Raw genomic sequence first — 576716 nt, 5'->3', positions numbered from 1 at the left:
ACTGTGGCCTGATTGGGGCATGGCCCCAGCTGTGGCTGCCTTCCCCATCAGCCTAGCCTTTGGCTTGCAGCCCCAGCCCTCTTCCAGGAGCGGGTGACCACCCCACTACAAGGGAGATCCTCCCATCTCCTGCTTCTTGCAAAAATGGCATAGGAGCCTAATGCCAAGAGAGGATTTGCAGCTAAGAATCCCAAGCAGAGAAAGGTGCTTCCCTTCTGCATGGATTTAAGCACCAAACTCCCTGAGAGTTTAGGACAGTCACTCACCTTTCCACTTCCCAGTTGCTAGATTGGGTAAGGAGCTGCTTATCCTGCTGACTATTGTGAATCATAGTCTAAGGCAGCTATATTCCTCCATTCATTGTATCGGAAGCCTATGCTTCCAGCTCAGGTGCTGTGAATCATAATGATTTTCTAGGCTCCTAAGAGGTAGGTGGGGTGATGCTAAGCATCAATGTACAGATGCTCCCCAGGTTACGGAAGACCCGACTTACACAAATCCGCATTTACGGAAAAAGTTCTGTAAGCTAGAAATAGGAGTTGGGTTTTGGGGTTTTTGTTTGTTTGTTTGTTTTTTGCGTAATGGTCGGGTATACGTTTCCGACTTATGCAAAATTTGAGTTACGCAAGGCGTTCTGGAATGGAACAATTGTGTAAGACGGGGACCATCTGTACCTAAATTCCTTTGGGAATCTAGCCCTTGGAGCACAACCATTGCTAGTTAGTCTATTATTAAATGATGCCATTTGACGTGTAAATGTGAAACTTGTGTTCCATACAAAATACACAGGCTGTAGTACTATGAAATACTATTTATTCATTCAGAATAAATGTGAAGTTGATGATTTTTTAAGGGCTAATCCAGCTCTCATTGAACTCAGTGGAATGGATCCCATTAACTTCAGTGAAAGTGAAATCTGGCCCTCAGATTCCTTGCAGAAACCACATAGCTCAAGCAGTTTTCTCAACCCAATCACTTTGGTACCACGTCCTGTTGGGATAATTGCCTCATCTTCAAGATGAATGTCCTGTCTGTCCCTTTTATAAAGAGAAAACCATGTGTTTGGCTACTACAGTGCTGATCATGATCTGAAAACCGGGGTAGATGGAGAGAAAGCCATACAGTTTATAATATGTTTTGCTTACATTTATTAGTGTTGCACAAGGGGGGGAAAGATGCAATGTGAAAGTTTTCATCATTTAATTCTGGCTCCATTTCACTTGACTTTAATGCAACGACACCCACTTACTCCATAACTGAATTTGTCCCCCAAACCTGTTCAAAATATTGTGTTAAATATATGCAAGATTATAGTTTAATGGGTTTATTAATCTAAAGGAGAAAGATAAAGCAAGTGTTTTGTAGAGGGTAAGTCTATTTTTTGTATTTACAACACAGAGCAAGAGAACAGATATTTTCCCCCCTATTACAATAAGCATTCCAAGCAATCATGACCATCTTGACATTTTTGGTGCATTAGTTGTTGTGTTTTTGTAGGACTTCTTGGAAAGTCTAAAATGTGCCTGTACAATTTTGCAATGCTATGTAACAGGAAAGAAATACTTACAAATCCCCATAAGCAATCAACCCATGTCTTGAATTGATAAGGATTGATATTCCGTGTAATCTCTTGACTTGGTTTCTGATCCAAAGCTCACTGATGAAGTGAGCTGTAGCTCACGAAAGCTTACACTCAGATAAATGTGTTAGTCTCTAAGGTGCCACAAGTCCTCCTTTTCTTTTTCCGGATACAGACTAACACGTCTGCTACTCTGAAACCTGAAGTGAGTTGGCATCTTCCCATTTACTTTAATCAGCTCTGCATCAGACTCTTAGCCAGTATAGCTAATGCCATTCTTCCCTTTCTTGCCTAAGGCTCTGATCCTGCACCCAGAGATATGAGCGGATTCTTGCAGCTCTGCAGAACTCCGCTGAAGCCAATACAGCTCTGCAAAGATGGTTGGGTGTGTCTCTGAAGAGTATCTTGCAGGATCAGGGCCTAAATTTCCAGAAAGTAGCTCTTCCTTGTCTTCCCTGTCATAAATTAGTACTGCAAAGTTTTTTATACATTTTCATGTATGACTTTAATCAATGCTATGATTTGTTTAAAGAAAAAGGTTTTTCGGTGATCAGATCTGTCCTTAAACTGTTTGCCTCTTCAAAATTAACATTCGGGGAGTAAGAGGTTTTGATAACATGTCTGTCATCCAACATAAAGGTGGGTGGTACTTGACTAGTAGGAAGATAATTTCATGTGTTCATTAAGTTTTACCAAAGTAAATGCTAAAGTCACCTTTTTTTCATTCAAGCAACCTATGTTCAGTTAGGGTTAACTGGTAGTATTCTGCAATTTCAACTCCTGCTGGAATTATTTGTTGTTTTGTTCTGTTTCAGGTGAGAGAACATGATGTCTAGTTGTATTTTAAAATTAATCATTTGTGCCAATTTTATTTTTTCTGCTTCATGGTTTCCTAATGAATGGTTGTATTGGAAAGCGTATGCTGTATTCGGAATATAACTGTTTTCAGACTGTAAGATTCAATATTCAAAAGCTGAATTATGAATCGCCAGCAGTTATTTAGTCTCTCCAAAGAAGCTGAATCTCTGTTTTATTTATAAAATGTTGATTAAGCTAAACATCTTTTTAAGATGAGTCCCTCTGTCCTCTGCTATGTCATTGCTTCTAAAAAACAGAAAAGCAAACCCTATAGCCCATGCATTAAAACACAGGAAACAAAAAAAAAACAAGGTATGTGATGTAATTTACCCAGCATATTTATGTTTATATATATATATATATATATATATATATATATATATTCATATATTTAAACCTGAGAGCTTGGAAACTATGTAAGTTGAGAGGACTTAACATCTTGTCACTTAAAACAATGATAAACTAATAAAACATCAAATCTCTTTTACTAAATGGATTTTTTTTTCCAACATGGGACTAGACTGAGCATTGACCAGTTAATAAGCTGTACCTACATTACCAGTGGATCTGCGGGTTTTGTAACCAGTCAGTGGCACGCTCATCCAATCTCCTTATCATAAACAGTTGTGTCCACACGGCACATTTTTTCCCACCATGTGTCAACCATCATTGTGCATCTACAACTGTCCAGCTATGCATCCGTGAATTCTGGGAAATCCGTGTCATTAACTGGCTACAAACATGATTACAGGTTGTAGTAGACATAAAGATTTAGGCTAGGAGAAAAACAGCTTGGTTTGTGCCTATCAGATTATAGTGTCTTTTGGCTTTCCTCCCTTTTATATATTCTATGACCTCTTGACCTGCACCTCTTCTTAATTGCCTATCCCACTATTTTTGAAGTACTTACATTAGTAAAAACACTTTGTTGCAGGGCCATTTTAAATTATGACTGCAGCTTCTTTTTAAAGAAACTAGTGGCCTTATTTTAACTCTTTAAAGGAGGGTACTAGCTCTCTTTCTCTCAATCTCTCATTTCACTGCTGGTAACATAACAAAATCAAATCTTAATTGTAAGTACTTCCCTTGCACAAAACAGATCAATCTGTTCCATTAAATGTGTCACATGAGACAAGCCATCAAGTCTAATTGATTTCAAAGCCATGTAGCACAACTGCCATTATAGTATTTTCCCTCAGATGGCCTCAATCAATATGCCTAATGCTTAAAAAAAATGACACCAATCTAGCTGCATTTCTTGACACCATTTTGTTCATACGTATTAGAAACAAGCTGACAGTAGAAAAGTCTTGTCTGTAAGAACTGGAATAGCAAAGACTATGAGTCACTAAGTGCTAGCTCTTGCTGGACTCAAGTGGTATTGCGGCTGCTTATTTCTTGAATTTTCTTACCCTGGGCTCAGCCGCTCAGTCAATCAGTCTCACAAGCAGTTCTAATGCTTCTTGGATTGGAGTTTGATGCAGACTTTGTATGAGCAAATGCTTATATAAAAGCTAAAATAGGACAGTATTATAAGGATTAAGGGATTCAGTCAAGTATCTCAGCAAGCTGTAATTCAAGAAACAACAGTTCAAATCTTTCTTTACTGTTTTCTTTGATAAAATGTAGGTTCTAACCTTTGGGGAAGTATTTTTCTACAGTGGCAGCAACCCCAAGCCTGTCCATTCAACAATCCTTTACAACTAATGCAGTTTATATTGTCTGTAATGGGGAAGGGAGCTGTGATAATGATACCTAGGCTCCTCCAGGAGTGTGAAGGAGGCAAAATATATGTGACCAGTTATATGTGGACCTCTGGAGGAGGGGAAGTGTGTGCTTGTATAAGTCATAGTAAAGAGTTGAAAAAGAGCATTTCCAATAGCAGGGTAGAAAATAAAGAAATGCTAATAGTCTATGGTACTGGACTGGGGAGTAAATTGAGTTCAATTTCTTGCTTAGTCACATCCTAGCTGAGAGACCTTAGAAGTCACTTAATCTCTGTTCCTTGGGTCCCATCTGTGAAATGGGAATAATAATGCTTCCTCTCTCTCACCCACTGTTTGTGTTGGCTGTTTAGATTTTAAGTGCTTTGGGGTAGGGGCTGTCTTTAATTAAGTGCATTCTTAGCATTATGGAGTCCTGATCTTGGTTGGGAACCCAAGGTGCTAATGTAATACAAAATAATAAATAATGGGCTAGATACTCTTTGTCTAATGGGCTAGATACTCTTTGTCTTGAAGTTAGGCACCTCTGCTATTTTTGGGAGGAGGAGGCCCTAGCCCTCCCTTATAACTTTTCATGCTGTGGTCAGGGTAGTCCACTGGGATGTACCTAGAAGCTGAACTGCCAGAAGCTGGGACTGGATGACAGGGGATGGATTTCTCGATAAATTGCCCTGTTCTGTTCATTCCCTCAGAAGCTTCTGGCATTGGCCACTGTCGGAAGACAGGATACCGGGCTAGATGGACCATTGGTCTGACCCAGTGTGGCCATTCTTACATTCTTATCATGTGAGAGACACCTACCTAGTTCAAGGCTCCCTCTACACCTGAGGGGGAGAAAGGATTTACACAGGGATTTGCCACCTCTCATGTAAACAGACTACCTGCCGGGCTATGTGATTTTCTGACACAGGGCTTACTCCAGCTCTCCTGTTGAAGCTGTTCTACTGTGAATAAACAATTTAAAAAGTCATTGGAACAGGCCGACTGGGTCCTGGGTCCTCTACTTCCCACATGCACGATCTCACTGCCTGGACGTAGTCATTCTCATGCTTGTGCTTGCTGTATCTGGCCCAATGACCCTTTCATTATTTAGCCACCATGCAACAGCTTCAACAGAAGAGAGGGAGAGAGCCCCACATCAGGATATCCCATAGCTCTCTGGTTAGGGCACTTTCCTAGGAGGTGGCAGATCCCTGTTCAAGTCCATCCTCCCTCTCGGCGAAGGACGCTTGAACTGGGGGTCTCTAACATCCCAGATGAATACCCTGACCCCCAGGCTAAAAGTTGGGAAGGAGGTTGTGCTCCCACTCCTCAGCAGTTTTGTGTGAGTTCACATACAGGTCCCACTTACCAGATCGGGCCCCACAGGTGAGTTAGGTGGAGGAACATCTATCTTTTCCCAGTTTGTGCCTCACACTGGGGTTGACTCATTCAGGAGGCTTGCATGGGACTGCAGTTGCACAAGTGCACAAGAAGAAACACAGGTGCTGAGTGAACTTTTACTGCAAAAATGTAAGCAGTGAGAAAATGGCGGCACTTACAGGGATCAGCAGCAGATGAGGGGTGGTTTTGTGAATCCCAGTGTTGTTAGGCACCTAAGTTCTTTTGTGAATCTAGCCCTGTGTGACTTAGTTTTCCCATTTGTGAAAAATGATTTTGATCCTTGGTAAAGCACTTTAAGATCTTCTGCTGAAAAGCATTATTATATAAGTGCTTAGCAATAATGTTGTTATATTTGGACAATATATGCAGGTTCAGCTTTTTTAACGCAAATGGAGTTGTAACAAATTATACTAGTCCATCTGTAGCCCAGCAAATTATAGTTTGGATTAAAAGCACTTTCTTCAGTTCATTAGTTTTCATACTGAAACCATAGGTTCAAATCTTGCTACATTTACATCTGTGTAATTACAGACCTCATTGGAGTTGCACAGATGTAGATGAGGACAAATTCAGCCCAGAGTATGCATAATAGAGCCAGGGTACCAGCTGAGATAATAGTCTGCAGTCTGACATATCGTTACATATTGTATTACTTTGTGCACTTACTGAATACTGTAACTGCAGTTTTTGATGGCAACTCTGCTCCATGGGTCAAACCTACCCCATAAACCCTGCTTATTTTTTCCCTACCCTTTCGCACCTTCCGTAAATGGCTGTTCTGTGTAAAATCAGATGCTTTAATAGCCTAAGACTGCAGACAGTATACTGTTGTCTGTTCAAAATCCTGGAAGACATATCATTTAATGACATGCTTCCATATTTCAGGATTTAAGTTTTTGATAACGATAACAATGTGTTTAAGGCCTTTATTCATACACAGCAGCCTTCATTCTGTGAACATGCAAAGATTTCAGCGAAGACCTGAAATCTGGCTTCCTAGCTGGTTACTAAAACTCAATAATCTGTCACTATTCTAGCAGAAGAAGATGCAGTTCTCTAGATTAAATAATATGTGGAGGAAAGCCATTGTAACCATGCAAAAGATTATAATTAAATACGTCAGCCAACGATGATAAACGGATCAATCCTGCATTATTTGTTACAGCCTAATAGAATATGTTCACAAGCTGTTTGAGAAAATCACTGGAATTTATTTTAGGGTTGTCTCTCTGCAGTGTTTGTGATACTGTATTATTAACTAAAACATATTATATATAAACAACATATTGCACCAAGTTCTGTTCTCATTTACACCATGGTAAATGCAGAGTAACCCAAATACAATGGGGTCACTTCTGCCATTAGTTATACCAATGTAAATCTAAATTAATTCCATTAATTTAAACAATATTACTCTGGATTTACACCAGTGTAAATAAGAGCAAGTTATTTTATTTTGTTGTATGTCCAGTGTAGAAAGTGTGGGAGAACTGCAAGACACTCGGAATCTTTATTACTATGTAATAGAGTGGCATGTTCTAGGACTCTACATAGGAATGCAGGCCTCTTCCCCTGAGTTATTCTAACAGTACATGCCTGAAGACGCATGAAGATCCAACTACTTGGCCACAAGAGATAGAGTCTTTTATCTGTTTGTTTGGAGGTTTTTTGTTTTGGTTTGGTTTTTTTGGTAGAAAACAGACCTTTTGTTAATTTAGAACAAGACTTCCTCCCTAGCAAATGCAAAGGAAAGATAGCATTAAAATAAGGTGGGTTTTGTTTTGTCAAAACTGCAATGTCAGGTTACACCAACAATCTTGATTGATGTACTGCTCAATTCTTGCCTCCTTGTTCTGTTTTGCTTACTTGCTTGCTTTTCCAACCAAATTCCTCATCTTCATCTGTGAACTGTGAAACTGGGTTCACAAACTTTTTCCATTTTATCAAGAGAGTATGCCAGCATGAACAATCAAAGGAACATGCAGAGGCAATTGCTCCCTGAGTGGAACTTGCAGAATGGTTGGAAAAGGGTCACACATTTGGCAAAGATATGCAAACCTGCTGTCAGATGCAGAAGGACATGTGACACAATACTTTGTATCATTTCTTGAATATTTTACTTAGGTGAGAAGTGTTTAGCTTTGTGAGGTTTGAAATTAATGCACATTGGAAAACATAATCCCAGCTACACATATAAAATTATGGAATCTAAATTAGCTGTTACCACTCAAGAAAAAATCCTGGAGTCATAGTGGATAGTTTTCTGAGAACATCCACTCAATGTACAGTGGCAGTCAAAAAAGCAAACAGAATGTTGGGAATCATTAAGAAAGGGATAGAAAATAAGACATAAAATACCATATTGCCTCTATATAAAGCCATGGTACGCCCACATCTTGAATACTGTGTGCAGATGTGGTTGCCCCATCTCAAATATATATATATATATATATATATATATATATATATATATATATTAGAATTGAAAAAGGTTCAGAAAAGGGCAAAAAAAATTATTAGGGATATGGAACAGCTTTCATATGAGGAGAGATTAATAAGACTGGGATTTTTCAGCTTGATATGCATGAGGGGAGATATGATTGAGGTAGATAAAATAATGACTGGTGTGGAGAAAGTTAGTAAGGTAGTGTTATTTACTTCTTCTCATAAGACAAGAATGAGGGGTCACCAAATGAAATTAATAGGCAGCAGGTTTAAAACAAACAAAAGGAAGTATTTTTTCACACAAAACACATAGTCAACCTATGGAACTCCTTGCCAGAGGATGTTTTGAAGGCCAAGACTATACAAGGGTTAAAAAAAGAACTAGATAAATTCATGGAGGATAAGTCCATCAATAGCTATTAGCCAGTATGGCCAGGGATGGTGTCCCTAGCCTCTGTTTGCCAGAAACTGGGAATGGGTGACGGGATGGATCACTTGATGATTACCTTCTTCTGTTCATTCCCTCTGGGGCAACTGGCATTGGCCACTGTTGGAAGACAGGATACTGGGCTAGATAGACCTTTGGTCTGACCCAGTATAACTGTATTTAAGTTCTTAAGAAATTAGACAGTCCTTGCAATGGTAATTTCTTGTGTTTACTGTAACTGTTTGCAAGGTCTGATAGCATATTGAAAGATCACATGGAAACTATTAAAGCCTATACTGCAAAGATGACTTACTTATGTAACCAAATTCAAAATGAATGTATTGATAGAATCACACAAAAACTATAGCAGACTATTCTCAACAAGGTTAGGAAAACTAAAGACTTTTATATTGCGTTTGATTCCACTCCAGACCTCTCCGAAATGGAACAAATGTCTTGGACATTACGGTAGGTTTCAAAAGATGGCCTGAAGACTTTTGAGAGGTTTGTAGATGTAATGGATATCCACACCATCACAGGTGGGTTATTCTACAGAAGCTGAATTTTTTTTTAGATATGTCTGATTGCAGGGACAGAGCTATGATAGCAGAGCTAACATGGCTGCAGCATACGAAGTGTAGGAGCCCACATAGCTGGAACCTGTGATTGTGGGCGTTCTGGGCTGCTGACACCTCCATATTGCCATGGAAGGCTTAGGCTGAGCTCTCATGGGAGGACCCTGGGAAGCTGGGCTAGCCAGGACATATCACCCAACAGGACCTAAGTGGCTGCCCCTGTTGGCTGATACCAGTACTTAAACCAGGAAGCCAAAAAGGGGAGCTCTCTGAGCAACAATACAGACTGCCTCCCTATTTCTGCTCCAGACCCTGCTTGCGATAGAGACTAGATTCTAGCTTCTGACCCTGGTTTGTGCTCTACTTCGCTATAACCTGATCTCCTGCTAACCTGACCCTGCATGGCTCCTGACACCTGGCTCTTGGTTCACCCCTCTGGCCTGTCTCAGAATCTGACCTATCAGTAATCACTGTTAGGGGGCTTATTCCTTCACCCACTTACTTCCTTGGTCCTTCTCGCATGAACAGAGAGCAACAATACCCAAAGTCCAAAGGTGCAAACAATTCGATGTTCATTGGGGTGAACTTCCAGCAAGCATGATTCCAGTTTCCTTCCTTAGTGTCCCCCTTCCCAGCTCTGACAGCACAGAGGCTTACCTGTGTCCCTGTTCCCATTTCCCCCTTTAGCTAAACATGATTCCAATTTCCCCACCCCCATTCCCTGTTCCCATTTCCCCCACACACACCCACCCCCTCACTTCCTGATTGACTGCAGACTATATAGTAAAACTTGAGTTCAGCTTAGCTATACCTTAACCAATCATTTTCCTGAAATTTAACTAACCAATTCTAACATATTGTAACATGATTATGTAACCAATTATATCCCACCACCTTAATTAGTTTACACCCAGCAAAATGAATTATACAGCAGACAGGAACAATCACAAAACCGGACAGAGATTATACAGACAAACAATAGCAAAGTGGGAACTATAATGACAAAACAATACAGAAGTGAGGATTTCACATCTCAGCTATAGATAAGTGAGTTCTTGCCAGACAGGATGCTATCAAACTAAGTTTCCTTTTACATCTTCTAGGCACTTCCCTTTCTCTGGAGGCAATAGGCACTATCAGGACAGGACTGTATTCCTAACAGTCCAATAGCACCTTATTTCAATGTGACTAGTTTGGAATGTGAGGAGGTGACTGGTCGCTTCCCAGCTTATGGCTGCCTCTGTTGCTTAGCCAAAGACCTTAGCCTAAGAACAGGGCCCCAGACTGTGACAGTAAGAGAAGGCCCTTACACTGGCAGACAGTGATTTTGATTCTTTCTTTTATACCTCTAACTAGCCAAGTGATAAGAATACACTTAAATTCTTAGAGTATAGGCCTTTACAGACAGGCCTGAATATCTATATCCTAACAATCACACCCGTCTGCCACCTGGTTCCTGACTCTTGGTTTGCCCTTTGGCCCTTCTTGAACCCTGACCTCCTGGTACCTGACTTGGCCTGACTCCCAACTCCTGCTCCAACTTGGTCTCACTGTCCTCATTTCAGTCATGACACAAAGGTATTCAAAATCCAATTCAGTAGGTAAATCTGTTTGTATCTTCACGCCATGTGCTGACCACTTGCGCCATGTGCTGACCACTCACTTCATTTTGTTGAAGAAGCTGCTGCAATAGTTGTTCCCCAAATTGTTCTAGTTTTTAATTGCTCAAAAATTGCATACTCTGTCTTCTACTAGTCTGTGGGATGTGTTGAAAAAGCATCCTACCTTTACATTAAAATGCAACAACAAGATAGTCAGCATGGGCAGAGGTGATCCGTCAACTATTAAATCAGGTTAAGCATCTTTGTAACACATGAGATGAGATCAAAGTCTTCACATAGTCTTAAACCACAGCATAAGTTACAAGCTGATAGCTTGCAAACAAACATTTCTGAGCTTTTGGTGTTTTGGTTTGGCCGAGATGTGGTATAGTATCAAAAATTAACATTGTGAGCAAAAAACTGTGGAGTATAGATCTCGGCATTCAAACGGCTTGTGGTTTACTTGGTAGCCTTTGAGACCCTTTATCAGAATTACAGTCTTCTGGGGTCATTACATGTAAGGAAGCTGCTGCTCACATGCTGAACCATTAGGTATATCCATGCACTTTAAAAAGAAATGACATGAGGGAGAAAAGTAATGTCAAGCAAACTTCCAAAGATGGAAGGTCATCAAATCCTGGAAATTTTTGAATGCAAGGTTTTCAAACCTGCCTTAGACAAAATATTAACACAGTTGGATGACAGGATGCATAAATATGATGGCGTCGGATAAATGTTCACTCTTTTGACAGTGAAAAGTCTCAGCAGGCCTAAAGAGACATGCTCAAAACTTAGCAAGCAGCTACCCTGATAATTTAAACTCAGTGTTTTGAGAATGAGACTGAATTCTTTGCCAGTTTTTGCAAGCAAAATATTATTGATTACTTGGAAATGAAGGTGCCCATTGATCTCCTTATATACACTCACAAAAAGTCTTTAAATGCAAGTTCCTCCAACAGCACTGCATATTTTTGCTGTCTTCCTGAACCGGGGCTGCTAATGAAAGGAGTTTCAGCAACCTAAAAGTAATCAAGAGCTATCTAAGAACATCCATAGGTCAGGAAAGGGTAAGAGAACTGGCAGTTATTTCTGTAGAGAACTTGGAAGCAAGATGGATAGACTTTGATGAGGTAATTAATGAGATTCAGAGAAGACTAGGAAGGTCTCTTTGTAAAAGTACTTAGTGGAGATTATATCATTTGTTGGTTTTGTAGTGGAGGGATGGTGGGAGATTTCAGTTTTCAAACTGGGCCAGAACATCCTTGGTAAGATACTGAGGGGAACTCCATCTGTTTACAAACTGACAGCCTATAGATTAAAATACAGTGTAATCGTATTTGTAGTGTAGTAACGATTTGTCTATGGACAAGGTGCAGCACAAGCTTCCCCAACTACCTCATCAATGTGTATAAATCTTAGACCTGCAAGGACCTGCTCTAGGGGAAAGAGCTTAATTCATTCCTGGGTCCCTATGCTGAGGCAATTTTAAAGGTCAACTGTGGAGGTGTTTTTGAGCTGTAGATACCTGTCTGCTAGGAACTCAGAAAGCACTTTTCACCTAGGGCATTGAACAGTCATCAAATAGCATCAACTTTGTCACTTCTTTTGTTGTTCTATTTCCTGTCCCTCAACTATCTCCTTTATGATATTTTGAATATTTCCTGCTGCTAGCTGAGCTTGAAATACCATGAGAAGAACTCTTCTTGAAGTATTTTGATTCCTTTGATTCCTGTTGTGACTTCAAACAGGAAATGCATAGCGCTGAACGGTGCTTTCTTATCAAAACTAGCCAAATATGTCCTACTTTCCTCCAACCTGTGGTACAAATTTGGAGTGAAAGATTTGGGTACTCTCACTTCAGTCAAATCAACTCACTCATGTCTCCTCTTCTGTTGAGGATGAGGGTTCTATATTTCAACAGTTTCTCTCTCTTCTATAGCAATTATTCTCCAGTCTTTTCCCATTCCCAACCCCCCTCATTTCTCACAAGCAACTCTTTTCTGCAAGATCCCTTCTAATCTACTTTCCTCTGCCCATGTCTCCGCCAGCCCACCCTGTCCCTCTGTGTTTCTGCCCAACTCACTGTTGTAACATTGTGCCTTGTTCCTTTTCCCATCTTCGTAGATGTATTTCCCTTCTTCACATTCCTGTTTCAGTGCTTTCCACCAGTCAGTCATCCTTTGACATATTCCCACATGTTTACTTAAATCTAAGGATAAATATTTTGTAAGTATAAATCCCACAGCCCCTGAGTTACACTGTCGTTCATGTTGTGGTGCTTTAGATATATATTTTTTCATCTGGGAGTGATTTGGTTTCGAGTCTCTTTTACTTAGAAATAGTCAAGATTGCTGTAGGCTTTTGGAAGAAAATAAATATGAAGTTCCTTTCAGAGAGGATAAAATAGAGGGGCTCAGTTTTCTGGTTTCAGAGTAGCAGCCATGTTAGTCTGTATTCACAAAAAGAAAAGGAGGACTTGTGGCACCTTAGAGACTAACAAATGTATTTGAGCATAAGCTTTCGTGAGCTACAGCTCACTTCATCGGATGCATTCAGTGTAAAATACAGTGGGGAGATTTATATACACAGAGAACATGAAACAATGGGTGTTACCATACACACTGTAAGGAGAGTGATCACTTAAGGAGAGCTATTACCAACAAGATAGCTGTGGGTGAGGGACTTTTGTAGTGATAATCAAGGTTGGCCATTTCCAGCAGTTGACAAGAACGTCTGAGGAACAGTGGGGGGTGGAGGGGAATAAACCTGGAGAAATAGTTTTACTTTGTGTAATGACCCATCCACTCCCAGTCTCTATTCAAGCCTAAGTTAATTGTATCCAGTTTGCAAATTAATTCCAATTCAGCAGTCTCTCCTTGGAGTCTGTTTTTGAAGTTTTTTTTGTTGAAGAATTGCAACTTTTAAGTCTGTAATCGAGTGACCAAAGAGATTGAAGTGTTCTCCAACTGGTTTTTGAATGTTATAATTCTTGACGTCTGATTTGTGTCCATTTATTCTTTTATGTAGAGACTGTCCAGTTTGACCAATGTACATGGCAGAGGGGCATTGCTGTCACATGATGGCATATATCACATTGCTAGATGTGCAGGTGAACGAGCCTCTGATAGTGTGGCTGATGTGATTAGGTCCTATGATGGCGTCCCCTGAATAGATATGTGGACACAGTTGGCAATGGGCTTTGTTGCAAGGGTAGTCTCTAAGGTGCCACAAGTACTCCTTTTCTTTTTTCAGTTTTCTGGGTTATTCAGATGATTAAAAGAAAACAGTTATTGGATAAAATTCATAACCTTATCTCTTGAATTTCCAAATGATTGTGTGTGTTTTTTAGATATGCAACTCCCATTTCCTGTAATGGTATGTGTAAGGATGGTGATAACTTGGGAAAAGGAATGGGTTACAAGTAATGTAATGGCTTGGAATCTTTTAAGAACATAATATAAGAATATAAAAATGGCCATACTGGGTCAGACCAAAGGTCCATCCAGCCCAGGATCCTGTCTACCGACAGTGGCCAATGCCAGGTGCCCCAGAGGGAGTGAAATTAACAGGCAATCATCTAGTGATCTCTCTTCTGCCATCCATCTCCACCCTCTGACAAACAGAGGTTAGGGACACCATTACTTACCCATCCTGGCTAATAGCCATTAATGGACTTAACCTCCATGAATGTATCCAGTTCTCTTTTAAACCTTGTTATAGTCCTAGGCTTCACAACCACCTCAGGCAAGGAGTTCCACAGGTTGACTGTGTGCTGAGTGAAGAAGAACTTCTTTTATTTGTTTGAAACCTGCTACCCATTAATTTCATTTGGTAGCCTCTAGTTCTTATATTATGGGAACAAGTAAATAACTTTTCCTTATTCACTTTTTCCACACCACTCATGATTTTATATACCTCTATCATATCCCCGCTTAGTCTCCTCTTTTCCAAGCTGAAAAGACCTCGCCTCTTTAATCTCTCCTCATATGGGACCCATTCCAAACCCCTAATCATTTTAGTTGCCCTTTTCTGAACCTTTTCTAGTGCCAGTATATCTTTTTTGAGATGAGGGTACCACATCTGTATGCAGTATTCAAGATGTGGGCACACCATGGATTTATATAAGGGCAATGAGATATTCTCCATCTTATTCTCTATCCCTTTTTAAATGATTCCTAACATCCTGTTTGCTTTTTTGACTGCCGCTGCACGCTGAATGCATGTCTTCAGAGAACTATCCATGATGACTCCAAGATCTTTCTCCTGATTGGTTGTAGCTAAATTAGCCCCCATCATATTATATGTATAGCTGGGGTTATTTTTTCCAATGTGCATTACTTTACATTTATCCACATGAAATTTAATTTGCCATTTTGTTGCCCACTTAGTTTTGTGAGATCTTTTTGAAGTTCTTCACTGACTGCTTTGATCTTAACTATCTTGAGCAGTTTAGTATCATCTTCAAACTTTGCCACCTCACTGTTTACCCCTTTCTCCAGATCATTTATGAATAAATTGAATAGGATTGGTCCTAGGACTGACCCTTGGGGAACACCACGAGTTACCCCTGAACATTTACCATTTATTCCTACCCTTTGTTCCCTGTCCTTTAACCAGTTCTCAATCCATGAAAGGATCTTCCCTCTTATCCCATGACAACTTAATTTACGTAAGAGCCTTTGGTGAGGGACCTTGTCAAAGGCTTTCTGGAAATCTAAGTACACTATGTCCACTGGATCCTCCTTGTCCACATGTTTGTTGACCCCCTCAAAGAACTCTAATAGATTAGGAAGACATGATCTCCCTTTACAGGTTACAAACCATAGTTAATAGTTCCACAATTTCACATTTGAGTTCTTTCAGAACTCTTGGGTGAATGCCATCTGGTCTCCGTGACTTGTTACTGTTAAGTTTCTCAATTAATTCCAAAACCTCCTCTAGTGACACTTCAGTCTGTGACAATTTCTCAGATTTGTCACCTACAAAAGACGGCTCAGGTTTGGGAATCTCCCTAACATCCTCAGCCGTGAAGACTGAAGCAAAGAATTCATTTAGTTTCTCTGTGATGACTTTATCATCTTTAAGTGCTCCTTTTGTACCTTGATCAGAGGCCCCACTGGTTGTTTAGCAGGATTCCTGCTTCTGATGTATTTAAAAAAACATTTTGTTATTACCTTTTGAGTTATGGGCTAGCTGTTCTTCAAACTCCTTTTTGGCTTTTCTTATTACATTTTTACATTTAATTTGGCAGCGTTTATGCTCCTTTCTATTTACCTCACAAAGATTTGACTTCCACTTTTTAAAAAAATGCCCTTTTATCTCTCACTGCTTCTTTTACATGGTTGTTAGGCCATAGTGGCTCTTTTTAAGTTCTTCTACTTTGTTTTTTAATTTGGGGTATACATTAAGTTAAGCCTCTATTATGGTGTCTTTGAAAAGTGTCCATGCAGCTTGCAGGATTTCACTCTAGTCACTATACCTTTTAATTTCTGTTTAACTAACCTCCTCATTTTTGCATAGTTCCCCTTTCTGAAATTAAATGCCACAGTGTTGGGCTGTTGAGGTATTCTTCCCACCACAGGAATGTTAAATGTTATTATATTATGGTCACTATTTCCAAGCGGTCCTGTTACAGTTACCTCTTGGACCAGATCCTGCGCTCCACTCAGGACTAGATCAAGAATTGTCTCTCCCTTGTGGGTTCCTGTACCAGCTGCTCCAAGAAGCCGTCATTTAAAGTATTGAGAAATTTTGTCTCTGCATTTCATCCTGAGGTACCCAGTCAATATGGGGATAATTGAAATACCCTACTATTATTGAGTTTTTATTTTGATAGCCTCTCTAATCTACCTTAGCATTTCATCATCACTATCACTGTCCTGGTCACGTGGTCAGTAATAGATCTCTACTGTTATATTCTTATTAGAGCATGGAAATACTATCCATAGAGATTCTATGGAACATGTGGATTCATTTACGATTTTTATTTCATTTGATTCTACATTTTCTTTCACATATAGTGCCACTTCCCTCCCCCCCCCCACGACCTGTTCTGTCCTTCCGATATATTTTGTACCCCAGAATCATTGTGTCCCATTGATTATCCTCACTCCACCAGGTTTCTGTGATGCCTATTACATCAATATCCTCCTTTAACACAAGGCACTCCAGTTCACCCATCTTATTATTTGGACTTCTAGCATTTGTGTCCCAGCACTTTAAAAACTTGTCATTGTTTATTTGTCTGCCCTTTTCTGATGTGTCAGATTCTTTATGTGAATGATTTTCATCTGATCTGGCCCATACTTTATCCTCTTCCATCCCCTCCTCCTGACTAAAACCTAGAGAATCTCTATCAATAGACTCTCCTCGAAGAGAAGTCTCTGTCCGATCCACATGCGCCTCTGCAGCAATCGGCTTTCCCCCATCTATTTGTTTAAAAACTGCTCTGCAACCTTTTTAATGTTAAGTGCCAGCAGTCTGGATCCACTTTGGTTTAGGTGGAGCCCATCCTTCCTGTGTAGACTCCCCCCATCCCAAAAGTTTCCCAAGTTCCTAATAAATCTAAACCCCTCCTCTCTACACCATCGTCTCATCCATGCATTGAGACTCTGAAGCTCTGCCTGCTTACCTGGCCCTGCGTATGGAACTGGAAGCATTTCAGAGAATGCCACCATAGAGGTCCTGGATTTCAATCTCTTTCCTAGCAGCCTAAAATTGGCCTCCAGGACGTCTCTCCTACCCTTCCCTACGTCATTGGTACCTACTTGTACCACGACCACCAGCTTCTCCCCAGCACTACACATAGGTCTATCTAGATGCCTTGAGACATCCGCAACCTTCGCACAAGGCAGGCAAGTCACCATACGGTTTTCCCGGTCAGCACAAACCCAGCTATCTATGTTTCTAATGATCAAATCTTCCATTACTAACACCTGCCTTTTCCTAATGACTGGAGTTCCCTCCCCTAACCTCAGTGCAAGAAGATACCTCAACATCATCTGGAAGGAGCGTCCCAACTCTGGGAAGGTTTCCCTCTGTTCCCGTTGACTGCTCTCCTTCTCTGGGCCTTTCATCCTCCTTAACAGTGCAGGGGCTGTCTGACCGGAGGTGGGACAAATCTACAGTGTCCTGGAAAGCCTCATCAGCATACCTCTCTGCCTCCCTTAGCTCCTCCAGTTCTGCCACCCTGGCCTCCAAAGCCCGTACACGGTCTCTGAAGGCCAGGAGCTTCTTGCACTGAATGCACACATATGCCACCCGCCCACAGGGCAGGTAATCATACATGCTACACTGAGTGCAATAAACAGAATAGGCCCCACTCTGCTGCTGGGCTTCTGCCTGCATTTTCTCCTACAGCTACCTCGGTTAATGATAGGGGTTTTGATTAAATCAAGAAGTTTTGATTATAGTTTAGTTTAAAGTTTTTAAAGAATGGCAAGTGTACCTCGCCCCCTTTCCACTGCCCTTCCAAACTCCCTCTCGAAACTCCCTGTTAGCGGTCCTTGGTCACTTGCTCACTGCTTTGTAAAGCCCTGGCCCTCTTGATAGCCCCATCCCCTGACTAAGGCTCAGCCAATGAACAGAGGCTTCTAGATTTCAAACCTTGCTTAGAAGCTCACAGCTTCCAATTGCAGGCCACAGCACACGGTCCTTCAAACAAACAAACAAACAAACAAACAAACTCAAGCTCAGCACACAGCAAGTAACCACCAAACACAAACACACACTACAGACAGCCACTTACCCCAAGGGTCCTGTATTTGCTCCTCTTTCACCTGGAGAACTCCCTCTCGAAACTCCCTGTTAGTGGTCCTGGTTTGCAAAGCTGTTCCTCCATGGTCATGCCTTTGATAATATGAGAAGCAACTGGGGAACTGATCATTTATTTGTTCAAGGAATGTCAAGCCAGTCATAGATTCATGCTGTGGGTATGGGTTTTGTGCTGAAGTATTACAGCAGGGTACAATAGGTAATGTAATAATAACCAAACTGCTGATTTGCATTCTCACACCCAGTTTCTTGCTGGGTCCAGAAAGAAACTGCCCACTGCAGTTTATTTGGACCCTAGCATGTTTTCAGACATGTATTAGTGTGTGGTACAACTGGTAGACCATTATAAATAGCCTGGCAAGAGACTGGTATAATTATTTTCCTCAGACATCACTTCAGTAGTTATCTAACATACTCCCTTCATGTTTCTTCTTCACTGATTGCCTTGATATAGGGAAGATCGTCTTTGGTGTTAATGCAGGGGTGTAGGGAGTGGATGTTATGTTCTGAATCTGACTGTGTCACAGAGTTCTTTTAAATCTGTCATGGAAGCTTCATCACACTGAAAATGAATAAAAGATTTCTCATTCTGAGGACACTTTTTTTATCTTATAGAAGACTTTTTGCATCCAGGCTGGTTTAATAGTGTGTCCTGTGTCTGGGTCACCTATACCATGGAAACTTTGCCATTAACTTCAGTGGAACTAGGACCTCGACCATGTTTTCTCTGCTTGAGAGGGATTACATGTTTACTTTTCCCATATTTCTCAGGTGGGCACGTTGGACAATTGCTCATTTTCTGAAGCCTTTCTTTTTGTGTGTTCCATAGCAATATTGTCTTTCATTCCTCTCTCAGGTGTGTATTTTGGGGAAGATAACGAAGAGGTAGGAGCTACAGTGGATGTTTGGATGGACAGGAGCCCAGCAACAGGACACAAAGAGACCCTCCCTTATACCTCTTCACAATGGTTAGGAACTACTGTAGTCATTGATTTCCCCTGAATGGAAGAACTACTCTAGAATAGTGTTGCAACGGACAAAAAAGAAAGAGGAATGGATGAGACATATTTAATTTGTTTTATGTTAATATCTTATATCTAGGTTAAGCCTACTTTTAATAAGTTGCCTCCTGAAATTTTTGTATTTAAGTTTTTAAGAGTTGGATAAATAAGTGAGACAGGTAAGAAAAGTGAAGGACAGGCATGGAAAATGTTCATCTTGTAGAACAGGCATACCATTGTGTGTTTTATCAAGGTTTCTTCCAGAGGCTTCGACAATGATCTAAACCTTAAAATGTTGTAAGTGTTGCATAGGGATTTAGCCATGCAATACTCATTAAAGTCATCTATATTATTTGTACATCTTTGTTTTGCTTGCAGTGCTGAAGACTAATGCTAACATCAGTAAATTTGTATATTGTATCACAAAAATATGCTGTAGATTTTTTTATAATAAATCTCCTTACCTCCCAAAATTGGTGTTGCAAGGAGTTGACATAATATACAAAATATATGGGGAATGAAGATGTGATCATTCTTCTGTTAGCAAACAAAGGGCCTAATTCTTCACTGCCTTGTACCTTAGGTAAGCATTTATATCAGGGCAGAGTAATTCTTCAGTCAAATCTGGTACCATTTCACATCTACTTTCCACAGTATAAATAACTACATAAAATGTAGACAGTGGAGAAACAGAACCAAATATGTCAATTTCAAATGTGGATTGAGCTAGTGGTCATAAAGTGAATCTAAAACAATTCTGAATTGATTATTAAAATGAAGTGTCATAAAATAATTTAAGGGGGTGATTGGACCCTTTCCATACATTACAAAAACAAAGTTAAGCTGCTCACAGAAACACACAACTAACTTCCCTCCAGCATCAATCTGGTTCTTCTTAAAAGTCCACTAGAGCAGCCCATGCAAATAGATGCACCTTGCAGTGTGGCCTGAAGGGAAATAAGTCTAGGCTATTTCAGACTGAGGGAAAATACTCTCTTGCCAGACCCTTCTTTTTTTAATCAAAGGAATTTCTGCTTGAGTGCTTCTGCCAATCACAGCAGTGTCTGTATGGCACCAGGAGAGAGGTAGGCTGTCATATAGGAAGCTCCTAGCCCACGTAGGGCTTTACAGATCAAAACCAACACCTTAAATTAAATCCAGAAACCAACAGGTAGCCAGTGCAGATCATGGAGAACCAATGACCTGTGTTGCCACTGAAAGGCACTATTTAATATGCAGATAGCTGCATTGTGTACCAGTTTACATTCCAGGACTAGTTTAAAGCATAGCCCCCTGTTGACCATGTTGCAATAGTGCTGTGATTTTAGGCAGATGCCTGCTCAGCAGTTCTCCTCTTTAGCACCATTGTGAAAGTTAGGTCTGTCACACTGTCAGGAGTGGCTCATGACTGTGAGTGCCAACCACAGCGCAGACTATCAAACAGAAGGGCAGACACCCCAAACTGGTTGTATGTTCTATTATTAGATTTCACCAACCCTGTAACAAATATGAACTCCTGAATCACTGTAACAGGCTTACTGTGGAGTCAGATGGCCCCTTGGGCACAACAGTGTATCTTGCCACCCAGGCAAACTGGAATATGTGATAAATGGACACTTACACCAAAGATCACAAAATATTCAGGTTGCTCCCTGTCCCAAGAGACCACTTACCCCAGATGAATTTGTACCTTAGATCTCACACCAAAGACAACACTGGTAGCCAATCCTATAATAAACTAACAAAAGGTTTATTAACTAGGAAAAATAAATGAGAATCATTTATAGGTTAAAGCAAAGAAGCATATACATACACAAATGAATTTCAATCTGTGACTCAAAAGGTGACAGAGTTGTAGTAGTCTGTCAATTAAAAAATTTATTTCAGGGCTAACCCAGGACAAGAAGCATGGGGATCTCTTTGATTATATTTAGAAATCTTTGCCCCTCGTAATTCAGACAGCATGAAAGTGATTCAGTTTCTCCTTGTGAGGAATTTTTATCCCCTCTACTCCAGAGTGCAAAACTGATGGGATGAGTTCTTGTGTAGGTATCTCCCTCCTGGTTAAGAATGCAGTCAACATGGCCTCTGTCCTTTGATGCTACACAATGCCTCATTTGTCTTTAGTAGGCCATCGTGTATATGGGATGAGCACATTTCATTAACTAATGCTTCTTTTCCTGTTTGGTGAGTTACACAATTACAGAGGTTTACAATGCAAACACTCAATATAACTTTATACCATGGGCTATTATAAGTGAGATCAATATATACAACAGTCTACAAGCATTTTCTAAAGACTAAACACTCAGCATATTCTCATCAATTTAACGTGTAATATCTATTTTGATAATTCTAACACACAGGTAATAAGATTGGTTTCCACCTATGCATTTGTAAGTGTTCAGTTAAGTGTGGGGCCTCAACATGAGCTGGCACTTGGTCTACCAGGATCACAATGTCTTTTATTGAAACACCTAGCCTGGATTAGGTGTTTAATTTCAGGCATCCTGTGATTTGTTAAGCAACCCACACTCCTATGAAGCTATTGAAAAATAACTCTAAAGCAAACAACATTAATCAAAGTTTATCTCCAAACTGTGTGGTGCCTGCTAAAATCAAGGATGTCTCGATCTGGCAGTTGAGCCATCATCGGTTTCAGTCTCCAAGTTGAGACATATCTTAGGTTTTAGTGAGCTGCAGTCAATTTGCAAGATAAGATTTGTTTGATGATATTTGCGTAGCGCTGCTGGGCATAATTCTCTCTCCCAAAGGAGAATCAGGCATATTTATTGCTTTATTATCTTACGTAGGGACCATAGTGCTTTACAGAATATTTGGCCAAATTTTTCAAATGTGGATGCCTGAAGTTAGGTACCTTAAATCCATCTTTCTTTTTTGCTTAATCTGAAATATCAGACATTCTTAAAATTCTTCCTTGCTCAATTCCCCTTTTCCTTCTGTGGTAGCAGCTTCAATACTAGTCTAAAAAGTTCTATGCACAGTATGTCATAAATCGTTCGATCATATCAGTTCTGTGTGTAAATCAGAAATGTATGTACAGGAAGCCTTCCCTAGGGAATGCAGACATTTATTTGAGTGTCTTATAGCTGCACTCTGTTCTTGAGGTAGGGGTTAAAGGCAGTCTTTTTTTACAGATCTATTCCTAAATAAGTCAGACAAACAACTTACCTTACCAAGAACCATGGGGAACTGAACGTAAGGAATCAGAAGTACTCTACTACTTTGTATGCATGACTCTGGCTGGTGGCAAAAATCAATTTGCCTATTTAAAAAGGCCCTCTTGGAAATAGAATAATGCAGACCTCTAATGGCTTTGTGTCTTTGTCTGATGACAAACAGAACTACAATTGACAACAGAAAATTGTGCTCATCTGCTAAAATGATTAATATGTTCTGACTTTTTCCCCACCTTGCTTGAAACACTGTGGGCCTGTTTTTCTAAACTACACATGTACAATGGTGCATCTAATTTACTAGAATTGCATGCACATCTGGTATTTATATGCCCAAATGGCCACTGGTGTCTAACTGGCCATTTTATGTCTGAATATCCTACTGAAAATTAGGCACCCAAATGTATGCTGTGAATACACACACATTTCTGAAAACTGAGCCATACATACTCTGATGAGAATGTTCCGCTAGAGGTGCCAGTCTGTGATGAAGCAAGCTATTACATAGAAGTCCTGGCATGGAGGCTAGCATACGTTTTATGATTGGAGGGACGGCATTTTCCAGTGGATAGAGCTCTGCGGTGAGACCCAAGAAACCAAGGGTTTTATTCCCAACTCAGACGCTGACCTTATGTGTAACTTTGGGGAAAGTTCCTTCACCTTTGTCCCTGTTTCTCCTCCAGTCTTGCTTGCTCAGATACCAATAGCAGTGAAGCCATGGCAGCATGGTCAGCAGCATGGACTGACAGCCGGAGGAAGCACCCACGGTGCCAGGTGGGATTGTACAGCCTGCACTCCTGCAGCTTCACTGATATTGGTACCAGAGCTAGCTAGATCAAAGCTAGCATGGGTATGTCTGGATGTGGTGCAATCACACCTATGATTGCAGTGCAGACATATCCTTACTATGCATTTGCCAAATGGGGCTTTGATCTCAGCTGGGGCCTCCAGACACCACTGTGAAAGAAATAATAAAATAGAATAATATCATCTCTCTGATAATTTGCTTTTTCCAAAATTCAGTGAAACTACGCCAATGTATACAGGTTTAGCATCTGGCACAGTTTTAAAACATTTACTATTTTAAACAGATAAATAATACTGTGAATGATTAGTCAAATGGTATTTCCCTGAAATTAACTAGACTGAAGTTTCTGACATACTAAATGACTTAGGGGATCAAATGCTCTAGGGGATGAAAAATGTTTTATAGTTGAACTTATTATTATTTTATTATTTAATGTGTAAGTTTTTATAGAATTTTTTAGGTACTTTGACTAAGTGAAAACCAAACTATATTTTATCACTGCAAAGGAGGAGGAGGGAAGAAAGGAAAGTAAAGAGAAAAAGCCAAAGCAGTTTTTGAAAACTAAATACTTCAATTAAAAAAAAATCACCCAAAATGAAAACTTTCATCAAAATTTTTGTTTTAGTTTAAAAGTCATTTTTATGTTAAAAAAAGTGTTGATAAAAAAATCAACTACTTCTTTTTAATCCCAAAGTGCATCATGAATAAATTTAACAAGAGAAAAAAATATATCATGAGTTCACAGGCTATTTCATATCAGGAATAAGACAGCCCCTGTGGTTAATTTATTTTTTGTTGGCATGGGAGGAAAAAGGAGGCCTCAGTCCAGACCAAGCTATTATTGTGTACAATTGCACTCTGGGTTGTTTGTACAAGTAGATAAGTGATGCATTCAATTAGAAAAATAGGTTTGTCCCCCTCCTCTGGCAAAGAATCCAGGGATCCACTGCTGACTCCTTTCACAGCACTAGGAAGTATTCCTAATGTGAAAAGACTTATTTTAAAGCTGTGTGAGGAAGAGACTGCTGAATTCTAAATGTTGCCATGTGAATGTTACATTTTCCATATACGATGTCTAATAGTTTATTACTAGTCTGAAGAGGTTATTTTAAAATAAGCTAAAACAAGAAAGAACAGAAGTTAAAGTCTCCATCACACAGTACAGTACGCATTGCTTCTGTCTAGCTGGAATGAATCTGAAAGGAACACAAAGTAGCAGCTACTATCAGCAGACATGTACACAGGTAAAGATGCAGTCCAGACCCCATAGTGCTATAAAAGGATTGGGATTAGACGTGAGGTTTAGCAGTAGCCTAGGTTGTTATAGTTCATGTATTAAGTTAATGCACGCACCTTCAACACATAATCGTATTTTACCATTATATCCAAAATTATTCTGTTTGTAACTTCCTGAAAAAACTGTCCCAGTGTAAGGGTGAGTGGTCATCCCTCCCTGTCAGTCTCTGAGAGAAGCCATGCCTCCTTGTTGTCACACACCTGTAAAGGTGATCTCCGCAGGGGGAATTAGCTGTTCCTAGTGTTCAGACCCTCAGGCCAGGTAGAGCTGTAAAGCAGTCCATGAGCCCCAGGCCCTCAGTAAGGGCTGGGAAGCAAATAGTTAGAAGGCTCTGGTCTGCAGTCAGGTCAGACAACAAAGTCCATGAGCCCCAGGCCCTTAGTGAGGGTGGGGCAGCAAGCTGTTCAGGGGCTCTGACAGAGATGAGCACCAACACAGTCTAGCGTCCTAGCTAGGCGGATGGTAGAGTAACACAGGCCTCTTGAGGGGAGGCTTCCACCCCAAGGGTGGGATGATATGGGGTAGGGGGACATGGGCCCACCTGACTCCACTGCATCACAGCCCAGGGCCCAAATAGTGGTGGAGTGGTCCGCCACTGGGTCAGCCACTGCCCACAACACACTGACCTAGTATCAGGCCAACACTCAACCAAACTGTTTAGAATCTCTGAAATTCAGCAAGCTTTTTGGCCACAATTCAGAAAAGCCACTCTGTTCAGGAAAGCAGTTAAGCACATGTTTCGCTTTCTGCATGTGCTTAAGCCCCATTGCAGCAGTTAAGAACAAATTTATCAACAAATTATCAAACACATAGATAAACGTGCTATGTTGGGAGAGAGTCAACATGGCTTTTGTAAGGGAAATCATGTCTCAGCTATCTATTAGAATTATTTAGGGGGTAAACAAGCGTGTAGACATGGGTGATCTGGTCGATATGGTATACTTGGACTTTTAGAAAGCCTTTGGCAAGGTTCCTCACAAAAGCTTTTAAGCAAAGTAAACTCTCATGGGATAAGAGGGAAGATCCTCTCATGGATCAGTAACTAATTAAAAGATAGGAAACAAAGGGTAGGAATAAATGGTCATATTTCACAACAGAGATAGGTACATAGCAGGGTCCCCCAAGGATCTGTACTGGGGGCAGTGCTGTTCAACATATTCATAAATTATCTGGGAAAAGGGGTAAAGAGTGAGACGGCAAAATTTGCAGACGATACAAATTATTCAAGATAGTTAAGTTCAAAGAGGACTGTGAAGAGTTACAAAGGAATCACACCAGATGGGTGTGGCAAACAAAACGGCAGGTGAAATTTAATGTTGATTAATGCAAAGTAATGAACATTGGAAAAAATAACCTAACTATACATGCAAAACGATGGGGTCTAAATTAGCTGTAACCACTCAAGAAAGATCTTGGAGTCATCATGGATAATTCTCTGAAAACATCTGCTCAATGTGCAGCAGCAGTCAGAAAAGCTAACAGAATGTTAAGAACCATTAAGAAAAGGATAGAATATAAGACAGAAAATATAATAATGCGACTATATAAATCCACAGCACTCCCACACCTTGAACACGGTGTACAGTTCTAGACCCCCATCTCAAAAAAAAAAAATTAGAACTTGAAAAGGTGCAGAGAAGGACAACAAAAATGATTAGGGGATGAAACATCCTCCATATGAGAAGAGATTAAAAGACAGGGAGTGTTCAGTTTTTAGAATAGAGATGACTAAGGGAGATATGATATAGATCTATAAAACCATGAATGGTATGGAGAAAAAAAGTGTTATTTACCTCCTCACATAACACAAGAATTAGGGGTCACTTGATGAAATTAACAGGCAGCAGGTTTAAAACAAACAAAAGGAATGCACAGTCAACCTGTAGAACTGATTGCCAGGGGATGTTGTGAAGGCCAAAAATATAACTGGGTTAAAAAAATATTTAGATAAGTTCATGGAGGATAGATCCATCAATGGCTATTAGCCAAGATGGTCAGGGACACAATCCTATGGTCTAGGTGTTCCATAACCACCGATTGCCAGAAGCATTTGGCATTGACCATTGTCACAGACAGGATACTGGGCTACATGGACCACTGGTCTGACCCAGTGTGGCTGTTCTTATGTGTTTAAATGCTTTCCTAAATAAGGATGGACTTTAACACCTGCTTACGTGCTTTCCCACATCAGAGTCTGTTTTAGCTACCTAAATTTGAATTTAGGACTACAATCTGGCTCATCTAATTTAACTGTGATGTAAGGATAATCCCATTTTGAGGAAGCTTTGGCTAAAAACAGACAAAAACTTCATATGCATTTGGTAACTGTAGTTTTCAGTAAAGTTATCCACAGTTGTAAGAACTGGTTTACTCTTCTGAGTTACAATGATCTTATTTGAGACAAGTTCTTTGGCACGGCACACTTTATCCCTTATTTGTGAACAGTATTCCACTGAGGAGCTGATGCTGAGCCTTTGCCAAACTTTTAATCCAAATTTAAAACATTGTTTTTTGAACTGGCTTTTTATTGATTTCTTCCAATTGCTATGTTCACATGCAGAGTGTTATAAGGCTGACTGACATCATTAATGTTCTATGTACAGTGTCCATTCCAGGCAAAATCGGTTTGATGTCTTTTGTCCTAAAGGTATCTCAAGTTTTACTTCAAAATGTTAGTTAAACTAAAGAAACTCTCAGTTCCTTCTAAGCACAGTAAAATTTTAAGTTACTAATAGATTTTATTCTACTTCTCACTGATTTTAAATTTTGATAGATATCAGATCTTTAATATTTCTTAAACTTAATATAAAATAAGCTTGCATAAGTATTTCCATTTATTCTTTGATGCTGGACATCTCAATATTTAAATACTGTTGATGAAGAGAAAGTTAATTAACACTAAGAATTTCTAGAAACCTCCTCTCGGGGTGAAATTTTGAGCCCCCATTCAAATCAATGGCACAGTTCACATTGATTTGAGTGAGGGCAGGATCTCACAGAAGGAGTTAAAAGTGGGATGTATACATTTTCTGCTCAGTTTTATAACAATGTATTCCATACATTGTCCTAGAAAGAACATAAGAACAGCCATACTGGGTCAGACCAATGGTCCATATAGCCCAGTATCCTGTCTTCTGAAAGTGGCGAATGCCAGGTGCTTCAGAGGGAATGAACAGAACAGGTAATCCTCAAGTGATCCATTCCCTGTCGCCCATTCCCAGCTTTTGGCAAACAAATTAGGGACACTTCAGAGAATGGTTTTGCATCCATGCCCATCCTGGCCAATAGCCATTGATGGATCCATCCTCCATAAACTTTAGTTCTTTTTTGAACCTTGTTTTAGTTTTGGCCTTCACAATATCCTTTGACAAAGAGTTCCACAGGTTGACTGGGCATTGTGTGAAGAAACCTTCTACCTATTAATTTCATTTGATGACCCCTAGTTCTTGTGTAATGAGAAGGAATAAATAACACTTCCTTATTTACTTTCTCCATACCCATTATGATTTTTAGACCTCTATCATATCCCCACTTAGTTGTCTCTTTTCCAAGCTGAAAAGTCCCAATCTTATTAATCTCTCCTCATATGGAAACTGTTCCATACCCCTAATAATTTTTGTTGCCTTTTTCTGTACCTTTTCCAATTTCAGTATATCTTTTTTGAGAGGGAGTGACCAGATCTGACAGGTTGGAAGTATGAGTGAAACACTGTTCACTGCTAACGATTCTGAAAAGAGTTAAGAATGTTCTGTTAACTCAGTGAGACAGAATATTACCTCTAAATGAGACTTTAAGTATGGAGTTATGTTAGCTATATCCGATATGATAGCTATGTTAGCTAGCTTGATCTAACAAACACCATATTTACCTGCTTGACAAGGATTTTAGAAGACCTGTAAGATTGAGCTGGATCAAGCTAACTAATGTGATCCAACAATACACCTTTACATCTTAGTTTTGGTAAAGCCTGAGGGGGAAAGGCTGAGCTGAACTTTATCTTATTGTTAATTCCTTTCTTAACTTAGAAAGGTGGTGACTTCTGATTCTACCCAACTCTGGCCTTTGTATTAGATCAGGTTGGGTAAGATACCTGCTCACAACCTAGTACTACATCCCAGAGTTTTACTATTCCCCAGACTCTTTGGGAACTGTGACAGAATCAAGTATTACCTTAGAAGCACAGTGGAGAGTCTTCTATTGAATTCTGCCCTTAAAAGCCATAAGTACTTCTAAGGGCAGAATTTGGCCCACAGTGTTTCTTGTTACCTTCTGAATTTCCAGTGAACCAGTATCATTTCACTTGAAATAAACTGAACAAGTTTTGATTAAAAAAATGCTGTTTGAAAAAAATATGTATTATGCCCAAGTCACACTGTCACTTTATATTAACTTGCTTATCCATTTCACCTATATACTGTCCACTGTATTCATTCATTTTTAACCAACTTATCTTTTTTTCACCCTGGAAATGGATTTTAAAGAGGCAGGAGTGTCCATAGGAATCAAATAGAGAGTTATTACATTGGTAATTAAAGACAGCTTGAACTCTTAGTAACTTGATGAAAGGCTATTTCTACATTCCTGTTCTTACTGTAAATAATGATGATGAGGCAGTGAACTTTTATACAGCTTTTCAGTCTTGGATCGCAGTGTTTTAGAAAGGTAAGTAAGCAATTCACTATCATCAAGTATAATGGGGTCCTGGTCCACAACTAGGGCTTCTGTGGTTCTACAATAATACAAATAATAAATTTGTATTATTATTGACTTTTTTTTCTGATGCTGTGACTGTGCATTAAGAATTACACCTAAGGCTTCTGCAGTTCTGGGCATTAAGAATTACACCTAAGGCTTCTGCAGTTCTGGGCATAGCAAAGAAACTTGGCCATTAAGAATTACAATGTACATAAAATGGAGATACATTTAAATTGTTCCACTGAAATAATAGTAAGTCTGAAATAATATTTAAGTGGCTAATATGTTAATAACCAGTTATGAAAGAGTTATGCAATATGTATCCTCCCTCCCATTAGGATAGAGAAAAATGGATTAACTAGGAAGCTTTGATAATAATTGCCAAGTTTCTTTGCTATGTCCAGTTTCCACTGGGCACAACAGGTGATTGGGATGAAGATGGACTGGAGCCTGTTACAGTACCTGATCCTCTGGCCAGTCCTGCACTGGCCCCAGTCCTTGTTAGGGCAAGCTACAAGTTGCTTTAAACTTTGACAGATGGTATCAGTCCCCAAAGAACCTTCACCAGCTGGACATCGCCAGAGCACAGAACACTCTAACCACACCCCTCCTCATCTCCCAAAGCCTTCTACAATCGGGCTGCAGGGGGTGGCATCAGAACCTCTGCTAGATCCACAGTTATGCCCCTGGGAAGTTACAGCCAGTTTCTGATCCCTTGACACCATTTGAGTGATACGAAGGGGGTGGAGTAGGAGAGACTTTGGTCTATGGGGTGCAGAAAGGAGTCCAATTGTTGGAGCAAAATTCCAGTCCTCTGAGACCTACAGACATAAGAGAGATGCAAAGTTCACTATGTGAATTTAGCATTTGGGTGGGGCTATAAAGCCAGAATCACTTGTAGTTTTGAGCCACACAAAGCCCAGAAGATTACTGATTTCCACTGTGTAGCAGGGTAATTTATTCAGGTTAGCCTTCTTTCTGGGTTGGACTCCCTACAAAAATTACCCCTCTGCAGTGTCATTTGTACATCTGCTGTGAAAGTCTGGGAGCACTCTGTTCAGAGCCATTGCTGTATCTGGTAGGCCAGGGAAGATATTATAATCTGCATGGGTTCAAGAAAACCAGTCCCATATTTTTTTGTAAATAAAGCAAGATACTAACTTACAAAAGTAGTTTGCTTTGTGTACTACCAAATCAGACTTACAGTTTTTCTAACAAATTCTAGATTATGCCAATGATTACTTGTGAATATTTATCAAAATTAGATGATCTTATCAGTGACATTTCTGGCTTTTTTCTTAGCTCTAACACAATTCTATAATTAGCAATAATTATATAGCCTACTCTTGTGAGAAATTATTTTAAATCTAGTTTATTTTAAAGGGAAAATAAGGAAAAAAATAATGTATCATATTTGTGTCTTGTTCTCACTGGTCACAGAAATAGGATTTTTTCCCTTCTCTCTACATACTTCTGTGACCTTCATCATCACAGTGTCTGAAAATCTCACAGTTTCTAATTAATATAAATAGAGAAAGCAACACCCTTCTGAGATAGGGCACTACTATTATCCTCATTCTAAAGATGGGGATCTGAAGCATAAAGGGACTAGATAACTTGTCTAAAGTCATCCAGGCAGTACATGGTAAAGCAGGGACAGGAACTCAGCTCTCATGTCCTAGAACAACACCCTGTCCACTGGACCACCTTTCTTTTCCAGAGTAGGCTTCGTCTAAGACCATCCTTCCTTTTCAAGGCATTCCTAGCATGTTAGTAGTGTGAAAGAGATGATCCTTTTATTTAGTGGTGACAAACCACATTACCATGTGACTTCTTTCACCCTCAATAAGGTGGTTTTCAATAAAGGATTACTCTACAGAACTCATTAAAGTCCCTCTTGAGAAAATCCATCATGACATCAAGCATATTCAAAACTGTATTCCATGATTTCCTGTCTTTTTTTAAAGATGCTCCACTTTCTCCTTATTCCTAGTTAGATTGCTAGTTATTTGTAATTATTTTGTTTTCATTCAGTTGAGGGCTTTGGACATGTAGACAATTTTTTTTCATTGCTCCTGTTCCTTGGTGACCTTCATTATCACAGAGTGCACAAGAGACACTGAATTTCTAAGTAAACCAAATACACGAGTTGGACAAATCATGTTTCTCCACCTGTCTTATTCCATAATTTGGTTTTTCAGAGCATAAGTGCTAACTGGCTCAACCCTTTCCTGTGGGAGAGCAGAGAGTGTCCAGCACATCTGTTGTAATGGCAGATTCCAACAGGAGCTCATGATGGAATAGGTCTGTCATAAAAATTAGATTTTATTCTGTATCTGGTTTTGAAAATAATCTGAGTGAAAGAGACAAAATACCAGTGATTACAAAATTCCCAGTCCTCCATTAGGGTGGTGCATAGAGGGAAGGGTCTATCTGCACAGAGCAGCTTGCAGGATCAGGGCCTTACAAAATCAAATAAATAAATTCTAAGATTTAGTGGGAGGGAAATCACAAGTGTTAACTATCAGTATCTGAAAGGGATGGAAGTGATTAGTTGGTAATTATTCACACAGGGTGAAATTCAGAGTGAAAATTCACCTAGTGCATAAAGCTCATCACCCTCAACTGCGTGAGCTGAATGAAGGTGCCCTGGATCTGTGTTTATGTTGATCCAGTGGCATGGAACTCTAAGAAAAAGGCTGTGGAGGATGTAGGTCTATTATATTCCAGGTCAGAGCTGCCATCTACCTTGCCTTGGCTCCACTTATCCCCACCCCCACCCCAATCTAGTTACTTAGGCCATGTCTACCTTACAGAGGTACAGTGCTAAAGCTGTTCCACCACATTGTAGATGCTTCCTACAACCATAAAACCCTTTGTTCTTGGTGTCCTTAGCTTCTGATTGCCAGAGCTGGGAATGGGTGACAGAGGATAGATCACTTGATTATTACCTGTTGTGTTCATTCCCTCTGAAGCACCTGGCATTGCCCACTGTTGGAAGACAGGACACTGAGCTAGATGGACCTTTGTTCTGACCCAGTATGGCCGTCCTTATGTTCTACATTGACAAAAAGGACTTTTCCTTCTGAGAGGGAGTAACTAGGTCGACAGAAGAATTCTTCCATCAACCTACTTATATCTACAGCGGGGGTCAGGTCGACTGAACTATGTTGCACAGGGCATGACATTTTTCACAGACCTGAGTAAAGTATCTAGATCGATCTAATGTTCAGGTGTAGACCTTTGTCTCTGTTAAGGAAAGAGTGAATTTCAGCCACCATGAATGTGCTGATTATTGTTTCGCCACATTCAGTGTTGTTGCTATAATATATAAATAACATGTACACAAAGAGATAAGATAAAATAAGAATAACAATGAGAACGAGAGAGAGAGAATCAATAAGACAGCAGTCTTCCCCATTATGCTATGAGCTCTCTCTCTCTCATAGGTCTCCTGACTGCCCCATCCAAAGTCAAACAACTTGCAGGTAGCTTGCCTGGCAGATGGCTGAGCTGCAGCGCACATAATGCTATTACTCATACACAGATGTCTGAGCTTGTGTTCCCAGCAGCAGCCAGGCTTTCAAGAGGATCACTCACAATTTTAGCAGAGGAAGAGAGTACTGTACTGCAACTCACTCTTCCACCATAGACTCAGTGTTTAATTCAGCATCTTCTTACCGGTTGTAAGCTTCTCAGCACAGGAAGTGTCTTACTGTATGTTAGTAGAGCACCCAGAACAATGGGGCCCCTAGATGCTACTGCAACATAAACATATAATAAAAATAAATAATAAATAATAATAATAGCAATAATGATAAATTACATTGGCAAATCTTGACTCTTATTCAACCTTAGCTGTCTACTTAGGGAATACAGAGCTCACAGACTCAGGAGAGCTGGTCTAAATGAATCCCTATTAAACTGATTGAGTCATTATTTAGTCTTCCATGTACCTGGGAGGACATAGCTTGAATTAGAACAGCACAGGTTATACCTAAAAGGCAATGCCTAAACTTAGAAAATTCATATTTTCCTTTGCAATTAGTAGAATCTACTGTACAAATATTTCAGCTCATGGCTTGCCTATGGTGCAGACCTTCCTGTGAGCATTCAATAGTCACAAATCAATATTGGTACTGTATAATTCCTTCATTCAGTCACACTGTGTTGTTTCTGCTTCCTGATTGGGTGAGTGAAGCTTTTACCAACAGGAGAAGGAAAATCAAAGTGATTTCAAGATAAACACACAAACATTTCTGGCACTAACGTATCCCTAAAAACAGATACCCCTGAGTTTCTGTGAGACCATCATTTTCCACGAACACAAATACTTGTGGAAAGTGAATAAAAAATGGTGTTACAAACATTGTGAAAGCAAATTCACTGGTTTTATTCAAATAAATATTTGCGGTTGGTTTGTTGGCTGTATTTGCCCTGTTCTGTTACCCAGCGTGGACTGGATTGGTACCTTGCCATCCACCTTTTGTGAGGGACAAAATGTAGCTATGCTGCTCATGGCCTGGCATGCACTGGGGAAAGGTAAGTGTGGCAGCCTGTTTCCTGGTGTAGCTTATTTCCCTCAGTGGCTGGAGGAAGAGGGAGAGGGGAGGGGGGCATGGAGTGAAAAACACAGGACCGGAAAAAGGAGAAGCAGCACTCTGGAAGCTGTTCTGCCCCCATATTGGTACCCATACTGCAGGCAGTCCTGATAGGAGAGTGCAGTGGCTTAAGAAGTAGAGATGAAAAATTACAATTGTTTTCTGTGAAAATGTTCAAAGGAAACACCGTTTTCACTTGAATATAAACAAAATCATTGACATGTTTGATTTTTCATCCAAAGATTTCTCACTTTCATTCTATACAAAAAGTAATTTGGTTCTGGTTTATGTTTTGGGTTGGAAAGGGGGTGTGGGAGGGGAAAGGAAGAGAAAGGGGGGAAAGAAAGGAAAAAAAAACCCATAAAGCCACCACATTTTTTCTTCTCAATTCAAAATTTGCCAATTAGATTAAACATGTCAGAAATTATTGAATGATGTCTACATTTAATGAAAATTGCTTTATGTTGTTCATAAAGCTGTTGTTCCATCATATATTTAGATGAAAAAATTTCAGCGAGCTTTTATAAGGAGCAGGCATATAGCCATTGTCACCGTTGGGCCCTGTGAATATCGGTGTTGTACATAAAAAACTCATTAGTGTGTTTTCCTTCAACATTTTGTTGAAAGAACATTTCATTATGATGCAAATGGAGCTAGCTCACAAGGCAGGCTAATTGAATTCTTAGAAAACATTCCTTACGAACCTTATCTTAACTTACTGAACAATAAATATTACACTCACTTTAGAAGATATAATTCATATTGGGCAGCAAGACATTGACTGCCTCACTATTTATGGTATTTTAAATATATTTTATGAGTCCAGAAGTAATTAATCTTGTTACCTCTGTGAAAACTGGATTAGCATTTGCCACTGTAACCACCTGTGGTGTCAGTAAGGGAATGAACCATTCTAGCATTGTGAATGAAAACAGTTTCATCCCATCAATGGGGTCATAAACACATATTACCTGTGAATCCATTATGCTGTCTGATAACTTTGCTAGATTGTTTCCTCCCATGCAATAATCTCAACTGCACCGTACCTTCCCCAGATGACTGAACAGCTTCATAACCTCAGCGGCCACATGCCTGTTACTCTGGAACCTCTGAATCCTGACAGCTTTCCCAGTGGAACTATAATAGCCACTTTTCACCCTCTTTACTAGATCTTCCCATCCAATAACCTTCTCCAGCTGAGCAGTGACAAGTCTCTGCTCTTATCATTGACAACTTTCCCAAACTGGACTCCAGCTGCTATGTGCCCTACCTGCTGGAATCCTTTTCTCTTTATGTCTCCTCTAGTACACATCCCTCAGATCATCTCACTTCAGAAATCAGCCTTCAATTTGTGCTAGGACACCCTCTGAACCCCATCCCTGAAGGTTGTAAGGATACCTAGAGAGCTCTGCTACACTGAATCATGAGGACTGAAATCTTGTACCACTTTAAACTCTATCAAACAGTAGCAGTATTTGCAAACTCCTCTCTTCCACAACAGGGCTGAAAACTATACTTCAGAAGGCAACTATTGCTCAGTATAACATGGCTTCCAAAGCAGCTGGCACAGAACAAAATATACTGCTATACATCTAGCATCAACAGGGCTTTCCATTTAGGCAATCGGACTATGATTAAAGCAGCAGTACTGTTGTGGTAATTGGGCCTACAAATTTACTCTAGTGAGATCCACTGTAAAAACGAAGTGAAAGCTCACAAGATATCACAATAACCTGTAATAACAAGTGTTGATGGGAAAGGGTATGACTAGGAGACAGAAAGACTGAATTGACCCAAGCTAAGATGCTTAAAGATATAACTCAAGGATTATACCTGGTAAACAAGAGGAGTTGAGGGCTGAAAATGCATAAATACAAATTAATATATCAGCTATTAGGCCTAACTGCTGGACAAAATAATGAGGGGGATGAGCTATTCCACCAATCACTCCCTTTTTGGGTCCTTACAGAAAGAGACTTTGGGGAGAAAAAAATGGCTATTGGAGCAATTTTCACCATAATACCTGCCACCCCCACAAGCTCATGGTACTCCGGACCTTCTTTGTTCTAATCCTGAAAGATGTCCTGACCAGACTAGGACAGAGGGCGGGACCCAGACATGGGTGGCACCTGAAACCCCCCCCAGGGAAGCCCACCAGCCCCACCCCTTCCACCCAAGGCCCCGCCACCCCTCCAGGGCCCCGGCCAGCTCAAGCACCAGGCCAACCCCCGGCCTACCAGAGTCCCACTCCGATCCCTGGAGTCCTGCCCCGACCCCCAAGTTCTGCCCCAATCCCCCAGCCTGACCCCTGGGCATGCTGGAGTCCCACTCTGACCCTGGGTCCTGCCCCGTGCCCATCTCAACCCCCAGCCCACCCCCTGAATTCCACCCTGTCCCCTGAGCCCGCCAGCCACCCTGAGCCCCCCAGCCACTGTCCCAAGCCCCTGGATGGTCATCTCAGCTCAGGTCAGCAGCCTGGAGGTCGGGGTTCAAACTACTCACCCAAGCTGAGCTCCTGCCGGCTTCAGGGTGGTGCCATGGCCTGGGTTTTGGGAGGCTTAGCTTTCCCTGACCTATTATACCTACCACCCATGGACATCACCACCTCCACCAGCTCCCCCTGAATCCTGAACACCATCTCTTGCATCTCTTCCCCTCGTCCCTGCCCACATATGTTCTTTTGATTTCCCATCTATTTCTTCTCTTTCCTATCCTGCTCCTTTTTCCTTCAGTCTAATAAATTTGGGTTTAGCTGGCCAAGACTATATTTTGCAACACTGCTGTAACACTGTGAGCAGAAAGAGGAAACTAAATTCAATGCTCTAAAGAGCCTGAAGCTTGTACAAGTTTGCCAGGTCTCAGAGGGGCTGATAAGATTGTGTGTTGTGCCTTGGCTTTTCCAGCAGTGCAGTGGCAAGTGAAAGTGAATGCCAGAGTCAAAAACTGCATTTTCTATCTTTCCTGCTCTTTTCTCTCCACTTTTCTGTGTGTTTTGTCTGGTTTTGTCTTCTAGGAAATGGGATCAGATTTTAATAGCATCATCAACAAAGACAGCTCCAGCTCATCTCAAGTAACTCTTTCCCTCAAAAGGAACAATTATTACCATCCTTAATACCATCTAAAAGACTATCAAATGTGTAGGTTTTTTCCTTCTAAAAAGCCTCCCCAGCTAAAGGCAAAGGGATGTTGTTAAATTAAAACTCTTACTTAAGAATTTACATTTCAAATGCTTTAGTTCTTTTTCCTTCTTTTTATATCTTTAATAAAAGGTTAAAGTGATGATTAAGGGTGATTTGCCATGATACTAAGGCCTGATCTATACTGGGGGGGGGGGGGAAGGGAGACATGGGCGAGCTAAGTCAGTCTAAATTATGCAACTTGAGCTATGAAAATAGCGTAGCTGAAGTTGACGTACTTAGAGCTACTTACCGGGGTGTCTTCACTGCAATAGATCAACTGCTGACACTCCCCCATCAACTCCACCTATGCTTCTCGCTCCGGTGGAGTACCGGAGTCAATGGGAGAGTGTTCGGCAGTCGATTTATCATGTCTTCACTAGACTCGATAAATCGACCCCCGCTGGATCGATCGCTCCGGAGGTAAGTGTAGACATGCCCTAAATAGGCTGAGGCCTCTGTACACCAAACCCCAAACTTTGTTTAAAACTGCTTAAAGTTGGACAGTGACTAGGTTATGTTTACACCTTTGCCCCAAATATTACATCTAAAGTAATAAAACCACACCCAGGGAATTTGGGGCAGTGGTGACGGCAATATTAACAATGTAATCTTGTCATTCTGGAAGCATCACTCACAGTTCCATAGGTAATGCTGAGTTGAGCTTTACATTTAACGCAGGGATTCAACCACTTTGCTGTGTATGAAGAATACATATTATTCCCAAATTTACTACACTTTGACTAAGGTGATTCTGTTGTTGAGAATTTACAAAAAAACTCATTAATTAGTTGGAGGTGAAATTAATTTTAAAACAGTTCATCTAAGAAATTTAGCATCCACTGTCAGACTTTTGGTTTTAATTTCAAATGATTTTAATAACAGATTCAAACATTCCCCTATAGAACTCACTGAAATATCACAGAATTGTGACGTTTGAAGAATTGTTTTACGATTCATAGTCAGCTTTTGCTATTACTCTTCATATCTAAAAGTTTCTTCTTCAGTAGAGCCCGATGAACAATATTCTACTATTGAGTATTCCATGAAGAACTGTTCTCTTTCAAAATGATGTCCATCTTGCAGAGTTCTCATTGTGACTGAAGCCACAAGTACGCTCAGTTGGCCATTTTGACAAAGGTAGACTTCCATTGTTCTCAACGAGATTGGAAAGTCTTTGCCTCCTATCCTGACACCACAGCGATGACCATGTTATCTAAGGGGAGTCTGGCTGCATGCTCATTGAGATTGCAATTCCTCATATTCACAGGTTTCAGAGTAGCAGCTGTGTTAGTCTGTATTCGCAAAAAGAAAAGGAGTACTTGTGGCACCTTAGAGACTAACCAATTTATTTGAGCATAAGCTTTCGTGAGCTACAGCTCACTTCATCGGTCACATCATCGGATGCATTCAGTCCACTGAATGCATCCGATGAAGTAAGCTGTAGCTCATGAAAACTTATGCTCAAATAAATTTGTTAGTCTCTAAGGTGCCACAAGTACTCCTTTTCTTTTTGAAAATTCCTCATATGTTTCTCTGAAGAAAAGTATTTTATTCAGCATCCTCTGACAGAAGCTTTTCTTTCTGAAAATGAACATCAGAAAAAGATCATTAATCTTAAATATCGTTTTTGCAAAACTACTGTCTTCACTAGATCTACTCAGAGAAGGAAATAGGGAGGAGAAAATGGGGATGGAGTTGCATTTGGATGATAGGAGAAAGGGGGACATTGGGATGTGTACAAAGAGGAATGTGTACAAAGAGGAAGGTGCAAGAGGAAGGAGGAATTTGGAGGAGCTGTAGAGGGAGAAACTGGGGGGCATGCTGCAACTGCTTAACCCTGCTCTGGCTAAACAAAACAACTGTAAACCCAGCTTAATTGGTCAGTACCCTCAGACTCTTTTGTGCTGTTCCAGAGTGGAATAAAGCAACCAGCATGAAAGTGAGTTTGTATGTAAGAGGTAAAAGGGAAAAAAAAGATTTAGGCTAACATTTTGTATCTAAGATTATTAGAAATAGTATATGAAGTTTGTTATTTTCGTCTCCATTCCCCAATTTCATGTCTGGTAACAAAATAAAATAAATAAATAAACACATAATAGAACTTAATTTGGTTCTCAAATAGGAGCAGATTTTGCTTTGAGAAGGAATTGAAATAAGGACAAAGTAAACTATCAGCACAGCAAGGCAAGCACCCGCTACATTTTTTCCTGTCTGAAAGTGTTCCAAAAACTCAGTGGTGCAAGATGCACATACTGAGACACTCACTAAATTATTCATTCTATCTGTATGAAAAGGTTCCAAAGCCCAACGCTGATAAAATGCACACAACACTTAGCACACCCTTAAATTGTTTTGTACTTTGGATGATGCTTTTTCCAAAACCTTAGAGGCTCAGAATGCACCTACCAAGCACAGGCTAAATTATTTTCTTTCTCCAACCAGGATTAGTGGAAACGTGTTTGGTCTGCTGTTCCCTCAAGATATGCACATGCACAGGGAAACACACACACAGAGCCTTCAATTGCTTAAAGAGACACTGTGGCACTGGGGAAAACTCTCGAACAAAACACTTTAATATCTCTCTTGGCTTTTTTTTTAGGTTTTCATTACCACATTTACTAATTAGTGCCTAATTGTGCTCCTGCTGAGGTGAATGGCAAAACTCCTACTGATTTCAGCTTGAAAGCCTCTCTATAGCATTAATTGGTATCTAAGTGGTGAACAAAGTAAATTACATCTACATGGTGACTGTCAATGGAAATTTCCTGGTGGATTCTGCCCTGCACTTTTTCCAGATTCTAGGGGTATGCATACGCTAAAGCTGAAGTGAGCCTTGCTAGACAGAATCATGCTAGCTTGAATTTAGCTAGCACACTAAAACAAGAGCAGCCTAGGCATTGTGGCCCTGGCAGAGATTTAGATTAGCCACCCACGCTCAGACGCAGGGGGTCCGGTGGGAGCCTTCGTCACCACCTGAACACACAATGCACAGACTGCTATTATTAGTGCACTAGCTGGAGCCAACCTAGTGCAAGTCTGTCTACCTGGGCCAGGAGGCTTGCTCCCAGCTGCAGTGTAGACAAGCCTGTTTGTGTTTGGCTTTTCCCCTGACTTTGGTTGTGGTGATAAGCTTTAGCAAACAGGTAGCTGTTGCAGGATGCATCAGACAGGTCTGATCTGCACTACAAAGCTTTTCTGGCATACCTATGTTGGCTAGGATGGGTGGTGGGGGAATCAAACGCCCTAGACAACATAGCTATGCTGGCAAAATCTCAAGTGTAGATACAGCTACAGGGAAGTGGTATAACTCTGCCAGCAATGAGACCTCCTTCTTCCTTTCCCTTTTATACTGTATCTATACTAGAGGGCTCTAGTGCCATGGCTATGCCAACATAGTTATATCACCTAGGCTATGTAATGTGGGAAATTCCTTACATTGAGCCACAATAAAGATGGGGCTCATCTGCAAAATGTGGACTTGTAGCCTGTCTGAAAGGTACAACATGAGCTCTTACAGTCACTATTCAAATATTGAGGTGAAAGCAGGGGTGAAAGTAACTTAAAGGACTTACCGGTACACCAGAGTCCTGAGTGGGGGCATGGCCTCAACTGGAAGAGGCGATTTAAAGGCCCCAAGGCTCTGGCTGGGAGCTCTGGGGGCTTTAAATCACCCCGGAACTACCAGCTGCAGAGGCGGCTGGGAGCCCCGGGGCTCAGGGGTGAATTAAAGGGCCCGGGGCTCCAGCCACCACAGAGCTCTGGGCATTTTAAATCCCTGCTGGAGCCTGAATGCCAGAGCCCTGGGGCTCTGGCAGCCAGGCTCAGGCAGGGATTTAAAGGGCCCGGTGCTCCAGCCACTGCGGGGAGCCCTAGAGCCCTTTAAAGCACTGCCCAAGCCCCACTGCCGGAGCTCCAGAGGTGATTTAAAGGGCTCGGGGCTCCCCGCAGTGGCAGGAGCACCAGGGCCTTTAAATCACCGCTGGGGAAGCCGGTCCGGTCCAGCACAGCCTACTTGCTCTTGCCGGTATGCCGGACCGGACCGGACCGTCTTACTCTCACCTCTGGGTTAAAGATGAATACAGGTTCCAATCTCGTCCATGCTGTCTGGCCACAGGCCTCTCTGAGGGTACTTCTCCACCTCTGTTATCCAGTGGCAGGGTAATTTTGTTGGCTCTGCTCACATTCAACAGTTTGTGTTTAGAAGATGAATCAAACTTGGCTAGAAATGCTAACAGTACCTGATCCAATGCCTTTTGCTTGATCTTCCCATCAGGTTACAGGGGTTAATCACCTAGAAAATCACACGGACAACACTGCAATCCACAAAGCCTGAGCTGGAAGCCTAAGTTCCCTAAACAATGCACTAAACTCACATGCCAGGCCAGTTCCAGTAGGCATGTTCAGAGGCCTCCTACTTCCTCATGAAACAACTGTGGGGAAAATCTCCCTTATAATCTTTATCCCAGTCCTGCCTAGTTTACTGAGGAGAAGGAATTTGAACAGGGATCTGCCACCTCACAGGTGAGTGCTTTATGAGATATTCTGATGTGCAGCTCCCGCAACCTGTTTTACTGAAGCTGTTCCACTGGAATTAAGTATTAATTGAACCACAAAATGAGTGAGAATCATTCTATAGTCCAGTGGTTAAGGAACTCACCTGAAAGTTAGCAGATCCCTGTTCAAGTCCCTTCTCCACAGACAGGAGACTTGATCTAGTCGTCTCTCACATCCTAGTTGAGTACCTTAACCACTCCGCTAAAAGTTATAGGAAAGAGCCTCCTCCTTCCCCACTCCCCTGGCTGTTTTGTGGGGAGTTAGGTAGTCTTTGAGCATGCTTACTGAACTGGGCCCCCCACGCAAATTAGGTGGACAAATCTTCCCCCAGTTCATGGATTACCATGGGGCTTAGGCAGGACATAGGCATTCAGATGCCGAGAGTGAGGCAGAAGTGTGCTTGCCCAGAAGCAGAAAACAGACACCTAGGGAACTTTAATGCAACCACCTTATGTGCCAAATGAGTTTAGGATTAAGCAGCAGCCAAGTGGGGTTTTTGCTGATTACAGTGTACCTAAAAACAGGGATTAGATGCGTAAGTCTGGGGGCTAGGCACTAAAGTACCCTCCTCTCTGAAAGATCAGCATCTCCACTGGTGCCCTCGATTAGTGCAGCAGCCATCAGCTTGTGGTTATAACCAGGAATGGTTGGGGGAAAAAAGCTAAAAGTGTTTTTGCAATAAATAAATGAATTAATTAAAACAAAATTTCAAAAACATTTTAGCAAGTTCTACGTTTTAAACTTTCTGGAAGGCTCCTTTGGGGCTAGAAATGCCTATGCACAACCACAGCCGAGGAATGAAATTGAGTAAAATTCCATCAGCTACGTTTTGAACTAAATAAGGCTGAAAAAAAATTACCCAGGGGAAGAACATTTTAATATGTATGCTTTGGTGATGCATAATTCAGACATGACTGAAATTTGTCTTGTTATTTTTTTTTTAATAACACTTTGCGTACAGGGGCTTTTAATACTGGAAATGTTGGGCCCATTTCTAGCTGGTTTAAATAGTGTAGCTCAACTGAAGCCAATGGAACTGTGCTGATTTATATCAGCTGAAGTTCTGGTGTATTATATTCATGTTTTAGAAGAATAAAGTTGGCCAGAGGTCACTGGTCGGCGATAAAATAATAAAGCTTCCATATGCTGGCTGAAAGTAGCAAGTCTGGTCATTTCATATATATGCAGAAAGTTGTCATTGTAGAAACCTTCCTCTACATAGTTTTCAATCTAAAAACATATACTCTGCTAAAGTCTTTGTACTCTTCTGGAGCTCAGAACTTCCATAGGAGGCTTTTTTTTTCCCTTCAGAATTTATAAACTCTTGTTGTGGTGTTTGTAATCATTTCAGATCTGAGTCTTCTGCTCTTATTCATATTGACTAGTGCCAGCAATAGAAACACTTGCAGATCAAGACACCACTCAGTGTGAATGAATATTTGGAGAACAGTAGAATATTACCAAACATTCCAAAACCTTTCAGTCAAATATTTTGTGAATACAGATAGCTGATACTTTTGCATGTCTCAATTATCTTTTTCCGTCTCCTCTAACAGTAAGCCTCTGCCTTAGCTCAAGCAAGTTACTGGTTTTTGAAGCCTCAGAGAGAGTCAGATAGACCTATTTTCTACCCATAAAATACTCTGTCTACCACATAGCTCTTCACTGTATATTAGAATAGTGGGCACTTTCAAAAGACATTCTCCAAATGACAAAAAAACAACAACATATTTTTAGCCATGTGGTCCCAGAATATCAGAGAGACAAGATGGGTAAGTCTTTTCTTTCTTCAGTTGGTGACAGAGACAAGCTTTCAAAGGTACACTGAGCTATTCCTCAGGAGTCTTTATTGGAATTTTTAACAAGATTTTAAAAATATTTGTATAGTTTTCCTTGTTGCTTTCCAAATGGAAACTTCTACCTTGATGGCACCTGACTGCTTCTTAGTCAAAGAGAAGCTTCAATGGCTGCCAGTGTTGCCAAAGGGTCAATGAAAACAAAACAAAAAAAAAATGACACAAAGTGACTGTGGTGTGTGGCTACACATTTACAATGTCTATTCCTTCTATAATTGTCAAAGCCTCCTTTGGAAAGGTTGTCCAATTACTTGCAACTAATGCAGTTACAGGTTTATTTTTTTTCAAAAGTAGTTAGCCTAATTTTTCTTCTTCTGGTCTTATTCCACTCCTCTAAATCCTTTTTCCTGGCATCCAGCTCAACTAGCTAATTTCAGCACTAGAAAACTCTATAGTAGAAAGTAGAGGGAAAGGGTGTGTGTGGGGGGGGGGAAATCTTCCTTCTCATTACAGCTGGTTGAAATATTTTGTTCAAAGATACTTTTTTCAGACAAAAAAAAAGGTTCCCCCCCCATCCAAACAGAAAATCTGCTCATAAAATGTGTGGCTTGGGCCAAACCCCCTGCACCCCGGGTTTTCCATTTCAGAAAACTGGAGAGGGAGTGGGAGTTTTTGTGATGACAATCCAAATACTCTGGAAGAAAAGTTTCAGCAAAAAAAACAAAAATTTTGTTTTTTGTTGAAATTTTTCACAGTAACTAAAAATGTTCCCTGATTGTCTCTGCCTCCTAGACCATGAGCCATTGCACAAGCACTAGTATGACCTAAGCTAGGGATCGGAAACCTCTGGCATGCGGCCTGTCAGAGAAATCCGCTGGCGGCCCAGCACAGTTTGTTTACCTGCCGTGTCCACAGGTTCAGTTGATCGCAGCTCCCACTGGCTGCAGTTCACCGTTCCAGGCCAATGGTGGCTGCGGGAAGTGGCGGCCAGCACATCCCTTGGCCGGCGCTGCTTCCCACAGCCCCCATTGGCCTGGAGCGGCGAACTGTGGCCAGTGGGAGCTGTTATCAGCCAAACCTGCGGACGCGGCAGGTAAACAAACCAGCCCGGCATGCCAGGGGGCTTACCCTTGCAGGCCGCGTGCCAAAGGTTCCCGATCCCTGACCTAAGCACTCCATCATCATTTGCAAGGAAGAAGAACTCCTAAAGATCCTCAGTTCTGCTCCTACACTGCTCTCATATAACCTATATATGATAGCACAAAGTGAGTGCCGAAGGATGTGAGCTCCGTATTACATGGACCATGTGCACCCAGATGCACTCTCCGGGTATCTTCCCACCACAACAGAATTGTCTGAGTTCCATTTTAAAGGGACCCTCCAAACCTCGAGATGGAGGGAACAGGAATTGCCCCTTTAAGCATCAACTAGAAGAACAATTAACATATGTTTTCTCCATCCAGACTGCTTGGCTAGCCTACAATCAATTGCTTAGTGCTCAATCAGTGTTCTAATTGATTGGCCAGGAAACAGCTTGTTGATAATAACATATTCTAGCCATCTGATGTTTTGAACGATCCAGTAGCTGTCTTTAGCAAAGCTATTTACACTATGTTCCCTGCTTTGGGCATGTATCCAGTTTTCACCATCACCAAGAAGAACAAAGAAGGAGGAGGTCTGTCATAACCTTCAGAATGTTGTGAATATAAGAGCTAAGGATTTCAGAGACAGATGAATTTCTAGCAGGGATCTAACCATGGGAAACTTTTTAATGTTTTTGCTTTATGGTCATCATTAAAATAGTATCTGGAAATCAAGATATTTAAATGTATTTTCCAGTAAAAATAATTGTGTATATATTTACAGAACATTTGATACACACAGCAGTAGAAATGGGCCAAGCCAGTTTAGTTAGGGGATGCTAATCTGGAGAGTAACTTTGGTCACATTGACACTAAGATCCTAGAAATGTTAATATTTCCACTTGAAACTGATTTCTATAAGATCAATATTATGCTAGAGTCACATCTGTTGCATTTAATACAGCGGCATCTTTTCTTTTCAGGTACCTAGGACTTTGAAGTGAAGAAAAAAGCAATACTTAGTCAATACTTACAAAGAAAAAGGGGAACAAACACATTGCAGTGGAGCCATTCATGTTACTACGGTTAAGGATCTGTCGACCTTTTCAATACAAATCCCATTTTGAAAAATTGTTGATTTGCTGTAAATAAATGTGCTTCTTTCCAAAACCTGACATATCTCTTATACTCTCTGCTCTTGGGTTAAGACTTATTTGACCCTTCCCTCAGGCCTCCTACATGTATTCCCACAATATTAAAATGCCATTTTCTGTGACACCACTCCCAGAAATTGAGAGTTCTAAGAATAGCATTCACAGTTTTAGACATTGAAGGTACCAGTTAGCAACCTCACCTCCCAAGAGGGTACTGCTCCAAGAAAGGGCATGCAAAAGTGGAAGCATGCAGCTGTTCTGACAAGAGTGCGGGTTTTGAAAATACATGCGGTCTTAGGATTTTGGAAACCCTCCTGTTGAAAATGATTTGGAAACCCACAACAAAAAATGTGTCCATCATGTTATTACATGGAGATAGTTGCATTGTGTTTTCCGGCTAGCGTAACATCTGAAGGACAGTCTTGGGCTTAATGTATTGGACTGGGACACAGGAATTGTGGGTTCAGATCTTGACTCGGTCATACACTTCTTGTTCAGCTTTGGGTACATCACTTCGGGTCAGATTCTGTCACACTTACGTAGTACTTAGCTCTACAGAGGGTCCCAACATGAGGAAGAATGGCAGAATCTAGCCATTACTTTTTGGGTGCCTGAATTTTCCATCTGTGAACTGCTATGGTACCTTATGGGTGTTCAGATACTACCGTGATGGGGACAATATAGTACCTATATAGATATTGCAGACCTAATAACAGTAGATTAGGGGGATTGGTCCTTCTTTGAGCAGGGGGTTGGACTAGATGACCTCCTAAGGTCCCTTCCAACCCTGATATTCTATGATCCTAGGTTCAGTTACAGTTTTAACTGCATCAGTGGCATTTGCAGTGCATCCTCATTGTCAGCTGTGGATCGTGTTCCTTGTAACTGCAGATTTGATGGCACTGGAAGGCTACCCATGGAGTAAATCAGGATTTCACTGTGAGTAAGTGACTTCCATATATGTTAACGAATAATAGTTACCTGAACCATGTGAGCCCATCATCTACTCTTAATAGCTTTTTCATTTTTAATCTGAGTTTAGATAAAACTGATACGGGATGTTTAAATTATACAAGTATAAAAATACCCTCATGTGCTGGTTAATTTTAAGTTGAACAAAATATTTTTAAAAATACCCAAAATTTACTGGTGTAAAAGGCCTTTTGCACTTGTTACATGAAAATAGCTCAAGTTTTTTTAAAGTAAGAATGTATATTATTTATTAGAAATGTATGTTGTGTAAAAACTAGTTCCACTGTTGAAAATCCAGAGTAACTCCATTGACTTTAATACTTTTATTTTGGGTTTACATTGCCGTAAATGAGAACAGAACTTATCCCAGTGCCTAAAGTAGAGAGTCTAATACATTACTAGAACACATGTAAGACAAAAACAAACAAAAGAACAAATTCAGCTGTTCAGAAGTTCCTTTGCTAGAGCTCATGTGGAAACTTTTCAACCACTAATACTTTTTAATGAATTTCCTTTTTAATTCTTCCAGTAAGCACAAGATCCCAATAAGTTTTGTCATCAGGTTGATGTTCTTTAGTATAAAGGATAATAAGGTTCATTTGGCTTAAACAGAGACTCTAAAGTCTGCCATAAATTTTTAGAATAAATTAATGTAAGCTTCTTGTAGGACATCTTCAATCACACTGCATTGTAGTACTTTGAGTAATCTGACAGTGCCCACATCTTTTCCTCTCTTGCTTTTGTTTCATAAATTTCTGCCTGGAGCTGATCTCACCATTTAGTTTCCAATGGAGCTTTTTATTCTTAGCCAACATGTTGGCTAAGGTCCCTTTTTACAGATTCTTCAGCTCAGCTGTTCTCCGTTCTCTGCCAGCATTTTGAGATGGCTGCTTTCATTTTATTTAATGTGTGTTGGTTTCAGCAAATATTGTAACTACAACTGTTTCTTATTATGGGTCCCCTTTTTTCCCCATAGTCACTCAACTGGCAGTATTCCAACCCCTTTTTAATTTGCTACAATTAGAATACTATGCATGCAAGGTCTGTTCACTCTTTCAGAACTTTGACATTATTATTTAATATTTAATACTTCAAGAAGCGTTGTCTCCGCAGCATTTCCTGACAGATCTTACCTTCCTGCTACTTCATTAAATACAAACATAATTTCATTGTTAAAAGTAAATACTTTGTATTGATGCCCTAAGAATACACTGAATTTTACCTGTCATACAAGTGCTTATCACCACACAGCAATGTGACAAAAAAGGAATGAAACAGAGAAGGGTGGACCTTTCTTTTAGCATTCCTTCTCTCTCATACAGAGATGGGGTCTCTACAAGTTAGTTTATTTACTCCGAGCATCCTGAAAATATTGAAATAAAAACCTAATGTAGTATTTGGGATCTCTTAAAAATATCACTCACTACAAGCCCAGGCACGAGTTATAGATAATGATGTTTAACTTGAATAGAGATTACCATTTTATAGTTGGTTTTATTTCACTGATTCTGGTTCAGCTTTACTACTTCAGTTTCCAATATAACTAGTGATGAGTGAGTCTCCAAAAGATTCTGAATCTGTGCTTATACAAGCGTCCAAAATTTGGATGCTGATTCAAAGCTTATCCAAAGCTCTTGGACCTGCAAAGCGATGCTGGAAATTTCACATGAGCGGGATCCCAGTAGGAGATTTGTTGGGTCTGGTTTCCATTCAGGTTGGCAATATTAGTGATAGCCTTTCTTATAGTATTTCAACACTTTGCACCCAGCTGAGTGAGAAAATACTGAGGTGCAAGGCCTCCAGACCCTTCTGTGGAGGCTTTTAGCCTCCTTCCCACCCCACTTTGGGTGCTAATGGTGCTTCCTTTTCTGGGCTTTTTGGAGCTGCCCCATATTTTACTGGGTCTTTCAGCTCCCCACCCCCTTCCTCAGGGCTGCATGCACCCCAGTTCACCTTCTTGCTAGGGCTCTCTCTTCTCCCCATTAGTTGCTCCAGAGTGCATCTCTCACTGGCTTCACCTACCGTGCTGCTGCAGGTTGGGAGAAAGAAAGGCAATGGTATCGTTTGTTCCACCAGTGGGCTCTGGCAGCCTGGGGGAGTAAGTAGCTGACCTTGGGGGAGAGGAAGGGGTTTTGAAGGCACTCAGTGAAAAAAGAGGGAGTTGGAGAGTGAGGAGGTTGGGAAGGAAGTGCTCAGCTAGGGTGGATGAACAGCAGAGCCAGGTGGAGACGCCTCTGATTTTTCTTTCTTTCTCTCCTCCCCCTACCTCCCACCCCCGCCCCGGGCGCACTTTATTTTTAAGCTGGCTGTCAAAGATTGAAAAGCTCCAGTCTCTTTGAGTGATAAAGTGTGTTTAGGTAGTAGTTGGGGAGGAGGTGTAACCAGGTTGACAAATTAGGCCCTCGTTATTTTTTATCAAAATTGAAAAGAAACAAACAGTGACAAGAATAAACTAATCAAAACACACAATTTACCCCTACCTATGGGAGGAGGCAAAGCAAGGGATTGTTGGTTTGATTTTTAAAAGCTCACAATGAGCTTGGATGCTAAGGTATCTGCCACAAGGTGAAGTGGTAAGACAACATGGACTCAGGTGTCAGTAATAGGTATTCCTAGATGCCCTTCCTGGTGCTAATTGTCCCCAAACCAGCATCTGTAAGTAAAACCTTTTACCATCTCCTGTTGGCTTACCACCATCTCCTCTGTTCTATTCTGGTGAGCGATGACCTGTCCTCATTCATACACGCCTTGGTCACACCCCATCTGGGCTACAACAATGGAATATGCCTGGGCATGAAGACATTAGCCCTTAGGTAACTTCAAATAATACAGCACATCTCTTCAGCAACACAGGTTACCAAGAACACATCAGTTGTGTCCTCCACTCTCTACATTGGCTTCCTATAAAAAAAATCAAGTCAAATTAAAGATCTTGGTCATTTTCAAGGTGCTTAGCAGCTTGGGCCCAGCATACCTAAGGATGTGCCTGCACTGCAATTAAACACTTGTGTCCGCTGATTCAGGATTGAGGGGCTGGGGCTATGAAGCTGTTTAACTGCAGTGTAGATGTTCAAGCTCAGGCTGGAGCCTGGGATCTGGGATCAGCCTGAGCCCTGCAATCTTGAGTCAGCTGATGTAGGCCATCTGCGAATGTTTAATTGCAGTGTAGACATACCCTAAAAGATCACCTTAAGCTCTGGGGTGAAAACTGCGGTTGGCAACTGTGCTCCTCAGCCATAGTAGAACTTTTTACCATAAGTGTATAATTCATTTCTGCAGGAAACAGAGATGTCTTAGGGATTGGTCCAAGATTGTTGAACAACCTACTTCAAGAACTAAGGACCATCACAAAGCTCACCATTCTCTACTACAAGTTCACAGTGCACTTATTTGACCTCACCTTCTCTAACATAAACACACAACAGTATGTATGTTTAAAACAAAACCCTACCAAAACTTTAACACTATCCCACCCACACAATTCTCCCCCAGGCGAGAGTGACCCACGTATGACAGATGTTAGTCATCTCACTTAATGAGCTCAGGTAATATGATAATGATGGCAGTCTCTATAGAATAGAATGGTAACTCATGGTAGACTTTCCTGAGTTGGGGATCTTGAGTAAAATGAACCATGGCATTTACCTCTCTACAATGAAAAATGAATATTAAGTGGTGACTGCAACATATTTCAAATAGTTTCTTTATATCTTTATAATTGCATGATGTTTCTAGGCTTAAATTCCATTAGCTGCAGACTGCAAGCTGAAGGAAGCAATGGGTCATTTTGTATTAGGTAGCACGAAGTTCTAAGTAGTCACCTGTAACCTGCTGTGACAGTTATACCATTATGCAAATCAACATAACATTTCATGAATTTAAAAAGGAAAAATCCCTCATAAGAAAAAAAAATTAGTCAATCTGCATTTCTGTCAGACATTTATCAGACTGGATATCTACTAAAAGCAATTATCTGAATTATGCATGGACATGTCAATAATTTCGTACCCACACATCTCCAATAAAACAATTAACTTTTACCTGTCTAAAAGAAGCCTTTCCAAATTTAACATAAAGATATAGTCTAAGTATTAATGTGCATGGTACAAATATGCCATTGTATATTTATATTTTTCACATCCAGACCCCTTAGGGCTACTACCATTTTGCATTTCAGATTTCAAAAAGCAGAATTTATTACAAATGTCCCCTTCATTGTTTAATATTTTTAATTTTCATCATAAAAATTACTATCAGATATATTTGCATCTAAAGAAGACACACATATTAAATTAATTAATATATTACATCGCCAAAACATCCTATCTTAAAAAAGCATTAAAGTTGCCCAGTCAAGCACTCCCAAGTTAGGAAATATTAGAATGAAGGTTGCCTGTGCAGTAAGCAACTCAGGATGAGGCATATAACAGTAAAACTGGTTACTAATTGAAATTTGGAAATAAATGGAATGTTTCACAGACATGTGTATGCCATGGTCTGAATGAGCTCTCTCCTGCTGTCTATTGATGAACTCCGGGAAAAGACCTCAGGAGCAGCCTGTATTTGCAAAGACACAGCTACTTTGCCTAGTGATCAGCAGACAGACCTGTTTTCCCAAGTTGGCTGTTTTGGGTTAAAATTCACTTTAGCCTTGTACACAGGAGTAATTGAATGTTTTATCCTTGTTGTATGACTAAAGGGCAACAGAACTGTACTTAATATGCCCTAATAGAGGGGGTTACTCTACTCGCTTACTGTCAAGGTTCCTTCCCCACTCTGAACTCTAGGGTACAGATGTGGGGACCTGCATGAAAGACCCCCTAAGCTTATTCTTACCAGCTTAGGTTAAAAACTTCCCCAAGGTACAAACTTTGCCTCATCCTTGAACAGTATGCTGCCACCACCAAGCGTTTTAAACAAAGAACAGGAAAAGATACCACTTAGAGTTGTCGTCCCCAAAAATATCCCCCCAAGCCCTACACCCCCTTTCCTGGGGAAGGCTTGATAAGAATCCTACCAATTGGTACAGGTGAACACAGACCCAAACCCGTGGATCTTAAGAACAATGAAAAATCAATCAGGTTCTTAAAAGAAGAATTTTAATTAATGAAAAAGTAAAAGAATCACCTCCGTAAAATGAGGAAGGTAAATACCTTACAGGGTAATCAGATTCAAAACATAAAGAATCCCTCTAGGCAAAACCTTAAGTTACAAAAAGACACAAAAACAGGAATATACATTCCCTCCAGCACAGTTTATTTTACCAGCCATTAAACAAAAGAAAATCTAACACATTTTCTAGCTAGATTATTTACTAACTTAACAGGAGTTGGAAGGCTTGCATTTCTGATCTGTTCCCAGCAAAAGCATCACACAGACAGCCAGAACCCTTTGTCCCACCCCCCTCCAGATTTGAAAGTATCTTGTCCCCTCATTGGTCATTTTGGGTCAGGTGCCAGTGAGGTTACCTTAGCTTCTTAACCCTTTACAGGTGAAAGGGTTTTGCCTCTGGCCAGGAGGGATTTTATAGCACTGTATACAGAAAGGTGGTTACCCTTCCCTGTATATTTATGACACTTACTAAGCAGGGAGTATTGATGCCAACTCCAAGTGAAAAGCAGAAGGGGTAGGGACAAGTGTTCTCACATGCTGGTGTGGCCTCTGCTTAAAGAGTCCTAGATACCATTAACCTGCCTCCTCCTGTGTTTAAAGACCAGCTGATCAGATTCCATTTAGAGTTCTTGTTTTTGCTCAGTAATCACTAGATTAGCAGGTCTGTGACCTTAGATGTGGTGTGGGGACAGCGTTGCACTGAAAGGCAACACAGAGGATACAGTGTCAGTGAGGTTCCCATCTATCCAGTAAAATAACTAAGGGCTGAAATCACTCGGACTTGGCTAAGTAGTGGAACCTCAGAACAGGCATCATAGTGGAGGCAAAAGCAGCAGCGAGTGGCAAGTGATGAGCAACAGCAAAGGCAGAGGAGGCAGAGGCTTTCCTCAACTCCACCATTCAGCGGTGGGAGGTTAACCCACCCCTGAATTCTGGGACTTCACTGACCTCAGACAATGAACTGGAGGGAAAGGGGAGTGGTGTGTTGAAGGGACATTTGTCCATCAAACTTTCACACCACAAAGTAAGAAATTGAGGCAACGACCTACAGCCCAAGATTCTGTGGGGAGGGTGTTTATTTATTGCTTGCATACATTTGAATCATTGTTGTGGTGCTTTCCTCAATTAATACTGAGTTCCATCTTCTTTTTAATAAAAGTTTTGTTTTGTTATACACAGACTGAGTGCTTGAGGATAGGGAAGTATTGTCCCTTAAAGGTACACAGGGGTGGCATTTAGTTTTCCCAGATTTCTGGGTGGGGGCTTGAACTGATTCAAACAGAACCCCTAGATACTGAACCCAGCTCTTGTTGCTGCTAACACCACTTGGCAGAAGGATTACAGATGTTTCAATTAAGTTTTCATTGGGAAGGTCAGAGAGTGAGCAAGACTCTCAGAGCAGTTTTGCATCCAAGATCAGGGATGAATCAGAAGAACCTAGGGTCTCCCACAGCCCAGGTCAATGCCCTAACCACAAGTTTCCACACCCATCTTCCCAAATCAAAAAAGCTCAGATTTTGAACTGAAATTTCCATTTTTGCAAAAAATGTTCAAAGTTTTGTTTTTGATCCAATACAGAATGCAAGCAAATTTCAAAACCACAAAAGTTACTGTATAGAGAAGAGTGAGGGAGGATTTGATAGCAGCCTTCAACTGCTTGAAGGAGGGATTCCAAAGAGGATGGAGCTAGGTTGTTCTCCGTGGTGGCAGATGACAGAACAAGGAACAGTGGTCTAGGTTGGACAGTGGGGGAGGTCTAGGTTGGATATTAGGAAAAGCTATTTCACTAGAAGGGTGGGGAAGCACTGGAATGGGTTACCTAGGGACGTGGTTGAATCTCCATCCTTAGAGCTTTTTAAGGCCCAGATTGACAAAGCCCTGGCTGGGACGATTTAGTTAGTGTTGGTCCTACTTTGAGCAGGGGGTTTGACTAGATGACCTCCTGAGGTCTCTTCCAACCTGAATCTTCTATGATTCTATAACAAAATTGTCATCCTGCAATCAGCTCTACTTAATAGGGCTTACATCCCTTCCACTGGTGCAAAGTTCACTGGCACACGTGCTCATTACATTAAGCAACTGTTTCAACCATCCTACAGTCTCAACACCAACATTCAACTGCCTTCTCTTTTTTTGTAAATAAAGATGGCCACAAGTCACAAAGTTTGCCTTTTGATTTAAATTCAAACTACTTGAAAGTCTGGGAGTTTCTGGATTTGGTCCAGTTTATTGTGGAGAGAGTGACTAATCCACATTTGGATCTGGATCCAGCTCCAAACTTCCTCAAAGATTATGGCATATGTTCAGATCCATGGTTTGTTATCTGGACCATCTAAAATGTTGAAACTTTTAATGGTGAAGGATCTAACAGTGTTTGATTTCTTATGGGCTAGACTGATTCCTCCACTTGATGGATAGCTGGGCTCTAACACCACACCTCTGCCTACCAATATTGTTACCTTCAGGCCCTAAGCCTGAATTTGGATCTGCATAATACCCTGCACCTTTTGCAGTCCCACTGACTTCAACGGGACTCTGCACAGGCACAAGGGTCTGCATGCAGAACCGGAGCTTAACTTGGTATTTGGCATCTATGATGCTGGAGCTCATTTTCCTTGGACAACTACCTCATCCTCTCTCTCCCCACTTTAAGAGTGTTTTTTATACTCTAACAAAGTTTGTTTTGATTTTTAAAATGCTTATCTGCTTTGTCTATTTTCCTACTGTGACTTTTTTAATTGCTTGTGTACAGGCATGAGGGAGAAGCCGTGAGGGAGGAAGAAGAAGATTATTGTTTACTGGTATTAATATACATATATATCACATGATATGACACACACACGGCATATTTTAAATATTATACTTGATAATTACTTGGAGTTGTAGCCCTAACTCTTGTATAGGAGTTACAGTTTGCATCAATTCCATTGCTGGAACACTTGATCTGAATTGATTCAATTCCCTAGTACTCCGTGGAAGTTTGAATTTAGGCCACATTCCAGCAAGGGGATTGTTTATGTGATTAAAGGCCACCACGTGCTTAAGTGTTTTGCTGAATTGGTGAATTAAAGCTAAATTTCTGTAAAGAAACAAACTGGAACTACTACATCCGAACATCCCCAGTCCCTCAATTTTGAATAACCTCAGAGTGAATCCAGACACAAACTCTGCATCTCTAGTTTTTCCATTGCTCTAGAACCAGGAGAATTGATGCATTTCTTTTGCATTTTGCTTCATGTTCTTCCTGATTCATTTATTGCTGCATTTCCTCGTGTGTTTACCTTCTCATTGTTTTCATTTTCATTCAGATTTACACCAAATATGGAAATGCAATCCCAATGCATTAAAAAGCACATATATTCAGAATGTTAAACATTCACTATACATACAAAAAATGCTCTAGAGTTGCTCCCAGCAGAGTTTTCCTATCTAAAGATAATGAGTTTTAACGTACGGTTTCCTTGTACCTTGCCTTTCTTTATACATCAATTTGTTCCTAGCATCTGTCAAGCAAGCAGTAACAGGGACATACTCTCTGGGGCTGTGAATGAAATGACACCTTTCTCCTTTACCAGAGTTTGAAAATAATACCCATATTTCTCTGAAATTTTCCGGGCAAAGTATGCCTGTCTTGTAAAACCAACACCATCTGGCCAGGCAGACGTTTGTGAGCCAATTGACACATAAAAGATTTTTTCTGATCTCTAATGTCAAAGATTATTACACTAGGTTATCAAGTTTCCACTTAGCTAGATGACTTACCTTTGTGCATTTGATATTAAAACAAGCTAGGAACACAGAGTGGTGACAAGGGTTAATTCACTCAAGACCCATATTATCACACACCATTATTTCAGTCAAGGGCTCTGATTTATGACGAACAAGGTAATCACATTTTGCTTCAAAGAAAATCTTGGAAAGGCTGGAGTTGACTCATGGGATTTCTGGATCTCACTGAGCCTCGATTCTGCTCTCTAGATCTCACTGAGCTTGTGTGGATTTTCAGCAATTTTTAAAGATATGGTATATGTGTATAAATATTTATAAGCGAGGCAGCATATATCTACGATGGGAGCTGGGAGTGTGCCTCGCAGTCTGGATAGACATACGTGTGCTATGTTTGTTTGAGTTAGGTGTGCTAAAAACAGCAATGGAGATGTTGTGGACAGGTGGCAGTACAGGTTAGCCCTTTGAGTACAAGGCTGGGTCTGAGCTCTGGTGGCTAGCCAATGCAGCGCTGATGCTGCAACATCCACACTTCTATTTGTAGCAGACTAGGTCAAACAAATCTACCTTGTGTCTGTCTACCTGGGCTGGGAGGCATGTTTCCAGCTGCAGTTAAGACATATCCATATAGACTAAAACTCTGACCTTTTAGTCATTGCACAAGCAAATCTCCCAGGAAAGGTGGTATTTTGGGTATAGCACTGAACTGGAACTCAGGAAGCCATTGACTAACTCACCTTGAGCAAGTGAATTAGCTTCTCTGTACTTCTGCATCTGTAAAACTGGAATAATAATGCTTCCCTATATCACCCAGGTGTTGTAAGGAAACTAATTCATGTCAATGAGGTGTTCAGATAGTATGCTAATAAGTTAACCTATTTAGGATGTTATATGGCCTATGTGAGAAATTTGTGTGTACAGATACTACAGAATAAGATCCTTATTAAATAAAGCAAATTGCAAGAATCTGAAATAATCCACAGCAAAATATTCATTATGTCAAAACAAATGTTATGGTGCATAAAATGTAGAATTTCATCTTTTTCTCTGATTCATCTACATTCAAGATGTCAAAAACATAATAATGTTACTAAAGTTTCAATAAATGTTGCAATACAGCCAACATATTGCAGTTATACTGGAGGTTGGGTTTCACCTTGATAAATCTGATGGTTGTTCTATTCAGTCAAAATGAGGGAACAATTAAATGCCCCTTCCCAGAGACTAGACTTAATGCAAACACAGCAGTTGAGGATCGATTTGGTTGCAGCTCCGTGAGGATGGGTGGGTCAAACAAAAAGCCAACAAGAAAGCCAGTAGAAAAGCAAACAAAGTCAGGAGAAAGAAGGTGAAGCCTTGTGTAGTGTGGCTTTGAGAGAAAGCCAAGAGATCTTTTTGGACATAGGACTGGATGAAAAAGACTTGGAATTATGAGCAAGGAAACTGCCTCTTGTTGTTCGATTCCTACTATGTTCAGGGAAACAAGACTTTGTAAATAAACTGGATTACATTAAAAAACCCTGACTTTATAATCAACTTCTCCTCCAAACAGAAACAACCTGCCATACCCCGATTATCAGCTAACTGCCCTAGCCAAAAAGTGGTAACATTTTCTTTTTCATCAGTATTGATTACTACAAATAATTGGGAATTTTTGATGATTTTTTCTTCTTGGAAAATGCTGATTCATTGAAACCAAACCCTTTACTTGGAAAGGGTTGGTTTCAACAATTTTTTCAACTCAAAACAATTTTGAAGAGTTTCAAAATTGTCAAAATGAAATGTTTCAATATGTTAAATGAAAAATGCTGGTTTTCTAGCTCAAAATATTTTTTTAAAAAAAAATTAGGCTAATTTTAGTAATTTAGAAAAACAGTAAAAGTAAAAAATGGCCAAAATTGAAATGAAACATTTTGATTCATCCTAATCTTTGTTTGTTTGCTTGTGAAAAAAAATCTGAGAATGAGATTTTTCATTCTAATTTGGGGTGGGAATATATTTTGAAATCTCAGAAAAATGTTTGCAGGACAGGAAAACCATTTCTCACACTGCTCCATTGAATATAAAGTCATTTAGTTAAAGAAAGGTTCTTCATTCTAAGAAGAGAATTAATAGAAATTAGAGGTGAAAGACATATTGGATCACCTAGTTCATACCAGTGGCACTGCAGGAGTTTTCCCTATAGCATATCTGCAAATGCTCTCTTCAATCTAGTAGTAAATGTCCAAAATGATAGGATTTCATTTCACGACTTTGTAACATTATCAGGATGTTCTTGGTTTTTTTAATGTTTAACCAAAATCTTCCATTTCATCCCATTACCACTAGATATACCACTTTGTTCCACCCTGACTAGTTTTTCTCATTTCTTGGGATTTACACCCTTCATCCTCCTACTTCTCCAGTCTGAGTCATTCATATATTTAGGAATTATTGATAAAGGAATAGCTTTTATTTGCGGTGAAAGTTAAGATGGTTATGCAACTAGGAAATATGCAGTTCTTTGTAGCTGATAACAATAATGTGCTTACATTTATTATTCCTGAGCAGGCTAAGATTTAAAGCCAGGAATAGTTAAAGAAATCATAAAGACCCTGATTCAGCAAGGATCTTAAGCAAGTGCTTGAACTCTATTGATTTCAATGTGGCTTTAACATGTGCGTAAGTGCTTTCCTGAATAGAGATGATTTCCCAAATCAGGGCCAAAGTCGTGACTTTTATACAAGACATGATACACTGTTTTCATGTATGCCCTGATCCAGGAAGCTGCTTTTCCTGGGTCCCCCTGCATGCTAATTTCAATGGGATTCTGTATGGGTGCAGAGGTGTCCCCCAATGGAGCAGATTACCTGATTAGGGCCTTAGAAACAGGTCCTCAAAGGCACTTAGGTGCCTAACTCCTTTTGAAATCGGGGCCTTTGCAACCTTAGCTATCTTCTCACCTAAAGCTTCTGTGTTGGAAATTTCCCAGAAAGCTGAATAGGTTACAGAAATGAGGCGTCTGGAGTTTGGAAAGATTTAACACTGGCATTGTATCATACATCTCTGCAAATTTTGAGGGAGGGGGGTACATTTTGTAGAAATGATGCTCTGCAAAATAAAATTAAATATTGTTACACTTAATTCTAGAGAAGTATCCTTTAAAAACAAACAAACAAACAAAAAAACAGAACTTCATGAGCTTAGGAGAAGGTTTTTGTCTCCTCCCTGGGGATTGTTTGCAGTACAGCTTGTGCTGTTCCATGCAATAGTAGCTGGTGTGGTTGCTTCTATATTTGGTTTGCAAATGTAACAAAGAAATCATGTTTTGTATTCAATGTAGCCGCCAACACTGGATTGAAGGCTTTTCAATTTGAAGCCATCATAATTGTTTTGATTTTTCCCATACCTCAGGAAGTCTCCAGTCCTGCAAATGGCCCTGCCCAAGCAGAACCTTGCACCAAAGAAGTTAGCATCTCTGAAGTCAATGGGGCTCCAAGCAGGGTCCAGCCACAGGGAATAGTTTGCTGTAATGGGACCTAAATGGCCTCTTGATAGTGTAACACGGGACACAGGAAAGCAAATCTTGTCAGCATAAGTTACTTAAATACCAACATCTGTGCTTGTCTTGCTTGTAATTCTCTCAGACATTCTGAATAACTGAGCTTCCAGGACTTGTACCAAGTTATCTATCTCTGTCGGCTGGCATTCTGTAAATTCATATAGAAAACTATTATGTTCTACTGAACTGTTGCAGCTCCCTAGATAAAATGTTAAATTTTCCACAGATCTTCCTGTCAACTTCTACCTGGAGGTAGGATTTAGGAAGGTTACATTTCTTTGCAGATAGACAGTTTGAGGAGATTTCTTCAGCATACTCTTCTAGTAAACCAAGCTTTTTTTTTTCTTTCACTTGCTAAAGAAAAATTTGAACACTATTAATTTTGATTACAAGACTGACCTGTAACAGTTCTGGAAATGTTTCTGCAGGCCTCTGCACTTTATGAAGACCTGATAAGTTGCTTTGCTGTATGGAGTTGTCATAAATATAAAGGGAAGGGTAAACCCCTTTGAAATCCCTCCTGGCCAGGGGAAAGCTCCTCTCACCTGTAAAGGGTTAAGAAGCTAAAGGTAACCTCGCTGGCACCTGACCAAAATGACCAATGAGGAGACAAGATACTTTCAAAAGCTGGGAGGAGGGAGAGAAACAAAGGGTCTGTGTCTGTCTGTATGCTGCGCTTGCCAGGGACAGAACAGGAATGGAGTCTTAGAACTTTTAGTAAGTAATCTAGCTAGGTATGTGTTAGATTATGATTTCTTTAAATGGCTGAGAAAAGAATTGTGCTGAATAGAATAACTATTTCTGTCTGTGTATCTTTTTTGTAACTTAAGGTTTTGCCTAGAGGGGTTCTCTATGTTTTTGAATCTAATTACCCTGTAAGATATCTACCATCCTGATTTTACAGGGGGGATTTCTTTATTTCTATTTACTTCTATTTTTTATTAAAAGTCTTCTTGTAAAACACTGAATGCTTTTTCATTGTTCTCAGATCCAAGGGTTTGGGTTTGTGGTCACCTATGCAAATTGGTGAGGCTTTTTATCCAACATTTCCCAGGAAAGGGGGGGTGCAAGTGTTGGGAGGATTGTTCATTGTTCTTAAGATCCAAGGGTCTGGGTCTGTAGTCACCTAGACAAATTGGTGAGGCTTTTTACCAAACCTTGTCCAGGAAGTGGGGTGCAAGGTTTTGGGAAGTATTTTGGGGGGAAGGACGCGTCCAAACAGCTCTTCCCCAGTAACCAGTATTAGTTTGGTGGTGGTAGCGGCCATTCCAAGGATAACGGGGGTAATATTTTGTACCTTGGGGAAGTTTTGACCTAAGCTGGTAAAGATAAGCTTAGGAGGTTTTTCATGCAGGTCCCCACATCTGTACCCTAGAGTTCAGAGTGGGGGAGGAACCTTGACAGGAGTAGTCACAGAACAATTTGGCAGTTATCCCCTCACATGCTTATTATCTAATGTTTGCTCTTTCACTTCCACATGTTTGCAGGTTTGAGCTGAATTCCTTAGAAAAAAATTGACAAAGACAAACATCATCCTAAAATGATAGCTCTGAAGGTTTTGAGAAATGATCTACTTTTACTGGGGAAAGAGGGAAAAAGGCCTAACATCTTTCTAACAGCCTGATGGCTTACTTATCTTCTGGACAAGTTTAAGTATTCTTTTGGGAATCAAATTTAAAAATCCGGGGAATTGATTTATAGTCTTTCACTTTATTTTTTTTCTGAGAACTGCAGTAGATGAGAAATAGTACAAAAGGTCCTCACCATATTCTTAGTAAGCTTTTGTTGCCGGCACCCAGTGCCGAGAGGCTGAACAACAGCTTGAGTGGTTCGTTACCCGGTGTGCTACACCCAATAATCACAACGGGGTGGAGAAACAGAAAAGTTTATTTGCAGCTGCAAAAAGGTACAGGGAGAATAAAATCTCAAATCCTGCACAACAGAGCAGGAAGTTACACAGGCTTTTATACATCCTTTTTTCCAGCATACTTGTCCAATAGCAAGCTGCCCCAAGTATCCATATAGCCAGCCAATCCAGTTCCCAGCTAGTTCCCTGATTCTCTGTATCATTTGTTAAACTATACATAAAGCTGCTTTATTCAGCATTGTTCTTTCATATCTCCCCTGTTTGGCCTTGCTTAGTTTCAGGCAGTCTGACTCTGCAACATACTGTTGCAGATTCTCAGCATAACTGCTGTGTGTGCCTCCAGGCAGGGGGGCCAAGGACACTTGGGCCTAGTGCGAGGGGGCTTCATCGACACTCGTGGTCTTCCATCCCCTCGAGTTACCTAGTGGCCATGCCCCAGTGTCCCCAACACTTTCATTCCAAATCTGCCGCTATGGCTAAGTGGCCAAGCACATGTTATTACACAGTTCTTGGTTCATCCACTTTCATTAGGAAACTATCAACAACAAAAAGGTCCTTTTCCCCCGCCCTTGCTAACTCCCACTCTGATGTTATCAGTCAACAAGCTGCTTTTTATGGATCTGTGTTAGCTCCTCACACTGTCACAAACATGGAACCGTTGACTGGCACATCAGAAAGCAATGTGAATAACTCATAGTGGATCAGTTTCGACAGCATAAAATAAAGGATTTGCCCCCCCCACCCCCGTTGCTATTGCCTGAAGGTGTACTTGTAGAAAATAAATAAAAATAGCTTCCAGAGGTAAGGCTTTGAAGGGGAAAAATAAAGCACCATCTGTGCCAAAGAAAAAATCTGAAAAAAATGTGAAGTCTAATGTCATGCCTCAAAACTACCCCTGCTTTTTTTGAATTACATGGCCACCTGTCACAGTTGTATTTGAGCTGCACTGAAACACTAGGATGCTGTCCTGCAAATGGGATGTGTACCATTTAAATTATTTGAACGTGACAGTGGGGGTGTGGGGGGGGCTCTATATGAGAACGTGACTTTTTTTGACAGAAACATTGTTAAAAATCTTCAATCTTCCCTCTCCCACCTCATCGAGCAATTGGAGGAATATTCCCTTTTCAGTAAGGCAAGCAATGGATACCTTATTACTGAACTAGAAAATGACATGAGTCCCATTGAAACAGCAGAGTGAATTTAGGTAGGAACGCTATGACAGTGGGAGGACCTTGGTTTTATATCTCACCACAGCAACTCAGTGTGACATTATTCAGCACTGACTCAGAGGAAAGATTGCCTACAGAAACCACTAGCCCTCAGGGTATGTCTCTGCTTTAACAACACTACAGCTGCAGCGCTGCAACTGCTCTACTGTAACGCTTTAGTGTAGACATTACCTACGCCGATGGGAGGGTAATCCACCTCCCCAAGAGGTGGTAGCTAGGTCAATGGAAGAATTCTCTTTCATTGACCTAGCACTGCCTACGCTGGGGGTTAGGTTGGCATAGCTGTAGTTCTTAGGAGTGTGAAACATCCAAACCCCTGAGAGACATAGCTAGGCCAGTGGTTCTCAAACTAGGGGTGCCGCTTGTTCAGGGAAAGCCCCTGGCGGGCTGGGCCAGTTTGTGTACCTGCCACGTCCGCAGGTTCAGCCGATCGCGGATCCCACTGGCTGCAGTTTGCCTCTCCAGGCCAATGGGGGGCTGTAGGAAGGGCGGCCAGTACATCCCTAGGCCTGCAGACCCCATTGGCCTGGAACGGTGAACCGCTGCTAGTGGGAGCTGCGATTGGCTGAACCTGCGGACGCGGCAGGTAAACAAACCAGCCCGGCCCACCAGGGGCTTTCCCTGAACAAGCCGCGGTCCGAGTTTGAGAACCATTGAGCAAGGCCATTTTAAGCTCCCAGTATAGACCAGCCCTCATGAATCAGCAAGAATATTCTGGAGAATACCTTGGAGGCCTGATTTTCCACGGGCTACTGTAGTGCTCCTCACACTGCCACAAACATGGAACTGTTGACTGGCACAGGAGTGTAGTACAGGAGTGCTACTGTAAGTCCGCTGTTACACATGTGTGTTATATGTCCCTGTCTGGATAAGAGTTTGTTAAAGCCTGGCTCTTCAGCTCAAGCTACTCATTCTTTTAGCTCAAGGTAGCTGGGTCAATCCTCTGTGTGTCAGCCAAGGTGGTGGTGATCATACTATCATTCTGATTTGGTAAGAGTTTATGTACACTTGTCGCAAGTGTACATGGCTATGCAAGGAAGTAGAGCCATTGGGTTTTACTTTCGGTTGTCCAATGCAAATACAAGCCAGATCCAACTCTCTTTCACGTGCAAGAGCACAGACTGAAGGGTGTATGACTGCAGCCCATAAAAAAAAGTCGGAATCAAAGGACAGAGCTGCCTGTACATATTTGTTTGCTTGATTATTTTGATTAAAGTGAGCATAAAAAGGGCCAACATGGAAGCCAATATTCTTTATCAGCTTTAATAAGCTTCTCTGATTTCAGTGGTTTTCAGCATCTCAGAATGCCTTCATCATGTATTTGTTTATCACCAGCATTGTATTTGTTCCTGTATAAACCCCCCAAAATGATCCCTTCTCTAAAGAGCTTTCAAGCCAGAAGCTAGATAACTTTGGAGCTTGTCTTCCCTAAGCACAAAAGGAATAATTACTTAGAGGGTGATGCTGCATATAGGCTTCTTGTAAAGATCTGAATGAGAGAGGAGTGGATGATTAACAAATCTATCTTTCTATGCCTGCGCTGTCTCCTTCCATTTGAATCTGCATTTAAGCCTAGCTGCCTAACACCTCCTAAAGGATGTCTCACATGAACCACTGGGATCTTCCCTCCCAAATCCTGTGAAATTCCCTCATTCTTTATTATACCTCTGCCCATCCCTGTCACTGAGACCCTTAACCTGTATGTCATCTTCAACACCTCTCTTGCCCTACACATCCAGGTTTTTCCCAAATACTGCTATCCCTTTCTACAAAACATTTTGAAGAGCTATGTTTTTCTTGGTCCATTCTGTTAAAATTTTCATCCAGGCCCTTACTTACTTGTCTTTGCCCTTTATGACATCTGTATTATGCCCTCCTCCTCACCCCCACCCCCATACACACACACACTTCAAGTCCATGGGAACTCAGATCATTTTCCTAACCCATTCATCTGGGCATGTAGCTCCCTCCTTGAATTCCTCCATGGACTTTCCCTCTACCAGTGCCTCAAGTTCAAGCTCTTTGTCCTTCCCTATATTGCCCTCTGCAATTCTTCTTCTACTTATCTGCCCATGTCTCTCATCACAGCAATCCTCACCCATGACCTCTCTGCTCCGCCAATCATATCAGATTCAACACATTATTTGTTGTTCTCTTCTCTAAAAAACATCTTCTCATTTTCTTTCACACAGCTTGCTATGCAGCCTATTCTCAGCTGGTAAGACCACTAGTATCTCCTCATTCACATCCTTCCTCAGGATCCATTTCTGCTGCAGTGTCTACAAAAAATTAACTTCCTAAAACATCTATGTTGTTTCAAAAGACTCCTTTGTTCTTCAAACTGGGCCTTAGCCTCATTATTGTTTCCCAAATATTTCCTCCTCTCTGATTCAGTTCCCCATTTATTGTGTTATGCGTCTAGTTAGTTTGATAGCTCTTCAGGGCCAAGACCCTGGGCCCCATCCTCAGATGGGGTTACACCACTTTACACCAACTGAGGATCTGGCCCAAAGTGTTATCTACGTCGTGAAGCACTTAGCACACTTGAGTGCTATAAAATAATATATCATTTTAAAACTGGGGGAGAGAGGTTTTCTGTTCCCTGAAGCTGCTTGTAATGCCTGGCTTAATGGAAGAGGAAACCTGGCCAGCCCTCTGTGGAGATAGAGGTGGTTAGGGACTATTTAGAAAAGCTGGACATGCACAAGTCCATGGGGCCGGACGAGTTGCATCCGAGAGTGCTGAAGGAATTGGCAGCTGTGATTGCAGAGCCATTGGCCATTATCTTTGAAAACTCGTGGCGAACCGGGGAAGTCCCGGATGACTGGAAAAAGGCTAATGTAGTGCCAATCTTTAAAAAAGGGAAGAAGGAGGATCCTGGGAACTACAGGCCAGTCAGCCTCACCTCAGTCCCTGGAAAAATCATGGAGCAGGTCCTCAAAGAATCAATCCTGATGCACTTGCATGAGAGGAAAGTGATCAGGAACAGTCAGCATGGATTCACCAAGGGAAGGTCATGCCTGACTAATCTAATCGCCTTTTATGATGGGATTACTGGTTCTGTGGATGAAGGGAAAGCAGTGGATGTATTGTTTCTTGACTTTAGCAAAGCTTTTGACACGGTCTCCCACAGTATTCTTGTCAGCAAGTTAAGGAAGTATGGGCTGGATGAATGCACTATAAGGTGGGTAGAAAACTGGCTAGATTGTCGGGCTCAATGGGTAGTGATCAATGGCTCCATGTCTAGTTGGCAGCCGGTATCAAGTGGAGTGCCCCAAGGGTCGGTCCTGGGGCCGGTTTTGTTCAATATCTTCATAAATGATCTGGAGGATGGTGTGGATTGCACTCTCAGCAAATTTGCGGATGATACTAAACTGGGAGGAGTGGTAGATATGCTGCAGGGGAGGGATAGGATACAGAAGGACCTAGACAAATTGGAGGATTGGGCCAAAAGAAATCTGATGAGGTTCAATAAGGATAAGTGCAGGGTCCTGCACTTAGGATGGAAGAATCCAATGCACCGCTACAGACTAGGGGCCGAATGGCTAGGCAGCAGTTCTGCGGAAAAGGGGGCCTAGGGGTGACAGTGGACGAGAAGCTGGATATGAATCAGCAGTGTGCCCTTGTTGCCAAGAAAGCCAATGGCATTTTGGGATGTATAAGTAGGGGCATAGCGAGCAGATCGAGGGACGTGATCGTTCCCCTCTATTCGACATTGGTGAGGCCTCATCTGGAGTACTGTGTCCAGTTTTGGGCCCCACACTACAAGAAGGATGTGGATAAATTGGAGAGAGTCCAGCGAAGGGCAACAAAAATGATTAGGGGTCTAGAACACATGACTTATGAGGAGAGGCTGAGGGAGCTGGGATTGTTTAGCCTGCAGAAGAGAAGAATGAGGGGGGATTTGATAGCTGCTTTCAACTACCTGAAAGGGGGTTCCAAAGAGGATGGCTCTAGACTGTTTCTCAATGGTAGCAGATGACAGAACGAGGAGTAATGGTCTCAAGTTGCAGTGGGGGAGATTTAGATTGGATATTAAGAAAAACTTTTTCACTAAGAGGGTGGTGAAACACTGGAATGCGTTACCTAGGGAGGTGGTAGAATCTCCTTCCTTAGAGGTTTTTAAGGTCAGGCTTGACAAAGCCCTGGCTGGGATGATTTAACTGGGAATTGGTCCTGCTTTGAGCAGGGGGTTGGACTAGATGACCTTCAGGGGTCCCTTCCAACCCTGATATTCTATGATTCTATGATTCTCCCCAACAATTTTTAGAAGGGTTTTTTTTATATTATTTATTTTACAGCACCCAAAGTCTTTAGCTGGTGTACAACTGTTAGCTTCTTGAAAAGCTGAAAGTGAAAAGGGATCCACAGCAAAAGGATAGCAAAGGATTTTTTCTGTACTACAGCACAATAAACTATGATATAGCTTAGCTTTTATCTCTGCTGTTTGTCTTATTTTTCTTTATGACTTTTGTTTGGTAACTTGCTAGAAGCCCCGGATGGATCTGTCCAGATGATTTTTAAATCACTTTTTTCATTATTCAGGATTTGTTCCCAAGTCATTTTGACATGGCCAGTTTGTGATGAAAATAATTTCTGCCTGGGACCAATTTCAGAATGCAGAGCTGGCCATTTGTTTGTACGCTGAATAGGTGAAGAAGGGGAAAGGTTTGTTAAGAAATTGTTTTAGTAGAAATACATCCACAAGTGAATTGTTCCCTCATTGAACTCCAAGTAGAAACAGATAATGATTTATCTTTGTCATAGTGTGTGGTGTCTTTATAACATGCTTTTTGTTGGGATCTTCCATCAACTGCTTATGGTTTGTGTGTGTGTGTATATGTAATTTTCTCTCCCTCCCTTTTTCTATGTATTCGGTTTTTGTCTAGCTGTTGTTTATACTCTGACACTGCCTGTGGTATATTTTGCATTTAATTACACACACACTATATAGTATGTATATATATATATATATATAGGGGCTGAGCGCAGCTCTAGAGGGCAGCGCGGGGGGTTTCACTCACTCATATATATATGCAAATTTGAAGTTTAACAATAGCGGGAAAAGTTAAGATTGTCTCTAGAGTTCTTGCAAATTCTTTCCACAATACAGTAGAATTTAGACAAAATTTCTAAGTACTTCTGCAGATTACTATCGATTTCGCCAAGGAGAATTCTGTCATCTTGGTTAAAAGAGGAGCTAAAGGCGCTGAGAAAAAAAAAGTCATAGATGATATTAAAAATGTAGGAACTAGGCATTTAGGAGGCTTTACAAAATATTAGATCCAAACTGTAAGTGCTTCTCAATGTGAGCAACAGTTCCACAATCTGGATCTTAATTCCTACTGTACAACTAGGGCAGTGGTTCTCAAACTAGAGGTGCTGCTTGTTCAGGGAAAGCCCCTGGCGGGCCGGGCTGGTTTGTTTACCTGCCGCATCCGCAGGTTCAGCCAATCGCGGCTCCCACTGGCAGCAGTTCACCGCTCCAGGCCAATGGGGGCTGCAGGAAGAGGCGCGGGCCAAGGGATGTGCTGGGCGCCCTTCCTACAGCCCCCCATTGGCCTGGAGTGGCAAACTGCGGCCAGTGGGAGCCGCGATCGGCTGAACCTGCGGACGTGGCAGGTAAACAAACTGACCCGGCCCCCCAAGGGCTTTTCCTGAACAAGCGGCGCCCCTAGTTTGAGAACCACTGGTCTAAAGGGATTATGTATTCACTGTGCCACATAAACTATTAAAATATATTATCATACATGATATTACGAAACACAAAAATTACCAACAAAGTGGCAAACATATTTATGGTGTATACATTTTATTTAATTATTTAGAAAGCATGTGTTAATTGGCCAAGCACCTAGGCGCACTTAGATCTTTAAAAATGTAATTAGCATGAAATAATTAACAACAGAATGCTATCAGCTGGCAGCAAAACACACAATACCCAAATCAATTAACACCACACCACAAAAAATACCTCTTAAGAACACCAACCACAGCTATTTAGATACAGGGAGCTGATTTTCTTTACACTGTTACACTGGTGTAATTCCACTGCCTTCAGTGGAGTCACTCCTGATTTACACTGATATACATGAGAGGAAGGTTGAGCTCCAGGTATCTTCAATCCAAACAGGGGCTGTGGAGCAGCATTTAAAGTGAGTTGGGGGTTGGTTCCTGCCCCTGAGGAGTGGGAGACCCTGGAGGAGGGGGGTTGGAGAGTGAGCCCACACCACATTCACCCTGCAGTGGCTCCTGGCTTGGCTCCCTGCTCTAGTGCATTGGTTCTCGCCACAGTGTGCAGACAAGGCCATTCCCCTGCAATGCCCTCCCCAATTTCTGGCTCTGGTGCTGCCAGTTTTCCTTCCTTGAGCTGGGCTGTAGTGGGCCAAAAGTGGTCAGGCTTTGGCCAGGTTTCCCTCTGCTCCAGCTCCATGGTCTATGACTCCAAATCCCTAATAAAGGAAAACCCTAGTTATACAGATGCACCTTGTATCTTACATGGAAATTCAGGATTGAAATAACTTGGTGGATCTCAGTTGTTGGGAGGATATGTACCAGAAGGGGACAGGAAGTCTTTAAGGAAGCCGAAATCAAGAGCACAAAGGAATTTGTAAATGAACATTCTGAAAGCAAATAAGACATGCAGCACATGGCTCACAGGTGTAATAAGCTGAATTCAGCAACCAATTCTAAGCAAGCAGTCTGCCATATTTTGTTCTAGCTGCCATTTCTGGATGCAATCCAGCGGCAGAAAAAAAGTCATATTTTCCTAGTTAATTGCAAATGAAAAACACGACCAGTTGGCATAGCTGCTATTTCAGATTCCAGGGACATAGAAGAGTCCAAGGGAGCCAAATGTCTGAGAGAGGGAGAGGTTGCATAAGAGACAGTCTGCAGTTGGAGACGCAATGTGAGAGGGATTCCACCAAGTGCTGGGAGATGAAGGGAGCAGGAGATGAAAAGGTTGGTGTGGTGGCACATTCCGGGGGAGCAGGTGAATGGGAAGAGAAGACAGTGGTGATGATGAGCTCTGAAAGGAAGTGAGGCCTTGTCTACAGTACCAAGTTTTGTCCATGAAAACTCCCTTTTGTCAACCAAACAGTGAATGTGTACACACTGCGATGCAATTATTATTGGGGAAAATGCCCAGTTTTGGCAACAAAATGCAGCCACCCCGATGAGAGACATACGTCTTTTTCCTCTACATTTTTATCGACAAAGTGCCAGTATAGACATCACGTTTGATTTCATCACTTTACTTGGCCTCCAGGAAGTGTCCCACAATGTCCATCATGACTGCTCTAGTCAGCAGTTTGAATGCTACTACCCTGCAACCAGATAAACAACTATCCACCCCCTCCCTTAGAAGTCCCAGGAATTTTTGAAATTCCATTTCCTGATGGCTCGGCATGAAGAGGTCTCATCGCATCTTCCCAGGTGACCATGGTGGGTTATCGCACCAAATGCTCTCCTGCTTGGACCACTGTGGAGCTGTTGGATCTGATCAGTATATGGGGAGAGGAGGCTGTGCAGTCCCAGCTGCACTTGAGCTGTAGGACTTGTTATTCCTAAGGGCACATTTCTCGAGGCTTGTGTGAAAAGGGCTATGATTGGGACACATTATAGTGCAGAGCGAAGATAAAGGAGCTGAGGCAGGCATACCATAAGACGAGGGAGGAAAACCATCGCTTCAGTGCTTTTTCACCTAAGACCTGCTGGTTTTATAAGGAGCTGGACACTATCCTCGATGGCGACCCCATCTCCACCACCAAGAGCCCCATGGATACTTCAGCAGAAAGAGGATGAAGTTATTGATGAAGAGGTGGAGTTAGACAACGACATGCAGCTCTGGGGCAGCCAGCCAGGAACTGTTCTCCACTCCAGTGGTGTCTAGCCAGTCTCAGCAGTTGCTCTCCATTGAGCAAGAACCAGGAGAGGAAATGCCCGGTAAGTGGCTGTGGTTTGTGTAGTGTGGAGGTGGGTTCAGGGTATAGAAATGTGGGATGCTGGCTGTGTTTCCGTGAGCTGCACGTTTCCCTGTGTAGCTAACTGGTATGGCAGAACAGGGTGTTGATGCATGCTAAGATCTCAAAGGAATCTTCCAGAGAGAACTCCAAGAAAGTTTCCTGGAGGTACTCGGCAATCTTCTGCTGAAGATTCCATGGCAGACCAGCTTTGTTTCTTCCCCCACTGTAGGAAACTTTCCCACACCATTCAGCAATCACTGCTGCAGGGAGCAAAGCGGCACAAAGGCGAGCAGCATAGGGAGCAGGGTGGAAGCCACAAGCATGGAGTAGATGTACTCTCAATTCCCTGCTTACCCCTAGCAGTGAGATATCTGCTTGAATGACCCCTGTCTGTGGAAAAGTGTGGGAGAAAGTTATAATTTTTCCCCTAGTATGTTGCAGCATGACCCTTACAAAGAGTGTGTGCTCTTTTCCCCATGTTGAGTGCCTGCTTCCTGTACCCCCCAACCCCCGCCAACACTCACCATGCTTTGGGTGTTTGCAGAGATGTGTGCCTGGCAAAGAAGTCAGTAAGAAGTGATGGCAATGTTGAAAAAGCTGTATTTAACCAAAATGTTTCAGTGCTGTATGTGAATTTAACAATCCCGCTTCTGTGCGTTGTCCCTTGTGCTTCAGCAGATATGCCCTTCAGGAACACCCCACGCACTCTGGCCAAGCGTCTCTGCCAGATAAGAAAACATCCAAGGTACAGCAAATAAGACATGCTCCAGTGCAGAAAAAAGGGAATGCAAGGAGTGTTGGAAAGCTGAACATTAGGACAGAAAAGCGAATCAGGAGTTTGTTAAGGATGCAACTGAGTGGATGATTAAAGTAATGGAGGACCAAAAGCAGATGCTGAAGTCCTTAATAATGCTGCAGACTGAGCAGATCCATGCCTGCCTTCCCCTGCAGCACATTCAGAACTCTTTTCCAAGCCCCCCAAACCCCGCATGCACATGCCTTTCCACCATCCAGGACTTCTCGGTCTCCCCTTCACTCCACCCCCTCATACATCTTTCACAATGATAGCTGCCCCTACACACAGTTGTGAAAGTTTGCCCTTCCCTGGTTCCTCCTTTCCCACTGAGCATCTGTGTGTTTGTGAGTGCTGTTTCTTGTAAAATAAAAGCAAAGTTTTTGAATGGTAACTCATCTTTATTGGTTTTCTACAAATTGAGATAGGAGACACTACCAATACATGTGGAGGCATTTTAATCATTTGCTTACTGAAATGTAAGCCCCAAAATGTCACCATTGCTTCCTTGGAAAACTACACGTAATGTGACATTGAAGCACCAATCACAGAGATATACTTTAGTGGCTCTCATTTTCAAAGTGTTGCCTCAAAGCCTTCCTGATTCAGATTGGCCCCCTCTGGACTCTTTTGATAGCTCTGGTATCTGTATGCTCAAAATCAGCAGCCTAGTGGTCTGCCTCAGCACTCGACCCCTGAGCAAACTTTCACCCTTGACTTCACAGAGATTATGCAACGTACAGCATGCGGCTATGACCATGCAAATATTATCCTCATTAAGGTCTAACCTGCCATAAGGGCATCGTCAGAGAGCCTTTAATCTGCCAAAAGCACATTCAGCTGTCATCCGGCACCTATTCAACCTGTTGTTGAATTGCTCCTTACTGCTGTCCAGGTGTACCCTAAGTGTTCTCCATTATGAGGTCTAGGAGACAAACAAAATGTCAGCCGGTCAGAGATCAGTTTACCTCATGGTACTTATGCATAACTTTCAGTAGGATCAATGGAAATTACATTGGTTTAACACCATTAAAAAAATCAATAGTTGTTACACTTGTATATGAGCTAGTGCAGTTATTTCCCATTCAGAATATACAGAAATACTGATATGTCACATAACACTAACTGCTATTAAATCATTGCTCTTTTAAATGGTGAACACTCTGTACCCACTCTGATTTAAGAAATAAAAGGCCAGATGCTCCCCTCAGTTACACCTAGTTACAGCCCTGAAAACTAAGGGCAGAATTTGGTATGAATATTTTCATAACTGAAAAATCTAATTCACACTCCTTACAAAGGCTGTTAGCAAAGTGATTTGTGTTAGTTTTTGGATCAAATTCTAGTTTATTAGGGTTGATAATGCTGCAGACTGAGCGGATCCATGCCTGCCTTCCCCTGCAGCACAATCAGAACTCTTTTCCATGCCCCCCCCTCAAACTCCATACGCACATGCCTTTCCACCATCCAGGACTTCTCGGTTTCCCCTTTATTCCAACCCCTCATACAACTTTCACAACGATAGCTGGACCTACACACAGTTGTGAAAGTCTGCCCTTCCCTGGTTCCTCCTTTCCCACTGAGATAAGTCTGTAGGAAGTATTTTACCTCTGTCAAACATTTTTCCATGCCACAACATTTAGAAATCTACAAGAAACATCAATTTTCCAGAATGTATTACTGCTGGAAGACAAAACACATCACTGAATCAATTTGCTCCAAACTGTTACTGTGACCCCATATTATAGCTTCAAACATTAGACTCCAGATAGACACAAGCAGTATTTCCAATGATAGGAAATCATCCTTGCCTTCCTCACCAAGAATGTTCTCAAGGAGACAGATAATAGGGCTCCTTGGCATGATAGTATAAGATCTTCTTAGAGTCAAAAATATTATTTTTGTCATCAGTGAGGACATAAGTGGGAGAATATGGCTGTGGCTTGCAATGACAATAGCCATAGGAAGTTAGGGGGGAAAAACAAGGTCTTTTACAAAGCAAGAAAAGGGTAGACTTGCCTCTCTTGTCACATTACACAACTGGCATCAGATCTAACAACTTGGGCTTAAGCATCAGGCATTGGTAATACAGGTTTGCTACTATTTTGACAAAGGGTCCTGCTCGAAGAACTTAAGAACAAAACTAAATAACTATGCAGTATTCTCCTGTACTTTCTAAAAAAAGATAAAAATCATGACTAAAGTAAACCAAACACCACAACAAACTAACAGATGGCACTTTATGGTACATACAGTGAGATGGCCACTGAGGCAACTGCACAAGTAACAGATTTATTTTATGTCTTTGGTATAGTGACAACTAATTAAGTCAGAGAACCTGAGAGAGAGAGAGAAAGAGCTAGTTCATTGAACCAAGCACAACCAAACTGGAACTGGAATGACAACTTAAAATTAGTAGATATATGTTTAGGGCAATGTACAATATTTTTTTAAAAAAAAATCTGTTTCTGTGATAAATGATATGACAAAAATAAAGCTAATTTCTCTGTGGTTTATTGTGGGAATCGACTGAAAAAAAGTCAAGTTATGGACTGCCTTCCTCAAGAATGAGAGGATTACTGTATGGTTGCTATAGATTTTCTTCCTATGCCATTTTTCTTTTACAGAAGAAACTAGGAGGCCTTTGTTGACCGGAGAATTAAATATTTTTCCTCTTCTCTGAAGCTGATGCATTTATCTGCCTTTTCTTTTGTGCCTCTTTTCATTCCTTCCTGTATTCGTTTTTCTTTAAATCTTTATCATTCCCTTAAACTGCCTTCATAGGCATAATCATTTTAAAAATAAAAGTAATCCTCACTTAGAGGCTGATCCAAACCCCATTAATTTAATGTTTAATGTTTCCACTGACTTCCAGGTGCTTTGGATCAGACCCTTAGTGTTAGATGGTGCTTTCAAGCCCCACTTCAGCAAAGCACCAGAACACAGTGCAGCTCAGTCCAAGGGTTTAAACATGTGTCTAATTTAATTTGAGAACCAAAGCCATACAACAAATGAAGAGGAAGTGTGGAGCATGTCTGCAAGGTTTTCATATTGTCTACCACATGTACTTTTCATTGCATGTAGTGAATGTGACTGATCGTCCTTGAAGCCGTGCATGTTGAATGATATTTTTGGCACCTAAAACTGGTTGATCTGGATCCAGTCTACTGAGAATATTTCTGATCTCAGACAAACTAATTGGGATCATGTGGGCAGATAAAAAAACAAACTGAGGAAACATTTTGCACCAACAAAATGTCAATGCAGCCTCAGACTTACATAGTGCCTCTCTGTGCTGTAGAACCTTCCTTTAGGGACACTCCACCTGCAACCTGTCAGGGTAATCTGCTGGTAGGCCGCCAGTTTGTACGGCCGCCCGCAACTCCCAGTGATCGCGGTTCGCCATTCCCAGCCAATGAGAGCTACGGGAAGTGGTGTGGGCTTAAAGGATGTGCTGGCCGCCACTTCTCGCAGCTCCCTTTGGCTGAGAATGGCGAACCACGGCCACTGGGAGCTGCAGGTAGCCATGCAAATGTAAACAAACTGGCTGGTGGCCCAGCAGCAGATTACCCTGATGGGCTGCGTGCAACCCCCGGGTTGTAGGTTGCCCACCACTGCTCCAGTGTCATACTAACATGCAAAGCCTTGGCAATGCAAGTCTATTGGAGCCATACCCGCTAAGAACTGGATGGGATTTCCTGGGGACCCAAGAAACTGGAGGATCTGGGACCTGAATCCCTTTCTCCATCTGCAGAAATTCAATTTCTTCACTGCAAGGACCCCTACCATGGGAAAACCCACAGAAGGGAGAGATCTGGCAGAGATTAAGACAACAGAAAAAGATGCAGTTACAGTAGGAAACTGAATACATTCTTTGAGCTTCTTCTCTACTAGTTCCCAGTTGGTCTCTGCACAGTGAAACCATTTCAAAACTACATCCATTTGAAAAAAAAAAACCTCGGTTGATTCTATCACCCTTTCAACAAAAATCAAAGTAATCAATTAATTAAATAAATAAATAAATAAAAGCACATTTTTCCCACTCTATTTTATGCACAAACCTATTCATAGTTATAGTTACGGGATTTTTAAAAGTTTGCAAATCTCATTATAAGCAATGATTAAAAATGGATGGTTAACCCTGGAGATGAATTTGAAAAGAATGCTAAAGCAATGAACATTTGCCTCCAGATAATCAAGCCTAGAAAACAGAGTGTAAAGAATATCTGTATACATTCCAAGTAACTCCAAACTGTGCCATTTTTTCTGGGCATAGTTATCCACTTGTTCAATGCTTCACTAACAACTTATTTCCAATTTAGCAGTATTTCCAAATAGAAATTTTCTATATTTGGATGAATATTTTCAACGTTCAGAGGAAAATTGAAAACTTGGGGATGGGGGAGTATGAAGAGTTGAAGTTTTCTGCTTAAAAGAGATAGCTTGTGAAAAATTTCATTGACTCAAAAATCCCAATTACCATTAAAAAAATCATTTTGGTGAAAAAATGTTTTGACCAGCCCTACTTGTCACTGTTTCTCCCAACTTGGCTACAGTTGTACTATTCCCACACCTTTGTATTTGTCTTAAGAAGTACATGCGGTATTCAATGAATATCTCGGTTAATGAGGTTAGTGTCCACCGGTAAGGTGAATGAAAATAGTACAATTACATTTCTAGATTTTGTAGAAACCAGTCTTAACACTGTCAGTGTTATTGATTTTCAATCAGAACTGTATAGTGATTTTTTTTCCTTCTCCAGATAACAGGGTGTAAAAAGAAAAATCGTCTTGTGTAGGTGTGCGTCAGCACAGCTAGCAGGCAGTCAGACTCTGTCCCACAGAAATGCTCTGATATATCTGATATATGAATGACACTAAGTTGCAGTAGAGAATAAACAGAGTACTTCTTATGACCTGTGTCTATGTTTTGCTAAGAGAGAGAAAGACAAATGAAATAGTTTTGGCCCTGGAACATATTGTACTCAAGACAAGGTGCTGGTCATTTCATAGCTCCTATTAGCGATAACCTGTCCATATTGTCTTTGTAGGAAGAGGAAGAGTTATGCCAGTATTCTCACAAATGCTATTTCTGTCCCTGCAGAGCTCAACATTTTCTGGACAGCGACATATGAAGACTCAGAAGTATGCTTACTGTTCTGACATAAGTTGTCATGCAATGTCATATTGTTCACCTTGGCCAACTGTAAAGTCAAAGTCAAAAATTGCACAGGAAGCAAAACAAAAACAAAAAACTGCCGTACCATGAGTGGTCAAAAGAACATTTTTTAGGATATTCATAGACTCATAGACTTTAAGATCAGAAGGGACCATCATGATCATCTAGTCTGACCTCCTGCACATTGCAGGCCACAGAACCTCACCCACCCACTCCTGTAATAGGCCCATAACCTCTGAGTTACTGAAGTCTGCAAATCATGATTTAAAGACTTCACGTTACAGAGAATCCACCAATCTGTTTGCTTTCAGGAGCAACTGATTCCACATTTTGGTGTAATTGGTGAATGTCAATTTTTTCTTAGGACCCAGGTAAATCAACTTCTCCAAGATATCCATTTTTAGATCCATATATTGAAGAAAGAAAGAAAGAAAGAAAGAAAGAAAGAAAGAAAGAAAGAAAGAAAGAAAGAAAGAAAGAAAGAAAGAAAGAAAGAAAGAAAGAAAGAAAGAAAGAAAGAAAGAAAGAAAGAAAGAAAGAAAGAAGTTACTGCAGTAAGGATTGTTGAAATTGGTTGAACACAGCAAAACTAGCATTTGCAAACAAATATTTGCATTCTAAAAAGCAGATAATTTCAGCCATGTGCGTGGCACTTTATGTTCACTATTTCCTCACATATTCATATATGAGGTTGTTCACATTTCACTGTTAATCGTTAATTATCTTCCTGTTTAATAATTTCCAGTCTCCCAATCAAGGAACTGAGACAATACCTTGCAACTTAGTCACAGTCACACATCATGAATAATGAACAGTCAAAGTGAACAGTATCTTTGGGGTGAAAATTGTTCACCCAAAGTTTTTGGAGAATACACATGAAGAACAAAAAGCACAGGCAGAAGCCAGGATAAGTTCACAAATTATCTATGAGCAGGAAGAAATAGTGATTTTCATATTCACATATTCACAATAAATAATTTGACCAGTTCTTTTCATTGCTAGTAAAACAAATACTTCATTATATTAAACTGGGTCTGATCCTTCTGCTCTTACACACATGCAGATCATTACTCACACAAAAAGTATTATTGACTTCAGCCCACAGACTGGGGAGGAGCAGCATATGCTGCAGCCCATACAGTGGTTCCAGACTGAGGAGTGGATTTCACCTCCCAAAGCATGCACACACACTTCCACCACAAAGATGATTACTTCCACAGATTTGATTACTCAGGCTTTGGGCAGATGAAGTAAATTTCACAGAGTGAATGATACATTTTTTAATTCTGTAAGTGTCTGGTGACTTCAAAGATGTGTTAGATAAAAAGAATAATTAAATGATGATCTCTAAACATTAGAGAACATTTTCTCACGGGGGAGATGAAATAGCATCAGCTTTCTGTTTATCTTTTCATTTATATCTTATGATCATTCTTACATAAAATCTACGTCTCTTATAGATTTTTGATAGAAGTTGTTAATTTATTAGTATTTTCTGTCATATGTTTTGCACATCAGTACCAGGCACCTTTCCATGTCACTTTTATCATTGGATGTCATATTTACACACTCAATGTGTGATGAATATTTGTTGTTGTCTCTCTCACACACACACATCACCTACTGTTAATTGTTATTTTATTACATTAGATTTTTCTGGCTTTCTGAAAGGGAAACTGAAAAAATATATTTTTTAGTAATTTCTGTACAGTAATTGAGCACTGTTGTCCATGGTCTTAGTATTTATAAATATATACATAAAATACTCAAATACCCATCCTGAAGTTCCATGTTTATTGTTTTTCAGTGATTCAATATCAGACAATCTACAAATAAAGATGATATTAGATCTCTAACTGCCAGCCCTGTAACTCACCTTGAGGCCTGAAAGTTGGTCTGTGTTTTTTTTTTTCCAGAGTTGCACATCACCACCAGTAATATATATTCAACAAATGGAATTTAGTGAACAAGACTGCAGATGCACAAACGAGAATATAATCCAGCTCCATTTCTGCCAGCGGGGTTGGCTCCACGGTACTAATAATATTAATTAAAAACAGAAAAAAATATTTTATTCCACAAAGTAATGAGATAAGAAGAGGACACTGATAGAATAACCTAAATGTAGATTTACACAGACACCCAACTTACTAAGTTTTGGCCTAAGTGATTTACACAAGGCCACAGAGGAAATCAGAATCAGAACCAGCATTAAAATGCAAGAGTTTGTGAGTACTAGCCCTCGGCTCAAGCCATTAGATGACCTTTTTTTCAACACATTCTTTTCAGATGAGCTGAGTGAAGATTTTTCCAGATGGGATCAACCATTATTTGAAAGAAAGATGTTACAGTATTACAGTCCCAAATGCTCTGATGATAATAATATATAATGCAGTGTTTTGATTCTTTACTGTGGAATACTGCAGTATTGTCTTTGGAAGAGATTTGTCTATATGGAAATTCCTGAGTTTGAATTGCTTTAAGGATACAGTTAAACAGCATCATAACAGGGGGATGTGTGGGCAATGAATATTAATAATGAATACTTGTAACAGTTAAAGCTTTCTGCTGCATCAGAGTAGCTGGCTCAGAAAGCATTAAATTAATGACCTGCATCCAATGCACTGTGTCCCTCATGAGCTGGAGAAGTTTGTTCTCTGGCGTACCCTGGAGTATTTTCTAGTGGTGTGAAGAGAGGCATAAATTTTACAGGCATTATGTTCTTCTCATAAAATGCCTGAACTACTTCGTTTTTTGTCTGAGCAATGATGCAAGGCAGAGGAAGCTGGCCAGTTACAATGCATATGGAATCACTTTGGAAGAAATCACTATTTCACATACCTTCATTATGTCTGAGATTCTTCATTTAAGAGGCATCCAGCCATTCTGTGTAAATGTTGATGATAAGCTCAGCTCTGGCAGTTATTCTGAGGTGGGAATATGAAGATTTAGGATGGCCCAAATAAATTTCATGAATATTTTGAAGACTGCAGGAACTAGCAGTACCAATGTCAAAGGATTTCAGGGACCAGAAAAATATAAAGAAATATTAAGTTCTGCCTTAATGTCAGAAGTTGAAACTTTGTTAAGAAATGCAAAAGAGATGCTGTACTGGCATCACTATTATCATTATTATTAATTATGTAAACATCTGCTGGAACAAAGGGCTTCCTTTCTAATATCAGGCGGTTATTAACCATTTTAAAGCCCCTTTGGAGTATATCAATTACATTTTCCTACATTTATATTTTCTCAGTCTTTGACTCTGTTTCCTTTCCCAGACATCCTTTTAAAAGAACAGTGAGATTTAAACTATGAGTGATTTGTCGCATTGGTGCACGACAAATGCAGTTTTGCAATGAAATCCTAAACTCTTCTAGAGCAAGTGGAATTTAAGACAGAGTGCTGGTCATGTGTTTTTTTTCAACTAGGAACACAAAAATTGGCAAACCAGATTAGTCATTAGTTTTCATCTTTCCTCAGGAAAATAGCATCTGATACCCAATGCTTCAGAGGAGGGTAAATGCTTTAACCCGCCCCCAATATTTACCTAATACAGTGTGCAATACTATATACAAGGGTGGAGGAAAGCATCCTTAAACCTGGATATAACAGTTCTTGTTGAATAATGAAAAAAACAGACTACAGGCAAGATTCCAATGCACTTGATTACACCAAACAGAAACTTACTTGAAGAGTAATCCCATTGACTTCAGTGGAACGACTTTCAGAATAAAGTACTACTCAATATGATCAGGGGTATCTAATATATAAGTAAATAAACAGTTCAGATGGACTTAGTGCTATTCAGAGGGTTATAATATTTGTGAATAGCCAGAAAACAGCTAAGCATTCATGAAATCCCACATACTGTACCATTTTGTGGCAGATTTAGAATCATAGAATATCAGGGTTGAAAGGGACCTTAGGAGGTCATCTAGTCCAACCCCCTGCTCAAAGCAGGACCAATCCCCAATTTTTGCCCCAGATCCCTAAATGCCCCCCTCGAGGATTGAACTCACAACCCTGGGTTTAGCAGGCCAATGCTCAAACCACTGAGCTATCCCTCCCCCCAAATTTACATTATATATTTGTTCCTGAACATTCATCATTAACTATTCCTTCATTCAAAAACATCAAACATCCAATCAGGGAGCAGAATAATATTGTGTGTGTGACCAATGTGACAGGGCCATGCCGGATGGCTACAGGAGAGTAATAGAGGGCAGATATATTAGCCTCAGGCTAAGCAGGTTCCTTTTCCCTGGGTAAGGTAACAGGGAAGGTTCCAGAACAATCAGGAACCTTCTGGAGACAATTAAGGCAGGCAGGCTGATTAGAACACCTGCAGCCAATCAAGAATCAATTAAGGCAGGCTAATCAGGGCACCTGGGTTTCAAAAAGGAGCTCACTTCAGTTTGTGGTGTGCATGTGAGGAGCTGGGAGCAAGAGGCTGTAGGAGCTGAGAGTGAGAAAGCATACTGTTGGAGGACTGAGGAGTACAAGCATTATCAGACACGAGGAGGAAGGTCCTATGGTGATGATAAAGAAGGAAGGCCATGTTGGGAGGAAGCCATGGAGAAGTAGCCCAGGGAGTTGTAGCTGTCATACAGCTGTTCCAGGAGGCACTCTAGACAGCTGCATTCCACGGGTCCCTGGGCTGGAACCCGGAGTAGAGGGCAGGCCCGGGTTCCCCCCAAATCCTCCCAACTCCTGGTCAGACACAGGAGGAGTCGACCTGGACTGTGGGTTCATAAAAATGGCCAAGCTGCCTTGAAGCTCCAAGGTGAGCAAATCCACCAATAAGCACAAGACCCACCAAGGTAGAGGAGGAACTTTGTCACACCAATCACACAACATGGTTAAGAAATAGTAAATAACAGCTAGTTAAAAAAAACTGGAAGTACGTTTCATGAAAAGATAAAAAAAATCTAATTTTTAAAATAAAAAAAATCCTTTTTTGGTTTTCCTTCCTTTTTCCATTGGACTGCTGAAAATGGCTATGAGGGAGGAAAAGAAGGGAGAAGAGGGGAGAACACTCAAAAACTTAAAAGATTTTTCATTTTGTTTTAACAGAAAGTCAAAAAAGTCTAACCCCTGCCTTCCCCCGCCCCACCTCAAAAACATCCATTAAAATGTTAATTTTATAAAAAGGTCAGTTTTCATTTTTTAAAAAAGTTTGTAGCAATTCCTTTTTTTTGATGAGCTCTAATGAATAAGTTAAGTCTGTGCACAGTTAGCTAACAGCTGGTAGTTTGAAATTATTAGGTCAAACTCTCTGGTGAATACTTACAAATACTGAACATATTTACAGCTAACAAGACTGGTTTGTGAGCGATTTGCAAATGCAAAAAGCCAAGTCTTGTCATATTTTAGTTTGATGAATACTATTGGAGCAAGTCAGATAAACTTCAATACACTATTCTTAATTCAAACAGTTCTTTTCTTTTCTTTTTTCCCATTAATCAGGAGGCAATGGTTCTTTCCAGTATCTTATAAAGCATTCCCTTATGAAAAGGAAAATGCACACGTAAAAGCTAAGATCTTTTTCCTGGTTCTTTGCTCAGATAAACCTCCAGTTGAAGCTTATTATTATTTAAATAGCGGTGGCAGCTAGATGTCCCAGTCAAGATTGGGACCCTATTGTTCTATATACTGTACACATATATAGTAAGAGACAGTCCTTGCCCTAAAGAGCTTACAGTCGAAATAGGTAAGACAGCCAAAGGAAGCATTTTTAGCCTCATTTCAGATTGGTGATTGAGGCATAAAGGATTTACCCAAGATCACACAGGAAGTCAGTGGCGGGGCTGAGAATTGTATCCAAATGCTCTGAGTGCTAATCCAGTATTTTAACCACAAGTCCATCCTTCATCTCAATAGGACTTTTGTCGTTTAAGGAGCATAGTAGGATTTGGCCCCAAAGACTATAAAAGTGATTTCTCTTTCAAATTCACAATGGCTTGAACTCCATCTTCAGCTCCATTATTGATCTTTTGACATGAATCCTTACGGACTTCTTTGACATCTATTGTGAGAAGTGACATGATTGATCACAAAGTTTACTAGGGAGAGATATAAAGGGTATCCCTGAAAATTACTTCAAATATAGTGTGTGTTGAGAGTGCAATCCCTAATATACTTGTAATATAGCAGATACATGTGCCACAAGCTTCATCTGGCACAGATGTATTATTAAGACATTAGACCACAGTGTCATGATTGTGACTGAAATACTCAAAATGCATTTGGCACTGCATCTTCATGTAGTTGGCAGGGTAGTTCTGTACATAGACTCCTTGGTCTTCATTTTCCTTTGTTTCTGCAGATGAGTCAACCTTTAAGGCTATTCACAGAGTTAAGCTGGCAGCTGAAAGATCCAGATGCCAGGCTCAGGTTTCCAAGTCCAGAACAGCAGGATTTCTAGCTGGGCACTTCCACGGTCTGCTTTAGCTTCACTGTTCATCAGCTGGAGGTCAGGTACAAAGTTGGCCTGCTGCCCTCCTTTTCTGGTCATTCTTAACTGTGAGGCATTGCTCTGTGTTCTGTGAATAAGGGGTAGCCCACCTGTCACTAAGGGCACATGTATGGTCATGTGTTCTAAGTTATAAACTGTATATCTATCCCCCTATATTTCCTATGCAACAATGTGTTTGGGCCAGGGGATTAATTCAAATTCCACACAGGCATCCAAGCAGCGGACTGAAGTTTCTCTGTGAAACAAGCAGTATAAACTGCGAAGACTGACCATAATGTCACACTTTTAAAATGTGAACAAGCCATTGGACCAGGCTTTATGCCAGTACAGTAATTCAGTTTGAGTTTCTATACATGTCCTTGAGATAAAAAATATTAAGAAGAATGTTGTTCCAGTGTCTGAAGTTCTACAGGTTTTTTTTTTTAAAATAGTTCTCTTTATAACCAATGTCAATATTTATTTTGAAATAGGTCAACTAGTGGGGTAGGCAAATGTTTCCCTAATGCATTAAGGGCCCAGTCCTACAAGCATTCTACATACAGAACACCCTGCTGAAGTTACCTGGATTTCCTAGAGTGCTTCTACAAGTGGCTCAGGCCCCAGATGTCTACCGAGAGCTCACTGCTATCCTATTACATTACTGAGAAGTTACTAATAGTCCTGATCAGTACAAAATCACTGCAAAATTAATAATAATTATTATTTTTGTAGAAAAACTTCTACAATCTAATACTTGTTTTCCCATAGAACTATCTAATGTACAAACCATGGGTTATCAAGTCTGTTTTTGAAATTTACTAGGACGGTCATTTCAATATATATTTTTATTTTGTTTAAATGCCATTCCTCTACATAGCCTTGTGATGACTGCAGTGAGTAAGGACTAATCACCTCACTAACAACTGAAGGATCAGACCCTTTGTTTGTTTGTTTGGGGGAGGGATAGCTCAGTGGTTTGAGCATTGGCCTGCTAAATCCAGTGTTGTGAGTTCAATCCTTGAGGGGGCCATTTAGGGATCTGGGGCAAAAATTGGGGACTGGCCCTGCTTTGAGCAGGGGGTTGGACTAGATGACCTCCTGAGGTCCCTTCCAATCCTGATATTCTATGATTCTATGAATAGGTCTGTGCTGAGACAAAAATGGAAAAAAAGAAATGCATGTTTCACTGGATTAAAGTCTGGAATAAAGAGTTAAGGGCTGAGTGAAGGCTTGTGTTGAAAGAAAAATGTATAACCACAGATGTCATGATTAAAGAACTTGGTAAACAGACTTGAACAATATATGTATTCTAAAGAAGAAAAGCCAGGTGTTGACCTCATTAACTTATACAAAGTTCTGAAGAGGAGAAAAGAAGAGACACTCCAGGACTTTGAGCTTTTGTCAAATAAAAAGACTAAGGGGCATGAAACAATTGCAAAGGTAACACCTAACTATAAAGGTCTTTAAAAATAAATGAATAAAAACAGCTTAATTAGTGCTGCATATGTAATGCCAACTATTAAACCAGCCAAGCCTGCATACATAGCTGTAAAAAGGATTTTCAATGTATTTGAAAGATGTGATGACATGATAGAGTGGAAAGTAACTGGAGCTGATTTAATAACTGGTCTCTGTATCTAAGAATATTGTGTCAGCACCACTAACCCTACAAATGCTACTTAGCATTATCCTTATGCTCAGAAAGGTTCAGCTATCCAACCTGGAAATAGAAATGGTACAATGTGACGTAGGGCAAAATCCATTCCTACCCTAATTTGGGCAGGGGTGAAATCCACTCTTCAACCTATGGCCATGGCACAGGGCTCCCACACAGCCTGCTATTTCAGCTGATAAACTAGAACAGTAGAAACAACTTCTTCATACAAGTTATGTGAAATACTAAGGCCACTGGGTCCATGTAAAAAGAGATCAGAAGTCCCTGCCTTGGCTCACATTGTAGCATCCTGACCCTAGAAGGCATGGAGACTTTTTCCATAGCACAAAAGGGGCAACCACACACCTCTGAGCAGCCACTGAAGCAGCGGGGCCCTCTGTACAACATCTACACAAGAATTAAGTGGGACAGAAGGGCAGCACCTCCTCCACTGAGCTGAATGTCACCCACCATGACAAGAAAACTGCTCAGAGCACTCAGTTAATGGATCATCTGTAGCACTCTGAATAGCAAACACATTCAGGAAAATCCTCATTGGGTTTTTGATAGTTCACAAGCAACACAAATAGATTTTTCATTATGTATAGTTCACCCAGCTCATCACTTATTCAATATGTGCCCGATCAAAGCCCGTTGACCTCAATGGGCCTAGGGTCATACCTCATGACAAGACACACTTTGGTGGGCTGACCGTTGCAGCTCCATCTCAAAAAAAGTTTTCTTAATATGCAAACACCATAAAGGAGCCATCCACCTTGCAAAGCTCTCACTTCCATACTCCCTTTCTTACAGAATCAAAGTTTTCTTTTGAATTTGTTATTATAATAAGTTATGGCTGATGCATTCTGTCTTTTTACTTTTCCTCTTTGGCTTCATTCAGCATGAGCCACACAATATCTTTAAGATCTGCAAAGGGGAGTTTTCAGAGCCCTTGCACATAATTTATTCAGGTGGAAAATGAATAATGTTTGTGAACAAAAATAAGATACAGGGCACTACTGATCATCTTGCCCATGCACATTCAACATCTGTAGTTCAAATCACACCAGATTAATTCAGAAACACTCCATGTACCTTCCGTGGATATAAGTAACATGAATGCTCCTCATTCTCACCAGTAAAAGCAGTTGAAAATAATGATGGGGGTGTTTAATTATTGCTGTATGCAGTATATCTGGCCTGTAATATCTTGGTTGTATAATGGGTAGAATGTGAAATTAGTTTTATGTCAGATGAGTTAATTGTTTGGTGAGTCAGCACTCTCAAGGAAAAATGCAAATATTCTACCATAAACAAGTACAGCAGGGCTTAGAGATATTGCCTGTTTATTCTCATGAGCCAAGTATATTCTTAGTTGTCTTCATTTTGCAGCTTTGCAGCGGGTTTTTTGGAGGGGGAGGGATTGTTTTGTTTTTTTAGAATTGTAATTGGTTCGCAAGTTACATGGAACATTTTGAAGAAGTCCATTCTCCTCTGTTCCTTATAATTTTGGACATATAGTAAGAACATGCCATCTGAAACTAGTTTTTTATTTGTTAACTAATAGGACTGGTACACCTTTATAACATGAGCAACTGCATGAAAACCTGCCAAGATCAGACAAGCAAAAACAACAACATTTCATTCATTTAAGAAATTACTTTATAAATTTGCAGTTTTCTGCAATTTTTTTAGAATAGACTCAAATACATGGGGGGGGTAGGGTTGGGGGAAAATTTGTGATAACAATATATTTAGTTATTTTATTGATCAAAACACAAAGAGATGGTTATTTTGAGTTTTGGCCATCCTGGGATAATATACACAGTACACAGATAATATACACAGATACATCCCAAAATACTCTTGCCAGCAAGTTAAAGAAGTATGGGCTGGATGAATGGACTATAAGGTGGATAAAAAGATGGCTAGATTGTCGGGCTCAACAGGTAGTGACCAATGGCTCCATGTCTAGTTGGCAGCTGGTATCAAGCGGATTGCCCCAAGGGTCAGTCCTGGGGCCGGTTTTGTTCAACATCTTCATTAATGACCTGGAGGATGGTGTGGATTGCACCCTCAGCAAGTTTGCAGATGACACTAAACTGGGAGGAATGGTAGATACATTGGAGGGTAGGGATAGGATACAGAGGGACCTAGACAAATTAGAGGATTGGGCCAAAAGAAATCTGATGAGCTTCAACAAGGACAAGTGCTGAGTCCTGCACTTAGGATGGAAGAATCCCATGCACCGCTACAGACTAGGGACCGAATGGCTAGGCAGCTGTTTTGCGGAAAAGGACCTAGGGGTGACAGTGGACGAGAAGCTGGATATGAGTCAACAGTGTGCCCCTGTTGCCAAGAAGGCTAACGGCATTTTGGGCTATATAAGTAGGAGCATTGCCAGCAGATCAAGGGAGGTGATTGTTCCCCTCTATTCGACATTGGTGAGACCTTATCTGGAGTATTGTGTCCAGTTTTGGGCCCCACACTACAAGAAGGATGTGGAAAAATTGGAAAGAGTCCAGCGGAGGGCAACAAAAATGATTAGGGGACTGGAACACATGACTTATGAGGAGAGTCTGAGGGAACTGGGATTGTTTAGTCTTCAGAAGAGAAGAATGAGGGGGGATTTGATAGCTGCTTTCAACTACCTGAAAGGGGATTCCAAAGGGGATGGATCTAGACTGTTCTCAGTGGTAGCAGATGACAGAACAAGGAGTAATGGTCTCAAGTTGCAGTGGGGGAGGTTTAGATTGGATATTAGGAAAAAACTTTTTCACTAAGAGGGTGGTGAAGCACTGGAATGCGTTACCTAGGGAGGTGGTGGAATCTCTTTCCTTTGAGGTTTTTAAGGTAAGGCTTGACAAAGCCCTGGCTGGGGTGATTTAGTTGAGATTGGTCCTGCTTTGAGCAGTGGTTGAACTAGATGACCTCCTGAGGTCCCTTCCAACCCTGATATTCTATGATTCTATGATACACAATAGACAGCTTTTCTCACCAAAAGTGAACATACCAGAAAATATAACAACTGGCATTAACAACACAATCTCTCCAACTTTCCACCTAGGAAAATACGTGAGAGAGAAGAGGAATCCTGTAACATCCACTGCAAGTGAACAGATCCTGCTTTGCCAAGTCAAGGGAAGAAGAAGAGCCCAAAGCCAAATGCCCCTCCCAGGGAACAGCCTACCAAAAGCAACACCCACTGTAACACAGGAACTCCATCTCATACTTAATATGTGGCAGAAATATAAATATTGTTTGATTTTTTTTCTCAAAACACAAATGCAACATGCAGAGTGCAACAGATTTCTTACCTCATCCCCATTTGATGCTAGTTGTTTTGAAAATTCTGCTCCATTGCCCGAGCTCAATTCCTTCAAGCACCTTTGCGCCTTGTCTCTAGGCCTCCTCCACAGCCTGGTCTCAAGTGAATTCCCCCAGCTCCCCATGGCTATTCTCTGTAGTTAGTAAACATACCACATATATGTCTGGTAATTCTTACTTATGGTGATCTCCAAAGTCTCCTCCTTTCAGTAGACAGTTCATTACTTTCCCCAGGTTTAATTCTAGGCTTTCTTGTATAGGCTTGCTTTTTTTTAATCAAGTTCTCTCAGACCTTTCACTGCCTTCTTCCCCAGAATGCATTGCTGCCCAACCTGCCATTCACAGGGCTCTGCTAAGAAATTCACTTCCCAAGATTCCATTGTTCCATACTGAACCAGGACCAAAGCCCTGCTTGGCTGATAGCATCCCTTAAAGGATCAGTGCCCTATTAGAGAGAGGCATTAGAAATAATAGCTATCATCGTCACATGGCATGGCACACTGCATTTTAATACTTGAAGTCCCCTTGGTTTCTGATTGCTAAATTAGAAGGTTTTATGAGCAACTCTAGTTGCTTATGAAATAGAAGAACCTGCTCTATTAAGAAATGATGCCCTACACTGAGGAAAATGTCAAAATAATCCTAATCTCTTCTTGATTCTTCAGTTCTGAGTTGGCACTGTCAGTGCTGGGCATATCAGAGGACACCCACATGGACATGGAAAGCTCTTGGCTACTCAACTCAATGTTTCATGTTGAAATCAGCTTGAAGAAATTCAGAAAAAGCCAGAACAAGTGGTACTCATCTTTAATACATGCACTGAAATGAGTGAATATGGATGTGGGAGTAGTACAAAAAGAGAAATTAAGGCCATATTTCCCTTGGCTTCTCTACAGGTGCATGGAAGTGGAAGGAAGAAAGGAGTGTCCCCCTTGAAAGGGCCAGGCACAGTTACACTATCCGTGTGCCAGGGATCAGAGGGATGGTTCTTTCTACGGTCTCCAGAACTTCAAAACACCCTAAACGGGGAGGAGTAGAGAGGAGATGGACCTAGAGCACCTGGAGTCAGCAGCATACAAGTGAAATTGCCAAGAACTTTCCAGCCTAGTAAAGGAGAGTCAGATAGGGTAAGACACTTAAGGTATGTCTACACTGCAATTAAAAACCCATGGTTGGCCTGTGCCTGCTGACTTGCCCTCACAGGACTTGGGCTGCAGGGCTGTTTTATTACCATATAGACTTCCAGGCTCAGGCTGGAGCCCAGGCGCTAGGGCCATGTGAGGTGGGAGGGTCCCAGAGCGCAGGCTGAGCCCAGAAGTCTACACTGCAATGAAACAACCCCACAGCCTGAGCCCAAATCAGTTCTCATAGGTGATTTTTAATTGCAGTGTAAATGTATGCGTAGCCCACGGATTGGCAGCCTTTGGCACGCGGCCCATCAGGGAAATCTGCTGACGTGCCGGGACAGTTTGTTTACCTGCAACGTCCTCAGGTTCGGCCGATCGCAGCTCTGACTAGCCATGGTTTGCCGTTCCAGGTCAATGGAGGCTGCGGGAAGCGGCGGCCAGCACATCCCTCGGCCCGCCCCTCTTCCGACAGCCCCCATTGTCCTGATACAGTGAACCGTGGCCAATGGGAACTGCAATCAGCCGAACCTGTGGACGCTGCAGGTAAACAAAACATCTCGGCCCGCCAGAGGATTTCCCTGTCAGGCCGCGTGCCAAAGGTTGTCTATCCCTGGCGTAGCCTTTGCTCCAGCTCTTGACAAGAGCGGCAGAACCTTCAAGCTTTCTACCTCTCTGAATACCAGAGCTGTGGGGGAGATAGGGAGGCAGAGTAAAATGGCTCTATACCTCTCCAGCTCTGGAGCTAGTGTGAGGTTGGGAGGAAGATAATCCAAGTGCTCAGTCTCAGCAGCCATCCAGGAAAGCTTTTGCCAATTTCATTGGCAGAAAGTAAAATTGACAAGCACCTTTCAGGCAGGCAGCCAGGGAGCATAATCAATTTTCTTTTCAGCAAAACTGAAATTTTCCTACAGAAAACTTGGGTTTGGGAAAAGGGAATCGGCCTGCTCTGTTGCCAACTCTGATACTTTTATCACAAGTTTCATTATAGTGTTTTCTCATTAACGCTCCTGCCCCTGGAATCAACTGAAAAGATGAGAATCTCAACTTTCATTAAAAATAAAAGGAGGTTCTAGCCCTCTTGGTTGTGGAAAAAAACTTGAAAATTTGAAACAAATGTATCTGAAAAACTCAGATACCAGAAGCCAAATGAAAAGAATTCCCTCCACAATGATTACATTTTAAGACAATCCTTAATTTTTGAGGCATGACTCATAATATTTTTGAAATCTTAGAGTTGGTAATACTGTAATTAACATGATTAATTGTATTAATTAAAGTAAAAATAGTAAGACTTGTAAATTCCTGTTTTGGATTGTATATCCTACAATTTTTCATAGATAATTTCCTCTGAACCTTGAAATAACTCTCTATGAGCTGAGTAAAGCTGCTACATAAGCCTTGTTTGAAAAAAGTCATTCTTTTATGTTTTAAGAAAAATAGTCAACTATGTATCCTGGAGGGGGCGATGGGAAGGGTGAAAGGGTTCTGTTTATTCAATGGTTTTTTGTAACACTCATTATAAATAAATACGTTGGGCCTGTATTTAGAAATATCTTTCTCTCTCCCCAGCCACCTTTCTCCAAATGTGGGGACCAACTATATGAGGTAATGAGTATCTCCTGAGGAACGTTGAAATTATTCAACTCCAACTGGAGGTTCTGATCCTATGTGGTGCTAAGAACCCACAATTATCAACAGAACTAGGGAGTGCTCAGAGTCAGAACCTTTCAGAAATAGGCTCTTTGTAGGTATCAAAACACTCCACTGTTCCTCCAAGTTTTGAAATATTTTCATGATCTGTATGTTGAAGTCCTTTAAAAAAAGGAGAGTCAAAAGAAAAATAATCAGCATTGGCTCTTGATAAACATGGTATTGGATAAATTTCCTATTCATTCTAGTTAGATTCTAAACTGATTGTAATTTTTCAGATATTTGAGCTGTGAAGATCTGAATTGGATTTAAATAAATAAAGGGAGAATTGATATTGCCTGTTTGAGGAAATGAGAACAAACTACCATTGCCCCATAAAGAGTTGAGGCAAGGTTGAATGGAGTGAAGTTAAATACACTGATACAACTCTGCTGGATGTTCTAAACTAACAAACCAAGGAATGTGATTGGTTGAGAGAAAAAGATGCTGCACATGTAAACAACGCTAAGTTCCCATCTGAATATGGCTGAAGAGATAGAACAAAAAGAGCTACTGGGATCCTTGGATGCATAAACTGTGGAATCTCAAGTAGGTATAGAAAGGATACTTTACCTCTGTATTTGGCATGGGTCTGACCACTACTGAAATGCTGTGTCCAGTTTTGGTGTCCACAGTTCAAGAAGGATGTTGATAAATTGGAGAGGGTTCAGAGAAGAGCAATAACAATGATTAAAGGATTGGAAAACATGTCTTATTGTGATAGACTCAAGGAGATCAATCCATTTAACAAAGAGAAGGTTAAGGGGTGGCTTGATTACAGTCAGTTAGTATCCACATGGGGAACACATATTTAATAATGGGCTTTTCAATCTAGCAGAGAAAGATATAACACAATCCAATGGCGGTAAATTTTTAAATGTGAATGTAATTAACCATTGGAACAACTTACGAAGCATCATGGTGGATTGTCCATCATAGACAACTTTTAAAATCAAGATTGGTTGTTATTCTCAAAGTTATGCTCGAGGAATTATTTGGGGAAAGGTCTATGGCCTGTGTCATACAGGTCAATCTAGATGATCACAATGGTACTTTCTGGCCTTGGAATCTATGAATCTCTGAACACATTGTGTGCTGCAGTTTTTGTAGCAAAGTGAGGCTGGGATTTGGCATGTTAGGCAAATCACAGTATATTTGGGTTCCATAGCAAGAAAAGAAAGTTTGAAGAAATTCTGGGAGAAAGGCAGAGGGAAACTTTGAGCTCAAGCCTGCCAGTTTTTCAAGGAAATGTTCCAAATTATTCTGTGTAAGGCACGTTGGGAAGTTGAGATATTGGGACAAATATCACACAAGTCTGGAGTGATTGATTTGATGTGACTGAATGATGAAGAGGCTACATAAGTGAGAGACTGCCTTGGCAGCATAATTTAAGAATGACAAAGATCTAACTATTCTTAGAATGAGAGAAGACAACAGCATAAAGCAAGGAATACTGGACCCCATCCCAGAATTGCTTTGAGAAAGACTTTGAATAATACTGTCAGCAGCCACTCAGAGATAGAGGAGAGACAGATTTTTTTGGATTCTGAGGCTCAGGGAACCGCAGAGACAAGTATAGTTCTGATCTTTTAACTGGTGCACCTACAACACAAATTTCAGACTCCATGTGCCAACTGATCCATAATTGTCATCTGAAGAATCATCAGAGGACTTTGCAAGTCTAAATAATTGTTTAAGTGGTAAGTCACTGCTCCCACACTGCTTGAAATTGCCTTAAGCGCCATACCTTGCAACAGATTGCAGCAAAGAGAAGTGAAAGAACTAAAAGTCCTGATTGCTAATAATCCTAGAAAGAATCTTGCTTACATTAAGTTTTCAGGCTAGCAGAAACTAGTTAAAGTCAGTACTGATTATTTTGGATGGACACTGACTGACTGAGAATTTGATTGTTTGGCAAAAGCAAGGGAGTTATCAAGTGAAATTAATCAGGAAAAGAGATATTAATGTTTACAGTTAAGTATTGCGTTGACCATTTCTGACATAATCTGAGTTAGTTAAATAAAACCCAGCAAGAGGGAGACAATTAACTTTTTTTTTTTTTGAATTCTGGAATTAGATGAAGATAATACTTGTAAACAAAAAGAAAAGGAGTACTTGTGGCACCTTAAAGACTAACCAATTTATTTGAGCATAAGCTTTCGTGAGCTACAGCTCACTTCATCAGATGTTCTGATGAAGTGAGCTGTAGCTCACGAAAGCTTATGCTCAGATAAATTGGTTAGTCTCTAAGGTGCCACAAGTACTCCTTTTCTTTTTGCGAATACAGACTAACACGGCTGTTACTCTGAAACTTGTAAACAAAATGTACTAATCCTGTGAAAATCAAAAAACGGTATAATTTCAACTTCTTTTATTGAGAAAGAGCGCTTTTAAATGGTGTTTTTGTTATATAATAATTGCATGTTTTGTTTAAAGAATTGAATATACTGGTAAATTGAGTGATCATAGTAGAAAACAGTGTAAATTGCCACAGTTTTTGTTTTGGACAATAAAATATGATAAATCTTAACAATCATTGAAACGGTGTGTGAATTGATCCTTTCTGAAGACTAATTTTTAAAGTTCAAAAAGGGGATACCCTGAAGCTCTGAATCATTTGTTGTTGTTGTTCTTGGCTGGGGATTGTGGGGGAGGAGGAAGGGAAAGCAAAGGGACAGAGCTTCTATCCTGGTCCACAATTCAAGCTTAAGAAGTCTCTTTGGACTAGATAATGATATTTTCACTCACATTGAATATTACCTTATTTGGCAAGTAGTCTCATTGGACTCATTGGTAACACCAGGTAAGGTACTACTCAAATTGACCAAAGGTACCAGAATCTCACCCTTGATAACTGTAGCAACTTTGACGTATCAGTGTTGCCATTTTGGTGATTTTATCATAAGACTTGTACTATTTGTGGTATTTTTATTAAAGCCCCAGTTCCTGGAGTCATGTGATTATATGAGAAGCTCAGCTTCTTTTTTTTAAAGTAAGATTCTAGCCTTTACATTTGAGGTGAAGAGTTTGAAAACATGAACCCTAAAGACTAAAACACCAGAAGGCAAATAAAATAAATCCAAATATTATTTTAATACCTCATGATTTGTAAGCTTGTGAATAACAATATTATAAGGTTATATTATCAGGTTGGTAATAGTACTGTTGGCAATAGTACTGTTAAATTACCCAGTGCTGCTACTAGCAACCATTTTCCCAGCTGTCATAGAAGAATACATAAGAACAGCTGGGCTTCATTTTCTAGATCAATAGAAAAGAGCAGAGATAGATTTAGAGAAATAGAAGTCAACACTTCATGAAGGAAACACAAAGTAAAGTAAAAAAAATGAATTTTCATCATACCACCTGAGGAATTACATGCAATTTCTGTCACTGGTAACAAGGTTTGTGCATGTAACTCCCTGCATGCTGAGATGAAGATTTACAACTAATGTCTGATTTGATTTCCTTATCAGGCAGTTAGTGTATTATTCAAAAATTGACTGCAGGGTCAGTCTCTTATTGGTTTACATAATTAAGTTACCTACTTTCAGTACTAAGTTAACAGTGTTTTGTAATCATTAAAGTATATGGGCCCCATCCTACAAATGCCAGTTCATGTTACTTTACCCAAAAGAGTAGTCCCATAAACTTCAATTGGACTACTCTGCTGAATAACTTACTCACCTGCATCAGTGTTTGCAGTACGATTCCTACACGCTGTAATGACACCCTAACTGTCAGTCCTGACAGAACATAAGTTAATAATGTGACTGTAAGGGTGGAAGAGACTTCCTTTTTACCATGTAGATTTAGGTTATTTTATTTACAACTGGCTATTTTCACTTCCAATATTTTATGAGATACAATTTGATCTGAGATTATTGTAAGATTCTCATCCTGTTTCCCCTTACCCAATAAATAGTTAATTCTAAATTCTTGGCCAGAAATATGACTTTTTTGCAAGGGCAAATGAATAAATACATATGATTTATTACCAAGCTTCTTAATGTTTGGTTCTGATTCTCCACCAGACCTCGTGTTGCCTTTCTTGTGGCTCTTTCTTTCTGCTTCTTCTTCTAGTTAAGAAGGTTAGAGATATATTTTGAGCTCAATCCTATTGCAGTTGAAGCTAATGGAAACTTGCAATGCTTTCCATAAGGCATGATGAAACCGTTAGGCATTGTAACATATAGAAAGGGGATTTTTCAAAAGCACTCAGCACTAGTCTAGCTCTGTTCCTGCTAAACTAATTAGTAGAGTTCCCAATGACATCAATGGCATAAAGGTAGGATAATACCAAGTTCTGAAAAATATTATTATTTATTATTTGTACAGGAGTTCTAGTCATGGACCAGGACCCCATTGTGTTAGGCACTACACAAACAGAACAGAAAGATGGTCCTCAACCTGGTATGTCTATGTCCAAGTTTTTCTTATGGAGCTTCTCTCCTTATGATGCCAAAGAAATGTCAAAGCAAATAACTTGCTAGGATACTGGGGTTTCATAGAAAAGAAATGGATGTCCACATCATGTTACTCTTGCTTTCCTTGGAGCTTTCTCCCTTTTGAATAACACTTCTTTCATTATCTAGACTACAGACATTCTTTGGGGGCCCAAGAGTCTCTGACTCAGCCTTTAAAGGTTGACTCTGCCATAGCTATAAGAGTACTATAAAGGTGTAGTGAATAGAGCTAGATGAATAAAGTAAAATTGTTCTGCAAATATCCATATGAAAGTGCTAGTGAATTCAAAATAGCCACATTTATACCTCTTCTATGATACTTTCCAATGAAATATTCAAGGAAAAGAGTTGAACAGGCAAAACAGAATTTCAAAGATGAACAAGTATTTGAAGAAAACAAAATGTAAACATGCTCCATAAAACCAACATCACATGATTTATCTGATCAATCACAGTTCATCGGTATATCTCAAATTTCAAATACATATGGTGAGCCTATAGAGAAAATAATAGTTTAAAAGATATAACAACTATGTTAGAAGAAATTGTGATCTATTTATGGATATTTTGAAGAAAAGAGAATAGGAAACTAAAGTTACTAAATTAATTAAATTAATTGCAAATTATTTTCTCAAATGCAATGCTGAATACCGTGCTTGCAGTTAATTTCATCCTTCCTACAGATTACTTTTCTGTAGGTTGCTACTAAAACAAAGTTTAGCCATAACATTTCCTTAGATTGCAACTTTTGTTGGGTTCTTTAAAGACATGCTTTATTTTCATCTTAAAAAGCTAAGGCATGTACCACTGAAAAACTTCTTTGAGGCAACAGGCCTCAGAAAGAGAAGGACAAAGAACAGAATTCAGGGAAACTCTGTTTATTAAAAAAGTAGGGGCAAAGAGTCAAACTACAATGTACATTTAAGAAGTGCTGATTAAAAAAAAGTAAAAACTATTCAGGTTTTCCTTTCAAATCTGTCTTTTTTTTTTCTTTTCTTTTTTCCATTTCAAATTCCAATCTTTAGGGAGAAGCTCCACTAGATGAGACAAGGACAGAAGGAATTTTTGATGAGAAGTTAGGAGCATGCCTTAAAGGTATGCCTAGAAAACTGTGTATTTGAACTGGCAATGAGTAAATGATTGACAGTCTGCATAAGTACTTTGAAAGCCAAGGCTTTGACCGGTCATTCTTTAGAACCCCTATGAAGTGAGCTGTAGCTCACGAAAGCTTATGCTCAAATAAATGTGTTAGTCTCTAAGGTGCCACAAGTCCTCCTTTTCTTTTTGCGAATACAGACTAACACGGCTGCTACTCTGAAACCTGTCATAGTAAGTGACATCCATACCTAGCTCACGTACCACTGAGATGCCAATTTTTTTTCTCTAAAAGCCTTAGCTATGGTGATTTTTAATATGAAACATGCTGCAAAAGAAACTGATATTGGTGGTGGTGGTGGCAAGTGTGGGACAATGAACATTGTATGCAAAATTTTGAAGTAAAACAAAGTTATTAATACTGCAAAAATATATCAAATGTTACAGGTAACATAAGAAAGTATATGGGGGAAACTATAGACAAGATAACACAACAAAGAGAATGAATGTAAATATTCCATATATAATGAGAGAGACATACATGCATGGACATGGACATACATTGAATTTGAAATAAGCCATTGAAATTAATGCCTCATTATTATACCAATAATACTAATAATTATAATAGTTTGGAATGTTTAATGGACAGTGCACAAGACACATGCAAATAAAATGTAAGATATGTCCTTTTCCTTCCCCGTACAAAACAATATGCACTTCATAGATACCCATTTTTTTTTTATCTCCTTTACTTGGGTGTTCACCACCATAGAGAAATATATGGATGGGTGTTTTGTTTACAGTGGGACTGGACACCTTATTTTAAAACAAAAACCTCTTCAGACTAATAATGTGGCTTTGAGCCAATGCTTTAATGGAGCCAACACATTTAGAGGAAGAGGCCCACTGGTTTATAGAGACATTCTTGTTCTTTCTCTGTCCCAATTAATATTTAATTAAAGTGGAACAGCTTCAACAAGAGAGATGGAGAAAGACTCCCATCAGAACATCCTATTGCCCAGTGGTTAGGGAACTCACCTTCAAAGTGGGAAACCCTTATTCAGTTCTTTCTCCTCATATGGTAGAGGTGGGAATTGACATGGGGGTCGCCCACATTCTGGGGGAGTACCCTAACCACTGCGCTAGGTTAGGTCCTTCTCCTTCTTCTGTCACCCCGGCTATTTTGTGTGGAATTATGCAACTTCTGAGCACACCCACTAGAACAGGCCCCGGGGAAAAACAGGTGGAGACATCTATCGTCCCCTGCTTTGACGACAGACAGGGGATTAGGCATGAGATATGCATCCAGATGCCCAGAGTGAGGCAGCTGTGCACATACTCAGAGGCAGAAACTTAGGCACCGAGGAAACTCTTACAGCAAACACTTAGGCACCGAGTTAGCTTAGTCACCTACAGGTTGAGGCATCAGCCAAGCAAGGTTTTTGTGGATCAGAGTGGTGCCTAAAATTGGGGTTTAGGCAGTGATGAGCTGCCAAAATCTTAACAACCGGTTCCCTCCTCACCCCACGAGGGAGTTGTACCCCCCCCCCAGGACTCCTGCCCCATCCTCCCCCCTCCCCTGACTGCCCCCAGAACTGTGCAGGAGGGTCTCGTGGGACACCGTAGTGGGTGCCCACTCCGCCCCACCCCTAAGAGCCAGAGGGACCTGCCGGGGGACGAGGTGGGGAGTCCCGGCAGTGCTTACCTGGGGTGGCTCCCAGGAAGCAGCCGGCAGGTCCCTCTGGCTCCTAAGGGTGGGGTAGTGAAGCGAGGGGGGGAACAGCCACTCCCCCCACTGATCACATCAAAAGTGGCGCCTTAGGCCTGATGGCTGATGGAAATGTCTAGAAATGGATGGAAATTACCACATCTGAGGTGGAAGAAAGACTTAACAAGCTTAATGAGCTCAAATGGTGGAAAGGATATTTTCAGAATACTGAAATATCCAGAATACAAGATATTCTGAAAAATCCAGAATACTGAAATAACTGGTATATGAGATTGCTGGTGCGGTTGCAAGAATTTTGAATAAATCTGGGCTAGTACCATATGACTGGAAAATAGCTAACATTGTACTGCTATTTAAGAAAGGGGAAAAAAAATGACCCAGGCAATTACAGACCTTAAAGTTTGACCTCAGTAGTACACAAGGCTTTAGAACAAGTTTTGAAGGAAAGAATAATTAAATTCATGGAGGTAAATGGTAAAGGGGAGAGGGTAATGCAACATGGGTTTAACAAAGGTAAATTATGCCAGACTAAGATGATTTCCTTCTATTGGGAAATAATTGTGTTTTTTTTAGTTAAGGGGAGTGCAGTAGATTGAATACACTTAGACTTCAGCAAAGCATTTGATGTAGTATACCCTAGGAAATCATTAGTTAAATTAGGGAAGATGAGGATCAGTACAAGAACTATAAGGTGGATAAGGAACTGGCTAAAGACAAGAAGAAGGCAACAGGTTGTGCTGAAAAGTGTGAATTATCAGACTGGAGGGAGGATACTAGAGGAGTTCCCCAAGGATCAGCCTTAGGCCCACTCTTATCCAAGAGTTTAATTAATGGCGTTGGAGTGTGCTAGTGAAATTTGCTGATGATACAAAGTAGGGTGGCATTGTCAATACAGAGGAGGATCAGAATATTGTAAAGGAAGATCTGGGTGACCTTGAAGACTGGAGTGACAGAAATGGGATAAAGTTCAATAGCACAAAGAGCAAGATCATGCACTAGTGTCTGAAAATAAGAATTTCAGCTACAATCTAGCAGCTCTGCAGCTCAAAGCAACAGAGGAAGAGAGAGCCCTGGGTGTATGAGTCAATCACACGATGACTATGAGACACCAGTGCTGTAGCTGTGAAAAAGGCAAATGCAATCCTAGGATGTATCAAGCAAAGCATTTCCAGTAGAGAGAGAGAGAAAAGTATTAATGCCATTGTACAAGGCACTTGTAAAACTTCATTTGCAATACTGTGTACAATTCAGGTCACCCATGTTAAAGAAACAAGTTCAACATGAACTTAAACTGGAATAGGTGCAGATGAGAGCCACTAGGATGATCAGGAATATGGAGGACCAATCATAGGAGAGGTGACTGGAAGAGCTTGGCTTGTTTAGTTTAATAAAAAGAGGGCTGAGAGGGGTCATGATTAAATACCAGGATGGGTGGAGAGCTATTTAAGCTAAAGAACAATGTTGGCACAAGAAGAAATGGACATAAACTGGCCATGTGTACATTCAGGATGGAAATTTGAAGAGCCATCAGAGAGGTGAGGTTCTGGAACAGCCTCCCAACAAGAGATGTCGGGGCAAACAACTTTAAATAGTTTTAAGAGAGACCTGAACAAATTTATGAGCTCAGTTATATAATGGGGTTGTTTGTGATGGTAGATGACAGAACTCAGCAGCTCAGGCTCACTTTCAATGTATGTTTTATGCTTAAAAGCTTGTGCTTCAGGGTTTTAGCCAGCCATCTGCAGTTGTCAGGAAGTGATTTATTCTCTCCCACCAAGGTTTTACGGAGTTTGGGGGGGGGGGAGGGGTTATTGCCTCCAGGGGTGGTCACAGCTGGAGATGGAACATTAGATGGGGTGGGCCAGGGCTCTGAGGTAGCACCAATCATTTTCTGTCTCGGGGGTTGGCTGGGCAGTTCTTGCTCACATGCTAATTGATCACTTGTGAGGTTAGGAAGAAATTTTTCCCCAAGCATTATTGGCAGTAACCTTGCAGGGGTTTGTCTTCTTTTGCAGCATATGGGTGCGGGTCACTTGCCAGGATTATCTGGGTATATCTCACTTAATCATCACTCACCTCAGGCTCTGGAGCATCTTGGTCCCTCCTGTTCTCTGCCTGTGATACTTAATAATCTAGTCTCCCCTGGGCTGTACTACTTTGGTCTAGCATCAGTTGTTGGGTTTAGTGTGCTGGTGCTGGGTGGTGTTGGTGGCTTGTGATATACAGGAGGTAAGACTAAATAATTTGGTGGTCCCTTCTGGCTTTAAATGCTATGACTCTATGCATTCAGAAGACAGTTTTTGAAATGTGTCAAGTGAATTCTTTACTTTCTGTATGTATGCCCCACATTCACTATATCCATAGACTTAAAAACGAGAACTTCATGTCAGTAGGTTTCTGCAGACTGCAGCAATGCTATTTCTAGTCCTACATATTTATAGCTGAGGCTCTTTTTATATAGCAGCACCAATTCCTCACTCAGTGACTGCAAATAACTAACTAGACTTGAAAGCTAACCTGTGTATTTATATAAACTGAGAAAGCCAACTGCTTGCAGTCTGACAAATCATACGGGGAAGTGTGGCAATTTTCTTAAGATGTAATGCAAAGCTATCAGTCAAATTGGAAATTGCAATGGTTGCTGAAGTTCCATCGTATAAGAAAGAAAGAAATAGGACACATTCTTGGTCCATTCAAACAACTGTTCTCCATACCTTACAAGGAAACAGGTTTATTGGTCTGGGAGATTCAAAAGAGGTTTTGTATTAAATAATGTAATCAGGTTCTGTCTGTGTGTGTGTGTAGACAGACACACAGAAAGAGAAATAGACAGAACTCTAGAAAATGTCTCTCTACATATTGTTGTCTACATTTTTTAACCAGGTAGATTTATAATAAGAGAGACCAGGAATTGTTGCAATTGTGAGGGATATAAACAGTAAATACAACTGTTAAGAATGTAGTTCAAGGAAATCTATGTGCTCAGGCCAAATCTTGGTCCCAATAACAACCATGGTCTTCAGTGAGACAATTATTTGTTCCTTAACATGTACGTTCACGCAGATCAACACACAGGACATCCAGTTAACTGTTTTGAGAAGAAACTGTTCAGAAAGAAAATTGTGAACCAAAGTTCATAGGAATGGGAAGTATTAGTACCTCACCTTTACATTCAAAAAGATTTGGGGATTACAAATTTTGAATCCAGCAAAACGAAGAAAAGTTCTTTAGTACCAAAAGGAGATTGTTTCCAATTTCCACTTGACCTGAAGAATAAGTGTCATGACAATCTCTGTCCTGCAGGAAACACTATACATGGGAGACTGCTTGGATAAAATTGTGATTTCTCCCACTTCAATATTTGGAAGAATATTCTTTTATTAAATTAGACCTAAATTAAGATTAAATCTGTGCATATGCCTATATATGCTTTTGAATTTAAAGAGGAACTATCATCTTTTTATTAGATAGATAGATAGATAGATAGATAGATAGATAGATAGATAGATAGATAGATAGATAGATAGATAGATAGAGTCAGTGTGTGTGTATTAACCTGATAGATTCCCTTCAAATATAACTATATATCTACACAATTTCCTGCTCATATTATGAAAAACACCTTGATTCCTATCAAAGAATCATTGAAATGTAGAGTTGAAGGGACTTCAAGAGGTTATCCAGTCCTGCTCTCTGTGCTAAGGCAGGACCAAGCATAACCAGACAGGTATTTCTCTAACCTGTTCTTCAAAACCTCCAATAATTAGGATCCACAATCTCCATTGAAACCCTATTCCCGTGTTTAACTGTCCTTATAATTAGAAAGTTTTTTTTCCTAATATCCAACCTAAATCTCCCTTGCTGCAGATTAAACCCATTATTTCTTGTCCTACTTCCAATGGACATAGAAAACAACTGATCATCATCCTCAAAAGTATGCCTTTTAATACATCTAAATGTAAATATATACTAGGGCTGTCGATTACTCGCAGTTAACTCAGGTGATTAACTCAAAAAATTAATTGTGATTAAAAAAATTAAACATGATTCATCACAGTTTTAATAGCACTGTTAAACAATAGAATACCAACTGAAATGTATTAAATATTTTGAATGTTTTTCTACATTTTCAAATATATTGATTTCAATTACAACACAGAATACAAAGTGTACAGCGCTCATTTTATATTATTATTTTTATAACAAATATTTGCACTGTAAAAATGATAAACAAAAATAGTATTTTTCAATTCACCTCATACAAGTACTGCAGTCCAAACTCTTTATCATGAAAGTCCAACTTACAAATGTACATATTTTTGTTACATAACTGCACTCAAAAAACAAAACAATGTAAAACTTTAGAGCCTACAAGTCCACTCAGTCCTACTTCTTGTTCAGCCAATCACTAAGACAAATGAGTTTGTTTACATTTACAAGAGATCATGCTGCACGCTTCTTATTTACAATGTCACCTGAAAGTGAGAACAGGTGTTTGCATGGCACTGTTGTAGCTGGCATTGCAAAGTATTTATGTGCGAGGTATGCTAAACATTTGTATGCCCCTTCATGCTTCCAGAGGACATGCTTCCATGTTGTTGACACTTGTTAAAAAAATGATCCTTTAATTAAATTTGTGACACTAACTCATTGGGGGAGAATTATATGTCTCCTGCTATGTTTTACTTGCATTCTGCCATATATTTTGTGTTATGGTAGTCTTGGATGATGACCCAGCACATGTTGTTCAATTTAAGAACACTTTCACTGCAGTATTTGACAAAACACAAAGAAGATACCAATGTGAAATTTCAAAAGATAGATGCAGCGCCAAGATTTAAGAATCTGAAGTGAGCAGAAAACATCTGAATCTGAAGTGAAAACATCAAACATCAAGTGAGTAGAAAACATCTAAAAATATTTAAATTAATGGTATTTATTTATTTAAGTTAATAAATGGTATTTATTGTTAACAGTGCAATTAATTGCGTGATTAATGGCAATTAATTTTTTTAATCATTTGACAGCCTTAATATATATACACACACACACACACGTACAGGAACACATAACTTTGGTCATATTTACAAGATGGGACTCTATTCTGGGAAGCAGTGTCTCTGAAAAAGATTTAAGTGGAAGGTTTGTGGTGAATAAACAGATGAACATGAGCTCCCAAGTGCAACACTGTGGTCAAGAGACCTAATGTGATACTCAGATACACAAACTGGGGACTCTTGAGTTGGAGCAAGTAGGTTATTTTACCTCTGTATTTGGCATGGGTATGACCACTGCTGGAATGATGTGTCCAGTTCTGGCCATAATTCAAGAAGGATGTTGACAAATTGGAATGGGTTCAGAGAAGAGGATTGCCTTATAGTGGAGGTTCAAGGAACTCAATCTATTTAGCTTAACAAATACAAGACTGAGGGTGACCTGATTACATATACTTACATAGGAAAAGTATATTTGATAATGGGTTCTTCAGTCTAACACATAAAGGTATAACAAGATCCAATGGCTGGAAGTTGAAGATAGATAATTTAGACCTGGAAATAAGGTGTACATTTTTATCATTGAGAGTAATTAATCACTAGAACAACTTATCAAGGGTCATGATGGATTCTCCATCACTGGCAAATTTTAAAATCAAGACTGCATGTTTTTTCTAAAAGATCTGCTCCAAGAATTATTTTTGGGAAGTTCTATGCCCTGTGTAACACAGGAGGTCAGACTAGATGATCCTTCTGGCCTTGTAATCAATGAATCTACGAATAACAGCCCTTAATATATTTGAACACTGTCGTCAGATCCCCTCTTAGTCTTCTTTTCTCAAGACCAAACAAGCCCAGGTTTTTCTTAACCTTTCCGTCATTGGACAGACTTTCTAAACATTTTATAATTTTTGTTGCTATCCTCTAGACTCTCTCCAATTTGTCCATATCTTTCTTAAAGTGTGATACCCAGAATTGGAAATAGAACTCCAGCTGAAATCTCCACAGTGCCAAATAGAGCAGCACAATTATCTTCCATGTCATACATACAACAGTCCTGTTAATACACTGCAGAATTACATTAGCCATTTTCGCAACTGCATCACTCATATTCAATTTGTGATCACTATAACACCCACAAGATAGGTTACATCCAGTCTAGCCAGCACGTTGTAAATGGACTATTCAAGTTGTTGGCTCATCAGCTAACACAATGGGCCACAGAAGAAGCTTATCACCACCGGATGGACTTTCCTGTGGACATTTTAGCCAGAATATGGGTAATGGTCGCTGCTATGATTCATCAAAGTATGCAAAGTACTTCACTTAGGAAGGAACAGTCAGTTGCACACATGCAAAACGGGAAATGACTGCCTAGGAAGGAGTACTGCGGAAATTGATCTGGGGGTCATAGTGGACCATAAGCTTAATATGAGTCAACAGTGTAACACTGTTGCAAAAAAAAGCAAAACATCACTCTGGGATGTATTAGCAGTAGTGTTGCAAGCAACACATGCAAAGTAATTTTACCGCTTTATTTGGCGCTGATTAGGCCTCAACTGGAGTATTGTGTCCAGTTCTGGGCTCCACATTTCAGGAAAGTTGTGGACAAATTGGAGAAACACCAGAGAAGAGCAACAAAAATGATTAAAGGCCTAGAAAACATGACCTATGAGGGAAGATTGAAAAAATGGGTTTTGTTTAGTCTGGAAAAGAAAAGGACTGGGAGGGGATATGATAACAGTTTTCAAGTACGTAAAAGGTTGTTACAAGGAGGAGGGAGAAAAATTGTTCTTCTTAACCTCCCAGGATAGGACAAGAAGCAATGGGCTTAAATTGCAGCATAGGAGGTTTTAGGTTGGATATTAGGAAAAGCTTCCTAACTGTCAGAGTGGTTAAGCACTGGAATAAATTGCTTAGGGTGGTTGTGGAATCTCCATCACTAGAGATTTTTAAGAGCAGGTTAGACAAACACCTGTCAGGAATGGTCTAGATAATACTTAGTCCTGACATGAGTGTGGGCGACTGGACTAGATGATCCCTTGAGGTCCCTTCCAGTCCTGTGATTCTGTGATTGTATGAAAGTATGCACGGGCATGTGACCAGCTCATGGGACACTAAACTCCATCTTGTGCTTGCACTTTTCCGCTAACTGTGCTGGGGGCTTTGTTTAGGACAATGAACTTCCCTCCACATGGCAGAAGCTATTAAAGGCCCTGGAAATATTTACACTTTTCCCCTTTCTTGGTCTGATCTCTGGACTATGGACTTATATTAATGGGAGCATTCTAACCAAGGGGCTGAAGACTTTCAATCTTTTGGAAGCAACCATTGAATTAACAAGCTGGCAGTTTATTTCATCATTGCTTCAAGCCTGATACAAAAACTTTGCAATAAGTGTATGTATGTGATTCCTTTGACTATTTTAACTCTCTCCTCTTTCTTTTCTCTTACAAATAAACCTTTAGATATTAGATACTAAAGGATTGGCAACAGCATGATTATTGGGTAATATCTGAGTTATATATCGACCTGGCTATGTGGCTGGTCCTTTGGGATCAGAAGAACCCTTTGTTTAATTAATTTGTTTTTAAATAACCACTCATCTTTAAGTCTAGTGTCCAGGTGGTGAAACAAGGACTGGAATACCTAAGGAGACAGCATTTCTGACTTCCTGTCAGTGTGGTGAGACTTTATTCATAGTTTGCTATATCTTATGGAAGAATATAAATGTATAGCTAATTTAACCTGAAGGAGACAACTGGTTTATAAACAGTATGTAACTATCAAATTCTAACTGAATATTTTATCTATTGTTGCCTGATTAATCTGATTATCACTCAGTTTAACAATCACAAAAGTATTTATATATTTAATTGACAAACACAACCAACTCCAGTAAAGATGGTTGTATCTTTCATTGAGATAAAATAAATACTTTTCCTTGGGAACTGAAGTAATAAAAGTACAGCACATTTTCCAGTCAAATCATTTAAGGCTTTTCTTGGATCCCACAAGTCTCTGTAACTTTATCAAAGAGCAGAAGAGGAGGAAAAACTCACTGAGGAAAAGAAAAATTATTGCTCACCGGGTTAGTAATTATAAAAGAAAGAAAGAAAATGAGATTTGCTTAGATCTCTGGGGAAAGGATTTTAATGACATCCCCCCAAAATACCGTAACCAGAGGAATTTCATTACAATATATTTGAAGGTTTTTTTCTAGGGATGTTAGGGTCAGAAAAATGGGAGGTTTGGGACACTGTTCAGTGCTGGTGAAGAAACAGCCTGAACTCCGATAAGACCCAAACCCAGAGGTATCGCTAAATCTAATGAGCCAACGTACACCAGATTGGTCTAATCATTTGTAAGGAAGGAATATGATGGAGAGGGGAGTATCAGAACAGCTTCTGGCCCAGATTCGTTAAGGTCCTAAAGCATGTACTTACTTTTACTCACATGAATAGCCTCAGTGAAATCAATGGCACTGCTCACATGCTTCCAGCTAGGCACCTTGCTGAATCAGGACCTGTGTGATTAAAATTCTAGACCATATAAGAGGTGAAACAGCTCTTAGTAAATATAAAATCCCCTCCTATATATATGTAGGAGGGGATTTTATATATCATAGAGAGATTACGAGATATATATCATAGAGAGATTAATAAAATATTTTTGTGTATAAACCAAAGTGTTTTGTATCTACAAATCTAGTGCTCTGTACATATCAAACTGAAAAATTCTTTGGACTGAGGTTGGATCATAGTGGGTGACCAAATAATGGAATGTGTATAATCTTATATTCTAACCCTTGTAACCTGTGGAGAATTGTGTCCCCATGCTCCTGGTGACTAATAAAGGATGCCTGTTACCACAGATGTATGTTGTGATGAACAAGATGATGTGATACATTATGATCCAGAGATGTTCTGTAATTGGTAAGGGATATTTATTATTGCAGATGTTTTGTTTGATTTATGAAATAATGACACATTGAAAGATGTTTTTAACTCATTAGGAATTGTTTATCGCCACAAATGTTCTTAGTAATAAGGATTGGATTAGAAATTCCTTCAGTTTATCAACCATGTAAACCGAGATACCATAAAAGATGTTCCATTAGTATCAGGTAAATTGAGATACCAGAAAATATAGTGGGATAAATTGTGGGAAAGTAGTTTCTCTTCTACAAAAGAATTTCTTTTCCCTACACCCTATGAAAGGGAAGAGTTTTGGGGAGTTAACTTGGAAGTGCATAAGCTGCTATTGTTTCAAAGGGTTTGATAAAGTGTGCTTTACTTTCTGTATTGAACTGTATTCATCTTTGACTAATAGTCTCTGCTTTCATAATTCCAACAGAGCTGATTATCTGATATCTCATGTTATTAATATTACTGTTATTAAATTCACTGTGTGCAGTGTTGTTGTAGCCATGTCAGTCCCTGGATATTAGCGAGACAAGGTGGGTGAGGTAATATATTTGGTTGGATCAAGTCCTACTGGTGAGAGGGACAAGCTTTTGACATTATTTAGATGCTTGCTGCTTTATGATAACATTGGTTATGACACTGAATCATTATAGATATATTGATATAGTAATATCATGAGATGGCCTGATAAACACTACAGAACTACTATTAATACCTTTGGATTCTGTGCAAGGAGCATTTTGATTAGCTGGGAATTAAAGCAAACCCCACAGAGTACAGGATCTTGTAGAAATTCAGACTGACATAAGCAATCTTAAGATAAAGAAAATGAAAGAACCTGATTCAAGTTCAAAAAACAAACAAGCATATACATACATAAACACAAACATGCATGCAATCATGCACAACAGACTTTGTGGAAGGAAGATGGAGGAGGAAAAACAGGAGGCCACAGTTCAGTGAAGATTCTTAATTGATTAGAATGCCCACAGCAGTAAGAGACAACGGGAAGAATCAATTAAAGATTAGAGATGAGTTATGGCAAGCAGAAAACTCTTAAATAATCAAGCACAGAAGAAGAACAAAAATGAAATGATAAAAGAACCAAGGAACTGACATGTAGCAAAGTTTTCTGTGCCCTTCACATTAAATTGTTCTCTTTGTCACTTGATTCCATTTCTTGAGTTTACAACTTTTCTTCTCTGTGATAATTAAAAATATCCCATTAAAATCACTTCTGTGTTTATATCATTGTCACATTCAAAGATATTTAAGAAGGGGCATGTTGCTTTCCCTAGCTCAGTCCTCTGGTCATGAGAGTAGGAAAAACTTTCCTGTGAAATATAGTTTTAAAAAATTTACATAATAAGATTCTGTATCACCCTCTTACACAGAAGCCATAAATTGCTGCAAGCTTGCTATACGTTATCCTAATATAGTTATATACTAACCACTGACATTTTAACTAGAAGTAACTCATAGCAAGCTTAATAAACCCTTATGACTCTCACAAGGGATTGGCAGGTATTTTTAACTCAGGGAGGGACTCAGAGAAGATGGTAAGCAAGCTGTTTAGTGACACTATACACTCACTGTAATTTCATTATGTTGTAAAAGCCTTCTTATAACTTTTGAAATATTGTTTTATAGAAGATTGGCTGGCTACATAAATTGAGATAAGTGGGATTTCATTTCACTGGAAGTAAAATACAATATACACAAGAACATATATGTTTAGTATTTACATAGTCTGTGTTGCTATAGTAAGCAAAACACTTTAGCTTGAGATATTTAGAGATCTGCCCTACGTGCAGTGAGACTATCAGGTTAGTCTCACTGCATGTATGCCATAAAGCATTTAAAATGCCAGAGTGAAACTATAAGATGCTTCCACTCACTATCCTAATACCAGTAATTTACATTTAAATAAATGCTTTTTATCTAGAAGGATTGCAAAGCACTTTAGAAACTATATTCCACCTGCAAGAGATAATTACCTCTCTTAAAAGACCACTTTAATTGTTGTTTTCAGCACTGTAGACATATTGTTCACAGGATATTAGAGAAATATGGTGGGTGGGGTATTATCTTTTCTTAAACCAACTTCTGTGGGTGAAAGAAGCAAGCTTTGGAGCTTACACAGAGCTGAAGAACCTGAAGAAGAGCTCTGTATAAACACAAAAACTTGTCTCTCTCCCCAACAGAAGATATTACCTCATCCACCTTTTTCTCTCATTCAAATTTCATTATTTCTAAAGATACTCAGCTCAACAGCAAAATCCTTTCAACTTCAACAAATAACCAGCTACAAAGTTCACATCCAGTATCTCACAATCATACTCAAGTGCACCACCTGAACTCTGACCTCAAACTTTCATGTACAAATAGGACCTTATAGGGTTTGGTTCGCCATTAATATGCACTTTGTGAAAACAATTACCCTTGTGCAAGATGGATGTTAAACTTTATCATTCTGATTTGGTAGCATTTCACACCCACTCTGTATACACTTTTTAAAAAATGTGCAAGGAAATGGAGAATCCTTTGCTACAGACTATCCCACTATATGTATGTCTATAGGAACTATATTAGGGGAATTTGATGTTCCAATCCCCCCTTCCCCAATAAAATCTTACCCAAAGTGGACCTGATGGTCAGTATGGCCAAGATATAGTGCAGTGACACCTTTTTCTAGATATAAAATTGTCGCAGCTTTGAAATTTGGTATCTTGAAAAGGGGAGATTATCAACTTATCTTTCAAATTCATCCCAGCATCCACTCCTACTACTGAAAATGCATGTGATACTGCATTGAATAAATTGTGACTTTTTTATGAATGATAGTCATGGTGAGTTACGTAGACTGCCGCAGGTCAGTGTTGAAAGAATCTTTTCCCCACACCATCCCATATTCTGTATTGGTCATATATGTTACAACAAGAAAAAAATATTTTGGACATGCTTTAGAACATTTTTAGCATTTTATCTGTAAAGCCAGGTTACTATGATTTTCACTGTACAGGGCTCAGAGGGAGCCATAAATGACTAAAGAGTATTTTTCATATATCAAACCACAAATCACAACATTATTATATACAGAAAGTCCCTTGTAGATAAATGCAGAAACCTCAAATCATAGAACCATAGACATGCAGGGTTTGAAGGGGTCTTGAGAGGTCATCTACTCCAGCCCCCTCTGCTGAGGAAGGACCAGGTAAATCTAGACTCTCTCTGACAGTTGTTTGTCTAACCTGTTCTTAAAACATCCAGTGATAGGGATTCCAAAATCTCCCTTGGAAACCTATTCCATTATTAGACTATCCTGAGGGTTAGAAAGTTTTCCCTAATATCTAACCTAAATCTCCCTTGCTGCAGATTAAGCCCATTACTTCTTGTCCTACTTTCAGTGGACCTGGAAAACAACTGATCACCCTCCTCCTTACAACAGCCCTTAACAGACTGTTACAAGGTCCCCCACTCAGCCTTCTTATCTCAAGGCTAAACTTGCCCAGTGTTTTTAACCTTCCCTTATAGGTCAGGTTTTCCAAACCATTATTAATTTTTGTTGCTCTCCTCTAGACTCTCTCCAATTTTTCCGTATCTTTCTTAAAGCATGGCACCCAAAATTGGACACACAACTCACCAGTGCCAAGTGGAGCAGAACAATTACCTCCTGTGTCTTACATATTACACTTCTGTTAACAATGCTCAGAAAGATATTAGCCTTTGGCAAACTGAGTCACATCACTAGCTTATATTCAGTATTCAATCTGTGATACATGATAACTCCCAGATCCTTTTCACCAGTACTGTCACCTACTCAGTTATTCCCCTTTTTGTAGTTGTGCATTTGATTTATTCTTCCTAAGTGTAGTACTTTGAACTTGCCTTTATTCAATTTCATCTTGTTGATTTCAAAGCAATTCTCCAATTTCTCATGTCATTTTGAATTTTAATCATGTCCTCCAAAGTGGATGGAACCCTTCCCAGCATGGTGTCATCCACAAATTGTATAAATAATCTATCCGTTCCATTATCCAAGTCATTAATGAAAACATTGAATAGTACTGGAACAAGACAGACTCCTGCAGGATCCCACTAGATACATCGCCCCCAGTTTGACAATGAACCATTTAGAACTACTCTTTGACTATGGTCTTTCAACCACTTGTGTAACCAACTTATAGTAATTTCATCTAGAACACATATCCCTAGTTTGTTTATGAGAAAGTCATGTGGGACTGTGTCAAAGGCCTTATTAAAATAAAGATATATAACATCTACAGCTTTCCCCATATCTACAAGGCTAGTAACCCTGTCAAAGAAGAAAATTAGTTTGGTTTGGCATGATTTGTTCTTGACAAATTCATCTTATTTTCCAGGTGCTTACAAATTGATTGTCTAATAATTTGTTCCAGTCTCTTCCCAGATATCGAAGGTACACTGACTGGTCTATTTTTTGTCATTTTTCTCTCCCCAAGGCATGTATAGTTGGGGCATTTTACCAAGGCAGCTTGGCTTTGCAACAGAAATTATATAAAAAAGTGGTAAGAAGAATTTTGTAACTGTTGAAAAATACTGTAAAATAATTTTTCAGAAAAAAATTCATAACAAACAAGCATATGATGGTTTGGAGTTATACAGAGGCTTTGACATCCTAATTCAGCAAAATCCTTAAGCAAGGGCTTAAGTCCTATTGACAAGACTTAAAATGGGCTTACATATAAGAGCATGTTTAAATACTTATTCCAATAGTGATGGATTTAAGAACGCACTAAAGACCTTTGGTCAATTGGTGCCGAAAACTGTATTAGTATTTCTTAGGGATGACCTGCATAGGCTACTTACAGATTCACCACATGTGAATAATTCTCAAAATTGGATTGCACTACATTCCCACTCCCATGTTCCCCCAGGGTAGAAAATGCGAGAAAGAACAAACCACACATGACAGAGGTTAGTTACATCACTACATGAACTACTGGAAAGAATTTAGGGTCAGTTTTTTAAAGGTATTTAGTGGAGCTGGTCAGGAAATCAATAGGTAAACAGATTTTCATTAGAAAATGCCAATTAATCAAAACCTAAATTGTTTATGAGAAAGGGTTGGTTTCAATGAATCTCCCAAATCAAATTTTTTGGGGGGAAAAAAGTTTTAAAATTGTCAAAATCTTCCACTTCCACACTTCTGAAATGAAAATTTTTATTTTCCAATTTGAAACAACTTTTTGCTTTGAAATTTTAGTTTCCATATGCTCAAGAAAAAAGGCTAATTTTTTTAAAGTAAAAATTGAAATGTTTTGAAATTATCAACATGAAAAGCTTAGAAGAACTAATACAAACATTTTTTTTTAGGTTATCATTTTGAATTTTTTTTCAGTATTTTGACTTTTTGCCCCAATTTGTGATAGGAACAAATATCAAAATCTCAAAAATTCTCACTGGATAGGAAAACTGTTTACCGCACAGCTCTAATATTTAGAAGCCTAAAGAGGCAAATCGGCACAGTAGGTTTTTCAAAAGCACCCATCTCCTGTTGATTTTATCAGTCCCATTAGGTGCTTAGCTACGTTATTAGGCACCTAATTACCTCTGACAATCTGGCCCTTGGATTCTATAGTGATGAGCGCAGTATAAGCACCTAAGCAGAACAGAAAGCAACAGGACAGAACAGAACATGTTGTGTGGGCCTCACCACACATGTTGGAGGGGTAGGGGATTCTTCTTCCTTCCCAGGAGTTGAGGAGAGATCTCCCTCCCCTCAGAAGTAGCAGGGCAGCAACAAGTCATCTCTATTCACTTCAGAGAAGCAAGACTGCCAGCAGGTAACCCGCAGTATTTACCCCAGCAGCTATTGGTGTGTGGGTAGACCTGGCCTATTGCACTTTTCTCCTCCTTCAACACACAAAGTTGGCTGGAGAGGTGCTGGTGGAAACTCCAGAGCATTGAGTCTTGGAGGTACCAATTGAGACACATGATATAGTCCCCCAACTCAGTCCTATTGTCAGACTATCTGCAGACTAAGGTAGACATCTCTGCATTGGGTTACATTTTCAAGTTTTTCTTCACAACTGTTAGGGCTAGACACTTATCTTTTTTTTCTGAAATATAAGCTAAGATTCTGACGTAATCACACAGCTACAGAAGCTAGGGGCCTTAGGCCTGAGCTTATAGTACATCTCCCTTAGCCAGCCCTGCCTCCCCAAATTTATGCCAGTAAAACCTTTGCATCATTATACACTACCTTGTTCTTTTTTACTGTCTTTCTCTCTTTATCTGTACACCCAAAAAACATCAGTACGAGAGAGAGAGCGACATATATAGTTTCCATTTTCTTGTCTTCAATACTTTTCAAGGGAAAAAATCTGTATTACATTTCATTTTATTTTCAATCTTTTCCTCAGCTGGGTAGCTAGGATTTCTGCTTGTGAAATAAACTGCAATATAAATTCCACTTTGTAGTGATATTTTTTCTATGGTAAAACTTTCCTGTTTCTTGATTTACCATTGTGTTCAGATATCCTACTGTTCAACTCTTTCTTATTATCTATTAGAGGATATGGTTTTTCATTCACAAACACCTTATATCTACTTGTAGATATTTGGGTTATGTCCACTTATTGATTTATTGGGGCCATTGCTAAGTTTTATTCCTGAGTATGGGGTATACAAGAATTTACATTCCTAGATTGTGCTTCCTTATATTATAATTTTTTTCAATGTTATAATAGACAATTGTATTATAGCTACCTTCAGCTAGTGAAAACCAAAACAGACCTGTAATTCCCTCAGAAAACCCACCAAAAGTCACAGGAAATCCAAAATAAAGGTCTGTTCCAAAAGCCCTTTTGAAGTCAGAAGAAGTCTTTCCATTGACTTCAATGAGCTTTGGATAAGTCCCATAGTCAAAGGGCCAAACAGAGGACATAACGCTATGCAGATGTACAAATTGCTAATGTGAGGCCCTCAACTCAAGTATCATGCTCTCCTTCATACACCCAGTTTCTTTTGCCACTAAACAACATGCTCATCCTAATCCACAACACCCTTTTCTTACCACCATTACTTACCATCCCTGGTGGCCCTTGCCAATTCCACAACCTCTCATATTTCTGATGGACCTGTCCTATTCTCACTCCTCTAATTCCCTTCATTACCCTGGTGACTCTGCCTTCTTCTCATGCTAACATTCTATGTCCGTTCTGTTTCCTGTGGTCACAAATCTCCCCCTATTGATGAACAGTTTCATTGTTCCACTGGAGTAAGACTTAAGTGAGGCTATAGTTGTGGAGAGAAAACCAGACTTTCATGTAGTTAAGGCCAATCCCATGCAGCACTTTACAATTCAGAACAGAGACTGTGCACTGGATTCTGTGTTCCATAGGAAGCCAGTTCAGAAAGCAAAGCAGCAGGGAGGTATATTTCTGGCAATGTGTGTTACTGAGCAGGCAGACTGCTGTATTCTGTATCAGTTTGTGGCTTTCAAGGCATTGGGCTTCATCCCTAGACAAAGAAAAAATTCAGTAGTCAATCCTGGAGATTACAATACTCACAGTCTTTAGTTTAGTTCCATTCTTCAGCTGGAGTGCTATGAGTGAAACGTTAGCAGAATATGGTTCTAAGGATCTCATCCTATTGTGTGGAATCTGTAGTCCTTTGACACAGATAAAGAGGGAAAGTCCACTAACACAGGAGGAAGAAGGTAATGAAGTAGGCTCCAGGTTAGAGAAAATATATTTTAGATTAAAATGACACATCATATTATTACTCTCCCTTAACTACTCAAATCTGGAATTTCTCTCTTTTCTGTCCTATTGTATTTACACAGTAATCTACAAAACACATTTTAATTAAGAGGAAAAAAAAACAACAATCCCTAAATCGTTAAAGCTATTTCCAGAATGGCAACTTTTGTGAAGTTTCCTACTATCATTTTAGTTACTAGATTTCTTTTTTTGTTATGTGAAAAATGATATGCTCCATTATTATTCCTAGCACACAGTAGGTTTCTGCCTGTGAAGTTTTAGTGAACGGTGACTTCTTTTTCTCTTTTGAATTTACAAATGCAAATGAACGTACAAATCCTTTTCAGGTAAGGCTCAGAAGCACAATGTAAGGACTCAATCCTACTAACCTTTACTCATGTGAGCAGTCCTTACTCTTGATCTTTGCCCTATTGACTACACACACTTTGCAATACATTTCTTTTTTCCCCTCACATATTTTTTACTAGTCTGTAGTTTTATCCTTCATAATAAGTATAGTAACCTTTACAGTTGATAGAAAACAAGCAGTTATTCCTCCCAAAGAAAAGCAGGAACTCAATCAAGAGTAACCCCCAACTGGAGTTTGCCAGCTCCTGAAACTCTGGACTCAGTCTCTAAGGGGCCAACACTATGGAGTAAACAATAATGGCTACTAGAGTTCTCTGACACATTTCCCTCCGTGGAAGAGGACAGCCTGATAAAGAGACAAGGTTTAGTTAAAGTTTTGAGCTTTTTTGCTGGGAGCTGGAAGAGAAGCAAAACAGTTCAGGGAGTCTTGCACCCCCCTGCAAAGGAAGTCACTGACGTGCTGTGGGTTCTAGTGCATGGTAAGGCTGTTCAAGCTCTGTGAAGACCAACATCCAGAGTGGCAATGATCCAAGCCAGCACCAGCTACTGAGAACTAGATCCTCGGGGTTCCAGACCAGGAAGCCAGGAAAGGACCCTGCTCCACCCAGGGTCAAAGATATAGTAAGGGGACCGTTTTTGTTTAACATGGCCAATATTCAGTGTGCTGTAGCACTCAACTCAATAGGACTTATTCTCAGTGTACCATCTGTCTGAGAAAATGCCAGGGAGGGAGCTGGGGGTTGGGAAGACTTGTGAGTACTGGGAGGTCAGAAATTTGTGGATTTGTTGATGTTTCTTGTGCATTGGGTTTTATACTCTTTGCCAACAGTGGTAGCATTATTCCTTTTCCCACAGGATAGCACTTCTTTTATCTCAGGCACAGTGAGGAATTACCTTGGGTGGAGGCACCAGGTGTCACAAAAAGAACCCAGGACACAATGCATGCAAGGAGAGAGGAGAAGCCACTCTAAGCAGCAAGCCCTAAGGATGAGACCAGAGTCACGCTTTGGAGGAGGGGCTACACACATCATCAGCATTATTATTTCAATAGATTCCAATGGCCATAATTAAGTGCAGGGCCCCATTGATTTAGTCACTGTATTAACATTTAGTCAGACACAGCCCCTACACCAAAAAATTCACAATCCAAAGTCCCATGGAGTGGCTCTTGAAGACATCACATTCAGATTCCTGGAGGTTTCTTTTGAACAAAGATAACCCCTGCCCTCCCCTCATTTTATTCAGAGCCCAGTGAATTCTGGGATGGGATTTTAGGAATTTAAGCAATGCTGTGTGAGTACTCAAACACTGCAGCTATGCTGGGGCCAGATCCTCAGCTGGTGTAAACTTTTCTAGCTCTATTGACATCAGTGGAACTATGAAAATTTTTACCTGCTGTGGATCTGCCACATAATATATCTCATAGTTACATAGGTACTATTCAAACTCAGTGCCTTGATAGAACAGAGCAACAGGGGAAACTGATTTTTCCATCCTCTGAGAATTTTTGAGATTTCAGACATTTTTCGCCTAACTCAGAACAAACCATCAAAATCTCAGTTCATACCAAAAATAAAAAAAAAAAAACTAATTGTACTAAAAATGTCCAAAAAATTCCATCCAGTTTTAATAAGAACACACAGCAATCTAGGACATTATATCACCCCACCATAAACTTTAACCCATTCAGTTTCCATTTTTTTTTACCACCCCTCCTCAGATGATGTCATATCCTATGTAGACCCTCGGGTTTTCATCTTACTTGTGTGTCAAGTGTTGAGTACAAGTGCTGAGCTCTCCATGCCTCCATCTGTGCAATGAGGATAAGGATGCTTATCCATCTTTGTAAAGTGCTTAGAGATGTATAAAAGAAAAGTGCTTCATAGGAGCTAGGTATTCTTATTATTATTTAAAAATTCAGACAATTAAAGCAACTTCTGGGTTTTCAATTTCACTCTCTGAAATTCCCCCAGTTAGGTTTCAGAAGTCAAACCACATCGACATGAAATGTTGAAGTTCCATCAAACATTTATTTTTAATCTTAGCCTTGAATCCAGTATTCTGTGGAGTTTGTTTTGGTTCCATTCCAGACTATTTGAAAACCTCACTAGCTACAATGCTTATCTTGTGGGTTTTTTTTTTCCCTACTCACTCTACCCCTCTGGATAATATTGCAAAACATCTCCGTCTGCTCTAATTTCTGTAGAGCTGTGCCCAGCATCCATGTACAATTAAGTTGATAGGTCACACTTGAAATTAAGTTTGTCAAATAAGGGTATACAATTTAGATTCAGTAAAATAATTATTACCACTTTTAATTAGGAAAAAGTAGGACCAGGTCTGGGAGACGTTCCTAGACATGACCATGCAGAGAGCCGGTCTGCATGGTGTATCAGTTAGCTAGTCACTGATCATTGCAGTAGTTCTATTCACATTCAGCTCAGGGTGCATTCATCTGTCAGCAGAATAACCTCAATTCAAAAAAGAAAGATATTTGGAAAGTATAGTTTCAAAATCTCGGGTTTTTGTTGATTGTAATGGTTCTGTTTCAAATTTAATAAATGTGCAGTGTCCTTTTTGAAAGTGGTTACAGATACAGTTTCACATCAGGCAAGATCTAGCTTTTGGGATGAGCTGCCTTCTAATGAGTGCCAATACTGATCAGTGTAAAAGCTATGGATTTTTTTCCCCTTCAGTGGGTTAGTCACACCTGTCAGTCCTTGAACAGCAACATATTATCTGTCCATACCTGTCAGTTTAAAAGGTAAAGGTAAACACTGGCAAAATTTTCAATCACTGCTCAAAAACGAGATAGGACTGGAATAGCAAATTGAAATAGCAGGGGTGTTCCAGGGCCAGATTGAGATTTAATGACATAGCTGTGTGGGGAAGCTTGCAAAGCATCTGCATATTCCTTGTCTGTTTCAAGCCAGTGTTATTACTCCCCTCTCAGTTTTATGAGCATTAAATATAATTGAAAAATACTAAGAAAAGAATAAAAGTAAATTTCAAATGCACAGTAATTCATAAAGCAATGTATTGGTGTAGAAATTGATTGTGCTCTCACTTACATTGGGTTTAGACCAGTGCAGTTCTGCTGACTTCAGTGGAGTTACCCTGGATTCACAGCAATATCAGAAGATAAGGAGGGCTATTGTACATGAAGAACCACATTTTCAGTTGTTCATATAGCTGCCTATGCCAAATCCATGGTCTTTGCGACACACATTTGTGTGTGAAAAAAGGGCATTTGCACACAAGAAAGAGGTAAAATGCCTGTATAAAAATGGAGACTGGTGTGACTTTAACCATCTAAACATCTCTATGCACATGCAAATGCAGGTTTAACATGTGCAAATATGGTTCATAAAAAATTTGTCACCTATGTCTGAAAATTTAGCCAAAAGTTCTAAAGCTACGAGGACCATTTAATCTTAACGATGCTAACCAGATTTATTTTTATAATACCATAGAACACACAGAATTCCATTCTGACATCATACAGTTTTGGTTTGTTTTCATTGCTCTCCTTTCTAAACCTCCAACCGTAGAAATAATATTGAAGAGAGATGCCAAAAATGCCCCTATTTTCAAAGATTGTAGGTCAGGACAGTATTTTGAAAATCTGGAAATCCACTACCATATCTCGCATCATCAAGAGTTCTTCTCACCAGATGTTTATTTCCTGCACAACTAGCTCTTTAGAGTATTGCAGTGAACAGGTTTATTTACATATCTTAGCTGTGCTCCCCTAACACAGAAGTGATTAGCATACCACTACAATTCTTTTCCTACAGTGCTGTACATTGTGTATTCATTGTATTCCTGTGACTTCTAAGCTACATAACCATAAGTATAAAAAAACCCCAACACTGTGAAAACATAATCAAAGGACCAGAACACTCATTTGTGACAGCCTAGCTTGCATAGCTTTCCTTTATATTAGAACAATATGTTTGCTTTGTTTATCAGAAAAGCATGGATTTAAATGACAGGAAAAGTAAGTTTGCAAATTCAGACAGATTATATGAACCCAACAATCAGCTGGAAATTTTAACAAACCCTCAAATTCTGCAAAACTTTGCCCATCCTAGAATGTATGTCCTGACACTTTGTTCAGTTCTGAAATGATTTTTAAAGGGTTCCCCCTCTGCCCTCCGTCCAGCTTTTATTAAACATGAATCATGAAGTAAAATTATGCTGGTGAATTTGTCAAAGCACAATTATTAGCATCATGACAACAGATCATAGGGCAATTTTTCCTTTCAGTTATGCTAGTAAAGTTCAAAGTTCCAAAGATTCATGAAATTTAAGACTCCAAGGGACAATTAGATCATCTAGTCTGACCTCCTGTATATCACAGGCCATTGAATTTCACCCAGTTATCCCTGCATGAGCCCAATAACTTGTGCTTGGCTAAAATACATCTTCCAGAAAGGCATCCAGTATTGATTTGAAGACATCATGAGATGGAGAATCTACCACTTCTCTTGATAGTTAATCACCCTGCTGTTAGAAATGGGTTCCTTATTTCTAATTTGAATGTATCTGCCTTCAGCTTCCAGTCAGTGGTTGTTGCTATACCTTTCTCTGAGAGATTAAAGAGTACTTAAAGAGCCAGTGAGTCTGCTGACTTTGCTCCACTGATTTACCCCAGAGCAACCGAAAGAAGAGTCTAGCCCAGTGATTTCAATAGGACAAAAAGAAAAGGAGTACTAGTGACACCTTAGAGACTAAATAAATTGGTTAGTCTCTCAGGTGCCACAAGTCCTCCTTTTCTTTTTGCGATACAGACTAACACGGCTGCTACTCTGAAACCTTTCAGTAGGACAGTACACATAAGTAGGATCAGGCAGAAATAGAAAATGAGCTGTTAAAGTAAAAAAAAAAGTTCTATTCAAGCACAAATATCTTCAATAAGTAGCAATATCAGCAAGGGGAACAGCGAACTGCAGCCACTGGTAGCTGAGGGTGACCGTGCCTGCGGGCGGTCAATGTAAACAAACTGTCTCGCGGGATGCCAGCTGATTACCCTGACAGGCCACAGGTTGCCCATCACTACTATAGGGTCTGACACCTCACATTCTTTAAAGCTTTATCCTCACAACACCTCTGTGAGGTAGGGAAGTACTACCCCCATTTTATAGATAAGAAACTGAGGCAAAGAGGCTAAAAGACTTGTTCAAGGTCACGCATGAAGTCTATGGCAGAGCAGGGAACTGACTCCAGGTCTGTAGAGGCTCACTCTAGTTTGGTCCTTCACTCCTTTCAGCAGCTCTGCCATATATTACAAAACAGATCCAGTCTATTTTGGAACAGGAAAGTTTCTTCCTGTGCTGAGGGCACCTCATGGAGAATGCTCAACTAACGTCCCTCTGTTTTGTAAATGAAGAGGCATCCAGCTCAAAAGTTTCCACTGATTGCAGCTGCAGCAGTTTAGGCATATAATAGACATATCATTAGACATACAATACTCAGGGCTCTACAATATTTAACTAACTCATTTTTTCAGACTGAAGGATGTACATACCAGTATGATTAAACTGCCACCTCTTCTGAAAAGAAATCTAGAGCCAGATCCTCAGCTCCAATCTAGCTGTACTTCAAGATGCTTTTGTGTTTCCCTAATCCTTGGGGAGCAGTCTCTCTCACCCCCAACCCAGCATAAGCTAGAGCATCCTCAGGTGTACTCAAACTAGACCAATGTCAATGACCTCCTAGGTGTTCCTCCATTGGCCTTGGACTGCAAGACTCTGACCATACCCTGGAAAATGCTTCCCAGCAGCCATGTTCCTCTTTGCACAACAGGGCAGTGCAAAAAGAACATGCCAGAGGCCAAGGATCTGGACCCTGCTTTTAACATCCATCTGTCTGTTAGTCCTGTCCATACTGTGGACTGCAAAATCAAATCTGTTGAACTCTTAACTTCACTGCAAATTAATCTGAGATTGAGAATTAGCCAAGAGATTGTGTGTGCATGTTCTGGCCTAAAAAAAGCACATTATGGGTCAAAGACCTCATAGTTAATGGACTTAAAAGTTAAAGTAATCTATAGATATATAGCATCTTAATAATATATATTAGACTATGTTTTTAAACATTAACTCAGTGCCACTAATCAATGGATCATTATTAAAATAGCCTTCTCTGAAACTGAGGATTTCATAATGAATATATACCTGGCAATGGTAAATACAAGGCTAATTTGTCCCTGTGTTCTCGAAATAACAATGCAGAAAACTATGCTGCTAATAATGCTATTTGAATAAGTCTGAGACATGACTTGGGACAATATCAGAATTATTTCAAATTCTTTTGAAAACAATTTTTAATAGATTTTTATTAGACCCTAGATTATTAGATCAAAGCTGATTTAGGGCTGTTAACATGTGTTGGCAGTAGAAATAACAGCCTTCTCACCTTCTGCTTATATTGCACTAAATTTTGACCATTATCTAGCAATGCAGACTGTAAGAAGAGAAGCACATTGCTCCAGAAAGGGTAACATCTCCCCAAGCGCAGTCTGTTGGAGATGCACTGAGAGGGAAAGCAGCAGACAGGGGTGTGTTAAAGTGCAGGGAGAAGAGCTGGTAAGGTCTACTGGAATTTTGTCATGTTATACTGACACACTAGCTCCTCACAGCCTGACCCCCAAATTCAGTGGAAATTCTGCACACTGCAGGAATGTAACTTACCAGCTATAAACCGTAATAAGTCAGTGCAGGATTGTTCCCTACGGTATATTCTCAAATACTTTATCCAGTCTAGTATTAAATTATTCAAGTGATGGGCTTCCAATGCTTCCTTAGGGAGATTACAGCAGACTAATAGACCTCACAGGAAGGTTTTCTGATGTAAAGCCTACATTTTTCTTAGCTCATTTTCATTCCATTATTTCAAGTTATGCTCCCTTGGACCATTCTAAACAATTCCTATCCCTCCTAGTATTTACACAGTTCAAAACCTTGTATACAGATCTTCTATCGTCTGCTATGCATTGTCTAGTCATGCTGTACATACTCCATTTTTTCAGTATCTCCTCATAAATCAATCCCTCCAGCTTGTTAATGAGTCTGTTATTCTCTTAATTCCTTTGACTTTATTTATGCTTGCTGGAGTTAATGGGAGCCACTGAGCACTCAACACTTCTGAGAATTAGGTCACATATTTAGACACCTAAATATGGATTTAGGATCCTAATGTCAAGCATCCTTTAAAAAATTGGCCCAGTTTTCTTCTCTTCAAAGCCATTTTATCTTGCCCATAAGACTGAATTGGAAACAAGTCTTTAATGAAAACAAAATGGTTGAAGACAAAGGAAATCCCAGCTGGGAGAATGTGTTCTCTCATAACATTAATCTTCCTGCATTAATTTTCCATGAAAGACATTATTGGCAAGTCTGTCCATAAGAAATTCAGCCATGTGTTGCTAATGGTTCTGAGTCATTCATGTTGACTCCTCCACCTTCTACTATTTCATCTAAGACTTTTCTGAGGTTGCCTCAAAAGTATAAACCTAAATTCAAGATTATTTCCTGAGGTAAAACAGACCCTTCAGATCTAACAGATCCACTCTCTTTCAATGTAGGCTTTAAAAATCTAGTGAAATATTAAATCATAAAGGGCAACCTTCCATCTTAATTAATATTTTCCTCAGTATTGGATCTTATATATGTAAAAGAATGGAAGAGGTAAGATCATATTCCTCATTCTTTAGCAGATCAAAAGAGGAATGATTCCAGGACAGGCAGGGATGGTGTCCTTAGCCTCTGTTTGCCAGAAGCTGGGAATGGGTGACAGGGAATAGATCACTTGATGATTACCTGTTCTGTTGATTCCCCCTGGGGCACCTGGCATTGGCCACTGTTGGAAGACAGGATACTGGGCTAGATGGACCTTTGGTCCGACCCAGTATGGCCATTCTTATGTTCTAATGATTTGTTTTATTATCAACATATCTGCGTGGAGAGTATTTTTTAAACATCTCTAAGGACAACCAGGTACACAAATATATTCTACTATATCACTACAATTTGAGTGAGTTTCAAGTCTTTTAACACATTTAAGCTTGCACTAGGTCACCAGCTGGTTTGCACATAGAGATAGCACAGTATAGGAATCATATGGACATCCCACAGAAAGGGACAACAGAGTGGAGGAGAAGGAGCAACAAAAGAAAAGATAGTGCCAGTATCAATGACAGTAACAGTCAGATAGGTGATACCGGCAGTGAAATGACTGTACCAAATAGGGCCAGGAATCTGGGTGAAGCCAAGCAGAAACAACTAAGATGACTGTACGCCAGTGGAGGGCAAACTGCGGCCCACGAGCCGCATACGGCCTGTCAGGGCAATCTGATTGCGGGCTACGAGACATTTTGCTGACATTGACCATCCGCAGGCACGGCCTTCCACAGCTCCCAGTGGCTGCGGTTCACCGTTCCCAGCCAATGGGAGCTGTGGGAAGCAGCAGCCAGCACGTCCCTGCGGCCCACCGCTTCCCGCAGCTCCCATTGGCCGAGAACGGCAAACCGGGAGCTGCAGAGGGCCGTGCCTGCAGATGGTCAACGTCAGCAAAATGTCTTGCACCACACAATCAGATTGCCCTGATGGGCCGCATGCATCCCCTAGGTCGCAGGTTGCCCACCGCTGTTGTACACCAATGCAAGGAGCCTGGGTAACAAAATGGAGGAAACAAAACCAATATAGTGATAATGGAAACATGATCAAATACCTGTACTAAAGGGTATGTACTGTTCAGCAAAACCAGAAACAAAGGTAAAGGTAATAGATAGCATTATATATTAATGATGAGGTAGGCTATAAAGACATTAGAAGTGATGGAATAGATACAACATAATCTGTTTAGGTCAAAAACATTTTGGGGAAGAATGGTAACAGAGGATCCACTGGGATACTGTTTGGGGTCTGTACAGACCCCCAGGATCCAATCTGGATATGATAGAACCCTCTTTAATATTTTAATGAAATAAATACTACTGGAAATTTTGTGATTATGAGAGAGTTTAATTTCCCAGATATAGATTGATGGACAAGTGCTACTAATAATTGTTGGGCCCAGATATTCCTGAATGTGATAGCTGACAGATTTCTTCACCAAAAAGTTACTGAACCAAACCAGAGGTGATGCCATTTTAGATTTAGTATTTGTAAGTAGTGAGGATCTCACAGAAGAACTGGTTGTAGAGGACAAACTTGGTTCAAGTGATCAAAGAGTTAATTCAGTTTAAACTGAATAGAAGAATAAACAAAACCAGATCTGAAACTAGGGTCCTTTATTTCAAAAGGTCAAACTTTAAAAAAATAAGGAAGTTAGTTAATGAAGTGGACTGGACTGAAAAATTCAAGGATCTAAATATGGGGGAGGCCTGGAAATATTTTAAATCAACATTACAGAAATTACCTGAAGCCTGCATCCAAACAAAGGCAAATAATTCATAGGGAAGGGCTGCAGACCAGACTGGATGAACAAACAGGTTATTAAGAGAAAGCAGAAAGCCTACAAGGAATGGAAGAAGGAATGGATTCACAAGGAAAGCTACGTCTCAGAGATCAGAAAGCGTAGGGAAAAAGTGAGAACGTCCAAAAGCGAAACAGAGTTGGATCTTGCATAGGAAATTAAAACCAGTAGTGAAAGATTCTTTTAGCCACATAAATAAAAAGAAAACTGGAAAGAGGAAGTGGGATCACTAAGCATTGAGGATGGGGTGGAGAATAAATATAATCAAGGTATGGCTCTGCACCTAAACAAATACTTTTCCTCAGTTTTAATAAGAGTAATGAAGAATTTGGGTACAGTGGCAGTGTGGGTAATGAAAGAATAAATTACCACATCCGAGGCTTGAAACCAAACTAGAACAGCTTAATGGGAACAAACTGGGGGCACAGATAGTCTTTATCCAGGAATATTAAAGGAAATGGCACATGAAATTGTAAGCCCAGTGATAAGGATTTTTAATGAACCCATAACTTGGAAGTCATACCCTATGACTGGAGAATTGAAAATATAGTACCTATATTTAAGAAAGGAAAAATGATGTGGGAAACTACAGGTGTAATAGTTTGATCTTGTGTGCAAGGTATTAGAACAAATTTTGAAAAAAGGAGTAGTTACAAAAATAGAGATTAATAGTAACTGGGATAAAATACAACATGGCTTTACAAAAGGTAAATTATGCCAGACCAACCTGATCTCTTTCTTTGAGAAGATTTTCTAGACAATGGAAATCTAGTAGATCTAATTTATCTGGATTTCAACAAATCACCAAATACAGCTCCACATGGGAAATTATGAGTTAAATTGGAGAAGATAGGGATTAATATGAAACTCAAAGAGTGGGAAAGGAACTGGTTAAAGGGGAGACTACAAAGGGTCATGATGAAAAGTGAACTGTCAGACTGGAGGAAGGTTACTAGTAGAGTTCCTCAGGGATCAGTCTTGGGACCAATCTTATTTAACGTTTTTTATTACTGATCTTCACACAAAAAGTGGGAATGTTCTAGTAACATTTATGGATGACACAAAGTTAGCAGGTATTACCAATACAGAGGAGGATTGGAATGTCATACAAAAAGATTTGGACGACCTTGAAAATTAGAGTATTAGAAATGGGATGAAATTCAATAATGCAAAGTGAAAGCATATACATTTAGGAACTAACAACAAGTATTTTTGCTATAAATGTGTCAGGCGAAAGACATGGGTGTACTGGTCAATCCCAGGATGACTATGAGTCGCTGATGTGCTGTGGCTGTGAAAAATGCTAATGCAATTCTATGATGCATCAGTTGAGGTACTTCCAGCAGAGACAGGGAAGTGTTAGTACCATTATACAAGATACTAGTGAGACCACATCTGGAATACTGGGTCCAATTCTGTTTAAGAAAGATGAATTCAAACTGAAACTGGTGAAGAGAAGAGCTAGGAGGTTGATTAGAGGAATGGAGAACCTATTTTATGAGGGGAGACTTAAGGAGCTTGGACTTGTTTAGCCTAATCAAACCTAAACTGAGGCCTGGGCTACACTGCAGGGTGGGGGGGGAGGGAGTTTCGAACTAAGATACGCAACTTCAGCTACGCTTTTCGCATAGCTGAATTTGAAGTATCTTAGTTCGAATGATCTGGCCGTCCTCACGATGGCGGCTTCCCATCAACTCCGCTTACTCCTGCCAAGGTGGAGTACAGGTTTCGATTCGGGGATCGATCACTACCCGCCAATCTGGTGGGTAGTGAAGACGTACCTTGAGGGGAAATATGATTGCTCTCCCTAAATACGTCAGAGAGATAACTTAAATAACTCCTGGTCCCTCATGTTTAAGAGCCAATGCTGACACAAGAACAAATGGATATAAACTGGCCAACAACAAGTTTAGCCTTGAAATTAGATGCAGGTTTCTAACCATCAGAGGAATGAAGTTAACACCTCTCCAGTCTTGAATGAACTCACAAAAGAAAATGACAAAAGACAAAAACACCCAACCATCTGTGGGTGAACACCTTTCACACAGCAATCACTCTAGATCTGACCTACCAGTCTTCATCCACAAAGGAAACCTGCACTTTCAAAAGATGAGCATGGGAGCTTAAGTTCATAAGTCTGCTACACACTACAAATCATGGGCTGAACAGACACACTGGCTTTATGGCTTACTACAACTAGGGTGACCAGATGTCCTCATTTTATAAGGATAGTCCTGATATTTGGAGCTTTGTCTTATATAGGCACCTATTACCCCCCACCCCGTCCCAATTTTTCATACTTGCTACCTGGTCACCCTAACTACAACAATCTATAACCCCTTAACCCCCTCTTTTTGTCCTATGACAGGAGAGGTGTTAACAGGCAACTGTACCTTGAATGGTCCCTTAGAACAGCGTTTTTCAAAGTTCAGGTCATGACCGTACTGGGTCACGGCATGTAAGGCAATGAGTCACTCTGGTCAGCACCACCAACCGGGATGTTAAAAGTCCTGTCAGCAGTGCTGCCCAGCTAAGGCAGGCTAGTGCCTACCTCTTCCAACACCACGCTGTTCCTCGGAAGCGGTCAGCGGCAAGGGGGCCACAGGGCTCCGAACACTGGGCAAGGGGGCCACAGGGCTCCGAGTGCTGCCCCCGCCCCAAACTCTGGCTCCGCACTCCTGTTGGCCAGAAACCGGCCAATGGCAGCTGGGGGGGGGTGCCTGTGGGCGAGAGCTGTGCAGAGCCTCTGCCTAGGAGCCGGACCTGCTGCTGGCCGCTTCCGGGGGGCAGTGCAATCCAAGGTACCAGGACAGGCGGGAAGCCTGCCTTAGCACCCCCACTGTGCTGCTGACCAGGAACCACTGGAGGTAGGTCAGCACCCCAACTCCATGCCTAATCCCCTGCCCTGAAACCCCCCAACCCAGAACCCCTTCCTGCACCTCAAACCCCTCATCCCGAGCCCTACCCCAAAGCCTGCACCCCATTGCCCCATCCCTGAGACCCCCAAACCTGGAGTCCCTCCTGCATCCCAAACCCCCCATTCCTGGCCCCACCCCAGGGCCTGCACCCCCTGCCCAGAGCCCTGACCTCATCCTGCACCCCTGTCCCAGCCCTGCGCCCCTCCTACAGCCCAAAGCCCTCATACCCAGCTCCGTTGTATACTAACAGCTACAACCACACTGCATATCTCCACGATAGTCGCACCTTAATTTGCGGTGTAGATGTCCCCTTACATTGGGGATCTGCTCTTTTATACATTGTCCACAGTCTACACGGCAGGAGACGATGCCATGAACCTGATCCGAACCCGATTTGATCATGGAGTTTTCCCAGAGTTTCCATGAACCTTGGATTATGCGCCATGCTACTACAGCAGCATTTTAGCACTGGCCTCCACGGTGCTTGTGACGCTTGCAAGTGGGGCACCCGTGTCCCATCCCTACAGTCTGAGGACACTGCAAAGGCAAACCCATCTCTTATGAGGGTTGTGGGTTTTTTTGTAGCTCTAAAGAGTTATTCCCCTTCACTTTATTTTAAGATGATCCTTTTTTTATCTACCCAGAAACGTGGTCTCTTTCCTTTAGCAAAGAATCCCATGCTACTCCTCCAGACAAATGCTTCCCCTTGCTGTGATCAAGGAAAATGGTAAGATAAAAAATTGTTTTCCTGACAAATATGCTGGACATGCTACCAATGGCACAGGGCAGAAATTAAAACTCTAACTGCTACTAAGACACACACACACAATGGCTGATTTATGTCTGTCTCCAGTAAATAGTTTTATTTATGCTGTACTTTGTCTAGAAATTATGTGGCAGCTGCACAATAAACAGCTGTGAGCCTGTCTTACTAAAACTCATCCCTGAGCACGTTTTTCTTCCTCCAGTCCGACATGATTCAAGGATGGGTGGGGGAAGAATGCCAAGCCAATGTGACTTATTATGTAAGGTCAACAGTTATTGGTTCCTCAAATTAGTTGAAAAGTGCACAAGCACCATTTGCTGCTCTGTGCACCCACCCCCATCTGAGAGAGCCTGTTAGTTGGTGGTTTTTCAGTCAGGCTGGAGAGTAGGGAGGAAGAGCTGCCAAGTATAAGGCTTTTACAAAATGTAAAACTTAGTAGTAGATTGTCTCCCCTCGCCACCAAATAGCTGAAAACTAAATTAGTATAGTCTCTGTTATCAAAACAGGAATTTCCATACTAGATCAGAACCATGGTCCATCTCATCATGCCTCCATAGTCACCAGTGCAGTTAAGTGATGACTGGCCACAGGGAAAATTTATTTTCTAAATCCTGATATTTAAAGGTTGGCTTGTGCCCTGACATACAAGGATTTATATCCCCTCTTTTTAAAATAATCTGGCTATTGTGACTCTAGACATTCTCATTATCCATACAAATGTCCAATCCTTTATTCAGAGTAGCTGCCGTGTTAGTCTGTATCCACAAAAAGAAAAGGAGGACTTGTGGCACCTTAGAGACTAACACATTTATTTGAGCATAAGCTTTCGTGAGCTACGGATGCGCATCCAATGAAGTGAGCTGTAGCTCACGAAAGCTTATGCTCAAATAATGTGTTAGTCTCTAAGGTGCCACAAGTCCTCCTTTTCTTTTTGCCAATCCTTTTTTGAATCCCACTAAATTCTTGCCTTATTGATATCTTGTGGTGATGAGTTTGTCAGGCTAATCAGGCATGGTGTGTGTGGGAGGGAATCAGTATTTGCCAACAGTTACCATCTAAACTACCTTCATTCTTTTCTGATATGTGTGAGAAAAGTAGACTTCTAGTGGCTTCTATTGTAAGCGGCTGCAAACTGCATAGCTTTGGGTGCCTCTGCCCACCAACACACTCGTATTTTCTCCCCATCACCACAGTTTGTTTGACATTGTATAACTCAAACTCTGTGCTTAAAACAAAACAAAACCAACCAAAAAAAAAAAAAGGAATTGAAAAAAGAGAAGAAATGAAGGCAGCTCTGGCACTTGCTAAGGCCTCCTGCCTTTCTGAATATAGATGTTCTCAGAGATAAAAAAGTCTCTCTCAACCCCAATATAACTTATAATAATACATCAAACTCAGTGCTTTTCTAAGTCCTTCCTGAACAGAAAACAATTAATATAATTTGCCAATTGGAAAATCTTGTGCTTGTCAACGCTCTTTCAATAGATGATGCAGTCATGAGCTGGATGCTGGGAGAGGTACAGAAAATATTTGCAGAAAAGTGAATTCCCCAAAGGCAAAGGCCTGAGAATTAAAAAGGCCAGAGGGTGCCCAGATGGTGCTACTCATATAAACTGGTAGTGTATTGACTATTTTACTAATTATACAAGTATAGAGGGCCATATTGTTCCAGGCCTGCACTGGGAAATAGAAGATGTCACACCACAGCAGCAGAAGCACTGGAAGCCATTATTCTTCAGCTAGCTTCTGGAACTCCCTGCTGTGAAATGGGAAGAGCAGCTGCCACATCATCCTTTAGGATCATACAGCATGTTCTTCCTAGTATGTCTGGCAATTTTTTCTAGACAATGTAGAAGGGAAGGGAAATGACCATGGTGCCATCTCCTACCTTTCCCCTTTGGGGTGGCTAATGGCCTATGGATCATTAGCAGGAAGCAGTCACTGTGTTCAAGAGTGCAGGTACTGAAGATATGGTCCACTGTCCGCATTCCCTACACAGGGACACGATACAAGTGGAAGGCTCCTGGTACGCTCCCTATCCCAATCCACCTTGTGCAGCAATGCAAGGGTCTGCCTTAGTCTGGTCCCAAGCGCCCAAGATTTTTTAAATGCATTGAGACATAAGAGAATATGAGCTGCATGGAGTGGTGAAATGGGGATATGAGTTAACAGCACTTTTCTAGCCTATTTTCTTTTCAGGAATTTACTGCCAAACATTCACAGAGGGTCATTTAGAGTGATGCTTGAACACTATGCATTCCTTTACATACACCAATAAATGAAACATCCTCATTAGCCACAAGGCCTATAGCTTCTCACACTGGCCCCAGGTTCAGCCCCCTTGTCCACGTCTTCACCTCTCAGAGTCACAGCCCTGTTCCCGGCCCCAGCTCTTGTGGTGGGCAAAGACAGAGGTAAGAGGGGGCATGAGGTAAAAATGGGGATTTGCAGTTTCATTGGCTTTCATAACCCCCACTATAAAAAGTGTTCCAGCATCACTGTGCAACAAATAGACAGGGGAAGCAAAAGGAAACAGTGAGATAATACTAGCCCACACAATAAATAGCAGTTACAGCACATCAGCTACCTAACTGCTCATTAGGGTCTCTGCCAAAGTTTTAAGAGGGCAGACAGAGAAGAGGCTGCATCCTGGAAATGCTATGGAGGAAGACACTAAAAGATTTGGAAACAACTTGGGTGTGCCAATCCACAGAGAGGGCAGAGTTCAAGGTAATGGCCATGTTGTGGAGCTGGGAGAGTAGGATGGTGGTGGTGACAGAAAAGGACTAGGGGCGAGAAAAGGATTGTCAGGAAAGATCAGTAGATGAGTCTGGGGCATGTTAAGTTTAAATTGACAGAAACCTATCTGTCAGATACCTGAGATATAGAACAGAACAGAAGGAGATAGGTCAGGAGTAAGGAGGTTAGATTCAAGAGTCATAAGCTTTAAGCTGTGTGATCAGGTACAACCACCAAAAGGGAGACTTTAACAGGTACATATTAATTGCAACAATTAAATATGTATTAACTTAATCAGAAGCATCAGACAGACATTATTCTCCTTTCATCTGTTTAACTGATCTATGTGAATAAGAAATTATTGAAAAGAAGAATTAAAGAAGTAGACTAAGGGACAGCAAAAAGGCATTTGTGTTCTAGGTGGATTTCAAATTACCAAGTCAGCCTTTGACAACAGCATTTCAGAACTCTGCAAATGTAACACTAGGGGGGTTACTGGAGAGCAAAGGTAGAAGCAGCTACTGGTGTTAAAAAGTGAGAGACAACATTTTGATTGCATTTCTGAGATTTTATAGGTATGTGTGTTTAAATAGCATATCTGATTCTATAATAAATGGTTTGTGACATTTGTAATTGACTGTAGGTCAATTCGGTAGATTGTCCCCTCCTGAAGCACTCCAAAAGTCCAGTTATTTTTCCCTCTCAGTGGCTCTATGGTGTACCTTAAGACACATTGGGTCCTGAGTTTTTTGCTCTCCTTCCCTCAGAGAGTTACAGGGGATCTGCATATCTTCCTGCTCTGGAAGCTGACTCCCAGCACACATCTCCCTTCTCTTAAACACTATGCCTGACCAGGTTGAGTGCACAAGTCTGGACAGTCCCAATCACATGCAAGCTATCCTGAGTTTGCAATTGGCCTCAGTTACATACTAGAGCAACCCCTGGGTCAGGAATTCTTACCCTTCTTCTCTGGCCCAGCCCCAGTTGGATGTCGTGGACACTTAGGCTAGGTAGACCTTTGGAGGCCTGAGGGCCCTCCGCCTTTCTGGAGCCTCCTGAAAGGATCCCTGCTCAGGGTTGCTGGGCAAACACTTTATTTTGTAAATTGCAGGTTGGTACCCATAGGGATTGCTGCTTATAGGGTCCCAAAATAGAATGGAGGACTATACGTATTAAGCATTACATAAATTAGAGGGGCTGGGCATCATTTTGATCTACTCATCACCCCTGCACCAATATAAAAACATATTTGGCCAAATTTTGCTTTCCTCCCAAGAGTATTTCTAAGGAATTAAATAAATCTAGTCATAGGCAAGATAAGGAGAAGATGGCTTCTGTGAGAATTGCCCAATCAGAGTAGACCAAAAGTCCATCTAATCCAGTATCTGTTTCCTACAATAGGCAACGCCAGAGACTTTGGAGAAAGATGTCAACCCCACATAGCATACGTGTACCTTTTAGTGCCACACTGCACTTCAGGCAGAGATTTCCCTGAGACTAACTATGATTGCATTACAGCTGAAAATATGAAGTTCTCCATGCATAACCTATTTATGTGTTGAATTCACTATAAATTGTTTTTTGTTGTTTCTTTTCATCCTGGAAAGGCAGATGCCCCGAAGGGTTGACTAGACTGAGCATACATATGTAGAACTTAGAAACAGTCGATCTCATTAAGCAATGAAAATTGTCAGCATAGCACAGGAATGAAAGAATATGACATTGCTAGTCTTATTTACACAGATGATTAGAAAGATATAAAGTAGCTGACCTAGACAGCTAATAAATATAGCATAAAAACCACAATATTTTCTTTTCTTTTTTTTCCACTCTGACCCATTTTTGTTTCCCCTAATTGCCTTACAGTTGTATCCTGAGTTCATGTATTGGTTACATTTATTATTCCAACTTCAGTATCTTCTAGTTATTTGTTAAATTTAGTAAGCATTTTTTTCTATTAGATTTGATTTACTTCCTCTTGGGAAAGTGGATGCCCTGAAGAGTTAAGTAGGGTAAACAAAGCATGCATATGTACTACAGGAACCTACACACGTTCTGCATCTCGCTAACGAATGAAAATTTCCAGTGTAAAGGGGCAAAAGAAGTCAGTATTATTCTTATTTACACTGATCATTCAAAACCAGGACCTGATTCTTTGATTTGTTAAATTGGTTTTCTGCTGGTATAATTCCAGAAAATTCAGAGTTAAACTGGCTTAAAACTTGGGTAAGAGGAGTACATAAAGGTTGAAATAATCACAGTAGAGGGTTTTCCTTGTTTTGCTGTTTCATTCTTTGATAACTTTTTCCAGTGTATGGGCCATACATAGCTTGTCTTACTCACATAAGTCTGAGGTTTAGATGATCATCATGGTACCTTCAGGCCTTGAAAGCTAGGAAATAGGCCCATTAACTGCAGGTTGTAGGTAAGGAGAGCAGGACTGCCTTTTGTCAGGTTTTGCTTATTATGAAGGAACCAAAAAGAAAAACCTAAAATGTTAAATCTTTTTATTTCATTTTCAGATCAAAGCTGTTAAATTTTCCATGCGCTAGAAATTCTGTGTGGAAATTTTACCACTTCCACATTGTGCATCTTGTCACTCTTTCCAAAGCTATAAATTGTCAGCCTCTTAAAGTTTTTGCTACTTTTTTAAAAAGCAATTTAATTTAAAAGTAAATTCAGAGGCATTATTTTCACAATAAAAAGTATGACCTTTTTCTCCTACCAAGGGAGTAGCTAAATAAACAGAGAAATTTACAACATGTGTATCATGCTTAAGGTTGTATTTCCCTTTTAGGGGACAAATATTTTTCCTTCCCTAAAGGTAAAATATCATTCATAAAATGTACTATACACACACACAATTATATATATAAGTAAAACTATTAATGTAAATATACAGGGTTCATTCTGATAGACCTTTATGTGACTGCACAGAAGTGGGGAAGTATGCAAGGAGATTCCCTCCCTTGTATATCCCATGCAAGGACTTGACAGAAGTGGACTCCCAGACCTTCCTGTAGGCCAGTGGTTCCCAAACTTGTTCCGCCGCTTGTGCAGGGAAAGTCCCTGGCAGGCTGGGCCAGTTTGTTTACCTGCCGCGTCCGCAGGTTTGGCCAATCGCAGCTCCCAGTGGCTGCGGTTCGCTGCTCCAGGCCCATGGGAGCTGCTGGAAGCAGCGCGGGCCGAGGGATGTACTGGCCGCCACTTTCAGCAACTCCCATTGGCCTGGAGCAGCAAACCGCGGCCAGTGGGAGCTTCGATCGGCCGAATCTGTAGACATGGCAGGTAAACAAACTGGCCTGGCCCGGCAGGGGCTTTCCCTACACAAGCAGCGGAACGAATTTGGGAACCACTGCCATAGGCATATGTGTAGGGCCCAACCAAAATGGACTGTGAATTTGGTAAATTTCATGGTCATAGGATTTAAAAAATTACATTTCATGATTTCAGCTATTTAAATCTGAAATTTCACAGTGTTGTAATTGTAGGGGTCCTGATCCCAAAAGGAGTTGTGGGGACAGGGGTGCAAAGTTATTGGAGGGGGGTTGCAGTACTGCTACCTTCATTTTTGTACTGCTGCTGGAGGTGATGTGGCCTTCAGAGCTGGGCAGCTGGAGAGCGGTGGCTGCTGGCTGTGTAGAAGTATGGATGGCATCGTATGGTATTGCCACCCTGTGACATTCCCCTGTGGGGTTATCTGGACTGATGATCTGCTAGGTCACTCTAATCCTTGACTCTGGGAGCCAGCCTTACCCTACTCTGCTGTGAGAACCCCCACTCCTGGGCTGTTCACGCACAGCCTTTGGCATGTAAGCTGCTCCTTGGATTGTGCAATCAAATGACACTAGCCAATATCTCCAGTCCCAGACACAACCTTAGGAACCTCCATCTTGCAGTGTCCAGTTATGCCCACTGGACACTGCAAGCTTGTATGAGTTCATCAATTTAACAAAGAAATTGATATGTACCAGGTTTGTTATCCCAAGGGGAGTCCCTGACAAGCTTCAAACCAAATTCCCTGCTTCGGGTAGAATAAACAAATAAATTTATTAACTATAAAGATAGATTTCAAGTAATTATAAGTCAAAGCACAATGAGTCGGATTTGGTCAAATGAAATAAAAGCAAAACGCATTCTAAGATGATCTTAATGGTTCAGGACTATTTAGAAAAGCTGGACGAGCACAAGTCCATGGGGCCGGGTGTGCTGCATCCGAGAGTGCTAAAGGAGTTGGCGAATGTGACTGCAGAGCCATTGGCCATTATCTTTGAAAACTCATGACGATCGGGGGAGGTCCCGGGTGACTGGAAAAAGGCCAATGTAGTGCCCATCTTTAAAGAAGGGAAGGAGGAGGATCCGGGGAACTACAGGCCAGTCAGCCTCACCTCAATCCCTGGAAAAATCATGGAGCAGGTCCTCAAGGAATCAATTCTGAAGCACTTCTGAGGAGAGGAGAGGAAAGTGATCAGGAACAGTCAGCATGGATTCACCAAGGGCAAGTCATGCCTGACTAATCTAATTGCCTTCTATGACGAGATAACTGGGTCTGTGGATGAGGGGAAAGCAGTGGATGTATTTTAGCAAAACTTTTGACCCAGTCTCCCACAGAATTCTTGCCAGCAAGTTAAAGAAGTATGGGCTGGATGAATGGACTATAAGGTGGATAGAAAGCTGGCGAGATTGTCGGGCTCAACGGGTAGTGATCAATGGCTCCATGTCTAGTTGGCAGCCGATATCAAGTGGAGTGCCCCAAGGGTCGGTCCTGGGGCCAGTTTTGTTCAATATCTTCATAAATGATCTGGAGGATTGCGTGGATTGCACCCTCAGCAAGTTTGCAGATGACACTAAAGTGGGAGGAGAGGTAGATACGCTGGAGGGTAGGGATAGGATACAGAGGGACCTAGACAAATTGGAGGATTGGACCAAAAGAAATCTCATGAGGTTCAATAAGGACAAGTGCAGAGTCCTGCACTTAGGACAGAAGACTCCCATGCACTGCTACAGACTAGGGACCAAATGGCTAGGCAGCAGTTCTGCAGAAAAGGACCTAGGGGTTACAGTGGATGAGAAGCTGGATATGAGTCAACAGTGTGCCCTTGTTGCCAAGAAGGTCAATGGCATTTTGGGATGTATAAGTAGGGGCACTGCCAGCAGATTGAGGGACATGATCATTCCCCTCTATTTGACATTGGTGAGGCCTCATCTGAAGTACTGTGTCCAGTTTTGGGCCCCACACTACAAGAAGGATGTGAAAAAATTGGAAAATGTCCAGCAGAGGGCAACAAAAATGGTTAGGGGCTGGAACACATGACTTATGAGGAGAGGCTGAGGGAACTGGGATTGTTTAGTCTGCAGAAGAGAAGAATGAGGGGGGATTTGAGAGCTGCTTTCAACTACCTGAAAGGGGGTTCCAAAGAGGATGGATATAGACAGTTCTCAGTGGTAGCAGGTGACAGAATAAGGAGTAATGGTCTTAAGTTACAGTGGGGGAGGTTTAGGTTGGATATTAGGAAAATCTTCTTCACTAGGAGGGTGGTGAAGCACTGGAATGTGCTACCTAGGGAGGTGGTGGAATCTCTTTCCTTTGAAGTTTTTAAGGTCAGGTTTGACAAAGCCCTGCCTGGGATGATTTAGTTGGGAATTGGTCCTGCTTTGAGCAGGGGGTTGGACTAGATGACCTCCTGAGGTCCCTTCCAACCCTGATATTTGATGATTCTATGATTAACACTTTCAGTGCCCTTACAAACTTAGATGCTTCTCACCTCAGGCTGGCTGGTTTCCCTTCAGCCAGGCTCTCCCCTTTCATCAGCGCTTCAGTCGCTTTGTGGTGATGTCTGTAGATGGAAGTGGAAGAGATAGGAAGGGCCTGGCTAACGTCTCTCCCTTGTATCATGTTCTTTCTTCCCTCTTGGCTTTGCCCCCTCTCCCCTCCTTCAGAGTCAGGTGAGCATTACCTCATTGCAGTCCCAAACTGAACAAAGGAAGGGGGTGACTCGCTGGAGAGTCCAACAGATCCTTTGTTGCTGCCTAGGCCAGTGTCCTGTGAGGCTGGGCTGGGTTTGTCCCATACATGCCCTGATGAGGTGTGAACTGCACCTCTGCTCTTGGAGATTTTTTGTCTGGGCTTTTTTTAAGTCATGGGGACCCATTTTCAGCCTCATAACTATATACATGAAATTACAACCTATAATATTACTATAACAACAAGCTCAGTGCATCATGAGCCTTCCAAAGACATCTGACATGACAAACTTTGCACTGGATACCACACAATCATATTATAAGGATAATATGGGGGTGCAGGGTATTCCCTCAAGGTACAGAATGTCACACACCCTTACTTCTGCATTGCTGCCTGCATAGCTGGGCTCTCAGTCAGCAGCTGCCACTCTCCAGCTGCCCAGCTCTTCAGGCAGCAGTGCAGAAGTAAGGGTGGGTTGGCATAGTATGGCATTGCCACGCTTACTTCTGCGCTGCTGCTGCTGGGGGTCTGCCTTCAGAGCTGGGCACCTGGACAACAGCCACCACTCTCTGGCAGCCCAGCTGTGAGAGCAGCACAGAAGTAAGGGCAGCAATACCCTGATCCCCCTAAACTAACCTTGTGAATCACCTGCAACTTCCTTTTGGGTCAGGACCCCCAATTTGAGAAATGCTGGTCTCCCCTGTGAAATCTGTATAGTATAGGGGAAAAGCACACAAAAAAACAGATTTCACAGGGGAGAAAGCAGATATCATGGTCCGTGATGCATTTTTCATGGCTGTGAATTTAGTAGGGCCCTACCTATGTGGCTCTCAGTATTGTCAACCCAAGTATTCATAAACTAAACTCCCCTCTCCTCCCACCATAATTAAAGTGATTTACAAATCATGGGAGTTCTTTAAAATAATAGATATTGGGTTCTTTTTCGTTGCCTTTTGATGTTTGTGTCTTAAGCATTCATGTTTTCAAACTGCAGCCCTAAGAACAAATTGAGGACAAAACCAACTTTTTATTTAAATGATAGCTTTTTTTTTTTTTTTAATGACAGCTGAGTCTCTCTTGATTCCAGAAGCTTGGCCTTTAAAAAACAAACAACAACAAAAACACAAGGTTTGAAATGCTGGTCTCTGAACCACCCTATCAGCCTCAATGTACCAATGCCGGACAACTCTGCTTCATTCTGTCATGAATGGGATTTGTTTCAGAAGTCTGAGGTGAACTTCTCTTGGGTGGAAATCCAGCTGCTAGAGCCCAGTCCAGAGATCTCCATTGGGTGATGGGGATTTCTTCAAAGAAATAGGGAGGAATCATCCCTTCAAGTCTTTAGAGTGATAGGGCCTGATGCAGGAAAGTGCGTAAGCAAGTATATAACTTTGAATATGTGAAGAGTCCCATTAAAGGCAATGGAACAACACATGCACATAAAGTTAGCAGAATTGGGATATTACTGAGCCACTTCAATCTGAAAGCTAAATCAGTTTCCATAACCTTAGCATGCCCCTTCTGAGGTGTTGGGAAAATAAATGATCCTCAAAGAAGTCAATATTCTGAATCTTGGCCCTGCTTCCTCTCCCCTGGCCAGCTCCTGAACTCACTCAGAAGACCCTATCTGGGCTCTGTGCTGGTAGCCTACAAAGCTGGAATTATTACTAAGCGGTCCCTTGTTTGCTCCTTAGTTTCAGAATTACTATTGTCCAGGTGACATTGTCTGTCCCGGGGGCACATTGAGGCTGGATTCATAGATATTAAGGTCAGAAGGGACCATTATGATTATCTAGTCTGACCTCCTGCACAATGCAGGCCACAGAATCTCACCCACCCACTCATGCAATAAACCTCTCGCCTATGTCTGAGCTACTGAAGTCCTCAAATCATGGTTTAAGGACTTCAAGGTGCCGAGAATCCTCCAGCAAGTGACCCATGCCCCATGCTGCAGAGGAAGGCGAAAAACCCCCAGGGCCTCTTCCAATCTGCCCTGGAGGAGATTTCCTTCCCGACCCTAAATATGGCGATCAGCTGAACCCTGAGCATGTGGGCAAGATTCACCAGCCAGATACCCAGGAAAGAATTCTCTGTAGTAACTCAAATCCCACTCCATCTAACATTCCATCACAGGCCATTGGGCCTGTTTACCATGAATAGTTAAAGATCAATTAATGCCAGAATTAGGCTAGCCCATCATATCATCCCTTCCATAAACTTATCAAGCTTAGTCTTGAAGCCAGATAGGTCTTTTGCCCCCACTGCATCCCTTGGAAGGCTGTTCCAGAACTTCACTCCTCTGATGGTTAGAAACCTCTCTCTAATTTCAAGTCTAAACTTCCTGATGGTTAGTTTATATCAATTTGTTCTTGTGTCCACATTGGTACTAAGCTTAAATAATTCTTCTCCCTCCGTGGTATTTATCCCTCTGATATATTTAGAGAGCAAGCATATCTCCTCTCAGCCTTATTTTGGTTAGGCTAAACAAGCCAAGCTCTTTGAGTCTCCTTTCATACGACAGGTTTTCCATTCCTCAGATCATCCTAGTAGCCCTTCTCTGTACCTGTTCCAGTTTGAATTCATCCTTCTTAAACATGGGAGACCAGAACTGCACACAGTATTCAAGGTGAGGTCTCACCAGTGCCTTGTATAACGGTACTAACACCTCCTTATCTCTACTGGAAATACCTCGCCTGATGTATCCCAAGACCGCATTCGCTTTTTTCACAGCCATGTCATATTGGCGGTTCATAGTCATCCTGTGGTCAACCAATACTCCAAGGTCCTTCTCCTCCTCCATTACTTCTAATTGATGCGTCCCCAGCTTATAACTAAAATTCTTGTTATTAATCCCTAAATGCATGACCTTACACTTCTCACTATTAAATTTCATCCTATTACTATTACTCCAGTTTACAAGGTCATCCAGATCCTCCTGTATGATATCCCGGTCCTTCTCTAAATTGGCAATATCTCCCAGCTTTGTATCATCCACAAACTTTATTAGCACACTCCCACTTTTTCTGCCGAGGTCAGTAATAAAAAGATTAAATAAGATTGGTCCCAAAACTGATCTCTGAGGAACTCCATTGGTAACTTCCCTCCAGCCTGACAGTTCACCTTTCAGTATGACCCGCTGTAGTCTCCCCTCTAACAAATTCCTTATCCACCTTTCAATTTTCATATTGATCCCCATCTTTTCCAATTTAACTAATAATTCCCCATGTGGCATGGTATCAAACGCCTTACTGAAATCTCGGTAAATTAGATCCACTGCGTTTCTTTGTCTAAAATATCTGTTACTTTCTCAAAGAAGGAGATCAGGTTGGTTTGGCAGGATCTACCTTTTGTAAATCCATGTTGTATTTTGTCCCATTTACCATTGACCTCAATGTCCTTAACTACTTTCTCGTTCAAAATTTTTTCCAAGACCTTGCATATGACAGATGTCAAACTAACAGGATCACTTTTTTTTTCCTTTCTTACAAATAGGAACTATGTTAGCAATTCTCGAGTCATACGGTACAACCCCTGAGTTTACAGATTCATTAAACATTCTTGCTAATGGGCTTGCAATTTCATGTGCCAATTCCTTTAATATTCTTGGATGAATATTCTCCCCTGATTTCGTCCCATTAAGCTGTTCGAGTTTCGCTTCTACCTCAGATATGGTAATATCTACCTCCATATCCTCATTCCCATTTGTCATGCTACCATTATCCCTAAGATCCCCATTAGCCTCATTAAAGACTGAGGCAAAGTATTTGTTTAGATTTTGGACCATGCCTAGATGATCCTTAACCTCCACTCCATCCTCAGTGTTTAGTGGTCCCACTTCTTCTTTCTTTGTTTTCTTCTTATTTATATGGCTATAGAACCTTTTACTATTGATTTTAATTCCCTTTGCAAGGTCCAACTCTACTTGACTTTTAGCCTTTCTCACTTTGTCCCTACATGTTCTGACCTCAAAAAGGTATCTTTCCTTGCTGATCCCTCCCATCTTCCACTCCCTGTATGCTTTCTGCTTTTTCTTAATCACCTCTCTAAGATGCTTGCTCATCCTGTTTGGTCTACAACTCCTGCCTATGACTTTTTTCCCCTTTCTTGGGATGCAGGCTTCTGATAGCTTCTGCAGCTTTGACTTGAAGTAATCCCAGGCCTCCTCCACCTTTAGATCCATAAATTCTTCAATCCAATCCACTTTCAAAAATTAAGGAAATTATTTAGGGAAGTCAGCCTTTTTGAAATCAAAAACCCTAGTTGCAGATTTATTTTCGTTTATCCTTCCGTTCAGTTTGAACTGAATTAGCTCATGATGACTTGAACCAAGGTTGTCCCCTACAACCATTTCTTCTATGAGGTCCTCACTACTCACCAAAACCAAATCTAAAATGGTATCCCCGCTTGTCGGTTCAGCAACTATTTGATGAAGGAATCCATCAGCTATTGCATCTAGGAAAATCTGAGCCCTATTATTATTACTAGCACTTGTCCTCCAGTCTATATCTGGGAAGCTAAAGTCTCCCATGATCACACAATTTCCATTAGTATTTGCTTCATTAAAAACATTAAAGAGGGCTCTATCCATATCAAGATTGGATCCTGGCGGCCTATAGCACACCCCAAGCACAATCACAGGGGAAGCTCTAGTAGTTTTCTTCCCCAGTGTGATTTTTGCCCAGACGGACTTTGTCTTATCCATTCCATCGCTTCTTATTTCTTTACAGTCTACCTCATCATTGATATACAATGCTACTCCACCACCTTTGCCTTTATTTCTGTCTTTCCTAAACAGCACATACCCTTCAATACCTGTAGTCCAGTCATGACGACTATTCCGCCATGTTTCTGTTATCCCTATCATATCTGGTTTCACTTCCTGCACCAGTAGCTCTCGTTCCTCCGTTTTGTTACCTACGCTCCTCGCATTGGTGTACAAACATCTTAATTTTTGCTGTTTGGCCTCGCTCACATTCTGTACCCTATTAGGCACTGACATTCTAAAGCCAGTATGACCTATTAGGCTGGTATCCACACTGCCCTTCCTCCTTATGTCCATTTTCCTGCCCATGGCTGAATCCTTTATTACTTTGTTTTCTTCCCTCTCAATATTAAAATCCAATTACCTGGACCTCTCCCAACCATCTCCCCCAAATTCCTAGTTTAAAGCTCTCTTAATCAGTTGTGCAGGATTATTTGGTATCTTCACACAATTATTAAAACATGTCACTTTTAAAAAAAAAAACTCAATAGGGTCAATATATTTAAAACTGCCCATGTGACTGCACTATTAATATGACTGTATTTTAGATCTAATTTAGTGCACATTATTTTTGTTTGGGTAAAATAGGGTCTGATTAAATTAGTTTTGTTCTAAAAAATGTTATTTCCTGAACTCTGCCTATAATAATTTGCATTCCATTGTCCCTGCTGCTGTCTGACATCTACCATAATATAATCATATCCCTTTAGTTTTGTTCCATTTCCTTTCATACCTCCTCTTAATTACCCCTTTTGTACCTCTAGACTGTTGTCTCTGTGCTTCTAATACATGGCTTAGCCAATTCCACAACCCCCAAGGCTTGTCAGGTTAAAGATTAATGAGAAGACTATACCCAGAGGCTTTACAAAGGTTAAACATAATTATAAATGGGTATTTTATGCAATGTTGGAAATGTGAAAGCTGGTTAGAAAAAAAAGTAGTGGGAAAAAGTAATGAAACTTATGGGATTCAAGTCAACCACTTAAATCTTCTGAAAAAGCAGAAATTAGCATAAAAAAACAAGTTGGGAAGTTCTACCCTTTGTTTCAAGGATGATGATACAAACATAAACACCATATGGTAGAAATTAGACTGAATCTCAGGTTTGCAACATCATTGCCTCCTAAGTCTGCCTCATTTTGTGTTAACGAAAACATGTTCCATCGAGAATGGGAAAAGAAAAAGGTCTAAAAATGCCCCCAAACCTTGGGTTTCAAAGCTTTTCATATTTGTCCCTTGGTTTAGGAAAGATAAAACTTCCCCAGTGGCTGGAACATTTCCCATGAGTGCATTATTGACTTTATAGATTTTTTTAACCTAAATATCTGAAGAAATAGCCATGTTGGATAATTAACTTAATTTGAGCATTCCCAGACTTTTCAAAATATAAAAATACTGTAAAGTGTGTGTAACACGTGAGACAAGATTTTCAAAAATAGGAGTTTAAAGTCCAGGTATAGGTTCCTAAAGAAATGGTCTGAATTTCAAAGTGCTGAGCACCAAGCAAATCCCACTGAAGTTAATGGGAGCTGCTGAACACTCAGGACCTTTTGAAAATCAGGCCACGTAGCCTTGGCATGGACTTAGGAATCTAACTTTAAGCACTGTTCTCATTTTTAAATGTTGGAGGGTGTTGGTCTGTGGAAATTTCAAAACATTTAATTCAAACAGTGTTATCAGGGTTAAAATATTAGACCAAATTCTTCAGAAATGTCCAGTAAATTAGGATGCCTCGGCATTTGTGGGTTTGACCTGAAATACTAGCGCCTGATTTTCAGAGGTGCTGGGCACCTGTGGTTCACATTGATTTCAACAGCATTTGTAGTTGCTCTGAACTGCTGAAAATTATACTCTACACCAGTTTCAAAGCACTTTACAATATTAACTAGCTGATGACCAGATACTGGAACCCTTACACACTATGAGTAGCATCTGACTGCACAAGTGATTCTACTGAAGTTAATGGGACCATTTGCTGAGTAATGGCTCTATGCAACTGTTAGGGTACTAGAGTTTCTTTTAGAGAGTACTTGACTAGGCACAGATATTCAGTGCATTTTTCTTGTACTCTCAGTTCTCAGCTGTCCAGTTTTCTCCAGTTTTATTTCTTCATCTCCAGAGCTGAAGGCAAGACTTGTCTTATCTTATCTTTATTCTGATTGGGCACTAGTCCAACTCTGTTTCAACAAGAGATACATAACTAAGTTGTTTCAGCTTAGCAAAAACAGTTATTGTCTGTTATCACATCTATGCCCTCTTGTCAAATACAAGCATAGCCTCTCTGCTGATTGGTTTGAATCCTTGGATACTAAACTCAGTGCAGGCTCATGAGATCATAGATTTCAAGGCCTGAAGAGACCATTGTGATCATTTAGTCTAACCTCCTGAATAACACAGGCCATAGACCTTCCCCAAAATAATTCATAGAGCATATCTTTTAGAAAAACATGGTAAGCTGGGAGCAAGCAAACAATATGTGTTTTCATATGTCTAAATGTAAAAGTATACATCTAGGATCAAAGAATGTAGGTCATACTTACGTAATGGGAGATTCTATCTTGGGAAGCAGTGATTCTGAAAAAAAATTGGGAGTTGTGATGGATACTCAGTTGAGCATAAGCTCCTAATGTGACACTGTGACCAAAAGGGCTAATGCAATCCTTGGACGCATAAACAGAGAACTCTTGACTAGGAGTAAAGAAGTTATTCTACCTCTGTAGTAGGTACTAGTGTGACCACTGCTGGAATACTGTGCCCACAATACTGGTGTCCACAATTCAAGAAGGATGTTGATAAATTGAAGAGGGTTCAGAGAAGAGCCATGAGTTATATTGTCAACACACACACATAATTTTGTGCACCACTGCTCTGTAATGGAACACAGCCTAAAGATGCACTGCACTTCTGAATATGCACCAAAGAATCATGAACCCATGGATCAAATATAACTGTGCCTGAGACAGTTGTGATTTTCATGAGTTTTATTTGTTTCTCTGAATTATTTAATAAACACTTTATATGAATATCCTCTTGTGAATATTCAATGTGCCAAATTTGAGGGATTTAATTTGGCATATGGTCAGATGATAAGTTCCTCTACCCTCACTGAATGAATGGAAAACAGAGAAAAAAGATTTCTGAGCAACTATTCGTGTTTACATATTCATAATTCTTTTTATGGCATTTTCCAAAAGTTACCAAAAAGTTGCTGTTTCCATGAGTATTTAGTCCAGTGAATATATTATTATTGGTTTGAAACTTTGAATGCATATTTGCAGAAATATTTTTGCAATATTCACCAGCCTTATACATAAAGCACAAAAAAATACTAAATTTAGGTTCTAGATCTAAAACGTCTATTTCCTTTAACAAGAGACCCGACAGAGAAAGCCTTTTTAAAATTGCTAACAAAATGTAAACACAGTTGCATATTTTGCTGAGGGGACTAACACTTAATATTAAAAGAAAAACAAACAAATGAAAAAAATGCCTAGTAGTGCTTCCATGTCCAGGGAGCCTACCAAAAGCATTAGTTCCTCTGTTGTTTTTTATATCATCCACTATCATTTGCAGTTTGTTCATAAACAGAGCCCCTTTTTGGAAAAAGGAATAAAGTGTCTGTTCTATCGGAAACTTCTCCCTTATCTCTTGTTTTCTTATTTCAGCACCAACATTGATATCCGCAGTTCTCCAATTCAAAATGGCCTTTTAAGTCAACATCATGAAAAAAGCATCCTTTGCTAATCTGTGTTTTGGCCAATATTTTCAAAAATGGGTGCCTAAAAAGACCTTCTCATAGCTATACTTAGGCACATAAATAAGGGCCTGAAGGCAAAAACAGTGCCCGGATGCAAGTATCTTTAAAAAAGGGAAGAAGGAGAATCTGGGGAACTACAGACCAGTCAGTGTCACCTCAGTCCCCAGAAAAATCATGAAGCAGGTCCTCAAGGAATCCATTTTAAAGCACTTGGAGGAGACGACGGTGATCAGGAACTGTCAACATGGATTCACCAAGGGCAAGTCATGCCTGACCAACGTGCTTGCCTTCTATGATGAGATAACTGGCTCTGTGGATATGGGAAAAGCGATGGACTTTAGCAAATTGACTTTAGCAAAGCTTTTGATACGGTCTCCCACAGTATTCTTGCCAGCAAGTTAAAAAAAGTATAGATTGGGTGAATGGACTATAAGGTGGATAGAAAGCTGGCTAGATTGTTGGGCTCAATGGGTAGTGATCAATGGTTCGATGTCTAGTTGGCGATCAAGCGGAGTGCCCCAGAGGTCAGTCCTGGGGACAGTTTTGTTCAACATCTTCATTAATGATCTGGATGATAGGATGGATTGCACCCTCAGCAAGTTCACGGATGACACTAAGCTGGGAGGAGAGGTAGATACGCTGGAGGGTACGGATAGGGTCCAGAGTGACCTAGACAAACTGGATGATTGAGCTAAAAGAAATCTGATTAGGTTCAACAAGGACAAGTGAAGACTCCTGCACATAGGATGGAAGAATCCTATGCAATGCTACAGGGTGGGGACCGACTGGCTAAGCAGCAGTTCTGCAGAAAAGGACCTGGGGATTACAGTGAACAAGAAGCTGGATATGAGTCAATAGTGTGCCCTTGTTGCCAAGAAGGCTAACAGCATATTGGGCTTCATTAGTAGGAGCATTCAGATTCAGAGCATGCAGATCGAGGGAAGTGATTATTCCCTTCTATTCGGCACTGGTGAGGCGACATCTGGAGTATTGTGTCCAGTTTTGGACCCCCCACTACAGAAACGATGTGGACAATTTGGAGAGAGTTCAGCAGAGGGCAGAGAAAATGATTGGGGGCTAGGGCACATGACCTATGAGAAGAGGCTGAGAGAACTGGGCTTATTTAGTCTGCAGCAGAGAAGAGCGAGGGGGAATTTGATAGCAGCCTTCAACTACCTGAAAGGGGGTTCCCAGAGAAGATGGAGCTAGTCTGTTCTCAGTGGTGGCAGATGACAGAACAAGGAGCAATCGTCTCAAGTTGCAGTGGGAAGGTCTAGGTTGGATATTAGGAAAAACTATTTCATTAGGAGCGGGTGGTGAAGCACTGGAATGAGTTACCTAGGGAGATGGTGGAATCTCCATCCTTAGAGGTTTTCAAGGCCCAGCTTGACAAAGCCCTGGCTGGGATGATTTAGTTGGTGTTGATCTTGCTTTGAGTAGGGGGTTGGGCTAGATGACCTGCTGAGGTCTCTTCCAACCCTAATCTTCTATGATTCTATGTTCAAATTACTGCACCTCCTTCAATTCACTTTGAAATCTATGAGAACTGTTGAGGGTTCATCACCGTGGAAAATTGGGGAAGTACCTAAATATGGATTTAGGAGGTTAATTTGGGATCCTATTTCTGAAAATCTTGGCCAACATGACCATGTATTAATGCTAACTAATACTGAACTCTTTTGTATAGCAGTAAAATGATATGGGCAGTTTCAAAATATATATCTGGGCAATCATGATGAAAATCAATATATATACTTTTAGAATAGCACCTGAAGACAAAGCAGCAACTATCCAAATGGAATATCCATCCCGGAGCTGTATCCCCAGTTGTAAACCACTGTAATAAAATGCAATTTATCAAGCAAGTAGAATATGCAATCAGCTGGCTCCACTTACTGTAGCACATCAAAGATAACACAGGAATAGTTAATTTGACAGCTGCTTGGTTTAATACTTTTACCTGTACCTTATTATTAATACTGAGAAATAAACATCAATAAACAGCGGAAACTCTTATTTGCACAGCTGTTCATCAGATCTGACTTACTAAAGCCAGGTCTATACTTCAAAGTTTTGCCGGCATAGCTAAGTCAGTTAGGACTGTGGCGAAAAAAATCATCCCACTGATTGACACAGCTATACTGGTAAATGAAGCTTACGCCTGCAAAAGAGTCCATTTGCCAGTGTAGCTTACTATTTGGAAGGTGATTTAACTATACCAGCAAAAAAAAAAAAAAAAAAACCTCATATAGACAACAAACCGTGCCTCTACTAGGGCTAATCTACACCTCTGTAGCACAGACTAGCCCATAGTCACCAGACTGCAGGATAAAAATGGACAGGGTGTGTGCAGAGACAATGCATGTGCCTGATGAGACATGGACATAAATGCAATTCTCAATCACTTTTCTATGTGCTCCCCTATTTGACCTTGTTCCTTCTGCAAAAATGGGGTTAACTGGTGACAATTAAGCAGTGCTGTCATCATTACTTCCCCTGGTGCCAATGACCTCCCTCTCATGCTCATCACTTTATACCTTGTGCTTATGGACCTGTTTTTTCAGGTGTTGATAACCTACTGCTTTCACTGATGTTAACCAGAGTTGTGGGTGCTCAGAACTTCTGGAAATCAGAGCTAAGATGCGCAACATTTCCTTCCAGCACTGTGCTGGATCGAGCTGGATTATTTATTTAAAATAGTTTGCCAGGAAAAGATTCACTGAGATTATTACATTTTATTTCTCAGTGGACAGGAGGGGAGAGGGAAAGAGACACAGCTACAAATGAAGCAGTAGTGTACTAAAATGGTCCAGCCTCAGCCAATCAGGATACAAGAACACTATACAACTCCTGGTGCAAATCTGAACAGTTTTGCCTCACTATATGCATTTCCCTACACTTGGTCTCTGATTTGCACAGCAGTACACAGGGAGTACCCACAGAGCAGGGTGTCAATGCATGCAAGGGGCATGTTTCCTGTGTGGTTTCCCCAAATCCTAATCCTTTTACCCACATCCACTGGAATCAGCCTGGAGGAGGAAGAGGCAGAATTTCGTCCACAGTAATATATATATATATATATATATATATATATATATATATATTAAAGCTTACATTATTCATTGTTGGCTTGTTATTGGTTTACTAATTAATTGTGATTATTGTAATGAGGATTTTTTATTATTTTATTGTTTTACTGCTTCTGCTCATGAATGGTATGGACAAGTTTTCCCAGTTGTCATAAGTTACAGTTTTATTTGTATTGCGTCCCTCAGACAGGGTTTCCTTAACGTTAAAATGTATTAATTCTTCCATACTATCCTACAATTGCAAGAAAACAGCTCAATAGCTAAATGGCAAAGTACTAACTATTAGTTAACTAACTTACTCTTAATATTAGACAGTAAGACTACATTTATTTTGAGATCAACCACCGCCCACCCTACACTTGGAGCATCAGGTAGCCTGATCAATTATTACACTTATAAGATCATTTATTGGAATGCAACATGCACTTTTAACAAGCTTAATAACCTATTTACTAACGTTCACCTATTTGCCTTCTATGCATGTTCCAAGCCAATCAGCAATACATTCCTGTCAATCTTATACTCCTATAATGTCATGTTACCTCTAGCAAGCATAAAATCACCCTCAAGACATGAGACAGCGTCATAGATCACAAGATCAGGTCTGGGTCTGGGTCAACAATTCTTACAATATTGCAGATTCATCAACAATACTGTAATCAAGAACCTGTTCATCCTGCTATAAACTTTCAGGTGCTGCACCAAATATCAATTAAAAATTATACTGGAATACTTTCTCCATCTCTCAATTGTCTGTTTGTACAATTCATAGCACAGTGGGGTCCTGGTGCATGACTGAGATTCGTAGGTGCTACAAGAATATAAATAATAATAATTACAGTGTAACAAAGTTAAATCCAGGCTCCTGCAGACTGAGGGGGAGGAATGAAATTCCACAGCCAAGAAACCCTCACAGTGCATGCCCAACCACTAGCCTCTTCCCATTCACTCTGAGAGGGTACTCGCTTTGAGTGTCTTTGCTGATCTCAAGGATGGTAGTGTGACAGAAGGAGAGAAGCTGTCTGATTCTTGGCCTGAATCTGCTTTCTCTTATCACAGTTTCACATGATGAAATTCCATTAATTTAATTGAGGCTCATATAGATTTACAAGGCTCTAAGTGAGAAGAAAATAGGGCCTTACATGTTTTTCACTGGTTGTACAGGAGATGGTACATCTATTATTGGGTCATCAGTCAGAGGCAACTCAAGCAATTAGCAACATCCCATTGTTTAGAAGAGGGAGTGTTGGCAGGACCAGCCTTATGGGTTGGCACCATGGGCAACTGCCCAGGATGCTGTGGTCAGAAGTGTGCTGTTGTCAAGAGGCAAGGAGCAGGGCCGGATGGACCTGGGGTGTGAGGCCACAGAAGGAGGGAGGGGAGGCACTGGGGGGCGATGGATGGGGAGGCAGTGGACATTGTAATGCAGGAGGTTCTGGGGCTCAAGCTGGGCATCCAAAGAGTGGTGGCTGTTGGCTGGGCACCCAGCCCTGAGTCTTGGGGCCTAGCAATGATAATGCTGGCATTGGCTAGTGATTCATCTTGCTTTCTTCTCAGGGCTATTTAGGGATTAAGAAGAGGCGTCTTGGTTCCTGACAATAAAAGACAACAGAATTATTTGGTCCTTCACCTGCACATAAATAATTTCACTGACTTCAGCAGGACTACTCATATATGTAAAGTTATTCATAAGCACAAGTGTTTCCAGGACTGAAGTGTTTGTTTACATATGGTCTGTCTTATTTTACTAAGTAACACTTTTGCTTCCTCTCTTCCTATCATGTTTCCACACTTTAATGCTGTTCTGTGTTACAGTGCTTCCAGGAAGGAAAATAAACATATGGAATGAAGTAATTTTATTCCTGCTCATTCCATGTGTTCTATGTTGCTGAGTAAGGTATTCTGCACATTTTCATTCCAACCAGCAGTAAAAACACTTGAATATCAGCTCAAAAGAATCAGAATGGAGACTTTTACATAAATTATATATTATTAACAGTATAGGGTCAAATCATGGTCCATCCTGTGAGTTGGTAAAAAGGATCAGAAAGTGCCTCCTTACTTCCTTGCACTTGAATGCTGCCTCTTGCTTGCATGGAAAGCAGGCTCTGCAAAACTGCTACATTCTTCTTTTCATTCAGATCTCAGAGACTCAGACTTTCAGGTCAGAAGGGACTATTGTGATCATTTACTCCAGGGGTCGGCAACCTTTGGCACCTGGCTCATCAGGGTAAAGCTGCTGGTGGGCCAGGCTGGTTTGTTTATCTGGAGCGTCCACAGGCACGGAGCCCCGCAGCTCCTACTGGCCGCTGTTCCCGGCCAATGGGAGCTGCGGGAAGCAGTGCCTAGCACGTTGCTCGGCCCACGCTGCTTCCCACAGCTCCCATTGGCTGGGAACAGTGAACCACGGCCAGTGGGACCTGTGGGGCTCTGTGCCTGCAGACGCTTCAGATAAACAAACCAGCCCAGCCCGCTAGCAGCTTTACCCTAACAGCCAGGTGCCAAAGGTTGCCCGACCCCTAATTTAGTCTGACTTCCTGCACACTGGAGGCCACAGAACCTCACCCACCCACTCCTGTAGTAGGCCCATAACCTCTGGCTGAATAACTGAAGTTATCAAATCATGGTTTAGAGACTTCAAGTTACAGAGAATTCATCATTTACATTAGTTTAAACGTGCAAGTGACCCATGTTAGATATAGTGCATGCAGGCTGTATATATAGGTGGCTTCTGCTTTCATGAATAAAAAACATGCAAGTGTGGGTAAAATGTGCATGTGCAAAACAATGTACCTTAGTGATGTGTTTTGCATATGCAAATTTTCTATCACTGATGATCAACGAATAAATATCAAGTCATGTAGTCGCTCGCCACTGCATGCAGGTGTTGGTGCACAAAAAGTGTAAATGCAAGTGTGTGCATGTGCAAAGCAGCTTGTAGAGAAGCTGATTCTAAACTTAAGCCACACAGAAATCAGGCCTGTCTATTGAGAGAAGGAGCATAAAAGACACAGAATGCAGCTAGAGAATACGTTGCTGAATTATTTATTCCTAGAATGTACACTGATTTCCCATATTTTTCAACTGATGGTGCTACATAGAGATTTGTATCATTACCAAAAAATAGGGGTGTTTTAATCAGCACACTGGATACTACTGCCTTCCAGCTGTCACAAAAATGTTGTTAGTATTTTCCTGGACTTTGTCAAAGTCCATAATTTGATGGCTTGAATTTCATGTCAACTTGTCTAAATATTCAGAGTGTAGCCATGTCCTCCAGCCTTCGCTCTAGATGGGGCATTGAACCAGTGCATGCATCCATCAGCAAGTAATTTGGGCTGGATCACATCACAGCATTTAAAAGACAGAAAAAGCAATATATTAACTGATGTTCCTTTTTTATCTCCATATAATGTGATATACTCAGGTTGCACTATAATGAACTCAAGAGCTAATGGTACCTCTATTAATATAAATTAGTATCAGCCACCACTTCTTTCTTGCTTCTACGTGCACTGAAAAAATACAAGACAAATAAAAGCTATTGTCTGTGGGATAACTATTAAAAGTGTGTGTTGGTTACACAGGAATGCAAAATGTCAGTGCAATAGCCTTGTTTTTATATAGCACTTTGTCTTCAGTAAATTGAGAAAAATGCATCCTTCTATTGATTACTATGGTTACACATATTGTTTTTAGCTCAAATTAACAGGGTTTCAAGGAACCATGTAGCACACATGAAGAAAGCTGTACAGATGCCGATATCCCTACAGGAGGCAAAACATACGTAGGTGCCCCTGGAATGAAAATGAATAAATATTTTGGAACACAGTTGGTTGACAAAGTCATCACTCCTATAGTAATTCACAAAATGGAGCACAGAAAAGAAGGCATTTAATTCTCGGGCTCCGTTTAATCATATATATTAAATTTGCAGGTACTACTCTTAATTCACAGTTTTAATACACTTCTGTTAACTCAGAAAGAATTGTTGGATCCTGTAATTTCCTACTGCTCGTTTGTTGTTTATGAAAAAAAAAAAACCCTCGCCCTTTAGAAACATTGATTGTCCTCCTTACAGTCTGCACAACAGCTATAAAAGCAGCATGATATAGCTGACAATGGCTCAAGGAAAAAAACAGGAAAGCATGTGCCTGGCATAAATTAGTTACAGTGTATACATTTATAACCACACCTGTTCAAGTTCATTGTTGTGAGTTAAAGAACAATATAAAGGTGTCCTGCAAAGTCATTGACCTCCTAGTTCTAGAACATTTTGAGCCACAATATAAAATTCTGCTTTAAAGGTCTGACCCTCACAAACCATGAGTGGGTTCTAGAAAAATCTTCTTGGAATAGCAAGCAAATGGTACTAAAGAAAATTTAGTGAAGGCCAAAGACTAACTGAATGTAAAGAATTAAAAGATCATTGCAAAATTAATGCCTATCAACATTGTTTGACAAACAAACTGGATATCCTTTTTGATGTGATTATAAATAATTGGTTGAGAAAGTTATCTGTGCCAGCATAACATATTTTGACTTAGTAGTTCATGATATTATGCTTAAGAAATTAGCACAATAAAAAATCAAAATGTATTCAATGATTATAAACTGGCTAACTGATAGATGGAAAAAAGTAACTGTAAATGGGGAATCACCATCCAATAGGGGCATTTTTAGTAGAGTTCCTTAGCGATCCATTCATGGCTCAACACTATTCAATATCTTTATCAATGTTCAGAAAAAATATCAAATCATTGTTGTTCAAGCAAGGTCATAGACCTCAGGAAAAAAAACTAAGTTGGGTCACAATTATAGGATCAAGGTCTGTAATTTGGATCTCGGCGGCCATGGTCGATGCGCTGTTGAATATGAGCTCTCAGTGTGCTGCAAAGAGAGCAAAGCAATCCTTGGATGTATAAAGTCTGGGACTACTAAGTAGAAGTAGGGAATGTGTTATTTCCATGCTATAGGTTAGTGAGACCATTACTAGAATACTGCACCCAGTTCTGATGTATACAAATTGGAAATGTTCAGAAAAGACCTATAAGAATTATTCAAGGTTTAAAAATACTAAAGAAGCTCAATCTATTTAATTTATCCAAGAGGAGGTTAAGAGGTGACTTGATCACAGTCTCTAAGTATCTACATGGGAAGCTTTCTGATACTACAGAGCTATTTAATTTAGCAGACAATAGCTGGAAGCTGAAACTAGAAAAATTCAAACTAGGAATAAAAGAGCAAATTTTAACAGTAAACGTAATCAGTCATTGGAAGAACTTCCTGATGGACACAGTGGATGCTCTATCACTTGAAGTCTAATTTGTTTCTAAAAGATATCCTCTAGTTATTGGCTTGATGCAAGAATCATTTGGTGCAATTCTGTGTCATGTGTTATGAAGGAGGTCAGATTAGAGTATCATAATGTTCCCTTCTGACATTAAAAATCCATTACTCTAAAAAGCCTGGTATTATGAAAAAAATAAGGGAGGTAGGAAATGAACTGAGAGAAAAGAAAATGGGACCCCTGAAATGAGAAAAGGACAAAAGCCTTACTCATCCTGTTTAGAGCAAGGAAGAGCACAGAATATAGTTATTTATATTTTTCTAAACTGAGGAAGCACTATGTAAACTCTCATAGTCACCTCTTCAGTGCTAATCAGGCCAGGAGTGCAGCCCGCACAGAAGAAGTCTCTTGGTGCACATGGTGGCTACCTAAGGAAAGAGGAGGATGACAAATCCACTGAAAAAAGTGTTCGCTTCAAGCAGCAGCACTCTTCGCAGCCGCTATGGAAAGCAGTAGCGAAGGAGATGCCCAGGCATAACTGATGGTCAAACATTGCCAGTCCTAGCAAGTGACCCAGAGCCAGCAGTACAAGTCAAAAGCAACAAAGGCATGCATCATAGCAAAAAGAGACTATAGTGATGTGACAAGCAAACAATTCCACACAGCGTGATCATACTGATGGTGGGATAAATAGTTTGCACGGTAAGCAAAGCTCAGGAAAGTTTTCTCATTGTAGTCACTAGTCTAAGTCACAGGAGAGAAAACACCAGCCTCAGCCAAGGGAGATCTCATATGAACATAGGCACTAATGTTGATTTGCACATCAGCTGTGGATGCTATAGATGTAAATGACCAACTACTAGTGCCTGAAATCAGCAGGTTTCCCTAACTAATATTTAGTTATCAGATTAGCGTGCAATCCCTGATGGGATTCCAGTGTAGCTATGTAGATCTGATCCAGTCCACATCTTTTGTAGCCATGCTGTGCGCTCCCCCTCCATTTTATGGGTCACATGTATGGATGTTATAACTGGTCAACGTATCCTACAGCAAGTATATATAATTGTTTCTGTGAATCAAAAAATCATGCTTCAGCTATAGAAGACCCAATGAACTCTAGTAATTTTCCTACGTGATTGTCTACCAATTACCTTCCAAACTGAGAATACCATTTTCTGCAAGCATATTTGCCTCAACTGAAAATGTAGGATCCCACTTAATTGTCCAGAAAGATTATTCCACTATGGGTTATCTTGGAGACTATTTACCTAACGCACAGAATACAGGTCAAAAGTATATAATGAGATGGCTGCCTATTTCAGAATCATATTAGAAGCAGAATAATGTTGTACACATAGAGCTATATAATAGATTTGCATAGACCTTTCCCCCAAAGCAATCTATTGTTCAATATTTTCAACAGCAGATAATTAGGATGCTTTCAAAACTTAACTAAATAGCTATTATGTAGTGCAATATTGTACACTAGGGCTTGAAGCATTGTAACATGTGGCACGTGAAATAGAGTCATGTCATGCACTAAGGTATAGATCCTCAGCTGGTGTAAATTGTCAGAGTCCTTTTGACTAGAATAGGCCCATGACAATCTACACCAACTGAGGATCTGCCCCATCTTTAGCTTCAATACAGGAAATCATGAAGTCTGGACCATAATTCTGCTAGACCACTAAACCCTAATAACTAGACAGACGCTTTGCCCTGTATTTACAAAAAGAGTTAGGCCCCAAAGTCCCTGTTTTAGGCCCCTAGCTCCCAGTTTCAGGACCATTATGATTCATAAAATTCCCACTGAACTCTGTAGGCATTTACTCGGGGCCTAAGTTTTTGCACTTAAAGTCCCCTAGGTGCCTATGTTTCTGCCTCTGGACACACATACTGCTGCCTCCATCTTGGTATCTGAATGCCTATATCCCACCTAAGCCCCAGACCAATTCAGAAACCAGAGGATGACAGGAGTTCGGCCTCTAAGTTGTGTGTGGGGCCCAATCCAGTAGGCGCCTTCACACACAAAACAGCTGGGGGAATAACTTTCAGTCCAGTGGTGAAAGCACTCAGCTGGGATGTAGGAATCCCCTGGTTCAGCTCCCCACCCCCTTCCACCTGAAGGGGCGAAGGGATATAAAAAGAGTTCTGCCACCTCCCAGGTGAATGTGCGCAGCACTGGGCTAAGGGACATTCTGATATGGGGATCTCTCAGTCTCTACTGTTGAAGCTGTTCCATTGTGGATAAATACCTGGAGTCATTTGGGCTGGAGACAAGAAAGAGAGCGAGAGAAACTATTTTCCCTAACCCTAAGCATAAGCATTAGAATTAGTGTAAAATGGTGACTAGAGCACTCACCCAGGATTTGGAGATCCAGGGTGCAGTCCCTGTGATCCAATGAATCTTTCATTATTTATCCCCAGGGCAACACCTTCAACAGGAGAGACCAAGCCAGCCCCACATCAGAATGGCCCATACCCAATGGTTAGGGCATTCACCTTCTTCAAATCTCTTTGCCTTCTCAGGTAGAGTTGAAGCAGGGGTATCCCACATCCCAAGTGAGTATCTTAATCACTGGCCTAAAAGTTATGAGGGAGGTGGCTGTCCTCCTCCTCCCTTGGCTTCTTGCTAAAACAGCATAGATGTCTAATTCCAGGAGGGGGTTCACTATCAGAGACAGGCACCTCCCTGCAGCCTGACCTTAGGTGCCTATCTCTACGAGAGGGGTGGGTCTTAGCACACATGCTGCTCATTGGTATCTCCCATTCTCCAATTTAGGCTGCCTAGCAAGCTGGCTTTGGGGAATTGCACTTTGAGGTGCCTATGTCTCCACATTAATTGCATAAGGGCCTACACACCTAATTCAGGCTCTCTGCATCACAGTGATTTTTCTAGGCACCTAAAAGTTAGGTGCTGTGATACTCAGCATCATCATGCTTAACTCCTTTTGTGCATCCAGGCTTTTTATTCCTTGTTGTTGTTCCTGACTGTACTCCTCTCATAAACAGAATACATTTCCATTTCCCCAAGTTTCACCAATTATGCCTCAGTTTTTCCATCTGCACAATGGGAATAAAACTGTGTAGGTTCATTGTACAGCTTAACTCATTAGCCTTTGTAAATCATTTTGAGATCCTTAGATGAAAGGTGCTGCAGTAGTGATTGTAGATAATTCATAATAATGTGGAAGGCAAGAGCCTTCCAAGAGTTTCTCAGAGAGCAGAAGCTGTCAGAGCCTTTGTGCCCAGGAACACCTACCAACAAACTCATTACATCATCACAACCAAAAAACGTGTGTGTGGCATATATCCTACTACACTGACATACCTGACAATTCAGATTTGGTAAGCAATTTGTGTGTATCTGGGGGATGGACAAAGAAAGCAAAGCTCTAATCATCATCAGACACCTTGGGCTGCAATGTGCCTTGAAGGGTTTTCAATATATGCCTGTCATGGGGTCACTCACCACACTGGCGCCGCCTGCTGGGTGTTTTGGGAATTCGCTCAGTCCCAGCAGGTGCGCCCTCAGGTGGTGGTGGCTCTCCTGTCCTGTCCTCACCTCTGACTGCAAACCTGTTACGGCTCCTTCCTCTCAGCGTCTGCTTCGTGGCACAGCCCTCCGGCCATGTCACCATGTGGTTCCGCCCTTCCAGGGGCTCCTCCAACAAGAATCCAGCCACTCCTCTCAGCAGCTTGGCAGTCCACAGCTGGGCCGCTCCTTCAGTGGCTCATGGTGGAGGCCCAGGCCCACCCACTACTCCAGGCACCGGCCGAGGGACCTTGCAAACAGCAGCTTCCTGCTGCCTCTTCCTTCCAGTTTACTGTCTCTATTCCCTGGTCCCTTTCCCCACAGCCTCAGTTCCTTCTGCTCCTGCCTCCAGCTCCCTTTGTCCTCTTCCCAGGGCCTCAAGCCTATAAGTCCTGGCAGCCCATCAGGAGCCCTCCAGGAAGCCAGTCTTCTCCCTGTTAGGATATAGATATTCAAGCCTGTCTGTAAAGACCTATACTTTAAGAATTTATGTATATGTTCATCATTTAGCTAGTTATAGAGGTATAAAAGAAAGAAAGAATTTGTGTAAGGGCCTTCTCTCACTGTGACAGTCTGAGGCCCTGTTCTTAGGTTAGGGCCTTTGGCTAAGCAGCAGAGGCAGCCATAAGCTGGGAAGCATATGGTCACATCCTCACATTCCAAACTAGTCACATTGAAATAAGGCAATCTGGGGCTGTTGGAAAGGTGATCCAATCTATCACCTCCAGAGAAAGGGAAGAGCCTAGAAGATGTAAAAGGAAATTTAGTTTGATAGTTTTCTGTCTGGTAAGAACTCAACTTATCAATAGACACAGCTGGGAAACCCTTATGTCTTTATAGATGTAGTTGTGAAATCCTCACTTCTGTATTGTTTTGTCATTATAGTTCCCCCTTTACTATTGTTTATTTGTATGGTCTCTGTCTGGTTCTGTGATTGTTTCTGTCTGCTCTATAATTAATTTTGCTGGCTGTAAACTAATTAAGGTAATGGGATATAATTGGTTAGCTAATTATGTTACAATATGTTAGGATTGGTTAGGTAAATTTCAGTAGAATGATTGGTTAAGGTATAGCTAAGACTATTACTATATAAATTAGGGGAAAACAGGAAGTAAATTGGGATTCGAAAATAAGAAAAAAGGAACTTGGATTTAAGCCCGCTGGAAGTTCACCTCAATAAACATTGAATTGTTTGTACCTTCGGACTTCGGGGATTGTTGCTCTCTGTTCATGCGAGAGGGAAGTGGGAGAGTGAAGGAATAAGCTCTCTAACACTCCATAGGTCTCTCTGCAGCAGACTCCTTCATGCTGGTCTGCAGCTTCATTTTATATGGGCCAGCTGGGCCCTGATTGGCTGGTCCAGCTGCCACTCTAATTCTCTGCAGCCGCCGCCCTAATTGGCTGTTTCCCTTGCAGCCACTCCTTTGGCTGCCTTGCACTCAGCCTCCCTAAGATGGCTTTAACCCTCTCAGGGCCAGTCTGTTGGGATCCTGGAGATGGGCAGGTGCCCCGTCACAATGCTAATAAGACCACATATTTAGAACCCAGACTGGCACAACTTGGCATGAGTGAGAACCCACTATTTAAACAGTCACAGTGTTGGCAGACCTTCATTCCTGAACTGCCTAAAGTATGTGACCTGTGCCATATGAGTCCATATGTACAGGCCCATCCATTTCATCTGGGACAGGTTTCACATCAGAAAAACCCATCATTGCATGGCTCCTTCTTGCTGAGTGAGAAGACAAGATCCCTGCTCCGTGGCATGCTGGCCCCACACACCACTACTCAGGCAGTGTGTACTCCCTCCCTCCTAATCAGGATTCAGACTCCTAAGAAGCATAATTGAGCCCTTACTCAGCACCTTATTGATGCCTCTTGTCACAGAATGTGAGGAAACAGAATTACAGTCTGCCTCCATAGCAGTGTACAGTTGACCTATAATCCGGTATGCATGGGCTGGCTAAAGGCTATTTTGGTTCAACACACTAGTGCAGTCGCTTTTATTGATCAATGACCCTCATGTCATGCATTACAAAAACCACTCCTTTGCATTCACCGTTATCCTTCTAAATTAAGTATTTTATGGATAGGTCCTTAAAGTTTCAAAATAGTTTCATCCTTTGGAAGAATGTTCCATGTTGTCAATCAAAAGTCTAATCCATTTACATTCAAAAGAGCTGGAAGATTTTTCACACAAGTGGTCCTATGCTTCGGCATATATTATTTCTGCTTGTGAACACAATAAATACGCCTTGAAACAAGGCAGCAAGTTAATGAAGGACAGTCTTTTAGTTTCCACTCTAGGACCCTGTTTTAAAACCTCCTTGTTTGTCATGAACAAATTAATTGGATGATTCTCTGCTTCAGCCACAGAGGACAACCGTCCATGTCACAAATATATGTAATATAATTCATCTTTGTATAATGAGTAGTCACTGCACATGTATAACAGGGGACTGACCCTGTAATCTTTACTCAGGCTAACCTCATTAGTATTGTTACATGAATTCCAGTAATGCTGAGAGGCCCCAAACAAGTTTGAGTCCGTTGTGCTGGGAGGGATACATACAGAGACAGAGACAGTCCCTGCACCAAAGAACTGACAATCTAAACAGAGAAGGCAGATAAAAGGCAGATGGGGAAACAGAGGCCCAAAGAGTTGAAGACCCAGATCCTCAGAATCAATCCTTGAAATCACTGGGAGTTAGGCACCAAAATACCTTTGACAATCTGGGAGGAAGTTACTTGCTCATGGTCACACAGCTTTACATTCTTTTAATATTAGCAGTTTTTCTTGTTTCACTGCTGTAGTTTGTACCAAACCAAATACTGGTATTGAATGAATGATTATTCCCCACAATTTAATTTCTACACATCTGGTGTGGAGAGTCTGCAAATCAAGAAGAGATGATCAAGCTCTGGAATTAAAACCCTTGAAATCTTTATTCAGTATTTTTCTCACACCTTAGTCAAAAATCTCAATGGGAGACAATAGGACTTTTGCTTAATTAAGGTGTGAGAAAAAATAAGTAAGAAATGCAAGACTGGACCCTTACTAATGCAAAGGAAATAATTAATGCATTTGAAGGTACGTGATGAAATGTACACATAGGGTATGTCTATACTGGAGATGGCAGGGCGGGGAGTCCCAGAGTAGCAAGTCTCAGAACCCTGGTCTAAAGCGCCACCCCCCTCCCTGGGCTTCAGAGCCCATACTGTAGCCCAAAATGTAACATCTACATGTTCACACCTTAGCAAGAGCCCTGCAAGCCTGAATCTCTACATATGGGCTCTGAGACTCACTGCCATACAGGGGCAAACCCTGTCCTTTCCTCCATTACCACATAAGGCCCTACACACAGCAAAATTCATGCAGTTATATCAGAGGTGGCTGTTATTAATTATTAGTATTAATTATTATTATTTGTCCCATAACAATGCCTAGATTGGAGCCTCTTGTTTTAGGTATTGCACAGACACCCACTAAGAGGAATTCTCTGCCCTGAAACACTTACAGTCTACACCTACAGAATTTGAGGACACATGCCATTGCACTGCACAGCACCATAGGTACTTCCTGAATGCAGATGTAGATTTGGGGCTGGAGAGAAGTGGCAGTAGGGCCTTTGAATTTACAACTACATGGATTCACTAGCCATAGATTAGGTTGAGGCTGAAACCCATATTGGGGGCTGCTACTCAAGCGGCTTAGGATTCTTTTTTAACAACTTCTTTTGTAGAAAAATGTCAACTCTTCAAAATTAAAACTTTTTGCAATAAAGGGTTGGTTTGTACAAACTTCTCGATCGATCAGTGTGGAAAAAAAAGTTTTGAAATTGTCAGAATGTCCTGTTTTGACATATGCAAAACAAACCAATAATATTTTCCCGTTCAAAATAACTTTGTTTCAAAGTCCAAGCTCAGTCTAGTACAATTTTAAAAAATCAAAATAAAAAAATGGTCAAATGTAAATAAAATATGTTGACGTGAACTGATTTTTTGTCTTCATTTTTTTTTCTTGAAATGTCAGCATTTTGGCTTGATTTGGACAAAGAAAAGTGTCTGAAACCTTGAACATTTTCACAGACCAGGACAACTGTTTCCTGTCTAGCTGTAGCTATTACATTTGGAAGGCTGCAGCAATGCCATGAAGTAGCTTGGGGTGGAGAATTCCTCTCTCTAGCCCCTATCTGAACCCCCATGCCAAACCTGTCTATTTGGGCTTTGAACTAGGGGCAGTACTAATGGAGTCTTTTTGAATTATTAAAAAAATATATATCTTTTTTCCCCTATTTATTTATGAAGAGCGAATGTCTGTTACCATGGAGGTAAGTAACTACTAGCACTGGAAATATGAATCTTCCTACAACCCCTCTGTAAAGTAAGACACACCTGTCATTTGCAAGAGAAGCTAACTCTTATTAACTATGGTTATGGAGAGCATGCAATCTTGAACACTAAAAAAAAGGTATCTTTTTTTTTCCCATGGGGTCAGTTAGAGAGGTGGCCCGATATTAAGCCCCCTCTTCTAATTGATTCAAGAAAACTAAATGGGTCCAGAGGGAACTTAAGACTCCTCCAGCAGGTTTATTTTATTCAGCAATAGCTTTAAAGCCTAATCCAGTATAACTATGCATATATCTTTCTAACTGAACCCCAATTTTGCATACAGTATCCCTGAGTAGTTTTGCCTGCAACAGAAAAGACTCTTGAACAGTTTTTACATAATAGACTCAGCAGGTTCACTACTTGATTATCCCTCCCTTCAGCTCAGAATCTAGTCTTTTCCCTTAATTATACACTGACAAGAAGGCTGTACTCAGGTTCTACATGTGGGATGCCTTGTACTTGGAACGTGCAGGCAATACAGAATCAATGTTCTGGTTGAATCCAGTATTCAAAGAATTTAATTGAATTACTGAAATTCAGAGTTGAGCCCCTGAGACATTGATCCTGTATTGTCAGTTTCAAATCCTCGGTGCACTAGCCGCTTGATAATATGTGCATAGAATTCACACTAGAGATGATGGAGAATCAAAACCTGTGACAGTCTAGCTAACTGACAGTAAACAGAGGCAGCAATGCTGAATACGTTTAAAAATAAATCAGTGTAGACGGGCCTGACTGAGCAATTCTGGCAACGCGTTGAGCGGGCATGGCTGCTGAGTTTCCAATTTAAGCGCACGCTCAGAACTCTTGGTAACCGGAATGTTGGAAGGCATGTCATTGGAGTGATGCATTCAGCTCCCAAGACACAGAGAATAGTTGTTCACCTGCTTTCTTTGCCAGTGGCTGGAAACTATCGTTGCAGCAGCCAAATGACACAAAGGGGGATTAAAAGAGAAACAATAAAAATATTTTTTAAAAAAAATCAGAAGCAGCAGCTTTAATTTAGATGGACATGAGTATGCATCCAATGCTTATTTCATTATGTATTAAAAGGTTACTTACAAACTGAGGCTGTGAGGAGGGAAAGAAATAAAGACTTGTCTCCCTCTGACACACACTATATGAGTTTGGCAATCTGTTTGGGGTGGATAGCTGAGGGTTGTCCATTATCTTGTAAATATTGTCAGAAGCAACAATACCGTTATTGAGAGGGATGCTGGTGTATACTCTCTTTAATATATATAAAATACAAATGGGCTAACCAAATAAAACACAGAGCCCATTTGTATTTTACCTATATACCCACATGTTTTATTTGGTTAGCCCGTTTGTATTTTACCAAGATCTGTGCAAAGTGACAGAATGACTTCTTAGGGAAAAGACTATCTTGTGAATATCTAAAATGACAGAAGAACTAATGCAGAAAATGTTTCAAAATAAATCATCAGTGCTAGGTCAGTGGGGACTATCCTGACGGGCTGGTTCTGGCACTGCATCATTCTGGCATGACACTTGTGATGTCAATTTAAAAACAGGCTCAAGATTTTTGGTACCAGAAATTGTGGAAAGCACGTTAATGTGGTAAAGTATTTGGCTTTCAGGGAAAAGAATTGTTGCTCATCTATTCTCCTTGCCAGAGCTAGATGTTGTCTCCTTAGCTGCCAAATGTATCTAGAGAGGATTGGTGCAAATCAACCAAAGCTAACAGTCTAAACTGATGACTTTTCTACTTTCAGCATTGTTGTTTTCTCCTTAAAATTGTGACCATTGGACTTAGTACTATCAGTTTTTAACAACCCGAAGGTTGCAGCATAAGTTAATGGTATATGCTGTGGCAGTGCCCTACAGCAAATCCAATGTCTCAAAAGAGATCTTGTGGCTAATAAAGGCACAGAGCCAAAGCAGTAAGCTAATAATGGCAGAGATAATTGCAATTTAATGAAACCAAGATGAACATATCATTCTAGAACCTTGAAGTCTTCTGGGTCCTCATATCAAATTATGGGTTTCAGAGTAGCAGCCTTGTTAGTCTGTATCCGCAAAAAGAACAGGAGTGCTTGTGGCACCTTAGAGACTAACAAATTTATTAGAGCATAAGCTTTTGTGGGCTACAGCCCACTTCATCGGATGCATAGAATGGAATATATAGTAAGATATAGATATATACATACAGATAAGTTGGAAGTTACCATACAAACTGTGAGAGGCTAATTAGTTAAGATAAGCTATTATCAGCAGGAGAAAAAAACTTTTGTACTGATAATCAAGATGGCCCATTTAGACAGTTGACAAGAAGGTGTGAGGATACTTAACTTAAGGAAATAGATTCAAAATGTATAATTATGGTTGTCCGACGCTAACTTTCGAGAATTATATGGTTACCATTCTGTCAAAACAACTGTTGAGAGACAAGATGGTTGAGGTAATATACTTTATTGGACCAATTTGTGATGATGAAAGAGATAAGGGTTCGACCAACACAGAGCTTTTCTTCAGTTCTGGGAAAGGTAATCAAAGTGTCACAGCTAAAATACAAGATGGAACAAGGGTCGGTCCTGGGGCCGGTGAAAATAAATGATCTGGAGGATGGTGTGGATTGCACTCTCAGCAAATTTGCGGATGATACTAAACTGGGAGGAGTGGTAGATACGCTGGAGGGGAGGGATAGGATACAAAAGGACCTAGACAAATTGGAGGATTGGGCCAAAAGAAATCTGATGAGGTTCAATAAGGATAAGTGCAGGGTCCTGCACTTAGGACGGAAGAACCCAATGCACAGCTACAGACTAGGGACCGAATGGCTAGGCAGCAGTTCTGTGGAAAAGGACCTAGGGGTGACAGTGGACGAGAAGCTGGATATGAGTCAGCAATGTGCCCTTGTTGCCAAGAAGGCCAATGGCATTTTGGGATGTATAAGTAGGGGCATAGCGAGCAGATCGAGGGATGTGATCGTTCCCCTCTCTTCGACATTGGTGAGGCCTCATCTGGAGTACTGTGTCCAGTTTTGGGCCCCACACTACAAGAAGGATGTGGATAAATTGGAGAGAGTCCAGCAAAGGGCAACAAAAATGATTAGGGGTCTGGAACACATGACTTATGAGGAGAGGCTGAGGGAGCTGGGATTGTTTAGCCTGCAGAAGAGAAGAATGAGGGGGGATTTGATAGCTGCTTTCAACTACCTGAAAGGGGGTTCCAAAGAGGATGGCTCTAGACTGTTCTCAATGGTAGCAGATGACAGAACGAGGAGTAATGGTCTCAAGTTGCAGTGGGGGAGGTTTAGATTGGATATTAGGAAAAACTTTTTCACTAAGAGGGTGGTGAAACACTGGAATGCGTTACCTAGGGAGGTGGTAGAATCTCCTTCCTTAGAGGTTTTTAAGGTCAGGCTTGACAAAGCCCTGGCTGGGATGATTTAACTGGGAATTGGTCCTGCTTCGAGCAGGGGGTTGGACTAGATGACCTTCTGGGGTCCCTTCCAACCCTGATATTCTATGATTCTATGATTCTATGTTAAGCATAAGGAGTTAACACATGTTTCAAGAGACCACTCAATATGAAGTGGGCAATTAACACAGGATATGCTCCATGGAGAAAGTCTGAGATACATATCTGGTTATAGCAACACTGCAAAAAACAACTATTGCTGAGCATCATTCTCTCTTCATTTTATTTGGACCTGATCCAAAGCCCATTGAAGTCAGTGGAAAAACCTCCATTGCCTTTACTATGCTTTGGATCAGACACTTACCTCATGATCTCTTGCTCCCTCTTTCTCATCTCCTTCCTTCCCAGTTCCTCCCTCTCTCCCTCTTTCATTAGAATCCAATTATTGTCTTTGTTAACATAAATCAAAACACTAACATATGATCAATGCATTCAAGGGCATACAGCAAAATACATACAGATACTGACAGCTGTAAAACCTGAAAAACAGAAAAGGAGTACTTGTGGCACCTTAGAGACTAACCAATTTATTTGAGCATAAGCTTTCGTGAGCTACAGCTCACTTCATCGGATGCATACTGTGGAAAGTGTAGAAGATCTTTTTACACACACAAAGCATGAAAAAATACCTCCCCCCACCCAACTCTCCTGCTGGTAATAGCTTATCTAAAGTGATCACTCTCCTTACAATGTGTATGACAATCAAGTTGGACCATTTCCAGCACAAATCCAGGTTTTCTCTCTCCCCCCACCCCACAGAAACCCACTCTCCTGTTGGTAATAGCTTATCTAAAGTGATCACTCTCTTTACAATGTGTATGATAATCAAGGTGGGCCATTTCCAGTACAAATCCAGGGTTTAACAAGAACGTCTGAGGAGTGGGGGATAGGAAAAAACAAGGGGAAACAGGTTACCTTGCATAATGACTTAGCCACTCCCAGTCTCTATTCAAACCTAAGTTAATTGTATCCAATTTGCAAATGAATTCCAATTCAGCAGTCTCTCACTGGAGTCTGGGTTTGAAGTTTTTTTGTTGTAATATCGCAACTTTCATGTCTGTAATCGCGTGACCAGAGAGATTGAAGTGTTCTCCGACTGGTTTATGAATGGTATAATTCTTGATATCTGATTTGTGTCCATTTATTCTTTTATGTAGAGACTATCCAGTTTGACCAATGTACATGGCAGAGGGGCATTGCTGGCACATGACGGCATATATCACATTGGTGAATGTGCAGGTGAACGAGCCTCTGATAGTGTGGCTGATGTTATTAGTTACTCTGAAACCTGAAAAATAGAGTACACTGAACTGCAAAAGTTAACACTTTGGAATTGGAATTCACTCACTCTGTTTAAAGGAAACTTTTCTTTTGAAAAAAAACACATTAAAATGTTGTATGCATAGTTAGAATATTCTATGGTCTACATGGAACTCATTAAGTAGCCCAACAAGTTATCCTAGGGGGTCTCTAATATATCAGAAGAATGTTGTAGATCTTAGTGGGGAGGGATGTCAATCTGAGAAAATGCTTGGGACTGGGGAACTGTTATAACTGCATGCTGTTTGTTTTCACAAATACAATTTATTTTTACACCCCAGGAGGGCAAAGAGAGAAAGAGGAAAAAAAATCTTTGTTTTTAAGTTGGCTTTTTTTAAGTTTTAGCAACTGAAAAGAAAATGAGCTCCCTTTCCCTCTCTTGTGCACTAGCGCAGAGGGAAATTACCTAGGAATTCACCTCAGATAAGAACTCATCTCATGCTGGAAGAAAACAATCAGGAAAATTAACTGGAAGTCATCCAGGAAATCCAAAACAACTATCAAACTCCCTCCCCCACCCCGATGACAGCCATCCAACACAGAAAGAAAAAGTGGAACCAACAACTCCACAAGCAACAGAACACCACCTTTGGGAGAAACCATAGCACCAGAACCCATCACATGGACACCACACAACACCCCAACATCATCAATTTATCAAGACTACCCCTAACCAGAGCTGAATTATTTGTACTTTCCCACAGACTGAACTTCCGCTGCACCACAGAACCTGATACTATACTAACATGTGGATAACTAGAAGAATTTTTCCTTCAATTCTACTTCAAAGAATTATTTCACAATGATGATACCACCCACAATGACCATGTCCCCACCAACAGTCATAAGAAAAAAAATCCATTTGACTGGACACCCCACAGAAGACAAAACCACACTCTTAATTATTACATTGATTGCTTTAGGGGGGAAAAATTGACTGTGAAATCCTTAACAAACACCACATCCACCATAATCTCTCCACCATCCAGAGGACAGCTATACAGTCCATGAAATCTAACCACCAGTTAGTGATCAAACCAGCAGGCAGAGCGGGGCACCCTCACAATCCTCAACCGTGATGACTATTTTAATGAGGCCAACTAACAACTCCCTGACACCACCTACTACAAAGAACTTAAAGAAGACCCCACACCAGCCAGGAATGTAAGGATATCATCAAATCCATCCCCAAGCAACCCCAGGGACCTTCTACATACTTCTCAAGACACACAAACAAGGGAATCCAGGCAGATTCATCATATCTGCCCATGGCATTCATAAAAAAAAGTTCTTAAATCACTAACCACACAAAGGGCCAGCTTACTCCAGGACACAACTGCCTTCCTCCAGAAATTCCACAACATTAACAATGTACCTCAGAACACCTCATAACCTCCCTCCTTGCCACCATGGAAGTCACTGCCTTATACACCAACATCCCTCTCGATAATGACATCGTTGCCTCCAACAGTATTTATGAGATAAAAGACAACCTTCAGATATCCACCTCAAACAAATTGCCAAGCTCATCCATTTCATTTTAACCCATAACAATTTTACATTCAATAACAAACACTTTATAATAAACCTGCTTTAATACAGAAATAAAATCTCCTCTGACCGCACAACCCTAACTGTCACCTACCACCCCTCACTGGAACCCATATGGTGTATCAAACAGTTACAATCCATCCCAAAAGAAATCTTTCCTCTTCTAGCCTTCAGTCCCCTGCAAGCTCTCCAAGCTCATAATCAGAAGTAAGACCAGAACATACCAACTCAAAGCAGCACCAGACCCTGGCAGAACAACAAATGCAAAACCTGTAGACATATCTGCACTGCTACAATGATCAACACTGCCCCCTGCAACGTAACTTTCACAATCCATGGATCCGATGCATGCTTATCACAACACATGGTGTACCTCATCCAGTGTACTAAATGCCCAAATAACAATGATGTGGGTGAAACGAGACAATCACTACGCTCTTGAATGAACTTACACTGAAGAAGGTAAAAGATAAAAAACATCCTATCGCCTGTGGGTGAACACTTTTCACAAAGTGATCACTTAATATCTGACTCTCAGTCCTCATCCTCAAAGGAAACCTGCACAACACTTTCAAAAGACAAGCCATGGAACTTACATTCATAACTTTGCCAGATACTAAAAATCATGGACTGAGTAAAGACACTGGATTTCTGGCTTATTACAACAATGTATCTAACCCATTTAACACCCCCCACCCCATCAGCTTTTTTTCCTTTTATGACTGGAGAGGTGTAAGATATTATCTCACCTACCTAGTCTCTCTAGGAATTGGAGGCATTTCTGTACTCTTGCTGAAATGAGTGCCCTGCTGCAGTGGAGTCCATATCAAAAGACAACTGTGTGGAAACTTTACAGAGACAAGGTGGGTGAGGTAATATCTTTTATTGGACCAACTTCTGTTCATGAGAGAGACAAACTTTCAAGCTTTCAGAGGGGTCTTCTTCAGGTCTGGGAAATGTACTCAGAGCATCACAGCTAAATGCAAGGTGGAACAGATTAGCTCAAGTGGCTAGATAACTCCCCTCCTGTCAGAGGGGAGAAAGGAAAGTGAGGTGGGGAGAAAGGCAGTTGGTGGGGACTTGTTAATATTTAGTGCAGAATTAAATCACCAAGAATGTGCCTTTTACTAGCTCCTGAGGTTTCTTCAAAAATTGTAGTGTGTCCTGCTAACATAATTGCACCCACCAAAATTTACTCAAGTTTGGGTGCCTAGATTTCTGCACTTCCTAGGCAACAGCAAAAAACTTGAGTGCAACTTTTCCTAGTGCAGTTCTGAATTGTCTTACTAGGGTCACATCACATGGGTAGAGTCATATATTATTTCTTCAGAATTCCTGATGGGCTGAGCCAAGACCAGGAAAATCAGCAGAAGCTATTCGGACTTGTTTTCTCAGATAGGCATGGAAATGAGGGGCCGTAATCCCAAATATAGTGTAAGGGGGGGAGTGAATCTGCCATCATCTACCAAAGAAGTCAGAGAAAGGTATCAGACTACTGATACTCCTTCTCAAGGAGACAATGCTAGGCAGAGGGTGCAGTGGCTCAGGAACAGCAAACAGAGTTGTAAACAGGGGAGTTTGAGTGGGAGTTTGTAAGTGGAGTTTGAGGGTGGGGTGTTTGTGATGTCCTGGTTTTTGTTTTTGCGTTTGTTTGCATCTTTTTGTGTGTGTGGGTGTTTGTTTTTTTCCTTTAACAGGAATTCAGGCGAGAAGGCTATGACAGATACAGAGGCAGCAGTCGCAGTGACCCAAGCCATGGAAGAGACAATGAAGATGACCAGATGTGGAATCTGTGGGATGTACATGATACAAGAGTGGGTACCTGAAAAGAGATTTGTTTGTATGAAGTCCTGCTTGATAGAGCTAATGGAAGAGAAGATCCAAGGCTTGGAGATGGAGGTGGAAACTTGGTTGAATTTCGAAGGGGGTTCAAGCAGATGATTGAGCAAAGGCAAGAGGAGGCTGAAGGGAAAAGTCAAGACTTGCAGATGCAAGCTGGGCTGAAGAACTCAGAGTGGAGACTGCTGGGTGAGGAAAATGGTCAGTGGAAGCATGCGATTACAAGAACCAGCCAGAGAAAAAGACCAGCTAGTGAAGGAGAAACAGAGCTCAGGAACAGGTTTGCTGATTTGGAAAATAAAAAAGGGGCACAGCGGGCTGTAACTGAAGGAGGAAGGGCAAGTAAGAAGAGCAGAGCTGCTAGTCCTGTAAGAAGAGGGAAAGAGGCAGTGGAGATACACAGAGTCCAGAGTGCCAGGAGAATGCAGGATTTCTTGCAGAAGATTGCAAGGGAGAATAAAAGACAAGAGGACTTGAAGCCAGAAAGAACAGGAGAAAGGCTGTGAAAGAAAGAAGTCATGTCACGGTTCCTCCCCCACTCTGAACTCTAGGGTACAGATGTGGGGACCTGCATGAAAAACCTCCTAAGCTTATCTTTACCAGCTTAGGTCAAAACTTCCCCAAGGTACAAAATATTACCCCCGTTATCCTTGGACTGGCCGCTACCACCACCAAACTAATACTGGTTACTGGGGAAGAGCTGTTTGGACGCGTCCTTCCCCCAAAAATACTTCCCAAAACCTTGCACCCCACTTCCTGGACAAGGTTTGGTAAAAAGCCTCACCAATTTGCATAGGTGACCACAGACCCAAACCCTTGGATCTGAAAACAATGAAAAAGCATTCAGTGTTTTACAAGAAGACTTTTAATAAAAAATAGAAGTAAATAGAAATAAAGAAATCCCCCCTGTAAAATCAGGATGGTAGATATCTTACAGGGTAATTAGATTCAAAAACATAGAGAACCCCTCTAGGCAAAACCTTAAGTTACAAAAAAGATACACAGACAGAAATAGTTATTCTATTCAGCACAATTCTTTTCTCAGCCATTTAAAGAATTCATAATCTAACACATACCTAGCTAGATTACTTACTAAAAGTTCTAAGACTCCATTCCTGTTCTGTCCCCGGCCAAGACGACTACAGACAGACACAGACCCTTTGTTTCTCTCCCTCCTCCCAGCTTTTGAAAGTATCTTGTCTCCTCATTGGTCATTTTGGTCAGGTGCCAGCGAGGTTACCTTTAGCTTCTTAACCCTTTACAGGTGAGAGGAGCTTTCCCCTGGCCAGGAGGGATTTCAAAGGGGTTTACCCTTCCCTTTATATTTATGACAGACCACAGGGAGGCATTCATGGAAAAAGGACAGTTCTCACTGGATGGATTCCATGTGAGTAGGGAGGGAAATAGACTTCTGGGGTGGAAGTTGCTGCAACTTATTAAAAGAGCTTTAAACTAGGAACTCAGGAGAGACTGCTGGTAGATGCTCATATAATCTCCAGGCCTGATTTTAACATTAAGAGGGAGGAAAATCAAGTAAGAAAGGATATAGAAATGCACAAAGTACCAGCTCTTGGTAGGAGAATGGACATTAAAAGGAATGATAGTGCTGATACCAGTCAGTTAGGTGATACTGGCAATAGAATGACTGTACCTAATCGGGCAAGGAATGTGGGCGAAGCCAAGCAGCAGCAGTTAAGATGTTTGTACTCCAATGCAAGGATCCTGGGTAACAAAATGGAGGGATTAGAATTACTGATGCAGGACTGAAATCAGATATTATAGGGATAACAGAAATATGGTGGAATAGTAGTCATGACTGGAATACAGGTATTGAAGGGCATGTGCTGTTCAGAAAGACAGAAATAAAGACAAAGGTGGCAGAGTAGCATTATATATTAATGGTGAAGTAGATTGTAAAGAAATTAGAAGTGATGGAATGGATAAGACAGAGTCTGTTGGGCCAAAATTACTTTGGAAGAAAAGGTTCCCCTGATATTGTGGTGGGGTTGTGCTACAGACCACCAGGATATGATTTGGATATGGACAGAGATCTCTTCAGTGTTTTCAGTGAAATAAATACTACTGGGAATTGTGTGATTATAGGAGATTTAACTTCTCAGATATAGATTGGATTACAAGTGCTAGTAATAATAGTAGGGCCCATATTTTCATGGATGTGATAGCTGACAGATTTCTTCACCAAATAGTTCCTGACCCAACAAGAGGTGATGCCATTTTAGATTTGGTATTGATGAGTTGTGAGTACCACATAGAAGAACTGATTGTAGAGGACAGCCTTGGTTCGAGTGATCATGAGCTAATTTAGTTTAAACTAAATAGAAGGATCAACAAAAATAGATCTGCAACAAAGGTCCTTGATTTCAAAAAAGCTAACTTTAAAAAAAACAAGGGAATTAATTAGGGAAGTGGACTGGACTGAAGACCTCAAGGATCCGGATGTGGAGGAGGCTTGGAATTACTTTAAGTTCAAGTTGCAGAAGCTATCTCAAGCCTGCATCCCAAGGAAGGAGAAAAAATTCATAGGGGAGTGTTGCAGACCAAACATCTCATATCTGTGATTAAAAGGAAGCAGAAAACCTACTAGGAATGGAAGATCAGAGGGATCAGCAAGGAAAGCTACCTCTTGGAGCTCAGAAAATGTAGGGATAAAGTGAGAACTGCCTAAAGCCAAGCAGAGTTGGACCTTGCAAAGGGAATTAAAACCAATAGTAAAAGGTTCTATAGCCATATAAATAAGAAGAGAAAAAAGAAAGAAGACATGGGACTGCTGAGCATTGAAGAGGGGGTGGAAATTAAAGATTATCTAGACATAGTCCAATACATAAACAAATACTTTGCCTCAGTTTTTAATGAGGCTAATGGAGAGCTTAAGGGTAGTGGCAAGGTGGCTAATGGCAATGAGGATATGGAGGTAGAAATTACCACATCTGAGGTGGAAGTCAAACTCAAGCAGTTTAATGGAACTAAATCTGTGGGGGGGGATAATCTCCATCCAAGAACATTTAAGAAACTGGAACATAAAATTGCAAGCCCAATAGCAAGGTTTTTTAATTAATCTGAAAACTCCAGGGCTGTACCCTATAAGTGAAAAATTGCTAATATAGTTCCTATTTTTCAGAAAGTGGGAAAAAGTGATCCAGGAAATGATAGGCATTTAGTTTGTATGCAAGATCAAGGAACAAATTTTGAAAGAGAAAGTAGTTAAGGACATAGAGGTGAATGGTAATTGGGATAAAATACAACATGGTAGATTGTGCCAGACCAAGCTGATCTCTTTCTTTGAGAAGATAACTAACCTTTTAGACAAAGGAAATGCACTAGATCTAATTTACTTGGATTTCAATAAGGCATTTGATATAGTTCCACATGGGAAATTATTAGTTACATTGGAGAAGATGGGGATTAATATAAGAATTGAAAGGTGGATAAGGAACTAGTTAAAAGTTCATATCAAAACAGGTCATATCAAAAGGTGAACTGTCAAGGTGGATGGAGCTTACTAGTGGAGTTTCTCAGGGATTGGTCTTGGAACCAATCTTATTTAAGATTTTTATTATTGACCTTGGCACAAAAAGTGAGTTGCGCTAATAAAATTTGCAATGACAGAAAGTTGGGAGACATAGACAAGACAGAGGAGGACCAGAATATCATACAAGAAGATCTGCATGACCTTGTAAACCATAGTAATAGAAATGGGATGAAATTTAATAGTGCAAAGTTCAAGGTAATGAATTTAGGGACTAACAACAAGAATTTTTGCTATAAACTGGGAATTTATCAGTGGGAAGCAACAGAGGAGGAGAAAGACCTGGATGTATTGGTTGATCATAGGATGAGCCCTCAATGTGATGTGCCATGAAAAAGGCTAATGCTCTCCTAGGATGCATCAGGCAAGGTATTTCCAGTAGAGACAGGGAAGTGTTAGAACCATTAAACAAGAGACTGGTGAGACCTCATCTGGAATACTGTGTGCAATTCTGGTCTCCCATGTTTAAGAAAGATGAATTCAAATTGGAACAGGTGCAGAGAAGGGCTACTAAAATGATGCGAGGAATGGGAAACCTACTTTATGAAAGGAAAGTCAAAAACCTTGGCTTGTTTAGCCTAAGCAAAAGAAGGCTGAGGGAAGACATGATTGCACTGTATAAATACATCAGAGGGATAAATACCAGGGAGGGAGAGGAAGTTATTTAAGTTAAGCGACAATGTGGACACAAAATCAAATGAATATAAACTGGCCATCAACAAGTTTAGGCTTGAAATTAGGCGAAGGTTTCCAAGCCTCAGAGGAGTGAAGTTCTGGAACACTTTTTCAAGGAGAGTAGTGGGGGCAAAAAAACTAACTGGCTTCAAGACAGAGCTTGATAAGTCTATGGAGGGGATGCTATGATGATACTGCCTACAATGGCATGTAGTCCATTGGCAAGTACCAGTAGCAAAAATCCCCAAAGGCCAGAGATTGGACACTAGATGGGGAGGGCTCTGAATTACTACAAAGAATTCTTTCCTAGGTATCTGCCTGGTGAGTCTTATCCACATGCTCAGTGTCTAACTGATCACCATATTTGGGGGCGGGAAGGATTTTTCTCCCAGGTCAGAATGGCAGAGACCCTGGCGGTGGGGGTCTCCTTCCTTTGCAGCACGGGGCATGGGTCACTTGCAAGTTTAAACTACTGTAAATGGTGAAGTCTCTGTAACTTGAAGTCTTTAAACTATGATTTGAGGACTTCAGTAACTGAGCCAGAGGTTATGGGTCTATTTCAGGAGTAGGTGGGTGAGGTTCTGTGACCTGCAATGTGCAGGAGGTCAGACTAGATGATCACAATTGTCCCTTCTGACCTTAAAGTCTGTGAGGGAAAGGGCCAAGATGAATCTGTTGTAGTAGATATTTTCACTGCTGTCAACACTTACTAAAGAATGGTGGATAATTTGCATTGAATAATTTATTCTACAAATTTCACCTTTTGCATAGTAAACTATTTTCATGCACCTTACTACTATTTTCCAAGTTTTTATTTTGCTCTTTGAAATTATTTGCTGAATCATCTTAGTGAACCTCCTTCTGATTTTAGTGGGATTCACTCACTTGCATAAATAAGTGCATAAGTCTTTGCAGGATCAGGGCTTTAATCTTGCTGTGCCTCAGTTCCACATTTGTAAAATGAGGATAACAATATTTCCTTTCTACCACACTTTGTCATGTCTGCTTACACTGTAAGCTCTTTGAATCAGGGACTGTTACTTCTGCATCCACCACCTGCCACAGCGGGTCCAGATCTCTGCTGGGGTTTCTAGGAGCTCCTATATTAAATAGTAATTATTAATTACAGATACCATGGACCAGAATTTCCAGAAGGATAACCCTGATTATTTTCAGTCGGAATGCTTTACAGTCTATCCCAACAAAATACAGACTGCAACTGCATTATCTTTGCCATGGCGCCCATCCCTGCCAGTGTGTCCTGCTGGCAGCCATGGTCAGAGCTTTGGGGGACTGGACAGCTGCAGTGGCCTAGGGCTGCTGTGTGAATGACCCTCACTTCCCATGGATCCCCCCACAGCGGTTCTGGAAGGACTGGCGTGGGGGGCTCTGTGAAGGGAGCACCACTAAGATTTCATGCCCCAGAAGCTCCTCCTGGGAGTTTTACAGGAAGGTTTGCCTATCCTTATGTTATTGTTTGTTAAGACTGCTTGCTGTTGAGTCTGATACAAAACCAAGAATCACTACTTACAATCTAAAACACAGACAAAGAAGATAGGAAACACAGGGGAGAGAATAATTCATTGGAGGGCAAGTTCAAAAAGTGAATCAATATTAGAGGTAATAGCCTGTGGGGAAATAAGATGATGTGACTGGATAGTGCAGAATCCAAAAGTTTCAATGTCATCTGCGGTGGTAGGGGGTGTGAACTTGTGGTGTGTTTTTCTGCACTGTGATCTGGCTAAACCAGAGGTGGGCAAACTATGGCCTGCGAGTCACATCCGGCCCATGGGACCATCTTGCCCGGCCCCTGAGCTCCTGGCCAGGGAGGCTAGCCCCCAGCCCCTCCCCTGCTGCCCCACCCTCCCCCACAGCTTCAGCTTGCCGTGCCACCTGTGCTCTGGGAGGCAGGGCTGCCAGCTCCGGCCAGGTGGCACGGCCGCCATTCCTGGTGCTCTGAGCAGCATGGTAAGGGGTCGGGGAACGGGGAGGTTGGATAAGGGGCAGGGGGTCCCAGGGGGCAGTCAGGGGACAGAGAGCAGAGGGCAATTGGATAGGGTGGAGGTTCGGGGGGGTCAGGGGATGGGGAACAGGGACGGTTGAATAAGCATGGAAGTCCAGGGGTCCCTGTCGAGGGCGGGGGTGTGGATAGGGGTCAGGGCAATCAGGGGACAGGGATCGGCAGAGGGGGGTTGGATAGGGGGTGGGGTCCCGGGGGGGCAGTTAGGGTTGAAGGGTCCTGAGAGGTGGCGGTCAGGGGACAAGGAGCAGGGCAGGTTGGATGGGCTGCGAGTTCTGAGGGGGGCAGTCAGTGGGCGGGAAATGGGAGGGGGCGGAGGCCAGGCTATCTAGGGAGGCACGGCCTTCCCTACCCGGCCCACCATACAGTTTTGGAACCCCGATGTGGCCCTCGGGCCAAAAACTTTGCCCAGCCCAGGATAAATCCTATCTCCTATAAAGCAGTTATTCCAAATATGGGAATATTTATGAATGAACATGGCTTTTCTGTTCAGGGATGACATCTTATCATGGATGACCAAATGAAATAAGCAGAAAAGGCATTTTAATCATATTTTGGTAGATTACATCAAGTTCCAAGCATAATTTATATATGTGATAAAAAGCTTGATGGAAGTGATATAATAGCATGAGCGGGGTATTGGCTTTTGTTTATTTTTTTTTAATCATTTTAAAAATATTTGCTTTTCTGATAAGCAGAATAGAGACTGTCACAGCTGGCATATTTTAAGTACAGACCAGTGAAGATTATCATTTAATATTTACATTTCAGTAGCAATCAGGGATACAATCAGGATTGAGGTACCTTTGTGCTGGGGACTACACAAACCCATAGGCATATGCAGTTCATACCTCAAACAAGTTACCATCTAAAGCAGTGATACTCAAATTGAGGTTAGCAAGCCACAAGTGGCACTGTAATGTGTCTCTTGCGGCTCTTTGCAGCACATGATCTTAAACCACTGTGATTTAATTATTAACCAATCTAAGTTATTAACCAATTATAGTTGATAAAACAACAATACTCGGTCAGTCAATGAATAATGAACTCACACTACTGTGGCTCTTTTGGGTGATGTTGATCGCTAATTTGGCTCCTGAACCACTGAGGTCTGAGTATCACTGGTCTAAGGCATCGATCCTGCAAACTACTAAGCACATGGCTAATTTTATTCATATGTAGTCCTGTTGAAATCATTGGGACTACTCCAATTAATATAGATTTGCACATGTTCTTTTTTGCAGAAATGGGGACTTAGCAGGCAAATGATATACAAATGGTAAGCGGGACAGAGACAATCACATATTTTAAATACATAGATGAGTCATTTGTGGTATTTAAAATACTTAATGTAGAGGTCTGCTCACGTCTAATTTTAGGCCCAACCTAAACCCAAACCTGACTTAAGCCCATCTGACCTGAGTCCAAGCAGGTCAAATCGTTTTCCAACCCAACCATAAATCTGAAACCACACTGCAACTGCTGCCACCCCCTGCTCACGGGGTGGCTGTCCTCATCCTGCCCATGGGATCAGCACACCAATGGCTGCCTGCCCTGCTCCTGCCGTCCATCACCTCCTGCTGCACTGTGACTGATTGACACACTCATGCCACAGCACATACCACATAGCAAAGTGCTGGCAGCCATCAGGAGTGGGGCACAGAGTGACCATCTCGACTCCAAGGGCTGGAGGATGAGAGCTGATCCAGCCTGAGGCTTAGAGGGTCTGGTTATTTCCCCACGTGACCTGACCAAGACCCCATCAGGTTTGTGTCAGGTTGCAGGTCTCTAATTAAATGTTATCATTAAAGTGTCAAGTATCCCTGTCTGCCGCCCAACCCAGCCACCATAAATAATATATTTATTTATAGGCGTGATGACAGAGATGAATCACTAGGGGCTCAGATGGCATGATATTGGAAGGAATGTAAGAATAGAATGAGGGAGGATTTGAAGGAGGAGAGAGGGTACATGTCTTACAGGTCAGAACAGAGCAAGGCTATTGGAAACAAATGTCTTTCAGTCTCTGGGGTGAAATCAACTCCAAAGCCTGGGACTTCAGAAAAGGGTTGGATAGCTGTAGACTGTCACTGGATTACACATTTTCCAAAGCAAAACTAGAACAGACTTTGTGCAGAAGAAGAGGGTGGAGTTTTCACCCTCTGAATGTAATTACAAAAGAAAAATATGACCTTCAATGAATACTTTACTTAAGATATCCCTTTATATGCTCAATCCAAATTATATTACAGATGTTCTCCAGGAAGGAAGAGCAGCATATGTCAGACAATAAGTAATGAATTTTTTAAAATAGTTTTACAACATTGCATTACAACAATTTCCATGAAAATGCAAATACCACAATGGAAAACAACATGCAGATGCACAGAGATTTACAAACGCTTTTGAATTTGATTAAATTTACTGTGAATTCCTTTCACTTCCCTAAGGCTCCTTATTGCTTCCTGGTCTCTTCAGCTTCAAAGCTAAGCCAATTGAATTGATCATTTAACAATGGGAATGTTTTCCTTTTCAGAAGAACTAACATCGCAATTAGCAGAATGAGGCTGACCAACATTTTAAAAACCTTTTTTTAAAAATCAGGAAACAATGTTAGTGAAGCTTTCCACTTCTCTAACCCTTTTTTATTTAAAAAAAATACATTACAGTGTGCAATGCTGGAAACATTTCTGCAATTTAGGGTAGAGTCAGAAAATATACATTCCTTATTTAGCACCTCTATCAAGAGGAAGTACTTTTTCATACAACACACAATTGATTTTTGGAATTCATTGTTATGGGATGTTGTGAGAAGTAGAATTGGGTTCAAAAAAGAACTAGGTAAGTTCATGGAGGATAGACCCATCAACAGCTATTAGCCAAGATGGTCAGGGATGCAAACCGATTCTCAGGGCAACTTTAAACCTCTGCATGCCGAAAGCCAGGAGGGTAAGATGGGGTCGATCACTCAAACTGTTCTGTTGTGTACACTCACCCTTAATCTCTGGTACTGGCCACTGTTGGAAACAGGATACTGGGCTAAATGGACTATTGGTCTAATCCAGTATGTCCGTTCTTATGTTCTTATCCAGCTAGCTAGGAGATAGATATATCCGTTTATTTAGGTTCTTATATGCTCTTTCTTATATCTTGCAGGCCTTTAGATTATTCTAAGGTTAAGAGTAGAATTCATTATTATTATTGGTATTGTATAAAATATTAGCTATTAGCTATCAAATAGAGACTTTATCTTAAGACACAAGCACAAGGGGGAGGAGTTAAAGTTAAAATCTTGAATGTAAATTTTGGAATTTTCTCTTTTTTTCTGTGCCAGTCAGTTTCAACTTGGAAATCACATTTCCATCTGAAAACTTTGTACCTATTAATATTAGTAAAAGGCAAAGATCCACACTAGCATATTAGAGAAGATAGAGAAAACACAAAAGAAATCAAGAGGATTGTAAATCCATACATGTCTAAATGTGATTCTCTCTCCTTAGACTGACTCTAAGCCTGTCAGTACAAAATACTAAAAATAATCTGGCCTATAGCATTATGTACAAGTATGACAGTACTCTCACTGCCTCTGAGGGTACCTCAGCATAACCTGATATTAAGAGTAGAAGTCTGTATCCTTAGGTTATGTGTTTTTTAAAAAGTGGATTTTTTTACAGCAGGATAACTAACACACATTAACTATCTTGCTGTAAAATCCTCGTGGAGACAGGACACTAATTTTTACTGCAAAGGAGTGAAATGTGGTCAGCACCATACCTCCTGCCTGTGGTTGATCTTGTCCAGTTTACCTTATGTAAAAACTACAGTGCTTTGTCTCCATGAGGATTTTATAGCAGGATAGGTAACACATGTAAAAACACACCTTCTTCTGTCAGTGAAGACTGTCTTAGAGAGTCCTTCTAGTTCCAGACCCCTCCCATTCTCTTTGATGTATAAATGATCCTAGATGTTTTGCCCAGTTCAACATACATCTTTCTGTCAAAAGCTACACATACTTCTTGCTGTTAATGTATTCAAGGTGTGCTTGTATCTCCTCTGGAAATTATTTCAAGTACACACACCCCATAACATCCTTTTCCTTCTGATATCATCTCATGCTAAACAATACCTCTTTGCTTCCCAAAATTATGTTTGCCTGTATCCTCATGTATCCTTTTATCATATTCCAGGGGTGAATCCATGGTGCTTGTTTACTAGCCCTAACAATAGCTTTCAGCACCTGAATGGAACCAACCCCTTCAGCTTGTTCATAGGGGTTCCTTAGTGTTCTGAGAGAATACAGCTCTTTGATTACACAAGACTTAAGTGGCATTTTCAGAATATCAGCATTAATAACTCATTCTTAGATACATCAGGTAGAATTAAAATTAGATAGAAGGGTTATAACCTCTCAAACTATGTTTTTAATTAACAAAGCTATTTGTGTTTAAACAAGCACTTGCTACCTTGCAGTCTGCTCTATTTTTCCTTCCTGTGGTAGAATACTAATGCTATATTTGTGGTGTCATAATTATTTCCATGATAACAATCTATGATTTCATACATTTATATTTATGATTTTCCCTGTAGAACTCACGCTACCCTATTATCAGAGGCAGTAGCCTCACAGATAGAGCACAAGAATGCGACTCAGGAAACTGAGACTGGAATTCTATTTCCAGTTCTGCCACTGGTTTACTGGGAGACCTTGGGCAAATCACTTTCCCTTTCTGTGCCTCAGTTTCTCTATCTGTAAAATGGGAATGATTACAGTGACGTCTTGCATAAAGTATTTTGAGATCTACTGAAGAAAGGAAAGAGCTACATAAGGGATAGGTATTATTTGTAGTATAATTCAGTAAAAATGGAAAAGAAAGCCCTTATTAAAAAAAATTAAATACCAGAAGGAGCATAAAAATATTGGCTGAGAAAATTAATTCTGCCCCCTCCCCCCACAAAAAAAATTCTGTAATATTCATGCTCCTCCACAAAGTTCACACTCATGGATATCAGCAAGAATTTCCCATGCTTACATATAATTTAGCTGAAATACCACCCTTACTGTACAGGATGAACAACAACTTTTGTAAGAATACAAATCCTTATCTTTCTTTCTATCCCCTTTTAAGGGAACAGGTCAGTGAACCAAGAACTTTCAGCACTCCGGTGTTACCATTTCTCTTGCAGAAAGTGCTTGAATAGGGACACCTTCTTTCAACTCCCGCCCTTTCCCTCCCCCATATTTTTCAACCTGAAAGCAAGTAGTACTGTAATAAGAGTCTATCAAACCTCCACATACACCCTACAAAAAATAAAAACTGCATCTGTATGTGACGTAGGGACTTACTTTGTAAATATTCTGAGCCAAATTTGGAAGTGATTCATAAGATGATACAATGTAGACCACTTACTCTCATTTATGGTTTGTCTACACGTACAGTGCTGCAGCTGCGCTGCTGTAGAGCTGTAGTGAAGATGCTACTATGCCAAGAGAAGAGCTTCTCCCATCAGCGTAGTTAATCCACCTCTACAAGAGGAGGTAGCTACATTGCACTTCCCATGGGTGATTTGAGTGCAAGCAGGTGAAAGTTAGCATAAGGGAATCTAACTTATGCCATTTGACTTCTAATTTTGGCCTCTATAACTCTAACGCCACTCCTTCACCTCCAGAAAGCCGTAACATCTGCTGTAATGTTACTATCTCACTCATCCAAATGTGTTTTATGGAAATAAATAGGAGCCTACTTTGGCCTTATTTGTCAAAACTGTTAAGCTTGTTATCAAACCAAAGAGCTGCAGATTTAGCCATGTGATTACAGTTTGCCAGGACTGCAACTGTATTTTATAGTAGACTGACCTTGTTTAAAAAAATAATAATCCAGAAGTTACTTGTGGTCTTGATTCTCCAGTAGACCACAACTAGGAATAAATGTCTGTCTTGGAGCAAACATTTGTGGAAAGTCTATATTGGCAATTTCATTCACATTAACTAAAGTTATCAGGCAGCCAGTTAACTTGAGTTACAACAGGACCAAAACGTCTAGTCTAGATAAGGCTTTACTGAGCAATATACCTCCTTGTAAAAAAAAAAACCAGGAGAGCATGCTTCCGCTCTAGGCTAGTATTTCTCCTTCACTGCTACTTTGAAACACACACTAAGCCAGTTACATCATTTCAGCCATCTCCCCTCTGAAGGTGTGTGTGTCCAGATGTTCAATAGGTTGTATTGGCTGGCGTAAAATAGTTATTGATTAAGGACTGGATCAAATTCTAGTGCTCACCTATTCCCTCAATTGAATGAAGGTTTAAATCCATAAAGGTGGAATTTAGTATTTCTTCAGAGAGCAGACAGTAAGAAGTGAAAGCATCCAGCATGATCCATAGGTTAGTTGCAATTGACTATGTGCCAGATTGCTGATCCCATTCCAAAATGTACCTTTTAAAGAAAACATTCTATCTTGTGTTATAAAAAAAGAAAATGAAGTCTATATTAGAGCAATATCAGAACTAAAGCTGATGAAAATTTTTCACAGGAAGGTTTGTTTTTCATAAATAAAAGGTGCTTTTTTTCCCAAAAAAGTTAAACTTTTGTGACAAAATTGTCAAAGTTGACTACATTTTCCATGATGATTTTACCAAAGGTTTTATCAAAATGTTTTTGGTAAATGAAAAATTTCAAAACCCATTTCTATAAAAATTTCAAAGAAGACACTTACAGAAATGTTCAAAAAATCCAAATGAGTCCATTTTAAACTATGTAAAATGAAAAACAAGTTCAACATTTTGATTTTATTTCTTGCTTTTTTGTGAAATCATTTTTTCCATTTTTCTGCTGACTCTGATCAAGGCTTGAACAATGAGAATTTCTATACACGAATTGACTTGGGCATCCTATTCATTTGAATTAAGTATATATTTTTATTGTTCTTCCTATGTAATCACAAGTTTTGTGTCCCTTTATTGATTGGCTCTTCTTTCTCCTCTGCATCCAGCACAACTTCTTGTCTTTACATGTATGATCTTTCATGAATTAGCTTTGCCCTACCAGTCTGATATATTAGTTCACCATTACATCAACTTTTTCTTTGCTATTGTATTCAGCATTCACATCACTCAAGTAGGGTCACCATCAACCTCAGCCTGGTCCAGTCCACACAAGAGATCCACTTCCTGGACACTACAGTGCTAATAAACAATGGTCACATAAACACCACACTATACCGGAAACCTACTGACCGCTATTCCTACCTACATGCCTCCAGCTTTCACCCTGACCACACCACACGATCCATCGTCTACATCCAAGCTCTGCGATACAGCCGCATTTGCTCCAACCCCTCAGACAGAGACAAACACCTACAAGATCTCTGTCAAGCTTTCTTACAACTACAATACCCACCTGCGGAAGTGAAGAAACAGATTGATAGAGCCAGAAGAGTTCCCAGAAGTCACCTACTACAGGACAGGCCTAACAAAGAAAATAACAGAACGCCACTAGCCGTCACCTTCAGCCCCCAACTAAAACCCTTCCAATGCATTATTAAGGATCTACAACCTATCCTGAAGGATGACCCAACACTCTCACAAATCTTGGGAGACAGGCCAGTCCTTGCTTACAGACAGCCCCCCAACCTGAAGCAAATACTCACCAACAACCACATACCACACAACAGAACCACTAACCCAGGAACCTATCCTTGCAACAAAGCCCGTTGCCAACTGTGCCCACATATCTATTCAGGGGACACCATCACAGGGCCTAATAACATCAGCCACACTATCAGAGGCTCGTTCACCTGCACATCCACCAATGTGATATATGCCATCATGTGCCAGCAATGCCCCTCTGCCATGTACATTGGTCAAACTGGACAGTCTCTACGTAAAAGAATAAATGAATCAAATCAGATGTCAAGAATTATAGCATTCATAAACTAGTCGGAGAACACTTCAATCTCTCTGGTCACGCAATCACAGACATGAAGGTCGCTATCTTACAACAAAAAAACTTCAAATCCAGACTCCAGGGAGAAACTGCTGAATTGGAATTCATTTGCAAATTGGATACTATTAATTTAGGCTTAAATAGAGACTGGGAGTGGCTAAGTCATTATGCAAAGTAGCCTATTTCCTCTTGTTTTTTTCTACCCCCCCCCCCCCCCCGACGTTCTGGTTAAACTTGGATTTATGCTGGAAATGGCCCACCTTGATTATCATGCACATTGTAGGGAGAGTGGTCACTTTGGATAAGCTATTACCAGCAGGAGAGTGAGTTTTGGTGTGTGTGTTTTTTTGAAAAAAAAAAGGGGGTGGGGGGGTGAGAAAATCTGTATTTGTGCTGGAAATGGCCCACCTTGATTTACATACACATTGTGAGGAGAATGGTCACTTTGGATACGCTATTACCAGCAGGAGAGTGAGTTTGTGTGTGTGGTTTTTGGAGGGAGGTGGGGGGGAGGGGTGAGAAAACCTGGATTTGTGCTGGAAATGGCCCACCTTGATTATCATACACATTTTAAAGAGAGTGGTCACTTTGGATGGGCTATTACCAGCAGGAGAGTGAGTTTGTGTGGGGGGGGGGCGGAGGGTGAGAAAACCTGGATTTGTGCTGGAAATGGCCCAACTTGATGATCACTTTAGATAAGCTTTACCAGCAGGAGAGTGGGGTGGGAGGAGGTATTGTTTCATGGTCTCTGTGTATATAATGTCTTCTGCAGTTTCCACAGTATGCATCCAATGAAGGGAGCTGTAGCTCACAAAAGCTCATGCTCAAATAAATTGGTTAGGTTCTAAGGTGCCACAAGTACTCCTTTTCTTTTTGCGAATTCAGACTAACACGGCTGTTACTCTGAAAGTAGGAGACTGTTTCCCTTGCCATCCTGTCAGCAAATGGTGCAGTAGGACTGCTAACCATCGTCATACACCACTTCCGCTGCAACTCTGCTGTGCTGCTATTGTCTCAATAGCAAATTTCTCCATGTTGTCTTTCATGGGCTCCCAGGTATGTGTGTTCTTCCTTGGGAAATATGTGCGATGTTAACCGTTGTCCTCCACCGCTTCCGCTGCAACTCTGCTCTCCTGCTTTCATGAATCCACCTCACACATCCTCTCGTCATGGGGAGGACGTGTGAGGACGTGTCTCCAACACAATCCATCTAGTCACCACCATATCTGTCTCCAAATCCCTCTTACAATTCACCTGTGCCCTAAGGTCTACAACCCCAGCTGACAATGGCTGGTACTTCTGCTTTTTGTATATTTGCTTGCCTACACTTCTCCCGTTTGTGTGCTTTATCCGCTACCTCTTGTATGCCATGTCAGAACTTTCATTCTAGGGCAGAAATAGTGGCTCTGTTGAAGTCAATGGCAAAGTTCCCATTGACCTCAGTGGGTTCTACCCTAGCTCTCTAGGGTAAGAACTGTCTTCTTACTGCATGTCTGTACATACCTAGCACTTTGGAGGTGCTGATTCTTGATCAGTGCCTGAAGGCACTACTGCAATAAATCATTCATGCCACCTTCTTTTCATGTTATTGGATATGAAGGATACAAAATCTTAAGAAAAAGTAAATGGCTCTAAAGATCCCACAAACATTACAGTCATAAGAAGACCTATTGTCAGTAAGTTCCAGCTTTTGTCTATTTCTGGAGGGGGAGGGGGAATCATTTAATGTAACATGATCCTTTCAATGAAAATTGAGTTTATATGGTTCCTTATTAGAGACTTCCCTTACAACTAATTATATTAAACTTCCACATTTTCTCATCAGTAATCGCACAATCTCCAAATCTGTAAAAGTAAATGCTTAGTCAGTGTATAAATTGAGGACAATCATCATTATGACCACACAGTAATATGAAAATAATTAGACCACTGCTAGCAGCAAAAATATAAATCAAATCAGTTTGTAATAGGAACATTAATAATTTGTAAAAGATACAATCTATTGCACATGAGAACTGGAAAGCAGCTGAGCTGAGATTCTTTGCAGGAAACATTTTTTTGTTTTGAAAAAGAGAACAAAGTTCAGTGTATGTGCATCAGTGAAGCTCACGAAAGCTCATGCTCAAATAAATTGGTTAGTCTCTAACTGCTGCAGTTTCCACGGTAAACATCTGATGAAGTGAGCTGTAGCTCACGAAAGCTCATGCTCAAATAAATTGGTTAGTCTCTAACTGCTGCAGTTTCCACGGTAAACATCTGATGAAGTGAGCTGTAGCTCACGAAAGCTCATGCTCAAATAAATTGGTTAGTCTCTAAGGTGCCACAAGTACTCCTTTTCTTTCTATGGGTAACTGTGTTCAGGGGAATTTACAACCTATTCCAAAGTCATGGGCTAGATGTTCCAGATGGAATGGAAAAAATATAACACTTGAGTTCTATATATTATGCCATTGTTATCTTTGCCAGTTTATGGGAAGAGAGTGGAACACTTCACTTTGCCTCCAGGCATCCAGTAATGAGACCACTGGTGGTGCATTAGGAAGCAGTGGGCAAGTGGCAATATCATCAGGTGCCTTTTTAGTAGCAGAGTCAAGTAGCACTGGGAGCATTGTAAGTAGTGCAGTCATGTACTATGTCACTGGTATTAGCTGCAGTGTAAGAAGACTCAAGTACTATAGCATTGGTATTGGCTCGAAAGTCAAGTGGCACTGGAAATAGAAATGGTTCCAGATTTAAACTTTGCTGAACTTTGAGAAAGTGCAGATCTAGAGACTAACTTTCCTTCTGACACTTAGGTATCTGTCAGGAGTAAAACTGAATTCTCAGATCTGAACACACCCAAACTCTGGAAGATCAGGCTCATGTTCAATTCTGATTGTAAGTAGTACAATCAAGGGGTCTTTCAAAGTACAGTACTGCAGTTGATCAAGGTCCTCCTATTGGAAGTATCCAGTGGAGTACAGTCTAATTGCTTTGGAAGCACTATAAGCAGTGAAGTTAAGTTATAGGTATTGTGGGTTCTGATCTGGAATTTTAATCTGCTCCAAGCTCTGCCTGTAGAAGTTATTGTTGAGGCAAAAATTATGTATTTTTTTATTTTATGTTGTCATTACACTTGCCTGTGCCTTTCCTGAACTTAGGATATATGTATCATGTGTATCATACATATAATGCTTGGAGAAAAGTACCTCGCATGCAAATATTTTTAAATTATATGAAACTTTCAAGCTAACCAAAGGAATTCTAGGTGGCTTCTGCTTTCTGTCACCCTGTAGACAAGCAAATGTTAAGAAGATAAGCCCTCCTTAGTCACAAAACCATGTTTAATACCCCAAAGAGTGTTGATAGAAATTCAGAAAAACTGCATTTAAAATTTTATCTTGCTTTAACTTTCTCTTATACTGTGTTTTGAAAAATGGATGCAAGCACTGTCATGACTGGTGATTTATATAGGACATTTAACAGGAGTTTTTAACTGCAAATTGTATACTGCAATTGGTAAACCCAATTTGGTCTAAAAGGCCACTAAATCAGGAGCGTCTTATCTAAGCCATGACACTTCCTTCTTGTGGAAATACCAGTTCAGTACAAATATAGTCCTTATCTGAAGAAAACAAACCATCTAAAACATTCATGTTTTAGCAAAAGACTTGATTGTGAAAAAGAATGTTGGGTTGTATTATCAATGCAGTAAATCTAGGGTTAATTCACCTTCAAAAACAAAACAAAAAACTTCTAAGTAAACTCACACAAGGAATTGTAGAAATATCTTTGTTCAAATGAATTTTATAATTACTTTAAAAAACATTCAGGAAAGCCTCAAGGAAAAACATGTCTAGTTGGAAGTGTTTTAGACCTTTCTTTATTTCTTAAATGTTGAAATGGGAAATCATTCTGAATGACATTTTTACAAGTATTTTAACTAAATGCAAAGTGTCTAATGTAATTTCCTAATATCATTGCTATGTAAATGGTAAAATGCTTTATGTACCAACACTGAAATTTAATAATCTCGCTAAACTAATTACTAATGTAAGAAGTCATTTAAGTACAGAATATTTATATTAATAAGCAATTAATTAATTACTGGTAGTGCTCAAGCAGTTCCGTCATCCAACTGAGGAAGACAAGAAGAAAATCATCTCTCCACAATTGATGTAAAGAATAAACAACTTCTTTAATAACTATTTAAGCTGAAGACACCTTAAGAATTACTGAATTTTAAAAAGACTGTTTTGAAAACTAAAAAAACTTTATAGAGAGAAAATAAGTGATTCAGAATTTCATATCCTGTTGAACTCTAATAATTCTAAGGAAATAGCTTAAAAAATTACTGAAGAGTTAAAACTACATTTAAAGATGTGCTAAGACTCTCCCACCATCAAAAACCAATAAAATATTACTGTCAAGAAAGAAATACAACCCCAATATATATATATATAGAGAGAGAGAGAGACAAACATGTAAGTTTGGTAATGCAATATATAAATCAGATGATAAAGAGGCCCCTAAGGACAATCCATGAAAGTATTGAGCCATTTTCTTATATTCTTATGTTTTCTTATGTTCTTATTTAAAGAATGACAGCAGACAACTTGAATCTAAAAAAACCTCAAAAAGGTGAATTTTCCTATAATTTCATGGAAATGGGAAGAAGAGTATAAATAAAAACTCTGTAGTGAGCATCCCTCACATACACTCACCCTCTGCTACCCTGCATAAACATCAAATACATCAACTTATCCTGTCCATCTCGACAAGCAAAGTACCCCAGAGAACATTCACGAAGAAACTAATCCAAGGAAAATCTCCCCAAAACTTCAACATGAATTGGTGAGAGGAAGTTCACTATGACACTGCCAGGGGGTTACATTTAAACCTCTAGTAATTATTTTAGTGAGATATGGAAATGTTGCTGTAATTTAAGATACTAACGGTTTCTCCCTGCTAATAACCAGCTAGTTAGACCATGTATTCCTGAAAATGAGACAGGGGCTAAACATTGATACACTGAGAAATAGTGGGATTTAATTGGATATAAGATTTTAATATTTGTATTTGGCCTATCTTAAGACAGCTCCTTAAAGTGCCTCCGTCTAAGTAACTGGCTTAAATATAGTCTTTGATTTCATAGGATTTAGTTGAGATTGTTTGCTTTGCCCAATTATAAACTGTCTGATTATTTCTTAATTAAGAACACCCCAGATGCAGTCCACTCTCAATGGAGTAATCTCTGGTAAAATCTCTCCATAGAGACACATACAGAAGTGATTGTAATGGAAGTAACCAGATTATCATTTGTCCTGTCATTTGTGTTGTATTCTTTAATGTTTTCTTTCATTTTCTTTAATAATAAAATAGACATTGTAAATATATGTGCTTATTTTGAACATGGTGACCCCTAAGGTATGAAAGTTTCCCCTGGGACTAAGCAGTGGGAGACAGATCCCTGAGTTGGCAGTAAGAGAAACAATCAGTAAGATCTGTCCTACAATCTCTTGTTTCTCTAAACTAAATATATTTGGTAATTTTTAAAATAAAATGATTTGGTGCCCAATAGCTTTAAATGACCCCTTTCTATCCCACATTAGTCAAGTAGAAGTAATTCTAGGATCATTTAAAATGTGTAAATATTGTACTGCAAAGGTGGATTTTTAAAGTGAATTCCTTTATCTTATGTTGCAGATATTTTACATGCCTTTCCTTGTTTTTACAAAGTTTTAAAAATTACAAATACTTTACCTTCTGAAGCTCTTTTCCTCTTTACCTGGACATGAGTATGGTCTAATGTCAGCTAGGAAGGTAGATGAGAAGCCTCCACAAAGCCAGTGCTAAAACTATTCTGAGATTGGTGGTAAGGAGGACTATAAGCAGATCTTTAGCTAGAGTATTCCTTCGTGACATGCCAGAGGTCCATTCCACTGGGGAACAGGAGGGACAATGTTAACAGTGAAGCATCTGGAAACGGCACAGAGAGCATTATTCTCTTTTACACTAAGACCTTTTTATGTCCCTCTGGCAGTGTAAAGGGGTCTTAAAAGTGAATGTAGTTTATATCCACATTAAGGCCCTATTAACCTGTAAAGGACCTATTTATAAATGTGAATCAGATCAAGAGAGAATAGGAAAAGAATGTAAGGGCTTTCCCTCCATACCAAGGCTGCAAAATGCCCTGGAAATGTTTCTCATGGAAATAAGCAACAGTATATTCCATTTAAGAGAACCACATACAATGATGACAAGGCATAATCCTCTTGAACAGGGACTTGTTTATCTTACCGTTGTAAAAGGTGCCTACATTATTATTTAAGAGTATCAAATGTGTGCTACTCACTTTGCAGAAAACTATGAGGACCTGTCCCAAAGATGCTACGCATATTACAAACACATAGATTAGACTAGAGTTTAGAATAGGTTAGACAAAGGACCAGATTTTTAATGGTATTCAGGCACCTAAACAAGCAGACTTGTGGCAAGTGATATTTTCAAAAGCACTTATGCTCCTATCTGCATCTTTAGGTGCCTAAATGCCTTTAAAAATGTGGCCCAAAGAGACTATTTTAAAATTAAATTGAAATTAATGTCTCAAAATGTACAGAACTTACTAAAAAGGCTTAAAGAATGTAAGGAATCTGAAGGATTTTGTTTCCTAACGTAATAAAATATAAAGGCTCTATTAAAAATGGAGTGTCTGAACACATTCATATCTGAGTCAGGTGAGTGTTTCTTCTCATACACCTTACATCCATTGCAATGAGCTATTATCTCTCCTGGGATTCTGGACACAATTCCCATTATGAAGATATTTTCCACATTTGTGCTGCCTGTATACCTGCTTCTGTTGCTACTAATCATATACCTCTTTGCTATGCAAAACAGAGGTTCCTTATCTGAACAATAACTGACATTGCACAAAATTTACAGTGGTTACTAGAAATTCAGCGTTCTGCAATAGCTACCACATGCAAAATTTACTACTGACATTTTTCAGGTTTCGGTCAGAAAAAAAATTGTTTTGGGTTGGGTTGACCCAAATCAAAATATTTTGGTTTGTTGGACCAAATTGAAGAGGATCAGAAAGAAATTCATCTATGTCTGGCTGAGCTACTGCACTGCCTCATGGGAGTTGTAGTTCCAATGTCTCATGCACCCATGTTTCTCTATAGGCTGGGCCTCCATAGCTGGTCTACATCTTCCATGATGCATCATGGTCTCCAGTCTGGATGAATGGGAAATGTAATCCAGCCAGGGAACCCAGCCCAGAGGAGAGAATGGGGGCATGAGGCACCTCAGCAGTTCAAGGAGAAACAGATTTGTTTCAATTTGATTCAACAAGCTGAAACAAAACATTTTCACTGTTTCGACATTTTCAAACCAATTTTTTTCTGAATGTTCCACGCCACAGAAATAGTCAATATGTTTTTCCAATTCAGGCTGAAAACAAATTCTGACATATAATTTTCCACCAAATGCAAATTCTAATGTTTAACCAACCCTAGAAATAAATATGATACATGTGGCAACATTTCAAAAAATAATTGATAGATGAGTGATGGCCCATGTTGGTAGATATTTTCTTTTATGGGATACACACAGTCATTAAAACCACAGCCATTTTTGTTGTTAAGATTATAAATTCACACTGATTTCATGTGAATTTAGGGTGCCAGTTTTACATTTGGTTTTTAAGAGTAATTTTGAGACCTCCCCCCTTTCTTTCCTCAATCTTTATTTTAACCTTTCCATGATTTCTATATCAGAGAGAAGGGATTGATGCACAGATGAAAGAGCAAGATATTTTGTTGCTTATTAGAGACAATGCATGCAAAGACACTCTCGGTCTTTGTGCTAGGTTACAATTTTTAAGCCCTGTGTTAAAATGTCAGAGCTGAAAAAAACATAAGTCAGTGTGATCACAAAACATGGAACAACTCAAGCTTTAGTTACATTCACACATTTCAAAATCTAGACACGTGAGTGGGTCTGAAGTATACTTAGACATAATTTTCCAGCTTTGCGGAGACAAGTTTTCCAGTAAGTGATATTACTGAAATGTTTTTTGTTTCTGTTTTTAATTATACTTAAAGACCTAATCCAAAACCCAAGTAAGCCAAGAAATCTGTCCATTAACTTCAGTGGGTTTTGCTTCAGGCCATACACGACTAAGAATGAATAAGTAGGCTTTGCCACATGCCCTAATGTTCAATAGATGTGTTCTGTACTGGGCCGTCCACTGAGAATGTCCTTCTATGGACCCCATATGTGAAAATGTAGGGACTAACAGCTTGAGTGCCTTGACTGACCCCAAGTGCCATAGCATGAAATAAAGAGAGAGGTAGTTTCTCAGGTACATAATAACAAAACCAGCAAGGGCTTAATAGTATTTTTGGTATGGAAATGTTTGATTTATATACAATAGCTATTGTAATTCTAGATACATTGGAAATGGGATCAAGGCTTAGCATTAAGTGACATTACATTGTTTAGAAACAGTATATACAAGCAGAGACAGATGCATCCTGGAAGTGAATGCCTGGCTGCAAAGATGGTGTCGCCAGGAGGGCTTCGGCTTCCTTAACCACAAGAAGAGGGACTGCTAAGCAGTAATGGGGTCCACCTATCGAGGAAGGAGAAGAGCGTATTTGGATACAGACTGGCTAACCTAGTGAGGAGGGCTTTAAACTAGGTTCAGACGGGGAAGGTAACCAAAGCCCATAGATAAGTCAAGAACATGGAGACCTGGGAGAAGATTTGGAATTTGGGGGGAAGCATGGGCTGTTATAGCAGGGAGAAAGGAGAGACAATAGAGAACTGGGGGCGGGGAATCAAATTGGTATTTTAGCTGTCTGTATTCTAATGCAAGAATTATGGGGATTAAGCAGGAAGAACTCGAAATGCTAGTAAATAAACACAACTATGACATAGTTGGCATCAGAGAGACCTGGTGGGATAAAACACATGACTGGAATATTGGTATAGAGGGGTACAGCTTGCCCAGAAAGGACTGGAAGGGAAAAAAGGGAGAGGGTACTGCCTTACATATTAAAAATGTATGCACTTGGACTGAGATTGAGATGGAAATAGGAGACAGACTTGTTGAAAGTCTCTGGGTAAATATAAAAGGGGTAAAAACAAGGTTGATGTCATGGTAGGGGTTTACTACAGACCACCTACCTAGGAAGAAGAAGCGGATGAGGCTTTTTTTAAACAGCTAACAGAATCATCCGAAGTGCAAGACTTGGTGGTGATGGGGGACTTCAGCTACTCAGACACCTGTTGGAAAATAACACAGCAGGGAGCAGATTATCCAATAAATTCTTGGAATGTATTGGAGACCATTTTTTATTTCAGAAGGTGGGGACAGCTACCAGGGGAGAGGCTGTTCTAGATTTGATTTTGACAAATAGGGAGGAACTGGTTGAGAATTTGAAAGTGGAAGGCAGCTTGGGAGAAAGTGATCATGAAATGGTAGAGCTCATGATTCTAAGGAATGGGAGGAGGGAGAACAGCAAAATAAAGACAATGGATTTCAAGGCAGCCTTTAGCAAACTCAGGGAGTTAGTAGGTAAGATCCCATTGGAAGCAAGTCTAAGGGGGAAAACAATAGAAGACAGTTGGCAGTTTTTCAGACCGACATTATTAAGGGCACACTGCATAGAAAAGATAGAAAATATGACAAGAGATCACCCTGGCTTAACCAAGAGATTTTCAATGATCTAAAAATCAAAAAGGAGTCCTACAAAAAGTGGAAACTAGGTCAAATTACAAAGGATGAATGTAAACAAATAACACAAACATGTAGGGACAAAATTAAAAAGGCCAAGACACAAAATGAGATCAAACTAACTAGAGACATAAAGGGTAGCAGGAAAACATTCTTCAAATACATTAGAAGCAAGAAGATGACCAAGGACAGGGTAGGCCTGTTACTCAATGAGGGGGAAAAATAATAACAGAAAATGTGGAAATGGCAGAGGTGCTTAATGACTTCTTTGTTTCAGTTTTTACCAAGAAGGCTGGTGGTGATTGGACATCTGACATAGTGAATGCCTGTGAAAATGAGGGAGGATCAGAAGAGGTTAATATAGAGAAAGAACAAGATAAAAATTACTTGGACAAATTAGATGTCTTCAAGTCACCAGGGTCTGATGAAATGCATCCTAGAAAACTCAAGGAGATGACTGAGGAGATATCTGAGCCATTAGCAACTCTCTTTGAGAATTCGTGGAATATGGGAGAGATTCCAGAAGACTAGAAAAGGGCAAATATAGTGCCCATCTATAAAAAGGGAAATAAGGACAACCTGTGGAATTAAAGATCAGTCAGCTTAACTTCTGTACCCAGAAAGATAATGGAGCAAATAATTAAGCAATCAATTTGCAAACATCTAGAAGATAATAATGTGATAAGTAATAGTCAGCATAGATTTGTCAAAGACAAATCATGTCAAACCAACCTGATAGCTTTCTTTGACAGGATAAGCAGCCTTGTGGATGGGGGGAAGCAGTAGACATGGCATATCTTGATTTTAGTAAGGCTTTTGGTACTGTCCCACATGACCGTCTCATAAATAAACTAGGGAAATGCAACCTAGATGGAGCTACTATAAGGTGGGTGCATAACTTGTTAGAAAACCATTCCCAGAGAGTAGTTATCAGTGGCTCACAGTCATGCTGGAAGAGCACAATGAGTGGGGTCCCAGAGGTATCAGTTCTGGGTCTGCTTCTGTTCAATATATTCATCAATGATTTTGATAATGGCATACAGAGTATACTTATAAAGTTTGTGGATAATACCAAGCTGGGAGGGGTTGCAAATGCTTTGGAGGATAGGATTAAAATTCAAAATGGTCTGGACAAACTGGAGAAATACTCCACTTAGGAAGGAACAATCAGTTGCACGCATACAAAATGGGAAATGACTGCCTAGGAAGGAGTACTGCGGAAAGGGATGTGGGAGTCATAGTAGATCACAAGCTAAATATGACTCAACGGTGTAATGCTGTTGCAAAAAAAGCCAACATCATTCTGGGATATATTAGCAGGAGTGTTGTAAGCAAGACATGAGAAGTAATTTTTCTGCTCTACTCCACTCTGATTAGGCCTCAACTGGAGTATTGTGTCCAGTTCTGGGCACCACATTTCAGGAATGATGTGGACAAATTAGAGAGTCCAGAGAAGAGCAACAAAAATGATTAAAGGTCTAGAAAACATGACCTATGAGGGAAGATTGAAAAAATTGGGTTTGTTTAGTTTGGAATTGAGAAGACTGAGAGGGGGCATGATAACAGTTTTCAAGTATGTAAAAGGTTGTTGCAAGGAGGAGGAAGAAAAATTGTTTTTCTTAACCTCTGAGGACAGGACAAGAAGCAATGGGCTTAAATTGCAGCGTAGGAAGTTTAGGTTGGATATTAGGAAATACTTCCTGTAAAGATGGTTAAGCACTGGAATAAATTGCTTAGGGAGGTTGTGGAATGTTCATCATTGGAGATTTTTAAGAGCAGGTTAGACAAACACTTGTCAGGAATGGTGTAGATCAGGGATTGGCAGTCTTTGGCACGCGCCCACCAGGGTAAGTCCCAGTGGGTTAAGCTGGTTTGTTTACCTGCTGCGTCTGTAGGTTCGGCAGATCGTGACTCCCACTGACCACGGTTCGCCGCTCTAAACCAATGGGAAGTGGCACGGGCCGAGGGATGTGCTGGCCGCCACTTCCCACAGCCCCCTTTGGCCTGGGATGGTGAACTGCAGCCAGTAGGAACCGCGATCGGCCGAACCTGCAGACGCAACAGGTAAACAAACCACCGCGGCTTACCCTGGCAGGCTGCGTGCTAAAGGTTGCCGATCCCTGGTCTAGATCATTCTTAGTCCTGCCACAAGAGCAGGGGACTGGACTAGATGACCTCTCGAGGTCCCTTCCAGTTCTATGATTCTATCCCAATATAGAATCTTTATCATCAGAATGCAGAAGAGCTTGATGGTGCCATTACCACATTACTTTACTTTCTGAAGGAGTACATGTTAAAAGAAGATAAGGGTCATTGCATGTAATGGCAAATTTGTATTCAGACCATAAGAGGTCTCCTTTAGTAAAGATCATGAAGATTTACAGTTGATTTGCTTAGACAGATGTCTGAAATAGTTCAGAATCATTTATAATGGGGGAGGGGTCTTTGCATTCACTCTGGATGTAATTTCATTTATATTTCTTGCAACCAAATGCAGCGTTATTATTACTCATAATGTAAAATGTAAAAGTAGTGTCTTCCATATCTATCAGTAGATTTATACCTCCCCCATCACCATAATAGCTGAGTGCTTTAGAATGAATCTGAATCATAGCAAGCCTGGGATATTGATCCTCCATGATTCCCCCCAACATAATATAGAATCATAAAAAAGTGGGGCTGGATGGCATCTTAAGAGATCATCAACTCCAGTCCCCTGCACTGAGGCAGGACCAAGTAAACCTAGACCACCTCTGACAGGGGTATGTCTAACCTGTTGTTAAAAACCTCTGATGATTTGAAAGCCTGTTCCAGAACTTTAACTACCTTTATAGTTAGAAAATTTCGCATAATATTTAGCTTAAATTTCCTTTGCTGCAGATTAAATCAATTGCTTCCTGTCCTAGCTCCAGTGGACATGGAGAACAACAATCAGTCCTTAACTTATTTGAATACTTATCAGCCTCCCTCCAGGTCTTTTTTTCTCAAGCCTAAACGTGCCCAATTTTTTAAACTTTTCCTCATAAGTCAGGTTCTCTAAATCTTTTATCATTATTGTTGCTCTCCTCTAATTTGTTCACATCTCTCCTAAAAAGTGGCACCCAGAACTGGACACAATATTCCAGCTAAGGCCTTACCAGTGCTGAGTAGATCAGGACAAATATATCCTATGTCTTCCACCCCAGAATTATATTAGCCTTTTCAGAAACTACATCACATTGTTAACTCATATTCACTTTGTTATCTCCAGTAACCCTCTTCAGAAATACTGCCACCTATCTAGTTATTCCCTATTTTGTAGTTGTGCATTTGATTTTTCCTTCCTAAATATAGTACTTTGTACTTGGCATTATTGAATTTTATCTTGCTGATTTCAGACCAATTTTCCAATTTGTCAGGGTTGTTTTGAATTCTAATCCTGTTCTCCAAAGTGCTTGCCACCCCTGCCAGTTTCATGTCATCCACACATTTTATAAGCACACTTTCCATTCCATTATTCAAGTCACTAAGGAAAATACTAAAGAGCACCGGACCCAGGACTGACCCTTGTGGGGGACTCCACTGGATATGCCCTTCCAGTTGAAAGTGAACTACTGATAACTAGTCTTTAACTATGATCTTTCAGTCAGCTGTGCCCCCACCTTAAAGTAATTTCATCTAAATTACATTTCCCTAGTTTGCTTATGAGAATGTCATTTGGGACTGTGCCAAAAGCCTTACTAAAATCACGATATATCACATCTACTGCTTCCTCGTGGATTCTCTCATATTATAGTTATCAGTACTAATATAAAGTGAATTGCTTCACGAGTTAGCTGATGGCTGCCAGTATATGGTGCTTTTGTGTTGCTCCAAAATCATATTTGAAGCAAGATCTCTCTGGAAGACAATGGGTGAGGTGGAAAGTTGCTGACATCTAGGGTATCCAAGGTCACGGTTGTGTGAAACTGGCTTCTGCTCTTCCTAGCCAAGCTAAGATCAGAATTCTTCACCTCAGCCTGGTGTATATAGAACTAATTTTTGATATGTGGTTTATGAATGGTGTGGCTTGATTGTAGCCTGCTGAGATTCACACCTTGATCTTGTGAGATTTCAGGGGAAGGGGGAACAGAAATGATAGATAACATTAGAGCTATTAAATAAGATAATACTGTTGGAGAATGTACAGTAGATGTTGATTACACTGCAGACTTGGCTTTAGTGTAAGATTATTCAACTGTTCTAGGATTTATAGCTGTTGAACCACAAATGTTCCCTGCCGTGGACTGAGCTGTGTCAATATTTAGGAGATTTTTTTTTAGGAGATTTTAAAATCATTAGAAAGGGCTTGCAATTAACATTCCCCCAGGAGTCACTGTACTTCCCCACAGTGATTTATGGTTTGCACTGAATTCACTGGGGATAAACCCAAACTTGATAATTCCTAAATGAACTATGCCTGACCCATTACAATATCTGGGGTGGTTTGTCAGGATCAAAGTAAAGTGAGCTGGTAAGAATAGAGTACTCATAGGAACAAAATAAATGTGTGGCTGTCCCAAGAGTTATGCCATTAATTACTGTACAGCAAGTTATGCTGTGAAAATAGCTTGAAAAGCTATCCATGCTAAAATGCAACCTTTCTGTGAATATAGTATCATTATAAATTCAATTCTGTCATGCAAATGAAGTTTTCTGAGAAGACAGCTTAAAGGAAATGGAATACGAACCTGTGGTGTCACTCCATTTAAATCAATAGGGTAACACAGGGGATTACTTTGGCCCAGTGCGTTCTGTTTCCTTGGTTTTGCTCTGTTTGGTTTCAATCACTGTTGAACAATCCCGTTTGATCATTACAAAACCTCTATATAGTTCTGATTGCACTGTGTATCTTCCAAAGGTGGGTCAAAACTAAGGTTATGATCATACCGTTTCACAGGTCTTACTTTTTAAAGTTTGCACATACGGTAGGGAGCATAAACCATATATAATGTGCTAAACAAAGTGGTGCACTGTGGGGCTCTTGAGGACTCCTATTAGCCCCTAGTTAATTTTGCTACCACAGTATAGGAAGGTTTGGGATGACTTTCCTGCCTCTGATGGCACTCACACCCACTCAGAATGCTGCTGAACTATCCCTGCTAGAGAGGATATTATTATTTATCACTGGCATGTTGCCCTACACGTGCATGATGCAATATTTAACACATTCATTTCCCACCCCCAGATGTTTACAATTTAGATTAAGAGGAGAACAACAGGAGGAGAAGGAGAGGAAACCATGGGAGGCTAGAGGGTGAAGAAATGTATGTGGTTACTTAGGTGGAGTCTAAATTGCTTTTCAGGGGTATCTTTGTGACGTTAGAACGTACAGGTTGCACCATATGTTAGATCTTTTTTAAAAAAATTGCTTGCATAGGACCCTCCCAAACTCCCTGATGAAGTTAGTCAGACCTACCCATGAGAAATAACACAAGTTTGTTACTGTGCTGTACTATACATCATACGAACATCTTCTACAAATGCACAGACAAGGTGATTCTCTCCTGTTCCAAAGCTCCTCAAGGCTGACTCCAGCCCCGGTGCCTTAGGCTCTGTCTACACTACCAGGGAGGGGTGGGATTTCCCTGCTCGTGGCATATTCACGCCGACTCTCATCCAACTAGCAGGAATAAAAATAGCAGTGTAGCCACAAAACCATCTGTACTAACAGCAAAGGCACAGCTGAGATGTGCCGAATACAAACCCTCCTGAAACTGGCGGGTATGTACTTGGTGTGAACATTTTTTTGTAAATCAGTAAACAAATGACTAGATTCACCAGCCCCTCCTTTCTGCATATGTTTCCCTAGAAAGTGGGTTTTATTATAGGCCACGGGGTATAATGGTATGGGAGCCCCTCATTAACACATTGGCAGCACATCACTGAAATGTACTTAAATTAGACTCCACTATGTAATGCTGTACTCTGTTTGGTAAGCACCAAGAGCACACTGGGCAGTACACAACACTCAAATGAAGACACTCCCTTCCCCATAGACCTTCAGCCAGCTGAACAAATCAGTGTATATAATCTGTAACACTGGAAGTGTTCAGTGATCACTAAGCACTTAAGATGCTTGCAAAAGCTCTGCTTTATTCTGTGTGTGGTTTCAAATGGCTGTGCCCGTGTATAACAAGAGCTCCAGGCCGCCCTGCCCAGAGTGCCTGTAAAGCTCAGTACTTAACGGTGCAGACCCTAGTATCACAACACCCCATCGAACTGCAAATGTTGTACTAGGTCCAGTGTTGCCAGTTCTCATGATTTGGTCATGAGTCTCATGATAGGTATTGTTTTCCTTAAAGCCCCAGCTCCTGGAGTCAAGTGGATAAGTGATGATTTCTGCCTCCATTTTTAAAGAAAACGTAAGTTTCTAGCCCTTGTGGCTACGGAGAAAGCTTCAAAATGTTACCCCACTGCACTGTAAAGGCTCAAAAAGCAGAAGGCAAATAAAAATCTATTCTTTTTACATCATCTCCTTATTTTAAAGCCAATTGTTTGATTTTCAGTGAGCCTGACTCATGATTTTTGAACATCTGCCATTGGCAATACTGCAGGTCAAAACATAGTTTGCACATATAATTACTATTTGAATTTCCTCAGTACCATTTCTTTCCTCCACGTGAGTTTCAGGGCAGTAACACATATAATAGCTCTAAGGGACGGCAGAGAGAAGTATCATTGCAGGGCAAGCCAGCAACTGAACACGGCATTGCCAGTCTCACCATATGATGTAATATACTAGGACAATGGTGCAAGATCACTCAAACACTGTCTCCACGCTTCCATTTGCAGCTCTCAGCCATTTACAGGAATAATTTCTCTGTCTTGTCCATCAGAAAAACGTCTGCCTCAGCTGGCCAATGGATGTCAGAAATCAGGCTTGGTACTTGAGGGTTTCGTTGGGCCTTCATAATAATTGTGCATATCGGTCACTTCCTATGCTTGTTTATACATTCTATCAGCTTTGATTGCAGCAGGACTAAGCAACTCCCAGCTAGATTAGGTTCTCACAAACACTGCAGTGAACAAATGTAAGTGGGTTGTGCCACCTAGTGGTTCCCAGGCAGCAGCTAGGAAAGATATTTCAGTGTATGGAAGGCTCCTACTATAAATTAAAATCTCTCTCTCTTTCTCTCTCGTAAATATCAACTTGTTAAACTTTGACTTTTGTTTTAAAAGGGAGACAATTAAAACGTATACCTCTGTCTTAAAAATAATGTAATTAAACATAACCCACAAGTAATATTTTAATGATGCCAGTTCGTCAGACTAGCGGGCTAAACAAATACAATATGTTGTTAACTAATGATGTTGTCTTAATTTGGTGATTTTCTAAAAGCTTAAATGTACTGAGCAAATAAAATCATGATGTTGAATTTCTTCACTCTATTTTCTGCCTCCCACCATCTGCTGCTTAACAGTGCAAATTCCTGTTAATGGAGCAGCATAGGTGGAATAGAATGAAAAGTGGGATTCTTTGTCAGACCTCGTGAACCAAACCACAATTCAGTTTGATAAATCCCTTCCCAAACCAAGCCCCAGAGAACATGCACAGTTCTAGTTTACAATTTCTAATACTGGCTCTAACCTGATTTTATTTATTCCCTTCTGTACTCCTATCTTAAAGAGAGAACATCACTAACAGTCTCTCTCTTTGGAAGTATTTGAAATAATTTTTAGAGGTGGGGGAAGTTGCTAGCAAGGTGATTTCTCTGATAAGAACATTGGTTCATGTCTCCTAATGGTTATGTGAACCATGTGAAATTGCCAACTAACTTTCTTCTTTTAAAAAAATGTAAAATAAGAAAACAAAATCTATGCATCATTTAAAGATGCCCCAGGACAGCTTTAAATTATGCAACCAACATAAGTTACGTGAGCTGCAGGTTAAGGAATTCTTTGGCTATTTCAATTCCCTCCTGATTTTATTCAGCAGTCAGACCCAATCACTGAAGCACTCAAAACACACCACTCACATCATTCACTCACATGCCTATAAAATGATGCATATAAACATGAAATATATACTAACTAGCTATGGTTTTCCACTACAAACTGGGCTGGCCCTTCTGATAGGAAATCATTCCCAAAGAAAGTAATGGGATCAAAACCAGCTTCAGTAAATTTCAGTCTACAGGTTAAGGTTGAAATAATTGTCTTTGTTGGAAACAAAGGGCCAGGTCCACTTGTGCGACCAAACTGCACAGGTAAAGGAGGTGGTGTGCAAAAGGTCCACTGCAAAGCAGTCCCCTGATTTAGGTTAGAGCAGCCTCCTGGCCACTCTTAATTACACCATTCTACAATGCCACACGGGGCCAAAAAGGAGGTCAAGGACCTGTTTAATTAAGGGCACACCAGCTACTATGCCTTTTCCCCAGCCATGGTCCTGTTTGCCTCCTATGCCAGAAGCAGAGCGGGTGAGTGATAGAAGACCCCTTTTACCATGTCTGTCACAAGGATCACTCTTGAACAGAGTGCTAATCCTCCCAGAGTCAGCTACGCTGCTGATGTGGTGTAAAGCAGCCATACTGCATCAGAGGATCTGGCCCAAATTCTGAAAACTAACATCACAATGTTCAGATTAAAAGAAAAGGAGTACTTGTGGCACCTTAGAGACTAATAAATTTGTACTCCTTTTCTTTTTGCAGATACGACACCACACCTTAGAGACTAATAAACCAGTACTCCTTTTCTTTTTGCGGATACAGACACCACACCTTAGAGACTAATAAACCAGTACTCCTTTTCTTTTTGCGGATACAGACTAACACAGCTGCTACTCTGAAAAATGTTCAGATTGTGAATTTTAAAAAAATCCTTGTCAGGATATCTGTACATTAAGGATCACATAACAATATTAATTCACCCATGTTGCCCACATTGGGCCCAATCCTAGAGTCCTTACTGAAAGTAATTGGAACTTGCCCAAGTAAGGACTGTATATTAAAGTGAACATTGTTTATAAAACACTGTAAATGTACATAGTGCTTTCACATTTGAATAAGACAAGATTCCTGCCTCAAGGAGCCAGCTAAACACCACCCAAAGAGGAGGAAGAGTTTCTTAGTGGCTAGTGCACTAGACTGAGACTGAGGAGATGTGGGTTCTAGTCCTTGCGCTGCCACTGGCCTGCTGGGTGATCTTAGGCAACTCACTTTCCCCGCTTGGCGCCTCAGTTTCCCCACCTGTAGAAGCACTTTGACCGCTATACAGGAAAAGTACTGTATAAGACTAGATTTTATTATTATTGTACTCAGTGGTTTACCATAGCTTCTAGCTTAGGCATCTGGGCACTTGAACTGCCAAAATGGCTTATCCTTATAATGTATACATGAGAACATATGTTTTTCCATAACAGTTAATTTGAATCCTAACAGCAAGAATAAATGCAATGCTTAGAATAAACCAGATTCTTGGAGCTTAACTCATTTTTCTTGTTAGTTCATACAATGTATGCAGCCTTTCAAGTCTAGGTTTAAGAGGACAGAAAAATTCTGAGTTGAAAAAAAAGTGATGTTTTGTTTTGTTTCCTCCAGCCCACAGACAAAGCTTATGTGCCACTACAGATAAGTGATGGAAGATAGAAGCAGCCCTAAGACAGTAGAAGTGTCTTTTATTTTCTATACTCTTTAACGATGGTTGCTATTACTTTCAAAATCTCCTAGTATTTTGCAGGTAATAAAAAGAGTGAAAATCAATCAAAGCAACTGAGCACATGGCCTAGAGGACAAAAAATCCCCTGTATACAACAGTCTGGAGAAAAGTTAGTGTTCCAATAACCTACATCAAATAGAACCACTGCAATAAGGACTGGAAGCAAAACTCAGAAGTGTCAAAGAGAGAGCTTATATTTTAATTGAAGAATTAAATAGCTATTGACAATTAAGAGTATTATATTTCCATTGGCATTTTAGACAGAGCTTCCTGAAAGTCTGAGCTGCAAAACAACTCCTACTGCAACATTTCAATCACAACCTGGGGACTCAAACTTCTTGCATTATTACTCAGACATGAAAAAATGTATTTAAAGTGAAACTCAAGTTTTCACCACCAGACACACCAGTGAAGCTGACATATAAAGGTTACAAGAACAGATGTAAAGAGAAAAATCTCTATTCATAAACAGAAGGTTTTATAGAATCTGAATATGAAATTATTACAATTGCTTCTGGAAGAGGACATCATTATAATTAAGGCTTGATCCTGTTGCCATTAAAGTAAATAGGAATTTTAGACATTTAAATAGTAATTTTGCTCAATTTTGAGCTCTGATCCACCTAATAATAAAATTAATTGATTGATTCCCCGATTGCTTGTTACTCTCTCTTCTATTCTCACATCATAAAAAATTTTGTAAGCTCTTCAGAGCAGTACCTGTTCTGTGTAGCACCTATCACATTTTTGGCTGCTGTATAATGGGAACAGTGTAGATTTCTGACTGAAAATTATCCTGCTCAGCCATAGATTTAAAGAAACCACTTGAGAGGCCAATTGTAGGAGAATAGGGTCACCCTGTAAAGCTCCCAAGTTAATGTATTGACTATTACTTAAGAACATTATTGAAACACTGCCATCTTAAATGTAATACAATAGAATTGTTATAACTTGGGAGATAGATAGATTTATAGATTCATAGGTATTAAAGGTCAGAAGGGACCATTATGATCATCTAGTCTGACCTCCTGCACAATGCAGGCCACAGAATCTCACCCACCCACTCCTGCGATAAACCTCCACCTATGTCTAAGCTATTGAAGTCCTCAAATCCTGGTTTAAAGACCTCAAGGAGCAGAGAATCCTCCAGCAAGTGACCCGTGCCCCATGCTACAGAGGAAGGCGAAAAACCTCCAGGGCTTCTTCCAATCTGCCCTGTAAGAAAATTCCTTCCTGACCCCAAATATGCCGATCAGCTGAACCCTGAGCATATGGGCAAGATTCACCAGCCAGATATCCAGGAAAGAATTTTCTGTCTCACTCCCTATCATAGATCTAAGTGTTGCCACTGGATATGCAGGTTTGCACTAAGACAAAAAGATGGAAGAAATTAAAAAAAAATCAACACACAAGCAGTGGTGTGTGTACTATGGGTAGGCAGGACAGCTTCCTCCCATGCTGTACAGCAGCTCTAACCATCTAATCCAATGGGGGTACATACCTGTGATAAATGAGGTGTGGTCAGCTGAAGGAGAAATGTGGATGGCCCCTAAATGAGCGAGTCCCCAGAAGCTGGCATTTAACATACATGGTAGATGAGACCCAGAGGATTAAAGGAACTTGTCTAAAATTACTTGTCTGTGACTGTCAGAACTAATGCATAGATACATAGATATTAAGGTCAGAAGGGACCATTATGATCATCTAGTCTGACCTCCTGCACAATGCAGGCCACAGAATCTCACCCACCCACTCCTGCAATAAACCTCTCACCTATGTCTGAGCTTATGGAAGTCCTCAAATCATGGTTTAAAGACTTCAAGGAGCAGAGTTCCTCAGAACTCACTCCTGTTCACATGCTTAATGTACTAGATCACAGCTGCTCCCCAACGCAGAATACTCTCATGAGGCATATGGACTAGGGCAAGGAAAAAAAGCTCAAACCATAAGCACAGTGTCTTCAAAAGATGTCTGCCTTACTGCAGATATTGCCAAGGAACTTTGCCACAGGAAAATGTAAATGGGATGAGGTGAGGCTAAATGATCCAGGAGGGGGAGAAATCAGGAAATATAAAGAGAGAACTATTCTATGTTTAGACAGACCCCGGAGCCAGATGCTCCCTAGGATGAAAGGAAAAGAGAGTTTCCAGGAATCCCTTTTGCCTTTGATTGTTTGAACTCTGATTTCAAGAACCTGTTTGCATCTGTTTGAACTGTGGCTGTATTAATAAGCATTCAGGCTCATAGTTAGGCAGGTAGCCAGCAGGGATACTGACATATTTAGTATCTCTTGTTTATTTATTTATACCTTTTAAAAAATGCAAACCATGCATGGAGACATGCTGTGTGACCATGATTATCCCTTCTATATTCCCTCCACTTTTTCATTACAGTATCTTCTTGGATCAATGTATATTATAAAATCTTTGGGGAAGAAACTCTCTTACTACGTTAACTACAGTTATGAGATTAATGGCATATTATCACTTAGTAATTCAGCTAGTTAAATGAACCAATAAATTAAACTTACCTCTTCCATTTAGAAAAGTCCTACAAATTTGATAGACATGAAAGCAATAGGTTTTTGTACAATAGTTTTAGGCAACCTTTTGAAATTATTAGTGAATTACATTAGAGCTAATTGGAAAATGCTTATTATTCTGGTAAAAAAATTGAGAGAAGCCAATGGGGTTTTCTTTCATTGACATTTTTCTTGAAACATTTTGGGGGGTTTTACTGGAAAGTCCCCACTCCCACCCTTAGAATCATAGAAGCATAGATCTGGAAGGGATCTCGAGAGGTCATCCAGTACAGTCCCCTGCACTTGAGGCAGGACTAAGTATTATCTAGACCATTCTTGACGGGTGTTTGTCCAACCTGCTCTTAAAAATCCCCAATGATGGAGATTCCACAACCTCCCTACACAATTTATTCCAGTGTTTAATCACTCTGACAGTTCTGAAGTTTTTCCTAATGTCCAACCTAAATCACCCTGGCTGCAATTTAAGCCCATTGCTTCTTGTTCTATCCTCAGAGGTTAAGAAGAACAATTTTTCTTCCTCCTCCTTCTAACAACCTTTTCTGTACTTGAAAACTGTTATTATGTCCCATCTCAGTCTTCTCTTCTCAAGACTAAACAAATCCAATTTTTTCAATCTTTCCTCATAGGTCATGTTTTCTAGACTTCTAATCATTTTTGTTGCTCTTCTCTGGTGTTTCTCCAATTTGTCCACAACTTTCCTGAAATGTGGAGTCCAGAACTGGACACAATACTCCAGTTGAGGCCCAATCAGTTCAGAGTAGAGCAGAAGAATTACTTCTTGTGTCTTGCTTACAGCACTCCTGCTAATACATCCCAGAACAATATTTGCTTTTTTTGCAACAGTGTTATACTGTTGACTCATATTTAACTTGTGATCCACTATGACCCCCAGATCCCTTTCCACAGTACTTCCTAGACAGTCATTTCCCATTTTGTATGTGTGTAACTGATTGTTCCTTCCTAAGTGGAGTACTTTGCATTTGTCCTTATTGAATTTCATCCTATTTACTTCAGACCATTTCTCCAGTTTGTCCAGATCATTTTGAATTTTAATCCTATCCTCCAAAGCACTTGCAAACCCTCCCAGCTTGGTATTGTCTGCAAATTTTATAAGTGTACTCTCTATGCCATTATCTAAATCATTGATGAAATATTAAACAGAATCCGACCCAGAACTGATCCCTGTGGGACCCCACTCATTATGTCCTTCCAGCATGACTGCGAACCACTGATAGCTATTCTCTGGGAATGATTTTCCAACCAGTTATGCACCCACTTGATAGTAGCTCCATCTAGGTTGTATTTCTTTAGTTTATTTATGAGAAGGTCATGTGAGACAGTATCAAAAGCCTTACTAAAGTCAAGATATACCACATCTACCGCTTCCCCCCATCCACAAGGCTTGTTACCCCATCAAAGAAAGCTATCAGGTTTGTTTGACACGATTTGTTTTTGACAAATCCATGACGACTGTTATTTATCACCTTATTATCTTCTAGGTGTTTGCAAATTGATTACTTTATTTTTTGCTCCATTACCTTTCCAGGTACAGAAGTTAAGCTGACTGGTCTGTAATTCCCAGGTTGTCCTTATTTCCCTTTTTACAGATGGGCACTATATTTGCCCTTTTCTAGTCTTCTGGAATGTCTCCCGTCTTCCATGACTTTTCAAAGATAATTGCTAATGGCTCAGATATCTCCTTCTTTGTGTAATTGGGATGGGGGAGGTCGGGGTGGCCAAAACTGAAAACAAAACAAAAAAACAAAACCTTTCTCATTTATGAAAATCTGAAAAATTTCATCATGAAAGCTCCTATGGCATTTTCAAAATTAATGCTATTTTTGGTTGACAAAATATTTTGAATGAAAAAAAAAGACTCTCCCTAATTTACCTGTACATTTTATATAGAATATTTAAACCAATCTATAGAATCTAATATCCCTGCTACAGAATTCTATATGTTGATTTACTAATTCTATGGAAATAACATCTGTCTATTAAGTACTGTAGATTTCTCCAAAGGGTAGATGTTTGATTTTTAAATGCTATCTGTTAACCTTTTAAAAAGGTTAGCAGGAAAGTGGGTTTGCTAAGTAGTGTACACTCTTTCTGTAATTGTTTTCCCCCTATTTCTTCTCAAGGGTCAATAAAGATGTTCCTTTCACTCCAGGACAAATCCATCAGAACTCCACCTAGAAAGCAGTGAGGGCCAGAACAAATGTGGGTAGACACCGAGTCCATTCACAGCCTGACCTATTGTTTCACTAGGATATGGAGACATCTTTACAGTTTCTGGCCCACTTCCACATTTGTTCTGGCCCTCACTGCTTTTAAGCTTAATAGTAAAATGATCAGACCTTGAATAATCTAGCTACCCTACATCTATGCTTTAGTCAGTTAGAACACAGTCCTTTGAACAGATGTGAGTAGTGTGACACATGGGAGCAGTTTTTATAAATAGAAATGTTATATAGGTAGAGAGACAGAATAAAGATGAAAGGGAACCAGAAAACAATAAAGATCTCCCTAGGGTCTATCACACTCAATGGGATCACACACAAATGTGTGAAGTTAGTCGTGTGTGTATTTTGCAGGATGGGGCTTTAATCTGACATTCTTTTTGACCATATCCTATTCTTTCTCCATTTGGGAAATCTCTTTTTGGTGCTCATTTCCACGATCAATCTTTTTATTATAAAAATTACAGTGTTTGCTGTAATGTTAATTAATTATTTCCTGCTATAATTATTAGAACTGAGCAAATAATCCACAATGAATAATTCATCCCAGGAATGGAGCCTCATTTTCTGCTTGCTAAATATCTGTTAGCAAATGTATTTCCCCAGTTTAATTGTTAATCAAAATTCTGATATTTTTAATGAATATTTTTAACTCTATGGATTGATCCTAAACAGTTCTCAGAGAGTACTTGATACTCAGTACTTCCTACTGAAGCTGTTGTGACTGGTCAGATAAATCACATGGCATTGGTTTTATTCCCTGATTCAATTATCGCAAAGGTTCCTTCGTCATGAATATAACTACTTATGAATTTCAATTTTGGCAAATACTTGTGCATGTAACTTTGCTTCCCTATCCTTCAATCATACAAATGTCTGTGTTTATTTAAACACACAAAAGGGAATGTGAGAATGAATTAAAAATAAACTGAATAACTGAAGTAACTGGTTTCAGTTTTCACTCAGCTTTAAGCAACCATTGTATTATTGAAAAAGGAAAACAGCAATGGCAACAACTGCAGCCATAATTTTTTCTATAGATAAAAAGTAGATTGACGGCCATAACAGTCAATTCAGATTATATTTTCAGTCCAAAATGTACATTATAAAATACTTTACTAGCACCATTCTTGGTTCTTAGGACCAAGGCAGTTTTACACAGGTAGCACACAACAATTTATGCTGACTTATCTTTTGAATAAATTAAAATCACCAAGTACAACTTTGCAAGAACAAAGATTAGGAGTAAAATTTTCAAAAGTGATTTAGGGTATGTGTACACTGAAATTAAACACCCACAGCTGGCCGGCAACAGCGGATTCGTTCTCGTGGACTTGGTCTAAGGCAGTGGTTCTCAAACTTTTGTATTGGTGACCCCTTTCCCGCAGCAAGCCTCTGAGTGCGCCCCCCCCTCCCCGAATTAAAAACACTTTTTTATATATTTAGTGCTATTATAAATGCTGGAGGCAAAGTGGGGTTTGGGGTGGAGGCTGACAGCTTGTGACCTCCCCATGTAATAACCTTGCGACCCCCTGAGAGGTCAGAACCCCCACTTTGAGAACCACTGGTCTAAGGTGTTGTTTGATTGTGGTGTAGACATTTGGGCTCGAGCTGGAGCCCAGGCTCTGGGGCTCCATGAAGGGGAATGGTCCGAGAGCTCAGGCTTCAGCCCAAGCACAAACATCTACACAGCAATTAAACAGTCCCTTAGCCTGAGCCCCACAAGCCTGAGTCAGCTGACATGGGCCAGTTGCAGGTTTTTTATTGCAGTGTAGACATACCCTTAGCCACTTGGGAACCAAAGTCTCATTGAAAGTCAGTGGGATTTAGGCTCCTAAATCGCCTAGGGACTTTTAAAAAATTTATCGTAGGTCTCAGCTGTACCATTAAGACTGTGGATTGGAGACAGTCAGCAGCCCCTTCACTCCAAGGAAGGCCACCCCTCACGTAGCTCCCTGGCATGCAGAGAAAGTGCATGCTCTGCTAGCTCTTCAACAGGTACACCATACTCCTCTAGTCTTGCAAGCCAGAGAAGTTGGCTGGTACGTGAGGGGATGAGACCATTCTTCTGACTATTCACCACTGCTCCCGTAGCCCTTTAAATGGGTCTTGCATCCCATGAGGTGCATAGAGGGAATGCACTCTGGCCTGAGAGTACAGGAGCTGCAACTGTCCCCCACTGTTGGGCCGGGGAACAAAATGAGGCTTCTTGTACTCCCCCAACAATACACGAAAGATCTAAAAATTAATTGAAGTCAATGCTGTTAAAGCAGGGTTATGAGTTCCATACAAGAAAGGTAGAAGAAAGCTCTCTATCTGTTCTGACATTCTGTGTGCCTTGCAGCCCTGCCTCCTTGATTCTACAAAGAAAAACTGTTATGATTAACTACATTAATGGGCTACCCTTGGCTGACATAGGCTTGCGGTAAGAAAGAAAAAGAAAGAGGTTAACATGAACACTACTGTTACTTTAAAGCGACTGAAACAATTGGCTTCTCATTCTCCCAACAACCTCACAGAATATTAGCTTTAATAAAGTGAAGTCCCAAAATTTTAAATAGTGCTCTATCACATTCTCTGATTAATAAAATAGCTTGACATGTAACTCTATGGAAACAGGAGAGATAATATAATACTAGCAGGGCTTCTTGTTCATTAAAGAAGTGACTTTTTGGGGTTTCTGAGCAATAAAGCAAAAACAGTACATTTTGTACTCCAAGATTATTGTCTTCCTATATAATCTTAAATCACATAAGAGGACACTTTACACAGATGACTGTTTATTACTGATTTTCCTTCCCCCCCCCTTTTTCTTTATTATTTTATCACAATGTAGAGTTGCCTTGGAATCAATTTAGTGTAAAACAAACTGCCTCATCACCTTCCTGACCTTTTATACCCCAGCCTAGCAAAAAAAAAATCTTATTAACTTTTGGGCCTTACACTTTAGATCTAAAAAACTAAAAATAATGACCCAATCCTACAAGGTAAAGCACCCCAGTAGACCTCAATACCCATTAGGATCCCCAGTTAAACCATATGGATTCATTTCCAAGATCAGCATCATGTGTTGACTTAAGGTTGCTTTCCTTTCTTTTTATATGATATCTGTTCAGTCGGCTTTTACTTTTAATCATTAATATCCTTCCATTTCTAATTTTAGTGAAGTTTTCTGGAGCATATGTTGAATGATTTCTGGACATAAATACATCAGAAAGTACAGGGGTACAGTTTACAGAAGCACTTCAAATGCTTGTCAAATCTCTCTCTCTCTCATATATAGTAAGCTTTTTTTTTTAGAGCTTGACATCTTCAAAGTGCTTTGCAAACACTTTCTAATTTTATTATTTCTATTTGTACAGTGTGCTTATCCCAAACTCTAACGGCACAGAGAATTCAAATATTTAAAGGGTATTTCACAAAAAATATTATAAAAAGTTGACACATCTACACTGAAACATTCACCAATCTATACCAGCTGAACCTTTCCTTGCATAGCTCCTCTCCCACCACTACCTCTGAAAAATCCTGGATAAATAGACCAACTCTAGAATGTACTCTGAAAGTCTAACAAACTATTATACAAGGAAGGGGAGTGCTTCCAGCATTGAAGGAACTTTACAGAAAATTCCAAAGCTTCAACCCCAGGCAAACTATTAACCTGAGCAGTCTATCTAGTCTCTACTGCCAAGTGAAAGCAAGAAAAGAGTGGTGACCAGGAAGATATCTTGGGCCTAGATCCACAAAGGTGTTTCCACTCCTAGTTTCCATTGATTCCTTTGTAGGTGTGGGCCCTTGAGACTAAATCATGAAAGGCATTATAGATCAAAACCAGCACCTTGAATTTCTTCCAGACATGAATCCAAAGCTACTGCCCAGGAGTAATAATCATAGTGAGTGGTGAGCCACATCCTGCAATACTTAAGTTATGGTCTCCAAGTTTAGTCCTATGCTGTTTATTCCATCCTGCAGGAATGTTCCAATATTTCAGTACTCTGAGTTTTTGAGGAGCAGACTGGGAGTGGGACTGGAAAAGAAAGCTCAGGCAAGTAAACTCACTACCGCTTGTGCCCCGCAACTTTCTATCCTCCCCCCATTCCTGACAGCATAACATGGTGGCCTTGTATGAAGATCTAGATCAGATGGAGGATTACTTGGAGTGAATATCCTTTGTTTCAGCCAACCCCAAATGTACATTACTATACACTCTGTGAGGCACTGGAAAATATAATATTTTATCTAGCAACGTCATACGTTATCTCAAAAGGTAAACTTACAAAATGTGCAACAAAACTTGCTGAATCAGTAACTTACAGCTATTATTTTGTTAAAGAGATTCACAAATTATGGTAGCATTTGTAAAAATTATTCCACCAATTTATTATAATAAATTAAAGCAATCTCTACTTTTCCTTATAATAATATCTTCCTCCCTTGGCGATATATAGTAGGGACCAAGCCGGGATTTTTTTTTTTTTAAACGAACTGGCCTTAAGACAGTCAATTTCTTATGCTTAGGCAGGGATTTTTTTTTTCTTCTTCTATTAAGCAAGTTAATTATGTAAAAGCTGAAGCCCATCCATGTTTTGAAAGATAAACCCTTTCCCCTGTGAGAGTGGAGAGCAATTCCCAGACTCCTTCAGTCTAATAGATAATATTCCATTGCCTTAGTTTTGAAAAGCTTGCAGATGTGCAAATAAGAAAACGTAAACTGCATGTCAATAGAATGTGAAGGGCTGTCCTTTACTTTCCCCTGGATTGGTTACACTGTAGTCACAAAAAAAGAAAGAAAGTAAACAAATGTAATTGTGACTCTCAAACTCTGAATCATGGAGGAAGCAAAATTATTCAGTTCAGCAGTCATAACCTTTTCAGCAACTGTTTAACAGACAACCTCATTACTAGAGCTGATTAGAGAAACTCTGACAGTCCCATTTTTCTATCAGAAAGAGAGGTTACCTACTTTATAGTAACTACAGTTCAAGATCCCTTTTTTCACATGGATCCCACTGTAGGTCTGCATGCTCCTCATGCATGCAAGCCCAGAATCTTTTAGCCAGGAGTGTCAGTTGGGGCTTGTACCCCCTACAGCAAGGGAGAGTGGAGCAGCCTCAACTCCATTCAATTCATTTACTAACAGAGAAATCTAGGCAAGTGTAACCCACACACCTTCTGGGTGTAGTGTCCTGTCCCAGCTAGTAGCACCGAGACCACTTAAAAAAAAAGAGAGAGAGAGAGAGAGTTAAAGGAGTCTGCTCTACAGCCTTAGCTAAGAGCCAGTTGGCTTTTAGCTCATGCAGTAGAGGCTCATGCACTAAGCTCCAGAGACCCCAGGTTTGATCCCACCCGCTGATGACCGGGGTCTGTCAGCATTACACAAGGACTTCATATCAGTGGCGAAGGAGGGTGAGTGGCGGGATCAGCGTAGACAAAGGCATCTTGAAGAACTCTATTTAATGTAAGTTAAGAAGAGCTTCTCCTTCTTCTTAAAGCATTTGGCCACACAGATCCCTTTGATGTGAGTGCTAGCAGTTACCCCCCCCACAAGGAAGTAGATGACTGGAGTCTCTATATAAATAATGAGTGGAGAAAACCCCTGCCCAAGTGTCCATTTGATCTAGAAGATTCAGCAATGAAATAGTGACTGGTAAAGATATGAACTGAATTCCAGGCAATTGATCTTCAAATTTCAGGAATCGGGACCCCTCCTTCAGTGAGCCATGGGAAACAAATGGGCCATAGTGGAATGAGCTCTAACTTGATAGGGAACAGGAACTTTGTTCAGAAAGCAGGCGATATTAATGTAGTCTGTAACCCATTTAGAAAGTCTTTGAGAGGAAACAGCTGGACTCTTGGTCTTATTACCAAAAGCCGTGAAAGTCTAGGCCAGTTATGAAAATGTTTCATCTCGATAGAGGAAGTGACACAGCCATATTCACATCCAGTGTGTGGAGTTTAACATCTACAGAGGAATCCTGCGGTTTAGGGAAGGGGGGAAAAAGCACTGGTAGGTGTATAACCTGGTTAATATGAAAGCCCAAGACTATTTTTAGCACAAATATTGGGTACATATGAAAGACAGAATATGGTGACCCATAATGACCCCTACCTTTAATGTCTGAATTTTTTCCCACCCTGCAGGCCGAGGCAATAGCAACAGAGAAGTGAAACAAAGAATATATTGCAATTGGCTCAGATGGAGGGTCCATCAAAGAAGTGAGTGCTGACAAGCAGAGTGTTTGCCAGCAGCAGAAGGTCTTGTAGCTCTTATCTCCTGGCATGACTTCCCTTGTAACCAGGACACTTGAAGAAACCAGCTTCACAGCAAGTAATGGCTGCTTCTGAGGGTGTTAGAAAGAGACCTGCTCTTCATCAGCAGACCTACTCAGTAACAATGTAAGACTAAAGAGGAAAACAATTTTTGTTTGTCTGCTTTTTTAGCCAACAGGCTTACATAAAACTTAGTTTAATGTAAGTATAACCCTAAACTATCTAAGAGCTATGGAGAAGAAAGAGGACATTGTGGATTTGAACTCGTCACAACGGGTGGGAGACGAAACTAAGTGGTGGTTGAAGCTGCTCCAGCCTTTATATCCGCACTGCAGGGAACCTGAGGATGTACAGGGCACAGGTCCTGCCCCATAAAATGCTGCTAGCTAAAAGATTCTAGGTTCATATGCACAAGTTGTGCACACACCCATACCTATAGTGGGATCTGTGCAGATAAATGTTTGAAGAAGAGTATGCAGTTCCATCAGAAACAAAATGTTTCACAAAATTAATTTAGCTGGAATTTTGTTTTAGAAGAAAATTAGGGGGAAAGTTTCAACAATGCTAGAATGTCCTGTTCTAATATTTTCAGAACAAAACCTTTCAAATTTTCGTTTTAAAGTGACTTTACATTTTGAATTTTTAAAAATATTGTATTATATATTATAGTTTTGAATGAAATCAAAATCAAAAGGAAACATGTAAATTTTGCTGAAATGAAACATTTCAAATCAACCCAAAACAAACAACCAAACAAAATAATTCTGAATTTTCCTTCATGGAGAATTTCAAATTTTTCAGGTTTGGTTCTGAGTTGGAACCAAGACATATTCTGAGATCTTGAAATAATTTATGAAACAAAATTTCTGTCTTCATGACATTGTAGGAGCCAGACTCCCTGAAGCAGTCATGTGGAGTCTAACACCACTCCTTGCACCAACTAATGTCTTTGTGATTCAGTCCAAAAGCAACTGAGCCCAGTGTAGGTCAGGCAGTGATATTACCACTTGTATTCAGAAGTTAGTGGTCCTCTGGTTAAGGTACTAGACTGGGACTCAGGAGACCTGCATTCAATTCGCTGTTCTACCACAGGTTTCCTGTGTGACTTTACTTTCTTACCTCAGAGAGGTGCTGTGAGGTTAAATACACTGAAGATTGGGAGATGATCAGATGCTACAGTGATGGGAAGCCATACAAGTAGATATATCCTGTAATGAACACCATGTGGACTGAACCCTGTGTCCTGGCACAGTTTATACCTTAGTTTGGCACCAGGGCTTCAACCTTTGGCAAAGGTTGCCAACAGGATGTGCTGAATCAGTACACATGCCCTTTCATTTCTCCTAAAATCTCCTTTTAAGGAAATACTAGACTTTTATGGACTTCTTAAACACAGAGGAGGTTGCAGCCAACTTTCTACCGCCATAATTTTCCTCTTTCCAGCAGAGGTTTCTCCAGGAGGGCCCCACAATTCATGTCTGTTGCTGTGGGAAGAATCCACTTTGAAAACTTTAAACAAGGCTCAGTGATCAAATATAGCAGCCGTGTGCCAAGACAATATTATCTGGTTTCACACAAAATATAAAATACCAAAACATACAAACATACAAAATGCCAGTTTCTTTTGGGAAACTCTTAGTAAACCCCCAGGGGTTGACTGGTGCTAAGATATTCTTCAATACAAAGATGAAAAAAATGAGTCAAGGAACAAGAGAATAGATTTGAAAATTTGGAAGACTAGTCAAATTAATCAATTTCAGCTCCTGGAAGGAGGAATCACTCTACAAATGCAAATGACGGGGGGGAAAGCATGACCAAAAACAAACCAAAAAACCCCATTATTCTTATAAGGCAATAATGCAAGGACGTCACACCTTTTAGTTAAAAAGAACAGGAAATTCTTCTACCATGAAGAGAATCTTATTTTCACCTGTATAAATAAAGAGGATCATTGACTTTCTAATGTAAATATTTGTTCTATGGCTGCACGTTGGTTTTCTATTTTAAAATGCTGCACTACAATTCTTTATCCATGTTCTTCCTTGGCCTGGGAGTTTATGCTGCTTTGTGCCTATGAGACTACAGCTGTACATTAGGGGCACAACCAAGATAGGGGCAGTCAGCACGAAGGCTAATGTAGCAGGAGCGATTCCACTTTCTTCAGTATTGACCCCCACAAGACAATGCCATGCTGCCCATGTGAACTCACCCACAAAAACCAGATTTTGGTCTTTGCTTCACAGAAACTCAGTATTTCAATTCCAAACTCAAAAGGGGAGTTTTTCAAAGGCACAAATGGCCTTAGCCTGCTCGGAGTTAGATGCCTGACTGAAAACTTACCCCATAATTGGGAAGTTTCACCCAGTGCTTGAGTCCTAAAAAAAGAAGTGTTGGAATGCAGGGCAGTGAGAGGGCCTGAGAGACAGCAGATCTGTGAGAAAGATAGGAGCTGTGAAGGAGCTGGAGGAGGCCAAGGGGAGCAGGGAACGACCCCCCCAACAGAGTCCTCCCATTTCTCCCCTTCTCCCTTACCTGTGACCTGCCCCTGCATCCCCTCTTGACATTGCCTGGTTTTGGCTGTGCTCCAGTTTCATCCTCCATGCTTCCCTTTCTGGTTCCAGCTGCAGCATCCCTGGCTCCCTCCACAATGACCCACCACCAAGAGCCCCCTAACGAAACTCAGGACCTGCCAACAGCAGGATGGGAAAGCAGCTGCCTTGCCCTGGACTGGCAGAAGTATCAGAACCTTGTTCTGGCTTCCCAAAAAAGGATCAAAAGTTTTAAGTTTGTGAGGGGAAGGAGGGTGGGCAGGAATTCTCTAGCTTTAGTTTAATTCTCTAGTATTAAAAGGTACAGTGAAATCCCTGCAAACTACATGGATGCTTTTCAAAGACACCATAATAGAGGCTCAACTTAAATGTATACCCCAAATTAAAAAACACAGTAAAAGAACTAAAAAAGAGCCACTATGGCTTAACAACCATGTAAGAGAAGCAGTGAGAGATAAAAAGGCATCTTTTAAAAAGTGGAAGTCAAATCCTAGTGAGGTAAATAGAAAGGAACATAAACGCTGCCAAATTAAATGTAAAAATGTAATAAGAAAAGCCAAAAAGGAGTTTGAAGAACAGCTAACCCAAAACTCAAAAGGTAATAACAAAATGTTTTTTAAGTATATCAGAAGCAGGAAGCCTGCTAAACACCCAGTGGGGTCCTTGGACGATCAAGATGCAAAAGAAGCACTTAAAGATGATAAAGTCATTGCAGAGAAACTAAATGAATTCTTTGCTTCAGTCTTCACGGGTGAGGATGTTAGGGAGATTCCCAAACCTGAGCTGTCTTTAGTAGGTGACAAATCTGAGGAATTGTCACAGATTGAAGTGTCAGTAGAGGAGGTTTTGGAATTAATTGAGAAACTTAACAGCAACAAGTCACCGGGACCAAATGGCATTCACCCAAGAGTTCTGAAAGAACTCAAATGTGAAATTGCGGAACTATTAACTATGGTTTGTAACCTGTCTTTAAAATCAGCTTCTGTACCCAATGGCTGGAAGATAGCTAATGTAACGTCAATATTTAAGAAGGACTCTAGAGATGATCCTGGCAATTACAGACTGGTAAGTCTAATGCCAGTAGCGGGCAAATTAGTTGAAACAATAGTAAAGAATAAAATTGTCAGACACATAGAAGAACATAAATTGTTGTGCAAAAGTCAACATGATTTCTGTAAAGGGAGATCATGTCTTACTAATCTATTAGAGTTCTTAGAGGTCAACAAACATGTGGTCAAGGGGGATCCAGTGGACATAGTGTACTTAGATTTCCAGAAAGCCTTGGACAAGGTCCCTCACCAAAGGCTCTTACATAAATTAAGTTGTCATGGGATAAGAGGAAAGATCCTTTCATGGATTGAGAACTGGTTAAAAGACAGGGAACAAAGGGTAGGAATAAATGGTAAATTTTCAGAATGGAGAGGGGTAACTAGTGGTGTTCCCCAAGGGTTAGTCCTAGGACCAATCCTATTCAACTTATTCACGTATGATCTGGAGAAAGGGGTAAACAGTGAGGTGGCAAAGTTTGTTGATACTAAACTGCTCAAGATAGTTCAGACCAAAGCAGACTGTGAAGAACTTCAAAAAGATCTCACAAAACTAAGTGATTGGGCAACAAAATGGCAAATGAAATTCAATGTGGATAAATGTAAAGTAATGCACATTGGAAAAAATAACCCCACCTACACATACAATATGATGGGGACTAATTTAGCTACAACTAATCAGGAGAAAGATCTTGGAGTCATCGTGGATAGTTCTCTGAAGACGTGGGTAGTTCTCTGAAGTTCTCTACACAGCGTGTAGCGGCAGTCAAACAAGCAAACAGGATGTTAGGAATCACTTAAAAAGGGATAGAGAATAAGATAGAGAATATATTATTGCCCTTATATAAATCCATGGTACGCCCACATCTTGAATACTGCATAAAGATGTGGTCCCCTCATCTCAAAAAAGATATACTGGCATTAGAAAAGGTTCAGAAAAGGGCAACTAAAATTATTAGGGGTTTGGATAGAGGTCTACAAAATCATGACTGGTGTGGAGAAAGTGAATAAGAAAAAGTTATTTACTTGTTCCCATAATATAAGAACTAGGGCAACCAAATGAAATTAATGGGTAGCAGGTTTAAAACAAATAAAAGGAAGTTCTTCTTCACTCAGCACACAATCAACCAGTGGAACTCCTTGCCTGAAGAGGTTGTGAAGGTGAGGACTATAACAGGGTTTAAAAGAGAACTGGATAAATTCATGGAGGTTAAGTCCATTAATGGCTATTAGCCAGGATGGGCAAGGAATGGTGTCCCTAGCCTCTGTTTGTCAGAGGGTGGTGGTGGATGGGCAGGAGAGAGATCACTTGATCCTTACCTGTTAGGTTCACTTCCCTTGGGGCACCTGGCATTGGCCACTGTTGGCAGACAGGATGCTGGGCTGGATGGACCTTTGGTCTGACCCAGTAGGGCCATCCTTGTGTTCTTATCAGAATTGCGTTCTGGAGAACTGAGCACTCGTTTCATCGTGTTTCGGATGGAGGCTGCACATTTTCTCACAATTTCACTGCAAAGCCTTCATTCAGGTCAAGTTCATTCTAAAGGCCCAGGAACCTTAGAAAACCTTATAATAAACCATCATCTGAGTTTCCAGGTGAGTGTTCTGTGTCACTGAGAACATTTCCAGCAATTCTAATCCACTAACTTGTCAAAAATGTATTCAGAAGAATACGTATTCCAAATGACTGTACAAGTCACTGCAGTCATCCCGGTAGGTGGGACATTGTTATAATTGCCCTGTAATAATTCTATACTCTCATCGCATTATTAGCAAAAGCTCCTCCTCCCAAGCGTCACACCCACATATTCATTAAATGCATTCACCTGAAAACCAGTCTTCCCCTGCAACACACACATATTTCAAAGGCCTTTCTTTCGGTTAAGAACAGCAAAATGTGATGAAGACAGGATCTCCTCCATCTCTGGTCCTGACACATTTGTTAAAACTCTATTCAGATATTGTTTTCTTCACCCAGCTTTGGATACACAACACTGCATACAATGCTTATCTTCCCTGACAGAATTGAAGTCATTCTCCCTGCAACTTTCACTGCCCTTCACACAAGCAGGAAGGACATCACTCGTTGCCACTGTAGCTAACTTTTCATTGTTTGATTTATTCCTCGCTGATATTTTGCAACACACCAAAAATAAAATAAAAGGGAAAACAAGGAGGGCAAACCACAACTAGTTAACATATTGTACGACTGCTAGTTATCATTATTGCCTATTTAGAAAGCCCTAACAATGTTCTCAGAATTGGAAGGACACAAAAGGAAGACAGTCCCAGGCCTAAGATCTAAAAGACAGAAATTCAGGACATATTTGCAAGCCCAGTGGGAATAACTTGGAGTTTTCTTTTGTGTTGTTTGTTAGATCACTTGTGGTCACTGAGGAAGTGAGCCTTGAAGAAGGAATTGAAAACCATCCATAAGATTAACACTGTCAGTATAAAATAGGGTCCAAAATTAAAGCTAGCAAAGGAAAAATTATGGACCCTGCCTCTGCACTTTAGGGGTGAAATCTTGGCTTTCTTGTAGTCAATGGAGTTTTGCTATTGACTTCAATAGAGACAGAATTTCATCTTAGGTCTCCAATGTAGGCCACAAATTGAATTCCAAAGTGTCTTCTGCTGTCAGAATTAGAGTGCCAAAAGAAAGAAGAGCCAGTCTTTGGTCCCAGGAAGCTTATGTCCTTGGGTTCCCCTGAGTAGGAGAAGTTAGAAATGTAAAAGACGATGCCAGCTTTCCTATTTAAAAAGAGGTTTCTTGCCCCCATTCTTTTCCAAGATAGTCTTGAAAAATCAGTGTAAACCAATTACTCGGGATGGGGAATGTCAGCTAAATTTGGGGTGTATCATAAAGAATAATCTCACTAACCCTCCTTTAAGTCCTCAGTCTGGTCCTATTCCTACCAATGTGATCATGGTGAATAGTAAATAGTCACCTTTTTCAAAAAATGGAAAGGCAGGCAGGTAGCTAAAAGTGGCACTGGCAAATATGTTCAACTTTTACCAGTACTGTGAGATGGATTTTCCAATGGTAATATCTATTATTATTAAGAATAAATTACATAGCACTGTGACAGGGCCCACATCTGTGGTGTCACCTAGCGGACCAATAGGATACTATTCACTCTGTCATGGAGTCTCAGCTGATTGGTTGTCATCTCTCATGGAGTCTAGCACAGTAGTGATTTAGCAGTCTGGTTAAGGAACAACTGACTCCCACCCCTTCCAAGGTACTGAAGTCCAAAAATTAAAAGAATGCTAGGTACTTAAAACATGATTGTTTGATGTGTCTTTGGCAGGTCCACACCCTTCTATTCATGGTCTGTATTCAAGCACCTACTTCTTTGGTTAGTGTCCCTGGGCCTGCTCATCCTCGGCTTGCCAGGAGTCTGGTTTTTGACCAAAATGCCCAATCAAAAAGGGATTCTGGCTGTTCCAGTTAGTACTGCTGACTGGGCCATTAAAGTCTGGTTGGCCTAGAGGAGACCTAAGGGATGCCTGCCCTGCTCCGCGCGGGTCCTGGGAAGCTGCCAGCATCTCCCTCTGGCTCCTAGGTGGAGGGACAGCCACTGGGGCTCAACACACTGCCCCCCTTCCGAGCGCCAGCTCTGCAGCTCCCATTGGCTGGGAACTGTGGCTAATGGGAGCGGTGGGAGCGGTGCCTGTAGGCAGGGGCTGAACGCTGAGCCACATGGCTGCACCTCCACCTAGGAGCCAGAGGGAGATGTTGCCGCTTCTGGGAGCTGCCTGAGCTGAGCACCACCCAGAGCCAACACCCCAAACCTCCTCCCACATCCCAACCCTCTGCCCCAGCCCTGACCACCCTCCTGCACTCTGAACCTCTTGGCCACAGCCTGGAGCCCCCTCCTACACCCAAATGCCACATCTCAGAGCCCACCCCCCCAGCCGGAGCCCTCACCCCCTCCCACACTCCAACCCCCTGCCACAGCCTGGTGAAAATGAGCATGTGAGAGAGGGTAGGGGAGAGTGGGTGACGGAGAGATGGAGTGAGTGGGAGTGGGGCCTTGGAGAAGGGATAGGGCAGGGGGCATGGCCTCAGGGCAGGGGCAGGGCAAGGGTATTTGGTTTTCTGCAAATAGAAACTTGACAACCCTATATCCACTGGGAAACTCATCCAGACAGCAAGCTGGCTCAGCCTCTTGTCTGAAACCAGGTTTCTCGCACCAAGGAGAAATGGAACTCTGCTCTGCTTCCTGGTTAGACCAAAACTGAGCTTCTAACTCTTCTCTCCTCAGCTGACATCTGCTACAAGTGTAATGGAATGGGGCCAACTGGGTCCAGAAACCCTCATTAATCCCCTCCTTGCCAGTGCTGGACCTGTATACCCCTTTGCATGTACCCTATGGTTAAAAGGCTAGCTGCACATTTCACCCCTTCTCTGGTCTCTCTGAGTGCACCCCCACAGATGTTAGGCCCCAAGCCTTTACCTTTTCTGGGGTGGAATCCCATAATTCTCCCACTCTTAGATCAGGCCTGAAGCTACAATACCCAGTGTATTATCCAGGCTTACCAAGCACATCTGATGGGACGCTGTACCTAAGTTTCTTCGCTTTGGGAGCTTGTTACCAGTGGTAAATACAATCTTCTTAAACCAAAGTATTGTTTAATCTGAACAACAGGAACATAGCACAGCATAAGAGGAAAAGGATTTTAAAAATAGCAATGCTCTACAATAGTGGTGGGCAACCTGCGGCCCAGAGTTCGCACATGGCCTGTTAGGGTAATCTGCTGGGGGGCCACCAGAGAGTTTGTTTACATTTGCACGGCTGCCCGCAGCTCCCAATGGCAGGGAAAGGCAAACCATGGCCACTGGGAGCTGCGGGCAGCCATGCAAATGTAAACAAACTCTTTGGCAGCCCAGCAGCTGATCATCCTGATGGGCTGTGTGCGGCCCACAGGCCACAGGTTGCCCACCACTGCTCTACATGCATGTCTCTCTTACCTTATGCTTAACAATCTAACCCTCAATTGCCCACTTCATTTTAAGTGGTCTCTTACTGTATGTGTGAACCCCTTATGCTTATGCTTAATAAACTGTCCCAACTACTATTTAGCTTAGACATTCTGGTTATCCTCTCCTGATCTGAAGAAGAGTGCTGTGAAGCTGAAAAGCTTGTCCCTTTCACCAGCAGAAGTTGGTTCACTAAAATATATTACCTCACCTACCTGTCTCTCTTACCTAAAGGCTTAACAGAAACAGAATTTCTAAGTCCTGACCAGTTCTACTTATTGTATTTACAAGTATATGTTTGGCATATACTGGGCAATGATAAAAATACTTGTTCCAGTACCTTAAAGTTAGTCTTTTGATGCTCAGTCCAAAAAAACCAGCCTTTTTTCAGTGTTCTGAAAGAATATTCCATGTAATGTTATTCTACACTTAAGGAGACTCAGCAGAGAATGCCATGCCTACATTACTATCCATAATTGAATTCTGCATGTAATTTCATGCACACCTAGAATCCATCTCCAACCTACTGTGTCTATGGAAATCTCATATTTTTGGTAAACAAATCTCAATTAAACTTCACCCCTCAAGTCACAGTTAGAATAGCTGACAGAATGAATACAAGCCAAAACCACAAGTATTAATTGATTAATTTCACAGATTTATTTATCCCCTAACTAATGAAGATTTGAAACCTCCTGATAAACGTGTGAAGGAGTTCTTGTGATTGCAGCCACATTTATCTAAAGCAATATGAGGCTACTCTAGCAGCGTCACAATATACTAAAACGCAGCACACCCAAGTTAGGGTGCCAAATTTGGTCCAGATCTTACAAGGCTGGAGGGAATTGAAGGAAACATTTCATATAATTCTTCAGTGACTCTTAAAGAGGTGATTTGCCAGGTAAGGGTTTTGTTTGTTTGTTTGTTTAAGAGAACCTCAGCTAGAGCCATTAGCTTGATATGTGGACTAGGGCAGGGGGAGAAAGCAAAATGACAAAATGTGGGGTCATCCATTTGTTCCCATTTATTTCCTTTTGGAACATATGCACTGAAAGAAAGGCCTTGGGCCAGATCTATGGCATAGCAGTAGCATAATATACTGGCAGTCTGGAGATTGATGCAAAAGTTACTCTACCTCAGGTCTCACAGTCACTGCTTAGTTGGAGCCCAGACATATTGTGGAAGAAGTGTTGGGTTATAGAAGTGAATTACCATCAAACTCACCCCAGCAGCTAGTTAATCTAAAGAGATGGCAACTGTGGTATATGCAGCTGTGAAACTGTGATGACTAGTTTCAGAGTAACAGCCGTGTTAGTCTGTATTCGCAAAAAGAAAAGGAGGACTTGTGGCACCTTAGAGACTAACCAATTTATTTGAGCATAAGCTTTCGTGTAGCTACAGCTCACTTCATCGGATGCAGCTCACGAAAGCTTATGCTCAAATAAATTGGTTAGTCTCTAAGGTGCCACAAGTCCTCCTTTTCTTTTTGTGATGAGTAGTTTTCTTTGCTCTGCATGTTTATATTTCTCAGAACTCTCCCTGGGTATACTTAAGAAGCAATTTATTTCTCAGAGTTGCTGTGGCCTGTTACAGAGCACGCGCACACAAACACACATTGCCAGAGTATCACACAGGGTTCTAGTCACTTCGCGTCTCACAGTGGAGACTTCACTTTTGTTCTTTCTTATTGCTCATTTCCTTAAATTAAAACGAAAATACATACTTTGCTCTGTGTGGATGGAAACAGAATGACGACATTTTCAGAGAGCATGCACTTTTATCTCCTGGCCATTGCTACAAAAAATTGCTTATTCTTGGGTGAGTGTGAGAAAAAGAAATACAATCTCAGAATGAAGAACTGAGCAGTAACACACACAAGGGGAGTGTGCTATAAAAAAAAATGATTTAAAAAAATTCTTTAAATGAACGTTACAAATTTTACCTTGTTAACATTCATTGAGTGAAGAGAAGAAAATGAAATGACTCAGATTGTTAATGCATCATTTGACGGCAGTCTGATCATTTCAAAGTTAAACGGGGGTAGTAGGATGTACACATCGGTACAGGTCACAAATCTCACTTTGTGCATTTATTTATACTGTAATAATGGACTGGGGTGGCAGGGGGTTGTACTTCTCTCTAGCAGGAGCAAGAACTGCTTAACTATGTGTCACAGACCCTATACTGCCAAGAGGCAGCAGACACACATCTTTAACCTAAGTGGCTTTTGGAGCAAGAGGATCTGAATTCTATTCCACCAACCATTCTTTAGTTATTATTTGTTTGTTTTGTGGTAGAGTCCACAGTGTGGTAGGCATTGTACACACACCCCTAAGGAAGACACAGACCGTGCCCTAAAGAGTTTACAGCCTATGGTGCCAATCCTCCAAGTGCTTATACATGTGTTTAAATTTAAGCATGTGAATAGTTCCATTAGGCTCACACAGTGCAGAAGTTACAGCCCAGAAGGAGAAGCCACCATTGCATCTTTCCAATTCTGGGCTGATCCAGAGACTGATGAGACCCCAGCACAAATTAGGGCCTAAGTTACACCAGTCTGACCCCAGCTGCCTATACGCAACCGCTCTGCACAGAATTCCCAAAGCATGTAACACTGTAGACAGATCCCCTTCAACTTCCCAGCCCACGCTTAACATGCCTCCTTATGCCAGGGTTTGTGAAGTGGCTCTCTGAAGGCTGTCTCCCTCAGCTCCTGTGCTGTGGGAATCCTCTCCCTTGCTGGACCTGGGGCTTCTAGAGGCGTTTTCTACCATTAGACCTTGTTAACTGGTATACAGAGCGGGAGCAGCTGGGACTATTCGTATGCATAAAATTAAGAAGCATATAAATGTTTGAAGAATCAGTACCTAAGATGTTTTGCAGGATAACAACAATCACGTGGTCCTTAACTGGCTGCTGGCCAAGTATGTGTCACTTTTAAAGTGTTTATTGTCAGATGTAACATGGACTAGGACTATCTCTTCATGAACAAATTTCCATGATACAGCAGAAACCACTAATGACAGAAAGTGAAGTCACAATTCTTGAAAACTAAGGCACATTGTGAGGATGGTGAAAATAACAGCTTATGTTCCACCCCAGAAATGGTTGCACATCAGTGACTGCACATCAGCTTGACTGTAGTGTGTTTGTAAAAAGATTTGAAGTATTACGATGAAAAGCACAAAATGAATATGACACATTCATACTTAAATTATACAAAATTAAGTGGAAAGTATTGAGAAGGATTAATAATAAATTAAATGTCGTTTCATCAAGATGCTTTTCATAATTAGGGTAGAAGTGGTGATGCAATTTAAAGTTATCACAATATTACTGCAAAATTGAAAAGGCTACACAGAGCCTTTCAGTTGTGACGTTTTAAAGCCATAATACTGCAGTACTTGTCAAAAATAGTGTACTCTAACAGCCTTGCATGGAAGATTGTTAATGGGCCTGACCTTTTGCTGGGTGCAGCTGAGAAATAGCAGTAGATTATAACACTAATGGCATCTGTGAATGTTTTTAATTTGAGTATGAAAGTACATTCCTGGAACCCAGTTTTAAGTCTTGAAAGAAAAAACAGTAACAAGAAACTTATCCCATGAAACATAAAATTAAACATTTAAAATATGCAGGTTATAGGTCCCTCTAGTCTTGTTAGACTAAGCATGATTTAAGATCTGTTACCAGGTGCGTGAATTTCCTCATGAAGCCAGCTCAAGCTGTGTTCACAAGTACAAAAAGCTGGCATGTTCACAAAAGCCAAACACAGACATTTCCCCCAACAATCATAAACCATTTCCAGGGTCACAGTTTTACAGGTCCATTTTACAACTGCTACTATCTATTACAAGGAAATATATGAAAAAACATTAATTGTTTTTCTTTCTTTTTAATCATAATTATATTTAAATTCCTTCTGCCAGATGCAAAACACAACATGCCAAATAAAGATGTAATGTAACAGAAAGAAACCTGAAGAAGCACTCCTTTAAAAACACCTAAATTTTAAATGCACAAAATTTTTCATAACATAGCAAATAGCAGGTATTATATTTTCCTTTGCAGATTGTACCTTTCCAAGTCATGTGGCATCACATTCTTACATAATGTCACATAATGGCTCAACCTTGAGAACATCATTCATCTCTTGTTTATTTCTTATTTTAATGATGCCAGGATTCAAGTATATTTTTCATCATTTTGACCAAAGGTGCTGTCCCTGATTCATGGAAAAATAAGTAATCAGGATGCATAACTATTATTATTAATAATGAATCTTTGTATTAGGTTAGCATCCAAAGACCTGAACCAGGATTATAGAGGCACTGCATCCGATGAAGTGAGCTGTAGCTCACGAAAGCTCATGCTCAAATAAATTGGTTAGTCTCTAAGGTGCCACAAGTACTCCTTTTCTTTTTGCACAAACACAGAAGACCTTGCATGAGTAGGAATTTCAGGAAAAAGTAATCAAATTAAATTAAAGTTAAGATCTCTTTGGAAGAGACATGAATCTATAGAAGGAAAGAACAAGAGACTATAGATTTAAATATTATCTGTGGGCTAATTCCTCAGCTGTAGCATGCCACCTTTCAGTTTCCTTGATCCTGAGGTTAAAATGGCCACCAAACAAGCTGCTTCAAGTGGAGTGCTCCCACAGGCAGCCTACACTGAGGATGGTGAAGGAGATGGCTTAAAGCTGGTACACAGGGCACTTAGTCCAGATAGATACTATATTTCTGATAGAGACTAATGTGTATGCATCTTTATAACTGAAGGAAGTCTATATACAAATATATGTACGTAATATATCAGAGAAAGTGGGGATTTAATAATTAGGAAAATGTTCAGATAATAAATCTGACTTTTAGACAGGAACAAAAAATGTCACTCTTACTTGAGCCAGATTTTAATGCGATCTTCAAGGTGTAAGAAGTGTGGAAAACCAATGGCAAATCCCAGTGTCCTTATGCTGAGATATTCAAAATGTTAGCTCTAATGGGAGTCATATAAAAGTGGCCATAAACCAGTACTGATCAGTTCACACATGTGCTGTAAAGAGATACAGTTCAGAATTTAAATACCTCATATATCTTTTGTAAAAAGCCCCCCCCCCCCAATAATAAGTTTAACCAACATTGCAGCCTCTCTCAAAACTGAGACCAGAGATGTATAGGTAGATAATGTTTGAGAAATTATTTTCTTTTGTTGGGTAATTATCATTAATGAAAGAAAATTTCCTTAAATCCTAATAAATCAGGGACTGAATTGACTGACCATGCATCCAAATTGCTGCATTATTCACACTGGAATTACTCCAAAGATTAGCTGCAAATTGCCCTCTAAATTGAATTTATGGTTTCATTTTTCATAACTACTGTGTTGTGACAGATGAGAGGAATTGCTGAGAAAAATGACAATGATGGGCCCAATTTCATAGTACTCTATCTTCAAGACAGACCCAAACTATCTCTGTTTACCATTAGGCATTGTATAATCTATTTTGGCAAGCATAAAAACCTGTTATGAAACACAGTAGATCCTATTTTATACACCATTCAGTAAAAATATCATGGAAAAACTCTACATTTCATTTTTAAAATATAGCCCAATCAAATTAAAAACAAAATGATGCTACAGAGACAGCCACTGAAAGATAGAATTATGGATTTGGGACTATAAAAAAGCTTATTGTATATGATCATTGTATATCTTCTAATCATTTTGAATAATCCTCAATGACTGTGCAGTGGATAGCACAGGAAAAAAAAGAAGACTGCCACTAATCACTGAACTGTACAAAACATATGGCTTTTGTACAGTGGCTAGCACAATGGAGCTAGGACCCATAGGTAATACAGCAATACAAATAATAAATAACAACAATAATCATCATCAAGTTCAACAAAGCTGCTGAACTATTATATAAAAAAAAATCATTCAAAATAGTAGGCTGCCAGATATTAGAGACAAAGGATTTGCCCCAAAATGGCTCTCTAACATACAACTTGCTTCCAATACAGAAAAAATAAAAACAATTTTGTAGGATTTCAAACAAGCTTAGTATTGTCCAGGGCTCTTGGGCTACACATGACTGAAAGCAAGTTTTGGATTATAGTTAGTCACAAATACAGTTGGTGCCTGAAGGTTTATAGGGACAAAAAAGTATAGGAACATTTACAGTGTTAGTAAGATAAAGTCAGTACAATTGCTACGAACATCTACAGCTTAGCTGTTTCTAACAATACACAAACTGCAAGTGTCCTTTGATACTTAAACTTTATTTTTTAAGTAAGCTCAAGGGCCAGATTCTCCCTCCCTTACTCACATTAAATACTAGCTTGTTCAGCAAGCAGTCCCACTGACTTCAGTGGGACTATTGGCAGAATAAATGGATACTAAGTGTAAGGATGGTAGAACTTAGCCTCATGATCATGTATGTATATAGAGAGCCAATGTTTACCTCTTTTCCACATCTTTTAGAGGCACAAACGGGATCAACATAAAGATGAAGAGCAACATAAAGAGCAGGTTGCAGAGAGGAGCCAAGAGGCCAGTGAAGAAGCTTGGCAACATGTGACCTCCAGAAGAGGTAAGCGGAATGTCCGGGTTCCAGTAACACAGACACAGGTAACTAACCGCTTTCATGTTCTCTCCACAGGTACCATTGCGGAGAGTGGACCAGATGATATGTCTGGGGCGAGAAAGCAGAAGGAGACTCCGCAGGTTGGAAGGCATGAGATGCGATGTCCTGAGGTTGGGGGTTCCACGACCACCGCTCCCAAGAGGAGAAGGCGGGTGGTGGTGGTCAGGGACTCTCTCCTCCGGGGGACTGAGTCATCTATCTGCCGCCCTGACCGGGAAAACCGAGAAGTCTGCTGCTTGCTAGGGGCTAAGATTCGTGATGTGACGGAGAGACTGCCAAGACTCATCAAGCCCTCGGATCGCTACCCCTTCCTGCTTCTCCACGTGGGCACCAATGATACTGCCAAGAATGACCTTGAGCGGATCACTGTGGACTACGTGGCTCTGGGAAGAAGGATAAAGGAGTTGGAGGCGCAAGTGGTGTTCTCGTCCATCCTCCCCGTGGAAGGAAAAGGCCTGGGTAGGGACCGTCGAATCGTGGAAGTCAACGAATGGCTACGCAGGTGGTGTCGGAGAGAAGGCTTTGGATTCTTTGACCGTGGGATGGTGTTCCATGAAGGAGGAGTGCTGGGCAGAGACGGGCTCCATCTTACGAAGAGAGGGAAGAGCATCTTTGCCAGCAGGCTGGCTAACCTAGTGAGGAGGGCTTTAAACTAGGTTCACCGGGGGAAGGAGACCAAAGCCCTGAGGTAAGTGGGAAAGCGGGATACTGGGAGGAAGCACAGGCAGGAATGTCTGTGAGGGGAGGGCTCCTACCTCATACTGGGAATGAGGGGCGATCAACAGGTTATCTCAAGTGCTTATATACAAATGCACAAAGCCTTGGAAACAAGCAGGGAGAACTGGAGGTCCTGGTGATGTCAAGGAACTATGACGTGATTGGAATAACAGAGACTTGGTGGGATAACTCACATGACTGGAGTACTGTCATGGATGGTTATAAACTGTTCAGGAAGGACAGGCAGGGCAGAAAAGGTGGGGGAGTAGCACTGTATGTAAGGGAGCAGTATGACTGCTCAGAGCTCCAGTACGAAACTGTAGAAAAACCTGAGTGTCTCTGGATTAAGTTTAGAAGTGTGTGCAACAAGAGTGATGTAGTGGTGGGAGTCTGCTATAGACCACCGGACCAGGGGGATGAGGTAGATGAGGCTTTCTTCCGGCAGCTCACGGAAGCTACTAGATCGCATGCCCTGATTCTCATGGGTGACTTTAATTTTCCTGATATCTGCTGGGAGAGCAATACAGTGGTGCATAGACAATCCAGGAAGTTTTTGGAAAGTGTAGGGGACAATTTCCTGGCGCAAGTGCTAGAGGAGCCAACTAGGGGGGGCGCTTTTCTTGACCTGCTGCTCACAAACCAGGTAGAATTAGTGGGGGAAGCAAAAGTGGATGGGAATCTGGGAGGCAGTGACCATGAGTTGGTTGAGTTCAGGATCCTGACGCAGGGAAGAAAGGTAAGCAGCAGGATACGGACCCTGGACTTCAGGAAAGCAGACTTCGACTCCCTCAGGGAATGGATGGCCAGGATCCCCTGGGGGACTAACTTGAAGGGGAAAGGAGTCCAGGAGAGCTGGCTGTATTTCAAGGAATCCCTGTTGAGGTTACAGGGACAAACCATCCCAATGAGTCGAAAGAATAGTAAATATGGCAGGCGACCAGCTTGGCTTAATGGTGAAATCCTAGCGGATCTTAAACATAAAAAAGAAGCTTACAAGAAGTGGAAGGTTGGACATATGACCAGGGAAGAATATAAAAATATTGCTCGGGCATGTAGGAATGATATCAGGAGAGACAAATTGCACCTGGAGCTGCAGCTAGCAAGAGATGTCAAGAGTAACAAGAAGGGTTTCTTCAGGTATGTTGGCAACAAGAAGAAAGCCAAGGAAAGTGTGGGCCCCTTACTGAATGAGGGAGGCAACCTAGTGACAGAGGATGTGGAAAAAGCTAATGTACTCAATGCTTTTTTTGCCTCTGTTTTCACTAACAAGGTCAGCTCCCAGACTGCTGCGCTGGGCATCACAAAATGGGGAAGAGATGGCCAGCCCTCTGTGGAGATAGAGGTGGTTAGGGACTATTTAGAAAAGCTGGACGTGCACAAGTCCATGGGGCCGGACAAGTTGCATCCGAGAGTGCTAAAGGAACTGGCAGCTGTGATTGCAGAGCCATTGGCCATTATCTTTGAAAACTCGTGGCGAACAGGGGAAGTCCCAGATGACTGGAAAAAGGCTAATGTAGTGCCAATCTTTAAAAAAGGGAAGAAGGAGGATCCTGGGAACTACAGGCCAGTCAGCCTTACGTCAGTCCCTGGAAAAATCATGGAGCAGGTCCTCAAAGAATCAATCCTGAAGCACTTGCATGAGAGGAAAGTGATCAGGAACAGCCAGCATGGATTCACCAAGGGAAGGTCATGCCTGACTAATCTAATCACCTTTTATGATGAGATTACTGGTTCTGTGGATGAAGGGAAAGCAGTGGATGTATTGTTTCTTGACTTTAGCAAAGCTTTTGACACGGTCTCCCACAGTATTCTTGTCAGCAAGTTAAGGAAGTATGGGCTGGATGAATGCACTACAAGGTGGGTAGAAAGCTGGCTAGATTGTCGGGCTCAATGGGTAGTGATCAATGGCTCCATGTCTAGTTGGCAGCCGGTATCAAGTGGAGTGCCCCAAGGGTCGGTCCTGGGGCCGGTTTTGTTCAATATCTTCATAAATGATCTGGAGGATGATGTGGATTGCACTCTCAGCAAATTTGTGGATGATACTAAACTGGGAGGAGTGGTAGATACGCTGGAGGGGAGGGATAGGATACAGAAGGACCTAGACAAATTGGAGGATTGGGCCAAAAGAAATCTGATGAGGTTCAATAAGGATAAGTGCAGGGTCCTGCACTTAGGATGGAAGAATCCAATGCACCGCTACAGACTAGGGACCGAATGGCTAGGCAGCAGTTCTGTGGAAAAGGACCTAGGGGTGACAGTGGATGAGAAGCTGGATATGAGTCAGCAGTGTGCCCTTGTTGCCAAGAAGGCCAATGGCATTTTGGGATGTATAAGTAGGGGCATAGGGAGCAGATCGAGGGACGTGATCGTTCCCCTCTATTCGACATTGGTGAGGCCTCATCTGGAGTACTATGTCCAGTTTTGGGCCCCACACTACAAGAAGGATGTGGATAAATTGGAGAGAGTCCAGTGAAGGGCAACAAAAATGATTAGGGGTCTAGAACACATGACTTATGAGGAGAGGCTGAGGGAACTGGGATTGTTTAGCCTGCAGAAGAGAAGAATGAGGGGGGATTTGATAGCTGCTTTCAACTACCTGAAAGGGGGTTCCAAAGAGGATGGCTCTAGACTGTTCTCAATGGTAGCAGATGACAGAACGAGGAGTAATGGTCTCAAGTTGCAGTGGGGGAGGTTTAGATTGGATATTAGGAAAAACTTTTTCACTAAGAGGGTGGTGAAACACTGGAATGCGTTACAATCTCCTTCCTTAGAGGTTTTTAAGGTCAGGCTTGACAAAGCCCTGGCTGGGATGATTTAACTGGGAATTGGTCCTGCTTCGAGCAGGGGGTTGGACTAGATGACCTTCTGGGGTCCCTTCCAACCCTGATATTCTATGATTCTATGAGCACACATCCAGTACTAGGGCCATCTGCTAATGTCCAGCAGGAGGGGACCATTGGCAGGTCCCATCTACTATTTCTCGGCCAGCCTTAGCATGGACAGAAGAGAAGAGGAGTGGCCTGAGAAAAAAGGGTAAGAGGGGTTATATCCCCAGATTTGATCCACACATGGAGTGCTACAAATATATTGGTTACAGTACAACTGCATGACCCTCACTTCTTGAATAAAGCAGCATCCAGTGCATCAGGCGTATCTGTATGAACATGAAAGAGGAAAAGTATTTAGGGCCTGTTCCAACTCCCACTGTAGTTATTGGAAAGATTCCCATTAATGTCACTGGGAGTTAGATCAAGTCCTTAGAGCAGAGGACATACTGTAGTTGATGCCTGGCATGAAACCAGCAAGGGGACTAAATGGGAAAGGCAGGGCTTCCCACCCTACAGTGGTCACTGGAAAGGATGACTTGCTCCAATGACAAGGCCTCTCCCTCAGGAGCCCCATTGGTCAACAACATTAGCTAGATGGACAGGGGTTGGTGTACCTGGATATGATCCTGCAGATCCACCAGTTATGGGAATCTCCTGCTTCCATCCCAGAATTCTAGTAATAATAAATAATAATACTAGCAAACTCTTACGTACCAATTTTCATCAGTAGATTTCAAAGCACTTTACAAAGGAGAACAGTATCCTTATCTCCATCTTACAGTTGTGGAAACTGAGTCACAGAGAGGAAAAGTGACTTACTCAAGGTCACTTAGGACAGATGCAGAGCCAGGACCGGAACCCAGGTCTCCCAAATACCAGTCCAGGCCACACTGCACACAGAAGTCAGAATCTGGTCCAGAAGAGACCAGTCTCCAATCAGTATATGCACATAACTCCAATTAATTCATTCCCATTAGATGCTCTGATACCATGGTAATGAGGATAGCATAAATACTCAGCTAGACAGATTAATGGAATTACCTGCCCTTGATGATAATAATTATACATAGCCCTTATGCAACATGATTTTCAAAGCACTGTACAAAGAATATAACGAATCAATCATGACAACAGCATAATAATTACTCTAAAGCAAGTTAAGCTAAGTAGTATTATCCCTATTTTAAATAAGCAGTGGGAAAAAAAGGCCTAAAATGTTGAGAAATCTGCTTGTGCAATTCCAGTAACCTTGCATGCAGAGTTGCACACATTTATATGAAAATGTAGCCCTAAAATGTTTCACCCAAGGTCATATAGAAAGTCTGAGGTAGAACCAGGAAGAGAACAGTGGCCTCCCAGGCCAGTATTTTAAACACAAGACCCTCCTGCAATACACAAGATAGAAATTGCTGTTCTTATTCTTTGAAGTTTTTCACTTTGGCAGATTTACAATCTATATGCAAATATTTTTTATTTTTTATTTTTTTATAACCATCTAAGCAATTAATTGAACTGGTTACGGTTGGCAGCAGGATAGTCTACAATGGAAATTGTAACTGTTAACATATACTGTGTGTCCATTCCATCTTCACACTAAGGGCCTGATCCAGCAATATTAATGTCAAAAGGGCCAACCTGAATATAGGAGTCTGCTGTGCTGTCTTCTACTTTTCCAAATTACTTCCACAGTAGAGCATTTTTCATAGTAGAAACATGACTAATAAAGTAAACGGTTACAGAAAAAAGTGCCAAGATTACTTTTCTTTGGCATAATTGTTGTTTCCCTAACACCGGTGCTTAATTTCTAATGAAAGAGGTGCCAGGGCTCAAGCAGTCAGCTGCTTGGCCTCCAGCATTTTTTTTTTAAACTTTCCTGACACCACAAGCCCAGCGGTGCCGGGGTGGGGCTATGAACTGGCAAGCCCAGGGGTGCGGGGGCGGGGCTATGAACTGGCAAGCCCAGGGGTGCCGTGGCTCAGCCATGGCCAGCCCCAGCACAAATTAAGCACTCGGTCATCAAGAGCTTTCCAGTAGCTCCAGTCAAAAGAATTCAACAGAAAAGTTTCCTGATAGCAACTACTCTTTAATTGACATTTAAACATTTGTGGGAATGTGTCTCTTTTGACAAAATTTTCAACAAGAGAAAGTCAAAACAAATTTTGCTTCAATGTCTAAATATTTTGTTTCAACATGGTAAAAACATTTGGTTTTTACTAGGGCTGTCAATTAATTGCAGTTAACTAGTCAATTGGGCCTGAATAAAGACTCAGAGTGGCTGGGTCACTCCACAAAAATAATTTCCCTCTGTTGATACTCACATCTTCTGGTCAACTGCTGGGAATGGGCCACATCCACCTTGACTGAATTGGCCTTGTTAGCACGACAAAAAGTAATTTTCCCTCTGTTGATATCCATCATGTCTTGTCAACTGTTGGGAATGGGCCACATCCACCCTAACTGAATTGGCTCATTAGCACTGACCCCCCCCCCCCACCACCACCACGACCACCACTTGGTAAGGCAACTCCCATTTTTTCATGTGCTGTATATTTATACCTGCCAGCTGTATTTTCCACTCCATGCATCTGATAAAGTAGGTTATAGCCCACAAAAGCTTATGCCCAAATACATTTGTTAGTCTCTAAGGTGCCACAAGGACTCCTCATTGTTTTTATAGTGAAAGTATAACTTACAAATGTAGATTTTTCTTTGTTACATAACTGCACTCCAAAACAAAACAATGTAAAACTTTAGACTACACTTGCAGATGTAGAGCGCTTTGAGTTAAACCAGCCTTCGGAGAGCACAGTAGGGAAAGTGCAGCAGTCTGTCCACAATGACAGCTTCAAGCACACTGGCATGGCCACATTTGCAGCACTTGCAGCAGCATTGGGAACAGTGCATTGTGGGTAGCTATCCCAGCATGCAAGTGACTGCAACGTGCTTCTCAAATGGCGGTGGTGGGGTGGAATGTGACAGGGAGTGTGTCATGTGGGGGGAGAGAGAGAAGGTTTTGGGGGGGCTGAGAGCATGTCAGCATTCTGTCTTGTAAGTTCAGACAGCAGCAGACCCACCCGGGCCTCTCTCTCTCTCACACACACAGCATTCCACACTAACGGCTTGCTTTGTCTCAGAGCAGATAAGCAGCCGGCTGTCAGAAACGGAGCTTTCAAAGGGCATATCCGCATTCCTGCGGCCATTCAAAAACAATGAGAAGAGTGGCCACTTGACTTAAGGGGATTATGGGACATTTCTGGAGGCTGATCAGAGCCCAGTAATGTAACACCTAGTTCACACTGGTGCTGCGGTGCTCCAGCGGGGGTGCAGCAAACGTTATTCCACTCACCGAGGTGGAGTACCAGCAGTGCTGTAGCCGCGGAGTCAGAGTGCTCTACAGGCCTTGCCAGTGTGGACAGGTAGTGAGCTAATGTTCCCAGGGCTCCTTTATTGCTCTGTAACTCGCAAGTGTAGCCAAGTCCAAGTCTACTCAGTCCTACTTCTTGTTCAGCCAATTGCTAAGACAAACAAGTTTGTTTACATTTATGGAAGATACTGCTGACTGCTTCTTATTTACAATGTTACCTGAAAGTGAGAACAGGCATTTGAATGGCCCTTCTGTAGATGGCGTTGCAAGGTATTTACCTGCCAGATATGCTAAACATTCATATGCCCCTTCATGCTTCGGACACCACTCCAGAAGACATGCTTCTATGCTGATGTTGCTCGTTAAAAAAATAATGCATTCACTAAATTTGTGAATGAATTCCTTGGGGGAGAATTGTATGTCTCCTGTTCTGTTTTACCTGCATTCTGCCATATATTTCATGTTATAGCAGTCTCGGATGATGTTCGTTTTAAGAACGCTTTCACAGCAGATTTGACAAAATGCAAAGAAGGTACCATTATGAGATTTCTAAGGATAGATACAGCACTCTACCCAAGGTTTAAGACACTGAAGTGCCTTCCAAAATCTGAGAGGGATAAGGTGTAGAGCATGTTTTCAGAAGTCTTAAAAGAGCAACACTCTGATGCGGAAACTACAGAACCTGAACCACCAAAAAATAAAATCAGCCTTCTGCTGATGGCATCTGACTCAAATGATAAAAATGAACTTGCGTTGGTCCTCTTTGCTTTGGATCGTTATTGAGCAGAACCCATCATCAACATGGATGCATGTCTTCTGGAATGGTGGTTGAAGCATGAAGGGACACATGAATCTTTAACGCATCTGACACATAAATATCTTGTGATGTCGGCTACAACAGTGCCACGCGAATGCCTGTTCTCACTTTGAGGTGGCATTGTAAACGAGACATGGGCAGCATTATATCCTGCAAATTGTAACCAAACTTGTTTCTCTCAGCTAAAGTAGAACTGAGTGGACTTGTAGGTTCTAAAGTATTACATTGTTTTATTTTTGAATGCAGTTATTTTTGTACATAATTCTAAATTTTTAAGTTCAACTTTCATTATAAAGAGATTGCACTACAGTACTTGTATTAGGTGAATTGAAATATACTATTTCTTTTGTTTTTTACAGTGCAAATATCTGTAAATAAACATAAAGTGAGCACTTCACACTTTGCATTCTGTTGTAATTGAAATCAATATTTGAAAATGTAGAAAACATTCAAAAATATTTAAATTGTATTCTATTGTTGTTTAACAGTGCGATTAATCATGTAATTAATCATGATTAATTTTTTAAATCACTTGACAGCTCTAGTTTTTTCTTTAATTTCAGTTCATTTCATCTAGACTTTTATATTATATTGCTTTTACTACATGCATATTATACTAAATATAGTATACAGAATATATTTATTTAGTATTTTATATTATATTATAATGTTCCAAGATTGTCAAAAGAAAACAATTCAAGAGGTCCCAAATTAAAATTATACGCAATTTTGACTCTGTGGGAAATTTCAAAATGTCAGCTTTCTATTCTGATTTTGACTACTTTTATATATTATTCTACTTGGTTTTTTTTAAAATTTTCCATTGAATAGAAATACCAGTTTCCAGCCAGCTCTACTTTTCAGTGTTACCAAGAATGTCTACTTGCTTTCTAAGTTAGATGGAGCCCATGTTTGCTATCCTCCATCACATAGTATGTGTTATCTGAACAGTTTCTTCTTGTCAGAATATTATAGTGTGCAGATCACATCATGTTTAATAAGTATTGATACATATGGAACTAAAACAAACATAAGCCAAGATTATTTTTTTAAAAAGAATTATTCATTATTCAGTTTTAACTAGGATGGGAAAAACAGATAAAATAAGAATGACATTCATACTGCCTAGGTAGAAGGGTGAATGGTGATTTATAAATACCTAAATGAGATAGATATATAGATTGGAGAAAGAGAATCCCTGAAGCTTCCCCTATTTTTAGATTTGAACCTAACCTTTTTTTGACTTTGTGAAAGGTTTGGATAGGGTTTAGGATTTGTTTGTCCCCCTCCCCACCACCACTTTTAGTTTCTGTTCAGGATGAGAAATACCACAATGCCCTGAGAAAGGTAGTTCCAAAGTACTTCCAGCTGGAACCACCAGCGGACGCCCAAGAATTCTCATCAGAAAGCCTCTTCCCATCTGTTCTGCACAATTTTACAAATTCAAAGTCTTCAAATAGTTCAGATAAACCACAGATAAACATCTGAACTTTTAGATGTGTATACAAAGTGAATCTGGACTGCAAACTTTTTTAAATTTATTCACCCCTAGTTATATACCCAAGAGTTTCAAATGGTTTGGTAGCTTGGCAGATTTTTTTATTATTAAATTATTATTATTTCAATTGATTTTTCATAAAGAAAAAGTAGGGAATGCACAAGAAGGTAAATGACTTACAGATTCACACCTGTATTTTTTTTATAATGCAATTTTATAATTTTTTATAATGCAAGCAACTAATCAGTATGTGTTACCTGTGCCTGATCCAGACAACAAATGGGTCTGTTACATGCCTTGCTACAAAGTATGGCCCTCCATCTGAGCTGTAAGGACTCACACTTTTAGTTCTGGAGTTCCATGCTTCAGTTCCCCAGTATCAGCAAAGACAGCAGCCATCACAATAGCAGGATTTCTTTTTCAGTAGCGATGTGATGCTTTCTCATAGTGCCCATGATTGTGAGTCACTCTGTTACCCCACCTCCCACCTCAGTGAGAGAGAACCCCAGTCTGTGCAGCCCCAGTCTGCTAGCCATCCAAACAATCTTCAGGGCTCTGCCAGTTCTTACTTTGTCTTACACGTATTCACTTCATGTATCCCAGTCCCTGAGATCCTCTGAAGCATCCCCCTGTGGTGCCCAGTCCCTGTCCCCTCACAGTAACTACCTGGCTCACCATTCCCAAGGGAACGGTATACACACAGCTCCACTGGTACAACTCAGGATCAGGTCCTTTATAACAAACCACAGAGATGTAGTTATAGTGAAACAATAATAAATTCATTATCAAAGATTAAGATTAAAGAGCTACTGAGAAAGGAGCACAGAAACAGAAATGATTACATATAAACCAAAAAGTACAACATGCTTATTAGAGTCCAAATTTAACTTTAGCAGACTCAAACCCTTGTCTAAAACAATTTTACACCTAAAGCTTCCTTGCTGCATTTCCGTCCAGGACAGGTTGGAATCCTGTTTTCATTAATATAATCTCACTGCCCAATTACTTTCTCAGGTGCAGGATGACAGGGTGTTATCCCTGTCCCCCAGTTATAGTCCAAATAAACCTTTGGAGTGCACCCCCAACCAAACCTCTTTTACCCCTAATGTTCTCTGCTTCCTGCATTTAGCTCCCACTGGTGACTGTGAATGACACAATACTCATTTTTCATTTCCACAGACAGATGGAGTAACATCTCTGGTCTGGCAGGAAACCAATTTCTCATCTCTGCTGGGGAGTAACACTTTGATACAAACTAAGGACATAGTTTCAGTATATAGACATAAAAAAATCAGTACATACATTTCACAATGATATCAATGACCAGCATGATCCTGGCTTCATTTAAGACCTTTCATGACACACTTTATGGATAGATACTATGACAGCACTGTGTTAGGCTTAGGCCTGGACTACATTACAAAATTCCATTGGCATCACTACGTCAGTCAGAGGAATGAAAAATCCAGCCACTGAGCAGCATAGAATTCATCTGTCAACCTAGCTACTGTCTGTTGGGGGTTTGGTTTCAGAGTGGTAGCTGTGTTACTCTATCAGCAAAAAATTTATTTGGGCATAAGCTTCCGTGGGCTAAAACCCACTTCACTAGATGTATGCAGTGGAAAATACAGTAGGAAGATATATATGCACAAAGAACATGAAAAAATGGGTGTTGCCATACCCACTGTAACGAGATCAATCAATTAAGGTGGGCTATTATCAGCAGGAGGAAAAAAACCTTTTGTAGAGATAATCAGGATGGCCCATTTCAAACAGTTGACAAGAAGGTGTGAGTAACAGTAGGGGGAAAAATTAGCATGGGGAAATAGTTTTACTTTGTGTAATGACCCATCCACTCCCAGTCTTTATTCAAGCCTAATTTAGTGGTGTCCAGTTTACAAATTAATTCCAATTCTGCAGTTTCTTGTTGGAATCTGTTTTTGAAGTTTTTTTGTTGGAGAATTGTGACTTTTAGGTCTGAAATTGAGTGACCAGGGAGGTTGAGGTGTTCTCTGACTGGTTTTTGAATGTTATAATTCTATAATTCAATCTCTCCTCTGACACCAACGGACCGATGCATCACAAGCTAATTTTAGCTCATTTATTCTTCCAGATCATATATCTCCTCTGTCTCCTCTTTTAGTTTCAAAGATTTGTTCATCGTTTGTGTGAAATTCACCCCAGTCCAGATGATTCCCCAGAAAAAAGATTTGGGCATTTCTAAGTTCCTATATAAACCTTTACAATGGGGTTTAGTCATGTAGGTCATCTTTCCCAGGGTGAATGTCACCCCTTGAGAATAATGCCCCAGGTTAATTCTGGTGATATGACTTTATGGCTTCAAATTGTTCATTCTTCCAGTGGTTATGATTTCTTACAACACTCTGATCTCACAGCAATCCAGATCACAGTATGAAACCCAATATATTTTCTCTTCCATGTCATCTATTGTTATACTTTGCACTTGCACAGCCATTCATTAATTGTGAGCTAGGGAGCTTCTGCATCAGCTGAATACACTTTAGCTAATACGGATGTTGAAATATCAGTGACACTTTTGTGCTGTTGAAATGGGTTAATCAAAACTATGCAAACCAAATGCTCCATAATGTTTATTGTCTTTTCCATTTTCCCACATCTGTAACGAACAAAAACAGACTTTCACAATGCAAGAACTTCTTTCTGCTCCTAATTAAGTCATCAAGACATTAGCTTTGACACCAGTGAGGACAGGATAGAGTTTTACATGTTGAAAATACAATAATCAACATATTGCATTTTATCAGTACGGTATCATTGTTACTGAATTAAATCTGGCCTATTTTAACTATTAAAATATGTATACTGCAGACTGTTCACTATACATGGTTGTTGTTTTTTATGTTTATCCATTTAACTGGAGAGCATTTAATCTTATGACCTTTTTAGTACTAAAGACATCAAATCTTTTTTCCCGCCCTCTACCCCCAACAATCAATTGGGAAATATGAAGTTCGTCTCCATTATAACCCAGGATGGTTTGTTATAGTTGTCCAATAACTGAAACGAATGTTCGGGACAGCAGCCTCTTCCAGGCTTTGTGGCAGAATGGTGGCAATAGATCAGTTAAAGTTAGCAGCATAATGTTTGTCAAAAATGAGTTCAGACCAGTAAAATTTCTATACAGAAAAGGCAAATAATGTAATTTTCCATTATTTTGTGAGTTAATAATCAATTCCTATATCTTCGGTTTTTCTGATACACGCAAAGGGCATTTTTACACACAGAGGCATGGCAAAGACAGACATATAGGAATAATTTGCTAAATTATTCCTGGCATGCCATGAACAATTACAGGATTGATAACTACCCAGCCAAATGGTCAGTTTATTCCAATATATCACTAACAAAGTTTTTCAGTTAGGAAATGAAGCTCAGATGGATCATCAATAAAATACCATTGTGGACAGCAGACTTTTGAGGACTTCAGTGTTTTACATTTAGAAAATATGGATATGATAACTGCGTTTAATGATTGGAAGAAGCTTTCAAAATATCATTTAGAACATTTTTTGCTCTGTTTAATTGCCTGGCCAAAGCCATAGTCATTGACAGACACACTAATGTACCATGCAACCTATGTTTAATATTGTATTCTGATCAAATTGAGATACCGGATAGGTCTCTTAATCAACCCCCAGACTTCTATAAAGAAAGAATTTTTTCCCCATTTTTAATGCTTGCTAAGAGTTACTCTGGGTTATATGTCATATGATGCCATGACATGTGATTGAATGCTGGTTATTGGGAAGGAATGCAATCTACAAAAATAGTCCCAGATTCAGTTATTGTCTTAAGTACCTTGCTAATTTCATGCATATGAGTCATCCTTTTGCTTCAGTAGAACTACTGCTTAACATTAGACACGATTAAGTAACTTGTTGAGTCAGGGCACATATTCTGAAAACTGGGGTCTCAGAGGCGAAGAATGATACCAGCAATGCAACAGGTCAGAATAGATATCACCTGCCTACCATTGTGATAGGCATGGTATAAGAACCAGAATAGAACAGAATGTCAGATAGGTTATGTGAAACAAGATGTTTTTAAATTGCTTGTGAGCAGCTGGCAGAATAGAGCTGCATTGTTGCCTGAAAACAGGTTATATCTAAAAGCGTGAGTGCAACCCTACATTTGTAAGTTTCCCACAATATTTTCTGAAAACAAAACCTCTTACAAATACTGACTTTAAAAAAAAAAACTGGAAATCTCTTCAACACTCTCACTTTGTTTTTATACTATTATTTTTCATAAAGTTGTTTTCCAGAAATCACCATATTAAAGGTTACTCCAATGACACTTCATTAAAAGGCAATGCTGCTGCATCCTCTGGGGCTCTGATGAGTTCCTTGCCAGTGGAACTAATGTGTTTCTATGTGTGCAGTAGAGGCCTAGCTTTTGTGGGAGGCCTGTGCAACACCGACAGGCCCAGGTCATCGGGAGGCAGAATCGAACCTGAGACCCCTGGAGCTAAATGCATGTGGCTCTTAGCTAAGGCTGTAGAGCAGACTCATTAATCTCTCTAAGTGGTCTCCATGCCACTACATGGGACAGAACACCACACCCAGCAGATGTGTGGGTTACACCTGCACAATATATAGCTTGGTGCCATGTACAGTAATATACAAGACTCATGTGAGGCATAGCAAAGCTGGGCAACAGTAGAGCTGGCAGATCTGCTGGTCCATAGATCCTCCCTTCCTTCCCTAAAGAGCCGTACATTAGGATCACAGTATAGTGGCCACAGAATATCACCCTAACCACTCTGCATCCTGAAACAGAGAAGGCCTGACTTCAGCTTCACATTATTCAGAAAATGCAAAAGCTTCCAATAATAATAATGTTACTGGTATATTTTTGTGGTTGAAAGTTGCAAAACAATGTTTATGAACATCTGTTCAACACTCTGGTTCATCCATGTTTGTGTTTCCGTGCCATTCCTTATTTGTGAATATTATTGATAAATGATATTCTGTGTGATAATTTGGGAAATGTCTGTTCTTCATACAAATACACATATTTCCCTGCTTACAAAGGGAGTGGCAAATGTACAAGAATATTTGTTATCCGCAATTCATTATTTGTTATTCTGATGTTTTAAAAGTGTTGCGTATACAAGCAGAGAGCAGAAACTATGTCTTACAAATTAGGTGACCAATCACATGCCACAAACAGTGAATAATGAAGGGAAATAGTCTAATCAAACAGGTTGTAAGCAACAGGTAGCCTGCAAATCAGAAACTCCTCACAAGCACATCAAGTAAGTCTCCTGAAGATTGTGTGAGAAGTTCATTCTTCCTCTAGATCCTTCTGCCATCTATCTTAGCATCATGCAGGTTTAATGTCCACATTAAATGTCGGCTTCCCTGGTCATTTTCTTTGTAAGTGCAGTTTGAGTGATAACAATGGTATCAGACATGCCAAAGTCTTTATATTTTGTTATTTATCTCTTTCTGAGAAATGTCTCTTCACATTATCTTGTGTTGCTACTTCCTTTGGTTCTGTAGAGTAGTGTCAGAGTCAGTATAACTTCAAAGTAAAGGTTACCCAACTTCCACACTTAAGATTCTGAAACTTTGAACAAAAGGAATAGTAATATGAGATGCAGCATCTTCAGATATTTGAGGATCTCCATCCTTCTCTAGAGTGCACTCTTATATTCTTACTTTAAAGAAAGTAGTGGGCTTGTGCACCTGATTACTGTATCTATTGTAGTTTCCTGTGTTGCCTAAAATACTGCAAGGCTTACTTAGATTTCACAGATTATGGATCTAACAGTCTAAGTCATTGGAAAAGATTAGGAAAAATACATAGCTCTAATTGGTTGTTGATGGGTCGTCTGAGTGAAATGAACATAACTATTTCACAGGTAAGAAGCTATATCTTACTAATATGTTCAAGGAAGGGCCCAAAAGAATTTTACATATAATGTGCCAGATTCATGGCATAAGCTGACTAAGCTCAATGGAGCTGCACCAAGCATGAATTTGGTCCCTTACTTTTAACTTACCAGATATTGGGTTTGGCCCATCTTTTGTATATGACACCATAGAACTTGTATGTTTTAGATTAATTAAGATATGGTTCTGAATTATCCATGGATTTGGTTTCCATGTGATAAAACAAACATCTGACTCTTGAGATTTTCCAAAATTTAAACAATTATGGGAGGGGATAAAATTCAAACCTTTCTTCTTATCCTCCCCAAAGTTTGCTAGCTCAAGAAAAATGAAATCTAGATCCAAACCACTGTTGGTTTGTGTTTTCCAAATCTAAAATCCAAATCAATACGGTTTTGCAAAAATACCTCCTCCTCCGGTTTCATTTTGGACAAGCTGCCAAAATTTGGTCACGAAGTATCATAATGAATGTTCTGGGTCTGCAAAATGGAAGTAAGAATATCATGACAAGTCTCTCAGTTTTCTGCTGTTTCTTGTTTTGATCGGGATGGTAATACCATTAGAAGTGTCTCTCTGTGTTCTGGCTCTTCCATTTTTAGTCCTGAATTGAACCAGGAAGTGTGAAGGCAGGCAACAATGAAAAATACTAGAGGCAGGGGAAGGGAGAGGGGAAAGAGACTCTTCTTGTCCAGTAGTTCATGAATGCTTGCCTCAATTCTTATTTGATCCAAATTGGTTCTCTCACCTCTAGTTCTAATATTTCACCATTTTCATTTTAACAATTCTGTTATTGCATCTCAGTTTCTTCATGCATCTCATCAAGTTTGGATTTGAACAAAATAAAACTTTTTACAATGGGGTGATTTTTTTCAGTGAAAAACAAAACTGAGGGCCAAATTCTGAGATCCTTACTCCATTTTTTTCCACGACATTTTGGTTCAGTGAAAAAGACATGTGGGAGATATATGCCTTCCCCATACCAATAGTGACACAGTTAGGGTGACCAGACATCCCGTTTTAAAGGGACAGTCCCATATTTAAGCTCTCCTGCATGTGTCCCGACTTTCTTTAAAATGTGCAAGTTGTCCTGTATTTTCTGTCTTCCCCACATCAGTACTGGTGGTTCCTGCTGCTGGCCAGATTCCTGCTCACTAGCTACCCACCCACCAGAGTTGTGTGTGTGGAGGGGGGTGGGGAGGGTTTCCAGTGACCAACAATGAGGGTGGGTGTGTAATGCTGGTGGCGGGGTGAAGATGCAGCGCGTGGGGACGGCCGCTCCCCCTGCTGGTCCGGCAGCATAGCCCATATTGTGTGCTAGCTGGTGGGTCCCTGCTAGCCAAGAGCTAGTGAGTGATTTCCAGCTGGTGAGTGCGGGCAAGTGTCATGCAGCAGCCATTTACATGTCACCTCTGCTACCCACCCATCAGCCTTTATGTGCTCCCCCTCTCACTGTGTTCTCCTGGCTTTGCCCCTTTGTCCCACCCACCCAGCCCACCCCTGCTGCTCCTTCATATGTGCCCTGCTGGGGGGCATCCCACTCCCAGCACTGGGCGGAGAACCAGGCCCTGGTCAGAGCACTCAGCACACCAACAGCCTGGCCAGCAAGCTCCTTCCTTCCCCCACTGCCTCTGGCTGGGCAGACATCTGGGAAAAGCCCAAGACCCTCTGGCCCAGGGTGCTGGCTAGGAGGAGAACAAGCCCTGCATCTGCCAAAGCGCACAGTACTGGGAGGGGGAAGCCTCTCCGCCCCTCAGCTAAGCTCTGATTTCCAACCAGTTCATGCTCGGACTCTGCAGACCCCTGGGCAGGGGCTTAGCACCCTCTTCCCCGACCCATCTGGGTCCTGCCCCCAGGGAGCATGGGGCTACTCTGTCCCCTAGGTACCCTCCCCTGCTGAGCCACATCTCTGGCCGGATTTGCTGAAGTCTCTGAAGTCCCTGGGCCCTGGGGCACAATGCACCCTTAGAGCTTAACCCCTTCCTTCCCACGCTGTAACCTGGGGGGGTGGGGACAGGAGGCAGCTGGGTTATGTCAGTGACCAGCTGCAGCCTGGAGGGGTTAGCAGCCTTTTGACATGATGAGGGCAATCTGCTTGCAGCCACAGGGTTGCAGCCACAGGGGAGTGAGGGAAGATGAGCTCTGCAAAGACTCAGACCACTTCATCCCTCCCCCCTGCAGCTGGAAGCAGCTCCCATCCCTTCCCTCCAGCACAGTGATGAAAGGCTGCTCCTGGCCACATTCTGGTGTGACCCCTGGCAGAAATCTGGGGTGGGGGGCATGTGACCCTGCATGCACCTCACGTGTTGCCTCAGGAAGATGTGGCGTCAGCTACTGGGAGAGGCGGGTCCATCCCAGGGGCCCAGCCAGGCATGGGGGGCAGAGTGTGCCACAGGTAGGGTTGGGTGGGTCACCCCCCTGTGTGAGAGAGGTTTGCAGGAGCATGGGGTGGGTGGGGGAGGTGGAAGGTTCATGTCACCCCTCCTTGTGTGAACCCTAAAGCCTTAAAGATAAGAAGGTAAATCAAAAGAATCCAACTATGCAGTATTTTTTTAGTGGGAGCTCAGTCAACTTGATGTTAATTTGAAGGTTTGTACTGCATAGTTCTGACTGATTGCTGTTGAACTCGCTTGAATACAAGTAATTTTACCAGGCATCCTGTATTCAGCATAGGGAAATATGGTCACCCTGGCTATAGTCTCACTCTCTCCCCAACAGCATCATAAACATTCTAACAAGAGGGAAGACAGATTAGAACCTTCCAGAATCCTCGACAGGAAAGCCTGTGGGGCAGATGTCAGTAACCCAGCAACAGTTTCTGGAAACTGGGTATATAGGGCAGGGATCTTGTTTTAATTCCTGTCTACCCAGCTTCCTGAACAATGTTGGCACCACAAAAAATAATAATAAAAAACCACAAGTAATGCAAAATCGCACACAATAAAAAAAAAATGGAGCCATTCAGCTGAGATCTAGTTTATTTCACACAGGGTCAGGGCAACAGAACCTTATAGTCAATGGTATAAAGCTGCGGTCAGAACTATGTCCCTTCCAGATCAGTTACATTGAATTTATGCGGTTAAACTCTAGCATCTAAATTTGGCCTTCTCTACACCACTTTTTATAGTCTTCAAAGGAAATTTTAGTTTCACATCCTTATCTTGTATATCCAAGAATATCCTCACCTTGTTGCTACAGATTTAGGGACCATTATCACACATGCTTATGTACCTGGTAAATTGACTTTAGTCTTTCAATGTGGTCTAAATTGTGTTGAATCTGTTCTCTCCATACGATGAGTGCTTTACAAGCTGAGCAACTTTAATTTGGTGTCTTTTGTATGGACTAGCCCTCCAAACCCAGCTTTAAAACTTTTAAGGTTCTGTCCATCTTGCCTCAATATTACAAATGCATGTGTAACCTTTAGAGAAATCTCATGAAAAATGAGTATTTTCCCTACAAGAAAAAGATTGCTCATGGAATTAGGCATTTCCCCCCCATCAGATGTTTCTTATGATGCACCTGCCTGTCACTGCATTTTTTGAAAGGTAAAATATACTGTTTGTTGTAAGGTATAGATGCTTATTCTTACCTGCCTTTCATTTCTTTGGTCTATGTTCCAACTCCGTCATGCACAATGGCATGTAGATTTGAAATGGCTGTTCATACGCTTTTCCAATTATCAGCTATATTCCCTGTGAAGGCAAGGGGTTCAGAAGGTTTCATTTTCTATTATTCTTGTTTACTTCACTCATTTTTAATCTTCTCACAATATGCAATATAAAAAGGTGAATTTGTAGTGTAAGTAAAACTTACAAACATTTACTTAAATACAAGCTCCAGACATGCACACACAGACAGAGAAAGCTGAAAAATGGCATTCAAAGCTAGGGATGAATCCTATATCATCTGCTGTATTGATGCTTTAACACTACACTAAGCTCCTTACATTGTTGTGTCCACTACTGACATATAATTATTAACTTTTTTATTATAATAGTACCTAGAGGCTCCAATTACATCAGGGTCCTATTGAACTATGCTCTGTGCATAACACATAGTAAGAGACAACCCTCACCATAAAGAGTTTATAATCTACAATCTTACAATTTGAAATTCACTTTCTGTAAACATTTTGCAATATTCACTTCATATTGGGGTGTCCATGAGACAGAAATGAGGTTTCCTGAAAAACTGAGGTTTCAATATTTGTTTCTGACTCCAGCTATACTGCTGAATAGTTTTCATGGGTTTCAAAAGAATATCAAGCAAATATAGTCTATATAATCTATACTCCATCATCCGTGCCCATCTCTACATTTCCTGCTCCATTTAAACATTCTTCTCCTGGCACATAGATATGTATAACTGTAACTATGATATCAGCATTGGCATAAACTCTGAGGACTCAGGCAGAACAAATGTCACTTGAAAGGTGCATCAGCAGGCTGCCTATATTATATTACAATCCGATTTTGGTCACAATTACAAGCAAATTTTAGTTTTACGCACTGATGTTCGTTGAGGGTGAATATAAGATAAATAACTCAATGATTTGTACTGGAATTAGGTTATTAAATATTTCAGAAAACTGACCAACTTCTGAGTGGGCATCATGCCTTCCAAAGAGAGTCAAAAGAGTACACCAGCCAGAAAGTAAATCAGGAAATGAGCCATATTTGTTCAATGAAAGCTCCAAGCTGATGATGTTGAAACAGCCATCTGGTGTAGCTCAGCCTCCTGTGGTTAAGGGGATGTGTCATTGCTAAGAGGGAATAATGCTGTGTGGAGGTAGATAGAGTGATTCTAATCAGTCTGCATCCACTTTTGACTCTTCACAGGAGGCCTACATTCAGAAGGGCAAAACTGCTGTCCAGTTGAGCTTAGCAATAACAGCTCAGAATATTTCACAAGAGTAGTACTCTCTCCATTAAAAATTCACTCTTCATTGATTCTCTAGACAGATCATTTTCTAACATGGAATATTTGGAATTATCACAAACCTTGATCCAACACAAATAATGTTTTCCATGCTCTTCTAATCCTGTATACAGTTTATTATTTGGTTTGTGTGATTTATTTATATGTAGTTCAAGAAGGATTTTTCCCTCCAATCAGAATGTTTTAAATGAACCAAATAATCCACCCCAGATCCCAAACAGACACACAGACACTGTGGGGAGGGGGTCAGGGAAAAACAAAGGGGATGTGGTAGAAATAAAGTTATCATCCTTTCTGAAATCAATTTATCATTTGGAAGCAAATTCATCAGTATCTCTTTTTTCTCCTCTTTGCATTTGTTCCTTATGGTGGCAGCTACCAGGAGGCAAGTTTTTGATATAATCACAGACACCATTGAAGTTGATTGGTAGGATAGTCACCCTTCACTTAGGATAAAGGTAAGAAGCAAGTAGACTCCTTTATGAAGTAAGAAAGCTGAAACAATAGAAGCCACCACCCATGAGACTAGTCACTCACAAGCTGAACTATTTGAGCTGAGGGACTGCTTACAAACATAGTAGGTATACGTGTGTTTGTCTGTCTGTCTCAGATGCAGAAAGCCCAAAGGAAAGCAAACAGAAAGACAATGGACAGTCAAAGAGGGGGAGGGATAGCTCAGTGGTTTGAGCATTGGCCTGCTAAACCCAGGGTTGTGAGTTCAATCCTTGAGGGGGCCATTTAGGGATCTGGGGCAAAAATTTGGATTGGTCCTGCTTTGAGCAGGGGGTTGGACTAGATGACCTCCTGAGGTCCCTTCCAACCCTGATAGTCTATGATTCTATGAAAGAAGCCCTGGTGAGTGTGGCCTCAGGAAGCAGCCAAGAGAAAGCTGCTTTGGGGCAGAGTGCTGATTAGAAGCAGGTTTACATTTCTAAACAAGGAAACTTCAGGAAAACAGGCCTTGGTGTATATGTTTTGTAAATAGGATTGCATCAAAGAAATACGACTCTCATCTATTTCTCTGCCTAACAGAAACAGCACAGCAAGGGACAACTACACGTATATGCACACACACTTGTATTTTGCAGTGTTCATGGTTTAGTTTCTGTGCTAGATCCTCAACTGATGTAAATCAGTGTTGCTCCATTTACTTCTATAGAGCCCCACTGATTTATACCAGATGAGGATCTGCCCCAAATTTCATTTAATTAAAGATAAGCAGATTTTTTGATGGAAGTCGTGTCTTTTTCTCAATGCTTAGTCTTTTATTTTACATCCTCACAACAGGCCAAGTCAGCTGTGCAGCCTGATCTTTATATCTCACAGTAAATTCCAAGTGCTGACGTGTTTATTTTTAAATCATTTTTTTTCCATTACTCAAGTCACATATATTACCATAAAAATAAAATTTATACTTTTTGGACAACAGGACATCAATAGATGTTTAGAACTATGTCACCTGCAAAAGGAAGTTCCTCAGGAGAGCCTTAGCTATACCTTTGTTCTGATAGTACCCTCTGGCCCTTACCTCTAAGCAAAGTACTTTTAATTCCTGCACAAATCATTAAGTTAGTTATCTTATTTTCACACACAACTAATATCACTCTGAAAAACTAAAATTTGCTTGTAATGGTAACCAAAGTCTGATCATAGCAGCAGATGTCAATGTATGCTCATCAAGGCAGTAGTTAGTATCAAAGGAAAGAAGTTTTAAAAAGCGGTTTTCCTCCACACCAGCTGAAAATATCTAAGAACGCTATCTTGTGAATTCCATAACTACTTTTATAACTAAATGTTAATGTGGGTAGACTGGAATTCAACAATTACAAGACACCATCAGTTAAAGGTTGACTTTAAACACAGCCCCAAGCAAAGGTGGGTGTATAAGTTGTAACACCTCAGAAGCAGCCCTGGGACACACTGAGATTCATGGACACACCTGTGAGTGGTAACTCCTCCCCTGCCTGTCACCCCTTTGATCCAAGGGTGGAGGATGGGGTAGTAATTTTCTGCTGCTTTGTACTAGCATCAAATCAGCACACTCCCAACACTGGTTCAGCTGGGCTGAGCTAACATGTAAGAGGATGGAGCTAAGGTTGCACATGTTCAGGACTGCTGACAGCAATTCCAGGCCACAGGGCAAAACAACCAATGGGCCAGCATGCACGCACAAGCCATGCCTGCAGGAACGCGTCCACCTGTCATTTGGGCAGTGCTGTGCCTGTGCTGGCTGGTGCCCAGTGAGCTGCCGGCTGCACTGCTGGGCACACTCTTCCGGCATGGCCAGTGCTTCCATATGCCCACCCGGTAGGGTTGCCAATTATCTAATTGCGCAAACCCAAAGACCCTTGCCTGCCCCCTGTCCTGCCCCTTCCCTGAGACCATGCCCCTGTCCCGCCCCTACTGAGGCCCTGCCTGCTGCTCACCCCATCCCCCTCTCCATCCATTGCTCACTCTCCCCCACCCTCACTCACTTACACCAGGGGGTTGGGGTGTGGGCTCTGGGAGGAGTTTGGGTGTGGAAGAAGCTGTGGGCTCTGGGACGGAATTTGGATGAGGGAGGGGATGCGGTCTCTAGGCTGGGGCAGGGGATTGGGTTGCAGGGGGGGGGTCAAAGGGTTGGCACTTACCTCGGGCTGCTCCCAAAAGCGACCAGCACCCCCCTTTGGCAGCAGCTCCTAGGTGGGGGACCCCATGAAATCTCTGCATGCCGCTGCCTTCAGGCACCACCCCCACAGCTCCCATTGGCTGCAGTTCCCGGCCAATGGGAGCTGCAGAGTTGGTGTTTGGGGTGGAGGCAGCGCACGGAGACCCCCTCCCCAGGGGGTCTAGGGATGTGCCAGCCACTTCTGGGAGCGGTGCGGAGCCAGGGTGGGCAGGAAGCCTGCCTTAGCCCCACTGCACTGCTGCCAACAGCAGCCAGGGACCCCCAGACCTTTTTAAATCACCCGGGCCCCTGTGCAATTTCCCCCTCCTCCCCCCCCCCCCCCCCATCAGCGGGCCTGTGCATATTCCCTGCCTTCTCCTTGCCCACCTGCCTGGGATGGGAAGAGGGGAGAAGAGGCAAACACAGAGCTCCTCTTATTCCTATGTGTCCAGATCCAAGGTCCACGTAACTGGTATGGAGGAATAAAGAGGGTTCTTGACTCTCTCTATAAGAGAGTTATGATCAGTCCCAAAGGTGCTGATTTATAATATTGTTCATCATATTGGAGATGTACTGTACTCCTTTACCTAATTTCTGGATGAACTTTTGTCAGAAAACTCTGCTATCAGACTATTTTTTACAATGCCTTTTTCCTATTTCTTATTTATCTTGAACATTTTAATTAAATCAGTTCATTTTCACGTTTGTGCTAATTTTGGAAGATGGCTCAGCCAGTATTTGTTTATAAAAAGCTTCTTGTAAGCAAGGCATGCATTAAGCTTTGCCTGATAATCTACTGTGTTCATTATCACAGGGCAATTGCTACTGCTGTATCAATAAGCTTTAAATACTTTGTTCTCTTTTATCTTCATTCATGATACATGCTTTAAATTATTAGGAACATGCTGCAATTTTTCCCCTTAGCTGGCACAAATGCCATTCCACAGACTTCTGCTATAATACTAAATTTCCCAGGAAAAAAAAACCCAACTAAAAGACTATTCATTTCTTCAATCTGCCTTTTCTCCACATACTTGTTAGCTGAGTGAATTAACAAATAGCCCACAATTCTCCAAAGGAAGCCTCAAATCCATATTATTAATGACCATCATACTCTTTCCGAACAAATTACTTACATGTGTTGACTTGCTAAAATCTTCTTATTTTGAAAACTTTCTCAGTAGCCTATATCATGCATCATTTTGGAAAAGAAACAGAACAGATTGGTTGCTTTCTAGTGTAGATGTAAGAGTAGGAAGGAATCCATTTTAGAATTTCTTTCTTCCAAATCAGAGTTATTCAACAGAATGCAAAGAAAGAGTACTTAAGATATTGTTAACCCTTTATGACTTGAGCAGATAGCCTATGTTTGTGCCTCTGTGGGTTGTTTCCACTAGGAGGAGAAATTGATGATGCAGCCAGGTATTTTCTTTGATGCAATCTTATTTATTTACAAAGATTATACATAAAGTCCTGTTTTCATAAACACAGCAATTTCCATGCCTGCTTTTCCAGCCAGCACTCTCTGCTCAGAAAGTTCACTCTCCTTGCTTTCTTTCGGGGCCTAATTACCAGCACTTCTTTTACAGTCATCTTAGCTTTCTAGTTGCTTTTGTCCCTTCTCTCATATGCCTGCCCACCTATCATACAACCAGCAAAAAAATTCTCTGACACATAATTCATAGTTCTAATTCCTGAGCAGATTTAAAAATCCTTTTTTGGGGGGCAGTGACATGTATCTTTGTTTGGAGGTGAAGACCACTATTATTTCATAAAAAGAGCCTAATGGCTTCTTACAGCTATTGTAAAAGAAAAGCAGTGGTTACAGCCCTAATTTCAATGCCACTTCACCCAGCCCACAGCAATGTTATTAGGCTGTGATTTTTCTTGGAAATCTCGTGTTTCTTTTACAGTATTGGAACAGAAACAGATTATTTAACTGTATGTATAGAGGAGTATCTTATTACAGCTTGTTGATTTACTATAAAGGCTTTTTGCCTGTTTAGTGGTCTAGCACAGCACTTTTCAAAGAGGTGGTCTCTCGTTTCATCATCCATGTTTTCAGAACCCCTCTGCCCTCCCTCTACCCAATATACCTCCAGCAAAATAAGTGACGTATCAATCTCTTCTCCAAGTTCCCCAGTCATCAAATTATTCACTGCAAATAAATTATTTTTGTCTGTCAATAGTTTGAGAAGAGACTTTGAATATATTTGCTTTTCATACTTATACAACAAAAGGTTTATGCAAGTAAATTTCACTTAATAGGGTCTACAGATTGACAGTTCTCTATTCAGTGTGAGTGTGAGAAAGGATATTATTTTCTCCTGGATTGAGTGAAGCCTTATAAACAATGGAATAAGAAACAAATGACCAGCAGCAGTTAGCAAATGGTAAATGTAAAACAAATACCCTTGTTCATACACAAATATTCTCATTCATATGTAAAGACAGACAGCTGCAAAACAGACCTTTTCCCAGAGAAGATACATGCCTGCTGATAGTGGGGGGAGGAAGGGGGAAGAGTTAAGGGCAGATGGGTTCAGCAGTGTTACTGAGCATGTTAAGTCCATGTGAGCATGCTCAATATCAACCAAGCAGCAAATCTGGGAGGGCACGTGACCCCACATGCCCCACTCACTTAGCCTCTGCATTTTCCAAACATTCATGAGCATAAAAACCCATTCACATGAACATTCATCAATAATGATGAAAATGGGGGATGACCCTGGTACAATCAGACATTCAGACTCTGAGCAAACTTTCACAAACACTGTTTTTAAAGTATTTAACCAACTCCATCCAATGATATTGGAATTGTAACCATTACATATTTTCTTGCTAAGTAGCCCACAAATCCTCATTCTTCCAACATTTATCTATCTCCCCAAAGGAAGGACACTTTTTGACTGCATTGCTATCCAGAACATAGTTTGCCATCTAAGCAAGCACACATTTCATTCAAGAACCTGAAAGTAGAATAACTTTCTTTGCTCCCAATTCAGGAAACAATGTAGCCTAATGGACAGACCACTAGACTGAGAATCAGGGCTGACCCAAGCTTGTGGAATAAACTCCCACAAGAACTTAAAGCAGGTCAAACAAATGTACCTCTCTGGCAAACATATAGCAACATGTGTAATAATAATAATTTAAAAAACGCTTCACTTCACACTGTTTTCCCACTGGGAAGAGGAGAGAACAAACTATTTGTGACATATGTTAGTGACATTACTTAATGCTCTACTGGAAGGCATTTAGATACCACAATGATGAATGTACTATATGACCCTGTATAAAACATTAATAACGGATTAATTTTTTAATTTGTTCAATTTAGGAGCCCTTACTTAAAACCTTCTTTTTCATGGGTACAAATGTCTGTACCTCAGCCTAATAATAGCATAGAATAGAATGCAGATGAAAAGGAAAGTCATCAAGTAATTACAATTAATGGATAAGATACAACTCAGTTTCTATGCCAGCTTCTACCACCAAAGATCCTGGTAGAGGCCTCTGTGAGGGACATTGAATCTACAGAAAGAATGCAACCTCACTTTTTCTTGGAACCTCTAAGAATATGTCTACACTGCTGCTGGAAGCATGACCCCCAGCTCAGGTAAACAGATATGTGCTAGCTCTGCTCAAGCTAGTGCACTAAAAATAGCCGTGTAGATGTTGCAGCACAGATGACAGCACAAGCTAGCACCCGAGTACAATCCTGCTGGACCCTGTGCATTCATAGATGGTTGGATGGCTCATGCTAATATCCATGCCACAATGTCCACACTGCTATTGTTCTGGCCACAGCTAGCATGTGTCTGTTTACTCAGACTGGAAAGCACAGTCCTTGCCACACTGCAGATATTCCTAATGGGCCAAGAAGGTGGTAATGCTAGCCAAGGAGAAAGCATGCCGAGGGCAGCTATGGGATATACTGTTCAATATAACTTTAAAGTAGCCTTCACTGGAGCCCCAGCTGTAACAAAGCTGATTGTCCAAGAGGAAAAAAAAAATAAGGACAGACAGTGCTACCATCTGTCCTTCTTCCCGATGAAACCCCTCTGGCGAGCTAGAATGCCCTGTGCCAGGGTTGGTGAATCTATTCTAGTCTAATAACTTTTTTATATTATTGCATCCTTAAACATCACAAAGTAATATGAGAAGCTCACAGGAAAGAAAATCTAATATGCAATCACTCCTATAACTCATTACCCTGCACACGTGAATAAGGTTTTCAAAACTCTAAGAGAAAGCAGGCAACAAGGGTGTTACTAAGAAGGGAGTGCTAAATTCCCGAGATTCATCAGTGAACGTCATAGTGCTAGCTAATGAATTATTCCTGACATTAGAGAAGTCGTCTTCTGTTGTCTGAAACTTTTCACCTTCGGGAGTTTAAAGTAAATGCCAGCTTGGAAATGTGTGCTCCTGAAATGTATTCTAGCATCATCCTGCAAGACGGAAATCAGCAGCTTGTCGACAATTTTCTTAGAGCATTTCATACAGAACCAACTGTCAATACTCCATCTAGTCAGATACCCTGCATCCCAACAGTGGCCTAATTCTGAAAGAAAGTTAAAAACCAAACATGATTCATCCTGCCAACTATGCTCCAGGATGACTAGCCCCTATGTTAAGGAGCTACCCTTGATTTTGTATGACGGGGGAGGATAAATAGAAGCGCTAGACTGACATTTACTATACCAGAGGTTCTCAAACTATGGTCTGTGGACCACTGGTCATATGGTGCTGGCTCTTCCTCCTTATTTCTCAACTGCTAACCTGCATTAAAAGGCCACTAAAACTAACATCAATAGGCAAGCTGCATTAAGACTTCCAAATACTACTTTTCCATTTGTAAAAAAAAAAAAAAAAAAATTACTTGTAAGCAATTGCTGTAGTTGCCACAAGCTGTTTTAGGCTTGTGAATGGGAAAGGCTGTGAACAGGACTGCAGGTGGCTCACAAGAGAATCTCTGCATTATTTTATAAACCTCTGTCATATGCTCACCATTTATTTTTTTTCTCAACTTTTAGAAGTAAGTCTATGCTTTATAATCTCATCACATGGAATATCTTCAACCTCCCACTTAACACAACTCCAACCGGTTTTCCTCATCTATGAATTTTCTTTTTCAACACATCTTTTTAAAGTCGAGGTCACCAAAACCAAATGCAGTGTTCAAGATGTGGCAGAGATATTTATAGCCAGTGACACATATGTCCTTGTGAGTCTCTTAATACAACCTAACATCGTAGCTCATTCTCCTGAAGCCTAACTCTGCAGTCCTTACTCATGGTGAGTGACTTTAAGTAGTATGGGACTAATCGTGTGATTACAACAACTCAATGCAAGTCAAGGTTGCAGATTTTGGCTTGTGAAATATCCAACTATGACTCTGGAAGACTAAAAAAACATGTTACCAGTAATATACATAAAAGAAAAAAGTTGGCTTCACATCTTAGTCTTAAGGGATGCATTTTTTCTTCTGATAGCCATCCCTGAGCAAAGCATTCTAATTAATTCCTTCCATCTAATGTAGTGAAAGAAGTCTCCTGGGACCATTTTCACTTACAACTGAGTCTCAATGGGAGAGATAACATATGTTTAGTTCCCGAAGCTTCGATTCCCACTCCTTTTACTTTAGCCAAAGCTATTGTGGTCATGCCACTACTAACAGGAGGCTTTAAGAGGACTTTAAACAAGTATATCTAGAATCCAGCAGAGATATCTTTTGATTGGTGACTGTACATGCCCTTCTATCCTTCACAAAACCATTCTGTAAAAACAGTTCACTCGCCATTTAGGAAACTTGCTCCCTGTCAGCTCTTACTGTTGAAGCAAAGACTTAATCTTAATTGGTATTCTTTAAACTTTCACTCTGTGTAGTGTCTAGATTCTTCCAAACAGCCAGGTTCACTTTCCTGGCATGACTAGTCTCTTTTGACTAAGTAACAAGGAATTATTTTCCTCTTTGCAAAAAGAAAAGGAGTACTTGTGGCACCTTAGAGACTAACCAATTTATTTGAGCATAAGCTTTAGATGCCTCTCCCCACGATGTTGTGGGAGCCTCTTCATTAATGCTGTTTGCAGTGGGGTTCTTCAAGGGGGCTGAAGAATAATTCTTTAATAAGATTAAAAGAATTATTTTGAAGTTCTTTAAAGCAACACACACATGCACACACACGACACACAGTGAACCACCAGTCTATCAGTAACATGGAAGAATAGAATGTCCCAAAAATATTATAAAAGAGCAATCAATTAATTAATTGAAATCAATGGAGCATATACAGTTCAGGTCCTATGCCACATTATATGGTGTGTTTCATTTTCAAAGCACCTAAAATCATGAATGAGTTATATTGTTATGTGAGAAGGTGTTAATGGCTGCCATCAAGTGTTTTTTTGATCTTTGGGCAATAATGACCTCATTAAAGCTGATGGGAGTGCTAGCTATCCTTCATTCAAGCTAAATGGAAGAAATAAATAAGCTCCTTTATGGAATAAGATAGCTGAAATAAAAGAAGCCACTGCCCAAGGCACTGGGTCTCATGGGAAGTGAACGAACTCAGGGAGAATAAGAGGGTTTTCTCGGAGGAACGAACGAAAATGCAGGGGATGGAGCCTAGATTGCTTGCAGCTTTGTGTATCTGTGTGGGTGTCTGAATCAACAAGCAACAAAAAAAGTAAGAGAGTCAGTGAGGGTAGTGTCAGCAGATGGTGAGAGAAGCAGTCATGAGAGGGAGCAGCGGAGACAGAGTTCCTTGGAGCACAGAACTGACTGGAAAAGCAGGATTTCTGAGCAAAGAAAATAGCTTCTGTTTGTTCCTATGTTGTTCAGGGAAACAGGACTTTGTGGGTATGTCTACACTGCAATGTAAGCCCAGATTTCAAACTCAAGATCAAGCCTAAAGCCCTTTCTGCACAAATCACACTAACCCGGGACTCACAGGTTCCCAGGACCCCAGCGGCGTAGAGGGTCTGAGCCTGCGTCAAGCTAGGACCCAGGGCTCAAGTGCTGTTGCTTTGCAGTGTAAATGCAGCTCCACTGGACTCATAATCTGAGAGGCCACCAAAAGTATCCCACAATCTTATGGAGTGACATTTTTTTGGTCCTGTGGACAGTCAAGTTTGAAGGACAGCCAAGTTTTCCCACACTCTACCACGAATAAAGAGCTAGAGCAGCCACATTATAAAATGGTGTTAGGAAGTGCGGTATATGGTTGATTGGACTCAGGTCTATATACTGAAGCGTGGAAGAAGGCCCAGGTTATAAAATTCTTAACCTAGCATTGACAATCTGTGTAAATGCTCAAGACCTGGGCTCTTTAATCCAAGATCTGCTGACTTGAATTCCACTAACCCTAGGCTTACATTGCAGTGTAGACATACCCTGTTTGCATTCTTTGGTGCAATCTTATTGATTTACAAAGAAATACCTGAGTCACATACTCAGTTTGTCTCCTAATGGAAACAGCCTGACAAGGCTCCAAATATTGGCTAGCTACCAAGGGGAAACCACCAACTATATTTTTATATTATATGCGCTATGGCTAGTATTTTATTACTATGCAGGTCAGATAGGTATTTTTATTGATTAATACTTCCATACACTTTTCATCGATAGCACTCAAAGCATTTTACAAATGTGGATATCATTAGCACCCTTTCACAACTAGAGGAACAGCCATACAGAAGTAGGTAAGGGACTTAGCCAAGTTCACGTGAGTTTGTAACAGTCAGAGCTAGAACCTAAGTTCCCTGACTCCCAGTGTGGTGCTCTGTCGGTTACACAATTTGCATGAACTGAATGTGTTGTGAAGTGAATTTGAAAGACAGGAATTCAGAACATGGCAGGAGTTCCAGATCTTGTAACTGTCACTTGACTTTAAGTTAAACCCGAACCAGTCATATTCAGCCAAGAGGCCCTGTGAAGCCACCTCTGCCTTGAGAAGCCAGCTATCTGAGGCAACTTTTCTTGCAAACATAGGCTCAGAGATTTCTAAAACAACAGTGTGACTCCTGAGTCTTAGCAGCTTCAAGGTAAACACAAAGCAAAACATCCATCCCAAATAGAAACAAAAAAATATAGGTAACAAGTGCACAGGAACATAGAAGCTAAAACATGCATTAGATTCAACTCCAACACCATATCCCTGCCTCCATTGTTACATGCTTTAATGTATTATATTGGTAGCAGAAAATGCACTAGATTTTTAATTTGGGCTATTCTTAGGTTGAACGCTCGTTTTCTAAATACTTTTTTCTGCTTCTCATGACTGTGGAAACTAGAAAACACACAGAGGAAAACAAGGGAACTCAGAGAGTAGAACATAACAGCCAATGGCAGGTGCATTTCTATGCTGAATTTTATAAGTGTACTAGCACAAGACCTTCCTACTAAACAGGTAGAAAGTAAGATTTTAAGGAACATTGAATACTTCAAGTTTTGCCAGTTATCATGAGAACAATAAGACCTGTGGCAAATAACTTTGAGCTTTTCCACAGTGCAGAGTCACCAGGATTAATATAGCCTTTAAAATCTTTCATTTCTCTTACATTTGATAGGGTACCCGAATGGGTTGATATTAGGTTAAACTATAGCCTGACACGGACTCATTCAAGGCCTCTTAATGCCTGTCTTGGGACTGCCAGATCTGGAGCACCTGGTGCTAATGCTTCATATGCTTTTCATTAGCACATCCTGTGAGGGCAACCTGACACTAGCAGACAAATGGAGATTTTACATTGCAGTGTTGCCTTCTGCTTCTTAACTAATCAGCCATAACAGGAATGGAAATACACAAAAAGCTAACAGTGGTTTGATGGGGTTTAAGCAGAATTTTTTTCTGAAAAGTTTAAAGTAAAGAGTAGCAGGTTTCTTTTTACCTTAAAACCCAGAGGCTCTTATTAATGTATGTAAAACAAGCAAAGTAATGTACAATAAATGCTTTATCTTCACAGAGCACTTAATATCTGAGGCTTTCAAAGCACTTTACAAACACTAATGAATTTAGCCTCACAATACTCTTATTAAATGGGTGTGTCAACGTGGTTTTACAAGCAGAGTAACTGAGGCAGAGAAACTAAGAATCACATTTTCAAAGGGCCTCGGTGATGACAGGCACAGAATTATGGGTGCAAAGTTAGATCCTTAGGGCAAGATAGTCACTTACCCAAAGTCATGGCTAAGAGAGGGACATAAGTTGCCCCATTCTTCCCTCTATGGGCTACTTGTATTTCTGGTCACAGTGCTGTGGAAGGAGGGGAAAGGAGTGCCCCTCCAATGCAGGTATTGGGGGTGGAGGTGAACAGGAAATGGGAAAAGCTTTGACTCTATCCCCAATATGCCAGCCAACATAGCTGAGCTGGTGGGATAGAGGAAATAATCTCATCCTGGTTAATGGCTGCACAGATTACTTCCCCCTGGAACAAATAGAGAAAAACCAAGGAATGAATTGTGATTTGATAGTCACAATTCATTCTCTGGTCTGCTCATGGAAGAGTGTAGCTATACTCTGCCTCTTACTCAGGACCAGATATAACTCTTCAACCTTCCCAAATGACTAGCCTGATGTTATGGAGAAGGCCTGTGGCAGATTCAAGGTCTTCTGACTTCCAGTCCTGTGTCCCAACCACATAACTATCTCTTAACTTCTTTTTCCTCTAAAGAAGACAGTGAGTGACGAAGGCATTGACAGCATTAACAATAAGTAAGTTTTCAACTGCTTAAAAAAATTCATGGGAGAAAGAAAAGGCTCTTCAACAGCCCAAAGGTTTTCCTCCTACTGAATATCAAAAGCTTGCTACAAAAAATAGAGGTGTGGGAGCTTCTCAAAGAATAGGTTGCAAAACAACTTTTTAATGGAAAGTATTAGGCAATCTAAATACAGGGGTTTCTACAGCCTCCCCTCCCCCCAAGTGTTTTATAGATAGTTCCTTTTTCTCATACAATTCCCCTTTTTCAATTCCCCCCCCCTGAATAAATTAAGCAATATGCAACAAAAGAAAAAATTCTACTCAACCCTAGCCTGCAGGAAATCCTCTTCAGACCTAGTGGGCAAGGCTCTACTATTCATGATGCATATGAGTACCAACAACACTGCTTCACATGAAACTTCACAGACTACAGATGACTTCAGAGAGGAGGAAGCTGAAGGAGCTGAATGTTCAAGTGATCTTGGACTCCTTCATGTCCCAGGAGCAAAGACAGACAGAAGATACCTAGCCAGCTTGCAGTAAGTGGTATAGAGTATGGGGTTTTGGTTTTGTGAACTTTGAGCCACCTTCTGTCAGGAGAGAAGGGAGTATAGTTTGGATGGCCTCTATCTCAGTAGAATAGGTACCAATCTTTCAAGAGAAAGGGTGGCTAGAGTAGTCAGGACGTTATTAAACAACCAACAACAACAGTGGAGTGGTGAAAAAGGGAACAATTGAGCATTTACTTATTCCCAAATCAAGATGCTAAGGTCAAAATCAATCAAGACACCAAGAGATTTGAAAACAAGGAATTCTTTAATTGGCTGTAGACCAATGTTATAAGCCTGATTAATAAACAAGAGGAATTGAAATTGCTCACTTACAAACATAAATTCAACCTCACAGGTATTAGTGAAACCTGGTGGGAGATTTGTATGACTGGAATGATAAAATAACTTGTTATAGCCCATTTGGGAAGGATTGAGCAGGCAAAAGGGATGGGGAGGGTGGCACTGTACATAAAAAATGTCATTACCTGTTTCCAAGTCACAGATAATTCAGAAGCAAATTATCTTGAATGCTTATGGATCAATGTCCTAATAGATAAAGTACAAGATGGGGTACTAGTTGGTATCTGCAGATCTCCAAATCACCTTAATGAACTATCAAACTTAAACACCTATGTATAATGGTAGGGGGGGGAAATGTGTTATCATGAGGGACTTCAATTTGCATGACACATGCAGGAGGTCTGATGCTGACAGTACTAAAACAGTCCTTGGAATTTCTAAACATTCTAGATGACAATTTCTTAACTCAAAAAGGGTTGCATCCAACACAGGAATTCTATATTAGACCTCACATGGTCAGATAAAGAGGACTTGATCACAGCAGTAAAAGTTAGTTTACTTAGGTGAACTGATTGCTTAGGTGAAACTGATTATTAACTTAATTATTTTTAGCTTTGTGAAATTGATTACAAATGTAATCATGAGCCAAATCAGTTGAGAGAGAAAGAATTTAAACAGAAAATTTTGAATGATTATTGGGAAATCTTTCAGACCATTTTACTAACTACCCCAAAACACACAATTAGAAAGAAGGCTACACTGATTAGGGGGAAAAAAACAGCCTAGTTAAGAGAGGAAGTAAAGGCATCTATAAAAAAATATAGAACAAATAGTAAAAAGGGGAAATTGATAGCAATTAATATCAATGAGAAGCTAGAAAATGTACAAAACGGATAAGCCAAGCAAAAAGACTCAAGAAGAAAGGCAATAAGAAGGAGGTTTTTCAAGTATATCAACAACAAAAGGCATTGGTCCTTTCCTAGAGGGAACTGGTATGGTTGTTGATGAAGAAACGGCAGAAGTGTTGAACTTACATCCAAGTGTTTTAAAAGAGCTGCCTCTGGCCTATTAGTGCTGAGTTTTAATAAATGTTGGGACACTGGAGAAATTCCAGGGGACTGAAGAAAAAGCTAATGTTCTGACAATATTTTCAAAGGATAAACAGATTACACAACTAATTATAGGCCTGTCTGCCTGATATCAATCCCGGGCAAAATAATGTAATGGCTGATTAATAATGTAATGGTTCTATTACTGAAGAATAAAAGAAGGTTAACACAATTAACAGCAATCAACAAGGGCTTATGGAAAATAGATCCTGCCAAACATATTTTTTTTTAATATTAAAAGTTTAGTTGATAAAGATAAGCTAAAGGTAAGAATGTTGATGTAATATATTTCTGTAAGGCATTTGACTTGCTACTGAATAACATTTTTATTAAAAAACTAGAATGACATAAAATTAACATGGCATACCTTGAAACTGGCTAACTGATAGGTCTCAAAATGTAATTGTAAACAGGGAACCATCATTGAGCAGGTGTGTTTCTATGGAATCCCACACAAATCAGCTCTTGGCCCTGTGCTATTTTAATCAATGTCTTGAAGAAAATATCAAATCTCTCCTGAAACAATTTTCAGATGATCAAGATAGAGGAAGCGGTAATGAAAAGGACAGGTCACTGACAGAGCAGTCTGGATCATGTGGTTTGTATGCATGGAGTTTATAATATACCCAAATGTAAGACCATACACATCTACAGCAGTGGTTCCCAAACTTGTTCCGACGCTTGTACAGGGAAAGCTCCTGGCGGGCCAGGCCGATTTGTTTACCTGCCGCATCCGCAGGTTTGGCCGATCGCAGCTCCCAGTGGTTGCGGTTCACTGCTCCAGGCCAATGGGAGCTGCTGGAAGTGGCGGCCAGTACGTCCCTTGGCCCATGCCCCTTCCAGCAGCTCCCATTGGCCTGGAGCAGCGAACCGTGGCCACTGGGAGCCGCGATCGGCCGAACCTGTGGACGCAGCAGGTAAATAAACCAGCCTGGCCCGCCAGGGATTTTCCCTGCACAAGCGGCGGAACAAGTTTGGCAACCACTGATCTATAGGAACAAAGAATGTGGTCCGTACTTGCAGGATCATAGAATCATAGACTATCAGGGTTGGAAGGGACCTCAGGAGGTCATCTAGTCCAACCCTGCTCAAAGCAGGACCAATCCCCAAATAAATCATCCCAGCCAGGGCTTTGTCAAGCCTGACCTTAAAAACTTCTAAGGTAGGAGATTACACCACCTCCCTAAGTAACACATTCCAGTGTTTCACCACCCTCCTAGTGAAAAAGATTTTCCTAATATCCAATCAAAACCTCCCCCACTGCAACTTGAGACCATTACTCCTTGTTCTGTCATCTGCTACCACTGAGAACAGTCTAGATCCATCCTCTTTGGAACCCCCTTTCAGGTAGTTGAAAGCAGCTATCAAATCCCCCTCTCATTCTTCTCTTCTGTAGACTAAATAATCCCAGTTCCTTCAGCCTCGCCTCATAAGTCATGTGTTCCAGTCCCCTAATCATTTTTGTTGCCCTCTGCTGGAGGTTTTCCAATTTTTCCACATCCTTCTTATAGTGTGGGGCCCAAAACTGGACACAGTACTCCAGATGAGGCCTCACCAATGTTGAATAGAGGGGAACGATCACGTCCCTTGATCTGCTGGCAACGCCCCTACTTATACATCCCAAAATGCCATTGGCCTTCTTGGCAACAAGGGCACACTGCTGACTCATATCCAGCTTCTCGTCCACTGTCACCCCTAGGTCCTTTTCTGCAGAACTGCTGCCTAGCCATTCGGTCCCTAGTCTGTAGCGGTGCATTGGATTCTTCCGTCCTAAGTGCAGGCCTTGGCACTTGTCCTTGTTGAACCTCATCAGATTTCTTTTGGCCCAATCCTCCAATTTGTCTAGGTCCCTCTGTATCCTGTCCCTACCTTCCAGCGTATCTACCTCTCCTCCCAGTTTAGTGTCATCTGCAAGCTTGCTGAGGGTGCAATCCACACTATCCTCCAGATCATTTATGAAGATATTGAACAAAACCGGCCCCAGGACCGACTCTTGGGGCACTCCACTTGATACTGGCTGCCAACTAGACATGGAGCCATTGACCACTACCCATTGAGCCTGACAATCTAGCCACCTTTCTATCCACCTTATAGTCCATTCATCCAGCCCATACTTCTTTAACTTGCTGGCAAGAATACTGTGGGAGACAGTGTCAAAAGCTTTGCTAAAGTCAAGGAACAACATGTCCACTGCTTTCCCCTCATCCACAGAGCCAGTTATCTCGTCATAGAAGGCAATTAAATTAGTCAGGCATGACTTGCCCTTGTTGAATCCATGCTGACTGTTCCTGATCACTTTCCTCTCCTTTAAGTGCTTCAGAATTGATTCCTTGAGGACCTGCTCCATGATTTTTCCAGGGACTGAGGTGAGGCTGACTGGCCTGTAGTTCCCCAGATCCTCCTTGTTCCCTTTTTTAAAGATGTGCACTACATTAGCCTTTTTCCAGTCATCCAGGACTTCCCCTGATCGCCATAAGTTTTTAAAGATAATGGCCAATGGTTCTACAATCACATCCACCAACTCCTTTAGCTTTCTTGGAGGCAGCACATCCAGCCCCATGGACTTGTGCTTGTCCAGCTTTTCTAAATAGGCCCGAACCACTTTTTTCTCCACAGAGGGCTGGTCACCTCCTCCCCATGCTGTGCTGCCCAGTGCAGTAGTCTGGGAGCTGACCTTGTTCGTGAAGACAGAGGCAAAAAAAGCATTGAGTACATTAGCTTTTTCCACATCCTCTGTCACTAGGTTGCCTCCCTCATTCAGTAAGGGGCCCATACTTTCCTTGACTTTCTTCTTGTTGCTAACATACCTGAAGAAACCCTTCTTGTTACTCTTAACATCTCTTGCTAGCTGCAACTCCAGGCGTTATTTGGCCTTCCTGATTTCAGTCCTGCATGCTTGAGCAATATTTATACTCTTCCCTGGTCATTTGCTAATCTTCCACTTCTTGTAAGCTTCTTTTTTGTGTTTAAGATCAGCAAGGATTTCACTGTTAAGCCAAGCTGGTCGCCTGCCATATTTACTATTCTTTCTACACATCGGGATGGTTTGTCCCTGTTACCTCAATAAGGATTCTTTAAAATACAGCCAGCACTCCTGGACTCCTTTCCCCCTCATGTTATTCTCCCAGGGGATCCTGCTCATCAGTTCCCCAAGGTTGTCAAAGTCTGCTTTTCTGAAGTCCAGGGTCTGTATTCTGCTGCTCTCCTTTTTAAATTGTGTCAAGATCCTGAACTTGACCATCTCATGGTCACTGCCTCCCAGGTTCCCATCCACTTTTGCTTCCCCTACTAATTCTTCCCGGTTTGTGAGCAGGTCAAGAAGACCTCTGCCCCTAGTTGGTTCTTCCAGCACTTGCACCAGGAAATTGTCCCCTACACTTTCCAAAAACTTCCTGGATTGTCTGTGCACTGCTGTATTGCTCTCCCATGAGATATCAGGGTGATTGAAGTCTCCCATGAGAACCGGGGCCTGCGATCTAGTAACTTCTGTTAGTTACAGGAATAAAGCCTCGTCCACCTCATCCCCCTGGTCCGGTGGTCTATAGCAGACTCCCATCATGACATCACCCTTTTTGCTCACACTTCTAAACTTAATCAAGAGACTCAGGTTTTTCTGCACTTTCATACCGGAGCTCTGAGCAGTCATACTGCTCTCTTACATACAATGCAACTCCCCCACCTTTTCTGCCCTGCCTGTCCTTCCTGAACAGTTTATATCCATCCATGACAGTACTCCAGTCACATGAGTTATCCCACCAAGTCTCTGTTATTCCAATCACATCATAATTCCTTGATTGTGCCAGGACTTCCAGTTCTCCCTGCTTGTTTCCCAGGCTTCTTGCATTTATGTATAGGCACTTGAGGTAACTTGCTGTTTGTCCTGCTTTCTTAGTATGAGGCAGGATGAGGATGGGGGACTCTATCCTGAGAAGCAGTGATTCTGAAAAGGACTGGTTTCTTGCAGGCAACGAAGAACTGCGTCTTGAAGATTTTCTCAGGGAGGGTGTTTCATGAATGGTTTCACAGTCTGTATTCGCAAAAAGAAAAGGAGTACTTGTGGCACCTTAGAGGCTAACCAATTTATTTGAGCATAAGCTTTCGTGAGCTACAGCTCAGCTTAGGTGCCACAAGTACTCCTTTTCTTTTTGTTTCATGAATATGCAGTAACATGGAATGAAGTGGGGAAGATGTTTGTGACAGAAGCAGACAAAAGGGCATTCAAGACTGGCATCACAGCCAGCATGGAAGGTTTGAAAAGCCAGAATTCTCCCCTGGTTATTTCCCAATTCTCTATATGCTAGAGTAGCCCCGGAGAGTCAGCATATCAGTTTACTCTTATGAGCAGAAGACAAACTCAAGGAGAGACATGTAATGCCAAGGAAAAAGGTTTTACTTTCCAAAAAATTCTCCAATAATAGCAGACAGTTTCCCTTATGGGAAAAATGTCAATGAATGAGACACTCATGTAGTCTATGGATCACTGGTATTATAGACCTAAGTTCAGCCTATACTATTAATTAACAAGTAATAGAATGATGTAATAGACCATGATGGGTTCTGGAGAACCTATTTTTTTTCTTTATTGCTATGGAACAGTCTCTCTCTCTCCCCCTCTCTCTACTTTCCTTTAACCCCTCATGTTTGCCTCTTCCATGTGCCATTATTGCATATATCCAGCACCTCACAAGCAGCACCTACTCTTTTACAAGACTTAATCTGTCCTTCCGCTTTCTTATCAGCTTCTATTGCAAGTTGAACATTGTGTATATGTTTTTTCTCATTTTATTTTTTAAGTCAAGAATGAAGTGATTTATATTTAGGTGAAATTCCCAAGTTTAATGCATCAGCAGGACATAGCATCACACCAGCATATTATCTTAACTGTAAAACACAACACACTGTCTTGTTCCATTTCAATTTAACCACAAAAACAGATTTACAATGCTAAAAGAAAGTTGAACCTTTGAGTGTTTTGGTGCTACCCATGCATAGAAGCAAGTAATAGCCTTTTCAATACCTTTCATCACTAAAGAATACTGAGTGCTCCAGAGAATTAACCCTCCTAATGCATTCAGAAGCTGTACTTGCAAATTCTGGGTCAGAAGGCTATTATATGAAAGAATTCGGGATAGTGCAAGAAAGATAAGAAGAACAAACATTGATATCTCCACATAGGCTTCACACATTAGTAAGCCATATCTTGCTTTTATGGTTGTGAGTTCAGATATATCCCACTTGGGGGTTAAAATTCATTATGAGATTTACTGTGAATTTCCAAACGTGTGTGACACTTAAGTTTGTTCTTTCTGCTGATAAAGAAAGCAGTTACCCTTGAAGTTAAGGCTGAATGGGATTTGAAAGGCTGGTGCTATAGAATGAAGCCTAAATAAAGGGATGGGATAGTAAAACTTGACTGTATGATATTGGAATCTAATACTTACTCAATTCTTTATCTATACCTCTTGGACTGTCACATAAAAGGATGAAACACTTCCTCCTCTTTATGCCCAGCTATACAATAGAAGATGTCCTAGTTTAAAATAGAACAGAGAATAAACCAAGAGAACTGGGAGAGCGATAGTATTACAGTCCATCACCTTTAAGGTAAACATCCTGCCTTTTTATTAATGTAGTTCATGGACATACTAAAACATTTCCAGGTACCTGATCATAGCATTCAAAAAACGCCTACTGTCTTGAAATGCTTCTGTACATAGGTAGACTGCATTCACACATTTAAGATCTGCCTTTCCTCTTCCTAAAGTCTATTCCTGTCACTTTACTTTTCAGTAAACACTATTTTTCCAATAGAGTTTATGTAGAATTACGACTTGGATATGTATTCTTTTTGGGCAGAGGTTGTGGGCAACATTCCTTGAAATGCTATTTCATGTGTACGGATGTAATTAGCAGATTGAAGTCTTGAGGTATAATTTTTGGAGGCTGCAGCTATTCTTCTATGTTGTTTCTATGCATCTAATTCAAAACCTTTTTTTTAGCTAGTATAGAGCCATGAGACAAATCAGTTTATGGTCTTCATTTTCTAATATGACAAAGTGTGTGTGTATACACAACCACACACACACCTCCCTTAAATGCATCCCACACTCTGAAGCTACAGTTGGTTTATGTGCCATTGGACAGATATGGGGATTCTGTTACCATCCATTTCTTTGGCAAGTCTTTCACCTCCTTTTAATGGATGCCTTCTAGAGCTAGTCAGGAAATTTTTTTACTAACCAGTTTTTTGATAGAAAATGCCAATTTGTCAAAATTTTTCACAGGAGGGTACCAGTTTCAATGAAACTTTCCTTGGGAAATTTCTCTCATGTACAGGATAGACTTCTGGTCAAACCCAGTAAGAGAGAGTCCCACATCAAAGTAGCCAATAGACTAATGATTATGGCACTCATTGAAGATGCCACACGCTCAGGTTCAAATCCCTGGTCTGAAACAGACAGGAGTACAATAAAAAGCAGTCTATTGGCTGTTCGGAGGTGGTCTCTCTTTTTTTTTTTTCTCTACCCTGATGTAGAATGAGGAAAAAGCCTTTCTCCATCCAGTTCTAGTAACTTTTCTCTATCTCCTAGTTATTCCAAAGGAAATGGCATCCCTTCTTTTTCATCACTTCTTGTTCCTCAATTGCCAGAAATAAGTCAAGGTTGAGATCCAAGATAAATGTTGGTGACACACTGCAGGAGAAGGAGGGGCACTTATTTTCTCTTTTACAAGCAAGTGCTGAAAATATTTTGTACTGTCATTAAGACTTTTCTTTTGACCAAACAAGCCAAATACCAGCATTCTAAGAAATGTTAACACTCAGATACATACTCCAATCCACTGAGAACTTGAATGTCAAACAGGGGAATTCAAAGGAATGAGCAATAATGCTTAGCAAGCCTGATATTCATGCTAAAGGTGGAGGACGACTACATACAGAAATAGGAAACCTGGTGGCCTGCACTTTGAGAAGTGCCAGAGAGAAAGAGGAGGAACAATTATGTTGATGTAAGCATGTACTCTTCCCTTTGTTTTTTCTCAACACATCACCGAGTCACAGTGGAGCATGGAATCTTGCATTGCCACCATTCATGAGATACCTGTTATTTAGCTGGATAGAAAACTGTCAATTTGGCACATTTCATGAGTGCTAAATTAACTTTTAAACCCCTGCCCTGGACCCCTAGGCTTATGAAGAGCCTTATTCTGTCTTCTAAGAAAATTATATGAGATTCTTCAGAAGTAACCCCATTCATCAGACTTGGTCGGTCTACTTGCCACATGGCCTGACTGTGCAAGTTTTGTGGGAGGGATAAATAAGTTTGATATCCCTGTTGGTAGGCCAGTGTGTTCATAAGGCATCCATTTAACCTGAGAAAGGTAATTAGTGGACTTGTGTGCTAAAGGTTGAAGATCTCTGTCTGTGGTGCTAAAGACTACCTCGTTCCTGGAATAAAATGAACATACATTTACAATTAATGAGCTGTGGCAACCCTTGCAGTTTCCACAAAAGTCCACTGGGTGAAACTTCACTCCATGACAAGACTCCAAAATATCCAGGGATGAATCAGGCCCTGGGTATTCTGTTAATCCAGATTTATTTTAAACATTACTCAAGCCAATGATCTGATTATCCAAGTTTTATAGAATTTAGGTTTAGGATTTCTAGGTATGATGCATTCAAATGTTGGCTTTACCCTTTAAAACCCAAAACAGTCTGAGGCCTACTTATCCAAGAGATGAAATCTCTCCTCTGATCAGACTGCCATGCTTGCATTCAGAGGAGATTTACAAGCTGGAGCTTTCTAGCTATGAAAGGGAGGAAGCTAGATAGGGCATGCCCCTTCAAAACTCCCTCGACTCAGGAGTTCACTCTTCCCTCCTCATGGTGTATTGGGGGTTAGTTATTGGGAGATTAGTTATTTATCTTGATGGAATGCAGTCTTATTTGATATATGGAGTAACAATTAAAACTAAGTCTCAAATTGTTATCAGAGTGCCCAGAGTACAAAATTGATGCCCATTAGTTGGAACAACACCTTTTTAATCATACAATCATAGAAATGTAGGGCTGAAGGGGATCTCAAGAAGCCATCTAGTCCAGTACCTCATGCTGAGGCAGGAGTAAGTATAAATCAAAAGAACAAAGACATGATAAAGAGAATACTGAGCCAATGCAACTGTAGATACATATTGCAATTCATAGTTACTATTGTGGTGGAGATAGATGGATGGATGGATGGATACTTTAGGCTTTCTTCTACAAGCTCTCATGTAGCATGGTGAGGTCTCTGGATGGGCGAACTGGCCCTGCACTGGTACAGCAGGGGTTAATCCTTCCCTCCTAGCAGAGGAGGCCACACCCTGAGGCTCTGCCAGGCATGCTCTACCTGGAAGTCAGGTATAAAAGCCTGAAGAGCTGCTCAGTTGGGGTGGACCACTGGAGGGGATGGAGACTTGCTGCTCTCTCCAGCAGAAGAGAGGCTTGCACCCTGAGATGCAGAGGCCAGACACTCCCAGCTGCACTGCAGTGGGGAAGCCAAGGATGCCGTGGACCTGGCTGAATCCTGAGAATACGGTAGAAAGTGACCTAGGGAGTTCTTAAAGGGGAACGGTGCTGAGACCATTCAGGCTGCCGGACCACTGGTGAGGAGAACTTGCCACTAACATGGCCCTGGGTTGGGACCCGGTGGAGTGGGTGAGCCTGGGCCACCCTTCTTTGAGAGGAGCTGGCCCCACACAGTTATATGTACTCTGGCTGCTAGGCTGCATTACCCCACTAGGGGAGAGGAATTAGGTGGACTCTGGCCATTGGGCTGCACTGCCCTAGGGGTGCATTGTATGGACCCTGGATGCTAGGCCACGCTACCCCACTAGTGGAGGGGAATTAGGTAGACTCAGACCATTGGGCCACCCGGTACAGACTACAGAAGGGCTCAGATCATGGACTTGAGTGTAGACAGGCTGTGCTGCCTCCACCCCCGTGACCTAAGGAGCTGACGAGGTACGAGCACTGCCAAAGAGAGATACAACTGCTAAGCCATCCATACATGCTCAACAGTTGCACAAGCAGCAACCAAGAAGCGGTGGTGGCACGCTCTTCACATGGGTCAGAGTTCAGGCACGTGAATGGAGACTGGCCATCCTTGGTATAATGCTGCTGAGCAGGTGTGTACAACTCACTGAAATGAGCAGCCATAGCTGAGAATAGAAGTGCAACAGTGCTGGATTGTTCTGTCACTGATCTCCCAGAATGGTGTGTTGTGCCACACAAACCTGACCTTCCTCTTTACCACAAAGGTATCTCCGATAGCACAGTACGGACATCTTCATGCTATTTTTGCAGCTTTCCAAACCCCAGATGCTGTCTGTTACCAATTTGGATAGCGTCTTCAGTGTGCCTTGACATGTAGCGTCTAATCCACAAATGTGTTCTCATTTAAACCTAAACAGTCTCAATGAATTATCTGATCTGACACACATACCATGACATGCATCACCAAACTTTGTGCTTAAAGGTAACACGTTTTAAATAGGAAAGGATCTCATTTGCACTTGAGGCGGAGGAGTAGAAGTCTGAATAAAGAAAATTAAATCGCAGAGAACAATACACAGCAAATCACAAATAGAACAATAATAAAGACAGATCAATGGATCATTTCTTTGTTCTGAAATACCACTTCATGACCTTTTCCATACATTAGCTACTCCTCCATTTCTTATATAAACTTTTCATTAAATATTTTGTTTTCCTCTTTAACCCATTAGTAGCTCCTGATTTGCCCCCCTTAGATTTGCATGGCTTTCTATTGTACAGTACATTTTAGGTATTTATAAACAGCAGCAGATGAGCAAGGCTTACAACAAGAGGGAAAGAGGATCAAATTAGTTCAACAACAGGTTAGTACTTTCTAGCCTATTTTATTTACCGAGGATTGAGCTGTTTGTCATTTTCTGCTGTGCTATAGACCATGCAAACTAAGGCTTTAAAGTTCAAATGCACAAATTTGGCCACAGCTGCAAATTACAAATCGACTAGTCTTAGCAATGAAATGTTAATTGGTGTCTGATCAACTCACTTCACAGTACAAGAACCTACAACACTTAATCCTTGCCAAATTAGAAAGTTTTAGCAGATGTGTATATCAAAAGAATGATTATATAGGGCCATGTTCATACCTAACATGAAATCAGAGAGTTAACAGTTTTGCTTGCAATTGGGGAAAGTGTAAAACTACATCTCTGAAGCTGGTATATAGCCCCCTTTTAGGCATGGGCCCTACAGTAATCTATGAGAAAAAGAAATCGATAGTTTCACATTCCTTTTATGGAGATGAGGGAGAGAGAGCAATAATGGGAAAGGATATATGTGTCTTGTCAGCTCTTCTGAAAGCTTGACCTAAGTTTCAGAATCTAGTTCTTACTGGAGCAGACCAGCATAACAGACTAAAAATTCTGCAGCAGTTTCAAATTATTTTTAAAAAAATTGAAGTATTTTATTCAAGCTGAAAATGAGCCCAAATCAGCACAGAATTCCTACTGTTATTTATTTTAGTAATAAACTGACTTTTATGCTGCCCCTAGACTTCTAACTTTCATTAAGGTGCCAAATTTTGTACTGCAAACATATAACCATAACACATTTTAGGTACCTTGTGGTTTTGCCCCTTGGATAGGGCAGAGTTGGGACGGTTGGCATTAGAAGAGGTGTAAAGGGCAATTTAGGTTTATGAGAAAAGCACCTTAGCTGATTGTTTTATCAAAGGCATCCAGCTATTAAATAGTTAGTGTTGACACATAACTTTGAAATTTATTGATGTTGCTAACAGGAGATAAATGAGGCAGACCACACCACTCAGAGCTGTTGTTTCTGGCCCTCAGCAGATATCACTGCATTCATTTCTAATTTAGAAGATCTTCATAACCACAAGGACTAGAAACTTTTTTTAAAAATAGCTTAAATTCTGGAGCACAATTCAGTGGTAAAGGAAGGATTCACAGCAAATCACTTAGCCAGAGAATATACAGAGCCCTGATCATAACTACCAGTGACTGGGCTGAGTACTTACCCTGAGTCAGAGCGCACAGTCCCTGAGCCGGATGCAGTTGCTGCCTCCCTTTCTGGAACTTAGCAACCCAAAAAATAATAAAGCAATATAAACCATTGTCTAAATGTCCCTGAGCAGGTTTGTCCTGAGGGCTTTCTTCCAAACACTCACTCCCCATCCCAGCAAAACCATGCTTAACTCCACCTGGGCTATATAAGATGCTAACAAGCAGGGCCTTGTTAGCAGTGGGTCAGCAGAAATTCAGCCAGTTTGATAAAGGTTTCTAAGCCACCCCACTAATGGGGAAGGGGTGAGATAGCTCAGTGGTTTGAGCATTGGTCTGCTAAACCCAGGGTTGTGAGTTCAATCCTTGAGGGGGTCATTTAGGGATCTGGGGCAAAAATTGGGGATTGGTCCTGCTTTGAGCAGGGGGTTGGACTTAATGACCTCTTGAGGTCCCTTCCAATTTTGATATTCAATGCACACTTATTCCCTCCTGCTAGGCTGGGGGAGGGGCCTTTAGCACTTCCCAGGTTTTCCAATACCACCCCTACTAATGGCTTAGTAGAAGAGCTCTGCTATCCTATTACACTATCTCAAATAGAGGTGCCTGACAAACTCTATCAATGTGAGAGTAAAGAGGAAAAAATGACTTGTCATTTGCTGCAATTCTGCAAGTGTGTTTTTTTTAATTCTTCAGTAACTTGTTTTATAGGGAACTACTGAACCCCTTGAAGTTACTGAGAAAACAAATCATTGTTAGAAATAGTAAAGCTATTGTCTGTATGTATTTTTTTTTGTCTAATTATGGTTGTATGTAGACCTGAGTGAACTGGATTGTTTAAAACAAGAACTTCCTTGAACCCAGGCCCATCCCTCCAATTACAAAGAATTTTTGGAAGGTTTGAAGATGTTACAGAGGTGTCAGGGACTAGACAAGCTAGGACCAGCACCTGGCCTGCTCCCTGAGTATCTTTGCTGCTAGGCAACCAGTGAGCCCAGCTGCTCTGCCTTGGAACTGACAGAATGGCCACAGTGCCTGATTAGGTGCTTGTTTAGCAGCCCTGCTTATAAGCGTGGCCCCACAGCAGACCAGTGGCTGCTCAACATATACCATACCTGTAGCTACACATGTCCCTGCTGCTCCAGACTTCTGGCTTCAGTTTCCGGCTCTGCTGCTTGCTTACAGCCATGGCTGACCTTCTTGTTCTGTCATTCAGCTTCTTTCTATCTCTCCATTACTACTCCCTGGCTCCACCTCTGGTTTACCACCTGGCTCTAGCATTTGCCTTCTGTCCCTATGCTACTGATACTTGGCTCATTTCCTGGACTCTGCCCATGTGGACTAAGTTCTAACTGGTAGGCTGAACTCTTGCTTCTGCTGCTAAGCCTAACTGCCCATGGCCCTGTCAGCTGCAGTTTGAGTGGGCCCCTAGCCTTTGTATGGGGCTCATCTTGCCAGCATGGACTCCACTCAGGCCAGTTTTTCCCTTGTGGAGCTGGTGGGTGCCATACAGAACTTGCAGGGTGTCCACCCTGCAGGTGCAGAATACGGCCCTACAAGCCCAGGAGACTTTGCCAACAGCCCAGCTCTTGCCCCCGCCTGAGCCAAAGGTCCTACTCCCAGACATGTTTAGTGGTGAGCATGGTCAATTCCAAGGTTTCCTAAACCAATGCCAGCTTCTCTGCTTGCTATACCCCCAATTGTTCCCCAGAGACCAGTCCCAAGGAGAGCTAATCATTAGTTTGCTCACTGGGGTTCCTGAAACAGTCTAGCCCCTCCTTGGGCTAGCTAGACCCATTCACTCATGCCATATCAGTTATCGCGGTGAGGGGGAAAGGAAGTTCACCAACAACTGCTGAAGCCATGCTGCAAATGCTACAGCAAGGGTGTCGAATTCTGTTGCCTCTCCAGCGACAGAGTGGAATGAGGCTGCACGGCATCACCAGTTTTGGATTGGCCGAACAATGATGTAAATGACGAACTGGCATGGGTCAAACTGCTGTCCCATATCAATGACCTGATTGATCTATGCAATAGAACTGACCACTGCCTTACTGAGCAGTACTACAAATATAGCCCAGCTCCTCAACCCCTGACAATGCCCTGGCTTCCGACTTCTCAACCATGTACCTCTTTCCAGAACCCATGCATATTGACCAGGGCCACCCACACCTGTCAGAGGCTGATAAGAACCAATGCTGAACTTTGGGCCTCTGTCTGTATTGGCTTTAAGATGCCCTGAAAAGTTCACACCAGCTTCAGGATCATGAAATGCTAAGCCCAACCCCAATAAGTGGGTGTGAGCTGGGCAGATTCCTTTCCAACTCCAGAAACCATTGATTTTTCACGTGCCTCTGTTGGGATGGAAGCAACTGTGAATCCATCCATCCTTGATGCACTTCTGACTGCAATTGCAGTTCCTACACTTGATGAGCATAGCATAGAATCATAGAAGATTGGGAAGAGACCTCAGGAGGTCATTTAGTCCAATCCCCTGCTCAAAGCAGGACCAACACCAACTAAAATATCCCAGCCAGGGGTTTGTCAATCCGGGCCTTAAAAATCTCTAAGGATGGAGATTCCACCACCACCTTAGGTAACCCATTCCAGTGCTTCACCACTCTCCTAGTGAAATAGTTTTTCCCAATATCCAACCTAGACCTCCCCCACTGCAACTTGAGACCATTGCTCCTTGTTCTGTCATCTGCCACCACTGAACAGCTGAGCTCCATCCTCTTTGGACCCCCCACCCCTCAGGTAGTTGAAGGCTGCTATTAAATCCCCCCACTACTCATCTCTACTGCAGACTCAACAAGCCCAGTTCCCTCAGCTTCTCCTCATAAGTCATGTGCTCCAGGCCCCTCATCATTTTCATTGCCCTCCGCTGGACTCTCTCCAATTTGTCCATATCCTTTCTGTAGTGGGGGGGGATCAAAACTGGACACAGTACTCCAGATGTGGCCTCACCAGTGCCGAATAGAGAAGAAGCACTTCCCTTGATCTACTGGCAGTGCTCCTATGAATGAAGCCCAATATGCCGTTAGCCTTCTTAGCAACAAGGGCACACTGCTGACTCATCCAGCTTCTCATCCATTGTAATCTCCAGGACCTTTTCTGCAGAACTGCTGCTTAGCCAGTCGGTCCCCAGCCTGTAAGAGTGCATTATCCTTAGCCCTTCATGTTGATGGATTTCATCATGGAGTTACCATCCTCTCAGGGGTACACCACAATTCTAGAGGAAGTCAATCACCTGATAGCCCATTTTATACTGTGTCATGGTCTTCATACCACCTAGGAAACAGCCAGTCTATTCAAAGACAATGTTTTTCACCTTCATGGATTGTCCACAAGCATAGTATCTGACCAGTTCATTGCTCACTTTTGGTGGGAAATCCTGCCCTTCCTGAGCATTGAATCTTGCACCTCAGTTGCTTAGTATCTAGTAGCAACAATTAGGCAGAGAGAGTCAATCAGGTCCTGGATCATTACCTATACTGCTTCCCAAATTACCACCAGGATGACTGGCTGGCACTCATTCCCCATGCAGAATCTGGCTACTACTCCCCTCCATCTCCCCTTCTTTTGGTTAGGCTTAACAAGCCAAGTTCTTTGAGTCTCCTCTCATAAGGTAGATTTTTCCATTCCTCTGATCATCCTAGTAGCCCTTCTCTTCACCTGTTTCAGTTTGAATTCATTTTCTTAAACATGAAAGACCAGAATTGCAGACAGTATTCCAGATGAGGGCTCACGAGTGCCTTGTATAATTGCACTAACACTGCCCTATCTCTACTGGAAATACCTTGCCTGATGCATTCTATGACACCATTAGCCTTTTTCATGGCTGCATCACACTGATGTCTCATAATCATCCTGTGATTAACCAATGCACCCAGGTCACCTCCTCCTGTTGCTTCCCACTGATAAGTCCCTAGCTTATAGCAAAAATTCTTGTTGTTAGTCCCTAAATGTATGACTTTTCACTATTAAATTTCATCCTATTTCTATTACTTCGCTTTACAAGGTCATCCAGATCTTGTATGATAGTTCAGTCTTTCTCCGTATTGGTTATCCCTCCCAACTTTGTGTCATCCACAAATTGTATTAGTGCACCACTCACTTTTTGTGCCACGATCAGTAATAAAAATGTTTAATGAAATTGATCCCAAGACCAATCCCTGAAGAACTCCACCTGTAACGTCCCTCCAGGCTGACAGTCACCTTTCAGTATGACCCGCTGTAGTCTCCCCTTTAACCAGTTAGTTATCCACCTTTCAATTCCCATCTTCTCCAATTTAACTAATAATTTCCCATGTGAAACTGTATCAAATGCCTTACTGAAATCCAGGTAGACTAAATTTACTGCATTTCCTTTGTCTAAAAAAATCAGTTTATTTTCTCAAAGAAAGATCAGCTTGGTCTGGCACAATCTACCTTTTGTAAAATCATGTTGTATTTTATCCCAGTTACCATTCACCTCTGTCCTTAACTACTTTCACTTTCAAAATTTGTTCCAAGACCTCAGTACAATTGAGGTCAAAATAATGTTTCACTGTCTGCCCAAAACCTGTGATCTACCCATCCATCTGCAAAGCTAGACCACATATATTTGGGAACAACTTAACCTGGTAGCCTTTCTGTTGCATCTGCCAAAATCTCTCAAGGTCCACACCATGTTCCATGTCTTCCCTCCTGAAACCTTTAGAGAATCTTTGCACATTGCAGTACTCCTTACTGACAATAATTGTGCGTGATCAAGTAATATGTGGTCCAGCAGATTCTGGAATCCCACCTGCTCCAGTATCTGACTGAGCAGGAGCGATATGGCCAACAGAAGTGTTCACGGAAACCCATGGAACATATCCACCCGTGTGTCTTCCACCAAGTCTATCTTGTGAAATCCAGTCCAAAGTCTCCTGGGAGGTGACCCTGAAAGAAGGTGGGGTGCTGTCAGGGACCCGACCAACTGCTGGCCTGCTCCCTGACTAAGTGCACTGCTAGGCAACCCATGAGCCCCAGCTGCACTGCCTCAGAACTCAGAGTGGCCACAGACCCTGACTGGCTACTGCCTTAGCAACCCTGCTTATAAGTCTGGTCCCCAAAGCAGATCAGTGGCTGCTCAGTATGTAGCCTCACAACTATACTTGCTCTTGTTCCAGTCCCAGCTTCAGACTTCCATCTTTGGTCCCTGCTCTGCCTCTGAGTTACAACTCTGGTTGACCCTCCAATTCTGGCATTTCGCTTCTATCTCCCCAGCACTGATCCATGATTCTACCTCTGGCTTATGACCCCAGTTTACCCCTCACCCTAGCATATGGGTTCTCTTCCACCGGTATTGACCCTTGGCTCATCTCCTGGACTTTACCCACTCTGGATCCAGCTCTAACCAGTAGGCTGAACTCTTGTTTCCATCAATAGGCCTGACCACCCATGGCCTGGTCAGCTACAGTAGGTAAAATAATTTGCTGTAGTGATGGGCCCTATCAGGGCAGCCTGATGAGTGAGCCCCATAGCACTAATTTAGTGGGTAGATCTCATCCCACAGTGAGGGCCCTATCATTGTCAGGGAGAAGCCAGGCATTCTGCCTCCTCTCCATAGGCATAATCTACTACCCACTGAAATCAGTGGGAGTTTATTATTGATTTCATAGAGTACTGATCTGGCCCTGCCTACTCATGTCTCTCCCATCCCACACTTGTGCAGTAAAACACAGTGGTCAATTGGCTGCTTTGACAGCTTTCAGATAAAAAAGGTATTATCTTTGGCTCTTCACACAACAAAATAAGTATGAAGATATCTCAGGGGCACAGCTGGGCCCTAGATTTACTAAATGCACACAAATGGGTGGGCCCAGCTACATACATATTGCTTCTCAGAATGGTTTTAGGTAGATTCTACAATACAGAACACAATGAGTGCTACTACTGGGCTCGCAAATCATTTAATGGGATAATATTCAGTAGGCACTGCAAGGGTTACCCTAAACTTGTATTTGTATGGCCCATGTTATGCAATAATTAGACAATAGTGAAACTTTAATATACTTATTTTGACTACATAACAACTCATTAAGATTCTTTTCCACCTCAGTGGAAGAACGGTGACACTTGCACTGAAACTATCAGATACTCCAGACTCATCATTTCAATTGGAATGTGGATTTCATGACTGCAGAAGGTCAAGTCAAATACTGTGTCTGATTTTTAAAAGGGTTGGATAATTTTATGACCATTAATAACATTTGTGTTCTGCAAGCTAAGACAATGTAATCAAATGTCGTGCTTCAGAGTGCAGGCTTATTGCCACATAGGTCAGGAAGGAATTTTCTCCCATGTACATCATTGCATAAAAAACGAAAAATAAACTCCTAAATATAGTTCATGAACTGTAATATTTAATGCAAGAAAACTTGTGGCTTTGTTTTAAAGTGTCCTCAATAGTTTAGGACTAAATAAAACACGACAGATATACAGGACTATATTGAGCCCAGCATCAAGCATTGCATAGTTCTCAATGAAATGTGCTTATACCAAATTTTCGATTGCTTATTAAGCGCCAAAGATTAAATTCCAAACCCACTGGCACTCCATAGCCTGTGTCTCATTTGAAACAAACTCATGGAACATTTCCCCACAAGAGATGAATTTGAGGGGAGTGTAAGTATGAGGGAGAATATTTCCAACAAGAAAAGAGGAAAGGAATGAAAGGAAAAATATAAAATGGACAATGGCTAACATAAAATAGAGGGAAGGACAATTATTACATTGAAAAATGAAAATAAACACATAGAAAATTATTGGACCTGAGCATGGGCCTGCTATCACCTTGACCGTTCTGCTTATATGTTGTCCTCTATCTGTTTTTCTCCTTTTGGGTCCTGATCCCACAACGGGTCTTCCATGTTCAACATATTGCATAGAGCCTTAGATTACAAACTCTGGAGAAAAAGGATCTTGTGGATGTCTGTGTTTATATAAAGAGGCCATGATTCCTGATTGGTGCCTCTGAACACGACTGTACCACCACCAACAATAATAATAAATAATAATAATAATTAATAATAAATAAGTTTTTTTCTTAGAACTCCCATACTTTAACACTGTCCCTCAAGCCCATTTCATTCCCCTCCCCTTCCCCAAGCGTACCCACACATAAATCTGTAGACTTGGAGAAAATCAAAACTGCTTCTACAGTGTCTTATCTGTTCAGAAAGTCTATTAATATCCATTACAAACAAACTTCAGTCTTAAAAATCAGTAGCTGAGCTACCCAAGAAGAGAGAGAGACTGTTTGTGTTTTATAAAAACAAAGAGAATAAGAGGTGCACTTCACAGATGAGGCTAAAACCAGTTAATGTCCACTAGTTTGCTTAATCTGCCAACCAGTAGCTGAAGGACTTTATGAAGCAAGGGTAGAAGAGGACACTAAGGAAGATGTTTTCGATTAGAAAGGAAGGAAGAGTTATGCCGATCTCTGTGAGAGCTCAGTAACTGACAATGACTTACAGCCTGATAGGTTGTCTATCCTAAAATATAGTATGCAGATAAATGTTTGTTTACCTTTTAGGTCTAGCCCACAAGACCCTGAAGGTCACTAAGACAATGGAAAATAAACCTAATTAATCTTGATATGATGGGCACACTTTTTTTAAAAACAAAACAAAACAAAAAACCCTGAAGTTTAGTACCTTTGTGTCTAGCTGTTTTGCTTTTCAATAGGCTTCAGAAATTCTGTAGGCTTAGGGAAAACACATTTGCCTTTAAAACAGCAGCTAATTAATGGATTACTTTGTTGTACTAAAAGTCTTTTAGCATGTTTGTTTTTAAAGGGCTTTGCTGTATTTAGAGAATGGGTCTGTTTTGGTTTCATATAGATAGAATTCTATTTGTTGAATAGATCTATTCTTCATCAGCTTCACTTTTTTCAGTTTATAGAAATGCTATAAAGGGGGCCTATTCACATATTCCTAAGATCTCCTAAACATAACTTAAAATACAAGAGCAGCAATTTTAGATAACCCACCATAAATCCCCTTCTCTGTCATGCTATTCCCCTCCACACCCTAAAACACATTTCTCACCTGCCTCTGAAAGAAGGCTAACAAAGTTTAACTATAGATTAGGATAGTCTTAGGACGTAGGACCTGTTCCATGACATTTACATTTACAGATGTAGGGCATTCTCTATATAAATATACCACGTCTGAACACACAAGAGAAAACGTGCCACCAGCCAGTTTTGTTGCTGAAGATAAAAAGTGAAAGCCAAAAAAGCATATGAAAAAAAGAGGCTGGGGGGCAGGGGAGGGGAGAGAAATAGTAGAAGCTATAGCACCTGCTTACATTCAACATTGTAATTAGATGGGTTGGATTACACATTATTAATTTTCATATAAAAATGTATGAAACATCTTACTCTCTCAAACTCGAGACCAGCATCTCCATTTTCTCTGCGGTCAAGAGAGTGGCAAAGATGCATCATCAATATTTATAGCATCAAGTCTTTAATACGTAAAAGACCATTCCTTATTCTCTTATATTTTCTTTTAAATAGAAGATGAAGTTTCCTGAATCTTAGCATTTGGTTGCCTTTAATGTCGTCCTTTCAGAGGTTAAATCAAAATTATCTGTGAAAAGTTGCATTTTTGAAAGCAGCAGTGGAGTTAAAAATATATATAATGGAATGTATTGACTGTAAAATGTTCCTGGCTATTAGGCTGAGAAGAATCGAAAACACTGTGTGTGTGTGTGTGTGTGTGTGTGTGTGTGTGTGTGTGTGTGTGTGTGTGTGTGTGTGTGTGTGTGTGTGTGTGTGTGAGTGTTGTCAGTTAGTTGTGGCACTGGAAGATCAGCCAGCAGAATTAGAGAGACAGGTAGATTCTTAGGAAGATCAATGAATAGGACAGGTTAATAGATGACACACAGTTAGTGTCAAGCACAAAGGAAGCAGTGACACCAGGAAAGGAGAACAAGCTGTGTATGAGTTGCAAAATGAGTCCTTTGGAGACACAGTGGAAAAGAAATAAAGTGACATAAGGGGCAATGACCAGATAAGAAAAGGTGTATGTATACTAAAGAGATGTGTGAAGTAACAATCTCCAAGAGATTTCAGGCATTGAATGTCACTGAGGGTGAGTTAGAGGATGGGACCGTATAATTTAAGGAAAGAGAGAGTGAGGGCGCTGCAGAACATAATAATAATAATAATAATAAATAATAGAGAAGTATTGGTAATCGAGGTCTCAGTGGTGCACTAGATAGTCTTTTCTCTCAGATGAGCTGAGATTAAAGGAAGAAATAAGTCTACAAAAGCTAAATATATTACTAAAAGGGTGTATAGTAGTTAGGCTAGGAAACTGAGAGGCACCTGTTATATCTGTTGTGTAGTTATATAAGAAAGGCAACAGAATACATGAAGAGCGGGTCAGAAAATGAAAACTAAGGTGGTGATGTAAGGCTTTATTTGATGTTATAGGACCAAAGATTAGTAGAAGGATTTCAATTCAGTTTAGAATATTGAGAATGACTGGTTCACACATAGGGTTTGAGATTTGATTTAATCAGAATGTGTGTCTGTTTGTGTGTGTGTGTGTGTGTTTGTGTGTGTGTATAAAGGTCACTGAAGTCACAGAAATCTCCCATTAGTTTCAATGGACTTTGGATCCAACCCTTCAACTGGTGGTAAGAAGCAGCCTCAATTCCAAATATATACCCTTTTTCCCTGCTATAATCTCGATGGAGGAAAGGCAAAGGGCAAAAATCAAACACACAAATGTTTCTGTGGAAACAATGAGTGAGATTCTGGTTATGTCTACACTGCACACCTCTTGTGACAGTTTGTAGGGTACACGTAGTTACACACTGCAGTGAAAAGTAGGTTACGCCTACACTATGGCATAAAAGGCTCTGGCAGCAGGGAGGTAGCAGGGAGCTCCCAGAGCCTTTCCCCACTGCCAGAGTCTTTAACTGCAGTGGGTGTGATGTGGTCCCTGGTGGGGCAACCTAGCACTGGGGTACTGCCGAGCCCTCTGTCCCTCTAACCTGGGCTCCCTCTCAAACTGGGTTGCTGTGACAAACTGTAATCCTATGGCAGGTATTGTACTTACAGAGACATCCACAGGCAGAGACACACCCAGCTGAGTTACATGAATGCTTCTCTCAGCTACTCATGAACTAACAACAGAGAGACTCCAGCCAACTTTCTCCAGCTCCCCAGCCTTGCACCACAGAGCTATATCATCCTGCCCAGGTCAAAAGCCTGACCAGTGTAAGTTTATAACCCAGTCTGCCCCTCCCTTAATGTGGAGAAGACATGCACCAGCTTTGGTACCTGAGCTCAGGTTTCCCAAGCACTTTAAGCAAAACACACTATTTTAGATAAAATACAAAACAGGTTTACTAACTACAGAAAGATTGTAAGTGGTAGGCATAAAAGGATAGAGATGGTTATCAAAGAAAATAAAAATAAGCTCACAATCTAAATCTTAAACCTTATTACACTAGGCAGTATTTAGATCAAGCAATTTTATCACTCCCCACTGGATATTACAATCCTTAATACACAGACTAAAGGGTCTCAATGCATGGATGAGACAATGGTGTAGGGAGGAGGGGGTTAGATTTTTTTTTTTAAGGAATTGGGAAACTTTTGGGAAAGGGGGAGCCTATACAGGAAGGATGGGCTCCACCTAAACCAAAATGGAACCAGATTGCTGGCAGTTAAATTTTAAAAAAGAGTAGTTTTTAAACTAAGGCTGGGGGAAAGCCCCCAGGTACAGAGGAGCACGTGGTTCGGACAGCGACATCCCTTAGGGGAGGATCTATTAATGGAGATTCTCTATGTCCGAGTAAGGAGGAGAGGATGGAAGATGATAAAATACAGGTAGGATCTGATGAGAAACAGTAAAATGAAAAAAGTTCCATTCAATTACATCATGTAATAGCAGATGGCTAAAAAGTGAAAAGTTTTTAAAATGCTTATATACAAGTGACAGAAATCTCAATTTGTATTAAATGAGGATATTGATAGAATAGGCATCACAGAAACTTGCTGGAATGAGGATAATTGATGGGGCACAGTAATACTAGGGTACAAAATATATTTGAAGGACAGAACAGGTTGTGCTGGTGGGGGAGTGGCACTATATATGAAAAAGCCTAGAATGAAATGAAGTAAAAATCTTAAATGAACTAAAACTGTACCATAGAATCTCTGGATAGTAATTCCATGCTCTAATAATATGAATATAGCAGTAGGGATATATTATTGACCACCTGACCAGGATGGTGATAGCAACTGTGAAATGCTCAGGGAGATTAGAGAGGCTATTAAAATAAAAAACTCCATAATAATAATAATGGGGGATTTCAACTATCCCCATATTGGCTGGGTACATGTCACCTCAGGACAGGATGCAGAAAGAAAGTTTCTTGACCCCTTAAATGACTGCTTCTTGGAGCAGATAGTCCTGGAACCCATCAATTCTTGATTTAGTCCTAAGAAGAGCACAGCATCTGGTCCAAGCAGTGAATATAGCTGGACCACTTGGTAATAGTGACCATAATATAATAAAATATAAAATCCCTGTGGTGGGGAAAACACCACAGCCACCAAACATTGTAGCATTTAATTTAAGAAAAGGGAACTACACACAAATGAGGAGGTTAGTTAAATAGAAATTAAAAGGTACAGAGCAAAAAGTGAAATCCCTACAAGCTGCATGGAAACTTTTTAAAGACAACACAATAGAGGCTCAACTTAAATGTATACCCCAAATTAAAAACATAGTAAGAGAACGAAAAAAGTGCCACCGTGGCTAAACAACAAAGTAAAAGTAAAAGAGGCAAAAAAGGATCCTTTAAAAAGTGGAAGTTAAATCCTAGTGAGGAAAATAGAAGGGAGCATAAACTCTGGCAAATGAAATGTAAAAATATAATTAGGAAGGCCAAAAAAGAATCTGAATAACAGCTAGCCAAAGGCTCAAAAAGTAATAGCAAAAATATGTCAAAGTACATCAGAAGCAGGAAGCCACCTAAACAACCAGTGGGGCCACTGGACGATTGAGATGCTAAAGGAGCACTCCTCAAGGAAGTTAAGGTCACTGCGGAGAAACTAAATGAATTATTTGCATCAGTCTTCACAGCTGAAGATGTGAGGGAGATTTCCAAACCTGAGCCGTTCTTTCTTTAGGTAACAAATCTGAGGAACTGTCCCAGATTGAGGTGTCATTAGAGGAGGTTTTAGAACAATTTGATAAGCCAAACAGTAATAAGTCACCAGGATCAGATGGTGTTCACCCAAGAGTTCTGAAGGAACTCAAATGTGAAATTGCAGAACTAAAAACTCTAGTCTGTAACCTATCATTTAAAGCAGCTTCTGTACCAAATGACTGGAGGATAGCTAATGTGATGCCAATTTTTAAAAAGGGCTCCAGAGGTGACCCCGTCTTCAGTATCAGGCAAACTGGTTGAAACTATACTAAAGAACAAAATTGTCAGACACATAGATTAACATAATTTGTTGGGGGAAGAATCAACATGGTTTTTGTAAAGGGAAATCTACTAGAATTCTTTGAGGGGGTCAACAAGCATGTGGACAAGGGGAATCCTGTGGATACAGTGTACTTAGATTTTTCAGAAAGCTTTGACAAGGTCCCTCACCAAAGGCTCTTAAGCAAAGAAAGCTGTCATGGGATAACAGGGAAGGTCCTCTCAATGATTGGTAACTGCTTAAAAGATAGGAAACAAAGGATAAGAATAAATGGTCAGTTTTCAGAATAGGGAGAGGTAAATAGTGGTGTCCCCCACAGGTACGTACTGGGCCCAGTCCCATTCAACATAATCATAAATGATCTGGAAAAAGGGGTAAACAGTGAGATGGCAAAATTTGCAGATGATACAAAATTACTCAAGATAGTTAAGTCCCAGGCAGACTGCAAAGAGCTACAAAAGGATCTCTCAAAACTGGGTGACGGGGCAACAAAATGGCAGATGAAATTCAATGTTGATAAATACAAAGTAATGCACATTGGAAAACATAATCCCAACTATACGTACAAAATGATGGTGTCTAAATTAGCTGTTACCACTCAAGAAAAAAGAAAAGGAGGACTTGTGGCACCTTAGAGACTAACAAATTTATTTGAGCATAAGCTTTCATGAGCTACAGCTCACTTCATCGGATGCATTCAGTGGAAAATACAGTGGGGAGATTTATATACACAGAGAACATGAAACAATGGGTGAGCTATTACCAACAGGAGAGCGGGGGGGGGGGGAGGGGGAATCCTTTTGTAGTAATAATCAAGGTGCGTCATTTCCAGCAGTTGACAAGAATGTGTGAGGAACAGCGGAGGGGGGCGGGGGGGATAAACATGGGGAAATAGTTTTACTTTGTGTAATGACCCATCCACTCCCAGTCTTTATTCAAGTCTAAGTTAATTGTATCTAGTTTGCAAATTAATTCCAATTCAGCAGCCTCTCATTGGAGTCTGTTTTTGAAGATTTTTTGTTGAAGAATTACCACATTTAGATCTGTAATCGAGTGACCAAAGAGACTGAAGTCTTCTCCGACTGGTTTTTGAATGTTATAATTCTTGACGTCTGATTTGTGTCCATTTATTCTTTTACGTAGAGTCATCGTGGCTAGTTCTCTATAAACATCCACTCAACATGCGGTAGCAGTCAAAAAAGCAAACAACGTTGGGAATCATTAAGAAAGGGATAGAGAATGAAACAGAAAATATCACATTGCCTTTATATAAATCCATGGTACGCCAATATCTTGAATACTGAGTGCAGATGTGGTTGCCCCATCTCCAAAAGATATATTGGAATTGGAAAATGTTCAGAAAAGGGCAACAAAAATTATTAGGGGTATGGAATAGATTCTGTAGGAGGAGAGATTAATAAGACTGGGACTTTTCATCTTGGAAAAGAGACGACTAAGGGGGGATATGATTCAGGTCTATAAAATCATGAGTGGTGTGGAGAAAGTGAATAAGGAAGTGTAATTTACTACGTCTCATAACACAAGAACTAGGGGTCACCAAACTAAATTACTAGGCAGCAGGTTTATAACAAAAGGAAGTATTTTTTTTCATATAATACACAGTCAACCTGTGGAACTCCTTGCCAGAGGACGTTGTGAAGGCCAAGACTGTAACAGGGTTCAAAAAAGAACTAGATAAGTTCATGGAGGATTGGTCTATCAGTGGGTATTAGCCAGGATGGACAGGGATGGTGTCCCTAGCCTCTGTTTGCCAAAAGCTGGGAATGGGTGACAGGGGATGGATCCCTTGATGATTACCTGTTCTGTTCATCCCTCTGGGGCACCTGGCATTGGGCACTGTTGGAAGACAGGATACTGGGCTAGATGGACCTTTGGTCTGACCCAGTATGGCCGTTCTTGTGACTTCCCCCTGAAGCCTGGACCAGTGTCTTCAGATCTTCATCGTCTCAGCATTTCAGTAGTTTCCAGCATAGGTGTGGGAGGACAAAGGCCAAGACATGCTGCAACTGTTCCTTATTTTATATCCTTAACCCATGTGCCTGGCAGACACTAGCCCAGGCATGTCCTGGTGGGCTTTGCTGAGTCACAGTGATCAAGCAGTTCTCACTGTGTGATGGCTGCATAGTTGAGTCATACAGTTGGTTAATGGGCCATCAACATCCACCTGGCTGCAATAACTCTGCAACTTGTAACATACATTGGTAACAACCATACAGCAAAATCTCATAACTTTATATACTAACAATATACACATTTGGACAGAACAATGGGTTTCAGCAGATAATGACTTTTGATATGATACCTTATATGGTTGTGGTATTTCATACAAAGCATGGCATATATGAATGTTGTCTATGAAGGTTATCAGGTGCCATTCTGAGATACAGTTTGTCACAGTGGGGAAAGCATTCAGCAGTTCCCTCCATTGGTGAAAGGCTCCTGTAGTGGGGAGCTGGCAGAGTGTTTCCCCATTACTTCCCGACTGCCAGAGCCCTTCCCCCCAGCCAGAGCCTTTCACTATTGATGGGAAAAATGGGCAGGTAGCAGGACACTACACTGCTAAAAAGAGCAGTGTAGACAGGGAAGCACTACTTGGGCAAATAGACAGCCTATAGCAGGGGTAAGCAAACTACGGCCCGTGGGCTGGAGCCATTTTAAGCCGGCCCGTGAGTTCCCACTGGGGAGCAGGATCTGGGGCTTGCCCCACTCCAGTGCTCCAGCTGGGGAGCAGGTCAGGGGCCGCACTACGCAGCTCCAAGAAGCTGCAGCATGACCCCGCTCCGGCTCCTACGCGCTCCAATGGCCGTGCTCCAATGGCCCCCACCGGTGCTCCAATGGGAGCCACAGGGGCAGTGCCTGCAGATGGAGCAAGAGAAGGGATGTGCTGCTGCTTCCAGGAGCCATTTGAGGTAAGTGCCGCTGGGACCCTGAGCCTCTCCCAACCCCCCTGCCCAAGCCCTGATCCCTCTCCTGCCCTCCAAACCCCTCAATCCCAGCCTCCTGCACCCCAAACCTCTCATTCCCAGCCCCTCCCCAGAGTCCGCACCACCAGCCCTTCCTGCACCCCTGCCCAAGCCCTGATCCCCTTCCCGTCCTCACCCCTCGGTCCCAGCCCAGAACACCCTCCTACACCCCAAACTCCTCATCCCAAGCCCCACCCTAGAGCCCTCACCCCCTCACACACACCCCACTCCCCCACCCCAGCCTGGAGCCCCCTCCCACAGCCTGAACTCCTTATTTCTGGCCCCACCCTGGAGCCCACACCCCAGTCCTAATTTTTATTTTCCCAGATGTGGCCCTTGGACCAAAAAGTTTGCCCACCCCGGCCTATAGTGTACATATCCACAGAGTTCAGGAGTGTCTTTACTCACCTAAGCAGTGCCTCACCATCTACACACTTTAGCTCAGGTATAAATAGCAGTGTAGTGTACGTACTCTACATGCCACCAAACGGGGCGTGCAGTATAGATATACAATCTCTGCTGTGCCCCTAGAAGTTCTGGACTTTGCCTGGTGCTGGAGCGGCCTCCAGCTTCTCCATGCTTTCCAGAATCTCTTCAGCACTGCATGTTGCAGCACCGCTTCCAGCATAATCCCTACACCAGGATTTATGGGAGAGAAGCAGGAATAAGGGAAGGCAGCCTGCAGCTGTCTTCCATAGTTCCTGCAATCTTCCCCCAGATGGCTCCAGGAATTATACACCATTCTGGCCCTTTTAGTAAGAGAACTGGTCTCAGACTGGATGTGAGGATTTCACTCAAGGGCTTTATCTCCAAAATGCCAAACAGAGAAATATTAACAGCACTTAATAAATGAAGGGGGAAGGTTGTTTGGTGTTTTTTTGGTAGGGATGATAATGAGAACACCACAAACATGGCAAAAAATCCTCAAAGCATTTTGGGTCAAATTTTGATATTCTTGATCAGGCTAAATATTACGTTGCTTACTACATTACACTAAGTCAGAGAAAGGGTATCAGATTCCAGCCCTTAAATACGTTAATATAGGGAGTTTCTAAAATGAACATAACACTGTCTAGCTGTAGGAAGAATGAATATATGGGAAGGAATAATATGCAGTGTGGAAGGAAAAACTATGTAATTTTAGCTGACACAATAGAAACTGTTTAGATATAAATTATAGCTAAATAAGTTAGTCAAGTGAATTTTGGCAACAAGCCTTTAAAGAGGTTGAAGAAGGTAGATCATGGCATCTTTTTAGAGATAAGAAATACTTATGAACAAGGCAAGAACATTGATCATGAGGCATTTTAATTACTCAGATATTGATTAGGATGACAGGAATGCAATTATAAAGACGAACACGTTCTTAAAGTTACATGTTCTTAAGTGCAGGCTTGTTTTCTTTTCAATAGCTTGTTGAACAGGCTTTATGATGAGAGGCTATTCTGGACCCATTCCTTAGAAATGAGCCAAGTATGATAAATCAGTTTTAAGATGGGGAGCATCTCAGATCAACTTATCATTTGATTTGAAATACTCATGAGACAATACTAGTGTACTAAAAACATTTCTGGCTTTTGGAGAGGTGACTTCAAAAGAATGCTAAATGCCTTGGAAAAACACTGATTGGAATTCTATAATGTATGAGAAATCTACTGAAGAAAAGTAGGAAATACAATATTTAAGAAACAATTGACAAAGTAGCAATTGACCATCTCAAGCAAGTAATCCTTGTGCTAAATATAACATAGAATAGTTTGAGTTAAACAAAAAACCCTCACTTACTCAAACCAGGAAACAGTTAGCAACTATATAATGTTACCTTAGCTGCAAAGATGTGACCTTTGAGTACCTGGTACTTTAAGTTTATTTATGACCTCTCTTGCAGATCTCCCCGTAGGTAAAAGCAAATCAAGGGAATGCTTGGGCCCTGCATCTCCTGAAATCTTTGCCATTTATGGCTAGCGCTATTCTTCTCAGGCTCTGGGACCAGTTTAGAGGAAATAACTCACCATCACATGACCCTCCAGCATCTGGGCCAGAATGAAAGAAGCTCTGAGGGGCATAGTAAGTGCCTTTTTTTGGTCTTAGGGAAGGGCATTCCTTCAAAGAGTGTATTGTGGGTAAGTTCCTTTCTTCAAGAGTCAAAAAAGAGAGGAGCACCAAACTGCAATATCTTCTCTCAGGTTCAAGATTCCAGGAGAACTTTCTTCTGGTTTTAAAGTGCCCCTCAATACTGAAGCTTAGTATCATCTGGTAGATGCCAGGTTGAGAGGAGTTCTCTTCACAAAGGATACTCAAAGAATCCACTGAAGTCAAATCCACTGCACTGAGATTAGATGCCTTTTGGATATGTGAGGTGATTGGGTGAAATTCTACAGCCTGAATTATGCAGGACATCCTACTAGATCATCATAATGGGTTCTTCTGGCCTTAAAATCTATTAGTCCATAGTGATGTCAAAGGGGGTGCCTTTCATTACTCCAGCCATTAGTAGGTCCTACACAAGAAAAAAGAAAGGCACTAGAAGATCCAGCTATCCGATTTGACTAGAACTCATTGCAGCTGGTAATCTAGATCTAAGGATCCCCAAATGGGAAATGCCTCCTTGGAATCAGGGTGGGCAGATGGTCCTCTGCTCTGGATACCTTTCAGGTCCTGCCCTTGTCCCCTAAGGGCTCTGTTGAAGGAGATGCCAAAGGACTGATGCCATCCTCAGTACTTAGAGCAGACCATTCTCCTATCATATCCATGAAGTTGATTCCAAACAAGCTTTCTCCTGAACTTTCAGCCCCTCAGTGTAGGTAAAACTGCTGATGCTGTGGAAGTCTCATCTGGTGCCATCATTGGATCCATGGGAGCCTCAATTCTGACTGCAGCCACGCTGAGTTCCGTGGGGCTCTTGGAGCTGATTGGGGTCTTCTTTTAAGCCTTTGCTATCTCTCTGGACTACTCCAATTAAAACGGGGCATTTGTCACATGGGCCTCTACCTCCTGTCTTTGCAGCATCGTCAGTGAGAGGGGATGTTACAGACAGAACACCATGTCAGCCTAGATCTAAATCGCCACTACCAGTGAAGTCAAAGAAAATTGTAGAGGGTTGTCAGCCCCTTCCATGTGATTCTCCTGGATCAGTAGTGTTGTTAGATATGGCTTCTGTCTCATATGAGGTAGCATCAGTGGGTCAGTCTTCTGTAGTCCCACCCTCTTTCTCTTGTGATGAGGTTGTGATGGCTAGTTTATCTCCCATGAATAACACAAGGGCCTTTATGAACTTGGTAAGTTATCTAATTCCTGCTGTCAAAGTCCCTTTGGTTGGTCTGCCTAAGAATCCTCCATAGAGCCACCCTCAGCTGATGTCTTAAAGTCTGTGAAGGTAGAAAGCAGCTAATACTTGAAGTCAGTTGAACACAGGACCCCAGAGATCTGCAGATACTTCCTAGCAGTCAAGAACTGCTTTCAAAGGTTCTGTGCCTGTGTGGATAAGCACACAAGTGCTACACTTTAGCTGCATGGAGGCTATACATTTGGAAAAAGAGCTACTTTAATAAGTAAACACTTTCTGAAGCAGCTAATGAAGAGGTAACATTTTAGGAAATCTTAAAGCCCTCCAGGTGCCAGAGCTGTACTAACTAGATGGAATAAGGTTAATGTAGGACTGTGCCAAAGTCCTATAATAACATATCATCTTGGAACACTTTGCTTCTGCTTTCTTCAGAAAAATTACATTAAACAGTGGCTGTCCAAACTAAGGGCAATATTTCAGTCCATATTTCTTTTTAGGTTTTGCATCCTGTTCCATCACACAGTACACGTAGTAAGACTCCTCATATGCCATCAGCTAATGCTTTGAAATGTCAGGCATTTAATAAAATGAAAGGGCACAAAGTTGTAAAGGGTTTGCATTGCCTTGTTAATCAGCACTTGAAAAATATTTGAAGAACTCAGTGACTCAATTTGGGAGCTGATTTTTGAAAACTCTAAGGTATAGTGCCTAAAATCCAAATATCCTAACAATCATGGGACTTGTACTCTTAATTCCATCCTGAAATGTATACTTGTATACATTTCAAATCAGGTTTGCTTTTCAAAAATATACAATTGGCAAAGTCATTTGTCAGTCCAGAGGACTAGCAGCTCTAAAAGAATCGTGCAGTGAGAGGTGGCTCTGAAAAAGCATCCCCCAATCTGCCTTACAGGACACAGTGACTAGCAGGCAGAGTTCACTTAGCAACTTTGATCACTGGCTATTAAAGAGTATCCCACTACCACTAAGGGACAGAGAAAGAAGCAAAGCTGACAGCTTGGTATCACTAGGCATTTTCAAGTGCCACCTCCCTATCATTACAAAACAGGCAGATAAATAGTTTAGCAAAACTAACAAGTGGAGAATTTTACTGTCACACCCTGCAATCAAAATATACATCAATAGCCTTATTATTGTTTTAATTTAGTGTTCTCCTCAATGTCATCTTTCCATACAGCTCACATAGAATCAAATTCTGCAACCTTTATCCACACTGACTAGCAAGCATTTATTACAATTGTAATACAATTAGCTAACTTGAGTGGGACTTCTCACTTGAGTAAGAGAGATTCAGTGAGAGTAAAGGTTGCTGAATCAGACCTTTAATTGATATAGAGTATATCCTCCTACAGTTCACTTTGATTAATTAAAGTCACTGCATTTTCAAATAGAATGGCAATTTTCATTATTGGTAATTTACAATACTGAGGGGGGAAAAGGCTTTGAGCAGACAATCCTTGGTGCTGTAAATAGTAATAAAAGTAATAAAATGACATGACATGATGATAAAGAGTGACCATGTCTCTGATTGATATCTCTTTAGTAGCAGACAAGGTCAAAATTCACACAGCTGTAAGTCATTCAAGAAGGTGGGAAACTCATGAGTCGTGACATCAGACTTTTATCACCTCCAGGTCTATCGTAAAGCAGTTTAGTAGATAAATAATGTGCAGAAAGTTCCCCCAGTGGCCTAAGTTGAAAAAGGGGACCTGATTCACCCAGACATATACAATGATATGTAATTTATATCTTCCTGCACTATGGGGTTCCCTTGGAGGATTAATCCTAGAAGAGGGCAGGCAATGGCCACATCACCTAACTTCCCTTGGGGTCTCCATTAGATGTAGGCAGTTTTTATTACATTAAGAGGTTACACTGTTGACCAACACTGCTCTGTGAATATATTGTATCTCTCTGGGGCTCTGCGGCCCCTGGCAAATGTCCCCAGTGGATTGGAGATATTTTTCTTTGCTTCCTTGAAACCTCTCACTATCATCAAACTTGATAGTGATGTTTGGGCTGGACCTCAAAAAGTAGCTAATATGGAGAGCTGGCCCAGTAGGGTAAAAACCTGTTGGCAGACAGTTCTGTGAACTAAGAAAGGGCTTAGATTCAACCTATTTGGTGTTGTCCGTTATTTTCTCTTTGCGAAGAGTCAGTTAACTAAAGACTTCCTATGAACCATTTGTGAACAAACGATACCTAAAATATCATCCAACAATTTTATTTTCCAGCTTTAGAATAAATAAATGGCCCATGCAAGTTGCCATGCCAGCACTGTCTCTTGTGATCCTAATCCTGATACCCAAGTCTTTTTTTAAAAAAAAATTCTCTTTTGGTTTTTCAGAGGGAAAGTAATCATGGGAGATGTAGCCTGGATGGCAATCCCAACCCATACAGAAAAATGTGGACATGAGGCATCTAACTACAACTCCCATGAAGCACGGCAGCAGCATAGCCAACTCAAAATGTTTGTGTTTTCAGAAAAAATATTCTGGGTTTGAGGCATTCGGTTTGCCACAGAAAAACTTTTTGCAAAAATGTGTTCAGTTAAAAACCAATTTTCCATCAAAAAAGGAAAATTTTGACAGAAAATGGTCTACCAGCCTTACTTTTTTTACATTTACCCGTCTATGCTTTAATGTCACAACAGCCTTGCCTTCTTTTAGCTTCCTATGTTGCCCAGGATTTTACTTTTAGCTCTCCATTGGAGCTGGCTAAATAATGGAAAACAATATTCACAATAATTTATTGACATTTGATAGAAATAAGGTGCTGGGGAAAAAAAAACTACTTGCAAATATCAGTTGACTAATTTGTTCTACTGTTACCATCACAACCCCCCCTTTCCCCTCCATCCTAAAACTCTCCTACACAAAAAATTCCTGCTTGTAATAAGACATAGCTTTTCAAAAAAGCTAAGTTGATGTAACTTTTGTATGATTTGAATAAAAAGTACTGCTGTCAACTATCACTTCCTGTAGCGTGAGCTGTTGTGTGCCAAATTATCATTACACTACCAGCAGTAATATCAGTCTATTAGCCTCTTCATCACAGTATCAGACCACTTCATACATGCCCATAATGTAATTGTTCCATAAGGGAAAAGTGTGTCTAGTGCTTAGAGAAGGGGATTGTCACTCAGGAAACCTGGATTCAATTTCTTTTTCTGCAGTTGACTGCAACACAAGAAATTCACATCTTTGTTGCAATGTAGCTTTTTCACAGTAGCAAAGGAAAAGAAAGCTTCAGGATATTCACTGTGCTACCTTATTCCAAATACATATTGTGACAAAGCTCTGTCCTTGCCTCCGTGGGTCCCGTGTTTCCCGGCGGATTTCACTAGCCTCAGAGGCTTACTGTGACCCTCCACAGAACCCTTCTTTCTCTAGAGACAAGGGTCACAGTCTACTGGGCCATTTTCATCATACGCCAGCAAGGGAGGTGAGGAGAAGTTATCCTTCCTTGCACAGTCTCAGTGATTAATCAGGGGGCAAAGGTGCAGGGGGGGAGCCCGGGCCCACCCTCTACTCCAGGCTCCAGCCCAGGGACCCTAATAGTATCAGCTATGGTAGCTGACCTTTTAGAAACATAACATGTACAATTCCCTGGGCTACTTCCCCACAGCAGCCCTCACTTCCTCAAGCTCCACTTCACCCTTACCTCAGGGCCTCCTTCCTTGTGCCTGATATGGTGTGTACTACTCAGCCTCTCCAACAGCACAACTTCCTCCCACAGCTCCTGACATGCACCCCCACCTGACTGACTAGGAGGCTTTTAATTAGTTTCAGCCAGCCCCTGATTGGCTTCAGGTGTCCCAATCAACCTAGCCTTCTCCCTGCCTTCTGGAAAGTTCTTAATTGGCCCCAGGTGTCTTAATTGACCTGGAGCAGCTTCCATTTCACTTAACCTGGTATCAGGGCTTTGTTTAGCCTGGAGCTAATATATCTATCTCCCACTACTTTTCTATAGCCAGCTGGCCTTGCCCCGTCACAGTATGTAGTGCTTTGTTCTCCCTTCTCTTTGTTTCTTTTTACTTTGAACCAGTTTGCACATGTGGGCAATAAGAAACATTTTTGTGTTTTCATGAATCTGAAAAATCTCAGGCTTTTTCCTCCATCTGCCTAAGAGCTATTTTCATTAGCACATTGCCATACTTTATATGGCCTGAAAGCTTCACTGTTACCATAAAAAAAAATCTGGGAGCCTCACCCTCTCCCGCTCTTTCCCTGCTTTTCCTCATGTGTAAGGCTCTGCTTACTTATTTTTCAGTTTCTTTACGTTGTTCACTTATATGTTTTAAAAGAATCAGCCCTGCTGTTTTTTGCCAGCAACATGGTGGGTGGGACTGGGAACTGAAGTATTTTAATTTTAACACTACACCTGCTTTCCTCTATATGCCATTGCCAACCTGTTTCTCTGTGAGTAATTTAGGAGCTGATTCACACTCACCCACAGAGATATCTTTGTTCTTGATGGAATTTGCCATTTTTAGATGTTTAAATAAATTCATCCTTTCAAAAGAAAGCCACTTGGACTGATTTTTCTACTTCAGCTGCTACTCAGAGTACAAGCCACTGTGGGGCCTGATCTTTCAAACCTTAACATACCTGAAGGGTTGCTGCTGATGGGAACGTTCACGTGTCATTCAGATGAGCCAAGATTTACAAGAGTGGGACCCTTAAGTACAGCACTACTTATGAGCTGTCACTAGCCAATGGGACAGGTGATCTAAATTAGGTACAGGAAACCCGAGAAAATGGTATTACTAATGAATTAGTAGGATTTGTCATCACCTGTAGGAAAGATTTCACTCAAAGCTTTTCACTGGTCCCATCTGTTTACATCTTCCTTTGTAACAGGGAAATAACTTTTTTTTTTTAAGTTATAGCTAACATTGTGCAGGCTTGTGTGGATGCAGAGTTAAGAACATAGTCTGAAAAGATGATTTGGTGATGTTAATGGCTCCTGTGATGCTGTATTAAAAAGGAAGATAACTAGTTACACTAATATAGTCACCGCTGTTACCTTGTACATGATTTTTGCAATTTTGTATGTCAGGTAAGGTATAAATGGAAAAGTTATAGACTGCTAAGTATTAGTATCCTGTTTAAATCCATGTATCATCTTTTATATGGAGTTATGAATATTTGCTATGTGTTTGTGTCTCAAATCTGTTGTATTCTTGGGTGATGTCCCAAGACAGATTTGCATCAAGACTAACCAGCCTGCTTGATGGCCCATTAAGGACAATCAGCTCCCCCAGTAAGCCCCTCCTGGAGACATTTCAGAGCACATTGAGGCAATGGCTGGCTCTTGATTCAACAAAGCATGTAAGGACATGTGGTCTAAGACTCCATCTTCCCATGCAGTTGGGCTGAAAGTATAAAAGGAAACACTGAAATCACTTCTTTGTCTTCATTCCTGTCCCACTTCTCTGGACGTGATTTCTAACAAAGGAGAGCTTAGAACTATGGACTGATGATCCACAATCTACTGGGTAAACCAAAGAGACTTATTACAAACTTACAGACTTCCATCACTGCTATGAACGTGATCTGTAGACTCTGAAATCATTCATAATGTGTGTGATTCTTTTAACCATTTAATAACTTACTACTTTTCTTTTTATATTAATCAGCTTTTAGTTTTTAGTTACTAAAGGATTGGTTACAAGCATGGTATTTGGGTAAGATCTAAAGTGGGTGTGGGTGCGGGTATGTATATATATATATATATATATATATAGTGTGTGTGTGTATGTATTGAATGGCTGATCCTGTTGGGCTCTGATAGAGGCCTCCCTACAGGATGGGGGAGCAGGCAGATACAGGACACAGTGTTTGGTATATAATACTCTAAGTATTTGTATTGATTACAATATAAACCCCACTCACGCCACATTCACACTCCTTTCACACTGCACCAGAGTCTGAAGATCAGAAGGAAATCCCAATGGCCAGTCGCAATTCAGTCTGATCACAAGGCGTGGGGAACCCCACATTACACACCTCTTCCTTTTCATGGCTCTGGGTCAGAATCTGACTCCTGGAGAGCAGTTCTGGGAAGGTTGCCATAATCTAAGACATTCCATTTCCTCTTATGGATATGACAAAGTTTGTTTTGCACAGACAATTCTTAACCACTCATAACCTTAACTCCTTGCTTCAGTTGCCAACACGCAACTCACATACTCATGTCAAGCATACAGCATTTATACTTGGCCTATAACATATTACAACATATACTACTATATATCCCAACAATCCTTTGGAATTAGAAGAACCTTATGTATATTAATCTGGTTTTCAGTAATCTCTCATCATAAAGACCAGATATGTGGGTGGTTATAGGTGCTGGATTACCTAAGGGGACTGTGGTTTTTGCTTCTTGTTAACTAGTGTGGCCATCCAAGAGCTACCTTTTGTTACTGGCTTGGTGAACACTAAAGTTAGAATAATCATGAGTTTTGTGGTGTGCCTGCCTGGTTTCTTGCAGTCTTCCCTGAATTTGGCATTCTCAGCTGTGACCGCCACCAGACACAGTCATAGCTCCATAAGGGGGAAGTGTGCCTAATGGTTAGACTATGGGATTGGCATCCAGCCATGCCAGCCACCATGAACGGGTTGGCTGAAAACTGACAACTCTGCATTGGAAAGAGTTCCCTAACTTAGGGGATACTGAACTGTAAATGCAGTCTCAGCGCTTGTCTCCACTTACTGGGGGATTGACACATGGCGATCGATACACCAGGGGTCGATTTATTGGGTCTAGTGAAGACTCACTAAAACAACTGCCGATCGCTCTCCTGTTGACTCCGGTACTCCACTGGAATGAGAAGCATAAGGTAAGTCAATGGGAGAGTTTCTCCCATTGACCCAGCATGCTGTAGACATGGCGAAAGGTCGACCTAAGCTATGTCAACTCCAGCTATGTTATTCACATAGCTGGAGTTGCATAACTTAGGTCCACTGAGCCCCGTAGTGTAGATCTGCCCTTAGTGTCCTCAGGTGATACCAAATAGACCAATAAGACTCTTCAAATCAGGTACAAAATTCTATGTTTGATGTGCCACTGAGCCCATAGACAGACAGGCAAAAGCAAGGAAGCTGAGGGGCATTAGGGAAAGGGAGAAGCAAGAATAATTAAATGTAGGTCAGCATGCAGAGGCCTGGGGGTTTTCTGTAAGAACATTTAGGGGCAGTTCCTAGTGTTTTAAAAAATTAGGATGTTTTTAAAAGGAAATAAATGAGCCTGGCTACTATTTTTCTGGAATTCTCTATGGTGAAATACACTCCAAGACAGAACACCTGAAAAATGTCCCAAAGACTACTTAAGCTCTTCGGCCAAATTTTGCTCTGAATTACTCTGTTGTAAACCCAGAGGAAACTCCATTAATGCAGAACTTAATGGTGCATAAGTCCATTTATGTAGAACTTACATGGTGCATAAGTCCTAGTGTGAGTCCTCTCACTAAGTCCTTGATGCCAAATTTTGCCCTAATTTACAAACTGTGGGCCAGATTGCCAGCTCTTGTAAATAGGGATAGCGCCACCGAATACAATCAACTTGCAATAATTTACACCAATTTAGGATCTGCCCAATATGTTTACAAACTACATAGCCAGCATGAAGTCAAATTCTAGTACATTTCCAAACTATAGAAGTTTAATTCAAAAATGCGTTTATGACTAGATAAAATTCTGATTCTAATCAGTCACATGTAGTTCAGTAAAGTTAGTATGATTAGAATTTGGAAGTGTTAGCATTTGATGACATTTCATTCAAGGCTTTTATATACAGAATGCCCCTAACTGTGAAAGTTCAATTTAAGTTTATCATTATGAACCAAAGTCTAGTTTAATAATTTACAAATACAATATGAAAGATTTGATCTTCTTGACAGACACTTATAAAGTGAAATTCTGCCACAATATTTTACTTAAACTTTTCTTTTGAGTCAGTTTTACCATGTGCAGACTCCTAGAATAAGATTTGAGAGTTGTTTTATCTTTTGGGGGGTGTTTAGGGATTAAAAGCATGGAGGGACGCATTAGATTCTCTTGTTACTTTAGATGGGCAAACACTGCATAAAGGGTTTGCTCAAAGTTCAAAATGAATTTATTTTAGCCTTTGTTTATTGCAGTCATGCAAGTTTTGATTTTTACAAGTACAAATTCATGCAAAAAGCAAATGATAAGCTTTCATGCTTGGGACTCATGGATAGTGAACTTTAAACTCAGACACGCAAATATTCACACAAGAATGGCATATTTTATATGGGAGGAGACACAGTTTGACACACAGTAGAACTTATTCACAGAGGCAATTAAATGTGCAATACAAGAATTTAATCAAACTCTTTGTAGCTAAGATGGGGCATGCACTTGCAATTACATGGTGTCAGTGACTTTAGTCAAATCACAAGATGATTGAATATACTACATTTAGTACATTTTCTATGGGATGCGATACTCCTTGACGTAGTAGGACAAGATTCTGAAAGCCTGGCACAAAGCTTTAGCATTTCTTTAATACTTTATTCTGTTTCTTCATCTGCTTCATCAGGATTGATTTTCATTTCATTTTTTCTCTTTTGTTTTCTCTCACCTCTTACGCCACTTGGTAATGATAGAACTGTATTGGATAATGAGAATTCCTTTTACATACGTACGTATGTACACACGCACGTATTCAGCTCTTGTGTATGTGAAAGTAAATACTGCAGTAGGGTAAATAAGAACAGATTTTGGCACATGATACATGTAGATGTGAAGGAAAACACACTAGAGTTAATTAAATAGGGGAGCACTATTGAGCTCTGCATCTGTTTAAGGCTGAAGTTTCGAAGTTCAAGGTCGACAGCCCTTGCCATGTTTTTGTTAAATCTTTTGGCCCAAAATGGTGGAAATCTCACAGACTGCACAGCAGTGGAGCAATGAAATGTTGATACTATTGTGAATACTACATATTCACTATTTCTCATGTATCTGTTAACTTTTACAGAATTTAATAGAAATGAAAGACTTTTGTATTAGTGAACTAGCAAATAATAGTTTAAAAATTCACAGATTAGATAGAAGTCTCCATCTCTGAAATATCCAAGTACTATTTATATAGTTAAAAACAACATTATACCTTCCTAAACACTTGATCTCTCCTTTATTTAGACTTAAAGTGGATCATTCTTGATATTTATCAGTAGGAATAATATGCTGGAGGATGTCCCAGCAGTAAGGGAAGGTTTATTTAAAGTTATCTATTGTGCCTGAACCGTGGCAAAACATGGGTTTATTCTGATCTCTGGCAACAGTAAATTCTTCCACCACCCACTTTTCACTTACAGTGCTCTGCCCCTAACCACTGAGAGTTTTATTCTAGGGACAATCAACCACCACATCTCACATGAGCATAGCTGTCATAGTGAGTTACAGAGAAAAAAGTAAGGGTGTCAGTTAAGTAAAATGATGTGGCAATTAGTATCAGATTTCAACTTTCTAAATGCATGTCATTGAATTACTAAAAGGATGCAGGAAATATAATCTTTTCATTCAGTGTAAGGAAAGGTCTAAGAGAAGAAATTTATTTAAAAAAAAAAACCTGACTTCCCAGAAAATCTATTTGTCTTCTTTGTTCAACATCTGCTTCTATTGATCACTATCAGTGCTGAAAAATAGCTTGAAGCTGTGATCCTGAACTGATATTTAATTAAAATACAGATCTATTCTAATTGTATGGTAAACACATCACAGTTCAGTATGTAAATAATGTCAACAGATTAAGGGTAAGAGAAGAATTGAAAATAAGTGCTAGCAAGTTTGCAAAGGGGACAAGGAGCAACTCATGCAGAAAAAAAAGCAATAATTAAATTCTGTCTCCAATTTATTATTTTAGTGGATTCTATTCAGATTACACTTCAGTCTAAAAACTGTTTTCTTATTTGCTTTGCCGGATGAGGAATTTACATGAACAGCATCCTGTTTTTCTAATCATAAAACTGATGTTTATTGTATTCTTCCTTCCCTGCTTTCCTTAGCTTGGCCCTGGCAGTGAATTTGAGGCTTTGAACAGATGGTTTGTTAATTAAATGCATGCTCCACCTACATCTCATATCAGTGGGACATATTTAAATCGTACCTACCAGAAAGTCTCAGTGGGAGCCACGATTGGCCGAACCTGCAGACGCAGCAGGTAAACAAACTGGCCCAGCCCACCACGGGCTTTCCCTGAACAAGCGGCAGACCACCTTTGAGAACCACTGATCTAAAAGACTGTCAAATAGGGGGTTTCCTTCTAAAAACTCTCTCCACTAGAGGAAAAAAAGAAAACAAGCTATGTTGTTAAAATGAAAGCCTTCCTTAATACTTTACATTTCAAAAGGCTAGAACTGTTTTCCCTCTTTTCTGTATCTTCAATAAAGGAATAAAAAGATTTTTAATAATGGCCACAGTAATAAGCCAGCAGAGGTCTGTGTATACTAGGCCACAAACCTTGTTTATCACAGCTTAAGGTTGGACAGTGACTGGGTCATATTAACACCTGTAACTCCGTGACCTATGTATTCCATCTACATTAATACAACAGACCACCATTCTGTTTTATCTGTCAAACACATGTCTAACCTTGCCCAAAGCAAGCTTGTTGAATTGCATTCCAGATAACCACACAACCTAAGACAGGTGCTTGACATCTCATTGATGAACCATCCCTAAGAAGTCAGCTCAGAGCAATCTGGAGACATCAACTTGGATTGTCTGAACTGCTGGCCCAACCCCATGTAACAACAGGCACCAGCAAGGCTGGTAGATCTTCAGCTTCTCATGCTGGGCACATAACAAAAGGGAGAGACAGTATTTAAGAGGAGTTCTTCTCTGAGCAGGATGAGGGCAACCATCACCGTGTGGGAGCAGGATGAGAAGGGGAGAAGAAGGGAGGGAGTCTGTGTAGCCTGAACTGCTGACTGGGCTTGGACTCTCAGAGAAGGGGTGAGTTTGTCTTCCAAGACGTGTTATTTTGCAAATATCTAACTTTCTCGACTTTTAAGACTAAAGTGACAGCAGTAAAGAAATTCCTTTGCTAAGGCTGTGTCCCTTACTTCTTTACCACATTGCCCCCAAAGGGAATAAACTAGAAGCCCAGAATAACATCGGCCTAGATGGGACTCTGAGGGAGCATGTGTAAACAAATGGAGGGAGGGGCTCAGGAGGTCTGAGAAACTAGTTGCAGGGTGTGGAGCAGCTGACTGAGGGTAGAGCAGGGCAAACATTTTCAGACAAATAGTTTATTCACAGAAAAATGCAGTTTTGGCCAACCCCGACCTATTTGGAAATTTGACCCAAAATTATGAATAGTTTCAATGGAAGAAGAGAGGGGGAATAATTCAGTATAGGTTCACAAGGGAACAGAAAAAAAAAATTGAAAATGACTGTAGCCCAGTGGTTAGGGCACTCAGGGTTAGACACCCAAATTCAAGTTCAACCCAAACCAATTTTTTTTTCTGATTTTTCAGAACTGGCTGAACTGAAAAAAACTAATTATTTGTCCAGGATAAGGTTCCATATTCCAAGGCAAAACTCAGACAAGAAGATTATTCCCTACAGATCCAGAGGTAGAAACAGTGACTAGACTCTACCCAGATGCAGTGGGCTTAGAAGCTTGGGGGACTCAGCCATTGGGTCCATTTACACCAGAATGAATGGCTGTACAGTGTGGTAGTGGGCTCAGTTGTGATATTATGCAAATAACTTGGTTCATTAACTCCTAGCTCTTTGTTTTATTTCCATGCCAAAGGATGAATGGGTAATTATTATAATAATGCCCAGAGACACCAACTGAGCTCCAAGACCAATGTTGCTAGGTGTCATACATACGCTAAGACCTTGTCTATACTGCCACTTTACAGCTCGGCAAAAACACCCCCCACCCCGAGCGCTGCAAGTTTCAGCACTGTAAAGTAGCAGTGTAGAGGGTGGGTAAGGTTCTGTGGCCTGCAAAGGGCAGGAGGTCAGACTAGATTATCATGATGGTCCCTTGTGATCTTAAAATCTATGAAATATTTCCTTCTCTGCAGACCTTACAATCTAAGGGCCATATTGTGACCTATGCTGTACACTTGGCTGAGGAAGTAAAGTAAAGCACCCCCTTAATCCCTTCCACGGGTATGCTCATCTCCCTTACCTACATGTGGATGGAAAGCAAGCTCCACAGACACTCTGTGTCTGCTCCTCATTCTGGTGGATATGTGGGGGAGGGTGGCAGTCTGCAGAAGGTTCAGAAATGAACACATACACTTTTGCATATCTCCTCACATTTCACATCTCTACCCACCTGCAGTGGATCACTTTCATTTCCCACCTAGATAATCATTATCCACAATGCTCTCAAGCATTGTTTTCTCAAAGCAGTTTATTCTATTGGGCCTATTTGAATGCAAAAGCAAAACAAAAGTCATTGTACTAGGGCAAGGAGGAAACTGCCTAGGGCCTGATGCAGTGAGGTGTATGTGCTTGTTTTGCTGTACCCAGCTCCTCACTGCAAGGTGGATAGGAGGAGGACATGTGAGGAAAAAGTTGGTGCACATGATCACATTAAGTTGAGGGGTTTGTGTGGCAGGAAAAAAAGCTTTTTATTCCCACCTAATTTGGGCACTGAGACTCACTGAGAGAAACCCTTTTGCTTCTAGTGACCCTAAAGCAGCATTCAGCAGAATGCACATTAGTTGAATTTCCATCCTTTACATTTTGTTCATATTTATAAATGTTTAAGTGACATTTTTATCTTAAAAGCTTTTCAATCCTACTTGGGAAACACTTTTTAAAAACTACTGCTCAGTAACATTTTATATTCCTTTCTTCATAACATAATTGGGTTGGACAATAATTAAAATAAATGCTCCATGGTTTTTATTTCTACTATGACAGGGATGGCAGTTCTTAGGTACACATGTCCAAAGAGGAATCTGATGTTGGCATTTTACTGATCCACAACTTGTTTCTCCTTACATGGAATTTATATATGTAGCTCTGATTGACTTCAATCTAGTAATTTCCATTAACATCATGGGAATTTCTTATACTATATATACATATATATACTTATATAGTATAAGAATAAGTGTGTATATATATATATATATATATATATATATATATATATATATATATATATATATATATATATATGACATCAACTGAATTACAGCAATTTACACAAGATAAGGTCCTGGCCTGTGAATTCTAGGGTGGAAGCATCTGACCACCAAAGACAGCCAATATGAGACATGGATTACCTGATTCCGAGAACATAGGTGTCTGTGGAGTTGAGCTCTCTAATGTGTCGCACTTCCTCCTTTTATCCAGATCAGTAATAAAAAAGTTACCCAAACTTTTTCAAACTTTAAACAAAGTTCTATTTAAGGTTGTCCTTAGGTGTGCAATGACAGTTTGGGTTGATTCCTAATGTATAGGAGTTACTTTACCATCCTTATTAATAATAAATATCCATCAAGGCTTAATAATAGACGTCTGCCAAGGTTGATTTGTGTTACATCCTTCACACAGAAATTCAAGCCTTCCTTACTTCCCCCCAAATAAATTTTGTCTGTTTTATGAAGAGTGATAATTATATTTCTTTCACTTATGTGGAAGTCCTTGGCAACTCACTCATGCCTGGGGCTTTTTGAGTTATGGTTCCTTCACTTTCATGACAGAAACATAACAATGTTTCACAGGTAAGAAGTTCAGCAGTTGTTGAATGGCAAGATATGGTTTGGTAAACTATAAGCTGCTGAGACACTGGAAGGATCTGCTTCTAACTCAGCTTCCCTCTCAAGGATATTGATCATTTTCATGGTATTACATGTCTACAGGTTAGACTTTGGGGGGGGGGGTTCTAAAATATAATAGATTTTTGTGTCTTGTTTTTGTGTGCATAGAAACAAAGTAGCTAGAGACAGTGTTTGTTAAATGAAAATGCTAGTGAAACACGACCATCGATGAGGAGAAGACAAATTATTATTGTAATACACTACCATCCTCTATCAGAGGGGGTTCAAGTTGAGCAGGTCAGAAAATTTCTGATTCAACATTTTTCCACAGGAAAATGCCAATTCAGTGAAAGCAAAACATGTTTATTTTGATGACATTTCATTTATAAAAAGAAACAGAGCCGAACATTCTGATAAGGTCAAAATGGAATGTTCCTACCTTTACTGAACAGAACACTTTTGATTTTCCATTTCAAAAATGACTTTTCATTTCATATATTATATAATAGTACTTTTAAAAGCTGAAATCAGAACAAGAAGTGTTTTAATTTTACCTAAAATGTTTTGGTCAGCTTTTAAAAATTTTATTTGTTTTTTTTTTGTTCCTATTCTATTTTGAAAAAGGGAAAGAAATGCAAAATCGCAATGTTCTGTGAAGCAGAAAATCTGATTCTCTCTAGGCTCTCGTTGAAGGTGGGCATAGTTTCGGAGAATGAATGAGGGAATATAATTAAACAAAATGTCCTTGTGAATCAGGACCATAATAAGTAGCACTAGACCTGGAAGATTATTCTGCAAAAAATTCAAATTTTTAATCAAATGTACTTGATCTATAGTCACATTCCTTTTGTGCTTGCTCTCTGCAGATAGTCTAGTAAATGAATGTACTGGTAGGTACAATCACCAAAACACAATTTTAAGCAAATATTAGCAAATACTCATGGAAAGCATATTTTGATTTTTGCACTAGAAACCTGATTTCAGGAGTTATACTCATCCAATCAGGTAACAGAAACATACCAAGTGAACCATGTCTCAGTTAATGACAGCTGAAATTTAGAATCGAATTTAGAAATAATTATTCACTGTACTTATTCAGCAAGTAATTTAAACAACAAATACATCTGAGATTTTAAAAAATCAATCTCAGATGTATTTGTTGTTAAATATTAATAATATAATATTAATATAAATATTAATAATATTAAAAAATCAATATACATAATTTTTGGACAGTCAGATTTTCCAACTAAGTTATTCACCACAAATTGTCTGCCCAGCTTCAAGTATGACAATGGTGATAAGCTTGGTTATCATACAAGGACATGAGACAAGGTGGGTGAGGTGATCTATTTTATTGGACCAACTTCTGTTGGTGAGAAAGACAAGGTTTCAAGCTTACACAGAACTCTTCTTCAGGTCTGGGAAAATTACTCAGAGTGTCACAACCAAATACAAGATGGAACAAATTGTTTGGCATAAGTAGTTAACATGTATTTCAAAGAACGATTCAAGGTGGAGTGGCCTGTTAGCACCCCTCCAGTCTTAGGGAGGAAAGGAAGTGGGAGGAGCAGCTGGAGGGGTTTATTAGTGAGTTACAGATTGTTGTATTAAGCCATAAATCCAGTGTCTCTATTCAGTCCCTTATTTTTAGTGCCTAGCAAAGTTATGAATTTAAGCTCCAGGCTTGTCTTTTGAAAGTGTTGTGCTGGTTTCCTTCAAGGATGAGGACTGATAAGTCAGATATAAAATGATGGCTTTGTGAAAAGTGTTCATCCTCAGGTGACGTGGTGTTTTTCTCTTATCTTTTTCCTGTGAGAGTTCATTTGAGAGCATAGTGATTGTCTGGTTTCACTCCCGTAGTTGTTGTTGCAGCATTTAGTGCACTGGATGAGGTAAACCAATGTTGTGACAGACATGTGTAGGGCCCATGGATCATGAAAGGTGTGTTGTGGGGGGTGTCGATCACTGCAGCAGTGGAGATATGTCTACAGGTTTTTCATCTGTTGCTCTGGGAGGGTCTGCTGCCAATTTGAGTTTGTGTGTCCCTACTCTGTGCGGAGCTTGCTTCTGATAATAAGCTTGGATAGGTTGGAAGGTTGATTGAAGGCCAGAAGAGGGGGTTCAGGAAAGATTTATTTCGAGATGGGGTCCCCATCAAGTATGGGTTGTAGTTGTTGATGATACAGGGTATCAAACAACACTGCACACAGGACATGAGGGTCATCTAAAGATGTGAAGCCTATGTCCTCATTTAAGAAGCAAAATATTTCCAGTAATGTAAACAACTTAATAGAAGTTCTGCAGTACATTTGCCTCCTGGATTTTATATATATATTTGGCAGGGGGAGAGGGGAAGAAAGAAATGAGAGAAATTGTATTTTATTTGAAAATACAGACAGCAGGAGGAAACATCAGACAAATATAAAGAGCTTATTACAATGAGCCAACACATGGAAAAATTAGCCTTTCACAACAAGATGTTGCTACCCTCTTCCTCACGTATCCACCCTCCAGACCAGATATTTAATCCCTCCTTCATTCAAACAGAACTGTATTCATTTCCCCAGCTGAGTCTTTGTAGCTTCTTTGTATCTCCAGACTTCCTGAGACGATAAATGGTTCCTGAATGCCTGCAGTGGTGCTGATACCTTCCAGAAGACTGTGAGCACTGACAAGAGCAAAGTCTTCTGGGTCACATTAACAACAATGCTGGCAGACAGCTAGTGGAGGGAAAATATACAGTCTTAGGATCTGTTGAGCTAACACTGCTGCTGCAAGTGGACAGCTGAACAGCATGAAAAGCATGCCTACTTGTGCTTGTTTAAGCTTTGCAGGGAATGAGTGATAAGTCTAAGACCAGTAGGCAGTTGCCCCTTCTGCTACCCTGTAAATTACAGCCTTGGCAGGCCATTGTGAAAACTCTTTCAATCTCCTGTGAGATTTCCTGATGGGTCACAGGACTGGAAGTGACAGCTACAGCTATTGGAAATAATGGCCCATAGCCACAGCAAAAAAAGATGAATGACAGCACTTTTTAGTCAGAACAACAGCCCCGTAATCCATATCAGCACTTTATATTGCAGAGACTAAGTTCATACAACAAGACCAAGCAACCAGATGAACGACGTGGGTTATGAATACAATGTGGAAAACATTTTATCTTATCATAATGTTTCTTTCTTCCTACAGCACTTCTGAGATGCCATTGTCTTAAACTATTAGAACTGTTGTTAGGTGTACCTGAAACTGCCTTGTGGAAGAAAAAGTCAACTGCGCCACTGCATGTATTGTGAGGGAAGATCTTCATGTGTGCATTTATGCTTGTGGAACATGGCGGATCCATTGCTCTGGAGACTTAATTTCTCTGTTTCTCCACAGTTAGAGTGCAGGATGGGTAGCAACAACGCATAGGACCATACCTGGAAGAAACAATGCAGAGGCGCATACCTGGAAGAAATCATTATGAACTCATACAAGAGAACAAGATTAGTGTGCTTCATTTGTAAGATCTTTACAATGATAAGGACCATGTCTTCCTCTTTGTTTGTTACTCTGAGTGCAATATCATTGCTCAATATATAATAAGGCAATAAAATATACTGAACAGTTCTAAAAGGCAGTCAACATGCATTAACCAGCACCTATTTTTCACATCTTTGTCCTTTCAAAACATTACTTTAAGCAAAATTTCAACAGGTTTTTAGTTTAGTTTGCAGCATTTTATTTTTCATATCCAATAATTTGGGGAAGTTAGTGATAATCTCTGTATAGCTTGTCTGTCCATCATACATTTAAATAGCCAAATACTTTTTTAAAATTATTATTATTGAAAAGAAAAATATACAAAATCACATTTGGGCTGGAGGCTTATTTGTTATATTTAAGTTGAATACAACTGGAAGTGACCCCAATTAGAAATTTAACAAATAACAGAGTTAATCAAAGAAATGCCCCCAAGACCTTGTATAAAACAGAGTCTTTATAATGAAGGCAGATAGTGATTCAAAATAGATGTAAAAAATAATGATATCTGGCAGACACTATTTAAACAGACAATAACTATCAATACAAAGGAAGGTTTAACAAATGTGTTTCATGACAAAAATATATTAACCACTTTTCACAAGCTGGAACATTCATAAATCAATAATAGATAATATTTACTCACTCCTGCTGGGGTAGCTTTTTATATTTTTAATGGAATACATTGAATGCAGGTTACCATAGTTACAGCAGAATTTTGGAATGAGTTTTGTTTTATCATAATTGCTGCATATTAGTATATAAACAGCTGAACCATATCTTCCACTGGTAGCACTAATTTGTGCCTAGAGACAGTTCTCTCCCCTCAGGAAATCGAACAACAGTTTAAAATATGCTGCAAGTTTCTGATCTTCCCCAGAGAGTCTGGAAAGTTTTTGCAAACCAAGCTGTTTCTTTGTTGTTTAGGGACTGTGACTGGTGGGATTGGTAGCAACAGAAAGGTGAAACAGCAAAAATCCATCACCGGCAGAGCGGGGAAATTAAAACTCTTCAAGAGTGTAGAGCATTAAATAATAAACACGTTCCACATCTCATCTAAGCTACACTGAATGCATCCAATGAAGTGAGCTGTAGCTCATGAAAGCTTATGCTCAAATAAATTTGTTAGTCTCTAAGGTGCCACGAGTACTCCTTTTCTTCATATGACCTCCTGTCACTATAGTATCTAGGCATCTTGCAAACCCTTGTGAATTTGTCTGGAATCTTCAGAAGAACTCCTAAGGGAGTTTCAAACCTAACTCTGATTAGGCTCTTTTGAAAATCGTAGTTTCTGTCTTCACAGCTCCCTTCGGTGGTAGGGAAGTAGCATCCTCATTTTATAGAGTGGGAATGGAGGCAATGAATGCCAGCATGTGAATCACAGACTGACAAGCAGTTACAGGCACAAGCCTTTAACCTTCAGGACTGCTCCTGTGAGCAGCTGCTCACCATGCATATAAGTGGCTTACAATCTGGAGATCTCAAATGATTTGCCAAAATGAAATTCAGTGGAGGAGCTGGGAATTTAACCCAGCCTTCAGAGGCCTAGTGTCGTTTTAGCCACAAGCCCATTCTTTCCTCACTGAACAACTAACCTGGCACCCATGCTTTCCATTGTATTCCATTTTTGTTCAGGCACAGGAATTGCTGAACTGACTCCTCAAATGATATTGCTGTGAATGCAAGGTCAATAAACCTAAAAAGAAAGCGTGGTGGTGCAATTCCCTAAATTGATGAAAGGGCTTTTGACACTGGTCAATGAATATTAGCCAAATAAGAATTCTTCTATTTCTTCCAAATGCCAAGATCCTGCAAGTAAAATGCATAAAGAAAGACAATATGTCATTTGCAATATGGAAGGACAAGAAACTAATGTCAAGTCAAACTTTGCCTTCTCCAATGTGACAGCAATTGCATGGATCAGTGGATTCCAGAAGCTAGTGGTCTTAAACATGTTATTCTTTTTATGACTATAGTTTTGCAACTGAAGATGACTCAAGTGACTCATTGCAGAAATGAAAAAAGCACTGTAACTTAGTAACCTGCTGTTTTCCCCACAGTCCTAAAGGGATATCTTTCAGTTAGCAATATAAATGCTGAATTACTTTTCAAGACCAGACTAATTTAGTCCTGTAGCTTTTGCTATAACTTTGTATTTGTAAGAGTTTAGAAAAACATCTTATTTTTCATATCCAGTTCTTCTTTTATGTTCTGTTTGATCATTTCTACCCTGACTACAGATTACAAAATCCTGAACTTTTATTTCAACCTTTTATGCTTTATTCCTACTTCATTCTACCATGCACGTATCTTCATAAAAATGTTAGGGCTGTGCAAAAATGTTGTTAAAGTGACATGGTTTTGGGTAGAGATGTGTGAATAGTAGGAAAAAAGTGATGAAATAAATTTATCACACCTACATGGGATTTTTCTTAAGACATGTTGATGCCCCTTTTTACTTTCTTATCCATGAGCATTTGGAAATGAGTCATTTGCATCAATGCCTGGGAAAATGGCTATTCTTCTTGTGAACATACATGTTAGCAAGGTATTTGCATGTGAATATTCTCACCAGAAGTGTGTACTTCCCCTGCCCCATATAAAGTTTCAGCCTTCCAAATAAGCAACAAAAACAGGATAAAGTGACTTATCTGACTAGCCACACATCACTAATAGTGAAGAAAGTTAATAGGTCACAGAATCCCATATGCCAAAGTATGTTCATATAAAACATTAATCAAACAATTTTGAATAATGAATACATTTGTTAAAATCCGTGTTTGTTCACAGGTAATTTGTGAAGAGAAGAAAGGGCTAAGAGTGTTGGATAAATAGTTTGCTATTTATACTTCAAACCCAGTTCTAGTGTGGGGTTTATTTACTCTAAGTGTAGAATTTCAGCAGCCACTGGAAGTGATTTTGACATGCCTCTGAGAGGTAGCAGGTGCTCAGTTCTACCAAGGGTGACCCTGTTTATTCCTTTTTCCCCCACTTTACAAACCCATGTTAATTTTCCTTCGATTATGCTTATGCCTCTTAGATCTTGTAATTAAATGCTAAATGCAAAATGCATAGTGAGACTAAATAAGATCAGGGCCCCTTGTGTGAGGCACTGTGCAAATACATAGTAAGAGACTGTACCTGTTGTAAAAACTTCATGTAAATAGACAAGCAAAACAAAGTGTAAGGGAAAACATAGAGGTGAAACAGCTTGCCCGAGATTACATATAGCAGGTCAATGGCAGAGCTCAGAATGGAACCCACTCTCTCCCATATCCCCATGCAGGCCTTTTTCTACAGTTTCATAGTGACCTCTTTTCCCATACACCTTAGTGGTGAAGATCCATGCCTCACAGGCAGTGCACTTAGGACCAGGGTTTTTTTTCCCCCAAAGCGATCAGAGCCAGATTTCCAAGCACTCAGCACCTATTTAAGCATGGGTATAAAAGCCAGATTTTCAAAAATGTTCAGCACCCAGAAGCTGCTTTTGTAACATTTATAGTCACCCAATGTGCTGCTTTCTTCTGAAAATCTGGCCACTTCTTTTGATGCCTAAACGGGACTCGGGCTTTTTAGAAAATCTAGCTCTCATGGCTCAATCCTGCAAGAAGCAGCATTCCAGTTGGGTGCCTTCAACTTCCACTGAACTCAGTTGGAGAGGAGGGCTCCCAGCACCTCCCAGGGGAGCTCAATACCTTTCAGGATCAAGCTTTTGCTGTTTGACACCCACAATTTCTAGAACTAATCTTGTATTTTTGTTCTCTCATATGAGTGTTTGCCTGCTTGTTCATGGCTTCTGTGTGCTTGTTGTAAGTACCGTATATCAGCAATATCTTTACTACCTATTGTCCCCCTTAACTGTGCAAAATAGAAATACAGAAACAAAGAAATAGATACTGATAAGTAAAGAGGCACAAGCGTGCCTTTCAGACACTGTTAAAAAATATCCTTTAAGAGGTATTGAACCACTGACCTTAAATGTTTTATATTGCAGTCCAATGTGAAACTGCTAAACCACAGGGAAGGAATGAGAAATTTTGAGGGCTACTGAACACTGAATTCTCACAGGGGCTCAGCAGAAAGTTAGTTAGCATAGGTGTAGCTATAACTGTGATACACTGGGAAAGTTTATAGTGTTCAATGGCCCCTAAAGCTTACACTGCCACATATGTGATGTGACTAGAATTAGTACACTGGACTATTAAGTAAAACATACAGCAGTACAGCCTCACTAGAGACCTGCTAACATTCTTGTTTTTTAACATTATTTGGGCTCCTTTGTATCATTAGATGCTTTTGTGTTCAGAGATAGCCTGATTCAAAGCCTACTGAAGCCAGTGGAAGGTTTTGGATCTTGCCCTTTTCAAAACAGCAAGAGATTTTTATTCTTTCAAATGAATCATTTGAGATTATGGTCCTAGAGCCTCGACACTCTACTTGTCCTGAAGGGAGGTTTTTGTTTGGTTTGGTTTTTTAAACAAAACCTCAGTGTTCAAAAGAAATCAGTGTGGAGAACACAAAAGCCTCTTCAGGACAGGTGTAATGTTAAGGCTCTAGGATTATATATAGTGAAAACAGCTGGGCAGCAATCTTTCCCCCAGTTACATCCAGATGCATTATTGCAGTACAAACTTAATAGGGACAATCTGCAATGTCAATTAACAATAAGCCATAACTATTTAATAAAAATGGAAGACAGATGGTAAAAATAAAATACAATGCCCATGACTATTATATTTGCTAAAATTAAAGGGAGGAGGTGGTAAGAAAGACACATTAAAATAAAAAAGAGACACTAGAATCTCCTACCCTGAAGAGATTTGATAGGACTAGAGTGTGGAGACAACCAGACTGCGTTCCTCCCAAGGTACTTTATGCATCTTTATATGTTTCGACACAGTACTTCTTTACTCGCACCTTTACAGATAGTTAAAACACATGAACAAATAGACAGAAAATGAGACTAGTTTGGTGCAACAAAGTGGGGAGTGATAGACAGATGTCACTAGGAGTTGAGCATTGTAGGAGGGGTATGAATCACTGAGATCTTTTAAAATGTTAAAGAGATTGTTTCTCTAATAGTGATAGAGGAGTTTGTGGTCATTGTTTCCATGGTGTCAGATATGGAGCCTTCATTATTTTGTCATCCAGGTAAATCAGGTACTTTATACCCTGTCAATCTGCAGTGGGAGTGAACTGAAAACAGCATCTCACACAAAAATGTCACAACTTTTGACCTATCTGATCACTGAAGGATATTTTACTACTTGCAAATCTCTCTTTCTTGCAAAGAAATTATTCAGTGTGGAATTGAGTTCAACATGTCATTTTACACTAGAGCTAGGCAAACATTTTATCTGACAAATTTAGCCCTTCTTTTCTGTGCAGATTATCCACAAACATCATCATTTTTATTAATGCATTTATTTTTTATAATTGTTCAGTTTATGCAAACATTAAAATCTATTAGCTGTTTGTGAGCTTTTTGACTATGCCTGTGATTATTCAACACTCATTATTTTTTATTCATGAAGTGTGATTGGTCATCTCAGCCAGATGGTACTTTTCCCACTCTGTGGGTGGATGACAATCTATACAAATAGAGAAGGAAAATTTCTGGCATAGGTAGTAAATACCTATATTCACATGCTGCTACCCTTGTTGGTGTGGGAATATAGGTACTTGGAAGAAGAACAGCTACTCCCAGACAAACTTGAAAATCGAAACCTGACGGCCAAATGTTCATGGATGAGCAAACTAAAATGAGGTTTGAACATGGTTTAAATTGAAAAAGCAATTCAGAATATTCATAAATGTTTGAATAATTTTCCTACTATTTGCCAACCTCTGTTTCGCACAAACAGGACCATGGTGATGTAACATGTCCTCAACACCAACATTTCAAAACTCAACAGGGAGAGAGAACTGACATTAAGGCCTTTCAACAGGATGTGTGAACAAGCAATGCTTCAATTTACTCTAGTATAGCCAGGTGTAACTAATATATCTATATGTAAACCCAAGATGTTGAGATAAAATAAGAATTGACCCATTTTTTGGTCCATACCATCTTCCTTCAAATAATATTCAAAACTTCAATGATTTTGTGGTTCACCCATTACTACTGTTTTTTTGTTTTTTAAAAAATATATCAGACAAGCCTTAAACATTACACATAAAACAAGAATAATCACAATCAACAGAAACACAAGGAGACACAGTCTCTGTTGTCATCCTGCCCCTTTGCACCACCCAGGCAGAGCTATTCTACAAACTTTCAGGACCATCTTCCTACACCCCAGAGCTAGAATAGAAGGTATGTATGCCAAACCCCGTAGTCCCCATTGTGGGTTGGGCTCTGGCAATCCTCAGCTGACAGATGGTCCCTGAAGGGTAGCATAGCCAGTCTGTGTTGAACTGGCCCTTAAATCAGAAATTCACAACCACATCCCTTGCAGGCTTCTCCTACCACCAGGCCTCCACCTCATCTGAGAAGTCAGGCTAAGGGACACAATAAGTTATTATAATAATAATATTACAGTGAATGCAAACAAATTTTGGAAGGGATATCACATCTCATGCTTTAAAGCATTAGACAATCTCTAACTCTTAGTGATCAGGAGGAGACCTTCATGGTGGGTAGATTACCACATATCTGCCTGTTGCAAGTTTTCATGAATCTTCCTCTGAAATATCTGGAGCTGACCATTGTTGGAAAGAGGATTCTGAACTAAATGGAACGTGGGTCTCATACAGTATGCAAATTCCTATGTTCCTATGATTCTCCACTGTCTTGCTTCTATTTAAACTTTTTGAACCTGCACAAAGTCAGTGTAAAATGCTAACATGCTGATCTGGCGGCATTTTCTCTCCACCTTGTACTCATTGTGCACTGGTGTATATGACTACATATGTGCAAGGCAGTCGAGAATAACTTTCTACAAAAATAATTCAGATGAGAAAAGTAGAAATGTAAAAACATTGTTATAATACCATGTTTACTGTAGACCTGTACTCCACGTTCAAAATGGTGACTTTCAGATTTTTCACGTGTTAGGAAGTACTTCTGCCAACTCAAATACTTAGGACCAGATCTACTGCTATAAATTGATGTCGCTCAATTGAAATCACTGGGTAAAGATCTGCCCATTAAACTTAAAAGGACAAAACCTCAGTCATGCTGTCAGCAGGTGCAACTCTATTAACATCAAACTCTATCAGTATGATCCATGTCAATTGAGAGAATCAGCTTTCCATTTTCTATCGGTATGATTAAACCAAAGTGCTAGAAAATTATTTTATTATTAAATTGAATTGAATTATGGAGCTCCATTTCCTGCATATCAGGTCACCCTGCAGAAGTGCAATACAATTCCACAACATAATGGCATGGGGCTGTATATTTGAATAAGACCAGTCTTCAAAAGTTATGTTTCACAAAATGGTTATTTACTGAACAAGTACAGCACTTTTTTGTCTGGCAGTCATATTTAACCAGCTGCATCTCATCCACCAATGGTAACAGCCTAGCAACAGACACATTATTACATCTTCTTTTGTCTAAAATATTGCACCACTAGTCCCTAAGCTGAAAGTCAATATCTTTTCTCACTCAAGGTGTTCCTAATTGATTTTAACGTAACAATATGTATACATTTATTTTCATTAACTTGCTTTTATATGTAGTACAGTAGGTACAATTTAAAACTCAGCATTCACTTTTCCAGGCCATGTAGTAACTGTGGTATATCCCTACACTTAGAATAGGAAACAGATCAGTACCACAATAAATTGCAGTATAGCAGATGTTGAGTTTTTACTGATGCTCATTATAGCTCAGATAATAGTTAATTATAAATCAAACACAGAACTATCTCCTTTCATAGATTTTTTTAAGGCCACAAGTGACTACTAAATCATCTAGTCTGACCTCCTATATAACTGACCATAGAATTTCACCCAGTCATGACTGAACTGACTGAACCATATCTTCTCAAAAGGCATCTAGTCTTTCTATGAAGATGAAGATGGAAAATTCCCCACTTTTCTTGGTAGTTTGTTCCAATGGTTAATCATTGACTTTAAAGATTTGTGCCTTAATTTAAATTTGTCTTGCTTTAGCTTCCAAGCATTGGTTCTTGTTATGGCTTTCTCTGCTAGACCAAAGAGTCCTCTATATCATGCATTTTCTCTCCATGAAGGTAGTTATACACTTATGACACTTATACACTTCTCTCCATGAAGGTAGTTATACAACCAAGACCCCTTAATCTTCTTTTTTGCTAGCCTAAACAAATAAAATTCCAAGTTTCTCACTGTAACTGTTTCTCCAACCCTCAAATCATTTTGGTGGCTTCTGTCTACACCCTCTTCAACTTGTCAACATCATTTTTTTAAATGTTGACAACAGAGCTGGATACAGTACTCCCAACTCTGACTCACTACTCCTGTTTATACATCCACAGATTGCAATTGCCCTTTCTGCCTCAGAATCTTGTGATCGGGTTAGGCCTTCTATGTGAGGATTTGGATTAAACATGCAAAATCTCCTGACAAGATTATTCTGTTTAAACTATTCCTAGTTTTTCATATTCTCCATTGCACATAGTTGCAGTATTCATGGGGTTAGAATCATAGAATATCAGGGTTGGAAGAGACCTCAGGAGGTCATCTAGTCCAACCCCCTTCTAAGCAGGACCAATCCCCAATGTTTGCCCCAGATCCCTAAATGGCCCCCTCAAGGATTGAACTCACAACCCCGGGTTTAGCAGGCCAATGCTCAAACCACAGGGCCATCCCTCCCCCCAGACTATGTTCCTATTCAGTACTCTGTAATACATAATGTTTAACCTTGGTTCTCTCGTTAGGTCAGTTATCTTTTTACTGACTTCATTTGGGTAACCTGGCAGGCTCCTGCAGTTTTGTAGGGTTTTCCTGTGATGTTGTTAGATCTGCAATAGAGGTCTTCCTACAGGATGGGGAGCAGGCAGATACTGGACACAGTGATGGTATATAATACTCTAAATGCTCTTTATTGATTACAAAACAAACCTTACTCAATCCACAGTCACACCCCAAACATACTATACCAGAGTCCACAGGTCAGAATGGTTCCGATGGCCAGCCGAGATTCCTTTTGATCATAAGATTATAAGATGCTGGGAGCTGGGAAAAACCACGTTTATATTTACACTAGTCTCTGGATCAATAAACGACTTCGATTTTCAGAAATCATAGTTTTTTGCCTTTGTTTACTAGACCTACCCACACAATTCCAAAGAGATAATCTTGGGCAGGCCACCATGATTCAAGGCGTGCCATTTCCTTCAATTTTTATACAATTTTATATCAGTCCAGTTGGTGTTGTTTCCCTTTTTGCTGATTTTCCGTATTTTTCTCGGAACATAAGATTGGTTTTGCACAAATAGTTCTAATAATTCTTGACCTTAAGTTCTTGCTTTGGTTGCCAACTTGCAACGCACGTATTCATGTCAAGCACACGTCATTCAGACCACCACACTTGGTATGAACTACCATTTGTAAACCTGCATTTTCTACCATGTTAGACCCGCAATAGAGGTTTTTCTACGGGATGGGAAGCAGGCAGATACTAGACACAGTGTTGGTATATAACACTTTAAATTCTTTTTATTGATTATAAAACAAACCTTACTCACTCCACATTCACACCCCAAACATACTAAACCAGAGTTCAAAGGTCACAATGGTTCCGATGGCCAGTTGAGTTTACTTTTGATTATAGGATCATAAGATGTGGGGAGCTGGTGAAAACCACATTTATTGTAAAATTGTAAAGCCCTTTATTGTTAACCCCACCCCCCCCAAAAAAGGTATCAATTACCCAATGGGTAAAAAAGTTACCAATAAAACTTAAAAAAATAAAATTTAAATTAACTAATGCCACAAAAAAAGCAAAAAACTATGTACATTCTCATGTGGCTCAGAACAGTAAATTATAAAAAATCAAAATAAAGTAATGTATTTAAAATTAATATCGAAATATCATGTCCTAAATCTAAATGGGTTAAACCATTTTCCATCATAAATAAAATTTCACCTACTGTAGTGCAAATTAACAAAACAAAACAAAAAATAAAGGGAAAGTGGATCCACACATCACAATTAAAGTTATGGCCTAAAAATTAAATAATGTTCCTTTCTTTTTTTATCTTACCAAGAAAAATAAATGATCAATTGCAAGAAAAATTATCCTGTACAAACCTTAAATTTAAAGAGTAAATACGGTGCTACAATTTTTGTCATTGGCTTATTGCTTATGCTTGCTTTGCTTTGCATTTTGTGCTTAGTAAAAAAAGTTGTGTTGTGTGTATTATATTTAAAAAACAATAATAATAACACCAGAGCTCAAGCAAAAATAAAAATGGTTATTTTAAGTATTTTAAATAATATGGCCAGAAGCATCGGACATTCAATATTAAAAATCCTTACAATTAAAAAATGAAAAATATGTTTTTTGGCTTTTATATTTTTTTTAATATTTTTTAAAAATGTAGGGGTACATAAATGTACATAGAAAAGCAGCTCTAAAAAAAGGTATACTAAAAAAATACATTCAACTATTCGTGAAATAAAATAAAAAAAACAAAAACAAATGTAAAAAAAAACCTTTTAAGGTAAAATTTAAAATATGGTAAAAAAAATGGCAAAAATGTAACATAAAAATATCTAAAGCCAAAAATTTTAAAAAAGCAATAAAGGTATTTGTACATACTAAGCGGGGAAGGTCACTGTAGTGAGGCCGAGTAGTCTCCCTCTGCCCGGGAGAGTGAGGGTCCACTACACACCCCTTGGTGGGCAGAGCCTAGCCTGTCCCGCCCCCTCGCCGGAAGTGCCAGGGCAGGGCTGGAAGTATAAGAGGAAGGCCCTGCAGCTCATTCGGGATGGGATCTGGAAGGAGAAGGACGCTCCTGCCATACTTCCGTGCCCGAGAGGGGAACCTACACCCGACTGTCCCCTAATCGCAACTGTGGGAGACCCCGATGAGGAGTGGCCTGGACTGCTGGCCATGGTGCACCCTGAGGAACCCTGGAAGTGAGAGGTACCAAACCCTGGGGAGGCAGGAAGTGGTCCAGGGGCAGCCCCGGAGCAGCCAGCTATGGAGCCAGGTGTGGCTCAGTCTGCGTGTTGCGGTTGGATCCCTGCCAACGCAGGGCAGCCACTCCTGCCACTGCCAGGGCCCTGGGCTGGGACGCGGTGGAGTAGGATGGGCCTGCGTCCCCCTGCCACCACACCCTGGGGTGGCCGACGCCCTTCACTGCACAAGGAAGCTCCTGCTCTGGGGAAGAAGCCTCCCTTACCAGCTCCCTTCTAGACTGGTGCACTGCTGGCAGCCCAAGCCCTGCCCAGGCTAAAATCAGCCACGAGACTGTTTGCTGGCAGACTGAGCCTCCTCAAGCCCAAGCTCCCAGCCCACCTGTAGACTGTTACATTGCTAGCGGCCTGAGCTCCGCCCAGACTAAAGCCAGCCCCTGAGACTGTTAATTTGCTGGCAGCTGGAACCTTTACAAGCCCGGGCCCTGGCCAGCCGTTTGCTAGCTGCCAGAGCCCTGCCCAGGCTAGAGCCAGCCCCTGAGACTGTGTTTAATTGCGGGTGGCCTGAGCTTCCACAAGCCTAGGCCTGCACCAGCTCCCTAGACTGCAATTGCCTTGCGGGTGGCCCAAGCCCCACCCAGGCCGAAGCCAGCCCCTGGTAGGCTGTTTAATTGCTGGCAGCTTAAGCCTCCCCAAGCCCAGACTAAAGCCTGACCGTGACTGTTTGGTGGCTAGCCCTATTTTGGGGCTGGGAACTAGAGGGCCTGTGGGGACTTGCTCCACCTCAGGGCAGAGACGAAGGCCCTAGACCCTTCTGAGGCTCCGTGCCTTGGCCAGACAAGCCAGACCGAGAGATGGCCTATGCCTTGGGACCTCCCGTCACGAGCTCAGGATGGTGTGGCAAACCCAGAAGCAACCTGAACGAGGGGCCTCCCTCCTCACGGAAGAGCGAGGGTCCATTATAGTCACCTAACGTTTAAATTTAGTTATAATAAAAACTAAATATAAGTACTCTAAACTGTACCTTTTAAAGTTTAAAATTTATTGTAGTCACCCTAAATGTAACTAATAAACAAAAAATGGCTAATACTCATGTAAAATAAAATAAGTCAATGGCTCTTAAATTATAAAAATATGGTATAATGGCAAATCCTTCCATAAAATAAAATTAAGTTGCTTTAAAAAAATTAATGGGGGAATAGATTTTCAAAATATGGTCAGTTTTTATGTTTATTAATCAAATACCAGTAAACAAAATTGCATGAAAAATCATGGCAAATAAGCACCCATATAGGAGGGGGAAAGTAATCAAAGCCCCACTATCATAAATCAAACAATCTGGTTAAAAAAAGCACAAGTAAACATAAGTGCACAACATCCAGAATGTATGCCAGATGACTTGCCTCTATTACAAGTGTGGCAGCAACAATAAAAAAACAAAACTATATAAAATAAAAAGGTATAAAAATATATTGTAGGTAGTATTGGTCCTGTAGCTAAAGTTTTAAACTCATTTAATATTAAAACGTTACCAAAAAATGTCAGTTTTGGGTAAGATTTTAGGGACTATACAAACACATGTAACACAGAATGTTGGTGCATTATCAAAACAAAAAATAAATAGTGTAAAACTCTAATTAAAACAAGCCCAAGCCTTAAAAAGTCTCTAAATGTAAATCTATTTGATGTGTCTGAGATTAACAATAAAACTGTATTAGCAATACAATGTGTACGAATGCAAATTTATAAAATACAATACATTTAAAAAATGGTTAATCTGTTAAGTAATGAGCAGTGGCCTTTTAAGTGGTTCAAAAATCCTCATAAATAAAATCAACAAATTGCAAAATTAAAAAAAATATAAAGTTTAATTAAAATTTTAAAAAATGCATCTGAAGAAGTGGATTTTTTACCCACGAAAGCTTATGCCCAAATAAATCTGTTAGTCTTTAAGGTGCCACCGGACTCCTTGTTGTTTTTGTGGATACACAGCAACACGGCTTCCCCTCTGATAACTAAAATCAAACCACTCTGAAGGAAAAGTAAAAAGGCAAAATGCTGTTACACAACGCAGAAAAGCAAAAAAAGCAGCAATGGCCTGGGTGTTGCCAAAAATTATTAATAAAATGTTATGGTAAATAAATATAAATGAAACACACTTAATTTAAAAAAACATATAAATTAGTAAAATTAACGAAACATTGTAAAAAGTGGAAACAAAGTAAATGGGTGTGACCACAACTAACTTGGTCCCTAAAAACATGCCATTTAAACCATTCAAATGGACAAAGTACCATGCAATATTTAGCCTCTAATAGCACAAGTGTTTAATTTAGGCAATGGGTGTATTTGTGTGGTAACCACTAAAAAACATGTATTTTTGAAAAGTATAACAAAAAAAGGCCCAATTAAGACATGTAAATGTAATGTAACAAAGGTCATTATTAATAAAATTATTTACCAAGGTCCTCTATTTAAAAAAAATGGTTTAAAAAACAAAAAATGTGGACTGGTCCTTTAATTAAAAAAATTATTTAAAAGAATAAAAAGATAATAAAAACAAAAAATTTAGGCAATATGCAAAAAAATTATCTAAGTCTGCTCAGCTAAAAAAAATAAACATTTTAATCCAGAATGGTCAAATACTAATTTTTTTTTAAAATGGCAATTTCTCATTGGTATAATGTTTTTAAAAAATGATCTCCCAGTGTCACAGCTCTTCTAAATTTAATGCTACATCCTATTGTCATATTATTTTCATTAATAATTTTGTTAACCTTTATTATGCTATGTTTATATTGCCAACAAAGCAAGCAACAAAGAGTTTTGGAGCCAGTAATATATAAAATTAAATTGCTTGCAAAATTATAAAGTGATACAATAATTAATGGCATTAATCATGTATCAACAGGGGAGTAATGTTGGAATATATACACACACACACACACACACAGTGATTCATATATCCATGTAATATGTTATAGGTTATTGAGGCCTGGTCTAATGACCTATAACATATTACATGGATATATGAACCACAATGTATATTGATATGTATATATCCCAACAATGTTCGATGTTCCTCACTGTAGCCTGCAGAGATTTGTATCCTGTTTGTTTACTGTCTCCTGTTTGTAGTCAGCTTGTTGAATTCAGTTGCAGAAGTGAAAGGTATTCTACTAGGAATGTTTCCATAAAGTATAAATGTTGTGTACTGGCTACATGCTTCACAGCTGGACTGTATTTGCCATCCGTGCTTTGTGCATAAGAAAAGGCAGCTATCCTTAATTTTGGAAGCATCTGAGGGAGGATCTATCAGAACAGAGTGCTGGTTTAGTGTCCTTCATATTTAGAAGGTAATAATTCAGTGATATTTCTAGGACTTGGCTTTTGAAGTACCATCTGTAGTGGCAAAAACGCTGCATATGAGAGCTAGTATTGTCCACATTATCTTTGTCTACCATCCTGCCCATGACTCGAACCTTTCATTTAAAGAACATGGGGTATGCACAGCATTTTAAATTTCACTGCCTTTGGAGGGCCACAATCTGTGTCCCATCGCAGCCCTAGGGTCAGAAGAGCTCTCTCTCTCCACCCCAGCCCCAGAGCCGGAAGAGTTCTGTTCTGTACAACGGACACTGATTATTGGGGGGCCCGTGCCCCTGCTTGCCCCCCCTTGTGCACACCCCTATAAAGAAGTAAAATTAATTAAGTTTGTTGAATTCAGTCACAGAAATAAAAGGCTGGAAGAAGATATTGGGTATGCCCATGCAGTACTGTTCCCTTACAGTACATTCTGTAATGTGCCAAGCAATGGTGCTTCTAGTCACTTTAAAATTTCTTCTTCTCAGCTTCATTACATTGCTTCTAGATATACTTTTGTGCACCATACTAAATTCTTCTCCCTTCTTGATATGTACTCTTTTCAGTTATTTGTAGACTACCTGCACGTAAAACTTTAGTTATTGCTTAACCATGTATGTAGTGCCAGATTCTTATTTACATCAAGACCTCTTTACACCATCAATGTAAAGGGGTCTTAGTGCATGAGAGAATTCAGCCCACAGTATTTAGTCCTTTTAATCTTTCCTCATAAGTCAATTGCTGCACCTGATCATTTTTCTTTCTGTAATTTGAGCTTTCTTTAGTTTTGTTTGTAATTCATTTCTCAGAACTGAAGGCAATATTCTAGGAATCAGAGCCATATAGAGCAGGTGTATTTTCATATTCACTGTTAAATTGGTCACACTCACATTTTCTAGCACTGTACAATACAATTCCATGTTGTAACTTGTAATCTGCTTCTGCACCCATAATTTCACTAGTCCCCATCATTGCCTTTTCACACTACATTCTCTGCCCATTATCTACCACAACTGTATTTTATCGTTTCCGCTTTCCAGATAATCGCTGAATGTTTTTGTATTTCAGATTATACCGGAGGTATTACTGTGTATATTCCAAGACTGAGCCCCATCTTATTCCCACCCCCAGCTTTCTGTGATCTAATATTATTTTTCACCCAACAATGGTGTTCATAACTCTTCCCAAATTATGTCATCTGTGAATTTCACTAATGAGCTATTTATACTCCTTTCTCCCAAATCAAGAATGTAGAAGTTAAATAACACTGGATTTAACACAAATCACTGATGTAACCCACTTGTCATCTCCGTGCAACTCAATACATCCATATTCTCTGTTTATTCTTTCTGCTGATTTTCAATCCACGACAGTGTGAATATTTGTCAATTTGAATTAATTTTGTCACAAAGATTCCATTCCAATATATCAAATGCTATATTGAAGTCAATATATGTTACATCTATTCCTTCCTTTCATCTACTCATTTTGTAATTCTTTACAAAAAACAATTAAATGTGTCTGGTAAGGTTTATTCTTTATAAACCCATGCTGCTTATTGCTCATGGATCTATTAACCTGTGGGGGCTATTGTGCCTTTAAGACATACTTCTACCACAGACTGATTCTGATCTGACAATGTGCCAAAAAACACTGTGGTATGTTATTTGACTCCTCAAATGCATAAAACACAAACCTTCATAGGACACAATAATTTCAGCTCTAATCCAAAGACCACTGAAATAAATAGGAGTCTTTCCATTCACTTCAGTGGACACTGGATTCCCCAAGGTTGATGTTATTTTTTCCCAAACACACAAAGAGCAACCATATATTTTCAGTTTGAATGTTCTGTGTGTTTCTCTCTCTGTTTCTCTCTATCTTTCAGATTAAGGGAAAACAGCAAATCAAGAAACAACAAAAGATAGAACATATTGTGTGCATCCCCTCAACTAAATACAAAATGGCAGCTGCTTCCAGCTGTCAGCAGACTCCTAGAAATTTAAAGGTTCAGTGCACAGGAAACAAAATCGTAAGAGTTAAATATGCCACAGGTTGTGCATTATTGTTACTCTCACTAAGTCTGGCAGGCCATGATGACTAATTCCAGAACCAGCCATTTTATTACTTCCCTTAGCACTGTTGTGATGCCATTTTAGCTGATATATCAGGGTTTTAAACAGGGGATCTCCAGCACTGCAAACATGTCTCTAGCATATGCTAAACAACCAGGTTCTGTAGTTGGGACTAAAATTCTGACACTATGTGGATTGAGCCCAGAGCGGTATGCATAACATGCTCACATTGGATTCCCAGCATGGGAAGAGACTGGTCCGTAGGCCAGGACTTTACTGTCCATTACTTTGGCAATGCCCACTATCCCATTTCTACTAAAATGACAGGGTAGCAGTGAGCAATTCATGGTGAAAAATAAATAAAGTTGGCTATGCACGAAATCTGCACCATCTATGGTTTGATTCTGGATGAGATAGCTGATCTTGCATGCCACACAGTGAGAAGACTATTGGCCATGTGTTAGTGCAGCTCTTTCTTGCTGGCTACTCAGTATAGAATGAGCCTACGGACAGTTGAGGAAGGGATTGGCTGTGTTTGGTGTATCTGATCACTTCTTCTTTGCCACTTCCCTTATTCAGCGTCAGTGACTTTTACAGCCTTCTTCCAAAACTCATGATCATATGCCATGTTCTCATGCAAATTGGTCTCTCTAAGATCTACTGATATAAGGTCCGTGTACAGTCTCTTTGGTCTTCCCCTTGGTCATCTTTCATCTGAGATCATTGCAAGAGCCACCCTATCTATATAGTGCCTTTCTCTACTGGATATGCCCATACCAACAAAGCTTAGCCTCCCTCAATTTGTCTTCAATTGGAGCAACCTGCATTAGGCCCCTTACAACCATATTTTTTTGTTTCTAGACATGGAGCGTTCAACCATTTGACCATCTCAGCCTCTTCATTTGCATGGTGGAGAGTATACTGATTTCTTTTCTAGTTGGTGGCCATGTCTCTGTTCTATACATTAGGAGAGTGGAACGACAGTTTTATATACTGTACCTTTTAACTTTATTAGCATCTTCATTTGTGCATCTGACTTCTCATACAAAAAGTGCCCCATTGCAAGGGATATATTCATTAGGACATCCACTTAGTATGTAAAGACAAATGCAGGAATTATGGTGGTGTACAGGCTATTCTGTTTCCCTCAAAGTTTTCTTACCGAGGCAAAGTTAGCTTTTGATGTTAGGCCTGATGTTGGAGTTAGCAAAAACAGTTGTCTAGTCCAGAGACAATGACACTCATTAATTTGCTGAGGATTTCATGGCCACTGATAGTCAGAAACAAGGTGGGTTTAAACCATGGTTGTCTACTCATACAGGGAGAAATCCATTGAATCAGATGTTTGGCATGGGATTTTAATATTAGATTCATATCACAGTTTGATCATCATCCCCTCCAGGCTGAAGTATCCACTTACAGGATCCACAAGTTTCAAAGTGTGGACCACCTCCAACAATCCTGAATCATCTTTGGGAGAATCTTACTGTATTAAGGTTATGTGCTGTTGTGAGCTTGGATGATCAAAGGATTATATTGAACAATATGGCCAACAACAATGGTCTTTTGGGACAATACAAGTGAAGTGAATTTCCTGGGAAATAACTAGTTATGCAAACACCCAGTCTTTTGAATCTAGGCCCTGAGGAATCGGGCATTATCTGCTGATTACCTGTTCCTAGAATCTGAAGCTCAAGAGACCAAGCCATATAAAGGGAATGACAACCTATTTAATGTGTACTTTTTCTGAACTTTTAAACCACAGAAAAACTCTTTAGTGGGGTCTGAAGGGCTGACCAGAGCTCTTGTTGGAGTTGGGGTGACAATCTCTGGCAAGCTTATTAGCATGTTTGTAGGTTCATTTTTGGTATTTTTCTTAATGTTTTCTCTGTAATGTTTTCACCTTAAAAATAAATGTGATTGCTTATAAATGTGAAATGCAGCAGTTTATAACTGCTGATAATTACAGCTGTTCATAGCCTTGAAAGAGAAAGTAAAGAGCAGGTGCTGGCTTGCTGAGGCAGTTTGACTTTCTGGGGATATCACAGTGTAGGCAAGAAACTGCAGCCGGGGAAAAAATACCAGTAGGGAGGGAGAGAGATGTGGGCCTCTGCCAAAGAGAGGTGATGGCTGGGAGCTGGAAGGCTCAGAGTGGGTACCCTTACAGGACCACAGAGAGGGAAGAACAGGTGCAGTTTCCCTGAACTGTGACAGTCCTGTCCTGCCTTTGGATCAGAATGTTGATCGTGTAAGGGACATCACAATTACTGGTTATCTAGAAACCAATGAGTATGGTTGAAGTTACCCCTTTCCCGACTGTTGCTTCCTAATGGCTTGCAATAGATGAAGCATGAAGTGAGAAAACTGGAGCATTGGTGATGGAGAAGGAGCATCACATTTGATCAACTAAGCTAGACGGAAATTTTGAAATCCTAAACTGTAGCTGTGATGGAGATTAAGAATATATTGTCCTCCCCCATAACCATTTGCAAAATCCCAATTAGCAGAACTGTTCTAGGTGTTGGATTAACCTGGATTGCCTTCAGTCAGTTTCGGGGCTGATTAATTCTTGTTATAAATGGTTTTCAATCTTCCTTGCTGCTGAGACCGATCAGATGTGAGGCAGTTTCTGTGAGAAAAAATGTTTCATAAATGTGTGCAGTGATGATAATATATCATAATGCAGACATGTGAAGTGTCCCTGAAGAGCTGCCCTTAATAAATGATCTCAGATGAGTCTGGATCTGGGACAGCAAAGTTCTTCTAGCTGCCCAAGTGCTACCCCAGAGGTTACACCATTAATTGACTTCTTGAAATGATATGTAGGACCATCCAATCAATGGGCCAGATTCTCAGCTGGTATAAATTAGCAAAGCTCCATTGCCTTCAGCTGGACTAGACTGATTTACGAGGTAGGTGATGTAATACAGTATCTTTTATTCTAACTTCTGCTGGGGAAGAGACCAGCTAAAAAGCTTGTCTTTTATGGGACCAACAGAAGTTGGTCCCATAAAAGGTATTACTTCACCCACCTTGTCTCTCTAATATCCTGGTATCAGCATGACAACAACACTGCAATATACTGATTTACAGCATCTGAGGATTTTTCTGAATATTTCTATCATTTTAATATCATTCCATCAATAATCTTGTCTGGAAACAATATTTTTGTGGGATAGAAACATGGCAGCTCCTGTCCTTCTTTTGTAAATAAGAGTCTAGACATCCAATCAGTTTGATCTGAAGGTTACCCTAACAAAAAAAATCACATTAAAGTGACCATTTTATAATTTATTAAGGTGTGGTCTTTCTTCCCCAAGAGCCTAAATCAACTCATTGTTCATCCACAATGTATCCTAAAGTGTAGGTACTAAAATATGACCTCTTCTCAAAGAAAGTTTCATTGTATTTGTCTGGCATTAGCTCTCAAAATGAATGGGCTGATTTAAAGTATATTGCCTTTTTCCCCAATGTAGTCCACTTCTACTTACATAACACAGAAAGAGCATCATAGTGATCCATGACCTTGTAAGGCTCATTATTAGATAGATACCAATTTGTCATGCTGTGCCTAGCTATCAGCTTTTCTAGTCACTTACTTTGTGCTTCTTGTGGCAAATTATATTTGACTTTCAATTTAAAATCCAGGGTACTTTAATGTAAAACCTCAGTATAATAATGGTGATGAAGCAGCAGGGCATGCAATTTGACAGAATGGATTTTTCTAGTTTATTGTGTCTGATTCCCCTCCTCCATACCTCCAAGAGAGAAAAGAAAAGAAAAAGGAAAAAAAGAAATCCAGCAGCCAGTCTCTTGAACTCCTAATGGAAGCACCTACCGTGTAGGCAGCAGCAATAGCACTGGGGGTGGAAGGGTGCCATTTAAAATGGAAGCACTACTTACCTAATCCAAAGTTGCTAGAAACCTTTTGAAGTTTGCCTCAGTGAGCACAAGTTAAGCTACAATAGAAACATCATGACAAGCTCTAGCTCACCAATTAAGATTTAATTCTCTTTTAATACAAAATAAATGTACCTGCTTCTTTAGCTAAGGTACTGAACTCCTGTCACAGGAAGTAATTTTGGTCTCCTTTCTTTGGATACTGTGGACCTACCATTAAGCTTGCCTTGTGCTTTTAAACCCTGATGTTATGCATGTACTCTTTTGATTCTTTTATGTAGTTTTGGTTTAGGACAGTGCCTCAGTAGTTTCTCAGGGATAGATTGGGAATTCCCTCTTCAAGCAAATATGCACAATGTGAGAATTTTATTATATATATATATATATATATAAATAAAATGACCTTCTCAAAGAAAGATTATATATATATTAGTATATATAGTATTATATATATATACACATACACACACACACACACACTATATATATTTATATATATAAATAAGTTATTTTATTTATTTAGAATACGCTTCCATTTATATATATAAATAAAATGGAAGAATACTCTTACTTTATTAGACATTATAAATACAATACTCTACAAATGGAAAAAGTGAGAGAAGCATCATGTAACTAATAGGAAAGATACCTAACTTCTCCTAATTCTCCTTGTGTGTTTTTTTCTGTTTCCTTTGTCCATATGCTGTTCCAGATCCAGATTACTCATGTGTCTAAAGTTTGAGCCTTAGATTGTAATATTGTTCACATATGCAAATTCAAGAAAAGTCCAGGAGAAGAGTGGAAGCTAGCCAGTTTATTGCACTGGATGTAGCATGTATGATTACCTTCCTTGTGAGCAGGAGGATTATGTGTGCATTCAGTGCAAGCAACACATCACCCTTCGAGACTGAGCATGGATTCTTGAGACCAGAGTGGCTGAACTGGAAGAGCTAAGGGAGACAGAGGTACATAGATGAAACTTTCTGGGACACAGCAGAGCCATCCCACTCCCAGTCTGACAGCTCCTATACTGTTGAGGAGGATGAAAGTGTCAGGGAAGGAGACTATCTAGCTGGGGCAGAGAGAAAATCACATACTTGGGACTCTACTTCCAGATGATGTCATGGTATTCTCTCTCACACTGAGGATATTCCTCTGGGGGAGAGAACCCCCATTATTAGAAAGAGACAGGTAATAGTAACAGGGGATTCAATGATTAGGAATATTGATACTTGGGTTTGTGATGATCATGAGAACCATGTGCCTGCTGAGTGCAAAGGTTGCAGACCTCTTGAGACACCTGGATAGACTTATGTGTAGTGCTGTGGAAGAGCTGGTAGTCATGACATGTGTCAGTACCAATGATATAGGGAAAGGTAGGAGAGAGTTCCCGGAGACCAAATTTAGGCTGAAAGCTAAGAAATTAAAGTCCAGGACCTCCATAGTAGGATTTTCTGAAATGCTGCCAGTTCCATACACAAGGCCAGTTACATGGGCAGAACTGCAGAGTTTTAATGCATTGATGAGATGACGGTGATAGGAGGGGGGATTTAGGTTTATTAGGAACTAGAGAACTTCTTGGGAAAGGTGGAGCCTATACACAAAGGACGGGCTCCACCTAAACCAAAACAGAACCAGACTGCTGCATGTAAAATTTAAAAAAATGTAGTGGAGTTTATAAACTAAGATCTGGGAGAAAGCAAACATATTCAGAGGAGCACACATTTCAGTGAGCACATCCCTTAGTGGCGGATTTATTAAAGGGGATACTCTATATCTTCATGAAGAGGAGAGAATAGAAGTTGATCAAGTAAAAATAGGAACAGAAGAGAAGAAGTCAAATGAAAGTCAAAGTCCATTCAATTAGATCACATGATGGCAGACAGCTAGAAAGTGACAAATTTTATAAGTGCATATATGCAAATGAAAGAAGTCTAAATACTAAGATGGGTGAGCTTGAGTGCCTGTAATTAAGTGAGGCTATTGATACAATAGGCATCACAGAAACTTTCTGGAATGATGATAATCAATGGGACACTAATACAAGGATACAAAATATACAGGAATGACAGAGTAGGTCATGCTGGTGAGAGAGTAGCACTATATGTGCAAGAAAGCTAAATCAAATATAGAAAAATATCTTAAATTAATCAAATTATACCATAAAATCTCTGTGGATAGACATTCCATGCTTGAATAATAGGAGTATAGCAGTAGGAATATACTACCCGTCACCTGACCAGGATGGTGATTGTGAAATGCTCAGGGAGACTAGAGAAGTTAAAAAACAGACAATATAAGAATAATGGGGGATTTCAACTATCCCTACATTGACTAAGAACATGTCACCTCAAGATGGGATGTAGAGACAAAGTTTCTATACACCATTGATGACTGCTTCTTGGAGCAGCTAGTTCTGGAACCCACAAGAGGAAAGGAAATTCTTGATTTAGTCCTAAGTAGTGCACAGAATCTATCCAAAAAGTGAATACAGCTGAACTACTTGGTAATAGCGACCATAATGCAATTAAATTTAGCATCCTTGTAGGGGGGAAATACCAAAGAAACCCACAATAGTAACATTTAACTTCAAAAAGGGGAACTACACAAAAATGAGAAGGGTAGTTAAATTAAAACCTCAAACTAAATGTGTACCCCAAATAAAAAAAATAGTAAACAGAGTAGGAAACCAAAAAAAAAAAATCTTAAAAAATGGAAGACAAATCTTACTGAGGAAAACAGAAAGGAATTTAAACTCTGGCAAGTTGAGTGTAAAAGTATAATTAAACAGCCCAAAAAGAGTTTGAAAAACCAGCAAGACACACAAAAGCAAACAGCAATTGTTTAAAATAAATCAGAAGAAGCAGCCTGCAAAAATAATCAGGTGGACCACTGAATGCTCGAGTTGTCACGGAAAAAATCAAGGAAGACAAGGCTATTGCAGAAAAGTTAAAGGAATTCTTTGCATCGGTCTTCACTGCATATGATGTGAGGGAGATTCCCACACCAGCATCATTCTTTTTAGGTGACGAATCTGAGGAACTGTCCTAGATTGAGGTGTCAATAGAGGAAGTTTTGGAACAAATAAATTAAACAGTAATGTGTCATCAAGGACCAGATGATATTTACCCAGGAATTCTTTAAAGGAACGGCAGAATTACTAACTGTGGTATATAACCTATCACTTAAATCAGTCTCCATGCCCGATGACTAGCAGATAGCTAGTGACATGCAGATTTTTAAAAAGGCTCAGAGGCAATCCTGGCAATTACAAGCTTAACTTCAGTACCCAGGCAAACTGGTTGAAACAATAGTAAAGAACAGAATTATCAGACTCATAGATAAACACAGTATGTTGGGGAAGAGTCAACATGGCTTTTGTAAAGAGAGATCATGTCTCACCAATCTATTAAAATTCTTTGAGGGGGTCAGCAAATGTGGACAAAGGTGAGCCAGTGGATATAGTGTAGTACAACTGGACTTTCAGAAAGCCTTTGACAAGGCTGCTCACCAAAGGCTTGTAAGCAAAGTAAGCAGTTATTGGATAAGAGGGAGGGTCCTTTCATGGATTAGAAACTGCTTAAAAGATAGTAAACAAATGGTTAGTTTTCACAGCAGAGACTGATAAATAGCACAGTCCCCCAAGAATCTGTACTGGACTAGTTCTGCTCAACATATTCATAAATGAGCTGGAAAAGGGGTGAAGAGTGAGGTGACAAAATTTGCAGATAATACAAAATTACTAAAATAGTTAAGTCCAAAACTGACTGTGAAGTGTTACAAAGGGATTCCACAAAACTGGGTGACTGGGCAACAAAATGGCAGATGAAATTCAATGTTGATAAATGCAAAGTAATGCATATTGAAAAACATAATTCCAACTGTATATACAAAATGATGGGGTCTAAATTAGTAGTTACCGCTCAAGAAAGATCTTGGAGTCATCATGGAGTTTTCTGAAAACATCCACTCAGTGTGCAGCAACAGCCAAAAACGCAAACAGAATGTTAGGAACCATTCGGAAAGGGATAGATAATAAGACAGACAATATCCTAATACCACTATATCAGTCCATGCTATGACCTCATCTTGACTACTGCATGAAGCTCTGGTTACCCCATCTCAAAAAAAGATAGATTATAACTGGGAAAAGTACAGAGAAGGAACAAAAAGGATTAGGGGTATGGAACAGCTTCCCTATGTTGAAAGATTAAAAAAGACTGGGATAGCTGATCTTGGAAAAGAGATGACTGAGGGGGGAATATGATATAGGTCTATATAATCACGAACGGTGTGAAGAAAGTGAACAGGGAAATGTTATTGACCCTTCACAACACACAAACCAGGAATCCCTCAGTGAAATTAATAGGCAGCAGATTTAAAACAAACATAAGGTACCACTTCTTCACACAACACACAGACAACCTGTTGTCCAGGCCCAGCTTCTGGCAGTCAGAGGTTTAGAGACACTCAGAGCATGGGGATGCATTCCTGGCCAACTTGGCTAATAGCTATGATCTTACCAAATTCTTTTTTGAACCCAGTTATACTTTCAGCCTTTACAACGTCCCCTGTCCCTCCCAGTCAAGCTTGGAGGGAGGCCACTTTGCCTCAATCCACTGTCTAATGCTTTTATATGTGGTCACTCTTAGAATTCTCTATGCTTTTCACTGGGGTGGTGTCCTTTATCCTAATGATGGTGACTTCAACAGAGCTATGGCAATTCACATTAGCAGATGATCTGCCCCATAGTCATAAAATACGACTAAAATTATTTTCAATTATTTTGTCACTCTGGCAATCAGTTCCAAATTAGCATGGTTTGCCAGTGTTCTTAAAGCATTTGAATAAAAATATAGCTAGTCTATAAACAGTTATTTTGGATAGTAAGGCCATTGTAGGTATTTGGTTAGATGCTACCTCACACTTGGCTCTGAGTGTCCAAAGTACACAGTAGTTGTTCCCTGAAGTTTATTATCCATAAATTGTTTGACAGCCCAAATGTGTTTTGTGACATATGGGGATACATTTATAAAACTTCTTGTCCATTCCAATTCCACAGCCATATACTTTTTATTTTCCTTGTAATATGCTGTGGGGCTTGCACCGCTGAAGATTATAGACATATATATTGATTTTCTTCCGGTTTATTTTGGGATTTTATATGCAATACATTTTCCGTGTTCTATACTGTCTTGGTAACTCAAAATTCTTTACAGTGCTACCTGATGGGTTGCACGGTTACATTCCGTCTCTTGTGTTTTCCCCAAACATTAGTTATGCAATTAATGAGCAAATCACACAAACTTTGAGCACTGGAATTTTTCTCTGGATGCAAATGTAAAGGATATTTTAAAACATCTTAGATTTCTCTTTCAGACCCTAGGGAGGAACTGTATGCTTCTATTTCTAAATTACTCATTCCTGCTGGCAGAAGATGTATGCCCTAAGGAGTATAGTCTGAATTCAGACAAGGGTTTAGCTACGCAAATCCATTTACAAATACAAAATAATCTAATATTGCACTTTTCATACAATCTCTCAAGGTGCTTTACAATCCATAAAAAAGAGCTATAAAGGATTTCAGAACTAATACTATCTCTTCCATATAAAACAGAGACCACCATTTTGTGGGGCTGAAATTTTCTCCATTGGTTTAAGATTTCTATCTATGTGTGGTGTTCTAAACAAGGTTCTTACTGCTTTTTCAAAACTAATATACCTTAGATTGAATCAAGAGCTACCTTAAAGACCTTTTAATGCTTACCTCTGAGTAGAGCTGTGTAATTTTTTTTTTCAGTTTGCTGGCAGTTCTGTGAGGAGAGGGGCTTATTCTGGGTTAAACCAAAAACTAAACTTTCCAAAATTTTTGGGGCAAACCAAAATGTACAAAAATTGTTCTAGGTCAAACACACCAAATTTTCAACTTGCATTGAAATACTTCTGATCAAGGTCAGTAATTTTTGTAAAAAAATCAAAGGAAGTTTTGCAACACAAATTCATTCAAAAATTCAAATTTCCCTGAGTCTTCCAAATCTCAATGTGTATGCCATAGAGTAGCTAATTCTCATGCTTTTTTTGTATCCGATAATAGGTGTTCTTCTGGAAGTCCCAGCTCCTGGAGTCAAGGAAAATTTGAGAGAATCTCAGCTTTATTTTATAGCATCAGTGGATAAGTTCTATCCCTGGTGTTTATGGAGAAAATCATGAAAAATATGAACCAAGTGTAGCCAAAAGATTTGTAAATCAGAAGGTAAATAAAAATAATCCTAGTTTTGTATTTATTTATTGTTATCTCATGATTTTAGGTGCCTGACTCATGAGTTTTGGATGCTTGGCATAGGCAATACTGTGATCATCAACTTTTTATATCCTAACAGTCAAAGTCAACTAAAATGATTAGGCACACACTTTAGCAAGGCTCTTTTTGGGGGGGGAGGGGAAGTATAGTGATGCAGGACTTTCCCTAAATAATGGTTTCTGATTCCTCTGAAACCAAGGACTTGTTTCTCCTGCCACTTGCCCTTGATGCAGCAAAGCACATGTGAGTAGTGCCATTGAAGTCAGTGGGACTAGTCACATGATTAAAAGTTAAGCATCTGTTGTAAGTGTTTTCCTGGATTTGGGGCCTTACACAGATCTGACTCCATTAACTTTAATAGATTTTGCCTGAGTTACTCTGGTGTGGGAGGAGAACTAGGCCCTGCGATTCGTTTCTAGCTCTTTGTGTTTAAGTGAGAACTTTGTGATCGGACATGCTGCTGACCAGCCTTACTGAACACTGTCTTAAAAACGCAGCCATGCAGAAAACTGTCTCCAAGTAAACAATAGTATTAGCTTAGATGTGAAATCACCCCTCCTCTGTATTATTTCCCTCAACATGATGTGACTGCAAAGCGGGAATGAATTAACATAATTAGACTGGGATTATTCACAACCTCTTTGAATGCTGTTTTAGGGTTTATGAAACTGCTAAGTCACACGAACCTTTGATTTAAGCCATTTTTCCCCCAAAGATATTTTTTAAATATATTTCTAACTGCTTTATCCTATGTTTTGCTTTGTAATTTATTTTTCTACAGTGAGTTAAAATGTTTTTTGTCACACTGCCCGGAGTGGCTCATTACCGCAAGTGCCGACCTCAGGGCAGACTGTCAGAAAATAGGAAAGACATCCCAAATTGGTAGTGTATTCTATCATTCAATTTCACCAAGCCAGTGACAAATGTGAATTCCTGGATCACTATACAGTGTGATGGGATCTCTGCAGTTCAGCCTGGACCATGGGACGCTCTCCAGGCTAGGCTCTCTCTCACAATGCCTTGCTAGTAACCAGCAGCAAATCCCTCCAGGCGCTGTTATCACTCAGCACAAATGCATGTGGAGCTCCTCCACCCAGCTAGAGTGCATGGATACTCCCAGACCCACTCCTGAATCACACAGGGAAAAGGCACCAGCCAAATCCCCCCAGCTCCCAGCACTGTACTTCAGGAATAGATTGTCTTGCACTGCTCAAGACGAGCAATGCAAATTTATTAATTGGTTCACCACTTCATCAATGGAAAGTGGATATACACCAGCCTTTGCAAAACCTAAGCAGATTTGCCACACACATCATACAAACTCACTGGTAAAGATAAACAGTAAAACAAATCTATTGACTACAAAAAATAGATTAAGTGATATTAAATAATAGGCAAAAAGTCAGAATTAGTTACCAAAAGAAAAGAAAATATAAGCACACAGTCTAAACTCTCAACCCTATTAGACTGGGAAACATCTAGATTAAGCAGTTTTTCTCACCCCATTGGATATTGCAGTTCATAGTACATAGATTTCACCCCTGAAATCCAGGACAGTCCCCTCAGTTGGAGTCTTCAGAGTGTCCTTGTTGCTTGCAGCATAGGTGAGTGAAGGAGAAAGGCCAAGCCTGGGCCCCCTGTGTTCAGTTTTATACCCCCAGTCCATGTGCTTGTAGACTACAAGCCCAGGCATGGCTGGGGGACATTGCTGAGTCTCCAGGCAATATTGAGCAATTCCCCTGGTGTGGCCTTATGCAGGTGAGTCATTGAATTGTAGCTCCCTTGCTGGACAATGGCTGTTGATGGGTTGTTTGACACCCTACCCGGGCATTGGTTATTTTCCTTGCTATTGCCTCTGGGGAGCTAATATCTAGCTGATTTCCCAATTTACAGTATGTTTTAATGACAACCATACAACATAATTCTCATAACTTCATATGCATTAATGATATACATATATGATAGAGAAATGACTTTCAGCAAATCATAACCTTTTCCTGGATACCTTACAAGACATGCTTTATATGTAATATCTCAATTATATACAGATGAGGAATATGGGGGTTACAAGATGCTCTCCCAAGGTATAGTATGTCACAAACAGTCTTACTATGGAGTCACAGACAATCCCTTTAGGCACTCCAGTCTATCTTACCACCCAGACAAACTGGACTTTGTGATGAAAGGTTACTTATACCTAAAATCACATCAGGTTGCTCCCAGTCCCAAGAGAGCAGTCACAGATCAATTGATACTCTAGATCTTACATAAAAGACAATGCTGGTAGCCAATTCTATATATAGTAAAGTAACTAAAAGTTTATTAGCTAAGAAAAGGAAATGACTACTACTGAGAGGTTAATGCAGATAAAATATGTACAGGTGAGTCATAGTTGGTAATTCTAAATAGTAGCAGTGATATACTAAACAGTCAGTTTCCCAAAAGTCTTTTTAGGGTATCCAGATTGTCTCTGGGGATCTTCGCTTTGCATCTAGTACTCTTCCCTGTAAGAATCATCCAAACAGTTCAGAGATGAAGGATCTTTTGCTGAATCCATACCTATAGCTTCTTCTCAGAGAAAACAAGCTGACAGTGTCACTACTGACATGAGACAACACTGTCAGAATGATAGGCTGCTGTGCGCAATGTCTAACTGTTAAGTTTGTTGTAAGCACCAGAGAAAAGGAGGGATTTGAAGATGAATAATGAAGTAGCTTTGCGAATATTTATGAGGAGCACCTCCCAAGCATATGGGGCAGCATGGGAGAAAACATGAAAAGGTCTGAAATTTTAACATCAGATGAAGGCACTGACAGCTCAGAAGTGAATGAGAGATTGTCATAAATATAAAGGGAAGGGTAACCACCTTTCTGCATGCAGTGCTATAAAATTCCTCCTGGCCAGAGGCAAAACCCTTTCACCTGTAAAGGGTTAAGAAGCTACGGTAACCTCACTGGCACCTGACCCAAAATGACCAATGAGGAGACAAGATACTTTCAAAGCTGGAGGTGGGGACAAAGGGTTTTGTCAGTCTGTGTGATACCTTTGCCGGGAACAGATCAAGGATGCAAGCCTTCCAACTCCTGTAAAGTTAGTAAGTAATCTAGCTAGAAAATGCATTAGATTTTCTTTTGTTTGTTTGTTTGTTTTTTTGCCTTGTAAAATTTGCCGTGCTGGAGGGAATGCATATTCCTGTTTGTGTCTTTTTGTAACTTAAGGTTTTGCCTAGAGGGATTCTCTATGTTTTGAATCTGATTACCCTGTAAGGTATTTACCATCCTGATTTTACAGAGGTGATTCTTTTACCTTTTCTTTAAATAAAATTCTTCTTTTAAGAACCTGATTGCTTTTTCATTGTTCTTAAGATCCAAGGGTTTGGATCTGTGTTCACCTGGGCCAAATGGTGAGGATATTATTACCAAGCCTTCCCCAGGAAAGGGGGTGTAGGGCTTGGGGGGATATTTTGGGGGAAGATGTCTCCAAATGGGTTTTTTCCCTGTTCTTTGTTTAAATCGACTGGTGGTGGCAGCGTACCAGGTTTTTAACCAAAGCTGGTTCCCAAGGCAAGAAAGAATGTGCCTTGGGAAAGTTTTCACCTAAGCTGGTAAGAATAAGCTTCAGGGGGTTTTCATGCAGGTTCCCACATCTGTACCCTAGAGTTCAGAGTAGGGAAGGAATCTTGACAGAGATCATAGGTAACATTTTGCCAGAGCCAAACAGAATTCAAAGCTTCACAAACTTAGAGATTTCTTCTCAATCTAAAACCCACAATTTTCTCCATCTATAACTGCCAAGAGGAGAAGAGTATGCTCATAGTTAGAGTGTGGGAGAAGGAGGATTTATTGCATTCACTGCCTTGGAAGAAGTCAGCAGACTCTACCCATTGGTCTAACTACAGTATGGAATTTGGGCCAAAGCTGGCTTGCAACATTGTTGAATGTGGTTTTCTCACCAGTCAAAGTACAAATGACATCTTTGCTACTCACACATTGTCCTTTTATTCCAACTGTCTTTACTGTAAGAATTGCACAGCCGCTTTTCTCATAGAATCATAGAATATCAGGGTTGGAAGGGACCTCAGGAGGTTATCTAGTCCAACCTCCTGCTCAAAGCAGCACCAATCCCCAACTAAATCATCCCAGCCAGGGCTTTGTTAAGCCTGACCTTAAAAACCTCTGAGGAAGGAGATTTCACCACCTCCCTTGGTAACACATTCCAGTGCTTCACCACCCTCCTAGTGAAAAGGTTTTTCCTAATATCCAATCTAAACCTCCCCCACTGCAACTTGAGACCATTAATCCTTGTTCTGTCATCTGCTACCACTGAGAACAGTCTAGATCCATCCTCTTTGGAACCCCCTTTCAGGTAGTTGAAAGCAGCTATCAAATCCCCCCTCATTCTTCTCTTCTGAAGACTAAACAATCCCAGTTCCCTCAGCCTCTCCTCATAACTCATGTGTTCCAGACCCCTAATCATTTTTGTTGCCCTCTGCTGGATGCTTTCCAATTTTTTCACATCCTTCTTGTAGGGTGGGGACCAAAACTGGACACAGTACTCCAGATGAGGCCTCACCAATGTCGAATAGAGGGGAACAATCATGTCCCTTGATCTGCTGGCAATGCCCCTACTTATACATCCCAAAATGCCATTTGCCTTCTTGGCAACAAGGGCACACTGTTGACGCATATCCAGCTTCTCGTCCACTGTCACCCCTAGGTCCTTTTCTGCAGAACTGCTGCCTAGCCATTCGGTCCCTAGTCTGTAGCGGTGCATGGGATTCTTCCGTCCTAAGTGCAGGACTCTGCACTTGTCCTTGTTGAACCTCATCAGATTTCTTTTGGCCCAATCCTCTAATTTATCTAGGTCCCTCTGTATCCTATCCTACCCTCCAGCTTATCTACCTCTCCTCCCAGTTTAGTGTCATCAGCAAACTTGCTGAGGGTGCAATCCAGTCATCCTCCAGATCATTAATTAAGTTATTGAACAAAACCGGCTCCAGGACCGACCCGTGGGGCACGCCACTTGATACCAGCTGCCAACTATACATGGAGCCATTGATCACTACCCGTTGAGCCCGACAATCTAGCCAGCTTTCTATCCACTTTATAGTCCATTCATCCAGCCCATACTTCTTCAACTTGCTGGCAAGAATACTGTGGGAGACCATATCAAAAGCTTTGCTAAAGTCAAGGAATAACATGTCCACTGCTTTCCCCTCATCCACAGAGCCAGTTATCTCATCATAGAAGGCAATTAGATTAGTCAGGCATAACCTTCCCTTGGTGAATCCATGCCGACTGCTCCTGATCACTTTCCTCTCGTGTAAGTGCTTCAGGATTGATTCTTTGAGGACCTGCTCCATGATTTTTCCAGGGACTGAGGTGAGGCTGACTGGCCTGTAGTTCCCAGGATCCTCCTTCTTCCCTTTTTTAAAGATGGGCACTACATTAGCCTTTTTCTAGTTTCCGGGACTTCCCCTGATCGCCATGAGTTTTCAAAGATAATGGCCAATGGCTCTGCAATCACAGCCGCCAACTCCTTTAGCACTGTCGGATGCAACACATCTGGCCCCATGGACTTGTGCACATCCAGCTTTTCTAAATAGTACCTAACCACTTCTTTCTCCACAGAGGGCTGGCCACCTACTCCCCATGCTGTGTTGCCGAGCGCAGCAGTCTGGAAGCTGACCTTATTCGTGAAGACAGAGGCAAAAAAAGCATTGAGTACATTAGCTTTTTCCACATCCTCTGTCATTAGGTTGCCTCCCTCATTCAGTAAGGGGCCCACACTTTCCTTGACTTGCTTCTTGTTGCCAATATACCTGAAGAAACCCTTCTTGTTACTCTTGACATCTCTTGCTAGCTGCAGCTCCAGGTGCGATTTGGCCCTCCTGATTTCATTCCTACATGCCCGAGCAACATTTTTATACTCTTCCCTGGTCATTTGTCCAATCTTCCACATCTTGTAAGCTTCTTTTTTTACGTTTAAGATCCGCAAGGATTTCACTGTTAAGCCAAGCTAGTCGCCTGCCATATTTACTATTCTTTCGACACATCAGGATGGTTTGTCCCTGTAACCTCAATAGGGATTCTTTGAAATACAGCCAGCTCTCCTGGACTCTTTTCCCCATCATGTTTTTCCCCCAGGGGATCCTACCCATCAGTTCCCTGAGGGAGTCGAAGTCTGCTTTCCTGAAGTCCAGGGTCCGTATTCTGCTGCTTACCTTTCTTCCCTGTGTCAGGATCCTGAACTCGACCAACTCATGGTCACTGCCTTCCAGATTCCCATCCACTTTTGCTTCCCCTACTAATTCTTCCCAGTTTGTCCAATCTTCCTTGTTGAATTGTAGCACTATAAATACTTGTGTCCACTGGCCCATTTCTTTTTTCCTTTCTATCTTTCCTGTACAAATTACACATGCATACTGACATTCTGGGTGCTGTGTGAGAATCATCCAAACTATGACCACTACACTGTAATCTCCATTATGTCATATCTCTTCTAGTTTTTCATGCTGGCTATCCATGCTTTTCTATTTGCATATAACAACATTTTTATAGTAATACTCTTCTTATTCTTCATTTTTTGTTTCAAAAGAATTTCATTTATGTCATACTTTCTACAGTGAAAATACACACAAGTTGAGTTAAACTAAAGCTCCTTTCCCCCTTTCCTCTAATTTATACAAAGCCTAGCTAATATGGTCTGCTAGTTTTGAACACAGAAGGCACCCTTCCACTCATAAGCAGATCATTTAATGCAAAACAGACATTCATGAGAAAGCTTTCCAGATTTCAGTGAATCTAAGACCCACCAGAGTATCTATCAGTTGACCATCAGCATAAAAGTCTTCTTTCTTTGCTCAGGGTACACAGTGTAAGATAGCAACATCTCCATACTTATACATTCTCTGACCTTTCTGCTGAGAATGCCAACTAGGAATTCAACTAGTGCCTATTGTGGCAGTGGTGGGTTCCGTGATGAGGGCACCTGTCTACAAAGAGTATATCTTTACTGCAAGTGAAGGTATAATGGTACTAGCATGGATAGAAACAATGGTACTAGCTTTAATTTAGCTAACACTGGTAACAATAGTGGTGAAGATGTGGCAACACAAGCCAGTAACATGACTACATACCCAGGGTCCCTGGCTGGCTTGTACTGAGATGACCAGATTGTGCCAAAGCCCATTCTACCATGTCTGTGCTGCTATTGCTACCCATATTACCTAGATTAAACTTCACAGTGAAGACATACTCTAAGAATTGGACAATGATCAACACTACTCATTTCATATAGCCCACCAAACAATGATTTTTTTATTTTACCACAGCTCAGGTTGGATTTGAATCAATGGATTATCGTTAAGAGTTTCCTCAATTCCAGTAAAAAGCCTTCTCTTCCCCAATACTAATCCAGTGTCCCAAAGAGAGGTTTTAAAAACACAAAAATGCAAATATCAGTTAAACCTGATTTGCTGCCATTGAAATCCTCATCAGAAAACCTGTTACCTAAATCCTTTCGATGCACACCAAGCATTTTTAATACAAGGTCACTTCAAGCCACTGCAACACAAAGACATGCCCAAGATGTCTGGTTTCTATGGAGGCACAGATATTGGAACACAAAGACATTCACAACAAAGCCTTAGGATTCTTTTAAATTTGATTGGCTATTCTAACAGAACTGCTGGCTCGATGCCGCGCATTCTGGCAGCACTGAATGAGTAAAAACACAAGTTCCAGCCAGACCTGTTATTCCTACATTTTTTTCCTTATTCCCAAACAACATAAACAGACATGCTAGCTCTAGCTAACTTTTATAAGGCGTTGCATTATGATTTTTATGTGGATTCACACACTGCTAAATGATGTGGTGAAAAAGCAAATAGATTAATTTTGTGGTGTGCTACCAAACGAAACAATTTAGAGTAGGAACTATGTCACTGAGTCAGCTCCATGAAAACTCTGAACCAAGTCCATTGTAGCTACAGAAAGAGTCACAAATACTATATATGCAGCCATGAAAGGGATTAAAACAAAACATTGGGAAATTTCAGATAAACAACCTGCCTCCCTTCTTAGCACCCGCATGCCCTGCAACAAGAACTGAAAAAGTAAAAAGTTGTTGTTTTTTTAAAAAATGGATAAAAACTCAAGATAAGTTGCTGAAAATGGAATAACCTGTTGAAGTTCTGTTGTCTCATCAGTGGAATCTGAATCACATAAATTTGAGAAAGCAAGAGAATGTTTTGTAGATCACTATTTATCCCTGTGCACACTAGACACGAATTAGCCAGTGGTAAATCCTTTGCAATGGAGAGAGATTATTTGGCAGCATGTTACTTAGGCTATTTACTTTAACAGCATGGTCCATTTCATGCATCTTAAATGTCATCATCAGCTGGCTAAGAGATCAGAAACCTTGTCTATACTTCTCTGTGACTTGTGGTATAAGAAAGGTTACAAAAGGATATTATTTAAGTGTTATAAGTACCATGGAGCCGCAAAACATAATTGTGCTGTAGGAAATAGAGATCAGATCTGATGCACTCAGTCTGGTATGGCCATAGGCATAGGTAGAGACCTTGCACTAGGATATAATGGTTAGAGACATCTCTCAGGTGGTGGGTAGGGGTAGCTACTTTGGGGGAACCCAGAAGGGATGCACCAAATATTATGAAATAAGATTTCATGATCTATGATAAGGAAACATTGATTTCAAACTGAGGCAGACAAAGCTCACTTAGTTGTTTCAGGCAAACCTGTCTGGGGGAAGGAAAAGTCTTATTTCAAATCCAAGAAGTCCAAGCTCGTTCGCCTTGGAAGGCAAGCAGACTAGGGTGGAATTGCTGATACAAGTTCCTAGCAGGCCATGCCCAAGAGTTGGATAGGGTGTATTGGCCTATCAAAACATTACATCTGAAACTCACTTGTTATACATAATGACAGGTTTCAGACTAGCAGCCGTGTTAGTCTGTATCTGCAAATTTGTTAGTCTCTAAGGAGCCGTAAGTCCTCCTTTTCTTTTCACTTGTTATAGAAACAGTATGGCAAAGCAAATGGATGTATATAGATTGTAACCCAGGTCTTGGTTTTGATAGGTTAAAAGGCAGCTCTGTGAGGGAGGCATACAAGATGTGGAGCATTTCAGGCCACTAATTAGTGATCATGAAGAAATCCTGCTACAGACCAGATGAGAAATATTTAAGGAAGCATTAGAAAAAATACAGCCAAGGCCGTTTTTGGAAGGTGTAAGCAAACAAGGAAAAGTTGGACAAGCAACAGAACAAGAATATTATAGGAAAAGTGTAAACAAGCCAAGACTTCTGGGAAAGCAGAAGAAGTGAAAGCATTGAAGCACAAAGCAGTGAAGAAATTGCAAAGATTGGACAAGCAAAAGTTTTGGGAAAGATGAGGCTCAACTACTAGAGAAGGCATCAAGAAAACAATGTACAAAAAGCTTAAGATTTATGGAAACACAATTAGGCCGGCAATACAAATGGTAAAAATGGCTACCAGTGAACTGACAACAAATGCCAAATTGCTTCTGTAAGTATGGAAGGGGCACTTTGACAAAGGACTGAACTCTGAATTTCTTCCGGATGCAAGTATTCTAGGCATGTTAGGTGAGTGGGCAGCTTGCAAGGCAGAATAGATATAAGCACTGAACCACCATCAGGAGAAGAAATAGAAAGAGCAGTGAAGCAGTTAATCATGAAAGATGCAGGAATAGACAATAACAAATGAGCTGCTAAAAGCTGTGGGACAAGTGCCATCAAAGATTAGGGTGAAAAATACATGGTATGGGAGTAAGAGAAGGTACCAAATGACTCGCTAAAGTCAATAGTTGTAATAGTTGTTCAGACCAGGCTGAAGTTGCACTGATCAGATATTCATGTTCCAACCGGTGATGAAGAAAAATGAGAATAGGGATTAAAGAAGTTTGCTGTTTTCATTGACTTTTCAAAGGTATTTGATTCGGTTTGGAGGGAAGCATTATAGAAAATCATATGGAGTTCCAGATAAGATAACTGTAATTATAATAGCTATGAAGACTGCTGCAATACTGTAAGAATTGGTGGAAAATTAAGCATCTCATTCAAGTCAAAATTTGGTATAAGACAGGGGGGCATGGAATCACCATCTCTTTTCATCGTGTTCTTAAAATGGACATTAAGAATGTTAAATTAGTTGGAAAGAATGACACTGGATGATCTAGAGTTAAGTTCCTTAGTTTATGCAGATGACATAGTACAATTTGCAGACATTTGAATTAAACAATGATACTCTTTGCTACTTTGGAAAATTGATGTAGCCAACTTGGACTTACAATAAATAGCAAGATGGCAACGTGGTTGCATCTTGGAAAAAGGGACAATAGATAAAGTGTTGAAATGCAGCAGTGCTGAAGTCATAGGACAAGTAGAATCTTATGTCTAGGAAGCTTGAGCAGGACTGACTGTTCCATTAAGGATGAGATTAAAAAGGACACATGCCTTAGCCACAAGTTTTGCACAGAAACAGACAATATTATGGACTGAAAATCATGACATTTGGTACCAAAATGAAAATGTATCAAACCAGTGTATTATTCTTCTAAAATTATTTTATGGTTTGGAAGCACTCGCATTAAATGAAATAGACATCAGAAGGATGGAGGCAGTAGAGATGAGGGTTCTTTGAAAGATGGCAGGTGTTAAGACAAGTGAAGAAGTTAGAAGGAGAATAGGCAATTAGGGTCTACAGTCAAGGTCAGTCTGCTCTAAAGGCCAACCATCAACTAGATGGTGGGACATCATGCAGAGGGACATGACCAGACTGGGCTTCATGGAGGAACAAGCCATTGACAGGAATGAATTGCAATCCTGTACTGTTCCCTGCATCTGCAAACATGCTTTGGAATGAAAGACACAATAAAGACAATTTCTAGACAAATCACACACACACACAAAATGCATGATTAATGACTAGAATACAGACCTCTTGAACTAAAGGAGATTTCTGTGGGTTTGTAGTAAGTCCCTTATCCTCTCCATGTCTGGGCAGCCGTTCCAGGGCAACATGATCATTTACATTAAACCAGTACATTGCATTATACTCCCTTCACTCTACTAGCCAAAGCTTATCCCAAGCAACTAAAGTTCATAGAACTTTAAATTCAATAACACAGAATGAATCTGTAACAAATCTACATATAACAAACAACACACACATAAAGAAACCCAGATGTGAACCTGGACCTTTGGATACAAAGAGAGATTTCTATCACTTAAAATAAAGGAGATCTCACTTAGCTAGTAATAGATCTTTGCACCCATGCAGAGTTCCACTGACATTATCAGACCCAAGGCCAGAACAATACATTACCACGCCAGTGCTTTATATTAATGTACTTTGCTTAACATTAAATAAGACATTGATTTTTGTAAAGAGCTAATTGTGGACTAAAATTGAAAAAGCTTCATTTTCATTATCCAGCTAGTTTCATAGCGAACTAAATTCTGTTTTGTTTGATATTCACCAAACGTTGTCTAACCTTCATCACTTGTGCTTGTAGTGTGAATGTGTCACACAATATAAATGTTTCCAAGTTTCCCAATATGCACAGAACTACTGGTTACCCCACACTCCCCAGTTTACCACGCCTCCACCTTCCCTCCATTCAAGACCCTCTTAAAAATCTACAGTGTGCTAATAATTAAAAAATAAAACAAAACACCACAACTGTTATCCCTACCCCTAGGATTCCCAGAATGTCCCATTTTCTGTATGTCTACCTTTTGGTTGTAATCCTTTCTAAAAAGGAAAAATGTCTTGTATTGTATAGCACCAAACACATTGCCAATGCTAAACAAACAATTATTCAATAAAGAAAAGAATTGTTTCCTGATTTATTGCCTTCAAAGCAAGGCTTAAGTCTGAGGTCTCCTCTTTATCCTAAAACTCAGTTTGAAACCATTTTTTAAAATTCTACACCCTTTTCTGGGCTGCTGTGTGGTGTATCCCTAAATAAGTAACAGTATCCAAAAATCCATCATTTGTGAGTGGGCTGAGAATGATCTTATTAAATCTGTTCACCCAGCACTATATTTTTTTACTAGCCATATATGAAAATGTAAGGATTTTCTTTAACCCAGTATTGAGATGTACCTCCACTAAGAAAAATGGGGCTGGTTCTGTGAATTGCACCACCTCCTGCAAGTGAAGTAGTGGTCAAAGAGGTACAGAGGAGGCCACAATCACCCTCTTTCTTTATGGAGTATTTCAGGAGTGATCAAAAAATATTTTCTGTTGTAACAAGGGGTATGGAAATGGCTGAAAAAAATCACCATTTTAGACTCAGAGGAGTAGCCATGTTAATCTGTATCTACAAAAACAACATGGAGTCTGGTGGCATCTTGAAGATTATTTAGGTCTAAGCTTTCATGGGTAAAAAAACCGCACTTTTTCAGATGCATCTGAAGAAGTGCGGGGGGGGGGGGTTACCCATGAAAGCTTATGGCCAAATAAATCTATTAGTCTTTAAGGTGCCACCGGACTCCTCGTTGTTTTCATTTTAGATTGACAGACACCCTAACTCAGGTTCTCTTTATATTAAAAGAAAACCAAAGAAACTTTGTTCTGAACCTGATATGATTTTAAAATCCCCAGGGTTCTTCACAGCATGTCTTTCTCACTCTTTGATGACTACATTTCCATGGTTCATAGTGCTTGTTGCTCCTAGGGCATGTGATAAATATGAAATCTGGCATTCCTTTCACTCAGAGAACTAGTAACTCTAGCTCACCTCTCATAGCAGAAGAATCTACATAGTATTCTCATTGCTATTGAAATTAATTTTCACTAGGCATATAAAGGAATAAGAGCTGCATTGCAGTGAATGCCATTGTTCAAGGTCATCAGAGTAAGATCCATTACTGAGAAGGCTGAGAATGATTTTTATTAGATCTATTCACCCAGCTCTATAATTTGGTGACAGATAGTAAATCTACTTACTAATTTCCCCATTATAAATTGATCTTCACCAAGAAGCAAAAAGTTCATCAGTTTGTTCAAAAGTACACTTTAGTGAGTGTGCTAATTGAGGAGCTGTTAAACACAACAACGGTGAAATGAGTTATTTCTAAAGAAGGGATATTAATTAGTCTTCCTTTGTGTGTTTAATGTTACTAGATTCTTCTTAGCTAAAGGACTACGGTAAGAAATACGTAGCATCAATACATCATTAAATGTATTGGAAAGTTAGAAAATATTATAACTAAGCCTCAGCTTTTTATTGGTAGTACCTTTGTTAAGAAGTGCTCCCATTTGTGCCATTGACTGTATAGACACCAAATGTAGAAAACTAACCAACTCTCCATCTTGCTTTAGGTCTTTATTCAGCAAGGTCCTTGTTATATCCATGGCGTACACATAGAGAACTTAGAATAAAATACTCTTTGTGAAAGGTTGCAATGTAACACTACTTAATTTCCTAGAATTCAGAACATCCACACAAGAACCCAACAACAGAGAGAGAGAGAGAGAGAAAACAGGCTACTCCCTAAAACAGAGCAGTATAACTCACCCCCACCTTGCTTTAAGCTGGCTTTTTCCAGACTAGCTGTCTACTGACTGCTCCTAGGCTGAGATCACATGCTTCCCTAAAGAACCCCCTACCCCGTTAGCAGTGTGACGCTGGCAGAACAAGTGCCAGCTCATGCCTAGGCCCCTGAACACTGGACAAATGCATAGCTGGAAACCAGTCTGGCTCACCTTTGTGTTAGTATTGTTAAAATAGGTATTCGATTTCTAGAGATGTGTTTAGTGTTTGGACTTCATGAAATGCTTGTGAGTTGCTGCATGCCTTAATCTCACTTACAGAATCTGTATCCCATGTCAAAGTAATCTTTAAGTGTTTTACTTTGTAATTATACAAGTGTTTACTATGAAACCAGAAACTCCCCCAGTCAGGAGAGAATCATGACCTAGTGTGAAAAACTAGTTTACCACAAGAGGTGTCATTTCCTGCCCAACAAAAGAGGGCCTATAGACACCAGATAAACCATTGTGGAACAAAAGACTTTGTTGAGTACAAACGCTTGTCCCATCACAGCTTGAACGCTGGGGGAATGCAATGAAAATCCCTTTCAAGAAGAAATTGTTACCCCTGTGCTGCTTGGACATCAGGGAGAGGGTAAGACTTGTAAGCATAAGCAAGGGATCCCCAGCTGTTTAGCTTGGGTTAGCCCTAAAGGACTTAGAGCTTGCACATTACAGCAGCTTCTATAACTTTTGGGAATTTAAGTCATTTGTAAAAAGAAAAGGAGTACTTGTGGCACCTTAGAGACTAACCAATTTATTTGAGCATGAGCTTTTGTGAGCTACAGCTCACTTCATCGGATGCATACTGTGGAAACTGCAGAAGACATTATATACACAGAGACAATGAAACAATACCTCCTCCCATTTGTGTGGATGTTTACCTGCTTTAACCTTGTAAATAATGCTCTCATTTCTTTTTCCTAGCTAAAAAATCTTTAGTTAGTTTATTATAGGATTGGCTACAAGCACTGTCTTGATTTGAGATCTGAGGTGCAGTTGACCTGGGTTAACTGACTAGTCCTTTGGGACTGGGAGTAACCTGAATATTGTTGTGATTCATTATGTTAGGGACAATTTATCATAAAGGCAGGCTTGGTTGGGTAGCAAGACAGGCCACAGTGCCTAAGAGGACAGTCTGTGACTACCTTGTAAGACTGTTACAGTGCTTGAGAAGTTCACACTTGATACTTGGTTGGTGAAACCTAATTAAAGAACGAATAACCAATTTGGATTTTGTGCCCTGTTTCTTAACAATCTGCCCTGATGTTGGCACTCATGGTTGTGAGCCACTCCAGAAAGCGTGACAAGAAAGACCAGGAAAAACTCCTGAAACTTGAAATGGCAGCCTTCAACTTTGAGGGTATATCTACACTGCAAAAACCACTATGACAGCAAGTCTCAGAGCCCAGGTCAACTGATTTGGGTTTGCACTATAGGGCTAAAACTAGCAGTGTAGATGTTTGCATTTGGGCTGGAGTCCAGGTTCAGGCTCTCAGAACCCCGGACTCCAGCCCAAATGCAAACATCTACATTGCTAGTTTTAGCACAATTGTGCAAGTCCTGTGAGCCCAAGTCAGTTGAGCCAGGCTCTGACACTCACTGCCACAGGGTTTTGGGGGGTGGGGAGGGTTTTTTGCTTTATGCCCTTGCAGTCCCTTCTAACCATATGATTCTATGATTGCAAGCTCTTCACAAAAGGGAATGGCTCTTTGGATTTGTCTACACTTACAGCTCCTCAGCAGCTCAACTGCACCGGTGCAGCTGCGCTGCTGTAGCTCTTAGTGTAGAATACTTTAAGGTCAGAAGGGACCATTATGATCGTCTAGTCTGACCTCCTACACAATGCAGGCCACAGAATCTCACCCACCCACTCCTGTAACAAACCTCTAACCTATGTCTGAGCTATTGAAGTCCTCAAATCGTGGTTTAAAGACTTTGAGGTGCAGAGAATCCTCCAGCAAATGACCCGTGCTCCACGCTGCAGAGGAAGGAAAAAAAAACCCAGGGCCTCTGCCAATCTGCCCTGGAGGAAAATTCCTTCCCAACCCCAAATATGGCGATCAGCTAAACCCTGAACATGTGGGCAAGTCTCACCAGCCAGACACCCAGGAAAGAATTCTCTGTAGTAACTCAGATCCTACCCCATCTAACATCCCATCACAGGCCATAGGGCATATCTACCGCTAATAGTTGAAGATCAATTAATGCCAGAATTAGGCTATCCCATCATATCATCCCTTCCATAAACTTATCAAGCTTAGTCTTGAAGCCCGATATATCTTTTGCACCCACTGCTTCCCTTGGAAGGCTGTTCCAGAACTTCGCTCCTCTGATGGTTAGAAACCTCTCTCTAATTTCAAGTCTAAACTTCCTGATGGTCAGTTTATATCCATTTGTTCTTGTGTCCACATTGGTACTGAGCTTAAATAATTCTTCTCCCTCTGTGGTATTTATCCCTCTGATATATTTAGAGAGAGCAAGCATATCTCCTCTCAGCCTTATTTTGGTTAGGCTAAACAAGCCAAGCTCTTTGAGTCTCCTTTCATACGACAGATTTTCCATTCCTCGGATCATCCTAGTAGCCCTTCTCTGTACCTGTTCCAGTTTGAATTCATCTTTCTTAAACATGGGAGACCAGAACTGTGCACAATATTCCAGATGAGGTCTCACCAGTGCCTTGTATAACGGTACTAAATACCTCGCCTGATGCATCCCAAGACCACATTAGCTTTTTTCACAGCCACATCACATCGGTGGCTCATAGTCATCCTGTGATCAACCAATTCTCCAAGGTCCTTCTCCTCCTCCGTTACTTCCAAGCGATGCATTCCCAGTTTAACAAAAAATATTGTTATTAATCCCTAAATGCATGACCTTGCACTTTTGACTATTAAATTTCATCCTATTACCATTACTCCAGTTTACAAGGTCATCCAGATCTTCCTGTATGATATCCCGGTCCTTCTCTGTATTGGCAATACCTCCCAGCTTTGTGTCATCCACAAACTTTATTAGCACATTCCCACTTTTTGTGCCAAGGTCAGTAATAAAAAGATTAAATAAGATTGGTCCCAAAACAGATCCCTGAGGAACTCCACTAGTAACCTCCTTCCAGCCTGACAGTTCACCTTTCAGTGTGAGCTGTTGTAGTCTCCCCTTTAACCAGTTCCTTATCCACCTTTCAATCTTCATTTTGATCCCCATCTTTTCCAATTTAGCTAATAATTTCCCATGTGGAACCGTATCAAATGCCTTATGGAAATCGAGGTATATTAGATCCACTGCATTTTGTTTGTCTAAAATATCTGTTACCTTCTCAAAGGAGATCAGGTTGGTTTGATACAATCTACCTTTTGTAAAACCATGTTGTATTTTGTCCCAATTACCATTGACCTCAATGTCCTTAATTACTTTCTCCTTCAAATTTTTTTCCAAGACCTTGCAAACTACAGATGTCAAACTAACAGGCCTGTAGTTATCCGGATAACTTTTTTTTCCTTTCTTAAAAATAGGAACTATTTTAGCAATTCTCCAGTCATATGGTACAACTCCTGAGTTTACAGATTTATTAAAAATTTTTGCTAATGAGCTTGCAATTTCATGTGCCAGTTTCTTTAATATTCTTGGATAAAGATTATCTGGGGTCCCCGATTTAGTAACGGAAGGGTAACCACCTTTCTTTATACAGAACTATAAAATCCCTCCTGGCCAGAGGCAAAACCCTTTCACCTGTAAAGGGTTAAGAAGCTAAGATAACCTCGCTGGCACCTGACCAAAATGGCCAATGAGGAGACAAGATACTTTCAAAGCTAGGGCAGGGGGGGTGGAGGAACAAAGGATCTGTCTGTGTGTGTGATGATTTTGCCAGGAACAGATCAGGAATGCAGCTCGGAACTCCTTAAATTAGTAAGTAATCTAGCTAGCCATGCATTAGATTTCCTTTTGTAACTTAAGGTTTTGCCTAGAGGGATTCTCTATGTTTTGAATCTGATTACCCTGTAAGGTATTTTCCATCCTGATTTACAGAGGTGATTCTTTTTCTTTAATTAAAATTCTTCTTTTAAGAACCTGATTGCTTTTCCATTGTTCTTAAGATCCAAGGGTTTGGGTCTGTGTTCACCTATGCAAATTGGTGAGGATTTTTATCAAGCCTTCCCCAGGAAAGGGGGTGTAGGGCTTAGGGGGATATTTTTGGGGGAAGGCGTCTCCAAGTGGGCTCTTTCCCTGTTCTTTGTTTAACACGCTTGGTGGTGACAGCATAGGGTTCAAGGACAAGGCAAAGTTTGTACCTTGAGGAAATTTTTCACCTAAGCTGGTAAGAATAAGCTTAGGGGGTCTTTCATGCAGGTCCCCACATCTGTACCCTAGAGTTCAGAGTGAGTAAGGAACCTTGACAAGTCCCATTAAACTGTTCAAGTTTGGCTTCTACCTCGGATGTGGTAATAGCTACCTCCATATTCTCATTCCCATTTGTAATCCTACCCTTATCCCTAAGCTCCTCATTAGCCTCATTAAATACTTAGGCAATGTATTTGTTTAGATATTGGACCATGCCTAGATTATCCTTAACCTCCACCCCATCCTCAGTGTTTCGCGGTCCCACTTCTTTCTTTGTTTCTTCTTATTTATATGGCTATAGAACCTTTTACTATTGGTTTTAATTCCCTTTGCAAGGTCCAACTCTACATGGCTTTTGGCCTCTCTCACTTTATCCCTACATGTTCTGACCTCAATAAGGTAGCTTTCCTTGCTAATCCCTCCCATCTTCCACTCCTTGTAGGCTTTCTGCTTTTTCTTAGTCACCTCTCTAAGATGCTTGTTCATCCAGCTTGATCTACAACTCCTGCCTATGACTTTTTTCTCCTTTCTTGGGATGCAGACTTCTGATAGTTTCTGCAACTTTGACTTGAAGTAATTCCAGGCTTACTCCACCTTTAGATCCACAAGTTCTTCAGTCCAATCCACTTCCCTAGCTAATTTCCTTAATTTTTTAAAGTTAGCTCTTTTGAAATCAAAAACCCTAGTCCCAGGTCTATTTTTGTTTATCCTTCCATTTAGTTTGAACTGAATTAGCTCATGATCACTCAAACCAAGGTTGTCCCCTACAACCATGTCTTCTACGAGGTCCTCACTACTCACCAAAACCAAATCTAAAATGGTATCCCCTCTTGTTGGTTCAGCAACTACTCGGTGAAGGAATCCATCAGCTATCGCATCCAGGAAAACCTGAGCCCTATTATTATTACTAGCATTTGTCCTCCAGTCTATATCTGGGAAGTTAAAGTCTCCCATGATCACACAATTTCCATTAGTATTTGCTTCATTAAAAACATTAAAGAGGGCTCTATCCATATTGGATCCCTGTGGTCTATAGCACACCCCAAGTACTATCCCAGGGGAAGCTCTAGTAGTTTTCTTCCCCAATGTGATTTTTGCCCAGACAGACTCTGTCTTATCCATTCCATCACTTCTTATTTCTTTACAGTCTACCTCATCATTGATATGCAATGCTACTCCACCACCTTTGCCTTTATTTCTGTCTTTCCTAAACAGCACATACCCTTCGATATCTGTAGTGCAGTCATGACGACTATTCCACCATGTTTCTGTTATCCCTAGAATATCTGGTTTCACTTCCTGCACCAGTAGCTCTAGTTCCTCCATTTTGTTACCTACGCTCCTCGCATTAGTGTACAAACATCTTAATTTTTTCTGTTTGGCCTCACTCACATTCTGTACCCTATTAGGCACAGACATTCTATAGCCAGTATAACCTATTAGGCTGGTATCCACACTGCCCTTCCTCCTTATGTCCATTCTCCTACCCATGGCTGTATCCTTTCTTATTTTGTTTTCTTCCCTCTCAGTGTTAAAATCCGGCATGGAGATTACCTGGACATCTCCCAACCATCTCCCCCAGATTCCTAGTTTAAAGCTCTCTTGAGCAGTTGTGCCAGCCTCCACCCTAGAAGTCTATTTCCCTCCTTACTCAGGTGAAGTCCATCCCAAAAGAACAGTCCTCTGTCCATGAATGCTTCCCAGTGGCCATATATCCCAAAGCTCTCCTTATAGCACCAGTGCCTGAGCCATCTGTTGAGCATCAGTCTTGTCACACCTTTGTTGACCTTCTTTAGGAACAAACAGAATCCCACTGAAGATCACCTGAGCCTCCATTTCCTTAATACGTTTCAGCGAGAATCTAGCTGTATCATTTGTTCCCACATGAAGGACAATCAGTGGATTCTTTCCCACTCCCGTTAGGATCCTCTTCAGCCTCAGGTCCACATCCTGTATCTTTGCACCCGGCAGACAGCACACCTTTCTGTTCTCTGGATCAGCTCTTGTTACAGGCCTGTCTTTTCTTCTCAATAAGGAGTCCCCAATCATGTAGACCTTCCTTTTCCTGGTGATTGTGCGATTCTCCAGTCTATCCCCTGTTCTCTCTGGCTGCAAGTACTCTCAATTCCTATTGTCCCTTGCAATCCTCCTGGGGCTCCCATTGGCATAGGTATTCCACCTCCTCAAGACACAGAAGCTATGTCGAGAGGAGAAACCTTAGTAGGCCATGACTTAGTAAGCATTTGTACAACGTCTAGCACAGCAAGGCCCAATCAAGAATGAGGCTTCTATGCTCTACCACAATACAAAAAATAAGTTATGTCCAGCAGCCTAAAGGGAAGTCATTGTTGCGCTGATGTTTGCCAGGGTAACCTCAAAAAAAGCAATCACTGCTGCAACCCATCATACAGTCACTGCTGCTGATTGGGAATGCACTTGAGGAAGAGCCAAGGGACTAATGAAAGAGCTGCTGAATCAAAATGACCTCGGACTGTAGATTTGTAAGTTGCATTAATTTTTTTCATCATTTTGTTTAACTTCTTCCCATCACATTATTTTCAAGTTGATTTGTGTTCAGATATACAGTATGTCAAACTTCAGATGCAAACTACAGCTATTCTAGTTTCTGCATAAGGTGTCAAAAAGAGGTAAATATCAAGGAAATGAGAAGACAGAACCATTTTTTATAGGATCTTTGCAACATTTCCGTTACCTACATAAATCTATACACTGAAAATAGTGGAATATGTATGGACAAAGAAATATGAACAAAGATTTTCCCCATCCACCATAACTATAGTGATGTTAGTTGTTAATAATCTCAGAGATTCAGCTAAACAGACAGTACTAGAGGCTTAGCTGAATCTTGTGTGAATGAATCAGACCTTTTAGGTTTGTAAAATTAGGCTTGAAATCTCATGAAAAATAGGCACCCTGACTCCACTCAGGGTGGAATGGAAGTTCTCATGGAGCCAGATTCTGATGCCATGTAATAAGCAATAAGGGTAAGTATTCTCACTGAATTGGTGATACTGCTCTAGGTGAGTAAGGGCAGCAGAATCTCACCTGTGGTCTTTTCTCCCTTCTAGGTGGGGTCCCAGTTGGGACCAGGATGTAGAGAAATACTGAAGTACATAACTAAATATTTTCCAATTTATTTTGGGCAGAAGCCTCAAGTTGGGTCATGTTTTACCCAAACCAGTATGTCCATATCTTAGTGATCTGAGCTAAGGCTTATATTTTCTCATAGCACACCACACCATCACATATTCTGTGTTTATCAGTGATTAGATTTACAAGTAACTAAAGCCTAATGGGCTTAAATCCACCCTTGGCTTGTTTGTCAGCCTTTACAACTTTCACATTTACAAACAAGTCCATGTATTATACGCAACTCCCAAGTACAGTGTTCTCCCATACTTCTGACAGTCCTGTGTTACAACTGCTAATTCTAAAACATTGTAACAACCATGAAAGCTGAAGCTATAACACATTGAGCCAGATCCTGAACTGCACTGTAGGCACTTTGTGGAAGGATCACCCTAATCGAAGTGGATCTTCCATTGGCATAAAAGCTCCCATGGCTACTAGTGTAGGGGAATGGCTGGATACTGGCCATGGTTGCCAGATGCTTTGGCAATGTCTGGCTGCCCTTGGGGCTGCTGGCATCTGCTGCAAGTTAGTTCAGACCATCTGCCTAAGGTTGCTCTAACCTAGCCCAGGGCATTCAGACAGCTACAGATCAAGGGAGTGCATGGGTGGCTTAATTCCTTCTTTTCTGCGCTCTTCAGCCACAGCTAAGGAACTGAGCCACTGGATCAAGTTCCAAGGCAATATCAGTGGTGGTGTAAATTATTCAGTGAGTGGGTATAAGTGAATGTAGGTCAGTGGAATATGGATGCTGAAGAATGAGAAATGAGGAGGGGAACAGTAGGAAAAGTGTCTAACAGGATAGCATAAGATCAAATGTGTTTGGGGAGAACACATGCTTTACCATTTCAAAGGGTATAGCAGAAGCAGCATCCCAAAAAACATGGGGCTAAATTCTGTTCTCAGGCACAATGACAGTCTACTTGCTGGAGTTATGCACAACTTGCAGTGGTTTGAATGAAAGCACAGCTTGTCCCTTTCTGCCAAAATCAGGCAAAATGCCTTCAGGAGCTCCTGCTGGGTTTACCTCAGCACTACTTCCAAGTCAAAGGGTGATTTTGTCTAGCCTACAGATTTTTTTTAATTTGATTTCACTCCGAGTCAGGAGTTCAAGGCACTTTTCCTTATATTCACACCATTAAAGCACATCCTCTTTGATGTTCAAAGGTACAAAATATTGTTGCATTTCTGGGATGGAATGAAACTTCTGTCACAATGGGGCAGAAGGATAGGAAAATACTAGCGCAGCCATGTTCCTTTGTAGGCCACCACAAGTAGAAAAATAAGATTCAAAATTAGACAGCCTGCTGAGTTTGAAAAGTAGGAAACCAAGATGCTTCACATTTGCAAGTTGTTCAGCTTGGCTTTATAACAAGCTCATACAGCAGAATGAACACACACACTTTAAATCAAATGCTCTTTTGAAAATCTAATGCCTTTTATCCTTGATGAAATAAGTGTAGGTCATTTATAGTCAAGGAACTGGTCTTTGTGAATATAATACAAGTATCTAGAACTAAAAGAAAAAATAATGCAGAGCTGCAGAACCAGCCCCATAGTGCCATACTTTACACACTTTTCATTCTGAACATTCCTATAAGTGATGTCTAAAATCAAACAGGTGGAAACCTGTTCAAGAACAACTGTACAGGGTGAATATTCCACCAATTACTTTTGTTTGACCTACTGTTGCTGTTATTAGGATACCTGCTGGGTCGAGGGTATCTCCCTGGAAAAGGGCAGCTGTTGGAGTTAATCAGTAATGCATTAGGTGTGCTCTGCTTCCCACCACCACCCACCTCCTCAGAATCAACACCTTTACCTGTTTCAAAATGTCACCAGTAGCCTCATTAAGTGTGGATGCTGCAGCACAGACAATCTCTCCCTTTAGGAAGGTTTTAAACTATTTTTTTTTAAAAGTAGTGATGTGTTAAGGTTGCCAGTCACAAAGTTCAAGCCAGAACAAAATAAGCCTAGAGAAGTACAGTCAAGAGACTGACCTGGTAAATGAAGCGGAGGGTTAATCCCCCAGTTGTCTTCCTTGTTCCCTTTCTCTTGAAAGATCACCTGCTTCAGGCTAACCTGCTATTTCAACCAAAAGGGATTGCATGCAGCTCCTCTTGTCATTTGTCATCACTATTCCTAAACCAGCTAAAAGGAGATTTCCCAAAAGGGCTCACACTTAAATCATTGGTCCAGCCCTGGTCTTCTATATTAGCTGAACTTTCATACCAAAACATCCCAACCTAACGTAGTGCAGGAAAACCATCATTTGTGGTTATATTACTTTCCTGAAGAATTCATGCAGTCTCCCAAGGTACCCTCTGTTGTTGTTTTTACTGTTCAGAGCCCCCACTCTCTCAGCTTTCAAGGCCTTCTCAGTTCATCCTAATCTCTCCCTCTGCTAAACCATTTCCCTCTTTCAGCTACTGTTCCCTTCTCTCATGTAAACTCTGGACCAAATTCAAATTTGGCACATAGCCAGAAGTTATGGGCTTGATGCAGCAACTACTTGGTGAATTGTATGACCTGTGTTATGCAGGAGGTCAAGCTAGATCATCATAATGGTTCCTGCTGGCCTTAAAGTCTAAGAATCTATGTAGCTTTGAAAAAGCAATGTAAAATAGACACACCACCTTACACTAGCTTAGACTTGCTTACATATCTAAGGGCTATAAGATAGTATAGCAAAGTAACACCCATCCTACTTTAAATTACATTTTACAGTTTCTAGGTATGGGAGTTATGTCATTAGCTGCTCCCTTACGTACCGGCTGAGTGGTATAAAAAGGTTTAAAGGAGTCTGAGTGTAAGGGAATCTAAATTACATCACCTTACACATCACCTCTGAATTTCATCCTCTCTGTATATCTAGCTATCACTTCTGAACATCCACTTCTCCTAGCAGGCTTCTCTCTCCTATAGACCTCTTTGTCTGCTGCTGGCCTTTTTTCAGCGTTGAAGATCTTTTTTGTTGGAGTGTCTATTTCTCTGTTACTGTTACAGAGTAAGGGGGAAAAATAGAGTTTCAAGGTCAAGGCTGAATCTCTCTTTAATTTACAATGTTGTACCTTATTTCTTTATTAGTACATTGTCAGCCTCATCTGTACCTTTCCTGTATTTCCATTATTTCAAACTTCAGCATGATCTTTGGTAGTTTAATATAGAAATATCTCAGGAGGAAAGAGTGCAGCTTTCCTGTGGAAATGCATATAATCTCTCTGTCTGCTCTTCAGTGATGTAGATACAAGAGTATCTTCAGGAGCTCCAGTGATATGTTCAAGGCCAAATGGTGCAAGAGGAGATGGAGGACAGAAGATAACAGTGGGACAAAGTAAGTCGATCGGTAACTTGATACAATTTACAATCCGAAGGGGGCAGAAAGACAGGAAAACCAACCAACAGGTAGTTAGTTTAGGAAGGTATAAACTAAAACAGTTTTTGCTTATTGTGGAATTGGTTATTTATGTACATATGTAACCATTAGCCTGGTCAGTGTGTGTTGTGTCCCTCTTTCTCTCCCTCTCCCCCTCCCCATGCTCACTCACAATATGGGTCTGTTACAGCTCTCAGTTTGAGAGACTGACTCTTCAGCTCAAGCTGTAGACATGCATGCTTTTCACTCTGAAAGTCCCTGAGGTTGGCCAGGATGGTGGGCATTGCATATGCAGTATATGTAGCATCTTGTCTCTGTACAAGAGGTCAGGGGTAGAATGTTGGTGTCTTCTGCTCCAGTTCTCAACTACATTCAGGCAAGTTGCCCTGGTATGAATCATTATGTCCTCAGTTACTTTATAGTATGGAATTGAGAGGTGGTTAGGCATAAGTAAGAATAATTAAATAATATTTATGTAAACAGAGTCTGAATGAGCTCTTCCCTGATATCTAGTGATGAGGAAAATACTTCAGGAACAGACCATATTTGCATAAACACACCTACTCTGCCTAGGTATTCAGCTGCTTTGCCAAATTGATCAATTTTGGTGGGCTGGGTTACAAATCACAAATTTGGTTGGGTTACAAATAACTTTAGTATTGAGGGCAGGGGTGATGAAATGTTGTTATCCTTATTGTATGAGTAAAGGGCAACAGAAATCTGCTTAGCCTGTCTTGACTGAGGGAATTCCCCGTAAATTGAAACTCACTCATTAAGCAGGGGGTAGGGATGCCAAATCCCAGTGAGAGTGAGGATGGAGACAGGTGTTCCTATTTGGGCTGTGTGTAAGGAGTCCTAGACACCACTGGATCCTCCCCTCCCCACTGTTTAAAGACAGAGCTGATTAGACTCAATTGGGAGTCCTTGTTTTGTTTAGTGAGCCCTGGAGCTGAAATCACTGATAACCAGGTGCTGAGGCTTAGATTTGGTCAGGGATAGTGCTACAGTGAAAGAGATTGCACAGCCTGCACTAGCAGTGAGGTTCCCCATTAGCTTCTGAAATCTGAGAACTGGGTTAAGCGGTGGAACCTCAGAATGTGATATTGCAGCAGTGAGATGGGGGCAGCAGAGTGGGACAGCAGTGACAGCAGCAGCAAATGGTGGCACGATAGATGACAGCACAGTGGCCAGCAGCAGCAGCAGACAATGATGGCAGAGTGAGCCCACTGAAGTAGTGGCCCAGCAGTAGAGGCATTGCTTGTTGGGCACTGCCTCCACCATGGGAGATGAATTCACATGGCTGCACCTCTGAACTCTGGGTCTTCATTGACCAAGGACAGCAACTATGAGTTGAGTATAACAGAGGGGGAGGGGAATGGTGTGTTAAAGGAACATTTGTTGTCAATTTCACACCCTAAGGTGAGAAACTGAGTTAAAGGACACTGCCCAACATACTCTGCATGTGGTCGTATGCTTTTGAACATGGTTGTGGTGTTTTCCCAAAATAATGCTGGGTTCCTTCTCCCTTGTTATTAAAAGTTTTCTTTGTTATACACATGCTCAGTGCTTGCAGGTAGGGAAGTACTGCCTCTTAGAGGTGCCCAGGGGTGATGTGTAATTTTCCCATATTACTGGGTGGGGACTCAAGCTGGTTCTGTTTTGAATTGTTAACAGGAACCCCTAGATACTGAAGCTGGCCCTCATTGCTGCCAACTCCATTTGGCAGAAGGGTTACATTTAAATGTGTTCTGCAACAGACAGATGCTATAGTGAAGGCAGGTGTGAGATCAGCCATATGTTGTTTTATAGATGTCACCCTTTCAAAAGTGGAGGGAAATCAAAATATGTCACTGTATGTATGAGTCACAGTACAGTTTTATTCTGCTATAAGCATAATAAAGACAGCATATTTAAACTAGGGGAAAGATTCAAAATACCTACCTACCACATTTAAGCTTGGCTTCCTTTTAAAAAAAAATCGTATTTGTAATGTGCTAGTGTTTCAAGTCCACAGGCAGAGATCCATTATGCAGGATACCACCCTTACTCTGAAGAGTTATAGCTTCTCTTACATGAGACTGTAAAACAAGTGGACCTTTAGCAAGCATCCCAAGGCTTGAAGAAAGGTGGGCAAGACCCTGAAAATTCCCCTAAATAATCCTCAGACAAAACTGTTCAATTTGATCTTCCCCAGTCTCTCTTGTCCCATTATGCTCCTCCTCACCACCCACCTCCTTGGTGACTTCTTTAATTTGTCCATGCCCCTGCCTGTGCTAGAATCCTTCTACAAGGATTCTAGCACCCACCCAGGTCTGATGCCCCATGCCCTTCTCTGCTTTCCACGCTTCTCCCCCCCCCCACCCCGGCCCCAATTCTTCTGAGGACTTCCTGAGGTCTGCAAGAAGTGAGCACTTAGGAGGTTCACGGAAGGGAAGGTTATTGAGGCTACGAGGTAGACTGGTGGGAGAGATGAGAGCATTCTACCCTCAACTATGAGAATCAAATTAACTTAGGGCTTGTCTACATGGTGCAGCAATACACACCACTGGGGTGTAAAGCACTCTAAAGGGTTGCATTCCAACTATTCTGTGTTGACTCTGCTGATGTGCTTTAAAAGGTACCTAGTGAATACTGACATAGTCCCATTTGAAACAGCACTATGTCAATGTGCACTAGGTATTTTTAGACTCTAGAGCATGTGAGAAGGGACCACAGAGAACAGTCAGAGCACACCTTTAGAGCACTCTACATTTACATCCCTCTGATGTGCATTGCCTCATGGTGCAGACAACTCCTTAGCTTTCTCCCACCTTCCATTCTCAAACAGGGATCCAGCAAAAGAGGAAGAAAAAAATTTGCTAATTGTAACAAGCAGTTTTAAAATAAACTTGTTTAATTGGTTTTACGTTTAACTCTAGTAGACACTTCTAGTTTTAGGGGAATGTAACTCAGGAACACCTAGTCAAACTTGTAAAATTTGATTTAAAAAAATCCACTTTCGCGTCAAACCTACCTGCCAGTTTTGAGGCAAGTACTCCTTTGTTTATATATTTTAATCAGATTTATGATGGAAACTATTTTAATCTTAATTTTGGAATGGCTACTTTACTCCTATTTACTAAACTGTAAAATATAACAATAATCCACTGAGAGAATGTTGCCAGGAAAATAAACTTACCCATGAAATCTACCAAGGTAGATTTCATTGGATCTTCATAAAAACTCATGAGGGATATCAGTATGCTGAACAGTGATGTAACATTACATGGTGAATTTCACTGTAACATTTTCAGAAATTTCAGGCTCTGAACTACAAGCAGAAGTTTCTGTAGATAAATTGAGTAACAAGATTTTAACATGCATCAGATTTGCTAAAACAGTCTATTCTTACCAAGGCTTGTCATCCTTTGTAAGCCATCCTGTAGGGGGTCTAGTGCTAAAATTAAATTATATCTGCCTACCATCCTCAATCTAATCAGGCTGCGACTTGCAAAATAAAACAATTAAAATTAGAGACAGGCCAGCCTCCCACTGTTTATGATCTCATTCTATTTGCAATGAGTAGGTGGAAATTCACCCATTGCGAGCATTTGGTTGAAGTCAGTTTTTCTTGTTATTGCAACTGGGGCTTATTTTGTGAACTGTTTGCAGTCTTCCCAGCTAAAAATAGGTGGATACCAATTTAAACATCTTGGCAGTATTTCAAGTCAAAGTATCATTAGTAAATAGTTATGCTGTATTTTATTGTAAGAGATCCTGCCATGATGCCAATCTATACACATATAAATAAGGCAGTTATTTAGAATTATCTCAAACATAACTATATTTGAGGTTATTCACATTTTGTTCAGCAATGTGTGAAGCTATTTACAAGAAAAGGCATTAGTTAGAGGAATTGGTAAGCCTCCTGTGTTAATGGGACTCCTTACAACTCAATACCAGGCTGAATTGCTTTACCTATGGATAGATTATGCCTTTAGGGACAGCCCTATGAAAGAGAAACACATAATTGTGCTACCAACTTTGAAGCCCCAGGGAGACTGGGTCAGTGAGGTTCCTCCGCTCCCCATTGCTTCAGGTGGCTATGATTTGCATAGACTCTTACCATTTGCAGCATCTTTCCCCTCTCACTTCAGCTCAGCAGTGCTGGCAAGTGCACTGAGGTGACTGAGTCAAATTTTCACCCACAGCCCATTGCCTAGCACTTCCTCCACACATACTTGCTTACAGAATCAGCCAAATGGATCCTGATCTCCCTCCCCCATCTGGAAGGGCTCATAAGTTAGTAGGGGTGTGACATTTTTCCCTTACTCCCCTATGAAGTTATGATCATGCACCAGATCATGGCTGGCTCTAAGAATAAGAACTCCAATCCTGCTACTGCTGAAGCTAATGGACAACTCTTCTCCCCTCCTCCACATATTAATTCTAATGGGAACTGGATCAGACCCTCAGTGAAATCATAGCATTTTACAAGAAGTCACAACTCCTCTCTGCTTCTAGACCCACCCTTTAAAATTGTAAACAAATATTTATGGAAATGCAAACATTCAACTTAGTTTTCCTAGTTCCCACTCTTAAAATTCTTCCATTACTTTCCTACCTCAGGTCAGATATGCACTGGACCGTCAGTATCTGCTGCTTACATCGATAGCAGAAGGTCTAACTAACACAAGTTAATTTCTTCAGTAATGGAGCAAGGGGGGAAAGTTTCAAAAGTATCAAAGTGACTTAGGAGCATAGGTTCCATTTTCAGAATGGATTTAGGAATTTAGGAACATAAGTTCCATTGAGTTTCAATTAGACTTAGCCCCCTAAATGCCTCAAGGCCAGATTTTTAAAATGTTATTTAGGTGCCTAAAGATGCAGATAGATGCTTTTAAAAAAAAATCCCACTTGGCACCTAAGCAGGTTATGTGTCTCACACCTATTGAAATCAATTGTTCCTCCAAACTCTGGTGTGTTAATGTAACCCTTCTGGCAGGTGATCGAAAAGGGCCACATACAATATATCTGTGGTTCCTCCCAACAAATTAAATTAGCTGAAACCCCTACTGAGAAACTTGGGAAAACTAAACTCACCTTCCCTAGGTGCCCTTAGCAGGCCCCATTCACAAGCACTCCAAGACTGTACAAACAAGGGAATTGTTATTAGGAGAAAGGGAACATAGTCAAGCTTGCAAGACAGCACAGAACATATATGCAAATAAAAATCTGAAAAAAGCAAAACCACCTGTACATTTGGTAGCAGTTCATGTAATCACATTCCCACCCACCATTGAAAACATCCTACAGATAGTCCACTGGCTGCATCACCTCACCCATCCACCAAACCCCACTTATGATTTGGATCAATGAGTAGCAGTAGTCCAAGTCTCCAGTCCCAAAAGATCTACCTGCTTGCCTGGAGGTGCCACCAACTGACCACCTTAAAGCTGAATCCTTAAGCTGGATGGGAGGTGGAGCCTCCCCAGAATCCATTCAGCTCTGCTGCTATCCTCTGCAGTCTCTAACAAAGTCCTCATGGATAGGGAGACAAAAGCATTTAGGACCCTAGAGCAGAGAGTCCTGCTGCTTGAAAAATGAGCACATGCCTCTCTGGGAGCTCACTACCTCCAAAATCCAAGTTCATATACTGTTATGGTGATTTCCCAAGTGTCACCAGAGGAAATCTGGGCAGGCAATCTACGCCACTGAAGCCGTTTATAGAAGAACTTTTCCTTTTTCACAAAGAATGGAAGTAGTGAGCTCTTTCACCACTGGCTATATGGTTGACATTAATACTCAGTCTACTAGTTTGATCCATTATAGAAATAGGCAGGAGCTGTGAAATTCAGGTCTGGATCTGGATCCAAACTTCCCCAAAGTTCAGGAAAAGAGCTGGCTTGGAGAATGACATCACTGGAACTAACTGAGATATGAATAAGATGCCTTTTCAGTCAGTCTTTCTGAACATGCTAGAAGACGTTAAACAACCATGCCCAATGGACACCACCTAATTTCACTGAAAGTTTCTAGAAACCTAAAACACCAAAGCTCTCAGTTTAGCTTACTTGAATGTCTGCTGTTTTGTTTCAGAGTAACAGCCGTGTTAGTCTGTATTCGCAAAAAGAAAAGGAGTACTTGTGGCTCCTTAGAGACTAACCAATTTATTTGAGCATAAGCTTTCGTGAGGCTGAACAGCAAGATCCACAGTTTGGAGTGTCAGAGTTCCTTGGATACAGAAGTCGTAATTTTTATAAATCATTGCAAAAGTAAACTATCCACAGGACATGGAGGCAGAGCCACATGTGAATTCAGAAGTTTGATTTGGTACCATTTTTACACACACACTTTGCACAGGTACAAATGACTATGCAAGGCAGCAGCGAATTATATCTCTATTTATATTCTTAATATGCTTTCGTAATGGTCTATAAAATGCTTTGAAGGTTGGAAGCTCTATGTAAGTACTAGATATTATTTCTAGATGCAGACTGTCTATTGAAAATGTATTTGTGAAAATGTTAAAGATTTTTATATTAAAGAAAGAGGAGGATGCTCAGTAACTTCCATGAGCATACTCTAAATGAATATTGTCTGCTAGGAGGCAAAAAAGATAACAGGCTATCAGTAGCCATATTTGGAGGGATCTAACCTTTTTTTTTTTTAATTACACCCACGAGCTTCTTAAAATCTTTAAAAAAAAAGAAAAGGAGTACTTGTGGCACCTTAGAGACTAACCAATTTATTTGAGCATGAGCTTTCATGAGCTACAGCTCACTTCATCGGATGCATACCATGGAAAATGCAGCAGACATTATATACACACAGAGATCATGAAACAATACCTCCTCCCACCCCACTGTCCTGCTGGTAATAGCTTATCTAAAGTGATCATCAAGTTGGGCCATTTCCAGCACAAATCCAGGTTTTCTCACCCTCCATCCCCCCACCCACACACAAACTCACTCTCCTGCTGGTAATAGTCCATGTAAATGGTACTATCCTGGTACACAAATCCCTGGATTTGTGCAGGAAATGGCCCACCTTGATTATCATGCACATTGTGAAGAGAGTTGTCACTTTACATGGGCTATTACCAGCAGGAGAGTGAGTTTGTGTGTGGGGGGATGGAGGGTGAGAAAACCTGACCTGGATTTGTGCTGGAAATGGCCCAACTTGATGATCACTTTAGATAAGCTATTACCAGCAGGACAGTGGGGTGGGAGGAGGTATTGTTTCATGATCTCTGTGTGTATATAATGTCTGCTGCATTTTCCACGGTATGCATCCGATGAAGTGAGCTGTAGCTCACGAAAGCTCATGCTCAAATAAATTGGTTAGTCTCTAAGGTGCCACAAGTACTCCTTTTCTTTTTGCGAATACAGACTAACACGGCTGTTACTCTGAAACCTGTTAAAATCTTTAGTTAGGTTTGAATGTTCCCAGGGGTGGCTCTATCAGTTTTGCCACCCCAAGCAGTTGCTGCCGAATTGCCGCCGTTCCTGGAGGGGCGGCGGAGCTGCTGCCCAAAAGCTGCCGTGGCGGAGCTGCTGCTGAATTGCTGCCGCGGGACATGGACTGCTGCCCCATTAGGAATGCCGCCCCAAGCACCTGCTTGGAAAGCTGGTGCCTGGAGCTGGCCCTGAATGTTCCTGATTGTTAACCTTATGACTATAGATTTTCCTTTATGATCAAGTTAAGGTCAAACAGACAGGCAATATAATAAACTTCAGAGGGGACTGATGAACAAATCAAAGAATATAAGCATGTGTAATTATGATTATTAAATATTGATATTTCAGTAAAGCCCAGAAGTCTCAGTCAGGCCCCATTGTACCAAGAGCTGTACAATCATATTACATAAGACAAGTTACATAAGAAAGCTGGAGGGAGAGAGCTACAAGAAGACATTCCCCTCAGACTAGTCATCATTAGCTCACCGATTTCTCTGGGGAGACAGATTTGAATGAGAGGGGGGTAGCCTAATGGATCAGTCCATGGAAAGCAGTCCATGTCTAAGGATATCATGGAAGAAGTCATGAAGATATTCTTGGTAACAGACAGGGAGATATATAATTAAGGATGGGATGAGGGTTTTGGATGTCTGGTCAGAAAGAAAGGGATCTTAGAAATGTTACATAAGCATTGGCAAGGTTTGGACATGGAAAAGATTTGCCTGGATGTGCTAGGCAAAGGAGAGGAAGGATTCCAAGAAGCCTACTAGCTTACAGACCTGAATGCCAAGGAGGATATCAGAGATTGAAAGCAGTAGACATGGTTTCAGAAGGAAGATCAGGAATTCAGTTTTAGACAGGTTAAGCTTCAGTTGATGTGAGATGTGCAGAAGGAGTTGCTGGAGGAACAGGGCAAGATGCAGAATTAGCTGGCGGAAGAGATCACTCATGAAGAGGCCAGTAAGAGTCACTGACAAAGATAGTAGCTGAACCTGTGTCTTCAAGAGGATTGTCAGGTATTCCTTGTACAAGGTACATTGCAGGGCTGCTACTAGAAGGGCAGGTTTCTGCACTAGATTTGGAATGGCTACAGAGCTTCAAGCATAGAGATGTGTTTTCTGAGATACTTTAATGTGCTGCTGACTATAGCAGTTATCCTCAAAGGTAAGGTATGTTACACACAGCATCGTCTAGTGGCTGAACATAATAGTGTTAGCATTCCATTCCATCTCCCAGTTTACTTTCCTACCATTTATGATATTTACCCCATCACGCTATCATTAAAGTTCAGTATGTATCTGAATTAATTAGCTGACCAGAATGAGTGACAACTTGATCAAATAGCTGTCCAAACAGTTACAACAAGTGTTTCTGGTTTGTTTGGAATCAGAGTCTCTTCTTATTTTTCATCTGCCATCGATAGACCTTTCTCCATTGACTGTTCTTTGAGGCCTTTTCTGCACTACAGTGGTAAGTCGACCTAAGTTATGCTACTCCAGTTATGATCTACCACAGTGTCTACACTGTGCTGCGTTGAGGAGAGATGCTCTCCCATCAACTTACCTTATCTTCTCATTCTGGTGGAGTACCAGAGTTGACTAGAGAGCCCAGTGCTGTTGATTTAGCCGGTCTTCACTACACCCCCTAAATTAACACCCACTATATCGATTGCAGCAGCGCTGATCTACCGGTAGTGTAGACATGGCCAGAGAAATAAAATAAAGATGTTGATTGTTTCTACTGAACTCTCCACTGTTTGCATCAATCACATATGATCTGGGTGATGAATTCTCTTTAAGACAGCTGGAGTTCATTTTTTTTCCCCAGACGGTTTGACAAAAACACAGTCACCAGGTTCTAGGTCTGGCAGTTCTCCAACTGAGTGACATCTGTTATAAAAGTGTTCATAAGCTTTTATCTGATTTGGCTACTCTCTTCATGTGTAGTCACTTTGGAGATAACAACTTTGGAAAAGTTGGAAAAGCTCAGAGTGGTTTTCCCATCAGGAGCTGTGCTGTTCTATATCCAATAGTGTTATCAGTGTTGATCTGCAGCTTAGAAAAGAAAGAAGTGGATCTTCCTCCTGTAAGATTGTCTTGGCTGTCTGTAGAGCTCTGACCCTTTTTTACTTGTGGGTAATGAGGACAACTAGTAATAAGATCAAAATCATATTTTGTTTGGAATGACTTACATTCCACAATAGTGAATTGTGGTCTGTTGTCTGTCACTAGTTGTTCTGGAGTACCAAAATGCACAAAAAGTGCCCTTCAGTTTCTCAATAACACTGCAACATATTAGGTCTTTGAAGTATATTATTTCTATATACCTGGGGCATGGAGGGAAAGTCCAGTACAACCAGGTAATCATATCCTCTGAATTCACATAAATCTGCAGCTAGTCTCTTCCAAGTTCTGTAGAAGAGTTGTTAAAGGTGTTTTGCGATGAGTTGGTCTGTTAGTTCTGCAATGTTCACGTGGTTATTTTATTCTTTAGGTCCTTGCTGATGCCTGGCCACCACCCTGACGGGTTAGGTTGGCCCGTCCACGGTATTTAATTAGTCCCTGATGTCCTTCATGAATGAGGTTTAGGATTTCTCCTCTCACTGTATTCAGAATTAATATTCAGTCTTTATGGCTTGATTTAGCCTTTAATCATAAGTCCATTTTACTCACTTAATTGTCCACATACTGCACAATAGTTTGTCACTTCATTACTGTCCTGTAGATACCTTGAGCCAATCAGCCCTAATGCAACTTAGAACTTCTTGAAGATGTGTCTGACAGGATTGCTTTTTGTAGCTAGTGTAGTCTCTTTTCTGACACTAGTCTGTATGTATCCACAGCATCTATGTACGTCTTTATGTCATGTTCAAGCCCATGGGTAGTCAAGTGCAATGCTGGGCTCTGTGACAAAGTGTTTGCTACCACCATATTTTTCCATGAACATATTTAGCAATTGGGTTAAATAATATTAACCTTATCAAAAGATGTTGCCATCTCAGCAGTGCTTGATCCAGGTTGATGAGAGAGTTACAAAATGGTCTATCAGTGTAAAAGAATCCAATCCACACATTCATAGTTTTCCATTTTCTTTATAACTGGTACCGAGAGACATGCCATACTGTTGGCTCAAAGATTTTCCTCAATTATGCCAATATGTTCTATTTTCTTTAACTTATTTTGCACTTTATGAAGCAATGGGATACGAATCCTGCAAGCTGCATGTACACTATATGGTTCAGTACTCTCTTAAGGTTATTTGTACTGGATCTGCTTTAAAGAAGTCCAATAGCACCAAATATTCTGTCGAGTTCTTCCACCTTTCTCACTAGGCCTGTCATGGCTGCCATGCTGTGGCTGAAAGAGTTGTTGGCTTTTGATCACATACAAAGGCAAAAACTTTTCATTCAGATTGTAAATTGTTTCTGTGATGAACTGACCCACGCAGTTCAGCATACCTCCAGAGCTAGTCAGGGCTGTGTCAGGGATTTCCGCTGTGGGAGGAATTGAAGATGATTGTAAAGCCCTTCTGAGATGACTTACATCAGCTTCTGAATCAATTTTGAAGTCAGTTTTTCCATAAATATTCAGTTTCACTCTCCAGGCAGGTTTTGTTATCACAAACATGGTTACCAGAATACAATATCTCTTGGGGGAAAAAATCCCAACTGTTCTACAAAATGATGGGGTCTAAATTAGCTGTAACTATTCAAGAAAGATCTTGGAGTCATCCACATAGTTCTCTGAAAACACCCACTCTCTGTGACAACAGTCAAAAAAGCTAACAGAATATTTGGAACTACTAGGAAAGGTATATATAATAAATCAGAATATATCATAATGCCACTATATAAATCTGTGGTACAACCACACCTTGAATGCTGCAAGGTGTTCTGGTTGCCCCATCTCAAAAAGATGTTAGAAATGGAAAATATGCACAGAAGGGTAACAAAAATTATTAGAATAGAACAGCTTCTATAAGAGAAGAGATTTAAATAAGGCAGAGTGTTCAGCTTGGAAAAGAGACAAATAAGGGACATATGATAGAGGTCTATAAAACTGTGAATGGTGGGGACAAAGTGAATAAGAATGTGTTCGCCCCTTTACATCACACAAGAACTAGGGGACACCCAATGAAATTAGATAGTAGGTTTAAAACAAACAAAGACATACTTCATCCAATGCAGTCAGCCTATAGAACTGGTTGCCAGGGGATGTTGTGAAGGCCAAAAGTATAAACAGGTTAAAAAAAAAGAATTAGGTAAGTTTGTGGAGGATAGGTCCCTCAATGGCTATTAGCCAAGATGGACAGGGATGTCCTGGGTGTCCCTAAACCTCCAACTGCCAGAAGCTGGGACTGGTGAAAGTGGATGGATCACTTGAAATTGTTCTGTTCATTCCCTCTGAAGCATCTGGCACTGAAGACTAGATATTGGGCCAGATGGACCATTGGTCAGACCCAGTATGGCCATTCTTATGCTCTTATTCTTTAGAGTAATCAGCTCCTTAACTGCCTTTGTGCAGCAAACAGCTGGAAAATGTCTATATTTTGTGATTTAAAGATTGTGATTTTTTTCAGATTTAAAGGTAGCCATCCTGCAGCAAAAAAACTTCAGGACCAGACTTCAGAGAAACTGCTGAGCTTCCGTTCATTTGCAATTTTGACACCATCAGCTCAGGATTAAACAAAGACTATGAATGGCTAGCCAACTACAAAAGCAGTTTCTCCTCCCTTGCTGTTCACACCTCAACTGCTAGAAGAGGGCCTCATCTTCCCTGATTGAATTAACCTCATTATCCCTAGCCTGATTCTTGCTTGCATATTTATACCTGCCTCTGGAAATTTCCACTACATGCATCCGACGAAGTGGGTATTCACCCACGAAAGCTTATGCTCCAATATGTCTGTTAGTCTATAAGGTGCCACAGAACTCTTTGCTGCTTTTACAGATCCAGACTAACACGGCTACCCCCGATATATTTTGTGTATTTACTACATCTTACACCTTTGGCTGGACACCCATTTTGGAGCTATGAATTCGTCCCTGTTTTGTGCATTTAGTCTGAAAGGTTTTGTAATTATCCTGGAATTTGTCCCTCAATCTCTGGGCTTTATGATAATTTATATTACCACTCATGATGTATCTCTGTACTACTTCTAAGCTGGTTCAGGGTTGGCAAGTTGCTTGTGTTGCTTCCCTAGCTCAAATCTGTTTTGTTATTTGGATAGCTGTGTGTAGGGTGAAGTCTGTTTTAATTTTAATTTTAGCAGCTGTGAGTGACTTATCTCCAATGTCCTGTTTTACAGTCCTCAGATCAGCTTTCTGCCAAGGCATGCAAATCTCTTATAACAGATTCAACAGATTCCCCTGGTTCTTTAATTCTCTAGCGAAAACACACCCTTTCATAAACCACATTTCTCTAAAGTATATATCAACCATAGCCAGAACACTTTCATAGTCATCTTTGTGTATATGCAAAAAGAAAAGGAGTACTTGTGGCACCCTAGAGACTAACCAATTTATTTTGAGCATGAGCTTTCGTGAGCTACAGCTCACTTCATCGGATGCATACCGTGGAAACTGCAGCAGACTTTATTTATACACAGAGAATATGAAAAAATACCTCCTCCCACCCCACTGTCCTGCTGGTAATAGCTTATCTTAAGTGATCATCAGGTGGGCCATTTCCAGCACAAATCCAGGTTTTCTCACCCTCCACCCCCGCCACACAAATTCACTCTCCTGCTGGTGATAGCCCATCCAAAGTGACAACTCTTTACACAATGTGCATGATAATAAAGTTGGGCCATTTCCTGCACAAATCCAGGTGCTATTACCAGCAGGACAGTGGGGTGGGAGGAGGTATTGTTTCATATTCTCTGTGTATAAATAAAGTCTGCTGCAGTTTCCACGGCATGCATCCGATGAAGTGAGCTGTAGCTCACGAAAGCTCATGCTCAAATAAATTGGTTAGTCTCTAAGGTGCCACAAGTACTCCTTTTCTTTTTGCGAATACAGACTAACACGGCTGTTACTCTGAAACCTATCTTTGTGTATATGGTTGTCAAGATTCCTTCCCCACTCTGAACTCTAGGGTACATATGTGGGGACCTGCATGAAAACCTCCTAAGCTTACTTTTACCAGCTTAGGTTAAAACTTCCCCAAGGTATAAAATTATTTTACCCTTGGATTTCCACTGCCACCACCAAACTTTATCTGCGTTTACTGGGAAACGTAGTTTGGACACGTCATTCGCCCCAAAATCCTCCCAACCCTTGCACCCCACTTCCTGGGGAAGGTTTGGTAAAAATCCTCACCAATTTGCATAGGTGACCACAGACGCAAACCCTTGGATCTGAGAACAATGAAAAAGCATTCAGTTTTCCTCCAAGAAGACTTAATAGAAGTAAAGGAGTCACCTCTGTAAAATCAGGATGGTAGACATCTTACAGGGTAATTAGATTCAAAACATAGAGAATCCCTCTAGGCAAAACCTTAAGTTACAAAAAAGACACACAGACAGGAATATTCTATTCAGCACAGCTATTTTCTCAGCCATTTAAAGAAATCATAATCTAACACATACCTAGATTACTTACTAAGTTCTAAGACTCCATTCCTGTTCTGTCCCCGGCCAAAGCAGCATACAGACAGACACAGACCCTTTGTTTTTCTCCCTCCTCCCAGCTTTTGAAAGTATCTTGTCTCCTCATTGGTCATTTTGGTCAGGTGCCAGTGAGGTTACCTTTAGCTTCTTAACCCTTTACAGGTGAGAGGATTTTTCCTCTGGCCAGGAGGGATTTTAAAGGGTTTACCCTTCCCTTTATATTTATGACAATGGTCAGTAAAGGAAAAGAGCTGAAGATATCTTCTGCCTGTTTTCCCCATAGAATACATTAATGATGATACCTGAATTTCTCTAGTTTCCTTGAGCGATTTAGTACCAATGCAAAATCTTGCAAAATGCTGCTTCCAGTCTGTCCATTCTGAAGATCTGTCAAAGCTGAAGTTCTGAGAGCATTGATGAACTTCTGCATTTTTTGTTGGTTTTTGTTTTGTTTTTCCTTCTGTTTTCAACCCTTGTTTGTATTCCTTATGTTTCTGTTCTCATCAAAAGGCACCTGTTAGGCTACCTTTACTTCTGATACCTTGTCCTGTATTCCTTGTATACAGTAGCTTGCAGGGCTGCTACTAGCAGGTCAGGCTATAGAAGAGAGAGAGAGAGACTAGAGTACTCAGCCTGGTGCAAGATCTGAGGCCTGACTAGGGGCTGTGAACCAAAGTCAGGCCATATATTCAAGCAGATGCTTACAAGTTCATTGGCCAGTACATGAACTTGGTAAAGTTGCTGCTAGTGTACTAGGCATTAGGTATTTACCTAAATATATTCCAGCTAGAACAGATAGATTGTTTGACAAAATAATGAATAGGGATGTTTTGTCCAAGATATCAGGAACAGGAGGTAACAAAACAGATGTTATGAAACAAGTAAGGTGGTACACAAGTTGTTTATCCCAGTTGTTTGTCTCAGTCTATATAGAATCATAGAATCATAGAATCATAGAATATCAGGGTTGGAAGGGACCCCAGAAGGTCATCTAGTCCAACCCCCTGCTCAAAGCAGGACCAATTCCCAGTTAAATCATCCCAGCCAGGGCTTTGTCAAGCCTGACCTTAAAAACCTCTAAGGAAGGAGATTCTACCACCTCCCTAGGTAACGCATTCCAGTGTTTCACCACCCTCTTAGTGAAAAAGTTTTTCCTAATATCCAATCTAAACCTCCCCCCCTGCAACTTGAGACCATTACTCCTCGTTCTGTCATCTGCTACCATTGAGAACAGTCTAGAGCCATCCTCTTTGGAACCCCCTTTCAGGTAGTTGAAAGCAGCTATCAAATCCCCCCTCATTCTTCTCTTCTGCAGGCTAAACAATCCCAGCTCCCTCAGCCTCTCCTCATAACTCATGTGTTCCAGTCCCCTAATCATTTTTGTTGCCCTTCGCTGGACTCTCTCCAATTTATCCACATCCTTCTTGAAGTGTGGGGCCCAAAACTGGACACAGTACTCCAGATGAGGCCTCACCAATGTCGAATAGAGGGGAACGATCACGTCCCTCGATCTGCTCGCTATGCCCCTACTTATACATCCCAAAATGCCATTGGCCTTCTTGGCAACAAGGGCACACTGCTGACTCATATCCAGCTTCTCGTCCACTGTCACCCCTAGGTCCTTTTCTGCAGAACTGCTGCCTAGCCATTCAGTCCCTAGTCTGTAGCTGTGCATTGGGTTCTTCCGTCCTAAGTGCAGGACCCTGCACTTATCCTTATTGAACCTCATCAGATTCCTTTTGGCCCAATCTTCCAATTGGTCTAGGTCCTTCTGTATCCTATCCCTCCCCTCCAGCGTATCTACCACTCCTCCCAGTTTAGTATCATCCGCAAATTTGCTGAGAGTGCAATCCACACCATCCTCCAGATCATTTATGAAGATATTGAATAAAACCGGCCCTAGGACCGACCCCTGGGGCACTCCACTTGATACCGGCTGCCAACTAGACATGGAGCCATTGATCACTACCCGTTGAGCCCGACAATTTAGCCAGCTTTCTACCCACCTTATGGTGCATTCATCCAGCCCATACTTCCTTAACTTGCTGACAAGAATACTATGGGAGACCGTGTCAAAAGCTTTGCTAAAGTCAAGAAACAATACATCCACTGCTTTCCCTTCATCCACAGAACCAGTAATCTCATCATAAAAGGCGATTAGATTAGTCAGGCATGACCTTATATATTAAATATATATATTTTGGGGTACCTCGCCTTAACCCTTTGTGCGGCTGAGGGGACAACAAAAATTCCCACTTCTGACTGAGCTGTTCCTTGCCACTCGGCATTCATGTGTTTGTGTACCTGTAGCTCCTGTGGAATGCTAATACAGGGCCTTGAGGACAATAAATCTGGCTGAGTGCCTTTGTCACCAAACCATGCCTATGGTCTTTATTTATGAGTAACATTGAGGTCTGCTGAATTAGCAGGCTGCACTATCTGCTAGTAATGATAACACTGGAGTGGTAAGGACAAAAACCCTGAGCACCCTGAATAACGTTACAGAGGCAATGACATTCCAACCTTCAGCACTCAACACAGGCTTCTGTACCGGATTTGGACTGGCTACGGAAAGAGGTACTTTCTATGAGAAAGAGATGTACTTTCTATGAGATACTTTAATGTGCTGCTGACTATTGCCCTTTTACCATGTAAGGCAAGCAGGTTACAGACTGCATCACCTAGTGGCTGAACATCATCATACAGTTTTAGCATTCCATTACAGATCTCACCCAGAGAGAGTGTAAAGAGAGAAAAGAGGAGTCTAGGAATGGATCCTATGAATAGTGGAAGAGTTAAGGAAGGTCCATCGAATGAAACATTGAAAGATCTGCTAAGGAGGTGAGAGGAGAACCAAGAATGGACAATCAAAACTCTATGGAGGGAAGTATGTTAAGGAGGAGGATGTGCTCATCAGTATTATAAAGCAGAAGAGAAGTTGAGAGAAATGAGTTTGGTGTTAAGGACCTGAGATGAGAGCAATGAAGGAGAAACGCTGGGAGTGAGGAAGGTTTTAGGACGAAGTCAAAGGTAGCAATTATTCTAGGAACAAAAACAGTGGATGCAGTTTGGTCCCTTACAATGGTCTGGTTACTGGGAATAGCAAGATAATTGAGGCCATTTTCAGAGACCAGTGATTATTAAAACACATGGCTTGATTAACTGAAAATGAAGTGCTGGGTGACTTTGCTCAAGATCTGAGTTGGTGTATTTGAGTACCTTAAATTAAAGCAAGCATTTTAAAATGTAAAACTTCCTCTCCTTGCTACCACAGAATGTCATTTGAACTTTTACTTTCCTTAAAATATTTAGGCGATTTATCCACATTTGTCAGAAATGCTGACAAAAATATTCTGCTTCTTTAAACTTCAGCTCATTGCAGGTACTTTGGATATTATGGCCCTGATTTACCACTACCTTTCAATTGTGTAACCATTTAAACCTGCACAAAGCGTAAAAGGCTACCAAATTTACTGTGATAACATGAAAATGACTGCGCAACGTGCAAGGCAATAGAGAAATCATGTCGTGTGTGTGGAGGAGGGGAGATACCAGAAAACAGAAGAGGATTTGTTTTGTTTTGAGAGTGGAACTAGCCAAAGGAATTATGTAAACATATTTTCCTCTTGCAAATGACTGGCAGAAGCCACACACACACAAATCTGTTCTATGAATTAAAGCTGCCTCTGGGCATGTTAATATAAATAATTCTCATTTACACCAGATGTTGCTGGGAGGAATTCCTTATTTATTAAACGTCATCCCAATTATCTCAACTTCAATCAGATTCCAACTGTCACATGTGACAATTTTACATTCGATATTCTTTACCCTTCACCTGCATAATCTCTTGAAGTCTGATATTTAGTTCTTGGCCTGGTCCAGCAGAGTGCTAAAAACCAGTACACTGTCACTCAGATAATTTCACTCTGATATGCAATTTATACACTGCAACTCACGCACACTTCCAGTCTTGGCCTTTTAGCAGATTGATGGATGAGTCCTCCAGAATCAGTGCTCCATATGACTCAGCTATGTCAAAGTGAAGTCTCAGAGGTTGTTGCTGGGGGAGGAGATAGGGGATTTGTTTGTTTCTTGCTGTGTTGATTGTGGGTCATGGTTTGTTTTGGGTTTTTTATTGGTTTGTATTTTTGCTGTATGTGTATTTCTTTACCAACATTTTTAATGATTGATGTCTCTGGTACAAGTTACTTTTAAAGGATTACAAGCCAGCATTTAAACCATGTTGCAGTTATAAGTTGTGTCTATATGTTAGAGGGCAAAAATACTGCCAAATGAATGTAACTGCTGCTGGTTGTTAAAACTTCTTTAATACGCCCCTCTTTTCCTGCACTGGTTTAAGGTGAAACATGTCCAAATCTCTCCCAGACAAAAGGCTGCTGTCAGTGGACTGTTTTCCTGAGATAAGAATAAAGGGAAAATAAGTCTTGTATGCTTTTAGCACAGATTGTTTACCTTGTGCTAGACGTAGGCAAGTCTACATTTTGGGAAAGTTATATTTCACTTGACAGAAAAGGATATTAAATCTTTTAAAAAAATAGTTATCTAAAAGATCAGAATTAAATAGTTCCATTGAATCCTCTTTCAAATACATTAGCCTGTTTGCATGATTTACAGGAATATTGTAAAATGCAAGTAAACTAAAAAGCAATCTCTTGAGTACCAGCTCAGTAACAGATCATCACAATTACACTAATTTCTCTTCACTGACATTCAGCAAAACATCCACTCACTTTGTTGGGACCAGAGTTTAACCTACACTATCTGGGCATAGCAAATGGACACTCCATGTCACCTCTGTTATCCAGCTTTTGTTCTTATACTTTGTAGGGGCCAAAGCTTGCTAACATTCTATTGGGTAACTACTTGACATCTCAGCTTCTATTAAACAATATGCTCAGCACTGTACAACACATGAAACAAAGGCAACCTCCTGCCTCAAAGGGGCCTAAAGTTCTTAGACACCCAACTCCCACTGAAAGTCAGGCCCCTTGGAAAATCCCAGCCTTCAGGTTTAAGACTCAAACCATGTGCAAAAATGTACACATGCATTAAACTACATGAGTAGTCCTGTTGGCTTCAATGGCACTAGTCACATACTAAAGTATCTGTATAAGTGTTTGCAGGATCAGGACCTAAGAAAGTAAATGGAGAATAGGGCAAACATGGCAAGTTCAGTCAAGAATGATCAGTTTTAAATATATATTACATAAAAAGCTACATGAAACAAATGTTGAGGATCTGAAGTCAGGCACTCAAAAGCTAAGTGTGAGAATTAAGGTTGCCTAATGTAAGGGCTTTTCCCTTTTTCCATACAAGAGGACAAAGTTAGTTTGCAAGGCACTAGGATTCTATGCATGGGCTACTTTACAATCTGATTTTCTATTCTGGAGCCATATTTGAAGTCCATATTCAGCTTTCATGGAGGTCATCAAGAGCTGTGCCTGAAAAGGGCTTCAGGATTTGGCCTATGGTAATTATATGTTTATCATCTTGTTAGAGCAGCTTTATGCTGGGTTTGACTCCACAGCATTCTAAAGTGATTAATTTTATATCATATACATTTTATCTTTTAAATGAACTAAATGTAGTATGTGGTAGTTCACCTTAAAATATTTTAGCATCATTCAGCATGAAATGGAGGCAGTCTGTCACTTAGGCTTGGATTTAGGTGAAATCTAGGACTAGAAAAATGAATGAGAAACTTTTCTCCATAACTCCGTTTTCCATAGAGCGATATGTGCATTTGTATCGTATATATCTTTCATCAGCAGAATATAGGGCAAGAGAAGATTCTGTCTATAATAAATATTTGTTCTCTGTGCAGAAGGATGGCTAATGCTAGAAGAAAAGGCTTCTGTGTATATAGAAAATACTGGCTTATCAACCAACCATCTGGTGTTTGGTGGGACTGCTCTGAGCAGCTCTCTCAGCTGGAAGGTTTGGAAAATAAACACACTGTTGCTAAAGCACAGATTCTTGGCCATGATGTTTGTGATAATGCTGTTGATTTACCAGATGTCCTACAAGTTCCTGGTGTGGTGATGTGCCCTATTCCTACAGAAGTTTTCCTTATGTGATGGGGCTATGGTTGCAGTCAATTCAAAGAGTAAAAGGAAATTGGGGATATATCCAGGGACAACATGAATCCTTCATCCACTCTCCATTCATTTTGGAAAGTGAAGAAAAAAAATTGCATCAATGTGTTTTCTTTTTGAACTCTAAAATCTTCAAGCAACTAGATGCAAGCATTTGACTAATACCACTAACATTTGCCATTTTTCTAAATACAATATTCAATATAAATGCACATCTGTCTTTGTATAAGCATTCCTGTCCCTTGTACTAGACTCCAGCTGGCTGACAGGAATACAAATGGCACAGCTAAATGCTTTGCTCACTCATTATGCCCAAGGAGTACATCTGAAGTCTAAGTAAGTGTGCCTCATCACTATATTAATCTACTTTAACAAAAGGAACAACCAAGACGTACAACCAAGTACCAAAGGTTCGAATTAAGTAACAGACTCATCACCTTTACTTTCAAAATGAATGAGCACATATGCTGCTCTCTCTTTTTTCCTTCATATTAGAAATTTATAGATGACCCAAATATATATCCTCAAAGCTCAGGAATGAGAAACCAAAATACATATACAGAGATAAGTATATTTCACAAGATTGGCAAGGGTGCCAGTCCGTTTTCATATTGTATCTCCCAGAATGCTCACCACATTTGTATTCATAGTAGAAATATATTTTCTAAAGAGTGTTGGGAATTTTTTCCTAAAATGTTTACACATCTGATAAACACAGATGTAAACCAAAAAATACCGACTAGTTGAAACAAACATCACAAATATCGGTTTTGATGAAAATTTTGTTGCAAGTTTTCAGATCCAAGATGGAATTTCTGGTGGGGGTAAAAAGGGAGATCCATCCCAGACCAGCCAACAGCCCAGCAAGACCCAAGTTCAACTCTCTGCTGACTCAGAGCAGTCAGAATAGGTGTCTTCCATATTCCTGCTGAGTATCCTAACCATCAAGCTATTGGCTGTTCTGGATCAGGTTGAGATCTCTTGCCCCATTAAAGATTTCAGAAAACAGTCTAGTTTTTTTCTGAAGTGGAATGAAAAATATCAAAACATAAATTTTTCACAAAACAGAATTCATGTTTTCCATCCAGCCCTAATATATACATATCCTACTCACGCCAGTTTTTATAACCCCATTTTAAACATTACCCAACTCAGTAACGCAGGTTATAGGCTGAACAGAAAAGTGCTTGCCATGGACTAAATAAAATCAGCAGAATGCACAAAACTTGTAAGTGCAAAACTTTAATTGGCCTTGGAACAAAATTACGTTACATGAAGAATTTAAACAAAATCTAGAAACATAATTTGTAGATTCAACATAAACAACATTTTTGGTCAATTCCCAGTTTAGCCTGCTTATGAGTCTTTACAAAGCAAGTCACTAATTTTAAAGAAAAAATGTTATACTGATTGAGCACTAATAACCTGGCAGATCCAACATATGCATTTTTAAAATTAGCCTTTTTTGTCATGTAAACCACAGGATCTGCAACAAGATCTGGTAGACCCGTGGCCCTCCACATGGACACAGTCACTAATCATCACTCTGCCAAAGAAAGACAACCTGCAATTGTGTCAAAATTATCGGACCATAAGCTTAATTAGCCATCCCAGCAAAGTGATGTTGAAAGTCATATGGAACAGATCGAAGCCACAAGCAGAGAATATCATTGCTGAAGAACAGGCTGGCTTTCATGCTGGAAGAAGTACCACAGAACAGATTTTCAATCTTAGTGTTCTATGTGAGAAGTACTTGCAACACCAGCAGGACATCTACCACATCTTTGTTGACTTCAAGAAGACTTTTGACAGAGTATGGCATGAAACTCTCTGGGCAACCATGAAGAAGTACCATGTTGGTTGTAAGCTTATTCTTACCATTAAACAACTGTATGCCAAGGCCAGCAGTGCAGTTTTTGTCAATGGCACAATAGGAGAGTGGTTTCGCACCACTGTTGGAGTCCGGCAAGGCTGCCTTCTTTCTCCCACACTATTCAACATCTACTTGGAGCACATAATGACTGATGCCCTAGAAGATCATTGTAGGTAATTATTTTGATGGTTTAACATAAAAATATTCTATGCTTTGGTTCAGAAAAACTTCCAGAAACAAGGAAGTTGTTCTTAGATGTATCCAAATCTCTTGTGTGGAAAAAAATCTTGAAAGCACAGATTCTTTTGAGAGTTTCGGAGCTCCTTTATTCCAGTTAGGTTGGGTAGGGGGAACACAAAAACAGCCTGCCCTCCTTGTACATGTCACCTCCAGTCCCATCCGGATTTAATTTTAGTTTAACAAAGAGAAGGCTAAAGGGTGCCTTGATCACTGTCCGTAAGTACTCACATGGGGAACAGATATTTAATAATGGGCTCTTCAGTCTAGCATAACACGATCCAGTGGCTGGAAGTTAAAGATTAAAAACACTTAATTTCCAGTCTGAATTTGTTTAACTGGGAGAGTAATTAATCACTGGAACAGTTTCCCAAGGGTCAGAGTGGAGTCTCCATCACTGACAATTTTGAAATCAAGTTGGATTTTTTTTTCTAAAAGATGCTCTAGGAATTATTTTGGGGAAAGTTCTATGGCTTGTGTTATAGCAGGGGTCACACTAGATGGTCAAAGTGGTCCGTTCTGGCCTTAGAATCAATGAATCCAAAACTAAAGGAAATCTAAGCCCTCACATGCCATTCAGACTCTGGCAGAAGGAAGACAATCAAGACCTGAACTGTTTGCTAACAGATTGACAATGACTTCCTGGAAGAGGAAACATAAAAACACAATAGGCTAGTACTGAAGTAGAGCCTCAACATAACTGATCCCATCAAACTGCTGCCAAGTGCGATATCACCCCTTTCTCAGTTTTTTGCTAGCTACTCAGTATATTGCTATCTCACACTGCACATAACTTCTGCCAGTATCCTAGATCCTTTTCAGGTGAACACACACAAGGATATGTCAGAGAAATCGTGCTAGTTGTGCTGCTCAGCAGTCTTCTGTTAGACATAGACAAGAGGCAAACATCCATACTCATTCTATTAGACCTCTCCACATGTAACACCATCTTTCATGAGATGTTGCTGGTTCACTTCAGAGAATTAATGGTAGGATTTGCTAATTTGCTCCCTCTGAGAGCTACCTCAGAGAATTTTACTGAAAAATTCACTTTAATACACAGATTTCTCATCTGTGAAGTTCTCAAAGTCCCCAGTCTTTTCAATGTTTACGTTAAGCAACTGGGAGAGAGACCGACATCAAGGCCTTAAATGCTTGTGGTACACATGCAACAATACCACCATATATATGTTTACATGAGTGGGAGAGAGAACCAAAAGAATGACCCATATGATAAAATATTCAGATACCTTAGTAATAACAATTTGTTTAATCTCAAAAAAGTTTTGGCTCAATTTGGCATAGATTTCAGATGAGAGTGGGCCCAAACCAAAATTCTGGACCCAAATAATTTCTATAACCTCTCTCAGCTTTGCGAAAATTGGCCTCTGACTTTGTCCCATCTCTGGTTTCAGGTCATTTTGTGTTTTATCTGAATTGTTTTTCCCATGCCGAATATTTTGTTCAAAAGTAATGAACTTCATGCTTATTTCCCAAAGGAAACATTTTTCCAGCAGCTGTACGTATAGCAAATGGACCATAAATTATAATATATTTACGAATTGTGTCCTAAGCAGGACTTGAGGTGGTAAAGCATTTAAAAGCTTTAAGTTTAATCATTCTGTGTGGTTGTATCTTGCTCATTGCGACCATGGAATTTTAGAAAAATCATAAATCTTTTTTGGATATTGCAGCTGGTTGCTTTTTTTCTCTATCCTTGGGTGATAGGGACTGATGGAGATCAGCTGCTGCACTTTGTAAATGGCCAATGTTCTCTCACCTGCTCCACATGACTACTGAACTGAGGTATGTTGTGACAGTCTGCCTGCTCTTCCCTGTTCAGATTAATGAATACAACTTTAACTGTTAATTCAGAGCCAGTCAAGCTTACATCCAACACTTAGAGTACAACTTCCATATTCAGATAGTGTGTGTGTAATTTGGCATGGACTTTTATATCAGTTTGGGGTTAAAGTGTGGTATTGCTCTAAAAGGGACTATAAAAATTGCATCAGAATGCAGGGGGTTCCATGTTAATTGTCCCTCAGACACTTGAGAGGAAATTTGCTCATTTTACACATAAAATAAGATGGGGCTTTTTTGGTTGATTGCCAGTCTGCTAATTCAACCTGGGATCAGAAAGCCAAGCCGTATTCTTTCCAGCATCATTACCAGTAATAAATATGCTACAGCACAAATTCTGCCCTGGGTTACACCTGGGGAACACCATGGTAGGTGGGAGAAATCACACCATCCTGGTCAGTCACAAAAATCTCAAGGTACAGAGATTACTCCAGGCTGTGGTAGAGTGAAATCTTAGCCAGCTGTTGCGCTAGCTGGGAGGAAGCTTTCCCAAGCTTCCTCTCCCCATCCCAAATGCACTTGTAGAATTCCCCCTCCTGCCCCGCCCGCCCTTTGTGAGCAATACAACATTATGGGAACCCGTTACCAAATATTTGCATGAATGGTAAGCTGTCACCTGAACTTTAATGATGGTAATAGCATAGCAACTATTCCAGATAAGGTTGAAACACAGTGCCTAGGTATACCTGAAAGTGTCAGAGGTAAGAAGTGTTAATTAATCTGAAAACTCTCTCTCAACCCTGAACAGCTGAATCATATTGAAATATTGGCTTTGTTAAGGTTTGCCTTTTATCTGGAAGATAGCGGAGGAGCACCAGTGACTTTACAAGTATGATCAGAGGTGTATCTTCTTTCTACTAGTGAGGAACTATGGCCCTGGACTCAGAAGATCTGGATTCAGTTCCTAGAGACTTCCTTGGACAAGTCATTTAACCTTAAAATGGCAACAATAATACTTTTTTCCCATCTCATCTATTTGAATTGCAAGTTCTTTGAGGCAGAGACTGTCTGACTCCATTTATGTACATCATTTACCACAATCAGGCTCTAATCTCCGGGTGGTACTGTAAATATTACCAAAATAGGAAATAATTTGCTACAGCCCTAGATTAAACACCCAGGCTCCCTTGGATTGCTCCAATGTGCATAATGACTTTCCCCAGAGCAGACAGACAGTCTCCTTGGACTTAATTAGGTTCAGATGAGAGTAAGAGTCTATGTTTAAACACCAAAAGCCCTTATATAAGAACAACTAGTATTTAACAAAAATAAAGAGGCCATTGCCAATATAAGCAAACTCCAAAAATTTGTTAAAATGCTTTTCAGTAATTGGTGCATATTGGCATTGCAAGAAAAGTCAAACTAAAGCAGATCATGATCATGAGTTCCAGTTCAGGAGACTCCAATCCACCCTTGGATGGCCTGTGCTTTGCAATCCTGTCCACCAGGAAAGCAGAATAAAGGAGAATCCCAGTAGTTTACCCCTGTGGCAGGCCTTCTCCTACTACCTGAAAAGCAGGCTTTCCTGGGCAAGCCAGAGGACATTCATCTCACAGTGTTGTCATCACTTATATATCCCTGTAACAAGTTCAGGCACCACTGAACTAAGCCTTGAACCTTTGAATTTGCTCACCCCTATAACACAACATTTAGGATGTTTTTGATTTGACCATTTAGTGACCTCTGTCTCAAGAGTTAAAGCTTCAGCCAATGCTATGTACCAAATAAGAAATGGAAGCGGAAGCCATTTGAAGGGCAAATACTAACTTTTCTTTTTATCAAACTGTTGAAGTTTGACATTATTAACATCCAAAAATCAGCAAAGATAACTGTTGGGAACACTGGGGCATGGCCACTAGGTAACTCGAGGGGATGGAAGACCACAAGTGTCAATGAAGCCCCCTCGCACTAGGCCCCTGTGTCCTGGCCCCTCCCCCTCCTGCCTGGAGGCACTCGCAGCAGCTCTGTGTGCTAGGCCCAAGTGTCCTTGGCCCCCCTGCCTGGAGGCACTCGCAGCAGTTATGCTGAGAATCTGCAACAGTATGTTGCAGAGTCAGACTGCCTGAAACTAAGCAAGGCCAAACAGGGGAGATATGGAAGAACAATGCTAAATAAAGCAGCTTTATGTATAGTTTAACAAATGATCCAGAGAATCAGGGAACTAGCTGGAAAGTGGATTGGCTGGCTATATGGATACTTGGAGCAGCTTGCTATTGGATAAGTATGCTGGAAAAAAGGTTGTATAAAAGCCTGTGTAACTTCCTGCTCTGTTGTGCAGGATTTGAGATTTTATTCTCCCTGTACCTTTTTGCAGCTGCAAATAAACTTTTCTGCTTCTCCACCCCGTTGTAATTATTGGGTGTAGCACACCGGGTAACGAACCACTCCAGCTGTTGTTCAGCCTCTCGGCACTGGGTGCCGGCAACATAACCAATTAAATACAGATCAATGACACTCGCACTTCAAAGCCCTCTCTTTTGTGACTTTGCCAGGATAGAGAAGCTTTGGGAGACCAGTGCAAAAGGTTTCAGCAATAGTCAACTTTTTCTAAACACTGATCCCTGGTAACAAAGCTGCCACCTCTGAGCCCAAGGAACTAACACAGCAGCTGCATCCAGTTTTATAAGGGATCTTGTTAGGCCTAATTTGAGTGAAGTAGTACTAGGGGTCAGTTCACTGGTGGGCTGTTTGGGTTTTGATTTCCTTTGCTAAGCCTCATCTTGGGAGGTCAGGGAGGGAGAGTTACCAGGAGTTTTGTCGAAAGAAGCATTCCTCAGAAATATTTCTCTTTCAGCAGTCAGATTAGAGAGACTTCCACTCTACCCACCACTCCCCTTCACACCCTCCCCCCCACACACTCACACACAGAGAGTACAGGGACTTCTTTATTGTAAAATGTTTTAGATGAGTTTAAAAGAGAGTCTTTTTGCATAATTTATTACACTTTTTTTAAAAACAGATTAATACTTCAGCACAGAAAGTCTATAACTTGTCGTTCTGAGGCTGCCCAATTTACCACATGCCGTAGTTCCAAACTGAGGCGCAGAAAGTAAAATGTCTGATCTCCAAGGCCCAACGCCAGTGCCATAGCCTCACCATAAGTACCACCACCACTCACTTGCAGTAGCTACAGTTCCTGCCCTCTCCCAACCTCCTTCCATTACCACTATTCACTTGCATCCAGGATTTAAAATAGGTGTTTGCCTGCATGAGAGAAGCCTCTACAGTACTTGCATTATATGGTCTGTAGGCCTGGTCTAGAAGGAGGCCTGTGCTGGTAGCATAACATCCTGACCTGAGACCTAGCCAATCTGCCCCGCTCACTCTTTCTCTGGCAGTAGCAATTTAATGCCATCTCTCTCTCTAGCTTTTCAGGAGAAAAAAGGGTTCCATTAGAAGTTAATAGTCCACTTTTGCTGCTACACTGCAACTAAATGTAATCTTTCTCCTCCTGTGTGACAGTCTTTTTGTGCCACAGATTGGAATAGACTGTTCCTGCCACTGTCCAACATCATGCTGTCTGAATGACTTTGTAAACACAGCCCAAGATATTAACAGCACTCAAGCATTCTTGTGAATGAGGGCAGTGCTTAGATGTGCATTGTTCATACAAGGGCACTGTCAAGGTTTAATCAGGTCAGGTCACACTACATTTCATCCTTGAACTGCTGCAATAGATCTGAGTTAGGCAGCTGGGCACTATGGGGATAGCTCCCCAATAGTTTATTATCCACCTTCTGAGGAACCTCTGACAAATCTTGCCTTTTTACCTGAAACAGCCATGCCACCACCACTCTATCTGCTCCAACTCTGTCTTTAATAAGCTCTTTTGAGCTTGTCACTTTGATCCTGGATTGAAAGAATAACCTCAGAGAACTGTGCTGTTACTTGGAGCAAAATACTTTTGTTACCCAGGCTCCATCTATGCTGAAAGTGGAGTGCTTGTTTAAAAAAAAAAAAAAAGACGGTGCAAAAATTATTGGAAACTCTTATATTTAAAGTATTTCATTAGGCCTGGTTTACAGCACACTGGTAACATGTTACCAGAAATATTCTTTTCAGGTTGTTGATTCCCCGCTCTCCCACCCACACCACTTTTATTTTACCTTTAGTCCTTTCAAAGAAGAATAGCAATACTTGGAAGGAGAACAAAGGTGAGGAAACGCTTGAAAAATGCTCCCCCTCATGAGATGTGTAAAGCAAAAGAACATGCAGAAAATAAAGTTCACATTAGACAGTCGATGAAGTCTTAAATGATGTGAATTGCAATGCAATGAAAAACTCATATGTCCAGTGCATGGAAAATAAGTGAATGTCATTTAATTGTTTAGTTTACTTGTAGAGAGGGGAATTTAGATAAATTGAGGAACTATGCTGGTCTGCTATAAGCCTTGGGCCTTTTAAAAGGAGTAATATGCACTCCTTTGTGCTTCCAGCAAAACTCTAGCAGATGCAGAGATGACCACTCTTCCAACCAAGCTGGACCTGCCATTTCTGGGACACAGACCATTATTAATTTCACTAGCTGCCCTGCATTGCACTCAGCCCTCTAAAGGATCCACTAAAGTGAATGGCAAAGCTCCCACAGACATCAGTGAAACTAGGATTTTATCTGAGGAGTGCTAAAAGTCATATTCTGACTGAGCCTTTTGTAGGTTTTTGGGACTTCCTTTTGTAGGCTTCCTTTGACCTCTTTTCCCACCATTAGAAACCCCACATGACCTAGTAGTCATATTTATCACATTAGCAGCACTTAAATAACTAATAAATAATAGTCCATCACACTGCTAATGTAAGAGTTTTCCCGAGAGTAAATTTACTAGGTCTTTGTTCAGTCTTATTTGACTACCTATGAGTAATACACAGTGGAGCCAAAAGTCAATTTAGTTATACCAGGGGTGAAATTGCCCCAATAAATTTAAAATTGGTAATCATCAGTTATTCTACTATCTATGATGAATGGGGGGGGGGGGGTATATCAATGAATTACCTTTATATCATATACATGCTTTTGGTGTTTATTTCTACAAACACAAAATTGAAAATCTGAATGCTCTAAACCTCCAGAGACAAATTTTAGCCTATAAGTAACAGCAATGCAGAGTTTTGTAATAGCAGACTGTAAGCTGGCATGGCCGTCGCTCTGCTTCCATCTCTGAGGGAGGCCATGCCTCCTTACAGTTTGGTCTGTTAGAGTCTTTTCCAAGCAAAGAAAAAAAGGGGGGAATTAGCGGTTCTCAGGGGGCCCCAGTCTTCAAGCTGGGCAGGGCCCTAAACAGTCTGGGCTCTGGCCTGCAACTATGCAGAGCAATAGCAGTCTATTTGGCCAGCTGTTAAGCAGGGCTCTCGCCTGCTGTTGGGCAGAGCTGTAGCAGTTTATTCACCCCACCTTTAAGCAGGGCTCCAGCAGGGGTGAGCACCAGCCACAGAATATGGGGCTCAGGTAGGGATGCCCAAGGAGCACAGGCCTCCTAGCCTAAGGAAGGGGAGTACTGCCACCTCAGGGGTGGCGTGGCAGGAGGGAGGTGGGCCCTCCCAACTCCACCACATCCTAGCTCAATGCCCTAGCAGCAGCAGAGTGGTCTGCCACTGGGTCAGCAGGGATTCACCCACAACACGCTAACCTTGTTTCAGGCCAGCTCCCAACCAGACTGTTGCCCAGTTCCACTATGCTGCTTCCTACTCTCCTCATAGGATGTACCTGCATCCAAGAATCATCCTCAGTCTTCCTGGGATACACTGCCAAGGGTCATGGTAGCAGCTCCTCAGGCATTGCAGGGCTCTCTAGAGGCTGGGGCTGATCCCTGGGGCAGCAGCAGTTCTCCTTAGCATCCCACTCCAGCAGCAGGGAAGAAACATCTGTTTCCTTCAGCAGCTCCCTCCCAACTGAGCTGTTGGGCCAGCCTTTTATACTTCCACTACCTGTCCCACCCTTCTGCTTCCAGCATTCAGGATGTGGTCCTCCCTGGCTCCGCCCACCAAGTGGCTTGCAGCATTCCCTCCGCTTCCATCTCTATGGGAGTCATGCCTCCTCGCTACATTGATTTGACATGCATATGACATGATATTGATATGACATGAATATGATATGAATTTCTTTTAGAAAAATCTATACTTTTTGCTGATATGAACACGTCTTGCATCTCCTTATTTTCACTTAAACCTCTTTGGAAAGTGAGATTATGTATATAGACTCATCTACATAAGATATACTGAAGCAGCAATAAAAAGAAATATATGATTCTAGAAGTGGGCTTTTCCACAAACTCACTTTCCCGGCTGTCATCATTGACTGCAATTCGAGAAATATTTTGTTGTTCTGTTGCTTTGGAAAAATGAATATTTTGACGTACTGGCCGCCACTTCCCGCAGCCCCCATTGGCCGGGCACAGCAAACCGCAGCCAGTGGGAGCTGCAATCGGCCAAACCTACGGACACAGCAGGTAAACAAACCAGCTGGGACTGCCAGGGGCTTTCCCTGAACAAGTGGCATCCCAAGTTTGGGAAACACTGTCCTAACAGATAAAGCCCAAGATGGGGTATTTCTTGTGTATGCTATAGACCACCAAAGCACAGTGGGGAATAGGATAAACTGCTCCTTAAGCACCTAACTATAAAGTGTAGGTGGGAAAAGCTGTGTGATCATGGGGGACTTCAATCTGAGTGACGTGTGCTGGAGATCTCATTCTGTCAGAATCTCCAGATATTATAGGTGACAATTTCCTAATTCAAAAAGCATTGCATCCAAGAGGGGGAATTTTATATTAGACCTTGTCTTGACAGATAAAGAAGAATTGATCAAAGAATTAAAAATTACTGGTAGTTTAGGTACAAGTGATCATGACTTGATCACATTTTGTGCGAACAAGTCCAAGCCAGTAATGTATATACACTTAGTTCTTTAAACAGGCCAGTGGCACAAAGCTGAAGACAACTGTAAGTCAAATCATCTGGGAGAAAGAATTTAATCATAAAAATGTGAAGAAAAATTGGGAATTGTTTAAGAACTTTACTATACGCCCAAAAGGCCACAGTCAAAAAAGAAGGCTGTACTGGATAAAAAACTGACATGGTTTACACAGGAAGTGAAGGCAGCTATACAAAATGTATATATAACTAATGGAAGAACAGGGAAGGTGATAGTAATGAATATAAATCATAAGCGAAGCAAAGAGACACAAGGAAAAATTTCTGGCCAACAGAGTTGAGGACAATAAGAAGCACTTTTAAAAGTATATTAAGAACAAAAAGAGTCCTAAAATGATATGGGTACATTACTAGATGGAAATGGTAGAATTATGAACAACAATGCAGGAAAGGCAGAAGTGTTCAATAAATATTTCTATTCTGTACTCGGAGAAAAACAGATGATGTAGTCATATCTTATGATGATTGTATTCCACTAGTATCTCATGAGGACATTACATACAGCTACTAAAGTTAAACATTTTTAAATCAACAGGTCCAGATAACTTGCATCCAAGAGTTTTAAAAGAACAGGCTGAGGAGCTTGCTGGACCATTAATGTTGATTTTCAATAAGACTTGCAACTTGCAAGACTGGAAAATATTTAAAAATGGTAAATGGGATGACCCAAATAATAACAGGCCTATCATTCTGACATCAATCCCAGGCAAGATAATGGAACAGCTGATTTGAGTCTCAATTAATAATTAGAGGAGAGTAATGTAATTAATAAAAATCAACATAGTTTTGTGGAAAATAGATCCTGTCAAACTAACTGGATATCTTTTTTATGAGATTAGAAATATCTCTTTTTATGACGCTACAAGTAGTGTTGATGTAATATACTTAGACTTCTGTAAGTCATTTGACTTGGTACTGCAACATTTTGATTAAAAAACTAGAACGTTATACAATTAATATGGCACACATTAAATGGATTAAAAACCGGCCGATAAGTCTCAAAATGTAATTATAGACAGGGAATCAACATCAAGTCGGTGTGTTTCTAGTGGGGTCCCACAGGGATCAGTTCTTGGACCTATGCTATTTAATATTTCTATCAAGAACCTGGAAGAAAACATAAAATCATCACTGATAAAGTTTGCAGATGACACAAATCTTGGGGGCAGTGGTAAATAAGAAAGAATAGAAGTCACTGCATACCTGATCATAGGAACAGTCCATCTTGGGGCACTGTCTCTGGAAATGCCCGAATTGGACGCAGGCATAACAGAGCCCTACTTCAGTAGGGCCTTATCGGGCCTCCTTGTGGCACTGGGGCCTGAGAGGTTCTTGCCTCGGGTCCTGTCATCCACCCCCCAACCTCCTGACTGTGGGGGTGGCCTGGGAATTCTTGGGGTGGATCCTGGAAGAGACTTGTGTATCTGGCCCTCCTCACTGGGTAGAGTCTGTCCAGGGGCTCGATGGTCACATGGCACAGACAGAACTTTGAACCACTGGGGTCACTCCAGGGATCACTGAGTTCTCTGCTGCCGTGAAGTCCTCCATCAACTGCACAGCGGCATTCAAGTTGGTAGGGCGATGCCTCATCACCCACATTCGGCCTTGGGATGGGAGAATGTGCAGGAACTTCTTGAGCACTATCTGCTCCGCGACTTCGGCAGAGGAGCATCAGTCCAGCTGTAACCAGCACCAACGGGCGTCTTTCAGTTCCTGTGTAACCACTCGTGTAACACCCATAACTGGTGGGTACGTTTTCCCCAAAAAACACCATTGAAATGTCTCCGGGATAATATCTAGTGCATCCAGAATGGCGGTCTTCACCATCCGGTAGTCCCAGGCCCCTTCATCTAGGAGGGTACGGTAGGCCGCTTGGGTGGCCCCTGTCAAGTAGGGAGCCAAGAGAGTGGCCCTTGGAGCCGAGTCCCACCCAGCCACAGAGGCAACACATTCAAAAGTAATCAGGAACGCTTCAGGGTCATCCCCCGACCCCATCTTGGTGAGTCAGAGCAGCAGACTGGGAGCCAGTACCGGTATCACACCTGAGCATACTGCCACTGTTGCTCCTGTTATTGGGTCCCCAACTCCCAAATGAGTTGTTGCTTGGTCCCTAGCTACTGCAGCAGTTGTTGCTGTTGCTGAAGCTGTGCGACCTGCTACTGCTGCTGGCTCTCAGCCCACCATCTGACCAGCTTATCCCATTCCATGGTCCCCCCTCTGTGTTAGGGGGTGCTATGCATCTATGAACAAAGAATATGGGCCATACTTTCAGGATGGGAGATTCTATTCCAGAAAGCAGTGACTCTGAAAAAATATTTCTGGTTGTGATGTATAATCAGCTAACCATGAACTCCCAGTGTGATAATGGGGCCAAAAGGGCTAATGCAATCCTGGGATGGATAAACAGGGGAATCTCGAGTATGAGTAAAAAGGTTATTTTATTTCTGTATTTGGCATTGGTGAAACCATGGCTGGAATTCTGTGTCTAGTTCTGGTAGCCACAATTCAAGAAGGATGTTGATAAATTGGAAAGGGTTCAGAAAAGAGTCACAAGAATGATTAAAGGATTAGAAAACATGCATTATAGTGATAGACTCAAGAAGCTCAATTTATTCTGCTTAACAAAGAGAAGGTTACGGGGTGAATTGATCACTGTTTATAAGTACCTACTTGGGCAACAAATATACCCTTGTCATAAACATTCAGCTAAGGGTAGCATAAAATCCCTCCTTTACCTGTAAAGGGTTAAGAAGCTCAAATAACCTGGTTGGCAGCTGACCAAAAGGACCAATAAGGGGAGAAGATACTTTCAAATCTGTGGAGGAAGGTTTTTGCTTTGTCTCTTTATGTGGGTTCTCTCGGAGCCAGAGAGGGACCAGGGGCAGGAAAAACCATCTCTTAAAACCCTGCCTGAAATAAGATCTAGGATTACAAAAATTGTAAGTAAAGCAAGGAAAGGCATTAGATTATCTTTTGTTTTAGCTTGTGAATTTTCCCTGTGGTAAGAGGGAGGTTTATTCCTGTTTTTTGTAACTTTAAAGTTTTGCCTAGAGGGTAACCCTCTGTGTTTTGAATCTGATTACCCTGTAAAGTTACCTTACATCCTGATTTTACAGAGGTGGTTCTTTTACATTTTTTTTCTTTATAATAAAGTTCTGTTTTTTAAGAATTTGGTTTACCTATTTGGTTGGTATATTATTCTCAAGCCTCCCCAGAAAAGGGGGTGAAGGGGCTTGGGGGGATATTTTAGGGAAACTCCAAGGAACTCCAAGTGGTCCTTTTCCTGAATCTTTGTCTAACTGACTTGGTGGTGGCAGCAGTACCCATCCAAGGACAAGGAAGGATTTGTGCCTTGGGGAAGTTTTTAACCTAATCTGGTAAAAATAATCTTAGGGGGTCTTTCATGTGGGTCCCCACATCTGTACCCTAGAGTTCAGAGTGGGGAGGGAACCCTGACAACCATAATGGGATCTTTACTCTAGCAGAGAAAGGTAGAACACTGTTTAATATCTGTAAGCTGAAGCTAGAAAAATTCAGGTTTGAAATAAGGCGTAAATTTTTGACAGTGAGAGTAATTAACCATTGGGACAATTTACCAAAGGCTGTGGTGGATTCTCCATCACTGACAATTTTTAAATCAAGATTGGATGTTTGTCTAAAAGATGTGCTCTAGGAATTATTCTGGGGAAGTTCTATGGCCTGTGTTATACAGGAGGTCAGACTAGCTGATCACAATGGTCCCTTCTGGCCTAGGAGCCTACAAATTATAAAGACTGAATTTGGGAAATTAAACATCTCTTGGATGGGAGGGAGCTAAAGTCTATACATTATTTTCTCAGGGTAATTAGAATGAAAGTAAAAACTGGGAGCCTGCCTGTTCTAGAGCTTTTCACACCTTTATGAAAAAAGATCATTATCTGTCCACCTTTTATCAGCAAGGGAAATGTATAGAGATATATAGTGCTCCAGTCTAAGGGTACGTCTACAGTATGAAATTATATCAAATTTACATAAGTCGATTTTTCAGAAGAGATTTTATACAATCAATCGTGTGTGTCCCCACTAAGCACATGAAGTCCAAGGGGTGCATCCACAGTACCGAGGCTAGCATCAACTCGTGGGAGCTATCCCACAGTTCCCGCAGTCTCCGCCATGTTTCTGGGTGCATGTCATCAGTCGCCCCTCCCTCCGTGCAAGCTACGGCAGACAATCGTTTCACGCCTTTTTTCTGCCATCGTCAACCATACACTACCGCTTCCACTGCCACTCTGCTCTCCTGCTTTCCTGCAGCAAACGATTCAGTAGGTCTGCAAAACTCTGCTGTCCTGCAACTCATACAGAAGGCCTGAAAGCCACTGTAAACCGTACACCTCCGCTTCTGCTGCCACTCTGCTCTTCTGCTTTCCTACAGCAGACAGTGCAGTAGGTCTGCAAAACTCTGCTGTCCTGAAACTCATGCAGTATGCCATCATAAACCATACACCTCCACTTCCGCTGCAACTCTGCTCTCCTGCTTTCCTTTGTTTCACGCCTTTTTTCCTGGATTACCCATGCAGGTGCCATAGCACGGCAAGCATGGAGCCCATTCAGCTCACCACTTCGGTTGTGACCATTATAAATACCTTGTGCATTATCCAGCAGTATGTGCAGAACCTGCAAAACCAGGCAAGAAAGCGACTACAGCGCCATTACAATAGTGATGAGGACATGGACACAGACATTCCTAGAAGCACAGCATGTGGTGATTGGGACATCGTGGTGGCGTTGAGCTAGGTTCATGCTGTGGAACGCCGATTATGGACCCGGGAAACAAGCACAGACTGGTGGGACCACATAGTGTTGCGGGTGTGGGATGATTCCCAGCGGCTGCAAATCTTTCGCATGCGTAAGGCCACTTTCATGGAACTTTGTGACTCGCTGTCCCCTGCCCTGAAGCACAAAGATACCAAAATGAGAGCAGCCCTCGTAGTTGAGAAGCGAGTGGCGATAGCCCTCTGGAAGCTTGCAATGCCTGACAGCTACCGGTCAGTCGCGAATCAATTTGGGGTGGGCAAATCTACTGTGGGGGCTGCTGTGATCCAAGTAGCCAACGCAATCATTGACCAGGTGCTATCAAGGGTAGTGACTCTGGGAAATGTGCAGGCCATTGTGGATGGCTTTGCTGCAATGGGGTTCCCTAAGTGTGGTGGGGCTATAGACAGAACACATATCCCTATCTTGGGACCGGACCACCAGGGCTGCCAGAACATAAACTGCAAGGGATACTTCTTGATGGTGCTGCAAGCACTAGTGGATCACAAGGGACATTTCACCGACATCAACATGGTATGGCAAGGAAAGGTGCATGACGCCTTTGGGGATGGGGATGTTGAAATGTCTATAGTTATCCTCACGGACCCAGCCTACCCCTTAATGCCATGACTCATGAAACCGTACACAGGCAGCCTGGACAGTAGTAAGGAGCAGTTCAACTATAGGCTGAGCAAGTGTAGAATGGTTGTAGAGTGTGCATTTGGCCATTTAAAAGCGCGCTGGTGCAGTTTCCTGACTAGGTTAGATCTCAGCAAAACCAATATTCCAATTGTAATTGCTGCTTGCTGTGTGCTCCATAATATCTGTGAGAGTAAGGGGGAGATGTTTATGGTGGGATGGAAGGTCAAGGCAAATTACCTGGTGGCCAATTTCATGTAGCCAGATGCCAGTGCAATTAGAAGAGCACAGCAGGGTGTGCTGCGCATCTCAGAAGCTTTGAAAACCAGTTTCATGACTGGCCAGGCTACGGTGTGACAGTTGTATTTGTTTCTCCTTGATGTTATCCTCCCCCTTTCTTCACTCTTATTGCCTGTAAGCCAACCACCCTCCTCCCCTTTGATCACAGCTTGCAAAGGAAATAAAGTCACTATTATTTCAAAACCATGTATTCTTTATTAGTTGATTAAAAACACAGGGAGATAAATCACAAGGTAGCCCGGGTGGGGTGGGGCAGGGAGGGAGGAGAGAAGGACAAGGCCACACTACAAATCAAAATTTAGGCTATGCCAGCCTTCTGCTGCTTGGGCAATCCTCTGGGGTGGAGTGGGTGGGTCCCCGGAGCCTCCCTCCCACTCCGTGTTCTTGGGTGTCTGGGTGAGGAGGCTATTGAACTTGGGGAGGAGGGAGAGTGGTTATACAGAGGCTGCAGCGGCTGTCTGTGCTCTTGCTGCCTTTCCCTCATAAGATCCACCAGACAGCGGAGCATGTCAGTTTGCTCCCCCATCAGCTTGAGCATGGCATCCTCCCTCCTCTCATTGCAGTCATTGAACACTTTCCGGGACTCTGACATTGTTTCCTCCATGCATTCAGCTGTGCCCTATCAGTGTAGGAGGACTGCATAAGCTCTGCAAACATGTCATCCCGAGTGTGTTTTTTCCGCCTTCTAATCTGGGCCAACCTCTGGGACAGAGTTGATAAGGGGTGCGTTGAACCATTTGTGCCTGCGAGAGGAGAAAAAGGGAGGGTAGAAGTTTAAAAGATACATTTTAGAGAACAAAGAGGAGATTGTTTCTCAGTGAAACAAGCAATTCATAGTACCTAGCACATGTTATTTCTGTACCAGGTCGCATTTTGCCTTTTATACTGAGTGCCTGCCAGTTTGGTGTGACTGCATCACACGTGGCTGGGCAACAGCATTCAGCTTTCAGGCAGTCATGGTAAGCCCTACAGGCATGCAGGGTTCTCCTTCTTCCACAGTACTTACAATGCTTTCGAAATGCAGCGCCCTTCTTTCTCATACCAAGCAATGCCTGGTGGGTTGGCCATTGAAAAGGAGGGCCTGTGGTCTCTCTGGGATGATCGCTTCACACACACACACCACACAGCGCCCTTTAGGCCAAACACCAACAGGCCAGCATGGACGGCTTTCCCCCTACCCCCACCGCGGGGCTCTGACCCTTTAAGCCAAATGTGAACAAACTTTTCTTGCAGCTGTACTGGACACGAAAGCATCCCAAATCTTCAGGGCAAATGAATCCGTAAACACACTTTCTTTTAAACCCTGTATCGTATTTACAAAGGTACACTCACCAGAAGTGCCTTCTCCAGCATCATGATCCCAGAGCCTGCCTTGGGAGGGGGTGGAGGGTATTGGCTCCAGGGTGATGAAGAGTTCCTGGCTGCTGAGGAGAACGGATTCAACACTTGCTGCCTGTGCACTGTCCTCCTCCTCCTCCACTTCCTCCTCCAAAAAATCATCCTCCCCGCTCCGTGAGCATCCCCCCTTGCTCATGTCCATGGACAGTAGTTGGGTAGTGGTGGCATTCCCCTCCCCCCAGAATTGCATGCAGCTCATCGTAGAAGCAGCGTGTATGGGGCAGTGACCTGGAGCACCCGTTTGCCTCTCTAGTCTTTTGGTAGGCTTGCCTCAGCTTCTTGATTTTCACACGGCATTGCTGTGTATCCCTGGAATAACCTCTGTCCGTCATGCCCCGGGAGATTTTCGCAAATATGTTTGCGTTCCTTTTTTTTGGAACGGAGTTCTGCCTGAACAGATTCTTCTCCCCAAACAATGATGAGATCCAATACCTCCCGCTCGGTCCATGTTGGAGCTTGTTTGCGCATCTGGGACTGCATGGTCACCTGTGCTGGTGAGCTCTGCATGGTCACCTGTGCTAATCAGGTCGCCACACTGGCCAAACAGGAAATGAAATTCAAAAGTTCCCAGGGCTTTTCCTGACTACCTGGCTAGTGCATCTGACTTGAAAGTGTTGTGCAGAGCGGTCACAACGGAGCATTCTGGGATAGCTCTCGGAGGCTAATACCATTGAATTGCGTCCACAGTACCTCAAATCTGGAACAGCAATGTCGATTTTAGCACTACTCCCCTTGCCGAGGTGGAGTATAGAAACCGGTTTTAAGAGACCTTAAAGTTGACAAAACCGGGTTGGTTGTGTGGACGGATTTAGTTTTAATTTGATATAACGCAGCTAATTTCTATATAATCGCGTACTGTTGACCAGGCCTAAGTGAGCTGCTAATGAGTTGTACTTGTCTGATGCCCCTAAAAACAAAAAGCAAAAACAGAGTAGTCTGGCAACAGATATAGTATCTATGCTTAAACTCTGTACCGTTTTCTTTTTAATTTAACATCATCTTAATAAAATTTTTAAACCTGTTCTTATAAAAAAAATTAAGAAGTTATTATTGGTACTGAAGGATACTAATCCTTTGTACAGTGACTGATGTAACTGTGTCAACTGACAGCCAACTTTGTACTGAATTGCTTGATGTATAAAAGGCAATGATTCAGAGGCTGTCATTTAAAGTGCATCTGTTCTGAATGAACAGTAGCATTCATCCACTTTATAACAGAGATCCAGTTGTGAATAATATAAACGTGCCAGATGAAGCAAGTCAGAAGTGAACATGTCAGTCAGAAAGATAAATGTGCTGATTTACTGAGCACTATTGATTTTTTCCCCTAAATGCAAGATAAAAAAAACATATGAGAAGGATGTCCCCATACCAGGTAACAAGAATTAAGACAAGTATCAAATCTGCAAAGAATGATCTCCAGCTGAGATAAGCTTAGCGCTGCCCCTACTGCTCAGCCAGAGTGTGGTATCTTTTTGGATCAGCTGGTAAAGCTGGGCTGCTTTTGAACCAAATGTATTCCATATTAAGGTCTGGCTGCCACTGCATGAAGGCCAAAATCATAGAACAAATCCAGGCATTGGATACAGATTTCACTAGCAGAATAAGAATTGGCATCTGACATCTAGAATGGGTTGTTAGAGTGGAAATATAATGTTTTAAATATATAGAAATTGGATGGAACCAATTTTTCAAATATACTGTAAAACTGGACATAAGAGTACGATTAAAAATGATGAGTTGATGTGAATTGTGTCCAGAGTCTTTTTTCTCTTATATGTAAACATGAAAAGTGGGGGAAATTAATAGAAGTTTGGGAGTAATTTCTAATGGTACAAAAGTTGTTAGTAAAATACAAGGAGACCTGGCCGAGTAATGGATCCCAAATCTGTATAATGTATTTCTCTTAACGGTCAGTGGATTTGCATAATCTAAGAAAGCATCAGAGTTGAGGTCATCGATCTAAACTTCTGTTTGTTTGGTGGTACCAGCAGAAGTCTACTGATTATAATTAAGGGCCATATGCTAGTTTAGACTGACACATGTAAAGGCAGAATTTGGCCCTGCTTTACTTGGTATTTCGTTATTGAACAGCTATGATGGTACTCAAAATTTTGCTGAACAAGATGATTCAATCCAGCTTCTTAATGACCTAATAAAGGCCCTGAGCTGGCAAATACAGATGTGCTTAACTTTACTCACATAAATGTAGTGGGTTCAGTGAATTTATGTGCATGAAGTTATTCATGTGTGTAAGCAAAGGGGCCTAAATTTTGAGGTATAATGCCCCCAGTGGTGTATTTCTTCTCCCTTCCTAGGATGACTCAAGCTTCTACAGCCTTAGTAGAACCTACATACTTGCATGCTGATGTCAACATGAAAATATTCCATTCCATATTACTTATGGAGAACCAGCACACAGAACAGTGTCAAGATTGAGATTCCTCAGCTCTGGGTTATGATAAAAACCAGGCACTATTTAAATGGCTGGCTATGTTTTTCAGGGTCCTCTCAGTAACTCTGGAGGTATTATCCCTGCTCCTAGCTTCTGCAGGAATAATACCTGCAAGTACTGCTACCTGTGTATTGACGCTCCTATCTGCAGTCCCATGGCTTCACCTGTGTAAGCCTTAATTTGGCACTCATAATATGTATATATCAATGTACATCTTCAAAGCACTGTACATACGTTAAATTGCATGCCTACGAGATAAGAATAAGATACAAAGGCATTTTAAATACACAGACAGGCTAGCAAGTTCTAGCCGATCAGGGATAAATTAATAGCAATATTTTAATAATGACTGAAATAAATACCTTAATTTCTCATGTCAGTAATAAACCAAATGAAATGAAATGCATAGAAATCTCACAACTTTCAAATCCTACAGCTCTGCAGGGCTAGAAACAGAGCTGTATACCTCTGAGAAGAAGGGATTCCCAGCTTCCCAAATGGAACATGCACTTGATTCAAGGCCTGGAAGGGCGACAGGATAAAGAACTTTAATTTATACCATTTTTATGTAATAAACAGAGCTATTTGGCTGAGTGAGTCAAGGATTTATTTTCCCCATGAAAAATGTTGACCATAAAGACAATTTTCATTTTCATAGAACTGTTTCTACAAAAAACTTTGGATTTTCATTGAATAACCAAAAATTGAAAAAAAAAAATATGTTGAAGACAAACATTTCCCACAGATGAAAATTTTTGACCAGTTCTATAGTTCATTTTCAGGAGGCATTTTACATTTTTTAGTTTTAATTTCTCTCTCTCAGCCCTGTAGAATGGAACTTCTGGTAACTAAGGCACATGGCTTTATAGTTATTATTGTAGCATACAATACTCTATTTGGAGAATACTAAATATTCCTCACCCCCCAAAAAAACTCCCAGGCCTTAGTTTTTCTGTAATGTAAGTGGGATATCCATAATACACAAAGGCATGGTGTGGTATAAAAGTTTTATCAGCATTCATGTAGGTTGACCTATGTACTTCAGTTGTGGCTCTGTGAGTAATATTACCAATCCACCTCCATGCCATTAAAACTTTGATAATACTCCACAATTATCCTAAATTTCCTATATGTAAAATCACCATGTAAAATTGTACTCACTCAGCCATGCTTAAGACAAGTATATTTTTGACTGAGTACAATATTGTACCATTATTCTTCTTTTCTTTCATGATAAAATCAGCATCACTCCCACAAGAATCATAAATGGAGAGTTTGGATTGTTTGTGAAGCGGTATGATTTCATTTAAATTTTGCAAGGAACGTTTGGGGGTGTATACACATATTTTTTCTACTTCTCTTCTTTATATTTACTCTGTAAAAATCTAATAAAGTTTAAAGAAAGAAATAGTCCCACTACAATGTATATATTTCTTGAGGAACTTGTGCAGATTTTGAGTATCTATTTTAGATGACTAAATTACTGGCTTGTATCTAGAAGCAGAGCAGAAGAGGAATGGTGGAAAGGAAAAGTAAGAGAGGACAATGACATGGGTGGGGCAGTGTCATTCATGGGAGCTTCCTTGTAGCGATCAATGTGGGAAGCCCACTGAAGAATGCTTTCAGATTTGCCTTTGAAACAGGGATCAAGCTGGGTCAACGACTCAATCCTTTTGTGTTAAACTTTCCATTTTTCTGTCGTCTAAGGACAACTTGTCAGCTGAGTCTTCTGCCATAACTACAACAGTGTATGCTTTCAAATGATGGTTGCACTTAAGCAGTAATTACTTTATGCCATTATTTGTTGCGCTTCTCCATCACTCAGAATTCAGCAATGTAACAAGAGCAAAATATTGTAAAGCATTTGATCCTGGTTGCTCTTACCTCATGCAACTAGTCCACAGGCACACAATTTACACACTGACGTACTGTGTGAGTAAAATTTGGCAGGACTGGGTGTGACAGCTGGTGTAGCACAAAAACATTGGGGTCTGCCAGTCAAATCCCTTTTTCCAGGTAGAACTTTATCTTTTGGTCACAGAAACCAACTGGCAAACATCAAAACGTAACTCAACATTATTCCTCAGACTAGGATTTTTTACTCAGCCCCACTGCCAGACTCTCAAGGCCATTTCTTTGCAAGGACAAGAACTTACTGCTTAAAAAGTATTGTTTTTGCAACATTCCTTTATCTTGTGGGTCCCATATTTCAGCTAACAAACCTGGATAGTGCTTAGAGAGAGATAAGGTGGGTGAGGTAATATCTTGTCTCTCTAATATTTTGGGACCAACACGGATACAATAACACTGCGTACAACACGGGATAGTGCTTGAAATTCAAGTGACTAGGGTTTTACAATACAGTTTTGACAACGCCTGCACCCTTAAAAAATTTCCTGAGACAACTGACACACCTCCCACTTTTTCTTCAAAAAACAATCATGTTTAATATGGTATATCTGAAGAGTCCATCTGAACATTGGGCCACTTGAAGAGGCATTGTACCAGCATAGGTTTTGTTGGTTTTTCTTTTCCTAAATTGCAGTTTGGCCCATTATTTTCACAAATTATTGTCAGGTAGCTGGGTACCTTTGACTGACACACACAAGCCTATATTCTTCCTCTCACGTTAGTGTTACAGCAAAGGAAAATGAGAGTGATATCACAATCTGCCAGCCAATTGAAGTCTGGGTGCCAAAATCTTTCCAAAAGGTTTACTAAAACATGGGCACACATTTAGAATCTCCTTCCATTTTTAGATTATATAATTGAGTAGTATTTCAATGTCCCCCCTTTTCACTACCCCCCCCCATAATTCCCATCAGTAGCATAGAATACTGTAGTGGATTTTTTTAATGGACTGATTTTGCAGAGTAAATTATAAACCACTCACCAGAACCTGTGACTATTCACTAAAATACCCTCACGCTGGTAAGCCAGCTCTCCATCATCATTTCTGGAGACACTACAGTGATGTTCATTGTATATTTTCATGCGGTGTCTATTGACAGTATTTGCTGGAGGCAGGAAGCTATTCTTCTCGTAAAGTGAATACTATAACCCCTCACAAACTGTCATAAGTGCAATAAAATAACTATAAAACTAACATTTCAAAACAAACTGGTGTGCTGCATAACCTTGTAGCTTGGGAAGCCCGAGGGACTGATATCTTCAAGGATGCTCTACAATGTTGAGATTCTCTAGAAGAAATTCAGAGTATAAAGTCATCAGCTGAGTGTGAAAGGCAACACTCCAGAAGATCTAGGTTGAGAGTTTTCTAGGACTTATCCAAGCCCATACAAAGAAGAGCTGACTTAATTTTTCTTGTGTAACTGAAGTATAATTAGGATCTCAGTTAGAGGACAACTATTCTCATCATTCAGTATGTAATCAGCGCCAATGGCATGTCTGGCTCTGCACAAACATTTAAAAACTCAGTGCTCTTGCCTGTAGGCTTATGGGATCTAGCTCAAACACAGAGAAACAGTTCAGACACACGTCATACTTTGGGAGATGGTGCAAGCTGAAGGTGATGGAGACATACTGCAGTGGTCATTGTTGAAATATTTCATGAAAAAAGATGTGTTTTAAAAAAAGATTTGAAGAAGGGATTGTCTGATTATTGAGAAAAGGTAAAGAGCTAGATTCTCCTCCAGATTGGGCTAACTTTTCCTCTGCTAATTACAGAAGAAAGGCAGGGAGGGACATCAAGGGACCATTTAAAGCTCCCTGATTCTCAGAGCAGGCTCAAACCCCAACAGCACTGGGCTGTTCTAGTTTACGCTACTAGCATTGGGATCATAATGTTCCCTATATCAGTGGAGGATAGGTATAGTGGAACTCCAACATGAACTGTCTGTAACCCTACACACTCTCTGTCTCAGGTATGTTTGTGCCCCCACTCCCATTCTGTAGCAGCTCAGTCTTCAATGTATTAATCCTCACTATGTATTATCCCCATTTTGGAGATTGGGAACTGAGGTGCAGAGACTAAATGACCTGCCAAAGGTCAGCCAGGAAGGTTGTGCCAGAACAGGGAATCGGAAGTCTCTCTCATCGCAAGCTAGCACCCTTACCATGAGACCATCCCTTTCTATATCATCAGATCCGGCTCTAGGTTTTTTGCCACCCCAAGCAAAAAATTTGCCACCCCAAGCTCTGAGAGCGCAACTGCCCAAGCAAAGAGGGCGGCCAGAATGCCGCCGCTGGAATTGCGCCGCCTCAAGCACGTGCTTGCTTTGCTGGTGCCTAGAGCCGGTCCTGTATATCATGCAGCTCCCTCCCTTCCCCACCCCAGATACACCAATGAGTATGATCCATTTGCACAACAAGAGTAGCAGAAAGGTCCCATGATCATGTAGAGAATCTGGCCCAAAGAGTTTCAAGCAAACTGTTTAAGTGCTTTTATTTAATGTTTATGGTGGCTTCCTTGAATTTGATTCTGTAGGAGTTATATGATTTGCAGTCCAGCTAAAATAATCGAAAAGAATACTTGATTGCTGTTTGCGTTTCATAGCATGGGGCTGACTGCTGCAAGCTTCCTCACAAAAGTAGTTGTGCACTCTTACATCATTTTTTCTATAGCTCAATCTCATTATTATCCCCATTTTAGAGATAAGCAAATAGGCATAGGGAATAGAAGTGATTTGTCCCAGGTCACCTGGCAAGCAGGTAGCAGATGCAAGAAGAGACCCCATGTCTTCTGAGTCGCAAGCCAGCAGTCCTATTGCCTCAGACACACTGTCCCTCATGTAAGTTTGCTGGTTCAAGACTGTTATAGGATCAGCCGCCATCTGCATTCGCCCTTATGGCCAGAGTGGCTCTGTGGCACCCTGCCTCACTTTGTCTTCTTTCTTGGCTCCGTAATGAACTCCACACAGCTTCTCTCTGTACAAACACCCATCCTTAGGGACTGAGTTGACTAGCAATGGTGCAAACAAAACTCCAAGTCCCAAAATAAACTCCACAAAGTCCAACTCAATGCCCTAAACATGCCTAACTTTAGGTAAACCTGTTTTTAGCAGGGCACATCCAGCCCTCCCTGGCTGGAGTCTAATTCCTCCTTGTCTCCCAAACTCTCCTGCAGCCATCAGGAGCCTTCTAACTCTCTGCAGCTCTTTAGAGAGGAATAACCTGATCCCTGCTCAGGTGTTCCAGTTAGTAACTAGCTTTGGCTGGCCTCAGGCCTCCAGCATAATTTGATAAGCACAGTCTGAAAGAAGCATATCAGCATCACACTCATGTTCAGGACCATACACAACATATAGAGCCAACGTCAGTGGAGGCGTACTGAAGTATTCTGAAGAAAGCTCAGATTGGCTCAGAGTGTTCACCAGCCTGTGTAAGAACTTCTTGCTCTGGCCCTTCAATAAAATCAGTCTTTACTTGTATATAGGTCCTGATCCAACAAAGAACTTAAGCACATATTTAAGTGCTTTGCTGAATCAGGAACGAAATGCAAGTAAACCCAGTATATGAATCCACATTTAAGCACCTAGATAAGCAACCTGTTCTTCAAACATGCCTAACTTTAGGTACAAATGTTTGAATATTTTGCTCAGTATAGCCTTAGCTTCCTAAATATTGAAATATAAGAGAGTGTTCTTTGTGTTAGCTTTGCCAGTTTTCTTTCATTGCTCAACTTCATTTCAAATATATTGTACACATCAACCACAGAGCATAGCTAGAGTCAGCAATTAGGGGCTACTAACACTAAATCTTTTAAAAAGAAAAAAACTGTAAACTAACATTTCTGTGGGGTTTTTTAGTATCTGCTGTGATTCTGATAATATTTCTGAAAACTCTTAAAGGTATATCTACACAGCTTGGGCAGCGCCCTTCCGAACCCAAGGCAACAGACTCGGGCTTGCACGACTGTGCAAAAACCAGTTGTGTGGGTGCTGTAGCTTGAATTGGAACCTGCACTGCAATGTTAGAACAGGGTCTACACAGCTATTTTTAATGCAATAGGGCAAAGCCGAGTCTATCAACCCAGGCTTGGAGGCTCACTGACACTGGATGTGTAGACATACCCAAGCCCCCCTCTTATCCAAGAATGATATTACAAGTAAATCATTTCAGGAACTAAAACATAATTAACAGAAGTTTCCTCTTGCAACAGCAGAGAGACAAGGGGAAAGAGGTAATATCTTTTATTGGACCAACTTCTATAGGTAAGAGAGACAAACTTTCAAGCTTACAGAGTGTAAAGCTGGTCTCTCTCACCAACAGAAGTTGGTCCAATAAAAGATATTACCTCACCCACCTTGTCTCTCTGGTATCCAGGGACCAGCACAGCTACAACAATGTTGCATACTTCAGCATTGTCCTTCTCAGGAATAACAAAACCAAAAAACCACAGGCCAAAGTCCACTCTCACTATAAGAAGTTTTCAGAGCCATCCCTTGGGTACAGCGAATTGGGGCGACCACCCTGGGCCCCACACTTTGATAAAAATTGGGACTGTCCCGATGTTTGTCCCACATCCCGACTGATGTACTATTGGGAAGCTATCTGTCCCGATCTTCCAGTGAGGAGGCAGGCGGGGAGGTGAGGCGGGTGGGCGAGCGGGGTGAGGAGGCGAATGGGGAGGTGAGCGGCAGGCAGGCCGACAGTGAGGAGGAGAGCGGTGGTCGGGCAGACGGGGGGGAAGGGGCTCACCGGACAGATGGCGAAGAGACTAGCGGGGAGGCGAGCAGCAGGCGGGCAGGCGGCCAGCGAGGAGGAGAGCGGAGGGTGGGTGGGCGGGGGAGGGGGCTGAGGAGGCAAGTGGCAGCTGGGCTCGCCAGGTGGACAGCGAGGAGACTAGTGAGGAGGCTGATTTGTCTCAGGCCATGCAGCCCCCAGGGACAGCCCTGTAAGTTTGAGAGCATATTTTAGGCTCTAATTCTGAAAGGACTTACACATGTGTCTGTGGCACTACCTGCAGTGAGTAAAGTTAAGCATGTGCTAAACCTTTACAGATTTAGCCAACCTAATTGGCTTCATAATAGTAATGTGACACAAATAAAAACATGTTTCTCTACACTCTCCTTACCTCTAGGAAAAGGTAGCAATATGTATACCAGAGGAATATGAGGGTGAGATCACAATCAGGTCCATGCAATTGAAGTCTGGGTGCCAAAATCTTTCCAAAAGATTCACTAAAACATGGGCACATAGTTAGAATCTCCCTCCATTTTTACCTAGAAGTATTTAGTTGCTAAGCTAATAGCACTGTACACAGGAAAGTTCCCCTGATTCCCAAATGAATACATTCTGAGGGAATTTTGCATTGTTGCCGAAGTCCCATTCTATTTCCCCTACTGTATTTCAAGTAATGTCATTGTTTCTTCCTTAACATTATTATTTTAGGGGCCTTGGCAAAAATGAAACAGTATTAAACAAGTCCTAAAATAAGTGTTCATATTTCTTTTACCCTGTTAGTATATTCATACACCTCTCTATTTTCCTTTCTTAATTGTGCTCATTATCCTCATGTTAGAACAATACCAGCTCTGTTAATAATTCAGGCAACAATGAGTTCATTGACACATCTTTGTAAACACTTATACATGAATCCCCTAGGAATTCACTAGTTCTCAGCAATCGAAAAAAAACACATCTTGCTACATGGCAGGGGAGCTATTGTGCAGTTTCTCTGTTTTGTTTTTTTATTGGCTAGAATTACTGAAATTGATGGGCTGAAGAAGTGAAGTTATTCTACAGACAGATAAACCATGGGTATCAGTGAAAGCACTGTCTCCTAAGATTCCAAACAAACTAAAGAAAAATGCTGTAACTCCAAGTAACACAGTCCTTTGAGCTTCCAACAATGTTAAAAACCAAGTTATTGCAATTTAATTTCTTTCAATTGACTGTGATGTAATAACTTCACATGAGGGACTCAGAGAAATAGCAGTTAGCAAAGGCAGATAATCATGGGGTTATCACCCAGTTTTTACAAAAGTAAATGTTGTGTTTGTGAAAGGCCTGATTTACAGCCTTGGAAAATGAAGTATCCACAGAGAAGGTTCACCATGGACAATGGTGGCGCAAACTCCCTTCTCTTCCCTCCCCCACCCCTCCCCCCTCTCACTTGGGCCTCAAATCTGATCTGGAGGGACCAGATGCAGCAATTACCTGGTGAGGTTCTATAACTTGTGTGATGCAAGAGGTCACTCTAGATTATCATTGTGCCTTATGGCCTTAAAATCTATGATTCTATGAACCTCCAGGGGTGAGAAGATAATATTAGTTGTGATGTGGATACTGGGCCATTTAACAATTAAATGAAACCACTAACTCATTACACATAGGCCACAAATCAAGATTAAAATAACCTTATAAAATTGGCAATATGCTTTCTTGTTATTTTTCACATTAATATTTTGAGGGACACCTACATTCTTGGTCACCTGACTGCATTATTGTCAAGTGGAGGAATTCTAAAATTCTTGAGTTCCTGAAGAAAGTGACCCAAAACTTGTGTAGAACAGTAAGAGATGTGAATGATTCTGATTGTACATATATATCATATGTGAATACCTAACACATTTTGAATCATATGCATGTAATAAGTAAAGGGAAAGAAGTACTGCAGTAGAATGACAATTACAGTAACGAAAAAAACAGATTGTGATATTATTTTCATGGTATTATTTATTATTAGTCAGTTCCTGATGACGGCTGACATCAGTGGCAGTGGCAGGTGTTCAGCATCTCTAGATTGGACCCATGATTTGTCATTATTAATTATTATTATTATTATTACACCTATGTCTACTTGGTGCTATACAGCTATAACTATATCCTGGGAACCGCAGGCCAGTCAGCCTCCCCTCAGTCCTTGGAAAAATCATGGAGCAGGTCCTCAAAAAATCAGTTCTGAAGCACTTAGAGGAGAGGAAAGTGATCAGGAACAGTCAGCATGGATTCACCAAGGGCAAGTCATGCCTGATTAATCTAATTGCCTTCTATGATGAGATAACTGGCTCTGTGGATGAGGGGAAAGCAGTGGATGTGTTGTTTCTTGACTTTAGCAAAGCTTTTGACACGGTCTCCCACAGTATTCTTGCCAGCAAGTTAAAGAAGCATGGGCTGGATGAATGCACTATAAGGTGGGTAGAAAGTTGGCTAGATTGTCGGGCTCAATGGGTAGTGATCAATGGCTCCATTTCTAGTTGGCAGCTGCTATCAAGTGGAGTGCCCCAAGGGTCGGTCCTCGGACCGGTTTTGTTCAATATCTTCATTAATGATCTGGAGGATGGTATGGATTGCACCCTCAGCAAGTTTGCAGATGACACTAAACTGGGAGGAGAGGTAGATACGCTGGAGGGTAGGGATCGGATACAGAGGGACCTAGACAAATTGGAGGATTGGGCCAAAAGAAATCTGATGAGGTTCAACAAGGACAAGTGCAGAGGCCTGCACTTAGGATGGAAGAATCCCATGCACTGCTACAGACTAGGGACCGAATGGCTAGGCAGCAGTTCTGCAGAAAAGGACCTAGGGCTTACAGTGGACGAGAAGCTGGATATGAGTCAACAATGTGCCCTTGTTGCCAAGAAGACCAATGGCATTTTGGGATGTATAAGTAGGGGCATTGCCAGCAGATCGAGGGACGTGATCGTTCCCCTCTATTTGACATTGGTGAGGCCTCATCTGGAGTACTGTGTCCAGTTTTGGGCCCCACACTACAAGAAGGATGTGGAAAAATTGGAAAACATCCAGCGGAGGGCAACAAAAATGATTAGGGGACTGGAACACATGACTTATGAGGAGAGGCTGAGGGAACTGGGATTGTTTAGTCTGAGGAAGAGAAGAATGAGGGGGGATTTGATAGCTGCTTTCAACTACCAAAGAGGATGGATCTAGACTGTTCTCAGTGGTGGCAGATGACAGAATAAGGAGTAATGGTCTCAAGTTGCAGTGGGGGAGGTTTAGATTGGATATTAGGAAAAACTTTTTCACTAGGAGAGTGGTGAAACACTGCGTTACCTAGGGAGGTGGTAGAATCTCCTTCCTTAGAAGTTTTTAAGGTCAAGCTTGACATAGCCCCGGCAGTGATGATTTAGTTGGGGACTGGCCCTGCTTTGAGGAGGGGGTTGGACTAGATGACCTCCCGAGGTCCCTTCCAACCCAGATATTCTATTATTCTGTGATAACAAGCAAGATCCTTACCTGAAAAAGCTTACACTCTAAGCAGGCAGAGTGCAGAAGGGATGCAAAATAACAGTAGGGAATCAGTTTGTTGTGAGGTCTCTGGGCAAAATCCTGGCCTCAGTGAAGTCAACTGGAGTTTGGCTATTGACTGCAACAGGGTCAGGATTTCACTCTTTATTTTTGTTGTATGGGAAGTATTGGATGTTGTTCTAAATTTTGCTTACATTACAATATGAGCTGAGTTAGTGAGATGAGGTGTGAAGTCAAGGGGGCATGGTTAGAGATACAAGGGTTGCCTGAAGAAGTGAACTGTCAGAGGGACTTGAAGGAGGGCATTATGACAATGCTAATGGATAATTTTTGGATAAACTAAATTAGTATGTTAAAGCAAGTGGGTCATTTTCTGCTCTGTTTTACGCTGTGCAACCCCACTGTAGCTGAGGACACTCTGAACCAGCATTTAAAAATAAAGATCATGAATAAGCCATAGAGCATAAACCATGAGACTTCATTAGTTACATTTAGCATGTAAAAAAAAAAAAATCTATGGACCAATTTTTCCTCTCACTCACATGTGTTTTAACTCCATGTAAATCCATTGACTTCAATATAGTTATTCCTTATTTACCCCAGCATACGTACAGAAGTCTTCAGGTCATACATATACATACACATATATAAAATTTTATATATATATATATATATATATATATATATATATATATATATATATATATAGTTAAAGGTATGGATTAAATCTAACCATTGGCTCTTACGATGATCTCTAGGGGAGACCTTCTTTTGTTGATTAAAATAATACATCATGTAATTCTTCCCCAGTAGTCCATGCAATTGCATAGATATAAAGGACAGCCAAAGCTGGTCAATAGCTATAAAAGACCAACTGGCTTATCTCTTCAGAAGGGGGACATAGACATGGTTCCCTATGTGGTGCCTTCCTATGCCGTGCTTACTTATTTCTAGGCTATATTGAAAAAAGATTAGTTCAGTCAATCAAGGATTTTAATAAGTTTATATGGTGCAATGGTGTATAGGTTTATTGACTATGTTTTCATGATGTGGAATAGGGAGAAAGCTCTCTTGGATAAAATGTATTGTTATTTTATATGAAATTCATGATACTATTAAGTTTTTGGACTCATATACTGTAAAGTGTAGTATTTCAGAGATAAACTATCTTGATGTTTTCATTTCCAGGGCAGGTAATAAGTAGAATACAACAATTTTCTGGAAACCCCGGACAGGAATAATCTGCTTTATGCAAGCAGTCACCATCCTGAGGCTCTTAAAAGAGTTTTGCTTTATAGTCAGTTTGAGAACCTACAGGATTTGTAATCATGACACTGGCAGTATGGTAAAGATGGATTATCTAGCTAATAAATAGAGAGAGTGGGACAAGAAAGAGGATTATATCATGGAAGTAAATGGAGATAGCATTAAGGGAAAAACACTGGACAACTGCTATAGAGAAAAATAACGCATTTTCAGCTTTTTCACGCTAGTGCATGGCCCATAATTCTATTGCTTTCTCATCCTTCAAATACATCCTCAAGATCACTTTCTTCCATAATGCCGACAGGAACGGTTATGCAGATGGTGTGTGGAGACTGCTATTTTTCATGCTTAGCAATTTTGTCTCATTGTTACCTTATGCTCCCCCTATCTGTTATATCTGCTGTCTCTGGTCTTCTATTTGGACTGTAAGCTCTTTGCAGCAGGGACTGTCTGTGTTCTGTTTCTACAGTGCCAAGCACAATGGGACTTTGGTCTATGACTGGAGTCCTAGGTACTACTGCAGTACAAATAATAAAGAAGAAGAAATCACCCATTTAAGAATGGTTATGTAAAAGGAGAGTTGATATATATTTTTAATGATTGTACATTTTTATCCCTCTTCCCACTCTTTGTCTGTTGCTTGCCTTAATAGATTGCAAGCTCTTTGGGGCAGGAGCTGTCTCCTTTTACATGAGTGTACAGCACATGACATATTTGGAGCACAGCAGTAATGCAATAAATAAATGTCTATGTTTATTTTTCAGATTAAATAAAAGCATCAGCATATTCTTCATATTTCCAACACTATCGAAAAAATGATCCAGAAACAGTGATGTGCCATTACTGCAAACCAAACGACTGTGGAATGCCTTCCTTCGTCCTCTTATTTATTAAAAGAAAATATAACACCAACTTCTGAAATATACGATTCTACTCCCCCAAACCTTTACAAATCCAAAGTAATGCCCTCAGAATCATTATGGAATGACTCTGGCATAACTGAGAGCAGAGTTAGATCATTAACCTTTATGGCAATTACACATTAATTGGCCTCCTTTCTGCTGTAAATCTGGAGTGACTTCAATGTAAATGAGCTCAAGATTTGTCCCTTTGTGATCAAAGGCCATAAAATAATTGATTTTTAAGTAGACCTCCGTGCTGAATGCACAGTAGAAGTGGGTCTTGAGGAGGGATTTTAAATGAGGGAAAGACTGATGGCTGGATAGGTAGTTCAGAGCTAGCATTCCATGGCTTGGGGAATTCCATGTTAGACATTCAATAGACCAGTACAACCACTGCTCTGCACCTATGAAGAAAGTTGTAGGGAGTTGTGAGAGAGGAATTCCAGACACATTGTAGGATAAGTTACAGAGGTGTTAACGAAAACGTGAATTCATAATTGAAGAAAGAACAGAAAGAATGGACTTTAAAAGTCTGCACTTAAGACTGGATCCACCACAGTGCACTTCCCATTGACTTGATTGAGAGACTTGAAATACCTCAGCCTTCAAAGTTGCACAAACAACTCAGTGATGAAGTACTTCTAGAATGATCTTCTCTCCAGCTGGCATTACTGAATTATTTCAAATGATTTAAGAAACTGAGGCAGGCCTTCACCTCTCAGAAACAAGAGCAAATTTTCCTAACCCACAACTTTCCATCTGTAACTTTCATGGGTGGATAAGAGACTAGAATGTTGTAGTCCCCTAGAAATGGTTTCTGACAACTCATCAATGGTCTTCCTGCAGAACATCCACTTATGATACTCTGTATGGAAAATGTGTTTCTCACCATCTGTTCCGAATTTGTCACTCTTTAGTTTACATTAAGGGAAATCATAAGCTACAGTGGCATTATGTGTGCAAGTTGAAGATTTTATAAGCTTCAATAAATTCCCTCTTAACTATCAGCTTTGTGCCTAGATGGATTCCAATCTTTCACCTGCTCTAGTTTTCACCTTTTAGTCCCAGGATCAGCTATATTGCTCCGCTCTGTACTTTATATTCAGACATCCAATTTTATGACAAGGTAACAGTGCTAAACCCTGTATTCTAAGTGAATGCTTGCGGAAGATTTGTATAATCTCATCAACACTGCCTGAGAGTTAGATACAACTATTCTGGTCATGATGTTGACATTCCATTTCTTCTGCTCTGTTCAGGGCCTGGTGTAGAACATTACGTCCCACACAAATGGACATTTACCATTTTATCACATTTCTGTGTAACTCCTTGTGTGGGCTGCAAATCCCACAAAATGCTGCCATCTTCCACTCTTGACCTTGTCTCTCCACTATTTTGCAGAGTCCCACTGACTTCACTTGAGTTACATTAGATTTACACCAGTGTTACAAAGAACAGAACTAGGTTCATTGTTCACAGATGACAGGAACAACATGTGAAAAGATTCTTCTAAAATCATCAGCAATTTGAGTCTTTAGGCTGAATTCTTCTTCTAGTTACATCTTTCTTAGCCCACCTATTCTGCACTGAATTCCACATGAGCCGACTTCCATAGCTGTCTAGAGCCTCACTGATTTTAACTGGGCTCTTCTTGACTACAGGGTCCCCGCTGCATTGAGTACAGTGCAGAAGCAAGATCTAAATCTGGAATCTTCTCATTAAAGCCAATGGAGCTCTTCAGATTTACACTACTGTGACAGCAGGATCCGGCCTTGTGTTTTGTTGACTTTGATTTTCCTGCATCTGCACTGTCACTACAGCCTTTGAATGTATCATAAAAGACAAGTACAATTTATATATTTAGTACAGGAGAATTTCTGTAGAAGGACTGTAGCTAAAGAACAAGAAAGAAGTGGATGTCTGCTTTCTTGCACGTTACAAAACCACCCAGGGGCTTCAATGTGCATCTCAGGAAAGTAAATAAAGGTTTGACAGAAATATTAAGAAGATTTAAAAACAGCTAAATGTTAGCTCCAGCTACTGTATAGTCTCAAAAATATTATACAACAACAACAAAAATTGTCCCTTAATAAACCAAATGTTCTGCAATAAATACATATTGCAGAACAAACACAACTCAGGAGGGAAACATATTTTTAAAGACCCGGTGGTTTCTGATTACAATAAAAATACTGGTGGTGGCTGAAGGCACAGAATCAGTGCAGGAATAATTCTAAGTATATTGGTTTCTCAGAGATTTCCAGAAACCAGATCTATGAAAATAATAAGAAGAATAGAAAAGGCTTCTAAAACCTTTTGTGCCAAAACAAATTAACTCCTTTACTTCATGATATTTTTGAATAACTTAATGTAAACAATATTAATTATTCACTTAGATAGCTATAACTGGCAGATTTATCAGCCATATAGAAATTACATCCTGCTAAAGTAATGACTGGGACCCAAGAGGTGGCTTAGGGGCAAGTGGGGGGTGCCAATGAGCGGGTAGCAGATAGATAACTCCATAGGGATGCCCTCTCACAGAGCTTTCCCAAGATCATTCCAATGTGGTATAAGGGATTGTGCCTCCAGTGCCCATAAAACTCACCCTAGAGCCCTGCGAATGTGGTTTCACATCGTGCAGAGGAAAGAAAAGGAGGACTTGTGGCACCTTAGAGACTAACTCATTTATTTGACCATAAGCTTTCGTGAGCTACAGCTCACTTCATCGGATGCATAAAGTGGAAAATGCAGTGAGAAGATTTATATACACACAGACCATGAAAAAATACACATTGTAAGGAGAGTGATCACTTAAGATGAGCTATTACCAGCAGGAGAGTGGGGTGGGCGGGGGAGAGAAAACCTTTTGAAGTGATAATCAAGGTGGGCCATTTCCAGCACATTTCCAGGAGTTAACAAGAACGTCTGAGGAACAGTGGGGGGTGGGAATGAACAAGGGGAAATAGTTTTACTTAGTAAAATGACTCAACCACTCCCAGTCTCTATTCAAGCCTAAGCTACTTGTATCCAATTTGCAAATTAATTCCAATTCAGCAGTCTCTCGTTGGAGTCTGTTTTCAAAGTTTTTTTGTGGAAGAATTGCCACTTTTAGGTCTGTAATCGCGTGACCAGAGAGATTGAAGTGTTCTCCGACTGGTTTATGAATGTTATAATTCTTGACATCTGATTTGTGTCCATTTATTCTTTTACGTAGAGACTGTCCAGTTTGACCAATGTACATGGCAGAGGGGCATTGCTGGCACATGATGGCATATATCACATTGGTGGATGTGCAGATGAACGAGCCTCTGATAGCGTGGCTGATGTGATTAGGCCCTATGATGGTGCCCCCTGAATAGATACGTGGGCACAGTTGGCAACGGGCTTTGTTGCAAGGATAGGTTCCTGGGTTAGTGGTTCTGTTGTGTGGTGTGTGAGTATTTGTTTCAGGTTAGGGGGCTGTCTGTAGGCAAGGACTGGCCTGTCTCCCAAGATTTGTGAGAGTGATGGGTCACCCTTCAGGATAGGTTGTAGATCCTTGATAATGCGTTAGAGAGGTTTTAGTTGGGGGCTGAAGGTGACGGCTAGTGGTGTTCTGTTATTTTCTTTGTTGGGCCTGTCCTGTAGTAGGTGACTTCTGGGTACTCTTCTGGCTCTGTCAATCTGTTTCTTCACTTCAGCAGGTGGGTATTGTAGTTGTAAGAATGCTTGATAGAGATCTTGTAGGTGTTTGTCTCTGTCTGAGAGGTTGGAGCAAATGCGGTTGTACCGTAGAGCTTGGCTGTAGACGATGGATCGTGTGGTGTGGTCTGGGTGAAAGCTGGAGGCATGTAGGTAGGAATAGCAGTCAGTAGGTTTCCGGTATAGGGTGGTACTCCAATCTCTCTGGTCACTCGATTTCTGATCTAAAAGCGACTATTCTTCAACAAAAAAACTTTGAAAACAGACTCCAATGAGAGACTGCTGAATTGGAATTAATTTGCAAATTGGATACGATTAACTGAGGCTTGAATAGAGACTGGGAGTGGTTGAGTCATTATACTAAGTAAAACTATTTCCCCTTGTTTATTCCTCCCCTGCTTCCCCCCCCCCAAACACCCCACTGTTCCTCAGGCGTTCTTGTTAACTCCTGGAAATGGCCCACCTTGATTATCACTTCAAAAGTTTTTCTCTCCCCCCCACCCCACTCTCCTGCTGTAATAGCTCATCTTAAGTGATCACTCTCCTTACAGTGTGTATTTTTTCATGGTCTGTGTGTATATAAATCTCCTCACTGTATTTTCCACTTTATGCATCCGATGAAGTGAGCTGTAGCTCACGAAAGCTTATGGTCAAATAAATGGGTTAGTCTCTAAGGTGCCACAAGTACTCCTTTTTTTTACGAATACAAACTAACACGGCTGCTACTCTGAAACCTGTCATTGTGCAGAGGGTATGCACCCTGTCCCCAAAGCCAGCCCATGCCCCATCCTAGTGTAGCAGAACCATATAGGCTCTGCTGATGAGCACCTGCCACCATGCAGGGGGATTTGCCCTGTATGGATGTTTCTGGGATTAAGACACAGGAAGGGGAGAAGCTAATGACAGAGTTTATTCATATGGATACATCTAATTCCTAATTACCTTCAAATTCTAAAGTCTCATCTGTTTGTTCACAGGCAAGAATGTTACTTTTCAATCCAAGGTATTCAACAATGTAACCTAGCGGCTAATGAAAGGGGGTGTGAGGTGACAGCTCATCTCCTTTTCCTCTGCTAAAAGCAGGACGGAGCTCCCACCTCCTCTCCCTGGCTTGGATAAGCAGCACTCCCCTGCAATGCCCATGCCTCCATGGCTGGTATGGTGAGAGCTCCCCCCTCCTTCTTTAATCATGGGTGCAACTCTTCAATCAGTTTAAAGAGAAAGGTGTCAAAGTTATCCCACATGTAATGCTTAGGAAGTTAATGAGTTACACCATGGATAAATGTAACCCAATGTGTTGTTTTTTTTCCTGAAGAATGCAGTGTTCTTGAAGCTGTGTTGATCCCAGGCTATTAGAGACGAGGTGGGTGAGGTAATATCTTTTATTGGACCAATTTTGTTCAGAGGTAGACAAGCTTCTGAGCTTACACAGGGCTGAAGAAGAGCTTGAAAACTTTTCTCACTTACCAACAAAAGTTGGTCCAATAAAAGACATTGCCTCACCCACCTTGTTTTTCCTGAAGAATAGTATGCGTGTTTTCTGGCCTTCATTTTTAAAGCGTTTGGTCAAAATTCTGTCCTGATTTTCCCTAGTGACTTTGATAGGGTTTCATATGAGAAATTCAGGACAAAACTTGCTCTTTTAAAAAAAACAAAAAAAAAAAAAACAAGATCTAAGCAAAAAGAACAGCCTGTCGCAGAAAGAAATCATTAGATTGAAGGGCATGAGCCTTCTGTCAGTTACAGAACATAGTGGCATAGAGCTGAGTGTCTGAGGATAGGTTTTTATCCTAAGAGTGTGTTGTCCCCAATTTTTCACTTACCAGCTGTTATTTACTTAGACTGATCACAGCAGACCAAAATAGATGCCTATTCTAAATGCTAGACAACCTTCATGATTATTTAAAATCACAATTAAGCATAAAGTCAAAACCAAGAGTGACCTCCACCCTAGACAGCAGCCACCACTTAGATCTTACAGCAAAAGAAAGAGTGAGGGGAAAGATCCTATTCTCTCTAAAAGCGCCTTTCCCCCAAATAGCCCTACAGCATGCCCTGGAGGTCAACAATATCAGGCTATTTTTGTCAAGGGCCCAGGCACCAGCAAGCACTGGAATGGGTTACTTTGGGAGGTGGATGGAATTGCCATCCTTTAAGGCCCGGCTTGACAAAGCCCTGGCTGGGATGATTTAGATGAGGTTGGTCCTGCTTTGAGCAGAGGGTTGGACTAGATAATCTCCTGAGGTCTCTTCCAACCCTAATCTTCTATGAATCTAAGTCTACCTCAGTGATTAGAACCAGACTGAAGGGGGCCAGGCACTAGAGCTGGGGGCCTAGGGTCAGAACCAAAGACAGGAGTCAGAGCCAAGGGTCAGAGCTGTAGCCAGGAATGACTAGAACAGAGCAAGAACAAGACTAAAACAGTGATCATAGCTGCAGGCCACCTGTTGAGCAGCCAGTGACCTGCTATGGCTGCTCAGCTTAAAAGCAGGCCTGCTAGCTCTCTTCAGCCCAATAAGGCAGTCCTATCACAACCCAGCTGAGCTCATTAATCCACTTGGAAGCTGCTTATCCACTTGGTGCTCAATCCTGACAATTTTGAACCAGAGGGATAGAGTAAGGAGTGAGTGCTACAGTTAAGGAACTCTCCCAGAGAAGGCCAGGCCAGCCCACGCCCTTGCTTATCTGTCAAGGGAATTCCAGATCAAGTGCAAGTGCAGCAGAACAACACTGGAAGACAGGTGGCCCTTCACATAGGCAGGTCCTATGCCATTTAGGGCCGGATTTTCATTGGGAATTAGGGACAGCATCCACAAAGGTGCGTAAGTGTCTAAGCCTAGATTTTTAAAGGTATTTAGTCCCCCCTCTGCCTGAGGAAGGGATTTATACCTGGGATGTGGCAAATCCTTGTGAGTACCCTAATCACTGGGCTAAAAGTTATGAGGGAAGTCCTCCTCCCTCCGCCCGCATTTTGTGGAGTTAAGAGGCATCTGAGCACACCCATTGGATCAGCCCCACGCACAACTTTGGCAGCCAAAATTTTATCTTTCTCCAGCTCATGGATTGTTAGCAGAGATAGGTGCTGAACTCTAGGAAAGGCGCAGCCTTCTTGCCAGCACCTCTCATTGGCTAGGTTAGGCGGCTCCCCACCTAGCATGCGGCTTTGACATATGGAATTCTAAAGCACCGATCTCTCCCCAGTCACTGTATAAGGAGCCTACAGGCCTAACTTTGTAGATCACAGCGTTGTTCCTCTGATTTTTCTAGACGCTTAAAAGTTAGATGTTGCAACACCTAAGTAAGTCCCTTTTGTGGATCTGGAACTAGGTGTCTAAATACCTTTGAGGATCTGGGCCCTAATGGGATTTTCAGAAATGCCTAGGATGCCTAACTCTTATTGTTTTTTTATCTTTGGACACCTGAATACTCTTGAAAATCTGGCCCTCGGGGCTTTCTAGGTCAGAACCAACACCGTAACTACCACCCTGAAACAAACAGGCTGGCAGTGCAGATTATGAGCCACCAATTTATTATGCTCAAGGCAAAGTAACACCATCTAACTGCAACATTCTGCACCAGCTACAGCTTCTGAATGGATTTAAAATATAGCCCCTAAATAGAGTGCATTGCAGGAATCTAATCCATATGCCTGGAGAGGCAAAGCAATAAACAAGTCCAGAAACTGTGAAACAGTTTTGTCTTAATGTTTGCTTCCTGTGGGTGAGTGGGGGAAAAGCTGTATGTTTGCCACTTGATTAGTTTTGTGGATAATTAACAGCTTAAATTGAAGCTACTCTGTCTATTCCAACTAGTCATAGTAACAGCACATCTCCTTACCACGAGCACCTTACCACCTTAATTACCACCTTAATTATCAAGCCTAACCAGTTACACAGCTATAAAATAATTATAACACATCTTACACGGTTAAAAAGGTATATGAACTATATATGATGATATTATCATATCTCGTTAATACTCCATAACAGCTTAAGAGAATGACTTATGACAAGTCATAGAATATCAGGGTTGGAAGGGACCTCAGGAGGTCATCTAGTCCAACCCCCTACTCAAAGCAGGGCCAATCCCCAACTAAATCATCCCAGCCAGGGCTTTGTCAATCCTGACCTTAAAAATATCTAAGGAAGGAGACTCCACCACCTCCCTAGGTAACGCATTCCAGTGTTTCACCACCCTCCTAGTGAAAAAGTTTTTCCTAATATCCAACCTAAACCTCCCCCACTGCAACTTGAGACCATTACTCCTTGTTCTGTCATCAGCTACCACTGAGAACAGTCTGGATCCATCCTCTCTGGAACCCCCTTTCAGATAGTTGAAAGCAGCTATCAAATCCACCCTCATTCTTCTCTTCCGCAGACTAAACAATCCCAGTTCCCTCAGCCTCTCCTCATAAGTCATGTGTTCCAGTCCCCTAATCATTTTTGTTGCCCTCCGCTGGACGTTTTCCAATTTTTCCACATCCTTCTTGTAGTGTGGGGCCCAAAACTGGACACAGTACTCCAGATGAGGCCTCACCAATGTCGAATAGAGGGGAACGATCACGTCCCTCGATCTGCTGGCAATGCCCCTACTTATACATCCCAAAATGCCATTGGCCTTCTTGGCAACAAGGGCACACTGTTGACTCATATCCAGCTTCTCGTCCACTGTAAGCCCTAAGTCCTTTTCTGCAGAACTGCTGCCTAGCCATTCGGTCCCTAGTCTGTAGCGGTGCATGGAATTCTTCCATCCTAATGCAGGCCTCTGCACTTGTCCTTATTGAACCTCATCAGATTTCTTTTGGCCCAATCCTCTAATTTGTCTAGGTCCCTCTGTATCCCATCCCTACCCTCCAGCGTATCTACCTCTCCTCCAAGTTTAGTGTCATCTGCAAACTTGCTGAGGGTGCAATCCACACCATCCTCCAGATCCAAGTCCAGTAAACACCTTTTTTTAATTTTACAATACTTTTCCCCTACATTTTCTATATACTAAATCAGAGGTTCTCAAACTGTGGTCTGCAGACTACTAGTGGTCCGTGAGCTCCATTCTGGTGGTCCACGGATAGTTCCCTCTAAAGTGTGCACCTGGGCGGCTGCACACAAGAGAATGAAGGGCCACCCACCTAATTAGTGGAGCTGTGCCGGCTCCTGGACTCTGAAGAAGATGCACATGTCAGGGGGAATAGGAGGTAGGTGGGAGGGGGCAGTGGGGTGAGAAGAAGGGGTGGGGAGAATTTGGGAAGTGTAGGGCTACTTTCCCCAGCTCTAGGGCTGCGGTTGCCAGGGAGAGATGGCCCTCCTTCCCAGCCTCAGCTCTGTGGCTGCTGTGGTGGGGGTGAGACTCCCCCTCCTTCCCAGCCCCAGCTTGGGGGCTGCTAAGGCAGGGGAGAGAGGGCACATCCATCACATTAGAAAGGTAAAGCTACTGATATTAAAATATGAGTTGTGTGCTTTTATTTGTAGAACAAAAAAAGTTAATTATATTAAGGTTTTTTTATATTATTTATATTTTATCAAAGCACTTTACAATAGTTAGCTAACGGTACAAACAACATTTGGAAAGATCATTAAGTGGTCTGCCGAGACCCTCCACGATTTTCAAGTGGTCCACAAAAAAAAAGTTTGAGAACCACTGTACTAAATCATTATATCAGAGAGGAGTCAGTGCAAAACATTAAAATGCCAACCCACTGGGGAAGAGGAAGAGAGGTGGTAGCAACCCTGGACTGATGACTCCCATGAGGGATAGTGTCATATAGGGTTCATAAACAGCCCTCAAGGAGGGGAGAATTTCCCTGGCACAAGCAATTTGATGGACTTCTGTAGATGGTCCTATGTTGGCCTCCACTTTCCACCAGCCTCTGTGCAGGAAGCATGATAGGGGGCACAGTAAAGAGGGGACTGCTAGAGGGCAGACCCACAGCGATACGGGTATTTTAGACTGCTCTGAACTGTCGCTGCTACCCCAGGCTGCTCTAATTTTCACCAGAGCACTAACATCCAGAGTGTCCCAGGATCCCAAGTATATAAAGGTGGCTTGTAGACATCTTCATTCCCAACTCCATTTGTGCTGAACCTTCTGGATTTCAGATCTCAGCCCTGAGTTAGTGTCCTATGTTGACTTCCTCTGTAACCTTGAGCAAGTCAATTAGGACTAGATCCACAAAGGGACTTCGTCTCAGTATTGCAACTGTAGGCACTCTGCCATCCATTGCAATCCACAGCCCTAATTTAGGCACCCAGGTTACTTATACAATGCCTGGGAACAATTAGGTGCCTAAGAATGGGATTCACAGTAGCCAGCAAGCTGAGAAGGGGACCAGCTAAGCTAGCCTGTAGAAAATGCAGAGAGGAGTTCTGGGGTCTAAGCCCTGCCCCTAAAAGTAAGTTCGGTGCTGAAGTCTGGGCTGGAGGGAGGCACCTCCAACCACTCTGGATTCATAGCTGTGAACCCTTTCCTAGAGTTAGGCATCTCAGTCAGATATGCCCAGTAGCCCAGTGATTAGTACATATACTTGGGATGTAGGAATATGCCTGATTCAAAGAGGAGACATGAATTCAGGTTTCCCATGGGAGTCCCCTAGCCACAGGGCATTCTGTATCAGGGTATCTGTCACTGCCTCCTATTGAAGCTGTTCTACTTTGTACTTAAATATTCATTGGAGTAGGGATTTGAAATTGGTCTCCTATATCCCAGGTGAGCACCTTAACCCCTGGCCTATTGAGTCAATTCCTCTCTTTCTTTCTCTGGCTGAAATGAAAATTTAAGTATTTCATACAAAATGCAAAAGTTTCACAGGAGAAATAGAGTAGGGACACCACCACCATCTTCTCCTCAGCTGTGTTTTGCGCAGGCCCCAATTTGGTAGGCATGATCTAAGGCAGCCTTGAGAACTCCAGTCAGATCTGGTGAGATAGAATGGGGAACACTTATTTTGAGAATTCCACTGGGGCTTAGGCACAAGGTTCAGAACTTAAGGGGCTGTGCGTACATCCACCAAAGGAAATGTAGGCTCCTTGGAGACTTTACCTGCAGAAACGTAATCACCTAGGGAATTTAGATGCCTAGAAGGTAAGGCCGCATCTAAGCATAGCATTTGAGGATCTAAATTTTGGACTTAGGAGCCTACAGTAGCAATTAGATTTTTAAATCAATTTGTGGATCTAGCCTTTAACCTCTGTTACCACAGAGGAAAATGTGGATAGTTACCTGGATCAGAAGGCTGTGAGGATAAGAACATAAGAATGGTTATACTGGGTCAGATCTATGGTCCATCTAGCCCTGCATCCTTTCTCCTGACTGTGGCCAGTGACAGATGCCTCAGGGGAGTGAACAGGACAAAGCAATTATTGAGTGATCCCTCCCCTGGCATCCAGTTCTAGCTTCTGGTACTCAGAGGTTAGGGACACTCAGAGCACTAGGTTGCATCTCTGAACATCTTGGCTAATAGCCATTGATGGACCTATCCTCTATGAACTTAAGTAACTTTTTTTAACCCATTTACACTTTTGGCCTTCACAACATCCACTGGCAATGAGTTCCACAGTTTTTCTGTATATTGTATGAAGAAGTAGTTCCTTAAATTTGTTTTAAACCTGCTACATATTAATTTCACTGGGTAACCCCTGGTTCTTGTATTATTTGAAGGGGTTAATAACCCTTCTTCACTTTGTCCACACCATTCATGATTTTATAGACCTTTTAGTCACAGCAGATCAGTCCCAGTCTTTTTAATCTCTCCTCGTATGGAAGCTGTTCCACACCCCTAATCATCTGTATAGCCCTTCTCTGTACTTTTTTCAATTCTAATATATCTTTGTTGAGATTGGGGGGCCAAACTATGGATTTATGTAGTGGCATTATGATATTTTCAAAGTCTTATCTCTCCCTTTCTTAATGGTTCTTACCATGCTGTTAGCTTTTCTGGCTGCCACTGCATAGTGGGAAGATGTTTTCAGAGAACTATCCACAATGACTCCAAGATGTCATCTTGAATGTCATCGTTAATTTAGCCCGTCATTTGGTATGTACAGTTGGGCTTTTTTTTCCCTCCAGTGTGCATTGATTAGAACAGGGTGGCCAAACTGTGGCTCATGTGGCTCTTTTACTGTTAAAGTGTGGCTCATGGCCCCCCCCACCCCATTCTCCACCTACCAGACCAGCGTTGGGTGGGACAGGGTGTCTCAGGACCTCTGCCTTGCAGCGGAGTGGTGGCGTAGGGGCTTCTGCCCAGTGGTGCGGAGGTTCTTGGGGCTTCAACAGGAGTGGAGCTGAAACCCCAAGCCTTGGCAGGCATCTCCTGCAGGGCTGAAGCCCTGAGCCCCCGCAGGCACACCCCACCTCTTGAACTTCTGAAGATTTTGTATGTGGCTCAGAGGGTCAGTAAATTTGGCCGCCCCTGTATTAGATACTGTTTGTTAACTGGCTTGTATATGGAAGACCTACACATTATTATTCAAAGCCCTCTTTAAACTCTCCATATGAGGTTGCCAGCACTTTTACAGCAGTTGTACTGTGCAGCCCCCTCTTTGGAGTAGACAGAGAAGAGCTGATATACCAATATGTTTATATAAATGCAGATCCACACCAGCATTTTAGTCACAAACTACAGACTGAGAATCATTAATATAAAAGGAGAAGGAACATCCATTGTGTTGTTTAATCAGAAGCAAAGAGAGCATTGACTGGCTCCAGAAAGGATTGTCTAAAATTCCGTGACCAAAATGGTCACTGTTAGTCGGGGACTTTAATGGGGATGAACAAGTAAAGAGAGAAATTCTCTGCACTTCACAGATTAAATTAATCGGGTTCTATAGAAATATAATAGACTTCTGTAGGAATTATTCAAAAAGTCAGTATAATTGAATAATGATTAAGGAAATAATAAAATGAAATAAGTTATTCCTTATTTTGGACCATCCATAGCAGGGATAGTTTCTTACTACAGGAAGATTAAAAAAAATAGCAAGGTTGTGATTTGTCTGTTAAATTCAGCAGCAGTTTTTTCTCTGGGGATCCTAGAAAACTCCCTTACTTCTTCTTCAAAAGAAAAATAGAGACAGATGAAGGACCATCTATGAATTAAAGCTATAGGCTACTAAATATCTGGTATCCTGGGTACAAAGAAAAATGCCTAGGGACTGATTCTCCATGGTGTTACTCTAATTATATATCAGTGCAACACCACTGAAATCAATAGCATTTTTATCAGTGTTTAACTAAGTTCCCTCTAAGTTGCGTGGCCGTGTGGCCACCCAGCAGTCTATCAAGTGCCATGCACTTCAGGTGCCCTTCCCTCCACTGCCGCACTGCTCCTGCCCTCTGCCTTGGAGTCCCTGGGCAGCTGCTCCTGGGAGCCTCCTGCTTGCTGTGCAGCATGGGGGGGGGGGAGGGGAGATGCTGATGTCAGGGTGTCCCCCTTCTCCCCTCCCCTGTACTTCATCTCCACAGAGCTGGGGGTGGTGGAGCTTGCTGGTAGCTGCTGCTGTGTCCGAACAAGCAAGCTTCAGACTAGTGAGTGCTGATCTACTTAAAGGGGCAGCACATCTCTCTCTCACACACACACAGTATGTGTCTCTGTCTCTCATACACACAGTCTTTCACACTCACCTCCCAATACATACTTGTAGTTTTTGTTACTTCTTGATACTTCCTGCAATGCACATATATTTTCTGTAATTTTATTCTTTCAAAGTGCTGTTATCTGAGTTTTTGACTGGTCTGTGCACTTCATAATTTTTATTTTTCTCTTACACTTAAATTTAGTGCTTCGAGTAGTGAGATCTAAAATGTCTAACCTGTCCTGGCTGGAGTAATTATCCCTATGGGAACTTTTTAAAAATACATTATATCTAGGGTTTTTGTTTCTACTGGTGGCACACATCCACACATTACCTCGATAGTGGTGCACATAACAAAATTCATTCCGCACGTGGATGGAAAAAATTAGAGGGAACATTGGATATTACTTACAATTCTCAGTGTAATACATGGGCAAGTTTCCATGGGAGCCTGAATGAAAGAGAGAGAATTAGCTCATTAAACATCCCCACTCATTTCTGTGGATTCCCACAGCTACCACACAGTCTGAGCCCACTTTCCCACCTTTGCTATGTTATCATGGTAACGGCAGGCACTCACACTTAGAGTGCCTCCTGGTAAGCTAGTATGGAACTGTGCCTCATTTTCTCCTAGTAGGAAATTCAGTGAGGCTTGTATACAGTGAACAATGCCCCTTCAGTGGTCTAGTTTATTTAATCAACCACCAAACGTTGTATGTAAGCAAACCTCCTTCTGCTGCAAGTCCCTGAACTTTTTCACTGCCTGAAGCTCTGCTCTCTCTACCCTACTAACTCATGGTATTTTCCAGGTCTCCCTGACTGAAATGGCCCACGTTTTCCTTAATTAATTCACCACCACCCAGCTACTTATCCAGTTATCCACAAGTGGATCTGGGTTGGCTCTTTCCCCTTAGCAGAGCCTGTCACCGGGAGGCTGGATGCCTGACCCCTCAGAGGGCCAGCCCCCATGACAATCACCCATCCTTCTTTAATAATAAAGTCAAAGTTTCCAAAGCTACACATAAAAGGGTGCATTGCTGAATGCACACACACCAACTGCACCTGCAAAATCCAGACTTTTCATCCCTAGATATACTAATTGCACCACTAAGTTCCACACACAAATGCCAGTTGGTGCATGCAAATGTCCACCTGCCAGTAGCTGCGAGTGATTTGGCTACGCCTGCATTTTGAACATGTCTCCTACAGTGCCCGAGCTATTGATGCTTCTCTGTGTCAATGTCTCTGGTGGTACCAGTTTAAAAAACACCTAAACATATAACAGATGAATAAATGTCTCTTGGGGTAAGTAGATTGTGAAACAGACTCCTCCCTCGTCATCTCATTCTGTGAAGAATGAGCAATACCTGTGACAAGCTAGCAATGAGTGAGGTTGTGGTATAATTGCCATGTAAGTTCAAAGTCAGCTTTGTTCCTTCATGTGAATTTTTAGAACATGACTTCTACTTTCCCTGGCAATTTTATAAAATCTGTGTTCCCCATTGTTGAAAACTACCAGAAGCAATGGTATGTAGGCAAATCCTGCCCTTCTGTAGTAGTAGGATTTTATGTTTGTATTTGTATGATTTAGAATGAAGGATAAAGAATAAATCAGATAATAACATAGCCTGTATTAAATGAATTGGTGTATGATTCGATCATATCCGGCCAGCCACTCTTTTTGAATAGCAGAAAGGAATGGCCTAATGGGCCATTTGGTAAAGATGCATCTGCTGGAATCTGTGTCTGGGCTGATTTCAAGGCAGTAACAGATGTTTTAAGGTCACTATTTTATTGAAGGCTTAGCATTTTAAAATCAGTAAAAGAATGCCATGATTGTTTTTCTTTTGCATTGCAACTTGATGTTCCTGTTCAAAATGTTCTGTGTAAATTAATTCTGTTTTGTGTGTAAATGAGGAATGTGTGTGTAAAGAGAAAAGTGTGAAGGCCATGGCTGAACCAGATGTAGGAGGGAGGAACCAGAAACAGAGGCAAAGGCGCCAAGAGGCTGCAACACACCCCTATTGAAGCATCAGAGGAGGGCAGATTGACAACTCTAAAGATGAGACAGGCACCCATCAATGAGATAACCGTGATAAAGAATGAGAAGGACAATTTAAGAAAACAAGCACTCGTCAAACAACAGTTTATTACAGCATAATGGTGCAAAACTCATTGATTCCAATGAAGGAAAATTACTATGTAAACAGGGTGCCTTGCCATGAAACTTTGGGTTCATCCTGCCAAGACTTCCCCAGAGCATCGTGTTGCGACCGACGGAACCCAGCTCCTCCCTATCGTGACCAATCTAGCTGGCCATTAGGTTGATCCGGACTCTGGACTGGTAACTATAACATCGACTGGTGGGACAGTGTGTGGTGTGATTGAATGCATATGCTAATTGTTATATCTTCAACAAAAGTGGTGTGTTGCCTTTTCCCCTGAGAAAGATCCTGTGTGATTCTTATAAGCATAACACTTCCACTGAGTAGACTTGGTAGACCTACAGTATGTTCAGAGGTACTAGGCTTGCTTCCAGGAATAATCTTGACATCCCACCTCTGATGTAATTAGCACAATTGCAGATTTTCACAAGGGATTCTCTGCTCTTGTCAAAATCTTTACCATAACAGCCTTTGAATTACAATACAGTAGTAAGTGTATCACAATGTTCAGCAGAGGATGAGATGCAATAAGAACATCTCTAAATGAAATTAATTAGGCTGGTTAATGTTCATGGAGCACTTTGAAGCTGGAAAGCAGTATACAAGTGCTAAATTATAATTATTAGCATGTCAGATCCTGAAGGTCTTATTCAATTTTTCCCAACTTCTTACCCAGGCAAGTCTCCCATTGGCTTCAATGGGAGGTTTGGCTAAATAAGAAGTTAATACAGATTTCAGAATAAAATAATAAATATAGATTCAACTAATACCCACCCAGATGGGTGTGTAAAAAAAATTGCACCTTCCTCACTACTCAGTTTTCCTGGAAAATATTAAGCTGAAAAAGTGTTTGAATCTCTTTTCAGACATATTAACTGTTTACCAAAGAAACTAGGATTTTTTTAAAAGAAAAAATAGCTGTAGTAAATATAGCAGGGATGCTCTCTCTAATCCCTTCCCTGCATCCCTCCCCCAGAAAAGCTTTAAAAACCAAATCTTATCAATAAAAAAAAGGACAACTTCTTGGAGCAAATCACCTCTTGCAGTTAGCTGCAGAATTGTGCAAACATTCATGGCTTTTGCTTTCCAAAGTGCAACATAGTGAAGGGATACCAAAGGATGCTGTGAAAGTATGCCAAAGTGATCTTCCTAGCATTTATCCCTAGAGAAGATCCAGTTCTGCCCCCATAACTTCTATGGAGTAGGCATTTGCTCAGTGGCTGTTCCCCCAATTTCGACAGAATATAGAGCTACTCGGTCTAAGCAAAGATTGCAGAAACAGTCCCAGAGTAAAAACATCAATAAAAGGGCTTGCACATCGCCTCTCCAATGTACAGCAACAGAGTTGTGGAGGGGTGATGTCTAGAAGTGAGAAGTGAATTCAGTCTTTATGCACATTGGCTTCTCTACTAGGATGCCAATAATAATATTCCTTCTTGGTAGTTATAGTGCAGGTGGTTTAATTACAAAAATAAGGGACAAATTCTGCTCATCTTAGTCATGTAATTCCCAATGAAGTTAGCAATACTTCTCACATAAGACAGTCGGGATTTTGATTGAGATCTTGTAATTTCCTTATTCCCTGGAAAAATAATATAGTTTCTACAGACTCCAAAATCTCTATTGTGATCTTGAGAGCAGTGACCTGCAGGGAGAACACTTCATGTTGTGAGCTACAATAATGTCCAACCTTTCCAGATTTTTTTTTGATAGGCTAGCAATTCTTCCGAGACCCCAAGGATTTGTACAGGTGTAAACAGAAGATGCAGCTATTATCCTGAATGCCATCAGAAGAAAAGCTAAACTTAAAATGAGGTCCTTTTGGTTCTGCTTAGAGCCATGCTAAGATTGAAGATCTGTGTGAAATGGAAAACAGCCAGTACAAGAGGAAACTATGCAGATTTCATACAAAGAATTTAGAATATTTGTTAGCAGATTTCAGCTGTATTCTAGTCCTTGCATATTATTATAGGGCCATAATAGAGCAGGGCACCTTAGAGTCAAATGAAAGTTCTGAGCCCTCCTTTGCAAAACTTCCAGTCTGCATTTAGACATAAGACAATAAGTGACAGCAGAGTGGGAAGAGAGGACAATATTTACAACAATAAGATCACATGGTAACTTGGGTTGATTAGAATTATATAGCAGCTTACCTTCTAAAGAGTGTGTGGATACCTATGTGAACGCTTTCTTGTATAACACATTTCTACCCCCAAGTTCCAGATTATATATTAAAAATAAATCTTGGAAAACAGATACCCCAGCACTATGCATCACTGTAAGGTTTCCCTATTAGGGCTGCTTGTCCTGATAGATTGGCTACGTAATCTGGTCAGTTCAGCCCAATTGTTTTAAAAGGTATTGCTCTTCTCAGCATTGCATTGCCTAACTGATTTAGGAGCCTAAATCTATTTTAAAAAGTGAAATAGGCACTTAGGAGCCTATGTCTCATTGAAAGTCAAGGGAACTTATGCTCCTAAACTCAAGATTTTTAAAAGAATTTAGGTTCCTAACTCCCATTGGTTCCAGTGGGAAGTAGGCCCCTAAATACCTTTATAAATATTGATTTTAATGCCTACATCACTTTTGAAAATGAGATTAGCTTTCTAAATCAGTTAAGCATTGCAGTGCCGAGTGGAGCAATGCTTAAGTACCTTTAAAAATCTGGACCTTTACTTTTAGCTTCTCCAAACACCTTCTGGAACTGGAATGAGATAGAGGGGTTTAATTAATTGCAATCAGATGTTTCTTTCCTTCTTGTTTTTAATGGTAAACCTTTTGGGGAGAAAGGACCTCAGCTGAAATCCTGGCTCCACTGAATTCAATGGCAAAACTCCCTGGTCTTTAAACTGTGGCATAAAGTTGAGGTATCGGCACTTCCTTACCATGGCGCGAGGCACTTCCTAAAAAAACCTGAGCGGGATCAAGTGGCTAAATTAGATTGTGAACCATATGTATTATGCGCACCAGTGTTAGTGCTAAACAAATAATAATAAAGAAACTTCATTTGTTGAGGGGACAGTAGATTGTTAAAGGGGGAGACCAATAAAAATTTTCAGGGAAAAAAGATCTTAAATTTGTAGGGCATTTTGAAGACTTTGTTGGGAAATGTTTAACTTCTCCAATACAGCTTAATTGGGGGGAAAGCATCAAAAACTATGCACAATGATAGCTTTCTATTTAATTATTAACTATAAAAAGAGGATACAATGAAATGAACTGTCAAGTATAAAAATCCTTTTAGTATTTTCTTTTCATGTTCAAAATCTTTGTTGTGTTAGAGCATCCATAATAGCTTTGCGTCAGGTTCTCTGAGACTTTTCCTATAATCTGTCCATAGCAAATCTGCAAACACAGAGAATACCTCTTTAGCATGAGCAGTGCTCACTGTTAACCAGACCACCATTCTAGCGAGTAAGGAAACTTTGGGCAATTCTGTGCCTCCCTCAGTTCTGATCATTTGCATCATCCTTTACTGCAACCTAGTACTTGCACATTATCATTCACAGCACTGGTCACGTTTGAAAACTTTGGACAGTCCAGGATGGCATTCCACATATTGCTCCTTCTGTTTATTCAACAAATAACTTGGGCTTGGTCTAAACTATCAACTTATGTCGGAATAACTACGTCACTCAGGGGGTGATCCTGACTGACATAGCTATACCGACCTAACCCCTGTTGTAGACAGCACTATGTAGACAGGAGGGCTTCTCCTGTTGACATAGCTACCACCTCTTGGGGAGGAGGCGTACCTGCACCAACAGGAGAAGTTCTCCCATCAGCATAGGTAGTGTCTTCACTAAGCACCACAGCCGCAGTGTTATAAGTGTAGACAAGTCCTTTGTTCTGAATCAAACAGCTGAACTGCCTTGAATTCAGGCCCATTGTTCCAGTATTCTTTCTAGTTTTTCACAGCTAATTAACACAACAAAGGGATAGATTCACCAAGTCCTTTTTCAACAAACAGCTAACTTTTGAACAGCACCGGGTCTGAAGTCCATAGCACCACCAGAAAATAGCAGTCAAAACCAGCTGATGTTGATCCAGTGGCCACTATATATTGAGCCTCTATAGTTTTACATATTGCTTGCAGGTTCTCTATCACTTTTTTTTTTTCAGTTCAATCAAGTATTCAGAAAACAAGTTGTTTTTACAGCTTGTCTGCATTAGAGAGATTTACATTGATGTAACTACATCAAGGCTCACTAACTGCAGTCATCAACAGGGCTGCACCATAGGAAAGTGGGTGCATCAAAGTAATTTACTTGAGTAAGTTGCCTTGGTGTAAACCCAACTTTATGTTAGTGCAGACCATCCACATCAAGGGTAAGAGGCACCAGTGTTATTGCATTGACAGAGTTATATGGATGCAAGTTTCTCTAATGTAGACAGGATCTACATCTGGGATCTTTGGTAGTATTTACTTTAGCATGGCCGCTCTTGCTACATTAGAGATTATCTAGTCAAAAATCTCAGCAAGGACAGGTTGGTATTAGGCTCCTTGTCACCAGTACTGCAGGAAGGCTTTTGCAAAATGGCTAGTTTCACAGTGTGCTCTGAAAATTGTTAGGCTGGGGTTTTGTCCTTGACCTGGATCTTTAGATCTGGTTCTTGCAACCTTTGCCCTGGGCAACAGAGAAGTACTGTTGTCTTGGGTGTATTTGGATCCTAAGACATCAAGACCTTAAAGATGAAGAACACCAGAATCAAACTGGAAGTCAGTGGGGTATGTAGAGCAAAGCCTGCTAAATACTGCAAAGAATATGTTGTCAAACAAATTGCAAAACTCCAGGAATAAATTACAATATTTGATAAATAATGTTTGACCAGGCCTAATACAGAGCGCTTGTGCAATGTGTTCTTAATATTTTTCCAGCTGAAGAGGGTTTTATATTTATAACGTTTTATCCCAACTGGGAACTTTTCTAACTTACACTTAAGGTTGCACAATTACTTTCCCATCAACACACTCAAAAACCTAGGAAATCCCTATGTAAGGAAATGTTCTCATCCAAAGCATCCACACAGTTCTTGTCTTCACAGTTTCACACAAAAGTATATATCCATGTTCTCATCCTACACCACAATTGTTTTCCTTTCCAATAAAAGTTGACACCTATCCAACATCCACACATCTTGTTTCTCAAAAGCACAACCTCAACTCCAACCTTGAAGTCCTCCGATTTCTGGGAAATATCTATTTCAAATTCCATACAAGAGATAGGAAGTATTTTGAACAGGAAGCAAATAATGAGCTCTGTTTTAATAGAAATTAATAGACTGTTTGCTTATAGCAAATGTGTAAAAAGATAAGTGTAAAAAATTAGATGAAAGATTGAAGACAACGTGTTTCAGAGATGGAGAGGTTTGTATTGGTAGTGTCAGCATTGTAGCTTATTAAAGCAAAAACTATATGGTGAGAGTTAAAGTGGTGCATTTGATATTGTGCGATTGGATGGATGGGACTTTTGTGCATGGCTCTAGCTCTATCCGCATGGAGCAGAGCTGGGGAGGCATGGTATGAGGCTGGACATCTGGGCATGGAATGAGGCTGGGAGCAAATATTCATGTATTCACTCTTTGAGCTGTAAGCCTGTTGGCTGTTTTTAAGAAGGGATTTATCATTGGCATCCTTTGGTGTCAATAGAGTTATGCAGAAAAAATGCTCATAATTTCGTTACTTTACTTTTATAAATAAAACTTACATGTGTCTGAGATTTAATCTGAGCTATATGGGCCTCCAGTTAGAAAGGTTATAAACAAATCATTTGTTAGCTAGAGGGATCCAACAGAAACATTAGACTATGAGTCTACATTTTAAAAAAAATCATTTTTGACTCTTTCGAACTGAACAGATTTACCTCTACATCTTGAAATGCTGATGCCTTCCTCAGTAGAATGCCTGCTATTTGTTAGGCACATCACAAAGTCTAGTATAAATTCCTTCCAAGCATCTGACGAGGCGTCACATTTGTTGCAAGACAGTGTGTCAGTTCTTGCTGCTTTTGAAGGCAGGCTTCTTGTGGAAGAAATATATAAATACATATTAAGGAAGAATGGTTTAACATAACATTTTAGGAATAAATATTCATTTCCAGCTGCAGAGTTATACCTGGAAAACGTATTTCAATACCTTCTTATTGTTAAACGCTTATTTTTTGAATGATTGCTGCTTTTTACCATATTCTTCCTCAATCTCATGCATTCCACATTGGGAAAAATTATCCCTTGCACTGTAAGTTATGTGGGCTTTGTGCAGGGAAATAAGCAGGAATGAAGTTGACTGGAATAGTGACCACAAGTCCCCTAACCCCCCTATATGACTATTGCAGAGAGTGTGACATTTTAATGCATCCTTCTCTGCCAGTATTAAACCCACAACATGATTAAAACCTTTCTGTATCTCTGCTTTTATAAATGCAAGAAACGGATCAGACAAGGGCCAGCTCCTTTGACTGTCTATTTGTGCAGACAAAAAGGGCGGCATGATAGGAGTCTGCCAAATGTTCCACATGAAGTGTCGCACACAAAGGCCGCAATTCTGAAAATCCACGCACGGTGCACAGCAGGGGGCAATTAAGTTGCCCTCAAGAGCAAGTATGAGCAGAGAACACGCAAGGGTAAAGGTAAAGTTAAGTTCTGGGCAGCGTCACCTGTATCAAAATAAGTCTCTCTACTCAGTAGTGAGCTTCCTGCTCACTAGACCTTATCAGATATTTCTTAGGAAAGAATCGTGTGTGTGTTTAACTTATTTACAATTTTTCCATTATTTTCAATGAAAGAACAGAACCCAAGCATTTTTCAGCTTCTGATGTGTCAAATACAAAATACATAAATAGTCCATTTTTAATAGAAAAACTAGGAAATTTGAAAAGAAACACAACAATAAATATAAGAAAAAAACATTTTTTAAAATGCAACCACACTGGTGGGATGTCAGTGGAGAATGAGCATGTTTTCAAGTCATGAGCTGCATGCAGCATGATCCACAGCATGCAAACAAGGCATTCAGTTCTGCATTCCTGCCTTGCTCCTGGTGCTAATCAGGAGACCCTTGCTCCCCGGCCTCCCTCAATGAAGGATGAAATCCCCATTTACACCCAGCTAATCATAGCAGCAGTATGCAGGATTAAACCTAATCTGAATGAAAACAAAATGGAGATGGCAGACCAGATAAATATGAGGAAACAAACTCTTATAACTAAACTAAAGAAAATTATTTATTTTCCCCCCCATGTTTATTTTAAACTGGAAACAGTCAAACAAATTCACAAACAGGTAAAGAATGGAGGTCTGACTAATTCGCAACAGAACTGTGCACAGACAATGGCCCAGATCCTCAGCAGATGCAAATCAGCATTTACACCAGCTGAGATCCTGGCCCATGGCCACATCTGGAGAAGTCTTATGCATCTGATAAATGTCTGTACCTGCATAATAGGTGACTATTCACTTAACACACATAACTAGGGATATAGACCCACCGGTGGGGCTCACTAACTCTATTTAGGTTTATTCTAACTTAATTGTATAGAGAACATACTTATGGGTTTTGGCAGTGACATTAACTGAATTGTGCTTTGTGCAGTCAGATTTACATCTAACACTTCTGGGTGTTATTGCCAGCTCTGCTCCTTTTGTCCCAAACAGTCTTTGTGTTGGTTTGTTTTTTATTGTAGTCACAGCTAAGCCATACAACACAGTATTTTCTTGACAGAGTACAAAGTATGTGAAAGCAATTGAAGGTCGCATGCATTATAACAAAATAAAAGAATGAAATAGCACATCTATTCTGAAGTTCTCAGATATCCAGCGTAGTACAGCCTGGGTGATTTCAGTAAGGATAAGACGAGTTCAAAAGAGAAGGAGGTGTCTTAATCCAGCTGCTCCTTTCAACAAGTACAATAACAGGAACACAGGAATCCAATTCCCCTTTCTGCCTCCACCCCCCCTATATCACTGCAGCAGCACAAAGAGGTCAGAAATGGCCTCCAGAGAATACTCCCAGCATGAAAGGGTTCCCTGTGTGGCATATCTTCTGCAATAGGCTCTATGCCACACACCATCACAGCATAGAGATATCCTGGGAGGATAGGGAGGGGCAAGAGGAGGTTTGATAGCTGTGTTCTGGCTCTCTGGGTGACTGACAGGCCACAGGAGGCCTTTGCAGCCAGACAGAGCATAGGGTTCTCCAAAACACCATGGTTCTGAGCAGACTCCCATAGCTCAAGTGTTTGGGGAGCATTACAGTGGCTTAAAGAAGCTGATACAGCACAAAGCAGGCAGAAAATTACCCTACATGGGCAGCCAAGGATTTGCTTAACAGAGGGGAATCCTTATGGGGCACAGAGTTGGCATTTCTTAGTAATGTGTGCAGTGGCAAAATACCTTGTTCACTTCAGTAGGCTCAGTCCTTTTTAGCCTTAGAGACTCAGGTTTGGGGCAAGGCAAATCCTTATAGATAGCACAGGGTCCTGCTACTCCTCTTCTCTGTCAGTCCCTTGTGCTTGTTTTCCTTCCCTTCTGGGAAGGTCTAGTGTCTTGCTGCAAACAGCCTACTGACAACTTCTCTACTCCTCTCCCTCCCTCTCCTACCACCCAGGGGAGGGTTTTAAAAGGTCCCAAGTAGTTGGAGTCAGCTGAACCTAATTGGTTCCCCAGCAACCCCTTTTCCAGCTGAACCTTATTGCCCCCTGGTTCTCTCTCCTCAGTGGATAGGGAGGGGTCTTTTAATCCCGTGGGACTAATTACTATCCCCCTTTTGTAGCTGTTTGTCCTGGGTTTACCACAGTGCGTAAACTAACACACCCACCTGTTTCATCCCCCACACATCATTGACTTGCTATCTGGATTCTTGTTCAAATTCACCCTCCTATTGGGGTCTACTTTTGTTCTGTTGCGTAAAAGGCTTAAATTCAGCAACAAAGCCCTGAGGCAGGACTCCACTTACAAACAGCTCAGCATCAACTTTAGTCCCAGTTTTCTCCAAGGCAAGTTATTCACTTAGGGAGATGGATTCTCAGGATCTGATTCTCCACTTCTGTGCACCTCATGTAGTCACTCACATTTGATCAAAGTGAGTATACAATACTGTTAAATCAAACTCATCCAGTCACACTAGTAGTGGCATTCCACACCTTTGAACAAATGTAAAGCAATGGAGACTTGCTGAGAGAGCACTTTCCCTTTATCTCGCTGAGAGAGCACTTATGAGACCCATCTGATCTGGTTACCAAGCTGAATCAGCAGAATACCTCTGCTCCCCTCATAGGGTTTTAACCCTGACTCTCATTGCCTAAGCACAGAGACATTTTAAAAAGGCAGTGTCAATATTAATTCCTAGTTTCATTGTTTTTAATCAGTGAAAAATTAAGATGCTTGGGGAGAAATTGTGCTCTCTGTTACCCCTGTGCAACATAGTGACCCCAGAATGTCCAAATGTAATCGTAAGCAGAATTTGGCCCACATTGTAATTTTAATAAAAGTTTTCTTTAGGCTATTTCATGAACGGGTTCTTTTCTAATCAGAATAAAGATTTCCTCTACCTATTATTGCTCTATTAGTCATCTGTGCTAGAGGTGAATAAATACCATGTATTAAAAATATAAGTAAAAGCGCAAATTGTAAGTTGCTTTAAGATGAAAGTAGATTCAATATTGTACTTTTGATTGAATATTTTTATTATCTGACCTGGCTTGTCAACTTGGTCTTTGGTCAGAATGATTCTCTCCGAAAGAAGCAAATTCAGCCCTGCTGTAAGCAGCTGCAACTCCATCAATACTTTAAAAATAAATTAATCTTGTGCTAAATTCTTCCCTCAGCTACTCCAATGCAGCATTGAAGACAATGGTCTAAATTCAGACATGGAGGAAGCAAGGGTAGCTCTTTTGAAAAACATCTGCTTATGCTATTTGGCTGAAAAGATTCAATTATGTTACTGGAGTTGTATGGAACTGAGAGTATAATTCTAGTGGAATTTGGTGTTCAGAAAGGTTTCTCAGCTCAACATAGTTTTTATTGCACTTATCTGCTTAGCATGTTTAAAAAATTAACATTGTCTAAAATCTGTGGATTAAAAAATCAACATTGTCTAAGATCCATCACGTTGGAACTTTTTGGAAATAATTAAAATTTCCTGAACAGTTTCAGTGAAGCATTTATTGTTTGATTCACAAAACAGATTTTTAGTTACTTTCAAAACAGACAAAAAGTTTCTCATCCATATTACAGGCAACTCAAGGCAATTTTGATAATACCCATGAAGACAAAATTATATTTTCTGTCCAGGGAAAAAGGTAACGAAGTTTACTCTCGCAAATGATCACAAATATATCAATTAGAAAAAAAACTGAATTTACCCTTGAGGAAGTATGGAATCATACTTTTTTCATAAGTGAAGTTTTTTGGGGAAAAAGACAGTTGTAATGAATGAAGAACTGTGACCTGTCTTGGTTAGCTGAGCTGAGTAAGTGTGATATACTGATAGGGAAAAGTACTTGAAGGTGTCATCTACCACACAGAGAGAGTGGCACCAAATTGTGGAGTGCTGTGAGAGATTATGTTCAAGATACAATATATGGAAAGTCAGAACAGAATGAGGTGACAGCAGCTAGACAGCAAACAAAAGGAAAACCTGCAGCATACTGTCTTTGATCTTGTTTTCAGGCAGAAAGCAACCCACAGTAAGGCTTTTATGATATTACAGAATCTGCAGGGTTTCCATGCAGAGTAGGATAGCTAGTTTTCAAGAGAGGGCTTGAACCGGGAAGAGTTCTGCGTACAGACCTACTGTTAACTTCAGCTGGAGTTCTGTGTGCAGAGTGCTTGAAAGACTGGCTTCAGGAACAGTAATCATAACTGAGAAAGTTGCATAGTGAAAAAGTCAAATGTATACTGAAAAAAAATTAATGAATTGTGAACACTATTTCTAGCTTCTATACAAATGTTTTTATTATATGGGTTATAAGCTGTGAAGAACATACACATTTTTAAATGATACCCATTAAATAAGTGGCTGTATGAACTTCTGAGAGGAGCCATCTCTGAATTACTAAATCCATATAAAAAGGGTTTTGAGGGCAGATATAGTACTGGCCAGGGAAGTCCTGTTAGCACAGCCCTACGAAGAGCCAGGGAGAGGTTACAGGCACTGGGCTGCCACATGGAAAGCCATATGCTTCTAGCAGAACAAATAGGGATGATGCCTGCTCTAAGGGAATAAAAGCAGAAATTACCTTTTCAGATTTTTTTTTAAATATCATCTTACAAGTATGTAGTACCTGGGATTCCCAAAGTATTTTACAAATAATAGATTCAGGTCCATCTTCGGTACCCACAGGAAACTCCCAGTGATCTGAGAGCAGGACAGGCCATGTATCTATAGGAATCATTCCATTCATCTCTAGAATGCAGCTGCCTCTGAATTGGAACACAGCAGTTCTTTAATAGCATACAACAATTTAGGTGGAAAGCAAAAGTATAACATCTAATTAAAACTGAAGGGGGAGCAGATTACATGTACTTCTAAAGGAATTTGGTCGGGACACCAAAGTTAGTACCACTTCTCCCATGTAAACTGCCAGGCTCTTTCATGATCAGCTGTGCTCATGGTATTAGTCTCTAACCCAAAGATGGAAGATCCAGTAGAACATTCTCTTTGATATCATTTTGGATCATTGGTTCTGTTGGGGTACCACTAAAACCAACTAAATATCAAGGCCTTAAAACACATGCACTTCAAAATAGTAACAGGGAAGATTACTAACAAAGTATTCAGAAATATAAGGCTTTGGACGTTGAGTGAGAAAAGGCCCCTGAAAAACCCTTGTTTGCAGATGGAAAAGAAATGTTGACATTGAAGGGTCATAATGTGTTCTACAATCCCCTCCCCCCCAAACAGAGTAAGGGGTAGTATTACATACTGTAATGATATACTAACATCAGATTGAAAGATAAACATGATGACTTGCTGAATGGTAAGATTAAGAGTTCTGTTAGTTATCATTTAATAATTTAGAATTATGACTAGTAAATGAGTTTAGATACGGTAATACTTGGCCCACAGCCTTGCTAGCGTGAGTGTGGTGTTGCCAGTTCTTCCCTTTTCATATAGGTTTGCTGATTTGCTTAAGATGATGTTATTGCTGACAAGACAAAGTTGCTGGAAGTTTTGTGGTAAACAAATGCAAAAGTTGGTGACAAGAAGTCCTTTTTTACTGGGAAAAGTCAGGAACATGGAACATGACAGAGAAATTGTTTCAACAGCAAAAATTGAATAAATGGAAGCTTGTGCCTATGTATTGTAAGGGTTCCATAAAAATGCTTACCATGCTGGAAGCTGATTGGAGAAAGGGAAAGAAATGTGTAGTGAGGACCCAAGTGAACAAGGCCCCAGATTAGAGAAACAATGGACCACAAATTGAAGGAATAGGACTGAAGGAGCAGATCAGGGTTCAGAGGCATGGATGACCACCACGAAGTATAGGAAAATTTCCCAGTGCTCCAGAATGTGGTAATTTGGGCCGCCCTACCAATTCCATCTTATCTGTTTATCATTTCACATAAATATGTGTTCAAACATTATAAGTGACAATGATTCTGTCTGAAATTGTATAAATAAACGCGAAAATTGATTAAGCCTAAATTGGGTGGACTTGTGATTTAGTTTCCCACATTACATTCGCAACAGTTCACTTCTGATTCATTGGGGAAAGAGCCACCAATTAAATCACAATACATAGTGGTTCATTCTGGTGTATTATCTGATTACCTTTGAAAAACAACCCTTTGGGGGAGGGGGGAAGATAATTGCTTTAATGCATTTTTGGACGAACTTAGAGTTTCCAAATTGTTTCCAAGCTTTACTCTCCATATAATGGTTATAGCGTTAAACATTAGTGAGGTTGAATCAGTGGAGTAATGACAATGAGCAAGGAATGAAAATGTTAAACTGACAAATAAAGAGGTCAATTACTGAAACAGATGAGGAGACAGAGCGCAAATTCTAATAGCAAGATGTAGCTGGTACAATTATTAGAGCGGTGTTCAGAATCAGAATTGTACAGCAACTATAATGAAAAATAGAGGACACAGAAGGCAGCAAGAAGACGGAAGGAAAATAAAAATAACTGGAGGATATAAGAAAAGGAGGAAAAGAATGAGTGAACTAATGCAATGTCTTTGAAAAATGGCTTGTCGTTGGAGACAGAAACATGGACTGTATTGTTTTACTTAAGCAGTGATTAAGTGTTGAAGCGAACAGCTATCCCCACGCAGTCCTACCCACTGTATCAGAAATCAGAGTCCCAATCATCCCCCAGACAGGCAGATGTAGCTCTCATTCACTGCAGTCTGATTTGGATGTGTGTGTCTGTGGAATGAGGAGCCCTTAAACTCCCTTTAAAATCAATCTCTTCATTAACATTTATATTAGAGTTAGAGGAAGCATGAGTTTCTGATATGTAAACACACATCCTCCATTTACAAAGCTTCCAGAATACTCCCTGATTTTTACTTATGTGGGACCCACCCCTTCATCCTTGTTCATCTTCCCTGGCCGTTTAAATAAGAGAAGTGAATGGAAAATGAGCAAGGAAAAATTAAGATTGAGTACGAGGAAAAGAATTTCACCACCATGGGTCATGTTCTCTCCTATGCAGTTTTTCACGTCTAGGGAAGGAAACCCTATGAGTTTCAGCAGACAGAGTTACCTCTTCATTACTCCAGTGTGTGCCCCTGCCCTGTCATAATGAAAATGGGCAAGCCCCTTAAACCAGCAGATTGCCCAAGGACATCTGTGCTTCTTCCCCTCTCTCCCCCCACCCCGCCCATAGCAGGGCTCCAGCAGAAATCATACTGCCCTTGGCTGACTTCCTCTTACAGCTACAGAGAGTAGTTAAGTGTGTTAATTCTGTTTGAAGCACCATTAACTCCAGATATCCAACTGCAGTGCTGCAGGGTCAGAAGAGGGGCATGCTGCAGGGAGCAAGGCTGAGATCCTCAGAGGTATTCAGGCACCTTACTTCATTTGATTTCATATACTTAAATACCTTTTGAGGATCTGGGCCCAGCTGCATTCCAGCTCCAGCCCCTGCCTCTGTTCCTAATAACCACGGAGGCTTGACCTCACAGACCTCTGTGGGACAAGCAGGGCAGAATCCAGGAAGCAAGGGAGTATGCTGCATAACCCGCACTATTCCTCTCTGCACTCCCACTTGTGTTCCCACTGTTTGGGCTCCCTTCCACTCATGAAAATGAAGAGGAGAATCTGTCCCAGTACGAATGGAATCTTCTCTCTAGAGAGGCAGCAGTAGCCCCATTGCTTGAGCAGTTCAATTTTTTTTTTTTTTGTAACTGGAGTTTTTATTTACAATGTGAATTTGCTGAAACACAGTTATACAAGAGCCAAAGCCTCAACTTCTTCATAGATCCCACCACAGGACACATCGGTAGCTACTAGGCAAGGAAAAGCACCAAATATACCGAAGAGAGCACTCATGCATTGGCAGGGGACGGAAATGCTAACCTACCTCTCATTTTGACGATCAATCACCCAGCACACCTACTGTTATATTCCGTTTTTGCAGATCTGCTAAGTGAAGACTCTAATACTGATATAGGTCTTGGGCAATTTAATTTTCCTCCTAAAAATAATTTTAAAAAAGAAAAGAGAAGAAAGAAACTTCAAAAACGTGCTGGATATGAGGACCATTTGACACTTAGTCCTCTATCTCTGAACTAAGTGTAGTTGTTACTGTACTGGATTCAGGACCTGTCATGTCAAGCATAAGGGCATGAACTGAGTCATCAGAAGGCATCACCAGAAGTCCCATGATTTCATTCAGGTTAGAATAAGGAGGGCAGAGAGCAACTGAAGAGCCAGAGTATGGAGATATACAACTGGACACAATTTATATCATCTAATATCAAATGCTTCATAGTTTCCGTACCCCACTGGTTATAGAAAATGTGAAGCATTAGACATATAGTGGCACTGTAACTGCAGCTGATATTTCAGACACATGTGGTGCGACTGCTCTAGAGTCTAGGGCTGGATCCTTAGCAGGTGTAAATTGGCCTACTTCCATACAAGTCAATAGAATTAGGCCAGCTTATACCAGCTGAGGATCTGGCTCTTCTGGGACCTGCTAATGAGACAAAACATTCAGATTTGTACATTTTCCTGTACATATCAACATTTTTTTGCTTTACTTGAGAGAGACAGCAAGTGTGTAACAACAAAAGTTGATGTCTCTCGTACTTTGTACTGATCGCTACTACTTGGTTTTCAGCAAAGTGCGGCAGATTTTTCTAACAGAAACTGTGCTACTATGAAACATTGGGAAATTAACCACTATCCTAACATAGTCGCCTTTGGAAAAACTCCAGTTTATTGCCAGTTGGATTGGGCCTGCACTGATTATATTGTTAAATCAGGTCCTGCAACATACTAAACTCTTGTGGCGCACTGAGAACTTTAAATTCTCATTGAAGTCAATGGGAACCAGGGAGGATCAACACCTGATAGGACTGGGCCAAAACACGCACTAGTTTTTTAACCAAAGTGACAGCAATTGTTGAAAATGTCACAATAAATACAATTTAACAATAGCAAAAATCTAATTGACAACTTCATTTCAACAAGAATATTGTCCTGCCGTAAGTCCACAAAGGAGCAATGAAAGCTAGGGAAAAAGAGGAAAGACCATTTTCTAATAGCCTAATAAAAGTGCAAAATATTAATATATTGTTAAAGTCAAATTTCCTTCCCCAGTTATGGCTCGGATCCAGCTCCGATCAAACACAGCTGGTGTAAATCAGCATAGTTGCATTGACTTTAATGGTGCAAGTCCTGTTTACATGTGTAAAGGGTCTGTCCCATTACTTACACAGGAAAGGCTCAGTAAAATCAGGGTGTATTAGCTAGAAATTCAGTCTCTGAAAGTTCCTTTGAATAACGACATCAAAGCATATGTCATGTCACAAACCTATTAATGCAGCCATGTGACACCCAACTAAGAGGTCAATTGTGACTTTGCCATAAGCCTGGTGTATGGGGCAGTACATTGCTGCACTGCCCCAGGAGCAGACAGGAAGCAATATTGAACTCAATCAAAAATCTACCTCTCAGTTTCAACCTGCTCTGGGAGGGACATACTGTGCATCATCCCTCTACGTGGGGCAGCATACAACCCCTGGCATACTGGAGCAGCTATAGCAGCCAGATCATTGTGAAGGAAGAGTCAAGACTTCTTCCCTTCCCGCCCGCATACATGGCAGGTGGAAACAAAAAACCTACAGATGCTGCTTTCTCCTCCATGCTGCTATTTATAGGTAGATGACAGAGGGGAGAAAGGAGACCTTGTCCCCCCTTGTTCTCTGGCATGATCTACAGGATGGGCTGCAGTCTGGCCCTGAGCGTATTTTCCCCATTTTGTTGCCAATATAAAATTATTTTCTCTGTCCAAGCTTTGTTTGAGAAGCCTTTCATTCACTCTAGATGTACTCAAGGTGGGGAGGCTTCCATTTTCAAAGTGTTGGACTTTTCCCTAACAAGCCAGACATCAATATCCATTTCTCAGCATTTGCTGGCCGATTTAATTCATCTATCAATTCCAATATTGAACGTTTTTTGAGAGATCTTTGTATACAGAACTGTGGAAAGATCTTTCCATGTATGTATTGCTCTATTACTTTTGTAATTTGTGGTAAGAAAGATTAAAGAGAGACAGATTAGCTTTTGGTTGGCAGCCTCTCCAGCATTTATATGGTTAACTAAACCAGTTTTACCTACATACCCTGGTGTTCAATCAAACTGGTTTAAGATTTTGTTCAATAAAAAATTGTAAACTTAATGATTTGGATGTATTCCTGGTGTTCTGCCATATTACTTCAATTTACTGGTTTAATTTAAAAAAAGAGAATACTCCAAACTCTTCATGCTTTATACAACTTTTTAAAGCCTGGGTTATGCCAACATCTAAGTCTTAGAAAAAAGCTTCCAGAAGGGAATATTTAAACAGAACAACTAAAAGAGAAGGAAGAGGGAGCAGGGAAGATTGGAAAAAAGAACGTGGTTAGATGGTGTAAATAGAGCTGGTTGGGAATTTTTTGATCAAAAATGCCTAGTCATTGAAACCAACACAATACTCAACTGTACTTTTTGAAAACAATTTTTAAAAAGTCTTCAAAGTGTCACACTGTCCTGTTTCAGCATTTTTTACAATGAAAAATGCCCATTTGCAGACTGAGAACTTTTTATTTTGAAATATAAGCTAATTTCTAGAAAAAAAATGTAAAAAATTGTAAATGGTCAAAATCAAAGGCAGCATTTAAAATTATCAGAACAAAATGTTTTGATAGACCTGGTTTGAATTTTTTTTTCAGATTTGCAGTTTGCAAAAAGGTTCAAGATTCTAACCTTTCATCCAGTTACAGGATGAGAAAATATTTCAGAATCGCAAATTCTTGCAGGATGGGGAAACTGTTTCCTGCTCTAGGCATAAGGGAGGGCAAAGCAGCATGGTTTAGTGGATCAAATGCTGGGTTACCTAGTAGGGGCTCCTAAATTCCACTCTCATCTTTGATGTGTGCATTGTTATGGTCTTTTAACTGCTCTGTGTTCCCCCTTTTCCCCATCTGTAAATGTGGCTAATAATATCTACCTACTCTTGTTATATGTTGTTGTTTGTAGAAAAAACATAAGAAGAACGGCCATAGTGGGTCAGACCAAAATTCCATCTACCCCAGTATCCTGTCTTCTGACAGTGGCCAATGCCAGGTGCTCCAGAGGGAGTGAACAGAACATCATCAAGTGATCCAACATCATCAACAGGTAATCATCAAGTGATCCATCCCGTCGCCCATTCCCAGCTTCTGGCAAACAGAGGCTAGGGACACCATCCCTGTCCATCCTGGCTAATAGCCAGTAATGGACCTATCCTCAACAAACTTATCTAGCTCTTTTTGGAACCCTGTTATAGGCCTGGTCTACACTGGCAAGTTTCCACACAGTAAAGCAGCTTTCTGCCATGCAACTGCCTAGGTGTACACGCTGCCAAGCCACTTAGTGCGCAGAAACTGCACAGTTGCAGTCCCGTAAAAAACTCACCCCGATGAGAGGTGTAGAGCTTTCTGCGCTGCGGTGCCAGTGTAGACACCCTGGTTGATTATAGCGCTGCAACTGGCCTCAGGGAGGTGTCCCACAATGCCTGTCCTCACCTCTCTGGTCATTGGTTTGAATTCTACTGCCCTGCCCTCAGGTGACCAGCCATCATCCCCACCCCGTACATTCCTTTGGAATTTTGAAAATCCCCTTCCTGTTTGCTCTGTGGCGTGTGCAGTGGTCTCAGGGCATCCACGCACCAGGCGATCCCCCGCTTGGAGCAATGCCGAGCTGTGAGACCTCGTCAGCATTTGGGGAGAGGAGGCTGCCCAGTCCCAGCTGCGCTCCAGCTGTAGGAATTATGATTTCACGATGCACGATAGAAAGGGGCCATGACCGGGACACACGGCTGTGCAGGGTCAAAGTGAAGGAGCTGCGGAACGCCTACCACAAGGCGCGGGGGAAAACCGCCGCTCTGGTGCTGCACCCACGAGCTGCCAGTTCTACAAAGAGCTGGACACGATACTCGGTGGCGACCCCACTGCGAAGGCCACTGTGGATACTTCAGTGGCTCATATGCCAGGCGAGAGTGGACTGAGTCAAGAGGAGGAAATCTTGGACGAGGATGTGGAGGGGGAGGGGGACCCAAAGGCAGAGGATGACTCGGAGGTCAGAGATGCATGCAGCCAGGAGCTCTTCTCTACCCCAGATGAGGCTAGCCAGTCACAGCTGTCAGAGCTTGGCGAAGCGCAAGCAGGAGAGGAGACCCCTGGTAAGTGGCTGTGATTTTGGGAATCACTGAAGCGAGTTGTTGGGGGCAGGAGGGAAGTAGAAAGCAGGCTTGTGTCTCTATGATGCGTATACCACCACATGCCTAGTCTGAGTGGCGGAACCGGGTGTTGATTGACTCCCTCACTTCATGGGAATCTGCCTCAGATCTCCACGAAACTCTCATGCAGATACTGGGCAATCTGCTGCCGCAGGTTCTTTGGCAGAGCTGCTTTGTTTCTTGTCCCATTAACAATAACTTTCCCGCACCACTCTTCCATCACTGGGGGTGTGGGGGGGGGGACCATTGCTGAACACAGGTGAGCTGCATAAGGGCCTTGGCAGAAGCCGCAGTCTTGGAGAAGACCCTCCCTTGACTCCCTGCTCACCTTCAGCAGCGGGATATCTTCCATAATGGTTATCAGCCCCTTCCCCCCCGCCCAGTGCTGGCTCTCCCCAAGAGCCACATGCCCAATGTACAGTATGGTCCTGGAACACTGATTTCCCTTGCCCCTGTGGTTACTCACCATTTTGGGGGTCTTGTGGCTCATGTGTGCTTGCCTGGGGTCAGCCAGTTAGTGTCAGGTTTGTGAATAGTGGCTGTATTTTAAATCACTGAATCAGTAGTCTGTGTTGCAAATATACTGCTTCTGTAAAATGTTTCGTTTTGGCTTCACAGATATGACCTTGGGAACCCAGCCTCCCTCTTTGTTATCACCGGCTGAACGGCTGCGCAGAATTAGAAAGCAGCCATGAAACACTAAAGAGGACTTTCTGTGTGATGTCATGACGCACTCTGTGGCTGAAAAACAAGAATGGATGGAGTGGCGGGACAGCGAGAAGAGGGACCGAAAGGAGAACGCGGCGCGCCAGAAAGAAGCCACGGAGAGGCTCTTAAACGTTATGGAGCGCCAAGGCTCCAGGCACTACGAGCACTGCAAACTGAGCAGCTCCACGCCCACCCTCCCCTGCAGCCGCTGTCGCAAAACTCCTTCCTATGTGCCCCCCAGACCCCGCCAACACACGCTTATCAACCTCCTGGCTCCAGCCTGTACCTGCTGCATTCCACTCCTGCCCCATCACAGTCCAGCCCTATGGACTCCCAGGACGCATCCCTCTGCAGTTTAGCCCTGCTGAAGAACAGTACCTGCTGCACTGTACTCCAAAGGACAAGGCTGCATATGATACCTGGACATACACAAATCTTTAACCGTCTCGGCACCCCACCTCCTCCTGGGACCCTCCCTTCCCTCATCCCCTATCATGCTGATGTGGTTTTTTGTTTGTCTCTCTCCTCCGGTTGTTGTTTATTAATAAAATAATTGTTTTGGTTTGAAATCAATCTTTATTCCTTTAACTGAAAGCAAACAGAGCCCTGCAAAGCAACAGGCAATTTTCTTAAACCTTCACAATGCATCATCTGCACCAATCACAATCACATCTTAGCATTACAAGCACTGCACTCCCAAACATAGCAACAAATATTAGTGCCTTTCAACCTCAGATTGCTGCCTCAAGGCATCCCTGATCCTTATGGCCCCGCGCTGCACCCCTCTAATAGCCCTGGTCTCTGGCTGTTCAAATTCAGCCTCCAGGCACTGAGCCTCTGCAGTCCAACCCTGAATGAAGCCTTCACCCTTCCCTTCACAAATATTATTGAGCATATAGCACGCAGCTGTGAGCATAGGAATATTGTCATCGGCCAGGTCCAGCCTCCCATATAGGCAGCACCAGCAGGCCTTTAAAGAGCCAAAAGCACACTCAACAGTCATTCTGCACTTGCTCAGCCTGTTGTTGAACCGCTCCTTGCTGCTGTCAAGGTTCCACAGGTATGGCTTCATAAGCCACAACAGTAAGGGGTAGGCAGGGTCTCCCAGGATCATAATGGGCATTTCGACTTCCACTACAGTGATCTTCTGGTCCGGGAAGAAAGTCCCTGCTTGCAGCTTCCAGAACAGGCCAGTGTTTCAAAAGATGCATGCATCATTCAACTTTCTGGACCAGCCTGAGTTAATGTCCATGAAATGCCCATGGTGATCCACAAGTACCTGGAAAACGATACAGAAATACCCCTTCTGATTAATGTACTCGGTGGCTAGATGGTCTGGTGCCAGAATTGGAATATGTGTGCCCTCTATCATCCTTCCGTAGCTAGGGAAGCCCATTTTTGCAAAGCCATCCACAATGTCACACACATTGCCCAGAGTCATGGTCTTTCAGAGGAGGATGTGATTAATGGCCTTGCACACTTCCATCAACACGAGTCCAGTGGTCAACTTTCCCACTCCAAACTGGTTAGCAACCGATCAGTAGCAGTCTGGAGTAGCCAGCTTCCACAGTGCAATCGCCACGGGCTTCTCTAACAGGGTAGCTCTCATTCCTTTGTCCTTGCGCCTCAGGGCAGGGGCGAGCTCATCACACAGACCCATGAATGTGGCTTTCCTCATCCAAAAGTTCTACTGCCACCGCTCGTCATCCCAGACGTGCATGACGATGGGATCCCACCACTCAGTGCTTGTTTCCCGAGCCCAAAAGCAGCGTTCCACTGTGATCAGCACCTCCATGAATGCCACAAGCAATCTCGTGTCGTAGCTACTACATGTGAAAAGATCAACGTCAAACTCCTCTTGCCTTTGTAGTTTAAGGAATAACTCCACTGCCACTCTTGATGTGTTAGTGAGAACGAGCAGCATATTGGTCAACAGTGTGGGATCCATTCCTGCAGCCCGAAGAGGCAGAGCACCCAGTACACAAACCATTGAAAGATGCCACCAAATGCGGATGGAAGCACAGGGATTGCTGCGATGCGAAGCAATGCATCAGGGGGCATTGGGACAGGATCCAGATGCCCCGCGGCCCCCTTCACTTTCCCACAACACTTAGCAGCAGAAGAGGAAGAGATGCTCTGTGGGATAGCTGCCCAGAGTGCACTGTTCTGAACACCAATGCAAGCACAGCAAGTGTGAACACACTATTGCACAGGAAGCTGACCGTGTGAACACACACCAGTGGTTTCCCTTCAGTGCTCTCTGAGTGGCAATGTAGCTGCCAGCAATGTAACTCTGCTGGTGTAGACATACCCATAATCTTGGCCTTCACAACATCCTCTGGCAAGGAGTTGCACAGGTTGACTATGCGTTGTGTGAAAAATACTTCCTTTTGTTTATTTTCAATGGGATGCCTATTAATTTCATTTGGTGACCCCTAGTTTGTTTGTTAGGAGAAGGAGTAAATAACACTTCCGTATTTGCTTTCTTCACACCAGTCATGATTTTACAAACCTCTATCATATGCCTCCTTACTTGTCTCTTTTCCAAGCTCAAAAGTCCCAGTCTTATTAATCTCTCCTCATACAGAAGCTGTTCCATACCCCTAATCATTTCTGTTGCCCTTTTCTGAACCTTTTCCAATTCCAATATATCTTTTTTGAGATGCGGTGACCACATCTGCACTCAGTATTCAAGATGTGGGCATACCATGGATTTATAGAGGCAATATGATATTCTCTCTCTTATTAGCTATCCCTTTCTTAATGTAACCCTTCTGCCAGGTGGAGCCAGCAGCAACCAGGGTTGGGTTCAATATCCAGGGGGTCCTTTCCATTGATAGAACACAGAACTGGCTCGAGCCCCACCCAGTAACCTGGGAAATATACACACCACACATGGGCACCTCTGAGAGGCAATACTTCCCCACTCACAAACACAGAGTCTCAGTGTAGAAAAGAAACTTAATTAAAAGAGGGAAGTAAGTCAGCTTTAATTTGCGAAAACACTGCAAGAAGGGTTCGTAAACATAACCCATGAGTAAAAGACCCACCCCCAAGTAGGTTAGGCAGTGCCCTTTTCTCTTCAGGTTCTTAAGACCAGCAAATCAAAAGTCTTTCACGTGCCCAACCTCTCCCTGCACCCCTCACAGTTGCTGTCCTTGGTCAGTGCAGACCTAGAGTTCAGAGGTGCATCTGCAGAGTTCACCTCCCGCCACTCCGCGGGTGGGGTAAAGAGGTACCTTACTCACTCCACTGTTCAGGCACTTGCTCGCCATCCCTTTCTGCCAGCCATGCTGCTGGCCGCTCACGCCCGCCACCTGCTCACCACGCCTCTCCACTGCACCAGCCACTCATTCACCAGCTGACTATCAGTTGCCTTTTGCTGCCTTTCTGCTGTGACCTCTGTACATCAGTCTCTTAGCAATTTTCAGCTCTTTTGCAGGCTGGGTAGAAACACTACCCCATCTCAAGTGATTTCAGCTCTCAGCAACTGTTAGCTCTTAGAAGGCAGGGCAGAAACACAGTCCTACCACAACTTATTTCAGCTCTGATTGGGCATTTAACATAACAAAGAGGCCCCAATGAAGGCTATTTAGCTCTATTCTTTGAACAGTGGGGAAGACCCCTGAGGGTATGTAGCCACCTGGCTGAGAATACCTACCCACACCCCCACCACCACCTTACTTTCACAGGGCGCTGACATTCAAACCCCTGCCTTAACGAGGTTCTTTCAACTGAGGGTGGCCCCCTCGTTTGGGATAGGTTAAGCACAGTCCTGCTTTCCTGTATTCCTACAATAATTACAACATTGGTAACTATATTTCACTACCCCTGCATTGAGTACTTAGGTGATTTGTACCCAGCACCAGCCAAAGTCGATCACTTTTTGCTGAATATGTAAGCAGAGCAAGAGCAAACTATATTTACATAAACACACCCAACTCTCTACCCCTCCCAGTTAGCTGTCAGGGAAGCATTCATTCAGACCCTGCTTACATCAATGAGTCCCAACATTTTGTTCACTTTTTTGACTGCCACTGCACATTGAGTGGATGTTTTCAGAGAACTATCCACAATGACTCCAAGATCTCTTTCTTGAGTCGTAACAGCTAATTTAGACCGCGTCATTTTATATGTATAGTTGGGATTATGTTTTCCAATGTGCATTACTTTGTATTTATCAACATTGAATTTCATCTGCCATTTTGTTGCCCGGTCACCCAGTTTTGAGAGATCCTTTTGTAGCTCTTTGCAGCCTGCCTGGGACTTAACTATCTTGAGTAGTTTTGTATCATCTGCAAATTTTGCCACCTCACTGTTTAGCCCTTTTTCCAGATCATTTATGAATATGTTGAATAGGACTTGGCCCAGTAGACCCCTGGGGATACCATTACTTATATCTCTACATTCTGAAAATGGACCATTTATTCCTACCCTTTGTTTCTTATCTTTTAACTAGTTACCAATCCATGAGAGCACCTTCCTTGTTATCCCATGACAGCTTACTTTGCTTAAGAGCCTTTGGTGAGGGACCTTGTCAAAGGCTTTCTGAAAATCTAAGTACGCTATATACACTGAATCCCCCTTGTCCACATGCTTCTTGACCCTCTCAAAGAATTCTAGTATATTGGTGAGGCATGATTTTCCTTTACAAAATCCATGTTGACTCTTCCACAACAAATTATGTTCATCTATATGTCTGACAATTTTCTATACTATAGTTTCAACCAGTTTGCCCTGTACTGAGGTCAGGCTTACTGGCCTGTAATTGCCGGGATCACCTCTGGAGCCCTTTTTAAAATTTGGCATCACATTAGCTATCCTCCAGCCATTTGGTACAGAAGCTGATTGCAGAAGTTCTGCAATTTCACGTTTGAGGTCCTTCAGAACTCTTTGGTGAATAGCATCTGAACCTGGTGATTTATTGCTGTTTGGTTTATCAATTTGTTCCAAAACTTCCTCTAATGACACATCAATCTGGGACAGTTCCTCAGATTTGTCACCTAAAAAGAATGGCTCAGGTTTGGGAATCTCCCTCACATCTTCTGTCATGAAGACCGATGCAAAGAATTCATATAGTTTCTCCACAATGGCCTTATCATCCTAGAGTGCTCCTTTAGCATCTTGATCATCCAGTGTCTCCACTGGTTGTTTAGAAGGCTTCCTGCTTCTGATGTTCTTTAAAAAAATTGCTATTAATTTTTTAATCTTTGGCTACCTGTTCTTCAAATTCTGTTTTTGACCTTCCTAATTATATTTTTACACTTCATTTGCCAGAGTTTATGCTCCTTTCTATTTTCCTCACTAGGATTTAACTTCCACTTTTTAAAGGATGCCTTTTTGCCTCTCACTGCTTCTTTTACTTTGATGTTTAGCCACAGTGGCACTTTTTTCTTTCTCTTACTATGTTTTTTAATTTGGGGTATACATTTAATACAGACTCTGTTGTGGTGTTTTTAAAAAGTTTCCATGCAGCTTGAAGGGATTTCACTTTTTGCACTGTAATTTCTGTTTAACTTCCTCATTTTTGTGTAGTTCCCCCTTTCTGAAATTAAATGCTGCATTGTTGGACTGCTGTGGTGTTTTCCCCACCACGGAGATGTTAAATTTATTTATATTATGGTCACCATTACCAAGCGGTCCAGTTTTATTCACCTCTTGGACCAGATCCTGTGCTCCACTTAGGACTAAATCAAGAATTGCCTCTCCTCTTGTGGGTTCCAGGACTAGCTGCTCCAAGAAGCCGTCATTTAAGGTGTCAAGAAAGTATATCTCTGCATCCCATCCTGAGGTGGCAGGTACCCAATCAATGTGGGGATAGTTGAAATCCCCCATTATTATTGAGTTTTTTATTTCAATAGCCTCTCTAATCTTCTTGAGCATTTCACAGTCACTATCACCATCCTGGTCAGGTGGGTCGGTAATATATCCCTACTGCTGTATTCTTATTATTAGAGCATGGAATTACTATCCAGCATAGAATTACTATCCAAAACCAATAGCATGTTAGCCTCTTACCTACCTACCTAACAGGGGAATTAATGTATGAAGCATTTTGAAAAAATACCACAAAAGTACTTAGTGCTACTATTTTTTTACCTGTGAATTATGAAACAGCCTGTCGGTCCAGAAATCCTCACAACAGCTTTAGTTGCTAACCAGCTTGAAATTCTTAACACATGCACTTTGTGTGGACTGTGTTATTGACACAGAATTGTCATTTCACCACTCATAATCACATTTTCACAGCTCATGTCATTCACACCTGTGGCTTCTTCGTAATTCACTCTATCACAAGGTGTAACCGACTGCTGCATTCTAATCAAATTTAGCATGTCGGGTTTCCTCCTGGGAACTATTTCATTTCCCATGGCCTTTATGCAGCTGCTGCATGTCCTTCTGATTATTTCCCCTAGCTAGCGACTGGTCAAAGTGTTTGGGCCAGATATTCAGACCTGGGGTAAACAGGTGAAACTCTGCTGGCTGATGTTGCCCTTGCTTAATTTGGCCCAATATTCTAAATTATATGACACCTGGGATTATTAACAGTAAGGCAGTAGGTGAGCTGACCAAATCATAGAAGCAATTAACTGTCTTGCGCCAGAAGGAAGCATAAAGGGGAATTAGAATGTGCTGGGCAACCCAAGCAGCCTATTGCAGAGTGAGCAGTTGATAGGACAGAAACAACCCTATGGCACTTTAAACACAGTGCCTACATTTATCAATGCAACCCTCATGTTAAAAAAAAAAACCCTACCCTCTTAGGTACTTTGCTACATAGCAGCTCCCACACCTCCTGTACTTATGAAGAAACTAGTTGGGAGTAAGGTGCAGGCATCCAAGTGAGAATTTACTCATGATTATGCAAACTAAATTTATTTCAAAAAAAGACACTTACTTTTGATACACAGTAGTTGTTGATTTTAAATGTCAGTATGGCTGTAAGAGGACATAAGGATGGCCTCACAGTGGAAGCACAGGCCGAAGCGTGGGTTGCATTCCAAGAACTGACAGGGACTTCCTGTGTGACTTGGCTCAAGTCACAGGAATCTGTCTGTGGCTCAGTTTCCTCCCCTGTAAAATAGGGTTAATGATATATATCCCCTTGGCAGGGGTGCTGTGAGACTTAGTTCTTTAATGTTGGTTCAGTGCTTTAAGAGCTTTCCGTGGAAAGGCAGAAGTGCAAAGTGTTGCTTTTTTATTTTACATGTATCTATTTGTATATTTCATAAAGATCCAAAGGCTTATCTCCATTATAGATGAATGGACTGCAGCATGTTTTGTGTGCAACTTGAAGCGGTATTTGAATTAGGATGGAAATACTGAGAACACACAAAATCTTCCTTTGGCCTTCCTGGCATTTACAATGTCCATATTGACTCTATTTTTAAACTGCTCTGTTTAGTTTATCTCGTTGGCTAAAACCATGTAAAATTTCAGCTCGGGGAACAGAGTTTATTATAACAGAGCTCTTGCAAACATTGAACTAGAGTGCATTTCCCATCCCCTCCCTGCCTCTCTGAGGTGTTTTGCACCCCAGGAAGCTCTAGGGGGATCTAGCCCTGCACTCAGGATCCTACAGGCACTACAGTTATGACTGGGTGCTGCGAATGATCTAATCCATATGGCCTTAATTTAGAAAATAGATGAATATCCTGATATTTGAGTCATATGAAGCTTGATGCTTCAGCCCTTTCTCACATGAGAAGCTCTACTTCAGATGAACTGCCTGTTTGAGTAAAGGGCTGCAGAATTGGCACCTAGACCAGTTTTAACTAACGCATGTCCATTGGACCATGCCATTTCACTCTATCCACTCTTGGATACTGAAGGCTGCAGTTCCCTAATACTCAGTTTGTAAGTGCTGCTCCCTCACACCCTGCATCACATCTCCACAGGAGCTCTGGGTACTCAGAAGGTCCTGCCCATCATGGAAATGAAGGCTCAGAGATTTCGACTCACTAAATCGTGACAGGGTTTATGTGGACCACCTCAATTCAGGATGGCTAAGGTTGGAGACTTCTGACTGGTAATGCTGGACACCGGAATCTCCCATCCATACTAAGCATATGTGACAATTAGGGCCAAATTAGAAGGTGGGTGGGCACATACAGGGTCAGAATTTGGTCCTCAAAGCATAAATTTGCAGTTTACTAAACAAGGGGGCTGCACATTTTGTTGCTTCTTCAGGCTGAGTGCATCCCTCCATTCACTCCCCACAAACTCCCTGGGTGCTGCCCTCCCATCCCCGTGCAACTCTCCCCTACCCCTTCCTTCATGCCAGGTGCTCTGTATGTCCCCCACTCTCCCTGTTGCCCTGCCAGGGCCCCGATTCTGCCCTCCTCCCTTCATCAGTAGGCTCTGCCCATTCATGCCTAGAACACTCCTTGAAATTTTGGCACGGATCAGAGACAGTGTTCCAGAGTTACTATGTTACTTCCAAACAGAGAAATGCCACCAAGCTGAGCATACAGCCTCACAAGCTAATCCCAATTTTATCAGCCAAAAGTCTACTCATGCTACTCTATATGCAGACAATGACTCTGAGTATCATGCAGTTTGATAACTTGAACTTGAAGAAAACTGTGTGGAGTCAAGCTTTCTGTAGCAATATTAATGAACAATGACCTTGCTCTGAAAATATACTGTGTGCATCTCTTTGTTGCTTCTTTATTATCTTTGCTGCTTTGCATACCGGCTTCAGCAGCCTTTGGAAACCACTCTGTTCTGCCAGTACCGTTGGTGGGCCAGATATAAAAAGAAGAGGAAAAAAAGCTACAGCTGCACTTAGAATAAATCCCATCATTTCTCTCTCACACACAAACACACCCATAACAAACTTTGGAACTGTTCTCTCATAGACTTTCCTGGCCATAGATGATTACTCATGCTTATGAGCACTGCTTACTTTATGTACCTAGCAAAACTTTTTGAGGCACAGTTAAGCATGTAAATACCATACATATCAATTAATTTTAAACAACACTATTCAAATGCATAGCTATTTACAAAAAATTGAAAGTGACCTTACTCCGTTAACTTCTGTACCTTGGTTTCCTCAAAGATAAAATGGGGGTAGTAACACTTCCCTGTCTCACTGAGGTTTTGTGAGGACAATTCATGACTCTTTGTGAGACGCTCAGCTACTACAGAGATGACAACCATAGAAAAGCCTATAAACAAACATTCAGGTACATGCTTCTCTTTGTTCACAGTAAAGTTACCCATGTAAGGGCTCGCTGACCTAAGTCAAGAAATAGGAAGTTCAGGTTGAAAACAAAGAGTGTTTTAGTTCAAAACACCTTCAGTTCAGATGCTCAGGAAGCATGCAGTTAAACATTGGGCTATATTTTCAGAGCACCTGTTACACTTTCAAAATCTCAGATCTCTGTGCAGTACAACAGCATTATCTTACAGATGTATTTAGTCACGGGTATTTTTAGTAAAAGTCATAGACAGTATACAAAAATTCATGGCCCATGACCTGTCCTGACTAAAACTTGGGGGGAGCTGCTTGGGGCACTGTGGGTGCTGGAGGAGGGCAGCCCAGGTGCTAGGTACGGGGGGGTAGGCAGCAGTAGGCGGCCCAGGACCCCCACTGGTGCACGGCCTGGGACCCCTGCTGGTGCTAGGGGAAGGGGGTTGGCAGGGCTGGCAGGCTCCCTACCTTGCTCCGTGCCTCCCCCAAGCAGCAGCAGAGTTTGGTTGAGAGAGAGGGCAGAGGGTTGGGGCACGGGACGGGGTGAGGAGGCTCCTGGGAAGTGGTGACATCCTGCTCACTCATCTCCTAGGCAAAGGCATTGCCAGGCAGCTCTGCATTCTGCATCTGCCCAGAGTGCTGGCTTCATAGCTCCCATTGGCTGGGAACTGCAGCCAATGGGAGCTGCGGGGGCAATGCCTGTAGATGGAGGCAGTGCATAGAGCTGCCTGGCCATGCCTCCGCCTAGGAGCTGAGCAAGGGGGATGTCATCACTGCCAGGAGTCCCTCAGGTAAGCATCAGCCAGAGCCCACCTCATCCTGTCTCATGCCCCAACCCCTGTGCCCGCCCCTGGGGGACGGGACGCAGTGGCCCGAGACTGCCCTAGCAGCAGCTGGTGCGACTGGCACAGGAGCTGCCTGAGCTGCCCAAGGGCCAGGCGCACCGGCCACTGCAAAAGTCATGGAGGTCATGGATTCCGTGACTTTCCATGACTTCCATGACAAACTGGCAGCCTTTTTTACAAGTGATAGCAAACATTTCAAAGCTTGAGATTACCTAGCAAATAAACAAAAAATGCAAACTAAGCTTGATAGGGTAAGAATTTGCTATTCATATCCAAAGACAGGAGTTCTCAAACTGGGGGTCACAAGGTTATTACATGTGGGGTTGCAAGCTGTCAGAATCCACCCCCAAACCCCGCTTTGCTTCCAGCATTTATAATAGTGTTAAATGTGAAAAAAGGTTTTAATTTATAGTGGGGCGGGGGGGTCACACTCAGAGGCTTGCTGTCTGAAAGGAGTCACCACTACAAAAGTTTGAGAACCACTGCCCTAAGAGATGATACAAGCAGGCTTCAGATTCTTAAGAGGCAAGCTGCACTTGTTTTACAGCTTGCAGTCCCCTGGTGTTTCATTCACAGACTAGAAATCCATTTAGCCTGAGTCCAACACTTCCCCCAGCTCAGCCTTTGTTCCTTAAGTGTTTAGAGGAGTCTTCTTGGGTGGGGAGTGAAGAACACCAGATGATATCATGCCCTACCTTATATAGCTTTTGAATATGGCAGGAACCCTTTGTTCCCAAAGCTTGGTTCCCAGATCAGTCTGTGGAAAAATACTGACACCCTAAGATGGAGTCCAGAGACATCTGGTCTCATCACATGTCCTTGTAGAGTTATAGCAGCCATTACTTGGAGGCTGTCTGTAGCGTTTTCAGGAGGGTTTGCCAGGTGGGAGATATGCTTCTCCTAAGGCCTATTGTTTTTTCCTCATGGCCCATTGCCCTGAATAGGCCCTTCCCCACCCACTATCTAGACTGAAAGCATTTTGTCTAGTGGGCGTTCCCCAGGTGTAACTACATTTGAAATACAGATACATAGTCAATATTCATAACTTCAGATACAAAATGATACATGCATACAAATAGGATAATCATATTCAGCAAATCATAACGTTTCCAGTGACATCTCACATGACTTATTTTGCATAAAGTACATCATAATTATGTCATAATCACATCATAATAATATCACTGAAGAATATGGGGTGCAGTGTCACAATTGTGTTATAGAAAAAGAGATTTCAAGTACACTCCCTCCTCTTTGGAGCCCTCAGTGATGCTCTTTGTCTGTCTCTTATTGTCTGTCTAGGTACATCTACACTGTATGCTTCCCAGCTTGGGTAGAGAGACGTGCTAACTCAAGTGAGAGCAGCATAGCCAGGGATAGCACAGGCAGCACAGGGTCTGCAGCAGAGCGCAGGGCCTATGCTTCAGTGAGCTGAGAGGGACAGGCACTGGGAAGAGACTTGGTTGCACCGCGGCCTATACTCACTGGTTAGAGTAGTTGGCTGGATACAAGGTGGGAAGTAAGCTGCACCCTTTCAAGGGCTTCATTAACTCATTGCCTGCCCTGAAGCAAGGGAGAAGCCATGGAAGAATGGTGCCTGGCCACCACAATTCCTTCCCCAGACTGCTTCAGGGGCAGAGCCCCTTACTAGGACAGAGTCTAAAAGCTCCCTCTACCCCATTAGGAGGTGTACAGTATGTAGTTCATATTTATGTAAGGAATGTGCTCCAGCAATCTTTGCCACGTGGCTTTTCAGAGAGAGAAGAACAAAAGGAAGAACAAAAAGCACACGTTGTCAGAGATGCTGTCATTCGGAACATATTTCTCTTATGCTGTCTCTGAAAGGGGAGATAAAACAAAAGATGGTAAAATATTTGTGTGTTTGAATTGAGCCGAACTTGAATTCTGTTGTTTCTCAGCTAAAACACATCATTGACTAATGCAACATAAAGCTCAAAATGCCATCTTTGAAAATAGTTATATAAACACTAGTGATGGGGGGGAGGTTAACTTTGTAGTAACTTGTCAGAATCAGAAACTCTTTCTTTCTTTGCCATTTGTAGATTCTCACTCTGCACTCTTGCCACTTACAACAACTGTATAAACCTGTGTATGTGCTTTTTGTCTTTTGTGCTTCCTCTCTAAATAGGATACTGCAGATCAGTGAATGTCCACAAATGCTACTGGAATAGCAGCACTTGTGTAGGGACTGGATGACTCACACTCTACAGAGCCTCCCATCGAATAAGCCTATAATTGTAGTATGTAAGTGCCTCTTAGTCATCAGTTCAAACTCAATACAGCACTATAGTGAGGAGAGAGTGGATGTCATTAATAGGACTGGTCAAAACCCCCCAAAATTGTCAATGAAATCAGGTTTGTTTGTTTTTTTTACAAAATGTTGTGTTGAAAACTCTGAAATTCAGAAAATTCCAACAATCAAAAAACCCAAATGTTTTGAATGAAATATTTTCATCAAAAAAATTCAATTTTTATATATAAGAGCCAAATCACAGATAGTTCCTTTTCCAAAAGGATTCACAATCTAAAACAGAGACACAATGGATCGAAACCACCAACACATTGCACATACGTTACCAAGCAGACAGCAAGATTAGTGCTGGTAATATAATATATTATATTAAATATATATTATAATATATTAAATATATATATATATATATATAAGTCAGAAATTTGATTTTTATATTTTTGATTTAAAGTGTCAAAAAGTCCAAATTTGGAAAGTGTCTACCAGCACTAATCTTGCTGTCTGCTTGGTAACCTATGTGCAATGTGTTGGTGGTTTCAATCCATTGTGTCTCTGTTTTGGATTGTGAATCCTTCTGGAAAAGGAACTATCTTTGATTATGCTCTTATTCAGCATCAAGCATGATGTCAGTGCTTATACAAATAATAATAATAATTATTAATAGTAATAATGACTGATCTGCTACTGGCCTGGAGAAAATTCAGTTCCACAGCTTTGATTCTCATTTGGGTGGCAAAAAGCAAGTCAGTCAGGATTCACAATGGGTTTGTGCGCACACTGAGTACACGTGAAGGGCCAGATTACAATTTCTAAAATAAAGCATGTCTGAATTCTTCTGTCTGTCCTTATAATGCTGTTGGTGTCTACAAACTCCAGGTCAAATCCCGGCCTCATTGACATCAATGACAAAACTCCAACTGACTTCAATAGGGCCCCTCTTTCCTCTCGTATCTGCTTTTTTACCCCAGCCATGACATTGCCACACATTATATCTCTGTTAAAGCAACAACTTCTCTGTCTGAAAAAAATCTTGCTGCAATATCTCTTCCCCACCCCACACACACCCCCTGAAAGTATTTCACAATATTGGATGAAAATTCATGAATTTTGGAGCAGTGCAAAATTTGTGTTTCTTCGTAATGTGCCTAGGAAACTTGCATTCATATTGTAAAATATTCCAATATTTTGCCTAATTTATGAAAGATAGTCTAACAGTGAAAATAGCTGTGTTCATGCACCGTACCATGGAAAATGAAACAGATATTTGTTTACATAAAAACAATATTTTTAATGATAAACTGGGGGGGAGTGGGTCCGCTCTGTAATAATTTATGAATAGTGCATTGTGACCCACTTCATGGGATATTTATTGTATAGCTATATTGATAACATCAACAGGGCAGTTAGGAAACAAACAGGAAGGCAAAGGAATGACTCAAGATAAGACACCCCCTGAGCAAACCCTTGAGGGTTGTTATAAGACAATGGGAGAGCAATTGACGCTGAGGCTCAAGCTCCCACAGAACTTGACAAATTGGTTTGAGGCAGCTGAGCCAGAAGCCCAGAAAACTCAGAACACAAAGGGCCAGCCCCAAACAGTAAAAATATCAGGAGTTAGTCCCCAGTAAATTAATGAGGTTGGCTTAAAGATCAGGAGACATTTAAAAACCTCATAAATGTTGGTGTTGTGTTTGCCTTCTGATTTACCTATAGGGTGCACTCAGGTCATATTTGCGAGCATTTCTCCCTAACCATGTGGACAGGAAACTTATTCCTTTTATGTAATGAAAGATTCTCACCTGACTATACGCCTCCAGAACTGGGACCTTAAGAAAAACACCAAATATCATAAGACTCCCAACAAAAATCACAAGGGTTAGCAGCACTGTCCTGAAGTGACATAGAAAGGTCAGCACTACATCCAGATGCAGTGAAACTACATCATTAACTCTTGAAATGCCTTGCAGAAGAATTTGGAGCCAAATTAATTTGAGGCAGAGCCAATGAAATCACAGGAGTTACAACTAGTTCCAGCATTACATTTGGTCCTTCACACTTCCTCTCTGTCCATTTGAATACAGCACATGCAATTTCCATGTCAGCAGGGCTGCCAGGGCATCTTTGCTCCAAAAGAGTATCAGACAGCCTTTTGGAAACAAAATTATTGCTTGCGACTGTGACAGATGCCATGGTGCCGCTTACAAGGATTTTTCCTATTAAGTTTTAGCAAGTGCAAGTGCCACAGTAAATAACTTTTCGGATGTGGAGGCTTTGCAAAGAGCAAACAAGGAATAATGCAAGCAATTCAGGAAGAAGTTTAAAGACATTAAATCACATCAAGCTTAAACTAATAGAATGGAAAAAAGGTAGCTGAACTATACAGAATAACTCGCTAGTGTATCCTCATCCCTAATCTATAATTTATATGCACATTTATGTTATATTTTTGTAGAAATAATTAGGTGCACTCAGATACAAAATGCAAAATACAAGATTATATCTGAAGCAGTAGAGAAGCATCTGAGGTTAAACAACAATCCCAGTGACATTCCTATGAAGTTTTCGGTATCCAACAGTCAATAGGGGATTTTCCTTTCAGTTTCCTATTCTTGTGAGAGTCTTTTTCCTCCAGAGAGTTAGCTTTTCTTGGACACGAGCGAAGAATTTGGGATTTTTTTTAAGTTGCCCTACATGTTCTCTGTATGAGATGAAATGTGCATGCACCCAGATTTATGGAAGGATTTTATAATATTGGCTCACAGAGGGATCAAAAATTCTAATAAAGAGGGTCATGGAGTTTGTGGTGGTATGAGGGGAATCATGCAATCTGAGGAAGCCTAACAATCTGTTTGTTTACATATTGTGAAATGAACAATACCAGAGGAATAGGAATCAATACAATAGTACTGCTGCAGTATTTGAGTCCATTATTAGTACAGTATATTTTATAAGGATAAAGAAAAAAAGAATGAAAAATATTTAACTAGTAAGCTCTACTGGCCTGGAACCATCTCTTACTATATGTGTATGTCTTGTTCCTAGCACAATGGGGAACTGATCTCAGCTGGGGCTTCTAGGCATTACTGTACTACTAACTATAATAATAAATAAATTATACTGGTAGGCATAACTAGTAGACATAACTGAAACTTAGTGGGATGAATACCATAAATAGAATATCACTGTGGAAGGATGCAATCTAGGTTATTGTTCTTCATAGCACCATCACCAGACTATCTAAGCACTAGGGGAGATAGAAAGGGAAGACAAGGCAAAGGGGTGATGCTGTATGTCAAAAGGAAAGGAGGACTTGTGGCACCTTAGAGACTAACCAATTTATTTGAGCATAAGCTGTGAGCTGTAGCTCATGAAAGCTCATGCTCAAATAAATTGGTTAGTCTCTAAGGTGCCACAAGTCCTCCTTTTCTTTTTTTTGCGAATACAGACGAAAAAGGCTGCTACTCTGACACCTGGCTGTATGTCAACACATTTTACTTTCTCAACAAGCTGTGATTCAGCAGTGAAGACTGTGGTAGTGCAAAACTTACTTAGGGATATGTAGCGAAGTCAAGACTCACTGGCAGAGCGCCTCCTGCTGGTCGTCTGGGAATTAGCTCTTTTCCAGCATACAGAGCGCCCTCTCCAGGCCGTTGTCTTGTCTGCCGCTGGCCCCATGTGCCTCCCAGATCCCAGTGACCTTTATCTTGGGGGTCAGCTCCAGCAGTACCCCCACGCTCTGGGTCTCCCCTTCCAGGGGAACCCCCCAACGCTACCTTGCCTCAGTGGCTACTGCCAGTCATCATCTAGCCCCCGCTCCCTGGGGCAGACTGCAGTCTGTAATGGCCACTCATCATTGGCAAGGAGTTAGGACCTGCTGCCTTTGCCTATCCTCGTGCTGCCCCTCTGCAGCCCCAGTACCTTTTCATAGGCCTTCATCAAGGCCTGCAGCTGGGGGTTTACCAGGCTGGAGCTCCCCAGCTCCCTTGCCCGATTCCCCAGCACTGCTCCAGTTCAGGTACCTTCCTGACAGAAAGAAACTGAGAAGCTGGGAATCAGTGACTACAGGATACTAGAATTTGACAGAGTAAAGACTGAGTTCCTGGAATACAGCAGTGCAAAGATTTTCGATTTCAGAAAAGTACAAACCAAGAGCTCAAGCCTGTGAGTAGAACTTCTAAGGAAGCTAAGGGAGATTTTCATGCAGAAAGATTGCAGGATCAGGTTGCTACAGGAATAGGTGCAACAGGAAAAGGTATTAAAATCTATCAATATTACCATCGTAAAGGCTAGGAATTCCCCATATTCAATATAATTTAGGCCAGCAGACTTACAATGAAAAAAGATGAATGCAAGGAACAAGCAAAAAAGGGATCAATCAATGATCTAAGGTTTAAAATATAGTATACTAGAGATGGAAAAGCACAAACATGAATACACACAGCCAGTAAGTCCGATAATTAGGTGGGGCAGGGAGGTAAGAGCAACAAAAAAAGCAGAAGTAAATGCTAACCAAGGAGTTCAAGGAAATAAGAAGGGCTTTTACAAATATATTCAGGGGGAAAGATGTACTATGGAGAAAGGAGGTACATTAATAAATAAGGAATGCTAGGTAATAAAATGATGACTCAAAAACAGCCAAGATACCAAACTCTTTTTATACATTTCAAAAGAAAGAAAGAAAGAAAGAACGTTTTAAAAAACAAACAGTTAGAGCTGGGGCAAAGCTCTCTGCAACAACACTCAGGCAACGCTGCAGACTATTCGAGGAGGCCATGAGTGCAAAAGCTGTACAAGAATGTCACGCAGAAGGATCTATGCTGGTTCCAAACAGGCCAGTATGGGAAGAGGGTGGGATTTTTCTTGTTGGGAACGTAAAAGTGTCACAATGAACACGTGGAATACAAAACTCTATAATGGCTGCCTGCTCAGTTCTTATAGATCAGCATAGCTCCATTGAAGTCAGTGGAACTGAGGATCTGTTTCTATATACTTGAATGCTTAAAAGGTCCTCTTCTGTTAAAGAAAAACATGTCTGTTCTTTATATTACATTGAAGAAATATTTCCACAATATTTCATCCTTCTAAATAGGGTTTCCTGGATAGGGGAGGAAAATTTAGGAAAATATATTCTAATTAGTGCTTATCGAATGGTCATAACTTGGTAGTACATATTGATTCATTTAATAGAATATCAGGGTTGGAAAAACACCTCCAAATGTCATCTAGTCCAACCCCCTGCTCAAAGCAGGACCAATCCCCAATTTTTGCCCCAGATCCCTAAATGGCCCCCTCAAGGATTGGACTCACAACCCTGGGTTTAGCAGGCCAATGCTCAAACCACTGAGCTATCCCTCCCCCTCTCTGAACATTTGCCTTTTCCTCTTTTTCATACCTTCTTGGGTACATGTCCTCTCCAGGGTTCATGTTCAATTGCACCTGGAAAGAACTGATATAGTCTATTCAATAGTCATTTGATGGAACCTGCTTGGAAGATGCACATTATGGAGCCCTACTAAGCCAATTACATAAAAAGTCTCCTGTAAATGTGGCATAAGGTTTCTATGAAAATAATTCACTACACAAGAGTATTCCAAAATCGAATGTAATAAAGTTGTATAGAAAAATCTATTATACCAGTCTGGAATTCAAAGTATCATAAACTGGGGAAATGTGCAAGCAACGTTAAACAAGACAAGCAAATGTAATCCAGAGCACTTATAACCAAAACAGAGAATAAGGAATAGAAGAATAAAAGTGGGAAAGCAGTCAAATGCTTCCACAATTAATAGATCTCCTTTAAAAAAATCAATTCCATGCAAAGTCAGAAAGATGTCAGAAAGGAGCAATTATTCATGGCTAATTACTTTTTAGAGGATGATGACAATGGTTTAGTTTTCTCTGGTATTGATGAAGAAAAACCTCTGGGGAAATCATCTACAAAGGTTACCAAGGATATGAATTATTCTCTGGTATGTATGAAGTACAAGAATACGAAAGAATGAGTAAAATGACTGGTATAGTGAAGGTCATCAATACAACTCAGCTAATAGCATAAATTTCTGTTTTTAGAAATTCCAACATGCCATCACTATGTCTAACAATTATTTGTCTCCTGGAATTGTCAATTTGTTATGAACTGTTCAGAGTCTCAGCTGAAGGATGACTTAAAATAATTTGCTTCAAGAGAATAGTGAAAGGAGAAATTACAGAAATCAGCTGTAGTTACCCCATTTGTGAATTAGGAAAAAAATCCCTTTAGACAGTCCTGTAGTGGGGTCAGTTCTGTTCATAACTTGTGGGGAATTATATGTGTAATCCCTTGTGTCTCTTTTTCCAATTCAGCATGTGTCCCATAGCTTTAGCCAGTCTATGCTCTCTATTGGCCAGACCTGTGGCTTAATCACTGGAAGCTCCCCCTTCCAGTATTTTATTCCTGATCTTCCCTACACCCACCTTTTGTTGGCTTGCACACAAATTAAACTGCTGCATTGCTTGGAAAATTAGGCTATCTTATAGCTCTTTCAAACACCTTGATCTGAAGAGACTCTCTGCCCTAATTTGCTCTCAATTCCTTATTAGTTGATCATTCCTGTAAGTTCCCTCATGTCCTGTCTACAATACATTATAACATTTGAAAATCTGATCAGATATTAAACCGGGATGCCTATATTGCCGACCCTGATTGTTGTTTCTCCTCCTACATCTCATATGCCTGTAAATCTAATCATTCCCACCTGTGCAACATTGCTTATCTATTCTTCTACTTTGTCTCCATCTCGGCTGAAAACTCCTTTCACGTTCCCATCTCATTCCATCTTAGCTTAGCCAAGTTACATGTCAATATCTATAGCTATCTATGAGATTTACTTACAACTTGATTAGGTAGTAAGGAGGTTAGATATCAACTATCAACTCCTTTATGGCTCCTGGATTTCTTAAGAAGTTAAGCGTCAATTTCTGTATTGTCTATCTTATGAATTTATTTGCACTCTGAATCAATTAATGGAGATGTTACCAAATTGCCCAGTATTTTATTATAAAGAAGAGAGAACTTTTTATTTAATATGAGAATGGATTTAAGAGAATATCACCAAGTTTATTATCAGCTGCTCAGATGTCTGATAGAAGTGAGACGGTAGGTAAAAATACCTTGATTAGACATCTGAGCAAAGCATGTGATACTGTTCCAAATGAAGGAATTCATATTCAAATTATAAGGTCCTAAAATAAACAAAAGGCCCAGCCTGCCATCTTCTTGGTACATTTTGATATTCAGTGCTATTTATCTTACAAGAAGCAATTCATCTATGGACATGACTTGAATATGCCATGTATTCTTTTCTGAGCTGCTTTGCAACCCGGGGGAGCCTCATATGCTGTGCCAAAGGGAATGAAACGAGAAGAATCCAGGAGGAGGAGGCAGGATGGGAGAACAGTCTGGTCCAAGGGCTTGATGCAAAGCACAGCTCCTTCTAAGAGTACGTCCATACTGCAATCACAGGATAGGATTGCAGCTCAAGCCAACATACGCAAGCCATCTTGCATCTACCTAGCTTAGGCCCTGGAGCAATGCAGCTGCAGCAATGCATGCTTCAGCATGGGCTGTACAAACCCACCTGGGACCCTGGAACTGCTTGTGGAGCTGGCCAGTACTGACGCTCATGATGCTGCAACTTCACTGTTCCCATACCTGAGCTCGCTAAATTAAAACTAGATCAGGTATGCTGGCTTGAGCTGCAGTCACACCCACTAAAGGAGGGTCTGAGGCCAAGAGAATGTTGATTGGCTGGCAGGCAGTGTAAGAAGAGGAGAGTGTCCCATTAATGGCCCTGCTGACCCTGGCAGCCAATAAAATTAACAGAAATCAGTAGGGTTAAATCAGCAATAAGCTGGTATAAAAGAAGAGAGAATCAGACTCTTTGTATTAGAAATAAAACTGCTTATTTGACTGAAGCTTATACATTTCCTTTGTTCGAGGTATATTTATGGCCTCCCTGATCTTAAACCTGGTGCAAAGAGCAGCAAAAATTTAACTTAAATGTTTTCTATATAAACTATCAGAGTCCAAGTCTGTAGGTGAAAAGGCTGATATCCAAGTATATCCCCAAAGGGCAAAGGTATAACCTGCCTTTCTGGTAATGGAGACTGAGTCCCTTGCACCCAGTGCGGTCATTTACACCCGTACAATGTGAATGTAAAATACTACCAAATGAAAATAGTGCAAGGCAGTGAAGAATCAGGCCCCCAGACTGCTAGGATATAAGTAGTAGGGAACCAAACAGTACAAAATACTAGTACAAAGATTAATAATAAGGTGAAGCAGAAAGCACAGTAGCCATCAGTTTTTAAGCAGTTGCACAATTAAAACAATCAGATTTGTATCAATTCTTCTTTCAGTTCCCCTCATTCTTCCAGACAGCCATTGTTCTTTTGGGATATCATATGGTTTCAAATGATTGATATGTAGCCCCTTACATGATTCATTTGCAAAGTGTGTGTGCTCCTGTGTGTGTGTGTTTGCATGGACATTTAAGCTTCATTTGGTAAGCCAGAGGTGAAAGTGAAAAGATGCTCATGAAAAGCAGAAAAAAGATTGTAACATATTTAGACCATCTGTTAAAATGGTATCAAAAGTTATAAATTCCTAAGCATAATGTTTGACAGTAAACAGTCATAGAAGCAATAGATTCATTATAAAAATGCTAGAAGTGCATACATCTCATTGACTGTTTATCATTAACTGCATGGGATGCTGATAGGAAATGTCTGGCAATAATTTATATTTCTGATGGCTCGCAAATCTATTATTCACCTTTCTCTAGTTTTATAGCTCCTCTGGACAGAATGGAAATTGAACAGCCAGAGTAGCTTCTGGAGGGGATTTTTTTTCTCTATTATCTCATCCTTCCAGACTGAGCTGGACTTTACCTGTAATCAGACCTCTGCTGCCAAAGTGTTTCTCAGAAAGTGAAGTTTAAATTAAAAAAAAAACAAAGTGATATTTCATTAAGTCAAAATTAAACCTTAAAGTAATTTTAATCCAATATTTAAACAAAAACTGTGGATCAACTCCCAAAGTCCTTGGTTCAGTTGATACTCAGGAAAAATTCTCATGAAAGTCATTGGAAGTTCTGAAAGAGTAAGGACTTGAAAATTAAGCCCCTGGAAAATAATGGAAAAATATATTCCAAAGCATGGCAAGAAATGAAGGGAATACTGAGAGTTTCAAGAATGCATACAATAAAAAGAAAGAGATAGGAAAATGGTTAGGGCAAGAATCAATGCTGTTTCAGAAGATTCAAGAAAAATGACAGCGATGGTTTGGACATCCAGTGAGGAGTGGACCCAAAAGGATACCATACGAGGCAAGACATACCAGACTGAAAGGAACTAGAAAAAGAGGAAGGCAAAGACTGGATAAAGAATTGGAAAGAAAGAGTGAAGAATACATACAAGAAAAAGGTTTAAAGATGAATGAAGCCGTGACACTTGTACATGATCAATAGTGGTGGACAGACTTCACTCAACCCCACTGTAGCTGTTGAGCAGATGGGCGGGAATCAAAGAAGAAGATATTCAAAATATTAAGTAAAACAAAGAGTTTTAGGACTTAGTTCTTCCATTAAGTCACAGCCTCAAGTAATTTGTTCCTGGAATCGGCTCCATGTAACCAAAACCCTGTGCCCACAAAGGGTTGATTCCAAGATCAGGGTTCAAGTTTGCATACAGATCTGGTGAACAGAATAAAAATCTATAGCTTGAAATTAATGTATTTCAACACAGAATACAAACCATTTGTTACCAGCATCTGTTGCAGACATTGGGCCAGTTTAATCTATACAGAGAGAAAGAGAGGGAGAGAGACAGAGAGAGTCACCAAAGAGCCCAAATAAGAGAAAATCTTGGAGACATTTCAGTAGTAGGATTCCGTCTCCATTTCTTGATGCCAGGAATAGGAGGACATGAAAGGAGTTCTACACTGAATCTTTCCCTGTTCATGAAGTTAACTTTCCAAACAGGTGTATGGCAGAAGATGATATCTATTGTGACTTGCCTCCTTACTTTAGATCAGCTGCTTTGCTCATAGGGGCGGTGCATGGATGCAAGGGTCTCTCCATACAGTTCTAGTTGCACAATCAGGTCTCAAAGCTTCAAATAATTTGTTTAAAAAAACATAAATTAGAAAAAGAAGACTTAAATGGGCCTGAACTGGAACATGACATTGAACTTTGGAGAAGCTCCAGTCCATCCAGAATTGAATTTTCTGTCTGCAGACCCATTTCTAGGGAAAAAAATATGAGGAGAAGGTTACTTTTTTCCGCTGTGGATATTTGATGTAATCAAAGCTACAAAAAGATCTGATATCATTGTACAACTTTTTGTTACCGAGTCTCTAAGGTCAGGCATCTTCTTTGTGCAAATCCATTACTATCATAAAAATAGATTTTCTGTAAGAGACAGCATGCTACCTTGGAAAATCTTGTATCTTTCTCTAACTGAAATACTAAGAGAGACTGTCATTTGTATTGATAGCTTTCCTGTGATTTGGGGTGGAGGTTGGGCAGTGAATTAAGGCACATTATACAGCTGAAAGTCCCTAAATAATGAAGAACCAAACGTTGAATTACAGTATAACTATCTAAATCAAAGTTATTTTCTTTACGGTACAAGAAAGGTTTAAGTGAATGTCAGATGTGATAATTACTAGGCAGGAAATTATTATTCAAAAACTGTGTGCTGGTGAATTAAACCACACACTATAGCTAAGTCATCCATAATAGGCTGTGTCTAGGGTGCTGCCATTAAAATCAGAGATCTTGAAGTTACATTATATCTGGAGGTGAGCAATCCAGAGCTGTCACAAGTATTTTGTTATCTTCAATAACTTGCGGGCACTTGAAAAATAATCCTATTATTTGCATTTCCAACAAGCTCAATTATAACATCGTTGCTGTTGTCTACGCAATGTCCTGTGGACAGGTGCGCCCTACCAGGCAAGGCCCCTGTCCCTGAAGCTCATGGTCAAAATGCTATGGCCAAAGAGAGTTTTTACATTTACTCCAAGAGGTTTTGGATCCAATCCAAATGGTGCATGAAATATGAAACATATAGAGCCCTCAGAGGGCAAGGCAAAAAAGGCTAATTTCAAGGAGAGATTTGTAGGAGGAGACTGGCCACATGGGAAAAGAGGCATCACTTTAGTCTAGAGAATTGTGTGAGAAAAAGCATGGAGTCAAGAGAGAAGATGAGGAGAAGCTTGAATCTGATACAGAAAAAGAAAGGCAGCCAGTGGAAAGATTAGAGCAGGGGAACAATACCGTTGTAGTGGTGAGATAGGAAAATTATTTAATTGTGGCATTTGGAATAGATTGAGCTAAACGTAGGAAGACTGGAAAGACACTGGTTAAAATTTTGCACTATTGAAGGTGAGAGATAACTTAGGGATGTACCAGGGTTTAACAGTTGTGCTTGAGGGGAAGGGTCAAATTTTAGAGCCACAGAAGAAGTGACAGGAATTGACAAAGGCCTTAACATGGGGATGACTGGCAGAAAAACTCAAAAATGACACACAAGCTGTGAGTAGAACTATTCAGGAGCTTTTCAACCAACAAAAAATATTTTTGTTGCAAAATTCCAGGTAACCAAAACTATTTCTCAGGTCCAGGATGGAATTTCTGAGAGGAAAAGTGATCCAGAATAGCAAATAGCCTGTTGGTTAGGGCACTAGGCTGGGATGTGAAAGACCCTAGTTCACATGCCTGCTCTGAATCAGGCAAGTTATAGAGTCTCTCTCTCTCTCTCTGGTCCAAGGAGTATTTAATTATATATACAAAATGGAACAGCCTAGCTGGAAAGATTGAGAGAAAGACTGACTCTATAGCCCAGTGATTCAAACCAAAGACTTGAAACAGGAACAACCCACCCCAGTTGAGTGCCCTGGCTATTGGCTATTTTTGTGCAAAAACTATCAACGGGTCTTGTTTTATTCGGATGCAGAACTAAAATGATTTTCATGACTTCTACGTTTGTTATGAATTGGAATCCCCATTTTTCAGCCAGCCTTAGTTGGGCGCCTAGATATTGAAGGGAATTGTGTTGTTATTAATGACAGTGATGTCGGGAGAAAGACAAGAGGGCCTGGGACACGAGGCAGATTTGGTTCTCATTTCTGGGGGCCTTAATGGAGTTTGCTTTTGGTTAAACAGGAACTTTCTGAGGACCTGGAGGCGTTTTTAATAAAGCATGTCATACCACATCATAGTTAGAAATGATCACTTGGGTAAATCAGTCTGATCCGGTATATTTTGCAGGGCTAATCACTACATCATTCCTACATCCTATACCTAATCTAATCTGTTTCCAAATATCTGTCATATAACAATGCAGTGCCATTGGGCATTCAGTTTCTCCACAAACTGCAGCTTTCCTTGTCTAACCTGCAGGGAAACAGCAGACTGGCCAGACAATCAAAATACAGGTTTTTGAAAAGGTCAAAGGTTTCCAGCAAAATACTATATTTCATGTAGTATATAAAGCATGAAAATGTTGATATTTCATTATTCATAATCTGACAGAACTTTTTTTTATACTTGTGGCAAAGACTGTGTCAAAAATGGAAACAGGCAACAACCTAACATTGTCTGATTATTGTTTTTGCTTTTTAATTTTTTGTCTTCTTTGGAAGCCTTTAACCATCCTGAATCTTTAGTTAACTGACATGTTATGTTTTATATCCCAAAGCAGGCTATCATTCGTAAGGTATGTGAAGAACAAATGCCACTTGCCTATGTAGGTCCCATTCAAACTCAAACGAATAAAGCTGCTCAGCTTGTTTATTTCCACACACTTTTTTGCCACAGCAGCAATGCACCACAGAAGGCTTTGAGCCTGTTAACCAGAGCAGCTCTTAGAGCCTTCTTCGTTCTAGCAATTCCATTGTAGGCAAATAGGCAGCAGAAATTAAATAAGTGCAGGAGCTGAAAGAACACAAGTAGCAGATCTGGATTCAGAGAAAACTAGATACACAATTGTGTTTTGAGGAAGAGGTGACCTTATCTCTGAAGAGATGTGAGGGGTCATTTTTCAGGCCTCACAATATACTACAGTAGTTTATTAATTAGGGGTGTACCAAATATCAAATATCATTTGACGGTATTCAGCCAAATACCTTCTAATGATATCTGGCTAAAGCCAAAAGAGCAGACAGCAATAAATAATCGTCATATGTACTATGTTTGATTGCTCATTTAATCAGATTATTAGTCATAATAAAAGCCAAGAGCAACAATTAATGAACCTCATTACCTTGCAAAAGAGAACACATCATTTAGATATTCCTATTCCCATTACCAACACACATTATGAAATTAAGATTGCAGATCTGCTTTGGATTAAACACAAGTACCAAAATTTCAGTCTACCTCTAATCACACCTAAAGGTTTTTATTCTCATATTTTATAAAGATAGTTTGACAATTAAATCTATTTTGAAAAGAATTACCTTGTCTGTTATCAAATAACTTGCTGCTGTTTCTAAACTGAGCTGCAAGGCCTCCCAGGATAGGCAGAGGTAGGCCTTATTGAAGAGCTTATTAGGGTTGTATGGAGTTTGGTGTGGGAGCATTGTGTGTGCACAGCAAAGAACAGGTTGCATGTTTCTGGTGGGGTGATTCTTTCTGGTGGCTTGGATGGACTTCAGATAATCATCTGAGCTTTCTCATCCATATCAGTATGGAACCCAAACTCTGACTCATTTGAGGTTCATCCATCCCTTTGGCACGTGGTTTGAAAATGCCTTACTTCCACTCTGTACACAGTAGGCGGCATGTGAATTTGCATGTACAATTCTCATTGTACAATGTATGCAAATGGAATTTAATTTTTTTTTAAGTCTAGCCCATGGGTCAGTAGGGTTTCAGATTCATTTGTACATTTTTCTGGCTGGTTTTTTTAATTGTATAACTGTTAGTATGTGTGGCAACTGACATTCCAGGCACTGTTGTTCTTTTCTAGTCTATTCCACTGTTACAACCAATGTCAGAGGGGATCATATGTGCCTCTCACTGCATTAGTTATCAAATGAATATGAAATCAAAATGTTGGTACACAGAATATGTTAAACACTACAATATGCTGTGCCATCTTCACCTCTTCAATACTCTGCAATAGGCCAAAGTCCAATTTCCTACTGGTTTCACATTATTAGTTTTTCCTTGCTCTAGTCTTTTCTCCTTTTTATCTTTCTTATCTTTTCCTAATTAGTATTATTTTCTCGCTGTGTGTTCATCCAAGAACAACTATTTACATAATTCTCTGTCATGCATTATATTTTATAGGCAGCGTCAATTGTATGCAGAAGGTTTCAGTATTTAGGCTCTTGCTTCCAAAAAAGCTAGCAGCAGGTTGAATCTACAATTTATTTCTAACCCTGTCCGAATACTACCTTTATAATGAAGCCATTGTTCTAACTTCCCTATATTTATCTACCTCTTTTCTGACATCTGGCATCTACTAGTGGCATGAATTCACATTTCGGTTACCTCTCTGAGCAGGTTATCACCAATTACTTGGCGGGTGGCCCTTAGATATCAAGGTTACAGAAACTGAAGTAATATCTAAAATAGACAGATTACATTTCTATTGTACTGTCCACACACCAAGACTGGACTTTTCAGAGCAGCCTGAGGGAGTTAGCCTTTCAGTGGTATTGGGCAGCCTGGCTCCTTTGAAAATCCCAACCTAAATTATTTAGCAGGGAGATCAGTAAAATGGATTCCTCAGTCATCTTTGTTCAGTTGTTCTTACTTGTCTGATCTCATTCACTTCACACCTCTCTATATAACATGCTGATTATCCACTTGCTCACACCAGGTTTAGTCCATTTAAATCAATGGATTAACACTTCATTTCCAGCAAAGTAAATGGGAGGTGAACCCTCTATTTATTGGCTTTTCTATGCCACAAGCCTTTTTCCTCTCTGTCCCCAGCAGCATTTCTCATCACACTAATCAATATTAAATCACCATGCTCAATTTTACGTCCTAAATGGTGCTACCTACTGCTTCCTGGAGCTAGACTTTCCTTGCTTATTATGTGGCCTTTCCTTGTTTCACTGCCACTAAGCTTCTTCTTGCACTGTGTTGTCATGGAGAAATGTATCCCTTCTTGGCTTGACCTCACCAGAATGCTGACAGGTCTAATATTATGCCATATTGTATTAGTGCTCAGACACAGATTTATTACTGCTGATTATTTTCCTTCTGCTAGGCAAGCCCATCCTTCTCTGTATTCTAGCTGTTACAAACCTCACATAAGTAAGATTCCCATTGCTGTCAATAAGAGTTTTGCCTGTGAGATCAAGGGGTACATGTTGTTTAAAAGTGTTAACACCTACAAAAAGACACTGGCATGAAGGAATACACCAATTAGAATGAAATGTAAACCATCTGTAGGAAGGAGCAAAAGAACTCTTTGATCATTCAATACTTTGCTATGGACCCTATGGGCCAGAACCTCAGCTCATGTAAATCAGCATAGATCCATTAACTTCTATGGAGTTATATTCCTTTACACCAGCTGAGAATCTGGCATCGCATTTTTCTTAACCCACGCATCAGGCACATTTTCAGTTTTAGATGGTTTTAAAAGCAATGCTGCTTGCATGAGGTAAAGGCAGCCCTTTCATCTTCTTACTACAGATAAAGGCAAACAAATCAGAAACGGAAAAAAACTGCATATAAATGGCCACAGAAAACATGGAGCGAAAAATCTGAAGGGAATTAATTGTACTAGTCAGGACTCCAAATAATTCATTAAACAACCACCACTTGTGCTGTCAATGAATCTCTCACTGGAAATGGATAATGGTCTAAATGTATCTGCTTTTGTGGTGTATTCTTCTGCTATCACAATTGCTAATACTTGCTATGCACAGAAAGCACTGTCTGGCTCTCACAGCTGTCCTACCAATAACACCAGAAACTCAAGGAAGTAGACAAAAACAAAAAAACAAAACAAAACAAAACCAGAGCTACAGAAGGTTAGAGTCTAAAACATAATGCTTCTGTCAGCTGGACAAAAATGGCCCTAGATCCACATGACTGCTAGGAAGAAGAACTTTAATAATCAGGTTGACACTTGCTATTTAGGTTTACAGCAGAAAGTCTGTTATGTTAGTTGTTAGCATTCTGAATAATACTTAAAAACTGTAATCTGTTTATCATTTATCTTTTAATATAGCATTATTATTTCCGGAAAGCGTGCAACAAGACCGAAATGGCCTTATTCCAACATTAAAAAAATCAATTCTTTTGTACAAATTTGATATAGGCAGGCTGTGTACCATTTTTAAAAGCTCACTGAGCTGTGAAGACTGGCATTTGCACCATAAAATTCAGACTTTATTTGATGAAGTTATTGAACATTGCATTTACCTCATCTAAAGTTTAAAGCAATCATACATATTTTGACTGTTCTCTCAGGAAGGAAGCTTTGAATATGAGGCAAATCAGATTGCTACTTCTGGGGATTTCAAAGGGATTTGGATAGGACATAGAAGGTCTAGACTGTGTTTAATGAAAAATATGTGTTCATTTTGATTGCGATACTAACGGTTCACTGCAATGTAAAAAAGGTGGATGCAATTGGAAAAAAAAGCAAAAGCACAAAGATAAAATAAACATAATGTAATAACAACATGAAAGAATTTTGTTCACAGAGTTACTGATTAAAAGTGTATTTTCATGTCAACTTTAGGACACATTATATACAAAGCTTTTCTATAATAGAGTCTGTATTAATTTGTCAAAGTCTTATGTTGTAAAACTCGGTTACATTAATTGCAAAGATTTCTACTATGCTATTTCATAGTACTCCTGAAAGATAAACAGGTAGAATCAAACCATTCTAGCATCTCAAAATGTGACAAGCCATTTCTTTTAGTCTAAGTATTGGCCATCATCATTCTGTGGTGACTAAAGCCATGTCTACATTAGCATTCATGTCGGCAACATTTTTGTCGCTCAGGGATGTGAAAAATTACCCCTGTGAGTGATAAAAGTTTTTCCAGCATAAGTACTGGTGTGCACAGCACTATGTCAGTGGGAGATTTTCTCCTGCTGACACAGCTACCACCGCTCGTTGAGCTGGTTTTATGTCGACAGGAGAGCTCTCTCTCATCAGCGTAACGCGGCTACATGAGCGCTTTTACAGTGGCATAACTAAATCACTACGGTTGTGCTGCTATAGGCTTGTAAGCGTAGTCATGGCCTAAGACTGTGACATTTTTTTACTCTTGTTCCTGTGATTGCCAATGTCAATAACTTGGGCCCCCATTCAGGACAGCACTTAAGCAAGTATTTATCTTGAAACACATGCTTAAGTCCCACTCACTTCAGATGAAGTCTCATTGAAGTCCATTAGAATCATAGAATCATAGAATATCAGGGTTGGAAGGGACCCCAGAAGGTCATCTAGTCCAACCTCCTGCTCGAAGCAGGACCAATTCCCAGTTAAATCATCCCAGCCAGGGCTTTGTCAAGCCTGACCTTAAAAACCTCTAAGGAAGGAGATTCTACCACCTCCCTAGGTAACGCATTCCAGTGTTTCACCACCCTCATAGTGAAAAAGTTTTTCCTAATATCCAATCTAAACCTCCCCCACTGCAACTTGAGACCATTACTCCTCGTTCTGTCATCTGCTACCATTGAGAACAGTCTAGAGCCATCCTCTTTGGAACCCCCTTTCAGGTAGTTGAAAGCAGCTATCAAATCCCCCCTCATTCTTCTCTTCTGCAGGCTAAACAATCCCAGCTCCCTCAGCCTCTCCTCATAAGTCATGTGTTCCAGACCCCTAATCATTTTTGTTGCCCTTCGCTGGACTCTCTCCAATTTATCCACATCCTTCTTGAAGTGTGGGGCCCAAAACTGGACACAGTACTCCAGATGAGGCCTCACCAATGTCGAATAGAGGGGAACGATCACGTCCCTCGATCTGCTCGCTATGCCCCTACTTATACATCCCAAAATGCCATTGGCCTTCTTGGCAACAAGGGCACACTGCTGACTCATATCCAGCTTCTCGTCCACTGTCACCCCTAGGTCCTTTTCCGCAGAACTGCTGCCTAGCCATTCGGTCCCTAGTCTGTAGCTGTGCATTGGATTCTTCCGTCCTAAGTGCAGGACCCTGCACTTATCCTTATTGAACCTCATCAGATTTCTTTTGGCCCAATCCTCCAATTTGTCTAGGTCCTTCTGTATCCTATCCCTACCCTCCAGCGTATCTACCACTCCTCCCAGTTTACTATCATCCGCAAATTTGCTGAGAGTGCAATGCACACCATCCTCCAGATCATTTATGAAGATATTGAACAAAACCAGCCCCAGGACCGACCCCTGGGGCACTCCACTTGACACCGGCTGCCAACTAGACATGGAGCCATTGATCATTACCCGTTGAGCCCGACAATCTAGCCAGCTTTCTACCCACCTTATAGTGCATTCATCCAGCCCATACTTCCTTAACTTGCTGACAAGAATACTGTGGGAGACCATGTCAAAAGCTTTGCTAAAGTCAAGAAACAATACATCCACTGCTTTCCCTTCATCCACAGAACCAGTAATCTCATCATAAAAGGCGATTAGATTAGTCAGGCATGACCTTCCCTTGGTGAATCCATGCTGGCTGTTCCTGATCACTTTCCTCTCATGCAAGTGCATCAGGATTGATTCTTTGAGGACCTGCTCCATGATTTTTCCAGGGACTGAGGTGAGGCTGACTGGCCTGTAGTTCCCAGGATCCTCCTTCTTCCCTTTTTTAAAGATTGGCACTACATTAGCCTTTTTCCAGTCATCCGGGACTTCCCCCATTTGCCAAGAGTTTTCAAAGATAATGGCCAATGGCTCTGCAATCACAGCCACCAATTCCTTCAGCACTCTTGGATGCAACTCGTCTGGCCCCATGGACTTGTGCATGTCCAGCTTTTCTAAATAGTCCCTAACCACCTCTATCTCCACAGAGGGCTGGCCATCTCTTCCCCATTTTGTGATGCGCAGTGCAGCAGTCTGGGAGCTGACCTTGTTAGTGAAGACAGAGGCAAAAAAAGCATTGAGTACATTAGCTTTTTCCACATCCTCTGTCACTAGGTTGCCTCCCTCATTCAGTAAGGGGCCCACACTTTCCTTGCCTTTCTTCTTGTTGCCAACATACCTGAAGAAACCCTTCTTGTTACTCTTGACATCTCTTGCTAGCTGCAGCTCCAGGTGCGATTTGGCCCTCCTTATATCATTCCTACATGCCCGAGCAATATTTTTATACGCTTCCCTGGTCATATGTCCAACCTTCCACTTCTTGTAAGCTTCTTTTTTATGTTTAAGATCCACTAGGATTTCACCATTAAGCCAAGCTGGTCACCTGCCATATTTACTATTCTTTCGACTCATCGGGATGGTTTGTCCCTGTAACCTCAACAGGGATTCCTTGAAATACAGCCAGCTCTCCTGGACTCCTTTCCCCTTCATGTTAGTCCCCCAGGGGATCCTGGCCATCCGTTCCCTGAGGGAGTCGAAGTCTGCTTTCCTGAAGTCCAGGGTCCGTATCCTGCTGCTTACCTTTCTTCCCTGTGTCAGGATCCTGAACTCAACCAACTCATGGTCACTGCCTCCCAGATTCCCATCCACTTTTGCTTCCCCCACTAATTCTACCTGGTTTGTGAGCAGCAGGTCAAGAAAAGCGCCCCCCCCCCCCCCGTTGGCTCCTCTAGCACTTGCGCCAGGAAATTGTCCCCTACGCTTTCCAAAAACTTCCTGGATTGTCTATGCACTGCTGTATTGCTCTCCCAGCAGATATCAGGAAAATTAAAGTCACCCATGAGAATCAGGGCATGCGATCTAGTAGCTTCCGTGAGCTGCCGGAAGAAAGCCTCATCTACTTAAACTTAAGCATTGCTTAAAGTTAAGTATATTCATGGACTGGGGCCTTGGAGACCACATGCATGGACACCTGACCAGCAGCCCCCAACATTTGAAAATAAACCTGTGGTGGAGACAGTGGTGAGGGGCAGAGACAGAGACTCTGCAACTGATTGTTTCCCTACAGATCTTGGGGTCTAGAGTTGAGTGATGTGCTTTTTGGACTGGCTATTCAATGATATTGTATGGTTAGGCTGTTTTTCCTTCATTGCTAGTAAAAATATGAAAGGTGAGGAGCCCGATGTTCAAAATTAGCTGCTGAAGTTAAGGTGCCCATGTCAGCTCAACTCAGCACCTATGTATCCAAAGCAGGTGATTGAGTTACTTGAGTGTGGAAAAAGTAAGGAGTGACTGTGAGTTTTGTTTTGTTGATTGTTCTTATCTGGAAACTTTGGGAAGGACTTTAGCGTGGAGGGTTTTACAATAAGAGGAGCAATCAGTTATCTTGACTCTGTGGATATCAAAAACAGATTGTGGGGCACATAATGCTGCAGGAAGGAGGTGAGGCCAGGACTTGCCTGGTAGGGACATTAAGAACTTTCAGCGAGACTCAGTGGAGAGAGGTCCCTCTTTACTCATAGTGTTAGAATGCCCCACACAGCATGCCAGTTTGTTACAGTTTTCAAAAAGGGGCTTACAGAGATGAGGCTAGCAGTGCAAGAATTTTGTTCCCACTCATTCTGGATTGGGCCTACAATGGCTGTGGTTCAACAAAAGCTATGGGTCACAGCAGTTCAGGCAACTGGACGATGACATTCAAATGCACACAGAACATACATGAGATTCCAGGAAGAGAATCAGAACTCGTTCTCTGGTGATTCCCATTTCAGAATCATGCAGATGGGCCAATCAAGCAGCGGTGTGGATCTGTAGACACGGTATTGTATACTGGGCACACAAGCAGGCTTCTGGATTGTCTGGAGGATCACAACTGGGTCTACGTGTTCAAGCAATCCCAAACTGGCATGGAAGGCAGGACATGCTATGGGACCAGGTGATGCCCCTTGTAAGCTCTTTGGCAGGCTGGAAGCAGATGCCAGATGCAATTATTGTTCACCTCAGTGGCAAAGGAAAGAATCAGTGAACATCTGGGAACCTGGCGGGGGTAGGAGGGAGGCAGCCAAGCATAATTGCTGGCACTTTCTTGTGGCAGATATCCAGTGCAGCTACTCAGTATGGAACGGATATGGTTATCGGATAAAATGGATTGGAATGGATTTGAAGAAAAATATCCCTTAAGAAAGCTGAGGAAGGGGGGTAGGTTGAGACTCCTACATCTCATATAGCAGGGAGCCAGCCCCCCTCCTTTTATATCCCCCTTTTACCTCATAGGGTGATGAGGTCCCAGCAATGGGACCAGATTGCGGATTATGGGAAATGATTAAGGAAATCATCATGACTTGCACTGCACAATCTATTGCCAGGTACTCCCAGATGTTTTACATGAAATAAGATTGCAGCCTAATTAAACCACATCCCTTGGCACCTGCCTTTCTTACTGTGTGGCCGGACAATGGAAAAAGTAAGGAGGGAATGAGAGAGAGAGATTTGTTTTGCTGTTTGTTCTTATTTTTTTGTAGGGAGGCACGCTGCTAATATGGTCATATAACTACCTATATGAAAACTAATTTATCTACCCACTCTGTTATCTATCTATTGTAGGGATTTGGTTGTATTATAGTACAGTGAGTGTAGATACACAGCAATTACATGAGATGCCCTAAATTTGCTTGTTCCAATACAGTTCATGCACCCATCTCCAAGATTTATGCATACAAATACTTATATTCTACAAAGTAAATGTGCAAAAAGTTAGCGGGCATAAGTGTAGCATAAGCGGGCATAAGTGTAGACACCTAGGCCTGGAAACCACTTCTGAACATATGCTGCAGAATTATTTTTTATCCAAACTGCAGTGGTTAATATTGGTGAGTAATCAGGAGGGTCCAGGCCATCCTATCCTTTAAGAATACCAACAGTAGAGTCACATGTTAAACATTTGTTATGCTGCATCTGCTTCCCAAAAGTACCCATCTGATTTTTATCATAGGGGACCAAACTCTGTTCTCACTGAGCTCCCTCTGAGGTCCTTGGAGTAACACAAGTTTAACAGAGAACAGAGCTTGACCAAGTCTCTCTTTCACTCTCAGTTTCTGTTCAGTATGACCCTTTTCACCTAAACAGCACACCCTGAAAACATGACGTATTATAAGATAATGAAACTTAACACTGGTGCAGTAACAAAAAGGTTTATTGCCTCTACCACATTGTAGAAAATTGTGTACAAAAATACACATAATAATAATGTACTGAAACCTCACTAAATTACCACATACTTTTTTGCATTTTCTTTCTCTACACTTCTGATTTGACAAGACAGCTATAATGTTTGCAATGTGCAGTGAAAATGGAAAAGGCTTTAGAGGTGCGTCAGGATGCAAAGGTCCTATCTGATTATGTGTAGATAATGTAAGCTGGATTTTTCCTTTCCTGTTCATCGGAGTAAATCAGGGGTAAATCCTGACACTGACTCACCTCACCTCTCTGCCAATCCATTGAAAACTCTGTTGCAAAAGCCTGCAACCTCAGAATCCCTTCACTCACCCCATATTGTCTTTGACATAAAGGTCAGATACCTCATACTCCTCTTTGTTGTCTGCTGTAAGGACTTGGGGACTAGAACCCAGGTTTGAAAAGCTTGGGGTGGCTGATGTTCCCACAGTGCCATCAGAAGGCCCTACAGAGGTGTGGCCAGGAAGCACTGTGGAGAATAAGCACCATAGGAAGTGCCACCCATGAGACCCAGAGTGGCAGTACCCTGTGGCCCTCTGATTGGCCAAGTTCCCCCACTTAACCCCAGGAGTTGCCCCAGAAAGTTGTCTGGGCAATCACATACAGTTCTTGGTCTGCTACTATGCTGGACTTTGCCTTGTCTCCTGATCTGTGACTCCAGCCTGACTCTGACCCTTGTTTACGGAACTTGGCATTGCAATTCCTCTAACTCTGGCCCAGCGACTCCCGTCTCTGGTGAGCAGACCTCAGCCCAGCTGTTACTGCTAGGCAAGACTGCCTACACCCCAGTCCCTTACAACTTAGCTCCTGACCTCTTAGTCCTTTCCCTCCTGCTGTCTCAGCATGCTTTCTTCATAGTTCAAATTGTTCATCTGGTTGCCCTCTTTGTGCCATTTTTCCCAATCCTGCCTCTGTGCCTTTTTTGCTGTTGCCCCTATTCTTGGAACTCCCTCCCTGAACCCATCCTCCATGCCGCCAACTTAACCTCCTTCCACTCCCTTCTTAAAACCCACTTATTCAGGAGCCTGAAGAATTGTACTCTTACGTAATAAAAAATAGAACCAAAAAAACCCTCACTCGACATGCTTATTAACCGTCCAATTGATCATGCAACCCTGTTATCTTCATCCTCTTCCTCCCTGCTCACTGATGTGTTGTCCACTCCTGTTGAGCTCATCATAGCTGTTCTGAGCAGGGTTTAGTCAGATGACCAGATACTTTGGCCTGATCTATATTGACTGCTAAATTGTGCTCATCTTCATGTCACCTAACCAATGTTCCCTTTAATTTTTGACAGGCCATGTGCGCAAAAAATTTCTTCTGCGCAAATGGTTATGCTTCTGTGCAACTTTTTGTGCGTGCGGTGTTTCGCCGGGTGCGTGGGGTTTAGGATCTGTGTGCGCGTGCACAGCTTAGAGGGAACAGTGCACCTAACTCAGTTGTTCACAAACAGTCAAATTCTATAGAGTCACCTAACCTTAGGGTCTAGTCCTGTGAGGTGCTGAACATCTCACTCATCACACACTTAGGGCTTGTCTACACTGGAAATTTACAGCTCTGCAACTTTCGCGCTCCTGCAACAGACCCCCAAGAGCAGCCAGTTTCAGCGCTGTAAAGCACCAGTGTAGACAGTGCCCCAGCGCTGGAAGCTACGCCCCTCGTGCGGGTGGTTTTTTTAGAGCCACAACCACAGAAGCCATGTTAAAGCACTGCCATGGCAGTGCTTGAGCGCTGCCAGCGTAGACTAGCCCTTAGTCTGTAAACCCCTTGGCTTTACACCTTTTGTACAATGCTGCCCACATTTATGGCTAGGAGGACGTGATTGTATGCCCGCTGAAGTAGTCGCAAAATTCCCATTGTCCGCAATGATGCAGCATCAGACTCTATAGAAATAATAACAATAGTGAATTAGGCAAGAGAAGGATGATTATAAAAATAAATAAATGGAGGTGGGCCTAAAGCAAAACCCTGGAACTTTAACTGAATGTGACATCAGGATCTGGATTTTGCCACTCAGACCCATTCACACTTAATGAAGGTTCCCTTTAAACTCTGATGTCTAGCTAATCAGCTGCACAAAGCAAGGAAACACATAAAAGGTTTCTGACCATCAGATGAGAGTTTAGACTAATATCCTACCTTTTAAAGCTTGCCAGAATATGGTAGTGATCCTTTAAAACAAATGTTTGTTTTCTGATTGTTGCCAGTTTGAGAAACAGTGTTCTGTTGTTGTATCCCCTGCCCCCACCCATGAATTCAAAGGACACGGATAATTTAAAACCTTAATTAACAATCTCTGAGATGCAATAGCTCACCCTCTTCACATCCCATCGTTTTTATTGAATGTGCTTAAGTATTCATGAACACACGATGGTAATCTTGTTAACACTATGAAAAGCAATGACTTCCTCATTATGAACTGCTTGAAAATGCTCATGATCCTTTCACCAGAATGAGCTTAGTACAATTAGAAGCCAAGTGTGTCACCAAAAAGCCACAGGTGCACAAGACATGAGGTAATAAAAATGTCACTATGAGAGATGTGATGGCACTCCTGTGTCCACGATAGTGTACATTCAGCCTAAAATGCAATTTTGCCACAAGCTGGCATGAAAAAGATAATGAAGTGAGTTCATCATGATTAAAAGGGGTAAGTGGTAATTTAAAAAAAAAAAATTGCTGAGAATTCCTTTAGGGCCTTACCCTACATTTCCCAGTCAGGCAAAACTCCCTCCAATTTCAGTGAGAGTTTTACCTTAGTAAGAACTGCAGGATTGGGATATAGAGGTTAAAAAGATTTGATTGCTTTTGCCCTCCTAAACCTCAAATCTCTGATCTGCAAGTTTCTGGGTACCAAGGAAGACAAAGGGTTGGATTTTCTATGGCTACAGTATCCAGGAGTGGAAGATTATTATATTTGTATTATAAATACATATGCACTGTATATAACAGTAAAAATGTCCACAATTTCTGTACATACAGTGCAAAACAACATTAAATGATAACCTTTTTAAAAACCTCACATACACACACATACATAGATAGATATATACCAGTAAGGGAATGCATTCTGAGAAACATTGAACCCAAACAAAGCTGTAGGTTTGACATTTTGTGATGCAAGTGAAGCTTTGAGATTTGAATTCCATTTAACATGCTGGCCTTTTGAGAGCTGATAGGGACAGAGAGAATTTGATCCACCAGCCAGCTAATCAAACCATCATTAAGTGGGGTAAGTGGCAATGAAGAAAGAAAAGATACAGTGATGACATCACATTCCTCCTGGAAAAGTCATATTTAAGATTAAATATTTTCACTGCCCTAATTCTAAAAGAGATAATTAGTAAAGGATTTCACTTACCTAGCTGAGTTGTCTGTTTAAGAACCTCTGCTGACAAACTGAGTGACAGAGATCTCCAATCTCTTCCCTAAAATGAGTTGTCTGTACAATTTTCTAATGGCTCTAACAAACACTTTAGGGAAGTCTGCCACAAACTAAAATTCAAAGAAAAAATTAAAGAGAATAAATGTTTGCATGTGTAACTATCTCAGTTCCTGAAACTGGGTCTTCCAAGTGGGAGTGCAAAGCTTGGTGTTCAGACCCATTTTCAATCTGGATAATTCTACACCCCTAAAGTCCCCTTGTGTTTCACTTGTATATGGTCTTCTTAATTTGCTATCACAGCTCTGAGATCTGCTAGTGCAGACCCCTGTGAGGTCCTGCTGAATTCAAAAGAACTAAACCCAACCACAGAGGCCTGGGTTAGAGGAATCCAATGCAGAACCAGGTCCTTAAACAGTTGTGCAGTGTTGCTGTATGCTGTTAAATAGCTGTCACCTTCCACTGCAGAGGTGGCTGCATTTCAGTGAGCACTGAAGTGATTTATTTGCTTTCAGGTCCTTGGGAATGAAAGTTACTATGTTAGTATAAACTGTTAGGCTATCATTCCATTGTATAATTTAACATCTCAAGTCTGAGGTTGTAATACATCTACCAACTAAGTCACTGTGACGGTAAATTGAATTTGTATAACAACATTATTTGATGTATTTAAATGTATTTCTCTAAGTTTTTTGAAAGCACTTTTTGTAGACTGACATTGTCACAAATCAGGATGAAAACCTAGGTGAGTTCAAACACTAAAAGAAAATGCATTGTAAACATTTTGCATCACCTTGACATGTGATGCACTAGGCAATGGATTATTTTCATTTCTATCCCCAATGATCTTTGGCCTCCTGCAGGACCCAATTCTGTAAGGTGTTGAGTGGTCCTGAGTGCCCTCAACTCCCATTCATGTTGAGGGTACACAGAGCCTCCCACAAGGTGCTCAACATCAGGATGGGACACTTTTCCAGAAGCTGCATATCTCTCAGAGTTACAGTGAAGTTGCAGAGGATGATTCATCTGCTGTAGCTCTGGAAAAAAAATAGACTGTGACTTTTGTCTCTTCCCCTTTATATCAAGTATCTTTCTCTTTGTACATTAGGCATTGAGGGCAAGATGCATACTTGATGCGATGAAGCCAGTGGGGCTCATGCTCAAGAAGTTTCTAAGGTGAAGAAATCAAATCTATTCACAAAAAAAACTTATCCTCCAGCGTCAAAGTAATGTATTCTTCAAGTGCTGACCATTATGCATTCCATTTATACCACTTCTTTAATCAAAACTGAACTTGGTGAATTGCAAAAAGGAAAGAAAACATTAAATGTGAAAGGCCAACTCGCTCAGCTATATTTTTTGTCAAAATGACAGTTTTAAAATTACAAAGGTAAAATACTTGGCTAAATAGGGTTATAAATGTGTAATTTATCATTGCAGAACATTTTTATGCATTTTAAAAGTACTCCTTTATTTTAAGAGGTGAGGATACAAAATGGTGGAATCATCCTTCATCTTTTTATTCTGCAATTTATTTTTGACACAGCAAAGATGCAATATGCTGAGGAAAAATCTTGGAATTATATTTGCATCCCTCTGCCTATCAGTTATCGGCATGCCATATGATATATTTCAGAAGTTGGTCCAGTAAAATATATTGGCACTTTGTCTCTCTAATGGTCACTGGGCACCATTAGGGAAGAAGAAAAGGATTGGAACTACAGGTCTAGGTTAATACGTTTCTGGAAGCTCACGTTGCTTAACTGTGGTTTGCCTGAAATACTTATTCTTCATTTTAAGTGTGAATTCATATACTGAGATTGCAACAAAAGAGCAAGATAAATCTCCTATGAGGGAGTGAGGGGAAGTGTTGCATCTTTGCAGGATCACACAGAGAACAAGATCGCTGTATCATGGTAGTCTTCTGTATATGCTAAGTTTGAGAGGATTACAAGAAGAGGGCTTGAGGCAGGACAAGTGATGGTCACAGAGAGAGAAAAGAGAATGTGATCTGAACCCTGTTACATCCTGGGGATAGCCTCTCCAAATTCCAGACTGAGATTTTGGAGTAACCAAGAAGAGATTGGGCCTAAATAATCCATCTCAGGTTACCAATGAACTCAGTGCGTGCTTACTCATAGTTTGGAGTAATTAGTCAATTCACGGTGCAAATACTTATATGGGGCCAGATAGTGTCCCCAGTGAAGTCATTTGTAGCTCTCATTAATGTTAGTAGGGGCAGGACAGAAGCCACAGTGCAGACATGTACAACAAAGCTCCTGTCCCCATTATGAAGTTGCAGTGTTTTGATTTAAGGATCTCCTAGTAACACCTTTTAAGAGTTTTGTGGGCTGTTAAAAAAAGAAAAAAAAAAACAATCCATGTAACAGAAGACTGTGGGATTTTTTCAACCCCCTGATCACAGCAATACGGGTAAGGTTGTGTCAGTATCGAGTGTCAACCCCCTTGTTGGAGTGTAACCTAGTGGGGAGAGCACTGAACTGTGACTCAGGAGACCTGGGTTATATTCCCAGCTCTGCCACTGCCCTGCTGGATGATCTCGGGTAAATTTCATCAGTGCTCTGTGCCTCAGTTTCCCCATCTGTACAATGAAGATAATGATGACATCCTCCTTTGTGATCTACTGATGGAAAACACTATATAAGAGCTAGGCATGATTGGTCTCTAACTATACGTAAAAAATCTCCTTATGGTGGACAGTTCTCTCTCCAGGGAATGGGAGTTTTTGATATAAATGGATTGACATCAGATGTTTTATTATTAACAGAAAACAAGAATGAATTTTCTAATGCTTATTCGCTCTGGTAAAAAAGCAAAACAAGCAGCAAAGAGTGAGTTGTATAAACCTGTAATTTGGCAGCCAATTAGTCTTCGATTTAGACAGTTGCTTTTTGATGTTTAAAAAAATGATTTCTTACAGCTGAAAAATTTAGAGAGAATCCCAGGTTTGTCAAAGAATTAAACTGAGCCCAAATTCCGTTCCTGTTAGCGTCTTTGATTGGGGCCATTGTAACAATATAGGGGACCTAAAGAGGTAGGTTTGTTCTACTTGTGATGGAAGTTTGTGGAGGGAGGCAGAAGGACCCCCTTCATCATTGTCCTACAGTCCCTTTGCACAAGCGAGGCTGCTACAAAGAGGACACGCAGCATATGTGACTACCCTCCACCTGCTCTAGGACATCTTTTCAGAAGCCCAAAAGTGCAGAGTAGAGTGTTCTGGGGCAAGCTGGGGACAGGCCAGAGGAACAGATTAGGGCCAGGAGGGAGCATGATCAGGATGAACCTACCTCCAGTGATTCTGTGCACTTGCAATGGTCCATATGAGCTACTGAAGCAGGAGTCCAACTTGGGCTGCACTGGGGTGGGGGAGTCAAGATGGCTCGACAGCCCTTGCATAGGGGAGATACAAGTTGCCTTCCCTTTGCTCTGTACCGGTTGAGGGATGAATCTGCCCCTTGAACGTGGACTTGCTGCACTCAGCTCTCTGGGCTGCCTCTGTATCATCTGCTAAAAATGAACTTCAGCTTGTTTCAGAAGTCCAGTTGTTACTGTTTGCATCATTTCAAACATTGATTGATGCAAGAGCCACAAAAGCTACCATGATGATGCCAAATTGCTCAGTGTATAATACAAAAGACTGGAAATAACATGCACATTTCCTCTAGTGAATCCAGGTGTTCTAAGGGTGCTAGATGGCTCTGGTCAAAGGGAGTAGTCTGACCCTTACCAAAACACAAGAAAAATATTGTGCAAGTTAAACTATATGCCTTATTTCAGCAAACCTGTCTCAGAATCAAAATGTACCATTAGGGGCAGTTTCCACATGATTATGGCTATCCAGATTCAGAGAAAACAATATCTGGGCTCCATTCTTCTCTCATGTGCGCTGGAGTTACTTTACTGAAGTCAATGGAGTTAGACTGGTATAACACTAGAGTAGGTGAGAGGAGAATCCAGCCCAGCCTGCCCCAAACCTAACTTTGATAAAAGTTTCAGACTCAGTGAATCTTTCAGCCTCAGCTGCTTGTGCAGAGGGAGTCTTCACAACTCCATTCTGAACGTGTGCAGCCAGAGGTAGGACCGAGCAGCCGATCAACAGCTTTCCCTTTTAACCTATGTAGCTCCTTCTCCGGGTCGCTACCCTTTGTTGTCTTTTCTATATCTCTGTATACCCGGTCTCTTCCCCCTGTAAGTGGTGCTCACTGAACAGCTCATGCACATGCAAAACTTGTTCCAGTGAGTCATTGCTCCCCTCGTGGACACGGGTCAGATTAAAACCACAGGGAAGATAAATGCAATGTACGTGTAAAATCGCACACTGATTGGTTCAAATAACTTAAAAGCTTCACTGATGAAGCCATCAGAGTGTAAAATCCACAGACCAAGGGTCTTAAAAACTCCATCAATAAAGCAGGCAGCACTTATAACGTTCATAGGGTGAATAGCTCCAGATATTTTTTCCCTTTTATTTTTCACAAGTCTAGGTCTTACCTCATATGAACCCAACCAAACTAGTCAGTGCCTAGTTGATCCCTCTCCAAGGAGAAGAAAGGGATCAGAAAACTCCAGGATGCCAATCTTGAAGAATTTCCAAATAATCATTCCATTCAGGTGGGCGAGTTTGGGGCACGGGAGAGCACATGTACCATTGTTTTCTACCCTCTGAGAATCCACAGGGAAGGGAAAGAACTTCTGCAGAGTAGATGAAGAGAGATTTGCCTAACCACCCTCAGCCACCACATTCCTTGCTGGCACCATAACTTCTTCATGAGCCATGAGATGTCTTTTGCTGAGTCCCTCACAGGAGCCAAGGAGGGGCTAGTGGGAGTTAATGCTGCTTGAAGCAGGATTAACTCCAAACTGGACTTCTGATTGAAAATCTGCAGGCTCAGCAGGAATGGCCCTGCAGAAGAGCTGGTTCCACCACCACCTCCCACCAAATGCTGGGGAGGCTTGACCATGTGCAGCTCCAGTGGAGGAACAGGGCACAATGCTGCAGAGTTGGCACTACCTGGGGGCAGATCTACTAGATCTGGATTTCCTCTAGTCACAGAAATGCAAGAGTTATCTAGTGCCCTAGTATCAATAGCATGTGCACTGTATCTGTACACACATTAAATTGATCACTTTAATGAACTGATAGGGCTAACTCAAGAACAGGACTGGGCTCTGCTAAAAGACAGTATGTGCAAAGACAGCTGAGCTATCCCACTCTGACTGCCTGTAGCAGTGATGTACAGAACAAAACACAGGCTACGCCTCCAGAATTTGGGACTAGAACATTTACCTGAAAAGTCAAGGAAATGTGTACAATACGGTGTCAGTGAATTGGACTGGGTGGGCTGGGATTTATGGGATTCGCATAGCAGGTATAACTAATGGCATTTATCCCGCACAGGCAAGATGCATGGGCATATTATGCATGGTGCATGTTCCTGCCCTTATCCCCTCTACACACACCTCCTTATGGGAGCCTATAGCGGGTGTCTTGACACAAGACCACATACATATGCTATACTGTTCTACTCTCAGTTACAGCATTGCAGCCGAACTGAAAACACCACTCAAGTCTCTGTTGACTTCGCTGGCTTGCACCGGATATAACTAAGAGCAGAATTTGGCCCCCAAATTGAGTGACACTGTGCAAGTCACTTAGACCCACATCCTCAAAGGGACTTAGGCATTGTCATGCTCAGCACCAAAACACATACCTTTTAGGCATCTAGAAAATCGCTGGAACACACTGCAACTCACAAAGCCTGAGTTAAACACCTAGGCTTCCTCTACAATGAGTGGGGGAGAAATCAGCACCTGAGAATTGGATTCTCAAAAGCCAGCCCACTAAGCAGGAAGCTGCCTAAACCAAGGAGAGAGGTATTCCTAAGTCTGGATGCCTACAGTGAGTCAGTAGTGCGCGTGCCCAGAGGCAGAAATTTAGGCAGCTAGGGAACTTTTACTGCAAAAACTTGGGCACGGAGTGAGTTTAGGTAATTACAGGGGTTAGGCGGCAGAAAAGCAGTTTTGTGGATCACATTGGCACCTAAATATTGGGATTTGGAGCCTAAATCTGCTAGTTAGATGCCTACATAACTCTATGCATCTGGGCCTTAGGTCCAAAGTTTTAATTTCCTAAAGACACCTAGGGTGAAATCCTTACTCCTTTGAAATCAGTGACAAAACTCCCATTGATTTATGTGGAGCTAGAATTACAATCCTAGTCTCCAGTTTTCTGAGGTACTGAGCACCCACAGCTGCAACTGAAATCAATGTAAAGAAGCTGCAAGCTCTGTGCCTCAGTTTCCCCATCTGTAAAATGAAGGTAATAATACCTCACAGGGAGGTTATGAGATGAAGTGTAACATTGTTTGTAAAGTGCTTTGAGACCCTCAGAGTTAATGCACTATAGAAGTGAAAAGTGTTATCGTTATGGAGTTGGTAGACCAAGACACTCTTATTATCTTATTACCTTTTTATTATTCCTGTATATTAAAACTGTTTAGAGTTTCCTTGAAACCTTCAGATTAAATATTGTTCTTAGAAAAAAGTGAGAGTGTGCTAATAAAAGTTCTGTATGACACAAAGCTGGGAGGTATTACCAATACAGCGGAGGACCAGAATAGCATACAAGAAGATCTGGATGACCTTGTAAACTGGAGTAATAGAAATTGGATTAAAATTAAATAGTGCAAAGTCATTCATTTAGGACCTAACAAACTATAAGCTGGGGACTTATTGGTTGGAAGTGACAGAAGAGGAGAAAGACTAGAGTGTATTAGTTGATCACAGGATGACTATGAGCCATCAATGTGATGTGACCATGAAAAAGGCTAATGCAGTCCTAGGATGTATCAAGCGATGTATATCCAGTATAGACAGGGAAGTGTTAGTAACATTATACAAGGAGTTGGTGAGACCTCATCTGGAATACTGTATGCAGTTCTGATCTCCCATGTTTAAGAAAGATGAATTCAAACTGGAACAGGTGCAGAGAACAGCTGCTAGGATGATCCAAGGAATGGAAAACCTACCTTTGAAAGGAGAAGCAAAGAGCTTGGCTTGTTTAGCCTAACCAAAAGAAGGCTGAGGGGAGATATGATTTCTCTGTGTAAATACTTCAGAGGGATAAATACAAAGGAGGGAGAGGATTTATTTAAGTGCCAATATGGACACAAGAACAAATGTCTATAAACTGGCCATCAACAAATTTAGGCTCAAAATTAGGCAAAGGTTTCTGACCATCAGAGGAGTGAAGTTCTGGAACAGCCTTCCAAGGGGAGCAGGGGTGGGGAAGAGGAAAACTAACTGGCTTCAAGACTGAGCTTGATAAGTTGATGGAGGGGGTAGTATGATGGGACTGCCTACAACAGCATGTGGCCCATCTGCGACTGCCAGTAGCAAAAATCCCCAACGGACAGAGATGGGACACTAGATGGGGAGAGCTTAGTTATTACAGAGAATTCTTTCCCAGGTATTTGCCTGGCGGGTCTTGCCCACATGCTCAGAGTCTAAATGATCACCATATTTGAGATCAGGAAGGAATTTTCCCCTGGGTCTGTTTGGCAGAGACCCTGGGGATTTTTGTTTTGTTTTGTTTTTGCCTTCCTCTGCAGTATGGGGCATGAGTCAGTTGCAGGTTTAAACTAGACTTACCCCTGGGGGAATTCTGATTACTGAGCAGGAATAAATAATGAGCCATGCATACTTTTAATTTTTTGCACAGAAAAAAGCTGCTGAAATGTTGCTGCAGTTCCGCCTTTTGCCCACCAGAGGACTCTGTGGCACAAGAACAGCAGTAGCTCCCAGCAGAAAATAACTTCTGCAGTTCTGCCTTTTGACCACCAGCGGGTGCTGTGGCCATAGAACAAATCAGCAGCTCCTGGCCAGCTAGGGAAGAGAAAGAGCCTGTCTTCTTTGCAGTGCCTGTCAGGCCAGGGAACCTGCCTTCTTCGCAGTGCCTGTCAAGGAAACAGTGGCTATGAGAAGAAAGACAGTGTAGGGTGCTGGGGCGGGGGGCTCAGACAGGGGCTTATAAGGGCTGATGGGGGAGGACAGACTAGGGCAGGGGCTGAATGTGAGTGGAGGCACAGGGGAAGGGAGGTGCAGGGCCACATGGTGATGGGGGGGCAGAGAGACTCATGGAGACGGGGAAGGGGGTACAGGGACAAATAGGGACAGTGGGTGGCTGGGCAGTGGCACAGAGACACATGGGGACAGGGGGAGGGGGTACACAGTCACATAGGGACAGGGGGTGGCTGAGTGGGGGCACAGAAATACATGTGGACAGTGGGAGGGGGTACAGAGTCACATAGGGATTGGGGGAGGGGATGCAGGGCCACATGAAGATGGAGGAGTGGGTGTATGAGTGGGGGTGGTGGGACACGTGGACTGGGGGTGCAAGGACACATGGGGGTGCAGGAACACATGGGGATGGGGCAGGTGTGCCTAACTGAATAGAAGAGGCTAAGGGTCAGCCAGGGTCTGCATGGGGGAAGCTCCCTAACAATCCCTCCCTGCCCCCCAAAAAAAATCTGTTCCATACTTTTCCCACCCAAACCCAACAACCCTCCAAGTTCACACCCAGGCTCCTTCCCTTCCCAGCAATTTACTTCCCTCTCCCTCAGCTCCTCCATTACCTGTGACTCCCCCAAACCTTTGCACTGCTTCTGAGGGGTGCGGGAAATACAGCTCTGTATTGTAATTTAAATGAATTATTACTCAGAGTTCTGTATTAATATGCCTAGTAAGGAATCTATTTGTCAAAAAAACATTTCCTGAATCTTTTTTGTTGTCTGTATCGTTACAGACATACTTGCTCCCAGGCATTTTAAAATAAATGACAACAAATAACTGAAACTGGTGTGATTATATTTTGTTATATAAATGGTGTTATTTTGAAAAATAAAATTTGCCACATTTTAAAATATTGTGCACAGAATTTTTAATTTTTTGGTGCAGAATTCTCCCCAGAGTAACTAGTGTAAATGGTGAATTCTCTGTAACTTGAGGTTAGACTAGATGATTACAATGGTCCCTTCTGACCTTAAGTACATGAGTCTATGAGTAATTGTATTCCTAACTTGATCAATTATTCTTTTATTCCCTTTTATTGATGGCTTTCATAGGTTCTCACTTTTTAGTACACTTTTGATTATTTAAAATATTTGTGTTCCATATTTTAAAATCATAGCAGTCCCTTTTTATTCAGATCATAATCTTATTTTTTCAATTTTTTAACATATAATGCTCTAGAAGGAGAAAGAACAATAATTTTGCAGGCGGCTACACTGAACCATAAAGATTTTGTTTTTTCATAGCCCAAATATGCCACCTTCTGGTACCAATTTTTATGGAAGAAATTGTGCAGATTTTCCTTTACAAGATCTAGTTTATAGTCCAGATATGCAGACTCACTGCCATCTAGTGACTATTTCCTAGACTAGCCATGCAGTAGAAAATCGCATTCAAATATTTATCAAAATATCTTTTGCTGCTTCCTGCTTGGTGAGATATTTGTCCATTTTGGAATGGATTCAGCAGACCTAGAATCCTGCAACTCTATGCATATCTGGGCAGCTATGTTCTGATGAGGCATATAAATTTTCATGTTCATTTATTAAAGATATAACCTAAGATAAAAATGAGACTGGTTCCTCATCTCTACTTTTCCCCTTTTCACTTAGTTTAGTCTATTCTGTTCTTTCCTCTTTTGTCTCACCCCGTTCCCTTCTTGTCCAATCTTCTTGAATAGCTACAAAATACTGCCCATTTTAATTGACTGCTTTTTTAAAAAAGACTAAAATCCTTTGCTATATTTTATGCCATATTCATTCATGAAGACAAATCCCTATGAAAGGATCTCTGCATTACTGCGTTACAATAATTAAAATAATATTATATCCATTATATATGACTTTACAGGATTTCATATTTAATCTAGAAGTTGATAAATACAGTTTGCAAATACAAAAATCTTTCCAGTAAAACTAAGTGAACATGCAAAGACTTCCTCTTTGGTATGCGTCACAAGTCAGTATCTAGATTGTTCAGCCATCTAATTGCTGCATCACTGAGGGTAGCAAGGTATTGCAGTCCACCCTTCCATCTTCTAATGTGCACATCTCTACCACATGTTTGACTGTCTACGTGGATTGGGCAGAGCCAAATTTCTGCATTGTGGCAGCTGCTCTGGCTGTTCCAGTCAACAGTCTGTTGAACCTAGTCCAGGATCTACATCCCACATAGCAAAACAAGTGGATGTAAGTTAGGGCTTCTGAAATTCATCAGCATGCCTATACCTCCATTCCAGAATTGCTGCCACTCTGAGAGGACATAGCTGTCGGCCCTGAGATGCCGATGTTCATCCAAGATTGACCCTGGGCCAGCAGCACTGGACATAACTGCACAAATGGCCACCACAAAAAGATGTCACAAAATCAGTCATCATGGCAAATCAGCAGAAAATGCAGAAGTAGGTGTTTTCTTCTGGAGGCAGGCAGATCTTCTGATAGGAAGTGTGTGTTGCTTATTTTCACCCATTGAAACCACAGTCAGCCTTGTGTGCCGCAGGTTGTTTTCATCCATCACTGCTCTCCATGCAGTTTGAAGGGTAATGGCACCTTGTTGAAGTTTTGAGGGAGCAATAAACACGTACAATTAGATGTTAATGTGTGGGTAAGGCAGCCACTCAACTGAATTCAACGCTGAATCAACAAGATGCATATGCCCACTTCTGCTGCAAACTGCTGTACAATGTTCCAGTGGCGTGAGTACCAGCACCAGGACTGAGGTTTGTAAAACATTTGCCTCTGCTTCCCAGGGAGGTTCCTGCTAGCTTCTGGATCAAGGCAGCACGAGAAGTGGTCTTTTCCTGAAAGTGTTCTACATAGGACCCGTATGTTAGACGGCAGTTTAGTTTGACTCCTAAATAAGTGTCAACTGTCTGGAAAGGGAATGGACAATCCTGAGCACAGATTGTAAGGGTTGATTGGCCAGGCAACTGTTCAGATGGAAGATTGTGGCCACCATCTTCGACTCATTTACTGTAAGTCACCACTGATGAAGGTAAGTGGCCAGAGCAGTCATGTCTTAGCTGAGTCATCCTTCAGTATTGCATAGAATTTTACCCACATCAGTGAGACAGATATCATCTGCATATACATACTTAGAAGCCTTATTTGTTGGAAGGTCATAAGTATATATGTTGAACAGAAGAAGAGTTAGAATGGATCCTTGCAGGAGTCCATTATGGAGTCGCTGATGCCGGCTGACTTTGTCTACAGCTTGCAGGATGAAGCTTCAATTCATTTTCGTTTCCATGATGAACCGCACCGGGGGTTTCAGAGAATAACCTGCCACAACTTGGTCATCAGCCCCACATGCTAGACAGTATCATATCCAGCTGCCAGATCCACCCAAACAGCACTAATTTTCTTGCCCTTCTTGAAGGTATCTTTGGTACATCGACACTGCAAATAAAAACCCACAGCTGGCCCATGGACTGTGGGACTGTTTCATTGCTGTGTAGACTTTCAGGCTTGGGCTGCAGCCCAAGCTCTGGGACCCTCCCACCTTGCAGGGTCCTAAAGCCCAGTCACCAGCCTGAGCCCGGATGTCTAAACTGCAATGAAACAGCCCCTTAGCCAGAGCCCCATGAGCCCACATAAGCTGGCATGGGCCAGCCATGGGAGTCTAACTGATGTCTTATGTGAGGTGAGGGGACACGTCTACTGCTTTCTCATGGCATCCCCTATGAGTAACATAAAAAAGGAAAATGGATGCAGAAAAAGTGCAGAACACAGGCTCACAATCAATAAGTCTATCAGCCCAAAAGGGCCACCTGACAAAGGAGCCTGTGATGGGACACACATGCTTGGCATGTTTCAGCAGCATCCCCAACAAGCTGGTGGCGGGCAATCCTGCCACCGTCAGGGCCCTGGGTTGAGAACCAATGGAGAGGGAGAGCCCAGGTGCCCCTACCCTGGCTGCTGATGACCCCAGGGCAGCGGCCCACCTCACCAATCTTATTGACTCACAGCCCTGACAGAAAGTGTGACTCTATTGACTCTGAGTGTTAGGCCACCCTGCCCTGACAGAGGGGTGGCTATACTGACTTTGGCTGTTAGGCCACACTACCCTGAGACCCACAGTGGTCGTGTAGACTTAGCCATAGCAACCTTTGCCCCATCTCAAAAGGGGATGGGGCGTGCATGCACCTCCACAGAGCCCCTTTCAGGGCCTTCTCCACCTAGTAACAAGACATGAAGAACACATAGTCTTGGTTCAGGAGATGCACTTCACCACTGACTTGCAGCTCTCAGCTCTAGGCTACACTGTCGAGGCTTATCACCACCACAAGCAGTATGGCATCTTATGGTCAACAGGGGATGTCCACTGTCACTCTATCAACATCTGGTCCAAATGACATCACAGACTGGCAGGCAATAAAGGTGAATATGTTTATGCTGATTAATGTCCACAAGTATCCATCAGATAACTGGCCAACCCTCTTCTGTCCACCTTTTCATGTCCTTCTATCTGCTGTGGCAACTTCAATTCCCACCATGTCATCTGGGGATACCCTGAGCACAATGCAGGAAAGTCTAATGGAGCAGGCATCAGTTGCTGATCTACGGCTCATCTACAACCCAAAGCAAACGCCAAGTTTCCACAGTAGTAGATGAGCAACTGGCTCTTCACCCCACATTACCTTTTCATCTTCCCGGAAACTGCCACCAGAATTCATAGAGCAGATGTTTTTTCCAAAGTCTCAACATCAGCTGTCTTTGATCACCAGAGGCCTGCAGATATCAATAACAAACAGCTTACAGAAGGCCAGGTGGAATTTTCTGAAAGCTCAGTGGGATGTCTTTCAACCAGAACCAGAGACATCTCTCAGCAAACTGTCTGAGTTGGACTTGACATGTACAGCCAATATAAACAACTCCTACCAAATTTTCTGAAGATCAGTTCAGGCTGCTGCTAAGAAATCTGTCCCTAGAGGCTATTGCTGATAGTATATCCCTGGCTGGTCATCAGAGGCAATTACGCTGTGCCAGGAATTCAAATCTGCTGATAACATAAACAAAGCCATTAATAAGAGCAAGGACCTCCTTCAACTGTGAGATCAAACCAAGCACAACCAGTGGAGAGAGTCTCAAAAGATAGATTTTAGTCATTCAAGCCAGAAAGCCTGGCAAACTGTGAAAAGACTTCCTGGAGATTCCAGCTTCAGCAAAAAAAAGAATTTCCAGTCACTGCAAATTCTATTGCATTCCATCCAGTGGCTAATGGCCATACACAGAACTTGGGTAATTCTTTCAGCCATATGGTCAAAACTGAGATTACAGAGAAATGGCAGGCTTCTAGAGGGGATTCAAACTCAATGGCTCCTTTTTTAGAAAAATACTTAATACGAGCACAAGTCCATGGGGCCGGATGCGCTAAAGGAGTTGGCGGATGTGATTGCAGAGCCATTGGCCATTATCTTTGAAAACTCATGGCGATTGGGGGAGGTCCTGGACGACTGGAAAAAGGCTAATGTAGTGCCCATCTTTTAAAAAGGGAAGAAGGAGGATCGGGGAACTGCAGGCCAGTCAGCCTCACCTCAGTTCCTGAAAAAATCATGGAGCAGGTCCTCAAGGAATCAATTCTGAAGCACTTAGAGGAGAGGAAAGTGATCAGGAACAGCCAGCATGGGTTCACCAAGGGTAAGTCATGCCTGACTAATCTAATTGCCTTCTATGATGAAATAACTGCCTCTGTGGATGAGGGGAAAGCAGTGGACATGTTATTCCTTGACTTTAGCAAAGTTTTTGATACGGTCTCCCACAGTATTCTTGCCAGCAAGTTAAAGAAATATGGGCTGGATGAATGGACTATAAAGTGGATAGAAAGCTGGCTAGATCATCGGGCTCAAAGGGTAGTGATCAATGGCTCCATGTCTAGTTGGCAGCCAGTATCAAGTGGAGTGCGCCAAGGGTCAGTCCTAGGGCCGGTTTTGTTCAACATCTTCATTAATGATCTGGAGGATGGTGTGGATTGCACCCTCAGCAAGTTTGCAGATGACTCTGAACTGGGAGGAGAGCTAGATACACTGGAGGGTAGGGATAGGATACAGAGGGACCTAGACAAATTAGAGGATTGGACCAAAAGAAATCTGATGAGGTTCAACAAGGACAAGTGCAGAGGCCTGCACTTAGGACGGAAGAATCCCATGCACCGTTACAGACTAGGGACCGAATGGCTAGGCAGCAGTTTTGCAGAAAAGGACCTAGGGGTTACAGTGGATGAGAAGCTGGATATGAGTCAACAGTGTGCCCTTGTTGCCAAGAAGGCCAATGTCATTTTGGGATGTATAAGTAGGGGCATTGCCAGCAGATCAAGGGACGTGATCGTTCCCCTCTATTCGACATTGGTGAGGCCCCATCTGGAGTACTGTGTCCAGTTTTGGGCCCCACGCTACAAGAAGGATGTGAAAAAATTGGAAAATGTCCAGCAGAGGGGAACAAAAATGATTAGGGGACTGGAACACATGACTTATGAGGAGAGGCTGAGGGAACTGGGAATGTTTAGCCTGCAGAAGAGAAGAATGAGGGTGGACTTGATAGCTGCTTTCAACTACCTGAAAGGGGGTTCCAAAGAGGATGGATCTAGACTGTTCTCAGTGGTAGCAGATGACAGAACGAGGAGTAATGGTCTCAAGTTGCAGTGGGGGAGGTTTAGGTTGGATATTAGGAAAAACTTTTTCACTGGGACGGTGGTGAAGCACTGGAATGTGGTACCTAGGGAGTTGGGGGAATCTCCTTCCTTTGAAGTTTTTAAGGTCAGACTTGACAAAGCCCCGGCTGGGATGATTTAGTTGGGGATTGGTCCTGCTTTGAGCAGAGGGTTGCACTAGATGATCTCCTGAGGTCCCTTCCAACCCTGATATTCTATGATTCTATGATTATGAAAACAAGAAAGACTCCAAGCCTGGATTATATGCATATAGTATTCCTACTTCACCTACTCCCAAAAGCTGGCTGCTTCGGTTCCTCAACCATGTTTCCAGGACAACTGCATCCCAAAAATCTGGTGCAGGCCAAAGGTCACAGCCATTCCAAAACCAGGAAAAGTGCTGGAAGATCCTAACAGTGACTGACTCATTTCTCTCCTTTGTGTCACATACAAGCTTGTGGAGTGACTGATTCTGATGTACATCAACAAGGTTATCAAACCACAACTGCGCTTTGTTCAGGCTGCCTTCCGATGAGGACACAAGGTGAAGCCAACTCCTTCAGGGTCTGATTCTCATGTACACTATGGTCCCTGTACACGCTGGCAGTGTAAAGGTGTTTTAAAGCGGGTAAAGCCTCTCTACATTGATTGTAGATGAGAATTAGACCCATAGGGGCAGATTTTTAAAGGTATTTAGGCACCTAAAAATGCTGATAGGCACCTAGTGGGATTTTCAAAAGAACCTAAACACCTAACTCACACTGAGACCCAGCTTTGGAAATCCTACGAGACAACTAGCTGCATCTTTAGGCTCCTAAATACCTTTAAAAATCTGCCCTATAGTGTTTTAAGGGCAAACAAATTTATATTGGATCTGATCATACAGGTATTACACAGTTGAAATTTCTTCTGAACTTAATTCCAAGCTTTGGCCCACTGAATTAAATTTTAAGTGACTTCCCTGCACTTGTTAATTTTGAAATATACAAATAAATGGACTTTATTCTGCAATTTGTGTGTGATTGAAAAGAAATGTTATCAGAACATAAGAAGGTCATGAGGGTTTCATATGAAGGTAGGTACAGGAAAGGTATCTTGGTTTTTTTCAGGAATCATGTAACCCAGTGACCTTCCTGAGAGTTTACAGAGCAAAGCCAATGATACTACAAAAAACTTTATTAGCTCATAGTTAAGATGACTCAATGTAATTCAAAGCAAGACATATCATTAATCCCATCACTAAAAAACACAACCATTAAAAATTGAGGAAATCACATGCTACTGTTACATGAACAATTCTGACACAAGACTTAGCACCTTAATATACAGTGGGGAGAGAGATTGGGGGTCTGTTGCCTCTGCTCCCATGAAGTTTATTAGCATCTGCAGAATCGAACTGTATATTAAAAAAAAATAATTTTCTCACCCCCACCATAGCAAAGGAAACCTTCCAAACTTGACCCTTATTGAAACAGATGCTGTGCTGAGTCTGTTGCAGACAGCCTGAAACAATAGCTGTGTGGGAGGTATGGACTCCCCTCGTTCACCTCATTAGTGGTCCTGTCTTAGAATATGACTTAGCTCAGAATGATAGACACATGCTTGAGATTTTTCATGCATTTGTTGACCCTGGTGACAAGAAGTAGAAGAATAGTCTAAAGTATGGTCTCAAAAATGTGCAGCACACCAGCAAAGCTATTCGAAGATCAGTTGATTGAATGTGCCAGTCAAGAAAGAATAGATATGCTTATGAACTGCATCAACAGTTCAAAATTAATGAACGTTTGCACATGAAACAATGGGCAATGCCAAAAAGGAACAAGTGACCATTTACTTAAAGTATTTATGCAATAATGGGTATAAGAGAGGACTTCCTACAGGGCACAGAAATCCATTATATGACTGGACAGGCGTACCAGCAAAACATTGATTGAGCTGTGAAATATGCCTACCTAAGGGTTCATGAGTTGATGTCTTTCTGCATCTTAGGCACTCACTTGCTGTAAGCACCAAGATGCACTGTGTGTCCACTATAACAAATAAATCTAACCTAGTAATGTAGGGCAATTCATAATTATTGGGGTACATCTGCAAAAATAATCCCTTCATCAATAACTCCACCTAGAGAATTACCTGTCTGGAGTATCATGTCTAGAATATCATTTCTGATGGCATTGCAAGTAAATAGCTCTACTCATTTAGTGACATTAAATGGACTGATCAACATGATGCTGTCATTATTTTCCACCAACTTTATCCATATATTTTCAATATTCTGAAAGTCATAAAAGGTTGGACCACAACAGACCACAACAGTCTCCTTCAGAATTTGGAGTTTCTCATCTTACACAACATTCTCAAAGCAACTTTGTGTGAAACAAAAATGGTTGGCCCTGAACTTTCTACAACCTCAGCTAGCCTAACAAAATTATGAAACTAAGCAATTGCAACCAAAGTTAAAATGAGGGTCAATTTGACTGGCTCTTTGCAAAAGTCAGCACTAATTTGGAAGTGTGTTGACCTAAAGTTTTCAGTGGCCCATATTGTCAAGTGACAACACCACCAAAAGAGCCAATATAGTCATATTATAGACTTTTACTGTTCCTTCCATTTATGGATGCTTTGCTCAGTGACAGAGTTGGAACTTGCCTGTAGTTTTATGATAGCAGTGCTTGCATTTTAACAGATATAACTATGGTGATCTGGTGTGAGCCAGGGGCCCCTTGGTGCCAACTGGCAAATGACATACGGTCATACCTTGATCAGATAGGCATCACGGGTGAAATCCTGACCATATTGAAATCAATGTTTCACTTGTGGATCCCTAAAAAAATTTCAAATGAAGGTGCAAACATGACATAATTCCCACTGACTTCAGCAGAACCAGGATTTCATGCAGTACCTCTGGTATCATCAGTGGGAGAAGGTATTGGCAAGCAAATCTGGGTATATCTGTTACCACTCTAGTTGACTTGAAATTTTTTAGGGGACCATAAATGAATAAAAGGTTGAAAACCACTGGTCTAGAGCTATAGGAGGATACTCTTTTTCCAGTCTTCCTTATCTGAAAATCTATTGACATACCAGGTACTAGTTGAATGGACTAGCTTTGAGCTTCCATTTATTCACTGAGAGCCGACCCAAAAAAATTAACAAACTTACAGAAAATACAATTGCCTCATTGCAAGAAAGCCAGGATGTCAGCGTGTGCATAACACATTATATGAGATGGAATTCACTGTCTTCCATTAAGACGCAGCTATCTTATATAGTATTCATTTGCATAATGTTGTTTATTTCCATACTGGTTCCACCCACACACCAAAAACTTAAGATGTCAAAAGTATTTGTTGTCTCACTCATTTTACATCAAACTAATCAAATGCAAATACTATTCCATAAAGAAAAGGAGGACTTGTGGCACCTTAGAGACTAACACATTTATTTGAGCATAAGCTTTCGATACAGGCAGACAACATCTTCCTTTCCAAATGCAAACAGATGGACATCGTACCAAAAGGACTGAAGGTAAAAAATCCATTACAATCTACATACCACACAGACTATGCTTACAGCTTGTGCCACACGCTCTCAAAGCAACTGTGGAACCACCTGATCAACATCCTCTACAGCAAACAAGGAAAGCTTAAGAATGAGCTCTCAAAACTGGATACTCTCATAAAAAAACAACCTTCCACACAAACTTCCTCACGGCTGGACTTTACAAAAACTAGACAAGCCATTTACAACACACACTTTGCTTCTCTACAAAAGAAAAAGGACACTAAACTATCTAAACTACTACATGTCACAAGGGACCACAACAGTGGTTCCCTCAACCCACCCAGCAATATTGTTAACCTACCCAACTATACCCTTAGCCCAGCAGAAGCAGCTGTCCTATCTCAGGGCCTCTCCTTCTGCCCCTCCACCCCCACGAACCCGATACAGTTCTGTGGTGACCTAGAATCCTATTTTCGACGTCTCCGACTCAGGGAATATTTCCAACACACCTCTGAACAACATACTAACCCACAGAGACCTTCCTACCAACACTACAAAAAGAAGGATTCTGGGTGGACTCCTCCTAAAGGTCGAAACAACAGACTGGACTTCTACATAGAGTGCACGACGTGCATGGGCTGAAATTGTGGAAAAGCAGCATCACTTGCCCCATAACCTCAGCCGTGCAGAACACAATGCCATCCACAGCCTCAGAAACAACTCTGACATCATAATCAAAAAGCCTGACAAAGGAGGTGCTATCGTCATCATGAATAGGTCGGAATATGAACAAGAGGCTGCTAGGCAGCTCTCCAACACCACTTTCTACAAGCCATTACCCTCTGATCCCACTGAGGGTTACCAAAAGAAACTACAGCATTTGCTCAAGAAACTCCCTGAAAAAGCACAAGAACAAATCTGCACAGACACACCCCTGGAACCCTGACCTGGGGTATTATATCTGCTACCCAAGTTCCATAAACCTGGAAATCCTGGATGCCCCATCATCTCAGGCATTGGCACCCTGACAGCAGGATTGTCTGGCTATGTAGACTCCCTCCTCAGGCCCTACGCTGCCAGCACTCCCAGCTATCTTCAAGACACCACTGACTTCCTGAGGAAACTACAATCCATCGGTGATCTTCCTGAAAACACCATCCTGGCCACTATGGATGTAGAAGCCCTCTACACCAACATTCCACACAAAGATGGACTACAAGCCGTCAGGAACAGTTTCCCCGATAATGTCACAGCAAACCTGGTGGCTGAACTTTGTGACTTTGTCCTCACCCATAACTATTTCACATTTGGGGACAATGTATACCTTCCAATCAGCGGCACTGCTATGGGTACCCACATGGCCCCACAGTATGCCAACATTTTTATGGCTGACTTAGAACAGCGCTTCCTCAGCTCTCGTCCCCAATACCCCTACTCTACTTGCGCTACATTGATGACATCTTCATCATCTGGACCCATGGAAAAGAAGCCCTTGAGGAATTCCACCATGATTTCAACAATTTCCATCCCACCATCAACCTCAGCCTGGACCAGTCCACACAAGAGATCCACTTTCTGGACACTACGGTGCTATTAAGCAATGGTCACATAAACACCACCCTATACCGGAAACCTACTGACCGCTATTCCTACCTACAGGCCTCCAGCTTTCATCCAGACCACACCACACGATCCATTGTCTACAGCCAAGCTCTATGATACAACCACATTTGCTCCAACCCCTCAGGCAGACACAAACACCTACAAGATCTCTATCAAGCATTCTTACAACTACAATACCCACCTGCTGAAGTGAAGAAAACAAATTGACAGAGCCAGAAAAGTACCCAGAAGTTACCTACTACAGGACAGGCCCAACAAAGAAAATAACAGAACGCCACTAGCCATCACCTTCAGCCCCCAACTAAAGCCTCTCCAACACATCATCAAGGATCTACAACCTATCCTGAAGGACAACCCATCACTCTCACAGATCTTGGGAGACAGGCCAGTCCTTGCTTATAGACAGCCCCCCAACCTGAAGCAAATATTCACCAGCAACCGCACACCACACAACAGAACCACTAACCTAGGAACCTATCCCTGCAACAAAGCCCGTTGCCAACTGTGTCCACATATCTATTCAGGGGACACCATCATAGGGCCTAATCACATCAGCCACACTATCAGAGGCTCGTTCACCTGCACATCTACTAATGTGATATATGCCATCATGTGCCAGCAATGCCCCTCTGCCATGTACATTGGTCAAACTGGACAGTCTCTACCTAAAAGAATAAATGGTCACAAATCAGACGTCAAGAATTATAACATTAAAAAAACAGTTGGAGAACACTTCAATCTCTTTGATCACTCGATTACAGACTTAAAAGTTGCAATTCTTCGACAAAAAAACTTCAAAAACAGACTCCAACGAGAGACTGCTGAATTGGAATTAATTTGCAAACTGAATACAATTAACTTAGGCTTGAATAGAGACTGGGAGTGGATGAGTCATTACACAAAGTAAAGCTATTTCCCCTTGTTTATTCTCTCCCCTCCCCTACCCCCCACTGTTCCTCAGACATTCTTGTCAACTGCTGGAAATGGCCAACCTTGATTATCACTACAAAAGGTTTCCCCCACCCCACCCCACCCCACCCCCGCTTTCCTGCTGGTAATAGTTCACCTTAAATGATCACTCTTGTTACAGTGTGTATGGTAACACCCATTGTTTCATGTTCTCTATGTATATAAATCTCCCCACTGTATTTTCCACTGAATGCATCCGATGAAGTGAGCTGTAGCTCACGAAAGCTTATGCTCTAATAAATTTGTTAGTCTCTAAGGTGCCACAAGTACTCCTTTTCTTTTTGCGGATAAAAATTAACACAGCTGCTACTCTGAAAAATATTCCATAAAGGACACTGCAACTTAGATAAAAACATTTCTGAGAAATACTGATCCTAAAACAATAATATACACAGTACTAAACTTTAAAAATTCAGTAGGTCTCAGATTTTACAAGAATCTACAAGTCAGTCCATTTTTAAGTTTCTGACTCCAGCCATTTCTTTGCTAGGGAAGTGTTAGATTCACACAAAAAATCCTGCAGGCCATCTAAGACGCTTCTTATGCAATTAACAGAGTAACTTGTAAATTCTCAGATAATTCATACTGTGCTCAACAAATGTATGCTGTAAATTTGAGGATACACTGTAAAAAAAACATGTACTCCCTCCTTTATGTCCAAATCTCAGCGCAAGCAGAGCCTGTAAAGTGTCTATAATATTTCAAGATGACAGTCTGTGGGTATGGGTATCTCCTACACTGCAAAAGAAGGTGTAGTCTTAATGTGGATTAGCTAACCTGAGGTAAAATAGCAGTGAAGACACAACAAGTCAGTTTTTAACTAAGGTTAGTAGCTTGAGTTAAAATAAAGCATACAGGTGAGCCTGGAGTTGAACTCAAGCTGCTAATCCGAATGAAAAGCCAAGTCACCATGGTTGCTATTTTAATTCAAATGAGCTAGAGCAGATGAGCTAACCTGAGTTAAGAACACATCTTTTTTTGTATAAACACACCCTATGACACATAACACGGAACTCGCAGGGAGAGGGGAAGATACAGTAGCTTTCCGCCATCTTTGTGTCCTACTGATCCTGATCTGTTCATGAGATTGAAGAAGCCCCCAGCATAATTTAGGGAGCTCTAGAAGCCTACCTAAGTTATAGCAACCCCTCTGGGTTACCTTATGGACTATAGCACTGCTTGGAATTTCTTCAGTACCGTTCACAGTGAATCCAGATACCAGGGCTTATGAGGCAGATTTCCATAGTGTCTGTGCTGGGGGATCCTACTCCTGGCAACATATCAGGTGTTTGGGGTCCCTTTACACTGCCCCAGTTCTTTTACCTGGCACACAGGGGTGGGAGCAGCAGTGGGGATCTCACCTGCAGTATTTATGTGAGACCAGATGCTATCCCCACTTACTCAGTTTGAGTAATACTTTACTCCACAAGTAATCCCACTAATTCCAGTGGGACTGCTCGTGGGAGGTAAATTGTTTCTTAATGTTTGAGTGGCAAAAGTGTGCCCTTTATAAGCAAGGAATGTTTGGATCTTGGGTTTGAGTTTCACGCTATTATAGAGACATAACATTTGAATTTGAGCCTTCTGTTCACTCCCATCTCTACATTTTAGAATGAACCCAATTTTTTTATGAACACTGTTACTTTTAGTTACCTTGGAAACTTGTGCAGCATGCCCTTATTTGAAAAGCACTGTAACCTTCTTCTTGGAATCACTCTGCCACATTTTGATCCATACTTCCATTAAAGCCTAGCATAACCCATTCATGAAAACACATCTTTAGCACATAAAAAGTGACTGGTACTCTTAAGTATTTTGAATGAGTTTTCTTTTGTAACTTTTTAGCCAGCAAGGACAATTCTATTGGTTTTGTTCATCTGCAGCTCTTTAATACTAGAAAATTAGATTGTGAAATCTATATACTCTGCCATCTCATCGCCAGCCTAAGCAGGCTACATAGCTCCAGTGATTCTCTTTAATGAGGTGGAAATGTACATAATGGCTTTAAATATGCAGGCTAACATTTTCTTCAGTCTATATTATACAGATCATTATATAGTTGTCTCCGTATAACAGAAGTAATAGTATCTTATTGAGACCATGATCACACACATTGCAATCTTCTACATAGATGGGTATGTTTTGAAAAAAAAGTATAAAACTGATACAATAAGTAGTTATGGATTAACACTGCAGTCATGTAACAAGTTATGGGAAGTGGGCCATTGGCAGCAGGCTTGTAATGATGTAACCCACATTCCAGTTTATCATACAACTGGAGTGCTGTCAAATAATTCAAAAAGTTTTTTGAGCCATCAGATATAACAGGGAAAGTAAAAGAATTGATTCATCATTGCTTCTCACAGTAGTTAGGATAGATAGATAGATAGATAGATAGATAGATTTATTTATCCTTCAACTTGCTGCCTCTTTAGCAGTCTTCTTGCTTGTGTTTTAATGACAGAAACTTCTTTATTTACCAGTTAGAATTTTCTGGAATAATAGTGATCTAGTCATTCAAATAATTTTTGATACCCTCCATCTCTATCCATATATTTCTTTTCTACATGTAGGAAACATCACAAGTTCACAGACGTGTGCACACACACACAAAAACATGTTTTCATCCATGTCATTTCTCCGTTCATTTCAATTTTATTTTAACTTTAGTAGCTTGAGAAACTAGACCTGCAGCAAAGTGTTCAAAAGAGTTTCAAACTCAGTTAAAGTAAGCTCCCAAACTTGAGGCTGTTACTCTTGGTTTTGACTGTTGCTCTCTGGAATGACTGGTCATGCCTGGGACAAGGAAAAGGCAGTGCCCTAATATATGTAGAAGTGGAGAATGGGAAGCAACAATTTGCTGAGATTTTTTTATTGGAAGTTTCTGTAAAGTGGTACAAGGGCCACTGATCAACATAGGATTCTGCAGCTTAGAGGAAGATCATGTATTAGGTCCATCATTCACTGTATTATAACAGATCTGTGGCCACTTAGGAACTTCACAGCTGTCACTATGTTGCATAGTGACCTTAGAACTTTCTGGTGGCATCAAGATGAGAACTCAGAGCCACCTTTTCCAAAACCAGAGACAGCTGGTACTAAAAGAAAGTCTCCAGTAAATAGAAAAGGAGTACCTGTGGCACCTTAGAGACTAACAAATTGATTTGAGCATAAGCTTTCGTGAGCTACAGCTCACTGTAACTGTCAGAAGAGGTGGAAGTTTTGACCAACTCCCTGGTGCTTTGATTGTCTCACTGAGGTGGGAGCAGTTTATTGACGAAGAAGGAGTTCAGCAGACAGGATTAGGACACTTTTTAAACATGATTTACAGTATTTCTTAGGTGGTGGGAAATTGCTACATATTCTCTTGAACACCAGGGAGCCAATAATCCTAGCAGCTGAGGTCAGTGGTGGTTGCAGGTGTACAATGGATGGGTTCAATGAGCCCTGCAGGCTGCTGTAGGAAGGGTAGCATATTAGCCTAGTTTAACAAACCAAGCCACATTAATCCTTTTACTAAGGAGGGGATCAGTTCTGGGAAGAATGGAGCTGTGATCCCATTCTTGTCAACATTGACACTGCTGCTGGTCTCTGAGTGCTGCAATTTTATTTATGAGCCTTGCGGTATAGAACAATGTTTTTTTACCAGTAGCAGGAACATGTGTTTATGGAGAGCTAGTTAAAAAAAAGTAAAATATATTAGTCATTTCTGGAAATTTGATACTGTTGTTGAAATTTCAACATTTTTTAATTCCATCCAGCTGGTTGATTGATGTTTTCATTTAAAAAAAAGATGGGTGGAGGTCTGTGAAACCAGAATTTTCGAAGAAAAATGACATTAAAAAAACCATTAAAAAGTTTTAAACTAGCAATATGGTTGTGCGTTGGTGCCTGTGTAACACAAATCCTTTCCTCCACATCTGAAGAGGATGATGATACATCTGCTGTTGTCATTTCATAATTTATGGTCCTGATTTTACATAAGAAGACTTGGGGCCTGATGCAAAGTCCATTGATGTCACTGTAAAGAGGAGGAAGTGGGGTTCACCAGCATGGGGAATCAGGTTCAGGGAACTGGGATAATATTATTTTAGAAGGGATGGGGACATCTGCTGGTGGATGAGGATGCAGCCTAGGAAAAGTTGGACTCTTATCTCTCTCATTCAACTAAAAAAGGCCATCACTTTCCCAGCAAAGTTTCCTCCTTCAGACCTTCTCCACCTGCAAGTCCCTCCTGTCCACCCAGGCTTTGAGCAGAAGAACAATCCCAGAGATCTCCATGGTTGCTCCTGTGCCTCCTCACATCTTGAAATAGGTACTACCCCCCTACTGCTTGGGTTCTGCAAAACTTGTAGGGCACCCCCAGCTGTATAAGGAGTCTCAGAGCCAAATAGTCTACTGCTATTTGAAGAGGATGGGGCTCCTGACTCCCATTCTCCTACTCCTTTAGTATAGTTCCCTGATTCCCTAGCCCTGGGACAGGTTGAGGATAGCAGAGCCGAGAGCTTGGCAGCTTGCCTTGGGGCTTGCCAAACCTGTCCCAGCTGGCCAGTTAGATCGGTATGACCTTCCTGAGGGCAGTTTCTCTGAAGGTGTCTAGGAGTCTCTTTGGGAAACTATAGAGCATCTTTCAGCTCTCCCCCAGAGCTGCCCAGCAGCTGACTGGAACTTCCTGCTCTTTAAATCCTTGATTTTCCCAAGACAAGAATTACAGGATGTGACATGCCCTGGCGTACAACCTCGATTCTGGAATTGCTGCGCCCCCTTAGCTCTCTAGCTCAGGGTAGCTCTTATACTGCTCTGCTAGTGACAAGCAGCCCTTTCAGGCTTTGCTCTCACACAGTCATGGGAAGGCACACCCAAAGTTACATGAAGTCTTTCACAGCCACTCATCAACAGTATACAGGAAGACACCCACAACTTCCCCCAACCACAGCCTTGCACCCCAGAAATGTGTGTCTTACACTGTTCAAGACTCCCTTGATCAGAGTAAGGTCACTAATTAGTTCATCATACCATCAAAGGGTCTGAATATGCCCCAGCCTTTGTAATCTGAGTAGATTCACCAAACTTCAGTCAATATATGATATGATAAAATCATGATTGATGTGGAGAAAGTAAATAAGGCAGTGTTATTTACTCCTTCTCATAACACAAGAACTAGGGGGTCACCAAATGAAATTACTAGGCAGCACATTTAAAAACAAAACAAAAGGAAGTATTTCTTCACACAATGCACAACCTGTGGAACTCCTTGCCAGAGGATGTTGTGAAAGCCAAGACTATAACAGGGTTCAAAAAAGAATTAGATAAATTCATGGAGGATAGGTCCATCAACGGCTATTAGCCAGGATGGACAGGATGGTGTCCCTTACCTCTGTTTGCCAGAATGAGCAACAAGGAATGGATCACTTTATGATTACCTGTTCTGTTCATTCCCTCTAGGGCACCAGGCATTGGCCACTGTCGGAAGACAGGATACTGGGCTAGGCGGACCTTTGGTCTGACCCAGTATGGCCGTTCTTATGTTATGTAAAAATGCACTGTCTTAGATAACACATTAAAATAAGTTTATTAAACTACAGAAAGATAGGTTTTAAGTGATTATAAGTGAAATATTCATAGAATTGGTTACAAAAAGATAAAAACAGAAAGCTATTTCTTAAACTTTATCAGGCTATGTCAAATTTGAAGCAATAAGGTTCCTCTTACCCAAAAGTCTACAGCAGTCTGTGCTAATTGGAAAGTTAGGACGACTCCCACCAGTTCAAATGTTTCTCTGTCTTCCAAACACTCTTGTTGCCTTCAGTGTAGGTGGTTGAGGAGAGGTAAAGTGGTGATGTCATTGTCCCTTATTTAAACTCTTCTCCGTGCATTCAGGAATTGCCCCCTCTTCTCCTCCCCCACCCGCTAACCCCGCTGGGGTGCAGACACTCCGTCTGTGGTGCACCTAAAATTTGTACTGTCTCTCAGGTGAATTGCAAATCTTTTGCTCACACCTTTTGTGTACGTGAGGCTTGACATGTAAGGCTTTTGTTCACTATCCTTTGTTGCCTCTGAGGGGCCGGTCTCTGAGCATTCCCCAGACTCACATGTTTCAGCAACAAACATATGGCAAAAATTCATAACTTCATATACAATGATGATGCACACATTTTAGCAGGATAGTGATGCTAAATTAGAACTTTTCCAATGATACCTTACAAGGCATACTTTGCACAAGATTTATCATATTTCTGTAAAAGCAGTTACCATAATAGCGTAGACTGTCACACAGGGCCAGTGGGGTGAGGCCAGCCTTGCCCACAGCAGCTCTTTAACCCCTTTGTCACCAGTGTGGGATTTATACATCCCATCACAGCAGGCTCCTTCACTTCTGTCTTGCCACTGCTGAGGTGACAATGGGCAGACTTTAAGAGGCAGGACAAACAGTCTTACGCTCATGACCTTGGCAAAATTGGAGAAGTTTTTGGATAAGGAAAGAGATTGCCCTTCTGGTGGCTCTCTCTCCTCTCCAAATTACAGTTATAGCAAATAGATTCATGCCTAGGCAGGGACCAGTTTCCCACTGTTGAGAGACTACCCAGGAAGTGGAATATTTTCCCATGTCCAAGAAATTGTACATTACTTGGAGAGGTGGAGATACCCAGTAGATAGAGCGAATAGATATATGAAGTAGAGTAGAGGGTAATATGTCCTGAGATCCCAAGGAAAGCGACGATTTACTGCCATTGGCTTCCAGCAGACTCTTTCATGGAGGCAGAAGTTGAAAAGAAGGTGCAACCTTTAGAATGAACTAAACTTTCTCATTCTGAGAGTCAGGGATGTACTTTGCCACTGACATGTTACCTCCCTTCAATCTCCATCTTATTCAATCCACTTTCCATTGTGCTGCTATTACACAGTATGGCTTTAACAGCCATATGGTTTGGACATCATTAAAAGTATTATGCCCTGAGGCAGCAATAAGACACTGATCAGTTAATTAAATGATCATAATCCATAAGCAAACAAGGTTCATTCTGCCAGGAGCCTGACAGTTCTGTCTTAAAAAATATGATTGAGAATCATTTATTTGATCTAACTCTACTTCAACATTCAGGATGTGTGGAGCCCCATTGAGTCCCTAGGAAACGTAATCATACTTTGTTTGCGGCATCCATTCAGAAGTTAATGAGTCCCCCACTGTGTATGAGAAGCCTCTATTTAAGTGTCCTCCTTGCTGTAAGACTACCATAGCTAGAAAGCAACTTGTGCAGTTAACTGAAGTCACAGACTCCTGAGAAGTGACAGATTGAAAGGGAGAAAGACTGTACAGTTCCTGGAGAAAAGTTATTTTAATATAATACAATGATGACAGCTCTGTATATTTAAGCATCAGAAGCCTGATTTTTCTCTTCACCATTTGAACTTCTCATGATTTGGGGAAATGCTATTTTACATCCACTCTCACCTGTGCCAACACGAGCTGAAATGTTTGTAAATTTCCCAGTTATTTTTAACAAAAAATCTAAATAACTGTGCACATGAAAAACAGCCCTGGAAGCTTAAACATGCTTTAAGTGAAGACACTACGCCTTGTCATTTTCAAAGGGGTTGAGACACATCAGTTATACATTTTCATTCCTGCCTGTACAATAATGAATATTTATTACTTTTTAATTTACTTCTGTGCTACCTCCCAAATATGGGAACATTTTTTGTCTAGATGGTTGCTGCTGTGGCCTAAGGGACATGGGACTCCAGGGAAACTGGACTTTATTTCTGACGAGTCTTGGTGCAATCACCATACTTTGCTGAGGCTCAATTATCCCATGCATAAAATGCTTACCCACCAGTGTAAGTTTGCTATTTTGGAATAGCTACTGCAAACACAAGAAAAACAAAACACCGCCACTGGGATTCCTTTAAAACGGGCAATGCAAGAGAAAACATGCTTTAATTTATTTACTTAAGTGTAGTACATTGATGAAGTTTAAGGAGGTGCTTGTGCTCAGGGCCAGATTAACCTTTTGTGGGCCTGGCACCAAACATATTTGTGGGCCCCCGTGGCGGCAATGGAGCATGGTGCGGGGAGCTCAGTCCCCAGAGTGAGTGGCCAGCCAGGGGCAATGGGGCATGGCATGGCAGGGGCGGCCCTGCTCCACCCAGCCCAGTGTGAGGGCACTATTTACAAACCACAGTTGCCAGTCGCACAGTGGCCCGCCCGGGCCTGTGCTGCCAGCAGGTCCCTTCCCCTTGGGGGCAGGTCCATGTTACGCCACACAGTCCCCCCCACCCACCATACCCTGACTCCCTATGGCCAGAGCCCCCCGAACCCATCCTGCCCAGTGCCCCTCCAGGCCTCTCCCGCAAATGCCCAACACTCCCTGCCCACAGACCCACCACAACTACCCAGCACCCCCCACAGAACCCCTACTCCCTAGTGCCCCAACACATACATCTTCTCCACCACCTCACAGCCCAGCAGGCCCTCCAGAGACCCATTCCCCCATGCCCTGCCTCCCAGCCGCACTCACCAGCCCTCTGGGAGGCGACTGTGTCTGCCGGGCTGAGCCAGCAGCGCAGCCAGGGCTGGTCCCAGGGCCGGGAATCACTCTGGCCCCTCAGGACTGGTGCAATTAGCCAGGCCCAGGCCTACCCCAGCCGGCTCCCTTAGGACCCACTTGCCTGAATGGGCCCTCCAAGCCCTCTCCCATGGTCTCCTCCCACATCTGGCCAAGACTGGCCAGGCTTCTGCACCAGAACCAGGAGGCTCAGTTCCAGGGAGACAGGGGGGCCCCACAGGTGGTGGGAAGCAGAGACTGCCCAGAGCCGGAGGTGCACTGGGGTCTGGCCAGGGGCAGAGCGGAGCCCTTGGCCAGTGGGCGGGCAGGCCGAGAGGAGCAAGTGGTGGGCAGGGGGAGCCAGCGGTGGTCTCGGAGCACAGTGCAAGTGGAGCAGGCTGGGGCCCCTTTTGGACATGGGCCCAGGTCCATGGAGCCACTGGCGCCATTGTAAACCGGGCACTGCTTGCGCTGAGCCAGAGCTCTTCACCACACTACATTTTGTGTTCCATCTCAGCCTCTTGTTAAACCAACTGAGCAGACCAAGAGCTACTTCTGATTTTTAACTACAAGAGGGGAACTCCCTTCAGTAGAAAAACATCTCAGGTGAAAACACCCTAAATACTGTAAAGTTATATCTAGACTAGAGGAGGTTTTTTTACTCAAACTAGTTAGCAATCAGTTAACTCAAGCATTTGTGAACGTTAGTCTGGACACTCCACAAAAGTATGCTCCAGAAAACAAGCATCTGTGTGGTTTACCTTAGGGCTCAGCTAGGGAATAAACCATACGTGTTTGTGGAGTGTGCAAGCTAGTATTTACAGACATGTTAGCCAAGTTGTTTGAGATGATACAATCACCTTACCCTCCCTCGAGTCTTTATGTGCTATGCATCAGTTTCCTGCTCTCAGATAGGTCAATTCCTGTGCTTCTTCGGCCTCTGTATCTACTCAGCTGGTTCACTTGCCAGCTTCCTTATGGCCTCTTTGACTTTCATCCAGGTTCAGGAGAGTCTTTCTTTTCACCTGTATCCACTCAGCACTCTCCTTCACTGATCCCCAGACTTCTTCTTCTAAGAAGGACAGCCCCCATGCTGCCATCATGTGATGCTTGATCACCTGTCCCAGCCACTGGGCGAAAGCCCAAATTCATCCCCTAGGAAGCAGATAAATAGGCACAGGTGGGGATGAGCCCAACTCTTTGAAAGAGCTAGCTCACTCAGTGACAACTGGTAATCATTAACCTGAGTTAGAATCTGTAGTCCCAGAAGTGTCCAGAGCCCCATATATCGTTTGGATAGCTCCATGTCCACAATGGCCTTCACCAGTCATCCTGTGGAATTGTCTGGGGAGAAGGTTTTCCAGTCATCAGTATCAAAACCCTGCACTGAAGCTGCTACTAAGGCCTGTGCCCATGTGACGGGGCACTCAACTCACTGCTAGGATGACACCTCCTCTTGGCCATTCTGGGGATTAGCTTCATGGGGTTGCCACCCCGATTGCACACCATCTCTCTAGCTGGGTCTTCAGCCCCTCTCTCACTCCACAAGCAGTCTCTACTGCCTCTTCATGACTCAGCCCTCAAGCCAGGTCACTATATGTGTTTCCCCCTGCTGGGGTATCAAGGGCCCTTCTTGCAAATGGGCTCAGCCTCTTCCCCATTCATAGCCCAGCTGGTGCCACTTCCCCAGTTGCTGGCAAGGGAACCAGGGTCCACCCTGCTCTGGGCTCTGGCTCGGGGACCCTCTAGTCATCAGCAAAGGTCTGTTCCCTCCTGGCCCTTACTGCTTTTTCCTGAGCCCTTTCCTTACCTTCTGGCTCCCCCCTTGCCTAGGTTTGCCAGTATCACAACTCTCTCCTCCCAGGGAGTAACTGTAGCCTATTTCCCAGCAGCCAGCTAGCTCTGCTGGCTATGTCCTGCCTTTATAAATCCAGCCTAGCTCACCCCTGCTCAGCTGAGCTCCCTCGCTCAGTCAGGGGATTACTTAGCCAGCTGGTTCTCCTCTGCTGTGACCTATTGGGTTAATTAGCTCCCTTCTCACTCCACATTAACCCCTTCTGGGAAAATGTGGGGCAAACACCCCATCACAACCCAGGAACATCAGACATTTTTACTGTTTGTGTTGACCAGCCATATCCCAGTGTTACCAAGTCTCACTATCTCATTGTGAGTGGTGCACTTTTGGCCCCTGGTGGCACCAGTCTTACAATAACAGGAGAAGCAGCACCCATCACATGAATTTCAGATCTGCTAAAACCTCTTCTGATTAGTGGCCTTCCCACTTCCCCACCTCCTGAGGAAGAACAGTTAATCTGGGCCATCTGCCCTATTGGGACCAGGAAGTGGGCAGGCAAAGCTCTCCCTCACACACCTTTGGGAGCTAGAGGAGTGTTAGATAGGGGAGTAAGAAGAGAGAAAAGAGAGAGCAGCTCCACTCCCTCCTCTCGCCTCACCTTCTGTGAAACATGGATCAATCTATTCTCTGCTCCCACCCCTTCCCCTTTCCATCCCTGCAACACCAGGCCAGGGAAAGGAAAAAGAGGCACTCGAGCTGCAGTTGCACAGACACTCACATCTTCAGGAATTCTGGTCTGTTTCAAAAGCTGCAGGAAAGGACTTTCTTCCCAAACCAGAAAATAACTGTTGGGGATGTTGAAATGCTTATAATTATCCTTGGGGACCCAGCCTACCCCTTAATGCCCTGGCTCATGAAGCCGTACACAGGCAGCCTGGACAGTAGTCAGGAGCTGTTCAACTACGGGCTGAGCAAGTGCAGAATGGTGGTAGAATGTGCATTTGGACATTTAAAGGCGCACTGGTGCAGTTTACTGACTCGCTTAGACCTCAGCGAAACCAATATTCCCATTGTTATTACTGCTTGCTGTGCGCTCCACAATATCTGTGAGAGTAAGGGGAGACTTTTATGGTGGGGTGGGAGGTTGAGGCAAATCTCCTGGCTGCTGGTTACGTGCAGCCAGACACCAGGGTGATTAGAAGAGCACAGCAGGGCACGGTGCGCATCAGAGAGGCTTTGAAAACCAGTTTCATGACTGGACAGGCTACGGTGTGAAAATTCTGTTTGTTTCTCCTTGATGAACCCCCCCCCCCCCGCCCTGGTTCACTCTACTTCCCTGTAAGCTAACCACCCTCCCCTCGCCCCATCGATCACCGCTTGCAGAGGCAATAAAATCATTGTTGCTTCACATTCATGCATTCTTTATTCATTCATCACACAAATAGGGAGATAACTGCCAAGATAGCCCAGGAGGGGTGGTGGAGGAGGGAAGCACTGGGTGGGGTAGTGGAGGAGGAAAGGACAAGGCCACACAGAACTTTAAAACTTATTGAATGCCAGCCTTCTGTTGCTTGGGCAATCCTCTGGAGTGGGGTGCTTGGGTGCCTAGAGGCCCCCCCACCGCATTCTTGGGCGTCTGGGTGAGGAGGCTATGGAACTTGGGGAGTAGTATGGTTGGTTACACAGGGGTTGTAGCAGCGGTCTGTGCTCCTGCTGCCTTTCCTGCAGCTCAACCATACGTTGGACCATATTAGTTTGATCCTCCATCAGCCTCAGCATTGAATCCTGCCTCCTTTCATCATGCTGCCACCACCTACCATCTTCAGCCCGCCACCTTTCTTCGCGTTCATTTTGTGCTTTCCTGCACTCTGACATTGTCTGCCTCCATGCATTCCTCTGTGCTCTGTCAGTGCAGGAGGACAGCATGAGGTCAGAGAACATTTCATCACGAGTGCGTTTTTTTCGCCTTCTAATCTTCGCTAGCCTCGGGGAAGGAGAAGATCCTGTGATCCTTGAAACACATGCAGCTGGTGGAGAAAAAAAAGGGACAGTGGTATTTAAAGAGACACATTTTATAGAACAATGGGTACGCTCTTTCACGATAAACCTGGCTGTTAACATTACATACATAGCACGTGTGCTTTCGTTACAAGATCGCATTTTGCCTCCCCCCACCGCATGGCTAGCCCCTCACCCCACCATGTGGCTAACAGCAGGGAACATTTTCTGTTCAGCCACAGGCAAACAGCCCAGCAGGAACAGGCACCTCTGAATGTCCCCTTAAGAAAAGCACTCTATTTCAACCAGGTGACCATGAATGACATCACTCTCTTGAGGATAACACAGAGAGATAAAGAACGGATCTTGTTTGAACACCAGCAAACATACGCTGCAATACTTTGTTCTGCAATGATTCCCGACTATGTGCTACTGGCCTGGCGTGGAAAAGTGTCCTACCATGGTGGACAGAATAAGGCTGCCCTCCCCAGAAACCTTTTGCAAAGGCTTTGGGAATATATCCAGGAGAGCCACAAATGCCAGGGCAAATTAATCATTAAACATGCTTGCTTTTAAACTATGTATAATATTTTAAAAGGTACACTCACCAGAGGACCCTTCTCCACCTGGCGGGTCCGGGAGGCAGCCTTGGGTGGGTTTGGGGGGTACTGGCTCCAGCTCCAGGCTGAGAAACAGTTCCTGGCTGTCGGGAAACCCTCCTGTGAAGAGGGTTGTAAAGATGATGGCTGGCTCTGTTGGTTCCTCATCTTGGCGAGTCAAAAAGGAACATTCCCTTTCTCAAGCCACTAGCATTACCCAACAGTGTTTGATGAGGTACCTTTATGCAAACAACTAGCCTCCCCTAAGGGGATATGAGCAGGTCTTCTCAATCATGGGTCAACGAATGCACATTATCTCAACAATCCTACAAAAAGTTCTAACTCAAAAACCCAAAATAATTTGGAAAAAAAAGTACGGATCTAGCAAAAAATTGGAACTAAAATCACCTAAAACATAGCACAACCCTAAGTCCTTATCCTAAGATTAAGCAACTGTTATGCTCTATAGCCAGATGCTTCCCTTGTTATATTTTGGTACTAGCAGTTGAAAGCAGTTCAACTTTGAACAAGAGTTTTAAACACAAAGTCTGCATGAAAGGTTAGACTTTAGCTCTGCCAAAGTAAAAATAGTCTTAAAAACCATGGTTTTAGGTTCAGTTGTCTTTCTCACATAATCCTTGTGTAGTCAGGCCCAGCTCCATTGAAGACAGCACCCACTCTTGCAAGTGGTGAGTCTGGCTCAGTGTTATGAGTCAGTCATTCTTCTGTCAGGCTCAAGAGTTCTAAACAAAACCATGATTCATTGCTATGCAAAGGGAGGCAGGATCATTGGCAAACAGCCTGGCTCAAAGAGAGAGACATTATATTTTAAAGAAACAAATATAGGAATCTAATTGCTAAAATCTTCCATATTTGTACAGCAGATACAAAAAATATTAGACAAGATGGATGGGTTCTAGCTATTATATTGTTGCCTCACTGGCCCATGCAGTTAGCCAGTATTCGGGGGTCTCACTGGGTAGTTTCCATTACGAGGAGAGATTGATGATAGCCAGGTAGTTCTCTGATGAAATCCTGTTTGTCTACAAAGGATGTACACAAAATCTTGTTTCCCTGAGCACAGTAGGGACAAATAACAGGAGGCACTTTTCCTTGCTAAAAAGTCCAAGGCTGCCTTTCCAGCCAGTCCTGTGCCCCACAGAGCTCTGCTACCTGAGTCCATGACTGCTTCTCTGGCTTTGTGGTTGCTTTCTGACTCTGGAACCCACTCAGGCAAACATAGCTGCAACCTAGTAGTGCCTCAGCCTCTGCATTTGCAATCAGTCTCCAGGAAAATCCCTCTAATTCTCCCTTTATTAGTTCTTGCTCAGGCCTTCCTATGTGGCCCAATGTCCTGGGCAGTGGCTTCTATTATTTCAGCTGTCTTACTCCATAATGGAGCTTAATTGCTTCTTCCATTTAGCCAGAGTAATGAAGGGTGTCTAGCCTGCCCATCAGCTTGAATTAGGTCTGTAATTGCCTATAGATCAAAGACATTTGCTGGCAGCCATTATCACCTTCCAGCATAACAACATATACATGAAATACACAAATGCATTTGAGGGTTAAGACCATTATCATCGTCAAGATCTTGTAGAAATGTAAACTGTTAAATTATCACACCCATGCCAATCACTTTTCACCTGTTTATTGTTTTGATTTTAGAGTCAGAGATTGTTTAATTCAATGGTAGCCTTCTATCTTTGATTCAGTGGATAAATTTGTTTTCTCCTCGGCTATGTCTACACTTAAACTGCTACAGCGGTACGGTTACAGCACTGCAGCTGTGCCACTGTAGTGCTTCAATGTAGACACTACCTATGCAGACAGGGGATGGGGGATGGGTGGTTCTCCTGTCGGAGTAGTAGCTAGGTCAATGGAAGAATTCTTCAGTTGACCTAGTGTTGTCTACGCTAGGGGTTAGGTCGGCATAGCTTCATCTCTCAGGGATATGGGTTTTTCACCCCCCTGCAAGATGTAGCTATAATGATGTAAGTTCCCAGTCTAGACCAGCTCCTAGTCTTTTCTTGGCTTCTTTGTGTACTTATTAACATATGAATAGAATCTTTAGATACCCTTTTTAAACATTCTAGATATAAAGGCAGAAAATAGACATTAAGAATTACAGAACCAACCTATAGTGTGTGTGTATATATAAATCTCTTTCAGATCCTTCAACCAGTGTGCTTATGTGCGTTCTACTGCAGCTCAGTATGTAACCACTTGACCACCTTACCACAGGATCCAAACAAATGATTGAGAGGGCTAATAAATGCACTTTAGGTTTTCACACTGTACCAGAAGAAGGCTATTTAGCACAGTTGTCTCTGTAATTTTGATACATTAGGAAATTCAGTGTTCAATGGCCCTCAGACTCTCACTTTCACCTATGTAGTGTGATGGCTTACTGCCAAGGCTGGGTGGCTGGCTCATGACCTTTTTCTTACATTGTCTATTTTTCTTTATTTAGCTAAATGGTTTTTTAAAAAAATATTCCTACATTTCTAAAATGAAGATTAAAAGGAGAGCAACACAGGTTCTTACAAGGCTAGCTTTGAACTTCTGAGTTGCTTCACTTGGGCATCCATGTGAATCCTTCAAATAAATGTACATATTCTGCCTGGTGCTTTCAACACAATTTGACATGGATTAATTCCAACACTCTAGTGTCTTCCTGGAATTATGAAATGTTATTTTAATGTGTATAGTTAAGCAGATAAGGCTTGTAAGTTTTCAGCTAAAATTGCAACACTCAGAACTTGTTCAATTACTACCTCAATTCATTACCTCCTCAGCTCAGAAATTTTATTAGCCAATCAGTGTATACAATTTCTCATCCCCTTTTTAACTGACCAGCACAGTGCAGGTTTATGTTATACATACATATAGAAATATTATAGGTAAACGATAGGCAGTGCTGGGAGCACTCCCTATAATTAAGATTACCTGAAACTTTCCATAATATAGCCCTGTTTACAGTTGCTTATAACTTTGTCAAAATTTAACAATTTGAGTTGAAATGTTCCATGCTAAGTGCCTGCTTCAGGCTGAATTATTCTGGAAAATTTCAGCCAAAATAGTTCAGACATTTCCCACGAGGTTAGAGAAAAATATATTTTATACGTGTATTTTGCCCATGTTAAAAAATTCTGGCAAACTTTTCTTTGAAAACCTCTAACATCCCTGTGCTTCGGAGCAGAGACTTGAAATTTGGCAGAGGGGTGGTCTTTCTGGCAGGGATGTGCCTTTTGCATTCCTGTGAAAATCTGCCTGCAGTTGATCAAGTTTGAAACCTTTCAAAAATTAGTGTGCAGATGCTCAATAGAGACTTCTTAGATTTGACCAGCTAAATTCCTCAAAGATTCCATCCACACTGGGCATGCCTCAGCCCAGGGCTGAGTAGGACTTTCCCTTCAATTGCAGCTCTGGACTGATGTAGGCTGGGCCAGAGTCAGGTCTGGACTCCTGAACTAAGAGCAGGGAGCTGGTCTCTCCTGTGCTCTCAGTGACCCTCTTCCACTTCTGGGCCCTGGAAATGTGAAGGAGAAAGCTGCCTTCAAAGGCAGAGGGGACAAGAGCTGGACATGCATTGGGGAGGGGGAGGGAGCAGATTCGGACAAGAGCCTGAGGAAGAGCAGGCAGAAAGTGGAGCTGGTGGATGGTGCAGGGAGAGGGAAACAGACACTGAAGTTGGAAAGGGGGGAGAGTGGGACTGGTTGGGTGAGGCCACTGGGATTGAGAAACAGTAGAGAGGAGGAAAGGAGCAGGAGACAGACCTGATACGTTGTTGGCATTCAGGAGCAGAACTGGAACTGGCTAGGAAAAGGGACTTGAATAAAGAGTAAGGGAACACTGAGATTACATGAGGACTCTAAGGAGAGAGATTGGGTCTGGGAGCCAGTGGGTATGTGGTATGTGGGTGGGGGTGACTGGAAACCAGTGTGAGGGAAAGAGACAGATCAGATGGAGCCAGGAGCGGGGGACCTTGGACTGGCTGAGCAAGAAGACTGGAGACAAGAAGCTGGGAATGGGTAAGACAGGGAATGGCTGGGCTAGGAGACTGGGATTGGACTGGGACAAGGAGTCCAGAGGATGAGACTCAGATTTGTTGGGCAAAGACATTGGGACTGGGATAGGAATCATAAGTAGAGAAAATTATTAGAAGCCAGGTGGGGTGGGGAGAGACAGGATTAGGGCATGGACACATTTGAGGGAATGGGTCAGAAGAGGTCAAGCTTGGCAGGGAAACAGACACAAAGGTCCGTGTCCCCTAGAGCAGGCTCCCCTCCAGAGTGTGGAATGCAACCAAGCTCCCTGAATCTCACCCTTCCTCTGCTGCCAGCAAATATTTGTGAAACACACTAACAAAGTGTCCCATCCCTCTCTGGTGCTGATCTGCATAAAGGCTGACAAACTACTACTGCTATGCATTACTCCAGGGGTGGCCAACCTGTGACTCCAGAGCACATGCGGCTCTTCAGAAGTCAATATGCGGCTCCTTGTATAGGCACCTACTCCGGGGCTGGAGCTACAGGTGCTAACCCACCAGTGTGCCGGGGGGTGCTCACTGCTCAACCCCTGGCTCTTCCACAGGCCCTGTCCCCCACTCCACCCCTTCCCGCCCCCTCCCCTGAGTCTGCAGTGCCCTCGCTCCTCCCCCCCAACCCTCCCAGAGCCTCCTGCATGCCACAAAACAGCTGATCGGGAGGTGTGGGGAGGGAGGGGGAGGCGCTGATCGGTGGGGCTGCCAGTGGGTGGGAGGCTCTGGGAGCCAGGTAGGGGAGATGATGTGGAGGCTGCTGACATATTACTGTGGCTCTTTGTCAATGTACATTGGTAAATACTGGCTGCTTCCAAGGCTCAGGCTGGCCACCCCTGCATTACTCCATTAGACTGTGAGGTGGATCTAAAGGTTCCAATGTCTTTGTTTGTTTTTAAATGAGGAAATTGCACACAAAAATGACATTATAAGAACATTATTAAAGGTACAAAGTCACACACTCAAAAGCTAGGAAATGCCTGAATTAAATCTGCCTATTGTCACATACAGGTTCTTCATACCTGCCTTGTTAGCCTGAGTGCCTTAATGATCTGCTGCCGTGAATCACAGCCAGGATACCAACAGTCAGCAGCCAAGCATGCAGTCTCCTGGGAATCCCCTGGTTCAGCATTCTGACCCCAGCAGCCTGCCTACAGCACAACAGCCCCACCCTGGTACCCACTAGCCTTGGTTACTACTTGCAGGGTGACCCCACACTCTCAGTCCCAAATTTCCCCAAAAACATCTGCCCAGAAGCATCCAGTCCTCTTCTGGAACACTCAGAGAACTAATAAGGTTTATTTGCTCCTTTAAAGAGACAAAAGCACTTTACAGCTTATTAACCTAAGTGGGGTAAATTCACCTTTCCCTTCAACCACAGCACTGAATTGGTTTATTGTAAAAATGAAAACAAATGTAACAAAAGGACAGAGGTTAAGTGATACCAAGAAGAAGGAATAAGCTAGAAAGGGTTACACACAAACAAAAGAAAAAATATGCTTTCTAGTGGCTAATACCTAATTTAACAATCTACAGTCTTTGTTCTAGGTAGTTTCCTTACCAATCATTGCCAGAGACTTTAACTCCCTTGGTTGAAAGAGCTATCTTTCTTTGCTTGCAAGAGCTCTGGTTCCTTGTGTTTGTCCAGTGATGGATGCCAAGACACCTTCTTCTCTCTCTTCATACCTTCCAAAACTCAGTGTTTTGTCCCCAGACTCAGGATGACCTCATACTATTCTTCCCCTCTTGTGGACTTCCCATCCCCTTGTTGATTCATATGTAAATGGGGCCTGAATTGTTTTGGTCACACTTTGCTTAATTTCACTGGAGATGGGTAGATGGCTGCCTTCCTTCTTGTCTGGGAGAATGCCTGTTTCTCCCTGTGTTTGGTCACAGATTTTAAAGCATAATATCCTGAATTATCCATATTTTCTCATGCAGTGTTAATACATACGTTTCACAATGATATTAATCGCCAGGGTGTCATTAGCTTTCAGAAAAGATCTCACTCTATACACTTTTATAATACAGTAATATTGTATGCAATCAGTTGGTTCAATTATTTGTCATTTGCATTTTGTTCAGATCCCTTGTCTTTAAAGCCCAGATGAAGTTTTTCTCTCCTGCTAGGATGAGGTCATGTTGCCTTCTCCTCCCTCCCTCCCTTGATAGCTTTGTTTATTTTATATGTAAACAGACCTTCATTGTCTCTGCCAGACTAGCAAATACACATTCATTTGTCTAGGGCAGCCTGGGTTTATCTATTTCTTGTCAAACAAATTTTAATGACATAATTCTAGCACATATTCATAACTCTTTGCAAGAATATTAATGATCAGTGAGTTATTAATTTTCCAGTGATGTCTTATGACACCTTTTAGATACAGATTATAATAATAGTGTGTTAGGTACAGGAAGTACATCAGGCCTGACAAGAACTGCTGACACAGAATAGTGAGCCACAAATGGTCCTCTGTGCCACACCTATCTATCCCTAAATAGTCAATAGTCTGATGGTCATGGTACTACCTGCGATGTGGGAAACCCCAATTCATACTCCCTGATTGGAATCAAGTACAGTAAGTGCTCTGATAACCAAGCTAACAACTATTGTCTCTCTCACTCACTGGTGTTCTGTGGAAAACTTCCTAAGGTCACAGTTTCATTCTGACATGGGAAGGGACATTTTTTGAAATCTCAAACAGTTTTGCAGAATGGGAACATCTTTTCCTAATTCAGCTCTAATAAAAACTGTAAAAAATTAAAAATCAAAATGAAAAATTGATGTTATTGGGAATTTTGCAATTTACTTAAATGAAGTGATGATTTCACCCACAGTGTACATATCACCTACAGGATGGAATATGTTAGACTTGCTCTTGTATATATCAATCAATTTCCTGCAATGGCTAATCTACTGGAGCTGATCCTTTGGCTCACTGGGCAAAGACTTGTGGTTTTGCAGTTCTCTTATGATTTTGGAGTTCTCTTCACACTGACTGTTCAAGATAATCTGTACTGAAGATGTGGATATGACCTTTGTTAACTTTAGGAGTGGGGGCACATATAATATGGCTTGTGAGTGTACATATGTAATTTTCTCTTCTACTGTGCATATTACTTGTTTATGTACTCTTTAAAGTTACTGTTGAACAAAGCAACACAGATGAAAACATTCGGCCAACATGATCTCAGTAGTTAATTGCCTGGATAGAAACCCTTCGGGCTACCTTTTGCATTATTCACATTATACCACCATAGGTGTCACAGAAACAGTTCTTTGCACGTGTTAAGGATAATGAATTCTGGCTCCCCTATTATCAATCGGGTTATATTTCAAAGTTGCAATCGGTATATATTTAATATTGTGATGCTAGAGGCTACGTGGCTCCCAGCAAGTGTGTCTTTGGTCTATGGGCAATCACAAATCTCTTGAAATTGATGGGCATGGTAGCCACCTTCCATGGGGGAACAATTAAATGTCCCTTTGTTTAATGATAACTAAAACACCTGAAGGAAGTAATGGCAGCAAGGAAACAAAGACAGCCATGTTGCATTACTGGATGGCAGAGGAGTCATGCACAGGAAGGGATGCTACTGTAGACCAAGGTCCAGTGTACAGCAGCCCTGGGAACTACAAGTTGTGGACTACAAACTGCAGCATCTAGAGAGAACTTCCTGCCAGGAAGTACCCTCTGCCTGCCCCCCCCCCCACCCTCCACCCCCAGCAGGAGGTCTCAGCACTGACTGAGCTGGGAGCAGGTAGCAGGCCAGCAGAGAGGATGCTGCTGCACTATAATCCTGTTCTATGTTCTTTACAGAATAAACCCTTGTTCCTGGTGGTTTGTCTGAGCGGGTCTGGTCTGCACAAAGGAGCCTCAGACCCAGTTTCCCAAAGTTGTTTAAAGTCACAAGGCAGGCTTCCCCTACCTTGAACAACCTCATACTGGGCCAATGAACAGGAGGGGATTTAGATTATTTTTTTATATTGAGGTGACAATGATTCACAGAGTCTGGTCCCTCTGTATCCACAGATCATTGGTCTTTTTGATCACTATATAGGTAAAGAAAGCTCTCTAAGCAAGAAAAGCCATGGGGGCCAGAGGCCTGGGGAGCATGAGCTGCAATTCAGAGAAAGAAAAAACATTTCTATTATTTGCAATCCTAAGTAGTCTGGATATTATAATGTGGGGATCCAGCAAATGATTTGCCAGAGACTCAAATACTGGTGAAAAGTCCTCTCTAGAATAACTTTTAAAATCTTCCTAATGCAATACAATTTCCATGTCAGGCTCAGAATGAAAAGAAGCTTGAAAGCTGCCAATATTTCTCGATTTATATATACAGATTATCTGGGTTCATCTAAGTGAAACTAACAAAGAAAAGAGAAAATCTTTCTGAGCCCAGACTTAAAATAGCACATATGAGCTCTAGAAGAGTTTCTGCCTTTTTTTTTTTTTTTTGGTCTTACCAGGGAAAAGAAAGTAAGAATATCTAAGAAAAAAAGCTTATAACACAAGGTGGAATGCTTGTATAATTTTGCTACATTTAAGCAAAACAATAAGGATTGGACTATCTGATAATTACTGAAAGGAGCTCACGAAAGCTTATGCTCTAATAAATTGGTTAGTCTCTAAGGTGCCACAAGTCCTCCTTTTCTTTTTTTGAAAGGAGAAAAGAATCTCTTTATGGTAGACCTTTGTCTTCCATTCAGCACCCAGCACAAGAAGGGCCTGTCTCCCAGACCCTTGCTTTTAAAACTGTATTGTGTATAAAATCCAAAGGTCCCTTGAGTGAGTGACTTTTACAGCTACAACTTTTAAAGAGGGGAAGAATTAATAAAGCCGTTTGATAGAGTTTCTCCTCCTAGGAGACTTTAGTTCCCAGTTGTTGCTTCAGCCTGACAGCATAAATAAAGGAATACAACCTAAGACAGACCCTTTGAGGGACTCTGTGGGCAAGGAAGAAGCGATCAGAGGGCCACAATTCTCATAGTTCACAAGAACTGGATCCTCTCACTACACAAAGAGCTAAAATTAGCCTTTTCTACAGACCTCCAAGTCTTGAGCTTTTCTAATAGCCCATTGACTGGAATAGTACTTTAAAGAGGAGCAAGAACCACTCCCACCAAAACTGTATCTCACATTGCACGCAAAATTGAAGGGAAAGAATAAAAAGAAACTTAGGATCTTAGCTGTCCCCTGTTTTTTTTACCAGCAGACTGAAAGGAAGTGTGCTTACAGCCAGCCAAAGCCTTGATGTATCCCTACCTCTCAGTTTCTCACACTGTCTTGATTCACTGTCTGTCTCTCTCTGCAAGTCAGATATCAGAAGGAACATGAAAATATATTGGACTAAGCTGCCATCAAATATCTGCACCACAGCAACATGGCAAAGATGAGCTGAATACACAGTTCAAAAGGTATTTGCATGATCTTAAGTGTGCCAAAGCGAAAAGTTCTGCTAATCAACAGTTAACAAACACTAATTTTTACAAATCCACGTACATAAAAGTTCGTCTATCCTAACAGAAGTAAAATTAGATTCGAACCTCAATTAAAACTTGAAGAACAGCCTGTTATGATCTTCAATACACTGAAAGATTCCTTTTTTGAAAATCAAGCCCTCTCATGCTGTCGCATTAGACTATATTGTTAATGAGTTCTTTCATTCCTCTGTGCATGGCAATATATTTAATCTTTGCTGCATATTTTAAATGATTGATGTTCCCCTAATTACATTTTATGGTATCTTGTGCTACGCCACCTCTAATGAGAGCAAACATCCCATTACCTCTCTAGTCCTCAACCACAAAAATCAATAACTGACATTTATTCAATGAACTGCAAATTGTGACTCACCAGCTTCACTTTGTGTTCAGTAAATTTAAACTGCAATTAATTTTCATGCATATCACAAAATAGCAACTACAGGCATGGACTAAGTTTTAAAGTGATTTGCTTCCTTCTTGGCTAATTACAATACAGTGAAACCCATCTTGAGACATCACTTAAAGGACTGAGAATAATCAATTGCTTAATGGAAATGATCTTTTCAGCAAAGTTGGAGCACAATTATAATTCACACATTTGGGAATCTCTTGGAGCTATGTCTGAAGACATGAGGTTCTTTAATAAGGGCAGTCTCTTGTAGAGGTTATACTGTAAATATGTAGGTGAACTCCCCTTAACTTCATTCCTATTGTGTATGTGTGAATAAATAAAATGTACTGTAAAAGAACTGCAGCCTTGGATTTTTCCAAAGCTGAACTTTGCCAGATGTAATGCAGTACTCATAACATTAGCTTAGCACATTAGCCACTTACTTATTTCCAATCAAAAATGCTGTCTTGTCTGATATGCAACTAGAAAATTGATGTGCCCACCATTTGTTGTTTCTTTCAGAATTCTTACAGTTGGGTAGCTTATATTTTCATTCCAGAAATTTACACTCATCTATCAAAAGAAGACATATTTGGGGAGTACCACTGAAGGCCTTAAAATACATACATATCAGTAAATATAGAAAGGGTGAAATCCTAGCCCCACTGCAGTCAATGGCAGAACTCCTACTGATTTCAGTGTGGCCAGGATTTCACTCTAAACTTCCAAGGCCCCTTTACATTAAAGGAGTGCACCATTTCCAGGGCAAATGGTACAGATAAGTATCGCAACCATTTGCACCTGAAAAAATGCAGAGTCCCACTAACCACCCTTCAGTGTGTCCCCACTAACCAGCTTGGTACTGCAGTCTTCACATTTTCTCCACTCACTGCTGTAGCTGGCACCTATCTCATATATCCCAGCACAGCTCCCTAACGCATGGCATTGAGCAGGTAATGTATTGCATGCATTATATGTGTCATATAATTAGGATGTATTTGATACATTTAACATAATACAATGTATCTGGACTTGTTAGCGTTATGATCTATTTGGTTTTCAATGCTAAATTCCAGCTGTTGCCTCCAGTAAACCAACCAGATCTGGACCTGTCCTGAAAAGCAAAAGCTACTCCCTCATACAACTGCATGCAGATACTATAGTTAGGGTAGCCAGGACATGCTGGGCAGGAAGGGGCCTGTGTCTGCACTGCCTTGCACCTTACGTCGTCATTTACAGATGTGCAAAAGGAAAGGAAAGCAGGTGCAAAACTATGCCAAGTCAGAATAGTACCTTTTCTTTCCCTCAGTGAACAAACTTTGACAGGTGCAATTGACTGCACAATGTGTAAGGAAGTAGGGAATCTATTGTGAGGATGTGACAGGGTGCTGAAGCCTAACAGATTGATGAGCACTCTAGTCACTGTGGCATCAATTATCTTCCCCAGTGCTGGCTGATTGAGGAAATAGGGAGGCATTAGCCAATCAGATGGGGAGGCTGGGTGATTGAAGGAACTAACTGGCTCATCAACTGACTAGCTTGATAAAAGGCAAGAAGGAAGTGTTAGGGGGCTAGGGCTAGCTGTAGCTAGACTGAAAGAGAATCCTTTCCCTCCCAGTGTCTGAAAGCAATAGGGTCATATGTATTAGAATTGTTGTATTGTACTATACAGGTGTTGGTGGAGGTGCCCTGAATATATTCTTCAGAGTGGACACTAAAATAAGGGAGTCTAACTGGTTTTTGTAGTGACCCAGGATAGCAGGGCTGGGGGATTGCCAAATGCCCTGTTACAGATGGATAGATCTGGCGGCCATTATAATGGTCTCTCCTCCTAGGAGGTTTTTTTTTTAAATTAGGGGTTTATTTGTTTTTAAAGTTACTTTTTATGACTGTGGGCCCATTTCTGAGAACCACCCAGAGTTGAGGGGTTGAGTGGGGGCTGCAACCTCAGGCCTGGTTTTGTAGATGAACTAACATTTTCTTTCTCAGCCTAGCTAGTACTCCATGTTCCTAGCTCTGAAAATGGTCCTGTAAGAGTTTCTATGAGTCTTTTGGGTAAGCAGAGGTAGCTAGAATTTATTTGGAGGTGGAATCAGCCCCTTGATTTTGTACACATCATTTCAGTGCCTTTTCATTCATGTCCCTACTTTTGTTTTCTTGTACAGCTATCTGGAAACAGAGAGATGTACTAGAGGCAGTTCCCAACCTGCCAGATCAATCACAATGGTTGACATGGGCTCATTGGTTGGGAGCAGGAATTACTGTAATAAGAGATCAATATTCTGATTTCCAGACTAGGTCATTGGAATTAGAGCAGAAATGTAAAATGGAGGATGTGCAAAAGGAAAATATATCACCAAGTGGCTGCATTACTAAGTATACTCCTGGGCTCCTACAGAGTGAAATTCTCCCATGATGCAAAGCTTTGCACACAACTTAACCCTGAAAGGGGCCCCATGCTGACCTCATAATGGCTGGTGCAGAGGACAGGCCATGGGTATGTAACAAGAAAGGCCATGTAACTACATTTACCCTGAACCAACACCACAGGCAGCCAGTGTGGCAGTATCTAGCTAGTGTAAACCACACTAGTCAAGTGTGGGTCTCTGTATAGCCAAGTATGCAGTTCAAATGTAGCTCTGTGTGATCTCAGTGTAACCACCTCAGCTGAACACTGAAATTTTGGAAAGTTTTGATTCGAGCCTGGATTGCAAACTCTCAAATTTGGGAGTGTGTGTTTGCACCCATGATTTTTGTATTGCCCCATTCCAGAGATACGAAGTTCAGATCCAGAATTTGGATTCATGATTGTGGTTCAAGACTCATTTCTACTGAGAAAGATTAGAATGAGTTAGAGGTGAATATAGCAATAAGATATAAAATTGTAGGCTTCTTACAGACTACAATCTAGTAGGCTATGGGTGCACAATTTGGTCACAGGAGTAAATGCTGTAAGTCACCCAAGAACCTCCAAAGCAAAACAGCCTCCTGACACACACCCTGGAGTAGCTTATTGCTGCCAGAATATGGCTCATTCATTTTGCATTTCAGAATTTTTATTTTCACTTTTTAAGATGTAATTTATGAATTATGAAAGTAGTTCCTAGTAACATAACATGAGAAATGAGAGAAAAGTTATAAATGCTATTTTCTCTAACTCTATTTTTAAGGTTCCCTGTGCTATTAGGAACCCTTTGCCCCCTCTCCATTTTCTCAAGAAGCTAACCTGCCTTATTAACAACAGTTTGTGGCCCCAAAGCCAAATTTAACTCACTCTCTTTAATAAAAATTTTTACTGAACAGCACCGGGATTCTGCTTTTCACTAGAACTTGAGCTGACCATGTCTGAAAGGTAACAAACAGCTGCTGAAATGGCCCTTTGGCCTTTTGTGAAAAAGCAATCTGTTTTAGGTGTAACTTTCCCCTTCAAATCTTTCTTCTCTCCCCATCTCTAAATGCCTCCCTTCATCCCCCTACTCACAAAAGATCTCATTTAACACTGATAATGTGGTAGAACCTACTGGCCAACCAAGCCTTATTATCTTTGTCCTCCACATCAGTGTTACTCTCTCTTACACACACACACACACACACACATATATAATATGTGTAGGGAATTATTATGTGTGAATCAGTGACGCGGTACGAATTATGCACTGCGGGGATTGAGATACAGCTGTGGCATCATCCAAAAGGCCCAGCCAGCCAATGAGAATGTGATTTTTTGAACATCAGTATCCCCAACCAGATTAGAATGGCTCTTCATTACCCTGAACTACTCAGTCCTTCAACATAGATATTGTTCCTGATTATTTATTAAGAGCCCACTACTATAGCCTTTACTCACACTTTGTCTGCACTGCAATTGGACACCTGCAGCTGGCCCATGACAGCTGACTTGGGCTCATGGGCTTGGGCTAAAGGGCAGTTTAACTGTGGTGCAGACATTTGGGCTCAAGCTAGAGCCTGAGCACTGGGATCCTCACCCCCTTGCAGGGTGCCAGAGCCCGGGCTCCAATCCAAGCCCGAATATCTACACCGCGATTAAATTGCTCACTAGCCTGAGCCCCATGACCCCAAGTCAGCTGGCATAGGCCAGCTATGGGTTTTTAATTGTACTGTGGACATACCCTAAGGCTTTTATCCTCCCTCATGGACACAAGGGTTCTGCTTGCCTCTTTCCAGTTACAGGATTGCAGCCTAAATTTGCATTTATTATTTGACCACTAACACAAATAGAACAGGTGAATTATCTGATAAATCAGGAAATAAGTATTTCATAAGAAACAGAACAGATACAGGCATACATTTAGTTTTTAAATGTATATCTAGATCTACACTTTTTATTTACATTAATTGTTTCAATATAAAACACAAATCTTTGCTTCCCCCATCCTTCTTTAGCTGCAGTAACTATGTCCTTTAATATGATTTTTTTTAATTTTGAGTCTTTGGTAAATATAAAGGATAAATTTAGAAGGATGATTTGTCTAGACATTGATTGCTTTTGCCATAATTTAAAGTTATATTTGATTTTTTGGTGGCATTTCATTTACACATCTCAGCTGGTAACATTTACACATAAACACAAACATATTTAGTCCATTCCTATGACAGTTTTGGATGTTTTTACATTGCTATGTCAGAATGACGTTGCTACTTCAGAGGCGTTTGGGAGTAAAGTGTTCTGTGGAGGGTGATTTAGTCCTTTATACTGTCTCGCCAGAGTGGTTGGTGGCATTTCTGGCTCACCACTTAGAACTCTTTCATATAGTTTTTCAGTTTTAGGAATATTAACTTGATAACACTCTTTCAGCTTTGGCTGTTGTGGAAGAAAATTGGACTTCCCGAGCTGAAGGATGGGCTGATAAATTGGTGTTGTAGAATATGCAATCATATAATCATTTTCATAATGCAATGGGATGGTTTTGCGTGTTTGGGACTGTTGGACATAAAATCTACAATATCTTTCTGTGTCCTTGTAAGTCCATCCATCTGTACTGGCTGTAGTACCTGGAAGAGAAGTAATGTTTTAACAATATATTTTTTTTTCTGGAATACAGTGATCTAATATGTTCTGCCAGGAGAGAAATATCAAATTCCCATTACTTTCACCAGCATTATGCAATTAGATGTGTTTATTTCTACAAAAAGAGTTTTATATATCAAGAAAAACATAACCACACTTCTGTGCTTGGTTAAGGGGCAGATTTCCATGCATGTCAATGGGAGCAACATCATGTCCTAAAATTAGGCTCGGATCCTAAAAAGAAACACTTCCCCCTACTGTTACTCACACTTTCTTGTCAACTGTTTGAAATGGGCCACTCTCATTATCACCACAACAGTGATTTTTCCTCCCTTGGTATCCTACTGTTAATTGAATTGTCTCGTTAGACTGACCTCCCACTTGGTAAGGCAACTCCCATCTTTTCATGTGCTGGGTATTTATACCTGTTTCTGTATTTTCCACTCCATGTATCTGATGAAGTGGGTTCTAGCCCACGAAAGCTTATGCCCAAATAAATTTGTTAGTCTCTAAGGTACCACAAGGACTCCTTGGTTTTTTTTTAAACCCAATTTGAATTCAAGTGTTTCCAAGATCAGGGCTTTAGTAATAGCAAAACCAGTGTGATACACAAGGGATTTGACAATAAGCAATGTAACTGTAAATATATTTTATTTGCTAAATGCCCAAACATGTTGTAGACACTTTACAGAAAAAATAGAAAGACAGAGGCCTAAAATTTCAAAAGTGACAAATTATTTTGGGTATCTGAGTTTTGGGATGCTCAGCTTGAAACACCGTAAAGTGTGGAATCAGCACTTTCTGAAAATCAGACTCCTTTAAAGTGTGCTAAGCTAGGCACCTAAAAATTGAAGACCCACAAATCATAGTCACATTTTGGCAAATTAAGGCTAGAAGACCTGATTCTTCACTGGGCATTCCATTTGCATGCCTGTGTAACTCCACTGATTCACCACCGCAGTAATGCAGTGGTGATTCAGGCCCATGATCTCTGCCTAAAAAAACTTACTATCTTTTTATACGTGTTGCCCTGAAGAGTTTGAAGTTAAATTTATACTTACCAACTTGCTTTTCAGCTGTCTGTGAAGGTGGCTTCTTTAACCCCTCCCCACTGATATCAGAATCACTATCATTAAACTCGCTATCTCCTTTCCCACTGTCTTTCACACTAAACTGATCAGGAGTTGAATGGGAGCTGAAAGCAAAAGGAAACCATTAGTGTATTGTCTTTTCCATACTCTGCCTGGATGTGAAATTCTGTAAATGTCCAAAAATATTAAATGTAAGAAAAACACTACTTTACCTTAAACTCGAAGCAGATTCTTGCTCCTGCCAAAGAGATGGGGAATGAAAAGGAACAAGAACTTGACCCTGACAAAAGGAAGAAATAGCCATGTTAATACTTTTGCACCTCTCAATATAAACACAATAATTTAAGCACAAGGTTTACTGCAAGTGGATGGATAATATGATTCTAACATATCAAATAAATAGAAAAATAATAATTACAACAAACAGAAATAAGCCATAGTCACTATATATCAACAAAAACACATATACATCTCTATAATAATATTTAGCTGTGATAGAACCCTTTTCATCTCTAGATCTCAAAGCACTTTACAGAAGTAGGTACATACACTTATTCCTATTCTACAGACAGAGAAACTGAGTTACTGAGAAGTGAAATACAAGCAGTAACCCAGTGGCAGAGTCAGAAATCAGATCCAGATCTGCAGACTCCCAATCCAGTGACCACTATGTCTACAAGCGAACAGATCTAGTTCTTCTATGACCAAAATGTCCAGATATGAATCAAGCTGAACTGGGTAGGTGACCTCATGGGATGTTATGTCAAGCGCTTACTAAAGATTCCTGGGAGTTGAAAGGATGGATTAATTGCAGAGCCGCTGAAAAGGAAGCAGGTGTGCTTACCTGGGACCCTCTGCTCCTGGCTTTCCTCCCTTGGGCAGAATGACACAAGGACTCTCTGCTGCTGTCCTCCGCCTGGGAAGTCTCACTGGGGCTCTCAGACTCGGTGGTAACAGAGAGCTGGCAGAAGTCTGCCTGGCCCGGGGAGGAGCTCCAGGCCTGGGAGCCTGAGCCCTTCAGCAGCCCGGCTTCCTGGCCTCCCCCCTGCTCTTCGGGCCCACGCTGGAAGTGAGTCTTGCTCCTCCTGCAGCTGGAGGCCACGGCGATGATAGCGACCAGCAGCAAGCCGCAGCCCCCGGCCAGCACAGCGATGAGGACCACGGAGGGGTCCAGGCGGGGCTGCCGCTGCCGCTCCTCGGCCGAGGGCTGCACGACCACGATCTCCACGCTAGAGGGGAGTGTGTCCGTGGGAATGAGCCGGACGGCGGCCGTGCAGGACAGCGACGGCCTCCCGCGGTCGTGGACAGCGACGACAAGCGGGAAGGCCGCTTCCGAGGCCCCTCCGCGCAGCCTCCTCCGCAGGGCCAGCTCCCCGGTGTCCCGGTTCAGGGCGACCAGCGGGTGGGCGCCGCCCCGGAGGGCGTAGGAGAGCTCGGAGTTCGCGCCTTGGTCCGCGTCGCTGGCCGCGAAGCGGGCGATCAGGTACCCGGCGGGGGCGCTGACGGGCAGCAGCAGCTCGGCGGAGCCGTTGGCCAGCGGCGGGGAGGTGATGACCGGGGCGTTGTCGTTCTGGTCCACCACCCGGACCCTGAGGCGGGCCCGCTGGCAGAGCTGGGGGGCGCCCCCGTCGCAGGCTTCCAGCTCCACCTCCGCCAGCGGCAGCTCCTCGCAGTCCAGCGGCTGCCGGGCGTGGACGGACCCGCTGTGGGGATCCAGGGAGATCAGACCGGAGCGGGGGCCGCCGCCCGGGCTCCGCGTCTCCAGCAGCCGGTAAAGCACCTTCCCGTTGCGGCCCAGGTCGGGGTCGCGGGCCACCACGGTGGCGAGGTAGGCGCCCGGCGGGTTGTTCTCCAGCACCGCCACCTCGTAGACGGGCTTGGAGAAGAGCGGCGCGTTGTCGTTCTCGTCGCTCACGCGCACCGTGTACTGCCGGACGGTCTTGAAGGGCGGCGAGCCCAGGTCCTCGGCCACCAGGGTCAGGTTGTACTCGGCCACGCGCTCGCGGTCCAGCGGCGCGGCGGTGACGAGCACGTAGCTGTCGGCGTAGGCGCGCTGCAGCGCGAAGTGCTCGTGCCCGTAGAGGGCGCAGCGCACCTGCCCGTTGGGGCCCGAGTCCCTGTCCGAGGTGCTGACCAGCGCCACGAAGCTGTCGCGCGCCGCCGCCTCGCTGACGTAGGCCACCCCGGCGCCGGCGGGGGCGCCGCTCAGGGGGCTGACGCTGATGCCCGGCGCGTTGTCGTTCACGTCGGCCAGGCGCACGATGACTTTGCACGTGGCCGCCAGGGGGCTGGCGCCCCGGTCCTGCGCCTGCACGTCCAGCTCGTAGGTCCGCTGCCGCTCGTAATCCACCGGCCCCTCCAGCGTCAGGCGGCCCGAGAGCGGGTCCAGCCGGAAGAGCTGCCGCGCCTCGGCCGGCACCTGGCTGCCGAAGCCGTAGACGACCTCGCCGTTGGGCCCCTCGTCGGCGTCGGCCGCCTCCAGGTCCAGCAGCAGGGCGCCCCGCGGCGCGTCCTCGCCCAGCTCCACCGTGACCGAGCCCTGCGGGAAGGCCGGGCTGTTGTCGTTGGCGTCCAGCACCCGGACGCTCACCGTGGCCGTGCCCGAGCGGGCCGGGCTGCCGCCGTCCTGGGCCACCAGCTCCAGCGTGTAGGCGGCCTGGGTCTCGCGGTCCAGCTCCTGCAGCAGCACCAGCTCGGCGCTTTTCCCGCCGTCCGCCCGCGTCTGCGCCTCGATGCCGAAGTGGCTGTTGCGCGAGAGCCGGAAGCTCTGGATGGAGTTGGAGCCCACGTCCGGGTCCAGGGCGATCTCCAGCGGCAGGCGGGTGCCGGGCGCGGCGCTCTCGGACACCTCGAGCGGGATGTGCGCCTGGGGGAAGCGCGGCGCGTTGTCGTTGATGTCCCGCACCTCCAGCTCCACGTGCACCAGCCGGTACTGCTCCTGCCACAGGCTCACCACGTCGAAAGCCAGGACGCACTGGAGGGACGGGCCGCACAGCCGCTCCCGGTCGATCCCTGCCTCGCCGATGCTCAGCTGCCCGTCCCCCTCCCGCACCCGCACCAGCGAGCTGTTGCTGAACTGCTCCATCAGGCGGAAACTGCCGAGGGGTCTGTCCCCAGAGCTGGACTGCAAATCGTCCGACAGCACCCCAAAGACTGTACCGGGGGCGTCTTCCTCGTCCGCGTGGTACCTGACCGTCTCACCCAGGCACCCTGCGACCAGGAGACACAGCAGCACAGAGCTTAGTCCCGCTCTGGACAACGTGAGACCAGGAGACATAACCCCTGAGATCCTACCACGCAGCCCTCAAAAAAAGCCACTGGCACTTTGTGTTGTGGAAGCTTTAAAAAGGCCAGATGAGAAACAGACCAAAAGCCCCCACTCCTGAATGCCCGGACTGATCACTGTCCCCCCTTTAAACACATCCCAGCAATCAAAACCTCTCTGCTGTGTAATTGATGCCAGGAGTCTTTAAGTACCTCTGCGTGCCCCAGGCTACAGCTTGCCTTTTTGCTCTCTGCGCCCTTCCCCAGAGATTATATAGATAAGGATATGCAAATCAGCATCTCCCCTGACCAATCCTCTGATCCCTAGGGACACCAGTGTCATCGTGTCCCCTGCATGGACTCAGTGGGACATTCCCCCAAGAAATGAACAATCTGTCAATTACACGTGCAAACACATTGCTCTGTTCTCTAGCAAACTTGGCGACTAAAGTTTTCCCACTAACTTGCTCTCCAGATGTACAAAAGCAGAGGACTTTTCCCTGTAATACATTTAAGAATGTTCTTATACAAACACTATGTTAAAAAACCAAACGCATATATGCGTAGAAGTAAAGCGGGGTGGCGTGGTAGGAGGAAGCTAGGAAGAAGAATGATAATGACAGGAATTCCCACATTAGCAAAAAGACAAGGAGGGCTTGTGACACTTTAGAGACTAACCAATTTATTTGAGCATAAATAAATGCTCGAAATGCATTTATGCATATAAATGCTCCAAAGCTTATGCTCAAATAAATTGGTTAGTCTCTAAGGTGCCACAAGTCCTCCTTTTCTTTTTGCGAATACAGACTAACACGGCTGCGACTCTGAAACCACATTAGCGGTTACTTGTGTATGCATGGAGGCAACATAATTAGTCCTTTCGATATTTTTATGAGTTAAAGAATATGAATTAACACTGTCCTTTTTCTTCCACCTCGCTTAATATTCATCAGGGCTGATCAGTGAGAAACTCCTGAGTTTAATCCTTCAAGAGACCAGGCAGGAAGCCCACCAACTCTTAGTACCAATACTGTCTCCTTAGGTGGTGGAAGAAAGAAGCGAGGGAGGTTTCCACTGATATTTTAGGTGTATGGTTTATGATTAAGGTGTGAGTGTGCGTGCGCAGGCCCATAAAAATATTGCAATGAGAATATTTCTGTTTAAAGTCCTTGCACGGAGGAAGCTGCGAGTGGTTTGAAAAGTGGGAGGCTCAAAGGGAATGAAACGATCTGCCCAAATGCCGGGTGGCAACAAATCGTTTGGTGTCAAGTTCCCTGACTGTGCCAGAGTGTCACCTTGTTGACAGTTCTAACCATTGTTTACAAAGTGATGAAAAAAGTGTATGGTTTTCTAATGTATATTAGCATCGCTATACATAAGTATTGACCTGCTCCTCGAGAAATTATTCTTCTTCCATGCACACTTAGAAAAGACATAACTTATCAACTGTGCTAAACAGACCAATGGAGTCCAAAAATAAGGTAGAAATTTCAAATAAATAACTGAAACCAAGTGACACCGGGAAGGCGTTCTGCCTTATTTCTAGAATTCGTTTGTGTGGTTGCTTGGTTTTGTGTATGTATGTGGGGGAGGGGTTACTTTGGGGGTTTTCTGCTTGTATGTTTCAGATCAGATCAATATTGTCAACATTATTTTTGAACACTTTTTATAGGAATAATTAATATTCGTTTTCTACTGTAAGTTCCATACCATGCATCTCTCATCAGCTGATGATCTGAATGTTCAATATTTTTTTACATCTTATAGAAAATTAAATTGTACTAACCCACTATTGACCCAGGTACTATTGTTTCATTTTCAAGGTGTGCTTTTGATTATTATGACATAAGTATGACATCTGGACCTTATTTTTCATACGTTTAGTATATCAAACCGAAGTACATATTATTTTTGTTAGCTGCTACTAGACCGATTTTATAATCACACCAGTCCTCCATAGTGTGTAAATGATCAGTGAATGCTTGACCTAAGGAAGGGAGAGTGCTATGTTGCTTTCTGTTGGGATTTTGTTATTACATATGACTACTGCTATAATAAACAATCGTATGAAAAACAAAGCATTCTGTATTCACTAAGGACATTTGGAGTTGAAGGAAAGAGACATTTTCCGAGGCAAGATCAACGCTGCACCCGTTGAGTGACAGGCGAGCTAACAAAGGAACTGTATGATGCGGGTCCCTTTTTGGCATCTGGCTTTAGCATGCTGTGTTTACAACCCTGAGCTGCTGAAACACACACGTTACATTCTGTCAGGCTTGGGTTAGGTTAAAAAAAATCGATCTCCACATCAAAAGTTTTGTGGGAAGCTTGCTGGCTTTCAAGTTTGCCAGCACATCCTGACAAAAGGTGAGTCTCGGAACCGAATGGGGACCTCTGCAGGAGCTTTAAAAAATCAAAATAAAGCCGAAACTGTGCTACAGACAGGGCAAAGTGTGAGTGAATGCAGGCGAGGAAAGCAGCAATTTGTTCCTCTTGTTCAGTTTAGTAAAACCACATGATGGTGCTTTGGGGAGAAAAAAGTCAAAACAAAACCCTTCTGCCCCGAAAGTTCACATTTGTTCCTGAAACAAAAGCCTAGGATACACTAATTTTCGCCAGATTGTTGGGGAATCAAATCCGTTAAACAGGATTTAAAACTTTGCAAGAGAAAACAAAATAATGAGACGGAAGGGGTAGTTTAAATGGCAACGATGCCTAAACTTGGAGCGGCCAGATACGCTCTAATAGAACTGCAACGCCCACGTGGTTATCTTCAGCTTGACATCATATAATAAATAGATAAGAGCTGGATTCCAACATCCTAAATCACAGTGCGTAGCAGTTTGCTCCCCGAGTCGTCTCATTTCTTCGCGTCTACTCAGAGTGTAAATTGCTACTCAAGGTGAGTAAGGGCATCCGAATCTGGCTGTGCACCCTTGTCTTTGCTGGGATTTCAGCCCAAAGTGGAGTAGCTGCACTGATGCAAATTCCTTAGGCTGCTAGTCTGACTCCAGCCCTGTGCTTCCCTGCAAATCTGCTCTTAAAGCCCCGGATCTGGCGGGGGCGGCGGCGGGAGAAGGTTTTCCAGCAGCAGAGTAGCTGAGCAAGACAGCTGCAGGCTGCTCTCTAAAAGGACCCCCTCTCAAAACCTGGTGCTCTAGGAAGCAACACAGAATCTCATCCCTCCCGTATAGAGCTCACATTGATTCAGTACAACTTGCAGGGATACAGTTAAGCCCCAATTTCAAAGTGGGGTAAGTTGCAAATGTGGCATAGCACCATTTTAAACTGATCCTACGCCAGGGTTTTGCCCAAGTACGAGTCCAGCTGCTCCACCAGGGGTTGAAATACCTCTGTAGACAAGGCTTAAACCTCCAAGATCATCAAACTGCTTCCCTCTCCTTCCTGTTCCAACTCCCACGCCGAGAAAGTTACAAGAAGTACAAGAAAGTTACAAGAGTTACTGTTGTGAATTATTTGGCTATACAATTTAGAATTTCGTTGCCCTCTAAAGTCTATTCCAGATCTCATTCTATACACTCCGTAATCACAAACACTAATCATGAAACGACCATTAGCATGTTTCCCAAACACATGAAACCACAGGGAAGCTGCTTCAAACTCCCCAAATGAAATGCAGCAAGTGGTGATAAGGTTTGTTCTAATGGGAACATAAACTTTTACAAGACCTTGAAAAGTTTTGCTCCTTCAAATTTGTTTTCCCTGTGCAATAAACAATTTCTGCATGGTTTTAACCTTCATGCAGATTCCTATAAAGGCTGGAAACAATTTGCATTTCTCAAATGCATGCACATTCTGGAGGTTTAATGAGAGCATCTTATCAAGTACAATAGCTTCAAGATTTAAACACCAGGAACTGAAGCCATTAAGAAGAAACAGATATATTTGTTTGAAAAATGAATGTGAAGGGTAGGGATTATTTTTCTGTTTTAGTTTTATAATCATTCCTTGAAAACAGAACCAAAGTTAATCATGTGAGCCAAAGCATACAAAGGAGATATGTCTTAATGTCATGTTCTTGCACATTATTATTAGACCATTGGCTATTAAATTCTTTTGTGATTAGAACCAGAGGGTTTTGTTTGTTACAAAGATGTCAGTAAAAATACTCATCTCTTTAATAAAGTATATTTTGAGAAGATAATTCAGGATCACAAAGAGCCAACAAGCCATGGCTACCCTAGTGGCAGGTTAAAATATAGTTGAGAATTATTAAAGCACAGCAGTGTAGAAGCAAATCATCTTTATCAAATTCAAAGCCATCTTTTCTTTAACCTGGTGGAAATTAAGGAAGAATCAGAACTAATTGGTATCTAGCCTGAATACAGAAGAGGAATTTATTGAATTATGTCACCTCAGCTTATTTCTAATCTTTTAAGCCCTTTTCCCACAAAGTACATATTGAGAAACATGTTTATACAGAGAATGCAGTAACGATATAAGAAAAAAAATCAGTCTTATAATTTAAATACAATTTTGTTCATTATTGTTAACAAACGTTTAGATCAGGAAGTCCTTGCACTGGCAAAACTCCCCATTGGATCTGAGGCATTTTGCTTACTTAATAACAACACCTAGATCTCACATAGCATTTTTATCTGTAGATCATAAACGGCTTTGCAAAAGAAGATAGGTCCCATTATCCTCTATCTCTAGATGGGGAAACTGCGGTATAGGGAGGTGAAACGTTTTGCCCAATCACACAGCTGGTCAGTAGCAAAGCTGGGCATGGAATCCAGCATTTCTGACTCCTGAGTTAGTGCTTGTTCAGTGGACCACACTGCTTCCCCAGGTGGCCGGCGTCTGACATACCAGAGAGAGGGAGAGTGTCCTTCATTTACCAAATAACCAAATCTTGCATTCTTTAAGCAGGCAAAGCTCCTAGTAATATCACCTTTCTATTGTGTTTTTAAGTTACCCATATAATATATATTTATATGCATATAAATGCCAGACAACACTTTTGAGCACACTGACATCAGTGGAGCTATAATGATTTTCCAGGAGAGGGTCTGGCTCATTTTCTCTGAAATGCTCCTAGGACCCCATTCCCAGTATATCTGATCTGTGGAGGAAGAGGGGAAGAAGGGTGTCTTCTCCTACTGGCTTTGTCTGTTTCTTCCCCAGCTTCCTCTACTCCACCACCTTCCCGGTGGTTCTTTATTTTTTTGTACAACTACTTTTTTTAGTAACGGTAACCATACATTTTACATAGCATTACTGACCAGAAACAATTTGGTGTGTGTAAATGCTGTTATTTCATCAAACTTCACCTAATTTTCCCCACCCGCGCCCTATTAATTTGAAAGGGTCCACAGCTTTCAACAGCAGAGTATTGTCTTTAACGTAAATGCCATGGGATAAGTCTTTTACTTATTGATCCTTCATGAAATTATAGAAATTAGAGTTGATAAAAGACATAGGAGGTGATCTAGTCCATCTCACTGCCAATGCAAGCTTACTTCTATAGTGTACGTTCTAGTGTAGTGGTCCTTCAACAGCAGCCCTTGGAGCTGCTTCTGTCACAATGGTGAAGCATCAGTTAGTCTTCAAGCAGTGACACTTCCTGCTACTTGTAGCCCAGCGCAGGACTCTTTTGAGGGTTCCAGGGAGTAAGTTGATCAACTAAACTCAGAATAAGAAGTATGTATCTGCACCCTGCACAGCTGCTTCCTGTCTTTCTTTGTCGAGTGTTTCTTTGGTGTAAATCCAACCACGATCAAAACTAGAGGATTAGCAAACACTGGAGGACAGAACTGCAAAAAGACACAGAAAGGCAACAGGGGGAAATTCAGTTCTAATAAAATCACTTAGCCAGAGAGAGTAAATAAACAGCATAGACACAAAATGGCAGGACAGTCGACTTTCATGCTGTCCTAAAATTTCTTATGAGTGCAGCTAAAGCACTCTGGAAAGGTATGAGGTAAGTAGAGTTGGGAGGATAATACAAAAGGGGATATGCATATACTTTCATGAATAAACATATCAAGTTTGATGTGCATTTATTCACTGAATTAGTTTATTGGTTGATTGTAAGTATTTGGATGGCTGCTGGTTTATTTTTGAAAGTTTTTGTGCATTCTGAACTTCATCCTATTGTCATTTTGTTACTGTTAATTATTTGCCATTCATTTAATCATTGTGTTCTTATTGTTCTCCCATTTAAAAGTGTCAATCATTTCAATTGTGAATGACCAATCACAAATTATGTGTGAGGGACTGCAGGTATCACACCTGGCCCTCGAGGTTCCCAGGAAGGACTCAGACCATGGCCACCACCCATCACTGCAGAAGAGGGGCTAGTGAAGATCTAGCTCACAAAGGTCCCTGCCCATGAAGCTTCTAATTGGGGTAGATGTCCAGCCCCACCAATTGGCTGGGACATACTATTTAAACCAAAAAGTGGCACAGGAAGTTGTCTGAGTAGCTAACTGAATCTCTGGCTGGCTGCTACTATGGGCCCTGCCTACTTGCCTGTGTCCTGAGCCCTGCCTGTTCCTGGCTCCTGGCCCTCAGCCTGTGCCTGCCTTCTTTATCCCAGACCCCCTCTGTTCCCCGTTCCCACTTCCCTACCTCACTTCAGGTCCCTGCTTCTACACCCTAACCCTGGCTTCACTCCTGATTTTGTCTCTGGCTGTGACCTTTGGCTTGGCACCTGACTCTGACCCCAGCGCTGGTTCCAGGCTTCTGACTCTAACGATTAGGCCTGACCAACCATCCCCCATTCCCCACATTATGAGTAATAAATAGTCAAAGTAAACAGTTCAGGGACAAGTGTAGCTTGTAATTTTTTCTCAGAAACTATTTGGTGAATACTTATGTGTAACGAATACAAATCATTCATACAAATCAAGACTGGCTTTGAGTATGACTCAAAAACAGGAAAAAAGGGATAATGAATCTCATAATTTACTTGCAACAAATAATTTGACCAAATATAAATATTAAGCAAGGGAGCAGGGGAAGAGACATGGCCCCTTTAAAGAAGACCTCTATCTAAAGAAGTAGTGTATAATACAAATGAATTGAAAATTACTGTTGTTATTGCTTTATCCCATGAAAATGTAAAATATGTCAAGTGATGAGGTTTCTATTACTTCCCGAGGGAGGCTGTTCCATAATCTAATAGATCTCATTGTCAGAAAGTATTATCTGCATTTTCCCTTTCCTAATTATCCCATTTTTCCTTATACCTCTCTAATTAATATTTCTCTCTTTCTTGGTGTTTGCATTCTTGAATTAGTTGTATACTGTTATTTTGCATCCCCACAGTAAACTATCATTTTGCTAAGCCATGTATTCTTTCCCCATAAATCAATCCATTCACCACTTTAATCCTTCTTGTTCTTCTTTGAATTCCCTCTATTTTTTCAATGTTTCTAGAAATGAGAGGTGAAATCTTGGCCTTGCTGAAGTTATTTAAGGACTGAGCACAATATTAAAGGTGCTGTGGCAACCAGAGCCATATAGAGACTATTATTATTTTCATGTTCTGATGTTTCTTCACATGCAACACAAATTGCATTACAGCTTTGCTGCTCAACATCTCTCCATTTCTTCTCCCCATTGATCTGTGTTTTAATTCTTTTCTGCAGATGTATCAGCTCGCACTTTTCATTTTTCAAAGATCACATCTCTCTTTTATTTATTTATTTTTAGTTTCCTGCCCATATTTCTAACCTTTCTGGGTCAATTTTTTATTATTTCTGTCCACTCTCATCTTTGCAGTGCTTCCCAGTTTAGTACCACCTGTGAATTGTGCTGACATGTTGTTTACCCAGTCTCTCAGGACCTTAATGAAGATGTTAAGTAAGATTGGATATAACACCTTACTATGTGGCACCCCTGTGTACCCGTCCCCCCGTTCAATGTATTTCCATCTATCCCTTTCTTTGTTAGCATTCATCTAGCATTCCCCACGAGATTGTTCACAGCCAAGCCAATTGGAAGTCATACTGAAAATAAGATTTTTGTGAAATAGTGTATCCAATCATAAATGTTTGCTTCAGTGAGGCCCTGATCCTACAACCTGATTAGCCCAAGTGGGCCATTTTACTTGCCTGTAACACTGGGCTACATATGAACTCAGGAATCCACCCAAGTAGATCAGATTTCAGAATCTGGCCCTAATTTTGTAATTACATATTTTGAAAAATCAGGTTTGTCTTGCAAAACTTGATGTTTACAAACAGATTCCATTATCATCTGATATTTAGTGATATTTCTCAGAGTGTTGGTTCCTTATTTTAGCAAGGACAGCAATTAGACTCCCCCAACAGCAATTGCCAAAATCAGCTGTCTCTCCTTTTTGAGGTTTGGTACATTATACTACCTCCTCAGTCCTCCGTGACTTTTCAGAATTGTCAGACAATCAGTAAGCTCAGATGTTTCAAAGATTTCCTGAGGCTGATGTGTTCTGTTCTGCTGAATTTGGATAATATTGACATAAATCATTTCATAGCATGGACTTGAGGGAAATATATTTGTATGGAGGAAATACTGCACAAGGCCCTCTGCACCACCTAAGATCATCGTAGCCCCTAACAGTGTAGGAGAGGAGGTACAGATGGAGAGTTCATATGGTGGCCAAGCTGGAATAGCTGCCATATAGGAATTGTTCGGCACATTACCCATGGGAGCGTAATGGGATGGATTCCATCCTCTATTATTATTTTTTGATTATTAAACCCGCAAAGAGCACTGTGCTTAAATTTCAACTCTCCAGGCTTTGTGCTGAGTATTGGGTGAGTTGATTTTTACACAATAAAATAAATGCTGTGCTTACACTTAATGACTAAAATCCTGCTTGTGCTCAGCTAAAATATAAAATCAGTAGTTTGGAAGAGCAGGCTTGGAGCAAAATACAATTGCTTTGGGAACCTGAAGAACTCAGGGAGTTGGTAATGAGATATGCAGTCTTTCACCCCTACCATAGGTCACTAATTGGAATCTAGACAAAGTTAGTAGTAGTGACCTGAATTTTGGAACTAAAATTGTGATGTCTGTGGTGTGGCCTTTAGGAAATAGGCTGGTGATCTCAGGCCAATTCCTAGTAGTAAGTGCCCACACAGCTCTCAGCTGCATCTGGCACCGTTGCTGGTAGTTTCTGGTGAGAGTGCAACATTTCCCTGCACCCAGAGACTGAAATACCCTCTCACCGTTAGAGGTGGGCCCTCTGTGAAGGTACAGGCAAATTGGCCAGGCACTGAGGGGAAGTTTGCACATGCCACGAGTCATGTGCCTGAATTTTCAGTGTCGCCAATCTGGCAACTTTCCTGAGCACCTAACAATGCACTTAACAATGTAAAAGGAAAACCTCATGGGCGACGCATGAACTGCTGGCACAGGGAGGCTAGCCCCCAGCCCGAACTTTACACCTGAGGCCCCGCCCCGCTAGAGCCCAGAGCTCCACCACTGCAGCCACTGCATAGCACCAGGCGGGTGGGCTGCCCGGCCCCCAACAACCCCAGCCCAGAAGCACCAGGTGGGCTGCCCAGCGCCCTGAGCCCCAAGCGCTGGGTGGGCAGGAGGTGCGGCCCCCAGTGCCCCCAGCCCCGGAACACCGGGCAGGTGGGAGACACGGCGACCCCAGCCCCAGAGCTCCAGGCAGACAGGAAGCATGGCCCCAGCCACTTGGAGTCCTGGCCCGCAGACTGGACCCCCTAGCCCTAGCCCCAGCTCCAGCCCAGCTATGAAGGAAGAGCGTGGGTGGGAAGCAGGAGGGAGCCTGGGGCGGAGCATGGGCGGGGCCTCTCCTGGCCTGTGATACCCGCCACCCATGAAACTATAGCTTATTCATATGCTTAAGAAATATACACTAACTATAGAGAGAGAGAGAGACACCAAATCATTAAATTAGGGCTTGATCCAAGGCCCATTGGAGACAATAGGAATCTTCCCATTGAATTCAAAGAATATTGGATCAGTCTCTAAATGAGTCATGTGCCGTTTAAACAACAATTAATATTAGACAGAACTTAGAAGCAATGCAAGAAGAGGAACTGCAGCAAAAATAATGAAGAAAACAGTGTAGACATGACAAACAGCTATGCCCTTAATATTCTGATATTTGTCAGCTGTTCTGATATTTAGACAGTTTGTCTTCAAAATAGAAGGACCATTTTTAATCACCTTTGTATTTCTTTCATTTCCCTAGAATATTTAGTGCCATATTTTATTTTGATTGCAATCTTTGTCTTTTGCCACACAGAATAAAATCCAATAATCATGTGCAAAATAAACCTGTTGCAAAGACAGATTATTATGAGTTGTTGTTATTATTACCTATCACTTGCCAAGCACAGACACTGTGCTTTGACTGATAGATAAGCACAAGTAAGCCATGCTTTTCCATCCAAATTCTGCCTTCAACTACATTTCAAAACTCTATTGACTTCAGGTGTAAAGGAGGGGAGAATTTGTCCCTCCAAATATTAGAAATGCATTTATGGCAAAGGAGAAAGAGCAGGGAGTTAGATTGTACAGACAACCATTAATAGCGAGGGGTTTATTACTTCTTTATCTACATTGTATCAGCTAATGTGTCCTATTTTCCTCTTTCAATGTGATGCAAACTCATGAGTCAGGAAGAGACCTGCAGGGCTATGTTATCCCAAGGGAATGTCAGGATTTCATATCACATTTATCCAGGCTCCCTTTGATTATAATTGCTTTGTGACTTAATGCAAAACTCCAGCTATTCTTGTGTATTGTTTTTCACATGCTGTTTTACTGTAACTAACCAGAGTGCTTTTTCAACTATAGCCATAGATCACTTTATTTTAAAGCCTAACCCTCACCCTCCTGCACATATACATGCATCCTTGAATTTTGTACTTTGATGAAGAGGTTCACTGGGTAATCTGAGCACTCCAGGATGGGAAGGAGGCTGATAGCTATTCAATGATGCTTGACTGAAAAACCTTTGGTCAATGACTTGTTTCCTCTCCACAGTCTCAGCCTGTTATTTTTTTCCTGCCAGATGGTGTGGGAAATCTATTTCTGAGCCCCTAGACTGAGTTAAAGAATTAGAGTTGCATGCCTCCTTTCCAAACTCTTCCAAGCGAGGATATCAGCACTCTCTATTGTAAACTTTGTAGCTGAACTCTTTCAGAATTCTGTTTACTGCTTCTTCACTTAGCCACATAGAGATTTTACAGCCCTATTTCCAAAGGAAATAGCTTAAAGGCACACACACACAGAGGCTATATATTGCGCAACACACCCACACGTGGCTTGGTATTTGGATTGCTGGAGATACATTGCATATTTCACTTTTGATTGAGGAAGTCCATCTGTCCAATATGGACAGTGCATTATTATGCATGAATACAGCATGAGTACACAGCTAAACACAAACATGTCAAAATTTCCTCAGAACTTATGACAGCAGGAAGCCAATTACTTTGAAAAGAATTGGTTCTGTTTCTTGACTGCAGTAACACAAACATACCACACACACACCCCCTTGCTCCCAACATCAAGGTAGAGCTTTGCATTTCCAATACTTTAATTCAATACAAGGTAGCATTTTTATGTATTTTATTTTTATTGCCGGGGGTAGAGTGTTAAGTTTCTCTGTAAGAGGTGTAGCAATGACAGGGCTGGAGGATGTTAATAAATAATAGATGGATTCTCTCACTTAAAGACAATGATCTGCAAATTCTTATTGTCAATTTAATTTAGGAAGGAAAAATCATTTAAATAATGATAGAATCTTCCTAATCAAATCAGAGAAGAATATGGCATCCAGAAGAACAACTGATGCCACAGCAGGACTATCTGACAGGCTTGAAAAACCACTGTAAAGTTGCCAACACAACAAGCCTTTCATCTTTTACACTAGCATTTGAAGCCCCTGATTTCCATCCAAGGAATAGGAGGAGGAACATGTAATCCTCCCACCACCTCATTACTTACTGTTTAATTATCATTATTTTAAAAAAGTAAATAATCACCAACTAGACATAACTTTTTTGAAAACTGATACAAGAGAATTAGAAGAACATTTTCATAACTTGGCTTTATTCCTAACATAGAAGCACATCTCTCTTTTTATTTTTATTTCCCTTTATATTCATTTTGGGTAAATAAATAATGACATATGTAATTAATTTATCTTGTAAGATTAGGCTTAGGCATGGTAAACTTGGTTAGATTAGCTATGTGCTGTTAATATTGCTGTAGACTTTCTACCTAAGAGGGCAACCATGCCCTCCTGAACAGTCTGCAGATCTATGCAACTAAGCTTGACACTCTCTAGATCTGATCACCCCCTTTGGCATAGATTTTGGAGGTACAGTAACTGGAACCCTGTCCTGGTCCAGTCATCACCCCATATAGCTAGAGGCTAATTAAAATGCCCTTGCTCTGTATCTGAGACCCACTAGGATAGTCTGCCACTGTATACCGTTGGGCCCAGTGAGTTTCCACATCTTCCTGGTAGAAAATATTGTCTACATGCAGGCTCATTCTGTGTCTAGACTGGTTATTAAACAATGCAAGAAACTTTTTTTTAGAGAGCTGCCCTTTATTAGGCCTTAATTACAGGGTCCCAGCCTTCTACCTCAATAGTGAATTTTTATACTGTCTCTGGTTTCACCTTAATCACTGAGAAACTGTTAGCCTTGTGTGTGCCTAATTTATATATGCCAACACCCAACATGCATGCACAAATCAGTTATTGTATTTGAACTGTGCTCAGCTAGGCACATAGACTGGGATTTTCAAAATGAGCCTAAAGAAATTAGACACCTTTGGGTGCCTAATTCCCTACGGGTCCTTTGTAAATCCCAGCCTCAATTACCACATGCACACGGAAAAGCCTGCCATTCTACTTACAACAGATATCCTGCCACATCTTTGCAAGATCGTAATCACCCTCAATTTATACTAGTTTTAATTCCTCTCCTGTGTTTCCCTCGTTCTTGCATTTGTCTACGGGTATTTTAGTTGGCTCATATTATGCCTCATATTTTCTTCATACCATTTCTATCATCTGCCTTTCTTTGTGCTCCTGATTCTCTTCTTGCACACAGGCACAACAGAATTACACCTCGACCTCAATAAAATGCGAATTCAGATATAATATGGTAAATCAGCAATCCGGGGCGGGGGGCAGGACTGCGCGCTCCGGTGGATCAAAGCAAGTTCGATATAATGCGGTTTCACCTATAACGCGGTAAGATTTTTTGGTTCCCGAGGACAGCGTTCTATCGGGGTAGAGGTGTATTTTAGTGTAAAATTAGTATAAGGTGACCCAAGCACAGAATCAGTATAGTAACAAACTGATTTTAGCATAACAACATTAGCCACTTCTATTCTGAAAACCTGTCCTATGAGGGGAGGTTAATGAAACTGGGCATGCTTAGTCTTGAAAAAAGACTAACGGGGGGGATCTAATAACAGACTTTAAATATGGTAAGGGCTGTTATAAAGAGGACAGTGATCAATTTTCCTCCATGTCCACTGAAGATAGGACAAGAAATAATTGGATCAATCTACAGCAGAGGAGATTTAGGTTAGATTACTAGGAAAACTTTCTAACTGTAAGGATAGTTAAGCACTGGAATAGTCTTCCAAGGGTGGATATGGAATCTGTTATTGGATGTTTTTTTAAAACAGGTCAGACAAACACTTGCCAGGTATGGTATAGGTGTACCTAGTGCTGCCTCAGGGCAGTGGGCTGGCCAAATGACTTCTGAGGTCCCTTCCAGCCTTACATCCTATGAAATAGGAGTCCATACATATGCGCCAAGTTTCTAATGTGCCAAGGGTGCTCCCCGCTGGCTCTGCCTCAGCTCCCCTCACTCCATTCCTTCACTCCAGGCCCTATCCCCGCTCTGCCTCTTCCCGCTCCACCCCATCCCACCTCTTCCCCGCTTCTTCCTACACCGTTCCACCCCTTCACCCAAGCGTGCCCAGCCCTCACTCCTCCCCTCCCTGCCAGTGCCTCCTGCATGCCGCAGAACAGCTGACTGGGGCGGGTAGAAGGTGCGGGGAGGAGAGGGAGGTGCTGATCGGTGGGGCTGCTAGTGGGCGGGAGGCACTAAGGAGAGAGGGAGGCACTGATAAGGCAGCTGCCAGCAGATGCTAAGCACTCATAATTTTTTTTCCATGGAGTCAGCACCTACAGGTCCATACACGTAGCCTGGAAACTGACTTAATTAAATCAGCGCAAATTTGTGTAAACAAAACCATAGGGGCCTTCATAGAATCATAGAAATAAGGCCACAGAAGACCTGTTAGGCCAGCGGTGGCCAACCTGTGGCTCCGGAGCCAAATTCGGCTCTTCAGAAGTTAATATGCAGCTCCTTGTAGAGGCACCAACTCCGGGGCTGGAGCTGCAGGCATCAACTTTTCAATGTGCCAGGGGATGCTCACTGCTCAACCCCTGGCTCTGCCACAGGCCCTGCCCCCACCTCTTCCCACCCCCCCCCTCCCCTGAGCCAGCAGTGCCCTCGCTCCTCTCCCCACCCCCAGCCTCCTGCACGCCACGAAACAGCTGATTGGGAGGTGCAGGGAGGGAGGGGGAGGTGCTGATCAGCAGGGCTGCCGGTGGGTGGGAGACGCTGGGAGCAGGGGCGGGAGTTGATGGAGAGCTGCTGATGTATTACTGTGGCTCTTTGGCAATGTACATTGGTAAATTCTGGCTCCTTAGCATGGCTGTGAGATGTGGGTCCAGCTACTGTAAACCCAGGTTTACAATGCATTGTGGACTCTCAAAGGAGGGCTTGGAAACACCGAGTCTACAAGCCCAGGTCTCACAGACTCAGGCTTAGTGTGCATTGTAGATATACCTATACTGACTTGGCTAGGACCATACAGCAACAGAGATAGGGCTAGATCCTAGGTCTCCTGACTCCCAGACCCAGCTTAGAGCAGTGTTTTTCAAAGTTCGGGTCACGGCATGTAAGGCACTGGGTCGCCTTGCTCTGCACCCAGGGACCCTAGCGGCAATGGTCAGCACCGCCGACCGGGACATTAAAAGTCCTGTTGGCTCTGCTGCCCAGCTAAGGCAAGCTAGTGCCTACCCATTCCGACACTGCGCTGTGCCCCGGAAGCGGCCAGCAGCTCGTCTGGCTTCTATGTGGGGGGGCCACGGGGCTTTGTGTGCTGCCCCACCCCAAGTACAGGCCCACTCTCCCATTGACTGAGAACTGGCCAATGGGAACTGGGGGTGGAGGGGGTGCTGCGGGGGCGCCTGTGGGCGAGAGTGAAGCACGGGGTGAAGTGCAGTCCACCGTGCCTTGATATACAAGGCAACACCTCCTCCCCTTTATCCCTGCTTATCCTTCCTGAACAAACTGTACCCTTCTATACCAATATTCTAGTCGTATGTATTATCCCATCTGTGATGCCAGTTATGTTGCAATTGTGATTATTTACTAGTATTTCTAGTTCTTCCTGTTTATTCTCCATACTTCTTGCATTAGTATACAGACATCTAAGATGTTCATTAGATTTCCCCTCGATATTCCCTCTTGTCTCTCCTTTCTCCCTACTATGATTGTACATGTTTCACACAGCTTCTGACCCTTCACCCAGTCTCCACGTTCTGGACTTACTTGTGGACTTTTGTCTGCTGCCTCCATCAGACCTCATTTAAAGTCTGCCTCACTAGGTTAGCCAGCGCAGGTAATGAGTCATCCCTGAACTAGAGGCTGATTAAGCCACATGCACTGATCAGTCATTCATGTCCTAGGCTCCAGCCAATCCACTTGGAACTGGACTTGTGACTCTCAGGGCAGAGCCTCACAAGAGGAACAGCAGCTCAATCTGTTCAATGGCATTCCAGGGCTTGGAACTCTCCTCTGCCTGATAGTGGCAACCAACTCCCCAAGCCCTAGCTTGCCCTTGCTGTTGCTCCAGCCCTGTTCCTAGTCCTGATCCAGTCTTGCTCCAACGCTGTTTTGCACTCCTGATTTCAGCTCTGATCACCATGGCTCTGACCGCTAGGCCTGGCCCTCCCCATCACGGTTTCTGACAGCCAGTCTGTATCCAAAGATACTCTTTCCCTTCTTTGATAGGTGGAGTACATCTCTGCTGAGCAATCCATCTTCTTGGAACAGCAACCCCTGGTCAAGGAAGCCAAAGCCCTCCTGGTGACCCCATCTACAAAGCCAAATGTTCACCTCTAGGATGTCTGTGTCTACCCTTAACTGGAAGGATCAATGCAAACCCCACCTGCTCTCCTAACTCTCTCACCCTCATTCCCAGAGCCCTGTAGTCACTTCTGATTTGCTCAGGGTCATACCCTGCAGTATCATTAGTGTCCCCATGAATGCAGCGTCGGGTAGTAGTCAGAGGTCCAGATGATTCTTGGCATTCCTTCCATAATGTCTCAGATCTGGGCCCATGACGGGCAGCACACCTCCTGGGATGCCAGGCCATGTCAGGCAGATGGATGACTCCATCCCCCTTAGAAGGCGGTCACTGACCACCACCACCCTTCGTTTCCTCTAGGGAATGGTGGCTGTGATCCTCCCAACCTGGAGGTTGCATGGCTTCTCCTTCCTCTTTGGGGGAGTGTAGCAAAGAGGTGTGACCACCCTCAGAGATTGACAGTGGGGGGCGGCCAGCTGCCCCCTTTTGGGTGGAACCTGGAAGGCCACGCTCTCCATGCTGGTAGCAGAGGGGTGGGACAGGAACAGAAAGTATAAAAGGTTGGCCCGGTGGCTCAGTTGGAGAGGAGCTGCCAGATGCATTCTCCCTGCTGCTGTGCAGAAGCCTTCTGCTGTTCTGTGGAGGGCCCCAAGCTCCCTGTACAGCCAGACACGCCAGATGCCTAAGAGTTGCTGGGACTGCCGCTCGCAGCGTACCCTAGGGAGACAGAGAATGACCCTTGGATGATGCCACCTGAGGGGGAGTATAGGAAGCAGCCCAGGGGAACTAGACTATCGTCTGGCTGTGATGCCACTGGAGATACAGTCAGCGTGTTGCAGGTGGATTCCCCAGTGGCAGACCACTGGGCTGGGATGTGGTGGAGTTGCCCCTCCCCTGGGGTGGCAGTACTCTTCCCCCCACCCTTAGGTTAAGAGACCTGCGCTTGCTGGGTTGCTCACGCTTTGCCGGACCCCCCTAGACTGTGTTGTGGCGCTCACCCTTTGTTGGAGCCCCTAGACTGTGTTGGGCGCACCCCTGCCTGAAGTTTGGGCTTACCTGATCTACCCTGCTAGGGGGTTCGAGTTCCAGACTGCTTGGTGCCCCGCCCTACCTAAGGGCCTGGGCTCCTGAACTGTTCACTGCTCTACCCTGCCTGAGGGTTTGAGCCCTAGAGACAGCTAATTTCCCCCTGTACAGACTGTTGTTCCAGGTACATAACAGCAAAGAGGTGTGGCCACCCTTGGAGACTGACAGTGAGGGCTGGCCACACAAGCCTACAGGGAGTTTCCTCATCCCTTGTTATTAAGGCAACACCAGTTTTTTATCTCTATAGATGGTGGGTTGGAAGCAGAAGTAACCAGCAGCCAGCTTCCTACCTGTGAAGGGGCCATTTCCCCCTCCCCTGGTGGTGCTTCTGCAGTCCTCTTCAGCTGGAGTGCCTTCTCAACCTTGTAGGTCTCTATATGCATATTTGTCAATGAATTCCTATAGTGATAAGCACCATAGAAAAGCCCATGGGGAAATTAAGAATCCTGTCTTCAGAGCAGGATGTGAAAAGTGTGCAGTATATGCAACATTGTGCCACACATGGAACAATAAGAAGAAATTAAATATCCAATAAATGTTCATTAAGTGTGTACATCCATCCTGTGCACTGAATGAGGCACAATGCATATGCACAAAGGGTCCAAATTAAGGCAACATTAATTCTGGCATTTCCTAATTTTTGAGTGCTTGACTTTGAAACCTTAATGTGCTTTTAACAAAGATGGGGGGGGTTAAGGTAAATACAGTGTACATATTCTGTGCTCATGCCCTATTTTGTGTGTGTGTGTATGGTAATATCTTTTATTGGTGGATGAGACAAACTTTTGATCTACACAGAGTTCTTCATCAGGTCTGTAAAATGTAACCAGCGCATCTCAGCTAATTACAAGGTAGAACAGTCCACTATCCTCTCCCGATTTTTTTCTTGGTGGCGGAGGGAGGGGATATTTTTGTGTCACTTGTGAATATTAGGGCATTACCAATAGCAAAGCTACAAATGTGAGATCCAGAAAGGATATTAAATATATCGTTCCAGTTATGAATGAACCTGAACCCCTGAATCCAAATCCTCCTGAACTGGGACTTTGGGAAAGTTTGGGTGCAGATTGAGATTCAAACTGCGCTGCTGATGTTCACCTCTCTGCTTAATGCTACCATATGTCAGCACAGAATCCCGATGTTTTGAATCAGATATTATCAAGCCAGTTTGTTTCTGTGAAGTAAGAATAAACACAAACACAAACACATCCATTTGGACTGAGCCATGACGTTTGCCACATTGACCCTAGGCAGTCATTGTCATTAGTAGCATCTTGCAGCTTATACAGCATTTGTTCTCCTCCTGCCTCTTTGCTTCTGAGCAAATGGAAGAGCATTTGGGTGAGTGAAGCAAATGGGTAGAGGATCGGTGTCCGCTTTAGGCCACAGGGTGTTTTCATGAAGGTGCTTTCTGCACCCTAAGCTTAAAGCAGTGAAAATGTCACACTGCCCATCCCCGGTGAGTCAATAGGTTGAAGCAGTGACATGGGACCGGAAATGGTTGTCTGCATGGCCACGTCCAGCTGCTCTCCCCTCAGCCTTATCAGCTCTCTCTGACTGACATGCTCTGGCCATTGCTTGCAACTTCAGCACATTTGTGTTTCAAATTTGACAGATTTAAACCACCACCAAATAGTTGGAAAGAGCCTGCTGCTGCCCTTAGGAGAACACCTGTGAGCTGCTGCTGTGTCTCTGGACCAGTCACCGGCTGACAGATGAGAGCTGGAATCTAAGTACCATTGTCGTTAGGACAAGAAAAGTGGGAAAGATTTAAATAAATCCATAGGATCAAGAACTATCCTGCAGGCTGCCATGCATCCATTCATTTTAATGGGCCAAGCTTTCTATGACAGTATTTTCTTCCTATTTATAGATTTCCAGATTGTGATCTATGGCTGTTGCCTTGTTCTTGGTGAGTTTGGCATGAAATGCCTCATGTGACACTACCAACCTTCCCTCTACCCTAAGTCTAAAGCAAGTAGCCACCCCAATTCAAGGCCACCATCACCATCCAGCAAAATAAAACAATCATATCCTATCATTCCTTCACTGCATAATGTTGATGGGAAGTAAGGAGGAGAAAATCCAGATCCGTGGCCCTAAACCATCAAGGGGAGAGGAACAAAGCCAAAAGGATATTGTCTACTTTCCCACCAGGAACACAGAAGTCTTTCCACAAGCTGGGGCTCTGCAGAGGTTCAGCGGAGGAGGATAGACCTATTTAGTCATAATAAGCATGACCCGGTGGCAACCTCTGGGGTACAGTGGAAGCCAGCAGCAGCATCTCTTGGGAGTGATCCAGGCTGTCCGTGTGGAAGAGGACATGGACAGCAGTGTACAGGGGGAAGTCATCCATGAACTGAGGGGTTGAGGAGAGGGGTGGTGAACTTTAAGTGTGAAATTTATCAAAACAAACATCATCACCAGTTCATTTGGTGCGGCTTTTGGAGCTTAAAATATTATTTTCTGCAAAATTCCCAGGACCCCCAAGTTCCCCAATGTTTTCACAGATCTGATTGTAAAAATCCCTGCTAACCTGAAATGTCATTTCACATGATTTCTCTTAGGAGAGCTAGCTTCAATTCCCTCCTCTACTAGCAAGTCATTTAACCCCCCGTGTCTCAGGTTCCCACCTACAAAATGGGAGAATTGTACAACTTTACCTCACAGCTGTGTTTTGAGGGTACATACATGGTATGTGAGGTAAAGCAAGGCATATAAGTATTTTAGGCTCCATCTACACCCCCCTGTCTGACATAAGTTTCACCCACAAAAGCACCGGTGTGGACAGCACTATGTCAGTAGGAGACACTCTCCTACCAACATAGCTACCACCCCTCGTATGCCAATGGGAGAGCTCTCTCCCCTCAGCACAGAGCAGCTACACAGGAGACATTACAGCGGTGCAGCTGCAGAGGTACAGTTGTGCTGCTCTAAGGTCGGTAGTGTAGACATAGATACTAATTACTCAATAGACTAAAGGAGAAGAAAGAGGGACCTGGCCAGGACAGGTGGAAAAGAAGAGACAGCTCTTGAGTCCATTGCTGGAATTCATTGAAAGCATAATTCTTGCCATCTTTTCTTTCCCAAATGGGAGAGAGAAACCAGGTGAGTGGAGTCTACGACCAGCTATTGGAAAAATCTCAGGTTTCTCAATTTCCCATTGTACTACAGAAAGGTCTGAGCTGAAGGAGAGTGAGCTACTAGGTACTCTGGAAAGGGCTGCGAGGGCAGGTAAAGCCCCCACTCAAAAAACATGCAAAGTCTCTGGTACCACTCGGGGGTTTAAAAAGTTCCACTCCTTAGAGAGCTACTGCAGAAATCAGGAAAAAGGAGTTTCCATCCCAAAGATTCAAGTTTCAGATGGTCCATGACCAAGGTTGTAATGAGAGTGTTAGTGGTTACATTGATAAATCTTATTATGGACTTGGTGATGCAGAAGAGGATTGTCAAGGAATCAGCTCCTCAAGGAAACTCTGGGCTAGAAAATGCTGAAAGATGTCAAAAGACAAGCAGCCAAAAGAAAGGAAAAGGGGGGGGAGGAAGGTCAAGTATAGAGACAAAGAGAAGAAGAAAGAAAATAGCCAGTCCAAAGTCAGCAAAGACAAATGGGAGAGTTAAGACTAAAGTTAAAGCAAAGAAGTAAGTAAAGAGCCAGAAAATAAAGAAACCCAGTGTGTTAACAGAGATGGCTAGATAGGAAGTATAATGCTGCCAGCAAGCTCAGAGATTCAGGTATTATATGTGAGTTGGTTAAAGTTAACATTTAACATTAACTTAGTGTGCATTTTGACAATTAGCCTTGTTTAGAATCAGATTTTGATTTATATCAGTGTTTCTCAACCCTCTCAGGTTGGCAACCTCTATTCAACATCAACATTTGTCATGACCCCTTACATTACATTTGCTCTTAAAGTCAGAGTAAAAACATGTATCAATGATAAGAATGATCAGCCTGAATTTAATTCCTGTGTGTGTTTCAAGAGGTTGACAAAGAATATGTGATTTAATCAGGGATGGGTGCAGGAATTTAAATGTGACCGCTCTTGGAGGGGCACGTTAAACACACACATATTACACACATCAAACAATAGCAACACACACGCATACATCATATGCATAGAAATAAACAGCAGTACAGTCATCATTTCAACAAAAATCCATATGCTGTGGAGCCATCTGAACATGTGTATCCACAATTACTTGGCTGCAGAGGGTTCACAGGGCTCCTCCAGCCTGGGGGCTGACGCAGGGAGAATGAATGCCCCCAGCCTCGCAGCCATGGTGGGGAGAGGTAGAGAGCTCCTCCAGCCCAACCAGAGCAGATCAGGGGCCGGAGGAGCACCAGAGCAGATCAGGGGCCGGAGGAGCACTCCCTCCCTGTCCCAGCTGTGGGGCTGGAGGAGCTGTCAGTTCCAACTGTGGCCCTGGGGCTGGAGAAGCCGCTCTCCCCTCTTCAGCCCTTGGGCCAGAGAAGTTTCTGCTCCCGCCATTTATTGTGGGGGGCATGCCCCTGCTTGTCCCCTCCTTGTACATGCCCCTGCCTTGAAGAGTAAGGGTGTGTGCAAAGCAGGAGAGCAAGATTTTATTTTCTTTAGATTGTAATATATTTTTCAGTGCTGTTGTGTCACACACACACACCACTTGTCTTTCCTGACCCCCGCAGGTGGAGAAAAACTGTGTTAAAGAATGAAGTCATAAGGACACCAGAAAGGATGTTCCTGCGCAAGATATGCTTGTCGGCATTTAGAGTTAACAAGGTAAGTCTCACTGCAGCAGAAGTACAGCTGATCCTTCTGTGTCATTTCGTAATAAAGCACTCAGCTGCTGTAATCTTACGTGCCTCTCTGGGCCCTTAACCTTGTCCAAAACACAATATGACAGGGGAAATGGGTGATGTGATGTCTGTGGCTAACAATGCCCAAATGCCAACGTTGGGGAGAGATCAATAAAAAGACCCACACTGCTGGCACTTTTGCACTCCACTTACTCAGATTTCACGCTACTATTTCCTGTGTAAAAGGTCTGAGCAGAATACATAACACAGGAGCCTTAGAAGTACACACTACTATTACATCTATTAAAGAAGGACAGAATTCCCAGTGGATCTTTGAGCTCCACATGGCCAGGAAGCCAGGCCTCTAACCCATTCTTTAGCCTGTCCCTTCACACACACAAGGATGATTGGTAACTAACACAACTGGCTGCAGGAAACTAACTAGGAATCTCTGTAGTGAGATTTTCTAGTAAATTCTCTACTCCCACACATTTTCCTATGGGAATGTATGGTCATGCTCAGAGAAACTGTATATGGAAAATATCTAGCAGCTCATCTATCCCCTTGCCACTGCAGGATTGTTCCATACAGTAGATCTGTTCCAACTCCCTCAAAGGCATATTTTGACTGCAGTTTTTAAAGTATCTAGCTGAAACATGAAGGATTTTGCTATAGATGTTGCACTGAGAGATTGAAAACCTCAAACACATTGTCTCCTCAGCGTGACGGCCCTGCATACGTATGCCCAGTCTCCTTCAAATGTCCCAAGCAATACAACTTTCACCACTTTCGTTGGAAGGCTATTCTGCAATCCAGTGTTCAAGAGGTTCTTCTGATAGTCATCCCATTTCCTAGGCATCCATCCTATATTTCATTACCATGACTACTGAAAATACATGAAGTCAACAGGAAAAAGAAAGAGGCTTACGGCATATGCATGAGTTTTAAACGTGAAGAAAAAGTTAAGTTAATGAAGGTAGTTTTCAGTTTAAAATTAATTATTTTTGCATTTTTTGTTCTCAGAGGTTTCCTTGTCAATATTCCAAATATAAATGGTGGTGGGATTATTTAGAGGCAGAGTACATTATAACTAAAGCCTATAGCAACCTTATTCAGCAGTGAAATTGTTGTCTCCCTCTGATCCTGAGATTATGGAGATGAGGGGATGAATGTACATCAGTAAGATTCCCTACCGAGATAGCTTTTCACTCTTTTCAGTAAGAAAAAGATCAAAGGGAAAATGGCTAATTAACATACCAAAGGAGACAAAACCCCTAGAGCTTTATCGTTGTTGCAATCCAATAATAAACAGCCAAGTACAAAAAAGATTATTTGATAATGACACACAGAACTGAAAGCCTTTGAAATGTCAGCTTCTTAAAAAAATATTTTTGGAGGAAAAAATATCCATAATTATAAAGAATAATGCTTAAGCATTGGGGAATAGCTCTTCATTCCTGAGAGAGTTTCCTAATAAAACTACTTTGCCTAAGAACAGCAGTGTGGCTTCCCTTTATCTAAAAGAAAAAAAATCATAAAACAAAAAACACACAAAAGGCCCCAAATTCCCTCTTGAGTAAACATTCAATTCTTTTATATAAGAAAAATTAAACACAGATGTTCTTGTTTTTAAAAAGTCACCAGTTTCCCTTCCTAGACTAGGTTCCAACTCATGCCTCTAACTGCAAATGGAGAGATATGGGCATCCAGAGAGTCCATGTCCCTTCAAGTTGGATAACCACTGAGCAACATTAGAATCTGTGGCTACTTTTATAATGGCAGAGGCAAAAGGATATAACCTAGGGGTAGAAACAATGCAAAACCCTGTTCCGGAAAAAGCAAATGGCTCAGGTGTTCTTGGTGTAAGGTTATCAGTTCAAATCCAGTATATGCTGATGGCAGATAGACACCATTGCCCTTAGATGAATCCCCAATAACTATTTGATTATTTCAGCCTATACTTCCTAGCAGACTGGGGCCCATGTGAATTGAAACCAGCAAAGTTGGTCTAATTGGCATCCTTGTGCTCAGTTTTAGTATACATGCCAGAGCTTGAATGGACATGGAAAGACGCTACCTCTTCATCTCATTAGTGGTTGGAACCGTGGACTAGAACTCATGAGACCTGGATTCTATTCCTGGTTCTGCTGTTGAGTGACCTTAAGCAAGACAGTTCATAGATTCCAAAGCCAGAATGGACCGGTATAATTATCTAGTCTGACCTCCTGCATAATACAGATCATAGAACTTCCTCAAAACATTCCTTTTTCAACTAAAGTAATTTTTTTTAGAAAAAACATCCAATCTTGAATTTTAAAATTTTAAAATTGCAAGTAATCCACCACCACTCCGGTAAATTGTTCCAGTGATTAATTACCCTCACTGTTAAAAATGTACACCTTATTTCTAGTCTGAATTTGTCTAGCTTCTTGGATCTTGTTACACCTTCCTATTCTAGTCGGAAAAGCCCATTATTAAATATTTGTTCCCAGTGTAGGTTCTTATAAACTAAGATCAATTCACTCCTTAATCTTCTCTTTTTTAAGATAAATAGATTGAGCTCCTTGAGCCATCACTATAAAGGCATGTTTTCAAGTCTCTTAATCATTCTCATCTCTCTTCTCACAACTCTACCAATTTATCAACAGCCTTGTAAAACTGTCAGCACCAGTACTGGACACAGTATTCCAGCAGTGGTTGCACCATTGCCAAATTCAGAGATGATATAACTTTCCTACTCTTACATCCCTGTGCCTTAGTTTCCTCCATCTGAAAAATGGGAATAATGATACTGACCTCCTTTGTAAAGCACTTTCAGTTCTAGTGATAAAAACGCTATGTAAGAGCTAGGCATTATCTCAGAGGAGTTCTCCCTTGGTCAGGGCTGTGGGCATTGTGGGGAAACCTGCACTTCTTCTGCTTATGCTATATCTGTCTTCTGAATAAAAAGACGATTTCCGTTTCCATTTTGGTCACTGCATTTAAAACAATTTTCCTTCTCCATTCCACAGCCCATAAACACACTCTACATATTTGCTACTAGATGTTCAAGTACATAGCTACAAAATGGAAACATGAAAACATTACAATTCCCCTCTAAGCCTGGTAACGTATAGGAGTTGTAATGCACTCCCATGTTCCTGCTCATGAATATAGCGACAGAGACAGAGTGGCTGTGAATAGAGAAAGAGCTTCAGGCAATGAGCCCAATTCTTGGATCCTCTCTAGGATGTTTTATGCCACTCCAAAGGCATAAAAGAGGTGGAAAGCCAGTGCAGCCAGCTGCCTGATGATTCTGCTTGTATAAATAGAATCCCCAGGTGTCAGTGAAGAGGCTCTAGGTCCTCTCTAGGCCATGCATCTCTTGGTCCCAACATATTGGGCATTTCTGGAGGAAAGGGTGCATGGCCAGGACATATCTACTACCAGTTCCAATAGTTCTTTGGGGCCATGGACAGCCAGGTCTAACTTAGAGCATCCTCAGGGACCAGACAGACTCAGGCTTGGGAAGAATGCAAAGTTGGCTAACAGTCACTTCTCCTGCCCTTCCAACACACACCTCAGCTGTGCCAAGTATATCTTTAGCCCTTATATGCTAATGCCAATTGTTTTATTTGTATGTGTAGCACTAGTTTCCCTCTATAAAGGCATAATTATGGCTCATAAAGAGGGCCCCACCAAATTCACAACCATGAAAAACGCATCACGGACCGTGAAATCTAGTCTCCTCCTGTGAAAGCTGGTCTTTTGTGTGCTTTTACTCTATACTATACAGATTTCACAGGGTAGACCAGCATTTCTCAAATTGAGGGGCCTGACCCAAAAGGGAGATGCAGGGGGATCACAAGGCTATTTTAGGGAGGTCACAGTATTGCCACCCTTACTTTTGCACTATCTTCAGATCTGGGCAGCTGGAGAGTGCCGGCTGTTAGCCAGGCACCCAGCTCTCAAGGCAGCGCCTTGCCAGCAGTAGTGCAGAAGTAAGATTGGCCATACCATACCATGCCACCCTTACTTCTGCACTTCTGCCTTCAGAGCTGGGTGGCCAGAGAGTGGTGGCTGCTGACTGAGGGCCCAGCTCTGCAGGCAGCAGCGCAGAAGTAAGGGTGGCAATGCCACACCAGGCCATTCTTTCTTCTGTGCTGCTGCTGGTGGCAGCTCTGCCTTCAGAGATGGGCTCCCAGCCAGCATCCACTGCTCTCCAGCTGCCCAGCTCTGAAGGCAGCGCCGCTGCCAACAGCAGCGCAGAAGTAAGGGTAGCAGTACGGCAACCCCCCTTACAATAACTTTGCAACCTCCCCACAATTCCTTCATGGGTCAGGACCCTTAAAATTATAACACCATGAAATTTCAGATTTTAATAGCTGAAATGATGAAATTTACTATTTTTAAAATCTTTTGACCATGAAATTGACCAAAATGGACGGTGAATTTGGTGGGGTCCTACCCTAAAACTGAGCAATGCTGGGGAGGTAGCAGTAGATGCACTGCCTCAGAGGGAGTGCCTGGAAACATTATACCTTTTAAAGACTTAGAGCCTCCTGGGGCTGGGGAGACATCCTAGCCAAAGGGACCACTTCAACTCTGTAAAGATGTAGCCAGCACTATCCTCAGTGCAGCTATCCTGGTGACAGGGAAGATGAGATAAGGCTCCACCTATTTCATTCCCCTGCTGTATGCCCTACCACCACCTGCAATCACCCACTTTGGTGGGCCTGGGAACAAAGCACTTCTTCTGACCTTTCCCTCCTATCACATCCCTGTGCAGATGATGTCATTTGGCCTTAAATTTCCACTCGAGTAAATATTTATTTTCCACATTTAAAGGGGAAAATTTCCCCCCCTGTCCATGCTGTTATTTTTCACACAGATCGATATTAACCTCTACCCATTTTCACCTGCATCGTTTCTTTAAAACCCTAACTCACAAAACTCACACACTGCATTTCAGCTACGGCTAAGTCACGGACACAGGAGAAAGGCTTACCTGCCTTTCTCACAGCCCACAGTCAAATGTTGCCTTTCAGAACAGCCCAGTGAAGAAGTGAGCATTTCTCCAGAAGGAAGGCCACGAAAAAAAGTGGACAATCCAAACCCTTAGCTCAGGCTACCGAAATTAACTCATATCTGTGGATTTCTTCCATGCACACAATTGAGAACATGCATTTACACTTTATGTTCTCAGCTCTTGGTTCTTCCAAAGTCTTTTTAGATGTGAATCAGTGAAGATTAAAACATCCCACTCTACCGACCATTGTTCTTATTTACGTACAAGCCTCCCAAAATGCTCGCAGAACAGCAAAGGTTCTTAATTGTATGAAATGGAATGCCCTGATTCAATCAAAAGGTTGCATTCAGAAGTACTTTCCCTAAAATGGGTGAAAAATGTATATCGAAACCCATAAGAATTATTATCCCATGCTGACTCCTTGGCAAACCACCAAAATGTAAAAGCCTTTCAACAAATCAATATAAAAGGCATTTTATAAAGCATAACATTTGCTTTAGCTAGCTGCAAGACAATTTTTATATCTCCTTTACCTCTTCCACATAAAAGAATGACCGAATTTAGTAGCATTGTGTGGGTGTTTTCTTGTCTGACTGTTCTCATATGTTTGACTAAATGGAATCCTTTCTTCACTCATTAATTATTGGTGCTGGGCAAATACTGCAAAGAAAACTGAGACATGATCTTGTGGATTGTTAAATGAGCTCACTTCAATTGTGCTTGTGTCCCTATTGTGTTTGTTTTCTCTGCTCACTTTAGTGAACGTTTCCTGGTGTCTTCCCCCGCCCCCGAAAAAATGCAGAAACAATGAATGTTATGTGAATATTGGAAACTATTCACAGAAAGCCAGTTTGTGTGATACTGGTACTGGAAACCCAGTTCAAAGAGTTATGTAAATGCAGTCATGGAATGGATACAGGCATGTTAATTATAAGTTCAATCAAAACAGTTCACATAGCTGAATAACAAATACTCACAAAGAACTGCTGATGAGCAAGTTACAGATGAAGAATTATTTGAATAAATTAATTGGGACCAGGTTTTGCCATCCTTACATGCACAGGGCAATAGCTTACTCTGTAGACAGTCGGACACACTTCAATATGAGTAAGTACGAAAGAATCCGACTCTTGCTGAATGATTTTGAATAATGAATGAATTTCTTGATGAATGATTTTGAATAATGAATACATTTTAAAAACACCGCAATCTTTTCATGGAAAATTCACCAGCAGAAGAGGAGGCAAAACTTGTCAAATGCATTATTTTCAGTTGATTAATTATTCAGCCATCTCTAATTATTATTGCGTATTCGAAACCACCACCACCCTGCAACCCATCCACTTCAGCCCGATGAGTTTTTGAATAATTCTCCTACATAAAATGTGTTATGTCATTCTAAGGTTAGGACTCTGGAAGTTATGAAATGAGAAGTGGATGCAATGAAAATGAGCAGAAATATTTTGCAAAAAGGGAACATGGGAACTAAGGGCTTGACTACATGGTGCATTAGTCCACACCAGAGGGGTGTAAAGTCTAGTGCCTGCTGGCACATCATGCACTCAGGGTACATCTACACAGCGCACAGCAGTGAGCCTCCCCGCCCAGTTCGACAGCCTTGGGCTTATGGAGCTCAGGCTAGTGCTCTAAAAATAGGTCTGTACACAGTGCTTTGAAGTTGCGGCTGGGACGGGAGCTCAGGCTCTGAAGCCTAAAGAGACCGGGGGCTGGAACTACATTAACGTGCACTAGGAAACTTTTAGTGCTCACCAGCAGAGCCCAGGTGCTGCTGCACTATGTAGACAAGCCCTTGGACTGGTCAATAATAATACGTTAATAATACGTGGTTAGGATCCTCATTCAGCTAGACCAGGGATCGTCAACCTTTGGCACGAGGCCCATCAGGGAAATCTGCTGGTGGGCCGGGACGGTTTGTTTTACCTGCAGCATCCGCAGGTTCGGCTGATCGCAGCTCCCACTGGCTGCGGTTCTCTGCTCCAGGCCAATGGGTGCTGCAGAAAGCAGCATGGGCTGAGGGATGCGCTGGCTGCCACTTCCTGCAGCCCCCTTTGGCCTGGAGCGGCAAACCGTGGCCAGTGGGAGCTGCGATCGTCCGAACCAGCGGACGCGGCAGGTAAATAAACCGTCCCAGCCCGCCAGCGGATTTCCCTGACGGGTTGCATGCAAAAGGTTGCCAATCCCTGAGCTAGAGAAACCATTCTCCCTTCACTCATAGACAATTACGATTTTTGTACCACGGTGGAAAAGCAGAGGAAGCATGTTTTTGAGGGTTTCTCCAGTGCTGATGTTCTCTCAGATTTGCTGTATATAAAATTACTCAAATAATCATGTTCCAGCATCAACCACTCACAAGTTAGGAAATGGCAGGCTTAAGGTTGCCAGTGCAATGTTAATCTGCCCCCTTATGCATATGCATTATGCTATAGTCTTTAATTACATGATCACATACTATTTTTCCAACAGGACCCCTATGTCATTCAGTGCACAGAATGGACTTGCTCTGAGGGTGAATTGTTATTTGTAGGTTCCCTGCCTCATTTGTTGCATAAGTCGGAAGGTGTATAGTGAATGAGGCATGGGATTGCAAGGAGAGAAAGGAAGGTCTCATGGGTAAGGCAATTGCCATGGAGAACTGGCTTCTAGGAGCTAGAAGAGGCTCAAGCGTGCTCAATGACAAAATCTTTGGAGACTTTAGCTGTTAAGGTCATCAAGTCTTTATTCTGAGTCTGTGATTTTTCAAAGGCTTGGGTGGATTGCCCAAATGTGGGTGGATTTTCACAGCAATAACAGAAAGCACATCCCTAACACAAAGGCCACGCTCCTGACAAATTTCAAATCGCTGCTACAAAGCCTGGGGATGCTAGATCTGCTCAAAGAACAGGTTAACAGATTTTTTTTAATATTAAGAAAACAACCTAATTTTTTCTGGAAACGGCTGAGCCGTTTTGGCGGAAATTTTCCAAAACAATTCAGCCTGAGGCAGATAGCTGAGTGCTTCACAAACTTTAATGTATTTATCCTCACAGCCCACCTTGGAGGTGGGCAAATATTATTATCCTCACGTTACACATAAGGAACTGAAGTACAGAGTGGCTAAGTGGCTTGCCCAAGGTCACACAAGAAGTCTGTGGCAGAGCAGGAAATTGAACCTATGCCTCCTAAGTAGAGCTGGTCAGAAATTTGATGACAAAAAAGAGCGTTTCCTTGTAAAATGCCAGTTTGTCAAACCTGACTCTTCTCACAAAAATTAGTTAGGTTTGCTGAACTTTCACCAAATCTCAGGCAGGGTTCCAGCTGTCAGGCAGCCCTGCCATGTGTTCTGTCCCAGTGCTTTTAGGGAAACAAAACCAAATTTCAAAAGCCAAATTTCTCAAGAACCAGAAATCACAACTTTCAGCCAACTCTACTCCCCCGTCTTAGCCCAAACCATTGGACCATCCTTCCTCTCCTGGCTGCCCAGGCACCTCTGTATCATTGTCCACCCACCTCCTTGGCAGACAGTTTCTAATCCAGGGGCTACCTATCACTTCCAAATTTCAAGCAGTTGCCATTTGCTTTGTAATTTAACTTCCTCCTCCCCCAGTCACCATCTATTGTCAGTCAATTCCTTGTCTAACCAGTTTTTGAGTTGGACTGAATGGCAGCAACATTTAGAATGCACATTGTTCCTTGCTAGATTAGCTCTAGTTGAAGGTACCTGCCATTAATTTTGAAACTCTTTCTTGGCCATGGGAAGTGTAGATGCCAGTTTTCACAGTCGGGGAGATTATCTGCACCTTTTCTAATTTCATAGAAAGGTAGGACTAGAAGGGACCTCGAGAGGTCATCTAGTCCAGTCCCCTGCACTCAAGGCAGGACTAAGTAATAACTAGATCATTTCTGACAGGTGTTTGTCTAACCAGTTCTTAAAAACCTCCAATGACGGCGATTCCACAATCTCCCTAGGTAATTTGTTTCAGTGCTTATCTAACCTGACAGGAAGTTTTTCTAAATGTCCAACCTAAGCCTCTCTTGCTGTAATTTAAGCCCTTTGCTTCTTATCCTAGCCTCAGAGGTTAAGTAGAACAATTTTTCACCCTCCTCATTGTAACTACCTTTTATGTACTTGAAAACTGTTATCATGTCCCCTCTCAATCTTCTTCTCTCCAAACCAAACCCAATTTTTTTTCAATCTTTCCTCAAAGGTCATGTTTTCTAGACCTTTCATCATTTTTTGTTGCTCTCCTCTGGACCTTCTCCAATTTGTCCACATCATTCCTGAAATGTGGCACCCAGAAGTGGACACAATACTACAGCGGAGGCCTTAACAGTGCTGAGTATAATGGAAAAATTACTTTGGGTATCTTGCTTACAACACTCCTGCTAACACATCCCAGAATGATGTTCTTTTTTTCTGCAACAATGTTACTTTGTTCGCTCATATTTAGCTTGTGATCCACTTTAACCCCCAGATCTCTTTCCACAGTACTCCTTCCTAGGCAGTCATTTCCCATTTTGTATGTGTGCAGCTGATTGTTCCTTCCTAAGTGGAGTACTTTACATTGGTCATTATTGAATTTCATCCTATTTACTTCAGATCATTTCTCCAGTTTGTCCAGATCATTTTGAATTTTAATCCTATCCTCCAAAGTGCTTGCAACCCCTCCCAGCTTGGTACCATCTGCAGACATTATAAGTGTACTCTCTATGCCATTATCTAAATCACTGATGAAGACATTGAACAGAACGGGACCCAGAACTGATCCCTGCTGGACCCCCACTCAATATGCCCTTTCAGCTTGATTTTGAACCAAGGACAACTCCTCTCTGGGAATGGTTTTCCAACAAATTATGCACTCACCTTATAGTAGCTCCATCTAGCCTATATTTTCCTATGTTTGTTTATGATAAGGTCATGCAGACAGTATCAAAAACCCTACTTAAAGTCAAGATATACCACATCTACCATTTCCCCCCTATTCACAAGGCTTGTTAACCTGTCAAAGAAAGCTATTAGGTTGGTTGACATGATTTGTTCTTGACAAATCCATGTTGAATGTTACTTATCACCTTATTATCTTCTAGGTTTTGCAAACTGATTGCTTGATTATTTGCTCCACTATGTCTCTGAGTACTGAAGTTAAGATGACTGGTCTATAATTCCCCAGGTTCTTCTTATTTCCTTGTAAATAGATTGGCACTACATATGCCCTCTCCCAGTCCTCTGGAATTTCTCCTGTCTTCCATGAGCTTTCAAAAATAATTGCTAATGGCTGAGATATCTCCTCAGTCAGCTTCTTGAGTATTCTCGGATGTATTTCATCAGGCCCTGCTGACTTGAACACATCTAACTTGTCTAAGTAATTTTTAACTTATTCTTTCCCTATTTCAGCCTCAGATCCAGCCTCATTTTTCACTGGCGTTCACTATGTTAGACTATATTATTTGTTTCTTATTCAAGTAAAAATGAATTATTTATTTTTAGAGAGCTTCATATCTTGCTCTTCATTGAGGTATCTTGTTTGCTTTTTTAAAATTAGGAATTCAAATAATTCATATAATATTCTTGTGCTGCTGAAGACTTATCACAATTGTCAAATGCCTTAATTTAGTCTCTCCTTTTTTTAAGTCCCCCATGTCTGTAATCCTTACAGAATGTGAAAGCAGACACTAATTCTCTTATGGTTATTTGGTTTATTCCCCTCCCCGGAATATAGTGGCAATACAAGCTCCCCAACCGTTCCACACCTCAGCCTTGACTTAATAAACTAATGTAGTCGGCTGTGCCTCTCTAGCACCTTTGTGAGGAAAGGGGTGAGCATTGCTTTTGTCTCAGAGGCCAGAGCACTGCCCCCTGGCTGTGCTGTTCAAGGTGTCAGCCCCCTTGCAGAGAAAGTTAAGGTAGTTCAAACAAGTCAGTATATTTCCACAGCAAACCAAAAGCAGAGTCCTAGGGCTTCAGGAAACCAAAGAAAAAAGTACCAGCCCTTTCTGGCTCTCAAGCCATTTCCCTGGCCTGCAACCCCTGCTTCCAGGTGGCCAGGAAACTTGCAGTTCTGTTACTTCAGAGTACCACCCCACACCAAGCAAGGACAGGAGCGTCAGATTTGTATAATTTTTGGTGGTGCCCAGAACAGGTCCCAGTCCAGCCCACTCCTCTCCCCCCCGCACACACACACCTGCCTAAGGCTCTAGGAGGGAGTTTGGTTGTGGGAGGGGTGTGGGCTCTGGGAGGGAGTTTGGGTGTGGGGCTCTAGGCTGGGGCAGCGGGTTGGGGTGCAGGAGAGGGTGAGGGGTGCTGCGCTTACTTCAGGCGGCTCCCAAAAGCGATCCGCACACCCTTCTGGCAGTGGCTCCTAGGTGGGGGGGCGGGGCGGGGGTCTCTGCACACTGCTGCCTGAAGGCACCACCCCTGCAGCTCCCATTGGCCCCAGTTCCCAGCCAATGGGAGCTGCGGAGTTGGCACTCAGGCCGGTGGCAGTGTGCGGCGACACCACCCTACGCACACAGGCCATAGGGCCATTCCAGCCACTTCTGGTTGGTGGGCCAATACCAGAGAGCCCAGGCCCTCCCTCGGGGCAGAAGTATGTGGATAAACTGCTCGACAATGAATGTCTCAGCTATGTCAGTTGCAGAGTGCCACTCAGGCTGAAACCACCCCCAGCAGGTGTCCTTAAGTTCCTGAGCCACAACCTGGGGTCAGGTCCATGATGTAAATGTCTTCCCCCGGAATTGTCATTGAAGGGTCTCAGGGGTAATGTCCAAGGTGTCGAATATGGCTAGCTTTATTCACCCATAGTCTCGTGCCTCATCATCTGGTAGCCCTCAATAGGCTGCCTGGGCTGTCCCCAACAGATAGGAGGCCAAAAGAGTGGCCCACTGGGCAGGGGACAACCTGGTCGCTGAGGCAATCTGTTCAAAAGTCACCAAGAAGGCTTCCCAGCCATCCTTGGGCCCCCATCTTCGTGAGCCACACGGGCACAGCCAGGGTCATCGCTCCTCCAGAAACGGATCCAGCAGGGTTGGGCAGCAGGGCTGGAAGCTGCTGGAAGCACTGCCAATGCTGTTCTTGCTGTTGGGCCCCAGGATCCCAGATCAACTGTTGCTGCTGGGCTCCTAATTGCTGCACCAGCTGTTGTTGCTATTGGACCTGGGCTACCTGATGCTGCTGCTGGCTCTCTGCCCACCACTTCATCAGCTTGTCTACCTCCATTCTGGCAGTTTGAGCCAGTGGCAGGTTGATAGCAGAGCGATACCCTTTTTCTCAGGGGTGGGGACACTGCCCACATTCTCCAGCAAGTGTAGTGGTCCATGGCCATCCCTCCCCGTCAGTCTCGGAGGGAGGCCACGCCCCCTCATTATGTGTACCTACAACTGCAATGCTCAACAGGGGAATTAGCAGTCTAAGGGCACTGGCCCTCTGTGCAGAGCAGAGCAGTAAGCAGCCTAAGGGCTCAGGGAGTAGGCCTGCTGGTCTCAGGTAAGGTGGGGTGGCAGGGGAGCAGGGGTACCCCGGCCCACCCTACTTCTTCGGGTCCAAGCCCAGGACCCTGCCAATGGTGGAGAGTTCCACCACTGGGTCAGTGGGGACCCCACCGAAATGCATTAACCTAGACTCTGGCAACCAAACCGGACTATTTCCTAGTGTCCCTGGGATACTTCCTACTACCCCTTCTGAGTGTACCTCCATCTCCTGGGGTTCTTTGTCTCCCTGGGGTACACGGCCAACAGCAGTCCCAGTAGTTCCTCCGGGTACTGGTAAGTTGGCAGTCCCAGCACTGCCTCTAGGTCCTTGACCTGTAGAGCTCAGTCTCTGGCACAGAGCTCAGCAGCAGGCAAAAGAAGTCTGCTTCTTTGCCTGACTTCACACAACTATGCTGTAGGGCCCCCCTTTTAAAATTCCTGTCCCGCCCCTCTTCTTCTGGTGTGGGGGCCTTGGCTTGCCTGGCTCCACTCATCAGGGAGTGGAAAGTGGTTCCTTTCCATCAATCTGAGAGGGAGGCCATGCCCCCTCATTACAGGACCATTATGATCATCTAGCTGACCTCCTGAATAATGCAGGCAAAAGAAACTCACCAATAATTTCTGCATCAAGCCTTAACTTCTATTTGAGCTCCAGAATATTTTTTAGAAAGTTTTCACTAAACACATAAGCAACAAAGAATCTACCAGTTCTCTAGGTAAGTTGTTCCAATGATTAATTACCCTCACTGTTAAACATTTGCTCCTTATTTCTACTTCAAATTTGTCTGTCTTCAGTTTCCAACTGCTGAATCTTGTTATGCCTTTTTCTGCTAGAGCAGTGGTTCCCAAACTTGGTTCACGGCTTGTTCAGGGTAAGCCCCTGCAGGGCCGTGAGATGTTTTGTTTACCTGAATGTCCGCAGGTACGGCTGCTAGCAGCTCCCAGTGGCTGCAGTTCACCGTTCCCAGCCAATGGGAGCTGCGGGAAGTGGCATGGGCCAGGCTACCGCTTCCCGCAGCTCCCATTGACCAGGAACAGTGAACCACAGCCACTGGGAGCTGCGAATGGCCATACCTGC

At 41.4% G+C, this 576716-nt stretch overlaps 1 protein-coding gene and 1 long non-coding RNA gene across 2 annotated transcripts; both read right to left on the bottom strand.

The window, feature by feature from the left end:
- Positions 1-520716: 520716 nt before the first annotated feature.
- On the bottom strand, positions 520717-527714 carry LOC140903409 (uncharacterized). The gene is made up of 3 exons (XR_012156249.1): positions 527474-527714; positions 521883-521993; positions 520717-521303 (listed from the first exon to the last, which is right to left on the bottom strand). It is a non-coding gene; the product is annotated as an uncharacterized lncRNA (long non-coding RNA).
- An 8388-nt stretch (positions 527715-536102) lies between these two features.
- Positions 536103-541191, bottom strand: LOC140912749 (protocadherin-8-like). Its single transcript, XM_073348182.1, has 4 exons — positions 538759-541191; positions 538127-538194; positions 537885-538018; positions 536103-536807 (listed from the first exon to the last, which is right to left on the bottom strand). Exons 1-4 carry the CDS (start codon positions 541189-541191, stop codon positions 536437-536439), a joined length of 3006 nt encoding a protein of 1001 aa, XP_073204283.1. The 3' UTR covers positions 536103-536436.
- Between the last annotated feature and the right edge of the window lie 35525 nt (positions 541192-576716).

Source organism: Lepidochelys kempii, chromosome 1 (genome assembly GCF_965140265.1).
Source record: "Lepidochelys kempii isolate rLepKem1 chromosome 1, rLepKem1.hap2, whole genome shotgun sequence".
Taxonomy (NCBI): Eukaryota; Metazoa; Chordata; order Testudines; family Cheloniidae; genus Lepidochelys; species Lepidochelys kempii.
This window is presented reverse-complemented; position numbering and strand designations above follow the sequence as displayed.

Excerpts from the sequence above, each read along its gene's own strand:
- LOC140912749 (XM_073348182.1), bottom strand. The coding sequence starts at position 541,191 with ATGTCTCCTGGTCTCACGTTGTCCAGAGCGGGACTAAGCTCTGTGCTG. Across the intron at positions 538,195-538,758 it reads CCAGGAGCAGAGGGTCCCAG|GGTCAAGTTCTTGTTCCTTT; the intron begins GTAAGCACACCT and ends TCCTTTTGTCAG. Across the intron at positions 536,808-537,884 it reads GACAGCTGAAAAGCAAGTTG|GTACTACAGCCAGTACAGAT; the intron begins GTAAGTATAAAT and ends CTTCTCTTCCAG.